The 448,265-nt window shown below is 35.4% G+C and overlaps 2 protein-coding genes across 2 annotated transcripts; both read right to left on the minus strand.

Moving 5' to 3' along the window:
* Positions 1–7,329: 7,329 nt before the first annotated feature.
* On the minus strand, positions 7,330–392,075 carry LOC150101447 (serine/threonine-protein kinase D1-like). The gene is made up of 22 exons (XM_090400796.1): positions 391,914–392,075; positions 344,657–344,810; positions 332,263–332,401; positions 327,882–328,013; positions 314,355–314,533; positions 308,416–308,605; positions 303,122–303,199; positions 288,747–288,897; positions 279,400–279,523; positions 249,346–249,423; positions 238,277–238,466; positions 229,590–229,608; positions 209,529–209,592; positions 203,217–203,289; positions 186,868–187,031; positions 157,179–157,283; positions 130,730–130,828; positions 77,844–77,928; positions 54,892–54,967; positions 46,152–46,258; positions 27,013–27,098; positions 7,330–7,554 (listed from the first exon to the last, which is right to left on the minus strand). Exons 2-22 carry the CDS (start codon positions 344,798–344,800, stop codon positions 7,330–7,332), a joined length of 2,508 nt encoding a protein of 835 aa, XP_090256922.1. The 5' UTR covers positions 344,801–344,810; positions 391,914–392,075.
* A 14,367-nt stretch (positions 392,076–406,442) lies between these two features.
* Positions 406,443–407,027, minus strand: LOC150101448 (general transcription factor II-I repeat domain-containing protein 2B-like). The gene has a single exon (XM_090400797.1). It carries the CDS (start codon positions 407,025–407,027, stop codon positions 406,443–406,445), a length of 585 nt encoding a protein of 194 aa, XP_090256923.1.
* Between the last annotated feature and the right edge of the window lie 41,238 nt (positions 407,028–448,265).

Raw genomic sequence — 448,265 nt, forward strand, 5'->3', positions numbered from 1 at the left:
ATGTTTAACATAGAAAGGGTAAAATAGAAAACGAGATAATAAATCTCAGATTTGAAACGATGCTATTGAAATAATATGTTTGTATTATGTATAATATTTTAAACATTAGTATTAAAACTGTGTCCTATGCAAGAAAGTAAATGTACTGCCAACAAAAGTCCAAAGGTTGCAGGCTAACCACCATTGGTGACATAATGCCCGAAGCTAGAGTATTCGTAGAAGGCGATCAGGGCACACGTTCCCCGAAAGGAGCAGACACCATAAGGTGGCGGAGTGACATCACCTCGTCGGGATGAATAGGGAGGCTCCAGTATTTCAAGCATGGAAAGAGGGCGCTAAAAAAGGGGGATAAGTACGGTTACACAGGTCTGGTATCTCCCCCATTTTTTCTGTTCCCCTCGTGCAGACCAACAATGCGGACGGCAATGACCAGTATCAACTCTCCCGTGGCTGACTAACTTAAGTCCAGCAAGGCTATGCACAAGACGACGGCAGATCCCAAACGCGGGCCATTGGTGAAACTGTGCCGATGAAAGACAGCAAAGGATCCCCTTTGAAGAAGGTTGAGCTAAGCGACAGCGACCTGTGTGATAAGCAAATGTCCAACAAGAAAGAATGGCCATTTCGAAACGAGTAAGTGACTTCCACGTGGTAGCAGTTTGCAGCAGCGGTGATATCTCACAACAAAGGATGGACGAAAGGGTCTTAACGTCAACACTGCAGAGTGGTAAAGTACTGTGACTTTTCTTGCTTTATATTGATAAGATTTTGTGAGAGGGAAGGAATAAGAACCTGGCTGAAAGAGGAGAACTTTAATGATAATACATCTTCAGCGACTCTCTAACCTTATTAGACTAGTAGTCTGAGAACCAAAGCATTGTATGGTTCCAAGAGTATTGTAAAGGGATTGTTAGTTAATAATTCATAAGTTCAGAACTAGAACAGTGTCGTGTACCATATGCGTACCAAATTGTATGTGAATAATATGCTAAATATTTAGTAGATGAATTGTGTATAATAGTGAATTATATGCCTAAAGTGTGAATGTTGTGCATGTGATTTAGATAATTCCTTTAGTATTGCTTTGCTTGAAGTAGAATGCTAACCTCGTATTGTATCTAATGTATTGTATAGTCATATAATAGATATGTTTTCTTATGTAAGCCTATGTGTGATCTAACCACGAGACTAACTTCACCAATCATTAAATTTCAGATCTATGTGTAAGGGGAATATACAAACAGTTTTAGAGTTAATGGGCCATGACTGCAAAGTTAAGATATCTATAGCTTCCTAATTTACTTTACAAATTTTGGTGACACTTAATTCTGGAAAACTTCCCTAGGACAAGAAATTTCTGTCCTTATCTGGCTGGTGCAGCAAATCAAACAAATTTTGTCAGAATCCGAAAAGGGGAATGGCCCCAGAGAACTAGTTTATAGATAATCTTAGAAGGCACTAGAGTAATAATAATAGATAAAATAACAGACGTAACAGGAGTACTTAACAAAAATATTTCAAAATTGCATTTCTCGGGTGCAAAAATCCACGATATTAGCCATGCTATCTGGATGCAAAAAGGTAAGTTGAAGCAAATGATTGTCTGAGTTGGTACTAATGATTTGAGAGGTGGCAAGTATTCTATGAGGGAGGATGTAAAGGAGTTGTTAGAAGAGGGAAAACTGAAAAGCGAGAAGGTGAAGATTGTAAATCTCCTACCACGCTATGATAGAGGCAAACTGAGGAGGAGGGCACTGATAGCCAATGTGAGTCTATATGTAGATTGTGCAAAAGAAATTATGTTGAATTTGTGGATCTGTAGTCTCTGTTTGATGGAAAGGAGGATTTGTACAATGCGGTTGGACTACATCTGAATGGTTTTAGTGTTAGATATCTGGAGAAAGCTTTTGTTCACTGAACAAAAAGCAATTAAGGTGGAAGCAAGTGAATTTGTGTGAAGGCAACCATGAAGCAAGTGAGTGTGATAAGTACCAAGCAAGGAATCTAGACTCTCAAGAAAAAATATTGAGTAGGTTAGTCAATTCAGAAAGTAAAGGTTGGTGTGGGAATAAAGGGATGTTGCCATTTTTATATACTAATGCCAGAAGTATCAGGAACAAGAGGGACGAGTTTTTTTGGCATTGATTAGTGCAACCTCACCAAAAGTTATAGGGATTAGTGAGACTTAGCTAACAGCAGATGTAGTTACAGGGATTGAATATGAAGAGTTTAGTGTTTTCAGGGAAGATAGAGAAGATAGGATGGGAGGAAGCAATACTGTTGATGATAGCAGATGAATTGCAACCAAAAAGAATAGCAGACAGGCAGGAGGGGGGGGGTGGCCATTCATTTGAAGCCATCTGATATGAGATTAAGACCAGTAAGACAAAATATGCAGTTGGTTGTTGCTATAGGCCAGCAAATTCCACAGATGATTTGGAAGATCATCTGTGGAACATGCATCGCCAAATTAGTACAGTGAGTACAGGTCGAGTGATTATTATGGGGAACTTCAACTATAGAGATACAGACTAGAAAGAAGAAAGATTACATGGCAGAAAGCAGACAGAATTTATACCTGCTGAGAGATAATTACTTGGGGCAGCATGTGATGGAAGGGACTAGGGGCAGGAGAGTACTGGACCAGTTAATAGGATCAGAAGAGCTATCCATAACCAAGTTGACAATATTGCCTCCAATTGGTGAAAGTGACCATGCGGTCTTGACTTTGGAAATTGTAAAGGAATAATCTATCAAGAAGGGGTATTTGTGAAACTATAAGGCAGGTGATTTTGACATGTTTAGGAAGAAGTTGAAATCTGTACTATGGTATAAAACACTGCAGGATTAGGATGTTAGTAGTGCATGGGATATAGTTAAGGGTCATCTAGAGGAAGCAGTATTAAATTACATACCTAGGGTAAGGAGGGTTAATCAGGTAGGAGTTAGATGGATGAGTAATATCATTAAGCACGAGCTGCAGAAGAAGAAAATGCTGTAGAAGGTATATAAAGAAAAAGGTGACTAGGGGTGGAAGAGTATCAAATTATGAGTAGAATTTAGCCAAGCAGGCCAAAGAGTTCTTTCGTTATGTGGCAAGTAAGAAGAAGAATGACTACGGAAGATTAACCTTAAAGAGTGATGATGGTCATGAGGAGAAGGAAGTGGATAAAATAGTCGAGTTACTGAGTGACCACTTTGCAATCATATATCTTCCTAGTGAGGTAACTGCGTTAACCTATGTGATAGACACTAATGGGGGAACCGAGGTGGATGAATTGGAAGTCCTTATGATACTGTAAAATCTCAGTGTAAATACAGCTGTGGGATTAGATAGAATATCAGCTAGGGTTTTGCGAGAATATGCAAGAGATCTGGAAATGCCTTTGACTAAACTATTTAAGTCTCAGCTCTGGTAGAGTTACAAGGGAGTGGAAAGAGGGCAAAACACATCATCTCTGCTGTTAAGGAAGGTTCTAAGACTACAGAAGCAAATTATAGACCAATCAGTATCTTAGGTGAAGGTAAAAGTATTAGAAAAATTAGTAAAAAAGAGAATTCAAGAATGGGTAGATAAAACTATGATACTGTATGAGGGGTCAACATGACTTTGTGAAGGGTCGGTCATGCTTCAGTAATTTACTAACTTTTTATAATAGGGCAACAGTTGAGTTGGATAAAGGAATGGCTATACGATGATTTTGCTGCATTTTGCAAAGGCATTTGACAGAATACCACATGAAACGCTGTTATGCAAATTAGAACAAATGGGGATGGATATGACATTGGTTAAGTGGATAAGAGGGTGGCTGCTGGACAGATATCAGAAAGTGGTATATGGAGGGGAAGAATTGAGAAGAAACAGGTGACTAGTGGTGTGCCACAAGGTTTAGTGCTGGGACTATTGCAATTTAATATATACATAAATGATATAAGAAATATTCAGTTGTTTTCTGATGATGCAAAATTAGGTAGAGTACATCTCCTCAAGGGGACGTGTTTTGCATTAGCAGAAAATACTAAGGAAAGTGATCGGAGCTTACTCCACCTTTACCACAAGTTGCCTCAGACTTGCACTACGTGCGGATGCAAACTTGACTTACTTGTCTGTTTGCTTACGTGGGAAAAAAAAAAGGATTAAAACCTAGCTTATAAAATTGCTTGGTATCTTAAACATAGGATATACTCAAGGTAAAAAACGTTCTACAGAGTAATAGTTAATCAAGGCAATGTGCAAGCAAAGCTTGCAGGACAATTTAAATAGGCTGTCAGTATGGAAAGAGATAATGGGTGTCAGTTTTATGTCGAGAAATGTAAAGTTATGCACTTTGGGATAAATAAATTACAAGCCGTTTATCACATTGATGGCACTGTACTCCAGGAAATAGATGAAGCTAGACATTTAGGGGTGGTTGTAGACAGAGAGTTAACATTTAGAGGACATATTGTTAAGATTGCTAAGGTAGCATATAGGATTACTTGGCTAGTGAAGAACACATTAACAGGTTAGAGATGAGGAAGTTGTAATTCCTCTTTATAAGGCCTTGATACCCCTACATCTGGATTACTGTGCTCAAGTCTGGTCTGGGTTTCTTGGGGATGTGGAAGCAGTGGAGAGGATTCAGAGGTGAGTGGCCTGTGGAATGTGCCCTATGAGGATAGATCGAAGGTGCGTGGATTACAGAATTTTGTTGATTGGAGAAAAAGAAAGGGATGTGATAAACATTTAAGTTGCTTTAAGGATTTTAAAGGATAGGTGGATGGAGGGAAAAAAGTTTCAGCATTTGGCTAGAGGGACCAGAACAAGGGATCATCTCTGGAAGTTGAATAAAGGTGTGGTCAGTAGGGGTGTGAGGACTAGATTTTTGCTTGGAAAGTGGTGAATGAGTGGAATGGGTTGCCAGAGTCAGTTGTGAGTGCTTTTTCTGCTAATGGGTTCAAGCAGGAGGTATGATAGATTGTGTCTCCCACGATGAGTCTCTGAACTCCATGGAGGTGCCCGTATAATAATAATAAATAAATGTAATAAATCTATGTCGGTTAGGCCACAATGGTAATTGTTCATGTAGACAGTTCATCTGAAGTTCTCCCACCTTTCCAGCAGTGAGTGAATCTCATACAGTGGTTAAGGAATTGGTTCCATCCCTTCACAGACACAAAACCAACCCTGAACTTACTTATTAATATGTACACATACTATAAAGGTAAAAAATATGAATTGGGGAGGCTTTGTGGAGTTTATGCTGTTGCCATCTTAGATAGATTTGAGCTTAGTCATATCATAATAATAAATTTTACTTTTATAGTTTTAATTTCTATAACAGACACCACAAAAATTTTATGTAGTATTACAGAAAAGTATAATAAGACATTAACATAAAAAAAATCACTCTGCCATACTGTTATTAATTTACCTACATTTGTTACTTGCACTCTCTCAAAAAAATCCAGTAAATGGTATATTTTTCTTGTAATTATGCAAAGCAACTAACACACCATTAGGCAAATGTTATGTCTGAGTGTATATTCTCAATCCAGTTTGTCTATTTTGTAAGGATAAAAACGTAAGCTTCCAGGAAGGAAACTCACATTTCCAGATGAAATTAGCAATTCACTTGCAGATGAAAAAGCTGTATAAAAGTTCCTTGTACCCCTAAGATGAGGTTTAAACTAAGATGCCCTGTTTAGTTTTAGGTGATGGTTTATGCTCGTTTCAAATCTTTAAATAATAATTATCTCATGGTTAGCTTTGATGTCACCTCCGTACTAACAACCATCCTCCTTTAGCCAGAACTTTAAACAATCTCTACACTGTTTTCAAACCACATTTGAAGTTGGCCTCTCCTCTCTGTTCCAGATGTTTACAAGGTTCCGTGTTCTTAAAAAATTTATATTATGGTCAAACCATAATATAATTGGGAGTTCTGCCAACATCTTGATTGGTGAACACAAGAAATACATCCATCATTACAATTATGGTCATCAGGTCTAGCTGACTATGCTTCATCATAACAAATACAAACTTCAAGGACTTTTTAGAATCAGAAGATTTAAAAAACACTAGCCTAATATAAATAAATGCAGCTGTGATAAACTTCCCAAGACTTGGAAAACTTTAATTCTTAGGCTTCTCACCCAATAGCTAAGGCTAGCCAACAGCAACTGTAGGGGGACACCACTTTAGACTCAAAATATTCTAAATTTTTCCATTTAAAGCTCTGTGTGTTTTGTATGTTTTATTACAATTTAGATTTAGTTTAGGCACTGTATTTTTGAAGATTTCTCTGTGACAGAAACAAAATATTGGTTCTGCTTTTGATCTTCACATGGTTTGGTTATATCATATACACAGTATATGAATTTTAGTGAGCTTAAGAACGGGGATAGTTAACTCCCAGGGTTAGATCTTGATTTCTTCATTTTTCCCCTTCAAAGTTTAATGATCATCATAGATGGTTAATAAACTATTTAAGCTGCCAAGATGGTTGCTGAACAAGATACAGTTAACACTATTTTTGCAGTAAAGAAAAACTGGAACAACAAAACATTGCTATTTAGAAAAGCATTTGTTCAATGGAGGTCATCTGCAAGACAGGTTTCACTTTACATATATAATATGAAATATTTATTAGACGAGTTGTTTTATTTAAATATCTATGAAGGAGGAAAAAAATGCAAGCCTCTTTAAAATTATATATAGGCAACATGCTTAATAACTTCATAGTTATTAAAACACATAAAGGCAATTAAAATGACTTATCTAATTATCAATATACTGCTTCATTCACTGAGGTATATTTCAAGATATAAATCCCAATGCCTTCACATATACAGCCCAAATGGGTAAGCATGCCAAACTCGGTTTAATGTCTAAATGTCCTGCTTGCACCCACTAGGATTGATAGGTCCAATTACTTTATACTCAGTGATTTATATCCTAAAGATGTTTCAGTGACTAAAGTGAAAAATGGAAAAACGAAGTAAATTTAATTAACATTAAATGGACCTTAACTGAGTAATTGTTAAGCAAGAATGTGAAAGACATAATTTCAGATAAAGGAATAAGGAGAGGGTTATAATTTTTAATATTAAAATTTATACAAAACTTCTAAGTGCATGAAAATAAAAAAATACCAGTTTATGAATACTCAGGAATTACTTGACTTCCTAATGCTAACTCACCTCTAATATTCATTCTGTCATGTGTTATTAGAAACAAGTTAGAAAGAATGATGCACCACAAGTATCCCTGATTTACCATATGTTGGTAGGCACACATTTATTTGAATTAGAATCCATACCTTAAATAGGAAACAATTCATTTAGCTTCTAAAGTCTGACTCCTGTACAAACTCCACTATTATCTTTCCGAACTTCAGAATCATTGTTTTGAAGCATATTATCTTCATCAGTTTCTTGGGGACAGGTTGGGGGAGAAGGTAAGTTGTGTTGATTGCGATAGGCTTCCCAACGTGTATCATCTGATTCATGAGTTAAGTATCGATGTCCCACTTGTGATTCCAGTTCTCGTAAATCACACCACGTATTATAATCCTTGAAAAATACATGTAATTCTTACTTTTCATAATAAGAAAAAAAATATATATAAATTTATATTTTAATTTAATATCAAAACATTTTCCAGGTAATAATTAGAAGTATCAAATAACAACGGTATATTACACATTTTCAGATCTTAATTCTCATATACTGGCTTAATCCAGATTTGTTTAAATGCCAAATGACAATGAGATTGCTAATATTTAACTGCAGAGAAGCATACAACAAATCTGATCCCCCCTCCACCTCCCAATCTCCAGTTCAGCTCACTTAGAATTTCTTTCACTTACTGAGAATGATTTCTTCTGATATGTATATGAGGTTTGACAATTTAATTCCCGGAATGGGCGTGTAGTGTCACCCGTGTGGTGATTTGGTTGGAGTCACGTGAGTAATCGTCTTTGTACATCTTTGTACGTCTCGTCTTTAAAAACAAGAGAGATCTGCATGTGAACTTTGGCATAAAAATGTGTGATTGAAATTTGGAGCAGCACGTTAACATCAAATTTTGTGTGAAAATCAGCAAAACTGCTACTGAAATGTTGGAGCTGTTGAAAGTGGCATATGGTGTGGATGATCTGAAAAAGAGAAGCGTCTTTGAGTGACATAAGAGATTCAAAGGTGGATGAGAAAATGTGAATGATGACCCCAGAAGTGGGCAGCCCAAAACAAAAATGACAGATGCAAATGTGACCTGAGTGCGAGATTTGGTACGGTCTGACAGACAATTAAGTGTGCAATTAATGGCTGATGAATTGGATATGCGAAAGATTTCTGTGAAGTTTGTGTCTGGATCTTTCTGCAAATAAGCAGTAGACAGTAAACTAACGTATAGTTCCGAACTTAGGTTTTTTATAGGTACATTCTGGGAATTAAATTGTCACAATTTGTAAAATGAATAAAAACAGATTTCAAATGAAAGGATACATTAATCAGCAAGAAATAATAAAAAAAAAAATTAGGTGACAGAACAACGCTTATAGAAAAATTCCCATACAGAACAGGAATCTTACAACACATCATATGACTTCATAGAGGTCATAAAAGAATGATCAGCATATAAGCAAATGATCAATATTTCTATAATCTTGCTATACCTTCTTCAATTCTAACCACTGACTTACAGCTTACATACTCTATGAATTGCTCGATATAATGTCCGATTTACACCATATAATACTGTAGCGTTTCGAAGAGCTTTCCTGTTTGTACCTTGTCATATGCCTTTCCCAGATCTACGAAACTTAAATAGAAATCCTTGTTATATTCCCAAGATTTCTCAACTATATGTCTTAAAGAGAAAATCTGAAACAGACAACCTCTATTTGGCTTGGATCCAGCTTATTTTTCACTTTCTTTCCACAATTTTTCTTAGCCATTTCTCAAGTACACTTGCATAAATCTTACCAGGAACACTCAGTAGGAAAATATCGCTGTAATTCTCACATTCAGTTTTATCCCCCTTTTTATAGATGGGTACTATGAGAGCTTTACTCCAATGATCCAGAATTTGATCTTCTGACCAGGCTTTCTGAATTATGCAGTTATGCAATAATATGGTATAATTATGCAATTATACCTCCATCTACTGCAGCTGCCTTTCTGCGTTTCAATTTTTTGATGGTGTTTTCTATTTTCAAGTATGGATGTGTATTCCTGACTGCATTCCTGTTGGGAGTTTTCTACCACCATGCTGACACTGCATGCTTCATTTAGCTATCTTTCAAAGTAATTACTCCACACATCTAAAATATCTTTACCTTCCTCCATTTCTGAGCTTTTTTAATAGCCTCCAGAATATTTTGCACCTTCCTGATATTTCTTTTCTTTTTTATGTTACTAAAGGTTTTCCATGACTTTTGTTAAGCTGTTTTACACAGCACTTTGCTTTTTTACATTTTTTTCTGTATTCTTTAAGAGCACAAGTTGACCTACTTGCCAGGAACCTTTGGTATGCTTTCTTCTTTTCCTTCACTGCCTCTTTAACTTCCTGAGTCCTTCTTTACTATATGAAATTCAGTTTTATCCAGCTCAAAACCAAATAGTGATGACTTCCTATTTTAAATCTCCTATATACCTTTGTGTCATTAAACTCTGCCAATGTTGAGTTAAGGTGTCTTTCAGGATTTGCTCCAGTACCTGACTTTGTGCTGTTCATCATTCTTCCCTGACAAAAACAATGAAAGCCTTGTTTAACTGTGATATATCAGCCAGCATGAAATTCTGTCATGTTGTACTATCATTTTGCATTTTGTTTTTAGATAATAAGAATACAATTTGGTTGGATAAATCCCAAAACTGCCAGTCTATCATTGTTTATTCGGTATTCAGTTAGATGGTCAGATTAGGTCAGAAGCCTGCAGTCTGTTCTTGGCATTCTTTAAAAGGCTATGTGGAGGTCTCCTCCCAGTTATAAAGCTTTATCCCTTAAGTACTCCAATTCTGCAAAATATTCAAAATAATTGATGATCAAATTTAAACTTACTGTAGTGCAACATTTTTGATTCCAGTGAACAGTGTTGATGGCCTGAACTTTCTAAACCCCAGAAATCTCAAATAATCTCAATCTCCTTGATCTCATCAGAATGTCCAGCCTGTTCAAAGCAGCAAGCTGACAGGAACACAGTATTTGATATACACCAAGCAAAGATGGATATGATAAGATGTATTATCCTTACAAGGTAGTAGGAAAGAAGACAACTTCGAGGCTAGTTTGAAGGTGATATGCAGATTATATATGCAGAGAATCTTTATTATTTGTTCAGAATCCCTTCAATGTAGGTTATGCATTGAAGGGTATGCAGAACCTTTTAAAATATCAAGAATGCAGTCTGGCGGAAGGATGATAATTATTGATTCATTATATCCATTGAGTAACAGTCAATGCTATTTTATTTAATTTTTCTAACAGAAGAGAAGAACACATAACATGATGCTCATGTTACACTGAGCAAAATATATAGGAGTATTTAATAAATTCTTGTTTCCCTTACATGTTTTGTGAAAACATCACTAACAAATAGCATTTTTGCTACCATGCAAATGTTTCCATTAAATGACTGGTAATCATTAATTCTCCTAACTTAAAAAGGAATGAATGCCTTCAAGTCTCCAGAATCTGATTTGCTCATATTAAGAAGCTATTTCTCTAACTAGTCCATCTCTATAGGAACTCCAAGTGCTATCGATTTAAACACTCTCTCTCGATTCATTCTAAAATTCCAAACCTCATCTTCTGGCCTCTTACCTACATCATGTGTTCTTCAATGCAAAAAACAGAATCTAGGTTTTGACATGAAGTGAGCAGATCTTTCCAAATGAGTGTTATATGATTATTATTACAAACACCTTTATGAAGGTGTTTAAGATTAGAAATAGATTAGATTAAGATTAGAAATGGGATTACAAAGACTTCTATTACAACACCTCCATGAAGTTTGGAGACTCATCATACGAGGTCCAGTAACATTCCCAAAACCAAGTATCATTTGCACAATACTTGTCATATTTCACTTTGAACTCATTTACTGACAGAGCACTCATAAATGACTCTCACAACTCATTCTATTTATTCATCACTATCCAAGAGACAAATCAGTCCTTGTGTTCTTGCGAACTAAGTTCTTTGTTAATTTCCAGGGATGCCTCCTTAGTTCTCCATACACAAGTCATGTAGTGAAAAATTTCCTCTGTATCAATCATATAACAACCTTTCAGTATCATATACTCTGCTTTCTGCCTATAAACCAAGTTTCTGTAACCCACAAATCTTCACTTTATCCTTATAAGGAACATCCTGCAGACCTGACACCATCTTGGTCACATACTATCAGATTCTTTCTTACCTCTTTCCATTTTTATGTATTTATATATACATATACACTCGGGTCTCTTTTTTTATGCAATATAGTACGCCCACAGATACGAGACCTTTTGACACTTCTGCACATGTCAACAGAAGGAGAATCCATTCCGATAATAGGGTAATCCAGAATTTCCCAAACTTTTCCTAGGACGGAACACTTCACAAATCCTGAAATTTTCATGGAACACCTTGATTATTTTGTAATGTATTAATTAATAATTGTTAATTTAGCTGATTTTTATTATTAATTACTAATTAATCATTAATTAAACATCAATTAAACATAAACATCATTAAATTAATTTGTGCTGATTTTCATGGACATATCCCATTTTGATCACCAAAAATTTATAATATTAATATAAGTACTTACGAGTGAATGCAGACTTTTTCTCCTGTGTGCTGATAGTTTTCCCTTCCTTTTGTACATCCTAGAGATTGTTTTGTAGTGTAAAATTCGATGCAACATCATAATTCTTACAATGTTTAAGTGCATCGATTTTACAGGAGTCACATCCGAAATTCAAAGAATTATAAACTTGTATATAAGAGATGTAAACAATAATATCAGCCAATATAAAATTAGCCCAGAAAAATTTACATGATTCTGTAGATAAAAGATATATGAGTGTGTATTTCAAAAGAAAATCCCTTAGAGAGCAGAAGTATGTTAGAATTACCTAACATATACACACTCTTGATAATACAAAATGCCCTTCTGTAGAGACCCAGAGGAATTAAACATGCTAAAATAAAGTAAACAAGTATCTAAAAAGAGAAGTTTAAGGGACAATTACCTTAGAGTTTGAAAATATATTTGATGTATCACTTGGTATAGGGTAGAATGGAAACCCACTGTAACCAAAGCAATCCGACACTGCCGTCAAGGTCGACAGTAGAAGGGGCGGTATACATCAGAAGCTGTTACACTATGCTGAAAAAGGGATTAAACTACACTTCAGGGAGATAGAAGTCAGAACTTTCTAGAAGGAAAGGAGTTAGGACATGATAGGTACGGGGATCTCAGACCTTAGGTCGAAGTTTGCGCAGAAATATTTGGGGTCTAAGAAACTTCACACAAGGTCCAGAGAGGCAAAATAAAAAGGTCAGGAATGGACTAAGGTGGATCAACTTGGAGAGATGTGACGCTAGGAGAAAAGAGGGGAGTCGATCCATGGACTACGTATGATCCGGGATGAAGTCATGGAGGGTAATCGGAGGCGAAATCTTGTAGAGCGGCCTAGGGTCATCTTGGTCCTGAGTGCTTACTATGCCGAAAGATCGCGCTCCAGCCCTGTAAGTAATTCCAGAGGAGAACGTGGTGTCCATGATGCGTCTGAAGCGATAGAGCAAGCCGTAACAATTGAGGGGGATCCAGAATAAGCCCGAAGAGAAGATACGATTAAAGTGCAATTGTGCCTATGAAAGAATTAATGTGAGTTGAATTTTTTTGTCGAAAACTTTCTCTTAATTTATGATGTGAAGGACTGTTTCGGATAGACTGAATTCATAGGATTGAAAGATGTAATAGATATGAAACCTAATTCGTATGAAGTAAACCTTCTTTTAGAATAATTGAAAAGATGTTAATGAAAGTTTAAGCTTGTGTTGTATTATATTGAAATGGTTTGAAAGAGCTGATAAGAAAATTATAGAATTCAGAATTGTAATGGTGTGAAAGGTTGATTGCTAGGTGAGTGTTACATTCTTTTTGTGAAAGTTAGAATTGGAGATTTTTACTTGTCAAAGCATGATAATTCCTAGATTGTAAATGGGCTGATAGTTATTTGATATACAGAATTAATTGTTTGATGAGTTACGTATTTGATGCTTATAATGCCTGAGAGTGGTTCTATGTGATGTTTTAATCTTGATGCTTAACCTTGAGAGAAAATGATAGTTATTTGATATACAGAATTAATTGTTTGATGATTTACATATTTGATGCTTATAACATGCCTGAGAGTTGTTCTATGTAATGTTTGAATTTCGATGCTTAGCTTTGAGAGAAAATGTTAGTTAATTGATATACAGAATTAATTGCTTGATGATTTACATCTTTGATGTTTATAACTTGCCTAAGAGTTGTTCTATATGATGTTTTAATCTTGATGCTTAACCTGAGAGATAATGATAGTAACATCATTTAAGTGTATACATTGTATTATGGTCTAAGTGTGAATAAATGTGTTTGTTTTATTTATAAGAAGTGCCGTCTGATCTTTTTAGTAACTGCACTGTTCCCAAATAAATCCGATCCTATAAGAAGGAAAGAAATTAAATCTTGATACGAAATTTAAGTTAGGAGTTAGCCAAGACTGTAATTAACTGTATAGAGGTGCTTTACTGGAAGTATAAATATTTTTTTTATGCCAATTAGAGATTTTTAGTGGCACAGTCTGGAATAATCAAATAAATTTCTAGAAATCTCAAGCATAAGTTTAATATACTGAAAGTAGGGAAAGGGAATTAAAGATTAACTGACTATATAAAACGGTAACGGATAAGGATAAAGCATAGTAAGGTTAACGAAAGAAAGTATAAGAGACAAGTCAAAAGAAAAGATAGATATATAAAGAAATCGATAGACTGATTAAAAGAAAGATAGATATATTACAAAGGCACAGTAACAGAAACATTAGTAAATATATAAAAGTAAAAGATAGAATCAAAAAATATTACAGTAGGCTGGAGGTGGATGAATCACTATCTGTTGCATCACAAACACGTTCAATAAGAGATTTCTTAACAGCAAAATTAAACAAAGTCCCTTGTCTTTTATTCATATTAAAATTTAAATCTGTAGGCCTATTACTTTTAAAAAATCACGGCACTACGGTTCGAAACAAGCGCTTTCACCCTACAATACGAACTTGTAAAGAAAGTATTCAGTATTACTCGATCTTAGAACTGGATACAGACTACTTTGATCTTCAATTTCAGGGGAAAAATTTTCTTTATACTTCCTTGCTGATTTGGTCACTAGCATTTGCAACATAAATGTTATTTCATTCAGTTTTGAGAACAGAGAATAAGGATATGCTGCACATTGTTGTAATCGGCTTGCAGGCAATTTTTATGACAGGTCATAAACAGCGGTATTCCCTTTCCCGAATGCTGAAAGGTTTCAATGTGTGAAAATTAACGATAATTCATGAATACTTCCACGTTTAAAAATACATGGCTTGGTCATCACTAACATTTGCTACACATGTTATTTAGACATTCTGAGTGTGAGCTTTTCGACATATTCACGAATGTCTCCTCAGAATATTTCCACTTCTTTCACAACGCGTTATTCCCGCTTCCTATGCAGGGTCTGCGTGTTACTTAGATGCGACTTCTTGTTAGTACCACTCCCAACCGACCTGTCGCCTAGCCTGCCGCTGGGGGGGGGATATATTTTTGACTGTAGCAGCGTATGTTCACGGGGCGGTTTTCCTGGCGGGAAAAACCCTACTGCCCGCGTCCAAGACTGGCTAACTTAGCTATGGCTGAGGAAGATCCTCAAATTCCTCACGTCTTCGAAGGAAATCGAACCTGGGACACTCCTTCCCCAGTCATATGGTTGCAAAGCCACTAGGCCCTAGATGGCGAACCTTTTTATGTGCATGTGCCAAAAGTTTGCAAATTGAGTTCCTGACATGCTGGGCAGTTTTTAGTAGAGTAAAAATTAATAGAAAATTAATTAATTTATTTATAATATTTAATTTATAATATTTTTTTATATATACATTTATAATATTATTCAGTGTATAATTGATTATTGTATTATTAAATTGATTTTAATGATGTTGGTTTGAAAAAAAAAAAAAAAAACGGTAGTGAGAAAAATATTTATGCATTTTAACTCACCATAGAAGTCAGCTGAGCAGGAGAAGCAGCAGAAGGATGTCAACTTGTCGGCGAAATGCTTACTACATTTACTCGAATATAACTTGTCCTCGCGTATAACTTGCACCCCTGATTTTACTTTACGAAAAAAGACATTAAAAAGTTTTGCATGTACCTCACACACGAAAAATGTTTAAACATGTTCACTTCATAGCGATAGTAACTCGCTCCCTCAGTAACAACACGCCCTCCCCAACAGCTGTTATACTGCAGATGCAAGAAAAACAAGTAGTTTTATTGTATCCCTGAATAAGGTACAGTGGCTTTTGCAGTCTGTGTAATATATTTCTCAACAAATAGTGCGATTCATTAATTAGAGCCGTTTTTATTCCAGCTGTCTCTAATTGCACTATTATTGTCACCTCTCACAGAAACTATGCTGTATAGACTCAAGCAAAACCATATGTTGCACGGGAACACAATATCTAACTAAAAACTATTGTCCAATTTTTCAATTACTTGAAACAAGTGTTTGTTTTATTGCATATGAAGTTCTCGATCTCGTTATGACAAATCACAAAGGCTAACTTCAAATAAAATTCTACCCCAAATTGAAACATGTGCCATATAATTACGGTGACTATACGTCCTTTATTTCACTGCTGTCCTTCAGATTTTTTTTTTTTTTTCTAAAATGGCCATTTTGTCCATTATTTTGTGAATTGAAACAGTAAATTGAATATTGATGCCAATATTTAAAGTTTAATAAAATATGTTTAATATTTAAATATTAAACATATTTAAAGATGCAATTCATAAACTTTACCAAACCTGCACTGATTATAATCAGTGCAGGTTTGTACTGTATTTAAATAATTATTTAAATACAGTGGTACCTCGACTTAGGAACTGAATTCGTTCCTGACTGCAGTTCGTATCTCGAAAAGTATGTATCTCAAAACTGAATTTTCCATTATATCTTATGGGAAATCAATTAATCCGTCCTCAAATTCAAGAATTAAACCCCCTCCCCCCCAAAAAATTAAAAAAACTATTCTCAATTAAATAAAGAAAATGAAAAGAAATGTAGAAGGAGTGAAAAGGAGCATTTTTACATTATAAATATGCATTTTATGAAATCTTTGGTTTTACATGATTAGTATGAAAATCATCTTCCATTAAATTGTAAAAAAAATCGATTTTCTTGTGGCTGGTTTTGTGGTTCAGGAATTTTTGATTTGTTGTCATTACTTACTTCTTTTTGTCTCTTAGGTGAGGGAGGTTTAAAAAACCTATCCAACGTTGACTGAATCTGTTGTTTTCTTAACACCCTTCAAAAGTGATTAATGACATTGTCATTGAAGATATTGGTGGCTCTAGAAACAACACCTTGATTTGGATGCCACTTGTTAACCAATAACCAATTCTTGCAATTCGCCCAAGTGCTGCAAGATTTTTTTTTACGTCACTTGTTGAAGTAAAAAAAAATGTTATCGTCCTCTGAGGACATTTGCTTTTCCTCCTCATTCCTTTCTTTTTCCTGCTCTCTTCTTAACTCCTGTAGCTCTTCAGTGGTGAGCTCAATGTTGTGCTCCTCTACCAGCTCCTCTACATCTGCTTCATCAACTTCCAAATGCATGGTCTTTCCCAGGGAGACAACTGTATCTACAATGTCAATTTTGCTTTCAGGTCCTTCCAATGCAGTTACTTGGACACAGTTGGGCCATAACTTTTTGCAGACTGATTTTAGAGAAACATCTTCCCATGCCTGACTAATAAGACACAAATAATGAAGAATATCAAAGTGATTCTTCCAGCCCTGAGGGTTAATTCTGTGTCAGTGATAACTTCGAAACATCTTTGGAAAAGAGCTTTGGTATAAAGCTTTTTGAAGTTGGAAATAACATATTAATCCATTGGTTGTAGGAGTGGTGTGGTATTAGGAGGCAAGAACTTAATTTTGATGAAATTAAACTCTTCATCCAAATCTTCTTCCAACTGTGGTGGCTGTGCTGGAGCATTGTCCATTATAAGAACTTTCTCAGCAGAACCTTTTCTTGTAGATACCGTATCACTGTGGGAACAAACACCTCTGTCATCAATTCTCAGAAGAATTGCCTGGTTACGCAGGCTCAGCTGTTACCCTCTCCACATAATGTCGAGTTTGTGCCTGTTAACTTTCTGCTTTTAAAGACTAGGATTTTCAGAGTGGTAAACCAACAGAGGTTTTTATCTTCAGGTCACCACTGGCATTGGCACAAAAAAGCAAAGTTAGTCTGTCTTTCATTAGTTTGTGTTCTGGCAATGCCATTTCTTCCTTAGTGATGAATGTTCTCTTAGGTATGTTCTTCCAGAAAAGCCCAGTTTCATTGCTGTTGAAAACTTGTACTGGTCTGTAACCTTCTTACTCCATCAGTTTCTGAAATTCCTTCATGAACCTTTCAGTGGCTTCTTTGTCAACACTAGCACCTTCTACATGTCTAACAACACTAAGGATACTGGTTTTATTCTTGAATTTCTCCAACCATCCTTTGCTAGCTTTAAACGCTTCACCGATGTCTTTGCTACTGCTAGTGGATGGCAAATTCTGCGAAAGATCTTTGTAAATAGTTTGAGCTTGTAAACAGATCATGTTTTGAGTTACACTATCTCCTTTCAGTTGCATGTCATTAATTCAGATGAGTAGTAAAGTTTCCATTTCTTCCATAACTTTATTTCTTCGAGATGACACGAATAATACTCCTTTGGTCACATCCAGTTCCTTATAAAAATCTGCTTTCTTCACAATTGTAGCTATGGTGGATTTGGACAAGTCATATTGCTTGGACAGATCACTTTGCCTGACTCCTTTCTCACATTTTTCCACAATCTCTTTCTTAATTTCTATTGCGATTTTCTTCTTCTCTTCTTTCTTAGTTTTATTTGTCCCTATGTTGAAAATAATATGGTGATCAGTGAAATGACGCTTATCTGGTAGATTATTCAGAAAATAAATGTGAAGCTACAATAAAACAAGTCACTTATAAAAACAAATACATACAGTACACATTATAAATACAAACCTAAAAAAACTTCACGAAGTGTATTGTTTGTTTACACAAATACTGAAATAGATACACAAAAAAAAAAAAGCAAATATGTGCAGCGTTCATCGTATTTCAGATAAATATGACATAGTAATAACAATCGTTACACTAGAGACAGTTCAGCGAGTGCTCAGCTAAACATGCATAAAGAGTTAAAAAAAAGTATATGTAAAACGGGCTTTAGTTCATTTGGAAAGAAAAGCATCACGGTTCATATCTAGAGGTCAAAATGGGATATGAAAAAAGTTCGTATGTCATGCGGTTCGTAAGTCGAGGTATAACTGTAACTGGAACAGCTGTTTCGTGGAAATGAAAGTATTTGAATAGGTCCTACAATGAGAAATCCTTCTGCGGGTGAAGAATTTTCGGAATAGGGTTGTTGCAAAGATGGTATCCTATGATAGTGCAATGTCAAAAGTTCAGCTGTTCAGTATGACTCATTTTAATGTTAATGTTTTTCTAGGAAGACTGAAGATCATGTGCTTCCTTTTATACCTATATGAGCCATGGTTGTAATGTATATAGCCATATCCACTCCACTACCATGACATGGCATCCAGATATTTTTCGATCAGATAGTATAATTCCTATCATAACCTCACACACACAATTCATTCACTGACAATGCACCACTCCGTCTTCATTTCATTCATCGACAACCCTCTAAAGTTAGTAAAAAAATATTAGTCCTCATATCCTTTCTAACTACTTTCTTACTCAACTCCCAAGTTAACTCCTTATATTCTGTAAACTTATATCTATCCAATACAATCCCTTTGGCATGTTGTATGTTTATATCATATTCCCTCTTTTCTGCTTAACAAAATTTTCAATCAAGCCTGTCCATTACCATCATGGAAGGCAAACGATGGTAATAAATTAGTTTGCTACCATCATCTGTCTTGCAATCCTTTCCATCATTCCCTCATCCCCATGCAAAAATGGAGAGATTAGATCTGAACAACACAGCATTCCATAGGTCACACAAGACCTCATAAATGAGGACAACAGCTTATTTCTGCTCAGTGTTTTTTTTTTTTCCCCCAACATGTGACTCTTCATGCTATTTGGTTCAGTTCTGCAATATTTCCCCTGAACTTCAATTCCATATTGATTATCAATTCCAGATTTCTAGCTTCATTAATTCTTGAAGTGCAGTCTCATCACTATTGTACAGCCATTAATCTTTGTCCATAATGACAGTCAATTTAAATCCTGACCATAGCATCTCTGAATTAATTTCATTTAGTACTGTCTTCAAATAGCATTCTCTCTCTCTCCCTCCCCCTTCCATCTGATTTAGATGGGTTGGGTCTCCTACTAATGAGGAGTCATGGCGAAATAATGCAGCCGGTATGCCACTCCTCTGCTGCATCCCTAATGGAGGTATTCGTGACTGTAGTCCGTGTGTGTTCACAGGGTCAGTTTGTCTGCTTTGCGGGATGAAAAAACCCCAGCTAAACTGGGAGGATAACCCTACTGCCTAAGACTGGCTAACTTGGCTATGGCTGATGAAGATCCTTGAGCTCCTCACATCGTCGACGGGAATCAAACCTAGGACACTTCTTCCCCAGGCATATGGTTGCAAAGCACACAGCCACTAGGCTAACTGCACAGACTGAACTATTCCCTCAAATGTCACTGTGTTACAAAAAGTGAGTATCACTAAAGAAAGCCCCCATCACAAAGCCATATATCCCTCAATGCTTCCAAATCAAGGCAAGATTTTCTTTTTGGATGACTTACACATTTAGCCTTTCCTGCTATAAACACAATGCATCCACAGTCTCCTCAGCCACCAAAAAACTATGTCATTTCCCATTTAATACACTATTTCTTACCTGTACAACTCCTAACAGTATATAATTCCCTTATCTGCCCAACCTTAGAATAATTTTCACAACAAAACACTTCCCCAAGAATGCTTAATGCTCTCCAGAAGATGGCAATTTGCTTAACAGATAACTTCCTAAATACCCACTGATCATTTCTCACATATGCTCAGTGCAAATGAATACTTACAAAAAACTTCCTAAGTGAATTTGCATATAACCAACACCATTCCTCCATGTTCTTTGAAGCATAAACATGAGCAGCTGCCAAACTGCTCATATTTAATGTTTATTGTAGAGCTCCAAACTTATCAAATTTACTTATCATCTTCTTCTTTCATTTCATCTACCTCTATTCTTTGGGACAGCTATTCCCAGGGACTAATTATCCAGATGTTATCTGATTTATTTTCCTCCAATCACCTACTCGCATATTGTGCTGATGTGTTATAGATTTTGTAATCTCTTGTGTTGATATTAAGAGAAAAGTTTTAATCTTCTAAAATCTTAAGTAGTGCAAGCTAAGGCAACTAGGGGATGCCGATGATTGTATTCTTATAAGCTTTCAGGTCAACTAACGAAACTTTCATAGTTTCTACTAACATTTGGCTTCGAAATAAGGTTGGATCTAGTATCCACTTTGCCTATGTTCTATTATGGCATGTTCCAGCCTCAGAAGCAATCAGCAAGTTCAAGTCTTACCTGGTCATCTTTTTTCTGATGGTTTATGAAGAATTTGTTTGGGTAGTTTTTCCATTTGAATTCAGTATGCTCTATTCAACTGAATTTATATTTAATTTCAGTTACTGTTTTTGGTTTAATTTTTTTATTATTTCTTCATTTCTTTTTTGATCACAGAGTATATTTTGCTATTTTCCTCAAAAATTTCATTTCAGCTGCTATTAATCTTTGCTTATCTTTTTTGTCTAAATTTCTCTCAAATACATCAGCATTGGTAAACCTAGTATATTATAAACTTTTAAGTTCAGCCTATTTTTGTACCAGGTTAGGTTTAAGCATAGAAATTAACATATTACACCTGTACTTTTAGTTATTTTGCAATTTCCATATTTATGTCCTTTTAATCATGAAATGAACTCATGTGTCCTAAATATGTAAAATAATTAACTCGTTCTAAAATTTTTATTTATTACTATTTCAGTTTTAGTTGGATCTTGACTTTAAGCCATTGTTGTTGATTTTTCTGTCGAGATTATCATTCCAAAATCTTCAGCTATTTCTTTCAGATTGAAAATAGCATATGAAGATTATCTTCAGAATCTGTAATTATCACCTGGTCATCGGCAGAGATGTGTGTTTAAATTCACAATACAGGACAGTTTAATATCCTGATATATATATTTTTTCTATTCTATTATTATTTCATTTAAATACATATTAAATAGGTTTGCACAAAAGGGACATCATTTCCTAATTCTTTGGTTTATTCCTCTATAAGATGATACTTTAGAGTTCAATCATATCTGTAATTCATTATCTTCATTTGTGCATAATACCTCTTAGAATGTTTTTTAGTATGTGTTTTTTGTAATAAGTTAAATAAAATGTCTTTTTATCCTACCGAATGCTTTTTTCAAAATCAATAAATTACACTGCCAACAAAAAAATTTTTTTTTTCTGCTGATTATGATCTGACACTTGTTTTTCACATTTGGGTGCGCTGATTTCAAATATCAAATCCATTTTTCTCTATCATGTCAGGTTTTCCCTCTATGGCATTTTCTTTTTGCTAATTTTTATCAAGAAATTCAAAAAATTCCCAAAGATATAGCCCATTATTCAAAGCAGTGCACAGATCAGAATCGGAGCGCTCACCGCTCTCACTTGTTAGTAAACGAATAAATGTGTAAGAACCTGCAACGGCATGTACTGGCGCTTTGAACGCGAAAGAGGCCAATAACCGACCTAATACATTTAGGTGATGAAAAGTAGGTGATGACAACTGCCTAAAACAAATGAATGCTATATGCATCATAGCGGACAAAGAACAATCGAAATTAGTCAATCGTTAATCGATCGTGAAAGTATGATGAGCACTTATAACGTTTCAATAAAGTCTCTGGTTTTTTTTGCCTTGTTAATTACATGTTAGTCAGCAGTGAAGAAAATACATCATGTCTGCTACTCGAAATTGTGTCAATAGTGTAGATTCCTTCTGCTACATTTGTGGCAGCTTTACTGTTCCCAGTCAAAGGACAAATATCACTGATTTCGTTAAGAAAGTGTACTTTGCATACTTTGACGTAAAAATTGCAGATCAGGACAAGTCATGGGTTCCAAATAAAGTGTGTAAGTCATGTGTAGAAAATTTACGACAGTGGAGCAAGGGAAAACGCCAAAAATTAGCTTTTGGCATCCCAATGATTTGGCGTGAACCGAAAAATCACGTAGATGATTGCTATTTTTGTTTAGTTCAGACTTCTGGTTATAATAAGAAGAATAAGAAAAAAATTGTGTATCCAAATCTCGACTCAGCAATTCGGCCAGTTGTTCATTCCAATGAAATAGCCGTGCCAATTTATAAAGGACGTTTACTAACAAGCGAGAGCGGTGAGAGCTCCGATTCTGATCTGCGCACCGCTTTGAATAATAGGCTATATCTTTGGGAATTTTTCGAATTTCTTGATAAAAAGTTAGGAACAGATTTTTAAAAGTACATACTTTCAGAAAATATTAAAAAATCGATTTTTTTGATCCTCTAAATAGTACTGCCTCCTTAAAACTATCAAAAACTTACAAATTAGCAAAAAGAAAATGCCATAGAGGAAAAACTTGACGTGATAGAGAAAAATGGGTTTGATATTTGAAATCAGCGCACCCAAATTAGTAAAAATCAAGTCTCATATAAAAGTCAGCAAAAAGTATGTTGGCCAGTGTTATCTGTTTCCATATCTTATTCTGATATTAATTTTAAACAAGAAAGCTGGATATATACATGATCATCCTTTTCTAAAATTGTTCTATGCTTCCAGAATAAAGACTTCAGAATATTTTGTTATTTAATATTCTGCTATATATTTTGTAACAGAAATTCAGAATGCTTACACCTCTAATTTTCACGATCTCTTTATTACATTTTTATGAATAAGAATTAACTTTATTTTATTTGAATACAATAAAGTTAACAAACTATTTAAAAAATAAGTCTCCTTGTAAATATTATTCCTGCATATTTATATAATTCTGAGCTTAAGTAATCTTCTCTGGATGATTTTCTTTCTCCCCCCCCCCCCCCGTTTGCCAAACTTATTTACTTATTATTTTTATAATTATTATCAGACCATAATTCTGAATAAAAATTTAGCAATTTGTTATTTTTAGTTTACTACTTATATTTAGTTTTTTATCTAATCTCTGAACTGAAATGATTCAAAATTTTATATGCATTGGGTCTTAGTTTCTATATATCATGATCTAAGTTTGAAACAAATCTGTTTCATAATTGTTTATATTGTCTTTTGAATTCTGAAAGGAAAAAAAAAATCAAGCATATCCATGGAATTTTTCTATCATTCTGGAGATACATAAAGATACATCAACTTTTGGCTTGGAAAGGGAACTTGACATTATTTTCTGCACATAAGTCTTTTTGAAGATGAAATCTTCAGCAAAGATCTGTAGATAGCATTTACTGATTTGGAAAGAGCAGAAAAACTGCTCTTTCCAAATCAGTCAAGAATTTCTGAATTCAGCATCCCAAATTCAAAGTCACAGCATGGAAGGAAAAAAAAAAATTGAGCTACTTAACAGAATGCATATTTATCAGCAAACTGCTAATACCAATCTTTATCTACAGACTATTAGCACATAATGCATATATATTTCAGAAGGGAGTTTGTCATTATGGGATACAAAAGAGCAACCTTATATGAAGTCACCCACTTTCTATATAGAAGTGCACAGTCAAAGATATTTCACACACAATAAATTAAAGATACCAAGAAATTATATACTTGGTTTAATCCTTTATCCAAGTGTAAGCAAAACAAAGTTTGTGCCTGAAGTATTTTTAGGACTGGGGCAACTTGTGGTAAAGGTGGTATGACTTCACAATCACTTGCCTTAGTATCCCATAATGCAAAGCACATCTCCTTGTGGACATGTATAATGTTATGCATTATGGGAAGGGTCACTACCCAGACCAGTTTCAACCTTTATTGAAATCAGTGGGAGCCAGACCCAGAAGTGATACCAAGGTTGAAGTAATGCAGAAGTCATATTTCCATATATGAGTTGCCAAAAGATGTCACACCTTATTATTAAAATACTCTGGATTAGAGATAGTTAGTTGTTGAAAGTTTTTCCACTTGGTTTAATTCTTCATCCAAGTGTAAGCAAACAAAGTTTGAGCCTGAAGTATTTTCAGGACTTGGGCAACTCGTGGTAAAGGTGGTATTGACTTCACATCACTTGCCTTAGTTCAACAACTAGCTATCTCTAATCCAAAGTATTTTAATAATAAGGTGTGACACCTTTTGGAAACTCGTATATGGAAATATGACTTCTGCATTACTTTAACCTTGGTAACACCTCTGGATCTGGTTCCCACTGATGAGACCTGAATAAAGGTTGAAACCGGTCTGGGTAGTGACCCTTCCCATAATGCATAGCATTATACATGTCCACAAGGAGGTTTGCTTGTGGACATGTATAATGTCCACATTACACAAAATACTTCAGTTACAAACTTTGTTTGCTTACAACTTGGATAAAGGATTAAACCAGGTATATAAAATCTTGGTATCTTTAATTTATAGCATAACCAGGTGGAAAAACTTTCAACAATTTCACAACTTTTTTGCTATGCTTGGGTAAAATAAGAAGTAATAAGAATAAAATTTTTGTTACTTATAATTTCAAACCTGTCAGAGAAAATTTGTTACAACTATCTCTTATCCTGATCACTGTAGCAAAATGGGGTATCACCTCATGACTGTAATAAGGTAATACACCATCGTGTAATAATTTGGAGTCACACCTTACCGCAATAAGTGTAGCTCCCATCACTAGGAGCTATACTACAGGTTTAGCTTCCAATGAAGAAACCTGGTCTCACCTTAATGCACAGTACTATGCAAAGCTGGTGGGCATTATGGGATAAATAAGAGCAACTTGATGTGATGTCTATTCTTGAGAGACACTTGTGACATCAAATTAAGAATTATAAACACAAAAGAATATTTCAGTCTGAAACTAACAGACTATCCTCAGTGGCTTGATAGGAACAGTTTTTACAAGGTGGAATACATACAATTGATCATTCAAAAGTAGAACGAGTCACATGATGTTATATTGCTAAGCATTAAAGAGAGGTAAATTTCATCAGAGTGATGAATAAATTACAGGTATTAATTCACAATTTTATATAACAATCTTAATTTATAAAAAAAAAAAATTTTTTTAATTGAGACCTTTAATTCTTACATTAGTCTAATGTTATCTTTAATTGAATTTATACTGGGACTGGCACAAAGACCTGCTTAAGTAAACTTCCTTCATTTGCCTCCCCTCCCCCCCCCCTCCCGAGACCTCTGCAGTTGGACTGCCAGCTTTCTGCCTGGATGCTTGCTTTGGGTGATGGTAGTATATTAGAAATTCTTCTAAGTATACTACTTATTCCCTCTCGATATAAATGATCTACTCCAGCAGACTACCAACCTAATACATGGTTTTGTTGTCAACAGCACATTGCATTCCTGCTTTTCATTTGATAAATGTAGAAATGCACAAATCACCACAATTTCCAGAGCCTTAACCATTACAACATTAAATACAGATCTCCAAAACATTCATCAGCAGGACTTGGGTAATCTTGTTCATTTCAATGTAAGCAAAAGATAGCTCTGTCTTATTTCCCTTCTCTTCTAGCCTTACTTTTGACAATACCCTATGCATGACGAGATCTGTCTTCTTGGGATATCATCAACTTCAAATCTCTCGACACAAATATATGGCCTTCTCTGCCTCAAAAAAAAAAATTAGTTTTTTTTTTTCACTCAAGGCATTACTTTAACTCCAAACACCCAACTTTATACATATCAGAAATTAATCCAACAATTGAATATTGCTCTCACATCTGGAGTGGTTCCTCTAAGAGCTTCCTAAAGATACTGGACTGAACAGAAAAGGGTGGTCAAACTGATTAATGATTTCCCACAGGCACTCAGTTTCCAATGCTTGCATCTTCTAAAAATACTTCTATGGCTACTGTTCATCAGAATCAGCACCAGTAATATTCCACTCTGTCAAAAACTGTTCAAACATATGCAGCAACTAATCAATAGTCCTTCACAATGCATCTTCAAACTCACAAATTTCTCCTCTTTGTTCATCTCTTCCATCACTGTCCTGTGGAACAGTCTGCCATCTTATGTTTCCCAAGGAATACAATCCACAGCTCTTCAATCTGAACAAGTTCCTCCTTACCTATCCACAATACTAATGTACTATAGGTTAACTAAACCTCTCATGGATGGATTCTCCACACGCACGCACACACACAAAAGCTGCATAGATATGAATGTATTTCATATGCAAAAGTTTCTTGCATATGTCTGAATAATAAGGAAAGACAAGCAAAGTTTCATGCCAAGTATAATACTGGTAACATTATACTTAGCATGGCATTACATATAATATGATTGATAATGAAGCTAAGGCTATGAAGTCAGTAAATTATTTTGATTAAATGTGCATGATTTTGGACTAGTTTGCCAGTTTTGCAGGATGTCACTTTTAATAAAAATTATACTGCTGCATCTTAACTAGTGATTAAAAGATCTATTAAATGAGAAGAAAATGAAATGATAATTACCTGTAGCCAAGAATGAACAAGAGATTTATCAACTGTGAACCTTTTTCTTGTTTTTACTTGTAGCAAATTACTGATTAAATCAATTGCTGCAGAAAATAGAAGAAAAAAAATAATGATTCAGTATTTACATAAATCAATGAGTACTATCTTATGATAGTATTAAAACAAAGATTATTTAAAAAATACAGATAATGTGTTTTGTAGATACTTGTGTAGATAAGCTAAGGTGTTAGCAGCTCTTCATCTCTCATTTTTTTCAATTTAATTCAATACCATGGAACAAAAATACAATATTTATTACTCTGATAATATTTGCTGGTATAAAACCAACAAACCATTATCAGATCATGCTGTTTATGTACAAACAGTTTGTCACACAACACAAATACTAAGGATTAGTTATTTGTAGGAACAGTTTTAAAACTGTAATGGAAAACACAAAGAACTAAAGTCCTAATTTGGTGTCATCTACTGATGGATGAAGAGAAGTTCACATGTATTAAGTTCATCTTAAAATGATTGTCTCTCAGATTTCTGACAAATTAATATAGCCATACCTGCTGGGATTTGAATGTGTTTTATAGTTGCCACTAATTCCAAAAACAGTCTGTGACTTGTAATGATCTTCTACTTTGGTTTTTCTTCTTCTAATTCTACGCGGAGAGAAAACAGTCTGTCAGTCCCAACTTGTCATAATGATGGTGACAAATGAATTTCTTACATTCGCTGAGGCAGATGTCAACAGATCGTCCTGGTCCATAGTAAGCCAGTCACAAGTGCAGGGTACTTCATATACTCCTGGATCTAATAAAGGATGGAGTTTTTTCCTTAGATGGGGATGGTAATAGTTTCTGTAGTGTTTTATTAGGGTGTGTGAGAAGGCAATTAGTATTTTATATGTATTATTATTATTTGCATTCCTGATTGCAATTCAAGAGAATTGCAATCAGGAATAAATACTTGAGTTGGAAAAGCTATCAGAAAACTGAAATGCAGCTGGACTAGATGATATTCAAAAGAAAATTCTCAAATATAAAATTCTAAATGTTTGTACCTTAATAAGTGAGTATTTCTGTTGAACCTTTAAGCAAGTGTGTGGCTGAACTACATAATTTAGAAGTGCATGGCCAGAAGGTTAAATTCCTGATGACTGAAATAGAGTTCTCATAATATCTACCCTATATATATAAAATGATAAGCCTTTTTATGTCACGTTTGTATGTCACAATCACATCTGTATGTCACGTTTTTTGAAATGTTTTGAAACTCAAGGGCAGGCCCAGCTGGTGGCTTGTGCAATATACATAGGCGCCGTAGAAGAAAAGGCACCTAAAAGATGTCAAAAAATATGAGATAAGAGTTTAAATGAACAACGAATGGTACATATAATTATGAATGTACGTCGTCTTCCATTCGGGGCCCCTTCAGATCTTCCCAGAAATGAACAAATAAATTCTGAAATTGTATCCTGGACACGATTATATCTGTAATTTTTTATTAAAATTTACGAAAATATACCTTGACTTTGCCTGTTTCAGTTGCTAAGGGAGAGAGAACATTTTCTAAATTACAATTAATAAAGAACTACCTGCGATCAAGCATGAGTCAAGAATAACTAAATGGTTTGGCACTAATTTCAATAGAAAATAATATTGCTCAGTCTATCAACATTGATGTACTGCGACAGGATTAAGCTAAAATGAAAGCCAGATGAGTCTCTTTTAGCAAAATTAATGTAAAGAATATTTGAATAAATCTCTTAACTTTATATTACTATTTTATATTATTTTGAAAATTTATATAACTTGAAAAAATTTGTATAAGCAGGACTAATCTGTAGGTAACATTATACCGTAAAGCAGTTTTCATTTGTTTTTCATTTCCTGTTCGTTTTATTCACACTTTATTCAAAAAAACTTTTTTGGAAAGGCGCTGAACATTAATCACACACACAAGAAAAATACTATGCGCCGGTCCTGCTCAGGTGCTACCCTGAGTGTCGAGTCTTCAAAATTCGAGTCATCAGAATGCAAGGAGAACTGGCCAACCAGTCTGGAACTCGGGGGAGGGAGACCCCCTTTCGAGTCTTCAAAATTCTAGTCATCAGAATTCAAAGAGAACCAGCCTACCAGTTCGGAACTCTGGGTTGGGCACCAGGGGGCAGAATCCCCCTTTCGAGTCATTAGAATTCAAGGAGACCCAGCCTACAAGTCTGAAACATGGGGGGGACCATAGGCACCCCCCTAGTCTATTTATAAAAAGGGAATAAAACTAATAATTAGAGGAATTTCCCTCCTGAGTGTTTTGTAAGATCTGTGGATGAGAAACTGAGAAGAATAAGCTGCGATCAGGCCAAATAGGGATTGTCAAGATAAAATTTCTGCTTTAAGCCATACAATTGAAAAATCATGAGAATATACAGCTCTGTACTTAAGTGGTGTAGATTCTAGAAAAGGCCTAAGATAAAGTTTCCAAGAGAACAGCAGTTTTAAACACTATAATTAAAGGTGTACATGGTGTAAATTTCCTAAAATCTTCAAACTGTTCTTAGGGCATTCCATAGCCCACCATCTTAGTCACTTGCCTCTGGATCCTCTCCAACTCTCTCTCTCTCTAGAAACCCAAGTGACCAGATCTGTATGCAGTAGTCAAGATGGGGTCTTATCAAGGCTCCATAAAGAGGGATAATAACCTGCTTGTCTCCACACGTCAAAGTATTTTTCAGCAACCAAGTAATCTGATGAGCTACTTTAGCCACTTTTGCAATGTGTCCTCTAAACTTCAACTCTCTGTCCACCAACACTCCCAAATCTCTGGCTTCGTCAATTTTCTGGAAAACAGTTCCATCAATGTGGTATACAGTTGATAATCTTTTCAACCCCAAAATGCATAACTTTACACTTTATCACATTAAACTAATATCCATTCTCCTTTGCTCAGACTGCTAATCTGTGCAAATTATCCTACAAAATTTTAATGCCATCTGTATTAACTATTGCTCTACCCAATTTTGCATCATTGGCAAACAACTGAGTGGTTCCTCTCAGATCCTTTCCTATATCTTTAATGTACAAATTAAACAGTAGTGGTCTAAAAACAGAGATCTGCGGCATGCCGCTAGTCACAGGACTTCTTATGGACTCCACTCCTGAATAAACTACTCTCTGATATCTTTCCAACCACCCTCTTATTCACCTCAAAGGCTCTTTATCCATCTCCATGTGTTGCACTTTACTGATTAGAATTCCATGTGGTATCCTATGAAAGGCTTTTTCAAAGTCCAGTGGTATCACTATAAACCCAATACCTTTATCTAGCTCAGCTGCCACTGTATTATAAAATAATACAGTGGCAGCTGATCAAGAAAATTTATTCAAGATACTGAAGCACGACCTACCCTTCACAAAACCATTCTGTCTCCCATACAGTATCCCATTTTTGTCTATCCTGTATTTTGCTCTTGACTAACATCTTCAGTAACTTAACAACTCCTGATATGCTGATCGGTCAATAATTTGTCAAGCCTCCTCCTTTATGCAATGGAACTATTTTCCTCTCTTTCCCCCTTGGGATTAACCCAGACTAGAGACTTAAATTAAACAATGTGGTTAAACGCATTGACAATTCTCTAGCACCTTTATTTAAAACTCAAGCTGGTATACCGTCCATAATAATAGTTCATACAGTTACTGTATGAACTATTATTATTTGTGTTTGATGAACAATGGATTCTACACCTCTGAATTAGAAAATTAGAATAATGAAAGAAAATGTGTTGAATGATTTGCAATTCTAATTTATTGCATAGAAAATCATTATTACCAAATATCAATTAACATCATCTAAATCTGCATACTTTGTAGATTATATAACCATGTAAACACATAAAAATATAATATAAATTATAAGAAAACTTATTTGAAAGCATTCACAAAATTAGAATAACTTTTAATGTGGTTCAAAATATTAGAATATTCCAAATTTTTCTGATTGGTTTTGAGGAGAGCATAGAAATAGCAAATATTTCAGTAACTGCAGGACTGACTCGTGTGTGAGGAATCGTTTGCATTTGAATTCAGTTTATCATATGCTGAACATGGGTCAAACGAGCGAATATCAGAAGCTATGAAGTTTCATATGGTGCCTCTACACAACGAAAGCCAAACAGTTCATAGCTAAGGAATTGAAATGTTCTCAAGCAAGCGTGAGTAGAGTATTGAGACAGTATTCTAATAACCGTTTTCAAAATAATCGCTGCGATAGCGGTCAAAAGGTAATAACTACATCAAGAGATGAGAAGGGATTGAAATTCAAAAGGTAATAACTACATCAAGAGATGAGAAGGGATTGAAATTCAAAAGGTAATAACTACAACAAGAGATGAGAAGGGATTGAAGAATATCGTGAAGAAAAACCGCTTCCAAAGTGTAAGGTATTTTCACATTCAGATGGAAAGAGCTAGGTTCGAACATGTCTACATCTATGATGTTGAGATGATTTCATAAATTGGGTTTTAAATCATGCCTAAGATGAAGCTGCTTATGACATCCAAGCAAAAGGCTGCTAGAGTGTGATGGTGTAAGCAAAGACTATTGTGGGATCAAGAGGTCAGGAAAGAGGTACCTTTTAGTGATGAAAGTATGTTTTATGTGTCCCATGGTCATCAAGGGATATGTGTTTGGCTTCATAAGTATTTGATAAAAAATGCATGAAACGTTTGAAATTTGTAACCTCTGTCATGGATGGGCTTGCATGACCACAGAGGGTCAAGGTAGGCTTGTGTATTGTGTATGAAAGAGTCAATCCCAAAAGTTTACCAAGAAATTCTTGATATGTTATTGGCATCAGAAGATTTATGTGATGGTGATTTCCTTTTTCAGCCAGATTCAGCTTCTTGCCACACTTCCAAGACCACTACTAGATGGCTCAAAGAAAGGCAAATCAATGTAATTCCTGGGCTAGCAAATTCACAAGATTTCAACCCCATTGAGAATTTGTGGAGAATTATGAAGAAATGTCTTCAAGAACTTGCCCCAAGAAACAAAAATGGACTTGCTTCTAGTGTGTAGACCATATGGGCATGTTTTGATATAAAAAGACTATGAACCACTAGTAAATAATACGCCCAACCATTTACAAATGGTCATAAAAGCTAAGGGGATGCAACAAAGTACTAATTTCCCTTTAGTGTAATTTTTGTGAATTTTTTTTTGCATTATTCTAATATTTTGAACCACGTTACAATTATTCTAATTTTGTGAATGTTTTCAAATAACAGTTTTCTTATAATTTATATCACATTTTAATGTATTTACATAGTTATATAATCTATAAAGTACAGAGATTTAGATGATGCTAATTCGTATTTGGTAATAATCGTTTTTTATGCAATAAATTAGAATTGCAAATCGTTTTCTTTGATTATTCTAATTTTTTTTGATTCAGTGGTGTATTAGCACATTCACTTGCTCATTTAGAAGGGAAAATTGTTTAAATGCATGTCATCATCAAATTCCTGCCATGTACCTGCAAGGGGTGTACAGAATATGATAGTACTACATGAAAAAAATAACATCATTACTAACTTCCTATCTACAATTTTCCACCAAACCAGTCTGTTACTTGTCAAGATTCCAACATCGTCATCAGATCTTATTTTTCTATCGTCTAAGGCACTTTGTACCGTATCAATCCACCTATATCTTGGTCTTCCTCTGGGTTATTTTCCTGCCAACCTGGCAGAGAACACTTCTTTGCTAATCTTTCTTCGTCCATTCTGTTTAAGTGACCATACCACCTGAGATTAGCTCTGCTAATGCGCTCCTGGATGCTGACAATGTCAAGTTCTTTCCTAATATCCTCGTTTTTAATATGATATTGCCATTGATACCATCTGTTCATGCCTATAATCTTTCTCAGGCCTCTCATATCTGCGGTCTCTAGTCTTTAGTCAAGTGTTTTACTTCTGACCCAGCTCTCAGATCCAAAAGTTAAAACTGGTTTGAACACTGTCTTGTATACAGCTAATTTAGTGTTCCGACTAATTTCTCTCTTATTACATATGAATTTATTCAATTGACTTCCTACCATACCAGCTTTGCTGATTCTGTTGTCTATTTCTATATTTAATTTACCATCTTCAGTAAAAATTGTGACTAAGTAGCTGAAATGTTTTACTTCTTCCACAGGTTCTCCATTCACAATGCAGTTGACATTTTCAATGATTCTGCCTATTCACATTGTCTTTGTCTTTTTATTGCTGACCTTCATACCATATCCATTACAACAGTTATTCAATTTAGTCAGAGAATCTTGCAGATTTGTAGCGGATTTATTTAGAAGTATAACATCATCCGCATAAAGCAAAGAGCTGACATTAACATCTGCAATTTTGATATCATGTTTAATACCACTTTCCTTCATAATGTGATCCATATAGATAATGCATAACAGAGGGGATAACGTACATCCTTGTCTCACACCAGATTTAACGTTAAACCATCTTCCTGTACTTCCTTCAATTCAAATTGCTAACTTACAACTCAAATAAAGTCTAAGTATTGCTTGATATAATGCCCCATTGACACCATATAACTGTAGTGTATTGAATAGCTTCTCTCTTGGCACCTTGTCATATGCTTTTTCCAAATCGACAAAACTTAAATACAGATCTTTGTTATATTCCCATGATTTCTCCACTATTTGTCGTAAAGTGAAGATCTGATCCTGACAGCCTCTATTTGGCAGGAATCCAGCTTGTTCTTCACCGAGCTTTTCTTCCACAATTCTTCTCAACCGTTTCTCAAGTATACTTGCATAGATCTTGCCAGGAACACTCAGTAGGGAAATACCTCTAATTCTCACATTCAGTTTTATTTCCCTCTTTATATATGGGTACTATGAGAGCTCTACTCCAATTATCGGAAATTCATCCCTCTGTCCAGGCCTTCTGAACTATGAAGTGCAGCCACTGTAAGACTCTTATGCCGCCATACTCCTGCTGCCTTTCCAAATTTCAAGCCTTTGATGGCTTTTTCTACTTCAAGTATGGATATGTATTCCTGACTGCATGCCTGTTCAGTGTTTTTTACCACTGTGTTGTCATCACTGCTTGTTTCATTTAGCAGTTTTTCAAAGTAATTACTCTCCATACTTCAAGGATATCTTTTTCTCCCGTTTTCATGTCACCTTTATCATCTCTAACTCCTTTTATGGCACTCTTTCCTCCATTCCTAAGCTTCTTCAACAACCTCCAGAATATTTTGCCACCTTCTTGATATTTATTTTCTATTTTCTTGCCAAAGTCCTGCAATGACTTTTGTTTAGCTAGTTTTACACAGTGTTTAGCGTTCATGCATTTGTCTCTGTATTCTCTAAGAGCACAAGCTGGCTTATTTGACAGAAACTTTTGATATGCTTTCTTCTTTTCCTTCACTGCCTCTTTAACTTCCTGTGTCCGCCAGGGAGTTCTGATTTTTTTTATCCTTGCAGACAACCTCACCACATGGATCTCTGGCAGAATCAATCAATGTTTTCTTCAGAGTTTGCCATTGAATCTCCAAGGTTTGATTCCTGTTCTCACCCTCTTTCATTTTTTCTTCAATAATCTTTGTGTATTTTAGTCAACAGTTCAACATCTAAGAGCTGCTCAACTTTTTTTCAGTTTAAAACTTTCTTACATCTTTTTCTTTTCAAAATGAAATTCAATTTTATCCTGCTCAAGACCATATAGTGATCACTTCCAGTTTCAAATCTTCTGTACACTCTGGTGTCCTGCAGCAGGGAGAAAACATCACTTTCGACAATAGCATAGTCAATGAGACTTTTCTTATTCCTTGCCTCTTCTCTCCATGTGAATTTGTGTACATTTTTATGTTGGAACATGGTGTTAGTAATAAACAGTCCATATCCTGAGCAGAAATCCAACAAGTATTTGCCATTATTATTAGCTTTGCTCTTTACTCCAAATTTTCCCAAAACATTTTTGTATGTCTGACAATCACTTCCTACTCTGCTATTTAGATCCCCAACAAGGACCAACTTTTCCATTTTCATTGTGTCAGTTGCTTTTTCTAAAGCCTCAAAAACTTCCTCCACTTCTGCCTTAGTAGAACCTTCTGTGGGACCATAGACACAAATAAGTCTCATTGTCCAGTTCCCCATTCTCATATTTGTCCACATTACTCAACTTGAGACTGACTGCCATTCAAGAAGATTAGCCTCGTATTTTGTGTTGAATACTATGGCTACTCCTTCCTTACCTTGATTGTCATTGCCTGAATATAATATTTTGTATTTATTGCTCAGAAACATCTCACCAGTTTTGTCTTTTTTTGTTTCAGTCACCCCTATTATGTCGATCTGGTACTTATCTAATTCCTCTGGTACTTATCTAATTCCTCCGTTTCTTTGCCATTCAGGCTTCTTATGTTGATAGTACCGATCTTTAACTCTGGTGATGTTGAGTTGGGGTGTGTTTTCAGATTTGTTCCAGTAGCTGACTTTTTGCTGTTCGCCCTGGTTCCCTGGTGAAAACAATGGGGGCCTTGTTTAATCGGGCGATGCCCCAGCTGGCATGAAATTTTGTCATGTTGTACCATCATTTTGTATATTAGTTTAAGCCAATAAGAATACAATTTGGTTGGCTAAATCCCAAACTGCCAGCCCATTCTCGTTCATTCAGTATCAAAGTAGATACCCAACAGCTTGCACCACGAGAAGGTGAGGATTGGACATAAGGTCAGAAGCCCTGGTCGGTTCTCCACATTCCTTTAAAGGCTATGTGGAGGTCTCTTCTCAGTTATACAGCTTTAACCCTTAAGCACCCCTTTAAATGCATGTAAACAAGTTAAATATCACATCTCTTTTAAGATGTATTATTGCTTACTTCAGGAGCTCTAAACACATATCTGAAAAAGATGAAATCTAAAAGTCAAAGATATAAAGATAAACTATTAAAATAACTATAAACAATAAATTAGACGATAACACACAGTAATTAACTTTAATGAAATTAAAATGAAATAAACATTTTAATGAAATAAAGATTAGTATTAAAATAAGTAAACTGGATTTATTGGTTGGAAAGATTTAATACTACTAGTTTTGCCACGTAACCCAGTAGCTTCATCTGGGTTTGGAAAAACAGAGATATAAATATACAACATAACAAGTGTTAATTATGAATCAATACATTACTAAAATTACCAAATGTGGTCATGGTCAGACATTGCTGAACAATGACTGACCATGTGCCAGCATTCACGCTCCACTTGTTTGTTGTACTTGTGCAACGGTTCCTATACATTTGGTATTTTTAGTAACATATTGATTCATAATTAACACGTTGTGTTATATATTTATATCTGTATGTTCATCCAAACATCCAGATGAAGCCACTAGGTTATGTGATGAAACTAGTAGGTGACTCAGAGTATTAAATCTTTATGACCAATAAAAACAGTGTTTAGTTATTTTATTTACATTAGTTTTGCAGTCGAAAATAATATATTTATCACAAAGATAAACTATTTATCTTTATATGGATAAAAATTTAGTTAATGAGTTTTTATTACTGTTCTATAAAACCACCAAGGCATTAGGAAAAAGGCTTTAAAATCATTATGCTTGAAATCACTAGAAAAATTTTACAGATCTGATAATATCAAACCCAGATGCCACAAATTGCCCACATTTATTATTATTATTATTAAGAGAGACCTCCAGGGAGTCAGAGACTTATCGTGGGAGGCCACATACACACACCAGATATCATACTTATTCTTGAATTCATTCACACTGCTTGCACTAACAACATCCAATGGCAATCCATTCCAATCACACACCACCCTCTGAGAGAAAAATCTGGCCCTTACACCCTTCTTGGCAGCCTTCACTTTCAGCTTCCAAGGATGCCCTCTCGTCCTTTCCCCACCCTCCATAAATTGAAATCCTGTATGACCCTTTCAGCAGTGTGTAAACCTCAATCATTATTATTATTATTTCGGCCTACTCCAGGGAGTCCTTAGACTCATCGAGGGAGACCCTAAACATCATGTCCACACAACTATTCGACATTCTCACAGTATCTATCATACCTTGCCTTGAACTCGCTCACTGTCAAATGAGTGGGAGCTTATTCCACTCATTTACCACTCTAAAAGTAAAGAACCCAGCTCTAACACCCCTGCTAACCACACTCTTGCCCAACTTCCATAAGTGTCCCCTAGTTCTCCCACCACCAGTCCTGATCTCAAAAATATCCTCTGAACTAATCCTATAGAATCCTTTTAGCAATTTGAATGTCTCAATCATACTCCCCTTTACCGCCTATCAACTAGTTTCTGCAACCCACAAATCTTCAACCTGTTCTCATATGGTTCATTCCATAGACCCGCTATCATCTTAGTCACTCGCCTCTGGATCCTCTCCACCTCCTCCCCATCAAGAAGGAATCGAGGTGACCAAATCTGGGCACAGTAGTCGAGATGCGGTCTTATCAGGGCTCAGTACAGAGGTACAATAACTTGCTTGTCTCTGCTCGTCAAGGTATTTTTCAACAACCAAGTGAGTTGATGAGCTGATTTAGCTACTTTTGCAATGTGCCCCCTAAACTTCATCTCCCTATCCACCAACACTCCCAAGTCCCTGGCCTCATCAATCTCTTGGAATACAGTTCCACCAATGTGGTATACTGCTGCTAATCTTTTCACCCCAAAATGCATAACCTTACATTTTGTCACATTAAATTGACATCCATTCTCCTTAGCCCAGAACTCCAATCTATCTAAGTAATCCTGCAAGACTTTGATATCTTCTGCATTCACTATCGCCTTACCCAACTTTGCATCATCAGCGAACAAATGAACTGTTCCACTTAGATCCTTTCCTATATCGTTAATGAACAGATTAAACAGCAGTGGTCCAAGAACAGAACCCTGCGGCACACCACTAGTCACAGGCCTTCTTTTGGACTCTACTCCTGAATAAACTACTCTTTGATTTCTCTCCATCAACCACCCACCTATCCATTTCACCAACCCTATATCCATTCCCATATATTGTAGTTTACGGATTAGAATTCCATGTGGTATCCTGTCAAATGCTTTTGCTAGGTCCAGCAGTATCACTGTAAACCCATTTTCCTTATCCAGTTCTGCCGTCACCTTGTTATAAAACTTGAGCAAGTTACTGAGGCATGATCTACCCTTCACAAAGCCATGCTGTCCCCTGTACAGTATCTCATTTTCATCAATTCTTTCCTGTATTTTTCCCTTGAATACTTTCTCCAAGACCTTGACAACGACTCCTGATATGCTGATCGGTCGGTAATTTGCCACCATAGTCTTGGATCCTCCTTTATGCAGTGAAACTATTTTCCCCTCTTTCCACGCCTTCGGGACTAAACCAGACCCGAGACTCAGATTAAACAACATGGTCAAGGGCATTGATAATTCCTTAGCCGCTTCACGCAGGACCCGTGCCGGTATACCATCTTATCCCACAGATGTATTCACATTAAGGTTCTGTAATAGACTATTCACCTCCACTTCATTCATCACAATTCCCATATAAACTAATGGTTCCTTCATTTTTTCAATGTCACCACCTGGATGATATACTTTTGCAAAGTGCACGCTCAGTAACTCCACTATATCAACTGGTTCAGTGACCTCCTTATCATCGTCATTCCTTAAAATTATTTTGCAATGTACAGTTTTTTCTTGCTTGCAGCATATTGAAAGAACTGTTTGGGATTCTCTTTTGCTTGCATAGCTAGTTTCCTTTCATAATCGGCTTTTGCTGTTTTTACCACACTCGTTACACTTCTGGTCTGCACTTTATACTGCTCGTGTGCCTGCAGTTCACCCCTTTCTTTAAATTCCCTCCACAGTTGTTTCTTTTTTTGCAGCTCAAGCTTAATGGTGTTATTCATCCATTTAATCCCTACTTGTTTTACTATTCAGACCCTAGGTATACAATCAGCCATAACCTCCTGTAAATACTCCTTGACCACTTCTCATGCACTATCGACATCCAGCCCTTGCAGATGTACATGCCATGGCACTGATCCAAGCAATCTCCTAAGCTTGTCAAACTTGCCAGCACGGTAATTCCATATATACCCTGTCTTAATCAAAAATTCCACACCTTTAGCCACCTCCCAGGTCAAGACCTTATGATCACTCTCACCAATAGGTGGCAACATGGTCATATTCATTACAGTCAAATTGTGAGGTGCTATTACCAGGTCAAGCACTCTCACACCCCTAGTATTTTCAATTACATGCTGTCTCAGATAATTATCCCTTAATAATTGAATAAAATCCATTTCCTTCCTTACATGTGTCCTCTTCTCCTTCCAATCAATGTTACCATAGTTGAAATCCCCCATAATAATTACCCTTCTTCCACTCATTTCATCAATTTGTTTATGCATACCATCTCAACCATCTATTCCATCACCTGGTCTATAGCAGCACCCAACTGTATATTTTATTCTACCAGTCTCAATCTCACACCAAATAGCCTCAAATGAGCTCCTTTCACTATCCTGCAATATAACTTCAATTCTCCTTGGCTGCAGTTCATCAGCTATCATCAATAACACCCCCCCCCCATTTTATTCTCCCTGTCCCTCCTAAACACACTATAACCTACACATTCTATCCCACTAACTATATCATCTTCCGTCAGCCATGTTTCACTAATGCCAATAACCTGTGGCCAGGAAAAGCCAATCAAGGCCAAAAATTCTTCCTTCTTGTTCCTAATACTCCTGGCATTAGTATACATGAAATGCAGTGATCCCTTTGTCCCACCCTTATCTTGATGCGATATTCTAAATGTCCCATTCCCATTTTTTGTCCTTAGTGCTGGCTCGGGTACATTATATACATTTTTACACTCAACTGTCTCACTGAAGTTTGCATATCCACCCCCCCCCCCTCCTTGGTAGTTCTAGTTTCCCTGGTTCTGCACATCCATTTTCACTTCATTCAGCAACACTTTTTCCAGTCTCCGCACACCAAGTCCATTCAAATACAGGCCATCCATCTTGTATAAGTCCTTTCGCCCATCAAACTTATTCCACATGTCCACGAATTCCACACCGTCTGCATAACCTGCGCATAATGTCATTTGCGATTATGGCCCTCCTTCTGAACTCTTCTCTGTCATACCGTGGCAACAGACTCACCATTTTAACTCTGTCACTCTTTTCTTTCGCTACCTTTAACAATACTTTCAAGTCCTCTCTCATAAAAAATTTATCACCTTTCAATTCATTCATACCCGCCACAATTATTAATTCTTTCACTCTCTGTTTTTGCACTCTAATACTCTCACTTACATCCTTAAATTTCGCACCTGGTAAGTACAATTTAGTTACACTCCCATCTATCACTCCTCTTAATAACGAGACACCATACAACACTCTTTCCTTCATTTCAGAAACTCTCCCACTCTTACGCTGTTTATTTACGTTAGCCGAATCACTCTGGAAAGAGTTTTGCAGGTGCTCTAATTGCCGCTGCGCATTTTGTATCACTGCGTGCAACCTAGCAATCTCACTTCCTACAAATAATTCCTTATTTTTTTTATTATTCAAATCATTTTCTCTTTCTGTATAGTTGCTCTCACTCTTTCTTAGATCAGCGCTCTCATTGCCATCTTGTACATCGCAATTCCCTATCAAGCCACTATTTTCAGTCTCATTCTGGCTTTCTTCAACCATAACTGTCTCACAACCTGACACATACTTCAACTTCTCACTTTGCTTACACTTTCTGCACATTCTCCCACCACTATCACTTTCAATCCAAACTTGAGCCTCATTCGGGAATGCATACATTCCACACACATCACATTGGACAAATTCTCTCACATTATAGTTTTTGAACAACGGCGTCGTATTTTTGGACGCCATTATCTTACGTCGCATTGCCGCCACATTCAAATCTATGAACGGATGTGCTATCGGAGAGCTCCTGAGAGATTTGTGTTTTTTGTTGATTTATTGATGTTTTGGATTCAATTTAATGGACTTAAGTGTGTAATTTTGGTATATTATTGGAGCTTTATTAGCGTGGTTAGTGTTACTAAAGTGTTTTATAACATAATCTATGTCAGGAAGTCGCCGCTAGATGAATTCGTAATGTGTAGTGTTCGTGCAAGCTCCAGATAAGATAAGTATCATTTTCAGTTATCGATAAAAATTACTTAATATTGTGTAGTTTTGTTTTGTTTGCCTTGTGTATTTTAGTGCGTCTGTTTTTGGTGTGTTATAACGTATAATTTGACAAAACACGTTGCAAATAAGTATGGCACCTGTGCGAAGGAAAATGGCGGCCAGTAATGATGGTTCGCCATCGTTATCAAAGAATGGTAGCATAAAAGAAATGAGTCAGTGTACTAGCTGTGAAATGTACGCTTTGCGGAGTGCGGTCGGAGTGTGGTTAGATGATAATAAAGGATTGAATGTGTGCAGAAAATGTAGGGAGAATGAGGAATCGAAGTGTATTTCGGATCGTGAGTGTGATATTTTTGTCAACCTTCAGAATGAAGGAAATAGGGATATGACAAGAAACGGCAAGGTTGTACATGAAAATTGTGAGATTGTGAATGTAGAAAGTGCGAATGATAGTATAAATGGTTTCTCAGAGAATAAAAATGATGAGATAGATGCATTGAGTGAGATCGCGTTGTTGAATAGTGCGATAGAAAGAGCAAAACAGCAGCTAGACTACATGAACAAAAGTAGACTGAATGAACCAACCAATAATAAAAGGTATGACAGGAAAAATAGACATATGAATGTGAACATGAACAAAATGAAGGATAGAGTGCTGTATGGAGACTCGTTAGTACGAGGTGTGTTAGTAGAGGATTTGACAAAATCGTACCAACCTGGTGTGACCATAAAGGACGTAACTGAGTCTATTAGAGAGCAAAAGGAAAGGGTGAAAGAAATGATTGTTGTGGCAGGTACGAATGATTTGAAAGGAGATAAAATGGAAATGATAGAAGACCTGAATGAATTGTTTGAGGTAGCAAAAGAAAAGAGTGAGAGAGTTAGAATGATTAGTCTTTTGCCACGGTATGACAGTGAAATGTTTAAAAGGAGGGCCATTGTTGCGAATGACTTTATGCGTGGGTTATGTATGACGAGTGGTGTGGAATTTGTGGATGTGTGGAGTGAGTTTGATGGGCGAAAGGATCTATATAAGATGGATGGCTTGCATTTGAATGGTTACGGTGTAAGAAGACTTGAGAAAGTGTTGCTGAATGTAGTGGATGTGCAAATTCAGGGAAACTAGATTTGTTAAGGGGGGGGGGAGTAGATATACAGTCCTTATGGAGGCAGTTGAATGTAAGAATTAATATAATATGCCAGAGCAAATAAGGACAACAAATCTGAGTGGGATAGTTAATATAAGGCATCAAGGTAGGGTTGGGGCTAATGGGGGTCTTAAATTCATGTACACTAATACTAGGAGTATTAGGAACAAGAAGGAAGAGTTTTTGGCCATGGTTGGCACTTCCAGACCACAGGTTATAGGTATTAGTGAAACATGGCTGACTGTAGATGATATAACTAGTGGGATTGAATGTGATGGGTATAGTGTGTTCAGGAATGACAGAGAGAATAAAATGAGGGGAGGAGTATTGTTGATGATAGCTGATGAGCTCCAGCCAAGGAGAATAGAAGTTGAATTGCAGGATAGAGAAAAGAGCACATTTGAGGCCATTTGGTGTGAGATTGTGGCTAGCAGAACTAAATATACAAATGGGTGCTGCTATAGACCAGGTGATGGAAAAGATGGTGGTGACAGTATGCACAAGCAAATAGAAGAAATGGGTGGAAGGAGGGTGATTATTATGGGAGATTTCAACTAGGGTCACATTGATTGGAGTGAGGAAAGGACACACGGGAGGAAGGAATTGAATTTATGCGGTTATTAAGGGATAACTATCTGCGACAGCATGTAATGGAAAAAACTAGGGGTCAGAGAGTGCTTGACCTAGTAATTTCATCTGAGGATTTGGCTGTAACAAATATGACCACATTGCCACCAATTGGTGAGAGTGATCATAGGGTCTTGACTTGGGAGGTGGCTAAAGGTGTAGAATTTTCAATTAAGACAGGGTACATGTGGAATTATCGGGCTGGAAAGTATGACAAGCTTAGGAGTTTGATTGGTTCAGTGCCATGGCATGTACAACTGCAAGGACTAGAAGTTGATAGTGCATGGGAGGTAGTTAAGAAGTGCTTGCATGAAGCAATGGCTGACTGTGTACCTAGAGTCCGAATAATAAATCAAGTAGGGGTTAAATGGATGAATAACACCATTAAGCTTGAGCTGCAAAAAAAGAAACAACTATGGAGGGAATTTAAGGAGAAGGGTGACCGGCAGGCACATGAACGGTATAAAGTGCAGGCCAGAAGGGTGACGAGTGTGGTAAGAAAAGCAAAAAAGGATTACGAAAGAACATTGGCCATGCAGGCTAAAGAGAATCCTAAACAGTTTTTTAGATATGTAGCAAGTAAAAGGAAAAATATACATGGCAGATTGATTTTAAAGAATGCCGATGGTAGGGAGGTAACTGAATCAGTTGAGATAGTTGAGTTATTGAGTGAGCACTTTGCAAAAGTATATCATCCAGGTGGTGACATTGCAGAAACGAATAAACCAGTAGATTATATGGGAATTGTGGTTAATGAAGTGGAGGTGAGTAGTCTATTGCATAACCTCAATGTCAATACATCTGTGGGATTGGATGGTATACTAGCTCGTGTTGTACGAGAAGCAGCTAAAGAATTGTCAGTACCCTTGACCATTTTGTTTAATTTGAGACTCGTGTCTGGGTTAGTCCCGAGCGGGTGGAAAGAGAGGAAAATAGTTCCACTGCATAAAGGTGGTTCCAAGACTGCTGTTGTAAATTACCGACCGATTAGCATATCAGGAATCATTGTCAAGGTCTTAGAGAAATTAGTCAAGAAAAGAATACAGGATTGGATAGATGAAAATGGGATATTGTATGGGGGACAACATGGTTTTGTGAAGGGTAGATCATGCCTCAGTAACTTGCTCACATTTTATAACACAGTGACGGCTGAACTGGATAAGGGTAATGGGTTTACAGTGATACTACTGGACCTTGACAAGGCCTTTGATAGGATACCACATGGAACCCTAATCAGTAAACTGGAGCAGATGGGTATAGATATAGGGTTGGTGAGATGGATAGGAGGGTGGTTGAAGGAGAGATATCAAAGAGTGGTTTATTCAGGAGTGGAGTCTAAAAGATGTCTTGTGACTAGTGGAGTGCCACAGGGCTCTGTTCTTGGACCACTGCTTTTCAATTTGTTCATCAATGATATTGGAAAGGATCTGAGAGGAAATGTTCACTTGTTTGCTGATGATGCAAAGTTGGGTAGAGCAATTGTGAGTGCAAAGGATGTCAAAATTTTACAGGATGATTTGGATAGTTTGGAGGACTGGGCTAGAAAAAATGGATGTCAATTTAATGTGGCAAAGTGTAAGGTTATGCACTTTGGGGTGAAAAGAATAGCAGCAGTATATCGCATTGGTGGAACCATACTCCAGGAGATTGATGAGGCCAGGGATTTGGGAGTGTTGGTGGATAGGGAGTTGAAGTTTAGGGGGCACATTGCAAAAGTAACTAAAACAGCTCACCAAATCACTTGGCTTCTGAAAAATACTTTAACATGCAGAGACGAACAAGTTGTTGTTCCTCTGTATCGAGCCTTGATAAGACCCCATCTGGACTTCTGTGCCCAGCTATGGGCACCAGGGTTTCTTCGTGATGGGGAGGAAGTGGAGAGGGTCCAGAGACGAGTGACCAAGATGATAGCAGGTCTGTGGAATGAACCTTATGAGAATAGTTTGAAGATTTGTGGGTTGCAGAAATTGGATGATAGGCGAAGGAGGGGTGATATGATTGAGACATTCAAATTACTGAAGGGTTTTTATAAGATTGATCCAGAAGATATTTTTGAAAATATGACTGGTGGTGGGAGGACTAGGGGCCATGCATGGAAGCTGGGCAAGAGCGTGGTTGACAAGGGCGTTAGAGCTAGGCTCTTTACTTGGAGAGTGGTAAATGAGTGGAATAAGCTTCCAGAGTCTGTTGTGGGTGCTACGACCGTGAATGAGTTTAAGGCAAGGTATGATAGATACTGTGTGAATGTTGAATAGTTGTTCTTGACATGATGTTAGGGCCTCCCTCGATGAGTCTGTCGACTCCTTGGAGTTTCCCGGAACAATAATAATAATAATAATAATTAAATAACGGAATTCACACCAAAATCACACAGACACAACAAGCTACCAAAATTAGACAATATTACGTTACAATTTTAACCTATGTTCTAATTTTCATTCAAAATTATACTTAGCTTTCGGGAGCTCCCTGAAAATATGACCAACCATCTGGCCCTCTAGCAGCCAATGTCACCCCCCCTCTTTCTCCTATTTGCTAGTGTCTGCAATCTACAAATTCTCAACCAGTCATCATAATCAATATTCCACAATCCTGATATTTTTAACACTCGCCTTTGCACTCTCTCCAATATATCAGAATCAGATCAGAAACCAGGAGACCAGACCTGCGCACAATAGTCCAAGTGAGGTCTTATCAAGGCAAAATAACATCTGAACATTCATTTGAGCATTGCAATTATCTTTTGAGTTGTATTTGAAATCTTTGCCACATGGCCCCTGAACTTCAACTTCCTATCTATTAACACTCCAAGATCCCTAGTCTCATCAGTTTCTTCTAACCTTTAATTTACTTAAATTAGAACTTTAATTTACACAATTAAAGTTCTAATTTCCTTACTGTGCATGATCATGTCACTTAACATTAAATGGCAGATTGGTGTTTAGATAAAAATTCTCACTGGGTCTGTAAAGGTTGCTATATATTCTAACTCAACAAATTGCATCAAATTTTGCACAAGTTCATAACTGCACAGCATGTCACACAAGTTCATCACCATACGGATATAGAAGCTTAGCTGAAATTTATGAATTCTTTTTCATAATCCAGATATTTGGATAATTAACTAGAAAACAATATGAGTCAGAAGAAAGGAAAATTTGTACTTGACCTACCTTCAGGTGATATTTCCTTCCAAGGATTTGGAGGATACATAAAAGCAGCATTCTGAATTTGATCGTGAATATCTTCCTCTTCATTAAATGGAAATGTGCCACTCAAGCTAAGAAGTTATAAAATAATAATAAGAATAGAAAAAATATAGAATCATGTTAATCTAGAAATCATTAATGGTCATAAAAAAAATTGTCACACACACAGAGAAACTGTGTGAGTTTACTTTGCAGCAAAGGAAACTATCTGAAACAGATTTTATATACCAAATGAATTAATAGTCAAACTCTGTTATATGGGAATAAATTACATGATAACCACAGTAATTTACTTTACTTTAATTAACTTTGTCACCTCTATCATGAGCTGGCATTTACCAGATACCTTGTGAATGTAATCTAACATACTTTGAGCACAGGCCATTCTGTGGAAAAAAAAAATTAATGAACATCATTATGATATCGAATACATGAAACCTCAAAAGTCTGGTCTGGCACAACATAGTATTGACACTAAACACAGTATCCAGTGGGATGAAGTGTCTTCTCCATAGAAGCAGTTCACCCTTTTTAAAGAAATTGCGAAGCCCTTTTACAATGGCCAAATTGTCTCTCCCCCCCCCCCCCCACAAAAAGTCTGGGAGATTCTTATTTTATGTAACCATTAAAAATAGCTTTTAATATTATTTATTAATATTAATTTCTAGCACACAGCACCAGTTTTTAATTAGTAAACCACCAACTACTTTATGTACCTTGTATTCCTGTTTCTTTGATTTGCTCGTTTCTATGCACTGATGATGTACTGTTATTTTTGGTATGAAATATATGTACTTTCATTTCATTAAAGTTATTCACTATGGTTATCATGTAATTTATTGTTTATAGTCATGCTACAGGTACCTTTAAAGATTAGTCTATTATATGGCATTGCTTGAGTTTCTTTAGATATACATTTTTTTTTAGGGAGGAAGGAGGTTGTTGCTAGGTGGCAGACTGATGAAGATTCCAGTTAAGAGTGCTCTAAAAATGTAATTTTTCTTTCTTTAAGGTTACACGGTGGTCAGTATTCTTAGTGAAGAACATATGGAGACAACATGTGTTAGAATAATTACTTTCCTTATCATTAAGACGGTAACATTCGATGTTTCTACCTGTGTATTGAGGTCATCATCATCAGGAAAACATACATACATACATACAGGATACAAGATATATGACACTGAACTATACAAAGCAAGATGAATCTAACTGTTTGTTAATCATTTATCCTAGCTTGACCTGTGGTGGAAAAAAAAAAAAAACAGAACTACATTAAACAATTTCTAAAGTCCTCTCACATTACAATTTTCTTCTGTTTGGGGTTGTTCTCGATGTTATATGGGTTGAAGATGGGTCCTCCAAATTCTTGTTCATATTTAGATGATGTTTCAGCATTTCACAGGCTTCTTTCAATTTTCTTTCAAACCAGGTTTTGGTGCAGTGTAAGGAATTGGTGCATTTCCAGTCAATTCTGTGACATGTTTGGAGTGCATGGTCTGACAGGTCTGTTTAACCATAGCGGAGTATTTAATGTGGCATTGTGTTCATCTTTTCTAATTGGGATGGTGTGTCCTGTTTTCCCTGTACACTGAATTTTGTACACCCCTTATGGGCAAGATATGGAAGAGCTAAGTAAATTTCTTAATTTTGCAGGGGATTTGAAGTTTGTCTTAATGTTGTATTTAAGTAGTGTTATATTTTTTCTGAAATGCCCCTAATGTATGATATGGCATTCTTGTAATCTTTTTTTGCTTTTAATGGCATTTTTATGGATCTTGTGAACTGTTTTTTAATTGTAGCCATTTACAAATTTTTGTAAATTTTAAAATGTACTTTATTTACAAATGTTTGGTTAATGATTTGATTAATGGCCATTTGGCCAGAGGAAACAACCAAAAAACTAATACTTCATTATGCCTGCATTCCCAGATATTCATAGCCTGCCAAAAAACACACAAAACAAACATGGCACTACAACTGATAGTTAAAGGAATCTACAGACCTAATTATCACTTAGCCAAGAAACTAGCAGCCACACTCAAGGAGTTGGTAGGTCATTCCCCCTCCTACATAAAAAATACTTAACACTTCATAAACAAAATTAGAAACATCACATTCAACGATGAAGATTTATTAGTCAGATTTGACATAACTGCCCTTTTCACTAACGTCCCAGTCAATGATACTATTCTTCTCTTACAGAAGATATTTCTGCCTGATATCACAGCCCTCTTTGCCCACATACTCCACTCCAGGTGTTTTGCGTGGCAAAACACCTGGAGTAATTGTAGCCATTTACAAATTTTTGTAAATTTTAAAATGTACTTTATTTACAAATGTTTGGTTAATGATTTGATTAATGGCCATTTGGCCAGAGGAAACAACCAAAAAACTAATACTTCATTATGCCTGCATTCCCAGATATTCATAGCCTGCCAAAAAACACACAAAACAAACATGGCACTACAACTGATAGTTAAAGGAATCTACAGACCTAATTATCACTTAGCCAAGAAACTAGCAGCCACACTCAAGGAGTTGGTAGGTCATTCCCCCTCCTACATAAAAAATACTTAACACTTCATAAACAAAATTAGAAACATCACATTCAACGATGAAGATTTATTAGTCAGATTTGACATAACTGCCCTTTTCACTAACGTCCCAGTCAATGATACTATTCTTCTCTTACAGAAGATATTTCTGCCTGATATCACAGCCCTCTTTGCCCACATACTCCACTCCAGGTGTTTTGCGTGGCAAAATAATTTTTACCTACAAAAAGAAGATATGGCCATGTGCTCTCCCCCCCCCCCCCCCTCCAATAGCTAATGGAAGATTTCGAGCAACAAGCTCTAGATTTGGCCACCATAAAGCCAAAGTCTGGCTCAGATATGTTGATATTTTGCTATTTGGCCCTGTGGCTGTGAAACTACATACATTCCAAAGTCACCCGAACAAGCAACACAAACGTATCCAATTCACCATCGAGATCGAAAACAACTGTTTTCCTTTTCTAGACACACTTATCACATCTTCCCTCAGGCTGCCTCTCCTTCATATTCTACTGCAAACCCACACACACACACAGGCTAATACATACATAAAAATTCATAGCACCATCCAATACAAAACTAGGAGTCATCAGCACTCTCAAACACAGAGCTCTAACAATTTGTTCCAATGAACAAGCTCTGAACCAAGAATTTGATATCATTAAACACCTGGCAAAATTAAGAAATTTACTTAGTTCTTCTAAAAATCCACTTCCATATCTTGCCCACTCAGGAGTGTACAAAATTCAATGTGCCTGTAACCTACCTTACATAGGGGAAACAGGACACACCATCCCAATTAGAAAAGATGAACACAAATGCCACATTAAATACCTCCACTTGGTAAAACAGGCATGTCAGACCATGCACTCCAAACATGTCACAGAAATGACTGGAAATGCACCAAGTCCCTAGATGTACCAAAACCTGGTTCGAAAAAAAAATTCAAAGAAGCCTGTGAAATGCGGAAACACCATGCAAATCTGAACAAGAATGGATTAATTATTCCAAGAATTTGGAGGACCATCTTCAATCCGTATAGCATCCAAAACCCCAAACAGAAGAAAATCATAATATGATAGGACTTTAGAAATTGTTTAATGTAGTTCTGTTTTTTTTTTCCACCAGTGGTAAGGCTAGGGTAAATGATTAACAAGCACTTTGAATCATCTTACTTTTGTATAGTGTAGTGTCATGTAGCTTGTATCCTGTACATTTGTATGTTTTCCTGATAACCTCAATAGGTTGAAACAAATGTTATTTTCTTAATGATAAGTAATTATTGTAACGCACAGTCTCCACAATTTCTTCACTATGAAAACACAATATTTTGTGTTTTACATTATAAAATAGCAATATTGCTTTATAAATTGTGCTTGTTTAATTCCAATTTAGATATGTAGTAAATATTTAGATACTGTATATAACATGGAAAGGTTATCAATGTTAAAAGTTGTCAAAGTTAAAACAATGCTGTCAGTATTGTTTCAACAGATCATGTTAATTTTTGCTGTTCATAAGTTTACTTTCAAATATGTAGAATTGTATGAATTTTTATTAAACATAATTAATCTAAATGTTTTAATTATGTGTATAGTTCATTATTTTATGATTATTTACAATTATTGATGCAACATGTGTATCAGATATAACAATGGAGGCAGAAAGTCTTGAGTTTCACTTCAAAAATTTTGTTCCATACAGTGAACAAATGCGAATAGTTTATTAGAATAATTAGAAAAACTAAGGAACATATGAAATGTTCAATGCACTTAAAAATGCAAATGAGAGAAGAAATGAGATAAGAAAACAGAATGCAAGGGAAAATGGCATGAAAGAGTGACTAACCAGATATGAAACTGGGAAAAAATAAATAAAAAAAGTCTGGCATGATGTAAATATCTAGGTTTTGATGAGTGTTGCACAATACTATACAACAGATGAAGACACCAAAAAAAAAAAAAAAAAAAAAAAAGCTCTTAGTCAACACAAGAAAGGAAACGAAACGTATGAAGAGGAGGTTCAAAAAGACAGAAATGAATAAAAAAGAATATGGTGGCAAAGAATTTCCATGATCAGAGTTATACCTTATGACTGAGCAACAAACGCATGTTTTCCAGAAGATGATATTAGAGATGTAACAGAAGCAATATGCAGGAAAGCAGAATAAGTGAATAACATAATTGTGTTGGTCAGGATGAATGATTTGAAAAAAGAAAAATACAGTATAAAAGAAGATATGAAACAGTTTGGCAAGGTGAGGAGGAGAACTGCGATTGCAAATGAACTGCATAGGAGAAATAGTGTATCTCTGATTACTAAATAACTTAAGGAATTCACAACGTAAACTGGAATATAAATTAAAATAAACTTTAATATATACTTCCATATTTCGGCAACGTCACATTGCCATCTTCATGGGAACATAAGATTAAGACACGTGCATGCAGGCACTAACAACAGTAAAACAAGGTCAAAGAGAGGAAACTACTGTTTTTCCTAAAGTCCTGATGGTGTCCCTAGCGGGCTATATTAGGTATTCTTGACTGTTGGGCTGAAGTTCTCATGATGTACGTCTCTCAAATTTGGGGCAGTCTCATGCATCCAAATTTTTTGAGGTTTGGTATGTTTCTTAGGGCTGAGGCTGATTCTATGAATAGTCTTTTAAATTTAAACTTGCTGCGGTGGCTTTCTTGCACCGTATTCTGTGGAGTGTATCCAGAGCATGGTCTACAAGCCCAGAGTGGCTGCTGGTGAAACCGGATGTAGTCCTCGTGTTCCGAAATTCTGATATTCGCTGTCCTGCCTGTTTGGCCAAAGTAGGACAGCTTACAGCTGCAAGGGACCTGGTTTACACCAGGTAGGTCTAGGGGAAGTGGTTGGTCTTTAGTGGAGCGGATAAGTGATGCCAATTTTCTATATGGTCTGTAACAAGAGGTCAGGTCATGTTTTTTTAGGATTTTGGTAATTTTTTTCGAGGTGCCCCAGATGTAGGGAATGGTGATGGATTTGGCGTAATCTTTATTGTGAGGGGGGGGGGGGTTGTGGTTTACTGATTTTAGTATTTTTTGGGGGTTGTAGTCATTGGCCAAGAAAGTGTTAAGGATGTGATTTAGTTCAGTGGATAGGGCATTGTCATTTGAACAGATTAGTTTAGCCCTGTTGTATAGTGTCTTAATAACTCTATATTGTTGTGATGGGGGGGGGGGGGTTGATGGGATTGTTGGTGAATGTATCTGCCTGTATGGGTGGATTTTCTATAAACTGAGAAAACAAAGGTTTCATCAGGCTGGCAGGTGACTAGTGTGTCTAAGAAAGGGAGGCTGTTATTTTCCTCTTTTTCCAATGTGAACTTGATTCTGCAGTGTTGGTTGTTTAAGTGCTTTAGGAAGGCGAGGAGTGTATCAGAGCCATGTGGCCAAATAGCGAACATATCATCAACATAACGAAGCCATATAGTAGGTTTTTACCAAAATGCTAAAAAAACATTACCTGACTGACCTCTTGTTACAGACCATATAGAAAATTGGCATCCCTTATCTGCTCCACTAAAGACCAACCACTTCCCCTAGACCTACCTGGTGTAAACCAGGTCCCTTGCAGCTGTAAGCTGTCCTACTTTGGCAGGACAAAGTAGGACAAAGCAGGCAGGACAGCTAATATCAGAATTTTGGAAACACACGGACTACATCTGGTTTCGCCAGTACAGCCACTCTGAGCTTGCAGACCAGGCTCTGGATACACGCCACAGAATACGGTGGAAGAAAGCCACAGTAATACACCGCAGCAAGTTAAAATTTGAAAGACTATTCATAGAATCAGCCTCAGCCATAAGAAACATGCCAAACCTCAACAAATTTGGGAAACATAAATCATGAGAACTTCAGCCCAACGGCCAACAAAAACCTAATATAATCCGTTAGGGGGCACCATCAGGACTTTAGGAAAAACAGTAGTTTCCTCTCTTTGACCTCATTTTGCTGTTGTTAGTGCCTGCATGCACGTGTCTTAATCTTATGTTCCCATGAAAATGGCAACGTGACGTTGCCGAAATATAGGAAGTCTATATTGAAGTTTATTTTAATGGCGTATCTCTATGGGGGTGAATGATGGGTGAAAGGATTTGTACTTACAAGATGAGTTGTACTTGAATGGTTTTTAGTGTCAAGTACTTGGAGAAGCTGTATGGTGAAAGAGTGAATGTGAATTATATCTGGGACACTGGACATGTCTGGGTGGCCACATAAAAGCAAAGATGAATGCATTAAATTAAGTGGTAGTATTTGTGAGTGAATGACTAACAGAGAGAGAGAGAGAGAGAGAGAGAGAAAATGATAGCTTGCTAGAAATGACCTCAGGTCTTCTGTGGTAGATAGTTGGGGGCGATTTCTGGGAAGCATTTAGTATTTTATCTATCTTATGGGGATTATAGCCACTAGCCAAGAAGGTGTGATGTGAGTGAATTCAGCAATGAGAGCAATGTCACTGGAACAAATCGCTCTAGCTCTGTGGATTAATGTTTTTAGGATACCATATTGTTGAGATGGAAGATGGTGTGATTGTTTATGTAAAAATCTCCGTGTGTGTGTCGGTTTTCTATAAACCGAGAATGATAAGGAACCATCTGGAAGCTATGTGCTTAGTGTATCCAGGAAGGGCAGACAGTGATTAGCTTCCAGTTCCATGTAAAGTGGATTTTTGGCTGTTTGCTATTTAAATGCACTAAGAATGTATGCAATGTGTCTGGGCCTCATATATCTCCTTTGAATACATTGACTGTCATTAGAGATGTCAATACTGTAAGATTCCCTTCTCCAGGAAGTCCAAGGACTCACTGATGGATGACCTAATTAGTCTTTCATTCTTAAATGTATATCATATCTCTCCTTGAATACGCTGACTGAGGATGCCCTTACACATGTCAATACTGCAAGATTCCCTTACTAACTTGTAATGTTTCTCTCTCTCTCTCTCTCTCTCTCAGCTATTCCTCGACCCCTAAAGATTTCCTCAATCCATCCTCAAATGTACTATTCCACAGGCCAGTTATCATATTGGCTACATCTTTTTCAATTCATTCTCCATCTTGTAATCCAGGTAACCTGATCTGTATAGTACTCCAGAGAGGGTTTCATCATAGCCTTGTAAAGTAAGAGAATAACTACCTTAGGCCTGTATATTAGTGTTCTCTTTAACATCCAATTAGATGACTAACTACTTACAAATGTGATTTCTAAACTTGAACTAATTTTCCACAATAACTCTGAAGTTAGGACACGAGTCGAGTATCAACCATTACTAACCAGCCTTTCGAACACACTAACCGTATCAGAGATGCTAATTAGTCTAGAATTTGCTTAGCTCAATCCTTGCAATAATGGAATTACCTTACTTTCCTTCCAATCATTAGGAATCTTGCATGTGCTGAGAGTCAAGCTGAACAACCAAGTTAGGGGCATTAACTCATTTTGCATTTCTTTAGCACCTGTGCCATCCAGTCCAAATGCAAATTTGAAATCAATCTCTCATAACAGCTTTAATGCATTTACCTCATTTACTATTACTGTTTTGTTCAGTTCTTTCCCAGCATCTAGAAAGCTGATGGGTCTGCCCAGCATATATTACTTTACTAAAGTAAATACTTAATATCTTTCTATCTATTTCTTGCTTATCTAACACTTTTCTACCATCCACATTCACCAAGACTATTCTTCCTTTGACTTGGTATATAGCAATAAAATTCTCTAGGATAACTTCTTTTGAACTATGACCATCACTCTCCTAAATTATTCTTTATAGTGCACCCAAATTATTATGAGAAGAGTCTCATCACTTATGAAATAACATTTACTTGCTTATTTCATTGCCTTGTTTGATAATATACTTTGTTGGCTTTGTGTTGTAATAGTCATGGAAGTGAAGGAACATCAAAAAGAGAAACAGTAAACTCCTTCATTCTAGAATGGCTGTTTAATATGAGAATCAAGTGCTGTAGAATTATTTTAACAGAAGGAAGTAAGAGAGAACATTAGGCAAATAGCTGGGTCTTCACCTGCAAAGGTGGTGAAGTCTCACAGTGTAATTTAATACAAAAAAAAAATGCAAAACTTTTTCATGCCAAAAGTACTTAAAAAATGCCACCTTACCTGACATATACAATCACTCCCACTGACCACATGTCAAGTGACCTATTGTAACCTTTATTTCTCAGTACTTCAGGTGCTATATCAAAACACAAATAAAAATAAATATTAGACTAACTTTCTAATAGTCCAATTGCATTTTATAACCAACAATACCTGGGGGGGGGAAAGTGTTCAGGTAGCATCCTACATAAAAGAAATAGGCAGAGAGCCCTACTATCTATCATATTGTGCTTTAAACAAAAGCATTCAACTTACTCATCACTTGGCATTTTCATGAACTTTTCTCAACCATATCAGTACTTTCTCCTATGCTCAGTCTTCAAATCACATTCTCTTGATCTCATACCAACATCATTACAGTCTCAACACAATATTAGTCCCTTACCCAAATACTTTCTTTTTTTACTTAGAGAAGGCGAGATGTTTCTTATAAATATCAAAAGGAACCAGATGTGTATACAGTATTCCAGTGTGTCTTGCTCATTGCCTTACACCACAGCACCAACTTATTCCTACTTGTCAATTTTTTTCTCATTATGTCAGCAATTTTCTACATGAAGCAAAACAGCCTCTGTCCACTTCAACTCCTTAACCACTATTACTCCAAATCCTTGGTCTATTCTATAACCAAGAATCCCCTCCCCCACTTGGTTACTAAATATCATTTAGTAATATCATTTTAGCTACAATCGACCAACCTTTGCCAGCAAAGGTTGGTCGATTGGTAGAGCCTCTGCTACTAATGGTTCAGTCAAATAAGTTTGAGCGCGGTTAGTAGTTGGAAGGGGTTCAATCGTTCGATGCTGTTGGCACACTCTCCCTCGATGAGTCTTTGGACTCCCTGGAGGTGTCAAATAATAATAAATAAATTAAACTTACTAAGAAATTATATTCTTGTTCAATCCTTTAACTCAAGTGTAAGCAAACAAAGCTTGCACATGAAGCATCTTCACAACTAAGCTACTCCACATCAATTGCCTTAGTATCACATCATGCAAAGGACACTTCCTTTTGGGAGTTCATAATGATAAGCATTAACAAAGAAGAGTCACTATTAGACCAGTTTCAACCTTTATTGAGTTACTAGTTACTGCTGAAATAAGGAGTATCTCTCCAAAAACTTTGAGAAATCTAAAAAGATCACTTTAAATCTCACTGAGTGACCCCCCGAAAGGACCACCACAAAACTCAGTGGCGGCTCAACCCAATGACAGGCAAAAACCTACCACTAAGGCAGAACTTGCTACCCCCCCGCCCACTCAAGAAAGCAAGCCTGCTATTAGCAGCCAGACCTAAGGTTAAATTAATGCTGAAGTCATATTTTCCACATACAAGAATAAAAAGTTGTATCAATCTATTATTAAAATTTTCTTAATTGGTAAAGTGATCAAAAATAGATTTAGAAAGATTTTTCACTTGACTCATAAGTAAATTAAACTTGAAAAGAAATTATATTCTTGTTTGTTTACACTTTACCCAAGTGTAAACAAACAAGTTTTCATGTGAAGTTTGTTCGTGACTAGGCTACTTTAATATATACAGGCTAATTACTTCACATCAACTTCCTTAGTATCCTATAATACAAAGTACACTTCCTTTCAGACATGTATATACAAGTAGCCTAGTTTTGAAGATACCTCACATAAATTTTGTTTGTTTACATTTGGGTAATGGATTAAACAATATAATTTCTTAGCAATTTTAATTTTGTAACTGAGTAAAAAAAAACTTTTTATAATTACCTACAATTAATAAGTTGATACATATTTTTACTACTTGCATATGGGAATTATATTTCTGCACTAATCCAAACTTGGTATCTTCTTGGATCTGACTTCCACTGACAAGACTTCAATATAGGTCAAACAGCAAGCATTATCTGGGATAATGATTCCATACACACATCTCTTTTGGTATTTTGAAAAAATCCAACAAAATCAGTGGCTTAACTGCCAATGCGCACAAGACAAAATTACGTATTTTGGAAAGAGGGATCTTGGAGGTATTCCCTTTGAACTAATCCATAAGAGAGAGCCTTTCATTATACTTCGAATTCCCTTCTCCATCTATCTAATATTACCAGTTCCTGAACTTATATACAAAAAGCACTGAAACTTTAGAAGACTGGAAAATTAGGCCACTTTCCTTTTCTTCTAAAGCCATAGTACATAAAACCATAATCTTTATTGCTTAGCTGTAGATAACAAATGTTAGATATTACAGAAGCTGGAAAAAACAATTATATGGAGTAAGCATGTACAATTTCTTTGGTCCAGCTGATATCAAGAAGTTAAAAAGGAATTTCTTCAACTATCAAAGAAGAATGGAGGCTTTGGGCTTCCAGTGTTAAAATGCTACTATTTAAACAACACCAACACTGTTTCAAAAATCCATAAAACATTGCAGACTAATCAACACATATGCAGACTTTCTCCAGTATTACCTGGATTTTCATTTCCTGCTATTTGGAGTAAATGATTATAAAGGTCCAAGAGATGGGATTGTTCCTGAATACTACAACATTCCATGCTTAACACTAACACTGCTACAGTATTCTGACATTGACATTCCTTCCATTAATAACAGTAAAACTCAGTATAAGGAAATCTTTAATCTCTGCTGCCATGACCTTCCATAGTTGGGTACTAATAATAACACTTTAATAACTCACTGAAGTTCCAAGGATACTCTAACAGGAGGGATCTTGCTTGGAGAATGGCATATGGTCATCTTCAAACATTACAGATTATGTAATGCTTTTGGCATTCCATTACTTATAATAGAACAGGTTTTTTTTTTGCAATACTTCCACAAACTGTCAGCAATGGGAAGAAAATTTTGATTTTTATAATTAATGAGTTAAAATACATTTATGGAAATTTAGAAAACAAAACAAAACATACATTTGAAAAACAGCAATATGACATACTTTATTTGTAAAATGCTTTACAATATTGTATTATAGAAATTTTATTGTTCAGGCAGGTGATTTTTGCATTTAGAAAGAAGCAAAATTAGAAGACACTAAATTTTTGGCTAGGTGATGTAGATCACCCACATTATGCAATGTGGGGAGATAATTTGCATTTAGAAAGAAGCAAAATTAGAAGATACTAAATTTTTGGCTAGGTGATGAAGATCACCCACATTATGCACCATGGGGAGATAAAATTCTATTTTTTATTATGAGAGGTTTTTTAAATGGTTCCGTTCTCTTAGTTCACATGGTCAATTGCAAGGACAACTGGAGAGCAATCCCAGGCAGAAGTCCAACTAAAGGCAGTTAATTTAGACTAGGCTACTTTAAGAAATCTAAAAAGATCACTTTAAATCTCACCCCTGAAAGGACCACTACAAAACTCAGTGGTGGCTCAACCCAGTGACAGGCATCCAAACCATAAGTCATCTCTGGACTTATGGTTTGGATTGGTCTTTTGGTTGTTCAGCTGCATGAAACTAGTGAAAAGAAAGCAGGACAGTCTCTGGCTACATGATGATATAAAAGAGCTGAGGCCTTTATCTTTCATACTATCCATTTGTCTTTTCTTTCTCCTAACACTAAATTTAAAAGGCAAAATTGGTCTAGGTAGTGATCCCCCTCTCTTAATGCATAGCAATATACACATCCAAATGGAAGTGTATTTTGCATCATGGGATACTGAGTTAGGTCTGGCTCCCACTGATAAGACCTCAATACAGGTCAAACCCAGTCTAGGTAATGATTCCCTCCTTATTGCTTAGCATTATGAGATATTAAGGTAATTATTGTGAAGTCATCAGTCACTACATACAAGTAGCTTAGTTGTGAAGATACTTCACATGCGAACTTTGTTTGCTTATTTTTGGATTAAAGGACTAAACAAGAATATATTATTTATTGGCAAGTTTAATTCTATAGCCAAATTGTAGAATCTTACCTTGACATCTACAATCAACTTACTAAATCCCCATGAAGCAATATCGCATCAGCATTTTATGGTATTACCCAAAATCTACAAACAACTGAACACCCATCCCTCAAACCCAACTACATAATCAATACATACAACAGCAAAACCCTGTGGTATAGCACCTGTTGCTTTTCTCAGATATCACCTCTCCATACTTGACTATTTAGCATTATCATTTAACTATACCTATATCAAAATTACAAATTTTTAATTCTCACTTTAACTTTTCATGTATTACTCCATCAAATGTCTTTCAAAACCCCAAAACGTACACACATATTTATCCTCTCACTCTTCTTCCTTCTATTGTAAAATGTAACCTGATTACTGAAACAAAACTTGTCTTTAACAAACCTGTGGCAACCTTTTAAGACTGCTGTTCTTTTTCATTAACCCATTTTTTTAATTCTAACTAAACTTCAACATCCTTACCATAGACATGTAACAAAGCAGTCTACAGTTTGCACTACACCTTTATAGCAGGGCTGTTTCCTTCTCTCCCTCTTTCATTGCACAATTAGGATCTTAGCATACTGCAAAATGCTTGTTGATCCACCAAGTTAAAAGCATGATTAGTTCCAGTGCACATTCCTATAATATACATTATTATGTACAAACACTTCATATTAACTGACTTCCAGTCTCATCTTCTGCTATCGTGTTCATTCATGCTATTCATTTCCCTCCAATACTGGTAAAGTATTTTCTAAACATCTCTATTATATCCTAACAAGATTCACAAACATCCATGTCCTTAGTGGGATTCAAACTCAATCTGTAAATTGAAGAAAAAGCATGCTATCCACTCAAGCCAGCAAGACTGACTATCTTGTAGCTTTAAATGATATACTTGCCTCAAGCATCATTAATCTCTTATGTTGTAATCTCTCACTCTGCAGTTCTGTATATTTCATTTACCTTTTATGAAATCTGCAACTACCTGACCATCCCCCATGTTATCAAAACTACATCACACTCGTCAACTGTTGGCAACAAAGCAACTTCTATTATCATTCCCTGAGATATTATTATTATTATTTCGGGCTACTCCAGGGAGTCCTTAGACTCATCGAGGGAGGCCCTAAACATCATGTCCACACAACTATTCGACATTCTCACAGTATCTATCATACCTTGCCTTGAACTCGCTCACTGTCATAGCACCCACAACAGATTCTGGCAGCTTATTCCACTCATTTACCACTCTAAAAGTAAAGAACCCAGTTCTAACACCCCTGCTAGCCACACTCTTGCCCAGCTTCCATAAGTGTCCCCTAGTTCTCCCACCACCAGTCCTGATCTCAAAAATATCCTCTGAATTAATCCTATAGAATCCTTTTAGCAATTTGAATGTCTCAATCATATCTCCCCTTTTCCACCTATCAACTAGTTTCTGCAACCCACAAATCTTCAACCTGTTCTCATATGGTTCATTCCATAGACCTGCTATCATCTTAGTCACTCGCCTCTGGATCCACTCCACCTCCTCCCCATCAAGAAGGAACCGAGGTGATCAAATCTGGGCACAGTAGTCGAGATGAGGTCTTATCAGAACTTGGTACAGAGGTACAATAACTTGCTTGTCTCTGCTCGTCAAGGTATTTTTCAACAACCAAGTGAGTTGATGAGCTGATTTAGCTACTTTTGCAATGTGCTCCCTAAACTTCATCTCCCTATCCACCAACACTCCCAAGTCCCTGGCCTCATCAATCTCTTGGAGTACAGTTCCACCAATGTGGTATACTGCTGCTAATCTTTTCACCCCAAAATGCATAACCTTACATTTTGTCACATTAAATTGACATCCATTCTCCTTAGCCCAGAACTCCAATCTATCTAAGTCATCCTGCAAGACTTTGATATCTTCTGCATTCACTATCGCCTTACCCAACTTTGCATCATCAGCGAACAAATGAACTGTTCCACTTAGATCCTTTCCTATATCGTTAATGAACAGATTAAACAGCAGTGGTCCAAGAACAGAACCCTGCAGCACACCACTAGTCACAAGCCGTCTTTTGGACTCTACTCCTGAATAAACTACTCTTTGATTTCTCTCCATCAACCACCCACCTATCCATCTCACCAACCCTATATCAATTCCCATATATTGTAGTTTACGGATTAGAATTCCATGTGGTATCCTGGCAAACGCTTTTGCCAGGTGTCCAGCAGTATCACTGTAAACCCATTTTCCTTATCCAGTTCTGCTGTCACCTTGTTATAAAACTTGAGCAAGTTACTGAAGCATGATCTACCCTTCACAAAGTCATGCTGTCCCCTGTACAGTATCTCATTTTCATCAATCCATTCCTGTATTTTTCCCTTGAATACTTCCTCCAAGACCTTGACAACGACTCCTGATATGCTGATCGGTCGGTAATTTGCCACCATAGTCTTGGATCCTCCTTTATGCAGTGAAACTATTTTCCCCTCTTTCCATGCCTTCGGGACTAAACCAGACCCGAGACTCAGATTAAACAACATGGTCAGGGGCATTGATAATTCCTTAGCCGCTTCACGCAGGACCCGTGCCGGTATACCATCTTATCCCACAGATGTATTCACATTAAGGTTCTGTAATAGACTATTCACCTCCATTTCATTCATCACAATTCCTGTATAAACTAATGGTTCCTTCATTTTTTCAATGTCACCACCTGGATGATATACTTTTGCAAAGTGCACGCTCAGTAACTCCACTATATCGACTGGTTCAGTGACCTCCTTACCATCATCATTCCTTAAAATTATTTTTTAAGGAATTCCTTAAAATTATTTCAATTTGCTTGCAGCATATTGAAAGAACTGTTTGGGATTCTGTTTAGCTTGCATAGCTAGTTTCCTTTCATAATCGGCTTTTGCTGCTTTTACAACACTCGTTACCCTTCTGGCCTGCACTTTATACCGTTCGTGTGCCTGCAGGTCCCTCTTTCTTTAAATTCCCTCCACAGTTGTTTCTTTTTTTGCAGCTCAAGATTAATGGTGTTATTCATCCATTTAACCCCTACTTGTTTTACTATTCGGATCCTAGGTATACAATCAGCCATAACCTCCTGTAAATGCTCCTTGACCACTTCCCATGTTCTATGGTCATATTCATTACAGTCAAATTGTGAGATGCTATTACCAGGTCAAGCACTCTCACGCCCCTAGTATTTTCAATTACATGCTAATTGAATAAAATCCATTTTCTTTCTCACATGTGTCCTCTCCTCCTTCCAATCAATGTTACCATAGTTGAAATCCCTCATAATAATTACCATTCTTCCACTCATTTCATCAATTTGTTTATGCATACTATCTCCACCATCTATTCCATAACCTGGTCTATAGCAGCACCCAACTGTATATTTTATTCTGCCAGTCTCAATCTCACATCAAATAGCCTCAAATGAGCTCCTTTCACTATCCTGCAATATAACTTCAATTCTCCTTGGCTGCAGTTCATCAGCTATCATCAATAACACCCACCCCCATTTTATTCTCTCTGTCCCTTCTAAACACACTATAACCTACACATTCTATCCCACTAACTATATCATCTTCTGTCAGCTATGTTTCACTAATGCCAATAACCTGTGGCCAGGAAGAGCCAATCAAGTTAAAAATTCTTCCTTCTTGTTCCTAATACTCCTGGCATTAGTATACATGAAATGCAGTGATCCCTTTGTCCCACCCCTATCTTGATGCGTTATTCAAATGTCCCATTCCCATTTTTTGTCCTTAGTGCTGGCTCGGGTACATTATATACATTTTTACAGTCAACTGTCTCACTGAAGTTTGCATATCCACCCCCCCCTCCTTGGTAGTTCTAGTTTCCCTGGTTCTGCACATCCATTTTCACTTCATTCAGCAACACTTTTTCCAGTCTCCGCACACCAAGTCCATTCAAATGCAGGCCATCCATCTTGTATAAGTCCTCTTGCCCATCAAATTCATTCCACACCACACCGTCTCCATAACCTGCGCATAATGTCATTTGCGATTATGGCCCTCCTTCTAAACTCTTCTCTGTCATACCACGGCAGCAGACTCACCATTTTAACTCTGTCACCCTTTTCTTTCGCTACCTTTAACAATACTTTCAAGTCCTCTCCCAAATCTCTCCTTTAAATCATTTTGCCATGTACAGTTTTTTTTCTTGGTTGCAGCATATTGAAAGAACTGTTTGGGATTCTCATTTGCTTGCATAGCTAGTTTCCTTTCATAATCAGCTTTTGCTGTTTTTACCACACTCGTTACCCTTCTGGCCTGCACTTTATACCGTTCGTGTGCCTGCAGGTCACCCCTTTCTTTAAATTCCCTCCACAGTTGTTTCTTTTTTTGCAGCTCTAGCTTAATGGTGTTATTCATCCATTTAACCCCTACTTGTTTTACTATTCGGACCCTAGGTATACAATCAGCCAAATATTACTACTCATTACTTTTAAATCCAACACATGTGCCTCATCTTCATCACACTGTTTTATGGAATGATCCCTAAGCAACTCCTTAAAGCTCACAGTTTGTAATAATTTATCTACTTAGTCTCCCATGATTTCCTGCATGTCACTCACTAATTGTACCTGTTTAAAATTTACCAATCATGTTACTATTTTCTGCCTATAACAGTATTTCACAAGAAACATAACACATTCTACTCTTCTCCCGACTTAACAAGGACAACTTCTGCAATACATTACCTCTTGTTCTTCTATTTATTCTGTCTTCTCAGAAATGCTATATCATTCTCATTCTGTTACTGTCCATTTATCATCACCAGCCAATCACATCTTTATGATACCAATTATCAAAATGGAATCGTGAACCAAATGATTTAATTAAGGCCATAAACACTCATTTCTAATACTCCTGCCATGTGTATGCAAATATAACTTACCTCTACTCTTCCATTCCATCTCACAATTCTTTTCCTTATCATCCCATAGGATTCTCTTGCACTTTCTTTCTCCCTCTTCTCCTGCTCTTTCTGATTAAAAGTAATTTTTCCAGTTTCCCTCTTACTGAGATGTAATTCATCTATAGAAAACAGTTCCCTCCACCCTGAGATATTTACTTGTATCCATAAACTTAATTCCTTTCCATGCAACATCACAGCCATCATACTAATCGCAATTGTTGATCTCATCAGCAATCCACTACTGCATTTTGGTAATAAAGTCAACTCTGCTCGCATTAATCCTTCTCTGTTGTTGTCTCCAATAACACAAATTCCATGCCATGATTCACTCCTCCTTGAAAATCATTCATTCTAACCAACACAATCTCTCTCTCTCTCTCTCTCTCTACCGTTGCTTCTGGCACACTTGCTATCATCCTTTGTTGCAAACAACTCTTCCACTCTTGTATCCTTCACAATGAAGTACACACTTCTAATAGTCAATCACTTTTCTAACCATGTTATTACACTTTGATCCGGCCTTCACCCCTTATCAATTTGCTCCTAACATAACCTCTCATATTATATCACACCTCCAGGGAGTCCAAAGACTCCCTGGAGGTGTGATATAATAATAATAATTACCCAAGGCAGCATGTGACGGAATGTATTAGGAGTTTGAGAGCAGTAATTGCATCAGAGAATTTGTCTATAACCAATATAACCACATTACCACCAATTGGTGAGATGGATCATGTGGTCTTGAATTAGGAGGAGGATAAATGTATGGCATTTTCAGTTAAGAGGGGGAATTACAAGGCTAGTAAGTATGACAATTTTAGAAGATTACTTGGATCTGTGCAATGGCATGTGAAACTGCAAGGGCTGAATGTTGATATAGGTGATAGATGCTGGATAACAGGAGCATGGGAAGTGGTAAAGGAGTGTTTGAGGGAAATTATCGCAGATTGAATAACTAGTGTCAGGAGAGTAAATCAAGTGGGAGTTAAATGAATGAATATCATTGTTAAGTTGTAGCTACAAATAAGTAAAATTTATGGAGGGAATTCAAGGAGAAAGGTGACCAGCAGGCACATGAGTAGTAAAAAAAAAAGCACAGGCCAGAAGGGTAACCAGTGTGGTAAGAAAGGCAAAGTATGAAAGAAAATTAGCACTGCAGGCCAAAGATATTCCTAAACAATTCTTTCGATATGTTGCAAGTAAAGGATGAATGTTTATGGCAGAATGATTTTAATTAATGCAGATAGTAGGGAGGTAACTGAATCAGTCAAAATAGTAGAATTACTATTAGAATTATATATACTACGCACAAGTATATCATCCAGGTAGAGATATTGCAGTAACGAGAGAGCTCAAGGGGCTTACACGGGGACAGCATATGGAGATAACAGAGGGTAGTTTACACAGAACCTTAATGTGAATACAGCTGAGTGATTGGATGATATGCTGTGCAACCACATATGTGAGACCCCCTCGACTTTTCTGTGCATGGCAAAAGAAGGTGAATCCATTCCGATAATAGGATAATCAATGCATTTTGTGGAATGAGTGTTTATTATTATATGTCGGAAAATTAGCTTTTCTTTTATGAAAATTCTAGTTTTTAAAGTGGTACATATTTTTGCTTGTACAACAGTTGGAATTTACGTATAAAGCATGTGATTACCAACATGTAACATTTGTTACGTGTTGGTAACAAATTTGTACATCACCTTATTCCTTTTTCCCCTTCAACATGAATTGACTCTTCTTGGCAAATTGCCAGTCGAGGGTTTCACATCTGTGGTCAGACAGTGCCAGCATGTTGGAGGCTTAACGAAATATATAGAACTTGGAAAGGATTAAAACTGATTCTAATGCTTCCAATATTTCGTCTCAGTCACTGAGACAGCTTCAGGGATTACAAAAAAACTTATAACACACATTCAAATACCACACAGGGTTTCGCATCTGTGGTCGCACAGTGCCAGTATGTTGGAGGCTTAATGAAATATATAGAACTTGGAAAGGATTAAAACTGATTTTAATGCTTCCAATATTTCGTCTCAGTCACTGAGACAGCTTCAGGGATTACAAAAAAACTTATAACACACATTCAAATACCACACAGGGTTTCGCATCTGTGGTCGCACAGTGCCAGTATGTTGGAGGCTTAATGAAATATATAGAACTTGGAAAGGATTAAAACTGATTTTAATGCTTCCAATATTTCGTCTCAGTCACTGAGACAGCTTCAGGGATTACAAAAAAACTATTGTAACACACACTCAAATACCACACAATACTAAGTGAAACATGTAGGTGACTCTAAAGTTATATCTAGGCGGTGCGCCCTTCTATGAGCGTTTGTAGGTGGCCTAGGATGTAAGGTGGGATCTCTGATAATAAATCTTTCCCAAATTTTGGAAAGTTTTATGCAACCTTATTTAAATTTGGTTGATTTCTGAGTGCCACTGCAGATTCTAAAAATAGTCTTTCTTTTTTAAATTTACTATGGTGGAGCATGATGGTATTTTTCCAGATCCTGTGGGTCGTATACAAAACATGGTCTGCAAGGCCAGATTGACCATAGTCATAATTGCAGATGTATGATTTGTGTTCTTCTAAATGGGTGGCTGCCTGTCTGTCCAACGTAAGCCAGATTGCAGGAACAGGGTACTTTATAAACTCCAGGCATTGAGAGAGGAGGGAGCTGATCTCTGTTAGAACAGATAAGGGTAGCAAGTTTACGGTGGGGCTTGAATGCTGTGTGGAGGTTGTACTTTTTTAAGGGCCTGGCTATTTTTTCTGATGTGCCATGGATGTAGGGTATGCTGATGGCATTTCTGAAATCCTTCTGAAGAGATGACTGGAGGGGGGGAGGAAATTATTTTTTTAATTCTGTAATCATTGTAGCCGTTGGAAAGGAAGGTGTATGTGTGTCGTTGAGTTCAGTTGAAAGGGCAGTTCCACTGGAACAAAGACTATGGGCTCTCATGGTTAGAGTTTTAATAATGCCATATTGTTGGAAGGGGTGGTGTCTGCCTGTTTGAGTCAGTTTTCTATATACAGTGAAGGAAAGGTTACCATTAGGAAGGCATGTTACTAAGGTGTCTAGGAAGGGTAAACTAGTGTTATTTTCCTTTTCCATCATAAACTGGATTCTTGGATGTAGGCTATTGAGGGGACTGAGGAAGGAGTCTAATTTGTATTGGCCATGAGGCCAAAGAGAAAACACATCATCTACATATCTAAGCCAGACAGAAGGTTTGAGAGGGGTTGAGTCTATGGCTCGTTTTTTAAAATTTTCCACGTAAAAATAGACAAGAGGGGGTGAGAAGGGGGAAACCCACAGTGGTTCCCTCTATCTGTTTGTAAATTTTGTTCTTCCAAGAAAAATAACTAAGATATCAGAAAGAAAAACGTTTTTTAAGAGTGTTAAGGTGTCATTTAAGGGAATATTGGTAAACATTGAGGTGATGTCAAAGCTTACCAATATGTCTGTATTATTTAAAGTTAGATTTTCAATCAGGGTTTTAAAATGGGTAGAGTTTTTTTTTATATAGAATGTGGTAAGTTCAGTGAGGGGGTGTTGGTCAGAGAGTTAGCCAGTTGCTTTGACAGTGTGTAGCAAGGTGCATCCATGGAATCTACTATAGGTCTTAGGGGGGAATTAGGTTTGTGGTTTTTTTGGTAAACTTTATATTTGGGGGAACGAAAACTGAAAGGTTTGAGCTTTAATGTAATGTAAATTTACTTAATTTAATGTAAATTAAATTAAGTAAATTTAATTTTTTTAACTTGCGGTTTTGTGGGATCGTGTTCTAGTGGGATGTATGTAACGGGATCTCAGAGGATAACCTCTATTTTAGGATTATATTCCCTGGTATTAAGGATGACTGTGGCATTACCCTTATCTGCTCTGGTGATGATGACACTTTTTTTCTTTCCATAATTTTCAGAGAGCAGTGAGTTGGCCAGATGATAAATTACTTTTTGGAGGTGATGACTGGGTGAGAATATTGACGACATCAAGTCTGATGTTAGCTATTTCCAGCGCTAAGTGACAGATTCTGCATTCAATGTTGTACATTCTATCTAGCACCGGCACTTCTTTCAGTGTGATGGCAAAATTGTGCCAAGGCTACTGGCTCAGATTTTACATGAAGTAGCGAGAGTCTCAGCTGTGGGTTAGTCCCAAGGGGGGTGGGAAAGAATGGAAAATAGATCCACTGCATAAAGGAGGCTCCAAGACTAACATAGCTAATTATCAACTGATATCAAGAGTTGTTGTCAAGGTATTGTAGAAGTTGGTCACCAGCAAAATACAGGAATGGATAGACGGAAATAGAATACTGTTTGGGTGGGGGGAGGCAACATGGTTTTGTGAAGGGTAGGTCATGCCTCTGCAACTTGCTCATATTTTATAATATAGCGAAAGCTGAGTTGGATAAAGGTAGTGGGTTCTCAGTGATAATGCTGGATGTTTGCAAAAGCCTTTGACAGAATACTATATGGAATTCTATTAATAGACTGCAGCACACTGGAATGGATATAAAGTTAAAGGTGGATAAGACAGTGGCTGATGGAGAGATATCAGAGAGTAGTTTATTCAGAAGTAGAGTCCAGAAAAAGTCTGTGACTGGTGGCATACCACAGGACTCTGTTATTGGGCTGCTGCTATTATTTAATTTGCAATTAATGATATAGGAAAGGATCTGAGAGGAACTGTTCAGTTGTTTGCCAAAGATGCAAAATTGGGTAGAGCAACAGTTAATAGAGATGATGTTAAAATTTTGTAGGATGATTTGCATAGATTGACAGTCTAGGCAAAGGAGAATGAATGTCAGTTTAATGTTTCAAAGTGAAAGGTTATGCATTTTGGGGTGAAAATATTAGCTGTATACAATGATGGAAGTGTACTCCAGAACGTGGTCAAAGACAGAGATTTGGGAGTGTTGGTGGATAGGGAGGTGAAGTTTCGAGTGCACATAGCAAAAGTGGCTAAAGCAGCTCATTGGATTACCTGGTTAATGAAAAATACTTTGACGAGCAGAAAAAAGCAGGTTATTATTCTTCTTTATGGAGCCTTGATAAAACCCCATCTTGACTACTGTGTGCAGATCTGGTCACTTGGGTTTCTTGACAATGAAGAAGAGGATCCAGAGGTGAGTGACCAAGATGGTAGCAGGTCTATGGAATGAACCTTACGAGAACCGGTTGCAGATCTGTGAGTGACGGAGAAATTGACTGATAGGTGCAAAAGAAGTGATATTATTGAGACACACAAATTACTGAAGGGGCTTTTACAAGATTAATATAGAAGAAATTTTTCAGAACAGGTCTGGTGATGTTGAGAGATCTAGAGACAGAAATACAATTTTATTAATACAGACCAGTATTTTACAATAAACATTTATTAAAACCTACCAGTTTTCGCCAGCAAACTGTCTGGCTTTTTCAAGGCATTACGGAGATATGAAAGTAAATGCAAATTAAAAGGAACATAAAAAACGTTGTAAACCAAACTAGTATCTATGGTTACACGTTTCGCGTGACAGAGATGGCTTATTGTTCTTATTCATTATCACGCATGCGTGTTTGTTGTAGACTTGTAATGTGATTACTGGCTAGCTGTAGTTCAGATTGATTGAGAGAGAGGATCAAGTTTTTCCACGAACTGTTTAGAATTATACCCTGATTTCTGTTGAGGTTTCCGCCGGTTATTAGTACTATTGTGGCTTCCTTAAATACACGATGCCTGTAGTCGTCATCTAGATATGGCATGGAGCTGTTTTGCCAATCTATCGTGTGGTTAGACATGCAGAAATGATGTGCTAAGCCAGAAGAGATGCTTCTGTTGTGGTTTACATCACCAACATGTTCTTTTTGTCTAATTTTTAAACTTCGTGAAGTTTGTCCGATGTAGGCAAGACCACAGGAGCAGGGAATGTAATATACTCCTGGATATTTGTAGAACGGAACTTTATCTTTTGGAGATCCTAAAACTTGTCTGATGTTGGTGGTTGGTTTGAAGACCACTCTGATGTTGTGGGCTCTTAGTATTCTTGCTATTTGATAAGAAATTGACTTGATGAAAGGTATCACTACAGTAGAAACGTGCTGACGGTGGGATTCTTCTTGTCTAGGGTTGTCATTGTATAGATATTTTTTGATGATGTTTTGAGGATATCCATTTTGTGATAATGTGTTTGCTATTAGTGAGAGTTCATTCTGTGTATCCTCCTCTTCTGATATAAACTTTTTGGCTCTATGTTTCAACATGTGGATAATACTCAGTTTGTGTGACTTGTGATGGTTTGAAGTATATCAACAGATACTGGAAGATATCTTCACTATACTTCAAACCATTACAAGTCATCTTTTGAAGATAAAAGCAAAACATAGATATACACAAACTCAATTAAAAAAGATATATTCTAACACAAATAAAGAACAGATTTAAAAATCTTATCATAAATGATAATGTTAATCCATCAGAACGTAATCACATTATTGCCATTTGTTATATAGCTGGTACCACAGAAAAGAAACAATACAAAATTTCTGAAGAAACAAAACAGCTTATGAAGAAACAAAGAGAAATGAAATAAGCAGATCACTCACAAGATAAAACTGAATAAAATGAATTGTGCAAAACAATCAGAAAATGTATCATGGCAAAAATAAGAAAATTCAATTGTAAATTCATACAACAAACAATTAAAGACAATCGGTTGCGTCAAACTACAAGATGGAACCATGACCAGACAGACATGATGTAGCAAAAATAATTCAAGAATTTTACGATATTATATCAGGATGACAAATCAAATGAGGAAGACAACTATGAAATAACTGAAATACCACAGATTCTACCAGAGGAAGTTATATGGAGCATCCAAAGCTTGCAAAATGGAAAAGCTGAAGGTGAGGACATGATCTACAAAATGTTGGTAAAATTCTTTACCCTATGTCTGAAGAAAAATGATGTACCAAGAACATGGAAAAAGGCTACCTTTATTCTAATACACACACAAAAAAAGCTGAAGTAGGAGACTTGACAAACCACCAACACATCAGTCTGTTATCAGTGGTTTACAGAGTGTTTACACAAGTCATGGCTAATTGACTTTGTGCAACTCTACACCTAGCAGAACCAAAAAGAACAGGCAGACTTTCAAAGTGGCTTTAGCCCAATGGACTATATTCCAAATTGTAAAACAGACTATCGAACGGTGTAATGGATATCAAATGTCATTATGTCTTGTTTTATTGATTATGAGAAGGCCTTTGATTCAGTAAAAACGTGTGCAATACTTAAAAAGCATTATGAAACCAGCAAGTGAAGGAGCGATATATCAGGACTATCAAATCAGTACAACACCTGCAACAGCAGTAATTCATTTCAATGGAAACATCTCTACTATGGAAATGCATAGATGTATAAGACAAGGTGACAATATCTCCAAAACTATTTACAGCATGCCTAGAAAAAATCTTCAGACTTCTTGATTGGGATGAAAAAGATCTGGAGATAAACAGAAGATATTTAAGCCATTTACACTTTGCAGATGACATATTTATCTTTACTTCAACTGCACACTAATTGCAAGCTCATATCTATGAACTTCAAATTGATAGCAAATCAGCTGGCCTAAAGATAAACTTGAAGAAGAAAGACTAAGTTATGCCCAATAGCTATGTACAACCAGAAATAACAAATATCAATAATAACGAAACTGAACAAGTAGATCATTACATATACGTAGGACAATGGATATCCATGGGAAAAAAATATCATGGACAAAATTAAATGACATACAATACTTGGGTGGAAAATATTTGAAAAATTGCAGTCAATATTCAAAAGCCAACCAATTACCAGTATGCATGAAAATGAAAGTTTTTATGTGTTTTTCCTATATTGACATATGGCTGTTAACCATGGACACTAAATGGAAAGGAAATTCAAAAATTAACAACACATTTTAATATGAAAAGAAATATGCTTGGTGCCACAAGACTGGATGATAAAAGGAATACATGAATAAGGAATCAAATCACAGGAAAAGTGAAACATCTGAAGTGGCAATGGGCTGGGCATACTGTTCGAAGACAAGATCAATGATGGATAAAAGATGTACAGGATTGGATTCCATGTGAGGAAAAATGACCATGACGCCAACCCAAATCATGGTGGAGTGATGATATAATCAAATTTGCAGAAGTGACATGGGGAAGGAAAGTTATTGATTGACAGACAGTTTTGGAGTAATCTTAGAAAGGCCTTCATCCAGCAGTGGATTAATAGTTTATGATGATATATATTTCATGCCAGGGATTTACTTGTCTATATGGCATAATTTGAAGAAATTTAAGGACTAAAATCCGATAGAGAAACTATTTATTATTTGAACGCACAATTAGTTTTGTCTTCTTAGATTTCATCTAATGCATTACATGAAAACGAAATACAAAAAATATATGTTACAAGAGAAGAACAGCTATAAATTAAGTTGCAAATGGAATGCTGACATTTGAAAGTGTTCTGGATGCCATAGTATTGTTAAGCATGTTCACATGGGAATGATCTCGAGTATGCCAAAGTTGGATAGCTGAGGAGTGACAATCAGAGAGATTATAGCTAAGGCTAGTATTATAGTATACTTGAGAAATAAAGTAACTTGAGAAATGGTAGAGAAGGATTGTGGAAGAGAAGCTTGGTGAAGAACAAGCTGGATTCAGGCCAAATAAAGGCTGTCAGGATCATATTTTCACTTTACAACAAATTGTTGAGAAATCATGGAAATATAACAAAGATCTGTATTTAAGTTTTGTAGATCTGGAAAAGGTGTATGACAAGGTGCCAAGAGAGAAGCTATTCAAAACACTACAGTTGTATGATGTCAGTGAGGCATTATACCAAGCAATACTTGGTCTTTATATGAGTTGTAAGTCAGCAGTTAGAATTGAAGTACAGGAAAATGGTTTAATGTTAAATCTGGCATCAGACAAAGATGTACATTATCCCCTCTGTTATTCATTATCTATATGGATCACATTATGAAGGAAAGTGGAACTAAACCTGATATCAAAATTGGAGATGTTAATCTCAGCTCATTAATTTATGCAGATGATGTGATACTTCTAAATAAATCCAGTACAAGTCTGCAAGATTCCTTGACTAAATTGAATAACTGTCATAATAGATTTGGAATGAAGGTCAGCAATAACAAGGCAAAAACAATGAAAATAGGCAGAAGCATTGAAAATATCATCTGCATTGTGAATGGAAAAACTTATAGAACAACATTTCAGCTACTTAGACCAATTTTTTGTGAAAATGGTAAATTAAATATGGAAATAGACAACAGAATCATCAAAGCTGGTATGGTAGGAAGTCAACTGAATAAATTTATATGGAATAAGAGAGAAATTAGTCAAAACACTAAGTTAGCTGTATACAAGACAGTATTCAAGCCAATTTTAACTTATGGATCTGAAAGCTGGGTTAGAAGTAAAACCCTTGACCAAACACTAGAGACCACAGATATGAGAGTTCTGAAAGATTAGGGGCATGAACAGACAGCATCAATGGCAATATCATATTAATAAAGAGAATATTAGGAAAGAGCTTGACATTGTCAGCATCCAGGAATGTGTTTGCATAACTAATCTCAGGTGGTATGGTCACTTAAACAGAATGGGAGAGGAAAGATTAGTAAACCAAGTGTTCTCTGCCAGGTTGGCAGGAAAAAGAGCTAGAGGAAGACCAAGATATAGGTAGATTGATATGGTAAAAAGTGCTTTAGAAGATAGAAATATAAGATCTGATAATGTTGAAGTCTTAACAGGTAACAAGGTTGATTTGTAGGAAAATTGTAGATAGGAAGTTAGTAATGATGTAAATTTTTCACGTAGTACTATCATATCCTTTACATCCCTTCAGGGTACATGTCAGGAATTTGATGATAATGAATATTATAGTAAACTGGATTGAGGACAATTTCTATTGATTTCAACAATTCTTCTCTCAAGTTCTATTGATTTCAACAATTCTCCTCATAGCATCTAAAAATGTTTTCTGATTTGTTCCAAATAACTGGATGAGTGATAGAATATTCATCATTAGGGTGGGCAGAATTAAAAATGCGATTAGACAGAACACTTGCTGTAGTTCTGCTACATGTGATGTTTCACACATGTTCTCCCATATGCAACTCAATGGATTTCTCTGTCTGACCAAAATAGGGTATACTGCAGTTACACCAAAGATGATCTCCTAGATGGTTAGAGGAGTCAAAGAAGTGCAAATTTTAAATTTCTTGAGAATTTTAGCTAACTTTGATGAAATAGATCTATGTAGAGATATAAAACCTTTTACATCATTACTATCTTTAATACAGTGAGCAGGGGGGGGGGGAAGATTGAACAGTAGCTTATTAATAGCCTGTTTACGATAACTGTTCTTCTGAAAGGTTGTAAGAAGAAACTGTAGTTCTTTAGCTACCTCCTCTTCTTCGCTGAAGAGGGTATATGAGCCCGTTTACCTGATGTAGAAATGATGCCAAGCTTTTGGGGGCAGATAATGAGAATGTGCATGAGAGTGCCTAATGGTACGAGGGTGGTCTGAAATGTTCTTGGCCTAACAATGAAAAAAAGAATTTATAATTTACAAATTATTTTTATTTTTCAACATAGTCTCCCTTAAGACTAATACATTTATTCCAGCGATGCTCCAGCACCATTATCCCGTCTTGTAGTGGTTCTCAGTAAGATCTGCAAAATACACCTCTACAGCTGCAATCACCTCTTGATTCGAAGAAAAATGCTGACCAGCGAGGAAGAGTTTTAGTTTTGGGAAGAGATAGAAGTCAGAGGGAGCCAAATCTGGAGAATAGGGTAGATGATCCAACAATTCATAGTGCAGATCCCTTAATTTTCTGATTGCCAAAACACCTTTGTGGGCAGGTGCATTGTCCTGATGAAAGATGATTTTTTCCTTCTGCAAACCGGGTCTTTTCTCACAAATTTTTTTCTTCTAGTCTGGTTAGAAGATTGGAATAATATTCCCGGTCACTATTTTACCCTTTTCAAGATAATTAATAAACAAAACGCCTTTAGCATCCCTAAACACCGATGCCACTTCTGAAGGAACCGACTTTGTCTTCTTTCGTGCTGAACAACCAGTTTCTGTCCACTGTTTTGACTGCTCTTTGGATTCTGGTGTGTGATGGTGGATCCAAGTCTCATCCATAGTAATAAATCAAAGCACAAAATCAGTTTTATTCTTGTTAAAATGCTTCAAGCACTGTTCAGAGATTTTCACGTGAGTGCATTTTTGATCTGCTGTGAGCAAGCACAAAAACCATCTTGCACAAAACTTTTCCATTTGTAATTCTTCATGCAAAATATATCCCACACGTTCTTTTGAAATGCATATAGTCTCAGCAATATCACGCACTTTGACTCGCCAGTCATCTAATACCATATTGTGCACTTGATCAATGATTTATGGTGAAAGTTTATTTTTCACTTGGTTAGACTATAATAAATTTAGTTTAATCCTTTATCCAAGTGTGAGCAAACAAAGTTTGCAACTGAAAATATCTTCAGGACTGAGGTAAGGAAGTACAACACCGGGTAACTCGCAGTAAAGGTGGAGCAAGCTAACATCACTCCTATCTCAGTATCTCCCATAATGCAAAACACATCTCCTTATGGATATGTAGTGGCCCTTCCCTTAATGTTATGCATTAAGGGAAGGGCCACTACCCAGACTAGTTTCAACCTTTATTGAGGTCTCTTCAGTGGGAGCCAGGCCCAGAGGTGGAGATACCAGGCAGAAGCAATGGCAGGTCATATAGGTGTTGCCAAACGGTGTGCCAGCTTTTTATTAATTTACTCTGGATTTAGAGAAAGATGTTTAAAGTTTATTTTTTGCTTGGTTAGACTATAATAAATTTAGTTTAATCCTTTATCCAATTGTGAGCAAACAAAGTTTGTGCCTGAAAATATCTTCAGGACTGGGGTAAGGTAGTACAACACCGGGAAACTCGCAGCAAAGATGGAGCAAGCTAACATAACATAACGAGTTGCCCAGTATTGTACTACCTTACCCCAGTCCTGAAGATATTTTCAGGCACAAACTTTGTTATGTTATGCATTAAGGGAAGGGCCAGTACCCAGACTAGTTTCGACCTTTATTGAGGTCTCTTCAGTGGGAGCCAGGCCCAAGTTGAGATACCAGGCAGAAGCTTTCTCTAAATCCAGAGTAATTTATTAAAAAAGGGTGGCACACCATTTGGCAACTCCTATAGGTAGAGATGACCTGCTAAAGCTTCTGCCTGGTATCTCAACTTGGGCCTGGCTCCCACTGAAGAGACCTCAATAAAGGTCTAAACTAGTCTGGGTAGTGGCCCAGACTAGTTTTAGACATATCCGCAAGGGGATGTGTTTTGCATTATAAAAGATACCGAGACAGGAGTGTTGGTGCTTGCTCCACCTTTGCAACGAGTTGCCCTGGTGTTGTACCACCTTACCCCAGTCCTGAAGACACTTTCAGGTGCAAACTTTGTTTGCTCACGCTTGGATAAAGGATTAAACTAAATTTATTATAATAATTTATGCTGTTGTTACACTTTTTGGACATCCTTCACGTGAATCATCTTCAAGGCTGATATGGCCACGTTTAAACTCGGCAGCCCATTTATAAATTGTTGAAAACGAAAAATTAGAGTGCCCATAAACTTTTATGAACTTCGAATGAATTTCTTTTGGCGTTAAACCTTCTTTTACAAAGAATTTTATAACTGCACGATACTCAATTTTATCTATTTCAAGGGATACAGACAACACATTTGCTTCAGACAGTTGTATAAAACAAACTACTTGATAGAATTACTTGCAATTTCACATGGATGCTTATGACAGATGTACCACCTCAAAAAAAAAAAAAAAAAAAAAAATCTTGCCAATAGTGTTGGCATCTATGGTCGAGGTTGAGAACTTTTCAGCCCACCATCGTATGTGTGGATTTTCTGTAAATTTTCTGTAAAAAACTTCTGACACACGAATAAGTCTAACATCCAGGAACAGGAGAGAACCCTTAACTCCCCCCCCCCCCCGAGTTAAATTTTATTTTTGGTTGTTAATTGTTGAGAAGAAGTCTGTTTTCATACTAATACATAAGATGGGAGATATAAAGGATTGCAAGAACTATAGAACTATTAGTTTAATCTCTCATACAAGCAAGATTTTATTAAAGATCACTTTAAAAAGGATTCAGGCCAAAGTTGAGGCAGAGATACCTAAGGAACAAACAGGTTTTAGGAAAGGTCATGGTATCATAGATCAGATCTTTGCAGACACACCATCCATCCATCCATCTCACTGAGATGGATGGATGGATAGTGTCTGCAGGGACTGATCTTCAGAGAGTTGAAGCCTCCAGAAAAGCATACAAGAGGACCATCTGGTGAGGACTGATGTGGCACATCACCGAGCATCTGAGTGACCATACGGTATCTGATGATGTCCAATGAATATATTTGATAGATGGATGGATTGTTGAGATGGTTCAGGAACTCCTTTAAGAAACCTGGTGCATGGCTCCAAATTAAGAAACCATCATCAGCATCGTTGGGATGCTGTCACATAACTGATAACGAATGGTGTTAATTTTCTTTAAATCCTATGCAAAATATTTTTAATAAGCACAATAGTAAATATCTTAGTAATTCATCTGAGTGATATTTTCTTCAAAATATGATTTTCTGCTGTTCATCCTGATTCCATAACAGCTGAGTTTTTATTTATTTAATGTGATAACTGAACACATGCATTATTATGTTGGTGTGTGTGTGTGTGTGTGTGTGTGTGTGTGTGTGTGTGTGTGTGAAAGGGGGGGGGAGGTTAAGGTAATATGAAATAATTTGTTCAGATGAGTCCAAAATCCCCCCCCCCCACACACACACCCTGTATAGATAGATATAACTATCAAAACTATAAATAAATATGATTTAAGAATGTTTCAGTTAATAACATTTTACATGGTTATAAAAAATAATAAAATCCTCTCCCAATAAAATTATCAAGAACTAACTATTTTTCCTTACCTAAATAGGCAGGAGTTCCAACAACTGATCTGCGAAATGATTTTTCGCCAATTATACGGGCAAAACCAAAGTCACAAAGCTTCACCTAAAATAAAATACATATAAAGACAAAGTGATTTAATTTGATTTAACCTGCATAAATTCATCCAAAGAAATATTTCTAATTGAATAAAATTGTATTTATAATTTTATAATTTATAAAATTTGTGGCAAAAAAAAAACTTACATGAAAACTATTTTAATGATGTAAAGTTTATGCCTGAGTTTCGAAGCATCTTCAGGACAATGCCTGAGTAATGGAGCACAATATTCCATTCTAACAAGATCTATATACTGTGGAGTGCTGTTACAGACCTAGTATATCGGTTTCTAGTGTTGATGAAATGCATTTACCCAATAAACATGACAGGTGCAAAATGAGTAGTCATCAAATTATCTGAACAATGCTTAGGTAATGGTGAAATCTCATAAGAAGAATGAAACGGAATTTACTGAGCTGTTGCAAGATAATACCCTCAAGAAGTATGTGGCAGAATGAACTCTAGGTCAAAGAATGTTATATCTCTTTATCATGTCGGGGGGGGAAGGGGTTACTGACTTGGGAAATGGCTAAGTTCATGAATGTTCAAAGTTTATTTTTCACTTGGTTAGAATATAATAAATTTAGTTTAATCCTTTATCCAAGTGTGAGCAAACAAAGTTTGCGCCTGAAAGTATTTTCAGGACCTTGCTAACACTTCTGGCTGGTATCTCCACTTGGGCCTGGCTCCCACTGAAGAGACCTCAATAAAGGTCAAAACTAGTCTGGTAATGGCCCTTCCCTTAATGCATAACATTAGACATATCCGCAAGGAGATGTGTTTTGCATTATGGGAGATACTGAGATAGGAGTGATAGTAGCTTGCTCCACCTTTGCAAGGAGTTGCCCTGGTGTTGCACCACCTTACCCCAGTCATGAATGTTCCATTTAGAAAAAGATTACATGCTGAAATATAAAAGCAAGAAAATATGACCAACTGAGGAATTTATTAGGTTCTGTCCTGTGGTATCATTTGCTAAATGGGAAAGATATCAGCAGTGCATGGAAAGTATTTAAAAAATACACGATGCAATATCCAAATATATCCATAGAGTTCAAAGAATAAATAGGCTAGAAGTGGAATGGATGTGTAATCTTATCAAGCAAGAGATTCAGAAGAAAAAGATAATGTGGAAGGAATACAGTGCGCATAAGGATGATATCAGTCAGGAAAATTACACCCGCTGTCCAATAAGAAACCGCACTTTTCGAAAATAGAAGAAACTAGTGTTGAAAGTGGCAACCTTCATTAGTGTTGTCAACTTGTTTATGACATTTGTTTCATTAGAAGCTGAGTTATAGTGCTAAGAATGACAGTATGTTTGTTTCTACGAACAGTCGGAAAATAAGTTTCAAACAGAGAGCTGCGATTGACTTTTGTGTTAAATTTAGTAAAAGTTTTACCGAAACGCATCAAATGCTTCAAAAAAAGAATACAGTGATGAATGCTTATCCTGTACTCAAGTTTACAAGTGCTTAAGCGATTTCAAAGTGGTCGTGAGATGCTTGAGGACGATGAAAAGCAGGGCTGTCCAAAAACTGGACTGAGCGAAGTTAACATCCAAAAAGTGCATGATTTCATCAAAGAAAACTCGAAATCGTCCGTCAGATTGATTGAAGATGAACTGGGGATCCCAAAATCAACTGTGCACAACATTTTGACCGAAAGTTTGGGCCTTCGTAAATTGAATCCGCGATTTGTTCCCCACAAGTTGACCGACAACCAAAAAATGTATTGAATTGAACACTGCAAGGACCTCAGTAAAACCACTCATAAGAACTCAGACTTCCTTGAAATGATCGTTACTAGTGACGAAACGTGGTGTTTTGAATATGAGCCCGAAACAAAGCACCAGAGTGCTGAGTGGAGACTACCAGAAGAGGGGCATCCAAAAAAAAGTCACTTGGAGAAGTCAAAAGTAAAGACAATGCTGATTTGTTTCTACGATTCCAAGGGCATTATCCACAAATAATTCATTCTGCCTGGCCAAACGGTCAATGGTGAGTTTTATCGCGAAGTTTTGAAGTGATTGATAGTGAGAATTCATTGCGTATAGCATGAATATCGTGATGCAGGCAACTGCTCACTTTTGCACGATAATGCACTATCTCACTGTTCAAACATTGTGAGACAGTTTTTGAGCAAAAACCAAATTTTTGTGTTGGATCACTCGCCATATTCACCTGATTTAGCACCCCGTGACTTCTTTCTCTTCTCCCGACTTCATTTGCCAATGACAGGAAAACAATATGACACTATTGAAAATGTTCAAGTGGCAGTAAACACGACCCTCAACAGTATCCCAAAAACCAATATAAAAAACTCATTTAACAAATTAATTGACCATGCCAAATGTTGTATCGAAGCTGAGGGAGAGTATATTGATTGGAATAAATTTGAATAATTATAATTGGCCTGTATTTTATTTTCTATCAAAAGTTCGGTTTCATTTTGGACAGAGGGTGTATAAGTATAGAGAATAAGTATGAAAGAATAACTTTGCTGAATGTAGATTATATGGATATGACAGATGCAGAAGATATTATTCAACTAATGAGTGTCCATTTTGCTAAAAACTACCAAACCCAGTGTAGGCAATAGTGAGCTTACTGCTACCTCTTAACTAGATGAAGAAATTCAGGTGTATGAGGAGAAGGTAATAGAACTGTTGTGCAAACTGAAGCGGATAGGATATCAGCATGGATGCTAAAAGTATTCAACTGAACCGGCTGTTCCTTTGACCAGGCTATATAATTTGAGCCTCAGAACAGGGAAAATTTCACAGGAGTATAAAGAATGTATGATAATCCAATTACACAAAGGTGGTGCAAAGACTGATGTGACCAACTTCCACTTATCAGCATGTCTGGATTTTGATAAAATGTAAAGATTTTGAAAAAGTGCTTATTTATACAGAAATGGGTTCATATTTATACTTTGCAATGAGCAGCAAAGATTTACTAAGGGAAGGTTAACTAAGGGAAGGTTACTAAGGGAAGGTTAACTTGCTCACATTTTATAAAATGTGACTGCTGAGTTAGACAAATGGAATGGATACACTATGATACTTTTAGACTTTGGTACGGCTTTTGACAGGATACAACCTTGAAAACTTGAATAAATTGGAGAAAATGGGATTGGATTATAAAAGATTAGTACAGATAAGATGGCTGACTGACATATTAAAAACAGTGGTATATGGAGGATGTGAGTCTACAAGATTCAAGGTGACCAGTGGTCCTTGATCTATTCTTTACATTAATGACACTGGGAAAGATTTTGACAGGAGGCATATAGCTATTTGCTATATGCCTATGATTTTGCTATGATACAAATATAAGTAAGGTAATATAAGTAGGGTGGAACTGACATGAAGTACTAGCAGAATGATTTCAACATGCTGAAATTCTGAGCATGTGAAAATGGTTGTCAGTTTAATGTAGTAAATTTAAAGTTATACATTTTGGTTTGATGAGATATCCAATGGCATCTTGCATTGGATTGATTATGCTAAAAGAAGCAGATCAGGCTGGGGATTTTGGAGTTTTAGTAAACAGGAAATTGGAGTTAAAGGGCCATATAGCAAAGACTGCAAATACAACTCAGAGGATAACTGCCTTGTAACAGGGCAAAAGGATGAAGTCCTTTTGCCCTGTTACAAGGACTTGATACCTCACTTGAACTATTGTGTACAGGTCTGGTCTCCTGGTTTCTGTGGTGATACTTATACAGTGGAGAGAGTGCAAAGGAGTGCATTAAAAATGATATCAGGATTGCAGAATGCAGATTATAGGACAGTGATAATTTATGGCCTCCAGACTAGCAAACAGGAGAAAGAGGGGGTGATATGACTACAAACTTCCTAAAAAGTCGTATAGATACCACTAGATGGAATTTTTCATTTTATGGAGGGGTGGGGAGAGAATGAGACGCATCCCTGGATGTTGTCAAGAAGGGAGCGAGAGCTAGATTTTCTCACATAGAGTAATGCGCAATTGGAATGGACTGCCTTTAGAGACAGTGAGTGCAGGTAGTGTGAATGAATTCAAGAAAAAGTACAACAGCTGAGGGATATGTGGTCTCCCTTGATGAGTCCCTGAGTTCATGGAGGTTTCTCTTAATAATAACATTTAACACGTAGTTCCCAGACAATAAACAGAAGCATAAAGAAACAAATCCTAACCAGTAGACATTAATGTAATACTGTTTAAATTATTTAATTTTAAAATTAAAATTAAACATTTAATTTAATATTTTGTCTCAGGGGCTTACTTCAGTGAGTACGGGCATGGCAAACCCAAGGTACCTGATGCTGGACCATGCCTTACTTCATGTAATATACATCTGTTATATTATCTGTAGACTGGTCCCTCCTCTTCCTCCCTTGCTTCTTTCTTTCTTCTCTTCTTGTTCCTTCCCCCGAATGCTATTAGAGTATTCGAGGGGAATCTTTCCTATTTTGCTGGGTCATTTAGTCTTGTGCTAACAGGACATTATCAAACACTGTAACATGATCAGGCCATCAAAAAATGTTCATACTGCATCGTCCATCGCACGGGTTACCAAGGGATGCGTTCGGGTTTTAGGCAGAGGGACCCGTTCGAAAAATATGTCACAGTCTCCCTTAGACAGCACTCTGCTAGAGGAAACTCCATGGGCCTGCTACCCATTTGGGGAGGTGTTTAGGGGAAGCACAAAGAAATGGTTCTGCAAAAGGATGGAAATGGCAAAGACAATGGCACCAGACTATGATTTTAGGCAACTGGAACATCTTCTCTCTGATAGGAAAGGAGTTGGAACTGGTCGAGGAAGCCAAGCGCTACCGGCTAGACTTAGTCGGGCTTTCTTCGACCAAGATGAGAGGCTCTGGAACTGTCGATCTGGATAAGGGGTGGAAGCTCTACTACTCTGGTGTGAGCCTGACAATGTCTGCTCGGGCGGATGTGGGGATACTCACAAGCCCCCAGCTGTCAGACTGTGTTGCTGAGTGGATCCCATTGGGTAGACGGGTATGTGTGTGTGTGTTAAGGCTTCAGATAAAAAACTATGATTTGGCTGTGGTGCAAGCCTATGCACCTAATCTGGAGTCAGAATACTCTGCCTTCCTAGAGGAAGTGGATGCTGCTTTTGACAAGGTGGCAAACATGGAATCAGTCCTACTAATGGGTGATTTCAATGTACATGTTGGAACAGATGGCCAGACATCGAGGGGTGTGGTTGGGAGGAATGGCGCCCCTGACCTTAACGTGAATGGGTTGAAATTACTGGACTTCTATAATACCTTCTTCCAGAACCGAGAAGTCCATAAGTATACCTGGTACAGGGATACACAAGCACAAATGTCTCTGATTGACTTCTTTATAGTATCAGCAGACCTATTTTCCTCAGTGTTGGACGTTCGTGTGAGAAGAGGGGCAGAACTGTCAACTGACCATCACTGTGTTGTGTGCACTCAACAGCTTCAGAAACCAGATGCTACCATCAACGCTGGAAGGCCTAAGCAGCTATACCGCATGAAATGGAAGGCATTGGAAAATGAGTCTGTGAGGAAGAATTTTGCGAATGACATTTCCTCCAGGTTCAAAGAGATTTCCAAGCATACTACAGATGTTGAGGAGGAGTGGAAGCTGTTCAGAACAGCTGTCACTGCCTCTGCTGGCAGAAAGCGGCTCGGCATGGCAACGGGCAGTGAGAAAAGGACACCTTGGTGGAACCAAGAAGTCCAAAAAACTGTCCAGGCAAAAAAGGAGTCCTACCTAACATGGCTTAGGGTCAGGTCACCTGAGATGCGTTTGCAGTATGCTGAGGCACAAAAAGCTGCTGCTGAGGTAGTAAAGATAGCAAAGCAGAAAGCTTGGGAATCCTTTGGAGAAAGATTAGACTCATCCTATGCAAATGCAAACAAAGTATTCTGGCAGACCATCTGCCGCCTTCGAGGGAGGAAATTGTGCATAGCAAGGGCAATTAAGGCCTCTGATGGTGCACTTTTAACAACCAAGAACGATATCCTCCACAGATGGAGGAAATACTTTGAGAGCTTTCTTAACCCGGGTGGCCCAGCAGTTGTGGACATCCAAGAGGTGCAGATCGGGGCAATGACTAGTCTCACAGCAGAAGAGATCCATTTAGCAATAAAATCGCTAAAATCGGGCAAGGCTACTGGCGATGATGAAATTCGGCCCAAAATGCTAAAAGCCTTAAATTGTAAAAGTGTTCTCTGGCTGACTCGAGTGTGTCAGGCTGCTTGGATATCTGGGCGAGCACCAAAGCAATGGCAGACAGGCATAATAATACCAGTCTTCAAGAAGGGAGACCAGAAGGATTGCAGTAACTATCGTAGCATCTCTCTGCTCAGCCTGATTGGGAAGTGTATGCTAGGTGCTTGGAAAGACAGTGAAGGAGCACAGTTGAGTCAAAGTTCCAGGAAGAACAATGTGGCTTTCATCCTGGTAGAAGCACAACTGACCAAATCTTCACTTTAAGGTAAGTCTTTGAGAAATCTTGGGAATATGCCAAGAATGTCTACACATGTTTTGGGGACTTGGAGAAGACATATGACTGGGTTCCTCGGGATAAGCTCTGGCAAGTAGTACAGGAGTATGGAGTGGATGGCCAACTATTAGCTGCCATCAAGTACCTGTATGAATGCCCAGAGTTTTGTGTCAGGGTAAACAGCACAAAGCCTGAACCTTTCACAGTCTCCATTGGCCTTCACCAAGGGTGTGATCTGTCACCCCTCCTTTTCATAATATTTATGGACTGGATTGATAGGCACAGCCGAGACAGTGAGTGTGTTAGAATTGGAAGATGTTGCATTGTACGTCTGCTTTTTGCAGATGACCTAGTTCTGCTTAGCTCTTCCACAGATGACCTCCAGCAGACCCTGGATAGGTTTGTAGCTGTTTGTGCAGACGCCGGAATGAAGATCAGTGTGGTCAAAACTGAAACATTGTGGTCTCAAGACATTGATCCTAGTGTAAGTAGGTGGAGTCCCAAAGAGGCAGGTGAAGAAGTTTAAATACCTTGGGTCCATATTCATGAATGATGGAAAATGGGACGTAGAGCCAGATACTCAAATTGGCTTAGCAAGCTCAATATTGCGGGAGCTTGGCCGTTCGGTAGTATTGAAGCGGGAGTTAAGCCACAAGGCAAAGCTGGCTGTCTTCAATATAGTCTATGTCCCCATCCTCACCTATGGTCTTGAGAGTTGGGTAATGACCGAAAGAATGCGGACATGAATCCAAGCAGCTGAAATGAGGCTCCTTCGAAGAGTTGCGGGGCTGACAAGACTCGACAGAGTCAGAAGCTCTGCAATTCGGGAAACCCTCAATACTCAACCGCTGCTTCTCTGTGTTGAGAGATCACAGTTACATTGGTACGGGCACCTGGTCAGAATCCAACAAGAGAGGCTCTCTCTCAGCAGGCCCTCTTTGCCAAGCCAGAGGCCATGTGGAAGGCCAAGGACTCGCTGGATAGATTATATCCAAAACCTTGGGTGGACACGTTTGGGAATCCCACCAGAACACCTGAGCTTTGTGGCAGAGGATCGTGACCATTGGAAGTTCCTCTTGAAGCAGTTGCCCCCACAACCCAATTAGGAAAGGTGGGCCTTGAAGATGTATGTTGTATGTACTGTAATATTTAATTAAATTAAATGCTGATGTCCTTGATATAAAGTTCAAAACATCAAGAGTTATCTTAAGTGCTCTAGCATGGGAGTTTGTCATAATCCTATATAATAAATGCTGATCACTATGTAACAATAAAAGTCTCCTAACAGTAGTGGAACTGCTTTTGGATGAGCAATTATTCATCCATTTTGCTCCATGATCAAACAGCAGTGGGTGGAAAACTTGACTTCATGTCCTGGATTTTGCCCAAGACCTCGTTTATGTTTCTTGATCTGGTGACTGAAGATGTGAATTGGATCCATGAGCCCTTTTAGCTCAAAAGAATGCGAGTATACTCGAAAGAAGTTCTGATTCTGTGTAGTAGAATATCTACAAAATATATCCCAAACTTTGTTTTGGGCTATGCCCATTGTGAATTTCACTGTGGTCTCAGGAAAGGCACAAACTGATTTGACGTTTCAGGTATTCCAGTTGTCATGACTTCAATTTCAATATCAAAGGAAAACAATCACCTCTGCAGATGTCATCTTCTACTTTAACAGTAAACAATGAGATGAGGAATGGTGAATAAATCATCAGGTTGATAGCAATGAATGTTCAGTAAGACATACAGAAGTAGATTTTACTTTGTGTGTTTAAGAGGCATAGATTATTTTGTCAGGTATGTGCTCCCCAACTATTCTTCTGATGTTAGCTTGTGCATTTCCTGAACATGTTTTAATCATTGAAACGGATCTAGTCGTTCCTGAAAAACTAGTGTCTGAAATTTTCCATAGCTATGTTGATTAAGACACAACAGAAGAACAAAGGCTATAGCCACTGAAACAGCATAATCCTTTGTCACAACTGCCAGGTTCTATATCAGTATAATAATACTCTCCAGGGTCACCAGCCAAGATCATGTCTGCTCTAAATTGTAAAAGCTGAAAAGGTAAAATTGACAAAAGTGACTTATTTGCAACGTTCTTTGGAATTCTGCAATATTATCATGTACAGGCATTACGAAATCTAACTTTAGGAAAATGTCAAAGAACAAGAAATGAAATGGAAGTGCCATAGTTGTACAGGAAATGCTTGCTACATTTCTCATAAATGATACTAAAGCAACCAATAAACCATTGCTGCTAGTATTCAGTCTAACTAAATCTTTACACAAAGGTAACAGGAAAGTGAAAGCAGATGTGAAAGTTCTCTTAAGAAACTTAAAAAACTTCAAAAAAATTTTAAGAAATCAGAAATATCCACTTCTCAAATTTGAAGAGATGCATTTCATTGTCCAGGAAAACTTTCGGCACAGTATAGGATGGACCAATTATCAAGGTCGACTGAGACTGCATTGGCAGAGCATAAGAAATGGGCTACATACTATATAGTTCTGTCGATGGTACATCACTTTATGGATCTAATCTAGTGCCTCCCCAGCATCAATGGGTATGGGAAGGAACTAGACTCCTACCTGGTTACAAATTTACTGACTTAATCAGGGCTAGGATTAATGTCCTGCCCATGAGGGCCCACACAACCTACAGTAGCAGCAGAGGTGACACAAGCTGTAGGGTAGGTTTCTGCTACAATGAAACTCTTTCTCATATTGCCCAATGTTTGAACTCATGGTATTTGTGTGAAGCGGCATGATGCCATGGTCTCCATATTAAATAACTGGTTGAAAAACAAAGGTTGGGAGACTGTGGTTGAACTGCACTATAGGACTATAGCTGGTATTAGAAAGACTGATTTAATTGCAAATAAGGATGAAAGAGTTTGGGTTATTGATGCACAGACAGTGGATACTGGGCACCCACTTGTTGTCCATCATAGGAACAAGGTCTCATATTATGAGCAGAATATAGATCTTGCTTGAAGAGGAGTTTGGGGCAGCTCCTCATTTCACTAGTGCTACCATCTCCCTTCGTGGTGTATGGTGCAATGAGAGTTACAAAGACTTGACTTCTATAGGCATTACTTCGGCAGACATTAAGATCTTGTCGCTTAAAGCTTTACAGGGCACACTGGTGGTTTGCCGTCATCACCAACAAATGACTTCAAGAACACCTCAAACCGGAGTGGGATAGATCTTGATGTATTTTGGCTTTGGCCTTTCTGGCCTATAGGGGCAAAGGCATCAGCCTTTGCTCTGGTAGACCATAGTATGTAGCACTGCATTTCAGTGCAAAGATTTATAAAATAAAACAAAATATTATTATTATGTGACACCTCCAGGGAGTCCTAAGAGTCATCGAGGGAGGGTGTGCCAACACCATCGAATGATTGAACCCCGTCCAACTACCAACCGTGCTCAAACTTGCTTAAGCTATTATTTGCTGAGGCTATACCAATCGACCAACCTTTGCTGGCAAGGTTGGTCAATATCAGATAACAAATCAAATATTCATATCAAATATCAGATAACAGATCTGAATGCTATTAAAGCAGAAATTAAAAGAGAGAACTCTGCAATAAAAAAGGAACTGGAAGAATGATTCAAAATATATAAATAATCTGAAGTCATTGCTTGAATACAGTTTTGGATATATTCAGGTTTTGAAGATCAAAGCCAGATGCAATGAAAAATTAATCGAAGAGTTGTTTATTATAAATGCAGAATTAACAAATGAAAATAAATTGTTAAAGCTGAAGATTAACAAACAATAAAATGAAGAGCCTACCAGAAGTTTGAAATGAAAATATACATATCATAACTAAGGGAATTAGTAAACCTGCTAGAAGTTGAAAGAGAGGACATTGTTCTTGTCCAAGAGTACCAACAGAAAGCAGACATCAAGCAAACTGTCACCCGATTACACAACAAAATTGTTATAAAGAGATGACAAAGTCAAGAAACCTTGAAATGATTACAGCCCAAAAGTTTGATGAACAACTAAAGCTGGTACACATCTTCAGAACTGACCATATGACCAAACTTAACAAGCAACTTCTTTATCAGGCAGAGCATAACAGAGCAAGTGGTGCTGTTAAGTATGTGTGGGTAAGGCAGTTAAATTGTTCATGAAGAAGGATGACAACACAGTTTTACAAATAAAAAAACACCAGATAACCTCAACAAATACAATCAAAGAAACAGTAACCTTAAACTAAATGCTACCTAACTGCAAACAGTTCAACAAGGATGACCAAAATGGAGAATAACAACACACTTGAATAACCTGGATCCAGGTGTGACTGTCGACAGTAAAAAAAATTTGATACTGCTACCACAAACTTATACCATATAAAATTTATATCATGAAAGTATTAGATCATTAAGATCAAATTTCAATATTTTAATTTTGCTCATCTCAGAAATTGAATAATATATAGATATACAGGTATAATATTGTGTAATATGGATCAAACAACTGGAAATTTATCGATTCTCTCATTAATTATGATACCTTTCATGACTGATGGAATTATAGCTATTAATGAGGATTAATCCTGAATGCTAGAAAAAAATACTCATCTTCATAAACTGGAATCAAACATGTGCAGTGCCAAAACTGTGATGATTTGTGACAGTAATAAATATACTCACATATGTGTCATATGCTGTGCACACGATAGCCCACTTGATATATTTTTAAACAAGTTAAATAATGTACTGAAGACACGAAAGCATAAGAATATTACACTAGTGGGTGATATAAATTTGGATTTATATAAGAACAATAGCAAGACTGAAGAATATAAAAATAGATCATCTTTGCATGGGTTTCTTGCACATATAAATCACAATATGAGAGAAGTGTACAATTCGGTAAGCTGTATTGATCACATATTTATAAGAAATAAAATGCCCTATGAGGTATCTTCTGCAATCAATCTTAGCAATATAGCAGACAATCCCTCTGTACTATTGCATCTTTAATAATTAACCACATTTGAACAGTAAACTTTTTTTTAAAATTAAAAATGAATGTTTCTCCAACATGTTTCCCTGTCTGTATGGCTAACAGTATCTTCAGGAAGATATTTAACAGGAATAATAAAAAAAACAAAAAACTCAAAACTTTCCCAACAGCCATTATTTCTCTAAATTGAAAAAAATACTGGATTGACAGTTTAATCCCATGTATCATTAGGAACATGGAAAGAAGCCAATGGACACCATAGTGTGAGGAACAAACAGCCATGGCACCCATCTTAATAATAAGATGTAGGACCTCCTTTCGCTGTGATGACTACAGCAATCCTACGGGGCATACTTTCCACAAGCATACAATAGTAATCAATGAGAATTTTGGACTATTCTTCCTGTAGGCATGTAATGAGGTTCTGAACTGTTGTGGGATGGACATCCCTTGACCTAACCTGATGCTCTAGTTCATCCCATAGATGTTCAATAGGGTTCAATCAGTGCTGTGGGGAGGCCAGTCAAGTATGGTGACGTCCATGTCCACAAACAATACAGGTACAGCAGACTCATGACATGGTACGTTATCTTGCTTGCACCATGTCATGAGGCTGCTGACATGGTACAAGCAGATTGTATCATGCGACAATAAATAAACACCATATGTTCAGATACCTCTCTGAGTTCAACGTTTGTGGAACCACAAACAGTGGTGCAATGCTAAACCAGAAAAAACAGGATCATACATCACACTGCCACCTACGAATTTCCTAGTCGGGTTACGCATTCTGGTAAGAGACGTTCACCAGACGTCTGCTACACCTGTCAATCTGCTCAGAAGAGGGTGTAGTGTGATTCGTCACTCCATAGACATGGAAGTTTTTCAAGCTTCCATGTCCCACTGTACATGCTCTTTGCATCACTGAAGATAACACTGCATGTTGGTTTGGGTAATGTGGGGGCTTGCATATTGTGGTCCTACCATGGAAATCCATGTTGTGAGCCTTAGTTCTGAATGTTTTTGTTCAGATTCAAGTTCCAGTCGATGCCCAGAACTCCACATTGAATGTGTCAGCCAAAGAATGGCGGGTTCCTTCGGAGCATCCTACAATCACGTTTGACGAGTCTGGTGGGTTGTCCACTGTAGGTAGCATTTATAATTGACTCCTTGAACTTCCATCTCAGTATAGTATTACTGACTGTTGACTTGGGATGGTCAAATTTGTCAACTATTTGCCAAACAGACAGGCCTGCAACATTACATCCTATCATTGCCTTTTTTTCAAACTCAGTCAGTTCCTAATTCACAGCCATTTCACCCAGATGCAGTTGCACTGACTTGAAAGCATCATATTCCTCCAATTTATATTGGCTACAAACATGTGACTCGTTACATGGCATGATAGACTTTACTAATGGGGGTGTTCAGTGACTTCTTTCCAAGCAGTGTACGTTAAAAGAAGTATTGAAACAAAAGGGATCATCAGATACACAGAATTATTGATGAACTAAAAATATGATAAGGACAAAAGAAAAATGATATAATAAGCACAGGAAGAATCCCAACAATTTAGAATTTGAAAATACAGTGATCTTACCTTTGAAGCAGTGATCCTTCAAAGAATCAAATCTTAAGACAACTGCTCTCCTGCACAGTCAACCAAACATAATCATGTTTTTGTTTTTTCTCTTAACACTAGGTATGCTCTCTCTCTTTTTCTAGATATATGTATGTGTGTGTAAGAGCATACTAAACTGCAAATATAACATTAAATGGGTAATAGGAAGAAACATAACACTGTTGGTTTAAAAAAAGTATGGCACCATAAATGAATTCATCACTGTTTCTTTAGAATGACATCTAAATGCATGCAATCCTGATTTATATATGTGGTCTCTTGTTTGTATTTATTTGGCTATGTCAGTGATTATTCTTCTTTTTCAATTTTCTATTTTAGTGCAAACTCTCACATTTGCTTGTTGATGGCTAAGAAGTATCAATGTTTATTCTGACTTTCTAAATTTAGCAAAAAGAAAGATTACAAGCATGTATACACAATGGTCTATTTTTGTCATTCGTGCATTATGGTACATGAAGAAATTTCTTAACGCATACTTTGTTTGCTGTATGTAAAAAATCTGGCTGTTATTCCTTTCTAAATAAGTTTATTAATTTCAGTAATGCAAAACTGAGGCATCAATACATATCTTTAATATGTATTGATGCCTCGTATCTTTCATATGTAGTATACCCAAGTAGAAAAACTTCCAACCACTTTCTCTAATCCAGAGTATTTTAATAATAAGGGGCGACACTTTCGGCTACTTGTATATGAAAAATATGACTTCTGCATTACTTCAACCTTAGTATCACCTCTGGGTCTGGCTCCCACTGATGAGACCTCAATAAAAACACTACAAAAATCTGTTTGAAGACAATAGTACTGTTGGAAATTATAACTCTTGGAACATTAATGGCTTTCCTGTTCATATCCAAGATGGGCTTGACAGATCCATTACAGCATCTGAAGTTACCACAGCCTATGAAGAATGCCAGACAAGAAAATCACCAGGACCTGATGGTCAAGGGATGAACTTCATGGAGAGGCCTGGGATTTTATTCTTCCCATTCTAGTTACACTATTCAATTCCTTTCTCTCATCAGGACACATATCAAACGAATTTGTAGCAAGACATACTGTCCTTCCTAAACCTAATAGAGATCACGCCTTAATCAGCAGCTGAAGATTTATTTCTCTATCCAATAGCTGGCCTGGTTGGCCAAGTGGTTAGCATATCCGCTCTCCAGCCAAAAGGCTGCAGGTTCGAATCCCGAGGTGGGCATGGATGTTTGTGATTGTCTGTGAAATACTAGTGGTAGTGGCCGGTGGTAGATGTCATAGTTGTAGTTGGTGGATTGAGGTGGTGGAGACAGAGTTGTGGAGTAGATGCCCTCCTTCAATGAGTCTTTGGACTCCCTGGAGGTGTTATGTAATAATAATATAGACTACAAGATATTTTTCCACATTATCAATAACAGGCTCAAAGTGGGAATGAGATACATAATTAAAATCACACAGGTGTATGGAGTACCAGATCGAGTAGTACAATTTAATCTATTTCTGCTATGTGATCTAATCTGCTTAGTTAACACAAAAAAGCAGACAATGGCAGCGCTATCAGTAGACCTTACTCAAGTATATGATAATGTCCGGCATCCCTTTCTATTCCACATCCTCCAGCAAATTGGTGTAGGTAAAAAACTGCTATCCATTATCAAAGGAGCCTATGCCAATTCAACCACCTGCCTCCTACTTAATGAGTTAATGTCAGAGCCGGTCAAAATTCGAAAAGGAGTCAAGCAAGGTTGCCTTCTCAGTCCACTGCTCTTTGCATTGGTTCTTGAAACTTTCTTACAAGAAGTGAACAATACACTGCTGTGCTAGGAATAACAGTTCCTTCAACTATAAAAGAAAATAAGGTATTAAAAGCAGACAAGACAAAATTAAAAGTTTATGGAAAGTGGGATCTTGGAGGCATTCCTTTTGGACTAATCCCTAAGAGAGAGAGAGAACTCCTCATTATACTTGGAATTCCCTTCTCCACTTATCCAATATTACCAATTCAAGAACTTATAATACTTTGAAATGTTAGAAGACTGGAAAATAGGGCCACTCTCCTTTTCTTCTAGAGCTATAGTACTCAAAACAACAATCTTTCCTGCTCAGTTATACATAATAAATATTACAGACATCACAGAAGCTGAAGAAAAGCAATTATATAGTAAACCTCTGCAATTTTTTTTGGTCCAGCTGATACCAAGAAGTTAAAAAGGAATTTTTTCAACTATAAGAGAAGCATGGAGAATCTGGACTTCCAGTCTTAAAATTTTGTTATTTAATCAATACAGCTTATAAAATCAATAAAATATTGCAGACTGATCACACATGTGCAGACCTTCTCAAGTATTGCTTGGGTTTTCATCTTCCTCTGTTTGGAGTTGATGGTTATACAGGTCCAAAAGCTGAGATTGTTTCTGAATACTACAACATTCTGTGCTAAAATATAAGACTGCTAAAACACTCTGGAATTAACATTCTTTCCGTTAAAAAAAGTAAAATTTGGTATAAAGAAATCTTTAATTTCTTTCACCATAAAGTTCCACAGTTAGGTATGGACAACAATATTTTGTTTCATAACTTGAAGTTACAAGGGTATCCTAACAGGAGGGATCTTACTTGGAGAATTGCATACCTACCAGTAAATGCCATCAAATGGAGGTACTTGAACATCAGAGATCCAATCTGTGACATCTGTTACCAAATACAAACAGTAGAACATGCATTGTACAGCTGTCCCTCTTGCCTTGCATATTTGGAACAGATTATATAATGTGTTGGGCATTCCATTACTACAATAGAACATGTTATTTTTTTACAATACCCACTACCTGTCAGCAATGGGAAGAGACTTTTGATTTTTTATAATTAATGAATTAAAATACCATTTATGGAAGGTTAGAAAGAAACATGGATCTGAAAACCAGCAATATGACATCCAAACGCTTTATAATATTGTACTGTGGAAATTTTATTGTTCAGTCAGATGATTTTTGTATTTAGAAAGAAGCATTCTAAGAGATATCAAATTTATCACTAGATGGTGTAGACCACCCACATTATGCAATATTCACCAGGATGAGATAAAATTCTGTCTATTCTTGCTATGAGAGGTTTTTTAAATAGTTCCATTCTCTTAATTCAATGTGGTCTTATAGTCAACTGCAGGGATGACTGGAGAGCAATCCTGGGCAGAGAAGGCCACCTCCAGGCAGTTAACTCAGGTGGGGCTAACCATCTGGGTATCAGTCATCTTTGCTCTTTAGTTTCAATTAGTCTTTTGGTTGTTCATCTATATGAGATTGGTGAAAAAGGAAAACTGATAGCCTTTGGTTATATGATAATATAAAAGAGATTTTTTCTCATTCTGTATCTGTCTTTCTTTCTCCCAATAATATCAGGCCCCTTTACCCTTGAGATGAGCAACTCTTTACTTTTTCACCTCAATAAAGGTTGAAACCGTTCTGGGTAGTGACCCTTCCCGTAATGCAAAGCATTATACATGTCTGAAAGGAGGTGTGCTTTGCATTATGGGATACTAAGGCAAGTGATGTGAAGTCATTAGCTTTGATACGAGTTGTCCCAGTCCTGCAAATAGTTCAGGTGCAAACTTGTTTGCTTACATTTGGATAAAGGATTGAACGAAGTATATAATTTTTTGGTGTCTTTAATTTGATTTAACATCAGTTCTCACTGCTTACTTGTAAATTTCTTTAATTCACATGGAAACACAAGTAAATAAGTAAATAATATTTATTTAAACCATATACCTTAGCTTGAATATTACAGGCTATCATCAGTGGCAACATTTGAAAGTGAGCACCATGTGGCAAGAGATGAAATGGATGCGGAATGAAGGTAAGAGAATTCGAGATAGTATGGAAGAGTGAAAGTGATGAAAACAATTGTTTTCATCACTTTTCATCATTTTTATATTCGTATAAAAGAGGTAACGAAAGACTAGAAAGTGGTATTGTATGGTGATTCAATTATTAAAGGCGTGCTGGATGAGATGATGCAAAAAGTATGTTTCACTGGAGATAGAATGAGTAGAGTGGTTTAGGCATTAGAAATGAGAAGCAAGCGAGCAAAATAGTCGGCAGTTGTAATAGGTACATGACTTGATGAGTAAATGACTTGACTGCAAACAAAGAACATGTCAGATTGGATATCAGGAGGTTGCTGAGATGGATAAAAGAGAATAGTGTGATAGGAAAGGTAGTAAGCGTGTGGCCAGGTATGACAGTGGTGAGATGTTACGGAGAGCAAGGATTATGAATGGTATGTTAGCAAAAATGTGTGAGGAGAAAGGAATGCAGTTTGTTAATGTGTAGAATGAGTTTTAACAACAAAGCTCCTATACAGTATAGGAACGATGGGCTGCATTTGAGTGGTTTTGGTGTGAGTCGTTTCTCACTTGATCAGAATGAATCTGATCAAGTGAGAAGCGATGTGGAAGAATGGGAAAGTAAGACAGGAGAAATTGAAGAGGTGGTTGTGAATGAAGAAGTGAGTGGCATGAGTATAGAGAATGAGAGAACAGGTGTGCAAGACAGACAGGGAAACCAGGGGACTCAAGGTGGAAAGAAGAACACAGTGTGAGAAAGGTTACATGCTCCAAGAAGATGTGAATGCATGTGCAGACAAAAAGGGGAAGGGGATGACCAGGAATCAAGGATCTGAAGAAGGTTCTAAGATGAATAAGGAGAAAAAGAAATGGCTTGAATTTATCATGGAGAAGTCACATCAAATAAGTAGTGTCAGTGGAACTAGCCATGGATCCAGGAATAAGCTGCTGTGTTTGTATATAAATGCTAGAAGTGTAAGAAATAAGACAAATAAAATAGTTGCATTAATTGAGTCTTCTGTTTACTTAAAAATTGTTGGAAGAAGTGAGACATGGTTGGATGAGGATGACATCCTGACAGGAATAGAAATGGAAGGGTATGATGTGTTTAATGATGATAGAAAGGATAAAAAGGGAGAGGGGAGTGCCATTAATGATAGAGAAAGAGTTATGTCCATACAAAGTAGAGATGCAAGAGGGAAATAGTGCTACTGGATTTGAGGCAGTATGGTGTGAGGTAGAGGTGAATGGAATGAAATACTAGTTGGATGTTGTTGTAGACCAGGAAATGTGGATGGTAGTGACTATGAAATGTATAATCAAATTAGCCAAACAAATAAGAAAAGGATGATTATTATGGGCAATTTTAATTATGGCAATATAGACTGGGATGATGAGATAGCAACTGGAAGTAAAGAAAACGAGTTTCTTGAGTTTTTGAGAGAGAACTACCTCAGACAATATGTAATAGAGGGCACACACGAGAATTGAGGGTCTTGAATTTAATCATCTCATCAGAGGATGTAATTATAAATGAGATATTAAATCACCCTCCAGTTGGTAAGAGTGACCATGAAGTGATTACCTGGGTGGTTGCCAGCAGTGAGTGGACCTCTGTGAGAAAAGGGTACATGTGGAACTACAAGGCTGGTGATTATGAAGAGCTCAGAAGACAGCTTGCAGCTATAGCATGGAATGAGGAGTTAGCTGGAAAAGATATCAATGCAGCTTGGGGGTGGGGGGGGGATGTTCAAGAACTATCTAGTAGAGGCAATGTCTGAATGTATCCAAAGGGTCAGAAGGTTAAATAAGATAGGTGTGAAATGGATGAATGAAGAGATTAAGCATGCGACACAGAGTAAAAGAAAAGGCATTGTGGAAGCAGCATAAGAGAAGTGGTAATAACCAATTCCATGAGGATTACAAAGACCAGACAAGGAGGGTGACTTGGTTGGTAAGGGTAGCAAAAGTGAAGTATGAGCAGCAGTTAGCTAATGAAGCCAAAAATAATCTTATGGAGTTCTTTCAATATGTAGCCAGCAAAAAAAAAAGGATGATTATGGAAGGATGACAATGATTGGAGAAAATGGTATAAGGACAACTGCTGCAGAAGATATTTTGGATATACTTAATGAGCAGTTCATCAAGGTCTTTCATTCTTGTGAATGTGACATCATGGAGAGATTGAAAGCAGTTGATGATGGGAAGAGAGACTGACTGTAAGTGAGCAAGAGGTGTATGGGGAATTGACCAAACTTGATGTTAATAAGGCTGTGGGATTTGATAATATATCACCACGTATTCTGAAGGAATGTACCAGAAAGTTGTCATCTGCCTTGACATTTTTTTTTCAGTGGCACAATCTTGCACTCCTTGCACAATCTTGCACTCCTTTGGAGTGCAAGATTGCACCACTTCAAAAGGGAGGTGATAGAACTCAAGCATCTAATTATAGGCCAATCTGTGTGTCAGGTGCTGTGGTTAAGTTGTTGGAGAAGCAAGTGAAAACTAGGATCCATAATTAGGTTGATAATAATGGTATTATATTTGATGGATAGCATGGATTTGCTAAAGGGAGGTCATGTTTTAGTAATCTACTTACTTATTACAATAAGGTGATGGCTTCCTTGGACAGAGGAGAGGGATACGCAGTAGTATACTTAGATTTTGCAAAGGCAAAATTCCTTGATTTCACAACTATGTGTTAAACAAAAAATCTGATCCTGACAACTTCTGTTTGGCATGAACCTAATTTGTTCTTCATCACATTTCCCTTCCACAATTTTTCTTAGCCTCTTCTCAAGTGTGCTTGCATAAATCTCACCTAGAATATTCATAAGAAAATTCCTCTGTAATTCTCAATTTTATTTCATTTTTTTTTATATAGATGGGTACTATGAGAGCTTTACTCCAATCATCTAGAATTCAACCTGCTTGACCAGGTCAATTATGCAGTGTAGCCATTATAAACCTTTTATAATGGCTACTACATTATTTAGTTGAATTTGGTTGAATATCACTACTCAAGCTGCATTTCCACATTTCAAGTTTTGATTGCCTTTTTCTACCTTACGTATGGATATGTAGAGTATGCCCACACTTGGTCGAGCTTCACTTGCCAACATGCCAAGAATAGTTGATTCATACTGAAAGGGAGAAAGAAATGAAGGATGTACGAATTGGTCGCCAACACACGAAATCACGTTTTCTTGTCTGTTGCTGTACCAGTAGTAGCTTGATTTTTGTTATCGCTTTTTTGCATTAATTTTTTATTAATTTGTATGATGGAACCAATACAGTCAACAAGTTCTGGTGTTAAACCTTTCAGTAGCTCTTGTAAAAGAATATTGAATAATGTACTGCCATTCTGTGAAAAAGAATCATTAGAAGGCAGTCTCCTTGTTCCCCTTTCTCAAGTCATAAAACGTGCAAGTGCAATTGCGGGCGTATCGGAGTCGACTGTTAAAAGAATTCATAGGGAATCAAAATATGAAGGTAAGCCAAAATTTAAATCTCCTAAAAAGCCCTAGAGAAAGAAAACCATCTAAAACATAGCTTTGAATGATTTTGATGTAGACGTTATAAGAAGAACTATTCACGAATTTTATGCGGTCGAGAAAAGAGTGCCAACTGTTCTGAAATTGATTCCTGTGCTGAAAGAAAAATTTAATTTTCCTTGGAAAAGAGAAACTTTAAGGAAAATACTTTATGAAATCGGATTTTGTTTCAAAAAGTCCCAGAATAAAGGGAAACTTATCATTGAGCGACATGACGTTTTATCTAGAATGCAGTATTTGAGAGCAATACGACGTTTCAGGGAGGAGAAAAGACAGATTGTGTATCTAGATGAAACTTGGATTGGGAGTAATTTAACTGCTGGAAGATGTTGGCAATCTAAAGAAGAACGTGGAGTGCTACAAATCTGAAATGCCTCGCGGCGAATAATAATTTTGCGTGCGAGTAGAGAAATGAGTTTTTTTACCGAATTCAAACTTACTACACAAATCCAATTCAACTACTGGAGATTACCATGGGCAAATGAATTCTATGATCTTCAAAAAGCAACACCTCCAGGGGCATTATCCCGTCCCGATAGTGGTTCTCAGCAAGATCTGCAAAATACACCTCTACATCTGAAATCACCTCTTGATTCGAAGAAAAACAATGACCAGCGAGGAAGCATTTTAGTTTTGGGAAGAGATAGAAGTCAGAGGGCGCTAAATCTGGGTAATAGGGTGGATGTTCAAACAATTCATAGTGTAGATTCCTTAATTTTCCCAATGCCAAAACACCTTTGCATGCAGGTGCATTGTCCTGATGAAAGATGATTTTTTCCCTTCTGCAAACCGGGTCTTTTCTCCCGAATTTTTTCGTCTATTCTGGTTAAAAGATCGGAATAATATTCCCTGGTTATTGTTTTATCCTTTTCAAGATAATTAATAAACAAAATGCCTTTAGTATCCCAAAACACCAATGCCATGACATTTCCTGCTGATGGAACCCACTTTGTCTTCTTTGGTGCTGAACAAAACCGGCTTCTGTGCACCGTTTTGACTGCTGTTTGGATTCTGGTGTGTGTAATGGTGAATCCAAGTCTCACCCATAGTAATAAATCGACGTGCAAAATCAGTTTTATTCTTGTTAAAATGCTCCAAGCACTGTTCAGAGATTTTCATGTGAATACGTTTTTGATCTGCTGTGAGCAAGCATGGCACCAATCTTGCACAAAGCTTTTTCATTTGCAATTCTTCATGCAAAATATATCCTACACGTTCTTTTGAAATGCCTATAGTCTCAGCAATTTTCACACATGATATGGTATTGGACGACTTGCCGGTCATCCAATACCATATTGTGCACTGGATCAATGATTTCTGGTGTTGTTACACTTTTTGGACGTCCTTCACGTGGATCATCTTCAAGGCTGGTATTGCCACATTTAAACTCGGCAGCCCATTTCTTAATTGTCGAAAACAAAGGAGAAGAGTGCCCATAAACTTTTATGAACTTCAAATGAATCTCTTTTGGCATTAAACCTTTTACAAAAAATTTTATAACTGCACGATACTCAATTTTATCTATTTCAAGGGATACAGATAACACTTTTGCTTTAGACAGCTGTATAAAATAAACCACTTGACAGAATGACTTGCAATTTCACATGGATGCTTATGACAGATGTACTACCAACTTAGAACAACAAAAATATCTTATCAATAGCATTGGCACCTATGGTCAAGGCCAAGAACTTATCAGACCACCCTTGTACTATAACCAGAATAAGAAGAATAAAATACCAGGCCACGCAGTAAAGTTCTATTCCTAGACCATCAAGGCTCTGGGGATTTTCTGGTATTCTTTATAGGCTATGGTGACAGACCCGTTACAGCATTACATGCTGTAACGGGTCTGTCAAGTCCATCCTGGATATGAACAATTAATGTTCCAAGAGTTATAATTTCCAACAGTACTATCCTCAAACAGATTTTCTTAGTATTTTTGGAAGGAGTTAAGGATGTCTTGAGTGGAGGACATATCTTCACCATCAATGCAGATTTGAATGATAGTTCTTTCTTTGTGGAATTAGTGCATTGTCTATTGAATATTGCAGCTGAAAGGCTATCTGCTAACTGCTGCTGTATTCTTATTTTAAAATTTCTTTCTTCTACATGTTTCTGTCTTTCCATTTCTATCTCTATGTTAATGTTTCTAATGATGCTGCTACATTCTATACCATTGCGTTGATTTTTTACGAAACAGCTTCTCTCTTTATACAGGTCTTTCAACTTTTTTCTTTTGAGAAAAGCCTGTTCTTTTTGCCATTCCATCATATTCTGTTTTACTGCTTGTTTGAATTTTAATCAAAACAGCTGAGACTCTTTCACTTAGCTACCACCAATAATTTTACACAAACACTGTTCACATGCCTACCAGAATACCAGATAATGCCTCCCCAAATGAGATCTTTTTTCACTAGCGACCATCTAAGTATGATGTTTTCTGTTCTCTAGGCAATTCGGTTACAATTTTTGCTAATTTCTTCTCTCATAGAAAAATACTTAAGCAGTTACTTCCATCCACATATTGTCTTTTATTATAAGAATGATATGTGGAACCATCTTTGTGATTTCTAAGCTTCCTTTCCTTGAGGAGTAAATTACTCAATCCTAAAATCCCAAATCACCTGAATCACAGGCAATTTAGGACTGTACTGTACTGTATACATGTTCTGTCAATTTCTGCATCCTATATTATCATTTTCCACAGAATTGCAATCAACACTTGAGCTACTCCTGCAAAAAACATTTCTATAAACAAAAAAATTTCTGCTGTCTGAATATATTACATTATTTTCATAATATACATTACCATGTTCTTCTCCCTGTATATTGAATTTTGTAGATAACTGAGCTTCTCCACTGTTTATTATCAGCATAAAAACTATCATAATAACTGAACAATACAATCATAACTTGATGTGCAAGAACAATGGCTACAAGAATCTTTATAAACAAGGGACTTATGTCCCCAAATGGTGAATGTAAACATGCAGTTTTGATCTGGAAGATGGCAAATCATGTGATTGCTTTAAGATGGGAATATAGGTAGAGGCACAAGAAAGCTAATTATGACAGTCTGAAAGGCACCTTGAAGCAGTGTCTTGGTCTGCAAAAGTGCCTGGGAGAAGAACTCTTAACTACTTCACTGTATGTAAAGTAGTCAAAGAGCATTTAAAAGTAGCTATATCTGATTTATTCCCAGAGTTAGAAGAATAAATAAAATGGATAAATAATATTGTAAAGAATGAGGTGCATAATGAGAAAATGTTAAGAATCCAGTACTAGGAGAAAGGTGGTGACCATGCACAAGAACAGAAATCAGACCATCAAAGGAGGTTGGCCAAGACCAAGGGAATTTTTTCACCGTGTGGAAAGAAAGTAAGAGTGCCCATGAAAGAATGATCTTAGTGAATACAGATAGTAGAAAATAGAAAAGTGTCAGATGCACTAGAAATGGCCAAATTGTTTTGTGATCACTTTAGTAACATACACATTCCATATGGTCTCATTAGTTTTCTGAATGCAGAGGAACTAGACATGTGGGATGGGCTAGAGGTATTAAAGCTCTTACCAAGAAATGATTCAAATACAGCAGTTAGATTGGATAGGAAATTGGCACAGCTACCAAAGGAATGTGGAAGTGAATTAGCAATCCAAGTAGCTTGATTTTTTGACTTGAGATTCAGCATGCATGATCCCTAATGAATGGCAGGCAAGATAATTCCGTTACACAAGAGCAGAGTAAGGAGAAAAACAGTGAATAAAACAGACCAATGAGGATCTTTAGAGTGGTCAATAATCATATAGTAATGAATCATACTGGAGAGACTGGTAAGTATGCATGCACATGCAATCAACTATTGGATAAGCAGCACTTTGATTCTTGAAAGAACAACCTGTATTTAAAGACCAGAACCTGCAAGATCTGCATTTAACAAAGTTAAATGCAGGTCTTGCAAGTTGTTTAACTTTACTTACTTTAGCAAAGTGTCACATTCCATAACAGAATGACTGTAGAGTTGGATTAAAGGAAATGGATATACCCAGGGCCATACTTACACTTTTCGGGGCGCTAGAGCGCTCTGGGGACCCTCTTACAAAATGAATAAAGACAAATAAAAACAATTGATATATACAAAACACTTTTATTACATTTATTAAAAAAAAAACTTGTGCTAAGTAAAGACAATACAATATCAAATGCTAAACTACCACTAAGTAAAGACATTACAAATGCTTTTTCCTAGAATTCTCTTTCACAAATATTAATAAATATTTTCTTCTTTTATGTAACTTGACTTCATCTTTAAATTTATCTATTTCACTTACAATATCTGAGTTATGTTTACCAATTTTTTAATACCAATATCAATTTTGGCCAAATTTAAATTTGGTCTAATAAATACCAGAAAATTATCCAGCACTTTTGAATATGCTTCATACTGAAAACATAACTCTTTGACTAATCTATCACCAATTACATATACCATATTAACAAGAAACCTTTCTTTTTCCTGCAACACAACTTTGTTTTTATTTGTATCAGCATACACACATACACACATTTCCTTTTTATAAGTTATTTGTCATCATCATCATCATCAAATTCCTGCCATGTACCCTCAAGGGGTGTACAGGATATGACAGTACTACATGAAAAAATTACATCATTACTAACTTCCTATCTACAATTTTCCTCCAAATCAGTCTGTTACTTGTCAAGACTCCAACATTATCAGATCTTATATTTCTATCGTCTAAGGCACTTTGTACCGTATCAATCCACCTATATCTTGGTCTTCCTCTGGGTCGTTTTCCTGCCAACCTGGCAGAGAACACTTGTTTTGCTAATCTTTCCTCTCCCATTCTATTTAAGTGACCATACCATCTGAGATTAGCTCTGCTAACGCATTCCTGGATGCTGACAATGTCAAGTTCTTTCCTAATATCCTCATTTTTAATATGATATTGCCATTGATGCCATCTGTTCACGCCTCTAATCTTTCTCAGGACTCTCATATCTGCGGTCTCTAGTCTTTGGTCAAGTGTTTTACTTCTGACCCAGCTCTCAGATCCATAAGTTAAAATTGGTTTGAACACAGTCTTGTATACAGCTAATTTAGTGTTCCGACTAATTTCTTTCTTATTCCATATGAATTTATTCAATTGACTTCCCACAATACCAGCTTTGCTGATTCTGTTGTCTATTTCTATATTTAGTTTACCATCTTCAGTAAAAATTGTGCCTAAGTAGCTGAAATGTTTTACTTGTTCCACAGGTTCTCCATTCACAACACAGTTGACATTTTCAATGATTCTGCCTATTTTCATTGTCTTTGTATTTTTATTGCTGACCTTCATACCATATCTATTACAACAGCTATTCAATTTAGTCAGAGAATCCTGCAGACTTGTAGCGGATTTATTTAGAAGTATAACATCATCCGCATAAAGCAAAGAGCTGACATTAACATCTCCAATTTTGATATCAGGTTGAATAACACATTGCTTCATAATGTGATCCATATAGATAATGAATAACAGAGGAGATAATGTACATCCTTGTCTCACACCAGATTTAACATTAAACCATCTTCCTGTACTTCCTTCAATTCTAACTGCTGACTCACAACTCAAATAAAGACTAAGCATTGCTTGATATAATGCCCCATCGACACCATATAACTGCAGCGTATTGAATAGCTTCTCTCTTGGCACCTTATCATATGCCTTTTCCAAATCGACAAAACTTAAATACAGATCTTTGTAATATTCCCATGCTTTCTCGACTATTTGTCGTAAAGTGAAGATCTGATCCTGACAGCCTCTATTTGGCCTGAATCCAGCTTGTTCTTCACCAAGCATTTCTTCCACAATTCTTCTCAACCGTTTCTCAAGTATACTTGCATAGATCTTGCCAGGAACACTCAGTAGGGAAAATACCTCTGTAATTCTCACATTCAGTTTTATTTCCCTTTTTATATATGGGTACTATGAGAGCTAGAGCCTCATGCACCTGTTCATAAGTACTGCCCTGGATATGCCACAATATTTTTGTAAAATCATGTGAAAGGCAAGGTTACATACTATCTCTATTATTTGTCATCTTGTCATCTATATGAATCGCATTATAAAGTAATTGACACTAAATCTCATGTCAAATTTAATTCCACTTACTGATATTTACTTATTAATGAACTCTGTTCATTATTCACAAAGAATGTTTTACTCCTGAATAAGTCCATGGCAAGTATTCAGAATTGTTGACCTAGATTGAGCAACTACTGTAAACACTAATCAATAGAAAAACAAACATTGAAAACAGCAACTGCATTCAGAATGATGAACCTACAAAGCAATTAAAATATTTCTGCTATTCATTCTCGTAGACAGGCTTATATGTTGGTTATGCATTATTAAAACACTTAAGGAAATGAACAACGTAGTTAAGGATATAAATTAAATTATACTTTAATAAATATTTTCCAATATTTCGGCAACGTCACGTTGCCATCTTCTAAAGGAACTTACAAAAAAAGGCACGTGCACGTAAGCACTACAAACATGGTAACTGGGAATGAAGAGATGAAGCTATTGTTCTCCTAAAAGTCCTGATAGTGCCCTCTAGCGGGCTAAGTAGGTGTTCTTGGCCATTGGGCTGAAGGTCTGTTGATGTAAGCCTTCCAAATTTGGGGCAGTCGCATACAACCAAATTTGTTGAGGTTTGGAGAATTTCTTAGGGCTGAGGCTGATTCCATAAACAGTCTTTCAAATTTATATTTGCTACGGTGTATTACTGTAGCTTTCTTCCACTGTATTCTGTGGCATGTATCCAGAGCATGGTCTGCAAGACCAGAATGGCTGTACTTGTGAAACCGGATGTAGTCCTTGTGTTCAGAAATTCTGATATTCGCTGTCCTGCCTGTTTGGCCAAAGTAAGACAGTTTACAACTGCAAGGGACCTGGTATACACCAGGTAGGTCTAGGGGAAGTGGTTAGTCTTTAGTGGAGCGGATAAGGGATGCCAATTTTCTGTAAGGTTTGTAACAGGAGGTCAGGTCATGCTTTTTTTAAGATTTTGGTAATCTTTTCCGAGGTGCCTCGGATGTAGGGAATGGTGATGGATTTAGAGTAATCCTTGTTGTGGAGGGGGGGGGATAAGAATCTGTGGTTTGTAGGTTCTAATATTTTTTGGACTTTTTTGTGGGGGATAGCCATTGGCTGAGAAAGTGTTGAGGATGTGATTTAGTTCAGTGTTTAGGGTCAAGTCGTTTGAACAGATTAGTTTAACCCTGTTGTATAGTATTTTCACTACTCCATATTGATGTGAGGGGGGGGATTGTTGGTGAATGTATCTGCCTGTATGGGTGGGTTTTCTGTAAACTGAGAAAACCAAGATTCCATTAGGCTGGCGGGTGACTAGTGTGTCTAGGAAAGGGAGGCTGTTTCTTTCCTCTTTTTCCAGGGTGAATTTGATTCTGGGGTGTTGGTTGTTTAAGTGTGTTAAGAAGGAAAGTAGTGTTCCAGAGCCATGTGGCCAAATAGCGAACACATCATCAACGTAGCGAAGCCATATGGTTTACAGACTCCCAAAAATACATAAAGAAAATGTGCCATTACGTCCCATAGTGGATGGCATTGATTCCCCCACATACAAATTAGCTAAACATTTGGCCAAAGAGCTCACACACTATACTGGCAACACACCATCACACATAAAAAAACTCAGACCATTTCAAAGCCAGCATAGAAAACCTTACACTCCAACATACTGACATAATGGTCAGCTTTGATGTCTCCTCTTTATTTACAAATGTCCCACTCAAGGAAACTTTAGAGCTAATCCAAGCTAAATTTTCTCCTGATATCTCAGCCTTATTTCAGTTCACAATGAACTCAGGCTATTTCGTTTGGCAGGGAAAATTCTACAAACAAATAGAGGGGACAGCCTTGGGTTCACCACTCTCCCCACCCTTGGCCAATTTCTTTATGGAGACCTTTGAAGAAAAAGCCTTAGCCCGTGCCCCATAAAAACCAACCATATGGCTTTGCTACGTTGATGATGTGTTCGCTATTTGGCCACATGGCTCTGAAACACTTCTCTCCTTCTTAACACACTTAAACAACCAACACCCCAGAATCAAATTCACCCTGGAAAAAGAGGAAAAAAACAGCCTCCCTTTCCTAGACCAACTAGTCACCCGCCAGCCTAATGGAACCTTGGTTTTCTCAGTTTACAGAAAACCCACCCATACAGGCAGATACATTCACCAACAATCCCCCCCCCCCCTCACAACAATATGGAGTAGTGAAAACACTATACAACAGGGCTAAACTAATCTGTTCAAACGACTTGGCCCTAAACACTGAACTAAATCACATCCTCAACACTTTCTCAGCCAATGGCTACCCCCCAAAAAAGTCCAAAAAATATTAGAACCTACAAACCACAGATCCCCCCCCCCTCCACAACAAGGATTACTCTAAATCCATCACCATTCCTTACATCCGAGGCACCTCGGAAAAGATTACCAAAATCTTAAAAGAGCATGACCTGACCTCCTATTACAAACCTTACAGAAAATTGGCATCCCTTATCCGCTCCACTAAAGACCAACCACTTTCCCTAGACCTACCTGGTGTATACCAGGTCCCTTGCAGTTGTACACTGTCTTACTCTGGCCAAACAGGCAGGACAGCGAATATCAGAATTTCTGAACACAAGGACTACATCCGGTTTCACAAGTACAGCCATTCTGGTCTTGCAGACCATGCTCTGAATACACGCCACAGAATACGGTGGAAGAAAGCTACAGTAATACACCGCAGCAAATACAAATTCGAAAGACTATTTATGGAATCAGCCTCAGCCCTAAGAAATTCTCCAAACCTCAGCAAATTTGGTTGTATGCGACTGCCCCAAATTTGGGAGGCTTACATCAGCAGACCTTCAGCCGAACGGCCAAGAACACCTGCTTAGCCCGCTAGAGGGCACCATCAGGATTTTTAGGAGAACAATAGCTTCATTCCCAGTTACTGTGTTTGTAGTGCCTACGTGCACGTGCCTTTTTTTGCAAGTTTCTTTAGAAGATGGCAACGTGATGTTGCCGAAACATCGGAAAATATTTATTAAAGTATAATTTCATTTATATCCTTAACTACGTTGTTCATTTCCTTAAGTGTTTTAATTCTGCTATTCATATATAATTTCTTAGTGAAGAATGAATATGGAAATCGATAATAAAGCAAACTGTTACTTTTTTTTTTAAATTATGGCAGGGAATTAGATGCATAAACTTATTACAGCACTCATGCAGAAACCAAAGGAATAGTTAATTTTTTTTTCTCTTCCATGGTGGTGATTAGCTATAGTAAATTTCCTTTTAAATGACACTGATGTTATGGGTTTTTTGCTAGAACTTTTGTGGTAAGCTGTTACAGTGAGTGAATTCACTAGGATGGTATTTAGCATAGTGATTTGCCAACTGTAGTAGTACAAATACAATGGTTCTAACCAACTTACTTATGGAAGCATCTGGAGCTCGGTCAATATCAATGAATGTTTGGGAAAAAATGGGTTTAAAAAGCATCCAGGATACTAAGAACCTTTATCAATTGAAGGTGAGTTAGCAGGTTTCATAGGGAAGTGGCAGAGTTTTTTCATCCCAGGTTTTTCACTTTGCAATCAGGCAAACTGACTAGGAGAATAAACATAATTTACAAAATTTACTATAGTAAAATTATGGTTCAAAAGACAAGGATACTTTGATAGGCTGTGGGCATTATTAAAGTGCCATGGATTATTATTATTATTATAGATTACACGAACTGGATCAGAAATAAAACAGTACTTGACGGCATATCAATGATAGATCAAAGGCAGATTACAGTAATCTAACATTTATCTGACCATATCAAGAAGGCACTTTGGCATTCTGATAAGTGAAGAACTGGATAATTGAAGTACATGATGTCCTACCAGAAGTTAGTTGACATATAAGTGTCAGAGCTTAGAAGAATGGATAAATGGTAGATTGCTAAATTACAATTTTCAGAAAACTTGGGAGAATTAACATATAGCACAAGTGACAGAATCATATTAGAAATGGAAATATTACAAACAAAGTGCATCATTCGTATTCAAAAATTATGTAAGCAGAACCTTCTTGGTTTGTATGATTGCTCAAAGAGAATGGATAAAGTTTGTAAAACAAAGGTTTGATCCAAGAATAGCAGGAAAAATCACTCTGAGGAAAACCAAGATACAGGTAGAATGCAGTTTGCAGCCTCAGAAGAATGAAACGTAAGAGAGATATTTAAGACCTGACAGTTAACAAATAAAATTTTTTTAAAACAAATTTTTTGTCAGTCTGGTTGGCCGAGTGATTAGCATATCCACTCTCCAGCCAAAAGGCTGCAGGTTCGAATCCAAACATGGGCATGGATGTTTGTGATTGTCTGTGAAAATACTAGTGGTGGTGGTGGGCAGTAGATGGTGATAGTAGTTGCTGTTCATTGTATAGTTGGTGGATTGAGTGGTGGAGACAGAGTTGTAGAGTAGGTGCCCTTCCTCGATGAGGCCTTGTACTCCATGGAGGTGTCACATAATAATAATAATAATTTGAAATAAATCAGTTTGATAGGAAGGTAGTACAGTAATCTACCATTTTTCTGACCTTCAAAATGACCCTGCAATTAATTGATCCCTGCATGTCAAATGATACAACACTATGTAATTGCACTTTAGTTATCTGACCTTTCAATTATCAAAATGGCAAATTACATTCCTGGTGTGGTTGGATAAACAGCAGTTTACTGTAATGATGAAAACTTAAATATGTTGGGTTGATGACCACAGTATCTTGCATACCTTTGATAGTATATATCAAAGAATGATGACAGCTGTTATTTAGTTTTAAGGGAAATATAAATAGCAGATTGATTTATAAATGGTGCAAGCAATTTCAAACAGCTCATCATTAAGACTAATTTGCAGATTTGTTTTCAGAGAGAATACATTTCGATTTAGTAATGCTATATCCAATTCAGCAATATGTAGCTGGTCAAGTATCAGTAACTTACTAGCTTCTGATCTTGTTAGCCCTAGCAGATATGTATATCTCTACTCTTCACACTAGTTGCTAGGGCATCAGTATCTACACATCATTTCAGGAATATGACTCAAGTACTTATTTGTAATAGCAGTTTTCTATAGTCTCTTGTCTGCTCCCAAAGCACTATTCTGTAAAGAGAATCAATTCCATTTTTAAGATTTACATGTTGTCATAGCAATACCGTAATCTTCTAGTGGCTAATAACAAATTCATCTAAATATAAACTTTATTAAAGCTAACATTTCTCTCTCTCTCTCTCTATGTTACCCAGCATTATCAGAGCTTAAACAATGACTTGAAAACAAAAACATTAAATAAATTGGTGTTCAAACATGAAGTGTGCTTAAAAAAAAAAAGGAAAAAAAAAAAAAAAAATATATATATATATATATATATATATATATGACAGTTTATAATGCAGTAAACCAGAACAGGATATAAATAATTACTTTAATCAAAAAACACAATTTTCAGCCTACTTGCATAATACAGAATTCTTCGTATGTTCACAGAGAAAACAAAATCAAATCAGTATTCACTTTTTTTCCCCCTTAGGATGAAATCACTACTCTGATCCATTATAACCGCCACACATTCCCCTAAAATATTCAGGTGTGTACTGACTATGGAGTGATAGCAGGACACAATACTATGGACAGACAGTGAAACTCTTGAACAATGCACTGAAGAACATATTAGAGATAATGAATACCAAAGAAGTGAGGTCTCAGCTCAGTCATCAGATGTGCTCTTCAGCTGATCCATAGGATAACTTGAAAGATAGACATCGTCTTATTTAATGAGTCTGAACTGTTACATTGTTATTAGAACATAAATGAGAGAAGATATAAATCCTAATATTAACTTGTTAGTATACATCCTAGCTATAACTAACCAAATACTTAAGTGTGAACAAGCTCAGTATGCAATGCACACATCTAGAGATATTTTAAAATAATCAGAATCCTGTATACTATTAGAATGAGTGTCACCTTACTGATCTTTTACTATTTCTTTATCTGTTAAATTTCCTTTCTACAACTAAAGAAGTCTTATGCAAATATGATAAAATCTTTTTTTTTTTTTTTGATTAAAGTAATTATATGCTATTCCAGGTTTACTGCCTTATACACTGTCACACGTTTAACCATGTACCAGCAAAATTTACATGGAAGAATGGAATTTATATGGAAGAATTTACATAGAAGTGAAATGATTCCATATCTAGCTGAATACTGTTCCATTATTTTCCTATAATTTAATTGTCATATCAAACTATTTCCCATCAAGGAAGGATACAAGAAAATGAAAGGTATTAGTATTACGCTTAACGAAACAAGCATAAAAACTGTGAAGATTCATTCATATAACTCCCAAAGTAAAATAGTAACCAACATATCCATAAGTTTTTAGAAAAATGTTTTAAAATCTTTAATATCTACTTCAATGCTTTCTGGTGTACCCTATTGTGAAATGAAAGGCATATCTTGTTAAGATGCTGAAACAAGGAATCAAACCTTCTGTTAGATCAAAAAGGCCAAAGTACATGACCAAATGCTATTGTGTATGTGAAACATTCTGATTAGTCATCCTACAATATCCTGGTGTACAATATTTGGCATGTTACAATGATATTACAATCTCACCACTACTTGCTTTCTTGTTTGATTTCAAACACAAGATTAATTATTAAATTCTAATCCACTATAGGCAACTTCTCAATGATATATTATTGATTTTTATATTTTTTGTATGTAATAATGTAAAAAATAATTTATTTTTTACATAAAGATATCTTTCTCACAAAAGCTTATCCTGATCTGGCTAAAATATATAATGTGATACTGATTAATTATTTTGCACACACTCCAAAAGTTTATAGTTTGCTATTCTGAATTACAAATATCTTGAAATCTTCATGGATGCTACTCCTACAAACTAGAAGGCAAGTGCCTCCCAAAACCTTTTAAGTATTTGCTGTATTATAAGGAGGAGGAGTATTCCCCCATGAGTTTCTCCATAGCATTTCCTGTGATGACCACATCTTTTACTACCTGGAGCTGTGGTTCCAATGTCATAAAACACGCCATAATGTTCTGTTTTTACAACTCCTTTCTAACTTCATGGGTGGTCTTGACTTACTAATGAAGTACCTCTGTGCATATGTGTGCAATACTTTGCAAAAAAAATAATAAGTTAAGCATATACCTCTTTGTTGAAAACAAACAGGTACTAAAACTTATGTGAAACTGAATTTAATGGATGCAAAATTTTTGCCTTAGTATAAGGCACCTACAGTATATTGACAATGGAACACAAATAAAATGCAAATAACAAGTATTTAAAAAAGTGTCACTTAGCATAAGTAAGACAGCAAATGGTCAACAAATTGTTGATAATCAAAAGAATGGCCAGATTTCATTTTTTCCTTCAGCTATGAAATCTTTAATATCCCATATTTCTACCTAGCTGATAATATATATATCCACACACACACATAAATACAGGGTGGCCATAAAATAACTTTCCCCTCTTTGGAGGCATTTGTAGCTAAAACCAATACACGGAATGAGACCAAATTTTATATTGAGACTTTTGAAGGCATGGGGAGATGATTTCTGCAAAAAAAAGATTTAGTACTAAAAGTCGCCGACAGGGGAAATTTTGCGCTGCCAGAGCCTAAATCAAGCGGATAATTACATTAAAGGCAGATAAAATGGAATAATAACATTTCAACGGTGTAGGCGACAGCCGCGTCACTCATTCCAGCTGGATATTTGGCATGTTACAATGATAATAAGAATAATTAAACTAAAACAACAACTTGCGAGAGAGACAGAAATTAATGTAGTGATTGAACTTACAGGAAATAATGTTTTATTCATCAGAATCAGGGTCCCTGGACCACATACACTATTTTCAATGTGCTGACCTTTCTTGTGTACAACAAATTGCATCCAGTGTGTGACATGCTCTACAGCTGAGCATAAGGAGTCAGATTGGATGTTCATAACAGCCCGTTTTATGTTCTCTTTCAAGACATGCAAGTTGGGAATGCCACCAACATACACAATGGATTTCAAATACTGTTTAAGGTAAAACAACTTAACAAGTAAAGCATGCTGAGGCAAGGTAGGATGCATATCGAGCACAATTCGTTCAGTCATTCGAATAACTGCCTGAAAGTTCCCAATCCTTTTTTAAGTGGAATTGGTGGTGCTGCTGTCACGTACGCACAGTAAAATTTGAATAATCCTTTTTACCTGCGTTTACTGCAAATATTTGACTGCTTCTGGCTCCGCCAGTGTCAAAATTTTTCCTATCGGCGACTTTTGGTACTAAGTATTTTTTTTCGCAGAATTCATCTCCCCATGCCTTCAAAAGTCTCAATATAAAATTTAAACTCATTCCATTTATTGGTTTTAGCTACAGAGATGCCTCCAAAGAGGGAAAGTTATTTTATGGCCACCCTGTATAATAAAACAGTAATCAGAAATTTATAGAAAATTGATACAATAATATTTCCCAAGGGCCATGAGATTTTTTAAAATCTGGACGATGTGAAAAGTCCTCACAATTGTCTTTACATAAGTTCCACAAGGAATCTACTTTTGTGTAAGAGCTATGCCAGATGTGTAAGCTATGTTCAGCTATGCCAGATTGCTCAGGTTTATCATTATGGATATTTTAGTTTCCAGTATCTATTATCAACAAACAGCAGATTATTCTGAAACAATTAAGCATATCATCCTTTCTAATTAAGGTATCATACAAAAGAATATTTACATATACATCACATAGTTTAGTATCATGTATGCTTAAGAAGAGCAAGATATAATTTGTGACAGATGTCATATTTTGGACAGACAGGAAGAAATTTTAGGTGAGAAAGAAAGAAAAAGCAGACGTGCATATCTCAGAAAAAGGCCAAGCACTCACACATACTAATATAGCATATGAAGTGAATGCATTCAGCAATCATGTTTCATTACTGTAGAAGACAATAATGCTTTAAGAAAGTGGAACTAGTGAGAAGACCTTACAAAATACCTCATCAGAATGACAGTCACAAAGCTAGTAGCATTTGCTTATGCATCTAAACATTGGATGTAAAGGAATCACATCCTAGTACACATTTTACAGATCTTGTTGATTTCTCGTTGTAATAATTCAATAAGATCCGCAAAATGTCTACTAGGATGTGATTTCTTTACATCCAATGTTTAGATACATCAGCCCGTACACAGATTATACAGAGATTTTCCAAATACTCATCTAATTAATATCACCTGTTACAGAAGGTTATTCTTCATATATGTAAAATGCTTTGCAAAAACTATCAAACCTCCAGAGATTCTAAACATTGTTATTCATATGCTGGCTATTGTTTTACATTATGAGTTGTATATTTCATATATTTTATTCATTAATTAAAGTTTTTCTGTTTCTTATACCCCTGTCCCTCATAAAGGTTTTATGTGACTCCATCTCAGATGTTTGTTGACACAATATCAGTTATTTTAGTTGTGATTCATGCAGACAGGTTTTCCAATATACATTCAATGCTTTTACAAATGGTTGTCAGTGTTTAAACTATGATCAGCTAACAATGATATAATCCACTAAGTTCTTCAAATAATGTGTAATCATTATGTTTGTGTCTCACTTCAGGAGGGTTTGTGCAAATAAAATGGGAGGCCATCACTAGAAGTATAAAGGTGTGTATGAGGAGAACATTTTTTTATATGGAGAGTGGCAAGCAAGTGGAATGCAATGCAAGAACATGCTGTAAATGCTAAAAGTAAATACAAATTCCAAGTTTAATGCAATAGTCATAAGGCTAATTAAACAGACCTTCCATGATGAGTCTGCTAACTCCATATAATAATAATAATTAAGAATTTCATAGCAAGTAATTCTAGATATACCAACTTTTCTTTTGTGGAAGAAAAGAAGGCAGCTAGTTTCTTAAACAGTCATGTTTAAGCTCTGATGATGCTAGTGTAACACACCAGAAAAATATTTTCGAAAAGTTTATATTTAGGTAAATCCATGTGCATATCTGTTTAAAAACATTATAATAATATTATGACAACATGTAAACCTTAATAGAAGAATAGTTCTATTTACAAACAGTTTGGAATAGAAGATTAGAAACAGACAAGCAACTTTGGAAACTTGCTAAAATGTGTAAAACATGAATGCTCTTCTCTTTTACCAGCCACACATTGCTAAACAGGATTCAAAATTACTAAAGAAAGGAGCAAACAAAATAAAAATTTAAAAAACAAAACAGAGGTTTAAAAATAAAAGTATCTGATAGTCTTATTATACATTATCAATCAAGACCAAATAAATGAAACATAAGTTTTGAATTTTACCAGTTAAGAGAATAATAACCTTAAGCTCAGCAGTTGCCTTGGCTTGCACTACTTAAAGGGCAGTCTCTACCTAATAGCCAGTATATTCACTTTTTATTAGTGTATTGATTAATTTCACTAGCCTGACAATTCTTTTGGGCTGTTGATTCTCATCAGAGACAAGACAGACACCTAAGAGACAGAGGAAAAAAAAAAAAAAAACTGTTCACCAGTTTAGTGTGTCAAACTGTTAAAATTCAAAACTTTTGTTTCATCTTTATTTGATTTTAAAATGAGGATATTTAACATGATCATTATATTTTACTATATTTTTTGCCAAACTGAAGCCTTCCAGGCTCTATATTTTGGTAACCAAAATTAATTTAAAAAACTGACACACTCTCTTTTAAAAAAGAGACAGACTTCAGGATCTACCAATGGATATCTTTAATGGGTTTAATATTTCTAGGTTTAGAAAAATTTTTGCAGAAAGTATAGTATATGCAGTTACTCCTAAAGGAGTTTTGATTTCTGATTATATGATAAACAACAAACTATAGTTGCACAACAGCAATCACACATATAGAATAAAGATCTCTGTATTAACTCTACATATAGCACTAATACTCTTATGCAGAAACATTACTCAAAATTATTTTGTAGCTATTTGAAGCTTAGTTTCAAATAATATTGTTATAATTAAAGCTGCTAACAAAGGACAACTATCATCATCAAATGTTTGGAGTATCACAGCAAAAAAAAAAAAAAAAAGCCCTGACTATTGAGATGGAACCCCTATAAGGTATTTACTAGAGATCCTAACAAACCTCAAGGTTATGTGATAAAGATAGTGCAAATAAAGTTTTCACCCTTCATGGGAGACCTTCTAGAAGGGATTAACTGCCTAAATATCCATAAGGATGGTATATATAATATATTATATATTATATATACTACATATAATAATTAGTTGTATCAGTACTTTTATAATGACTTTCCAAATACCTAATTAATGTCATCCATTACAGAAGGCTATTCTTCACATGAAAAAATGATTCAAATTTTATTTCAAAAACAAAGAATTTAACTTAGAATAATCTAATGGTAAGTTATGGTATCCCATCCTTTCTCAGAAATGTAACACTGCAAGATACATTTTAATATTTAAAAGGAAAAATCACTTCCTCTGATGTTACAAACTCAAGATTATCCATCATTCATTTTTATCTATTTCACATACAGAGAACATTAGAACACTAATTTATGACAGCATATCTCTGTGCTCTAAAATCTACATTTTATTACTTCATGGTTTGAGTTCTGAGTGCATTCATATTGAACGAACACATGTTCAAACATTACAATAATGTTACAAAAGCAACATGTAATCATCGTTAACCACTTGGCCAGCCTGGCTGGCAGAGTGATTAGTGTATCTGCTCTCCAGCCAAAAGGCTGCAGGTTCAAATCCTGCTGTGGGCATGGATGTTTGTGATTGTCTGTGGAAATAGTGGAAATACTAGTGGTGGTAGTCGGTGTTGGTGTAGTTGCGGCCAGCTGTGGATGAGTGGTGGAGACAGAGTTGTAGAGCAGGTGCCTTCCCTCGATGAGTCGCTGGACTTCCTGGAGGTGTCGTATAATAACAATCAGGGACAAAGCTATTTTCTCTGATTCTTTTTGGGATACTCTTACTTTACTTTCAAAAGGCATTTCCCCTGTCCAGCAAGTGGCTTGTAATCCCCCCTCTTCACTGTGAATGGTCAACCTTCTTGTAACTCTCTGGCTCATCACCCATTGCGTCTACAACTCCTTTACATGTAAGTTGAGGCCATCCTCTTGTTCATCTTCCATTGGTGACCAATTCATCACTCTCTTGAGTCATCCAATGAACGTACTGTAAAGACTGACATTTTAAGGGGTTCGTTACACTACATTTTTCTGCAACTTTAATCTCTCTCTCTCTCTCTCCATGATGGTCTCGCTTTGAAACCTTTATGGTATTCTTTTTCTTCATTTCTAAGCTTTCTTAGTAGCTTCCAGAACATTGACACTTTTGTGATATTTATTTTCCATATTCTTCAAAAAATTTTCCCGTGATTTCTGCTTAAGCTACTTTTTAATAGAAAGCTTTCTTACATTTCTCAACCTATTCTCTGAGACTGCTGACTCACTAGGCAGATATGTTTTATATAATTTCTTCTTTAACTTCATGAATCCACCATGGAGATCTTATTTTATCCTCTCATTGAAGACTATTTCATCAAATGCTTCTTGAGCCGAGTCTATTAAAATTCTCTTCAAATTTTGTTACTCTAAGGTTTGGTTCTTGCTTTCCCAGCTCATGTACTTTTTCTCCAATACAAAATAATACATGTATAAGTCTCCTGTTCACATACTGTTCAAAACTTAGTGGACATTGTTTTTGGAGAGTTCAATTTTAATTTGCTCAAAGCAGGGAGGTTGGTTACTTCCTATTTCAATTTCCCTGGACACATCTAAAAATATCACATTATCAATTATGTGTGTGTGTGTGTGCTTATTCATGTGAATTTGTGAACATTTTTAGATTTGGAACATAGTACTAAACAATGATATTTAGTTCTTGGTCTTAGTGTATTTCTGCATAAGATTATCAATGGTCCTACATTTTCTCTCCAAATATTCTTATAACTTCTGTGTACATATGGGATATATTTTCGACTCTGCTGTTTAGATATATCAAAGAGACCCGGCGTTTCTTTTTTCCTTTCTAGCAGCTGTCCTTTCTAATGACTTGAAAAATTCCTCTACATATCTAAACTAAACTTTCACTGGGACCATACAAAAATTAGAATCATTGAATTTTCCATTTTGAAAGTGAACCACATCACTACTTGAAATTGCCACTTGTGCCATCATGTTTAGCACTGAATGCCAATATTATTCTCTCCTTTCCTTTATCATGAGTAAATTATCATAATACTTAATATTTAGAACCTTACCCTTTTTTTTTTTTTTTTTTTTAAGTATTTTTTTGCCTTGGAAAACTAATTATGTTGACATGATATTTCTTTAATTTTTCTTCCAGTCATACTGCTTTTCCATTAATGCTTTGTATACTGATGGTAGCTATCTTCAATTCTGTTAAGTATGTCAATTGCTTCAAATGACAAGAACAACAAGGATCTTGTATAATCAGACAAAGCTCCAGCTGGTATATCATACCTGATTTTTTCTTTAACATGATTCCTACCCATATAACAATGGGAATCTATAAGTTGGCTAAAGTTCTTTTTATTTTATATAATACAGAAATTCTGCTCTGGAGACTTAACATGGAACTTTTTCAAGCTACCCGAAAACATAGTTCGAAGTCACCAATAAGCAAAGCAATGATTTGTCACTATGCAATGAAACTTATCTCCCATTCAAGAACTTCACAAATATCAATGCTTATGATGGGATACAAACTCATAACCTGTTGGATGGGGAGTGGGTATGCTATCTCCACTCGGTTGTGTAAATTTTGATATTTTACTGACCTTTATTCAAACTTAATGCTAACAAATACTTATCTACAGTGCCTCCTGGAATTTGTTTAAACTATCTAATTCTGCAATACTTCCCTGAAGTTTATGCCAGTGACCTGTGTACAGAGAAGTTGACTTCATACTAAATCATCCTTTATCATAATGAATGACACACTCCCTTCTTGGAAAGGCATATAATAACGTGCAATATAGTGAATCACTACCCAAGCTGACTGACCTTTATGGAGGTCTCATCAGTATTAACAAGATTAGCGAAGAGGACAGAGCAGAAAACTAACTCAAATGGCATAAGTCAGATTTTCATGCATGTATATTAAAGTGATATATTATCACCAATTTATTATTAGACTGTGGATATGAGATATCTGTACCAAGATCCTCCATCCCAGAATCCAAAAACTTATTTCAGTATTATTATTATTATTATTATGACAAGATATCCTGAAGAAGTCCAAGGACTCATCGCCCCATACCACAACTCACCTCACTTAATCTTCCATCTGCATTATACCACTATCCACAATGCAGACACCATGCCATGTTACTGCCACTAATAGTATTTTTGATTGTTAATATTGAGGGTGTTCCCTGGCCAATTAATCTGCATATAAAATGAAAAATCCAAGTTTCTGTAAGAAGAAATCCAGCTACCAACCATGTAATATGGGATAATCACCTTCAATTTGATAAGCCTATATAATGATTCCTCTCATCATGAATCGAAATCAGATCTTATCCTTAAAGCTATGTTTCTCCACCTTGTTAACTGTATCAAATGCTTCATTAAATCCCAAATATACAATGAAATTATTTTCTACATTCCTTTGTGATGCATTCCATAGTAATAATTCCATAGTAATAATAATTGTATTTGATTATTAGGAAATGTCTTTCACAAAGCAAATTGCACTTCACTTACCTCATTACTCACATCTACATTTCCTTGCAGGATACCATTGATAACAGACTCCATTACCTTAAACACCACAGATATCAAAGATTTACAATTTTCAATTTTTTATCGATTGGGGTAACATTTGGAAAACAGGAAATTCCCTTGATTTAATGAAGCCCTCTTAAAGCTAACAATTATTCATCTTGCTTGATGCAGCATGATTAAATACAGCCCCTATCTACCTCTGGAGCATTATTAAGTTTTATAAGGGCATTATTAAGGCATTATTAAGTTTCCTTATGTCAAATTTATTCTCAATTATTAAAATATCCTAAAGTTCACTCCACATAAGATATATCACCAGCTTCATTTACAATTAGACTTGGTCTGCCAATATTTTTGGTGTGGTTCTCTGAAGGGTTAATGCAATTTAGACTTTTCATTAAATGTATATGTAATTCCTTATTTCTTTCCTTGGCATTCATATCATAATTAAGTGATACTCCTTGAAGTCTATAATTGTCCTATTTGCTGATATCAAATGCTAATATCCATTCTGATTTTATTTCTAGTGAGCGGTAAGTTTTTATTGGTATAAAAGGTGCTGAAAGTGCAACTCCAAAAACTTGTCATTCATCACTAGCATTTAACTAATGAAATTTCTTTATCCAATTTTTTTTTTCTTAAGTCTCTCTGTAATGATTCAAAAATTTCGATTTCTTATTCTCCTTAGTTTGACTAGAAGTACTAAGTCTTATTGTCCTCTCCCCCATTTTGTAATTTGCTCATTACTCTACTTAAAATTGCCTGCCATTTAAGAAGTTTACCTTTCAGGTTAATGCTGAATCTACAGTACTATGTTAGCACTCAGGATACATTCTTAGAATGTGGAGCACTAACTGAAACAATACAAAACGGAGTCACTATATTTTATAAAATAGGTGAAAATACAAACATAGAAGAACAATAGACTTTTATAGATATTCGTTTTTTTTGTTTTAATCAAAGTCAATAATTATAATCCATTTTATAAGGGACCAGACTGTGGTTCATTGTAATCTTTTGAAGATTCTCATCTTCAGAGGTAACATCCCTGATCCATTGATTATATTAATGGAGAAGTGTCAGTAGTAGTAGCAGAAGCTATTATTTAGTGCATTTGCCAAACAATGTAGACAGAAGCTAACTGCATACATGTAGTCTGTCCAAAGTGCATTGAATGTTAGTGATAAAATGTGATAATAGCTACCCTGAGGAATTACTAAGTATGAGCACCAATGATCAAACAACACTAAATGGGATAGTGTTAAGTAGGGTACTACTGTACTATTAACGACTTATTCCTTTTCCTCAATCCTATATATATCAGTGGTGTCACGTGCTCTTTTGTTTGGATGTGCTGTCATGTGGCTTATACAATCCATGCGACAAAATTCACATCAATTTGACATTTTATTGCATATTTATTGATGTGTGAAGAAATTATTAAGCGTGCATAGCACATCAGTGCTCATCTTCACTATTGTCTCAGCACACACCCTGCCTCACCTTCTGAGTGGTTTAAAACCACTAGAACGCTAAGAATTTGACCTGCTGTGCATCTACACATCTGTTCAAAGATGTCCATATTTGTGAATGAATGCTCAGGCTATTGATGCAAATGTGATGCAATGTTTATGCACTGAAAAGTGCCCTCTTCATGAAGATTAGTATACTGTGTTTAATTTTAGGAATCACACGAAGCCAGGAAACAATTAGGGGGGTCTTTAACAGGTTAGCAGATAACAGATTAATTTGAGATTAATAGGTTATGTGATATAGCTGAGTAAATCTATTGTCTTCTCAGTAGATAACAGATTAATCACAAATTAATCTACTATATCTGCTAACCTTTCCTCTACGATTCGGTTTAAGTGACCACACCACCTAATATTAACTCTACTAACAACATGAAGTTCTTTACCCTCATTTTTAATATGATTTTGCCATTGATGCCATCAGTTCACTCCCTGATCTTTCCCAGAACTCTCATGTCTGTGGTCTCCAATCTTTGATCAAGTGTTTTATTTCTAACCCAACTACAAGTTTCTTAAGTTAAAACTGGTGTGAACTTTGTCTTGTATAGCTAGTTTAGTGTTTGACTAATTTCTCTCTCTTACTGCATATAATTTTATTCATTTGACTTCCTACCATACCAGCTTTGCTAATTCTGTTGTCTATTTCCATATTTAATTTGCCATCTTTGCTAAAATATCGTGCCTAAATAGTTGAAACATTCTATTTGTTCTACAGGTTCTCTCCATTCAGGATGCAAATGATGTTTTTGATGTTTCTACGTATTTTCAATATCCATCTCTTTTGTTGCTGATGTTCATATCAAATTTATTACAGCAGTTATTTAATTGAATCAGGGAATCCTGCAGACTTGTACTGGATTTATTAAGGAGTATAACATCAATCTGCAAAACATACAGATTAACATCTCCAATTTTGATATCAGATTTAATATCCCTTTTGTTCATAATGCAATCCATACAGATGATGAATAACAGTGGAGATAATGTACACCCTTGCCTCCCACCTGATTTAACATCAAAACTATCTACCTGTAACTTCTTCAATTCTAACTGTTGACTTACAACTCAAATATAGACTATGTACTGCCTGATATAATGACCCATTTACACCACATAACTGTAGCATTTTGAACAACTTTTTTCTCTTGGAATCATGTCATATAGTTCCAAGAGAAACTTGAATACAGATTCTTGTTTGTATTCCTGTAATTTCTCAACTTCTTGTCATTAAAGGAAAATCTGAACCTTACAACCTCTTTTACTTTAAACTAGCTTGTTCTTATCTAAGCTTCTCCCCCCTCAAGTATACTTGCATAAATCTTAGCAGGAACTCTTAGTAGAGAAATTCCTTTGATTCTTACATACAGATTAAGTTTTAAAAGAGGTATACCATAAGTAGACATATCGATACAAAATTAATAATGGAAAAAACTCACGTACAAAGATTATTTAATAGTATAATTTTCGTCTCTGTGTTACAGGCATCTTCAGTACATTAAGCTCAAATTAAACAATAACTGACAATTCCAAAAAGCGCCACCTAAGTAGCTGGTGTAAGATAACTAATAAGGTCAATAACTTTCCTTAAAAAAAATAATAAATAAAATAAAAATAAAAATAAAAAATAAAAATAAAAAATAAAATAAAAAAAATAATAAAATAAAAAATCAATACAATAAAAAGTTAGGAAAGATGAGCTGATTTGTAAAGTACTATCTCCCATAAAGGGGATAGATGTAAGCCGTCAGATCTGTTTAAGTTAGGAGAATGAAGTAGAGTTTCACATGTTTCTTTATAAAGGCGTTCCATGAGAAACTGACTTTTGTGAAGAACTTTTGTCTTTCTCCAATGAGTTTTTTCCGTTATTAATTTTGTATCGATACATACAGATTAATTTCTCTTTTTACAGATGAGTACTGTGAGAGCTTTACTCAAATCATCTGGAATTCAGCCCTCTAACTAGGTCCTTTTGAATAATGCAGTTTAGTCATTGTAAAAATCCCATACCTCCATATTTGAGAATTTCATCTACTCCAGCTGTCTTTCTACCTTTAGGTTTTTGATGGCTTTTCTACCTCATGTATTGACTGATGTGTATTTCTGATTGCATTCCTCTTGAAAGTTTTCTAGAAGTTTTTCAGTCTTCTATCATTGCTTGTTTCATTTAGCAATCTTTTGAAGTAATTACTCTAGACATCTAGAATAACTTTATCTTCAGTTTTCATGTCACCTCTATCATTTCTGATTCTTTTACAGTATGTACTCTTTCCTCCATTCCAAGCTTGTTAAATAACCTCCAGAATATTTTTTTCCACCTTCCTGATATTCATTTTCTGTGTTCTTACCAAAGTCTTTCCATGACTTTTGTTTAGCTAGGTTTGCACAGTGTTTTGATTTCTTACATTTTTCTCTGCATTCTCTCAGAGCACAAGCTGACTTATTTGCCAGGAAATTTCAATAGGCTTCAATCTTTTCTTTGATTTCCTCTTTAACTTCCTGAGTCCTCCATGGCATTCTGATTTTTCTATTCTTGCCGCTATGGCTGAATCAATAAATGCTTTCTTCAGGGTTTGGCTCTTGTTTTTAAATTCTTTCATTTTTTCCTGAATAATGTTTGTATATTTGGTCTCTAGTTCATCTCTGATAGCTGATCAACTTTGATTAAAACTTTCTAAGACACGACTTTGTATAGTAAAAGCAGAAAAACAGAATGTAGCATAAAATCTTGTCTAAACATAGAATATAATTATGAGACTGCTACAGTTAGCATACTTACTCATAAGTTTAGGAACAGAAATCAAACTAGAGACCTAAGATGTTTTCAAGCCAAATTTTGAATCTGTTAAAGCCTACAGGAAGAGCCTGACATGCAAATATAATTTTTTGTAATAGAATGAAATAAATAAAAATTTTCTTTCAAAAAAGAGACCATAGGAACAAACTGTTCCTCTGGTCTCTGTCTAGCATATATATACTGAATGACTATATTTTGCTTTTGTGTGAATCTACAAAATTCCTTCATATTTCTTAATGAAATTCATTCAATATAATCTTTTTTTTTTTTTTTTCATACACATACCAGTAATTAAAAGCAGTAATCAGGTTGCTAAGAAGCTAAGTGAGTTGGCCGTGACAAGCCACTGAGTCAAAACAAAATGGAAAAATGAGAATGAGGTTCTTCTTTAATTTTTTATATATATACAGGGTGTTCGGGATAAATTTGACAGTTTCGTAAGGAAAAAGAAAATCTTCTTTGTATCTATTAAATTTAATGAATTGACAAAAAAACATTACAGGCAGAGTTAATTACAATACTATCAACAAGATTTACTCAAAATAACCACCATTAGCATCGATCACAGCTTCAATTCTGCTTCGGAACCTCGAACAAGCTGATGCTACAGTCTCCCTGGGAAGGGCCGCAAAAACTGTTTTAATTTTATCCATTAACTGGGCTTTTGTATTACTGGAAGTGCGATTGGTGTCTTTTTCAACTGCGCCCCATACAAAATAATCCATGGGGTTAAGGTCTGGGGAGTTTGGAGGCCAAACATTTGGACTGGTGAAGTCGTAGAAATTTTCAGACAACCATTTTTGACTTTTCCCAGAGGTGTGGCAAGGGGCCGAATCCTGCTGCCATACATACGGCCTACCATTGGCTACCCTTGTTATCCAGGGCTTGACTACAGTTAGCAACTCCACGAACAAAGCCCGAATTCCAATGCCAGGGTTCTTCAACACCTGTTCCTGCAGATTTGCGAGGAATTCTGCTGTACGAACGCAATCAGATCGTCTGCTAGGGATCTTTCTTCTTGCTACATCCTCGTAGTCACCATTGCAAGTCTCTAGTTCATGCCCGATTGTTTTTACTGTATTCAGGGAGCATTGGGCAGCAGTCGTAATATCCTTATTCTGATGGCGGGCACGAATCATCATGATACAAGTTATTCTCTTCCATGATTCAGGTGGGTTCCAGCTATCCATCCTTTCTGACATCTTGTATATGAATGAAGAAGGGTCCAAACTTTTAAATGAAGAGAAGTGTGTGTTAATACATGTAACTTACGGAAAAATATAATTAATTATAAATATGTCAAATTTATCCCGAACACCCTGTATATATATATATTTTTTTTTAACATCTATTCAGTTGTGCCTATTTGCACTTATTCTGCTGCTTAAGAACTCTACAGCAGTACATATTCTTTTACATGTAACTGTAGTATTTAGACATATAACTGTATTTAAAAGCGAAAAGAAAATTAAAACTATATTTTCGTCATAGGCTATCAATTATTTATTACTATACTGATTAATGAACAAATGTGTAATTATATAATTGTAATTTTTCTTTCCTTGCCTTTTATGAGGTAAACTTCCTAACCTTATTTCAATTTTATATACTAATGTTTCTAGTTAAGTACTCTTACTTGTTATTTCATGTTAAAAAAAAAAAGCACAATTCCTCAATGATTATTAATAGCAATGAATTCCCCCTCTCTTTTTTTTTTTTTTTTCATCTTCAGACCAAATCACAAAGAATTAATTATAATGAAAAACTTTTATTTTCAAAAGACACCTCTGAGGTAGACAAATACCAAAATGCACAGCAGAAGCAAATTTTTCTTAATTGTTGAAAAAAAAATCAAACACTTTAGACTGAATCATAGTCCCTATTCTGTTCAACCATCACATCAAAGAAAGAAGAATGTTTAACAATCTGTAACCCATCCAAGCCAAGTCCCACATGTTAGAGAAAACAAAAATAAACTGAAGTAATAATAACAAGATCTTGGAGTTCTCCTTGAATAGCGTTCATTCATAAAATAGCATCTGTAGATGAAGTGCATGTCATTCCAAATGATTTTATGTTTTGTGTGTTGATACCATGCTAAGTCAGACCAAATTTCTTGTATTTACCATAACAGATATAGTTTTGGTACTCACTCATCTCCTCCCCCTCCACACACAGAATGGCTGGTTTGTCAAAATACAAAAAATAAGTCACACTGAACATGTTAAACTCTAGCTAAAGACAGAGGTAAGAGCCTATCCTCCTTGTGGCCAGGAAATAAAAAAGTCTGTTACTGAGTACAAACATAGAGGCAGAATGAAACTTTCAAAATCTTCATGAACTGCTTGCATCGTGTCTGAGGTTTACTGGAATGAGGACAGTGAAGGTCATACTGACCTACGCAAAGGTTAGAACAGTACACAAGGTAATAAGTATTAAATAACTTCTTATATACAGGAGAACAGGTAGTTAAAATGTATAAACAAGTATAAACAAAGTGTATAAAAATAGACATAAAAATGAACTGGTATAAAAATAGGTAGAAGCAGACAAAACACATAAACCACCCCCTCCATCAAACATTAAAAAAAAAGTACATAAGTAGTTTACAGTGTAGTAAAAATAAATACAATTTTTATATGCAATCTATAGTCTATAAGTACAATTTATATATGAGATACATCTATATATGAGTGTTTAGCATATCTGCTCTTCAACTAACAGACTGCACGTTTGAATTCTGCTAAGGACATGGATATTTGTGATTATCATCAGGTGAGAGATGAACTTCAACGCCCAGTGTGAGACCACCATTGTGCTTACTGGATACAGACATATCTTGAAAACAAAACATTTAGTCTAGAGCAGATTTTCCTGGCTGTATAAACCTCCAAAAATAAAAATACAAAAAATTATAAAAGTAATAAAAATATAGAAAACAAATTCCTTAGCCTACTCATGGTGCTTATGCCATAAGCTTACAACCTTTTGAAAGTGGAATTCACATAATAAAAATAATAATAAACAAAAAAAACTGAGTGAATAAGGTTCAAGCAAATATGCAAAGCACTAAAATAGTGAATGCCCTCACTGACGTAATGAGGGCAGTGAATCAGGATATGCATTATGGCTAAAGCAGAACCACAGAACTCATAAGCATGTTATCACTCCTCAATCAGAAGGAGAGTGTTTAAAATGAATGATCTATATAGTCTAGAGAAAGAACAACTTTCTCTTTATGGTCCCTTTGTAGATTAGACTGCCATAATTTACTTTCCGGCTTAATGTAGTAGAGCTTAGTGTTCGTCTCTATTCCATAACGATTGCCACTGCAGTAATTGTTTGTCTTATAATCTACCTTTAATCAATGTAGGAGACAGATGGCAAATTGAGGAATGAGGTGAGCTAGGTGCACTATCTGCAGCCTCATTGCCGTTAATTCCAAAATGGCTTGGGATCCAACAAAGCTGCATATCAACATGAAATGACCATAACTCAGAACAAACGCTGTATCAGAAAGAGCACAGGAAGATGTTAGTTACCAGATTTCTTATTGCTAGAGAGCTCCAGATAGATAATGCACCTTTGGTAGCATTTCAATTTCATGCATTTGAAGGTAAGCTCTACGACATACAGCTTAGTAGTAAAGTTGTTACACTCTAGTGAGATCTGCATAGATATTATACTGTCTGAGCAGATGCCATTAGAAGACTCTGATTTTGAACTGTTTGTGTACAAAGGTACAACATTAGAATATTTTGTTCAGAGAGTTTGAAAGAGATGCTAGTAGATATGGGAGAAATGCAATGTTTGGTTAACCTGCAAAAAAGAAAAGCTGTGTGGTGGTGATAGTTTATTTAGTTACATCCATGCAGCTTTCTATACTGATATCTACAGCTTTTAGGGACATATGGAAGTTTGATGAGTATTGTACAAACTCTCCTACAATGGACAAAAAATAATTGGCAGGGATTTTATTTTAGGTTAGTTGCTAATGTTGATGTGACAAAGGTAGTTCATTTGCTTTGATAAAAACTAGGAATTGGTAAAGTTCAAAATATTCCAGTTATAATTCCAATTGCCTTTGATAGTGGAATCACAGCGATATGTTTCTGGAAGGGCATTTACTTGGGACCGATCCTTAGTACGCAATACAAGCAGAGCAAAGAACATGTGTCAGTCCCCAAGAGGTGGAAGCTGGGATGCAAAGGATGTTCATGCCTTTACCATAGTTATTTTGCAACTAGCATGTATGAGAAAAGGCAGAAATTTTTTTTTTTAAATAAATCTGAGTCAGGGTGAAGATCGTTTGCAGCAGAAATGCCCATTTTGAAAGATGGTTACTGACATGCTGCAGCTATCTTCTTATGACTCTCATATTGCACCAATGAAAGAAGATGGTAAAATCATCCACATAGAGGACATTACTTACAGCTAGAGGAAATTGTACAGTTACTAAGTTAACCTTGACTGCAAAAGGTGTTCCACTTAAAACTGAACCTTGCAGAACTCACTCCTCTTGGATGCACAGTCAAGAGAGAGCAGTTCCAACTCTGATTTGAAAGATTCCATTAAATAAAAAGTTCTAGATAAAAAGAGAGGAGAGTGCCTCTGAGACTAAAGTTGCGTAGGTCTTTCAATATTACAAACTGCATAGCAGTGTTGTATACTTTTTTCATATCAAAGGAAGCTGATACTAAGTGTTTGTGTTTTAGGAAGGCATCTTTAATGTATGCTTTCAGTCGGACTAGATGATCAACAGGCGAATGATATATGAGAAAGCTAGATTGTGTTCTGGAAAAAACATTTCTTCTCTCTAGCATAAAAGACGAGAGCTAACTATTTTCTTTTCAGGATCTTATTCAGGGATCCAGTCAGAGCAACGGGACAAGAGTTTGTCGGAATTTCTGGATCAATCCCTGGCTTAAGAAAAGTAATAATAATATTTACCTATAGTAGCTGATCCATGGAAGACAGTGAAAGATGTTTAACCATCTCATAACAGATGATATCTGATCCAACAGCAGTTGGGCGACATTTTAGAAAAGCAGCTTTTAGCTTTTGTTTTGTGAATGGCCAGTTATAATCTTCTATAATGTTTGAAGGGAATTTGGTGTTCTGCTTTACTTTTTTTTGGGGGGGGGGTGCAGGAACTTGGGGGAAATAAGATATTGCCAATGATTTGTCAAAAATCTCCCTCAGTACTGGCATTTCTACATTCATTGCACATACGCTTGATTTTCTGGATTTTATCCTTGACTTCATTGTAATGGTTGATCTGGTTATAGAAGATGTGCATTGGATCCAAGAATTCTTTTGGATCTGACAACAGGTATATATCTTGCTTGGAAATGAGCATGTTTGAAAGGAATCAGAGATTTGCTGTTGTGGTGGTGTATCTGCAGAAGAAACCTCCAAGCTTTGTTCACTCCCTTGGCTGCTGGGCAATAAGCATTCTGTTACTATAGTTTAGAGAAAACTGGGAACTGACTAGATGTTTAGGTATTGCAGTTGTAACTGTTTGTATAATATACTCTCATATGATTCACTGTTCTGACAAATGAACTGAACGTTGACATATCGAATTCTACTAAGGAAGAGATTATTAGCTAGTCAACTTGCCATCGTGATTATCTGTGTGAATTGGTAGATAGTTGCCCATGTGCAGAAAAGCAGATATAACTGGAAAATGATCAATCCCACACAAGCTCTCATCAGTTGCCCGCAGTAGAAAGAAAGAGGATGAGCACACTTATGTCAGTAGCAGTGAATGTTCAGATAGGCATATGGAAGAAGGTATTACGTCCTGTGTTTAAGGAGATAACTGCTGTTGTGCATACATCTACAACCATTCCTTTATGTTAGTACAGGCACTACTCCATAATGTTAAGTCTATTTAAATTCCCTTTTAAAAGTGTAGGGGTGGTAACTGCAGTGTGAGGTCATCAAGGTCATTCTCTGAGGTATCTGAACCAGGAGGTAAGTAGATGCAGCATATGGTAATAACCAATTTTTAATGGTAACGGGTGACGTAGAAAAAGATTACTAGAAGTAAGTAGACATAATAATTAATAATGCAGACATTCTGATATGAATCTAACAGATCACCACTAAAGCAACAGCAATTCAAAAGGTATAGCAATAACGATGAGGACACTGTATGACAGATGGTAATTAAATTTTTTTAAAAAATGAACTGCTTCCTGGTTATCCTCCACAAAGGATAAACAGGCACCACTCTCACTTAATGGTTTTTACAAGGTTCAGTGCAATTACCTTCATTCTTACTTTGGTTAAAAAACATGATGTCCTGGTGAAAAACTAATACAGAAACAGTCTTACACTATCCATAATAAGCCTGAAAAATATGGCCTGTCTCAGAATGGATTGGGCACCAACTACAACTTAGGAATTTGACAAAAAAAGACTGCATTTGTTATCAACCAAAATGTCCAGTCCTTACAAAACATGCTGACATACTGTATATGCATACAGTCTTATGGAAAAAGATGAAACTGTACATAAAAGTAATCCACATTTTAGTTTTCCAATATGTTTTTATATTGGAAAACCTTTTAAGGAAATTTGTTTAGAAAAAGTTCTCTACTGTTGAAATATCAGTGGCACATTAAAACAATGTAAGAGAATCTGTTATTTTTGTATCTTTGCTGTCTCTTAATACAGTACTGTATCCTTCTTTATTCCTGTAATAATCACTGAACACTTGACACCAATTACTATTAAAGCAATAATTTTTTGCAATTATCTGAGAGATTAATCACTGACATGTTTCTAGATCACTATGTGAGTGACAGACCTAAGGTTAAACTAATCTAAAGAAAGAACTCTTTAATGAGAAACTTTATATTGCAGAGTGACATAATAGAACTTGTTTCTAATTTGATGTCATTTAATTAAACTATATCTCAAACTACTATTAAAACAAAATACATTTACTTTTTTGCAAAGTTCAAAAACCATTCTAAATAAAATTCTCTATATCATCCTTTTAAACAATTCTATACTCACTTGAGGAAAATCAGAATTTGAAGATAGAAGAACATTTTCTGGCTTCAGATCACAGTGTACAATATTTTTGGAATGTAAATGCTTTAAGGCAATTAGTATCTGAAAGAAAATAATATATTTCATATTGTATATATTATTTCTGGGAAAATTCCCATGTTACTCCGCTAAGTAAATATTATTTTTATAGCTATTTAGCCTATTTTTTGTTTAGGAGTACCCCTTTTTTTTTATAATGTCATTGGCTTTTTATTCAAATTTTAGGGTATTATTGATGTTTTATATGGACAGATATAAGAATATATAGGAAGAAAAACCAGACATAACAGCCAGCAAGGAAGGAAGGATGACCTGAATGGAGCGGGGAGGGGGTCAGAAAAGTGAGGTTTGAGAGATATGGGAGAATTATTGGAGGCAAGAGGTATGTGAACTTTTTTTTTGAAAAACCCATTTTTTTTAAATATTTTTTAAATTATTAAGGATGGGCAGAGAATACTTTGGGATGGGGATGAACATAGATATTTTAGGGGAAGGGGGAAGGATATTATAGGATAAGATCAGGGGTGGAAGAATGGGGGTGTGAGCCGTTTCGACAGTGTGTCGTCTTCGGAGCTCATGGGGGAAGTGGAGGCTATGCCATGCCAGCTTGGTGTTTCTGTCTTTGGTGTAAAAAAAAAAAAAAGGAGTAAACAAAAATAGGCTAAATAATAATACATTTCATATTATTCCCTTATCTACACAAACATGTAAGGCAGCATTTATGGAACAAATCAATAAAATCTATATGAATCATCATTATATCCTAATATGTATCCTGAAGGGATATATAGGATACTATGATAGTACTACACAAATAATTTTACCATTCATTATTAGTTTCCTACCAAGAATTTTCTTTCAGATCCATTAATCTATGATTTGTCACATCTCCAATACTTATGTTTCTGTCTTTCAACATTCCTGTGCACCTTTTCCCTTCCTATGATATCACACACCAGTCAGTCAAGTCAATCTTTTATTTCTTGCTCTCTGTTTAACTGGCCATACCATCTTAATTTAGCTCTGCTCACATACTCCTGAATGCTAATGATGTGAAGTTACTTCCTTTCTAATATCTTCATTTTTAACATTATCCAGCATTGCCATCCATTCACTTCTGAAATTTTTTTTTTAATCTTATGTAATAAGGAAAAATTGAAATTTATGTAAAAACAGCAAGGACTGTGGCAATGCAGAATACATTTTAGTAAAACCACAACAATGGTAATAGACAGAAATGGAGATGAGTTTAAAAGTGGAAGAAAATAAATAAACCACAGCAGTTAAATTCAATTATTTAGGCAGACAGGTTAAATTATGAAGAAATCATCAAACAACAGAATAAAGCTAGGGTGGTGTACTATAACCAAACTTACAAATATATGGCAAAATACACATCTCTCCAAATTTGTCTGAAAATTTTATGAAGGTCTTAATTATTTAACAATGAACTGAAAAAGCAAAGTTATTTTAGTAGCAAAGCTACCTCTCTATCCAACCTAAGCAAAAAATAAAATTTTAATTAAATGATTTATTATATTAAAGAAGGATTATTAATTTAACATACAAATTAAAAAAAGTCAGTTATACAAATCTCATATGGTTTTGTGTTTCTTTTAATAAATAAAAAGGAACACAAAACCTGTTATATACATGGCAAGCCAGCAACAAGCTCACAGTGGAGTTTTCTGGAGAGTGTGTTCAAGACAGATTTTAAAACAGCCTATGGGGAAGGGATATTGAAGCAGCAAAGAAACAATGTATTAATGTTGCTGGTTTGCCATATCTTCATTTATTTATTTTTGTTTCTCTACAAATTTTAAATTCATACTTTGCTTAATTCCTCCCCCTCCCATTCTTGGTTTATTCAAGTTTTTCAAAGTAAATATGACAAATATCAAACTCAGTTATTGTTCTTCATCTTCAAAGCTATTTCAAATTATATAAAATCTCAGCTCGATCAACTCATGTACTGAGTACTATGTCATCCTTACTTTAAAAAAAATAATAACAATAAACCTTCTTTAATAAAAATTCTCATATGATTTACATTTTAATTTTAAAATGGACAGCTCTAATAACCAAAATAGCAATAATTATTGAACCTGTGAATTATATTTTGTATAATTATTGCTATCACACACTTCATTACCAAAATAGCAATAACCACTGCTATTTTGGTAATTAATGTTAAAAAAAAAAAATGCTGATATTTTAAATGGGCTGATCTGTATACCCTATATCCAGTAAATCCCAAAGAACTTGTTTTAAGATATTTAAATATTTTAACATGATTTTGTTTACAGAAAATATTATTGTTATTTTAGGTAATTGAAAATGAAATAGAAGATGTATAAAAATATTATGTTGATAAAAATATGTTAAAACGATATTTTACTTTAAAAAGAATATAGCAGCAGCATTGGTAGTTTCACTATTTGGATGACTAGCGAGGCTGTTAAGCCTAATCATGCCTCATGGTTCTAGTCATTGGTGGAAACAACCTATCATTCTAACAGCCTATTTAACATGATTTTATTTACGGAAAATATTATTATTTTAGGTAATAGAAAATGAAATAAAAGATGTTGGCAAGATGTATATACCTTTCTATGCCATTGGAACTAAAAAATTAACACTTGAAAGTCCTGTTGCACTGGATAATAATGTGAAAAACTAAACAATCTATTGATGTTTATAATTATGGTAAAGATGTATATCAACTGCTAATAAAAAATAAATTAAACATGTCAATTTATTTCATCTAATAGATGAAATTCACACATATTGGTGCATAAGAGATTAGTTTAGATTATATATATTATAATGTAGATTATAATCTTGTCTCGATTATGAAGATCACAGATCATAATGGAGAAATTTATATATGAGAGAGCGAGGTGATATCAGTTCACTGATCAGAAGAAAAACTAAAGCTTCATGAAATGAATTGTAAAAATAATCTTACCAAGATTCTGTTACCTGAACAGTCATTTAATGTTAAACATATGAATCATTCTTAAAAAGTCACTTTTGTAATTCAACTGATTTTTTTTTATGCATTCTTAACAAAATGAATACATGTTTAGAATAAAAAGTCCAACAATCCCCACCCTTCCATGGTATAACCTTTTTCCAGAAACAGTGCTCTGGTAAACCAGGGTGAGCACTGCCATTACAAATGCTGCTTTCCTTAGTTGAATGAAATGCTGAATAGACCTTTAGGTGTTTTTCATCACCTGGTGAAATATCACCACTTGCTTATAAAAAATAAATTAAACACGTCAATTTATTTTATCTTAAAGATGAAACTCACGCATATTGGTGCATAAGAGATATGTTTAGATTATATATGTATTATATAATGTAGATTATAATCTTGTCTCAATTATGAAGATCACAGATCATAATGGAGAAACTTATATATGAGAGAGAGTGAGGTGTATATCAGTTCACTGATACAGAAGTAAAGCTAAAACTAAAAAAACACTAAGGCCCAAAGTGGCTGCAGCCATGCTGGGTCACAAAAGCAAGGGTTTTGGTTTCTGTTCCTCCTCTCTTCCTACATGCAAGGAGATGATATCCTCATTGACATACCAATCATACTGGGGGAGGGGGGGGGGATCCTCCTCCATTGAAGGGAACAGCAGTAAAATAATTTTGTAGGCTGGCTGCTAGTTAGTGCATGGGACCAAACCAGTAGCAAATGCAGAGGCTTCTTGATCAGCTAGCATCAAATGCTGCATCATCATCATCATCAAATTCCTGCCATATACCCTCAAAGGGTGTACAGGATATGATAGTACTACATGAAAAAATTTTTTACATCATTACTAACTTCCTATCTACAATTTTCCTCCAAATCAGTCTGTTACTTGTCAAGACTCCAACATTATCAGATCTTATATTTCTATAGTCTAAGGCACTTTGTACTGTATCAATCCACCTATATCTTGGTCTTCCTCTGGGTCGTTTTCCTGCCAACCTGGCAGAGAACCCTTGTTTTGCTAATCTTTCTTCGCCCATTCTTTTAAGTGACCATACCACCTGAGATTAGCTCTGCTAACGCATTCCTGGATCCTGACAATGTCTAGTTCTTTCCTAATATCCTCATTTTTAATATGATATCGCCATTGATGCCATCTGTTCACACCTCTAATCTTTCTCAGGACTCTCATATCTGCAGTCTCTAGTCTTTGATCAAGTGTTTTACTTCTGACCCAGCTCTAAGATCCATAAGTTAAAACTGGTTTGAACAATGTCTTGTATACAGCTAATTTAGTGTTCCGACTAATTTCTCTCTTATTCCATATGAATTTATTCACTTGACTTCCCACCATAATAGCTTTGCCGATTCTGTTATCTATTTCTATATTTAATTTACCATCGTCACGAAAAATCGTGCCTAAGTAGCTGAAATGTTTTACATGTTCCACAGGTTCTCCATTCACAACACAGTTGACATTTTCAATGATTCTGCCTATTTTCATTGTCTTTGTCTTTTTATTGCTGACCTTCATACCATATCTATTACAACAGTTATTCAATTTAGTCAGAGAATCTTGCAGACTTGTAGCGGATTTATTCAGAAGTATAACATCATTCGCATAAAGCTCTTTGCTTTATGCGAATCTCCAATCTCCAATAACATATCCAATTTTGATATCATGTTTAATACCACTTTCCTTCATAATGTGATCCATATAGATAATGAATAACAGAGGGGTTAACGTACATCCTTGTCTCACACCAGATTTAACATTAAACCATCTTCCTGTACTTCCTTCAATTCTAACTGCTGACTTACAACTCAAATAAAGACTAAGTATTGCTCGATATAATGCCCCAATGACGACATATAACTGTAGCGTATTGAATAGTTTCTCTCTTGGCACCTTGTCATATGCCTTTTGCAAATTGACAAAACTTAAATACAGATCTTCGTTATATTCCCATTCTTTCTCGACTATTTGTTGTAAAGTGAAGATCTGATCCTGACAGCCTTTATTTGGCCTGAATCGAGCTTGTTCTTCACCAAGCTTTTCTTCCACAATTCATCTCAACCGTTTCTCAAGTATACTTGCATAGATCTTGCCAGGAACTCAGTAGGGAAATACTTCTGTAATTCTCACATTCAGTTTTATTTCCCTTTTTATATATGCGTACTATGAGAGCTCTACTCCAATCATTGGGAATTGGTCCCTCTGTCCATGCAGTGCAGCCACTGTAAGACTCTTATACCACCATACTTCAGCATTTCTGTCGAATATCATATACTCCTGCCGCCTTTCCGCATTTCAAGCCTTTGATGGCTTTTTCTACTTCAAGTATGGATATGTATTCCTGACTGCATGCCTGGTCAGTGTTTTTTATCACTGTGCTGTCATCACTGCTTGTTTCATTTAGCAGTTTTTCAAAGTAATTACTCCATACTTCAAGGATATCTTTTTCTCCCATTTTCATTTCACCTTTATCATCTCTAACTCCTTTTACAGCACTCTTTCCTCCATTCCTAAGCTTCTTCAACAACCTTCAGAATATTTTGCCACCTTCTTGATATTTATTTTCTATATTCTTGCCAAAGTCCTCCCATGACTTTTGCTTAGCTAGTTTTATACAGTGTTTAGCATTCTTGCATTTGTCTCTGTATTCTGTAAGAGCACAAGCTGACTTATTTACCAGGAACTTTTGATATGCTTTCTTCTTTTCCTTCACTGCCTCTTTAACTTCCTGTGTCCACCATATTATTCAAGGTTAAATTTAAAAGCCCTCACAGAAAATTTAACCTTGAATAATACAGACATATTAGTAAGCTTTGATATCTCCTCCTTGTTTACTAATATTCCCTTAACTGACACTTTATCTCTCTTAGAAAACGTTTTTCCCCCTGACATCTTAGATCTCTTTTCCTTTGCCATCAACTCTGGGTATTTCGCTTGGAATAACAAAATCTACAAGCAGATAGAGGGAACCGCCATGGGCTCCCCCCTCTCACCCCCCCTTGCCAATTTCTATATGGAAGATTTCGAAAAACGAGCCATAGACTCAGCCCCACTCAAACCTTCTATCTGGCTAAGATATGTAGATGATGTGTTCTCTATTTGGCCTCATGGCCCAGACACGTTAGATTCCTTCCTTGGTCATCTCAATAGCCTACATCCAAGAATCCAGTTTACTATGGAAAAGGAAAAGAACAATTGTTTACCCTTCCTAGACACCTTAGTCACGCGCCTGCCTAATGATACACTTGCCTTCACTGTATACAGAAAACCCACACACACAGGCAGATACATTCACAAACTCTCCCACCACCACCCCTCACAACAATATGGCATCATTAAAACCCTTACCAAGAGAGCCCACAATCTTTGTTCCAGTGGAACCGCCCTCACTACTGAGCTTAACCACATACACAGAACTTTCCTCTCCAATGGCTACAGCGAACACAGTATCAAAAAAATAATCAATTCCTCCCCCATTCCCCGCCCCTCTCATCAACAAGAATTTAAAAATGCCATCACCATACCCTACATCCGTGGCACTTCGGAAAAAATAGCTAAGATACTAAAAAAGTATAACCTACACACAGCATATAAGCCCTACCGCAAACTGGCTACCCTTATCCGTTCTACGAAAGATCAGCTCCCTCCTCTCTCTCTGCCTGGAGTTTACAAAGTACCCTGTTCCTGTAAGCTTGCGTACTTTGGACAGACAGGCAGATCAGCATCCATCCGCCTAGAGGAACACAAGTCGTACATCGTTAAACACAACTATGGCCATTCAGGCTTGGCTGACCATGTTTTGGACACCACCCACAGAGTATCATGGAAAAAAACCACCATGCTCCACCACAGCAAATTCAAGAAAGAGAGACTTTTCTTAGAAGCAGCAGCAGCTCTCAAAAACCAACCAAATCTTAACAAATACGGTTGCATTAAGCTTCCGAAGATTTGGGAAACAGTCATCGCCAGAGGTCCCACCTTACATTCCAGGCCACCTACAACTGCCCTTAGAGGGCGCTCCACCTAGATAGGACTTTATTGTCACCCACGTGGTTGGGCTTAGTATTGTAAGTTTTTGTGTGCATGTTACATTAATTGTCTTTGTAATCCCCGTAGATGTCCTAGTGACTAGGACGAAATATAGGAATTATTAAATTCTATTTTAATTCTTTGTGAGTGCTGTAAAAAAGTCCATTAAACCTCCAACATAATGACTGTACTGTGGATCGCAAACATTTTCCCGCAGAAAATAGTTTAAGAAATCATAAAAACAACCCAACAAAAAACATAAAAAAAAGACAAAAATGAAGCCCCCCCCCACCCCAATGAAAAACTCAACATTTTTTTTTGTTTGTTTTTGGTAAGAATTAAACTTTCTGCATCCATTTTGCAAACATCCATGGCGAAACAGCAATATAAACAATGTACACCACTACCTACATTCATCTAAACCAAAATTGTTATTCTTATCATAATCCCAACTGGCAACCTCAATAACCACTGTCCACCTTTACTGCTCAAACTACACATTATACATTTCTTTCCACCACAAAGGTAGCACTTGTGCATCCATCAGAGCTGACATACCATACCAGTTATTGCAAAACCGCAAAACCTTCTGTTTGATCTGCATTGCATCAAAATTTCCCTACCAAATCAACCTGTCCTTTTCATGTGCTCTCCATTAACCAGTCTGACTTCTTCAACTATTTCTCTCTTAAGCTTAACTTTCTACAGTGGAAGTATCTTAATAGTGAGGTCATGCTTCTTTGGGACTTCAACATCCACAACTCAAATTGGCTTCCCTTCTCCAGTTTCACCAATCAAGCAAGCAGGGATGCCGAGGTGTTTGCCATCAGCAACAATCTAACACAGATCATCAATCTCACTACCAGAATGCCTAACAATCCCTCCAATGTGCCAACACACTTGATCTCTTCCTAACAGGCTCGGCTTTCACGTATACTGTGAATGTCAGTTCTCCTCTTGGTAACTCAGATCATAACCTCTCTTTTGCCACAGAACAACCTTCGCCTAACAGTTCTTTGTTTCATGTCCTCTGGCACTACAAGAATATCCAACGGGATGATCCATGACTTGTATTATTTTTTCCCATGGTTGAAATACTGCCTTCAGTTCTCCTGATCTGAACACTGCTCAGACAAAATAACAGAAATCATCCTCACAAGAATAAAGGCCCAACCCTTATTCCACTGCAAATTCACAGCCATCATCCAAGCCTTGGTTGGATGGTGGTTGTGAATTTGGGGAAAACACATCTCCACACCACAAATGGCTCAAAACCAAAACGTTAGCTGTTCACTTCGTCTATACTGCAGCTCACGACAGATGTAATAGAATTATCATTGAATCCCAATCAGACTTTGAAAGGACCAAATTCTGTAAACTTGCCTCCTGTCCACATGGCAGTCACTCCTGGTTCCTTGTAAAGGTCACTAGGTTCAACTTTTGCCCACCCCAGGTTTCCACCCTCTCACATCTGGATGGTACTGTAGTTGCCTCACCTAAAGACAAAGTCCACTTACTGGCATCACTCTTCTCTTCCAATTCCTGCATTGATGACCTGTCTAAAGTTCCCTCCACTTCACTCAGAACTGCTCTCTCGATATCACCCACAATCTTCCTCCAGAAAGAAATCTGAAGATTCCTTAATAACCTGAACACAAACAAGGCATCTGGTCCTGATGGTATCCTGCCAATTGTGTTAAAACTTGTAACACAGAACTGACACCTCTCCTGTACTGCCTCTTCAATCTATCTTATTCAACTGGCATCTTCCTTACGGAACAGAAACATGCTCAAATTCAAAAAGATGATAAAAGTCAACCAACAAATTACTGATCAATTGCTCTTGCTTTCATTCTCTCTAAAATTATGATAAAGGTCATCAACAACCAGCTCCTGAACCACCTGGAGACCCACTAATTAATCAGTGACCAGCAATACTGATCCCAAAATCCACACAGCTGATCTTACTTTCACCATCTCATCGATATTTCAAAAGCATTTGATGGGGTTTGGCACAAGAACTACTTAGCAAATTGCCATCCTGTGGTCTGCCTTCCACACTCTGAAACGAAATTGCTAACTTTCTCATTGGTATTGTAGTCACCAAAGACTACATCTATTATAATGCTACGTGTCATGATAGATGGTTTCCTCTCCTTAGATTTCCCCACCAATGCAGATGTACCCCAGGGTTCCATTCTTTCACCCACTCTCTTCCTCTTGTATATAAATGACCTACTCTCATAGACTTCCAATCCAATCCATAGCTTTTGCTGATGACAGTACTCTCCATTCCTTCTTTTTATTTGACAATGTAGTCTCTGATCTCTTATCTATTAATCAATGGGGAAAGGACAACTTTGTAGACTTCAATGACACCAGAACTCAACTCTGTCTGATCTCTAACAAGAGGGGGCTCACATCCCTACCCCTTACTTTCAAATAGCACTCAGATATCCAAACATGATCAGATTTCCCTTCTTGGACTGACTTATACCACCAACCTTTCCTGGAACAAACATATTTCAACGACAGCTTCTTCAGTTGCCAGAAACTTGTGCTTTTTTGTACAAGACACTACTTCACACCTGTTAACTCTATACAAATCTGAAATCCTCTCTAAGATATTGCTCGATTCTATCCAAAAGATCGCAATCTGATTAATTAATGATCCCCCCCCCCTTCTCTCTCTCACAGATCCATTTTCCTTCAAAATCATAAGAATTACAACTAACCAACACTCTTTTACAGCTCATCTTGTTACTTACCAAACCTACTTCACTGCCTCCTTTTTCATTCCATCTATTTCTGTTCTTTGGAACAACCTTCCCCACTTTGCCTCAAAGAATACAACCTTCAGTTGTTCAAAACTAACTGCTCCTTTCTTCTTATCCTACTGTTCACACATGGCATTGATCTGCAATAGCTCTTATGACCTTTCGCATGTGGGTCAGAGATCTATCTATATGTGTGTATATATATATATATATATATATATATATATATATATATATATCCAAATATAAGCTAATATATAACCTAATCCAAATGAAGAGGAAATTTATAGGAGCTGTTTGTGAAGAATGCAATTTAAGTTAACATGCAGATTTTGTTCCAGTAGTATTTCATAATTTAAGTGGTTATGTTGTCATTTATTTGTTATAGAATATGATAAACAAAACATTTCACTAATTGCTAATAATGAGGAAATATACTACTTTCAATAAATAAATTAAATTTGAAAACACTAAAAGACTTGAAACAATTAAAAGTAAACAAAGAAATCAAGAGAAAAATTTCAATTTAAATTCAAATATTATTATTATTATTACTACGGACGACTACAAGGAGTCATTAGACTCATCGAGGGAGGCCCTAAACATCATGTCCACACAACTATTCGACATTCTCACAGTATCTATCATACCTTGCCTTGAACTCATTCACTGTCATAGCACCCACAACAGACTCTGGCAGCTTATTCCACTCATTTACCACTCTGAAAGTAAAGAACCCAGCTCTAACACCCTTACTAACCACACTCTTGCCCAGCTTCCATCGATGTCCCATAGTCCTCCCACCACCAGTCCTGATCTCAAAAATATCCTCTGAATTAATCCTATAGAAACCCTTCAGCAATTTGAATGTCTCAATCACCCCTTTTCCGCCTATCAACCAATTTCTGCAACCCACAAATCTTCAATCCGTTCTCATAAGGTTCATTCCATAGACCTGCTATCATCTTGGTCACTCGTCTCTGGATCCTCTCCACCTCCTTCCCATCAAGAAGAAACCTAGGTGACCAAATCTGGGCACAGTAGTCGAGATGAGGTCTTATCAAGGCTCGGTACAGAGGAACAATAACTTGCTTATCTCTGCTTGTCAAAGTATTCTTCAGCAAGCAAGTAATTTGATGATTTGATGAGCTGATTTAGCCACTTTTGTAATGTTCCCCCTAAACTTCATCTCCCTATCCACCAACACTCCCAAGTCTCTGGCCTCATCAAATCTCCTGGAGTACAGTTCCACCAATGTGGTATACTGCTGCTAATCTTTTCACCCCAAAATGCATAACCTTACATTTTGTCACAATAAACTGACATCATTCTCCTTAGCCCAGACCTCCAATCTATCCAAATCATCCTGCAAGATTTTGACATCTTCTGCATTCACTATTGCCCTACCCAACTTTGCATCATCAGCGAACAAATGAATCATTCCTCTTAGATCCTTCAAATAGAGAAAAATTCGAAAATGGAAAAAAAAATTACAAAAGTAAACTAAATTTCTTGATTCATTTTAATTTATGACAAGTAGTTGAGATAAATTCACAAGCAATCTAAAAAAAGGATCAATTTAAAAATACAGCAAAATATTTCACAGAAGATAAAGTAGGTTTAGTAATTAAGTAAGGACTTGAATAAATGGATAGTCTTGAAGAATATAATGAAAAAATCATTACCTCTTAAAGGTACATTTCATACTAATCTAAATGAATTTAACATCAAAGGTGACAATTATAAACACGTTAAAAAGTCTGGAAAATCATACCTCCTAAAGGCCCGTTTTTTATTTATTTTATTTTTTTTAATACTATATAATCTAAATGTAGTATCAAAAATGAAGATTACAAACATAAAAAGTCTGGAAATGAATATGTATAATTATCTGATATATTTGATAACTATAGAGATGCTTTTTTTTTTTTTGAACAAAATTATAAGATCCTGCATGGTATTACACTTGACCTGGTTTATCATGGGATGTAATGTTAAAATAAACAAAAATTAAATTAAAATTAATAAAAAATGATTGGAAAAGGAATACGAGGGTGGTCTGAAAAGTTCTTGGCCCCGACCATAGAGGGCAACACTATCGGCAAGATTTTGTTTTTCTAAGTTGGTACATCTGTCATAAGCATCCGTGTGAAACTGCAAGTTATACTATCAAGTAGTTTGTTTTATACAGCTGTCTGAAACAAAAGTGTTGTCGGTATCCCTTGAAATGGATAAAATTGAGTATCATGTGGTTATAAAATTCTTTGTAAAAGAAGGTTTAACGCCAAAAGAAATTCATTCGAAGTTCATAAAAGTTTATGGCTCATCTCCTTTGTTTTTGACAATCAAAAAATAGGTTGCAGTGTTTAAACATAGCTGTACCAACCTTGAGGATGATCCAAGTGAAAGACATCCAAAAAGTGTAACAACATCAGAAATCATTGATCAAGTGCACAATATGGTACTGGATGACTGGCAAGTCAAAGTGAGTGAAATTGCTGAGGTTATAGGCATTTCAAAAGACCATGCAGGATATATTTTACATGAAGAATTGCAAATGAAAAAGCTTTGTGCAAGGTGGGTGCTGTGCTTGCTCGCAGCAGATCAAAAAGGCACTCACATGAAAATCTCTGAACAGTGCTTGGGCGTTTAACAAGAATAAAACTGTTGGAAGTTTTTTCCCCCACTTGGTTAGAGTATAATATAATAAATTTAGTTTAATCTTTTATCCAAGTGTAAGCAAACATATTTTTTCCCCACAAAGTTTGCACCCGAAGTATCTTCAGGACTGAGGCAACTCGTGGTAAAGGTGGACTAAGCTCTCATCACTTGTCTTAGTATCTCCCATAATGCAAAGCACATCTTGCAGACATGTATAATGCTATGAAGGGCCACTACCCAGTCCGGTTTCGACCATTATTGAGGTCTCATCAGTGGGAGCCACCCAGTGGTGGTGATACTAAGGTGGAAGTAATGGAGAAGTCATATTTACCTATAAGAGTAGCCAAAAGGTCTCTCACCTTATTATTAAATTACTCTGGATTAGAAAAAGATGTTGGAAGTTTTTTCCCCACTTGGTTAGACTATAATATAATAAATTTAGTTTAATCCTTTATCCAAGTGGTAAAGGTGGACTAAGCTCTCATCACTCTCACCTTTACCACAAGTTGCCTCAGTCCTGAAGATACTTCAGATGCAAACTTTGTTTGCTTACACTTGGATAAAGGATTAAACTAAATTTTATTATATTATAGTCTAACCAAGTGGGAAAAAAACCTCCAACATATTTCTCTAATCCAGAGTGATTTAATAATAAGGTGAGAGACCTTTTGGCAACTCTTAAAGATAAATATGACTTCTCCATTACTTCCACCTTAGTATCACCACCTCTGGATCTGGCTCCCACTGACGAGACCGGTCTGGGTAGTAGCCCTTCCCTTAATGCATAGCATTATACATGTCCACAAGGAGATGTGCTTTGCATTATGGGAGATACTAAGACAAGTGATGAGAGCTTAGTCCACCTTTAGCATGAGTTGCCTTAGTCCTGAAGATACTTCAGGTGAAAACTTTGTTTGATTACACTTGGATAAAAGATTAAACTAAATTTATTATATTAAAGAACAAAACTGATTTTGTGTGTCAATTTATTACCTATGGATGAGACTTGGATTCACCATTACACACACAAGAATTCAAACAGCAGTCAAAACAGTGGACAGAAGTCGGTTGTTCAGCACCAAAGAAGACAAAGTCGGTACATCAGCACGAAAGATCATGGCATTGGAATGCTAAAGGCATTTTGTTTATTAATTATCTTGAAAAGGGTAAAACAATAACCAGGGAATATTATTCGGATCTTTTAACCAGACTAGATGAAAAAATTCATGAGAAAAGACCTGGTTTGCAGAAGAAAAAAATCATCTTTCATCAGGACAATGGACCTGTTCACAAAGGCGTTTTGGCATTGGGAAAATTAAGGGATGTGCACTATGAATTGTTGGAACATCCATCTTATTCCCCCAGATTTGGCTTCCTCTGACTTCTATCTCTTCCCAAAACTAAGACTCTTCCTCACTGGTTAGCGTTTTTCTTCGAATAAGGTGATTGCAGATGTAGAGGGGTATTTTGCAGATCTTACTGAGAATCACTACAGGGACTGGATAACAGCACTGGAGCATCGCTGGAATAAATGTATTAGTCTTAAGGGAGATTATGCTGAAAAATAAAAATAATTTTGAAATTATAATTCTTTTTTCATTGCTAGGCCGAGAACATTTCAGACCACCCTCGTATTTTGAACTAGGATTAAAACTTAATAAAATATACACAGTAACTGAATTTAAACAATCTACTTGATTAGAATCTTATATTGACTTAAACAGGAAACAAAGAACAGAAAACAAAAAAAATTGTAAAAAGATTTTCATAAATTTATGAATAAATAATTCACAGAATTAGAAAAACAAATGGAAAATGTTAGAAAAAAGATGAGATAAAATTCTGTTGTCATAATGAAAAAAATTTTAAAGTTCATAGCTAAGCATTTTTAAGAGGAGAATTATATTTACTGATAATTTAAGTGTAGTTAATTTTTTTAAAAAAAAAATTAAATTAAATTCATTTAATTTGATTTAAATGCAGCTAAATTAAATGCAGAGATGTGTATTTTAGATTTATCAAAAGAATTAATGTTAAATTGTTAGTAATATTATGAAACCAAAATATGGAAATACTGAATTATGTTTCCAGGAACGGATTCATTTATATTTGATAGGAGAACTGAAAAATTTTATGAAGATATGGAAATTATGAAACCATTCTTTAAAATTATCAAATAGATATTCTGTTTTTAATTTATGCATATTTAATCCCTTTATTATATTATACTCCAAATATTCTGTTCTTAATATGTACATTTGACATCTTAATCCTATAAATTCAGTCATTATTTTTCTATTATTTTCATCCTTCATTTTATCTAATACTTTCTTATTCACTTGAAGTATATTGAGTATGTTATACTGTGCATAATCACATGTATCAAAGAGAACATATACAATTATATACCTCAAGTGAATAAAAAAGTATTAGATAAAATGAAAGATGAAAATAATAATAATAAAAAAAATGACTGAATTTGTAGGATTAAGATCTTAACCTTATTAGTAGGGGAAGTAGTTGATAAGAAAAATATAGGATTAAATAAGCATAATTAAAAACAGAATAACATTCGAAGGTTATAAGAATTTTTATTCAAAGAGATAGAAATAAGTAGAACAGTTAATTTACTTAAGTGAACATGAAAGTACATTCAACAGAAGTAAACAAAAAACATTTAGTCCATATGACGGTGTTATGTTGCTGTTTACGTCTATATTTTACCTTTGACTACCTCTAAATAGCCCTCCTTCTAATCTACTGTCGTGCCCTTAAAATATTAATTCAGATTTATCTCCTCTTCGGATATTGGCAAAATTTGTATTATGCTGTACCAGCCAACATCCTAGGAAACTCTTGTTCAGGGAAATAATTCTAAATTCAAAAGGGATACACACAATAATTAATCTCACGCTAGCGCTGTGCAGATTCAGTTAGCAGGCGTGACTCGAATTTCACTTAAGCAATTATATCTAATTCCTTCCCGCCAAAAGGTTCTATTTCATAAGTGGTGGTTTGAATTCGTAATCAGGCATAAACTCAGGTATAAGGTACAAAACATGTTTATTGGAAAAACATAAAACATTTACAGTTAAGAAAATTCAAATACTCAATGGATCAAAATTCACTCTAAGTTAAGGTTCATACTAAATCACAATGAATCTGAGTATGCTAAATCCTTCAATTACGAAAGGATAAGATTAAGTGTAAGCATAATATTACTAGGATATAATTCCTTTCACAAGTTATTCACAGAACACGCATTGAACACTTTCATTAATACTCTATCAATAACTATCTTAATTCTAAATTTCATTAAGAAAGCCTAGCCATTCTCAATCAAAATACTGCCTATCAACAATTCTTGTTTGTTCCACAGGGTCTTGATTAATTCAATCAAATTCTCACTTAAAAGTTCTCTACCAGTGTCCTTTAGTTTACAGTATACACAAATTTCTTATTCTTCTAAGCGATTTTTAACATAGAATGAAAATCTTTACATTACTGGATCCCTTCAGATTTCATGCCGCCATCTCATGTAGATCTGGATTACCTTACTGTATATTCATCGGCCGTCTTTTCGCCTGGCGATGCACTACGCTTTTCTTTTAATCGTTTCTGACTGTGGCGTGCTGTCTACCGCTCCGCAGGAAACTTTCCTCCAATGGGACATTCTGCTAAGGCTCGATTCCGCATAGGCCGTCATTTCGCGATCAGCTCCGCTTGGAAATCTTCAAGCATTCTCAAGAAAAGAACCTGCCGTCCGTCATAACCGTAGTCGATCCACTGCTCTCTCACAAATCCCCTGACAAACCTCCAAAACTCGAATCCAGGAACCGAAAAGGAAAAAGAGCATTGTAAAATGGTGCACTTCGTTTTTTATTCACCCTTTTTGGGTGCCCTCTATTCGGTGTGGTTTTCACCCATGAATCCCATCGTTCATGCCCCTTGGGTAATCCTACACTCCCCCTAATCTGTTAGGTTACATTATTCCAGGTAGCCGTTCTGACGTCATTTTCCGCGTAGGTATAGCCTCCATCGCTATGCTCGACTCATACAGATTATATGCGATTATTCCGAATTACTACTTATAATTTTTCTCAGAATTTCGTAATGTACTAGATAGCTTAATGGGAATTACAAATAACTTAACAATTCCCTTACACAATTCTTACTATTTTGACACAAAATTCTCTGCTTCTCATTTCAGTTATGCAGGAATAACTCTCACTATATGGCCCACATGGACTACACATTATTACATAACATAAAATAATACTTCATAATTATTAGCTGATGTGCAGATATCTCCTTAATTAGTAGTATTTATCATGTTAAATCCTGAATATAGAATTTACTTGTAAAGCTCTCCATTCAGGATCTAACAACGGTAAATGACAAACAAGAAAAATCATATAAATACATTAGCATGGGGTCATTAAAAGATCAGAAGCTATTCCGATATCCTAACAGTGTTACATATATTTCCTTTCATTTTAAATATTTGCTTTCCTATTTTGTATCTTCCATCCTGTTTATCATTTTTTCAGTTTTTTTCATTGTTTAAATCATTTGTAAGTAATAGGACAGGCATGTAATATTTTAGAGATATTTCTTCTCTAAAGTTAGTCATAACTTTCCTTTGTAGTTTAAGATTCTTTCTAGATAAAAGCTCAAAGGATTTTTGATTTACATTATATGATTTACATTTGATATACATTATTATATGGCAGCAAAATTTGGGCAATAAACAAACAAGATAAAGAATAAAAACAAGTGAAATGATTCATGAGAAGAACTGCAAAATACACATTATTACACAAAAAAGGAACAAAGATATTTTAAAAAAACTAAAAAGAAAATCAACAAAAGAAAAACTAAACAATTACAAATAAAATTGGATAGAACATGTAAACTGATTGTTAACACCTGATATCCAACACAATTAATAAAATATAAACCAACTGAAAAGAGATGGCTGAGTAGACCTCAAGAGAGGATATTAGATGGATAATGAGACTAAAAGGCCAATACGATCTATATCTGTAATTAGCATTATGATAATTTGAAAATCAGTGAATGAGAATTAAAGTTAAGAATACATAAACAGTATTTAGTTATGGCAAGAAAGGAGAAAGAATATCTATACAAATAAGGACACCATTCTCTAGTTATATAAAACCATATTTACAAATTGAGTTTTGTGACCTGGTAACTTTGGAAGTTATGGGAATTCCATAACAAAATTTATATGCTTGTATAGAAAAAAAAAAAAAAAAAAATCTGAAATTGGCTGTTGAAATTTTTATAACTGTATCCTAATTTATTCATTAATTATTGTTTTCATTATTTAATTTTTGTTCATTAAGAATCATGAATATACCCTTCAGTGATGTATATTCATGATTTTAAATTGCACCAATACATTTTAAGATAAGCTATATGAGATGCTGGAGGAGGAATAAATAAGATCAGTACTACTGTACTGATAGCTCCTATATCGGTATAACAGTATAAGTACTGTCCAACCAAGATCCGAGACCCTAGTCTGGCAACGTGCCAAGAAGAGTCAATTCATGCTGAAGGGGAGAAAGAAATAAAGGATTTATGAATTGGTCACCAACACACGAAATCACGTGCTTTATACGTAAAATTTTTCAACTGTTATACAAGCAAAATAGTTACCACTTTAAAAATTAATGGTTATAAAAGACAAGTTAATTTTCTAACATGTAATAATAAACTCATCCTACAAGACGGATTGATTACCCTATTATCGGAATGGATTCTCCTTCTGACATGTGCAGAAAGTGTCGAAGGGTATTGCATCTGTTGATGTACAGCACTCGTTGAGATGCTTATTGTGATAGATAACAAATATTCTGAATATATACTACCTGAGCTCAGACAAATGCAATCTATTTGGAATCTTATTTACAACAGCACAAATGACGTGAAATATTGGATTTGTTCAACTTCATTAACACAGATAATTTTTGGAAGGAGAAATTAGATATGCTCAATTTTGTTTTGTGTGAGAATTCTCATATATTTTACATATAAAATTATTTCAACTTTGTATTTATTTACACTTACATTTTTTCAAAATTTTCAATTGTCCCAGAACTCACCAAAAGTCCTAACCTGTTAAGGTTAGGATTTTTGTGTAAAAAGCACAGGCAAATTCTCAGAATTAATGAAGACAAGGAATAATGGATTAAAAGGAATGATACTTTTGAATCAGTCTTTTTTGGCTAACAGATTTTTTCTCAATCTAACTGCATGTACAGTGTCATGCATGTGGTCTGATAATTCATTTTGTCCATATTGGTTTCACAAGTATGCAATTCTGGTGTTCTGCTTCCCCACTTCAGTGCATATCTGCCGAACTCTCCATAATATGGGAGTTTTCAAAGGGTGCAAAATGATACTGTGAAAGATGTTTTGGCTAGCACTAATGACCAGAAAGACAGGATAAAGATTTTAAGTCTCCTCCCACGCTATGATAGAGGCAAACGAAGGAGGAAGATTTTGTTAATCTGCTTATCATTTGAAAAGCACTTCTGATATTGTTTCTTTGAATTTCTTCAGTCATTTCACACTCCTTCAGAATTCAGTTGGATTTAACTGTTTCATTTCTTATCATTTTGTTTAGCTTTGTATACTTTTCCCTGTTATTTATCATTATCCTAGTTAATACTGGATTTTAATCTTCTCCTTTAGTCACTTGGCTGTGAAATGTTTTCTGTAATTCAGAGTTTGATTATCCTGCAAGATTTGGAAAAGCATCTTCAATTCTAGGAAAGTATGAATATGTTACACTCCTAAATGCATACAAATTTTCTCATCATCATCATCAAATTCCTGCCATGTATCCTCAAGGGGTGTGTACAGGATATGATGGTATTACATGAAAAATTTCATCATTACTAACTTCCTATCTACAATTTTCTTCCAAATCAGTCTGTTACTTGTCAAGACTCCAACATTATCAGATCTTATATTTCTATCATCTAAAGCACTTTGTACAGTATCAATCCACCTATATCTTGGTCTTCCTCTGGGTCGTTTTCTTGCCAACCTGGCAGAGAACACTTGTTTTGCTAATATTTCTTTGCCCACTCTATTTAATTGACCATACCACCTGAGATTAGCTCTGCTAACGCATTCCTGGATGCTGACAATGTCAAGTTCTTTCCTAATATCCTCGTTTTTAATATGATATTGCCATTGATGACATCTGTTCATGCCTCTAATCTTTCTCAGGACTCTCATATCTGCGGTCTCTAGTCTTTGGTCAAGTGTTTTACTTCTAACCCAGTTCTCAGATCCATAAGTTAAAACTAGTTTGAACACTATCTTGTATACAGCTAACTTAGTGTTCTGACTAATTTCTCTCTTATTCCATATGACTTTATTCAATTGACTTCCTACCATACCAGCTTTGTTGATTCTGTTGTCTATTTCCATATTTAATTTACCATCTTCACTAAAAATCGTGCCTAAGTAGCTAAAATGTTTTACTTGTTCCATAGGTTCTCCGTTCACAATACAGTCAACATTTTCAACGATTCTGCCTATGATCATTGTCTTTGTCTTTTTATTGCTGACCTTCATACCATATCTATTACAACAGTTATTCAATTTAGTCAGAGAATCTTGCAGACATGTACCGGATTTATTTAGAAGTATAACATCGTTCGCATAAAGCAAACAGCTGACATTAACATCTGCAATTTTGATATCATGTTTAATACCACTTTCCTTCATAATGTGATCCATATAGATAACTAATACCAGAGAAGATAATGTACATCCTTGTCTCACACCAGATTTAACATTAAACCATCTTCCTGTACTTCCTTCAATTCTAACTGCTGACTTACAACTCAAATAAAGACTAAGTATTGCTTGATATAATGCCCCACTGACACCATATAACTGAAGCATATTGAATAGCTTCTCTCTTGGCAGCTTGTCATATGCCTTTTCCAAATCGACAAAACTTAAATACAGATCTTTGTTATATTCCCATGCTTTCTCAACTATTTGTTGTAAAGTGAAGATCTGATCCTGACAGCCTCTATTTGGCCTGATTCCAGCTTGTTCTTCGCCATGCTTTTCTTCCACAATTCTTCTCAATCGTTTCTCAAGTATACTGGCATAAATCTTGCCAGGAACACTCAATAGAGAAATACCTCTTAATTCTCACATTCAGTTTTATTTCTCTTTTTATATATGGGTATTATGAGAGCTCTACTACAGTCATCGGGAATTCGTCCCTCTGTCCAGGCTTTCTGAACTATGGTGGTATAAAAGTCTCATACTTCAGCATTTCTGGTCGAATATCATCTACTCCTGCTGCTTTTCCACATTTCAAACCTTTTTATGGCTTTTTCTACTTCAAGTATGGATATGTATTCCTTAGTGAATCTCCAAGTGTTTTTTACCACTGTGCTATCACTGCTTGTTTCATTAAGCAATTTTTCGAAGTAATTACTCCATACTTCAAGGATATCTTTTTCTCCCGTTTTCATGTCACCTTTATCATCTTTAACTCCTTTTACAGCACTCTTTCCTCAATTTCTAAGCTTCTTCAACAACCTAGAATATCTTACCACCTACTTGATATTTATTTTCTGTTCTTGCCAAAGTCCTCCCATGACTTTTGTTTAGCTAGTTTTACACAGTGTTTAGCATTCTTACATTTGTCTCTGTATTCTCTAAGAGCACAAGCTGACTTATTTGCCAGAAACCTTTGACATGCTTTCTTCTTTTCCTTCAATGCCTCTTTAACTTCCTCTGTCTACCATGGAGTTCTGATTTTTCTATTCTTGCAGACCACACCACATACTTCTCTAGCTGAATCAATCAGTGTTTTCTTCAAGGCTTGCCACTGAATCTCCAAGGTTTGATTCCTGTTCTCAAACTCTTTCATTTTTTTCTTCAATAATCTTTGTGTATTTTAGTCTACAGTTTGCATCTGAGAGCTGCTCAACTTTTATTTGCTTTAAAACTTCCTTACATGTCATTCTTTTCAATATAAAAATCAATTTTATCCTGCTCAGGACTAAATAGTGATCACTTCCAATTTCAAATCCTCTGTACACTCTGGTGTCCTGCACCAAGGAGAAAAACATCACTATCAACAATAACATAGTCAATGAGACTTTTCTTATTCCTTGCCTCTTCTCTCCAAGTGAATTTGTGCACATTTTTATGTTGGAACATGATGTTAGTAATAACCAGTCCATGTCCTGAGCAGAAATCCAACAAGTATTTGCCATTATTATTAGCTTTGCTCTTTTCTCCAAATTTTCCTAAAATATTTTTGTATGTCTCACAATCACTTCCTACTCTGCTATTTAGATCCCCAAAAAGGACCAACTTTTCCTTTTTCATTGTGTCAGTAGCTTTCTCTAGAGCCTCAAAAAATTCCTCCACTTCTACCTTAGTAGAACCTTCTGTGGGACCATAGGCACAAATAAGTGTCATTGTCCAGTTCTCCATTCTCATATTTGCTCACATCACTCTACTTGAGACTGCCTGCCATTCAAGAAGATTAGCCTCGTATTTAGTGTTGAATACTATGGCTACTCCTTCTTTTCCTTGATTGTTATTGCCTGAATATAACATTTTGTATTTATTGCTCAGAAAGATCTCACCAATTTTTGTCTTTTTTGTTTCAATCACCCCGTATTATGTCGATCTGGTACTTATCTAATTCCTCAGCTAGCTCCATTTCTTTGCCATTCAGGCTTCTTATGTTGATAGTACCGATCTTTAACTCTGGTGATGTTGAGTTGGGGTGTGCTTTCAGATTTGTTCCAGTAGCTGACTTTTCGATGTTCGCCCTGGTTCTCTGGTGAAAACAACGGGGGCCTTGCTTAACTGGGCGACGCCCCATCCGGCATGAAATTTTGTCATGTTTTACCATAATTTTGTATTTTGGTTTAAGCCAATAAGAATACAATTTGGTCGGCTAAATCCCAAATTGCCAGCCCATCCTCGTTTGTTCAGTATCCAAGTAGATACCCAACAGGGTGCACCACGAGAACGTGAGGATTGGACATTAGGTCAGAAGCCCTGGTCAGTTCTCCGCATTCCTTTAAAGGCTATGTGCAGGTCTCCTCTCAATTATATACCTTTGAACTTTATCTGTGGATTTAGAGTGGCAAATTTCGTACTGGTGGTTACTAATTAGATTGCAGTTCTCAAGGTGCTGAAGTTGGCTGTTGATAACTTTCATTATTTTAGATAAAACTAACATGATATAGTAATATCATGGGTCAATAGTAAACATTTATCACCTTTTTTTGGGAGGGGGGGGGAGAACTGGTTGTATATGAGCTTTCTTCCATGCAGAAGGGTGGATGCCAACTGAGTACAGTTTATGAAATAGAGGACAGAGAACAGGTTTTAGTTCAGGAGCACATCTTTTGAGCAATGGGTGGAATTCCATCAGGTCAGGACCAGCTACTTCTGTAGTATCCAAGATTTTTTTTTTTTTTTTAATGTCTTTCTGGCAGAAGGTTATAGGAGATAAGAGATTAAATGTTCTAGACAAGTAAGGAGGTAATTTGTCATGGTCATCTATGTAGGATTTGGATAAGAAGAACAAAGACAGGACATCAGCCTTGTCTTTAGGTGATATTTATTTATTTACGCATATGGCTTTGTGAAACTGACAAGTGAAATGTACAATCACAATCTCCAGAAACAAATGATGAAAATCGTAACATGTAAAAGTTCATTACATAAAAGGCAGGAACTGCATTCCAAGTATTCCTTTTTTTTTAAAGCAAAAGTAACGCGTCATAATCAAGTCAGGGAAAATTATCATCCTACTGCACCAAATATGATAAGCTGCATTTTGTGTGAATATCAGCAATAAAAAACAAAACAAATCCCGAAAAACTGCTGAAACATTGAGTCAACCGTATTCTCAATGGAAAACCTAGTCAGATAAAACATTTAAAGTGTTCAGGCATAATTTTTAGTGAAGATGACAAATCAAATGTGGAAAAGGATAATAGAATAATCATAGTTGGTCAATCATTTGAAAAATATTATATGAAAGCTAGAAAGGTAAAAATTAAAACAAATGTTTAAATAAATAATCTCATTCTAACCATTGTACTAATGTACTATGCAGAATTGCAATACTTTTTTGGGTGGATGCCAAAAAAATAATTAGTCAACCATGATACTAACAGTATACAATGCCAGTATTCAACCATTTTATCTTAAGAATCTGAAAGTTAGGTTGGTGAGGAAATTACACACCATGTTTTGCAAATTACACACCACAGATGTGTGTGTAATTTGCGAAATTACACATACATTGTGTTAATGGATGTGTGACTTTCATTATTGCTCTCTCCAGCATACTCCAGCTTTCTCATATTTGAGATCAAAGCTATCTGGTGAAATGAAGTGCTGTTAGGAAGTTCCTGAAAGACCAGTGATTTTTGTTGATTTATTGAATGTTTTTTTTTTAGTCTATTATTGTAGTTTTTTAGTGTAATTATTGCACTACAGATTTTAATAACATAATTATACAAATATTATTAGTTTTTACTACTCTTAAGAATGGCACCAAAAACTTATCACAGCACAGCAGTGTCTAAGATTGAGTTGTTACTACTGAGAAGAGCATTTCTCCCAATGAGCAAAAGCGTTGCTGAAGTGATGATAATTTCCAATTTCAGCTTATCCTAATTAAGATAAGCTGAAATTGGAAATATCTCGATTAAAATAAATTATTAGAAAATCGACCAGAGAATTAGAAAAAGTGAAAAAACGTTTAAATGAAACTTAGGATTAGAAGTGGGGGCAGAGTTTAAGGCTTTCTCTTCAAAAGTCTCCATAAAAAAGTTGGCCAAGGGTGGGGAGAGTGGTGAACCCATGGCTCTCCCCTGTATTTGTTTGTAGAATTTTCCTTGATAAACGAAATAGCCTGAAGTCATAGTGAACTGAAATAGGACTGAGATATTGGAAGGAAATTTAGCTTGGGTTAGCTCTAAGGTTTCTTTGAGTGGGACATTTGTGAATAAGGAAGCTGAGATGATGTGTTCGCTATTTGGCCACATGGCTCTGACACACTCCTCTCCTTCTTAACACACTTAAATAACCAACACCCCAGAATCAAGTTCACCCTAGAGAAAGAGGAAAAAAACAGCCTCCCTTTCCTAGACACACTAGTCACCTGCCAGCCTGATGGAATCTTGGTTTTCTTGGGAATCTTAGGAATTTGAAGTTCAAAGATCACATAGTTGCAAATACAACTCAGAGGATAATTGTGATGTTGAAGAAAATCTTGACATGTAACGATAAGGAAGTCATTTTGCCTCTTTATAAGGCCTTTATAAGAATACACCAGAATTATTGTGTGCAGAATTGGTCTCCTGGGTTCCAAGGGGATAAAAAGCTGTGGAAAGGATGCAAAGAAGAGTTACGAAGATTATATCAGGATTATGGGATTTAGATTATGAGAAAGACTGCAAGTATTTGGATTACAGACTGATTAACAGGAGAAAGAGGAGTGATACGATAGAGATCAATAAACTTCTGAATGGGTATTATAGGATATCATCTGACGAAATTTTTCACTATATGGAAGGTGAGGAGAGAACATGGGGCATCTATGGAAGTTTGTTCACAGTCCAGAAAAGGGATAAGAGATAGATTTTTCTCACAGAGCAGTGAATGAGTGAAATAGTTTGCTTTATAAGATGAATAAGGATACTGAATTATTGTGGAAAAAGCAATTTTAAAAATGGAGAGCGAAGAAATTTTATTCCTAGAAAGTTTTTAAGTTTTATGTGACAGTCGGGAGAATATTAATAGAAGATTCCAAGAAGGAATTATAGAACTGTGAGTCTTTAAACTGGAGGAGTTGAGACTGTCAACAAGTATTTAGTAAATAAAAGAAGATATTGCAGTCTATGTTCGAATTCAATGTTCGAGGAAACGCTGAATGGAAAATTTCATCTTCTGTCTTAAGGACACCGGATTACCATGGAAAAAGCAATTGATGAAATTTGAAACTGTAAAGTGGCTTAACATGAAGAGTTCAGCTTAGATATGTTGTTCATGAAGTAGTAGAAGAAAACGTCTTGCTCTGGTACAAAAATTAATAAATTGTGTGTCAAATAGAACTGCAAGAGGTAAGAATATTTATACTTCAGTGAGACAGGAGGAATAATATTGCATACTATATAAGGGAGATAAGAAAAGATCCCACAGAAAAGAAGAAATGTTTACATTTTCAGAAAAGCCCTAACAAGGAAACTGTCTCTGACAGTGTCCTGTGAAAACAAGGTGTTTAGTCTGGTAGATGTGATTAAGTATATGTCAAACAATCTAATTATAGAATGAGTCAGAAATTAATGATTTTAATATTTTTGGATAAGAAAATCTCTAACCTGTAGATCTATTTTAGAAGGCCTTGGATCCACTTAATTTTGTAGCTATTTATGTAATGTTATTTAAAGTGTATATATTGTTTTAGTTTTATTAAATGTACATATTTTTTATTTGGTCTCGAGTCAATAATTTTCCAGTTCTAAAAGAAATAGTTAAAACTCATTGCACCAATCAGGATTGAACCCTTGTGTAATTAATAAACACTCAGTGTTCCACAATCTTTATAGAGATGAAATAAAATAAACAATCTTTTTACAGTATGACAGCTGGTTTGGGTGATTTATAGCCTCCCTCCCTAGAGGTCTCAGATAATAATAATAATACTTGATAATTTAATAGAATAATGATACAACTCAATGAGAGAATAATGCATAACCTTAGTCATTTTTTCCATTGTGAAGGTTAGCCAGTTAGTTTGTTTTTTTTTTTGAAAAAGATCTGCTATTTATTCATGACTACATGAAGGATAAATGATTTGTAGCTGTAGAACAAATTTTTACAGATGCCAAATCTTACCTGATATATCAGAAATTTTGTTATGCGTTCATTTAATCGTCCTTTTTCGCTAGAGAGAATCATTTCCAACATATCACCTTTAAGCTTTTCCATTACAACAAATATCTATTTTTAAAAAAAAATAGAATGAACAATTAAGCAATATTAATATAAAAAAAATAAGATTTACAGGAATGAAAACTGTCAGACATATAGAGCAACCAATATTACCTCATTATGCTGAGTAATAAAAAACTTATAAATTAAACAGTTTTGCTAAGAGTAAAACTATCTTCACAAAGACAAATATCTGATTATTTTTCCATCAACAAAGCTGGTCATATATATGAATATTTAAATAAATGGAAGGCAAACTAATGAGAAAGTAAAAAAAAAAAAAAAAAAAAAACAAGATACAATGAAAGCATATGAAACGTTTACATTATTACTAACTTTCTATGGACAATTTTCCTCAAAATTAGTCTTATAATATAGTCATGACTCCAATACTCAGATTTATTTCAGTCTAGTTTAATTCTAAATGCATCAATCTACCAAGATCTTGGTCTTCTTCTGGGTGGTTTTCTGTAAACATAATTACATTTAATGTAATGAATACATCACAGAGTTAACTGTTTCGATATTTCATCTATTGCAGAGATATCATCTAGGATACAATATAAAATGTTAATTAACACAAAAAACAATAAATGGAAGAAGTTCGATTAGAAGGCTAATGGTGTTGTTTATTAGTTAATGTTTTCCAAATCATGGGAAGTTTAATGTGCAATTATTTTATTTAAATTAGGTTGGTTTTTTAAATCTATTGCTGATTTAAAACAAACAACAACAAAAAAAAAAATTGAGCTTTGCATGCTGCAGCGAAATAAAGTTTTTTTTTTTCTATTTGATTCTATGCCAGGTATCCAAGTGTCAGCTAAACCATGATTGCAGTTGCATATGTATTTCTCGTATTCCCCAAGGTGGATGTTGGAAGATTTATAAGTATAATAATACTTATAACAATAATAAATTGGTTCGAAGTTATATTGTAAGAGGTCGTGTAATTTAGCACTCTTGTAAAATGGATAATATGACAAGATGCAACAAGGAACTGCATCCAGAACAGAGAAGGGAGGAAGTGGAATTGAAGAAGAGTGGATAAGGGCACTGCCAGCTTCATAGCAGTGAAGAGATTATATTTCTCCAAAGTACTGGTTATTTTTTCTGAGGTACACTGGAAATAAGGAATAATAATAATAGAATTACTATACTCTGTATATTGAGAGGGATGTGAGGTAATGAAAGAAACAATTATTTTGTTAACACTTCATTCTTTCAAGGTTCATGGTGGTCAGCACTCACTGTGTAGAATTTATGGAGAGAAAACACTCGTGTTAAAGTAATTACTTTACTTACAAATAAGCAAATAACACTCAACATTTCAACCTCTATATCGAGGTAATCATGAGGAAAAATATATATGCAGAGGATGGAAGCAACATGACAATACACAAAAGTAAGCTGTATCTAAATGCTTCATTAACTGTTCACACAGTAGCCTGAAATATAATGGGGGAAAAATATTAAAAACATACATATTTATAAAAATAAATAACTTATTTAATTATTAATTAACATAATTTTATATATATATATATAAGTATAATAATATTTATAATGACAATAATAAATTGGTTCGAAGGTTCGAGGTTATATTGTAAGTGGTTACAATTATAATGTGTTTTTATAAAAACACATTATATTATGTCGTGACGTTCTATTTTCATGTTATGTTCTAAATCCGCCATCTTGCTAAAAGTCACTTTCATAAAATAAAGGAAAACTAATTGCAAATTAATCACTGATCTAAGGGTAGAGAAATTTCTATTATACTGCGCCACTCTATCCTTAGATAAGTCTATATGAATTAGTAAGATTAATTCAAAATTAGTTAGCCGTCTTTTCACTCATTCAGGTCGATGGTATTTATTTTCTTTCCTTCTGGGATTCCCGCTAGATCCGAATTTTTGTGAACGGTGCAGTAAAAAGAAATTCAGGCAAACACAATATTTAAATTAACAAACAAAACATTTAATATATGGTTATATAACAAAATACATGTATTCCACTTTTAAATATGATAACTCAGTCAAGCTAGTACATCAGGTCAAGTCATTCACAATAAATCAATCTTCCAAACTTTCACATACAATTTCACAGTTTCAGAATCACAAAGTTCCTATACTCAACTTATTACAATAGAAATTCGTATTTAAACAGTTTCCTTGTGTCTCTCAGCTACACTCTACGACTAACTCATAACAGGCACTAACCACGGTAGATATCATTTCAATGTCTATAGTTTCAACTCTCAGCCTCGATGGTAAGCTACAGTTAATGTTACAATCAGCGCAACGGAACTAATACTTAAATCTTCATACACTGAAATAAACTAATGTGACTGTCCTTACCAGAAATAATCTTCAGTACTTCCAATATTTTGTGAGCACACTTTCAATTTGTATTTATCATACTTGCGAAACACATTTATAAAAATTCTCCAAGGTTATAACTAAGCCTCATTAATCGTGCTTCAAAACTCCAGATAAAAACTTTAAGGTACATTAATTATTCTTATTTTTCATTCATCAACTAGTTTAACTCCGTACAATTCCTTTTTTCGTAGTATAGAAATAAGTCGTAATTGTAGACTGACTGGATTTATTCAGAATTCTTCTTTGAATGTCCAGTTCTCTAATTATCCGATTACGGCAATAATTTCCTTTATTACCACGGCTGACTTTGCTTTCAGCCAACTATAAGATTCACTTATGAAAAAAAATATCTACTCAATTCTTCCCTAAGAACCTTTTAATTACATCTACTTCTTTAGTTTACTTCCTTGCTACCTTATAGTTCCAAAGTTCCGTTCCGACTTCCCACTTACAACTACGTATCTATTTTCTCTCTTCTCCACAAACGCTCCCTTCACACGCGCCCGTTTATTTTCACGCGTCTCCATGACAACCGATAGACGTAAACATTCTCGCGAATGTTACATTACGCTATACAACTACATTGAGTTATTACATAACATTAAGCTTTCACAAAAGGAATAAATAGAATGATCGCATTTCAATAAATGCGTAGTTAAATCACAAATATAAATTCTTAGAATATTGACAAAACAATAAATAAAACAGCTTAATAACACTTAATACAGAATCTATTTACCATTAACACATTTCTTTGATTAAGCAATTAAATATTTGACATAATTAAGGTAGTTATATAATATCAATTATAATTTATGTTATTTACATTAAATAATATCTACAAATATAGTTCTTATGACGGAAAATCATGTTGGATTCTGAATCAAACAACATTTATTCTATTTTCTACATAATTAGAATCCAACAATTATAATGTGTTTTTAGAGTATTTTGTATCTTTATAACAGTTTATTGTAATATTGTCAGCATGGCACCAAAGTAATGAACAATGACCGCAAAGACCATGTTGTCTAGTGATTTGATTTGGAGAATATTATTCAGTGCAATATACATGAAATGTATTCATCGAGAAAATTAAAGAATATGTGGAAGGAAATTGAAACTGGAGAGAGAGTGCGTATTAAATGTTTTAAAAGAAAGTGTTTGTTAGGTGATGAGAATGCAACAAATAGTGAATGTCGAACGTGCAGCTGTGGAAATAGAGAAGAATGAAATGGATATTAATAAAGAACTACCACACTTAAATGTTATCCTTTATAGGACAAAGTGCAAGTGGTTACAATTATAATGTGTTTTTATAAAAACACATTATATTATAATGTGTTTTTAGAGTATTTTGTATCTTTATAACAGTTTATTGTAATATTGTCAGCATGGCACCAAAGTAATGAACAATGACCGCAAAGACCATGTTGTCTAGTGATTTGATTTGGAGAATATTATTCAGTGCAATATACATGAAATGTATTCATCGAGAAAATTAAAGAATATGTGGAAGGAAATTGAAACTGGAGAGAGAGTGCGTATTAAATGTTTTAAAAGAAAGTGTTTGTTAGGTGATGAGAATGCAACAAATAGTGAATGTCGAACGTGCGGCTGTGGAAATAGAGAAGAATGAAATGGATATTAATAAAGAACTACCACACTTAAATGTTATCCTTTATAGGACAAAGTGCAAAATTGAAAAATTGCAGAAGCAGCAAGAGATTAGCAGGGCTAAAAAAGAAAGAAGTAGGTGATCATAAGGAATAATAAAGACCAACTGAACAAACAAGAAAAATAAGTTAAGGAGAAAATTATGTACAGTTCAGGGGAGTACATAATGAAAGTATGATGAAATTGTGTTTCCTGGATGCAAAAATTAACAATATTAGCCACGACATCCAGATGCAAAACAGTAAGTCGAAGGAAATGATTGTCTTAGTTGGTACAAATGATTTGAGAGGCAAGAAGTATTCTATGAGGGAGGATGCAAAGGAGTTGTCAGAAGAGGCAAAACTGAAGAGCGAGAAGGTGAAGATTGTAAGTCTTCTACCATGCTATGATTGAAGCAAATTAAGGAGGAGGGCACTGATAGCCAATAAGTCTATACGTAGAATATGCAAAATGAACGAAGTAGAATTTGTGGTCTGTGTTTGATTGTTTGACAATACTGATGAACTGCATCTAAATGGTTTGGCTGTTAGGCGTCTTGAGAGACCTTTGTTCACCGAGCATGCTGAAGAGTGCAAATTCAGGGTGGAAGCAAGTGAGTTTGTGCGAAGGCACCTATGAAGCAAGTGAGCGTGATAATGACCAAGTGAGAAATCTAGTCTCTCAAGAAAAAATATTGAATAGGGTAGTCAATTCAGAAAGTAAAGAAGGGTGGGGGACTAAAGAGATGCTGCAGTTTCTATATACTCATGCCAGAAGTATCAAGAACAAGAGGGGAGGAATTTTAGGCATTGATTAGTGCAACATTGCCAAGAGTTATAGGCATTAGCGAGACTTGGCTAATGGCAGATGGTGATGTAGTTACAGGGATTGAATGTTAAGGGTTTAGTATTTTCAGGGAAGAGAGAAAAAATAGGATGAGTGGAGGAGTACTGCTCATGATAGCAGATGCATCGCAACCAAACAGAACAGCAGATGAATTGCAACCAAACAGAATAGCAGATAGGTGTGAAGGTAGCTGTTCATCTGAAGCAATCTGGTGTAATAGTAAGGCCAGTAAAACAAAATATGCAGTTGTTGTTTGTTGCTATAGGCCAGGGAGTTTCAGATGATCTGGAAGACATGCATCACCTAATAAGTACAATGAGTACAGGTCAAGCGATTATTATGGGGGGAGGAGGGACTTCAACTATGAAGATAGAGACTGGAAGGAAGAAAGATTACATGGCAGGAAGGAAATAGAATTTATACACCTGCTGAGAGATAATTACTTAAGGCAGCATGTGATAGAGGGGATCAGGAGTGGGATATTACTGGACCTGGTCATAGGATCAGAAGAACTATCCATAACCAAGGTGACGGTAACAATATTGCCTCCAATTGGTGTCATGATCATGCATCTTGACTTGGGAGATTGTAAAACAACAGGCATATTTGTGGAACTACAAGGCAGGTTAGGAAGAAGAAGCTTAAATCTGTATACATGGCATAAAACACTGCAGGTTAAGGATGTTAGTAGTGCATGGGATATAGTTAAGGGTGATCTAAAGGAAGTAGTATTAAATTGCATATGTAGGGTAAGGAGGGTTAATCGAGTAGGAGTTAGATGGATGAGGAATATCATTAAGCATGAACTGCAGAAGAAGAAAATGCTGTATAGAGTATATAAAGTGACTAGCAAACTCATGAATGGTATAAGTCTCAGACAAGAAAGGTGACTAGCATGGCAAGAAAGCCAAGCAGGCCAAAGGAAATCCCAAAGAGTTCTTTCATTATGTGGCAAGTAAGAGGAAGAATGACTATAGAAGATTAACCTTAATGAGTGATGATGGTCACGAGGAGACAGAAGTGGATAAAATAGTTGAGTTACTGAGCGACAACTATGCAAAGATATATCATCCTAGTGAGGTTACTGATTTAACCAATGTGACAGACTAATGAGGGAATAGAGGTGGATGAATTGGAGGTTCTTAGGATATTGCAGAAGGAATCCCAAAGAGTTCTTTCATTATGTGGCAAGTAAGAGAAAGAATGACTATGGAAGATGCAGATATTGCATGTGGCTTTGCTAGAATGTGCAAGGGAACTTGCAATGCCTTTGATTAGTCTGTTAAGTCTCAGCTCTGGTAGAGTTCCAAGGGAGTGTAAAGAAGGCAAAATAATTAATTTGCACAAGAAAGGTTCTAAGACTACAGTAGAAAATTATAGACGAATCAGTATCTCAAGCGTGGTGGTAAAAGTAATAGAAAAATTGGTTAAAAACAGAATTCAAGAGTAGGTAGATACAAATATGCCATATGAGGGTCAACATGGCTTTATGAAGGGTTGGTCATACCTTAGTAATTTATTAACTTTCTATAATAGAGTAACAGGTGAATTGGATAAAGGAAATGACTACACAATGATTTTGCAAAGGCATTTGACAGAATACCACATGGAACTCTGTTATGTAAATTAGAACAAACAGGAATGGATATGACACTGGTTAAGTGGAGAAGAGGGTGGCGCTGCTGGACAGATATCAAAAAGTGGTATATGGAGGGACATAATTGAGGCGAAAACAGGTGACGTGGTGTGCTGCAAGGTTCAGTGCTGGGGCTATTGCTGTTTAATTTGTACATAAATGATACGGGAAATAACCTGAAAGGAAATATTCAGTTGTTTGCTGATGATGCGAAATTAGGTAGAGTATTAGTTAATCGAGGCGATGTGGAGAATTTGCAGGGCGATTTAAATAGGCTGTCAGTATGAGCAGAAGTTAATGGATGTCAGTCTAATGTCGAGAAATGTAAAGTTATGCATTTTGGGATAAATAGATTTCAAGCCATGTATCACATTGATGGCTCTGTACTCCAGGAAATAGATGAAACGAGAGATTTAGGGTTGGTGGTAGATAGAGAGTTGAAGTTTAGAGGACATAGTGCTAATGTAGCCCATAAGATTACTTGGCTATTGAAGAACACAATAACAAGTAGAATAAGGAAGTTGTCATTCCTCTTTATAATGTCTTGATATGCCCACATCTGGATTACTGTGCTCGTCTGGTCCTCATGGATTTCTTGAGTGTGAAGAAGAAGAAGTGGAGTGGATTCAGAGGCAAGTGACCATTTTGGTCACTCATCATCCCTATGAGGATAGATTGAAGGTATGTGGACTGTAGAAGTTAGTTAATAGGAGAAAAAGAGGGGATATGATAGAAACAGGAGAAATGTTTTCAGCACTTGGCAAGAGAGACCAGAACAAGGGATCATCCCTGGAAATCGAATAAAGGTGTGGTTAGTAAGGGCATGAGGACTAGATTTTTTTGCTTGGAGAGTGGTGAATGAGTGGAACGAGTTGCCAGAGTCAGTTGTGAGTGCTTTGTCTGTTAATGGGTTTCAATGAGAGGTATGATAGATTGGGTCTCCTGCGATGAGTCTTCTAACTCCATCGAGGTGGCCATATAAAAATAATAATAGAGATGATTAAAAATTTACAGTGGAACTACATCAAATACAGCTCTAACATCCTCTTGTCTTAAGGTTTTCTTGTCTTGGGGTTCTGCCATCATAATGTGGATACTGTATATCTGGAGGACACATCTAAAAAGTGAATAGTATCTAGAACATGATAAAAGAACCCCAACACCAGAAAAGATAAGAGGACGTTAGAGATGTGTTTGATGTACTTCTACTGTAATTGTTTTTTGAACTCAGTATATCATTATACTTATGTATATAAAACATTTTATTTATGCCAATTACTTAAATAATTATTTATATACATATTTAATTTTTTTTCACCAGAGGTCAGGCTAGTGTAAATGATTAACAAAGCATTTAGATATAGCTTACTTTTGTGTAGTGTCATGTAGCTTGTGTCCTGTGTATATGTAAGTTTTCTTGATGACATCAATATTGAAGTGGAAACAATGAGTGTTATTTGCTAAACTGTAAGTGAAGTATATACTCGAACATGAGTGTTTTGTTAACACATTCATGACAGACATATATATGCATGTGTTTCACTTCCAGTAGGCACTCTTTTAAACATTTATTATGTTCCTTTCATGTCAGGCCAGCACACATTTTCACAAAGTAGGGTTACCAAGTAATTTTATAAACTTGGTTATTTTACTCCTAATCCCAAGTAAGCAAACAGTTAAGTTTGCGCCTGAACGTAGTTCAAGTCTAAATGTGGTGCAACTCAATTGTAAAGGTGGGTAAGGTTCTGATCACTATTCTTAGTATTTTCCATAATGTAAAGCACATCTCACTAAGACATGTATACTGCAATACATTATGTGTGGAGTCACTATCCAGGCCGGTTTCAACCTTTTTTGAGGTCTCCTCAGCGAGTAGCTAGACCCTAAATACCAAGGTTTTAGTAATACAGAGCCTTATCAACTTTACCTATACAAGTTGCAACAAGGTGTTTTTATTTTTAATAAGAATCTCTGGAGGAGATATAGATGTAAATGAGTTTTTTTACCTTGGGAATAATGTATATTAGGGTTACCAAGTAATTTTATAAACTTGGTTATTTAACTCCTAATCCCAAGTAAGCAAACAGTTAAGTTTGCGCCTGAACGTAGTTCAAGTCTAAAGGTGGTGGAACACCAGTGCAACACATGAGTTGCCTGGTGTTGCACCTCCTTTAGACTTGAACTACATTCAGGCGCAAACTTAACTGTTTGCTTACTTGGGATTAGGAGTAAAATAACCAAGTTTATAAAATTACTTGGTAACCCTAATATACATTATTCCCAAGGTAAAAAAAACTCATTTACATATATATATATATAGTCCACACACACTGATTGGAAGGAATTCAATGGACACCATACTGTCAGGAATAAACAGCCATGGCACCAACCTTAAGATGTAGGATCCCCTTTTGTTGCGATGACTGCAGAAATCCTATGGGGCATACTTTCCACAAGCATATGATAGTGATCAATGGGAATTTTTGACCATTCTACCTGTAAGCATGTAATGAGGTTCTGGACAGTTGTGGAATGGACATTCCTTTACCACACCCGATGCTCCAGTTCATCTCATAGATGGTGTTAGATCTTGAATGAGGACTCTTTCAAGAAAGAAATCATTCATTCAAGATTTAACTAAAACACAATACTAAGTAAGAAAATACTTGTACTGTTAGCAAAGTAAGCATATTATATGAGAGAACATGTCACATTTTCTTTATAAAATGAAAAAATAGGAAAACATTTGCATGTCTAAAATAAATATATTGTTTAAAGTGTTAATGTTAAATTGTGCTCTATACAAGAATGTGTATCTAAGTACTAACAAAACTCCAAAGGTTGTTAGCTGACCACCGCCGATGATGTAAACCCCGAAGCAGAGGAGTGATGCCACTTCGTAAGAGCGAATAGGAAGGCGCTGTGGATAAGATTCGAAGGCGGAAAGAGGGTGCTATGAAGGAGCACCCTCTTTCCACCTTCTTTCCGAGTTCACACGTGTTTGAGGTGCCTTTTTTTTGCCTGTTCCTGTTTCTCGTGCAGACCAGCGATGATGATGACCAGAAGGAAGCTTGACGACGGCGACGAGCTGCAACCTTTTTCCCATTGCTGACTGATGCGAGTCAGACAAGGCTATATGCGAGATGACAGCAGTTCTCAAAATTCGGGCCATCGGTAAAGGTTTTACCGATGTGAGACAGCAACGGATTCCCTTTGATTGCGGTCGAGCTAACGACAGCAACCCAGGAGATGAGCGTGTCCAGCAAAGAAAAATACCCAATTCGTGACGAGCATGTGGCTTCCGCGTAGCAGCAACTTACTGTAGCAGAAAAAAGGTATCCCCTCACAAAGGATGGATGAAAGAATCACAACATCATCACATCAGGGTGGTAATGTACTGAAAACTTTTTTTTCTATGTAATAATTAGCTTTAGACAAAGGAAGGAACAAGATTTTGACTAGGAGGAAAGAGAACTTTACAGTGACCATGTACAATGACTTACTGACTGTATTGGACTGGTAGTCTGAGAACTTAAGATTGTACGGTTCCTAATCTAACGTGAAGTAGTCAAATGACAAAAAATTTAGTTTAGAAATTGAACTTATGTTTTTGTGCTATGTGTGAACTTAATTTACCTATGGAATGTGAATGGCATGCTTGTCAGATTGAAAATTTCTTATTTGCTTAACTAGTGATTTAGTAATGATATTGTTGGATTCTAAATGAAGAGAAATGAAAATTGTTAATACTTCTTTCAGAATCCAAAATAATCCTCCATGTCAAAGGCAAGACTTGTAAATATTATTTATTGTTTGTCTCTTGCTTATAGTGTGTTATTCATATTGAATAAATTGAATTTTGTTTATTATTATTTAATAATATAATCTGAAGTAATGTAATAGTAATAAAAAGGCTCTGTATAAAAATATTCTTTTAATTTACTTTATTATATAATAATATTATAAGAAGCTGTGCATGTATGTTATAGAATTTGTGTTTATTATGATTGAATGTATTTATATGAACTATGGATTATTTCTTTATTTGTATTTCTGAAAGAGAATGTATATATGTAAGTTTAATGTACCCTATGTGAACTATGATATTTTTTATTTAACATTACTGAAAGAGAAAGTAATTTCATGTAATTCTTCTGATTGAATTTGATTGGCTGTTGTCATGGAAAAGGAGTTAATTTTAGATAGTGCGTGCGTGGAGCGTGAGCTATGGTATTCGAAGGGAGAAGGAGTTGATATGAGCTGGACTGGCTAGAACCAGATTTTGGCAGGAAGAATGAAGGTATTTTATTGGAAAACGAAAGTAAAGAAAGGAGAGAAGCATTCAGGACAGCACGGAGTGAAGTAATGGGTGACAGTAAAGGGAATTTGGAAATGCCATAAATAAATTAAGAAGGGACTGGAAAATTAATAGGCAATTAGGAATATTTTTTACGGAATTCTAAAATTACGTCGAATTCCAATTGTTTTGAGGAAGAATAGTGCAAAGCTGAAATTAATGCGTAGAAGAAAATAAGGAATAAGTAGATTACCTGAAACGAGTGCATCAAGACTTGTGAAGCTCTATGTTTAATATTTCAGTTATATAGTGAAGATTCCTTTTGAATAGTGTTACTTCAAAGTGATAGTTAACTTCAGTTTTAAGTGCACCTATAGTGAATCCAATGTGCAAAGGATGTAACCCAGTAAGAGCAGTCCATTTTTTTTCTTAATATTTCAGCGTGAAGAAATAAGAGTTAGCTCCATCCGATATAACTTAACATTAACTGTGGAGTCCTACTAAAATTAGCCGAAGTATGGAGCTTTAAAGTGTTTCCCCCTTGAAGTGATAACTGCCTCAATTAAGTGTTTGTTGACTAAGAGAGAATTAGAGAATTCTACTTTAAGAATATTTACTGTAAGATTCTGTAACATTGAACTGTGTGAACCAATTTTAATTATTCGGAAGAATGTAAAATTGACAGCTGGATGTCTGATGCCTCATGTTTTATGTTTGTTATGAGTATTTGAACTAAGCTGAATTGCATTATCTTGTTTTCAAAGTTATACTTAATGTACATGTTATGTAACCCTGCATTAAATGTTTTGTTTTATTGATTCCAATTTGGTGTTTGCCTGATTCTCTTTCATTGCACCGCTCATAAAGTTTATCGGACCTTGCGGAAGCCTTAAATGATAATATTAATTATCATTTAAGGCCTGTAGAAAAGTGAGATTGCAAAAGTTAGTTGATGACTGATTCCACTATATTATATAGACTAATCTGAATATAGGGTGGCACAGGAAAATATAAATTTCTCTATATTTGGATCAGTAATCAACCAACACAATTAATAAAAAAAATAAAAAACGGATAATTTAAATAAAAATAACGTTCCAACAAGATGGCGGATTCAAAGCCAGGATGTATGACACAACAATATAAATGATTTGCCTTTGACGTGTTAAACTTAATTGTAATCTCTTTGACCATTTAATAAACATGTTTTTCCATGCAAGCCTGAGTTTTGTCTGAGCATGAGACTGATTTTACCACTCATAAAACTACGGATCTATGCACAAGGGGAATATAAAGAAAGTTAAGAGCATTTAGGCCATGATTGTATGCTAAGATTATTTTAAGCTACTTAATTCTTTCAACAAGGTTAGGTAACACTTGAACTCTGGGAAGGTTTCTTTGGACAAGAATTTTCTGTCCTAAAGCTCTGACTGGTGCAGCTAAAACAAACAAATATCATCAGAGTTCAAAAAGGGAAACGGACCCTAGAGAGATAGTTAAGAGATTTATTCTTAGTTGGCACAGGAGAAATAATAGTAGTGTATTTATAGGAAACCAATGATGTAACAATGGTCAATAGGGTTGAGATCAGGTCTCTGTGGAGGACAGTCAAGTATGGTGACATTCATGTCCACAAACAATGCAGTTACAGCAGCCTTATGACATGGTACATTATCTTGCTGAAAGAGACAAGGGTCAGTTCCATAGAAATGCCACAAAGTAAGAAGCATTGCAATGTTCAGAACATTCAGATACCTCTCTGAGTTCGATGTTCATGGCACCACAAACAGAGGAGTATTCCAAACTAGGAAAAACGGGACCATACCATCCACCACCACCTCCAAATTTCATGGCTGGAGTTAAGCACTCTGGCAAGAGGCATTCACCGAGAACTGCAATACTCACACCTGTCCAGCTGCTTGGGAGAGTGTGTAGTGTGATTCGTCACTCTAATAGACATGGAAGATTTTCAAGCTTCCATGTCCCACTGTACACACTCTTTGCACTACTGAAGATGACGCTACACATTTGTTCAGGTAACATGGGGCTTGCATATTGTGGCCCTAACACGGAAACCTATGTTGTGAGCGTTGGTTCTGAATGTTTTTGTTCAGATTTGAGTTCTAGTCAATTTCCGGAACTCTGCATTGAATGTCAGCTTACAAATGGTGGTTTTACATATTATCCTTCATATAGCATCCTACAGTCATGTTTGTTGAGTGTGGTGGGTTGTCCAATGTGGTTGTCTCCCTGCACTTCTATATCACTATGGTATCATTGATTATTGACCTGGGATGGCCCAATTTGTTAACAATTTGCAAATACTCAGCCAATTGTTGACAAATTAGGCTACATGGCATGATGTACCTTGTCCACGGGGGGGTTCACTGATTTCTTCCCCAGCAGTGTATATATTATTATATGGTATCTCCATTGCATTCAGAGACTCACTAATGTTTATACCACAAAACCTATCATGTCTCCTTAAACTCATTCACTCTCAAGACACTTGCAACTAATTCTGGCAATCGATTCCTCTTGTTCACTACTTTGCACACAAAAAATATCTAGTTCACACCTCCACGAATCACACTCTTACCCAATTTCCATGGATGACAAATAGTTCTCCAACTATTTGTCATACACTGAAAAATTTCCATTCTATCAATTTTATAAAACCCCTTTAATATCATTAGTTTCTATCATGTCACCTCTTTTTCTGACTATCAATCAAACTTTGCAACCCACAGACCTTCAAGCTATCTTTCATAAGGGGCATTCCACAAACCTGTCACCAGCTTGGTCACTTGTCTCTGAATCCTCTGTACCAGCTCCTGATTTCCAAGAAACCCAGGTGACTAAATCTGTGCATAACAGTCAATATACAGTCAAATCACAACCTTATAAAAAGGGATAATAACTTCCCTATCTTTCAGCGTTTTTCAACATCCAAGTAATCCACTGGGGCTCTTTTACCAACTTTTGCAATATGCTCTCCGAACTTTCTCATAACTCTCTCTCCACCATTATCCCCAAGTCCCTAGCCATATCAATTTCCTACAATCTAGTACGATCAATGTGATACACAGTATGCAATTTTTTCATCCTGAAGTGCATAACTTTACATTTTGCAACATTAAATTAAAAATCACTGTCCTTTGTCCACAGTGACAATTCATTTAAATCGTCCTGCATGATATCTACATCACCTTTATCAACTGTTGTCACCCACAGTTTTGCATCATCAGCACACAACTGAATGCCATTTCTTTAAATCTTCCACTATGTCATTAATATACAAATTAAAGAGTGGTCACCCTAGTGCAGAGTGCTAAGGCACTCCACTGGTTACCCTCATTCACCTTAATTCTATTCCGCCATATACTAAGTAGATCATGCCTCAGTAACTTGCTCACGTTTTATAACAAAGTGACGGCTGAACTTGATAAGGGTAATGGGTTTACAGTGATTCTACTGGACCTTGCCAAGGCCTTTGACAGGATACCACATGGAACCCTAATCAGTAAACTGGAGCAGATGGGGATGGCTATAGGGTTGGTGAGATGGATAGGAAGGTGGTTGATGGAATGATATCAGAGAGTGGTTTATTCAGGAGTTGAGTCTAAAAGATGGCTTGTGACTAGTGGTGTGCCACAGGGCTCTGTTCTTGGACTTCTACTTTTCAATTTGTTCATCAATGATATAGGAAGGGATTTGAGAGGAAGACTTGTTTGCTGATGATGCAAAGTTGGGTAGAGCAATTGTGAGTGCACAGGATGTCAAAATTTTACAGGATGATTTGGATAGTTTGGAGGACTGGGCTAGGAAAAATGGATGTCAATTTAATGTGGCAAAGTGTAAGGTTATGCATTTTGCGGTGAAAAGAATAGTAGTAGTGGAACTGTACTCCAGGAGATTGATGAGGCCAGCAATTTGGGAGTGTTGGTGGATAGGGAATTGAAGTTTAGGGGGCACATTGCAAAAGTGGCTAAATCAGCTCATCAAATCACTTGGCTTCTGAAAAATACTTTAACATGCAGAGACAAACAAGTTGTTATTCCTCTGTATCGAGCCTTGATAAGACCCCATCTGGTCTATTGTGCCCAGTTATGGGCACCAGGGTTTCTTCGTGATGGGGAGGAAGTGGAGAGGATCCAGAGACGAGTGACCAAGATGATGATAGCAGGTCTGTGGAATGAACCTTAGGAGAATAGGTTGAAGATTTGTGGGTTGCAGAAATTGGTCGATAGTCAGAGGAGGGGTGTATGATTGAGACATTCAAATCACTGAGGGTTTCTGTAAGATTGATCCAGAAGATATTTTTGAAAATAGGACTGGTAGTAGGAGGACTAGGGACCATGCATGGAAGCTGGGCAAGAGTGTTAGAGCTAAGTTTTTTACTTGGAGAGTGGTGAATGAGTGGAATAAGCTTCCAGAGTCTGTTGTGGGTGCTACGACCGTGAATGAGTTCAAGGCAAGGTATGATAGATACTGTGTGAATGTCAAATAGTTGTTCTTGACATGATGTTAGGGCCTCCCTCGATGAGTCTGTCGACTCCTTGGAGTTGCCCGGGATAATAATAATAATAATAATAATAATAATAATAATAATAATAATATTTCTTTAGTGTCTGTTAGACACCCCTATCCATGCTACAAGCATCATATCCACCATTTGCTCCAACTTTTGTAACAGTTTTCCATGTGGTATTCTGTCAAATGGTTTTGCAAAGTCCACAGTATCGTGATGTAGTCATTTCCTTTATCAAAATGATCGCTTAACAACTCAATTTCTTTTGCTTCTGTCACCTTCCTACCATCAACATTGATTATGGTTGCCCCACCATAGTAATTTTATCTCTTACTTGCTACACAATGAAAAAACTCTTTTGGATTTACTTTGGTCTGTTTGGTTAATTTTACCTCATAATCTGATTTGGCCTTTCTTACCATACTAGTCACCCTTCTTGATTGCACTTTGTACTGCTCATTAGCATGCTCATCACATTTTTCTTTATATTTCCTCCACAGTGTTTTTTCCTTTTTTTTTTTTTGTAGCTCTTGTTTTATATTTCTACTCATCCAATTAATTCACACTTGGTATAATCCGCATGACCTTGGATATGCAATCTGATACTGTTTCTCTCAAACAATCTCTGATCACTTAACATGCAATAAACTGAAATTCTTTCCTTGTAGCTTCTCAAGCCATGGCACTGCATTAAGATGCCTCCTAAGTCTGTTATAATTACCAGCTTTATACCTCAATATAAAAACCCTTTCTTGATAGAGAATTCCAGATGTTTAGCAACTTCCCAGAACAAGACTGCATGGTCACTCTCTCTAATTGGAGGCAGTGTCTACCTTGGTTATATCTTCTGATGCTTTATTAAAACACTTAAGGAATTGAACAACGTAGTTAAGGATATAAATTAAATTATACTTTAATAAATATTTTCAGATATTTCGGCAACGTCACATTGCCATCTTCTAAAGGAACTTACAAAAAAAGGCACGTGCACTACAAACACAGTAACTGGGAATGAAGAGATGAAGCTATTGTTCTCCTAAAAGTCCTGATGGAGCCCTCTAGCGGGCTAAGTAGGTGTTCTTGGCTGTTGGGCTGAAGGTCTGCTGATGTAAGCCTCCCAAATTTGGGGCAGTCGCATATAACCAAATTTGTTGAGGTTTGGAGAATTTCTTAGGGCTGAGGCTGATTCCATAAATAGTCTTTCGAATTTGTATTTGCTATGGTGTATTACTGTAACTTTCTTCCACCATATTCTGTGGCGTGTATCCAGAGCATGGTCTGCAAGACCAGAATGGCTGTACTTGTGAAACCGGATGTAATCCTTGTGTTCAGAAATTCTGATATTCGCTGTCCTGCCTGTTTGGCCAAAGTAAGACAGTTTACAACTGCAAGGGACCTGGTATACACCAGGTAGGTCTAGGGGAAGTGGTTGGTCTTTAGTGGAGCGGATAAGGGATGCCAATTTTCTGTAAGGTTTGTAACAGGAGGTCAGGTCATGCTTTTTTAAGATTTTGGTAATCTTTTCCGAGGTGCCTTGGATTTAGGGAATGGTGATGGATTTAGAGTAATCTTTGTTGTGGAGGGGGGGGGGGATCTGTGGTTTGTAGGTTCTAATATTTTTTGGACTTTTTTTTTTGGGGGGGGGGGGGGGTAGCCACTGGCTGAGAAAGTGTTGAGGATGTGATTTAGTTCAGTGTTTAGGGCCAAGTCGTTTGAACAGATTAGTTTAGCTCTGTTGTACAGTGTTTTCACTACTCCATATTGTTGTGAGGGAGGGTGATGGGATTGTTGGTGAATGTATCTGCCTGTATGGCAGATACATTCACCAACAGATACATTCAACAATCCAATTCACCAAGATACATTATGGGTTTTCTGTAAACTGAGAAAACCAAGGTTCCATTAGGCTGGCGGTTGATTAGTGTGTCTAGGAAAGGGAGGCTGTTGTTTTCCTCTTTTTCCAGGGTGAATTTGATTCTGCAGAGTTGGTTGTTTAAGTGTGTTAAGAAGGAGAGAAGTGTTTCAGAGCCATGTGGACAAATAGCGAACACATCATCAATGTAGTGAAGCCATATGGTTGGTTTTTGTGGGGCAGAGGCTAAGGCTTTTTCTTCAAAGGTCTCCATAAAGAAATTGGCCAAGGGTTGGGAGAGTGGTGAACCCATGGCTGTCCCCTCTATTTGTTTGTAGAATTTTCCCTGCCAAACGAAATAGCCTGAGTTCATTGTGAACTGAAATAAGGCTGAGATATCGGGAGAAAATTTAGCTTGGATTAGCGCTAAAGTTTCCTTGAGTGAGACATTTGTGAATAAAGAGGAGACATCAAAGCTGACCATTATGTCAGTATGTTGGAGTGTAAAGTTTTCTATGCTGGCTTTGAAATGGTCTAAGTGTTTTTATGTGTGATGGTGTGTTGCTAGTATAGTGTGTGAGCTCTTTGGCCAAATGTTTAGCTAATTTGTATGTGGGGGAATCAATGCCATCCAATATGGGACGTAATGGCACATTTTCTTTATGTATTTTTGGGAGTCTGTAAATATGGGGGGGGGGGGGTATAGAGTTAAATGGCTTTAATCTGTTGGTAACTTCTACAGGCCAAGAAGTGACTCTCTTAAGGAGCCTGTGAAGTTTTCTAATTTGAGAGTTGGTGGGATTGTAATTGATGGGGAGGCAAGTAGCACGATCTAATAGAAGAGCATTCGGCTTACCTGTGTAGTCCTTTTGGTTAAGGACTACAAAACTACAAATACAAATTCGAAAGACTATTTATGGAATCAGCCTCAGCACTAAGAAATTCTCCAAACCTCAACAAATTTGGTTGTATGCGACTGCCCCAAATTTGGGAGGCTTACATCAGCAGACCTTCAGCCCAACGGCCAAGAACACCTACTTAGCCCGCTAGAGGGCACCATCAGGACTTTTAGGAGAACAATAGCTTCATCTCTTCATTCCCAGTTACTGTGTTTGTAGTGCCTACATGCACGTGCCTTTTTTTGTAAGTTCCTTTAGAAGATGGCAACGTGACGTTGCCGAAATATCAGAAAATATTTATTAAAGTATAATTTAATTTATATCCTTAACTACGTTGTTCAATTCCTTAAGTGTTTTAATAATGCATAACCAACGTATAAGCCTACCTACAAAAATCTTCTGATGCTATTACCAGATCCAGCACTCTCAAACTCTTGGTCCCTTCTATAACATATTGCTTCAGGTAATTATTCCCCAGAAACTGTATAAATTCCACTTTCTTCTAGCTATGTCCCCTTTTTCCACCATCCAGTCTAGGTCCTCATAGATGAAATCTCCCACAAGAATTGTTTGGTCTGAACTCATTGTGCTAATCTGCCAATACTTGGCATCTACATCTTCCTGTGGACTCCCCTGGTCTGTAGCAGCAACCAGCAATATATTCTGTCCTATTGGCCTCTATCTCACAGCAGACAGCTTCGCATGAACTATCTCGCCCAGAACTAAAATCCTCATTAATTTCCACTTTTCTTGGTTGTAGTTTTCAGCTATCAACAGAAATATCCCACCTCCTGTCCCTATATCCTTCCTGAAAATACAATACCCTTTACATTCTATCCCTGTAACTATATCATTTTCTGCCAACCTTGTCTCACTGATGCCTATTATTTTTGGCCAAGTCAAGCTGACCAATGCCCCAAATTCCTCTCACTTATTTCTGATACTTCTGGCATTCATGTACATGCCTTTCAGCATCCTCTAGGTCCACACTGTTTCCTTACATTAGTGACATTACCCTTCCATAATGTCACTACCAACCCATTTGAATCTGAAACCTGTGTAATCACATTCAGCATTGCATACTCATTTCTGTATACATACTCATTTACCTAGAGGTGGTCAGACACATGGGTTGTTTGCACCCCCCCCCCCATCATACAAGCCAGCAAACTCACAATCTTTACTCTTCATTTTCACTTCTTTCATATCCTCTCTCATTGCATGTTGTTCTCCTTTCAAATCATTTGTGATCCTGTGAAACAATCAATTCTTACACTCCTCCTTTTTTTGCAAACTAACAGCTTCACTTATACCCTTGCTCTACATACCCTCAGGAAACATCTTTCATAACTTTCTCATTACATATACCTCTTATCATTGAATCTCCGTACAACACATTCTCCTTATTTCCAGTTTCTCAACTGTCATACTTTCGCCATTCACTTTTTTTTTTTCATTCTCCTACATGCTATACCACACGACAATCATTTCTTTTTTTTTTTTTTTTCTACAAAGGATGCCCGCCCCCCCCCCCCACCCCCCCCCCCCCCCACCCCCCCCCCCCCCCACCCCCCCCCCCCCCCACCCCCCCCCCCCCCCACCCCCCCCCCCCCCCACCCCCCCCCCCCCCCACCCCCCCCCCCCCCCACCCCCCCCCCCCCCCACCCCCCCCCCCCCCCACCCCCCCCCCCCCCCACCCCCCCCCCCCCCCACCCCCCCCCCCCCCCACCCCCCCCCCCCCCCACCCCCCCCCCCCCCCACCCCCCCCCCCCCCCACCCCCCCCCCCCCCCACCCCCCCCCCCCCCCACCCCCCCCCCCCCCCACCCCCCCCCCCCCCCACCCCCCCCCCCCCCCACCCCCCCCCCCCCCCACCCCCCCCCCCCCCCACCCCCCCCCCCCCCCACCCCCCCCCCCCCCCACCCCCCCCCCCCCCCACCCCCCCCCCCCCCCACCCCCCCCCCCCCCCACCCCCCCCCCCCCCCACCCCCCCCCCCCCCCACCCCCCCCCCCCCCCACCCCCCCATGAAGGTCATTTTTCATTTTCATAAACTCCCGCCGAAGTTCTTCCGCTACGGTCCTGATGTCAGCTTCCATTCCTAAACGCTCCAGCCTATCCCGACACTTCTCACATACGTCGACATTTTCGTTCTTCTCATTTTGCCAGACCGACCACAGATCCTTCACATTTTTCGGCGCATACATGTAGCAGTTTCTGCAACGCATCCATTGCAAAAAATCTAACGCTGAGCCAGCCTTTCGTGTAGTAGTAGAAGTCCTGCACGCCGCTGACGTACGTTTCTTGTTGGACGCCATCTTTACACGTTGATATAGTGAAACAAACGGCAGTGAAAACACAAAATATACAACACAGTACTAAACAATAATACCACTGAAGGACTTGTATCTAACCGATGCACAACTGCAGCACAATTTGTGACTTTGCACAACCAGACATTTATTTGGCTGAGTGCACAAATGCTGCTACCCAGTGTGCCAAGCTATCAACTGATATCCAAATTCAAAGACATTTGTGTTCTTTACGTCTTAAGTTGTATTACTATTGTCTTTTTACTACATATTACAAACTTATTATTTTATGATATGCATAATTTACCTTTTTAATTTTGCATTGTTTTCAATGGACACTGAACAATGAGATATTTTTGCTTATGATTACAACACAAGGTTCTTGCAGAAAGTTAACAAAAAAAAAAAAAAAGAGAGAAGCTTGCTTTTTTTTTTCTAGCACCATTATATGCTGACTCCTTCAGGAAGTCCAAAGAATCAAAGGTGAACTGCTTTTATTAAATAAAAGATGCCAAGAAATTATATTGTTTAATCCTTTATCCTACTGTAAGCAAACAAGTGTGCATATGCAGTATCTTAATGACTAGGTTGTTTGTATATAGACTTCACATTAATTGCTTTGGTATCCCATAATGCAGAGCACAAATCCTTTCGGGTGTGTATAATATGATGGATTATGGAAAGGGCCACTCCCCAGACATATTTCAACCATTAATTAAAATAATTATAATTAAATCTGATGGTCTACGTCTATTCCCTGTATGGGAGATGTTATGTTTTTAAATCTTCTCATCTTTTCTAATTTTATTTTGTCTATGTATATATATATATAATTTTCTTTTTAATAAGTCAGCAAATTATTGACCATTTTAGTTAAATTAGCTACTCAGGTGGTGATTTTTAGAATTGCCTTTCTGTGTTCTTGTATTGATGATGGCTATGATATTTATGCAAAAATTCCACATTAATAGTTTTTTTTTACATGATTTTTCCTTCATTTTTTAAATTATACCATCATCAAATTCCTGATATGTACCCTCAAACGGTGTACAGGATACGAAAGTACTGCATGAAAAACTTACACCATTACTAACTTCTTTTCTACAATTTTCCTCCAAATCAATATGTTACCTATCAAGACTTCAATATTATCAGATCTTATATTTTTATCTTCTAAGGCACTTTTTACTGTATCAATCCACCTATATCTAGGTCTTCATCTGGTTTTTTTTCCTGCCAACATGGCAAAGAACACTTGTTTTGCTAATCTTTCCTCTCCCATTCTGTTTAAGTGACCATACCACCTGAGATAGCTCTGCTAACTCAGGTGGTATGGTCACTTAAACACATTCCTGGATGCTAACAATATTAAGTTCTTTCTTATGTTTTTAACATAGCATTCCATCGATGAATTCTGTTCACCCCTCTAATCTTTCTCAGGACTCTCATATCTGTGGTCTCTAGCCTCTGGTCAAGTGTTTTATTTCTAACCCAGTTCTCAGATCCATATGTTATATATAATAAAATTGGTTTGAACACTGTCTTGTATACAGCTAATTTAGTGTTTTGACTAATTTCTTTCTTATTTCATATAAATTTATTCAGTTGACTTCCAACCATTCCAACTTTGTTGATTCTGTTGTCTATTTCCATATTTAATTTACCATCTTCACTAAAAATTGTGTCTATGTAGCTGAAATGTTTTACTTGTTCTATAATTTCTCCATTCACAATGCAGTTGATATTTTCAATGCTTCTGCCTATTTTCATTGTCTTTGTCTTGTTATTGCAGACCTTCATACCAAATATATTACAAGAGTTATTCAATTTAGTCAGGGAATCTTGCAGACTTGTAGCAGATTTATTTAGAAGTATAACATCATCTGCATAGAGTAAAGAGCTGACATTAACATCTCCAATTTTGATATCAGGTTTAATACCACTTTCTTTCATAATCTGATCCATATTGATAATAAATAACAGAGGGGATAATGTACATCCTTGTCTCTCACACCAGATTTAACATTAAACCATCTTCCTGTACTTCCTTCAATTCTAACTGACTTACAACTCAAATAAAGACTAAGTATTGCTTGATATAATGCCCCATTGACACCATATAACCATAGCATATTGAATAGCTTCTCTCTTGGCACCTTGTCATATGCCTTTTCCAGATCGACAAAACTTAAATATAGATCTTTGTTATATTCCCATGCTTTCTCAACTATTTGTCGAAAAGTGAAGATCTGATCCTGACAGCCTCTATTTGACCTGAATCCAGCTTGTTCTTCACCATGCTTTTCTTCCACAATTCTTCTCAATCGTTTCTCAAGTATACTGGCATAAATCTTACCAGGAACACTCTGTAGAGAAATACCACTAATTCTCACATTCAGTTTAATTCTCATTTTTATATATGGGTACTATGAGAGCTCTACTCCAATCATCTGGAATCAGTCCTCCTTGCAAGACTTTTATACCTCTATACTTGAGCATTTCTGGTCAATTATCATCTATTCCACTGCCTTTCCACATTTCAGACTTTTCATGGCTTTTTCTACTTCAAGTATGGATATGTATCCCTGATTGCATGTCTGTTGAGCATTTTTTAATACTGTGCTGTCATCACTGCTTGTTTCATTTAGCAATTTTATTAATTACCTTGATGTATGGAGTAATTACTGCATACATCGAGGATATCTTTTTCAACAGTTTACATGTCACCTTTATCATCTCTAATTCCTTTTACAGCACTCTTTCCTCTAATTCTGAGCTTTTTCAACAGCCTCCAGAATATTTTGCCACCTTCTTGATATTTATTTTCTATGTTCTTACCTAAGTCTCCCTATGACTTTTGTTTAACTAGTTTTCTCAGTGTCTAGCTTTCTTACATTTGTCTCTGTATTCTCTAAGAGCACAGGCTGACTTATTTGCCATATGCTTTCTGGTAATTCATTATTGAAAGAAAGGTGTCATTGAGGTCTCATCAGTAGGAGCCAGATCCAGAAGAGAGATCAAGGTTGAAGTAATACAAAAGTCATACTGGGGGAGGGGGTCTGGACAGTTCTGATAAACACCTAGAACAAAAATATTAAAGAAACTGATATAACCAGAAGAAAGAGCATATCCCCATGTTTCATCAAATTGTAATAATTTGTTCTTTTTCTTTCTTGTGGTTATATCAGTTGCTTTAATATCATTTTCGTTCTAGACGTTTATCAGAACTTTCCAGATACTCCCCCCTCATATATTTCCCACATACAAGTAGTGAAAAGGTGTAACACCTCATTAAAATACTTTGGATTAGAGCTAGATGCTTTTATGTTACTGAGTGCTTGCATACCTATAATATAATTCATTTAACACACATGCTGAAGATGCCCTATTAACATCCAATGGTAGCACTAGCTCAAACTAGTCAGAGAATACATGCAATTGACAAGCAGATTATGTACACAGTATAATCCTTATCATAGCATTAATTCTTCTTCTTATTGTGCTATCTTCTATCGAAGGTCAGCGACCATCTTGGCGAACAAACTGCGCTCTTGTGCTAATCTGAGCAGTTGTGCACTGCTCTTTCCTGTCCACGTCTTGATGTTGTCAAACCATGATATTCTTTTTCCTCTAGTTCCTTTGCCATCAATTCTTCCTACCAAAATAGTTTGTAGAAGTTGGTATTTGCTGTTTCTCATGATGTGGCCAAGATATGATGTTTTTCGTTTCTTGATTATTTGTACAAGATGTTTAGCTTTGCCAATGGATTTTAAGACATCTTCATTGGTAATTTTTTCTGTCCATGATATCTTTAGCATTCTTCTGTATAGCCACATCTCAAAGGCTTCGATTTTCTTGATGGTTGTCGCCTTCAATGTCCATGTTTCAACTCCATAGAGCAGAATAGACCACACGTAGCATTTCAGCATTCGACATCTGACTTCCATGTTTAGGTCTTTATTGCAGAATAGTGTTCTCATTTTCATGAAGGACTGCCGTGCAACTTCAATCCTTGTCTTTATATCTATTTCTGGATCCCACCGTTCATTAAGCCAGCAACCAAGATATTTATATCTTGACACTTGATCAATATTTTTCCCATTGAGTGTCAGTTTCATTGATGAGGCTGGATGTTTGCTGATGATCATGTATTTTGTCTTGTTGATGTTTATATTTATTCCCATTCTTTGGCTTTCTATGTATACTCTGTCAACGAGTTTTTGGAAATCCATAATGTTATTTGCAATTAGCACGGTGTCATCTGCATATCGTAGATTGTTAACAATCTTTCCATTTATTGTGATTCCCTCTGGACATTCTTCCAATGCTTTTTTTAAAGATTACCTCTGCATATATGTTGAACAGGAGTGGTGAGAGCACACATCCTTGTCTCACTCCTCTTTTGATGTTAATATCACTGGTGGTAATGTTGTCTAATTGAATGGTAGATGACTGATTCCAATACAGATTTGTTATTAGTCTTATGTCTTGTTCGTCTAGCCTTATTTGTTGAAGGATTTCTATTAAGTTAGTGTGTCTGACTTTGTCGAATGCTTTTTCAAAATCTATGAAACACATAAAGACAGATTTCTGTTTTTCTATGCATTTTTGTATCAATATTTGGGTACAGAAAAGGGCCTCTCTAGTACCAAAACCATTCCGAAAACCGAATTGTGTTTCACTTAGAGTTTCTTCACTTTTTCTATAAATGTGATTCTGAATTACTTTCAAAAATATTTTTAATGTTTGGCTCATTAGACTAATAAGTCTGAAGTCACCACAGGAATTCGCTTTGGGTTTCTTTGGGATAGTGATAAATGTAGATTTGAGCCAATCTGATGGAAATTCATCACTTTCATATATTTTATTAAATAGTTTTTCAAGAAGTTTGATGTTATCTGGTTCTATTAATTTTAAAAATTCTGTTTGCACACCATCTGGTCCACTGGCTTTTCCTGTTTTACTTGTTCGTATAGCATTCTCTATTTCGCATTTCATGATTGCTGGTCCTTGAATGTTATCTTTTATATTTATAAGCTTCTGTCTAGTATCATTGAAAAGTTCTGTTACATATTTTATCCAAATCTGTGCTTTATTCTCTTCTTCTAGAATTATTTTTCCATTTTCGTCTCTTAGAGACATTATTTGCTTTTTCCTCAGTTTTCCGGAAATTTCGTTGATTTTCTTACACAGATTGAAATTATCATGTTTCTTCTGAAGCAGTTCAATTTCAGTACATAAATTTTTCATCCAATTTTCCTTGGCTTCTTTTATTTTTTTCTTGATGATGTTATGTGTTACTGTATACCTGGCTAGGTCTTTGTTTTTATACATTCTTCTTGTATCAATAAGAGAAAGAATCTCATCTGTCATCCATTCCTGTTGTTTTATATTATTCACATAACCTACTTCTTCAATACTTGTTGTTACAATGGCATTCTTTAAGCTATTCCAAAGAGATTCCACACTTTTATTTTCTTCTATGTTAATCTGTTGTAATCGCAGGTTAAGCTGTGTCCTGGCACTTTTATTTATGTTCGGGTCTTTCAGTTTTTCTACATCAATTTTCTTTTTCTTCTTTTGTGATTTTTTAGCTGATTTTAATCTAAGACGTACTTCTGCAACTATGGGATTGTGGTCTGATGAGATATCTGCTCCAGGATAAGTCTTTGCACTCTTTATACTACTGTGGAATCTTTTATTTATCAGTATATAATCAATTTGATTTCTGACAATATTATGTTGGTTATCTTGAGGCGATTTCCAAGTGTACAGTCTTCTGGGTGGAAGTTTAAACCAGGTATTTGCTATTGTTAGATCTTCTTCCTGACAGAATTGGACTAGACGATCCCCTCTGTCATTTCTGGTGCCTAAGCCATGTTCGCCAACAATTTCTCCATCACCCCCTCTTCCCACTTTTGCATTGAAGTCACCCATCATTATGTTTATATCATGTTTCTTTGTTAGGTTTTTAATCTCTTTTAGGTGTTCATAAAACTCTTCAACATCTTCTTCACTTTTGTCAGCTGTGGGTGCATAAGCTTGGATGATATTTATGTTAACGGGGTTTCCCTTAAGTTGTAACAGCATTATCCTTTCAGAAAATGGAATCCAATTTATTACTGATTTATTGATTTCTTCATCTACTATTACAGCTACACCATGTCAATGTTTGTTCTCATCATTCCCAGAGTAATACATTGTCATATTATCTTGTTGACACTTTCCAGATCCTGGGCATCTTGTCTCGCAAATTCCCAAAATCCGGATGCCCAGCCTCTTCATTTCTCTTGTGGCATTTCTTAATTTGCCAGCTTCATATAGAGTTCTGACATTCCAAGTTGCAATTTTAAAAGTGGACACCATTTTGAGCCTGGAGATTCTTCGCACCCCTGTCCCATTTAAGGGACGCCGGGAACTTGGGGCCAATTGTAAGGGTTTGCTCGGCATGGTGGTTGTTCTGGAGATAAGGTAGAGCAGTAGCTTCTCCGTTTGCTTTCTGCTCTGCAGTATTACAGACGTACACAATATAATCATATTGCCATCTGCAAATCTCTGATCACAAGCTTTTCTGTCATCATTTGGCTTCAACCTTGTGTCAGTACTAACAATGCTGCTTCCCAATGTCAGGGGCAGTGACCCCAGCAGGTACATATTTAATGGTGGCACTACTCGCCATGTCACCGAGTTGTCATTGGGCTTTGTGAGGTTTTAAGTGAGACAGAGTTGCCACTTCTGCTCCCCCACGCCCCGATAGCTCAGTCACTGTTGGTCCACGGCTGCTTATTCGCCAGATTGCTGCTTATATCGCAGCTAACCTCCATATCTGAAGGCTGTTCCCCGATCCACCACCTGGGGACGCACCCAGTAGTAGTCAGCTCTGCCCCGGGATAACATTAATTAGGTTTCTATAAAGATAAGTTTAGATGTAATTTATATTAAACTTTTAATTTGGCTATAATAAATATTAAACATTCATAAATCTAGCATTTCATACATGTGCAGCTAACAATAGAATACTACTTGAGCATACATTCATTTGTTCAGGCAGATGAGAATATCTATAACTCATATAACAAAGCAGTTACCAAGAGTAGTTGTGGTGCTCTTCATTTTTGCTATCTTATTTCAAATTTATCCCCCTTATTAATACAGTAGTGTACAGTATACCAAAATGAAGTAATGCTCCAGAGAGTGATGTAAATAAAAAGAAACACTGAATAGGAATAACACTGGAAACAAAATATGTGATCATAAGCAAACTGCAGGTGGAATGACTTTAAAAATTAAAGCCACTGGACAAATTAATATCTAAGCACTTCAAATGTGTGCAGAATTTTAAAGGATAAAGAAACATATTTGAAGGAAGTTAAAAATGTGATTTATTTTGAAGGCTATGTTTTCATCTCTCTCTAGATAAACAAATCATTATTGCTTTAGCACACAGTATTGTTTTGGTGATCTTTATTTAATATTACCATGGTCAACTTTCATTGTTAATAACATAAATCCTATTTTCAAGATTACATCTATGAGAAATAAATTCGTTCTTTATGAGTTTTCACATTAAGAGTGCATAGTAAGAACTTGGAATGAATTAACTCGTAAAGTGAGGACCTACAGGTATACAAGGCTTAGGATTTTTTAAATAAATTTAAATAGAAAGAGCAAAGCTGGACCCGGAGAAGCCAATGGAATAAGAGAAATTGGCTAAAATCCCTAAGTGACAGTACACAAGACAGTGTTCAAACCAATTATAACTTATTGATCTGATAGCTGAATTAGAAATAAAACAATTCTCAATGACCTGAGATCACAGATGTGAAAATATGAGAAAAATTAAAGGTATGAACAGATGATATCTGTGCCAAAATCATTAAAAATGAAAATATAAATATGGAAATGTAACATAAGGAATGAACTTTTAATATTCAACAATGTGCAAACAGAGCAGCTAATATGAGGTAATATGGTCACTTAAACAGAATGGTAGAGGAAAATTTAGCAAAATGGGTATTTGACGCCAGTATAGAAGATCTAGAGGATAACTCATTATACCACCGAAATCTTGGTGGAATGATGCAGTTACTAATGCCTTAGAAGATCAAAATGTAAGATCTGACAATACTAGAGCCTTGATATTCAATGGCTTAATTTGGAAGAAAATTACTGAGAAGCAGCTAGTAATAATCTAAACTTAATCAAGTAGTACTATTATAATAAATTTAGTTTAATCCTTTACCCAAGTGTGAGCAAACAAAGTTTGTGCCTGAAGTATCTTCAGGACTGAGGTAACTAGTAGTAAAGGTGGACCAAGTTCTCATCGTTCCTTGTCTCAGTATCTCCCATAATGCAAAACACATCTCCTTGCGGATATATATAGTGCTATGCATTAAAGGAAGGGCCACTACCCAGACCCAGAAGTGGTGATACTAGGGCAGAAGGAATGGAGAGGTCATATTTACTTATCTACAGGTTTTGATAGCTGCTTATAAGGGCAGTTAAGCCCATCTGCATTATCTGTAAGTTCTGTTCTTCTAGTTTGCCTGCTTTGTACAACGGAAAACCAGAATTCCTGTGGGAAAACCTGTCATCTCTGTATGAGACCAGCTAGTCACCTTTAACTGAAAAGACCTGATAAAGGTTCTTTTACATCTTTGATAGGATTTCAACCCAGGTCTTCCCAACCAAAGGGCACCATTGATACTGAGTGAGCAACTGAGGCTCTTGTAGATGACAATAATGAGATACTAGCTGCTGCTTCTATCATCATATTTTACTACTAACTGTTTACTAGATTCACCACTAATTAACCAAGCCATAACGCCTTTTGCTGAACAAAAGAAACTTTCGGATTCCATATATTTCTTTAGCCTCAAAAATCAAGTTATAAAAAAACCAACATGATTTCAATTTAACATACAGAAAAAACCTGTTGTAATATGATCAACTTACAAGTACTTCTGATCAAGATGTAAGAAAGCACGTTTTTTTTCTTGGTTTACTTTTCATTACTACTAAAGTGCTGATGGCAAGAAAAATCTCAGCTTTAGTGACTTTTTCAAAGAGTGAAAAATCTGATATTAAGAAACAAAAAGGACATGAAAAATTATTTGGTATTAATTCCTAAAATCAGCAAAAAAATGGCATTTTTTCCCTTATAATTCAGTCAATCAAGCATACTCACTTTCTCAGGAGTTTCAAACATATTTTCCAAGTTAATTACTCCAGGATGATGAATATTTTGCAAAATAGAGACTTCATTTTTCAGCTGTGCTTCTTGTTTAGTTGGAAATCTTAGCTTATCAATTACTTTGATAGCAACACATCGACCTGAAGTTCTATGAACACCTATAATATCAAAATACAAGTTTTCTTTTATTATATCACATTAAATTAGTACTTCAAAATCCATTTACAGATCTCTATATTAATAAAAATTGCTATATAAAATTTAGAACATTCTTTCTTGAATTCACAATCCTTTTAGAAGTGATGGTGACAGTTATTTGGCATTACATCATCTAATAAGGGCAGAACATTACATTCACAGTTTGCCATGCCAGCACATGATCCTGGGTCAGTATACCTGTAAGTAGGAGGAAAAGTCAGGTTGCTGCTGAGGTGAGGGGAGTACCACCTCCTCCTAAAATTGGATAACATGTTTGTCTGAAAGATGCCTTTAAGTTCCTTCCATAATAAAAAGGGATTTCAATCTAAGTTACTTACTTTTCATTAGCAAGTAATAAACTGTGAAACGAGCCAGAGACATCACTTACAATGAAAGCAAATACATACCAGTGTTTTGTTTCACCTTTTTATTCAATGCAACATGTAATAAAAGAATCTAAAAGAAAAAAAAATGCTAAATACTAGTATCAAAGGTACCATTTTTTGATACCAGTGTTTATTGGTCATTCCCTGTGCACAGTCTTTCAGTTGTGGGGAAGTTATGATCATACAGCAAAATCTGTTTAATGATCCAACAGATTCAAGAACAGATCCAAAGAAAGAAAACTGAGATTAGTTTGTTTTACTGATACATGAGCTAATGAAACCATAGTACTCTGCATTTAAACTGGGAGTATATAAGGAAAAAGAAGGTAAAATTAAATAGTAAGCATTCTTATTCAAAACTAAGTGGATATTGAATACCACATTATTTCGTAGCAGAATAAGAAACTCAAAGAAAGGAAAGCTAATCTAAGAGTTTCATGCCGAATATAGAAAACTATATAAAGATCGGCGAGTTCAAGCGTAAGCCAATCTAAATCTAATCTAACATATTGTAGAACAGTAATACATCTCCTAGGAGCTGTGTTTTACATTATGAGAAAAATACTAAGAACAGTGATTGGAGCTTACTCCACCTTTACTACGAGTCGCCCTAGCATTGCACTACCAGGTGTTGGCTTACGCTTGGACTCGCCGATCTTTATATAGTTTTCTATATTCGGCATGAAACTCTTAGATTAGATTTCCTATCTTTGAGTTTCTTATTCGGCTAAGAAATAATGTGGTATTCAATATTCACTTAATTTTGAACAATTTTACTTCGCCGAAGCGAAGCCTCTTGGCTCTTATTTCCGTAAAAGTAAGCATTCTTTTATTTTTTGAAGTATTCAAAAAAGTAAAAATAAGTCACTGACTATATGCAATTAATTTATTATCATAATAAGCTTGTAATTAAAAAAAAAAGTAATGCCTTCAGGGATTGTGCATATTCAATAAAATCTACTTCAATGCATTGTCAGGAATGAAGAGTATCTTCCTGATGATCGCAATGAAATGATCATTCAACAATTCAATCATGAGTGATGATCTCATTGAAATGAGAATTTCAGTAATTCATCATTCCTCAATAAGGAAGATAATATGATTGTAGATAGGTCAACTCATTCCTCTTTTTGTTTGCTGGCTAGCTTGTCCTTAATACATCAGCCAGTATAACAAAAATTTAATAGTAATAGTCATGACAGTTTCATAGGATCCTATGAAATGGACTGATTTCACTAATAGAGTAAGATATATTTTATTAATTCTAATAAAAGAGACTCAGAAGAACAAATTGTGTGTACTCAGTGTACAAGGCTTTTGATAATACCTATTTTTTGTGAAGGATGATGTGAAAATGTGTGGATATATCTACTTGTAAAGGAAAATAAAATAAAACTTACTCTGTTATTTAATGGATACGGCAAAACCTTGATACAGAAAATATTTGATAATTATTACTCCTCTTCCAGATTGCAAACTAATGTTAAAAGGATCAGTATACCCTTTAAGGAACATCTGAACAAATAGCAAGGACCCTTCACAGATATAATTTTGTACACCACATTCAAATCACCCTGGAAATTATAATTTTTCTTACTACCTATCAAAGTTACATTAACACCTTTATCTTTGCTTGGTATTTATCAAATATCCTGTTCTTGTCATCTTTCTTACTTTGGACAGACTGGTCATTCTGATTACTATCAGAATCAAAGAATATCAAAGTTACTCTACAGTAAGTTCAAATTTGAATGTCTATTTTTTCAATTATGTGCAGCCCTATGCCACTGTCCTAGTCTTAATCGGGCAGACCGTATGCCTATTTCTAAGTGTTTTGGAAAGTGAATGCTTAATTGCTTATAATTTTGTATATTTCTATTTATTTTTTAAATTAATTATATATCTATTCCTATGTCTCTGAACTTTAAATAGAATTTTCTCCTACTAGACAGCTGCGAGTGAGACATGTCATACGTGCATGCTGTATGATACGTTCTTGTATTTAGAATTTAAATGTTACCAGTTTTTCTATCTTCTCCCTTTTATATAAAATATATAAAACCCATAAATTATATTTAGTTTTCACTCGCATGTGAAGCCATTATTCAAAAAAATACAGTATGTCTAACATGCATGTCTCTATTAAACAACTAGCAATACTATTCCATTTTTAGTATGATAAAGTTTTGATTTAAAGGGGGAGAAAAAAAAAGCTGCCCATGTTCCAATTCAAGGAAGCTACTTTTTTTATCTATAAATTGAACTATCTGAAAATGCCTTTGAAAAACAGTGATGTCTTATTCAAGTCCATTGAAAATATGATTTTGGCTCTTAATTATGCAAACTACGAGATATGTTTATTTAGAGTGCTGAAAATTAAATTTTAGTCAGGCATCGTGTCTTGTGTTGCCTACATCTCATTTTTAAGATTTTGATATAAAAAAATTAAAATTAAAAAAAAAAATTTAAATGTGAATATGCATCATCATCTAATTCCTGACATGTATCCTCAAGGGGTATACAGGATATGATAAAACTACATGAAAAATTTACATCATTACTAACTTCCTATCTACAATTTTCCTCCAAATCAGTCTGTTACTTGTCAAGACTCCAATATTATCATTATCAGATCTTATATTTCTATCATCTAAGGCATATTGAACTGTATCAATCCACCTATATATTGGTCTTTCTGGGTCGTTTTCCTGCCAGCCTGGCAGAGAACACTTGTTTTGCTAATCCTTCTTTGCCCATTCTGTTTAAGTGACCAACCATACCACCTGAGATTAGCTCTGCTAACACATAACTGGATGCTGACAATGTCAAGTTCTTTCCTAATATCCTCATTTTTAATATGATATTGCCATTGATGCCATCTGTTCACGTCTCTAATCTTTCTCAGGACTCTCATATCTCCAGTTTCTAGTCTTGGGTCAAGTGTTTTACTTCTGACCCAGCTCTCAGATTCATAAATAAAAACTAGATTGACTGTCTTGTATACAGCTAATTTAGTGTTCCAACTAATTTCTCTCTTATTCCATATGAATTTATTCAACTGACTGACTACCATACCAGCTTTCTTGATTCTATATGTCTATTTCCATATTTAATTTATCATCTTCAGTAAAAATCGTGGCTAAGTAGCTGAAATGTTTTACTTGTTCCAAAGGTTCCCCATTCACAACACAGTGGACATTTTCAACAATTCTACCTATTTTCATTGTCTTTGTCTTTTTAATGCTGACCTTCAAAGCATATCTATTACAACAGTTATTCAATTTAGTCAGGGAATCTTGCAAACTTGTAGTGGATTTATTTAGAAGTATAACATCGTCTGCATAAAGCAAACAGTTGACATTAACATCTCCAATTCTGATATCATGTTTAATACCACTTCCCTTCATTATGTGATCCATATAGATAATGAATAACAGAGGGGATAATGTACATCTTTGTCTCACACCAGATTTAACATTAAAGCATCTTCCTATACTTCCTTCAATTCTAACTGCTAATTTACAACTCAAATAAAGACTAAGTATTTCTTGACATAATGCCCCATTGACACCATATAATTTTAGTGTATTGAATAGCTTCTCTCTTCGCACCTTGTCATATGCCTTTACTGGATCGACAAAACTTAAATACAGATCTTTGTTATATTCCCATGCTTTCTCAACTGTTTGTCGTAAAGTGAAGAACTGATCCTGTCAGTCTCTATTTGGGCTGAATCCAACTTGCATAGATCTTGTCAGGAACACTCAGTAGGGAAATACCTCTGTAATTCTCACATCCAGTTTTATTTCCATTATTATATATGGGTACTATTAGAACTCTACTCCAATCATCGGGAATTCGTCCCTCTGTCCAGGCTTTCTGAACTATGCAGTGCAGCCACTGTAAGACTTTTATACCACCATACTTCAGCATTTCTGGTCGAATATCATCTATTCCTGCTGCCTTTCCACATTTCAAGCCGTTGATGGTGTTTTCTACTTCAAGTATGGATATGTATTCCTGACTGTACGCCTGTTGAGTGTTTTTTTACCACTGTGCTCTCACTACCTGTTTCATTTAGCAATTTTTTGAAGTAATTACTCCATACTTCAAGGATATCTTTTTCTCCTGTTTTCATGTCACCTTTATCATCTCTAATTCCTTCTACAGTACTCTTTCCTCCATTTCTGAGCATTTTCAACCATCTCCAGAATGTCTTGCCACATTGCTGAGATTTATTTTCTATGTATTTACCAAAGACTTCCCATGACTTTTGTTTAGCTAGTTTTATACAGTGTTTCGCTTTCTTACATTTATCTCTGTATTCTCTAAGAGCAAAAGCTGACTTATTTGCAGGAACTTTTGATATGCTTTCTTCTTTTCCTTCACTGCCTCTTTAACTTCCTATGTCCACCATGGAGTTCTGATTTTTCTATCCTTGCAGACAACCTCACCACATGCCTCTCTGGCTGAATCAATCAGGGTTTTCTTCAAGGCTTGCCACTGAATCTCCAAGGTTTGGTTCCTGTTCTCAAACTCTTTCATTTTTTTCTTCAATAATCTTTGTGTATTTTAGTCTACAGTTCACATCTGAGAGCTGTTCAACTTTTATTGACTTGAAAACATTCTTACATGTTATTCTTTTCAATATGAAATTCAATTTTATCCCGCTCAAGACTAAATAGTGATCGCTTCCAATTTTAAATCCTCTGTACGCTCTGGTGTCCTGCACCAGGGAGAAAACATCACTATCAACAATAACATAGTCAATGAGACTTTTCTTATTCTTTGCCTCTTCTCTCCATGTGAATTTGTGCACATTTTTATGTTGGAACATGGTGTTAATAATAAATAGTCCATGTCCTGAGCAGAAATCCAACAAGTATTTGCCATTATTATTAGCTTTGCTCTTTTCTCCAAATTTTCCCAAAATATTTTTGTATGTCTGACAATCATTTCCTACTCTGCTATTTAGATCCCCAACAAGGACCAACTTTTTCTTTTTTATTGTGTCAGTTGCTTTTTCTAAAGCATCAAAAAATTCCTCCATTTCTAGCTTAGTAGAACCTTCTGTGGGACCATAGGCACAAATAAGTCTCATTGTCCAATTCCCCATTCTGATATTTGCCCACATCACTCTACTTGAGACTGCCTGCCATTCAAGAAGATTAGCCTCGTATTTTGTGTTGAATACTATGGCTACTTCTTCTTTTCCTTGATTTCCATTTCCCGAATATAACGTTTTGTATTTATTGCTCAGAAAGATCTCACCACTTTTTGTTGTTTTTGTTTCAGTCACTCCTATTATGTCGATCTGGTACTTATCTAATTCTTTAGCTAGCTCCATTTCTTTGCCATTCAGGCTTCTTATGTTGATAGTACCGATCTTTAACTCTGGTGATGTTGAGTTGGGGTGTGCTTTCAGATTTGTTCCAGTAGCTGACTTTTCGATGTTCGCCCTGGCGAAAACAATGGGGGTCTTGTTTAACCAGGCGACACCCCAGCCGGCATGAAATTTTGTCATGTTGTACCATCATTTTCTATATTGGTTTAAGCCAATAAGAATACGATTTGGTCAGCTAAATCCTAAATTGCCAGCCCATCCTCGTTCGTTCAGTATCCAGGTAGATACCCAACAGGGTGCACCACAAGAAGGTGAGGACTGGACATTAGGTCATAAACCCTGGTCGGTTCTCCGCATTCCTTTAAAGGCTATGTGCAGGTCTCCTCTCAGTTATACAGCTTTGACCCTTAATATGCATATAAAGAAAACCGTCAATTGCCCATATTTGGTTAAGAAATATACAGGGTGATCAAAATTAAAGTATCCCTGTTCAAGGCCTTGTGGAGTGCCTGCACACCAGTGATCCAAATGCTGCAAAACTTTGCAGGGAGGTGCTGTATGATGTACCAAATGTAGATATAATAAATTTTCTGTGTGTGTGTGTGAAGGAGAAAGCAACAGAAGCATAAATAACATATTTTTCTTCACTTAATGCATTTACAAGCAGTACTGTTCAAAATGTTGCCCTTACCAGTATGCAATAAACTGCATCCTTTGCACCTTGCATTCAATGGGTAGAATACAGCTGGTCGGGACTGATATTGTACACAAGCTGAGTTATGCTGTTTTTCTGCACTGACAAGTTATCAGGATAAATTAGAGATGCCAAGAAATTATATTCTTGGTTTCATCCTTTATCGAAATGTAAGCATACAAAGTTTGCACATGAAGTTACTTCATGACTGGGCTACTTACATATAGAGGCTAATGACTTCACATCAGTTGCCTTAGTACCTCATAATGCAACGTACATATCCTTGCAGCTATATATAATGTTATGCATTAAGGAAAGGGTCATTACCCAGACCAGGCAGTGTCCCTTCAAAGGGTGAAACCAAGAATATACTTTCTTGGCATCTTTAATTTATAATACATATATAAGTGGAAAAACTTCCAACATCTATCTCTACAGAGTATTTTAGTAACAAGGTGCGATATCTTTTTATTACTTGTATATGGAAATATGACTTCAGCATTACTTCAACACTGGTACCACTTCTGGGTTTGTCTCCCACTGAGGACATTTTGGATTTTTTTTCATTTGTTTTTCATTTCAATTTTATTTTACTGGTGCTAGTGGTGGTTTTGCCCCACTAGTAAATATTAAGTTTGCTGATAATGCAGCTAATATCTGCATTACGGGTTACTTTTGGCAGTATCACAGCAGCCACCATTTTATAGTAGCTCAAATAGAGTATTTGCTGGTGGTGTAAAATTTTTTCTATATCAAGGGATTATTTAATTCTCAGTCTTACGACTAAAAGGGTTTTTTTTTCTTTTTTCTCTTACAATCAATACAAAGGTTTTAGTCTGTCTTTTTCTCTACCTGATATAATGGTACCAATTGCTCTAAGGGTACGAACTCCAGGATGTGACAAAGCAAGATGTGTGAATAGGTTTTAAAACAGATAGTTGTTGCTAAGAAGATTTATTCTTTCACCCCATATGGTAGAGGGAAATATTTAATTATAGTTAAAGATATGGAAACAAGAAACAAATTATTAAAGGGTTTTACTTTCAAAGCAGACACAGTTATTCCTGTAATGGTTAGGAGCCAGGTTAAAACAGTAAAAATCGAAAGATTTCCAATGGAACATATAGAGAACACTAATGAAATTCTTATACAGACATTCTCGAAAAGGGGTAAGATTAGTAGCATACGAAAGGGTTTATCAGGTAAAGATCCAAACTGGTTTTCTGGTGATGTCACCTTCACAATGGATATGAAGACGTCTGTACCAAATTTTGTCAACATCAGTACAACCTGAAGTATGGTAAACTACCCAGAGTACAAAGGCAGTGCCTGCATTGTGGTTCATATGATCACTTAGGTGATAACTGCCCCAAATCTAAATGTTTCAACTGCATGGAGACTGGACATATCACTAATCAGTGTCTCAAACCCTGTCAGAAATGTGAAAGATCTGAACACCACATTAACATCTGTCCTTTTAGAACTTTTGCAGAGAGAGTGGGAGCACTGGTAGAGCCATTTAGAACACCATATATATATCAGAGGCATAAGGAAGAGTTCCTGGATCTTCCAATTCAGTCTAGTAAAGACAGCACTTTTAAACAAACTACACTTGGTAAAATAGTAATTTTAGTGATTTGGTCATACAAAAAGTGCATGACCAAATCAGCTAGAAATTAGTCCCAAAATTCCAGAACCTCAGCAGCCAGTTCCCCAGTCAAATATAGATGAAACAACATAAGTTGAAATTACCAGTAATGAACCTAGTATAACAATGGAACAGATGCAAGATGAAATGCAAAATCATGAAACTTTCTACAAGGACAAACTTGAGAAGAAACAGAAAAGCAAGTAAGACAACTGAAAGAACTTAATATGCAGACAAGATTATCAAAAAGGAAAGATGGATTAATAAAAAAAATTAAAAAAAGGAACTACATCTAAAAGAAAAAGGAAGTAATAAAAAATGTAAAGATGGAGAAGGTTGCTGATCATCAAATGAAAACTCTTCAGGCTCAAAAGAGTTTATGGACTATGAAGAGCCATCTGATACTAATAAAGGAAAAACAAGAGATACAATTGAAGTAAAAATGATTATCATCTACATTAGTGGTCGCCAAAGTGGTCAATATCGACCCCCAGGGGTCAATATAACTTTGTTAGGGGTTGATAGAAAAATATAAGACATCATTGTACGGGTAATATTTAATCGGTTAACTTGGATTACCTCCATCCTGAATGACAATGCAATTAAGAGTGAATCGTGGGAACATTGACAAGAACAGGACCTGTAAAATGGAGCAAGGTCATGAAAATAGTTACAGAGGCCAATCAAGTAAGCCAAAATGACGTATTTACCAATAAACGATATGGTGGTTCCTGCCCGGCCGGCGCGACATTGCAACATGTGCGCAGTTGCTTATTTACTTACACGTATTCAAACCCAGTCTCATTTTTGCGCATCAACATACAAGTGAGCATTAATGTTCTAAAATTCATCAACATATATATTAGGTAATATTAAAATTATGTAATAGTAAAATAGAGGGGGGGGGTCGATAAAAAGTCAAGAAACTCTCGAAGGGGGTCGACGGTCAAAGAAGTTTGGCAACTCCTGATCTACATGATAAAAATGATTATCATTTACATGAAAAGAATATAACTAGCTTCCAAATCAAGAATGATAGGCATGAAATTGAAATAATGGAAAGCAACTGTAAAAAACTGGAAAACAGTTTATAAGAAGCAGGCTACACAATTGCTCCTTCACAGATTGAAGACTTCATCAGGTTCATCCAAAATCCAAATTGTTCTGTCAGTGGTAAGTTGAAGACTTACCACTGACACTTCACTAATCATAGCATCTTTTTTCTACATTGCCTCATTAAATGTATGAGGATTCCATAGGCAAATTAAACAAGAAACTATATGGAAACTTATGGTATGCCATAATATCAGGTTTTTGTTTTCAAACCTCAGGTCTTTGAAAAACTCATTGAATTCCTTTCTAACTACTTGTTCATGCACAACACTGTTGTGTCACAGGTCTTGGAAACCTATGTGTGTGGAGATGGGTTGGTGCAGTTAGAAATGCCTTACATGGCCAAAATATAGGTTATTATGACATCATTGGAGTCCTGACAGAAGATTAATTTGGAGGACAATTTTCAACTGGAAATGAGTAATAATGTAAAATTTTCACATAGTACTATCATTGTATAGTGCTTTCGCTCAAGAAGTTACTTCAACCTCTTAACAGCTGTTAACCTTATACAAATCACAAATCCACCCAGCTATCGAATACTACTCTCACATTTGGAGTGGGGCACCTAAAAGCTCCCTCAAAATGCTCGACTCAATACAGAGGAGAGCAATTAGATTGATAAATGACCAATCTCTTACCAACTCACTTTCACACAGATGCTTGGTCTCTGCAATTTGTGTATTCTATAAATATTTCCATGGCATGTGTTCACATGAAATAGCATCAATAATTCCCCCACTCAGTGCTAAGCCCATTGGAACACGTACAGCTGCCACCCCCAACATCCTTTCACAGTACACCTTGAAACCCACAGGACAAGTTTCTTTTCTTCCTCCTTCATTTCTGCTACTGCTGTACTGTGGAACAGTCTTACCCCTGATGTATTTCTCACGGAATACAATACACAGGCTTTTAAATCAAATATAAATAAGTTTCTCCTTTTCCAATCCACTACCCATATACAGTACTAATGTACTATAGGTTGATCAACCAACCTCCCATGTATGGGTCCAACATAAAAAAAAAAAATAAAATAAATAAAAATCATATCCTATATACACATTGCAGGTACTTATCAGGAATTTAATGACTGCATATGTAAGAAATGGTTTGGAAAATATCAAAACTAAATAATGTGAAGTATATTTTAAGCATGATGTATGAATGCTATAATCAAAATTCTGATTTTGATGAGTAGATGGAATAACATAATATCAATTACAAAGTATACATATTGGATATTCTTAATATATGCATTCTACTTTTGAAATGAATTAGCTATTCATTTCATTCTATATTAATTTTACTCTACTGTATTATAAATGTTCTTACTGCACTTCAAATATATACTCATTTTTGATTTCTCAGCCTTATGATCCCCCCTTCTGCACATCCACTCCTTGTAGTTATGCAAACAAATGCAGATGTACTATATAGTAACCAGAAATAAAGACCACAAAATATTCTTATCCAGTTAGGATATAAATGCAAGAAAACAACAAACTCACTGCTACATGTCACATTAGCAGTGAGTTTGAGTCTATCTGGTGTGAAGTGGAGGTTAACAAAATGAAACATATGATTGTTACAGGCCTGTCAGCTCAGTTGCAGACGACGAAGAAATGCATCGCCAATTTAGCCTTATGGCTACCAAACTAGTCATCATTATGGGTGACTTTAATTTTCCAAACATTAATCAGGGAGTGCTTAAAGGTCAAAGCTATATAACTTAGAAGAAACCACCACATAGCCTTTAACGGAATATGGAGAACTGACCAGGACTGACCTAATGTCCAATCCTCACCTTCTCATGGGTGGACATTGTTAGGTATCTCCCTGGATACTGAACGAACCAGAATGGGCTGGAAATTTGGGATTTAGCCAACCAAATTGCATTCTTATTGGCTTAAACCAAATATAAAATGATGGTACAACATGACAAAATTTCATGCCGGCTGGGGCGTCGCCCGGTTAAACAAGGCCCCCGTTGTTTTTGCCAGGGAACCAGGGCGAACAGCGAAAAGTCAGCTACTGGAACAAATCTGAAAGCACACCCCAACTCAACATCACCAGAGTTAAAGATCAGTACTATCAACATAAGAAGCCTGAATGGCAAAGAAATGGAGCTAGCAAAAGAACTAGATAAGTACCAGATCAACATAATATGAGTGACTGAAACAAAAAAGACAAAAACTGGAAATATCTTTCTCAGCAATCAATACAAAATGTTATATTCAAGCAATGATAATCAAGAAAAAAGGAGGAGTAGCCATAGTATTCAACACTAAATACAAGGCTAATCTTCATTGATGGCAGGCAGTCTCAAGTATCAAATATCAAAATGAGGAACTAGATAATGAGACTTATACAAAAATATTTTGGGAAAATTTGGAGAAAAGAGCAAAGCTAATAATAATAGCAAATACCTGTTGGATTTCTGCTCAGGACATGGATTAGTTATTACTAACACAATGTTCCAACATAAAAATGTGCACCAATTCACTTGGAGAGAAGAGGCAATGAATAAGAAAAGTCTCATTATCTATGTTATTGTTGATAGTAATGTTTTCTCACTAGTGCAGGACATCAGAGTGTATAGAGGATTTGAAATGGAAGTGATCACCATTTAGTCTTGAGCAGGATAAAATTGAATTTCACATTGAAAAGAAGAACATGTAAGAATGTTTTCAAGTGAATAAAAGTTGAGCAGCTCTCAGATGCGAACTGCAGACTAAAATACACCAATATTATTCAAGAATGAAAAGGTTTGAGAACAGGAACCAAATCCTGAAGAAAACATTGATTGATTCAGCCAGAGAGAGTAATGAGGTGAGGTTGTCTGCAAGGATAGAAAAATCAGGAATACACAGGAAGTTAAAGAAGCAGTAGGAAAAGAAGAAAGCATATCAAAAATTCCTAGTAAATAAGTTAGCTTGTGCTTTTAGAGAATACAGAGACAAATGTCAGAAAGCTAAACACTGTGTAAAACTAGATAAACAAAAGTCATGGGAAGACTTTGGTAAGTACATAGAAAATAAATCTCAGGAATGTGGCAAAACATTCTGGAGATGGTTGAAAATGCTCAGAAATGGAGGAAAGAGTGCTGTAGAAGGAATTAGAGATGATAAAGGTAACGTGAAAACTGGAGAAAAAGATATCGTTGATGTATGGAGTAATTACTTCGAAAAATTGTTAAATGAAACAATCAGTGACAGTACAGTGGAAAAAAACACTGACCAGGCATGCAATCAGGGATACATATCCATACTTGAAGTTGAAAAAGTCATCAAAACCCTGAAATGTGGAAAGGCAGCTGGAGTAGATGATGTTTGACCAGAAATGCTCAAGTATGGAGGTATAAAAGTCTTGCGGGGGGGGGGGGGGACTAATTCCAGATTATTGGAGTAGAGCTCTCATAGTACCCCATATATAGAAAGGCAAATTAAACTGAATGTGAGTATTACAGAGGTATTTCTCTACAGAGTATTCCTGGTAAGATTTATGCAGGTATACTTGAGAAACAGTTGAGAAGGATTGTGTAAGGGAAGATAGGTGAAGAACAAACTGAATTTAAGCCAAATAGAGGCTGTCAGGATCAGATTTTCACTTTACAACAAGTAGTTGAGAAATCATGGGAATATGACAAAGATCTGTATTTAAGTTTTGTAGATCTGGAAAAGGCATATGACAAGAAGCCAAGAGAGAAGCTATTCAAAATGTTACAGTTTTGTGGTGTCAATGGGGCATTATATCAAGCAATACTTAGTCTTGATTTGAGTTAAGTCAGCAGTTATAATTGAAGGAAGTACAGGAAGATGGTTTAATGTTAAATCTGGTGTCAGACACGGATGTACATTATCCAAATTATCATCTTTATCTATATGGATCGCATTATGAAGGAAAGTGGAATTAAACCTGATATCAATATTGGAGATGTTAATCTCAGCTCTTTGCTTCATGCCAATGATGTCATACTTCTAAATAAATCTACTATAAGTCTACAAGATTCCCTGACTAAATTCTATAACTGTTGTAATAGCTATGGTATGAAGGTCAGCAATAACAAGGCAAAGACAATGAAAATAGGCAGTAGCACTGAAAATATCAACTGCATTGTGAATGGTGAACCTATAGAACAAGTAAAACATTTCAGCTACTTATGCACGATTTTTAGTGAAGATTGTAAATTAAATATGGAAATAGACAACAGAATCAACCAAGCTGGTATGGTAGGAAGTCAACTGAATAAGTTCATATGAAATAAGAAAGAAATTAGTCAAGACATTAAATTAGCTGTATACAAGACAGTGTTCCAACCAATTTTAACTTATGGATCTGAGAGCAGGGTTAGAAGTAAAACACTTGACCAAAGACCAGAGACCACAGATATGAGAGTCCTGAGAAAGATTAGGGGCATGAACAGATGGCATCAATGGCAATATCATATAAAAAAAGAAGATATTCATCCAGATTATTAAGATTAGCATCCAGGAATGTGTTAGCAGAGCTAATCTCTGTCATTTAAACAGAATGGGAGAGGAAATATTAGCAAAAGATAATATTGCAGTCTTGACATGTAACAGATTGATTTGGAGGAAAATTGTAGATAGGAAGTTAGAAATGATGTATATTTTTCATGAAGTATTATCATATCCTGTACACCTCTTGAGGGTAAATATCAGGAATTTGATAATGAACATTAATTAGGTAAATGAGAAATCTCATGATAAGAAACAAGGAACCCGAGGTGAAAGAGTGTTGGATTTGCTCATAGTGACAGAGGGGTCTCTGTTAAGAATATGGTTATTTCATCACGATCACGGTCACCAATTGGTGACTGCGATCATGCTGTGCTTTCTTGCAAAGTATCTAATTGTATTGATGCTCTGATTAGAACAGGTTACATGTTGAACTAAAAAGCTGGAAATTATGATCACCTTAGGAGAATACTATTTTTGGTCCCACGATTCAGTTACAGAATGGAAAAAATGTCAGCAATGCATGAGAATCTTTGAAAAAGTGCTTAAATGAGGTGGTATCCAAATGTATCACTAGTGTTCGAAGAATAAATAGGTTGGAAGTGAAATGGATTTGCAACCTTATTAAGCAAGAGACCCACAAGAAGAAGATGATGTGGAAAGAATATCATGAGAATAAGACAGAGGAGTTACGAAATATATAAGGCTCAGGTCAGAAAAATAACAAGTATTGTGAAGAAAGCTGAATCGGAGTACGAAAAGAAATTGGCCATGCAAGCTAAAAGCAATCCAAAAAATTTATAGTTATGCCACAAGAAAAAGAAAGAATGAACGAATGTGAAAGAATAAATTTATTGAATGTAGATGTATTCAAGAAATTCATACATAGTGTTACATTGCATGAAGAATTAGTGGTTCATGAAAATGAGGTTGAAGAGCTGTTGTATAACCTGGATAAGAATTTATCAATAGGGACAGATGGAATATCAGAGGAATGTTCAGCTGAACTGGCAAGTCCTTTCATATGTTTAACTTGAGTCCCAGCTCAAGAAAGGTACCACAGGAATGGAAGGAATATATGATATTTCCATTGTACAAGGGGTGGTGCAAAAACTGATGTATCTAACTACTGACCTATCAATATCTCTGGTGTGGTAGTGAAGATTTTAGAGAAGTTGGTAAGAACTCATAGAAATGGATACTCACACAAGATATACTCTGCTAAGAGCAGCATGGATTTACTAAAGGAAGGTCGTGTTTTAGCAATTTGCTCATATTTTATAACAATGTTATGGCCGAGTTGGATAAAGAGAATGGATACACTATGATAATGTTGGATTTTTCTAAGCCACTTGATAGGATACTACAAAAAAGGCTGCTGCATAAACAGGAGAATATGGGATTGGAATATAAACTCTTGACTTGGATCAGGGGATGGTTGACAGACAGATATCAAAAAGTAGTATATAGTGAGTGTGAACCTGTGTGGTGTACCCGAAGGTTCAGTCCTTGGGCCATTATTGTTCAATCTATTCATTAATGACATCAGGCAGAGTCTAACATCAGATGTGCAATTGTTCGCCAATGATGCTAAGATAGACAGGACAATCAGGGATACTACTGATATCTAGCACTTACAAAATGATTTGAATAGGTTGGAAATGTGGGCAAACAAAAATGGCTGTCAGTTTAATGTTAGTAAGTGTTATGCACCCAAGTTATGCACTTTGGCATGATTAGAGTTCCAGCGGCATATTATTTTAGCAGGGTTATGCTAAAATGGTGGATAGGAATTTGAAGTTCAAAGGTCACATAGCAAAGTTGCAAATACAACTCGGAGGATAATTGGGAAGTTGAAGCAAACCTTGACATGTAATGATAAAGGAGTCATTTTGCCTATTTATAAGGCTTGATAAGACCACACCTGGATTATTGTGTAAGATTTGGTCTCCCAGATTCCAAGGGAATAAAGAAGCTGAGCAAAGGGTGCAAAGAAGAGTTACAGAGATTATATCCGGATTATGGGATTTAGATTATGAGGACAGACTGTGAGTATGTGGATTACAGACTGGTTAACAAGAGAAAGAGGTGTGATATGAAAGAGGTCTATAATCTTTTGAATGGGTGTTATAGGATATTGTCTGATGAAATGTTTTGTTATATGGAAGGTGGGGAGAGAACACGGGGACATCCATGGAAGTTAAGTCTGTCCATTATCAAGAAAGGGGACAAGGGCTAGGTTTTTTTTCTCATAGAGCAGTGAGTGAGTGGAATAGCCTGCCTTTATGGGTAGCGAGTGCATCTAGTGTGAATGAATTTAACGGAAGGTATGACAGCTGGTTTGGGTGATTTATAGTCACCCTTGATGAGTCCTTGACTCCCCAGAGGTCTCAGACAATAATAATATCAAGCAATATAAAATATTCAATGAGTGTTAAAAAGATTTTTGTTTCCAATTTTAATATATAATAGAGCTTACCTCCTAAAACAATTCCAAACTGCCCTGATCCTAGTACTTCATCTGGAAAAATTTGATACTGAAGACTAATATCCTATACAGAAAATTAAAGAAAGATAAAATATATTTACATTTATGAGCAATTTTTTAAAAAAAACATTTGATATAATTATAATATTATTTAATGTTATAAATGATATTATAATAACAAGAAGAAACTTTAGCAAATCAACAGACATTGGATGCTCATATTATTTAGATTCCTTTTTGTATTTCCTTTCTCTCTTAATATTTTTGCAACAGTAGTGCCCTTAGTCAGGTGATAAGGAGCATTAGGTTCCACGGAAGTTTTAAGGCTAAGAAAAATACAAATAATCTTGTCAACAAAATTTTGTGAGAAATAAAATTCAAGAATTTCCACAATATTCTCAGTCAATACTAATGTTTACTGATTTATAAGTCATGAGATGTCAGCAATCTGAAAACAAGCAATGTGACATGTCTCTCAGTAAATAAGAGAGGGTTGTTAAGGATAAAGCCTCTAGTGAATACCCATTATATGTGTGTGCCTGAAAATGTCTCATTTTGTCAAATTTTCTGGTTTAGAAGGGGATAAAAACATATTCATCTGAAGTTTTGTAGTATAATTCACAATACCAAAGAAATAATATTTTTCTGGATTTCCAACTAGCATCTTCAGAAATATCTAAAAATATTTCTAATTAAAAATGTTTTTCTTCTCATAAGGACCACAAGAATAGTTTGTTGAAGTGGATGGTTTGCAAAAAGCATCATGTCTAGGGCTATGGCTGGGACTTTTCAGTAGTTTTTTTGTAACAAGTGAGTGTGTTTGCTAAAGTCGTTTGATTAATCTAAAAGCAACAGTATTTTAATTGCCATTACCACCATTAAATGGGCTTTACTAACCTATTTGTCACATCACAACGAAGAGCTCAGAATAACTAAGAATCTGCATCAAAAATAAATCACTTCCATGACATCAAAATTGTCATAACTGAATATATCCTTATCATTACCAGTCAAGAAAGTTCTCTGCCTCCCTTCCCAAATAATCTTGCCCAATTCTTATAGAAATTTGTTCTATTATCACAGATCAAAACTCTACAGGATTAACCTAACAGTTACATAAGATTTAATCAATATGGGAAAACTGAACCAAGCAATGGATATAATGCAGCATATAGTGCGAAAAAAATTACCCTCCAAAAGATCAAATCAAGGAATTTTTTGTAAAATATTTGAAGTCATGAAAATCTTTCTAAATCTCAGCAAATATGGCTGTAATATCAGATACTACTTTAATAACAATAATAATGAAAAGAAACACTGACTTAGCAGTCAAAAGAAAACCAGTATTGTATTTAGGACTTTAGTCATTACTGCTTGTTTCTTGTTAATGCAGTGCTTGTCATGTGAAGAAACCTTATCAACTGACAATTTCAGCATAATGGCAGGAGGATGTGTCTTTGGCCACTGATGTAGGAATTAAAATGCCAGTTGGTTAGCTTTGTTTTAAGGCTATGCTGTAGGATAAATGTTTAGATGCCAAAGGACAAATAAGGATACACAGACGATACCAACAGCTTTGTAATTGTGGAGTCCATTTGGTTTTTAAGTTCTTCAATTGGATAAGAATTCATCAACTCAAATCTACATTCATAACTACTTTACAGCTGGGCTGGTTGGCTAAGTGAACAATACTCTTGCTCTGACAGTCTACATTTTCAAATCCCATAGTCAGCATGGATGTTTGTTTGTTAATGTTTTTTGGTGGTCTCTAGTCCATGTTTTGTCTCTAAGACAAAGTTTCAGACATATTTCTAACTCTTAGCCACTGGTAGTAATGTACAATAAGTCTAAATCCTTTAATGGACAGAATTTATAAAAATGTAGAGAAAAGAAATTTTGAAGTATTGTTTTCTGAGCAATTATGGTACAATTCTGTGATGGTATTATAATGGATAAAAATGAATTCAAAAGGAACAGTTAAATTAGCAAGAAATGCAAGTCAAATAGCAGATTAAAAAAAAAAAATCAACAGCTTGCTGACACTGAAGTATTGAAAACATATTGAAGCTTAAAGCGAGATCTGTGGTGCACTTGATGAGAAAAAGAAATATCACAGTAATAACAGAAATCTGGATTTAGACTGGAATGAAGATATTTGTGCTGATGACGAATATTTCAACAAAGCTTTCAAGTTTAATATTTTTTGAGCACGAAGGTCAGGTTTATCCTGTGAAACTGTTACAGTAATATTACATGAATGTGGAAAAGTTGAAAACAAAGCTATAAAAAGAGCATGAACCTTTAAAACATTTGCTTGAGACCATTTTGTTAAATTATATCTATAATAGTGCCTATACAGGCACAGTTTGTTACTGGATAACATGCAGGAACTATAGTAGAGATACACTATGAATGAAGGAACTTTCAGAAATGAAGAAACTGTCAAAAATGTATTTCGTTTGTTTGAATAAGTTTCTTCCATTTAGGTTTGGTGTAGAAACAGCTGGAGTAAAAAATCTGTTATGCATAATGCAATAGTTGAAAAATTTGCTCAGCAAGTAGAGATTATATGTAATTAAATTCAGTAAATTATTATTACATGACACAAGGAGTCCAAAGACTCATTGAGGGAAGGCATCTACTCTACAACCCTCCATCTCCACCACTTAATTCACCAACTACAGTGAATGCCACTACTATCATCACCTACACCACTGACATCTACTGCCCACCCATTACTAGCATTTTTTTGTCTGTAAATTGTATGTGTTCTCAAGGCTAATTTGTCTGTATGCGGGATGAAAGAACCTGAGTTTCTGGGAGGGAAAAAAACCCTGCTACCTCCGTATAAGATCAGCTAACTCACCTTCAATTGAAAAACACCCATATGAAGAATCCTCTTGTCACAAATTGTTGACAATTCACACAGTTCAATTGAAAACATCTAAGTATACATTTATGATTCATCAGAATGAGTTTTGATTCTCGTAGACAAGCTTATAGGTTGGTTATGCATTTCTAAATCACTTAGGGAATTGAAACAACGTAGATCCGAATATAAATTAAATTATACTTTAATTAATATTTCCGATATTTCGGCAATGTCACATTGCCATTTTCAAATGGAACTTACAAAAAGGCAGTTGCACACAGGCACTAACAATACAGTAACTGAGAATGAAGATATGAAGCTATCGTTCTCCTAGAAGTCCTGATGGTGCCCTCTGGCGGGCTAAGTAGGCGTTCTTGGCCGTTGGGCTGAAGGTCTGCTGATGTATGCCTCCCAAATTTGGGGCAGTCGCATACAACCAAATTTGTTGAGGTTCGGAGAGTTTCTTAGGGCAGAGGCTGATTCCATAAATAATCTTTCGTATTTATATTTGCTCCGGTGTATTACTGTAGCTTTCTTCCACCGTATTCTGTGGCGAGTATCCAGAGCATGGTCTGCAAGACCAGAATGGCTATACTTGTAAAACCGGATGTAGTCCTTGTGTTCAGAAATTCTGATATTCGCTGTCCTGCCTGTTTGGCCAAAGTACGACAGTTTACAACTGCAAGGGACCTGGTATACGCCAGGTAGGTCTAGGGGAAGTGGTTGGTCTTTGGTAGAGCAGATAAGGGATGCCAATTTTCTGTAAGGCCTGTAACAGGAGGTGAGGTCATGTTTTTTTAGAATTTTGGTAATTTTTTCTGAGGTGCCTCGGATGTAGGGAATGGTGATGGATTTAGAGTAATCTTTTTTGTGGAGGGGGGCTGTGGTTTGTAGGTTTTAATATTTTTTGGATTTTTTTTGGGGGGGTAGCCATTGGCTGAGAAAGTGTTGAGGATGTGATTTAGTTCAGTGTTAAGGGCTATGTCGTTAGAACAGATTAGTTTAGCCCTGTTGTATAGTGTTTTTACCACTCCATATTGTTGTGAGGGGGTGGGTGGGATTGTTGATGGAAAAAGATTACTCTAAATCCATCACCATTCCCTACATCCGAGGCACCTCAGAAAAAATTACCAAAATTCTAAAAAAACATGACCTCACCTCCTGTTACAGGCCTTACAGAAAATTGGCATCCCTTATCTGCTCTACCAAAGACCAACCACTTCCCCTAGACCTACCTGGTGTATACCAGGTCCCTTGCAGTTGTAAACTGTCGTACTTTGGCCAAACAGGCAGGACAGCGAATATCAGAATTTCTGAACACAAGGACTACATCCGGTTTTACAAGTATAGCCATTCTGGTCTTGCAGACCATGCTCTGGATACTCGCCACAGAATACGGTGGAAGAAAGCTACAGTAATACACCGGAGCAAATATAAATACGAAAGATTATTTATGGAATCAGCCTCTGCCCTAAGAAACTTTCCGAACCTCAACAAATTTGGTTGTATGCGACTGCCCCAAATTTGGGAGGCATACATCAGCAGACCTTCAGCCCAATGGCCAAGAACGCCTACTTAGCCCGCCAGAGGGCACCATCAGGACTTCTAGGAGAACGATGGCTTCATATCTTCATTCTCAGTTACTGTATTGTTAGTGCCTGTGTGCAACTGCCTTTTTGTAAGTTCCTTTTGAAAATGGCAATGTGACATTGCCGAAATATCGGAAATATTAATTAAAGTATAATTTAATTTATATTCGGATCTACGTTGTTTCAATTCCCTAAGTGATTTAGAGAATGAGTTTTCAAAATATTTTTTATATGAAAGTAAAATCAATTTGCTGCAAATTAAATGAAAAAAGATTTAACATTTATCGAATTACACCTCACTGAATTTTGACACTGAGCATTTTCAAAAAAATTAAGAACTGAACTATATCTGAAACTTAGCAATTTCTTGATAATCAGCAAAATAACTTTCAACACAAGGAGAGAAGTTAAAAAACTAGTAGAAACTAAAAATAAGCTTGGTAATTCAGACAACTTTATTTAAGCTTCCTTTTTCATGAAATGTCCTATTTCTTGCATTTCTGGCACTGCAATGAAGTCAAGCAGAATGAACTTAGCAACTTCCACTACTATTTCCACTTTTATTATGAAAGTACTTGCTCTGACCACACTGATGATAAAATTCTAGATAAAATAACCCCTTCACCTCCTCCCAATTCAAAATTCCCCCTCACTTGCCCTAAGTGCAAACTTACTTCTCCAAGTATTACAAAGCAATTTTAAAAAATACTTAATTAAAAGAGACTGAAAATTATTGTGGAATAAGGTTACAAAAGATATGTATAATTATAAAAACAAATTAATCATCACAGTGATAAGATAGGAGAGGAACAAATTGAATTCCACATGGACAGATCCTGAACAGATAGTTACTTTTTCTTTGGAATTACTAACTGTAAATCACAAAGAACTAAATAAACCAATACATGCAGTAGTTATAGAGTATAGGAAGCCTCTGTGTGAACAGAAATCAACTTTTATAACCACTAGATGACAATAAAATCCCAAAGCAAATAGTAAGTACCAGTCTACAATCTTTATAGGTAAAACCTCATAGTAGTCAAATTGAGAATTGAAATATCAAATCAGAAATAAATACCTAACAGCATCCAACAAGGCTGTCCTCTGTCATAACTATTCTTTAATATACAACAATCCAAAATACAATAGCAAATATAGTGTGTGTGTGTGCCTGCACACACACATTGTCAAGTATCCCTGTTTAGGCCTTGTGGAGTGCCACCCAGTGATCAAAATGCTGCGAAATTCGGCAGGAAGAATACATAGTGCATATGCAGAAGTGATATCCAAGGGATATAAAAGCAGTTCCAAAATTCACCACCAGGGGCACTGTAAACACCAATGTGTGGGGACTTGCATATCATGCAACTCGGCAGGTGCCATGAGGGTTTAAAAAGATGAACACAGGATTTTTCCCTTCATTCTGTCCACAGTGATGGCACCAACCTTGCCCTAACGTGCTTTGCTTATGAAGTTGTACAGCAACAGCAGTGCAACTGAAATAGTTACAATGCTATTCCTGTACTTCACAAATTTCACTGCCTTAACAAATGTTGACGAGCTCTGCCATCTCCATGTGATCTGCGATGAATGATTAGTCCTTTTTGAAGAAATAGGATTGCTGGTAGTTAGACTTGGCAGAGGTGTTAAACCAATCAGTTCACAACAAGTGAAGGAAGTTGCTACTGCAGTTGTAGAGCAGGCCATGAATTAACAGCATTTATGTATATTCCAGAAGTGCACATGCTGTATTAACCACCTTACTGGCCATTATGGATCAAATATGCATCCTCGTATGCTTCATATTCATCATATATTTCAATGTGATATCAATGGTATTACAATTTTAATATGCACTTCGCATCCATGTTTACTTGGACGTATATATATGTCCTGGTGAGTAGTGTAGGACACATGGTATGCCTTACATAATTGTCTGGAAAATTCTACAAAAGATCTGCATTTATGCCCATGCAAGATAACTTTGACACAGGAGTTGAAAGTTTATTTTTCACTTGGTTAGAGTACAATAAATTTAGTTTAATCCTTTATCCAAGTGTGAGCAAACAAAGTTTGCGCCTGAAAGTATCTTCAGGACTGGGAGGGCACTCCTTGTAAAGGTGGAGCAAGCTACCAGCACTTCTATCTCAGTATCTCCCATAATGCAAAACACATCTCCTTGCGGATATGTTTAATGTTATGCATTAAGGGAAGGGCCACAACCCAGACTAGTTTCGACCTTTATTGAGGTCTCTTCAGTGGGAGCCAGGCCCAAGTGGAGATACCAGGCAAAAGCATTAGCAGGTCATCTCCACCTACAGTAGTTGCCAAATGGTGTGCCACCCTTTTTTTAATAAATTACTCTGGATTTAGGGAAAGATGTAGAAAGTTTATTTTTCACTTGGTTAGAGTATAATAAATTTAGTTTAATCCTTTATCCAAGTGTGAGCAAACAAAGTTTGCACCTGAAAGTGTCTTCAGGACTGGGGTAAGGACCTGCTAATGCTTTTGCCTGGTATCTCCACTTGGGCCTGGCTCCCACTGAAGAGACCTCAATAAAGGTCGAAACTAGTCTGGGTTGTGGCCCTTCTCTTAATGCATAACATTAAACATATCCGTAAGGAGATGTGTTTTGCATTATGGGAGATACTGAGATAGGAGTGTTGGTAACTTGCTCCACCTTTGCAAGGAGTGCCCTGGTGTTGTACCACCTTACCCCAGTCCTGAAGATACTTTCAGGTGCAAACTTTGTTTGCTCACACTTGGATAAAAGATTAAACTAAATTTATTACACTCTAACCAAGTGAAAAATAACTTTCAACATCTTTCTCTAAATCCAGAGTAATTTATTAAAAAAAGGGTGGCACACCATTTGGCAACTTCTATAGGTGGAGATGACCTGCTAATGCTTTTGCCTGGTATCTCCACTTGAGCCTGGCTCCCACTGAAGAGACCTCAATAAAGGTCAAAACTAGTCTGGGTTGTGGCCCTTCCCTTAATGCATAGCATTAAACATATCTGCAAGGAGATGTGTTTTGCATTATGGGAGATACTGAGATAGGAGTGTTGGTAGCTTGCTCCACCTTTGCAAGGAGTGTCCTGGTGTTGTACCACCTTACACCAGATTTCAGGTGCAAACTTTGTTTGCTCACACTTGGATAAAGGATTAAACTAAATTTATTTGACACAGGAGTTGCACCTGCAGGACTCTGAAAGTCGACTGACATTTGCTTTAACATTCCTTGCTTGAGTGGAGTTGGACAGTGAATGGCCTTGGATTATTTTGGGGGAGATGAGGCTCACTTTCACCTAAATGGAGCTGTGAATACCCACAACTGCTGGGTATGGACTATGCCAAACCTGTGCAATCCAACAAATTCCTTTGCATTCACCCAAAGTTACTGGTGCAAATTTACAGCTTCATTTATCATTGGACTATTCTTCTTTGAGGACATTTGCCACTCAGGTACCGTGACCTACTCAGTTATTGCTGAGAGGTATTGTGATATGATAAAAAATTTTGATGTGCCACAACAGAAAAATTGGGTTTAATAGGTCGGAGATTTTGATACAAACCATTAGCCTCTTAGTTTCGGCACGTTAACTAGTGGCTTCTTCTGGATCAGATAAATTTACACATAACAGCTTAAAAACAAAAATGAGCTTAAGTTACAAAATAATACATAACTTATGTATTAATTTGTAACTTAAACTCTATGTATTAACTTGTAACTTAAGCTCGTTTTTGTTTTTAAGCTGTTATGTGTAGATTTATCTGGTCCAGAAGAAGCTACCAGTTAACATGGCGAAACTAGTAGGCTAATAGTTTGTATCAGAATCTCCGACCTATTGAACTAGTAGGCTAATAGTTTGTTTCAGAATCTCCGACCTATTGAACCCAATTTTTCTGTCATCTTATATAATAATACATATGTGAAAAGCAATGCAAGTTTTAATTCCATTCTCTGTCACCTTTTATGCCAAGAAGCTTTTTCAGTTCTTATGTACCTAACTGCAGCATTAAAATTTAAGAAATAATATCACATAATGAGATATAGCATCTTACTTCTTATTCAAATTCTAATATATATATATATAAATATATATATGTTTATTTATTTCATTTGTGAATTAAATAACTAAATACACAAATGAAAAATATTTCATCTACTTTTTAGCATACTGTTCTAAGGTTCAAATCATAGCAATGGCTTTAGGACCTACCACTTTCAGTAACAACTCAGTGATGCTTCATAGAGTCATGGTTAAGAATTGCTACTCTCAATTAAAGATACCAAAAAATTATATTCTTGGTTTAATCCTTTATCCAAAGTTTGTACGTGAAGTGATATATACAACTAAGTACTATATATGACTGAACAACTTGTATATAGAGGCTAAGGACTTCACATCACTTGCCTTAGTATCCCATAATGCAAAGCCCATATCCTTACATATATGTATAATGCTATGCAGTATGGGAAGGGTCACTACCCAGACCAGTTTCAACCTTTACTGAGGTACGTTTAAGTGTGGGAATACCTCGTGTGATCTTTCAGATTACCCAACAACGAGTGGCCCAAAGGATCATTTAACTCAGTGGTAGTTCTACTCAGCGACAGGCCTACCCTGCCACTGAGAAGAACCCTCAGCAGTGGCTCTGCTCAATCACTGAGTAGAGCTGCTTATATCTCAAGGAAAGCAACCACTTCTGCGCAAAAGCACATCAGTGGGAGCCACCCACATCTCATTAGCAGGAGCCAGACCCAGAAATGATACCAATGTTGAAGTAATGCAGAAGTCATATTTCCATATACAAGTAGCCAAAAGGTGTTGCACCTTATTACTAAAATACTCTGGATTAGAGATAGATGTTGAAAGTTTTTCCACTTGGTTATAATATAAATTAAAGATACTGAAAAATTATATTCTTGGTTTAATCCTTTATCCAAGTGTAAGCAAATTAAGTATGCATGTGAAGTAACTGCATGACTGGGCAACTTGTATATAGAGACTAATGATTTCATCATTTGTCTTAGAATCCCATAATGCAAAGCACACCATGGCCTGGGTAGTGACCCTTCCCTTAATGCATAGCATTATACATGTCTGTAAGGATATGTGCTTTGTATTATGGGATACTAGGGCAACTGATAAAGTCATTAGCCTCTATGTAAAAACTTTCAACAACTGTTGAAAGTTTTTCCACCTGGTAATACTATAAATTAAAGATATCAAGAAATTATATTCTTGGTTTAATCCTTTATCCAAGTGTAAACAAACAACGTTTGTGTGTGAAGTAACAGTATTACCAGGTGGAAAAACTTTCAACAATTGTAGCAATTGCACTTACAATTTCAAAATCTTAAATTTCACATGTGCATCTACACTTTCATGCATCCAATCAAACATGAATCTAGTTTCCCAATATTTACTTTCACTCTTTCAGTAAACAATGATTTCTCTAAGCACCTGAAACAAAACTCATTCAAATGTAATCCACCTTCCCAGTAGAAATTCTTTCAGTAATCAAAACTGACACTATATCAACATACATACATAGTGTACATTATATACAGTATGTATGTATGTATATATGTATGTTGATGCCCAAAAAACAATCTAGCTGTATCATTCACAATCATAGCTCACCATCTGAAGTTCATCTCTTCTCTCACATCAAATTTCAAATCAATACAATCACATCCATTTGTTTCACATACAGACTGAGTCACATTATAAATCTCTCCTCTCAGAAAGCATACTTTCATTGCTCATTCATCCTGCATGCTTAATCAATATGTGATTACAGTGATCAATAGATCGCTGTAATCACATATTTTTTGTCCATTTCTATCTTTTTATTTTGTGTTTTGTTTCCTTTCTTACCCTTCCTGTTATTTGCTAAGCACTTTTCTTGTCTCCCTGATTCTCATGAGGACCCAGAAAGACAAGTATGCATAAGCACTCATCTAAGCCTTGAAATTCCCAATATTTGGACATACACCCACCCACTCCTCTTTTTTTTTCACACTCTTAATTTCTTCCACATTAATATCAGTTTTTATCACTCTCTTATACCTCCTGGCATATGTCACTAGCCATACCATACTATTTGCTCCCTCATTTAAAATTCTCTTCACTTTCAACAATTTACAATTCTTAATCAGCCTGATAAATACATCTGCCATGTTCCAGCATCATTATCTTTTTCCCCGCAAACTACTCATTCACTACTATAGAATCAACAGCCCACACTACACTGAACAAAGTTTGCATGTCAAATTCAAACAATCAACTCACTCCTTCAATTCTTATACAGTATACACTTTATCAATACAGAACTATACAACTATGACAACTACAACAATATTAGAAACAAACAGGTTGAGTTTGTTGTTTATTGAATACAATGTGGATTAAGATTGTTAGCATTAGTGAAACCTGGCTATCAGAATCAGATATGGTAGGTGGGATCGAGTGTAATGGTTATACCATTTTTAGGAACACAAGAAAACAATAATGGTAACAATGTCCCATGTAGTAGTCAGTTTGAGTCTATCTGGTGTGAAATGGAGGTTAACAGAATGAAATATATGGTGTTGCTACAGACTGGCTCAGTTGCAGAGGACGATGCATCGCCAATTCTTATGGGTATACCAAATGAGACTTTAATTTTCCAGACATTGATTGGGTAGAAGAGAAATCTCATGATAATAAAAAAAGTGGAATTTATTGAATTGTAGCAAGACAACTTTCTTAAGCAACATGTTTAAAGAAAGAAAGAACTCGAGGTCAAAGTGTTGGATTTGCTCATAGCGTCAGAAGGGGGGGGGTCTCTATAATCAATACAATATCTAATTGTATTGATGCTCCGATTAAAACAGGTTACATACTGAACTACAAAGCTGGAAATTATGATCAACTTAGGAGAATATTAACTTTGGTCCCATGGTATCAGTTACTGAATGGGAAAAATGTTAGCAATGCATGAGAATCTTTGAAAAAGTACTTAAATGAGGCGGTATCCAAATGCATCCCTAGTGTCCGAAGAATAAATAGGTTGGGAGTGAAATGGATTTGCAGCCTTATAAAGCAAGAGATCCACAAGAAGATGATGTGGAAAGAATATCATGAAAATAAGAGTGAGAGGAGTTATGAAATAAATAAAGCTCAGTTCAGAAAAGTAACCAGTATTGTGAGGAAAGCTAAATCGGAGAATGAATAGAAATTGGCCATGCAAGCTAAAGGCAATCCAAAAGAATTTTATTGTTATACCAAAAGAAAGAATGAATGTGGAAGAATAACTTTACTGAATGCAGATGGTACTCGAGTGTCAGAAGCTAATGAGATTGTTCATTTAATGAGCGCTCACTTTGCTAAGATATATCAACCAACTGTATGTAACATGGTGCACAGTGCTACTGCTGCATTGAATGAAGAGTTAGAGGTTCATGAAAATGAGGCTAAGAGCTGTTGCATAACCTGGATAAGAATTTGTGTATAGGGACAGATGGAATAATATCAGTCTGTTTGCTAAAGGAATGTTCAGCCGAATTGGCTATGCCTTTCACATGTTTGTATGACTTGAGTGTCAGTTCAGGAATGGAAGGAATGTATGATAGTTCCATCCTACAAGGGTGGTATAAAAACTGATATGTCTGACTACCAACCTATCAGGATCTCTGGTGTAGTAGTGAAGATTTTAGAGAAATTGGTAAGAACTCGCATACAGAAATGGGCAGACAAACATACTATACTCTGCAAGGAACAGCATGAGTTTACTAAAGGAAGGTCATGTTTTAGCAATTTGCTCATATTTTATAACAATGTTACAGCCAAGTTAGATAAAAAGAATGGATACACTATGATAATGATGGATTTTTCTAAGGCATTTGAGGATACCACATAAAAGGCTGTTGCATAAACCAGAGAATATGGGATTGGAATATAAACTCTTGACTTGGATCAGGGGATGGTTGACAGACAGATATAAAAAGTGGTATACAGTGGGTGTGAATCAGCCAGATTTAAGGTGACCAGTGGTATACCTCAGGGTCCAGTCCTTGGGTCATTAATGACATCAGGCAGAGTCTAACATCAGATGTGCAATTGTTCACCGATGATGCTAAGATAGACAGGGCAATCAGGGATACTACTCATATCTAGCACTTACAAATGATTTGAATAGGCTGGAAATTTGGGCAAACAAAAATGGCTGTCAGTTTAATGTTAGTAAGTATAAAGTTATGCACTTTGGCATGATCAGAGTTCCAGCGGCATATTATTTTAGCAGGGTTATGCTACAAGAAACTGATGAGGCAAGGGATCTTGGCATACTGGCAGATAGGAATTCGAAGTTCAAAGGTCACATAGCAAAAGTTGCAAATACAACTCGGAGGATAATTGTGAAGTTGAAGCAAACCTTGACATGTAAGGACAAAGGAGTCGCTTTACCTATTTATAAGGCTTGATAAGACCACACCTGGATTATTGTGTACAGATTTGGTCTCCCAGATTCCAAGGGAATAAAGAAGCTGAGCAAAGGGTGCAAAGAAGAGTTACAGAGATTATATCCAGATTATGGGATTTAGATTATGAGAACAGACTGTGAGTATGTGGATTACAGATTCTGGTTAACAAGAGAAAGAGGTGTGATATGAAAGAGGTCTATAATCTTTTAAATGGGTGTTATAGGATATCGTCTGATGAAATGTTTTGTTATATGGAAGGTGGGAGAGAACACGGGGACATCCATGGAAGTTAAGTCTGTCCATGATCAAGAAAGGGGACAAGGGCTAGGTTTTTTTTCTCATAGAGCAGTGAGTGAGTGGAATAGTCTGCTTTATGGGTAGCGAGTGCATCTAGTGTGAATGAATTTAAGGGAAGGTATGATAGCTGGTCTTCGTCATCTTCCCATCCAGTCTCTAGGCCACATGGGCTGTTCTGCTCCGTCCATCTTTTTCTTGGTCGTCCACTATTCCTGTTCCTGTAGGATTATATGTTAAGATCATTTTTGGTAACCTTTCTCTCTGCATTCTTGCTAAAAGGTCCAGCCAGTTTTTCCTATATTTGATCACTGAGTCTGTTATGGGATTGATTTTGAGATTTTTAATTATTTCACTATTTTTTTTTTTATCTAATAGAGTAAGTTTTTTTTTTCTGTTTTCCTAAGGAATTCATTTCTGCTGCCTGAATTCTCTGTATGTCTCTTTCTCCAAAGGTCCAGATCTCACTTCCATATAATAGTGTAGGTTTAGCTATTGTTTTGTAGACTGTCTTGTGTGTTTTTATACGTAGTTAGGTTTAAAGGTTATGTTAATTACTACGGTGATTTTTATAAAGTTTGTCATCTTAAAATCATTATCTATTTCAATTATGTAAGATAGTTTACAGCCTAGGGATTTTTGAAATTATTAACTTGCTCAATTATATTATTATTCATTACTGTTTTACTTCTGACAAGGTTATTTCCATAAAATCCATGACTTTAGTTTTCTCCATAGACATTTCTAGGCCATATTGTTGTATAATATTATGTAAATTATAAATTGATTTCTGTAATTCATCTTCAGTCTTTCTAAAGATGATCTGATCATCAGCAAAGAGTTTGTCTATTTTTGTATGTTGACTGATTCGGAAGTCACACGTATTTACTTCTCTCCATTTTCTGATAATATTGTACACATATATCGAATAATATGGGTGATCAAGGACAGCCTTGACGGACTCCTCTATTTATTGGTTTCCAAGTAGATATGATATAAAGAAATATTGCATTCCAAACCAACTATACAATGCTCTATTAAACATATACCATAGTAATGAAATAGCAATAAGGCAACATGATTAATAGAACATTGTATAGTTAGTTTGGAATGCGATATTTCTTTAGAGTTACCCATAGTTTATTTCTCAGAATTTTTTCAAATGCTTTTATATGATCAATGAAAGCTATGTGTGTTTCAATATTGTATTTTCTATGTTTTACTATAATTATTTTTAAGAAAAGATGGGTCTATACATGATCTTTCCTTATGGAATCTGTTCTGCTCTTCTCCCAGTTATGATTCTATATAGGATTGGGTGATTTATAGCCTCCATCAATAAGTCCTTGACTCCTGGAGAATTCAGATAATAATAATAATGACAAACAAAAACACATTCAAACAAATTATTACTGAAAAGCACTCATACAGAGTCAAATATATAAAAAATCAGCATCACCTACAATGCATCATAGTTGCTTCTGAAAAGCAGATGATGTTAAATGACAATAATTGGACCCTATACAATCAATTTTATTTTTAGGGACATGATTTTCCTTTATAATGTGGTATATAATTTCATTATCTCTAAATACATGACTTAACATATCTCACTCAACATATCGCAAATTTATATATGATGTTATAAATTGTTTTAATAGGGATGGATGATTTCAGGCTGATGTTTGTTAACAAGCCTGAAGTGTAAATGATTATTCAGTACCTTCTCAGGAAGTATTTAAGATCAACTAATTATATTACCCTTATTTAAGCTACTCTCTAAAATGAAAGAGTAGCTTATTTAAGCTACTCTCTCATTTTTCAAATGGACTGTTCTTATCAACGAGTGCACCCTAGACTATTTTGGCTTAACTAGCCCTTTTGTCTTTCAAATGGTCTTTGACTCTCTCTTTAATCTGCATTTACGTGCTTCTTTTGGTAGTCAATATCTTTTCTATTTTATGTAAATTCTCTTCCCATTTCTTTTTTGTAGTGCCTTAATCTTCGCATTAAAACATAAATATTTAATTCTCTTCTGATATCTTCATTTTTTTTTTATGTGATCTAATTCTGTACACCATATATTTAACTACATATATTACCAAACCATGCAATGAAGTAAGACTGACCATTATTTTATAGAATTTCAACTGGATTTCATGTCTAGCATTTTTTAAAATTCAATGATCACATTCCTTTTATACATCCGTATACAGGTTGTTATTATTATTATGCTACATAATTTGGTTTAAACTATTACGAAATACTATCAAACCTGTTATTTGTCAGGATTCCAATACTGTGCAGTTTACAATTTGACCTTGGAACTACTAATTGCAACAAACACCCCTCTCTCTCTCTCTCTCTCTTGCTAACCAAAAGTTCCATTCTGTTTTAATGAGATTATCTCTATTTACACATTTAGCTAACAATTTCAAGTTCAGTTCTAACTTCATTTTTAATATGATCCTGCCATTCAGTCCCAAACTTTACTTGCGACTCTCACATTTGTGCTCTTATCTTTCAATAAATGTTTTATTTCTGACTCAACTCTCAGATCCATAAGTTAAAATGGATATAAGTACACTTTGTTTATTTCTGGTTTAGTTTGGCTAATTTTTTATTATTCCATATAAATTTATTCAATTGGCTCCCTAATATACCTTGCATATTATATTGTTCACTGTCATATTTAGTTTGCCCATCTGCCCCAAAAGTTATGCATAAACAGATGAAATATTTTACTTGTTCTATAGGTTCGCCACAGAAAATGCATGACATTTTCTGTGCCTGCTTTATTCATGCTTTTGTCTTTTTAATGATGACCTTGATGCCAAACTTGTCAAAGGTTTAAAAAAAATCTTGAAGGCTTGTACTGGATTTATTTAGAAGTATGTCATCTGTATAAAGCACAGTTGAATATTTTTGATTTTGATATCAAACATAATGCCTTTGCTTTAACGTAATTCATAAACATATGATGAATAAGAGCGAAAATCATGTGCATCCTTGCCTTACACCTAATTTGACATCAAACCATTTTTCTATGCCTTCTTTAATTCTAAATGCTGACTTATAACTTAAATATAGACTACATTGCTATGTATAATGAACCTTTTATCCCATGTAATTGTGGAATTTTAAATAGCTTTTCTCTTGACATCATATCACATGGTTTTTCCAGATCTACAAGGCTAATACTGATCCTTGAAACATTTATGATTTCTTGACTATTTGTCTTAAAATAAAAATATGATCTGGACAACTCCTATTTGACTTCAACTCAGCGTTTTGCAAACATGCTTGCAAAAATATTTCCAACACTCAATAGAGAAACTGCTCTTATTCTCACAGTGTTTTTATTTCCTTTTTGTACATGGTAGGTACTATGAGAGCTTTACTCCAATCATCTAAAATTCAACTTTCTGCCAAAGCCATCTGAATTATGCAGTGTAACCACTGGAAAACTTTTATACCTTGATATTTGAGCATTTCTGGTTACATATCTTTTTTTGCCTCCTTTCCACATTTCAAGTTTCTGATGACTTTCCTATCTCAAGTATTGATATGTACTCCTAACTGCATTCCTCTTCAATATTTTCTACCACTGCCATGTGATTTCTTATTCTCACAGTGTTTTTATTTCCTTTTTGTACATGGTAGGTACTATGAGAGCTTTACTCCAATCATCTAAAATCCAACTTTCTGCCAAAGCCATCTGAATTATGCAGTGTAACCACTGGAAAACTTTTATACCTTGATATTTGAGCATTTCTGGTTACATATCATCTTTTTTTTACCTCCTTTCCACATTTCAAGTTTCTGATGACTTTCCTATCAAGTATTGATATGTACTCCTAACTGCATTCCTCTTCAACATTTTCTACCACTGCTGACTGCATTTAACAATTCTTCAAATGAAGTAGTTACTCCTCCAAACATCCAAAAATATCTTTATATGCACTGTTTATGTCCTCTATCATCTGACTCCTTTCATTCCTCCATTTCTAAGCTTCTTTAATAGCTGCCCAAACACATTTTTCCACCTTCAATATCTGAAATCTTCCTGACTTTTATTTAGCTACTTATATAAAAGATAATTATCTTACTCTGTTTTCTCTGTATTCTCTGAGGACATTTGCTAGTTATTTTCAGTTTTTTTTTCTTTTCCAGGACTACCAATTTAACTTCTTGAATCCATCATGAAGTTGGAATTTTTCTCTCCTTGCAAATAACTTTACTATCTCTCTAACTGAACTGATGTTTTCTTCAGAGTTTGCACTGTTTCCAATGTTTGGTTTTTGAACTTTCTTTAAATTTTTTCTTGAATAAAATGATTTATATATATCTGAGTCTACAGTTCTCTCCTGAAAGCTGCTTGAATTCTTTTTTAGAACGTTCTTATTTATTCTATTTTTCAATATGTTTCTTCTGCTCAAAAGTAAATGGCAATCACTTTCTATTTCAAATACCTTCATGCCAATTCAAAATATCACTATCAACAATAACATAACTAAATACTTATTTCTTGTCTTCTCTCTATGTGAATTTGTACACATCATGTTGGAAGTTGGTGTCAGTAATGAATATTCCATGTCCTGAACAGAAATCTAGCAGGTACTTTCCATTATCATCAGCTTTGTTCTTCTCTCCAAATTTTCCCTAAACATTTCTCTATGTCTAATATTCATCTTCTATTCCACTCCTTAGATCTCTAACAAAAAATGAACTTTTTCTTCACAGCAGCTGCCTCCCTCCATTTCTTGTTTAAGGAAGTCTTTATGGGACTATATGCACAAACAATTCTTACTATCAAATTCTCCATCTTGAAGTTACTCTTGTACCATTTAAGAAAAATTAGAATAGCATAATTTTCTCAAAGTCTAAAATTATTAAGTTTCATCTAAATCCCATTCTAGAGCATCTCATATGGGCAGATAGATATGAAAAGAGAAAAAGACATGATGCTAATTACAAGTACTATTCATTTGTGAGCACTGCAAAAAATTGATATTTAAACCCTAGATGCTTGCATTTTCCTTAACATTTTAAATTGCTTCCAAGAAAAGAAACTTAATGACAATTCTGGTCATCTCTTAGAGACATCTATGACTAGAAATAATCATATAAATAAAAATAAGCTATGTGGTACATTTTGTAATTTCACAGTTTATCCAAGTACAATGAAAAATATATCAAAATAAAATCATTGAAACATGACCATCGATTAGATGGTCATGTTTCAATGATTTTCAATGATTTTTCAATGAGTTTCAATGATTTTTTCAACAATAATAAAGCATAATTATCTAATATAAATCAGCTATATAACATGCACAAAAAAAAAAACTTTACCACATTCCATTCTTTACAATCATTTTGACCAATTTTTGCAGTATCAGATTCTGAAAAAGAAATAATTCATATATTCTAATGCTTACAAAAATAATAATTCCATAAGAGTACACAATTAAAATAACTGCAATTAAAAAATGCCTATACATTAAGGACTAGAAAGGGGGGGGGTTAAGAAAACATGAATATGAATTTAATACAGGATGGACAGAAAGAGGAAAGAAGAAACTGTTCATGACAGATTTGAAAACCTGCAAGTAATACTTTTTTAGGAAATAAAGAAACAGTTGATAATAAAGGACATAAGTAGAAAGAATGATTAAAAGTGTGTTAATTTGGAAATGACTTAAAGGACTGGCAACCAGTGGTGACTGGTGAAAATTTTAAGTGAGGGTGCTGCATATACAAACAAACCAAAAAAAAAACACTTTTTTTTTCTTAATCAGTAACGAATTTATTAATAAATAAATTTACATATTAAAAAATTGCTTCATTAAAAATATTTCATCCTCACCACGAACAAACACCAATAATAAATGTTTCGTATCAATAGCAATGACAAGCGCAAATGAATATCGGCGTTAGATCGCAGTGCATTTCTTTCACGATAACTGAAAAAATATAATTATTTTCATATTTTCAACAGTGACGCTCGTCATAATTGAGCCTTGTATCTATAATAAATAAATAATTATATGTTATTTTAATGAAATAAAATAAGATTTACAAAAAAAAAAAAAAAAAAAAAAAAAACACGCACCAATAATAAACGTTTCATATCTCACAGAAATAACGCACGCAAGCTTATGATACATTGCCCAAGCGGCAGTGTATCTAATGACGTAACATGCAATGACAAGCGCAAACGAATATTGGTGTTAGATTGCAGTGTATTTATTTCGTGTAACAATAATTTAAAAAAATAATTCTTTTCATATTTTCAACAGTGACATTCGTCATAATTCAGCCTTGTATCTATAATAAATAAATAATTATGTTATTTTAATGAAATAAAATAAGATTTACAAAAAATAGTTCACCATGAACACGCACCAATAATAAACATTTCATATCACAGAAATAACGCGTGCAAGCCTATGATACACTGCCCAAGCGGCAGTGTATCTAATGACATAACGTGCAATGACAAGCTCAAACGAATATCGTCGTTAGATCGCAGTGCATTTGTTTTGTAATCTAAAGCATTAATCGAACATTTCAAAGTATTAACTATTCAATCAAAGTCAAAACATAAGCTCTAACCTTTAACGTGTTGTATTGCATTTATATAATGTTGTAAGCATTATTATTTATAAACACAGACAAAATTTAATTTTTTCCTTGGGGGTGCTGCAGTGTCGCAGTGCTTATGCACGAGCCGCCACTGCTGGCAACTAACTGTTAAATATTTCTCAGCAGATGCAGAGGATACTGAAGAAATTGCTGTTGATACTACTTCTGAAACAGTAACCATTGAAATATCTTCACAAAATGGATGCAAGAAATTATATTTTTCTCTGGGCAAAAGGGACTGCAGGGAAAACTGAGGAGAGCTAGAATAATTATCTGTTTAATTACATCCTTTTGTAATGAACCAAGAATTTTTAAGAAGTGAGTGCTCAAAAGGCAAAAACAGTATTCAATAGTTGGATAGATTTGTGATTGATAATTATTCAAAGATGAAAAAACAACTGGTTCAATAACAGAAACTTAATTTCTTGAATGCTAAGCACTGCCTCAAGCTTATGATGTGTTTATGCAAATAACTGAAATAACCAAGAAGAGATAATTTCAGGTCTACAGATGAATGTTGATATTATCAAACATAAGAGTAAGAGAAAAGTTCTTTCTTAAGAAAGAATATAGAAATTGAGAGGATGCCAGAATTAAATATAATAATGTTGTCCAGTAGATGGTTTGACAACAATGGTTTGAAGATCAGTATTTAGGAATGCAAGGAAGAGTATATTTAAGGAGACAAGTTTTTGTTAATTTGTGGAGTACACAGTCAGTAAAATAAGAAATTACTTGTAAAACTGGATTGAGCAGTAAAGCGAAATGACTGATATACAGAAGGAAAAGGGCAGATGGTGCCCTGTGGTACAAAATATTAGTTGCCAAGAAGTGGAATAGATATCCACTCTCAACACATTGTGTGACCAAAGAAAAAGATGGTGACCAAATGCAAAGGACAGAAAACAAACCATAAAATGATTACTAAATAAGCTTTTGTTCCAGACCCAGTCAAATGCCTCAAATATGCATGATCTTCCTATGGTAGAATCCATATATTTATTATATATTATTTATAATAAATAAGGCATATAATAAATATATATATAAATAAAAAAAAAATATATATATATATATAATAAATATAATAAATAATAATAAATATATTATTATATATATATAAATCATATATTTATTGGCTCAGTGGTTTCTTGATAGTGTGGATTTCTTCATTTCTTTAAATATGATTAAGGTGAAGGCAATCATTCCTTCTTAGCAACAGACTAAATAGATGCCAATTTAGGTTGCTGGACATGTTGAAACTAGAACAGGAAAGTGAAAATGCAACTTAAAACAGAACTCTGAAAACAAACCTTTAGAATAATTGGAAAAATGCCATCAGTGACCAGTGTATAGATATGACAATATTTTTCTCATCTTTTTCTAGAGAAAAATCAAAGGAAACACTGAATACTTTGTGTCTGGAGAATATCTATCAATCATTGCTAGAAATGGAAGAAATGCAAGAAACCAGAGATGGACTTTGTCTGTGATGATAATGAAAGGAATCATCTCAGTACAAATCTGGTGGAATCATGGTTGGACAAAAGTTATAGCCATAGTTCTAACAAGTGACCAGAAAGCAAGTTCCCTGCTTTTCCACTTTCAAATTCTAGCTCTGATGAGTTAATAATCTGTCTAAAACTATTTCAAGCTTTAGTATGGGCAGAAACAGATGGAAATTTCAATGAAATTCAGTTGTGATGTGATTGGTTCATATTGTGGTTAGTCTTCTTGTAGAACTAAAGTTGAGAGATGGGATGAAAATTTGAAGCGAAATCAGGTTCTATATCTAGCAGATTTGTAGTGCCAATGCATCAGTGCAAATATCTGCATTAGAAAAATAACAATAACCCACAAACGAAATAGAGAAGAAATCAATGTTCATCCCATTTAAGAATGATTATGTCAATACTTATATACTGATAAAGGGATCATCACTAGACCCAGAGAACAAACAACAGCCACAGTATACCAAGATCACTAGTGAGGATAAGTTCAAGTGTATATGAAGAGGCATCAGGACTGTGGAATAACCTTAAAATCAGTTATCCTCAAAAGAAAAAAAAAATGTTGGGACATGCCACATTTGATTTCCAAAGGTTTTTTTTTTTTTTTTTTTTTTTTTTTTTTTTTTTTTTTTTTTTTTTTTTGATCTGGGATCAACTTGACCCACAGTTCCATTGCATTCAAATGAAACCTAGCATTAATCAATCTTAAAATTTAATCTGTTTCCATGATATACATACAAGTTTCTCCAAGCAATCAACAATCACAGAGGTTTGATCAGACTGAATATCTTCCTACTCAAGATGTGTCTATCCTGAATATACATAGCTGCTTCATGCCACTAAATGTCAATTTTGTTTAGGTCTTGTTTGATATTGTCAATCCATCTCATTCAGGGTCTAACTCTTTTCCTTCTGGATCATTCAACATAATCCTGTTGATCAACCAAATGTCCTGCATTCTGACAACACGGCTGAACCATCATAACCTTTTCTTACATAAGGTAATGCTAAAAGGTGGCTGATGACTCCTCTGTCATTATTTACAACTCAAATACTATCTTACATCTAAAATAGTCATTAAACACTGTTGATCAAAGCATCAGGTCTCCTACGATTATCACTCTTACTCAATGTCCATGTCTAAGCTCCATAATGTAAAACCAAGAGAACTAGACTACTGTAGATTTTGTGTTTTGTTTTTACTGATATTTTTCAGTCTTTCCAAATTTTCCAGAATTTTTTGAACACTCCTGAAGACATCTTTGATCTTCTATCCACTATCATATAAAGTATAAAGCTCTTGGAAAAGTTACAGCTAGCTGTCCAGACAAAATTCAGCAGAAATGAAAACCATACACACAAAAATGCACAGAAGCCTCTAATGCAAAATTAAACTCAGGATAAAACCAACAGCACACAGACAGGGAATTAGAAAACCAGAACCCGAGTGTCTAATTAAATGCAGCTGAAGTGACAGGCAAAAAATACCTGGGACTTTACCTCCCCATCCTTTTTTTTCTATATAAAGAAAAAAAAGGAGGGAATATTCAAATCTCCTGTTTGGAGAGCTGGATATTATCAAGAGTAAACAGAAGTGAAGTGAGAATTCTTGAAAGACAAGTGTGGTGCATTGAAGTTTAAGAGGTTATTATCCTCATCCTGCTGAAGAGCAAAGAGATCAGAATTTAATACATTGGTTATGGGAGATCCTACAACTTGTAATGAGTGTACACTGCAAGGTTTGTCAAATGAAATGAAAAAGGGATGTGAAATGTACTGTTATCAACACAGCTATGGTTGGATGTGCAGGGAAGAGTGAAAACAAGTACAGAACCATCAGTACTCCAGCTCCAATAAGGAAACAGAGAGAGAAAGCCATCAATCCTGAAAAGTAGAATGAAAAAATAAAGAAAGCTTGCAACAAAACAGCAAAGAGTAGAAAGCATTTTGCAAATTCCCTAGAAATTTAAAGAGTGACCACATGAGCTTCTTCTAACCTTTTCATGACTTGTTGTCCAAACGAGGATATGATGGAGAAGATCAGCTGTGGATTGACTGGCTAAATCCATACTGATGATCAGTAATTAGTTAATGAGCCTCAAAGTAGGGAAAATTTGGCTGTTTAAAAGACCTTCCCAACAATATTTGAGAACTAAAATAAAAACAACCAGATTGTAGTTTGTTGACAGATTTTTTTTTTCTTCTTTTTTTTTTTTTTTTTTTTTTGAAAGGGTTGAATATAGGCTTGTTACCATGCTGTAGAATAGATGTCTGTTGAATAGGAAAGATTGAAAATGGGGTATAGGAAAAGTGTTAATTCTGGAGCACAGAGTTTTAGCACAAAAGAAGTATCACCAAGACTATTTCACTTGTTCGTGTTTAAGTTTTTCAGGATTCTTCTGATTTCTTTCTGAGAAAAGAAAAGAGGCATGTAATAAACAGTTACTGAGAAAGTGGAGGTACTTTGCCTTGATCATCAATGCAGGAACTGGAGAACTAGAATGATGATAAATGTTTTTTTTATGACCACTATATATTACATAAGATGACAGAAAAATTGGGTTTAATAGGTCAGAGATTTTATACAAACTATTAACCTACTAGTTTCACCACGTTAACTGGTGGCTTCTTTCGGGCCGATAAATCTATACATAACAGCTTAAAAACAAAAATGAGCTTAAGTTACGAATTAATACATAACTGAAAGATGAAAAAATATCAAATTCATAGAAACCATTACACAAATGTGTGGAGCATGGATGTTAGCACTTTGTCAGTCATTTTTAAGCAGGTGCTATAATTGGCTGCGAAGTTGAACTCTGATGTGTTGAGAGATCTTATGAGTGATTTCCAGATATCACAAAGGATCATCCCTTGGTTTCTGTTCAGGGTGCCTTGTGAGCAGTTAACAACTGCGTCTTCTTTTATGTTGCAGGAGGTGTAGTCCTCTTCTATGTATGGCATAGTACTTTTATCCCATTCAATGTTGTGGTTAGCGTTGGAAAAATGGAAAGCTAAACCAGAATTGTCCTCTCTGTTGTAAACAATAACAGAGAGGACATTACTCCAATGTAACATAACCCCCTCAGGAAAAAGAGCACTGACTAATTTAAAAAAGAACAAAGAGATAATTATCCTTAAAACTGACAAAGGCAATTCCAATGTCATTTTAAATATGAGAGGTTATGCATCAAAAATCTCGTTTTTACTTTCCGACATCCATTTACTGTCAATTAGACTCAGACCCTACTTGGGCAAACCATATAGAAACCAACAACCTTATGCATAACATGGACACATGGTCAATAGACCTTAAGAAGAAAGTGAAGTCAATGCATCCACTAACTCCACGTTTATATGGATCAGTGAAAGTACACAAAACCAATATACCTCTTTGTCCAATTGTAGATGGAATAAACTCCCCAACTTATTTGTTATCCAAACATCTTGCATGTCTTCTAAAAGCACATATTAGAAATACAGACACATATATCAAAAATACACAACACTTTATTGAAAAGTTAAGAAATATTTTCATATCAAGAATAGACATTCCAGCTAGTTTAGATGTGTCTTTATTTACGAATGTCCCAGTGAATGAAGTTATGACTCTCATAGGCAATCTGTTTCCTCAAGACATCACCCAATTTTATGGACATTGCCTCAATTCAAATTTCTTCAAGTGGAATGGAAAGATCTACAAACGACTTTCAGGTCTTGCAATGAGAAGTCCTCTATCTCCTCCATGTGTGGACTTATTCATGGAAAAGTTTGAAAATAACATCTTACTACATACGGATCCAAAACCGTCAGTGTCGTGGAGATATGTTGATGACATATTTATAATATGGAAACATAGTGAGGCAGAACTATATGATTTTCTGACTTCCATAAACTCATTTCACCCCCAAATCAAGTTCACCTTGAAACTTGAAAATGAAGGGAAATTACCTTTTTTTTTTTGGGACATTAATTACAAAACAAACAGGCGACAGCATTGGTCTAAATGTATACCGCTAGCCGACCCACACAGACCATTAGCTACATTTCATCTCATCACACCATATTTCACAAAAATTAAATAAAGAATAAAATCAAATTCAGAAGAATTAGATTTTATTCTTCAAACATTAACAAACAATGGATATTCGAAAAAAATAACAAAAAGAATACTTTTCTCCAACCCCTCTCGACAGCAGATCCAAGAAACTCATCACAAAACTTCTATTTCCATTCCTTTTGATGGCACACTTTCACAAAAAATTGCCAACCTGCTAAAGCCTCACGACATTTGAATTATCTTCAAAACAATAAAGACAGTACATAATATGTTACGTTCACCTAAAGACAAGAATCCTTTCAATAAACACCCTTGAGTTTAAAACATTCCTTGTTCTTGCGGCCTGAATTACATCGGACAAACTTCTAGAAGTCTAGAAAAAAGACAAAAGGAGCACATCGGATATGTAAACAACAACAGAGAGGACAATTGTGGTTTAGCTTTTCATTTTTCCAAAACTAACCACAACATTGAATAGGATAAAAGTACCATGCCATACATAGAAGAGGACTACACCTCCTGCAACATAAAAGAAGACGCAGTTGTTAACTGCTCACAAGGCACCCTGAACAGAAACCAATTTGATACATTTTCAATGTCAAAAAAGTTGTCCCAAGACACATAAGAGGAGACAATTTCTATTGGCGCATCAAGTTTTATTGTTTTTGCACTTAAGTACCTACTGAACATAACTTTTGTTTTTTCTCTATTTTAAGACCTATTTCTTTGCATTCTATGTTCAGTATATTTATCATTTCCTGTAGATTTTGTGCTGATTCTGAAATTAATATATCATCATCTGTGTATCTTAAACTGGTTAATTTTTCACTTTTTATTGTCATGCCTTTAGTACTCCAGTTAATTTCTTGAATCATCACCTGAAGTACTGCTGTAAAAATTTCAGGGAATATAGAATCTCCCTATGTTATACCCTTCTGTATAAGGATCTTGTTGCTTTCTATTTGTTGTATTATAGTTGCCGTTTCATTTTTGTATATTTCTTTTAACAGTTCTACATATTCACTTGGTATGGATTGATTTTCTAGAGTTTCTATTACTGCAGAAGTTTTGATGCTGTCAAAGACTTTTTCATAATCTTTAAATGCTAAACAGAAAGGTTTTTGGTATTCTTCTGTTTTTTCCATGTTCATGTATATGGTCGATTATACTATATCATTTTCAGAATTGGGCCTACTCTACTGGTTGTTTTAAATCCAGAATAAGTGTTATTCTGTTAGTTATTGTTTTGGTATTTTATACAGAACTGATAATAGGCTAATTGGTCTGTAATTTTTGGTTTCTTTATCTCCTTTTTTTATAAATTAACGTTAATGCTGTATTATTCCAGATTGTAGGTATTTTTCCTTTATCAATACATAAGGTAATAAGGTTTGTTAGATGTTTTATTAATTCTTCACCAGCAATCTTTATTAACTCAATATGAATTTCATCTTCTCCTGGAGCTTTTCCATTTTTCATTTGGTATATAGCTTCATGTACTTCTTTATAAGTTACTGATAGTTCAAAATTATCATCAATAGTGAAGTTACTTCTAGTATTCTCTTTGGTTTTATCTGATTCATCTTTATAAAGTTCTTTGTAAAATTCTTCCAGTCTTTTGATAATTTCTTTTGGATTTCTTGGTACCATTCTTTTCTTTTATTGCTACTAAGTGTTTGTTTCCAATCATCAGGCTTCTTGGAATTTTCATATTTTTGTTATTTTCTATTATTTGTTTGATTTTACTAGTGTTATAAGCACTGATTTCATATGTTATCCCTTTCCTTATAGTTTTGCATAATTTTTGAAGTAGTTTTTATCTTGTTTCATATATCTTCTCTTTTTCATCATGTTTATGGTTTCCTGCGAAAGTGTTTTCTTTATTCTTTGTTGATGTACTTTTAAAATTATCTACAGATTGCTTGATTTAGTTTATCAACATCCTCTTCAAAAATAATAAATTTAGTTTAATCCTTTATCCAAGTGTGAGCAAACAAAGTTTGCACCTGAAAAAAAAACTCTTCAAAAATGTTTATTTTATCTAATTTTTTATTTATAACCCTAAGACAATAACTGAAAAACAAATATAGAAACACAAAAAATAACCTAGCTACACATTTAGTTGAAGTGCTTTCTCATACTACTGACCATACCTCATTACATATCAAAAGCTCAGCCCATTTTAAGTCCAGTATTCAAGACCTCATGCTCCACAACACTGACCTAATGGTCAGTTTCAATGTCTCCTCCTTATTCACAAATCTCCCACTCAAGGACACCCTGGCTCTTATCCAAGCAGAATTTCCTCCTGATACCATACCTCAGTCCTGTTTCAGTTCACTATGAACTCAGGCTAATTTGTTAAGCATGGAAAGTTCTACAAACAAATAGGGATTATAGCCATGGGCTCCCTTCTTTCTCCTCCCCTAACTTTTTCATGGAGACATTTGAAAAGAATGCCTTAAATTCTTTCCCCTTAAATCCACTATTTGGCTATGCTATGTAGACGATGTGTTCGCAATTTGACCACATGGCTGGGACACCTTACACACTTTCTTATCCCATTTGAACAGCCAACATCCAAGGATCCAATTCACAACAGAAATAGAAAATAACAAGAATCTGTCCTTCTTAGAAGCTCTAGTTACAAAAATGTATCTCTGACCACAATCTACAAACACAGGTAAATACATCCATCAACAGTCCAACCCTCCCCCCCCCCATCCCAACAATTTGGAACTATGGTTCTATAAAAACCTTAGTCCACCAGGCAAAATGCAGATAACATTGCATCCAACACAGACTCACCAACATAAAAAACACCTTTTTAGCACAATAGTTATACCTCCCAACAGATAAAAAGAATTCTATCACCATGTATCTACACCCCTCCCCTCCCTTCCAAACATGGATTACAGCAAGCCCATCACCATCCCTTATATTCAATCATATCAGAAAAGGTGGCCAAGATCTTAAAAAAGCAAAACCTTGTGACCACTTATAAACTGGATAGAAAGCTCGCAACCCTTATCCACTGTCCCAAAGATTAAATGCATCTCTGACCTAGATACACCCTCTGGATTTACTAGGAGTGTACCAGGTACCCCTGCAGCTGCAAACATTCATACTATGTCCAAACAGTTAGGACAGCTAACATCCTATCAGAGCACCAAGACTGCATCTGTTTCCACCAATAAGCCTGCTCAGGATTTGCAGAGAATGTCCTGGACACCCAGCACAGAATCCATTGGAAAAAAGCCACCTTATTCCACCAAAGCAAGTTTAAATTTGAGAGGCTTTTCCTTGAATCTGTTACAGCTCTCACCAATTATCTCAACCTACACAAATATGGTTGTATCAAACTGCCTCTCACATGGGAAACCCTCCCCATCAGCAGACAGTCAGCTCAACAGCTAAGAACACCCAAACAAAGCCAACAGGTGGCATAATTATAGGACATCAGGTCATCCTGTGTTATTCCTGTTCCATCTTTGTTACTTTAGTGTGCCTGCGTGCACATGTTTAATTCCTGAAGATGTCAATGTAACTTTGGCAAAATATAGGAAGTAATAATTAAATATGTTTAGTTATTATTTATTCTACATTGTCAATTTCCTTAAACAACACGATACTGGAGAATCAATGTATAAGCCTAAACACTAGGATGCTTTACAAACAGGAAACAAGATGTCTGCATTTAGGTCTTTCAATATCTTTTATTGTTGTTGCTGTAGAAGCTCGTGGGTAAGATGTAGGCCAGATGTGAGGCTACAGATATGTTCTCCTGCCAACTGTGATTATCTTTAATTATCGCCTTGGAAATTTTTAATAGAATGGAATATGAAGGTCCTTATTTCAGTTATGTTATTCAGTGTGATCAGGAGAATGGCTGTTAAAAAGTGATCTATGAAAAGGAAACCTGGATGAGGTTATAGTCGGAGTTACGAAGCAGAGAAATGATATTTACATGGTATTCGGAAGCAGAGATGGATAAGAAAAGGTCAAGGGTTTCAGCAGGATGGTGAGAATTATCTGGTATTCTGATGGATAGATGGACTTATCTGTGTTAGGTTTTTGCAAATGGCAACATTATTTGTTTATTTATTTGGGGCATGAAGTAACGATTATTACGTTTGGTTCCCTTGTTCTTCAATTTAAGAGCTCCTACTCCTCAATCTTCTAATATGCAGTTTGAGCGATACCCTCTGCACAACATACTGTGAAGACTCAGAGCCTCACTCATATTTGAAGGTACAGCAGCAGTAAAGGTTCTGAAAGTTAGCCAAGAGACAGCATGTAAGACAAAATCAGAGAATAACATATTAGAAGGCTTTGGAGTGGAGCTCTCATAGTTCCCATAAAAATAAATTAAAAAATAAATAAATAAAAAGCTGAATGTGAAAATTACAGAGGAATTACTCCATTAAGTGTTCCAGGGTAAGATTCAGGCAAGCAAAGTTGAAAATAGACCGAGAAAAATGTGGATGAGAACCTGGAGAAGAACAAATGGTTTAGGTCAAACACAAATGGTTTAGGTCAAACCTGTCAAATTGATCTTGACAGGTTGTCAAGATCAATTTCTCACTTTATGACAAAAAGTTGAAATCATAGGAATACAACAAGGATCTGTGCTAGTTTTGTAGATCTGGAAAAGGGGTACAACAAGGTATCCAGAGAAAAGCTTTCCAAAGAATATAATTATATGGGGTAAATGGAACTTATACAGATCAATACCTAGTTTATATTTAAAGTTGTACATCAGCAGTTAGAATTGAAGAAAATACAGCAAGATTGTTTGATGTCAAATCAGGTGTAAGACTAGGATGCACATTATCTTCAATGATATTCATCATCTATATGGATCGCATTATGAAAGAAAGTGGTATTAGGCCTGACATTGGAATTGGAGATGTAAAACTTAGTTCTTTTCTTTGTTACCAATGACGATGTACTTAAACCCATGCAGTGCAAGTCTCCGGGATCCTGTAACTAAATTGAATAACAGATATAACAAATTTGGCATGAAAATCAGCAAGAAAAAGATAAAACTATGAAAACAGATAGGAACATAGAAAACTTCAGCTGCATTCTAAATGAGAACCTATAGAATAAGTAAAATATTTCAGCTATCTTTAGATACAGATTTTAGCAAAGATGGCAAATTTGGAAATAGACAACAGAATCAATAAAGCTGGTATGATGGGAAGCCACTGAATAAATTTATATGGAATAAGAGAGAAATTAGCCGAAACACTAAATTAACAATATATCCACCAGGGTCCAAACCAGTTTTAAATTATGGATACGATATTGAATTAGAAAGAAAGCAACTGATCAAAATTAGAAATGACAGATATGAGGATTCTTTGAAACATCAGCAGACACAATCAATAATATCGTGAATTATTACTATTACATCTCCATGGAGTTGGCAGACTCCTCATGGGAGGTTCACTCAAGTGACAACATATTTATTGTACTGAATCTTATAATCCATAACACTCCCTGCATTAACAACATATTCCAGTAATGCATTCCATTCACTCACAATTCTCCATGTAAAAAATCTACTCTTCACACTCCTTTTCAACACATTCTTACATGGAAATTTCACCACACTCTTATATGGAAGAATCAGAGATGGTCTCTGGTTCTTCCTCTCCTGCCTTCTGCTCTTTTTATAATCCCTCCGTCCCCTCTAGATTAATCCAATAAAATCTCCTCATTAACTTAAACGTCTCTACCATATCACCTCACCTCTTTTCCTCCGATCCACCAAACTCTGCAATCCACATTTCAATCTCTCTCTGTAGCTAGCATTCTAGAGTACTGATATTGTGGCCAAATCTGAGCATAGAAGTAAGTGTGGTAGTTAGTGCTTTATACACTAGCCACCACAAAAAAAAAAGGAGGAAAAGATAAGGATGTGGCATAACCACATCCTTATCCCTACATGTTACAGTAATAGCAGCACTGTGATGTACAGTCTTTGCAACACTAGCAATATGCCTTCTAAACTTGTCTACTGTCAACCATCACTTCCAAATCTCATCCACTTCCTGCAGTACAGCACTATCAATATAGTACACAACCTTATATTTCTGCACTCCAAAATGTAACACCTTGCGCTTATTAATCTTCCTGAAGGGAATTAACATCAGCAGTGCTACTTATAATTCTCTTCAACTTTTGCATCATCAGCAAACAACTGAATCCCCAGTCAATCCACATGATATATCATTTACAAACAAGTTAAACTGCAGGGGCCCAAGAACAGAAACCCTGGGGAATGACACTAGCTGTCCTCCTTTTTTTTTGAGACACTGCTCCATCATACACAGCTTGCTGGTATCTTTCAGAGAGTCAATCACCAATATGCTATCTATTCCCATCATCTACAGCTTGTACATCAATTTATGTGGTAATCCATCAAATGCTTTTGCAAAGTTCAAGAATATCACTGTATATGATTATCCCTTTTCTAACACACTCATTACCTTATCATAAAATGCAAGTAAATTGCTAAAACAAGACCTAACTTTTACAAATCCATGCTGACCATCATAAAGAATACTGTGTCTATCAACTCAATCTTGTATTCCATTCCTAACCAATCACTCCAACATCTTGACTACAACTGCAGTTATACAGATTGGTCAATAATTGGACACTTCTGTCCTAGAACCAGCTGTTGAATGGTCCTATTCTGTCTTCTTTCTGCTCCTCAGGAACTTTACCCACTGCAAAACTTTTATGAAATAATCAGATCAAGGGCACAGCTAACATTTATCCACATTCCTTAAGGATACATGGTGATATGTCACCCATTCCCACACCCTTATTAACAGCCAATCCAATCAAAACCTGATTCTTTCATTTCCAATTCTCCTAATACTTGCCTCCCTTCCATATACTACATGAATTTATGGATATCATTTACATAAGTATGATCCAATTCTCCTAATACTTGCCTCCCTTCCATATACTACATGAATTTATGGATATCATTTACATAAGTATGATATATGCTGATTAAATGCTCATTCAATAATTCCACTATATCCTTTGCAACAGTCACTCTGCTGCCATGACTATTCACCAGTGTCAAACTGCCACAATTATTCCTCCTCTTGCTTGCCATATAGCAGAATAATTCCTCCCTTGAATTAACTTTGGCCTGACCAGCCAATCTTTTCTCATAGTACACTTTCTCTTTCTTTACCATGCTTCTAACCTTCCTAGCTTGCACATTATACTCTGCATGGATCTGATCACCACCAACTGTTTTGTACCTCATCCACAGCATTTTCTTTTTTAATACAGCTTGCTTGATTTGATATGGTATGCAGTTATACACTGCTTGTGTCAGATACTGCCTTATGAATTTCCATTCACTGTCACCATCTTTTTGCACCATTCATCTATCCAACATATTGATGCTAGTTGACTATAGCACTTCCCATAATTACTACCTTATAATTCCACTTATATCCTTTTCTGGCAAGTAACTTTTTCTTGTTTCACCACTTGACTAACAAGTACCTCATGATCACTCTCAAAAACCGGTGGCGGTGTCAACACTTTGTTAACATCTTGTGAAGTTATCACCAAATACAAAACATTAAAGCCTCTAGTTGCCTCAGTCACATGCTGCTTAAGATATTTATCTCTCAGAAATTCAACAAACTCACTCTACTTATTTCCATTTCCTATCTCCTCCTTCCATTCTATATTCCTGTAATTAAAGTTTCCCACCAGGATCACCTTCTTTTCACGTGCCCAACCAATTTGCATAAACATTTTGCAGTTAGTATTCTCTACACTCTGTGGTTGCTATAATAGCATACTATCAGATATACTGGCCTATTAATTTCAACTACACACCACACAGATTCAAAATCTGCACACATACTATCAACTTCCATACTTTGTGGACACAATTCCTCTGCAATCATTAACAACACTTCCACTCCTGTTTTCACCTTCCTATCCTTGCAGAAAACTGTATATCCTTCCATTTCTATTCCGGAAATCCCATCATCCTCAGACGATGAATTTTAACTTAACTTAAACCGATTATCTTTGGGCATACTTGACTTAATTAATGCAACAACAGCTCTCTTATTTTGAATATTCCTTACATTTGTATACAAACATAATCCTTGTGCCTTTGAGGCCATTCTACCAGCACTGACATTCTCTACTCTCTGTTCAGTCTGACCACTCTTATTTCCCTGATCCTGACTCTGATTGCATTCATACTTGTCTCGTGCTCACCTTTATGTATTCAATCACCTTGTGCTGCCACAACCACATCTTCAACCTTGCATCCATTTTCCTCCTGTCATACAACCCATTTAGCAGTGCTATCCTGCTTCACAAGACTCCTTTAATCGTTAGCTATATTAACCTTTTGATTCTGTGCCTTCTCAACAAACAATCACCTTTCTAAATGCCAAACACAAAACCCATTCAAATGCAATTCATCAACTTTAAACCATTCCAACTTTTCTTTGAATTCACTCCACAGATTCACAAACTGAATTCCCTTTGCCTCACACAACTCAGCCATCTTGCTATTCAATGTCTCTGCTCTTCTTCTCAACTCACCATTGTCATATCTGGGCAACATGCTATTTTCTCTACACTCTTCAACTACTACTAATTTTCATGCCTGCTCTTTCCTTCTCTGCACAGTATCAGTAATTTGTTTCATTGTTCCACAAAAGAAAGTATGTTTGTGTACTTATTAGTCATCACACATCTTTGTTGAAAAGGCAGTAACATTTTCACCTGCTTCTTTAATTTTATCCTTATCTTTATAGAGCGTTCTTATTGCTGAATCAATTTAAATTTGTGTGCAATGTCAACAATCTTAAAAACAAACTCAACTTTTTGTATGATTTTTAACTTTGTATCCAAACTGATAACAGCACGTCCCTTTTAATGTGTCAACACATCTTCATTGTTAACGCTTTCCTCTACCAGTCTTATTGATATGTTTAAAAAGGTGCAAATTACACCTGTAATAAATTATGTAAGTGTGGAAACAATAGCATCGGAAGTGTATTGAACTGCCATTTACACACCTCTGTTTTTGAAGTTCATCTTCAAATCAGCAACAAATTTTGAACTCACAGATATGAAGTGATGTGCTGGGTAATGTGCTGTACACACAGCACATACACAAGTGTTTAGCAAAGTACAGACAGCAGTCTAACATATATGCATACATTGGTGGTGGTGGGGGGGGTGATGTGTAAAAGTAAATCCACATAAATCAAGAACTACCTGTATTTTGAAATGAAAACCAGTCTTATATCTATAGATAATTTACATAATTAAATTATGAACTATGAAAAGGACATAAACATAATGAAAAGATTTAACTCAAATGATGAGTAGAGGAATCAACACTATACCTTAAACTAATATTATAAATAGTAATCAAAATCTCTCTCTAAATGTATGATCAGTAGGCTACAAAAAACATGTTTAATAAGAATGTATAATAAAATGAAATATATGTGGACAGTATAATGAAAACTTGTTAGGAAACACATATAGAAGTTTACTTACTTGTACTATAATGAACCTGGTTACTTGGAGTAATTTCTGGCATCAGAGCTTGTCTTATAGCTACTTCCCATCCTCTGGCAACATCTGGATCCTCTCCAATAAAATAATCCACATTGGCAGTGCGTAGCTCTAGGTAATGACGATCTAAGCGGCCCTGGTTGTTTATATTATGTCTAGCAACATCTACAGCTAAGATTTCTGAAAGTGGAATTTCCTGCAAATAATATGACATACTTCGTACTGATATTCTGTTAAAAAAAAAAAATTATTCAGTACTAGAGCATGTTCAATAACTTTGAGATTAATAATAATAATAATAATAATAATAATAATAATAATAATAATATTATTATTATTATTACCTGATCTTTTTAAATCTTTGAAACCCATCCTAGAAGGATTCATTTAGTTGCCATCTCTTCCCATGAATTCAGTGAACCCACCACCCATGGGAAGAATCTGCTTCTTTGCTTATAGCTGTTAACAATGATGCTGTTCCATTGAAGAAGCTGGAATAGAGTAATACTTCAAAAGATGTAATTCCTTTGAAGAAACTGGAATAGAGTAAGGCTTCAAAAGTTCCATAACAACTTGTATGAAAAGTTTTCAATAAGAGTTGATACTTCCATCTATGGATACATTAATGTAAAGGGAGACTAAGTCTAAGATTGCAAGGATGTCAGATAATGAAATGGGAATTGAATAGGTAGTTTCTGGATAGATTTAAATAGGATAGATTCCTTAATGAAGGAATCAGAATGATGACTGAGGAAAATGTCTTATTGAGGAGGAACTGCTCAATGACAGATGGCTGAAGCTCAAAAAAATCTCATGACTCCAAAATTGGGGCTTTCTATAACAACCGTCTTTCGCATCATTCACGAAAAGCTTTATGTGACAAAGGTCAGTACAAGGTGGATGCCCCGACTTCTCTCTTCAATTCAGAAGGAGCATTGTGTGACTTGTTCCTGCAAGTTTTGAGAGCTATGCTAAGGGAATCAGAGAGAAGTGCTGGAATTGTCATTGTCACAAGGGATGAAACCATGGTCCTTTATTATGATCCTCTTTAAAAAGGGGAATTCATGGAGTGGCACAAACTAGGCAAAGCACTGCCAAGAAAAGACAAGGTCACTCAGTCCACCAAGAAGATCATGGCAACAATCTTTTGGGATTGCCCAGGAATTTTCTTGATTGACTTCAAGGAATAACCACGAATGCAGAATATTATGCTTCACTCCTGCACAAACTGCACGATGCCATAAAGCAGAAGAGATGGGGAATGCTGAGTCATGGTGTTTGCCCGCGTCATGACAATGCTCAGTCCATATGGCTATTGTTGCAAGGCTGTAGTGAAGGGCTGTGGCTTCTAGGAGAATGAACACCCGCCCTACAATCCAGATCTAGCTCCCAATGAGCATTACCTCTTCTCGAAACTGCAGAAACACCATCGAGGAAGAAAATTTGCGGATGACAATGAGGTGAAAGATGCAATTTTAGGCCATTTGCCAAAAGTACAGACTATTTTTTCAAGGGCATAGAAATGTTAATTCAAAGATGTGAAATGTGTGTTGCAGTAAAGGGAAATTCTGTTGAAAAGTGACAATTGTTTTCTTCCTATCACCTCTAAAAGTTAGTCAGGCCAGAAACTTATGGAATCACCCTCGTATTTAGATAGCAGATAAGTTGTGTTACATCTTTGCTTTTTCTTATTTTTTATATTATCTTTATCAGTTATTTTGTTTGCTACTAATTATCAGTTATTTCGTTAGCCGACAAATTTATAGTTATTTTATGACTGCGCCAGCTGACAACTGAAATTCTGATATACTACCCTAGATCACTTAGATAGAAAGTGCAGGGATCATGAAGTTTGCAGTCGTGGTCCCATTTCTTTTGTTACTAATGGATTTCCCTCTAATACACAGTTCGTGATTTTCCAAGCGGTAATTCAATCCACAGAAACATGACAAAACTCATTGGTTCACATATAAGAAATACATTTATTTTGACACAAACATAGAGATACATTTTAATTAAACCTTCAATTCTAAAAGAGTCTGAGCTCCCTCCCCTTTCTTAAGTTAACACATCCAAAAAGGTTCTACACTAAAATTTCTTATACTGACAAAATCTTACACTTCTTTATATACCTATCCTCAGACTCTGTTAATTTTTACTAAGTTACCCATTATTATCACACATATAAATTACATATATATACAGACCAATTCTATAACTCTGGCATAGATTTCATGAGATAATATTCCTTCTTATAATTCAAACTTTGTCCCCCCCCCCAAATTTTAGTTAGCATTCAAATTAAACTTTAACATAATGACATTAATTTCCTTCTCTCGACACAAACAGTCCGAAGCCTCGGTTTCCTATTCGGCTCAATCCTAAGATGCCTTTTATTCATTAGATGTAGACAAAATGTCCAAATGCATACAGTTCTTTAGACAATGCACGGAAATTGGCTGTTTTCTCAATGTTCAGTTTCTCCTTCCTCCACGGTTACTCTAACTTAATACAAAAAGTTTCAGCTTACCGTTCTTGCTTTATCTGGTGGATTTAGGACCTTCTTGTCTAGATTCTCGGATCTCCTCACCGTATTTTCTTTGATGGTGTCTCGGCTATTCTTTTATTCTACTTGAAAAGAAGCACTCTTTCACTGCCTTATACACTGGCATAAATTCACCAGCAGTCCTTTCTTCTAGAACTCAAGTTGCATTATAGCTGCAGCTTTGATCCATGTGGCACGTATAGCAAGGGGAAATTCTTGCTACGCATGGCAGCAAGCTTTCCACAGCAACACAGCTCTCTGCTCAGGAAACCAGGAACTGATGAAAAAACAGAAGAGAAGAGAGCGATTCAAATCCCCGGCGAAACCCACAAAACAGCGCCCTCACTCGGTGGTGTCGTCTGGATACGGCAGCCGCCGATTGGATACCGCAGCTCCGAACTGCCTTTGACATGGCCTAAAACTTGTATCACTTTATACACATCTTTTTAGCAATTATACATGATTTTCTATCTTAATTAATTTACAAACACTCTATATTCAGTTTATGTGCTCCTCTAACATTACTTAAAATTTACAAATCTGAATATATACATGTTCTTGGGTCATTAATAGGCACATTTTCCATCTGGAGGCATAAGTGTGTCCTTATCCATCCCTTCTGAGGTTACCTTATGTTGGGTCGGAAAAAGGATGACTCATCAAAAGTGAATCAGCACTTTTTCCGACACAACAGTTGAGAGCCTTATTTTATCCACTATGAATCTTAGAGGAATGGCAATCTTTTGAATTTTGGGAAAGCCATATAACTTGCAAAATGCAATGCAACAGTAATAATGAATGTAGTGATTATGATTCTATGTGTCACTCTGCTACTAGACTCAATCATCCTATATACTTTAGACAATAATCCAACTGTAAAATCACGCACGATAAGTAATTCTATAACATCATGCTCGGTTTTACAAGGGTCTTAAATCAGGAAAATATGTAAAATGTAATATAAAATTGATATAAAGTGTATATGTGATAATAGTTTATAACACATAACATATGTAAGGTTTTGATATTGCTTGTAAACGATTGTGCTCAGCACAAAAGGAAGAAAACTTTCTTTTTAAATAATGAGTCAAAAAAAAGGTTAAAAAAGAACAAAAGGAAGTTCCTGAAGGAAAAAGTCGCAGTGGCTTGCGAAGGTCAGAGAGCACCAAGAACAAAGACTTCAGAAAATGTGAGCGAAAGTGAAGTCGACACCCTTGAGGATGAGAGCGTAACATGTGAAGGTGAAAGACAAAGGAAATCAAAATATGTATTTAAGTGACCTCATGAGTAGGAAAAGGGGTTCCCAGGTTCTCAGTGCTTATTCTTCCCTGCAACCACCGGGAACCAAAAGAGAGGCCTCGCCGTATTTTTCTGCAGTACCAGAACTCCTCTGGCATTATCCTGATTGAAGACTTCCAGTTGTTAACGACCAAGGAAATGAAAGGCGAACATCACCCGCAGTCCACATTGAACCATCACAAAGGATTAAGTTCATTGCTACGACATCCTGAAGAATAGGAGCAACACTATAAACAAGAGAGAAGAACGGGACATCCTAATGGAACTTTCACTGAGTGTAAAGAACTGTTTGTGAAGGAAGACCTGTAAGTAACTGTGATAAGTTGTACTCTTGTGGCATAGAATAAGTAGCTGTGTGTGTGTGTGTGTGTGTGTGTGTGTGTGTGTGTGTGTGTGTGTGTGTGTGTGTGTGTGTGTGTGTGTGTGTGTGTGTAATGAGCCATTATTTTAGTAGTGCATAATATCAGAAGGTTAGCCACGAACTGTCCAAGAGCATCTTTTCTTTGAAATGGAAAAAGCTTATGAGACAGCCTGGAGAACCTGGGTCTCAAAGGACACCTTCCTGTATTTATTAAAAACTTTCTGTCCAAGAGAACATTCCAAGTCAGAGTGGGAAATATGCTATCTCGATCATATCATCAAGAACAGGGTGTTCCCCAAGGCTCTGTTAAGTGTGACACTTTTTGCTATTAAATTTAACACTCAATCACTGAACAGCTTCCTCTCACTGCAGACAATGCTCTATATGTTGATGACTTCATAATACTGTCACTCTAGTAACATGAGGTAATTGAAAGACAACTTCAGCAAGCAATTAATCATGTTTCTCAGTAGGCTCTTAGTAATGGGTTCAGGTTTTCAACAGAAAAATGTACACTTCTGCCAAAAATGCATTCAACCAGATCCTCAATTAAGAATGGGACAAACTGTTATTCCAGTAGCTACAGAAGCCAAGTTCTTGGGGCTCATCTTTGACAGAAAACTTACATTTCTAGCACACATTCATCAACTAAGAAAAAAAGTGCAAGAGAGTATTGAACCTCCTTCGCACTCTATCCTCTACTGCGTGGGGGTGCTGATCGATCTTCATTGCTCCATCTTTATTGTGCACTTATACGTTCAAAGCTGGATTATGGGTCACAAGTTTATGGTTCTGCAAGACAGCAATCTACAATAGTTGGATTCCATCCATTATCAGGGTATACGTTACTGGTATAGTTACTGGTGCCTTTGCATACCACCCACTTCTTGATGTTGAAGCAAATGAAATGGCTCTATGATTTCGACAGAAACAGCTGTCTTTTAATTATGCCCTAAAGATAAAGTCTCTCCCAGATCATCCTACATGGATTACTTTCTTTTCTCTGTGTTGGGAAACTCAATATCACACACTTCAGACTGCCATATGTCCTCTTTGGTATTTGTGTGTTAAAGCAGTTGTCTTTTATATGCACAAGTGCAAGCAGTTGGTATGAATGTTGACAACATTGCCTACACTAAAAATAACAGGTTCCCTCCATTGGAGGTTTTCACTCTATTCTGCAACCTCTCACTTTGTCAGCTACAGAAGTCTCATACTCCATCATCTGTCTACTTGCAATTGTTTAATGCACACAGAGAAGCCCACTCTGACTTCTTGCCCATCTATATTGATAGTTCCAAAACTGATACCTCTGTTGGCAATGCTGCTGTGTTTCCTGACATTATTTCCAACCAGATCCCACCTGATTGCAGCAATTATACAGCAGAGTTGCATGCCATTCAGATTGCACTTGTGCATATAAAAGAAAACTGAAACCAAAAGTGCATAATTTATACAGACTCACTGAGCTCTTTACAGGCTATCTCCTCTCCTATGAATAATCCGCATCCAGTGCTGTATGAGGTGTTACACCTGTTGTACAAAATGAAAATCCTTAATTTTGATGTTCAGTTGTACTTAATTCCCAGTCACATTGGAATTAAGGGAAATGAGGCTGCAGATGCAGCTACTAAATCAGCTCACATTTTCTCCACATACTGTTTGACAATACCATATACAGACGGCATCAATCGCAGTCACCATGGTAGGAAGCATTTATTATTATTATTATTCCTGATACCTCCAAGGAGTCTGAAGACTCATTGCAGGAGGACACCAACTTTACAAACAAATTATATGACAAACATTTACAAACAAATTATATGACATTAAGCCTGAAATTAAGCATTGGCATGTCAGCGTATAAAGAGAAGAGAGGAAGTTGTTCTTGCTAGGCTCCGCATAGGTCACGGTCATCTTACACATTCTTATTTACTAAAGGCTGATGACTCTCCCATGTATGAAAAATGCAATACATGTCTCACTATTTGTCATATTCTGGTGGAGTGCCAGCACTTTATGCAAGAGAGGAATGAAATTTTTACTTATCTAGCAGAGCCATACACAATCAGGCAGATTACATGATGTTTTTAACTTTTTACAAAGAATTACTTTGTACAAACATATTTGACTATAATTTTGTTTATATGTAGATAGTGCATTCCTTGGCTTGCTTTTGTACATACATTTTGTTTATTAAGTTGCACTGTCGACTATTTATGTGCTGCTGTAACTTTTGACCTTGTGTGTTGCTGTGACCTCTGCGGTAATTTTGTTTATATGTAGATGCAGCACTGTGGAACTAAATTTTTGTACATGCATATTGTTTACAATTTTCTTTAACTGTTTATGGTGATTGGATTTTAACAGTATAGATGCGAACACAGATTGATAAGAAAATATCTTATATTAAAATAACAGATTGATAAGAAAATAATGTATAGCTGTAGCCTTTACTATGGCACAGCATGACCTGCACCATAGTAAAAGTTTATAGTTTATTTGTGCCAAATAAACTATAAACCAAAAAACAGTCACACTCTAAATCACTTCAATTCCTGGCAACATTAATATTATAAATATTTCACAATAGAATACAAGTCACAAAAAAGCATAAATAATTAAATTAGCAATGTGTATTTCACTTGTAAGCTCCAAATGAAAAAATTCAGTGCATGCTTATTATTACATTTAGTGTACATACAAAGTGTAATATAAGCATGCACTGAATTTTTGTTGCAATGTATTGAACATTAGTTCAGTGCGATGTAAAGGATACTGTTTATGCTCTTGTCTTAAATATAACAGAATACTGTATTCAAAATTTATGGCATCTTTCATAAGGCATGTACTTTACAATTAGTCACAGGTCATTATTATTACTGTGTACTGACATTCACAGCATCATCTCACAATTTTCAGTAATATTTTTCCTTACAATCACAAATGGAAAGTGATGACCAAGAATAAGTGAGTGAGCTATCAGTGTTTAACTATCTCTATGTATTGAGAATATTACTGCTATCAGTGTTTAACTATCTCTATGTATTGAGAATATTACTGCTATCCATCCAGTAGTTGCAAAATCTGAGCTATTTTTCACTTAACATTTGTTGAGTGAAAGATCGTCTAAGATCTAAATAATTTACTTAATTTTTATGCCTAGGAGTGATTTTTTTCATACTGATTTATTTGTTATGCTGTAATATGTGAGTAATTTGGCAAATGACATAAAACTTGGATTTGCAAAGGCTTATAGAAGAAAACTCTTACATGAGTAAGATGGTATGCTTTGTGCCTTTTGGTTGGTTTTCTCTCTTCCAATTTCTCCACAAATGTCCAAGTATCCAAGAGCTCTGTACTTTATCCACAACTTTACTCCAATGCATAAACAGCCTTCTCTCACTGATGATACTACACTCCATTCCTTTTTCATTTTGCACACCCTGCAGTATTCAAACTGCAAAGATTCAGCATCTTCCATATAACCAATACAATAAACAATTATAGCATTGCCATTCTCAAATAAGGTGAGGAGAACTACATTAACTTCAATGTCATCAAAGCACATTCTTCTCTTATTTCTCTCTCAAAGATTTACTTCATCTTCCCTTATTTTTGATGGTACATCTAAAAGCAGAATAATATTTCATTTCTTAGGCTATCTTGTACCTTTTCCATTTCTTGACAAATATATCGCATCAATGATAATGCTAATTAATGACGGAAGTCACTTACATAAAATTGTTTATTTGTAGAACTTTTGACTGTTTCATAGCCATTTTCAATATAGGAAATACAGGAAGATAATCAGATAAAAGAGAGAACAACTAATTAAAAGCATGCGATGTTATATACATTATTGACTACAGGAGAATAACTCCATCTGTTAATAGATATCAGGAAATAAAATAAAATAAAAAAATTAAGGCAATCATTTTTGTTAAGGTTAGGATTGTGAATGTGTACTTCACAGCTTTGTTTGTCGAGTTTTTCCAGAGGAAAATAGCTTTTGTATAGAACTTTGGTGTTATTCTACTGAATTCTGTGTTTTGTAAATAAGGAATGGCTTGCAAAATCAGATTTATCAGGCTTCTTAAGTTAAATATATTCTTGATGTTCCTCAAAACAAATTTGTGCAGAACAACCAGTCTGTCCATAATAGCATAAGCCACAAGAGCAAGGGATCCTGTAAACTGCACGATAAGAAAGAGGGGGAGGGGGGAGATGTTTGTCTTTTGGAGAGATAAGGTATTTATTATATGAACTGGATAAAAGAAACTTTTAGATCAATCTGAAAATGATTCAGATTTGAAAAATATTCAATTCAGAAAAAGATTCTTGCTATTCTTTCTTAAAGTCCATTAACATATGGAAGAAAAATTCTGGAAACTTCTTTTGAGAAAGGTTAAGACGAAGGCCATAATTACTGATTATTTTATTGATAGTTTTTGTATTATAACCATTAGAATTAAAGGTAGCTCTGATAATAGTTCCTTGTTCAGAAAATAATTGGTTGAACATATTTTATGACTCTGTCGACTAGAGATTTGACTGCACCATATTTATGACAAGGGTGATGATGATGAATTTTAGAATCAATGTATTTGTCAGTATAAGTTGGTTATCTATATTGAGAACTATAGACTGTCATTTGGTTGATGTAGAATGAGAACGTCCAAAATAGAAAGATGGTTGTTATCTTCTACTTCTAGAAGAAATTTGATTCTTGGGTTTACTGAATCAATTTTCTCAAGAAATTCATGAAGATTGGACTAAGAGGAGTTTCATGCATCAAAACCAACATATCTGTATGAAATCAATGCTTTAGGTGAAAAAAGCAAGAACATGGCATTCAAAATGTTCCATAAATTAATTAGCAAGAGTAGGGAATGGGAGACTACATAGCTGTTCCCTTTCTATCTGATTTAGAATTTGTTCTGACAACTGAAGGATCTTGAAGTAATGACAAATAGAACTAAATTTAAAATATCAGAAGGAAAATCATTATGAAGTAATTCAATTATATCTGTCAGAGAGATTTTTGTAAAAAGTAAGACTACATACAATCATTTTTTATGAGAGAAGCAGAGTTTCCTGTAAATGCAGAGAGAAGATTGGATAGCTATCTTGAGAGTTAAGTTCCGTTAAGACCTATAGTGAACTGCATAGTGAAAAGTGAGACTACATACAATCATTTTTTTATGAGAGAAGCAGAGTTTCCTGAGAGAAGATTGGATAGCTATCTTGAGAGTTAAGTTCAGTTAAGACCTATAGTGAACTGCATAGGATGCCTGACTTATAAACTCATCTTTACTGTATAGTTTCCCATAAATATTTCTACAATTTTCAAAATATCTTTTCTATGTTTAGTAATTTTACAGTCATTTTTAATGGCTATTGTCTGTTTCTAATTCCCACTTGATACTGGTCCAGGTTCTGATTATTCTCAATACTTTTCTGGATAAGCTCACAACTGTACTTGATTAATATCCTCTGTAATACATTTCTATACAGACTTGAAAAGTTCACCATACTCTACCACTGATAAAATTTCCTTATTGACATTATATTTCTTCATTTTCTGGATTGTTTTCTAAAAACTTTTTTTCCCAGGTTTTTTAGTTTATTTTTTGTCTATCTTTGTGACTTCCATCAATGTTTTGGTGGAAGGGTCACAAAACAAATTAATTGTCCTATTAATTGATGTTTTGACATTTTTTCCCCTTTATTAGTCTATTACTTGTCACCACCTCCAATATCCAATAATTAAGTGACCACACTACCTTAGATTACCTTGCATCACACTTGACTGAATGCTAACAATGTCAAATTCCTTCCAAAAAGCATAATTTTTTAATATGATTCTGCCATTGATGCCATCTGTTTGGCCTTAATTTTTGGAACTCTAATATTTGTGGTTTCTAATCTTTGATCAAGAGCTTTATTTCTAATCCAACTCTCTGATTCATAACAAACTGGTTTGAACAATGTGTTGTGTACTGCTAGCTTAGTGTCTTAGCTAATTTCTCTCTTATGACACATAATTTTATTCAACTGGATCCCTGTCATACCAGCTTTTTTTTTTTATATTATTATTCTTGTGTGATCTTGGATAAAGGATTACACTATTGTATAATCTTTTATCCAAGTATAAGTAAAGTGTGCACATGCTTACACTAGGATAAAGGATTAAACAAGAATATAATTTCTCAGCAAATTTAATTTGATTTGCTTATTTTATTGTCTATTTTCATATTTAATTTGCCATCCATGCTAAAAACTCTGGCTAAATAGCTGAAATATTTTATGTGTTCTATATGTTCTCCACTGAGAATGCAGCTGAAGTTTTCTATGTTCCTGCCTATTTTCATAGTTTTGCTCTTTTTATTGCTGATTTTCATGCCAAATTTGTTACAGCTACTATTCAATTTAGTTAGATAATCCTGGAGACTTGTACTGGATGTGTTTAGGAGTACATCATCTGCATAAAATAAAGCAATAAGTCTGGTATCTCCAATTTAAATATCTAATATTTAAGTAAAGTTTAATGACTCTTTCTTTCATATAATGCAATCCATATAAATGATAAATAAGAGTGAAATAGTGTACACCTTTATCCTACACTTGATTTTATATCAGATCATCTCCCTGTATTTCCTTCAATTCTAACTGCTGACTTACAACTTAAATACAGACTACATATTGATCTGTATAATGTTCTATTTACCCCATATAACTGCAGTATTTTGAAATGCTTTCCACTGGACACCTTGTCATATGCCTTTTCCAGATGTACAAAACTTAAATATCCAAAAATAATTGCTAATTAGTTCAAACCATATTGGTTAAATCAATAGGAAAACATACTTTATAATATTTTGATGTTGTATCATTCTGAAACATTGTAATTGCTTTTGTATCCAACCTCCAATAGTGCCTTTTTCTCTGGAAAAAAAAAAGAATTTCATTAGAATGTACTTTTTTCCTTTTTTTTTTTTTAAATATAGAATTAAGAAGCAATGCATTTATATAAAAGGCAATTATTCAATTAAATAGGAATTATTAAATAAGTATATAAAGTTAATTAAGCCTATAAAATAAATATAAATTAATCAAGACTATAAAATAGAAAGCTTATAAAATAAATATAAATTAATCAAGACTATAAAATAGAAAGCTTATAAAATAAATATATAGTAATACATCAGTTGTTCCAATTAGCAAGACTGATGGTTCTAGAAATCATTTCATGAGTTACTTCATGTACTGGGAGAAAGGTTAAAAGATCATGACAACTGAGCGCACAAAAAATGAAATATGTAAAACAAGCAGAAATTGAGCTAAGTCAGAGTTCAAGGAACTATCATGTTGAAAAGAATATGATCAAGGAGAAAGAGCAGAATAATTTTAATGCAAAAACGTGGCATATAAGAAAAACTAGCATTAAAATGAAGCGTACCATTAACATGATGACTGGTAAAAGTGGGAGGTGGTGAAAAGAGAAGAGAACTTAAACTAAGGGAACATGTCTGATAATTGCCGATGTCTATGTACCAATTATTAGAAACATGTATTCACGAGAATAAAGACTAATAATTTTATTAGTGCAAATATTTAAGCCTGAAATTAACAATCCATCATCAGTGCATCGGCATGATCACAACCTGAAACTAAAACAAAGGAATGTTATTCCTTTTTCTAAAGTTTAGCTATGTACCACCAAATATGAGTGGTTACAAAATAAGATGAGATTACGGTTGAAACTAAAATTAAAATAAATCAATGTTAAAATACAATAAAATAACAATATTAAGTAAACAATTTTGAATGATGCGACATTTAAGAGGGAGCAGAGATTAAACCCATCCTGGACACTTACAAGCCCATCCTTAAAAACCCAATTCCATATATTGCAGGCATCTGGGAGGCAGCTGCAAAGGCCCTGAAGAGATATGATTGCTTCCTACATTCTTCCCTATCAACAAAATTTCCTCCTGGTTACCATGCACAAAAAATAAATAGACTCCTCCCTTCCTCCCTACTGTTTACCAGGTTCACTGTAATCATCTCCACTTGTACTTCAAACAAACACAATGTTCTATCAAAAAATGACTACATGAACACTAGTCTTGTATCAATCACAATAAACCTGAAAAATCTGGCCCGGCCTAGAATGTGGTGGACATTAACCATAATATCCCTGTTACATCAGTGTGTTTAAGTTTCAGTGGTTGTTTAAAGAGAATGCTGAGGCACGTCTAAACCACCCAAACTTAGATTATAATGACAACCTATCCATTTGTCAAGATTTGGGGGAGTCTCACCCCCCCTCTCTTTAAATGCTATGTCATTCAAAATTATTTACTTAATGTTTTTATTGTATTTTCATATTTCATGCTAATTTATTTTAATTTTGGTTTCAACTGTAATCTCATCTTGTTTTGTAACCACCTGTATGGTGGCACTCCAGCATGTGGCTAAACTCTGTAAAATGGAATAGCATTCCTTTGTTTTAGCTTCACCTTGTGATCATGCTGATGCACTGATGATGGCTTGTTAATTTAGACCCAAGCACTAATAAAATTATCAGTCTTTATTCTTGTCAATATATGTTTCTAATAATTGCCGCAAAGCTACAAGTGCCATTAAAACTCATTAGAAACTATGTCTATGTAGTTGTAGGCATTAACACTAACTTAACAATGGGGATTAATACAGTTAAATGACACATAAGTCATTATATAACAAACTGATATTCCTCAGCTAAATACAGTACTGACAAAACTTCCTATACCATCCATCTAAAAAAATTACAATTCTGAACTTAGTTTAAGATTCCACACCCAATTTAAAAATTATCAGCAGCTGAAGTTCTTTGGTTTATACAGGCATATAACAAGATTCTTATACAATCATGCAAAAACTTAACTTTCGAAATTATAAGCAATAAAAATTATAGAAAGCTATTTAACCACCAACCCAAATGGCCATATGGATGAAATATAACAAAATTTATGCAAACACAAGTTCACACCAGACTGTTTCTTGTGCATCAGGTGGGAAGTTGTATGACTGATTCAAAATGTCCCCTCCATAACAGGCTAGTTGGATTTCGAAGTTTTTTTGTTTATTTTGGTAGAAGATTATTTTTAAAGTTAGTATTTGTAAACTGTCTTAACAATATAGAACATTTAAAATGCAATTCTATCTTATTTCAAGTTTTATATATACGAGGGTGGTCAGAAAAATTCTTGCCCTCGATCATAGATTGCAACACTATTGGTACGATTTTTTTTTCTAAGTTGGTACATCTATCATAAGCATATGTGAAATTCCAAGTCATTCTATCAAGTAGTTTGTTTTATACAGCTGGCTGAAGTAAAAATGTTGTTTGTATCCCTTGAAATGGATAAAACTGAGTATCGTGCAGTTATGAAATTCTTTGTAAAACAAGGTTTAATGTCAAAAGAAATTCATTAAAGTCTATGAAACTTTAATGAATTTCTGAGTATATAAAACTGATTTTGTGATTGATTTATTACTATAGATGAGACTTGGATTCACCATTACACACCAGAATCCAAACAGTAGTCAAAACAGTGGACAGAAGCCGGTTGTTCAGCACCAAAGAAGACAATGTCGGTTCCATCAGCAGAAAAGGTCAAGGCATCAGGTGTTTTGGGATGCTAAAGGCATTTTGTTTATTAATTATCTTGAAAAGGGTAAAACAATAACTGGGGAATGTTATTCTGATCTTTTAACCAGACTAATGAAAAAATGTTGCAGAAATTTTGCGGTTTGCAGAAGAAAAAAATCATCTTTCATCAGGACAATGCACCTGCCCACAAAGGTGTTTTGCCAAAGGGGAAATTAAGGGATCTGCAATATGAATTGTTGGAATATCCACTCTATTTCCCAGATTTGCCTCCCTCTGACTTCTATCTCTTCCCAAAACTAACTCTTACTCGCTGGTCAGCGTTTTTTTCGAATCAAGAGGTGATTGCAGCTGTAGAGGTGTATTTTGCAGATCTTACTGAGAACACTACAGGGATGGGATAATGGCACAGGAGCATCGCTGGAATAAATGTATTAGTCTTAAGGGTGATTATGTTGAAAAATAAAAATAATTTAGAAATTATAAATTCATTTTTTCATTGTTAGGCCGAGAACTTTTCAGACCACCCTCGTATATCAGGGGCATATACTCAGGGTGTGCTAGGTTTGTGATGAACACTCATGGAATAGTATCACCATGCAAACATATCACCGATATATTTGCATTTATTTCCGTTAATGGCTCCCTTAATTGTTTTCTGGCTTCTTGTAATTCCTAACATTAAACAGAATATACTAACGCTTCATGAAGAGGACACTTTTTTGATGCATGAACACTGCATCATATTTGCATTAATAGCCTGGTGTGTGGTCACAAATACAGACACCTTCGAGCCCTTTAAACAGACGTAGAGCTTGTCAAATTCTTAGCATTCCAGTAGTTTTAAGGCGAGGCAGGGTGCGCGCTGAGACAATGGAACCAGAAATCAGTAGCTGTGATTGGTTATTGTGTCAATCAATCGAATTGAACATAGTCATTTGTCATGAGCTGCTGTTTTTGTATTTCATCTGTTTTGCAAGTTTTTAATATATAATTTCCTATAAATGATTTATAACTTTTTTGCCCATACTTAATGGAAAACAGTGTTAACAATCTACTGAATATCCTGTTTTCTGCCAGAGCTTTTTCAGATTGTAGTCGAAGGAGGTAAGCTTCGTTCTTCTCCCCAAATTTACTGAGCAAGCACAAAGATGCAAAAACTAATGCAAAAAATTTATTTCACAATACAATACAGTGGAATGGTTACCTAGATGTGAAGTGTGGTCGTGACTTTTTTGTTAGCCTTATTATTCTCCAAAGAGAAAGGCATTTGGAATAAGTATGGATATTCTGACCTTAACCATTTAGCTGCAGCAGTGCAAAAACACGAGCACTCCCAATCACATTTTCAGTCATTTTTAAATTTTAAGAGATTTGGAAAATTAATTGATAAATTAAAGTCAAAGTTATCCTACAATTAAGATAAGTGCTGATGCACTATGTACTCAAAACTTTCATACATCAATAAAAATGCAACCATACAGTCAAATTGACGTGAATTTTTTTGCGCGAGTTGCATAAGCCAACATGCAACTGAAATGAGCATGCAATGCCACTGATATATATATATATTTCTTTTTTAAAATTTATTTTTCATAAATCAGTTGGTTTCTGCATCTAATCACTATATTATGCACACGTGCGACTACATTATTTCTGCAATGTGAAATAGGTTGTTAGGACTTAGAGGAATCACATGGAAATTTTTCCAGAAATAATACCTACAATGAAAACTGCTTTGCTTGCAGGCATCCATGAAGAATGGTGTCTGCGAGGAAAGTGATGTTTTTCATTATACAGGGACATACATAGTGAATAAAAATCAATTTGTTACTGTGAATAAACATGAATCCCATGTTTTACAAAGAAAGGACTGTGTTTAGTGATAAGCTGATCTTCATCAAATATTAGCATATCCGATTATTATATTTATTACTATGTAAAAAGAATATACACTGATCAAAACAATCATTGCTGAATTAAAGAAAATCTTAGAAAAAAAAAAAGTAGAAATAAACACATATGCACAACAAATTGTGCAGGATGATTTTCTCAATTAGCACTTCACCAAAGCACACATAATTCATGCCATGCAGTGATGAATTATCTGTTAAAGATACCAAGCTATTTTAAACCTGGTTTTACTCCATTTCCCAAGTAAGCAAACAGACAAACAAGTCAAGTTTGTGCCTGCAAGTGTTGCAAGTCTAGTTGATCCTGCAAGTAGTGCAAGACCAAGGCAACTCATGGTAAAAATAGAATAAGCTCTGATCACTAATCTTAATATTTACCCTTAATGCAAAGCACATCTCCTGGAGGAGACATATGATGCTTTGTATTAAAAGCAGGGGGGGGGCACTACCCAGACCAGTTTCGACCTTTATTGAAGTCTCATCAGTGAGAGCCAGGCTAGAAATACCAGATTTTAGTAATACAGAGCTTATAAGTATTTTACCAGAACAAGTTACTATAAGGTGTTTTAACCTTATTAAATAAAAATCTCAGGAGGAGATATAAATGTAGAAAGTATTTTAACTTGGATATAATAAATGTTGAAGATACCAAGCTATTTTAAAATACTTATAAGCTCTGTATTACTAAAATCTTGGTATTTCTAGCCTAGCTCCCACTAATGAGACCTCAATAAAGGTCGAAACCAGTCTGGGTAGTGGCCCCCCCCCTTGCCCTTAATACATATGATGCTTTGTATTATGCAAAGCATCATATGTATTAATGCAAATCATATGTATCACCCTTAATCATATCATATGTATCACCCTTAATGCAAAGCACATCTCCTCCAGGAGATGTGCTTTGCATTAAGGGTAAATATTAAGATTAGTGATCAGAGCTTATTCTATTTTTACCATGAGTTGCCTTGGTCTTGCGCTACTTGCAGGATCAGCTAGACTTGCAACACTTGGGCGCAAACTTGACTTGTTTGTCTGTTTGCTTACTTGGGAAATGGAGCAAAACCAGGTTTAAAATAGCTTGGTATCTTTAACATTTATTATACCCAAGGTAAAATACTTTCAATGATGAATTATCTGATCAGCATTAATATTTCCATGGATATGTCACTCCCTACAGTTATTTATTTACTATATGCAAGTCTAGGTTTTATTGGTTATTTATATTTGACAAACAAATATCTTTCTCCTCTCCTAATAAGTTTTCTTTTTTTAAATAATCATTACCATGAGAACTGTAAATTTTCCACGTAGAGAGACTATAGGATGACATGTAATTTGTTTTACCACACATCAACTTAGACACTCAAAACCACAATTGTAAATTATAAGTAATTCATTTGCCTCCAATCAGAGGCAATCTATTCACACCTATTTTTTTCCCTCCATTATATGTACCAATCATTCTCACATGGTTCATGTCGCATTAATGTCGCTTCACATATTTACACCTTGTGATTCAAATATATCACCCAAATAAACAATTTCTTTACTGGAAATATATATCTTGAAATGAATATATATCTATCTTGCCATGATTTGTGGTATACCTGCCAACACAAACAGAAAGTACAAGACAAATTCTCATGTCATGCTGCCAGGTCAGGTACATAATGAGATGATTCAGGCCATCCCAGCGTGAACATGCCAATGGGAAAAGTATCGATAGAAAAGAGATAGAGCCAGTACAGAAACTGTAGAAACAGCAAACAATATAATTGGTAAATGAGAGTAAGAAGGCTAAAACTGGCAAAATCTTCCAACATAAAAATATGGTTTAATTAGCTCCTTAAATTTGCACTTTGTTTTATTTTAGTTCATATGATTTAATATCTTAATATGGCATTAGGTCTTGCTTTAGGTCATTTCAAATGTTCACACAGCTTTCTTTATCTCCATCTGGTTTCTCTGCGAACCATCACTTGAAAGTAAAGGCTAAGTTTTCTTTTAAACTACTGCTTTTGCTGAATAACCCCATGTATTCAATTTTTTGTTCATTTCTCTTTCTCTCTCTTTCCTAAACTATGGAAGGCTAGCAATGAAATTATTCATATTATTTCAATTCCATTCTTGTTGCATTTTCTTCTGTTTTTATCTACATAAATACTAATTCTTTGTTCATATAACTTTCTTATATTTTAGTGATCTATTTATCTTAAAGTATTTCCTTAATTTCTTTTTAAGAGAATAGTTTGATAGAGTTATCAATTTAAAACATGATCTTTATCTACTTCTAGTCATCTCTAACTTTAGCATCTAATTAGGAAGAGGCTTGCCCACTTCATAATAACACATAATTGCTTATTTTGTTGCACATTGCATATCTTTTTATACTTATAAAATGTATCCAAACTGCTAAATTTGTTACAGATTACTGTATAATCTGCAAGTCAGTGTTCATGTTAAAACTTGGAATGAAAGCAAATTCAAAGAAGCTTGTAATGCAATAATCAACCATTCCAACCTCAATGGGGAACTGAAAGGACTGTAATGAGGAACTAAAATTCAATATGGCCAGGCTATATTTCACCCATATAATATCTATCAGAACCAATCTCAATAAATAATTCTGGAAGATCTCTTTTAATTAACACAAAAAAAAAAAAAAACACAAGAAATAAGTAATATTTATTTAAGGTCATATATTTCACCCTGAATATTACAGACCTGTGGTGACAATAGTTAATTACAAGGTAGAACATGAACAACAGACTGATTTGAAAAAATAAGAGTCACATGATGTTATATATAAAACAATGTCAATATTAATTATTCATTAGTTATTAAAAAAAATTATTCATTTGTGATTAGAATAAAACTTTCCCATATCTTAGAGAGAGGCAACTATTCCAACTTAAGTTTGTATGGAAGTAAGGCCTCAGAGTTTTCTTTAAACATCGATGAAGTAAGCATGTTTCAGACCATAGGATATTATGGTCTGTATCCATTCTGTGCTATGCCAAGTCAGATTTCACTGATTTATTGTTGTTAATATAAGATTAGTTTCTTGTATTCTCTTTTCTGCTGAGCATCCAGTTCATCCAGAGTAAGAACAATGACAGCAAGGAACTTTGTAGACACCAGGAAAAGTTAGACTGTTTTAGGTGGATTTAGGGATTTGGGATTTATATAGGATTAGTAACTTGATGGGTGTAAAATAGCTTCTTGAGCAGAAAATAATGCCTATGTTTTTAGAATCTGAAGTTATCAACGTGATATGTTTGTGCCAGAAGAGGCTGGAGACAAATGTCAGTCCAAGGAGAGAATTCAACCTCTCAAGTGATGTGTGTATTACTATGAATAGCTATGGATACAATTTTTAAATGGTGATAGAACAGGGCCCTCAGGAACCCCTACATTGGTAGTAAAGCTCAGAGAGGGTGCTGTCCACCAGGACAAACAGTGAAAGCACCACAGAGAAAGCCGGCTCTCCAGTTACAGAGAGTGGTGGGAAGACTGAAAGAAGACAGTTTGCAAAGCAGCCTTGATGCCAAACATGATCATCAAGCCCTGGAAATGTCAAGGGTAGCAAGGGAAGGTGAGCTGAGATCTCATTTACGAGAGGAAAAGGCAGGATTATGTTTTAGAATCATGGAAGGTGACCAGGTTATCCTTGTCCCACTGAAGGATGGTATGGAGATCAGTATTTAAGACACCAGTTGCAAATGATATTGATGTAAGAGATGTCTGGGAACTACATGGTCTGTCAAAGGAGTAAGATGAATGGCAAGTGCTAACATCAGCAAAGCTATGGATAGGATTTGTAGTGATTGAGAGTAGGTCATTTATGTATAAAAGAAAGGATAGGTGAAAGAACAGAACCCTCTGGCACTCCTGCATTGGTGACAAATGGGTGCCATCCACCATGACATAGTGAATGCGACCAGAGAGAAAGCTGGCTATCGAGTTAAAGTGGGGGTGGGTAGGATGAAGGAAGGCGGTTTGGAAAGTGGATCTCAATGCCAAACAGGATCAAAAGCCCTGAAAATGTCAAGGGCAACAGCATATTGCCTCCGTAGCACAATTGGAAGAACAATGGTACGTTGCGCCATTCAATTGGAAAAGGCCTAAGTTCGATTCTCGTCATGACGGGAGGAATCTTTATATGGACTTTTTCAATCGAGTTAGCCGATCTCATACAGGGGTAGCAGGGTTTTTTCTCCCAGAAACTCTGGTTTTTCATCCTGCATACAGAACAAATTGGCCCTTCAGAACACATGCAATTTACAGACAAAACCTACTAGCTGTGGTGGTAGGCAGTAGATGGCGCTGACGTTGATGATTGGTAGTAGAGGATCGTGTAGAGGTGGAGATGGAAAGTTGTGCAATAGGTGTCCTCCCGCGATGAGTCTTTGGACTCCTTGGAGGTGTCACGAATAATAATAATGTTTCTCCAAACATTTCCATGGCATGTGTCCAGTGGCAGATTTTGAAGGCTAAGAAATCAACCATGAAATTTGATTGGCAGAATCCATACTGGTGGTTGCTGATTAACTGGCAGACTTCCAGGTAGTAAATAAACTTATTATTGATAACTTTCTCCATTATTTTAGACAGAATTGAGATGATGGTAAATGGTCAGTAGTTGGATGGTGGGCTTTTGTGTGTAATGTATTACTTTGTTTTGTCTTCATAACATTTAACTTTTTAAAATTTCACCTATAATACTATTTATATCAAGTAGATCGATAGCTTGGCAAGTAAAATTTTTTTTGTGGCTAGTAGATTTAAGTTGTATTTCTAGAGCCTTGGTGATCACCATTTAGTTTTGGAGAGAAAAAATTAAATAACATATTGAAAATGAAAATATGTAAAACAGAATTCAAGTCAAGTAGCTTTCAGAAGTGAACTGTAAGCTAAAGTATACAGATATCATTGCAAGAAAAAGGAAGGGGTTTCAAAACAATAATCAATGATTGATTCAGCCTATAAGACACAGGTGAAGCTGTCTGGAAGGAAAGAAAAATTAGAACTCCATAGTAGATGCAAGAAGTGAAAGAGACAATCCTGAGTAAAAAAAAAAGAATGTATATCAGAAATTCATAGCATATATATGTCAACAGATAAGCTAAGAGAATACAGAGAAAAATGTAAGAAAGCAAAGCAGTGTGTAAAGTAGCTAAAAAAAGTCATGAGAAGATTTTAGTAAGAACACAGGGGATAATAAACATGGGGGAATGTAGCAATATGTTCTTGAGGCTGATGAAAAATTTAGAAATGGAAGAGCTATAGAAGGAATCTGAGATGATAAACATGACATCGGAAGATAAAGTTATCCGACATGTTTGGAGGTAATTATTTTGAATGAATGTTAATGAAACAGGAAGTGCCACAACAGTGGTAAAAAAAAATATTCAAAACGAATGCAATCAGGAGTATTTATCAATACTTCAGGTAGAAAAAGCCATTAAAAACCTGAAATGTGTGAAGGCAGCTGAAGTAGATGATATTCAACCAGAAATGCTCAAGTATACTCACAGAAGTTTTACAGTGGCTACAGTGAATAATTCAGAAAATATGACCAGAAAGTCAAATTCCAAATTATGAGCTTTCAAAGTACCATCTACAAAAAAGAGAAATAAAATTGAATGTGAGAATTACAGAGAAATTTTCTGACTGAGCATTTGCTAGGATGTATGCAAGTATACTTGAGAAGAAGCCAAGAAAAATTACCAAAGAAAAACTTGGAGAACAAGCTTGGACAAACAAGGAGTTGCCAAGATAAGACTTTCATCTTTAAGAAAAATAGTGGAGAAATTATTGAAATATCACAAGAATCTGTATTTGAGTTTTGCAGATCTGGAAAAGGCACAAAACAAAGTTCCAAGAGAAAATTTGTTTAAAACACTACAATTGTATGGTACAAATAGGACTTACCAAAGAGATATACAATCTACATGTATATCAGCAGTTAGAAGTAAGGAAATAAAGGAAGACAGTATGATGTAAAATCAGATAGAGTGCACACTTGTTTCCAACTCCACTGTTATTTAATATCTATCTATATATATATATATGAAGGGAAGTGGCATGAAGCCTAATATAAAACAAGAGATATTCAACTTTCTTTACACAGATGCCATACTCTGATATAAATCCTACAAGTTTGCAGAATTTGTTAGCTAAATTCATTAACTGTTGTAACAAATATGGCATAAAAATAAGCAATAAAAAGGCCAAAACTTTGAAAACAATAGAAAACTCCAACTGCATTCTGAATGGGGAAACAAAGAACAATTAGAACATTTCAGCTATTTAGGCATAATTTTTAGTGAAGATGGGATACAAATGTGGAAACAAACAGAATTAGCAAAGCCAGTATGGCGGGGAGTCAACTGAATAAGTTTATATGGAATAAGTACTATTCAGAAATTTAATGATAAAGAGACAACATTCAAAATGCATTTCATGAAAGAAAAATAAATAAATTCTTCTCTTCCTAGATACACCAGAAAATCTGTATTTCCAGAAATACAGATTTTCCATTAACCAGAAACTAGAAAACATTTTTAGATATATATGACGAGAGCTAGAGTAACCTAACCTATTTATCTCAATCTTATAAATGCTTATCATATATCAATAAAAGCTTATCAATAAAAATTATATATTGCAGAAAACTGTGACATAACTTCTTCATTATGGATACCAGTCACAAATGCCAAATTCTTACTTGAATCTAATCCTATTGTGTCTTAAAATACTGTTCTCACATATGGGAGTTTGCATAAAAAATTTTTTCAAAAAATGCTTAATGCTATCCTTCTGAAGGCAACACTTAGTTAACAAATGGTTTTTTTTCTTTCTCTCAGACTTGTACAAATCATTTTCTCATAGCCCACTTAGCCAATTAAGTCAAATGGAAAATTCATTTATCAACTTTCTTAGAAATGTTTATCTTAACTGCTTAATTTTCTTAACACATTTATCTGTAAATACAAACTCAGATTAAAGTAGTGCCTAGTACATGTATTACTCATCCTTAAAACTAATTTTAAAAGATAAATATGTAATGTGACAAAATAAATATTAACAAGAATTTTTTTTTTTCAATATGCAAATATTTACCCTATTTTTTATAAAGAAAAAAGATTTTTATATCAGGGATGAATGATTAGTTGTAAAAATTTAAGTAAAGTTTTGCATATTTGCTTTCATGAAAGCAAACAGACTCCCACCCAAGAAAGGCTGTAAATATAATTATGTTAATAATTACATTTACAGCCTATATTATGGGAAGGATTTTTTTTCTTTTTTACATAATATGGAAAACCTATACCAGATGGCAAACATGGAGCTTTCATACTACTACTAGCCTCAAATATGATCACTGATCTCACATTGGTCAAATGTCTTTAAATTGGTCAATTCTCTCTAAAGTTAAATCCTTGATCATCTTTATGGCAAGTTTAGACTAGTAGACCATGCTCTGGATACTCCTTCACAAAGGATTAAGTGGAGAAGACCGATTTTACATAAAAGTTGCTATAAATCAGAAAGGCTATTTTTAGAATCAGCATCTGCTATGAAGCACTCTCTCTCCAATCTTGACAAGTTTGGCTGCATTCGTTTGCAAAAGATCTGGGAGATAAGTCATTCTGAGACGAGATAGCTTGACTTCTTAAAATTAAGTTTACGTTTAACCTGCCCATAAATGGCACTTAGGACATTAGTTCTGCATCACTTACAAATTGAACTGTTTCTAATGTTTTAGTGTAGCACCTATGTGATTGTCAGTTAAAATTTGCACTCTGAAGATACTGGGTAGAAAATCAGCAAAATATTAGTAAGTTCAATAAGATTTATTTTTTTCTTTCTTAGTGTTGTTTTTACTATGAAGCACTATTATGAATAAACAACACAATAGAGCCTCCGTAGCTCAGTCGGTATAGACAAAGCCCTTTGATCGGAAAGACATGGGTTCATATCCAGTCTATGACGTGAGGAACCTTTATCTAGTCTCACTAAAGGTAAGTTAGCCAGTCTCAAACAGAGGCAGAGGATTTTTTCATCCAGAAACTCGGTTTTTCTTCCCTCAGAAAAGGCAAATCAGCTCCATGAACACCCACAGATTATATTCATGAATACTTACGACAATGCGTGGAAGAGATAGACTCTTCACCACATGCCGTTACACACATAGTTAACCATGAGTCGCATCATAGTAGTCAACCTCCTAGATAAGAAACGTCACATGAATGGAGGCCTTTCGATACATATACTCAAAAATAATAATAATAAAAAAGAGTCAATTAGTGCTAAATACTTCAAAAAGAACTTAGCTTTTGGCACTAAAAAAAAAACTTGTAGCATCCACCTACCATCTAGTGCAAGGATCACACCATCTGTGCTCATGAGTTATGCTCCTGAACTGATACCTGTTTGTTATCTGTACACTATATCCTCAACTGGCATCCACCCTAAACCATGGAAACTAGCCCCTATACAGCCAATTCCAAAAAAAAGTGAAAATTATCTACCATGAAACTATTCTACCTACTGCTCTCACCTTAGTGTTGTCTAAAAGTAATGCAGAAAGTTAGTCAAATGCTTTGACACCTGAAGAACTGTCAACTAATCAATGTCATTGATCAAGATCGATAGCAGATTTCCTGTCTACATTAACCATCTCTAGACATGCCATGGAAAGGTTTGGAGAAAGCAGTGCAGTTTGTACTTGACATGTCTAAAACATATGATATAGTTTAGGAATGAGGGCTTTTCATCCTATAGCCAACTTAGGGTTTGCCTTCCTCCCAACAGACTGATGTTTTCTGTTGGGATTCATTCACTATGTTTAACAGTGGAGGGTGTTCTCTAGCAATTTTCTGACAAACGCAGTTGGTCTTCAGGGCTCTTATTTCACCTGCCCTCTTCCTCATATTCATAAACAATCTTGTTTTGCTCAAACCTTATCAACAGTTTTGCTCATGAGAGCTCATTCTACTCATATGACAATCCATGCCATTCTCAAAAACCAAAAAATAAAGCTTTAAGATCTGCAATAAGTGTCTTAAACACCTATCTCCAGACCATTCTCCAATACAGATATAATAACAAACTACATCTTCAATGCTTCCAAAACACTTCTTCTTCTTCCATCATCTATGTGGATGATGATGATGATGAGGCCGAATGAACTCTTTCCACTTCTGTCTGTCCTGAGAAAGTCCGAACAATTCTGTCCAGTTTGGTGTCGCTTGTTGTGATTTGGTTTTCAGGTCCTCTTTTATTTTATCTATCCATCTAATTCTGGGCCATCCTTCGGATCTTTTACCTTCCATCGTTGTATTCAGGGCTTTAGATGGTAGTCTTTCTGTTCTCATTCTGGTCACATGGCCAAACCATTGCAGTCTTCTTTCTTGGATTTTGTCTATTATTGTTATTTCTTGTTTTAGTAGTTTCCGTATGTCTTCGTTTCTTAGTCGATCAAGCACAGATATTCCAAGTAATCTTCTTAGCCAACTCATTTCAGTAACTAATAATTTTTTCTCTTCAGCCTTTTTGAGATTCCAGCATTCACTTCCATAGAGAAGTATTGGGAGGACCACTGTTTCATACATTCTTACTTTTGTTACTTGTTTGATGTCTCTTGACTTCCATATTTTATTAAGTCATCCAAACGTTTGGGATACTTGACTGATTCATCTGTTTATATCTTTTTCAATTTCACTATTGTACTCAATAACTCCTCCAAGGTAGGTGAAGTTTTCTACCTGCTCTAGATTCTTACTATCAATTTCAATTTTCAGATTGGTGCTTCTTTTTCCTATTTGCATAATTTTTGTTTTGTCTATATTTAATCCAGATTTTATACACTCCTCCTTTATTTTATCATAAATTCGCTGTAGATTTTCTTCTCTGCTTGCAAGTAATGCAATGTCGTCTGAAAATTTTAAATTTGTTAAAATTTTAAATTTTCCCCATATATTTTGATTCCAGAGTCTTCATTGTTTAAGCCTTACTGGTTGCTTCTTCCAATGTAAGACTGAACAGGTCTGGTGACAGATTGCATCCCTGTCTTACTCCGCTCTCTGTGTAGAACCAGTTGGTTAAGGTGTCCTCCATTCGTACTGCACTTTCAGATTTTTCATACAGATTCTTTATTATTCTTATTGTTTTCTTGGGAATTCCAAATTCTTCCATAATTTTCCATAGTTCTCTTCTATGGATTGAATCAAATGCCTGACGAAAGTCTATGAAATTTATGTAGCAACTTTGGTTGTACTCTAGTGTCTTTTCAGTTGTCTTAAGGTGAATAGTTGATCAATTGTGCTTAGTCCTGGTCTGAAACCTGCTTGTTCTTCTCCTAGTACTAGTTCTATATATGGCTTAATTTGTTTTTGGAGTACTTTCGTAAAAACCTTAATTGGAATACTGAGGAGACTAATGCCTCTAAAATTATTGCATTCTGTTTTATCTCCTTTTTTGTATATAGGAGTTATAACTGATTTGGTCTCGTTGAAAGTTTATTTTTCACTTGGTTAGAGTATAATAAATTTAGTTTAATCCTTTATCCAAGTGTGAGCTAACAAAGTTTGCGCCTGAAAGTATCTTCAGGACTGGGGTAAGGTGGTACAACACCAGGGCAACTCATTGCAAAGGTGGAGCAAGCTACCAACACTTCTGTCTCAGTATCTCCTATAATGCAAAACACATCTCCTTGTGGATATGTCTAATGTTATGCATTAAGGGAAGGGCCACTACCCAGACTAGTTTTGACCTTTATTGAGGTCTCTTCAGTGGGAGCCAGGCAGAAGCTTTAGCAGGTCATCTCTACCTATAGGAGTTGACAAATGGTGTGACACCCTTTTTTAATAAATTACTCTGGATTTAGAGAAAGCTTCTGCCTGGTATCTCAACTTGGGCCTGGCTCCCACTGAAGAGACCTCAATAAAGGTCGAAACTAGTCTGGGTAGTGGCCCTTCCCTTAATGCATAACATTAGACATATCCACAAGGAGATGTGTTTTGCATTATAGGAGATACTGAGACAGGAGTGTTGGTAGCTTGCTCCACCTTTGCAACGAGTCGCCCTAGTGTTGTACCACCTTACCCCAGTCCTGAAGATACTTTCAGGCGCAAACTTTGTTTGCTCACACTTGGATAAAGGATTAAACTAAATTTATTATATGATTTGGTCTCCAATCAGTAGGCACTGCTTCCTTTTTGTAGATCCTTTCAAATAATATTTTTAACACTTTCATTGCCAAGCTGAAAATTGGAATTTCGTATGGTGGCCAAATTTTTAAAATTTTTTTATTTAGTTAATGACGTCCAAGCGATAACGCGTGATCGGCCGTTTGGTGAGCGCTCGCATCGCGCGCTATCGCGTGATTGGCAATGAACGTGTTAATGGTTCCAAAAGTTGTTCCTTTCCTGCTTTTAAGAATTCAGCGTGTATTTGATCAATGCCAGGTGCTTTCCTAGTTTTGAGTTTTTCTATGCTGTGTGCTATAATTTCTTTGGTAAAGATATTTGTTTCATCTTCCATTTCAGTAGCTGGAATAGTAATATCCTGGGAGCTGTTTTTATTATATAAATCTCTGAAGTATTCTTCCCATCTGGCCATTCTTTTTGTTTTACTTTCAATTAGTTGTCCCTCTTTGTTTTTGATCATTATAATTTTTGTTGTCCGTGTCTTACTAAATTGGTCTATTTGTTTATATAATCCATGAAGGTTATTTTCTTTTGATAGCTTCTCTGCCATTTTTCAATTTTCTTCTAACCAGTTATTCTTGTCTCTTTTAACTAGTTTTCTAATTTCTCTGGTTAATCTATTATATTCATTTCTGTTATAGTTTCATGCTTTTCCATTGATTGCTTAACCTTTTTACTTCATTCGAGATCCAATCCTTTTTACTTTCTCTTTCTGTGTAACCGATTGTATTTTCTGCCAATTTCAATATTATATCCTTTAATTTGCACCAATGTTCTTTGATGTTTATATCTGTTTTGGTAGTTCCTTCAGGTTTTTATCCAGTTCTAGATGATATATTTCTTAGAATATTGTTGTCTTGTAGTTTTTTTTACATTCAGTCTCCTTTTGACTCTAAAAGTGCTTTCAGATTTTAACTTTATTATTAGGTTTGCTAATACTAGCTTATGGTCTGTTTCACAATCTGTAGAAAAGGATCTGCAATTTAGGATACTTGATTTCCATCTTTGGTTTACAATAATATAGTCTATCATATTCTTGGTTTGTCTGTCTGGTGATATCCATATCCATTTTCTTTGGGGTTTTGGTTGTTTAAAGAAAGTGCTGGTTATTGTTAGTCTGTTATTTGAGCAGAAGTTTGGTAGTCTTTCACCACATTCATTGCTTTCTCCATACCCGAACTTTCTAATTACTCTTGGCTAGGTATCCCAGTCTTTGCCTACTTTTGCGTTTAAGTCCCCCATTACAATTAGGAGATCTTGACTTGACTTGATGTCTGCCGCATTGCTTTTTGCAAATCTATATAGTACTCCTCAATGTCTTCTTCTGATGATGAAGTTGGTGAGTATACTTGAATAATAGTCAGTGATCCGATTGATGTTTTAAATCTTGCTTTAATTATCCTAAGTGAGATAGGATTGTAAGACAATAGAGTTTTGAGCCTTTGGTTTTAATATAAGTGCTACTCCTTCTTGGTGTTTGTTGCCCTACCTGCCTGAAGTTAAGATTTTGTACTGTGCATGGTGGAATTCTCCTTTTCCAGTCCACCTGGTTTCACAGGGTCCAATCACTTCCCATCGGTAGTTGTCTAATTCATGCAGTAGTATTTCCAATGCTCCTTCCTGGTGAAGAGTTCTTACATTCCTTGTACCTATGCTTGTTATGTTTTTCCTGTACTACTAGGTGATGTTTTGTCCAAAACCCAGCTGTCCTTTTTCTCATAAAAAGATCTTGATCTTAGTTCTTCTCTCCTTACTTCTGATAAAGCCCAACTTAAGACCATATCTCTTATCAGATTGACCTCTTACTCCCAGCCCTGGAATTTTTTTTTTTTTTTTTTCCTCAAGACTACTTTTCATCAATCCGGCTACTTAAGGTGTACGATCTTGGAGGAATACTGCTCTCACATTTGCAGTGGTAGACCTAAAACCTCTCTAAAAATGCTTGCTGTTCAGATGAGTACAGTTTGGTTAACAGACAACCACTCTGTCACAGACTCCTTCATGCCAGTGACTAACACTTCTTTCCTCAAATTAATGGTTGGTGGGTAGCATGAGCCTATTGATAATGATCTTCTGTTTTCAGCTGTTAGTTTGACTGTTTGGGTGACAAGAATGCAATACATAAGTGACATTTTTTGACATAACTCATGTATTAGGTTCTTGGTCTTTCCCTACCAGGTCTTCCTTCCATCATTCCCTCAATCAAATTTGTAATCCAGTCTGAGTGTCTTAATAGGTGTCCTATGATGTTATTTCTCCTTTTTTTCTAACATGTGTAATATGTCTCTTTTTTCTTCTGAATACTTCATTTGTAGTTCTTTCTGTCCATGTAATCTTCAGCATCTGGCACCAACACCAAATCTCAAATGCTAGCAGTCTTTGTCTCTTTTTTTGGAGAGTCCATGTCTCTGATGCACAGAGGGACATGCTCCAGACTAAGCTTTTAACAAAGTGTTTCTTTGTTCTCAACGACGTACTCTTTGATATGAATAGTGTTCTTTTCTTGTTAAATGCTTTTTTTCCCTTTTTTTTTTGCTTACACTATTCTTGCTCTCACATCTCTTCCACATCTCCCATCCATTGTTATTAGGCTTCCTAAGTAGGTAAATTCTTTCACTTGCAATAACCTTTTCCTATCTATTGTGACATTTATGATTTGCTTTTCATCCCTGGTACATTTCATTACCTTTGTTTTTTTTCTCATTGATTTTCATCTTGCATCTTTCATTTAGAAGTTTATTCTTCTCTGCAAGTGATTCTTGTAGTTTTTTTTCATTTTCTGCTATTAAGGCTTTAAATTCCTTCAGAGCCTCATCAATTTAAATATTAAAAAGTAATGGCAAGAGTCCACACCCTTGTCTAATGCCCTTTCTTATTTTAGCTTCTTTTCCTTGTTTTCCTATGACTGCAGTTTGATTTTTATATAGTTGATAAATTAAACTTCTGTCATTGTAATCTATCTTCAGATTTTTGAGGACTTTGAAAATTATATTTCAGTCAATGTTGTCAAAAGCTTTCTTTATATCAATGAATGTTATGAGTATGGGTGTGTTTATTTTAAGCGCTTTTTCTATAATTAGTCAGAGAATTAGTACAGCTTCTCTTGGTCCCTCTATTCCTTCTGAATTGGTCATCATGTAAGTGTTCTATTTTTCTTTCAATATGGCAATAGATAATTCTAGTTAGGATTTTAAGAATGTCTTAAAATTTGATTTTTGCATACTTTTGTTCCGGCTTTCTTTGGAATTGCTAACATAATGCTTTTCTCAAAATGCAATATACATTTAATCAGTCACTTTATATAGATCACATTTTGCTTCATTGCCTAGTGTTTATAAAATTTCTCCTGGGATTTGTTCTATTTCTGGTGCTTTAAACTGTTTCAGTTCTTTAAGAGCTTTATCAAACTCTGAATAAGAGAAGTGGTCCTTTCTCATCTTCCTCTACCTGCTTTTCTTCCTCTAGGAGCGATTGATCTAATTTCTCTCCTCCATAAAGTTCTTCAGTGTACTGCACCCATCTCTGCATTATTTCATCATCTTCAATTAGTACTTTTCTATCTTTACTCTTGATCATGCTCAGTGTCTTTATCTTTTCTCTGAATTGTTTTTGTATATCGTTATATGCCCTTTCAGTGTTACTTCAACTCATGTTTATATCGATTGCCTTGCATGTCTGTTCAATCCATTTTTCTTCTGCTTTCTTGGTTGGAACATTGACTTAAAAAAAGGTCTCAAATCACTCTTCATATTTTGTCTCTTCTACAGATATTTTTGCAAGTGCTACTCAGCAAAACTGGCTTCTATCATGCCACCCCCGCTCCACTTCTGTTAAACCTACAGTAGCACAAGTAACAGCTGCCCAAAACTATTTTAAAGTTGAATTAATAACAAACATTTTACTCCCACTCATCTTTCATTCCAATCTACTTCCTCTTATGTAGAACAACTCTTCCCATGAAGTATTTCCCAAAGACTACAACCTCCAGCTCTTCAAAAAAGATATCAAAAGATTAGTTTGCTCTCGATCTCAGCCCACATACAGGATTTGATATAAGGATAGCAGCCATTTATGCAGGAGAAATATTAAAATGATTCCTGTCATAGGAGTGTGTTTAGAGTAATATGGTAGCCGTCAGTTCTGAAACAGTTACTGTGAATAAACTACATAATTTTTTAAGAATGCAAGGTTAAGCATTCCCTTCAAGTTTCCCCCTAGGGGAGATATATATATATATATATATATATATATATATATATTTAAATACTTTTAAATAAACTATTAAATTAAACTTTTATTACAATATTTCTGATTATTTTTAAGTTTTGCAAATTTTATTATGGAAAGTAATAAAATATGCATTTGATAAATGTGTGAATAGCAAATGAAATGGAGTGTTCCTCATATTCTCTATTACTACAGTATGTTATTTATAGCATAAGTAACTGAAAAATGTATAAAATTATAATACTTAAATTAAATTAGATGTCAAATTTATTATAAAGACACAATAAATATCTATAGAGGTATAAATATATATACACTGCTTGGAAAGAAGTCAATGGACACCATAGTGTGAGGAACAAAGAACAATGGCATCCACCTTAATAAGATGTAGGACCTCCTGTGATGAATGCAACAATCCTACATAGTATACCACAAGCATACAATGCCGACCAATGGGAATTTTGGAACATTCTTCCTATAGGCACGTCATGGAGTCTCAGACTGTTGTGGGATGGATGTTCTTTGACCTCACCCAATGCTCCAGTTCATTCCATGGATGTTTGATAGGATTGAGATCAGGGCTCTGTAGAGGCTAGTCAAGGGTGGTGATTTTCATGTCCATAAACCACGCAGTTATAGCAGCAGCCTTATGACATGATGCACAGTCTTGCTGAAAGAGAGAATGGTCTGGTCCACAGAAACACCACAAAGTAGGAAGCATTGTCCAGAATGAATGTTCGTTCATTCTGAACTCCAATTGAACTACTGGAGTTCAATGTTCATGGCACCATGAACAGAGGTCTGAGGCCTAAACAGGACCCTACCACCACCTCTGAATTTCATAGTTGGGGTTATGCACTCTAGTAAGAGATGTTCATTGGGCATCCACTATACCTACAGCTGTTCAGTAGAGAGTGTAGTGTGATTCGTTGCTGCATAACAGAGCTTTCCAAGATTCAACGTCCACTGGATGTGCTCTCTATGCACTATTGAAGATGACACTGCATGTCAGTTCAGATAATGTGGGGCTTGCATATTGCAGTCCTATCATGGAAATCCATATTGTGAGCCTCGGTTCTGAATGTTTTTGTGCAGATTCATGTTCTAGTCAATGCCTGGAACTTCACACTCAACATGTCAGCTGACAAATGGGGGTGCAGAGCAGCTAGGTTCTCGTTCCTGCACCCTGTTAGTACCCATTACGGGAAGCTAAAGCTGCTATCAACCAAACGCAAGTGATCAAACTAAAATCCTCCCAAATTCCTGCCCTAAAGGATCCCACCTGGGGCCAGGCCTAAAAATAATATCATTTAATATTGAAAGTTTCTCCAATGTCAAGCAAGATCTCATTGCAAATATTTGCAGAGTTAATGACTGTGATGTACTCTGCCCACAAGAAACTCACAGAGGGGAAGGTGCCTCAAGACCTTACATCCATGGCATGAAACTCAAAGAGATACCCAATGATAAATATGGTAGTGCAATATTTACAAAAAAAAACTTAATTCCATTGTCCACTGACTCAACAAACAACAGAAACATTGAGATTATTACAATCACATTTAAAAATATTTCAATCACCTCAGTTTATAAACCAGCAAAATAAGCTTTCTCCTTCCCTGACATCCTCCTCAATAATAATGCATGCATGACTAATGTTGTATTAGGTGACTTCAACAGCAGAAGTATTAACTGGGGTTACACAAAATCCAACGAAGATAGCGAACTTATTGAAAAATGAGCTGAAAACCTTTCTCTAAACCTGATACATAATCCAAAACTCCTGGCATCTTTCAACAGTGGCAGATGGAAGCAAGGCTATAACCCTGACCTCATATTTGTTAGCTCAAAAATATCCAACATTTCTGTTAAAAAGGTTTTAAATTCCATTCCACATACGCAACATATACCTATAATGCTTCGATTCAAGCCAGCCATTATGCCTAACACAGGCCCTCAAAGATGACAATTTAATTTCAAAAAAAGCTAATTGGAAGTGTTTCATGGAAGATCTTGACTGCTCCAATAGAACCAGTCCCCCCAAACCGCTCAAGAGTAACCCAAATTCATACTAATACTGAGGAAAATCTCCACCAAACACATCCCCCGAAGATGCCACATAAACTACATTCCAGATTTTTCCAGTGACATACAAGCCCAGTATGCTAATTACTTACAACTTTACAACACCGACCACTTCTCAGAGGATTTTCTCCAAGCAGGAGAAAAATTATGCTCCAAGATGGCAGAGGAAAGGTGCTCCTCATGGAAAAAAGATATAAATAGAAGCCCTTGATATGACCCATAGTAGCAGAAAGGCATGGAACTTTATCAACAGAATTAGGACGAATTTAACTAAGCCATATGAGCATCCACAGGTAAGAGCTAATCAAATTGCTCACCAGCTGCTGCAGAATGGAAAATTCCCTAAAAAGCAAGCAAAAAATACGATTAGCTCATTATTTTTAAGACTATTTTGCTTGTCTTAGTTTAGGAGCGCCCCTTTTTTTTAATGTCATTGGCTTTTTACTTAAGAATTCTTAGGGCATTATAGATGTATTTTAGAGACAAATATAAGCAGAGTAATAAGAGGAAGAAAATTCGCACATGCCTTTTTTTTTGGATGCTGTTGGCTGTCTTCTTTCTACGATGTGCATACTTCTGCTGTTAGGGTGTTAAAACGGAAGGGATTTTGAAAAAAGTGTGTGTGGGGGGGGGGGGGGGTTGAGGCAATGTCGGAGAGTTCATTTGAAAAAACCCGTTTTTTTTATATAATATCTACATATATTATTTTTAAGGGTGCTTTTTTGGGGGGGAAGAGATGAAAGAGGGGCTGAAAATAGATTTTTTTTTTTTTTTTTTTGAGGAAGGGAATGGTTTATGGGACAAAGGGAGCCGGGGAGAGGGTTAACAGGGTGCGAGTTTCGACCATGCGTCGTCATCGGACTCATAGGGGAAATGGATGTTATGCCATGTCGGCTTGGTGTTTCTGCTTTTGAAGTGCTTGCGTTATCACTTGTTGGTCGGAGTAGTAACCTAATTTATAAAAACACAAGCACTTCAAAGGCAGAAACACCAAGCCGACATAACATAGCATCCACTTGCCCCATGAGTTTCCAACGACGACGCACAGTCGGAATGGCTCACACCCCGTTAACCCTCTCCCCAGCCCCCTTTTTCCCATAAATCCTTCCCCTTCCTCAAAAAAAAAAAAAAAAAATTTTTTTTCAGCCCCTCTTCCATCTTCCCCCCCCCAAAAAAAATGGACCCTTAAAAATAATATATGTATATATTATATAAAAAAAATGGGTTTTTTCAAATTAATTCTCCCATGTTGCCTCAAACCCCCCCACTTTTTCCAAACCCCCCTTCCCTTTTAATACCCTAACAGCAGAAGTATGCACATCGCAGAAAGAAGACAGCCAACAACATCCAAAAAAAAAGGTATGTGCAAATTTTCTTCCTCTATTACTCTGCATATATTTGGCTCTAAAATATCTATAATGCCTTAAGAATTCTTGAGTAAAAAGCCAATGACATTAAAAAAGGGGCAATCCTATGAAAGCAGGCAAAATAGCCATAAAAATAATAGTTTTTAAGAGGGGTAACATGGGAATTTTTCCAGAAATAATACCTATGATTAACTCAGATTTCACCATCAGTGAATTCAATGCTGCCATAAATCAATTAAAACCTAGAAAATCTGCAGGCCTTGATGATATCTGTAATGAACATTTTAAACATTTTGGATCCAGGACTAAAGAGTGGTTATTAAAACTATACAACACTTGCCTCAGAACCCTAAGGATACCAACTATCTGGAGGCATGCTAAAGTGGTGGCCTTTCTGAAACCAAGGAAAACTCCAACCGAAGCAAAAGATTACAGATCTATATCACTACTCAGCAACCTCTTCAAACTCTATGAACAATTAATTTTGAATAGGCTACAACCCCTAATTGAACCCCATCTTATTGCTGAGAAGGCTGGTTTTAGACCAGGCAAATCCTGTATATCACAAATTTTCAACCTCACTCAATATATAGGGAATAGTTATGAGCAAAAACTAGCCACAGGAGCAGTCTTTGTAACCTAACTGCAGCATATGATACCATAAACCATCTTGCACTCAGAAATAAAATATACAGAATAACTAGAGACTATCACCTTGTTCTCCTGATCCAATCAACTTTTGGAAAACAGACGCTTTTTTTTTTTTGTTGACCTGGGGGGTAGGAAGAGCCGTTGGCATCTCCAAAAAAATAGGGATGCCAACGGCTCCAGGGAAGTGTGCTATCACCATTACTTTTTAAAATTTATGTCAATGATCTCCCCCCCCATCTTTCCAGGAACTAGAAATTTTATCTATGCTAATGACCTTGCCATAGCTACTCAATCAAAAAATTTCAAGTCCATTGAAACTACTCTATCACTTGCCTTAAATAGTCTAACCACATATTATAGCAGCAACAATCAATTAAAACCAAACCCCTTGAAAACCCAGACTGGCCTTTTCACCTTAACAATAAGGAAGCTAACAGGAAGCAACAGATTTCTTTAGAACATTCCTGGAACCATCTACCTCAGTGTGACTCTTGATCGCACCCTTTCATATAAAACACACACAGAAAAAACGAAGGCAAAAGTGAATGCAAGAAACAACATACTAAGAAAGCTTACCTCCTCCAAATGGGGCACAGACCCTAGCACACTGAGATCTTCTGCCTTGGACCTTTGCTATTCTTCTGTTGAATATGCCTGCCTGGTATGGTCCAGATCCTGCCATGCTGAAAAACTTGACCCAGCGTTGAATGAAAGCTTCTGCTTAATTACAGGATGCCTGAAACCAACACCACTAAAAGACGTGTATACTTTGGCTGGTATTGCACCCATTTCAATTCGAAGATCTGTCTAAGCTGACGAAAGAAGCAGACAAATGAATGATGAATGCCACCCACTATTCGGCCAGACCACAGTGCCTGCCTCAAAGAGTAAGATCCCGACATAGCTTCCTAGCAACTGTTGAACCACCTAAAAACCCTCCAGAGACAAGACTTCAACAATGGCTTACACTATATCCTGAGAATAATACTGGTATTCCAACAGCCAAACATCTTCCACATGGTGCCCACTTGGACTGGAATACTTGGAAAAGCCTCAACAGACTTTGAACGACAGGAAGCTGCAAACAAAACCTCATCAAATGGGGCTACCCTCACTGGACCAGATAATTCTGAGTGTGGGACAACCCAGTTCATGGAACACCTTTCTTGTCCCTTTATTCAGTCATCTTGCACAAAAGTGGACGTTATATCCTGCACAGAAAGAGCAGTTCAGTGCGCAAGGTACTGGAAGAACATCTGACCATATTTATTGTATATAACTTACGTATAGTTTCTTTTTTCATATTTTGCTTATTATTCCCTGTATAATTTACCTATCAAATTTAAGCTGTTCTCATTTGTAATGTATCCTAATTTGTTGTAAATAATGTTGTACCACTTACTTACTACTGTACCACTTGCGTTTGGATATGAAATAAATAAGCTAACAAATGGTAGTTTTTGCATATCCTTCACAGTGCTTAAGGTCACGTGCAGTGAGTGTGGTGGGTTGTCCACTATGGGTAGCACTTGCAGTTGACTCCCATTTCTTTTATTTCAGTATGACATCACTGAGTGTTGACCTTGGATGGTCCAATTTTTCAACAATTTGCTGAATATTCCCTAGAAGTTGAATAGATAAGACTGCAACATGGCAGCCTATCTTCATGCGTAGGTTTCTGTGGTTAAGAAGTTCAATAGAAATATTCTGGTTTTGTGACCACGTTTATTAGAGAACTGTTTTTAAAATACTAAACAAGTACTAAAAATAACCCGACAAGTTTCGTGAGTCATAAGAATAACATCTTCAGGGATAAAGAGAACTAACAGTTTAAAGCACAATCTATAAGAAATTACGAAAAACAAGTTCATTTGTTGATATTATGAACATCAAAAAAACTTCATTAAAAAAAATCGAATACCAGATCTATCATCATCATCAAATTCCTACCATGTATCCTCAAGGGGTGTACAGGATATGATGTACTACATGAAAAAAATTACATCATTACTAATTTCCTATCTATAATTTTCCTCCAAATCAGTCTGTTACTTGTCAAGACTCCAACATTATCAGATCTTATATTTCTATCGTCTAAGGCACTTTGGACCATATCACTCCACCTATATCTTGGTTTTCCTCTGGGTCTTTTGCTGCCAACCTGGCAGAGAACACTTGTTTTGTTAATCTTTCTTTGCCCATTCTGTTTACGTGACCATACCACCTGAGATTAGCTCTGCTAATGCATTCCTGAATGCTGACAATGTCAAGTTCTTTCCTAATATCCTCGTTTTTAATATGATAATGCCATTGATGCCATCTGTTTATGCCTATAATCTTTCTCAGGACTCTCATATCTGCGGTCTCTAGTCTTTGGTCAAGTGTTTTACTTCTAACCCAGCTCTCAGATCCATAAGTTAAAACTGGTTTGAACACTGTGTGTATACAGCTAATTTAGCATTCCGACTAATTTCTGTCTTATTCCATATGAAATTATTCAATTGACTTCCCACTATACCAGCTTTGTTGATTCTGTTGTCTATTTCTATATTTAATTTACCATCGTCACTAAAAATCGTGCCTAAGTAGCTGAAATGTTTTACTTGTTCCACAGGTTCTCCATTCACAACCCAGTTGACATTTTCAATGATTCTGCCTATTTTCATTGTCTTTGTCTTTTTATTGCTGACCATCATACCATATCTATTACAGCAGTTATTCAATTTAGTCAGAGAATCTTGCAGACTGGTAGAGAATTTATTTAGAAGTATAACATCTTTTGCATAAAGCAAAGAGATGACATTAACATCTCCAATTTTGATATCATGTTTAATACCACTTTCCTTCATAATGTGATCCATATAGATAATGAATAACAGGGGGGATAATGTACATCCTTGTCTCACACCAGATTTAACATTAAACCATCTTCCTGTACTTCCTTCAATTCTAACTGCTGACTTACAACTCAAATAAAGACTAAGTATTGCTTGATATAATGCCCCACTGACACCATATAACTGAAGCATATTGAATAGCTTCTCTCTTGGTAGCTTGTCATATGCCTTTTCCAAATCGACAAAACTTAAATACAGATCTTTGTTATATTCCCATGCTTTCTCGACTATTTGTCGTAAAGTGAAAATCTGATTCTGACAGCCTCTATTTGGCCTGAATCCAGCTTGTTCTTCACCCAGCTTTTCTTCCACAATTCTTCTCAACCAAGTATACTTGGTTGAGAAGAATTGTGGAAGAATGCAAGTATACTTCTCAAGTATACTTGCATTGATCTTGCCAGGAACACTCAGTAGGGAAATACTTCTGTAATTCTCACATTCAGTTTTATTTCTTTTTATATATGGGTACTATGAGAGCTCTACTCCAATCATCGGGAATTCGTCCCTCTGTCCAGGCTTTCTGAACTATGCAGTGCAGCCACTGTAAGATTTTTATACCACCATACTTCAGCATTTCTGGTCGAATATCATCTACTCTTGCTGCCTTTCCACATTTCAAGCCTTTGATGACTTTTTCTACTTCAAGTATGGATATGTATTCCTGACTGCATGCCTGGTCAGTGTTTTTTAACACTGTGCTGTCATAATTGCTTATTTCATTTAGCAGTTTTTCAAAGTAATTACTCCATACTTCAAGGATATCTTTTCCTCCCATTTTCATGTCACCTTTATCATCTCTAACTCCTTTTACAGCACTCTTTCCTCCATTCCTAAGCTTCTTCAATAACCTCCAGAATAATTTACCACCTTATTGATATTTATTTTCTATATTCTTGCCAAAGTCCTCCCATGACTTTTGTTTACCTAGTTTTACACAGTGTTTAGCATTCTTGCATTTGTCTCTGTATTTTCTAAGAGCACAAGCTGACTTATTTGACAGGAACTTTTGATATGCTTTCTTCTTTTCCTTCACTACCTCTTTAACTTCCTGTGTCCACTAGGGAGTTCTAATTTTTTTATCCTTGCAGACAACCTCACCACATGCCTCTCTGGCAGAATCAATCAATGTTTTCTTCAGAGTTTGCTATTGAATCTCCAAGGTTTGATTCCTGTTCTCAAACTCTTTCATTTTTTCTTCAATAATCTTTGTGTATTTTAGTCTACAGTTCACTCTGAGAGATGCTTAACTTTTATTCGCTTTAAAACTTTCTTACGTGTTATTCTTTTCAATATGAAATTCAATTTTACACTGTTGAAGACTAAATAGTGATCACTTCCAATTTCAAATCCTCTGTACACTCTGGTGTCCTGCACCAGGGAGAAAACATTACTATCAACAATAACATAGTCAATGAGACTTTTCTTATTCCTTGCCTCTTCTCTCCATGTGAATTTGTGCACATTTTTATTTTGGAACATGGTGTTAGTAATAACCAGTCCATGTCCTAAGCAGAAATCCAACAGGTATTTGCCATTATTATTAGCTTTGCTCTTTTCTCCAAATTTTCCCAAAACATTTTTGTATGTCTGACAATCACTTCCTACTCTGCTATTTAGATCCCCAACAAGGATCAACTTTTCCTTTTTCATTGTGTCAGTAGCTTTCTCTATAGCCTCAAAAACTTCCTCCACTTCTACCTTAGTAGAACCTTCTGTGGGACCATAGGCACAAATAAGTCTCATTGTCCAGTTCCCCATTCTGATATTTGCCCAAATCACTACTCGAGACTGCCTGCCATTCAAGAAGATTAGCCTCGTATTTTGCGTTGAATACTATGGCTACTCCTTCTTTTCCTTGATTGTCATTTCCTGAATATAACATTTTGTATTTATTGCTCAGAAAGATCTCACCAGTTTTTGTCTTTTTTGTTTCAGTCACCCCTATAATGTCGATCTGGCACTTATCTAATTCCTCAGCTAGCTCCATTTCTTTGCCATTCAGGCTTCTTATGTTGATAGTACCGATCTTTAACTCTGGTGATGCTGAGTTGGGGGGTGTTTTCAGATTTGTTGAATACCAGATCTGTTCAACCATTAATGCATGTCAGTTGAAGACGATGCTATTTGTTGTCGCGTTCTGTGGTTCATGCTCACTCTGAGGTTTGAAGTGGGCAAATTTTTAATAAATGATGACCAAACTCGATTTAAAATCAAACCTCGGTTTTTGTTGCATTGCATAGGACTTTTAATCATATTTGCCGCCTCTGAATTTTCTTGTAAAACAATTCTTATCAATATAGGACATGTTTGTTCTATCCCAGAATGCACCATGACTGGTAGAAGCTGTGTGATATGCTAAGCCAGATTTATGTTCTCTCTTCTTTTGTACGTCTTTTTTGATGTTTGCTCATGCAGATTTCCCCCGATCTCCCTGTCTGGCCTACGTAGCAGATGCTACAGGAACAATGGCATCCCATCGCCTCTTTCCAACTCCAGTTCCCTTCTTGCAGCCATTTCACTCAGACACAGCTGCAGTAACTTGGAAGCATCATATTCCTCCAATTTATGCCAGCTACAAACATGCGACTCGTAACACAGCACGATGCACCTTGCCCATGGGGATGTCCATTGACTTCTTTCCAAGCAGCACATAAATATATAAATTTATAATATTAATTATAATTAAGCTATAAGAACTTTGCAATGTTCAATGTTTAAAATTGTAATGTTCTGTGCATTTCATTTTACATTAATATGCAATATGACAAACTTTTTCTCCGTAAGTAGCAATACAACGGTTACTTGATTTTATTTCATGCTTCAGAGCAGGTTCTTATCATGATTATCAAGGTTACCTTATCAAATATTTATTAATAAAACAATGGAAAAAGAATTTTAATACTGTCATACCATGCTATCCTTATTTGTAAAGTGGACCATCCAACCTTCTTTAAGAACCTTTGACCCTTTACGTTTTGTATGTTTAATACTCTGTACAATTCTCATCAATGGAATGTTGTTGCTAGAAGTTACACTATAGGAAAGTAAAGAATAAAAATATATATATATATATATATATATATAAATTGTTTTATATTGTTTCAAAAAAATTGTTTTATATAAATTGTTAAGGGTCAAAGCTGTATAACTGAAAGGAATTCTCCACATAGCCTTTAAAGGAATGCAGAGAACTGACCAGGGCTTCTGACCTAATGTCCAATCCTCACCTTCTTGTGATGCACTCTGTTAGGTATCTACCTGAATACTGAACAAACAAGGATGAGATGGCAATTTGGGATTTAGCCAAACAAATTGTATTCTTATCGACTTAAACCACAATATTAAGGATTCTGAACAAACAAGGATGAGATGGAAATTTGGGATTTAGCCAACCAAATTGTATTCTTATCGACTTAAACCACAATATTAAATCATGGTACAACATGACAGAATTTCATGCCAGCTGGGGCATCGCCCGGTTATTTTCACCGGAACCAGGGCAAACACTGGAACAAATCCTAAAACATACTGTTGTGTCCCTTTTTATGATATTTATTCTATCTAGTTATTTCCCCTTTATCTATGTTCAACTATTATCTACACACGAGATATCACCAAAATTTTTACTAATACTTAAGTTAATTCTCCCCTTAGTAACCCTAATATTTGTATTATGCTGCACCTTTTGGGACATTTAGTTTAATATATTATATACAAAAACAAGGAGAAAGAACTAAAATATGTCTGAAAGTGAAACTATGTTGCAGTCGTGGCATTCCTCACTTCTTACATAGGCAGTACAAAATCGAAATTCCGCTCACTTTCATTTCCGTGTTGTGACGACGGAGATATAACCCCTATCTCGCTACTCAGGAAAACACCATGAAATCCATACGAAAGAGCTCGCGAAGAACTATCCTGGAACAGAACCAAAACCAAAAGCCCTAAAAAGTCCCCCCTGGGGTGGGGGGGTTCTAACCCTTTTATACCCTCTCTCCTAATGGCACCTTCTCTAACTTCTTTTCTCCATCCCCCCCCCCCTTTTGACTTGACTTTACCGACCAATTAGAGTGGCGTTTTTCTGCCAAACGTCATTTGATCGGCGAGCCCGTAACTCTCAATAAAGTCTCAATCCGGGAATTGACCCTAAGCGATTTTCTGTTGTTTTTCTTGTGCTAGCCTCTAACTTAATCCCCTTCCAAAATTTCTCTATGAATTTACTTAATATTTTAATCTCTAGCCTCTCACATACCATCTTTTATGACTAATCCTTTTCTGTCTTATTTAGTTAAATTTTCTCTTTTATATCATATTACAACATTAATATATTCTTTCTTTTTGTTTGTTAGTTCAACAAACACCTTTATATTTTATTGGATGCAAGAATATTTCTTTTTCTTTTAAATAATTCAACTATTATCTTTTATGCAGGGTTTTTAATTTATTTATTCTTCATGTTACACCATGATAGCTGAGAATTCTACATTCCTAAGATATCAGGTGTAACAACACCCCAACTCAATATCACCAGAGATGAAGATCGGTACTATCAACATAAGAAGCCTAAATTACGAAGAAATGGAGCTATCTGAGGAATTGGAGTACCAGATTGACATAATAGGGACGACTGAAACAAAAATTGGTAAGATCTTTCTGAGCAATAAATACAAAATGTTATATTCAGGTAGAGTAATGTGGGCAAATATCAGAATAGGGAACTGAACAATGAGACATATTTGTGCCTATGGTCCCACAGAAGGTTGTACTAAGGTAAAAGTGGAGGAATTTTTTGAGACTTTAGAGAAAACAACTGACACAATGAAAAAGGAAAAGTTGGTCCTTGTTATGGATCTAAATAGCAGAGTAGCAAATGATTGTCAGACATACAAAAATATTTTGGGAAAATTTGGAGAAAAGAGCAAAGCTAATAATAATGGCAAATACCTGTTGGATTTCTGCTTAGGACATGGACTGATTATTACTAACACAATGTTCCAACATAAAAATGTGCACAAATTCACATGGAGAGAAGAGGCAAGGAATAAAAAAAATCTCATCGACTATGCTATCATCGAAAGTGATGTTTTCTCCCTGCTGCTGGACACCAGAGTGTACAGAGGAATTGAAACTGGAAGTGATCACTATATAGTCTTGAGCAGGATAAAACTGAATTTCATATTGAAAAGAATGACATATAAGAAAGTGGTTTTAAAGCGAATAAAAGTTGAGCAGCTCTCAGATGTGAACTGTTGACTAAAATACACAAGCATAATTCAAGAAAAATTAAAGAGATTTGAGAACAGGAAACCCAAAATTGGAGATTCAATGGCAAGCCCTAAAGAAAACATTGATTGATTCAGCCAGAGAGGCATGTGGTGAGGTTGTCTGCAAGGATAGAAAAATCAGAACTCCATGGTGGACACAGGAAGTTAAAGAGGCAGTGAAGGAAAAGAAGAAAGCATATCAAAAGTTCCTGTCAAATAAGTCAGCTTGTGCTCTTAGAGAATACAGAGACAAATGTAAGAAAGCTAAACACTATGTAAAACTAGCTAAACAAAAGTCATGGGAGGACTTTGGCAAGAACATAGCAAATAAATATCAAGAAGGTGGTAAGATATTCTGGAGGTTTTTGAAGAAGCTTAGAAATGGAGGAAAGAGTGCAGTAAAAGGAGTTAGAGATGATAATGGTGACAATAAAACGAGGGAAAATGATATCCTTGAGGTATGGAGTAATTGCTTCAAAAATTGCTAAATGAAACAAGCAGTGATAGCACAGTGGTAAAAAAACACTCAATAGGCATACAGTCAGGAATACATATTCATACTTGAAGTAGAAAAAGCCATTAAAGGCAGCAGGAGTAGATGACATTCGACCAGAAATGCTGAAGTATGGTGGTATAAAAGTCTTACAGTGGCTGCACTGCATAGTTCAGAAAGCCTGGACAGAGGGATGAATTCTCAATTATTGGAGTAGAGTTCTAATAGTACCCATATATAAAAAGGGAAATAAAACTGAATGTGAGAATTACAGAGGTATTTCCCTACTGAGTGTTCCTGGCAAGATCTATGCAAGTATACTTGAGAAACGGTTGAGAAGAATTGTGGAAGAAAAACTTGGTGAAGAACAAGCTGGATTCAGGCCGAACAGAGGCTGTCAGGATCAGATCTTCACTTTACGACAAATAGTTGAGAAATCATGGGAATATAACAAAGATCTGTATTTAAGTTTTGTAGATCTGGAAAAGGCATATGACAAAGAGCCAAGAGAGAAGCTATTCAATACGCTACAGTTATATGGTGTCAATGGGGCATTATATCAAGCAATACTTGGTCTTTATTTGAGTTGTAAGTCAGCAGTTAGAATGGAAGGAAGCACAGGAAGATTGCTTAATGTTAAATCTGGTGTCAGACAAGGATGTACATTATCCCCTCTGTTATTCATTATCTATATGAATCACATTATGAAGGAAAGTGGTATTAAACATGATATCAAAATTGGAGATGTTAATGTCGGCTCTTTGCTTTATGCGAATGATGTTATACTTCTAAATATATTTGCTACAAGTCTGCAAGATTCTCTGACTAAATTGAATAACTGCTGTAATAGATATGGTATGAAGGTCAGCAATAAGAAGACAAAAACAATGAAAATAGGCAGAATCATTGAAAATGTCAACTGTATTGTGAATGGAGAACCTGTGGAACAAGTAAAACATTTTAGCTACTTAGGCATGATTTTTAGCGAAGATGGTAAATTAAATACGGAAATAGACAACAGAATCAACAAAGCTGGTATGGTAGGAAGTCAATTGAATAAATTTATATGGAATAAGAGAGAAATTAGTCAAAATCCTAAATTAGCTGCATACAAGACAGTGTTCAAACCAGTTTTAACTTATGGATCAAAGAGCTGGGTCAGAAGTAAAACACTTGACCAAAGACTGCAGATATGAGAGTTCTGAGAAAGATTAGGGGCATGAACAGACAGCATCAATGGCAATATCCTATTAATAAAGAGAATATTAGGAAAGAGCTTGACATTGTCAGCATCCAGGAATGCATTAGCAGAACTAATCTCAGGTGGTATGGTCATTTAAACAGAATGGGCAAGGAAAGATTAGCAAAGCAGGTGTTTTCTGCCAGGTTGGCAGGAAAATGACCCAGAGGAAGACCAAGATATAGTTGGTTTGATACGGTAAAAAGTGCCTTAGACAATAGATATGTAATATCTGATAATGTTGGGGTCTTGACAAGTAACAGACTGATTTGGAGGAAAATTGTAGATAGGAAGTTAGTAATGATGTAAATTTTTCATGTAGTACTATCATATCCTGTATATCCCTTGAGGGTACATGGCAGGAATTTGATGATGATGATGAATAACTAATTTAAAAAATATCAATAATAATTTACAAGCATTAATTCTACTTATTGTAACAATAGAAGTACTCAACAATGAAACTTTTGTATCATGATGTTGTTTTTGTTTATCTACTTTTTTGTATTTTTCAAAGAGAATAAATATTTATTGTATTTATAAAAAAAAATCTCTATTTTTGTCATGGAGACAAAAAAAAAAATAAATAAATATATATATATATATATATAATTATGATCATAAGATCATTATAAAAAACATTCTACCTTTAAGTTTTATCACTCCACCAGAGGTCAATCTAGTAAGGTTATTACTGACCAAATTAGTGATACTTTGGTATTCCATGTGTGATAAAAAGTGGTTTGTTTCTTTGCATGTATATATGTATCCTCACACAAATATATTATGAAGGTCAAGACATTACATAATTAATTCATTTTAAATTAAAGTAATTACACTAAGATGGTAGTAGTAGTATCCATAATTTAGCTATAAGAAATGCTGATTACTGTACAACAATGAAGGAAGTGAACAACTTCTGTTGTTAAGACAGCAGCAGAAAAAAATTAAGAGGAAGAAAAATTCATTGTGGGTGGTGATCAGCCATTGAAATAGCTTAACATATTTAGTAAAGAGTGGGGAAATGACTGACGATAAATCTCATGAACAACAAGAAGATATATTTGTTAAAATGTACTCTGTAGAAAATGAATGCATGTTAAAAGAATGGGTAAGAGATGATCATTAATCAACCTAAGTGTGTGATTTTTTTGTGTGTCTTCTGTGTGCATATTTCCTTTTTCTTAATATAATTTTTTTTACGTGAATCCCACGCATGGTGTTATCATGGTAGTATAAACTGACAGTACTCTTAACCCACGTAAGGAAATAACCACAGGCAGGCTAAAGATTAAATTGGTACACTGACAAGGATTAGATCAGTATGCTAAGTCAAGTAATTTTAGCAAAATCTTTAAGGCACTTCAAGACAAAGTAATGATATTTAATGGTTAGGCAAAATTTTTAATTGTGCAGTATACTTGTTCAGAAGTAAAATAATCCACTACTAGAAAGCAACTCAGTTTTTAGGATGCTAAGGAAACAATTTTTGTGATATTTTCATGTGAACTGCAGGTAAAATTTCAAGAGAAGAAATATCTTATCTAAGCAATTCAGATATTAAAAATTAAGTAGAGGTAGAAAGTTATTTTTCACGAGAATAAGAGAGGAATGAATTTTTTTGCTAACATTTAAGTTAACAAGGTTAACTGACTCCTTCACTGAAGAACAACTTGAATATCTGTGTATACAGGACTATGGAGATAGATATTCCAGACATTAGTGCCAAATAATAAGAGTGCAACATACTAGTATCATCAAACTGTGGACTGAATTGACATGTCCAAATGGAGATGGTCATAAAATACACAAGGAAGAGAATAAACAAAAGAATGGAACCCTGTGGTTTACAGCATTAGTTGAAAAGTGCAGGATAAGATCTTTATCACATGCAATCTAACCACAGAAAAAGAGAATCCTTTGGCAAATTATAAAAGACAAATGACATGGAAGTTTGCAGAGATGTTTGGGATAAAACTGAAACAATAATTTATGAAGTGAAAAAAGTTAATGCATGCAAACAAATTAATCCTTATTACAAGATTATCAAACAGTAAAACAACATATAAAGGAACAATAAAACAACACTGAAAACTTATGTCATATGGCAGTGGTGTTCAACCATTTTTACTACGCGAGCTACATTTCTATAAAAAGTTATTCAGCGATCTACTCTCTTATATAGATCACGTTCCCCCAACCTAATATCTGATTACGCACAAATAAACAACTAAAAAAAAAAAAAATACACAACTAAAAACTTTGTGTATTTAAAAATTTATTTATCACTTTTAATTATTTTAATACAACAAAAAAAAACATAATATATTGGAATAAAATATTTATTTCTCTATTTTGGAAAACCAAAGTTAGAAAAAACAACAAATTCATTACGAACTCACAAGTTACAGGAAATGTTGGTTGATTAAAAAAAAAAAAAAAGTTAATGTGAAATTTGGCATTGTTTGGACCTCGCAATATTTTCATAGTCAAGTTGATATGAAGAAGTGGCCAATCGCAGACAATCATCCAAATGATCATTTGTAATTTGGTTTCTTAATTGATTTTTTATGACTGTCATATTTGAAAAAGCTGATTCTGACAAGTATGTCGATCCGAAACACGACAGAATTTTTGGCGCAATATCAGTTAATATTGGGAATTTTTTATGTGCATACTTCCAAATGACTTCATTGTTTATTAATTTTAAATGTAAACTATTCTGAATGTTTATTATCTCAAGTTCTACTTGAGCTTGGTTTATATAAAACAGCCCACTAATTTTATTTGAAATTTCTGTGATGTTCAAGTTTTCTTGAAATGGATTATTGATAAAAGATACAATCATTTCAGTTTTATTAAAATCTTTAAATCTTGAATTTATTTCTTCCTCAACTAATTCTATTTCATGAATAAATTCTTTTAAGTCATAGCAAAGCATTTCTTTTGTTCAAAAAATTTTAATAAATATGGGAGATGTTTAAATTAGTGGTCATTTATATTTTTCTTTAATAAAAGTAAGTATTGTTGTTAAGTTTTTATTGAACTTAACATGTCAATTAAATTTTTATCTCTGCCTTGTAACTCTAAATTTAAATTGCTTAATTTCATACAGAAATCTACTAAAAATGATAAGTGTAACAACCATCTTTTATCACTCAATTGTGGATAAATATATCCTTTTTCATCAAGAAAGATTTTTATATCATTAATTAATACAAGAAATCTTTCTAAAAATTGACTTCTGCTGAGCCAGAGAACATTATTGTACAACAGAAGTTCCCTATCATCATCAGCCTGTAATTTAAATAACCGCTGTTGCAGGACTTTTCCTTGAACAGAATTTACAGTTTTAAATGTAATATCCAAAACATCTTTTGTGTTTAATCTTTTACTACACAGTACTTGTTGGTGAATAATACAGTGGTACGTTAAAAAATCTGGATATTTGTCATCGTTTTTAAATAATGAAATGAAGCCTAATTTATTACCTATCATTGCGGGAGCGCCATCAGTAGTAATAGACACAAGTTTAAAAAGCGGAAGTTTGTGTTGTTTCACAAATTCATCAAATGCCGAAAAAATGTCTTCTCCCCTAGTCCTTCCCAATAATGGTATAATTTTCAAAAGTTCTTCTTTACTTGAATAATCTTGAAATACCATGCGAATAAATACCATTAACTGAGTAATATCAGTGAAGTCATTTGATTCATCAAATTGTAATGAAAACACAACACACTGGTGAATATCTGACATTAACCTGGCCTGGAAACTTTTCTCTGGCAATTGGAACTCTTCCTTTTGGCAATTTGAAACTTTGTCTGCGGCCTAGAAGTAGTCTCTCTCTCTAGCAACGTCTCGAACCAAGAAGCTCCTTTCTGGAAGTGGGAAACTCCTCTATCAAGCAACGTGCATCTGGGCAGTCTCTCTGATGGTGACTCTGAACCAGGTGGCCTCCTCTCTGACAGCAATTCTGGAACCGGGACCCCTTCTGCCTGCTTGCTTCAGTCCCTTTTTATTAGGCCTCGCCTCCTGTGAGACCTTGCATGAAGTTTGGCAACCCCCCAAAGAATCTGTATGAGTCTTTCATCTTAAGTTTCAAGTTCGGCGTGCCTTTTGTTCTCCTCCGCTTTCTTTTGATTATAAGTTGCCGGCCATCGGAAAGTTGTTTGAACTCTTTCTGGCTGACTTCGGAGATGTTTACACTTAGAGCCTGCAAGCCTTTCTCATACGTAAAAGTTTCAATAACAATCTTTCTAATGCCGCCATGTACAGCTTCGGCGACAAAAACATTGCCCTTGTTTTTAACACCCTAACATGTTCTTATTAAAGCAGTATATACAGTTAGCTTCAAAAGAGTTATTTTCAAAAACATCTAATACAAACTATGCCGAGACAAACAAAGTTTATTTTTTTACAATATTCACATGGGACTTAACCTAAGTAAAAAATCGATGTAATGTGGTTTGGAATACTTAATACGTAAGCTACAATCGAGTTTTTACACTTTTCTTATAATCGTATTCACTCAGTTCGCTGTTTGACTTCCACTGATCCAAATTAATTCATTTACCCGGACTTATAAGAAAATTACTGATTTGACAATTTTAACGAAATATAAATAAACAATAGCAATACACTTAAAGCGAATTAAAAATGATACAAAATAATGATAAATAAAATATTATGTTTTCAGTTTTAATTAAATTTGTAAGTAAGGAGGAATATACAAGAGATCGACCAAAAATCGCTCCGCGATAGACGGGTCGAACACCTCGGTCATATGGCATGCATTTAAAACTACTCAATTAGTTGAACAAGATAACATAATATTAGAGTTCAAAAGAAACAACGATTACCTCAAAGTTAATGGAATATATAACATTTCTCTTGCATTTGTTTACTGTCACATTCCACTCCTTCATTTCTTACCTTTCTGCATTTAAGGTGGCAACATTTGTACTGATTACTTTGTGCTTTTTCACTGTACTTCATACACTACTAAAGGGTAAAGTTAAAAATACAATCTGAAGAAAAACCAAAAAGGAAATGGATTCAGAATCATAAAAGGAATAAAATAATAATAATCGCACTGAAATATCTGATGGACAGGAATAGAACAAAAATATGAAACAAAATTTAATATATTCAATATTTTTTCAAACAATAACAAATTTGAAATTAAATATATTCAAACAAAATTTAATATATTCAATATTTTTTCAAACAATAACAAATTTGAATTCTATAGGTTTAATACTTTGCTGGAATTTTAGAATCATCATCTTGGCTATCTTGGCTGCCATTGCTTCTATCCACAAGTGCATCATTTTCAGTGTCAGATTCTTCTTCAAGATTATCTCTTTCACCACTTCCATTTTCTGTTTCTGAACTTCTGGAGCTTTCATTAGCTAAATAACACAATATGGTATATTTTAATTAAGCTCTGCTAATGCAATATTAATATAGTACATGCACAATACTAGATAAGGAAAAAAGCTGCCATGTAAAATGAACAAGAATTTGGAATTAAAATTTTTTTCGTTAATCAACTTGCTACGATAACTAAATGTATCACATTAGGCAACAGCTCTTATCAAAAATAATCCAATACAGAAACAGAACACAATTCCTATATTTTAAATGATTCATAATATAATGAATCCGGTCGCTGGGTTGTCACGGCACATCGGGGCATCCCCTCAGTGATGGATGGGGGGGGGATGATCGGTAGCACTACTTTGTAGGCCTCCTGGCTAGGTCCATGGGACCCGCTAACCAACAACAGCTGGGGTCCTCCATTCATATTGGGGATTGGATGGTTCTGGCAGCCCAGAACCATCCAATCCCCAATATGAATGGAGGACCAATATGATCATCAGTCAGTGACTGCTATAAAAATTCAATGCAGAAGTTGCTACCTGGAATGTAAGAGGATTGAATAAATGTGGGAAATTGGCTAATGTGATGAGAGAAATGGAGAGATTGAATATTAGTATACCTGGGAATAAGTGAAACTTTTTGGAAAGGATCACCAGATTTTGAGTCAAAACTTCCAAATGGCAAGATATATAAAATATATACATCAGGTGGTGAAATATCAAGAAGAGGTGTAGTGTTTATTGCAGAGAAGAAAACTAATAAAAATATTATCCATATAATCAAAAAATCAAATAGAGTAATGGCAATTCTAGTGAAATCTAAACCTAGAGATATGCTGATCATCCAAATATATGCTCCTACAGAACAGAATGAGGAAGCAGAAATAGATATCATGTATGATGAAATAGAATGGTGTATAAAGGAAGTCGGAGGCAAGAAAGATCGAGTTATTTGTGCTATGGGTGACTGGAACCCAAAAGTTGGATCAGAGAGAACATCTACACACATGGGTCCATTTGGACTTGGAATTTGGAATCAGAGAGGACAAAAACTGATTGATTTCTGTAACAAGCACAGTCTCATCATAACTAACACTTATTTTGAGCAAAAGCCAACAGCACGATACACATGGGAAAGTCCAGATGGAAGATACAAAAATCAATTAGACTATATTGTAGTCAGTAAACGCTACTTCAATGGAATACGGAACTCAAAGGTGATGCCAATGCTGACTGTGGATCTGATCATAGACTGGTCTTAATGAAGATGAATATTTGCCTGAAAACAATAAAATATAAAAGAAGTCAACCCCTAAAATGGGATCTGCAAATGGTACAAAAACCAATAGTAAAATCAAAATTTAATGAAAATATTTCAGAAAATGAACCCTCTCGGTGGAATAGACCACAAGCAACTATCATAACATCTGCTAAAAACCACATCATAAACAAGAAGAAAGAAAGAAAGGAAAAAACCATGCATAACTCAAGAGGTAATCAACCTTATTGATGAAAGAAGACCATGGAAAAGAGGAGCAAATGAAGAAGAACAGTTAAGATATAAAACTTTGGATAAAAGAATCAAACAGTTCTTCTTCATTTGCTCCTCTTTTCCATGGTCTTCTTTCATCAACTGAAAGCAAACTGGATAAATAGGCAGTGCACTGAAATAGAAGAAATACAAAATAAGAACAAAACCAGAGAAGCAATCCTGAAAGTGGAAGAACTTAATGGAAAAGCAAAACGTACACAGTCTAATAACATCAAGGACAAAGATGGAAACATACTCATTGATAAAGAAAAGATAAATGGAAGATGGGTGGAGTACTTATCAATCTCTATGATGATGATAATGGTAACATGTTAGATGATTCACAACACCTTAAGTTAAACGTAACAACAGATACCACTCTACTCACAAGAAAGGAGGTAGAACATGTAATTAAGAATCTTCCTAATAATAAATCCCCTGGTTGTGATAATATTCTGGCTGAGCTGCTGAAAGCTTTGACCAGCAATAATAACAACTATTTAGTGGAATCCATTCAGGACATCTATAGAGCAATACAATTACCTGAAATTTATACAACATCTATCTGCATACCGATTCCAAAGAAAACTAATGCACAAAACTGCAAGGATTACAGAACTGTGAGTCTAATATCCCATGCATCTAAAATTATTTTAACCATTGTTAATAAACAAATTGAAAGAGCCTTAAGCAGTGAATTGAGTGAACAACAAAAAGGCTTCAGAAGAGGAATGGGAACAATTAATGCTATCCTGGAACTAAAAATACTAATAGAAAGATCATGTGAAAGAAACAGGAACATTTACATATGCTTCATAGACTTTCAGAAGGTTTTTGACTGTTTTATTATGGGTAAAACATAATAAAATGTTCAATATATTAGATAAACTAGACATAGAAACTCATGTACTTAAGATTATAAAAATGATTTATACCAAACAGAAAATGCAGCTGTTTAATGAGACTTCTGTAGTGAAAATAAAAAGAGGAGTTAGACAAGGTTGTATCCTTTCACCAAATCTATTTAATATCTATAGTGAGACAGTGATGAAAAAGATTGAAAAACAAAAAATAAGAATTAGTATCAATGGTATAAAATACAACAATCTTAGATATGCAGATGATACCATTCTAATAGCAGAAAACAGAAACAAATTAATCAAATTACTGCAGCTACTAATTGAAGAAGGTAAGAATTTGGATTAGATATAAATGCAAAAAAGACCAAATTTATGAAAATCTCAAAAGATACCAGATCCGAGCCAGAAATATTCATAAACAATATGAAAATTGAACATACAACAGAATACAAATATTTAGGCACCTACTTTACTGCAGATGGAAAGCAAGATAAGCAGAAATAAAAATAAGAACAGCCATAGCTAAAGATGCATTCTGGAAAAATAAAGATCTGCTCAGAAGTTCTGTGGGTATCGAGACAAAGAAAATAATGATAAGAACATTAGTGTGGCCAATTTTCACATATGGAAGTGAGACCTGGATATTCAAGAAGAGAGTAAGGCAACAGATAATGGCCTTTGAAATGCAGTGCTATAGAAGAGCTCCGAAAATCCCATGGACAGAACATGTGACAAATACAGATGTCCTACAGAGAATGAGAACACAGATATCTTTATTACACGAAATGATCCAGAGAAAGATAAGATTGGCAGGACATGTACTGAGAGGTTCAGCAGGACAGAGGATACTAACAGTTTTAGAAGGAAAAATTATGGGAAAAGGATCAAGAGGCAACAAACGAAGGACATAGCTTGAAGATATAAGATCATGGACAGGATCACATGGCTAATGCAGAAACAAAAAAGAAAAGCCACCAACAGAGAGAACTGGAAGGACATGGTGCTGCACCCTCTCACTGAGGAAGCTACATGAAGTAGAAGAAGAATATAATGAATATAATAGGCATTAGCATCCTCTAAAATCCTATATTTAATTCAATAATTTTAAAATCTTCAATAACCTAAAATCCTGGAATCATGAATAACATATACACCAAAAACCAATCCTGATGGTATGCCTTCATTTGTACTTGTTAGAACACATGCCCATCCAATGTAACTTCTTGGTATGTAGTATTATAGTCTGCAAAATCAACTCATCTTTACAGCAAACATTACTAGAATAATGTTTGCTGTAAAGAGAAAGTAATAAAAGTGAACTGACTACGCAGAGGCTCACCAGTTAATCAATGACCACCAACATAGATTCCTTAACTTTATAGCAAAATCACCTAACCTCTGGCAGAAGGCAGATATCCTACAGCCTACCTTCCATGTGTGAAATTGTGTAGTAGTTTTTTCTCTAAATATTCATTCTATCCATATGACAGCTTTTTTTCTTTAGCAATGTAGGAATTCCAAGGGTTCTTCTGACACCTCATTTTTTCTATACATAAATCTCCTACTCTCACTGGCCAAACCTCACGCACAGTTTTGCTAAGAAAAGTACACTCCACTAGTTCTACTCATTAGACCAACTATTCAATGCTCAAATATCACATGCTTGTTAATCTATAACCACTGCCCGAAATATCATTCCACTCCACTAGTTCTACTCATTAGACCAACTGTTCAATGCTCAAATATCACGTGCTTGTTAACCAATAACCACTGCCTGAAATATCGTTCATCTTACTGTTCTTCAGTGAAGCAAAGACAACTCAGTCTCTTTCCAAGATACCAAAATATAGCCTTGCCTTCTTTTTCAGAAAAGACAATTCACCAACACTTACCTATGATAATACCCGAGATAGACAAGATTATATCTTCTTTCTTGATTATCTCCGACCTTTTCTGGCAACACATCAGCATGCCCACTTTTTTCTGCTACAGAAATCTGCCCCCTCCCCACCAACTCTGTACAAATCTCAAATTTATTCAATCATGGAATACTCCTTTGTTTGAGATGATCATCAAGAACTTCCTTCAAGATTTTGATACTTAAAAAAAAAAAAGGGGGGGGGGGGAACTAAATGATAATCCTTCTCTAATGGGCCACCTCCAAATACTGTCTTGGAGAAGGCCTGTCTCAACCTTATGCCTTTTCTAGACACACTTCCATGAATATTGTTCAAAATGAACTCGCATCCATCGTTCCTCCAATTTTCATTATGTCTATAAAAGCAAAAGAGTTCAACACATTCACAATCCAATTGCATACCCCTAAAATACATCCAGTTTCATTCAGTTGATCTAAAGAAAAGATGGTGATCTACCTTTGTTCCTTTTTTTCTGATAGGAAATACGAATCCAGTTTCATAGTTTCATCTATATAAAGCAAATTACAGGTGTACTGAATATGGTTTACTCTAGGGTGGGCCAAGGAAAGAAGTAGATCTTTGGAAGCATTGAATAAATTCTTTGATTTGCAGGAGGTTTAAAAGTGGCATTAAGGTTGTATTTCTGTAATATTCTGTGTATCTGATATCCCTTTAATGTATAGAATGGCTACTGTTTGATTGTAATCTAGTTTATTTTTATTATTAGGTGCAGTCTTGTGAAGAATTTGGTTGATATTATTTTAGCTGGAGCCAATGTTTGAGAAAGTATTGCTAACTTAATTCATGTTTAAGTGCCTACTCATTGGAGCAATCTTTAAAGACCTGTTTTTTAGTGTGTTAATGACACCAGTTTTTTGTGTTGGGTGGTGGTGAGAGTTTGTGTAGGCTTACCACTCTTTATGGTAAAGAGTGAAGGAAAGACTGCCAGAAGGAAGACGTGTGACAAGTGCATCTAAAAATGAAAGCATGTTCTGACTTTCAATTTCAATTGAGAATTGTATGTGTCTGTGTTGTTTGTTTAGGTAGTTGAACAAGGTTCAAGTTTGCTGGCTAAGGGGAACAGGTAACAAGCACACAGCTCAAAAGCTTAGATATAAAAGTTGGCAATTGCAGGTGAGGAGATAACAGCAGGCCCATGGCTATGCCTTCTTTTTTTTGCATGTGAAAAGTATTTTGTCCCACAATATAACCGAAATGTTGGTTGTGCAAAGAGCATCATGATATCGGGCAGGAATTTGTCGTGTAAAAGAAGAACTGTGTCACTGATTGGGAGATTTGTGAAAAGGAAGAGATGTCAAAACTGACAAATAAATCATTTTTATCTAGTGTAATGTCCTTAATTTTTTTTACAAAGTGTTGTATGTTGTTTTTTAAATAGGCGGGGGGAATGACTACCAACTCCTTTAGTGTTCACACTAATTTCTTGGCTAGTTGATAATTGGGACTGTTGACACCTTCAACTATCAGCCAAAGTGATACGTTCTGCTTATGAATCTTAGGTAAACTGTAAATTCTTGGAGAACAAGCACAGTGTGGAAGTGGATTAAAACTGTGTTAAGAAATTACTTTAGAAATTAAATTATTCTTAAAAAGGTTGTAGCATCCATAATTTATGAACCTTCTTAAAAACTGATTGATGCATAATTTGCTACCTGTCCAAGTATTTTTATGTAATGAAACTATTCTTCCTTTTTATAGGCATTAGTGAGACTTGGCTAACAGTACATGACATAATTACAGGAATAGAATGTGATGGATTTTGTATTTTCAGAGAGGATAGATTAGTTGGAGCACTGCTGATAATAAATGAAATGCAGCCAACAACAGTAGACATCAATCAGGCAGATGGCAGTTCTTCTGAGTCGATCTGATGCGAGATGAGGCCAATAGAACAAAATAAAAATTGGTTGCTGCTATATGCCGGGGGGGGGGGTTCAAGGGATGGTGTGTAAGATGTGCATCAACTGATTAGTACAATGAGTGCAAGTTGAGTAATTATTATGGGGGACCTCAACTTCAGAGACATCGATTAGAAAGAGGAACGATCACACGACAGGAAGGAAGTGGAATTTATACATTTACTGAGGGACAACTAGTTGAAGCAGAATGTGATTGAGTGGATTTTGGGTATGAGAGTGTTGGATATGGTTATAGACTCAGAAGACCTGCCCATAACTAAGGTGGCTCCACTGCCTCCAATTGGGAAAAGTGATCATGTGGTTTTGACTTGAAAGGTAGCAAAACATGAAAATTCCAGTTAAGAAAGGATATATGTGAAACTGTAAGGCAGGTGATCATGATACACTTAGGAGGCAGCTTGAAGCAATACTATGGCATAAAGATTCTGCAAGGGAAGGATGTTCACAGTGCACAGGGAGAATAGTCGAGGGGTATCTGGAGGAAGCAATATCACACTGTATACCCAAGGTCAGGAGGATAAGTTGGGCAGGAGGTAGATAGATGAGTGGTATCATTAAGCATAGGATATATGGGCTTGTGTATGGGTTGTAAAAAAAAAAGTTGTGGAGAATATATAAGGAGAAAGGCTGCCAGCATGTTAAAAAGGCAAAATCAGATTATGAGAAGAAATTAGACAAAAAAGCAAAACAGTTTTTTCATAATGTGGCAAATAGGAGGAAGAATGAATATGGAAGGATAATAAGTGCAGATGATAGAGAGGTGACAGAAGCAGATGAAGCAGCTGAGATGACTGACTTACCACTTTGCAAGATATATATATATCATTCAAGTGAAAATACTGTTATGGCAGAAGTGACAGGGACTGATGTGGGAACAGAGTTTTATGAACTGGTGGTACATGGGATACTACAGCATCTAAATGTAAATACAGTTGTAAGATTGGATGGAATTAGATATTGGCTTTTGACTTGCCTGTTTAATTTAGGTCTCAGCTCTGCCAAAGTCCCAAGAGAGGCAGAAGGAGGGCAAAATAATTCCCTTGCAGGAGAATGTAAATCTGTGATAGCAAATTATAGATCAATCAATATCTCAGGAGTGGTAACAAAAGTACTGGAAAAGTTGGCCAAAGAGAGAGAGTTCAGGAATGGGTGGATAAGAATATGATACTCTATGAGGGGCAGCATGGCTTTGTGAAAGGTCAGTCATGCCATGGCAATCTCCTAACTTTTAAATAATAGTGACATCTGAGTTGAATAAAGGTAATGATTACAAGATGATAGTATGGGATTTTGCAAAGGCTTTGGCAGGATACAACATGGAGCTCTGTATAGGCAAACTGCAACAAATGGGTATGGATATGAAACTGGTGATATGGATAAAAGGGTGACTGATGGACAGATACCATGAAATAGTATATAGAGGAGCAGAAACCTGGAGGTAGTAGGTGACTAGTGGTGTAGAGCAGGGCTCTATACTTGGATCACTGCTGTTTAATTTGTACATAAACAAGAGAGGAAATAATTTGAAAGGAGATATTAAGTTGTTTGTTAATGATGCAAAGTTAGGTAGGGTAACAGTTTAATCAACATGATGTGAAGCACTTGCAGGATGATCAAAATAGGTTGACAGTATGAAAAAAACATAATGGGATACAAAGATTACAAGCTGCGTACCACTTTTAGGGAACTGTACTCCAGAAAATTGAAGTCCAGGATTTGGGGGTAGAAGTAGATAAAGTTGAAGTTTGGATCATTCAGAGAAGTACAGACGTGTGTTCAAGTAAGATCTTTCATTGTTTAGCTAGAGAAAAAAGACTGTGATGGTGATTTAATTAAGGGACTTGTTTTATAGTGATACTTGAGGACTTTAGGCCTTATGCTGATAATTGAATTATTTTGTTATATGTGAGAGAAGGTCTGGCTGAAATTTAAGGTGAAACATCTAATATTTAATGTTATAGCTATTGCCTAAACCTGCAGAATGTTATGTAAAAATTGATCTGAGCTTTACTAAGTTTAACGAGAGAAAATTATAGACACGTGATCTTACTAGAATTGATTATGATAAGGATCTAAATTGTAAACGTAGTCATTAGTTGTGATTTGAAGCATAGAAGCTAATTTACTTAGTACTTAAAATTGACCCATTGTACATTTCATTGATGTTAAATAAATTGTTTTCTTGTTTAAATAACTTGCCTGATTTCTAATCCAATGCACTACTCATTAAACTCGAATCTGTGTGAGCCTTAAAAATAGATATTGTCACAACTGCATAACAGGAAATTTAAGTTGATAGATTTACTTAGAATTAAGAGAGAAAAGTTCCCTGTGGTTTACTGTGTGTTATTCTTTGGAGGGAGATTCACCTCTCACCCACGATTTTGGTGGCACAGCTAGAAATTAAATAAATTTTCCAAATTCAGTTGAGAATAAACACCAGTGGGTCAGACAAAGAGATTGGCTCCAGCCAGAGGCGATTTCTTTGTTCTGTAAGTTTTGCACATGTGAGCTTTATATTATTTTCAGTCAGAAGTATAGTAAAGGTTAAGAAGAAAGGTTTAAACGAGATAACTATAGTTTTTTTTTTAGAAAGGCGCAGTAGACAAGATATAATTGAAGACATTTGATAACATTTAAAATAATCACATATTTAACAATTCTAAGAAAAATGTATGAAATGAAATTTGAGGGAAAAGAAACATGAACATAGTGTATATGAAGGAGGAATTTGGGAGGATAAAAAGAAATGGAGAGATTTGACCTGCTTGACCTGAGAGCTTCTGTTGCAACAGTTGCTCCAAAGGTTAAGAAGAAAGGTTTAAACGAGATAACTATAGTTTTTTTTTTAGAAAGGTGCAGTAGACAAGATATAATTGAAGACATTTGATAACATTTAAAATAATCACATATTTAACAATTCTAAGAAAAATGTATGAAATGAAATTTGAGGGAAAAGAAACATGAACATAGTGTATATGAAGGAGGAATTTGGGAGGATAAAAAGAAATGGAGAGATTTGACCTGCTTGACCTGAGAGCTTCTGTTGCAACAGTTGCTCCAAAGAAGCTATTTTATTTCCATGTGGAAATATGTGGAAATGTTAATTTAAAAAATAAATAAATAAAAGACTAAAATACTCATAAGTTGGCAACCAATCAAATCAATTAGAAGTAAATAGCCAAGTAATAAAAAAAAAAGTAAGTAATGAATTTTAAGTACTAAGGAATTCAGATTAACTCCAGGAAATGAAGAGTGAGTGCTTAAGACAAACAAAATTTCTGGGTGTTCATGCAAAACACTATGGAAAAATAAAAATCTAAATATTGCAACTAAGATAAGTATCTATAAAAGTTTAATGAGACGTTTTAATTTATGCATGTGAAACATGAGCCGGTTAATAGCAATTGTTAAACACTGCTATAGAAATGAAAACTCTGAAGAAAATAGTTGGAAAAAAAACACAAATCAGTAAGATCAGAAATAAAGAAAAATACAAGAGTTGCGCTTACATCCAGTGAATGGGTAGCAAACAGGAAAAAGGAATGGCAAAAGCATGTTGACAGAATGCGAAAAGAATAATTAGATTAATAGAAAAATGGAAAACAAATGCTAAAAGATTAGTCGAATGACCACAAAAAATGGTGTGAAAGATGGTTTTAATAAACATTGTTGCAACAGGTCTAAGAAAATGAAGACAGGACTTTATATAATTCATTCTTTTCTGAATCATTTATGTTCTTGGAATACTTTTTTGTAACATGGTTGTGGTGTTGTCTCAAACCACATTAATATTACTATTATTATTGCATGGTCACCTTCATGGAGTCCTAAGACTCATTGTGGGACCAAAACTCTCAACACAATATTTTCTCTCGTTAAACTTAGTAAAACTCAGATCAATTTTTACATAACATTCTGCAGGTTTAGGCAATAGCTATAACATTAAATATTCGATGTTTCACCTTAAATTTCAGCCAGACCTTCTCTCACATATAACAAAATAATTCAATTATCAGCATAAGGCCTAAAGTCCTCAAGTATCACTATAAAACAAGTCCCTTAATTAAATCACTGTCACAGTCTTTTTCTCTAGCTAAACAATGAAAGATCTTACTTGAACAGAGGTCTGTACTTCTCTGAATGATCCATAAAATCAATTCTTTCTGTTGCCGTTCGACTTTAGCACTGAACTCGGGAAACTCTTCTGGGTTTTGAGAGATCCTTCTTTATCATCAGCGGACATCGGGAACTTGGCATCTAATTTCTTCTAAAACAGCTTATCTTAGTCACATCGGTCCCTGGGCAATTTTCTATATGGAACACAGGCCTCTGAAGGCGAATACAATTTATCTCCGACGATGTTAGCAAAACTCCGCTGCTGTAGCATACATCGTAACTTCAGGTCAGAACCCCACGTGACCTCGAAACTTCTCACTGACCCGAGAATGTGAATGCACACCGGATTGACTCGATCTCGTACTCCAAGAAAAAGGCAAGACAAAACCCCCGTTTCGACAAAGTGAACTGCTATTTATACGGTCCTAATGACAAATTTTTGCTTACGTCATCGTCCACTAGGCACCGTAATTTTCTGCACCCAACACCCACATCTATTGGTGCAATTAGATGGGAGACCACCCCCGTGTAATATCGTGCTGCACATGTACAGTAGCCTCAGGTCATGACTTAATCTTCTTAATCCTGTCTGGAATTTTTTGTTCACTATGGCATACTTAGACACAATACAATCTCCTTTGTTCTTACACAAAACTATTGATAATACATTATTCATAATTCAAAAAAAAACAAAAAAAACATTATTTCTATTACAATTACACCAAGTTTATTCATTGATATACAAGTATTTTAGCAGGATTTAGTATACTTGTAAAATCTGAATAAAAGGTATTATATTACTAAAATCCCTTTTATTCAAGATTCAACAGTATTCTTTCTAAATTCATTCTCATTAGATGTCCAAACCACTTCAATTAAGAATTCATAAGCATTCCTTGAATCGTTTTTAGTCCTGAACTGTTTCCAATGTCCACATTACTTATTCCATCTTTCCTTGTTTTTGCAACATTATCCTTGAAACTTTCATTTCTATTGCTCGTATTTATTCATATCTCTTTTTCTGTTAGTCTTCATGTCTCTACTGTGTAGGTTAAAATAACATGCAAATACTTCTCCATTTAATGTTTATTCCATTTAACTTTTTATTGTTTAATTCTGCTATTTCATTTATTGAAATTGACTGATCAGGCCAAGGTTAACTCAAGAAAATTTTCTGCTATATGGCAAACAATATCCAAACATCACTGACAAACATAATTGACAAGAGAATTGCACAATATTTTGGACACATATGCAGAAGGGAAGGCAACTGCCTGAAAAAAATAATCATCCACGGTAAACCATGTGGAAAAAGAAAGAGGGGAATCCCCCCCCAACAGACGGATTGACCAAATATCAAGAAGCACCAGACTTAAACTAGAGCAAGCAATAAGAGAAGCACATGGGATAAAGAAATGGCAAAGCATCAGGAAGGTCATAAGTCCTCGGGCATGAGGAGATCGAAGAGAGAGAGAGAGAGAGAGAGATGGCACGCAATGGCAGGTTGACACTGGTGGATAGTCATGGCAGCAGAATAACAGTAGCAAAGGATATAATGAAATTATTGAACAAGCACTTTATCTGCATATACCATACTCATGTAAATTATGCGGTGAAATAGGAGAATTGCAAGTGAGAAAATCAGTTGGTGTATTATGTGTTGATTGGGTTAGATGTTAATAAAACTGTGAGAATGGATGACATATCCCCATGTATTTTTAAGGAATGTGTGTACAACAATTAGCCAAATCCTTCTTTTCCCTCTTTTACCTTGCTGTGTCGAGGGTTTTCTATTCATTTACCTGCAACCATACACAAGGATAAGGTGGTTAGTGCTATGCCTCCCAGTGTATCCTATGTCTGTAGAAGCATTGAGTTCTCGAGGCCGGTTTGCCTGCTTGGGGGATGAAAACTCCCAATAAACTGAGGAGAAAAATCCTGCAGTCCATGTCCAAGACTGGCTAACTTGGACATGTCTGAGAAAGATCCTAAGCTCCTCACGTCAGCAACAGGAATCGAACCCAGGACACTCCTTTCCCAGGCATATGATTGAGAAGCACATGGCCACTCAGCTAACCGCATCGTTCTAGGAGAGAAGTTTCCAATCATAAACCAGTCTGTATATTTACAAACTGGTTTACAGGTTGGTTAGGAGTAGGTACAGGTTTGGGTTGATGGACATAGCATTCTTCATGATGGTCAACCTGGATTTGTAAAGAGTATGTCCTGTTTTAGCAATTTACTTGCATTTTATGATAGGGTAACAAGTGTGTCAGATAAGGGAGAATCATATACAGTGATGTTCTTGGACTTTTCAAAAGCGTTTAATAGATTGCATCATGACAAGTTGGTGTACAAGCTGCAGAGGATAGGAATAGATAGTATATTGGTTAGATGAATCAGTGATTGGCACTCTGAATGACACCAGGAGGTTGTGTATGATGAAGCAGTATCTCAAAAAAGAAGGGTAACCAGTGGCATGCCCTAGGGTTCTGTACTCGGGCCCCCCCTACTGTTTAACTTGTTTGTAAACAATTTATAATGTGGACTGACTGAGGATCTTCAGTTAGTGGTGCTGCTATGATAAGAAATACTCTAACATGTAGGGATAAGGAAGTGGTTGTGCCATTATATAGAGCACTGGTCAGACCACACTTGGACTACTGTGCTCATATCTGGTCACCTGGTTTTCAGGTTGATGTGGAATCATTGGAGAGGGTCCAGAAACAAGTGACTAAGACAATAGCGGGACTTTAGAATGCTGGCTATGGAGAAAGGTTGAAGAAATGTAGATTGAAGAGTTTAGTGGATAGGAGGAAAAGAGGTGATAGAATAGAAACATTTAAATTAGTGAGAGGATTTTATCAGACTAATCCAGATAAGATTATAAAAAGAGTAGAAGGCAAGAGGGGAAAAACCAGAGGTCATCTCTGAAAGTCATGTAAGAGTGTGGTGAAGAAGGATGTAAGGAGTAGTTTTTTACATGGAGAATTGTCAGTGAATGGAATGAATGCATTACCAGAATGTGCTGCTAATGCAAGGAGTGTTAAGAATTTTAAGATACGGTATGATAAATATGTTATCAGTTGAATGAGCCTCCCACAATGATTCTGCCAACTCCATGGAGGGTGCAATAATAATAATAATAAAATATTGAACAGTAGTGATTGAATCATTCCGTCTAATTCCTACCCTCAACAATTCAATTTCTGTTTTTTCTTTATTGCAGCATATCTTATTACTCATTTATCAAGAAACTAAGTTAGCAGCCTGTCTCAAGATGAGAAATTGTCTTGTTCAAGGAAACATGAAGATTAAAAATATATGTTGACATTTATTATTGCACATCCTCGACATAAAAAAACAAGTTCTTACCAACTGATGTCATCAATATGTTGATCAAACAGCCAATGAAGATAAAATGGTTAAGTAGTGGATAACTCAATTCTAATCTCTTCAGAAAGCTCTTCTTTTAACAAGATCTACCTCTCAGAAACATCTAATATATCTGATTGCTTAGATAACCACCTTATGAACAAAGAATCTCTGATACACACACACACACAAAAATTTAGATCCGATATACTGAGAATAATTTCTCCAATGAGAAGCCATACTCGCTTCTTTGGAAGGAGACTACCAAAGTGGCAGAAACTGCTTTTAAAGTTTGAATAAACAGTCCACCCATACATCTATATATCTATATATATCTGAAATAAAAATAAAGTGATAACTTCCTATGATCAACATAAATCTTCAGGTAAGTTTACTTTCTCTCATAACAGATGGTATAATCTATTATATCATTGTTATAATCATTTGTTTCTGACTGAGATAAAATATATTTATATTGATATATTATTTAGAGAGGAGAAGAATACTTACCCCATTCCTTAGGTGCCTCCCCAGTGCAGTCCATGGGAATTTTTTCAACACATCTTTTATGCACATTAAATTTACAATCTGTAAAAATATATTAAATTCATAAATACTAGATGCCAAACTTCCTTGATTAGTTATGCATAATTGTATTAATAGCATGCTAACATAAAGTTTCAAAATATGATGCAATACCCAAGTCTACTAAAAATATGAAAAAAAAAAAAAAAATCTGACAATGACTGCAATTTTCATAATAATGAAACATTTTTTACCAGAGCCAGAGAATGACATTTATGGCTAAATGGAGGTAATTTATAAATCACTGAAAATGGTTAACAACTGAAGTATGTTCTCAAGCAAATTTCTGCTTGTGTTTGGACAAGGATGAGAAAATTAAACGTTTTTGCAATTGCTATGCTAAGCAAAAATATCTACAGTATCTAAATTATCTAGTTATTCTTATTGTATTGTTTGAATTAACTGTACTGACGATGTCCTATGATACTCAGGATGAAATATTTACTTAATAAAAAATCTTATTACTGTGGTTACATGCGTGACAATCCAAAGAAATAGCTCTCGACCCTACCCATCTAAACAGCAATCTCAGTTACAGCCTACCTGATTCACATAGAGCAGAGCTGTAATCCAATTTTGGAATACTCATGATATCATTCACACCAGAACTCAATTTCAAACACAACTACTACTTGTTATAAACTCTGTGCTTGTCTAAAGTACAATATATTTTTAAGATGTTGTTTACTCTCTGGTACTGTATTCACCTGATGAAGTCAGCATTTCCGATGAAACTAATAGTGAAACCTTATTAAATCTCTTATATTTTTTCTTGGTGTTTAAGTCAGTTAATCATTTTAAACATGTCATTAAACCGAGTCAATTACTCTGTAAATAAATAAATATATATATATATATATATAAGTGATAAAAAAGTGCTCTTACCAGGACCAACCAAGTAGAAAGATCAAAAAACTTCATTGCAATAATGAAAACACTTTATACTAACTCATCTTGTTTCAAATTCTTTTTACAAAATATTGTGTTTAAAATAAGATTTGCCTGACCTTCGCTGGTTGATACTAAGCATCGATATTGAAACTAGTGCTGAATGATTTCTAAAGGTTACTAAGTCTTGTATGTATATATAATTACACTTTTTAAGTGTATTTCAAAAATGTATGAGCACTTATTAGATTTGTTTGTCCATTTATCTGTACTCAAGCGTGATAGTATATATGAACCGATTTTAGTAGAATATTAAATCTTTACAAAAATTTATTATATTTGATATATTTATTAATATATTTATTGAGATAATGCAATATTAAGTATCAAAATGGTGCCATAATGCACAAGAAGAGATCACGAATAAAAAAAGGGATGATAACCTGAATAGCGAAAGTTGAAAACAAGGCTTACCCCAGTGAAAACACACACGCCAATATTGAAACAAATGAGGATAATGAAAATGAATTAACTTTAAAAATCTAAAGACTAAAACAAATTACACAGGCCTGCCAAATTCGAGTCATGAAAAGTTGTCTGGAAATTATTAACTGTTTCTGATTTATTTTTGAACGCTGATTTCAAATATCTCTTCCATTTTTCTCTATCACGTAAGCTTTAAAACTAATTATATTAAATAAAATAACAGTACTTAAAAATTTTCTGTAAACATTTTTGTAATGAAAGCATTGGAAACATTTTTTTTTAATCTTTAGTACATACTTTATATTTCGTTTTGGTGTCTTTTTCTTTTTCCTTCAAAGTTTCTTTTTGAACTTTTTCTGTGAAATTCTTTTCCCGGGTCGTCTCTGTGCAACATCCAGCAATAGTCTGCCATCATGTTGACATTCCATCTGCCCTGATACCTTCTTTCCATCTCCTTGATGTCTTGGTGGAATCACTCTGCTTGCTCTTTGCTGACAGTTCCTAGATTCTCAGGAAAGTAGTCTAAATGATAGTTGAGAAAGTGCACTTTTAAACTCATGGAGCATCCTAAATCCTTGAATTTCTGTAGCATGTCTTACACAATCATTTTATAGTTGGGGTCCTTGTGATTTCCTAAAAATTTGGTCACTACCTCTTTCAAAGCTTTCCACACTTCTTTTTCAGCAGTTTATCCTTCATAAGTTTCCTCATGTCCGGACCAATAAAAATACATTCTTTCAATTTTGCTGTAGATAATCCTGGAAATTTATGCACAGATGTGTTTAAAACACTCTCCTTCTTTCGACAAAGCCTTGACAAATTGCATCATCAATCCCAGCTTTATGTGAGGCGGGGGGGGGGGGATTTTAACTGAGCAACCAAAGTTTCATGTAACACATTTTTACTTTTTTACTTCCAGGTTCTAATGCGACTCTTTCTGGCATTCCTTCTTGATCCAATGTTGCTCTTGATCTCAGCTCTCCCACTTGCACAAAAAGCATGAGTATTTGTTGTATCCTCTTTGTCCCAAAATCATAGATATGACTTTAAGATCACCGCAAACTGTCCATCCATGATCATTGTACTTAAGCTTGCTGAGAATGAAGACTAAATTTTCGTATTGTTCTTTCAAATGCACAGAATGTGCTACTGGTACTGAAGCATACTTATTGTAATTATGGAGAAGCACAGCTTTGAGGTTTCTTTTTCAGGAATCGATAAACAACCTCCAATTGATGGCTTCATATTTTACGTTGAATTTGCTCATCAGTCCGGGAGTATCGCTACAGTAAACTAAATCACCTTCCTCTGAAAAGTAAGGAAGAAAATCTCTTTCTCTATATCTAAACCTTTTATCTACATTCCTCCTTCAATCTCCTATCTTAAGAATGAGAAGTTTCGTGGACATTTCTTTATTTACCATAAAAAGGCACTTCAAAAAAAGCACTTATAAACTAATTAGCTGTAAATAAAGGAGAATGAAAACAAATACCAATACGCTGAATTTAAATCCAAATATTACTACTAATAATAAAAACAAAATTAAAAATTGTGTAAAATTGGTGGGTGATAGAATTTTTTGTACTATTTTTTCTGAACTCAGCACCTAAAAATCTATAAGAATCAATTATTACTTATCAGACAACTTTTCCATCGCAGGCCTGTGTTATTAGAAGACAAGAGAATTAGAAAAAGTCAAGAAGTATTTAAAGAAGCATAGGAAAGACAAGGTTAAGCAGTTAATGGAAAGGCAAAACACTGAAGCAGCAAAGATATTATTGCATAATGACAATAAAGTAAGGAGAATATAAAAAAAGGATGTTATATGGTATGATGGTTCATTTATGAAACATACTATTGATGGTCATGTTATCACTGAGTTTTCTGGGTGCAAAAATCAAAAATATAATGAATGCAATTTAAAAACAAGAGCGAGATAAGACATGGTAGTTCTTCATGGTGCAAATGATGTAACTAGTGATAAATACAGTATGAGAAGATATGAAAGAATTGAGAATGAAGAGTGAGAGAGTAAAAATCTGTAGTCTATTATCAGGATACGATCGCACTAAATTAAGAATGGTGCTATGATATCCTGATAACAAAAGAATGGGCTATGTTTACAAACAGCTTGATGCACAGACGTGTAGAAGGAATGGTTGTGAGTTTTAGGATGAGCAGAGTGAGTGTGAGGGAAGAACAGATTTATAAGGAATTGCCTGGACATGAATGCATTTAGTATTAAGAGTATGCAGAAATTTATTAGCATGAGATCTAATGCAGAAAATAAGAGAAAGCAGATCACGATGGGAGGAATGGTGCAAATCTACGCATAAGGGTGACTAAGTTATACAACTGTGTTAAATATCATCATCATCATAATCAAATTCCTGACGTTTACCCTCAAAGTGTGTACAGGATATGATAGTACTATGAAAAATTTACATCATTACTAACTTCCTATCTACGATTTTCCTCCAAATCAATTTGTTACCTATCAAGACTCAAACATTGTCAGATCTTATATTTCTATCTTCTAAGGCACTTATTACCATATCAATCCACCTATATCTTGGTCTTCCTCTGGTCTTTTTCCTGCCAACCTGGGAGAACACTTGTTTTGTAAATCTTTCCTCTCCCATTCCGTTTAAGTGACCATACTACCTGAGATTAGCTCTGCTAACACATTCCTGGATTAATAGTCAAAATTCCAAAAAAAGGTGATCTTACAGAATGCACCAATTGGAGAGGAATCAGCCTGTTGTCAGTACCATCAAAAATCTTCACTATAATCATAATAAGCAGAATAAAAAATAGCAGTGAGAAAATTCTGAGAATAGAACAAGCAGGCTTTAGAAATGGAAGAAGCACAATGAATCAAATTTTTATTCTTAGAAACATAATTGAACAGAGTGTTGAACTAAATTCAACTATGTATCTCAGTTTTATTGATTTTGCCAAAGCTTTCGACAGCATAGACAGAGAATGTCTATGGAAAATCCTGAAAATTAATGGATTTCCTGACAAAATAATAATATAAAAGATTTGTATGATGGAAGTAAAGGACAAATTCTATTAAATGGAACAGCTTCCGAAAGTTTTTACATCAAAACTGGTGTTAAGCAAGGTTGTGTCATGCCTGGAACACTTTTCATCATTGTCATAGTTTGGATAATGCAGCATACCCTAGAATCATGTGCAACTTTACTTCATTCTCCTAACTTTAACAGACCTGATGGTCTATGTCTATCCCCTTTGTGGGAGACAGTGCTTTTTAAATTATCTAATCTTTCCTAACTTTATTTTGTCAAAATATACATTTTTTTTTTTTCTTTAAATAAATAAGTTTAAATTTACTGACCTTTTTAGTTATCTTACATTAACTACTTAGGTGGCACTTTTTTAGAATTATCTGTTAATGTTCAATTGCCTTTGTGTGTTCTTGTACTGACCATGCTTAGGATAATTAGGTGAAAATTCTATGCTAATAAAATATATTATGTGAGTTTTATCTGGTATTATAATTATTTAAGTATGCTAGCTTACTGTATTTCATTATTGAAATAAATACCAGGCATGTCATTCACACCCACCAACACCACCTTTGGGTTAAGGAGAGATCTGTCACTCACACACACACACACAAATATATTATGTGAGTTTAATCTGGTATTATAATTATTTAAGTATGCTAGCTTACTGTATTTCATTATTGAAATAAATACCAGGCATGTCATTCTCACCCACCAACACCACCTTTGGGTTAAGGAGAGATCTGTCACTCTCACACACACACACACACACACACACGATATCTTAGCATAGAAATATATTTACACCATCACCTTTGCACTGCAGCCCTTGTCGAATAATTCCTTTCAACAATTTTTTACAATACTGACATACAGTAGGCCTTGTATAGGAATGCACTTCAAACCTATGAGGTACTCGAATGCGATATGCCATTTCTTTTTCCACCCAAGGTGGCCTCCCACTGAAAGACCATCTATCTCTTGATGGAGAAGACGGTGACAACTAAAAAATATTTAAAAAAAGAGAAATGGTATTTCACAAATGTAAACACAATTTAACAAATTACATATGGATCAACATTTTCAATAAGAGCAACTTATTTAAAATGAATTATGTTTCTTATCTTTCAAAATTAATGACATCAAAAATAGCTCTTGACAGAATTAATATAGTTCGCCCACCGATTAGAGGTCCCTCGACACTCCTGCACATGTCAGAAAAAGGAGAATCCATTCCGATAATAGGGTAATCAATCTGTCTCCTGGGATGTGTTTGTTTATTATTACAGGTCGGAAAATTTAGCTTTTCTTTTACAAACAATGTAGTTTTTAAAGTGTAACTATTTTGCTTGTATAACAGTTGGAAAAATGTACATAGAGTATTAACAAAATTAAAAAAGGTATAGCATAAAACAAATATTTAACTAAGTTTATTTTTAAGAAAGTTTTCTATAAAATAAAAATAATTATACAGAAAAACAGAAATTTTTTCAAATGAACTTAGATATTCTAAATTTACAGTTGAGAGAACTGAGACACTTTAATGTCCTAAACCGATTAATTATTTATGACTTGTTGCGACTCTTTTAACAAACCCATGCAAAAAAAAGGTTGGAAAAAAATACCATTATCAAATCCTTTTAATCTTCATAGTCATCTGAATCAGTGTCCGAATCGCCATCACTTTCGCTTAAACTGATAACCAAAGGTTTGCATAATTCTTCGATAATTCCGTCTCTGTTCCAATACATATTTTCCAATGAGGTGACATGAAAGCAATATTTTCCCCAGTTTTGAACTGTAATACTTTCAATCACCTGTTCTGAAAGCTTAAAAAGTTTCAACATGTCAATATCTCCAGTTACATTGCGATGGCGAATGAAACTTTTCACTTCTGCCCAAACATACTCAATAGTATTAATATCGCAATGACATGATGGTAGCCTCAAAGCTAGAAATCCATGCTCTTTGAGCATCGTGTCGAATTTAAATAGTTTAGTTATGGGCGAGTTTCTTTTGACCAAATTAAGCAATTCAATTTTTCGCATATCTGGGGAATGAGAAATGTTATTTGCAGAGAGCCAATCCATAAGAACTTGCTTCTTATTAAACCAATTTGGAACTTTGTTTGATCGAATAGAGTGATATGAAGCATTATCAATTATAACAACAGCATTTTTAGGAAGGTTTAGAATCAGTTTTTCTTCTGCCCACTTTCGAAGATCGTAAAATTCATTTGCCTATGGTAATTGGCTTTGTATAGTAAGTTTGAATTTGGTAAAAAACCCCATTTCTCCACCCGCACACAAAATTATTATGTGCCGCAAGGCATTTCCGGTTTGTAGCACTCCACATTCTTCTTTAGACTGCCAACATTTTCCATAAGTTAAATTACTATCAATCCAAGTTTCATCTAGATACACAATCGGTTTTTTCTCCTCCCTGAAATGTCTTATCGCTCTCAAATACTGCATTCTAGATAAAACAATGTCACTTCGCTCCATGATAAGTTTCCTTTTATTCTGGGACTTTTTAAAACAAAATCCAATTTCATGAAGTATTTTCCTTAAAGTTTCATGAAGTATTTTCCTTAAAATACTGCATTCTAGATAAAACAATGTCACTTCGCTCCATGATAAGTTTCCTTTTATTCTGGGACTTTTTAAAACAAAATCCAATTTCATGAAGTATTTTCCTTAAAGTTTCTCTTTTCCAAGGAAAATTAATTTTTTCTTTAAGCACAGGAAAATCTATTTCGGAACAGTTCGCACTCTTTTCTCGACCACGTAAAATTCGTGAATAGTTCTTCTTATAACGTCTATATTAAAATCATTCAAAGCTACGGTTTCGATGGTTTTCTTTACTCTGCAGCTTTTTTTTTTAGGAGATTTAAATTTTGGCTTACCTTCACCTTTTGATTCCCCACGAATTCTTTTAACAGTCGACCCCGATACGCCCGCAATTGCACTTGCACGTTTTATGACTTGGAAAGGGGGAACAAGGAGACAATTCTTTTTTGCAGAATGTCAGCACATTATTCAATATTCTTTTGCAAGAGCTACTGAAACGTTTAACAACAGAACTTGTTGACTGTACTGGATCCATCATACAAATTAATAATAAAAAAATAATACAAAAAAAAAAAAGCAACAACAAAAATCAAGCTAGTACTAGTACAGTGACAGACAAGAAAGCACGTGATTTCGCATTTTGGCAACTAATTCGTACATCCTTCATTTCTTTTTCCCCTTCAGCATAAATCGACTATTCTTGGCAAAATGCCAAGGAGAGATCTACAAATGGTGGGCGAACTATAACAGCTACATATAAAAAATGTAAATACATAAATAATGCTAGCTAAAAATAATCAAAACTAATAAACCCCAAAAAAACTTAAAAAAATCATGTAATACTTTGTCTACAGAGGTTTTTTTCCCCTTCTTGAAATGGAACCATATTAGTTTGGATTTTTATTTGATACAACTATAGCATAAAATGCATATTTCAATTTACATAAATTTTATGGAACATTTTTAGTGTTTTTATTTTATATGCATATAATCTCTACTTCCCCCCCCCCCTTTTTTTTTTTTGTAATAATAACTTTGGATGAGCCCTTGTTCATGAGCTACACTTCTTAAGTGATATGCTGTATCAGAGGTATCAGTTAGATTGCAGTAAATAACAATCCAAAATTGGGTGATCAACAATCTATTCAACATTTGAACTGCAGAAATGCAATCGAAAAAATTTGACCATCTTTTCTTGTGTTCTATCCATAGTACAGGCTACTTACTTCCTGCATTAACCAGGTTAATCCTGGTTAATGCAGGAAGTGAGTAACGTCATTTATGCATATTTGTTATTCACTCTTATATACCAGATCAAAGAGTTTAACGTGGAATCTCTAGTCTCAACAGATCACAGTATGATGACTGCTCTCCTAAGCATGACACCCAGACCAATGCCTAGATCATCTGTGGATGATTTGGTGCCCACACATCACATCTGAAATGAATTATGTGGTGTAGGAAGCAGCAGCAGCCACAGAGTTTCAATGGCTGCCTTAATGCTTCCATTTTAGTGGCCTCGTCATGAAAGGTACCATAACACTAAGAAAGCAACTCCAGCTCGTGCTGCATTTCAGTACGCAAGGCATAAACAGTATTATTGCAGTGGCTAGACAGGATTCTGACTTAAAGGTGTTCAGTCATTATCCCACTCTGCTTAAAATCCTTCTGCCCCATTTATCAAATTCGTCTACCATCTATCATTCTCCATTAACAGAATGATAGATGGGAATTCTAACTATATGGAGCTTACTGATTTCCTTTCTTTAAAGATTCATCATTTGCATCTCAACTTTTTCTAACACAAAGTCATCTTCCCAAATGCAAAGATCCAACAGGTGGAGATGCTAAAACACTTGCTATTGCACAATTTTGCAAAATTCACATGCCTACCAGAAAAACAGAAATCCTAACCACTTTTCCAGCCACTCTTGATTTCATCAAATAATATGAAAATGAAGAAATAAAAATGCCTGAAATACTACAATCAAAAAACAAGGATGAAATCAAAATAACCAAAATTTCAGTAGAAGTTATTTCAAAATTGATAGGAAATCAGCTGGAATTGATGGAATTCATAATGAAATGCAAAAATATGGAGGTAAAGAAATTACTGAAAACATGAACAATGTAATTAAACATATCTTTAAGAACAGGCAAATTCCAAATGAATAGAGAATGAACATTACGATACCAATATTTAAAAAGGAGAAAAAAAATCTGAACCTAAGAACTACTGAGGAATAAGCTTGTGCACTACTCTAAAAATATGTACAAAAACTATTAAAGAAGAATCAGAACAAGACGAAATTATAACGATGAACAATAAGGATTCCATAAGGGGTCAAATGCTATATTGTTATAAAGCAAATATTTTATATATATATATATATATACATACATATATAAGACTATCATTAATTATAAGCAGCAACCAATGAAGCTACTAGCAAACAAGTGCTGCCATCCCTTGATATCTAACCCTAAAAAGCTTCTACCCAACACTATTCCTGCCTCATCATATCCAGGTGGCTCTATTGCATCATCACCTACAGAAAAAGCCAATCTCCTGGGCTCACACTTCATTTCCAATGCATGCATAATTGGCAATGGTAAATGTTCCCCAACCATTCCAGATGCCAAACTGACTTTTGTCCAGATACTCTGGACAAATGCCATGCAGAAGTTTGACAAATCTCAAGTAGTTGCACTTGATATCTCCAAGATGTTTTACTGGGTCTGGTGTAATCAAGCTGTCATCGTTTGGTCTGTCTCGAGACTTCTGTAGTTGGATTGCCAGCTTTTTGTCAGGATGCACACTATATGTGGTGGTGGATGGTCCCTTATCCTCTCACAATTCAACTAATGCCAGGGTTCCACAAGGTTCTGTCCTCTCACCAACTTTCTTCCTGCTATATATCGATCACCTACTTCAGTTGACCTCCACTCCAACCCAATACACAGTTTTGTAGATGACAGCACATTGCACTCCTCCCTTTTATTTGATAAACCTTACTCTACACAACTCATCTCAACCTACAGAACATCAACCACCACTGGTCTCAATTCTGATCTCCAAGCCATCCTCCAATGGGGTTCAGATAACCCAGTGAATTTCAATGCTAATAAAACCCAGTACAGTCTTATTTCTCATAAAAAAGAACCATTTTCTCCCAGTATTATTTTTGACAACACCCATATTTCCAGACAATGAGATTTCTCTTCTTGGAATTACCATGACATCAAGCCTCTCCCCTGACATAAACACATCACAACCATTGCATCCTCAACTTCTTAAAAAACTAGAATTTCTCTTTTGCTCAAGATGTTACTTCTCCCCCGAACAAATGTTAACCTTATACAAATCACAAATCTTCCCAGCTATTGAATACTGCTCTCACATATAGGGTGGGATCCCCAAAAGCTCTCTCAAAATGCTTGACTCAATACAGAGAGCAATTAGACTTATTAATGACCCATCTCTTACCAACTCACTCTACCCCACTTTTGCACAGACATTTGGTTTCTGCAATTCATGTATTCTACAAATATTTCCACGGGAAATGTTCATCTGAAATAGCATGAATAATTCCTCCCACTTAGTACTAAGCATGTCGGAACACGTACAGCTGCTGCTCAACATCCCTTCACAGTGTACCTTGAAACCTACAGATCAAGTTTCTTGTCTTCCTCCTTCATCCTTGCAACTACTGTACTGTGGAACAGTCTTCCCCCTGTTGGGTTTCCCAAGGAATATAATATACAGTAATTTAAATCAAATGTGAACAACTTCCTCCTTTCCCAACCCACTACCCATACATAGTACTAATGTACTATAGGTTGATCAACCAACCTCTTGTGTAGGGGCTCAACATAAAAATCTGTTTGTTTACCTTCTGGTAAATTAATAAATTCTCCCCATCCTCTAATGCAGACTTTCTAAAATGAAAAAATCTGGGAGAGCCATTAGGATTTATGCCAATTTAAAGTTAAGGAATATTAATGAATCAAACAAGGAATAAAATAGGAAAAAGCAAAACATCAGACACTGAAAAAAATGTTTACTAAAAAAAAAAAAAACATAACATTCTGATCACAGAAATAACTGACAAATAGGTTGCAAGTAGAATTTATTTCTATATCATATAAATCAATGTATAAGAATTACAAAAATTTCATAACATCTGAATTACTACTCACTGAACCAAAACCAATGTCAGTAATTGAACTATCAAGTGTTGGATGCGAAGTGTCTGTTGGACTTGGAGGAAAAAGATACGTAGAAGATCTCCGACGGCGTGCATGGGTACAATTATTGGGAATCTTATATGCACATCGCTTGTGAAAGTTTAAGCCACAGCCTAAGAAATAAATGTGGTTAATTTAAATTTTAGTACATAAATTTTTTAACAATTGAATATCTTATTAAAAGTATGTAGAAATTACTTTTTTGTGTGTGTTAATATAATAATTATTAGGAAAAAGCTCCTTTGTCTTATTAAAAATGACCACGCAAGTCAACTTTTGTTTTAAACTACTTCAAGAGAGTAGCTGAGTAATGTCAAATAAAGTAAAGATAAAAAATAATACTTCCTTCCCTTCTCATCTGTCCCTTAGGATGGGTCAAGTCCCCTAATAAGGGGGTTTATGATGAATTAATGCAGCTGGCTTGTCACTCCTCTGCTGCATCCCCTAAGGACAAGCACTCGTGACTGTAGATCCGTGTGTTCAGGGGCCGGTTTGCCTATTTTGAGGGATGAAAAACTTGAATTTCCAGGTGAAAAAACCCTCCACCTGTGAATAAGACTGGCTGACTCACCTTTAGTCAAAAGAGACCAGATAAAGGTTCCTCACATCATTGACGAGAATCAAAAACCCAGATCTTTCTGACCAAAGGTCTTTGTCTATATCAACTGATGGAGGCTCTTAATACTAGAATATAATAAATAGTGATCTAAGTTAAAAATGAAAGTAAGATAAAATGATACGTAAATAAAAAAACAGTATTAACTAAGCTTCATAGATCAAGCTTTTCTCAGTTAAGAACAGAGGATGGATATTGCCATTTTATTTATTTTTATTTATTTATTTTTTTGAAATTTGCTCATAAGGCTATTGAATAAAGACAAATATATTAGAAATGAAAATCAAAAATATGAGAAGAGCCAAATGCAAATCCAGAAAAAAATAATACATATATTAACAAAGAAGGGTCATATATCAATCACCCTTGGCTACAAATTGTCCAAACAGCCAAGGTGTACAAATATTGATATTCAACTAAATCTCAGCCAGCTTGCCTAATCAGAAACAATATCCTCAAAATACCCCTCCCCTCCCCGACAAAAATAAAAATAAAAAAATCCACAGTCAACATACAATGTACCATTCTAATAGTGGATGTTCAGCAACTTCCTAACATCTCATATAACCCCACATTTAAAGTCATGCATAGTGTCATAATCAATGTTTGACATTCCACATTTTGTTTTACACTGAAGAAAATTATTTTGATCCATTGTTTTGGAGTGATCATTTTCAGGGAAGACAGAGGATGAACAGGAATGGTGAGAGACGAGGTACTGCTAACAATAGCAAAAGAATCACTGCCAAAAAGATAACTTTGGTGGGGAGGGACAGAAAACAGTGCATTAGAGGTTATCTAGTGAGAGAAAAGCAAATAAGACAGCATACAGTTTATTGCTGCTACAGACCAGAGAGCAAAGGGTGATGCACATGACAGGTATCAATACATTGGTTCAATCAGCACAGGACAAGCAATTATTAGTTGGGGAATTCAACTATGGGGACAAAATGGAGGGGAAAAGGAAGCAGAAAAAAATATAATTTGTGCAGCTACTGAGAGTCAGTTACCTAAAACAGCATGGGAGGTGAGGACCCAGGTAATGGATCATGGAGAGAGCATCTCGAGATCTGACCATAATCAAGGTAAACACTTTGCCTCCAACTTGGAAGAGGCGATCATAAAGTTTTGACCCCTTGGAGGTGGCTAAGCATGTTTGTTATATACTAGTAATTTACTTTCTATAATAAAGTGACAACTGAATTGAATAAATTATAGTTACACCATGATAATGCTGGACTAAGAAAAAGCATTTGACAAGATATCACATGGTGTAACCTTAATCAATAACTATAGAAGAATAACTTCACAAGTATGATGGAAGGTGACAGAAGCAAATCAAACAGTTAGGTTCCTAAGTAATCACTTGCAAGGGAAACGATCCAGGTGGATATAGGCAGTGCCAGATGTGACCAATGTAAAATTAGATATGTTAACAGAAAGTGTTTAAGGATATTGCAAAATCTCAATGTAAATATAACTACCATGAGTACAAGGGAGATGGCAGTACATCTGACCGGGATATTTATAAAGTTCAGCTCTGGTAAGTTCCCAAGAAAGAGGAAAGATAATGAAATAGTTCAAGTCTATAAAGAAAGCACCAAGGCAAAGGTCGCAATTACAGAACAATCCGTTTTTCAGGAGTGATGATTAAGGTACTGGAGAGATTGATGAAAGGCACAATTCAGCAATGTGGACAAGGATATGATACGATACTCTATGGTGGAATAACATGGTTTGGTGTATAATGGTAATTTCTTTCTATAATCAAGTGACAACTGGAATGGATAAATGATGGCTACACTATGATAATTCTGGCTTATAAAAAGCATTTGATGGAATACTACATGGTGTAGCCATAATCTATCAATACATCTGCCAGTATCATATTCATCAATGAAATGAAACAGTTAACATGGATAATAATAAGGTTCACAGACGGACAGATAGACTTTGAAATATTAGTATATGGTAGCATACAATTCAGGAGAATGCAGGTGCCCAAGGATTTGTCACAAAACTTTGTACTGGGTCACTTACATATAATATTTGAGGAGAATATCTATGGGGACAAATGGTTTGCTGATGCAAAACTTGTGAAGATAAACAGTTAATAAAAGGTACAGAAGTCCCAATGATATAATATACTTAATATAATTTTTAAATAATGGCATCACACAGATAAGAGAAAACTAAATATAATTTATTATTCCTATACTTCACTCAATATGTCATGAGTTTCCTTCAGGGAGAAGGTAGAAAAACTTCATAAGTAATCTGCAAATGAGCAGGTTCTTCTCTTAGTAGCAAAAATTTTCCTTCACTCTCTTCTGTTCTGAGCCTTCTCTTTCAAAGTTGTGTACCTGTCTCCATTCAGCTTGTCATCTAGCATTGTTTTCCTTACTCTTCCTCTGGGTCTTTTTCTGTCTATTTTTCCTTCGATGGCATCTCTGATGACTCCAATTCCTCTCAGAATATGTCTGATCCAGTTTCCCTTTCTTCTTTTTATCCTCTTTAACAAATTTCTTTCTTCTTCTACTCTTTTTAAGACCTCTTCTCTTCATTAGTTATTTTATCTGTTCATTTGATTTTTTCCATCCTTCTCCAAATCCACATCTCAAAGCTTTCCAAAATCTTAATTTCTTCTTTCTTCAATGTCCAAGTTTCAGCCACATAGAGGGCAACACTCCACACAACATTTTATTAGTCTTTTCTTTAGGTTTCTGTCCATTTTACTTCTGAATAAATTCCATTTTCTATTAAAGACATCTTTTACATCTTCCATCACTGATAATCACACTTCTTAGATACTTAAATGTCTTTACTCGATTAAATTTTGCCCCATTTATTCTGATATCCATATTTGCCTGCTTCTTTCCTTGCTACTTTGATTACCTTTGTTTTTCTCATGTTAATTTTCATTCCATAATTGATACAGGACTCTGGTAATGTAATCTGTTCAACAGATATTTAGTCCTGTTTCAGTATTTCATAATAATGGCTGGTCATCTGCATATTGTATTGCAATCCTCAATACATGAATGAGTTATATAACATGCGTATAATATCACATCTCAACTGCATTAGTACAGTAGGAGAAAACAATATTAGATTTCATAGTTGTGGGAATAGATATATAATTAATTTTCAAAAAAATATAAAAAATTAACAAACAATCACTTCCCAAAACTTAGAGATAGGCATACTAATGATCTACATACACAGATCGACATACTATCCTTCAATGGGGACAAAGACAACCCCTTGTCATATTCAATGTCACCAACACAGTCTTGCATTTCCTCATGCAAAAGAGTTCTCAGGTCACCTATCATCAATAATACACAAATCACCAGACAAGATCAGATCTCTCTGCTTGGACTAATGTTTAACTCCAGTTCTTTCTGGTATAAACACATCACATCAATAGCCTCCTCAGCATCCAAGAAACTTGGCATTCTATTTCATTGAAGAACCTATTTTACAGTCAACCAATTCTTAACTATATACAAATCCCAAATTCATCTGTCCATCCATGTTCACATCTTTGAGGTGGTGCACCTAAAACTTCCCTTAAAATCCTTGAAGCTGTTCACAGACAAGCAATTAGGCTCAACTGATCCTTCTTTTACAGAATTCACTTCAATCTCCATCTTACAAGCACAATGTTTCAGCATTGTGTCTATTCCATGCTCACTGCTCCAGTGAACTAGTCACCATCATTGCTCCACTTTCTGTTGCATCTGTTAATACAAGAATAGCAGCTGCAAACACACCAAACCTGCTTCTATTCATCCTCTTTTATTCCATCCACTTCTGGAACAGCCTTCCTCAACAAGTATTCCCAAACAACTACAACCTTCAACTCTACAAAAAAAAAAAAAAAAAAAGAAAGAAAACATCGAACTTCTATCAGTCCTCGTCTGCACCCCACACACAGTAATAATGTGTTTATAGGTCTTTCAACCTCTCATGTATAGGGTCAATATAAAATACACATACACACACACACACACACACACAAAAACATTTAACATCCACACTGGTGATAAGGCTTATACATTGGCTATTCATAACTGTATATTTTAAGAAAATTATAGCATAGACTAATATATTAATTAAAATAAATTTAATTTATACTTCCACCATTACACCAAAGCAATGGCAGACAGGCATAATAATACGAGTCTTCAAGAAGGGAGACCAGAAGGATTGCAGTAACTATCATGGCATCTCTCTCTGCTCAGCCTGCCTGGGAAAGTGTATGCTAGGTGCTTGGAAAGACAGTGCAGGAGCACAGTTGAGTCAAAGTTCCATGAAGAACATTGTGGCTTTCGTCCTGGTAGAAGCACAACTGACCAAATCTTCACTTTAAGGCAAGTCTTTGAGAAATCTTGGGATTATGCCAAGAATGTCTACACATGTTTTGTGGACTTGGAGAAGGCATATGACCAGGTTCCTCAGGATATGCTTTGGCAAGTAGTACAGGAGTATGGAGTGGATGGCCAACTATTAGCTGCCATCAAGTACCTGTATGAATGCCCAGAGTTTTGTGTCAGGGTAAACAGCACAAAGCCTGAACCTTTCACAGTCTCCATTGGCCTTCACCAAGGGTGTGATCTGTCACCCCTCCTTTTCATAATATTTATGGACTGGATTGATAGGCACAGCTGAGGCAATGCGTGTGTCAGAATTGGAAGATGTTGCATTGGACATCTGCTTTTTGCAGATGACCTAGTTCTGCTTAGCTCTTCCACAGATGACCTCCAGCGGACCCTGGATAGGTTTGTAGCTATTTGTGCAGACATCGGAATGAAGATCAGTGTGGCCAAAACTGAAACATTTGTGGTCTCAAGACAACCTTCTCAGTGCACTCTACATGTACGTGGAGAAGTTTAAATACCTTGGGTCCATATTCACGAATGATGGAAAATGGGACATAGAGCTAGATACTCGAATTGGCTTAGCAAGCTCAATATTGCGGGAGCTTGGCCGTTCGGTAGTATTGAAGCGGGAGTTCAGCCAGAAGGCAAAGCTGGCTGTCTTCAAAACGGTCTATGTCTCCATCCTCACCTATGGTCATGAGAATTGGGTAATGACCGAAAGAATGCGGACATGAATCCAAGAGGCTGAAATGAGGTTCCTTCGAGGGGTTGTGGGGCTGACAAGACTCGACAGAGTCAGAAGCTCTGCAATTCCGGAAACTCTCAATACTCAATCGCTGCTTCTCCGTGTTGAGAGATCACAGTTACGTTGGTATGGGCACCTGGTCAGAATGCCACAAGAGAGGCTCCCTCAGCAGGCCCTCTTTGCCAAGCCAGAGGGTGGGAGGCCACATGGAAGGCCAAGGACTCATTGGATAGATTATATCCAAAACCTTGGGTGGACATATTTGGGAATCCCACCAGAACACCTGAGCTTGGTGGCAGAGGATCGTGACCATTGGAAGTTCTTCTTGCAGCTGTTGCCCCCACAACCCAATTAGGAAAGGTGGGTCTTGAAGATGTGTGTACTTCCACCATTTCAGCAAAGTCAAACAGCTATCATCAGGGAACAAAATATAATAAGATGTGTGAAGAAATTTATAAAGTCAAAAAACATATGGAGTAATTACTTTATTTATAATTAAATAAAAGTAAAGTAAGATAAACAAAACACAAAAGTAAGATAAATCTAAATGCTTTATTAATCGTCTGCCCTAACCTGACCTCTGGTGAAAAAATAATAATAAAATATATATAAAAATATAAGTTAATAAAATAATATAACCTTTTTATATATATCAGTATAATAATACACAGATGATACAGAAAAAAAATTCCAAGAATCTGGAGGACCTACTTGCAACCCATATAGCATCTGGAACAATGTGGCAGAACCCAAACACAAGAAAACCTTAATAAAAGAGGGTTTTAGAGATGTGTTTAATGTAGTTCTCCTATAAAACTTTATTTTTATTTATTTAGAGTTTTTTTTTCTCTATCATCTGTATATTATATTGATATGTATAAAAAGTTTATGTTATTTTGTTAATTAATCTATATTTTTGTATATATTTTATTTCTTAATATTTTATTTTTTCACCAAACAGTAGATTTATCTTACTTTTGCATAGTGTCATGTAGCTTGTGTCCTGTGCATATGTATGTTTTCCTGATGATGACCTCAATACAGAGGTCAAAACATCGAGTGTTATTTTCTTAATTATGAGTAAAATAATTATTCCAGTGCATGTTTTTTTGTCTCCATAAATTCTTCACTATGAATGCTGACAACTCTGTAACCTTAAAAGAAAGGATACAATAACATATATATGCACAGAGGCATTATACTAAGTAATGAAGAGCGCAGGCCAGAAGTCCTAAATAATGATGATACATCTAGTTTATCTACTGCTTCAAGTTTAAGTGAACATTTAGTCATCGCATTTAATCCTTTAACTGCTACGGTCGAGTTAACTCGAGCGATGAAAACATGGCGATCTTGCTACGATCGAGCTAACTTGATTTGAACTTTCAATGTGTAATACTCATTTAACCCTTTAACTGCTGAGAACGTATAATAATACGTTCTCAGCACAGACTTGGAAATACACGCCTGCTTTGCTGAGCCCATATATGTATGGTTGGCGCGTCTCCCATATTCAGACAATTTTTTAGTATGGAAAGAATCGTAAGATATTCAAACTTTGCGGGTAGGTTCCTCCATCTATTGCCAACCAATTGAAGTTTATTTGGCTTGGGTTTCTGTCCTTGTATGACATCTAAAGAGAAAAATTTGAACTGATGCAACTATTCATATGCAGCACGATGCATAAACCACGTGACTGCGGGGATTTCAGGGATGTCACAATATGGTGTCTATTAGCTCTCCTCTTGTTTATCCTCTGTTCTCTCATACCCGAATGCTCTCTTGTTGTTTCCGTTACCTCGATACTGAACACTCTCTTTGTCAGCTGTCAATCACATATCAAACTCCTCAACGAGCATGTGCACTCCATGAAAGTGGCAAGCAAGAAGTCATGTATAATGGCTGACGTGTCGTCTCCGTTAGCTGTTGGGACTTCTTACTTCAGTTAAGGTAAGAATTTTAATTGATTTTATTTATAAATTTTTTGCAAAATTAATTCAGCACATGATACAATGTCAGTAGAACATAAAATCAGCAGTTCAAGGGTTAAATGTGATCAGTCTAATAAGGAAGTATGCCTTCTTTATACAACCCTACACCAATATAACTGATAGAGGAATGTGAAGTAAATTGTGCTGTACAGGTTCTCTTGGGACAAAAGAACTAACATTTTTAAATGACTGGAACATGCAGTTAACCCTCAAAGAACACAGGTTTGAACTGCGCAGGTCCACTTTATATGCAGATTTTTTGAATAAATATACTCTGAAATTTTTTGGAGATTTGCGAGAATTTGAAAAACCTCGCAGACAAAGCGCATAACTTACAAATATCGAAAACATTAAGAAAAAGTTAGGTGTGTCATGAATGCATAAATATTGGTAGATACTAGTCTATTTTATCATTAACTACCATAAAATATGCACAAATCTATTATAAAAAAGTTACAATTTCAAAACTTACACACTCATACACACAAACACTTACAAACCACATCGCTTACAGACCGTACATGGTCTGTACGTTTGCAGTCGAGAGAAATGTAAACAAACGCAAAGATGTAGTATTAAATCATAACTGCATAAAATTAACTGTTATTAACTAGTTAAATAATTAGCATAAAAAATTTTATAACGATTCATTCATTAGTGTATAGGCTAGGCTACTGCAAAGCAATCATATCATTTGCACTAGGCTACCATAAAGCAATCATATTGCTGCTTCGCTATCAATGAATGAATCGTTATACCCAATAATAAATATGAATAATTTCTTTTTCATATTATCCTTTCGTTTTTGATATCTAGTGTTAGTAACATGTATAACATCTACAGTGTTTTGTATCATATAAGACAATATTGATCTTGGTACTGACAGACATATGGTTCATCTTGTAAACAGACGACGTAAACTTACAGTATCGATAAATACAGTATATTTCTGTAAATGTATTCTCATTTCCTTATAATTTGCTTAATAAGATTTTTTCTCTAGCTTACTTTATTGTAAGAATACAGTATAAAATACATATAACATATGCATTAATTGACTGTTTATATTTTTGGTAACGCTTCTGATCAATAGCAGACTATTAGTAGTTAAGTTTTTTTGAGAGTCAAAAGTTATATGCAGATTTTTGAACAAAACAAAACAATGCGGTTGAAGGGTCAACTGTATTTTATAATTTTGAACTAATCAATTTGTGTAGCTTACCTTGCAGCATTCCAATATGTTCTAATGCTTTTTTTTTTATGGGACAGAAAGTATGGGGAGAGGGGATTAAGGATGACAACGAATGAGAATGATTATTATTATGTGACACCTCCAGGGAGTCCAAAGACTCATCGAGGGAGAGTGTGCTAACAGCACTGAACGATTGGACCCCTTCCAACTACTAACCTCGCTCAAACTTACTTAACTGAGCCATTAGTAGCAGAGGCTCTACCAATCAACCAACCTTATAGATTATTTAATAACAGATTAAGTGCATGTGTGCATGGAATGAAGAAACACATAAACACATGTACAGAGATTACTGAATGATGTATAAAAGAATGTGTGAGAAGAGCAGGGACAAAACCAAGCAGCAGTGGGTGTAAGGGAAGTGAACATTAAAAGGAAGAAAAAAAGATATTGTGCTGCATGGGGATTCCATAATTAAGAGTGTAACAGATGGTAGAATCATTAAAGCATGTTATCGAGGGGCAAAAATTAAAGATATAACTGAGGCTGTGAAGTTGCAGAGGGACAAAGTGAGTGAGATTATTGTAGTTGTGGGAATGAATGATCTAGATGATGAAAAACTTTCTGTGAGACAGGATTAGAAAGACTTGATGATAGTAATGAATGCAACGAGCGAGACTGGAAAGATCATGAGTGTGCTACCAAGATGCGACAGTGATGAATTAAACAGAAGAGAGATTACAGAAAATAGAGCAATGTCAAGATTGTGTAAAAACTTTTGTAAAGAAATGAAACTGAATATTCATTTTATGAATGTCTCGAACGAGTTTGATAAAAGGAATTTTTCAAGAATGATGGTTTGCACTTAAACAGATTGGGCACAAGGCATTTAGAACATTTATTGATAAAGGATAGAATAAATGGTCAAAAACAGGGAAAAGGTGGTATTGGTCACTTAAACAGAATGGAAGAGGAAAAGATAACAAAGCAGGTGTTTGATGGCAAGATAATGGGGGGAAAAGATCCAGAGGAAGACCAAGATCTAGGAGGACTGATTCAGTTAGAAATGTCTAAAAAGACCAAAATGAACATTTAAGTGCTGACAAGTAAAAGACTAATTTAGAGGAAGTTTGTTGATAGGAAATAAGCAATTATGTAAACTTAATCGTGTAGTACTTCCATAGTATATATACTGTATGAGGTAGGTTCCAAAAGTTTCAGGCCTGACATACAAAATTTGCGCCAATTTTAAAATACCATGCGTGACAGATAGCACCATTTATGGGAAGCTTAGTGTACCAGTTTAACTCTCTACCTGCATCATTAGTTGGAGGCACTCATTTGACTAACACGTGGCTCACTTAGTGGCTGTAATGTTAAAAATTGAGTAGTGCACTGTGATAAAGTTTTTCGCCAAAGAACAGCTTTCTCCAATAGGAACACCACTATTAATGCAGAATATTATGCTTCACTCCTGCACAACTGTGTGATGCCATAAAGGAGAAGAGATGGGGAGTGCTGAGTCATGGAGTTTGCCTGCTTCACTACAATGCTCCAGTCCATATGGTTATTGTTGCAAAGGCTGCAGTGAAGGACTGTGCCTTCCAGGATAGTGAATACCCACCCTACAGCCCAGATCGAAACTGAGAAAGATGTTTCAGGAAGAAAATTTGACAATTAAGTGAAAGATGCAGTTTTAGGACATTTTGCAGACAAGAGTAAAAAATATTTTTTCAAGGGATTAGAAATGTTAATTCAAAGATATAAAAAGTGTGTTGAAGTAAAGAGAGATTATGTTGAAAAGTAACAGTTGTTTTCTTTCTATCACCTCTAAAAGTTAGTCAAGACAGAAACTTATGGAACTACCCTCGTGCACTCATCGAGGATGATGATACAAAGGTGGCAGAATGTTCTGGAGGCTAGAAAAAGCTTAGAGATGGTGGCAAGAGTACTGTAAAAGGAATCAAAGGTGACATTAAAAATGAAGATATTTCAGAGGTCTGGAGTGATTAATTTGAAAGACAAGTGATAGAATGGCTGTAGAAAATATTTGGTAAGAACCGTAGAAGAAAATCTTCAAAAGGAATGCAATCAGGAGTACACATCAATATCTGAAGTAGAAAAAGCCATCAAAAACTTGAAATGTAGAAAGTATCTGGAGTAAATGATATTTGAATCGTATTTGAACTCGTATTTTGTACCACCTTATTTACTCGTTTTTTGATCAAAATTTGATCAAAAAACGAGTAAATAAGGAGGTACAAAAATTTTACAGTGCCTGCACTGCATAACTTAAAAGGACTGCATTCTGGTTGAATGGCATGAAGCTCTCACAATACCCATCTATAAAAAAATAAAACAAAGTTAGAATTAAAGAAGAATTTCCCTACTAAATGTTCCAGGTAAGATATATGCAAGCATACTTGAGAAGAAGATAAACTTGGAGAAGAACAAGCTGGGTTTAGGCAGAATAGAAACTGATGTTATATTAATAAATAAATCCAGTATAACTCAGCCGAATTCCCTAACCAAAGTGAATAATTGCTTTAACAGGTTTGATATGAAAATCAGTAATAATAAGGCAATCATATTAAAACAGGCAGCAAACCAAGATCATCAGCTGCATCTTGAATGACGAACCTATAGAAGTTAAGCATTTCTGCTATTTAGACATAATTTGAAGATGGTAAATTAAGTGTAGAAATAGATAACAGAATAACCAAATCATGTATATAGTGAGATGTCAACTGAATAAATTTATATTGAATAACAGAGAAATTAGTCAAAACACTAAAGTACAACTTTAAGTCAATGTTGAAACAAATTTTAACTAATGGACCTCAGAGTGTTGTTAAAAATAAAATATTGTATATCAGATATTGAGGGATTCCCTTCCATATATGAGAAACTTACAGGAGGAGAGGTGATGGCATCAATAGCAGAATCATTAAAAATGAAGATATTAGGAAGATGGTTAGCATTCAGGACTGTGTGTGTGTGTGTGTGTGTGTGTGTGTGTGTGTGTGTGTGTGTGTGTGTGTGTGTGTGTGTGTGTGTGTGTGTGTGTGTGTGTAGCTAATCTCAGGTAATATGGTCACTTAAACAAAACAAGAGAGAAAAGTTAATAAATGAAGTGTTTTATGCAATACTGGCAAGAAAAGAACATGCAGGAGGACCAAGATCCTGATAGAAATGATTTTATTTATTTATTATTATTTTTTATTAAATACTGATCCCATACAGGTATCATTGGACTTTTAAGTACATCATGGCACATCTAGGACACAGGCAAGGACTTGAATACAAGTTCATTAACATTTTTCTTTGAAGAGTTGCAGGTTGTAGTTGTTTGAAAATTCTTCTTGCAGTGGGCTGTTCCAAAGGACAAAGGTAGATGGCATAAAAGAGGAAGTTCCAAATAGCATTGTTGGTTGACCGTTTGTTCCTGTTCAATGAATTCATAGTGGACTATCCCCTTGTGATCAAAGAAACACACCAGCATGGTCTTTAACTGCAAAAGTGATGTGCGTGCTTTTTTTGGAAGTGGTGAATTCAGGGTTTTCCACTACATGCTCTGACATTTTCTTTTGGGATCATACTTGAAGCACCAGTTTCGTCACCCGTAATCATGTGCTTTTTTGCAGAAAGATCAGTAGCAACTTGAAGCTGCCACCACTGATTCTGTTCATCTGTCAAGATCCGAGGCACAAACTTTGCAGAAATCTTTCACATACCCAATTCTTCAGTTAAAATTACTCCGACTGTTTCTCGATTCATTTGCAATTCGTCAGCCATTAATCACACACATAATCATCTGTCACACAGTACTAAATCTTGCACTCTGTTCACATTTGCATCCATTCATTTTTGTTTTTGCTTGCCCACTTCTGGGGTCGTCGTTCACATCTTCTCACCCACCTTTGAATCTCTTAAGCCACTCAAAGATACTTGACTTTTTCAGAGCATCCACACCATATGCCATTTTCAACAGCTCTGACATAATTTTGTGTGAAAATTCCAATTTTCACACAAAATTTGATGTTAACACGCTGCTCCAAATTTCGATCACACATTTTTATGTCAAAATTTACACACAGATCTCTATTGTTTTTGCAATAGCCAATTAGCAAATGGCTCTATCGGCTTGAGGTTTACGTATGCATTAGTTAAAAGATGTACAAGCACAATTATTCATGTGACTCCAACCAAATCACCACACAGGTGACACTACATGGGCATTCTGGGAATTAAATTTTCACACTTTGTATATATAGACAGAATTTACGCTGAAATCACCTATGTTAATTGAAAAATCCTTCGGCAGTCCAGACATCGACTATAGTTGTTCACTTTGAGCCCTCCTGGCTTAGAATATTTCTTTCTTGCTATAAAGATTGTACTTAGCCAAATATCTCACATAATTCATATTATAATATTATATTAATTGAAAATTATTAAAATGAAGTTATATTAAGTGAATTTTATACATAGCAAAAATAACATATTTAAGCAGACTAATTAAATCAATTTACCATCGCATTTTAGGCCTTGTTTCATCAACCCAAACAGCATTTCTCCACAGAAATCACAGAAGGTTGGGGACTTGTAAGAATGAACCATAAGTGAATGGGGCCTAACTTGAATGTGTTCAGATGGATTATTAGCTGGATATAGAAAAAAAAAATTATAATAATAATAAAAATAACATAACACACACACACACATCATATGTTATTAACTTATAATAATTAAATGATATACTGTACCCATAAATATTGTAATGTAGACGTATTTATGTATACCCATAAATAGTGTAATGTAGAAGCATCTTCTGAGTCGGGTGGCAGCATTATGGAGATCTTGTGTAACAGTATTTGTGAAAACAATCTACTAAAAACTATTTCCTAATTAGAAATAAGAATGTTTTCAATCTTTATGTCTTTTCTATGTAAATGTACCCCCCAAAAGTCATCCATGGTATTTGCATTTTGTGTGTGTGAGTGTGTGTGTGAATATTCAGTATGGTTAAGATTTGGCATTTATCAGCAAAAATATTAAAAAAAATCATTTCCAATACAGGGGTCCTAGACCTACTTCGTCTTCACGGCGGTAATCCCATAAATGATTTAAAAAATAAATTTCGACTTGAAGCAGCGTGATGTAAAATTCAAACATGACAGGCGAACTTGTTTGTAAGTGCGGCAGAAGAATACGCCGTTATGCAGCATTTGTTTAGAGATGGCATCGTTTGGGTCCCAGCATACACTCTTTGGGTACCGCGTGCTTTGTTTACAACCGCTCTCTCACTTTTGTGTTTGTGTTTTTTTGTGACTTTTTACTCTTCAATATGGCTCCCAAAAGTAAGGCAGACTCTTCCGATGGCAGTGTGTTGAAGAAAAGGAAAGCCATTACATTAGAAGTGAAATTAGACATTACTAAAAGGGCAAAAAAGGGAGAAACGCCAACAAATATCAGCTGTGCGTTGAACTTAAGTCGTACCACAGTCGGGACTATTATCAATGATAAAGTGCGCATCCTTGAACACGTGAAAGGATTGGCGCCCATGAAATCGACTGTGATTACGAAAAAATGTAGTAGGCTCATGATTGAGATGGAAAGACTTCTTGTTCTTTGGCTGGAAGACCAGCATCAACGCCGTATTCCAATTAGCCTCATGTTAATTCAAAAAAGGCGAAAAGATTGTTCGAGGTATTGAAAAGTGAAAGGGGGGGGGAATGAGTGCAGGTGAAGAGTTTAATGCTAGTAAAGGTTGGTTTATGAGGTTTAAGGCTCGGGGCAATTTACATAACCTTAAGGTGCAAGGTGAAGCTGCTAGTGGTGATGATAAAGCAGCTGGTGAGTTTCCTGAGGGGTTGGCTGAGATAATAAGGAGGAGGGGGCAACAGTGCTCAACAAGTGTTTAATGTGGACGAGACAGGCCTATTTTGAAAACGTATGCCTAATCGTACCTATATCGCCAATGAGAAGAAGGCGAGATAGGTACAAGCCAACCACAGGATAAAAGGTAAAGAATTGTTTTCTTTTAATCACCTGTACAGAATGTACAGTTTCATTTGTCATTTTGAGGATTGTTCTCATTTTCATGTTTGTTTTTTTTATTACAGTTTCATTTTTGTAATTTTTCTGTACTACACAGTAATTATGTTTTCCCTTTCATTTTCCTATGGCCTAGTTCTGTTTTTTGATATATACGTATAACTTTAGGGTGTTTTAGGTTAGGTAAGTAACTTTGGATATGGTAATTCCGACTTGCATCAAAAATCGCATTACGTCAGCCCGTAGGAACGAATCTCCGACGTAACTCGAGGACCCCCTGTATACTACCACTACTACTACTAATATGAGGTGTGGCTATTAAATAACGAGACTGGTTGCAAAAATGTGGTTTATTATGCAATTGTACAACTTAATTGTTATTCCCTTCAACATACTCTCCTCCTCTATCTATACACCATTGCATATGAATTTTCCATTGTTGGAAGCAGTGCTGCAAGTCATCAGGTGTTATCTGCTTCAGTAGCACTGCCGTTTTACCCTTTACCTCATCCACCGACTGAAAATGGGTGCCCTTCAATGCGGATTTCAACTTTGGAAAAAGGTAAAAGTTGCATGGAACTAAGTCGAGCGAGTAAGGTGATGGTCCAACACTGGGATCTTCTTATCAGCCAGATACTGCTTTACAGGCAGTGCACTGCAGGCTGGAGCGTTGTCCTGATGGAAAATCCAAGCATTGTTCTTCCACAGATCAGGTCTCTTCTTCCTCACTCGTTCTCTCAGCTTGGCCAGAACCTCAGGGTAATAATGTTGGTTAACTGTCTGATTCTCTGGTACTCATTCAACCATTATCATGCAATTGATATAAAAAAGAGATCAGCATTGCCTTCAGTTTTGATTTGCTCATTCTTGCTTTTTTCATTCTCGGTGATTTGGGAGTTTTCCAGTGTATCAATTGTCTCTCTGTTTCTGGATCGTACTAGAAAATCAACATCTCATCACATATGATGATCTTTTCCTGCAAGTCTGGCTCCACTGTCAGCCAGACTTGCAGTGGATGAGGTAAACAAGAAAACGGCAGATAACACCTAATGACTTTGTTCAAGCACTGCTTAAATAATGGAAAATTCATATGCAATGATGTATAGATAGAAGAGGGGAGTATGTTGAAGGGGATAACAATTAAGTTGTATAATTGTAATAATAAACCACATTTTTGCAGTCTTGTTATTTAATAGCTACATACCTTGTATAGCTAGTATATCAGTGTTGTTTTGAGTTAACAACACTGGCAAAAGATACATAACAGTCAGTAAGCAAAAAAACAAAAGTGAAGAAAAGAAAAAATAAAATATAAAACACATGCAGCACTTTTATATTGTATTTACAAGATCCAAATATCAATTATTCAAAGGTCATCATAACATCACTCAGGTAAATAGTGATGTTCAGCTTTAAAGTGACTGCATTCACTGACGTTTGGATTATGATAATTTATAAAAGCTCAACAGGTATCACTTGAAGTCTTTTGGCTCTGTGATTTACAAATAATGGTAATCTTTTTCAGCATATCATACAGCTCTTCTGTCTCTATATTTCTGGAATAAAACATAAAATTAGGGATGGATTACGATATTTAACTATTTCATTAAGTGCATTAAAATATGTACTTAATGAAAACAATGAAATAAATTACATCCAATTCCTGATATGTACATTCGTGGAGGAATATACAGGATATTATGATAGTATTACATGAAAACGTCCCATCATTCATAAATTCCTATCAATAATTTTCTCCAAGTTAGTCAAATTAATCTGAACAAGCCGAATTTGTCAAGTTTTTGATTTTGGTTTGGTTTGGTTGTCTCAGTTCACAATAATTTTAGTTTTGGATTTTCGGTATTTATAATTATGCAACAAATCTTGTGATGAGCATAACTTTCAGGGAAGGAAGGAAAGAACTTTCCATGAACACCAACTTATTTTGAACTGATATCAAACTTTTTGTAAATGTTAATGGTCAACTGTAAATATCAAAATATTTTCTACTACTTATATAATGTAATGTTTATATCCTAAATAAGGCAATATTGCAAATTCTAATGCAAATCTAGTATTAGTCATGTTCAAGATTTAACATGTTTACAAATGCATAAAAATGCTTGTAAATGTCTAACACTATAAGAATTAAAAATTCATGCACTGTCTGTGTGACCGAAAAGTGGTACCATCATTTTTTTAATGTGATGACTTCCACCAATGAAGTCATATAGTACTTCCACCAATGAAGAATATAGTACATTACTACTGTGGAAGGACTATAAATTTTTTTTTTTTTTCCTGTTTTTATTCAGTTTATATATGTGTGTATTTTATTTCCTTTTTTACATAATTCAGAAATCTAGAGACCAAATATGGAACTTTTTTTCAAACCATTCAAGTTTCCAATAAGCAGGTGGTGGTCTCACAAAAGTCAATGAAATTCATCTCCCAACTAAAGACAATTGCAAACATACATGCCCACAATGTGATTTGAATCAGCAGCCTGTTGGTTGGAGAGCAAATATACTAACCATTCGGCCAACTAGGCCAGCAACCATATAACCAAAAGTAGTACATAAAATTAAAAACTGTTCATTATTGCTTTTCTAGTTAGTTGAAACATTTTCAGTAGATTCCTTCCATTCAGAAACAGGCTACTATAATTTGCCAAATTGTTCATCAAAGGCAAGGCTGTCATATCTCCCAAAATAGAGGCAAGACAAGACAGCAATGTAAAATAAGACAAAAAAATCTTCTGCATCGGATTTGATGACATTAAATATGATAAATCAAATGATCATCTTTTTTGCTTTAGCATTTGTCTCAATGTTTGCAGTTGTATTATTCCCTTACCTGAGAGTATAACCTCCACCAAGGTACCTTCTGCCACATCAGATGCTGCATTGATTGGCAAAAGTTTATTTTCAGAGTTGTACTCATGCCGGAACAGGATTAATCGTTCATTAAGTCGTGTTAAACCATGTTCTGGGAACTAAAAAAAATTAATAAATAATTGAATCAAATTTCAGTGCATCATGAGATAGTATGGGAGCTAAAAAATAAATTAAGAATCAAATTATATTACATGATATATAACAACAGTAACAAAACTATACAAAATCATCATTTTGTATGATGATTTTGTATAGTTTTGTATCATTTTCTAGACTTCTATATTCTCCTCCAACTGGGTGGTATCAGAGTATTTATATATTTAACAGTCTTGAACTGTCCACTCATTTGATATGCTCAATCCACTTCTTTTAGTATTCGCATACGTTGTCCAAAAAAAAACACTGGCTTAAATATGACCAACTAGGAAAAACAGAGTATACATGTATGAGAGTTATAAAAAAATTACACCTATATTTATGAGCAACTTCAGATAACTGAAATTAATGTGAGCATTTTGAAGTTATACGCAGTTTTCAATGTATGTACTGTACCAATAAAAATTTTATGCCAAGGCATAATACAGCTTAAATCTTTTCCAGCAGCATAAATTACTCTTTCATAATAAAAATTAGTAAATGCAAAAAATGTTGACAACAGAACATAAAAGAGTAGAACAGTCACAATTAGCCAATATTCCAGAGTTAGATTAGACCAGTAGAATAGCAAAGAATTTCCTGAAGAGATGCTGTAAAAAATATAAGTGAGGTCAAATCTACTGATAAAAAGTCAAACTTCAGATGGAAATATAACATGAGCCAGAATATAAATTTATTCACATATACATATATACATCTGTTCATCATCATACTTTCAGGGATTTAGGCCCAGTGGCCTGTTCCAGTCTCGTTCCATCTTTTTCTTGGTCGTTCTGGACTTCTATATCCTCCTCCAACTGGGTGGTATCAGAGTATTTATTTATTTATCAGTCTTGAACTGTCCACTCATTTGATATGCCTCAATCCACTTCTTTTAGTATTCACATACTTTGTCCAATGCTGAGTCTATTTTTAGCTCTTTACATATTTCTATGCTTCTTTTTTATTTTGTCCCTGAAAGTACAGCCGGATGTCCTTCGCAAGAATTTCATTTCTCTAGTTTCTATTCTTTTTTCTTCTGCAGTTTTCATGGTCCATAATTCACTTCCATGCAGTGGAGAAGGTCTTGCCAAAAGTTTATAAACTATTATTCTTGTATGCTTTTGAAATTGGTTAGGTTTGAAAATATTGATCATTCCTGTTATCTTTAGTAAGTTTGAAATGTTGATATCAATGTCAGATTCTTTTTGTGTGTGATATAGCACATCCAAGGTATTTAAAAGAGTTAATTAGTTATAAAATTTTATTTTTAATCATGATTTTACTTCTGACTGGAAATGATCCTATAAAAGCCATGATTTTTATTCTGTCTGTTGATATTTGCATTTCAAATTTTTTAGCCATTATGTTTAATGAGTATACTGATCTTTGGAGTTTCATCTGCAAACAAAAGGATATTAAAGGGACAGAAGGGTATTTTTCTTCCATTTCTTTACTATTTCATCTATATAGATAATAAATAAAAATGACATTGGGTATCCTTGATGGACCACTCTGTTTATTGATTTCCATCCTGTAACTTTTTCATTGATTCATACAACTATTTGGTTGTATTTATACATGTTAGTTATTGTAGCAAGCAGCTGATTTGTAATGTTTAGATTCTTGAGTATGGCCCACAGTTTGTTCCTTAAGACTGTCAAAGGCTCTTGTCAAACAAATCACTGTTAAAATTCAAAATGCCAAATCATTAAATTAAATGTAAAAATGCATACTATAAAACATAGCATTTTAATATAGTACTAAGCAATTTTCTTAATTATGGCCATAATGATGATGCAAGATTGGAACTTCAAGGTCAATTAGTGCTTAGTTTTGTTCTTTTGTCTGTGCAGTACATTTGGCACAGAGCCATTAATGTGGTGAATATATTGCTCAAGGATGGTGAGGACTCCTCTCCATCATTTATTTCATTAAAATTATGGTGACTAATCGTGTTATGAATAATTACTTTAATGTCCCAATGTTTCAACTTCATATTACGCTCATCTTCATCTGGAATATATACACATATATACAAAGACAAGATATATTATATTTCAAATAGTATACTAAAGAGACAATGATTTGATCAACAGTTATTCTACTGGCCTGACCTTTAGTGGAAAAAAAAACTACATCAAAGCTATATTCTATTTATAACATCATCAGAGAACAAACTCATACAGATAGTTTTAATACAGCAAAAGCGGTTGCCTAATCCATAATTTAACATGAGTGTCATATTAGAGTTAAGATTCTAGATTACTTATATTCCTAATTACAATTAACTCTTAGACCAAAAGGTTAAGTGGGTAGAATATGTGCCATCCATATTTTGGGATTTTTAGACCCCCATTACTGTAAAGATTAGGGTGGCTGATAAGAATTTCACAGGCCTCCATTTATGTTCCTTTTTTCGAATAGGAATTGTGCATCCTGTTTCACCAACATTACGCAAATTACAGGTGTAATGAATACAGTATACTCCAGGGTGGGCCAGAGGAGTAAGTTGATCCTTGGATCAGTTGAATAATTTCTTTAATTTTGCAATAGGCTTAAAGATGGCATGCAGGTTGTATTTCTGTAGTATTCTGTTTCTCTACAGAAATACAATTAATGCCACCTTTAAACCCTGTTGGCACTTGTTTGCCAAAAACAAAGACATCATCAGACTTTTCTAAGTATACCTCCCATTGTTAGAAGGCCTGCCTCAAAATCCTCCATTTAATTCCATCTTGAGCTTTTCTGTGCCACTGAATTTCAGCCATTGTTTTAATTCTTGTATTTATTTAGCACTTATGAAAAAATAAAACCAGAAATAACCCAAAGTAAAACAAATAATAAATAATCAGGTTACACACTTCATCCTGAGTATTCTTGGTCTAGCTCCTACTGACGAGACCTCAAAAAAGGTCGAAACCAGTCTGGGTAGTAGTGACCTTCCCCCATAATTTATAACATCATTCATCTCCTAGGAGATGTGCTTTACATTATGGGAAAATACTAAGGACAGTGATCGGATCTTGCTCCACCTTTACTACGAGTTGCCCTGTCATGAAAGGCTGGCATACGCTTGTATCCGCCGAAACTAATATAGTCTCTATATTCAGCATGAAACTCTTGTAGTTTCTATATTCGGCTATGAAATAATGTTGGATTCAATATCCACTTAATTTGAATAATTTTGCATTGCCGAAGTGAAGCCTTTTGGCTCTCTTTTTCGGTATTACATTTCTGTTTTCATTTTGGTTTAAGTCTTGGGAATCATAATATAATTTGGCAAAGAAGGATTCTGTTCTTCTTATGATGATTTCATATTTAAGGGTTAATTTATTTTGTGATTTAAACAACTCTCTTCTCTCTCCTTTTAGACTTACTGTTTTTTTATTGTAATTCCTATTTTCCTTATTCTAAATGGTGGCACACCATTTGGCAATTCCTATAGGTAGAGATGACCTGCTAATGCTTCTGCCTGGTATCTCAACTTGGGCCTGGCTCCCACTGAAGAGACCTCAATAAAGGTCGAAACTAGTCTGGGTAGTGGCCCTTCCCTTAATGCATAACATTAGACATATCCGCAAGGAGATGTGTTTTTCATTATAGGAGATACTGAAACAGGAGTTGTTGGTAGCTTGCTCCACCTTTGCAACGAGTTGCCCTGGTGTTGTACCACCTTACCCCAGTCCTGAAGATACTTTCAGGCGCAAACTTTGTTTGCTCACACTTGGATAAAGGATTAAACTAAATTTATTATTATCCTTATTCTAAGTTTCTAATTTATTGGGTGATCCTTTTCCTTATTGTCTTATAAGCTCCAAGAATTCTATTCTACTTCTTATGTCTAGATCTCTTTTTTCATTTCTCTTCTCTTTCTGAGAAGGTTTAGGGTTTCTTCAATTTTCTTTTGTACTTTTGGTTGATTGCACCAATCTCCCTGGTTATTTGGTAGGGTGTTCAGTTATTATTTGATAGTTCTTATCCAAGTCTTCATTCATATTAATATTATAAAACTTTTCTTCTATCTCTTTAACTTTGTTTTTTTTTTCAGATTTAGTAAATAGATAAAGGTCTTTTAACTTTAGATCAGTTTCTGTCTTTCCTATCTTTTGGCAATGATAATTTTTAATCTCACTAACCTGTGGTCATAAATAGTTTCAATATCTGTACTGAGACTATTTATGATCTGCATCTCGGAAAATATATTTTCTGTTGGTTAAAATAAACTATTTCATTAAACACTTCTCCATTTGGATTTCACCATGTCCATTTACTTATCTTCTTTTTTTGAAGAGGGTAATCATAATATAGAGATCTCTGCTTTCAACAAATTCTACAAATCTTTCTCCATTTTCATTCCTCTGGCCCAGACTATATTTTCCAATTGCTGCTAGATGTGCATCTCTTACACCTACTTGACCATTGAAGTCTCCCATCAAGACTATAAACAATGTATCATTGCTATTTACTAGTTGGTCTAGTGTTTTATAACATGCATCTCTTTATTCCTAGTGTGGTCTGAGGTTGGTGCATAAACTTTATAATTCTTAATTTATTATTATTATTATTATTATTACACGGGCACCTCCATGGAGTCTGAAGACTCATCGCAGGAGACCAATCTATCTACACCATCTATCATACCTCTCCTCGAACCCATTAACAGATAAAGCACTCCCAACTGACTATGGCAACCCATTCCACCCATTCACAACTCTCCAAGCAAAAAATCTAGTCCTTACACCCTTACTAACAAACCTTTATTCAACTTCCGGGGATAACCCCTTGTTCTGGTCCCTCTAGCCAAGTGCTGAAACATTTCCCCTGCATCAATCCTATAAAACCCTTTAAGTAACTTAAATGTTTCTATCACATCCCCTCTTTTCTTATATCAATCAACTTCTGCAATCCACAAACCCTCAATCTATCCTCATAGGGAACATTCTACAGGCCACTCATCATCTTGGTCACTCACCTCTGAAGCCTCTCCATCTCTTTCTCATCCCAAAGAAACCCAGAGGACCAGACTTGAGCACAGTAATCCAGATATGGGCATATCATGGCCTTATAAAGAGGAATAACTTCCTTATCTCTACTTGTTAATGTGTTCTTCAATAGCCAAGCAATCTTATGGGCTACCATGGCAATATGTCCTCTAAATTTTAACTCTGTCTACCCCCCCCTAAATCTCTAGCTTCATATGTTGCCTATAGCAGCAGCAACCAATTTATAGTATCTATTTATTTTAAGGAAGAGTTCTGCAATCCTGTTTGCGACATTTTATTTCTTGGATTTAATCATTTAAGGAGCAGTTAACTAGAAAGCCGATTCCTTCCTAGGATCTTGGGCTGTCACCATAACTATAGAGTAGATGTCCATTCTTTAGATCAATACTATTTTCACCAAGTCTCCAAATTTCACTCAATTCAATGATGTCCCATTTTATCTTTTCTGCTTCCAATAATAATTCTTCTAGTCTTATTTGTCCTAATAATGACCTACAGTTGTAGGTATGCACATATAATTTTCTGTTATTAGTTCTATGGGATTTTATGTTCTTAATGTGCTTATAGTGTTTCTCAAGACATTTGATGAAAATGAAAACATCATGATCAAAATCTTTTTCACCTTCCCATGCTCTATGGCACAATGTATAAACTATAATACATTACAATCTTGTTCAAACCAAGAAATGTTTTTCAGATATGTAACAATCATCATCATCAAATTCCTGCCATGTACCCTAAAGGGGTATACAGGATATGATAGTACTACATGAAAAAAATTACATTATTACTAACTTCCTATCTTCCTATATACCAAAATAAAAATGATGGTACAACATGATATGTAACACAACATATGTAAATTATACTTAGCAAGAAATTATTTCTATTTTCTTCCACATTTTATCTAAGCATGAGCAAGCAAAAACTTGCATGTAAAATATCTCAACCATTAAAATTAATTAAAAGAAACACGTATTAACCACAGAGAAAATTATTTAATTGTAAATATTTCATCCTAAGTATCTTAGGACATCATCAGTACAGTAGTTTAAAACAATAATAGGAATAACATACAGTTAGGGCACAAGATTACAATAGAATCTCAAAAAAAAATAATAATAATAATAATAATTTAACAGAATTTTGTATGACAATTTCCCAAACTTTTGGAATAGTAAGAACATTGTTGTGGTTTAAGTTTGGTCTGTGTAGTAGGGCTTCAGAACTTTCTTTGTATAAACATTCATGTTTATATAAAGATCTATGTAAAAGTTCAGACTTTTCCCAATGGATCCTATGGTTTGGATTTTCAATTCCGTGTTGAGAGAGGCCAAATTTCTGCGGTTTAAAAAGATGAATGTGGTCTTGATGTTCCGAGATGCATTTCTGAACAGACCTACCTGTCTGTCCAAAGTAAGACAATTTGCATGAGCATGGAATTTCATAAATGCCAGGCAACATCACAGGTGAGAATTTGTCCTTAGGAGAAGGTAACAAGTTGTAAATTTGGTTGATAGGTTTGTAAGTAGTGGCAAAATTGTATTTCTTCATAATTTTAGAAAGACGTTTGGAGATGCCTTTGACGTAAGGTATGGGAATCCTATGGACTTCTTCCTGTCTGGTTTGATGTGTGGAGAAGTGACTGATGATTTTTTGAGTTGTTTTCGGATTATATCCATTTAGGATGGCTGTATTTTTGATTACTTCTAATTCCTGGTTTAAAGATTCTTCAGAGGAGCAGAATTTGTGTGCTCTGGAAATTAGTGATTTAATAATGCCAGATTTCTGAGATAGATGATGAGCGGAAGAATTGTGAATGTAGCGACCTGAGAATGTAGGCTTGCGAAAGACAGACGTGGCGATGGAACCGTCTTCTTTTCTTTGGATGTGTAAATCCAAAAAGGAGATACCCTGTGGAGATTATTTTTCTAACGTATAGTTGATGCGATGAAGAAGAAGGTTAATTTTATCTAGAAACAGTTGTAATTCATGTTCGGGATGATCCCAGACTGCAAATACGTTGTCGACACATCTTAACCAAATTTTTGGTTTGGGTTCAAAAGTGAATATTTTTTCTTCAAGGTGTTCTAGAAACAAGTTTGCTAGGTTTGGTGATAAAGGAGATCCCATTGCTGTTCCTTCTTCTTGCTTGTAAATTTGACCTTTCCAGGTGAAGTAACCTGATGCAATAACAAACTTAAACAATTCAACTATATCAGACGGAAATTTTTGAGTTAATAATTCTATTGTTTCTTTATGGGGAATGTTTGTGAAGAGGGAGACAATGTCGAAGCTGATTAACAAGTCAGTTTTTGATAGTTGAATGTCATGTCTTTAATTTTTGTGTGAAACCTCAGCAGAATTTTTGATTGAAGAGACTGAGTGGCCTATGTGAGGGCAGAGAAGGTTAGATAAGAATCTTGATAACTTGTAAGTTGGACTGCTGATACAGTCTACGACAGGTCTAAGTGGAACATTAGTTTTGTGTAGCTTAGGTAAGCCATAAATTCTAGGAGGTCTTGCATGGTATGTCTTAAGTTTTTTTGATTGTTTCTTCATCTAAGGAGGAATTTCATTAAGTAGCTTATTTAATTTTCTGAGTTGATGTTTTGTAGGATCATAATCCAATTTGGCATAAGTATTACGATCTCGAAGAAGTAAATTCATTTTTCGGTCATATGAGTTTGTATCGAGAACCACAGTGGTATTTCCTTTATCAGCTCTGGTAATGATTATGTTTTTATTACGTTTTAAGGAAATAATAGCTTTCAATTCTGATGGTGGGATATTTAATTCTGAAGGTTTGGCATTGTAGATCACTTTAGCTACTTCAAATCGAAGTAGCTAAAGCTTGTTGTTAGCTTCAATACTGGAGAGATGGTTGATGTTTCTTTCTATATTATGTATGAAGTCTAAATATGGGAAACATTTTGGTGAAATCGCAAATTTATGGCCTCTTGCTAGAACATTTAATTCATCTTTTGTTAGTGGACGGTTAGATAAATTGACTACCCATTTTTCCATTGGTAATCTGTTAATGATCTTTTTTGATCGATTTAATAGATTAAGGTATTTAATATGTAGAGCACTATTGCTTTTATCAAAAGCTTTTTTCCTGAATTCTTTTAGACAGTTATAATTAATTGTAGCAATTCTTGATTTAACGTATTTGACAAGTCTGTTTCTAGTTCTGTAATATTTAAATTGTTTGTTGCTAATTCATGCTTAGAAACTCGTCACTGATTAAGTAGTAAGGAATGACCTGCTTTTTGATAGATTTTATGGGCACCTGGAGATTTGATGGCTTCCTTCAGTTTTGCAAAAGTCTTCATACCATTCCATAACAGCTGCAGCTTTGTCGTATGGGGCATTGTCGTCTTGATGGTAACATGGGTCTGTTCCATAAAAACTCCACATCATAGGCAGCACCTGATTATCCAGAATATCAAGGTACTGAGCTGCCTTCATGGAACCACAGACAATGACCAGTGGTCTTACTCCAAAACAGATGAATGTACTCCACACCATTACTCCTTCACCAAACTTTACTGCGGATGGATACAACACACTGTGGTAACGAGCATTCGCCAGGCTGCCGCCACACCCTGCCATCAGGCTGTAAACAGGTGAACCTTGATTCAGAGCTCCAGAGTACCATTTTCCACTGGTCAATTGTCCAGTTCACATGTTCTTTGTACCAGGCCAGACGAGCAACCTTGTTCATTGTTGTGATCTTCAGCTTGTGTGCTGCTACTCTTCCATGGAAACCCAGTAAATGGAGTTTTTTTTTTGTACAGTACTACTGCTGCTCACCATAGTGTTACTGGTGCTCTGGAACTCATCACAGTTGGTCTGTGCCAATTGTAGCCTGTTTTTGCATGCCACCCATTTTAACACCCTCCTGTCCCTGTCAATCATTTTCAGTGGCTACCCTAGGTGCTTTCCTGCACTAGTGACGTCAGAATGTCTCCATTTGTTGATCACATCACCAATCATCGATTTTGGATGTCCCAGTTGAGCAGTAATGGCACATATGGACATGCTACCAATGTGATAGCCTAAAATGAGACCTGTCTCAAAGTCTCCCACCGAGTTCACGTCATGTTGCCATACCACCTGTATTCGACTGCTACAATGAAATACTGCTTTCTATTATCTGTACACTGGTTTTTCTGTCATTAACAAACCTAGAATGTTCCATAACTTCAAATAACAGGGATGGCTGGACAATTATCGGTAATATATTCACCACAGTGTCTCTACAGTATCTCTATAATATATTCACACAGTCTCTATTTAAGCTGTATGTCAGTAGTTAGAATTCAAGGAGGTACAAGAAGATAGTTTGATGTTAAATCAGGTGTGTGACAAGGATGTACATTATCTCTACTGTTATTCATTATTTATATGGATCAAATTATGAGAGAAAGTGGCAACATTGATCTTAGCTCTTTACTTTATACAGATGATGTTATACTTCTGAATAAATCCAGTATAAATCTGCAAGAGTCCCTGAAGAAACTGAATAACTGTTGTAATAAATTTGGTATGAAAATCAGCAATAAGACGACAATGAAATAAGCAGAAACATTGAAAACATCAACATATCCTGAATGGTGAACCTACATAACATCTCAGCTACTTAGGCACAATTTTTAGTGAAGATGGCAAATTAAATGTGGAAATAAACAAAAGAATTAGTAAAGAGCTGGTATGATAAAAAGTCAGCTGAATAACTTTATATGGAATAAGAAAGAAATTAGTCAAAACACTAAAATAGCGTGTACAAGACAGTATTCAAACCAATTTTAACTTATGAATCTGAGAGCTTGTTTAGAAATAAAACTCTTGATCAAAGGCTGGAGAAAGACAATAGATATGCGAGACAATAGACAGACAATAGATATGCGAGACAATAGATATGTGAGTTCTGAGAAAGATCAGTGGAGTGAACAGATGGCATCAATGTTAGTATTGTATTACAAATTAGGATATCAAGAAAGAACTTGACATTGTTAGCATTCAGGAATGCGTTAGCAGAGCTAGACTCAGATGGCATGGAATGGTCAATTAAACAGAATGGAAGAGGAAAGATTGACAAAACAAGTGTTCTTTACCAGGATGGCAAGAAAAAGACCCAAAGGAATACTAAAATATAGGTGGATTAATACAGTAAAAAGTGCCTTAGAAGACAGAAATATAAGATTTGATAAGGTTTGAATCTTGACAGATAACAAATTAATTTGAAGGAAAAATGTTAATTAGAAGTTAGTAATGGTATAACTTTTTCTGGTGCCATGAATGTCAACCTCCATACCATCCTTCAGTGGAAAAAGGATAACCTAGTCACCTTCAATGCCACTAAAATGTAGTCCAATTTTTTTCTCTCACACAAGAAATCTCAGCTTCATCAAATCCTCAGTAATACACACATCACCAGACAGGATAAGATCTCTTTACCTCCAGCCTCTCCTGGTATTAACATATCACATCAATAGCTTCCTCGGCCACTAAAAAACTAGGCATTCTTTTCCACTGAAGAATGCTATTTTACAACCATCTAGCTATGAATCCTACATAAATCCCAAATCTGCCCATTCTTAAAATACTGTTGATACGTCTGGTGCAGTGCACCTAAAACCTCTTTAAAAATTCTTGATGCTGTTCAGAGGAGAGAAATTTAGCTCATAGATGACCCTTCCCTCAAAGAATCTCTCTTCTGCTTCTCTTCCTCATTTATTCCATCTATCTCTGTCTTCTAGAACAGCCTTTCTGATAATGTGTTTCTCAACTTCAATCTCTAGATCTTTAAGAAAAATATCAACATATTTCTTTCTCAATCCTTACCTGCACCTCACACATGACATCAATGTGCTATAGGTTCTTGTACCTTTTGTGTGTGGGATAAATATAAAAAAAGTCTAACAGAAACCAGTGAAGCTAGTTTTATTCATATCTTGTTTCAATAATAGACGACTTATTTACAATAACTTTTTAATGAAGATGCTTATTTCATGAATGAGGACAAGTAATAAAAAAAAAAAGAAATGAAAAAAAAGCATTGAAAAATGCCAAATTTATCACCAAAATCATCAAAAGTGATGCAACGGAAAAGTAGAGTTGTGGAAATACAAATTTCTATGATTTCTATAAATATCCAAATAATCAGAAATACTGCAACACACTATTATCAATGTCAATGCAGTGAGTTCCAGTTAAACATATCAAACATGCTTCAGTTAGATTTTACTGTAGAAATGTATTTTTATTTATTCAACCTTTTATGTTCTAATATAAAGTGACACTGTGCATGCATAGGCCTGCATCACCTTATTTGTTGAATACAAATATGCATTGCAACAACAACATTAGTATGTTAAGTTACAGTTGGCAGGGAAAAAAATTATAAATAGTTAGCACAAGTAATATGCTATAATGGGTGTCTCTCCCAAATATTTCTCCTGCAGGGTAACAAAATTACCTTGGATAGAAAATCAGTAAAATATTAGTGTTTTAATAAATATATTTTTAATTCTTATACTGTTGTTTATACTGTTAAGCATTATTATGAACAATGAACAGCATCCAAGTTTTTTTTATTCTTTCTGTACATTCACCAATAGATCCAAACTTCAGTTTTTTTTTGAGGGAAAAAAAGCAAACTGCAAAATTGTTTTTTTAACGTAACTGCTTGTTAATTGAATTCATTTCCCTTTTTTAGCACTAACATTTATTTAAAACTAATTTGCACAAGATAACAAAAAAGAATGTGAACTGTGTGTGTGCTTGTATACTTGCACGTGATATAAGTAAAGTAGACTGAAAAATAAACTTGTTAGATTATTCAAATAGGTTTAGACCTGCTGAATGATTAGAAATAGGCAATTAAAAATAACTGAATGAACAACAGCGTAATTATAAATAACAATGACTGATCGTTCAGAAATAACTGAATTAACTAAATGATCGTTATTTTCATTTGATATACTTATTACTACTTGGGAGTGCAAATACCGTGTATGTGAAACAATTAGGACAGTTATTTCTGTTCTGGCAGTAAAAAGTGATCAATTAGAGAATAAATATTTTTTCTCCATTACTAGTTTTGGATAAATCAGTTTGTGGTAGCAATACTGTTTTAAAAAATTTCACACATTTGTAAAAAAAATTTAACATATAATAAATGGTGCAAAAAAAATAAAAAAATACCTTTTTATCAATGAAAACACATGCTAAATCCTTAAGGATTTTCAATGTAAGCTCCCCAACATCTGCAGTAACAGTATCTCTGATTAAACCAACTTGCATTGTGAAGGAAATTTCACCTGGAAGGTTTATTACTGGTGGATCCATTGTTCTAACTCTATATTAAAAATAACAAAAAAGCATATAGATTCCAAAAAAATTATAAATAACATTAACAACACAACATTTTTTTTCTTTCATAAAACTTCATATAGATCTTTTTCTGCTTATTACTGAAAATAAAATACATTAAACTCATCATAAATATCATCAGGTTAACTTGAGTATTACAAATAAGCCTATCCTTTATGTATGCACTTTGATACTTGAATGTAGCGAGTTTAATAAATTGCAACAAAACTGTAATGCAACACAGTATTACGGTAATCACACATATAAAAGATATTAAACTTAGTAATATTTCTACCATATACTAAAAGAATATCTTAATTTTGTATAAAGGCAAAATTTATGTTACTCCAAATTATTATGTAATTTAGGACTACAAACGTGGCAGTCAACTGTTAAATTTATACAATTTACATCAAGTAAACTAAAATTTAATTTACAGAAGTATTTTTTTTGAGGGGGAGGAGTGAGAATAATAAAATGTTAAAGTATTTATCAATGATTTTATTCAAACTTCCACTAATAATATTTCAAAATTTTAGTTAGTATTATGCATAATATCAGTGCTTTTTTAAAATAAAAAACCAGGTGCCAGTAATTTACTATCAGGAAAAATTATAAAAACATGAAAAGAAAACTAAAAAAAAAATTATTTACTGATATTGTTACTTCATAGTGTTATGAAGTTTTCAGAATAAGAACAAGTATATAACACATACAGTTTATTAACCACAAATTTATTGCACAATTACATAAAAAATAAAATGTACAGTGAAATTTTTGCTGAATTTTTGTCTATGCCAAATCAAGTTTAATAATCAGCTGCAAATCAACATATTTTGCTGGATCAAAGAATGTTAGCTATGGGCATACCAATTTTAAAAAACAGTAGTGAAGAAATTGCTTTTAACATAAAAAAGATCTGGTTGGGCTGACGATCAGATGCATTTGTGAAAATCCTTGTTCATGTTCCCTTGTAAATTGGTATTGTACTCAAGAGTGTTTCATCAAATGCTTCAACTTTTATGAAACTGTCTTTTCAATTAGTTATTTCCAAAACCCACAAATTGTCTCTTTCATTTAACTGAAACCTAATCAACAATTAATAACTTCACTCTCACCAAATGTCACTTGAGAGTTAATATCTATAGGTCACTGTTCTTATCAAAGAAGAGCTGATGCTGCTTTTTTTCTTTTTCTTTTTTTAATACAATCAATAGAAAGCAACTACTTTCTATTGGTTGTTTGAAAGTTTTGTAGAAAGAAAGCTTTAGGATCAACTGGAGGAAAAAAAGTGTTAAACCTTAAGCCTAATAAAAAATTTATGGATGTAATTTTTTTCCCCTGTTGCCTTACATATTTTTATCTTTCTTTTCTATCTTTGTATGCATCAGTCTGTGTTTCTTTAAAAATGATAGCAGTTATTCTAAACAGCTGAAAAACAGGCCAGAAACTATAATGCTTCTAGTCAATTCAAATATTAGACTCAGCATGGTCTAATTTTTAATAGTTTGAAGTCAAGCAAGCAAGTTTGTATGCACACATTTTCAATTCTCTGGTATTTTTGATGATGTGCTATACATGATGTAATTTGTCAATGACTGCTTTAAATCTACCAACATCTGCAACAGATTTTACAGTATCACAATTGAGTTCTCATCAGTGATTAGTGCAAAGCTACATAATTAACAAAGAGAATTTTTCTTTCATTAGTTTGGTAACCCACTTTTACAACCAATTCATAACAGCCGCACCGTCACATGTGGCACAAAGTGAAATTTTAGATGCAAGATGATTTTTTTGATTCTCAAACAGAGCAAATATTTCTTTTGTAGTAACACTTTTGAGTTCAATCAAATCCCAAAAAAGAAATTTATGGCTAAGTTCCTTCCACTGTCCAGCACACAAGTTCAAATGTATATGATTAAAAGTAGATTTGTTACTCAGCATGGTCAATTTATCCATCAATGAAATTTTACTGTTCAACAATGATTTTATTAACCAAATTTTTTCTCATTTTCATACTCAAGCCTGATAACTCTTGAAGAGCATCACATTAAATCTTAGTAATAAACTTTATTAGGCTTAATATATTTCAAGATAATATAAGCATTAGTTGAATGATTATATAATATAATATATAATTATATATCTACCCTATATATATAAAATGATGAGCCTTTTTATGTCACGTTTTGAAACTCAGGGGTCTACCCTGAGTGTCGAGTCTTCAAAATTCGAGTCATCAGAATTCAAGGAGAACCGGCCTACCAGTCCGGAACTCAGGGAGGTTGGGCGCTGTAGGCAGATCCCCCCTTTTGAAGACTCGACACTCAGGAGTTACCCAAGGCAGCAGGGGGCAGAACGCCCATTTCGAGCCTTCAAACTTCGAGTCATCAGAATTCAAGGAGAGCCGGCCTACCAGTCCGGAACTCAGGGAGGTTGGGCGCTGTAGGCAGATCCCCCCTTTTGAAGACTCGACACTCAGGAGTTACCCAAGGCAGCAGGGGGCAGAACGCCCATTTCGAGCCTTCAAACTTCGAGTCATCAGAATTCAAGGAGAGCCGGCCTACCAGTCCGGAACTCAGGGAGGTTGGGCGCTGTAGGCAGATCCCCCCTTTTGAAGACTTGACACTCAGGAGTTACCCAAGGCAGCAGGGAGCAGAACCCCCATTTCGAGCCTTCAAACTTCGAGTCATCAGAATTCAAGGAGAGCCAGCCTACCAGTCCGGAACTCGGGGTGTAGCCCCCCCCGCCGCTCCCCAGTGCAATATAATAATAATATAAGCATTAGTTCAATCCTACACTAATAGAGACAGGCACATCTAACCCAGTCATCAGTGGAACACCAATTGCTAGATGGAACCTTCGCAGAATGTATTTGAGAAACAAATTGAGCAAATCATTGCAGCAATATCATCCATCCCTAATTGCTATCCCAGATTTGTTAAACTAATCAAAACTGCAGCCAAAGCCTCTATTCCTAGAGGCTACAGAAAACAATACATCCCATGCCAGAGTAGGGAAACTGATGAACTTTTAGCCAAATATGAAGAAACTGAAGACCCAACTATTGCTAAGGAGCTCATAGCAACACTTGACAAAAACAGAAAGGAAAGATGGATCTCAACCATCCATGAACTTGACTTCACCAAATCTAGCAGCTGGTCACTTCTGAGAAAATTAGGGGGTGGGGGGGGGCAGAACCAACAACATATAAACCACTAGAGATAACTCCTGATTCAATGGCTAATCATTTACTGAAAACCTCCAAGATATGTCCCAGCTCTACCAGGAAAATAACTGTGCGATCTTCCATCAGAAAAAATCTGAAGGAAGATTTTTGGGCCCCGAGCTTCTTGAAATTGTACGCCCAGTATCCCAGGAAGACATACAGGAAGCCTTAAAACTCACCAAGAACGGAAAGGCTGCAGGAGTGGATGGTATTCTCACCGAGTTTCTAAAATATCTCAGCCAACGAGGTTAAACATTGCTGGCCGCCCTTCTCTCAAAAATTATAACAACTGTTAAACTACCAAAACTGTGGCAGGAAGTTTAAATAATTACTGTGCCCAAACCAGGGAAAGATCCACATAATGTCAAAAATCTATGACTTATCTCCTTGCTTTACTCCACCTTTAAGCTCTTTGAAAGAATTCTACTTAAATTTCATCACCACTCATCGAAAGAGCAATCCTGATTGAACAAGCCGGCTTCAGGCCAGAAAGAAGTCGCTGTGACCAGATTCTGCCCCTGACAACACGGATTAAAGCAGGCTTCCAGAAGAAACTTAAATCTGGAATCACTTTCATTGACCTAACATCAGGGGCCTGCAGCTAGGCAATATTATAAGGTGTAAAAAACTTTCCAGCTTTTTTGAATCCATTCTCTCTGAATCTCTTCTGAATCCAACAGAAAGATCCAGATTCATATTGAATGTTAAAAAGAGTAGGCCTAGATTTCTCCACACTGGTCTCCCACATGGCTCTGTGTTAGCCCCTTTACTCTTTAACTTCTGCATGTTTGATTTACCACACATCAGCTCAAGCAAATATATGTATGCTAATGACTTAGTGATCCTACACCAATCTACCTCCTTTGCCAACCTGGAAACAACCTTGAACACAGACCTGAACATCCAGGAAGGGTACTTCAAGCAGTGGTACCTGAAGCCAAATCCAACAAAAACCATGTCCACAGCATTCCACCTGAACAATGCAGAGGCAAATCGACACCTCAACCTCTCTTTCTGTGGCAAAATGGTAGAGCATGAGCCTCACCCAAAATACCTTGGAGCGAGTCTGGACAGAAGTCTAACCTATAAAAGGCACATCAACCTGTCCAACAAAATCAAAACAAGAAATAATATCATTTCAAGGCTTGCTGGAATAACCTGGAGTTGTGGTGCAGAAATCCTAAGGTTGTCTGCACTAGTCCTCACATTCTCTGCAGCAGAATACTATCCCCCCCCCCCCAATCTGGGAAAAAGTGCACACACTAACATTATAGACACCCAGTTAAACTATCATGTGCACAATTAGTGGGACACTGGGAAGCACCCCCCCCCCTTCCCTGGCTGCCTGTCTTATCTAACATTGCTCCACCAAATATACGGAAACGACAAGCCTCAAAGGTAATGAGCAACTGCTCCTGCCCCTGACTCTCATTAATTCACCTAAAATCAAGAAACCCTTTCTGGTCCATGGACGAATGCTCTTCAGCTGCCTTACCATCAACACCTGACATGGAGAGAACACCGGTCCAACAATTTTCCAACAAATGGCTTCCTGGTTGAAGATCCCTGTGCTCTGCAGCCTGGTTTTGCTCTTCCTAGAAAGATTTGGTCATCTATCAACAGGATCAGAACTAACCAGGGAAGATGTGGCTACCTACTACATAAATGGAGACTGTCAGACCATCCTTATTGTGACTGTTCCCCTATGGCCCAGACGGTCACTCATATTGTGAATGACTGCCCAGGGCGACAATTTCGTGGTGGTGGATGAGGCCTTGGACTGGCTTTTTGAACTGGACACCGACCTGTAGCTGCTTTGTATTCCTTTTGCCATAAGAATAAATAAATAAATTCTCAAAATGATGAAAAGACTGCTTTTCTTTGGCCTCTTTACATAAGAATGATCTTTCTGACATCCTTACATAAAGATGTCAGTTATAAAAATAAGGTTCATTCCAGAAGAGGAACAGCTATTGTATATAGAGAGAAGTGTAAGTATGAAAAGAAACTGGCTTTGCAAGCTAAAGATAACCCAAAAGAATTATGATGTGGGTAAAAGAAAGAACGAATGTAAAAGAATAACTACTGAATGCAGATGCTGAAAAGGTTAAGTAATGCAAAAGAGATTGAGTGCCCATTTTGTTAAAAGCTATCAAACTGGTGTTTGCAATATAAGACCTCAATACTATCCCAACAGCAGATGAAAAATCCTGGGTGTATAAGGAGGTGGTACTAGAGTTGTTGCATAAACTGAATATAAATTCAGAATAGAGAGTGAATATCAGCATGGCTGCTCAAACTGATCTGCTGAACTATGCCTTAGACCCGACTATAATTTGATTATCAGCAAAAGGAAAATTCCACAGAAGTAGAAAGAATGTATGATAATCCCATTGCACATGGGTATTTGCATACCCATGTGCAATTTATCAGTTTCTTTGGAGTTGTGAAAATTTCAGAAGAATGATATGTGATTGCATACAATCACATATCATTGATGCATACAGAAATGGGTTGACAGAGAATTTACACTTTGCAATCTACACTAAGGGAAGGTCAAGCTTGATTAATGTGCTCCCATTTTTTAATAATGTTATAGTAAATATTTAAATAGAAAAAGTTTTAAGACTAAAACATTCAGTAACAACAGTAATAACAGCTAATAGTTTCACCATCTGAAACAGAATTGGAAATAAAAATAGAATAAATACAAAGATCACAAAGTTGACTAAATGCCACAAAAAACCATTACAAAACAAATAAATTCATGCTAACCAAAAAACAAAATCACATGGCATGCATTAACTGTTTGCAGCTACCGAAAGAAAAATGCGATTGTTAGCAAAATTGAAATCCCTGGTGTGAAAAGGTTTAATAAGCAATTTCCATGTCACTTAATATCAGTCTTTAGTTTTTATTCAGTAATCTGTATGAATGAATGACAGTAACTGAATCCTTCAGAAGTCTTGAATATAAGTTCTTTTCTACATAAGGCATGGTTGATAAGTTCCATCAGTCAACTGTCAAACTGGTATAAGTATGGTTGGCCAGAACATCTTTTCTATTACGCTCAACATCGGCAACATGTTCCTTCTTTCTCACCTCAAATCCATGGCTTGTCTGTCGTATGAAGACTAAACTACAAGAGCATGAAATTCTATATATTCCTGTTTAAGCCCTCTTTTTGTAGAAAGGTATGCTATCTAGGAGACATCAAGAGACTGCAAACAGTTTGAATTGGTTTAAGGTATTCTGATGTGTGATCTTTGAAAAGAGATGCTACTTTAATTACTTTATTCGATAGACTGCCATTATATGGAACTGTCATTGAATATCTATACTGGATATTCTGGTTATTGCGAGTAGAAGATTTTGAAAATAAAATCCTGTATGTATATCTTAAACAGCCAATGAGAACAAAAAATTTGAGAAAGTCTCGAGTTAGTCTTCGTTTTGTATAAAAGAAATTGCTTGATTCTTTAGGGTGTAGATTATGGATTCAGACTTCTTAGTGATGAGAACATCAAGAAAAGAGAGTTTTACATCTTTTCAAGCTCTAATATAAATTTGATAGTGGGTTCATACGAATTAAGGGAATGAAGAAATTGTTGCAGGCTTGGAAAGTCAATGTTTCCAAATAATAAAGATATCATACAAATATCTTCACCATACTGCAGATTTTCCTCATTTCCATTAAGAAAGTCTTCTCAAAATTCTCCATAAAAATCAAGGACTAACAAGTGACATATGAAAATTGCTTACTAAATTTTTAAAATCCACGATTACAATTTTGCAAACAATCACATTTTCGTTTGTTAGCTGGAGACAGCTAATGCATGCCACATGATTATACATGATTATACATTGGTTAGCATGAATTTTGGGTCTTGTAACAGTTTTTTTGTCATTTAGTCAACTTTGTATTTATATATATTTATGTTTAAGCCTTGAAGAAGCCACTAGTTCTATTTCTGGTGGTGAAACTGTTATTTTAGATAATTTAATGACTAATAAATTCTGTTATGGTTGTGTTTGGAAACAAATAGATACACCATGATACTTATGGATTTTGCTAAAGCTTTTGACAGGATATAGTATGAAAGGCTGTTTGCATTGGAGGACATTTTCTTAGGATTTTTGTTAATTTTTTTGGATGTGCCCTGAATATATGGAATAGTGATAGATTTAGAGTAATTTCTGTTATGAATGGGGGGGGGGGGGGAATGGTGGTAATATTTTTTTTTAATTTTTTAGGATTGTAGCCATTGGCTAAGAAGGTGTTAAGGATATGGTTATGTTCAGTAGTTAGGGCATTGTTATCTAAACTTATTAATTTCGCCCTGTTATATAGGGTTTTTATAATCTGATATTGTTGAAGGGGGGGAAGAGTGACTGCTGGTGAATGTATTTATCTGTATGTATAGGTTTTCTGTAAACAGAAAAAGCCAGGAATCCACCAGGCTGGCATGTAATCAGAGTGTCTAGAAAAGGAAGTGCTGTTGTTTTCCTTTTCCAAGGTAAACTTGATCTGTTCTACCAACAGAGGATACAGCCATGGGTCTCCATTCTCTTTACCTCTGGCCAACTTCTTGATGGAGCCTTAAACTATGCCCCACATAAATCAACTGTTTGGCTATGCTATGTGGATGATATGTTTGCCATTTGGCAGCATGGCCTGGATACACTCAACAATTTCTCAACACATTTAAACAATCAACTCCAGGATCCAGTTTCATGAATATCCTTGAATCAGCCTTAGCTCTGAAAACTTCCCAAACCTCAAGAAATTTGGGTTCATGAGACTGCCCCAAATTTGGGAGGCTTACATTCTAAAATCGTAAGCCAAACAGCCAAGACAACCCAATTTAGCCCACTAGGGGCCACCTATGGGACTCTAGAATCAACTTCAGTTGCCTTTCTTCAGCCTCATTTGCTTAGTGTGAGTGGCTGCGTGCACATATCATTGTTTTGTGATCCCTGAAGATGGCAATGTAACATTGACGAAATATAGATAATTATTAATTAAAGTTTTTATAATTAATAATTTAGTTTGCATTATCATTTCCTAAAAAATTAGAAGTAAGTTGTACATGTGTACATGTCAAAAAGGGAATGCACATGCCTAGTAACTGCACCCACAAAATTTTTGCTTTCAGAATTTCTGGTTTACAATCAATTTTTGAATGTACTATACAAAGAAATTATATAACTCGTCACTTTGTTTTTTTATTGATAATTTCTATGATGTCTCCACTCCAATACTACTCTAATCCATTCCAACTTAATATACTATAATTGGTTACTTTTAGTCTGCGCCATACAAGCAAACTGATGAGGACATTAGTAAGCTGCAGAAGAATATTTGTTTAGGGTCTATTGTCAGAGATGGCCAACCTATGGTGCATGCAGCAAATCCGACACTGGATGATTAGAAGTGGCACATTGGACACCAATGATGATAATATAAAAGTAAGGTTATTTATGTAAAAGTATTAAACAAAAACTGATTGTAGGAAAAAAAGTTAAAACTTACTAATTATTTTTAGCGATTTTATGGTTTTGTGCACATCTTTTGCATATTCACTTGTGTCGATCCTGAGGGGACAAGCATTAGCAATAGCAGTGCTTCTCAGGTTTTTGTCAGTCAGTTTACAATCAATACTTGTGTACTACGGAATTGTGATTGGTTTGTCCTTTGTGAACATTTGCAGTTTTGTACTTTTTTGAAAATTAAACCTTACTTTTACATTCGGTTACCCATCACAGTGCAAAAGAAAAACAGATGATAGTATGCATGAATTCAATGAACAATGAGAAAATGAGTTCTTATTTATGATGAATCTATCAGGAAAACTGTTGTGCATTGTTTGTGAAAACTCTTTCTCACATAATAAAAGACATGATCTTAATAGACACAGACTGAAATAGAAGGAAAACTGAAGCTAGTGCTTGAGTCTCAGTTATGGAGAGAACGTGATTAAGAAGATGAAATATGTTTATTAAAAGAAGTTACGACAGTTTAGCAATGACAGAAGTGTCCTACAAAATTGCTTTAGCATTGCCCAAAAATCAGAAATCTTTCTCTGATTAGGGAAGAAATTGCTACGCCTTGTCTCGAAATATTGCAAGACGTCTTGCTGATAAAAATATCAAAAGGAAAGTAGACAAAATTGCTCTGTCAAAGCAAACAGTTATGAGACGCATCAAAGAACTCTCTCTCCTGATGTATCTGAGCAACTGAAAGAACTTGTCATACTTGTACTTTGTTTTCTTTAGCTGGATGAATCTACTGACGTGTGTGATGTAGATATTAAGCATTTTTATAAGAGGAATTGATAATTTTAATGTTATTTTTGGAGAACTTATCAGTCTGGAATTACTTAATGGAAAAACAAGAGGATTGCACATATTTGAGAAATAAAATTATGCCTAGAAAATCTACAAGTAGATTCTAGTCAACTAATTATTGTTTGTACTGATGCAGATTTTGCACTGTAAATGATAGGTAAAGCCATTAGGCCTACAACTTTGCTTGAAAACTTTTTCTGTTGTCCTTTACTAAAATATCACTGCATTATGCACCAAGAGTCACTGTATGGAAAAATGTTAAATTTGCACAATGTTATGCTACTTACTCTAATTTTATTCAAGCATTATGAAATGCTTGAATAAAATTAGAGTAAGAGGATTAAACCGAAGAGAATTTAGAGAATATTGGGAAATGTTAGATTTGGAATATAGCGATCTCGTTTTTCAATGTGAGGTTTGCTGGCTTTCTAGAAAATTATGAATATAATTTTCTACAAGAGAAAAATTAGCTGCCTGAGGAAAGATCCCTCAGATGATAACAATTGGCTATTTGATTTAACATTTTTAGTTGAAGTTACCAATGATCTAAATTTGAAACTGCAGGGCAAGAACAAATTGCTAGCTTAATAAATGTGTTCAAGATTAAGTTAAAATTGTTTACATCTCAGTTAGATTTGAGGCAGTTTTTGTACTTAAAAGAGCAGAATGAACGTGCTGAAGATTATTATTATTGTTACCTAACACCTCCAGGGAGTCCAAAGACTCGAGAGAGGGCACCTACTCCACAACTCTCCGCCAACTACAACTGAAACCACCAATGCCATCTACCCTATTATGGCAATATCTACCGCATAATGGCAATTTTACAAAATAGATTGAAAAAAAAAAAAAAAATCAGGGCATTGCAGGAGTCAGTTGAAAGTCGTCTTCATGATTTTGCTAAAGAAGAGGACTGCATACTTGCATTTATAAACCCATTTTCACTTATTGAACAAAAAATCATGAAGATGCCGCCTTCTTCAACCTTTTGGTTCTCCACCGCTGGACGAAGGTCTCCCCCATGATTTTCCAGACCACTCAGTTTTCTGCCTCTCCCATCCATCTCACTCCTGCAATTTGTTCCAGTTCATCCACAACTCTCCACCAACTACAACTACACCAACGCCATCTACTGCCTATTATGGCAATATCTACTGCATAATGGCAATTTTACAAAATAGATTGAAAAAAATAAAAAAATCAGGCTATTGCAAGAATCAGTTGAAAGTCGTTTTCGTGATTTTGCTAAAGAAGAGGACTGCATACTTGCATTTATAAACCCATTTTCACTTAGTGAACAAAAAATCATGAAGATTGCCTCCTTCTTCAACCTTTTGGTTCTGTCCACTGCTGGACGAAGGTCTCCCCCATGATTTTCCAGACCACTCTATTTTCTGCCTCTCCCATCCATCTCACTCCTGCAATTTGTTTCAATTCATCCTTCCACCTTCTTCTTGGTCTTCCTCTTTGTCTTGCTCCATCCATTGGTCTCCACTCTGTTGTTTTTCTAGTCCATCTCCCATCACTGCATCTGGCAATATGGCCAGCCCATCCCCACTTAGCTTGTTTAATGTATTTTACAATATCCATGACACCTGTTTGAGATCTTATCCAGGTATTTGTCTTCCTATCTCTTAATGTTATTTTTAGCATACTTCTCTCCATGCAATGTTGTTCTCAGTTTTTTGTTTAGGACTTCTGTTAAAGTCCATGTTTCTCCTCCGTATGTTAGGACAGGAAGTATGCACTGGTCGAAAGCTTTCCTTTTTAGATTCAGAGATGTCACTTCTGAATATGTCTCTCATTTTCCCATAAGCCATTCATCCAAGGTGATTCAATCTCTTTTCTTTGGCAATCCTCAAAGGATAATAATTGGCCCAAATATACATATGAAGTAACTTGTTCTATTTCATGGTTTTCAACTTTAACAGTTGTATGGTTTATGTATTTATTCATCATTATTTTTGTTTTTTCTCTATTTATTTTTAACCCAGTTACTCTGGAGGTTTCATTTAGCTGATTTAGCCTTTCTTCTAGATCTTCAAGATTATCTGCTATTACGATAATATCATCTGCAAATTTCAGATGATGCAGCCTTTCTCCATTTATGTTTATTCCTTTTAGAAATACAATTTTATTAATACAGACCAGTATTTTACAATAAACATTTATTAAAACCTACCAGTTTCGCCAGCAAACTGTCTGGCTTTTTCAAGGCATAACGGAGATATGAAAGTAAATGCAAATTAAAAGGAACATAAAAAAACGTTGTAAACCAAACTAGTATCTATGGTTACAAGTTTCGCGTGACAGAGATGGCTTATTGTTCTTATTCATTATCACGCATGCGTGTTTGTTGTAGACTTGTAATGTGATTACTGGCTAGCTGTAGTTCAGATTGATTGAGAGAGAGGATCAAGTTTTTCCACGAACTGTTTAGAATTATACCCTGATTTCTGTTGAGGTTTCCGCCGGTTATTAGTACTATTGTGGCTTCCTCTCTCTCAATCAATCTGAACTACAGCTAGCCAGTAATCACATTACAAGTCTACAACAAACACGCATGCGTGATAATGAATAAGAACAATAAGCCATCTCTGTCACGCGAAACGTGTAACCATAGATACTAGTTTGGTTTACAATGTTTTTTTATGTTCCTTTTAATTTGCATTTACTTTCATATCTCCATTATGCCTTGAAAAAGCCAGACAGTTTGCTGGCGAAACTGGTAGGTTTTAATAAATGTTTATTGTAAAATACTGGTCTGTATTATTAATAAAATTGTATTTCTATTATAAAAACGACCAAAAATGTATACTTTAAATAGTTTATTCCTTTTGTTTCCCAATCAAGGATTCTAAAGACTTCCTCTAATGAAGCTGTAAATAATTTGGGAGATATGGTGTTGGCTTGCCAGATGCCATTTTGTATTGGGAACTTTTCACTGTTTCTATATAATTTAATTACCGAAGTTGCATTATTGTAAATATTTTAGTGTTTCAATGAAGATGCCTAAATAACATACAAAGAGAACTTATTGACTTCAAAACAAATTTGTTATTGAACATGAAATTTGAAGAGCTTCCCCTCAGTCCCAAATGCTTCCAACATGATTAATTTCTGGTAATCATTACCCTGTGAGCATTTCCCAGAATTAAGAAAATTTGCCCAGAGTTATATCTGTCATTTCAGAAAGATATACAGATGTGAACAAGCATTTTCAGCCACGAAATTAATTAAAAACAAAATGAGGTCACAATCGACTAATTCAAATTTGAAAAAGTCTCTGCTGCCCAAAGTAACAACTCCAAACATTAAAAACTTGGCAGACTCAAGTCTCAATAAGTAATGTTTATCTTGTTTTTATATTAAATCAATATATCATTATATTAAATATGTCTATATTAGCATATGTTTATAGAGTTATTAAGGTTACAAGTTGTATGGCGCATTTGAACTCTTAAGTGAAAAAATAGGTGCATGGAACATAAAAGGTTGGCCATCCCTGGTCTAGACAGTAAAATCACTTGAACTTATGCAAATCGTGATGGATTTTTGTAGCTATGCAGTAGCTACAAAAATCCATAGGACTATACATAATCCAGAATCTTAACTCTAATATAACAACTCTCATGTTAAATTAAGACACAATTTTTCCTGTAATAAAACTATCTATATGAAACATGTAGAAAGGCTTATGTGTTCGTCGTACATGTTGTTTAATTTTGATGGTATATATCAGAACACAGAATTATAAGTAAATAATTATTTATTGACTTATTGCTGATATTTCGTGTGTAGAGGCTTAAGTGCTGTGAGGACATCATGTTGGAGGCTTAATGGATTGTATACAGCACTCAGAAAGGATTAAAACAGAATTTAATACTTCCTATATTTCATCTCAATCACTGAGACATCATCAGGGATTACAAAAAAAGTAATGTAACATCTACACAAATACCACACAATACTAAACCCAACAACTTGGGTGACTCTAAAGTCCTATCTAGGTGAAGCACCCTCTAAGGGTGGTTGTAGTTGGCCTGGAATGTAAGGTGGGATCTCTGATGATAAAAAGTTTTTAAGGTTCTTTCTAAGATTCCCAAATCTTAGGAAGCTAAATGCAACCGTATTTATTAAGATTTGGTTGATTTCTAACAGCTGCTGCTGATTATAAAAATAGCCTCTCTTTTTTGAATTTGCTGTGGTGGAGCATGGTGGCTTTTTTCCATGATATCCTGTGGGTTGTATCCAAGACATGGTCAGCCAGGCCTGACTGACCATAGTCATGGTTGCAGATGCATGACTTGTGTTCCTCAGGTGGATGGTTGCTGATCTGCCTGTCTGTCCAAAGTATGCCAGCTTGCAGGAACAGGGTACTTTATAAACTCCAGGCACTGAGAGAGAAGGGAGCTGATCTTTTGTAGAACAGATAAGGGTGACAAGTTTGCAGGGGGCTTAAATGCTATGTGCAGGTGGTACTTTTTTAAACTCTTGGCTATTTTTTCTGATGTGCCACAGATGTAGGGTATGGTGATGGCATAAAGTACCCTGTTCCTGCAAGCTGGCATACTTTGGACAGACAGGCAGATCAGCAACCATCCACCTGAGGAACACAAGTCATGCATCTGCAACCACGACTATGGTCAGTCAGGCCTGGCTGACCATGTCTTGGATACAACCCACAGGATCTCATGGAAAAAACCACCATGCTCCACCACAGCAAATTCAAAAAAGAGAGGCTATTTTTAGAATCAGCAGCAGCTCTCAGAAATCAACCAAATCTTAATAAATACGGTTGCATTAAGCTTCCTAAGATTTGGGAAACACTTATCAGAGATCCCACCTTACATTCCAGGCCACCTACAACCACCCTTAGAGGGTGCTCCACCTAGATAGGACTTTAGAGTCACCCACGTTGTGCGCTTAGTATTGTGTGGTATTTGTGTAGATGTTAAATTCGTTTTTTTGTAATCCCTGAAGATATCTCAGTGACTGAGACGAAATATAGGAAGTATTAAATAAAAAAATGGAAAAGGAAAAAAACAATTGTTTACCCTTCCTAGACACCTTAGTTACATGCCTTCCTAACGGTACACTTTCCTTCACTGTATATAGAAAACCTATGCACACAGGCAGATACATTCACAAACTCTCCCCCCCCCCCAACAATATGGCATTATTAAAACTCTAACCAAGAGAGCCCACAATCTTTGTTCCAGTGGAACCGCCTTTACAACTGAGCTCGACCACATACACAACACTTTCCTCTTCAATGGCTACAGCAATCACAGTATTAAAAAAACATAATCAGTTCCACCCCCATTCCCCGGTCTTCTCTTCAGAAAGAGTTTAGAAATGCGATCACCATACCCTATATCTGTGGCATATCAGAAAAAATAGCCAAGAATTTAAAAAAGTACAACCTACACACAGCATTTAAGCCCCACCACAAACTTGCTACCCTAATCCGTTCTACAAAAGATCAGCTCCCTCCTCTCTCAGTGCCTGGAGTTTATAAAGTATCCTGTTCCTGCAAGCTGGCATACTTTGGACAGACAGGCAGATCAGCAATCATCCGCCTGGAGGAACACAAGTCATACATCTGCAACCACAACTATGGTCAGTCAAGTCTGGCTGGCTGACCATGTCTTGGATACATCCCACAGCATCTCATGGAAAAAAACCACCATGCTCCACCACAGCAAATTCAAAAAAGAGAGGCTATTTTTAGAATCAGCAGCAGCTCTCAGAAATCAACCAAATCTTAATAAATACAGTTGCATTAAGCTTCCTAATATTTGGGAAACACTTATCAGAGATCCCACCTTACATTCCAGGCCACCTACAACCGCCCTTAGAGGGCGGTCCACCAAGATAGGACTTCAGAGTCACCCACGTTGTTGAGCTTAGTATTGTGTAATCAGTGACTGAGATGAAATATAAGAAGTATTAAATTCTATTTTAATCCTTTCTGAGTGCTGTATACAATCCATTAAGCCTCCAACATGCTGATATTTAACTGGTGTTATATTATAATCTGGGTTTTTGTGCTCTGAAGATGCCGATTATAATATAACACCAGCGAAATATCAGCATGTTGGAGGCTTAATGGATTGTTTACAGCACTAAAAGGATTAAAACAGAATTTAATACTTCTTATATATATTTCATCTCACTCACTAAGACATCTTCAGGGATTACAAACAACACAAAGACACTAAAGTCCTAATTAGGCACCCTCTATCTTAAAAAAAAAAAAATTGTAGCACCAACACAAAGACTAAGTTCTAAAAAACAAAGAGAGAGAAAGCAGGTACTAGTTATGTCTTAAGATGACTGTCTCCCAAATCTTAGGCAAATTTATACAGCCATATTTGTTGAGATTCGGAGTATATTTTAAGACTTCTGTTGCTTCTAAAAACAATCTCTCTGACTTGTAAAAGCTTCTGTGCAATACTTTTGTTTTCTTCCAGTTGATCCTGTGTGCAGGGGTATCCAAAGCATGGTCTACTAGGTCCTACTTGCCATAGTGATAGTGCCGGATCTATCTTTTATGTTCACGGATGCAGATGTCAACAGTTCTTCCTTTTTGACTGTATCCTGCTTGTGTGATCAAGTCTACTATGTACTAGTACTTGAAACATGCCAACTGGAGTGACTGGAAAGGGCCCAGCTCTTACATCGAACCAAAACATGATGCAAACATAAATTCAAGGAAGCCTATGAAATGCTTATCAACCAACCAAATATCAACAAAAATGACAGCCAAAAAAGTTCCAAGAATTTCGAGGTCTAAGCAAAAATAACCTACAGAGTGGGTACCAAAAGAAAAGAAATTGAACTGGATAATGATACACCACTATATATAAGCTACAACACTATACGAAACCAGTAACTATGGTTAACCAAAGCAGTTATTCTCCGCCCACCGTAGTATATATCACATGATCCTGTGTGTATATATGTATTCCTGAATATAAAGATCAAAATGTTGAATTTTAATATAATTAAAGTAAGTATTCTATGATGGTAGTGTCTTATTAATTATTCACAATGTTTGTTGAATACCATGTAACTCTGAAAGAATAAATATGACTGCTATGAGGTTATTATGATTACAGATTGCTACTATTAGATTTAGGATTTCATTATCAGCTAGTGTTAGGGTTTCTAAATGTTTATTTCTGTTCACATAGTCAAAGGATTTTCTATAATCTGCAAATGCTACATTTGTTGGTTTACTGAATTCTTTATGCTTTTCAATTAGCAACTTCAAAGGAAAATAACCATCTTCACAGAGTCTTTCAATATCCATTTTGTTCCTTACTATGTTATGAATGTAATAACTTTCTAGTTTATAATTTTGGCAAAATTTTGTAGCTGCTACTGAAAAGGTTCACTCCACAATAATTTTTGTAGTCTTTACAGTTGCTCTTTATATATATATATATATATATATATAACAATGGCCTAATAACAGGATACTGTGGTTCTTTCCAATCCCATATACCAGTGGTGTTCAACCTTTTTAATATGCGAGCTACTTTTTTATAAAAAGTTATTCGGCGATCTACTCTCTTATATAGATCATGTTCCCCCAATCTGATATCGGATTATGCACAAATAAACAACTAAAAAAAAAATACACAACTAAAAACTTTATTTGTGTATTTAAAAATTTATTTCACTTTTAATTATTTTAATACAAACAAAAAAAAAAAACATAATATATTGGAATAAAATATTTATTTCTCTATTTTGGAAAACCAAAAACAACAAATTGATTAGAAACTCACTAGTTACAGGAAATGCTGGTTGATTAAAAAAAAAAAAAAAGTTAATGTGAGATTTGGCATTGTTTGGACCTTGCAATATTTTCATAGTCAAGTTGATATGAAGAAGTGGCCAATCGCAGACAATCATCCAAATGATCATTTGTAATTTGGTTTCTTAATTGATTTTTTATGACGGTCATATTTGAAAAAGCGGATTCTGACAAGTATGTCGATCCGAAACACGACAGAATTTTTGGTGCAATATCAGTTAATATTGGGAATTTATGTGCATACTTACAAATGATTTCATTGTTTATTGATTTTAAATGTAAACTATTCTGAATGTTTATTATCTCAAGTTCTACTTCAGCTTGGTTTATTTGAAATTTCTGTCATGTTCAAGTTTTCTTGAAATGGATTATTGATAAAAGATACAATCATTTCAGTTTTATTAAAATCTTTAAATCTTGAATTTATTTCTTCCTCAACTAATTCTATTTCACGAATAAATTCTTTTAAATCATAGCAAAGCATTTCTTTTGTTCAAAAAATTTTTAATAAATATGGAAGATGTCTAAATTCGCAGTCATTTATATTTTTCTTTAATAAAAGTAAGTATTGTTGGAAAGCTTTTATTGAACTTAACATGTCAATTAAATTTTTATCTCTACCTTTCTGCCGGCAAAGGTTGGTCGATTGGCAGAGCCTCTGCTACTAATGGATCAGTTAAGTAAGTTTGAGCGCGGTTAGTAGTTGGAAGGGGGCCAATCGTTTGATGCTGTTGGCACACTCTCCCTCGATGAGTCTTTGGACTCCCTGGAGGTGTCAAATAATAATAATAATAATAATAATAATAAACTCTAAATTTAAATTGCTTAATTTCGTACAGAAATCTACTAAAAATGATAAGTGTAACAACCATCTTTTATTAATCAATTGTGGATAAATATATCCTTTTTCATTAAGAAACATTTTTATATTGTTAATTAATACAAGAAATCTTTCTAAAAATTGACTTCTGCTGAGCCAGCGAACATTATTGTACAACAGAAGTTCCCTATCATCATCAGCCTGTAATTTAAATAACCGCTGTTGCAGGGCTTTTCCTCAAACAGAATTTGCAGTTTTAAATGTAATATCCAAAACATCTTTTGTGTTTAATCTTTTACTACACAGTACTTTTTGGTGAATAATACAGTGGTACGTTAAAAAAATCTGGATATTTGTCATCGTTTTTACATAATGAAATGAAGCCTGATTTATTACCTATCATTGCAGGAGCACCATCAGTAGTAATAGAAATAAGTTTAAAAAGCAGAAGTTTGTGTTGTTTCACAAATTCATCAAATGCTGAAAAAATGTCTTCTCTCCTAGTCCTTCCCAATAATGGTATAATTTTCAAAGGTTCTTCTTTACTTGAATGATCTTGAAATATCATGCGAAAAAATACAATTAACTGAGCAATATCAGTGAAGTCATTTGATTCATCAAATTGTAATGAAAACGCAACACACTGGTGAATGTCTGACATTAACATGGCCTGGAAACTTTTCTCTGGCAATTGGAACTTTTTTTCGGCAATTTGTAACCTTGTCTGCGGCCTAGAAGTAGTCTCTCTCTAGTGACGTCTCGAACCAAGAAGCCCCTTTCTGGAAGTGGGAAACTCCTCTATCAAGCAACGTGGATCAGGGCAGTCTCTCTGATGGTGACTCTGGACCGCGCGGCCTCCTCTCTGACAGCAATTCTGGAACTGGGACCCCTTCTGCTTGCTTCAGTCCCTTTTTATTAGGCCTCGCTTCTTGTGAGACCTTGCATGAAGTTTGGCAACCTCCCAAAGAATCTGTATGAGTCTTTCATCTTAAGTTTCAAGTTCGGCGTGCCTTTTGTTCTCTTCCGCTTTCTTTTGATTATAAGTTGCCGGCCATCAGAAAGTTGTTTGAACCCTTTCTGACTGACTTCGGAGATGTTTACACTTAGAGCCTGCAAGCCTTTCTCATACGTACAAGTTTAATTTAATAACAATATTTCTAATGCCGCTATGTACAACTTCGGCGACAAAATATTGCCTTTCTTTTTAAGTCTAGCATATTCTTATTAAAGCAGTATATACAGTTAGCTTCAAAAGAGTTATTTACAAAAACATCTGATACAAACTATACCGAGACAAACAAAGTTTATTTTTTTACAATATTCACATGGGACTTAACCTAAGTAAAAAAAATCGATGTAATGTGCTTTGAAAAATTTAATATTTAAGCTAAAATCCAGTTTTTACACTTTGCTTATAATCATATTTACTCAGCTCGCTGTTTGACTTCCACTGATCCAAATTAATTTATTTACCAGGACTTATAAGAAAATTACTGATTTGACAGTTTTAACGAAAAATAAATAAACAATAGCAATACACTTAAAACGAATTAAAAATAATACAAAATAATGATAAATAAAATATGTTTTCAGTTTTAATTAAATTTGTAAGTAAGGAGGAATACACAAGAGATCGACCAAAAATCGCTCCGCGATCGATGGGTTGAACAGCCCTGCCATATACTATTCAGGAAATCTTAGGTTTTGATTTAAGAGTTTCATCAGTAGCATATTTGAACAGTTTGTTAATACCACCTTCTCCAGGTAATTCATTATTATCATTCCAGACCTCAATGGAGGCATAGGATTCATCATCGGAAGCCCAGCTCAGATAACACAAATTCTATTATACCACTCCTGACAGTAAATGGGTTAAAACCTATTTACCATCAAGCAATGAATTCCATGGTCCAACACACACACACACACACACACACACACACACACACACACACAAAAGCCAGTTCCCATCCTCCTACTCATCAGTTCCTTTCCAAAGGTGGTCTCTTGTTGGTCTTACTCCTCCTACTATATGAAAAATCTCTCCTGTGTCAATCCTGTAAATACCTTTCAACAACATGTCTCAATCACATCACCCCTTTGTCTTCTATCCATCAAATTCGGTAGTCTGGATATTCTTAGTCTATCCTCATCACTAACATTGTAGAGTCCTGGTATCATTTTGGTTATCTGCCTCTATATCCTCTCCGAGGTTAATTTATCCTCTTTGTATCCCATGAGAAAATCTGAGCACAATAATCCAGATATGGCTTAATCAGTGCTTTATACAATGGAATGACTGCTCTTTTATCCCTGCTGGTCAAAGTCCTAGTACTGAAACAATTCTCTGGGTTACGTTCGCCATCTTTACAATATATGCCCTAAACTTCAAATTTTTATCAACTATCATCACAAATTCCCTTGCCTCATCCACTTCCTCTAGTATAGATCCACCAATAGAGTATGAGTCTCCAATTGATGGATCTCAAATTTCAAGAAATTACATTTAGTTGCACTGAGCTGATATCCCCATCCATATGCCCATCTACCAGTTTTAAGTTCATTAAATTTAAATCCTCACAAAGGGCTACCACATCAGCACTATTATTGATAACCCTTCCAAGCTTCACCTCATTTGCAAATAACTGAATATCTCCCTGCAACTCAGTGGCATGTCAATGACAAAGGTTAAGAAACAAAAGTCCCTAATTCCTGTGGCTTATGGTCTTTTGCAAAGCAAAAAAATAAATAAAACCAAATGTTAAAACTGAATAAGTAGAAATAACCAAAAACTAAAATTAAATAAAATTAACAGTGATCAGTTTAACTGTTGCACTTCCTTGATACAGCTCCCACATATACAACTTTCTGATATCTATCAAAGACCCAATCAAACAAACTCACTGACTTCATACTAAACCAAGTAATAACTTAAATATCAACTTATGTGGTATCCTATCAAATGCCTTTCCCTTCAACCACTCTTATCATTTATTATAAAAGGCAAGCAAATTACTGAAACAAGAGTGCTCTTCAACAAATCTATGCTGATCTTCACAGATAATATTACCCTCATCTACCAAATCTCGTACACAAAACATCTCACTAATATCTCCAAAATCTTCATGATCACAGAAGAAATACAAACTGGTCTATAGTTTGATGCCTACATTCTACAATCACCCAAGTGCAAAGGCATTATCTTACCATCGTTCCACTCACTAGGCACTTTCCCAGTAGCTAAATTTTTGCTGAAAAGCTAGGTCAATGGAGCTGTCAGTTCTTTAAAACATCCTCTTAAAACATGCACTGCAAACCCATCCAGTCCCACTGTCTTCCAGCATCATATTTCACCTCTAAGCCTTCAACCTTTCCCAATCATTTCAGAAATAAAACTTGCTTTTCCAGGATGAAATGCCTCAAAGTGATCATTAAACTGCTCCACTATTAACACCTACATTGGTCACTCGACCTCCTTTTCCATCTAATAAAGTCATTTGTCCACAGTCATTTCTCCTCCTACTGGCCACAATGTAAGAGTGATTTAGGATTTTCCTTGGACTGAGTGCTAATTTCTCCTTGTATTCCAGTTTGGTCTTCCTTACCATACTAGTCACTTTCTTTCCTAGCCTGAGTGATATTATGAAAATACTCTCTGCCTCTCTTTATACTTTTTCCATAACCTCTTTTTCATTTACAATTCCTGTTTGATTTCATCAGTCATCCAGTTTGCACCAAATCATGCTATCTTTTTCACTGTCAATAAATATTTCTTCACTATCCGCCCCAATGTACTGCTGATATCTCTCCCTTGCAATCGTTCTGTCCATGGAACTGTCCATAGCACATTTCTTCGATTATTATAGTCACCTGCCTTATAATTCCACATGAATTCCTATATCCTTGACACTTATGCATATCTATTCAGCCTCAAGTCAAGACCAAAGAGTTATTTTCAAGAGAGAGAGATCTCAGTTACAATCCTGCCTGATGCAAAAATGAAATCAAGAACTCTTTTTGATTCTCAGGTTCCTTCTGCTATATGTTGCTCAAGACATATGCTCCTCAAGAATTCCAAAAATTCCATTACTACTGCAAGCTATTTCCTCTGCCCAGATCCTATTACTATAGTTAAAATCTCTCATAATGCTCACTCACTTTGCACTTGCCAAACTGATCTGCCTAAACATTTCCTGCAATTATTGTTTAGACATTTAAGATATCATTCAATTCCTGCATAGAAACATCTTCTAACAGATTATTTTTGAATTGTGGTAATTACAATTCTTTTAATAGTATGTAATCACAAATCCTGTAAATACTATAAACATGAACTTTTACCAATCAATACTCATTCTTACATTCTTGCTTGTTTCTTGGTTCAAATTATAAAAAATCATGACTTATTGAACTGAATTTTTTTATCTCTCTCTCTCTGAATTAGATATGAACTTATTCCAGCTTTTTCTTGTGTCTTTTCCTTCTTTCTATTATCTTCAAATGATCCTGGTTGATAAATATGTCTTTAAAACATTTATCTTCTATAATCCTGAAAATATCCTCATCCCAATGTCCAAGACCTTTTTCACAATAAATAACATCCATTCTTTTTTTTTAAGGTTTCAAAACAATGTTTTAACATACAAATGTTTAACCATTTTTCTTTGATTGATTCACCACTTTGTAGATGATTTTTTTAAATATCTGTTGACAATACCATTTTATACTGGGATCTTAACTAAGAGACTGATTTTGAAATAATCTTCTTCTTTAGTTTCTGCTTTAATTATTCTCAACTATCATGGAGGAAACTGAATTGGTGAGGCTAATAGGAAGTGGTCAATTTCCAATTCAAGGCTTCTAAAAACCCTTCCATCAAGAACAAATTTTGGCTAATTTATTATTTACTATTATTATTACCACCCCAAGACCTCATGGAGTCAAAGACTCACCTGGGAGGTCCTTTTATCACACACAGCTCATCATACCGTGTTTTAAACACATTCAAACTCTTTGCAAACACTACATTCTCAGGCAAGGCATTCCAATCATTCCCAACTCTGCACGAAAAAAACCTGCCTCTCACTCCCTCTTTATACAGTTTCTAGGGATGACCTCTGGTTCTCCCCTGATCTCACACTATTCTCTGTAAAACTTCTCCAGCATTGATCCTATAACAACCCCTTACCAACTTGTAGGTCTCTATCATATCTCCCCTCTTCCTTCTCTCCACCAGACTCTGCAAATTACATCTTCTCAATCTTTCCTCATACTCAACATTCCAAAGGTCAGAAACTACCTTAGTCAGTCGCCTTTGGACCCTTTCCAACATCTCTTCATCCTTCTGAAAACCCGGTGACCAAATCTGGGCACAATAGTCCATGTGTGGCCTAATCAAAGCCTTATACAATGGAACAAGAATCTCCCTACTTCTACACGTCAGTGTCCTCCACATCATTCCCAGAAGCCTTTGTGTTGTCTTCACAATTTTGGCGATGTGTCCCCTAAATTTTAGATCCTTATCCACTATCACTCCCTCTCTTATTTCCTCTACCTAAAAAAATATATTCTCACCAAGCATAAATTCTGCATCCAATCTTTGTTTTCCAAATTTTAAAACCTTACATTTTGCAACATTGAACTCACATCCCCATTTCTGTGCCCAATCACTCAATCTATTCAAGTCTTCCTGTAAGGCCACAACATCTACACTACACTTCACGATTCGTCCCAACTTTGCATTATCTGCAAACAACTGAATATCTCCATCCAAATCTTCACTTATATCATTAATATACAAGTTAAACAGCAATGGACCTAAAACAAACCCCTGAGGCACTCCACTAGTGACCTTCCTTTTCCTGAATATCGCTCCCCCATACACAACTTGTTGATACCTATCAGATAGCCAATCTCCAATCCAATGCACCAATCTAATATCCAACCCCATCTGCTCTAGTTTGACTGTCAACCTATCATCAGGTACTCTATCAAAAGCCTTTGCAAAATCCAAGTATATTACTGTGTATCCTTTTCCTCTGTCCAAGGAAGCAGTCACTTTATTGTAATAAGTAAGTAGATTACTAAAACATGACCTCCCTTTAGCAAATCCATGCTGTGTATCAAAGATAATACCACTGTTATCAACCCAACTCTGGATCCTAGTTCTCACAAGCTTCTCCAACAACTTAACCACAACACCTGACACACAGATAGGCCTATAGTTTGATGCTTGAGTTCGATCACCTCCTTTATGAAGTGGCACAATCATGCCCTCCTTCCACTCCTTAGGAACTTGACCGAGTGCAAGACTCATATTAAAAAAATATGTCAAGGCAGGCATCAACTCCCCGGCACATTCTTTCAGAATATGTGGTGATATATTATCAAGTCCCACAGCCTTATTAACATCTAGTTTACTCAACTCCCCATACACCTCTTGCTCACTTACAGTCAGTCTCTCCTCCCCATCATCAACTGCTCTTAATCCCTCCATGAAGTCACATTCATAAGATTGAAAGATCTTTATGAACTGCTCATTAAGTATCTCCACCACACATTCTGCATCAGCTGTCTTTATACCATTTTCTCCAATCAATGTCATCCTTCCATAATTATTCTTTCTTTTGCTGGCTACATATCGAAAGAATTCCTTAGGATTCTTTTTGGCTTCATTAGCCAATTGCTGTTCATACCTCTCTTTAGCTACCTTCACCAACCAAGTCACCCTCCTTGCTTGGTCTTTGTAGACATCATGGAATTGGTGTTATTTCCACTTCTCTTATGCTGCCTCCGCAATGCCCATTTTCTCTATATCACATGCTTAATCTCTTTATTCATCCATCTCACACCCACCTTATTTAACCTTCTCACCCTTGGAATACATTTAGACATTGCATCTACTAAACAGTTTTTGAAAATCCCCCAAGCTGTATTGATCTCTTTTCCAGCTAACTCCGCATTCCATGCTACACCCTCAAGCTGTCTCCTGAGCTCTTCATAATCACCCCCCTTGTAGTTCCACATATACCCTTTTCTCACAGAGGTCCTCACACTGCTGGCAACCACCCAGATAATCACTTCATGTTCACTCTCACCAATTGGTGGATGATTTGACACCTTATTTACAATTACATCCTCTGATGAGATGACCAAATCCAAGACCCTCAATCCTCGTGTGCCCTCTGTTACATGCTGTCTGCGGTAGTTATCCCTTAAAAACTCAAGAAACTCATTTTCTTTACTTCCAGTTGCTATCTCATCATTCCAGTCTATATTGCCATAATTAAAATCACCCATAATGATCACCCTTTTCTTATTTACTTGGCTAATTTGATTGTACATTTCATTATCACCACCATCCAATTATATAGTCCATTATCAATCTGTGTCCTCTTGCCATCCAAGTATGGCAGTCTGTGTATGAAAAATGAGTTTGTAACTTTAAAATTATTATAAACTACACAATCGGTTAGCTTTTTCCTATTGCTATTAATTGTTTGCTTCCCAAATATACTAATGACTAAATTAATTTTACTACTGCAATTCTAACATTTAATTCTCCCATGACCACTAGATACTTATTTACTTTGTTATTTCTTAAGGAAGGACTGAAAGCTTCCATTACATTATCACCTTCCACTGGTGCATGTACTCTAACGACAGATACCCACATAGTTTAACACTGATTTGTATAATCAATATAATTACTACTTTTCTAGAGTTCCACATATCATCAATGATTCTCAGGCTTTTGCTCTTATTACTGCTAACATCACTGTATAATTGTATATAATTATTAATTAGTTTTGAACCTCTCAACTTTTTCTTAATTTCAGATATTACTGCACTAATGTTATTTTTATGTAAGAGTTCATTGTGGCCTATGCCTTCGACATACCAGGTACCAATGTTCATTATATCCTTAAGTTTCCCTTTCGTATTTATTTATAACTTTAACTGTAGCTTTGTCTTCAACCTTTAGAGCCAGCTGTTTATTTCCTTTATAGATATGAAAGCAATTTATATGACCTAAAAATCAGTTTCTAGCCAAGAAAGTAGTAGTAGTAGTTAAGCCCAGTGATCGGAAAGCCATCGTACAGCATCTGGAACGGCATACATTGTAATGGCATTTCCTCCATTAAGATGGAACAGTCATGCCAGTGTGCCTAATTTGCAAAAACAAGATACACCCACAAGAAGATAAGGTTGAAGCTATGTCAGACATATCTCTATCATCATACATCCCATTAAGGAGGACTGTTATGGTTCAAAGAACCATTGGTACATGAAAAGATTCACTGAACTATGCCAGTAATAGCTTTGTTTGCTGCCAGATGGGCCTCTAAAGCTGAAAACAAATCAAGGGGAAAGCGAAGAGAGAGATATCCAGCTCAACAAGTGTGTGTGTGTCGAGGGGGGGGGGTAAAAGGATTGGTAGCTTTACCAAGCAAAAATCAACTATTCCTCAACTTCAAGAAAGAACTTCAATTCAATAATTCAATAACTTAAATTCAATTCAACAATTCAATTCATATTTTGCTCTCCAGTAGGAGAGCAAAATATGGTCTGAGAAAAAAAAAATATTCAGATATTAATTATTAGCAATATATTATAAAACTATAGCATAATTTTAGTTTGGCTTTGTTGGATTGAGTGTGGCATGTTTGCATTTGGAAGTTATTCAGTTTGAATGACTTTTTTCAGGGCTGCAATGAAGAGTACAATGATAGTCATTATCATCAAATTTCTCAAGGGGTGTACAGGATATGATAGTACTACATGAAAAATTTACATCATTACTAACTTCCTATCTACAATTTTCTTCCAAATCAGTCTGTTACTTGTTAAGACTCCAACATTATCAGATCTTAGATTTCTATCGTCTAAAGCACTTTGTACCGTATCAATCCACCTATATCTTGGTCTTCCTCTGGATTGTTTTCCTGACAACCTGGCAGAGAACACTTGTTTTGCTAATCTTAACTCGCCCATTCTGTTTAAGTGACCATACCACCGGAGATTAGTGCTGCAGACGCATTCCTGGATGCTGACAATGTCAAGTTCTTTCCTAATAACCTCATTTTTAATATGACATTGCCATTGATGCCATCTGTTCATGCCTCTAATCTCTCTCAGGACTATCATATCTGTGGTCTCTAGTCTTTGGTCAAATGTTTTACTTCTGACCCAGCTCTCAGATCCATAAGTTAAAACTGGTTTGAACACTGTCTGTATACAGCTAATTTAATGTTCCGACTAATTTCTCTCTTATTCCATATGAATTTATTCAATTGACTTCTTACCATACCAGCTTTGTTGATTCTGTTGTCTAGTTCCATATTTAATTTACCATCTTCACTAAAAATTGTGCCTAAGTAGCTGAAATGTTTTACTTGTTCCACAGGTTCACAACAGAGTTGACATTTTCAACAATTCTACCTATTTTCACTGTCTTTGTCTTTTTAATACTGACCTTCATACCATAACTATTACAACAGTTATTCAATTTAGTCAGGGAATCTTGCAAACTTGTAATGGATTTATTTAGAAGTATAACATTGTCCGCACAAAGTAAAGAGCTGACATTAACATCTCCAATTCTGATATCATGTTTAATACCACTTTCCTTCATAATGTGATCCATATAGATAATGAATAACAGAGGGGATAATGAAGTTGAAAGTTTATTTTTCACTTGGTTAGAGTATAATAAATTTAGTTTAATCCTTTATCCAAGTGTGAGCAACCAAAGTTTCCTCCACCTTTGCAAGGAGTGTCCTGGTGTTGTACCACCTTACCCCAGTCCTGAAGATACTTTCAGGCACAAACTTTGGTTGCTCACACTTGGATAGAGCAGATAACGTACATCCTTGTCTCACACAAGATTTAACATTAAACCATCTTCCTGTACTTCCTTCAATTCTAACTGCTGACTTACAACTCAAATAAAGACAAAGTATTGCTTGATATAATGCTCCATTGACACCATATAACTGCAGCGTATTGAATAGCTTCTCTCTTGGCACCTTGTCATATGCCTTTTCCAAATCGACAAAACTTAAATACAGATCTTTGTTATATTCCCATGCTTTCTCGACTATTTGTCGTAAAGTGAAGATCTGATCCTGACAGCCTATTTGGCCTGAATCCAGCTTGTTCTTCACCAAGCTTTTCTTCCACAATTCTTCTCAACCGTTTCTCAAGTATACTTGCATAGATCTTGCCAGGAACAATCAGTAGGGAAATACTTCTGTAATTCTCACATTCAGTTTTATTTCCCTTTTTATATATGGGTACTATGAGAGCTCTACTCCAATCATCGGGAATTCGTCCCTCTGTCCAGGCTTTCTGAACTATGCAGTGCAGCCACTGTAAGACTTTTATACCACCATACTTCAGCATTTCTGGTCGAATGTCATCTACTCCTGCTGCCTTTCCACATTTCAAGCCTTTGATGGCTTTTTCTACTTCAAGTATGGTGAAATGTTCCTGATGTATTCCTGACTGTATGCCTGTTGAGTGTTTTTTTACCACTGTGCTATCACTGCTTGTTTCATTTAGCAATTTTTCGAAGTAATTACTCCATACTTCAAGGATATCTTTTTCTCCAGTTTTCATGTCACCTTAATCATCTCTAACTCCTTTTACTGCACTCTTTCCTCCATTTCTAAGCTTCTTCGGCAACCTCCAGAATATCTTACCACCTTATTCATATTTATTTTCTATGTTCTTGCCAAAGTCCTCCCATGACTTTTGTTTAGCTAGTTTTACACAGTTTTGTTTTCTTACATTTGTCTCTGTATTCTCTAAGTGCAAAAGCCGACTTATTTGCCAGGAACTATTGATATACTTTCTTCTTTTCCTTCACTACCTCTTTAACTTCCTGTGTCCACCATGGAGTTCTGATTTTTCTATCCTTGCAGACAACCTCACCAAATGCCTCTCTGGCTGAATCAATCAGGGTTTTCTTCAAGGCTTGCCACTAAATCTCTAAGGTTGGTTCCTGTTCTCAAACTCTTTCATTTTTTCTTCAATAATCGTTGTGTATTTTAGTCTACAGTTCACATCTGAGAGCTGCTCAACTTTTATTCGCTTTAAAACTTTCTTACATGTTATTCTTTTCAATATGAAATTCAATATTATCCTGCTCAAGACTAAATAGTGATCACTTCCAATTTCAAATCCTCTACACTCTGGTGTCCTGCACCAGGGAGAAAACATCACTTTCGACAATAGCATAGTCAATGAGACTTTTCTTATTCCTTGCCTCTTCTCTCCATGTGAATTTGTGCACATTTTTATGTTGGAACATGGTGTTAGTAATAACCAGTCCATGTCCTGAGCAGAAATCCAACAGGTATTTGCCATTATTATTAACTTTGCTCTTTTCTCCAAATTTTCCCAAAATATTTTTGTATGTCTGACAATCATTTGCTACTCTGCTATTTAGATCCCCAACAAGGACCAACTTTTCCTTTTTCATTGTGTCAGTTGCTTTTTCTAAAACATCAAAATTCCTCCACTTCTACCTTAGTAGAACCTTCTGTGGGACCTTAGGCACAAATAAGTCTCATTGTCCAATTCCTCATTCTTATATTAGCCCACATCACTCTACTTGAGACTGCCTGCCATTCAAGAAGATTAGCCTCGTATTTTGTGTTGAATACTATGGCTACTTCTTTTCCTTGATTGTCATTGTCCGAATATAACATTTTGTATTAATTGCTCAGAAAGATCTCATCAGTTTTTGTCTTTTTTGTTTCAGTCACCCCTATTATGTCGATCTGGTACTTATCTAATTCCTCAGCTAGCTCCATTTCTTTGCCATTCAGGCTTCTTATGTTGATAGTACTGATCTTTAACTCTGATGATGTTGAGTTGGGGTGTGCTTTCAGATTTGTTCCAGTAGCTGATTTTTCACTGTTCGACCTGGTTCCCTGGCAAAAACAACAGGGGCCTTGTTTAACCGCCGATGCCCCAGCCAGTATGAAATTTTGTCATGTTGTACCATCATTTTGTATATTGCTTTAAGCCAATAAGAATAATACAATTTGGTCGGCTAAATCCCAAATTGCCAGCCTATCCTCGTTCGTTCAGTACCCAGGTAGATGCCCAACAGGGTGCACCACGAGAAGGTGAGTATTGGACATTAGGTCAGAAGCCCTGGTCAGTTCTCTGCATTCCTTTAAAGGCTATGTGGAGATCTCCTCTCAGTTATACAGCTTTGACCCTTAAGCACCCCTACAACGATAGTTAGTCAAAAATGGCAGAAAGAACTTGGTCAACCAGACGAACGGCACAAAAATCAAGTGTTGAGTGGTGTGGATTTTACAATGGTTCATTGTCAGGAGTGTAATGTGTATGGTAGGTGAATGTTGCAGATGTGTTTGAGAGATTAAACAAGAGAAGCGAAAGAGTGAGGATATGTAGAAAGTGTTATATCTTAATGGAGTGCAGTGATCTGAATGAAAGTTGGGAATCGAAAGTGAAAAATACCAAACAAAAGGTGGTGAATGGATGTAAGACTGAAAATGATAGCTAGAAGAGTGAATGTATGAATATGAGAGTGAAAAATGAGATTGTGAATACAGAAGTGATTAAAACAGGAAAAAACTGGGTATAATTACAGAAGCAGAAGTGTATCTGACTGACAAAGTAATAGCAGGAATTGACTGCTGGAATGCAAGAAATGACGAATGAAATTATTAAAACAAGAAATGAGCGATGAGGTGTGTACAGAATGAAATTAGACATGTGATGGATATGAATAGAAGAGTAGTATACGAATGGAATGGTAGTTTATATGTTGCCCAGGTATGACAATGATGAGTTGCAGCAGAGAACAAAGATCTTGAATGGAATGTTAACAGAAATGTGTGAAGAGAAAGGAGTGCACAGTTTGTGAATATGTCGGATAATGGAACTGTATAAGAGCAATGGACTGCATCTGAATGGTTTTGGAGTGAGTCATTTGGAAAGGTTGTTGCTGGAAGAAAGTGTAATGAATGATACAAACAAAGTATCAGTGGAAGTTTAAGATGTAAATGAGCAGTAGAGTGGACCAGGTGAGACTGATGTGGTTGTGAATGGAGATAAAAATGTGAGAAGAGGAATGTAAGCTGATGGGGAAATGAGATGGATCAAGGGGAGGGGGGGGTCAAGGATGATGTGGTGAGAGAGTAGATTCTGAAAGTAATCGCGAATGCATGATTACTTTTAGTATATGAACTCTCCAAAAATCCTTTAAATTTCCTTTATCCAACTTCACTGTCATTGCATGACATGAAACCACAATGTCCTTATAGAGTATCATATTCCTATACTCTGGGGATGTAATCTAGATTGCCTCCTCATAGTGCACCTGAGTAATGCTAATTGAGCTAGAACGATTTGGTAGCCAGTCTAACACTTAGTTCTCCTGGCTAAGGTATGCAGTCAAACCATACTGATTTTATAGAAGATTTTATTGATGATGCTGACAAAATATTGGGTTTAGCCTTAGCATGTGTCAACTGAATATCGAGGGAATTAATAGAGCAAAATGTGATTATCTTTGCAAAATACTACAAGAAAATAACATTGACGTTGTGCTTCTTCAAGAAGCGCATGCTGAAAATGAAGATGACTTTAACAGAAAAGGAAAAATAATTGGTTACACACAGATTGGTGCTACATACCACAGGAATTATGACATTGTAACATATATTAAGGATGATACAGAAAATGCTTTTGTCCTAATTAATTAAAATTAGGACAGAATTAACTCATGTAAAATATTATTTATTAGTAGAATTTCGGCCTGAGTATCACAGGCATCTTCAGTGCATGTAAAAAGCTAATTAAACAATAACTGACAATTCCAAAAGGCACCACCTAAGTAGCTAATGTACGATAACTAAAAAAGATCATTAAATTTTCTGACTTATTTAAAAAAAAAAAATAGATAAATAAATTTTACATATATATATATATATATATATACACACGCACACAATTAAAACAGGAAAGATTAGCTGATTTAAAAAGTACTATCTCCCACAGAGGAGATAGATAGATCATCGGATCTGTTTAAGTTAGGAGGGTGAAGTTAAAGTTTCATCTTTATAAAGCCATTCCATGAGGAACTGACTTTTGTGAAGGACTCTTATCTTGTTCCAATGAACTCCATGTTTAGTGTTGATGGCATGCTCTGCAAGTCCAGACTGTTCAGGTTCAAGGTATTGAACATAAGACTTGTGTTCTAGCTGAATAAAATCAGATCCGCCTGTTTGTCTGAAATAAGATAACCCACAAGAGCAAGGAATCTGGTAGACACCTGGATAACTGAGATGTGGAAGCTTGACCTTTGGAGTAGTGAGAAAGGTGGAGATTTTTCTGATTGGTTGAAAGGCAACAAAAATATTTAGTGGTTTTAAAACTTTTGCTATGCATTCACTAATGCCTTGCACATAAGGAATAGGAAAACACATTATTTCTTCTGTATTTGAAGAGGAAGATATAGCAAAACTACTCAAAGCTCTTTTGATGAAGGAATTCTTATATCCATTAGATAAAAAAGAAGAAATAATATGATAAAGAGCCAAGAGGCTATTTTTTTCTTTTTCCGGCGGCATAAATTAAGTTAAGGGGATAATAAATCCCTCATTATTTTAAAGCCGGATACGAAACTCAGAGATCGAAATCTAAGAGTTTCATGCCAAGGACCTATCGGTAAGTCCAAGCGTAAGTCAACACCTGGGTAGTACAACACTTGGGCAACTCGGAACAAAGATGGAGCAAGCTCCATCACTATCCTTGATATTTTCCCATAATGTAAAATGCAGCTCCTAGGAGATGTATTACTGTTTTACATTATGAAGAGAGGTCACTATCCAGACCGGTTTCGACCTTTATTGAGGTCTCATCAGTGAGTAGGTGGACCTGAATAATACCAAGGTTTAAGTGAAACGAACTTACATACCCTTACTATACGAATTGCCAGAACGGTTATACTTGGACTCTCCAATAGTTCTTCGGCATGAAACTCTTAGATTTCGATCTCTGAGTTTCGTATCCGGCTTTAAAACAATGAGGGATTTATTATCCCCTTAAGTTAATTTATGCCGCCGGGAAAAAAAAAAGCCTCTTGGCTCTTTATCGTAGTAATAATATATATATGGGTACACCGTTCTGGCAATTCGTATAGTAGGGGTATGTAAGTTCGTTTCACTTAAACCTTGGTATTATCCAGGTCTACCTACTCACTGTTGAGACCTCAATAAAGGTCGAAACCGGTCTGGGTAGTGACCTCTCCTCATAACGTAAAACAGTAATACATCTCCTAGGAGCGGCATTTTACATTATGAGAAAATATCAAGGATAGTGATGGAGCTTGCTCCACCTTTGTTCCGAGTTGCCCAAGTGTTGACCCAGGTGTTAACTTACACTTGGACTTGCTGATAGTTCTTCAGCATGAAACACTTAGATTTCGATCTCTGAGTTTCGTATCCAGCTTTAAAATAATGAGGGATTTATTATCCCCTTAACTTAATTGAGGAAATAATATATTGCAATTCTTTCTGTAATAGCTCTGCCTTTTGACTGGGATAGTGATAAGATTCAGCATGGATATAATGGCCTGTATGAGACCTTCCTTTGGACTGAGAAATGTAGGTTACCATCTGGTTGGCAAAGATCTGCTTTTATTCAGCTAGAAGAATAAAAGTCTTATATTCAATACCTTGAACCTGAACAGTCTGGACTTGCAGAGCATGCCATCAACACTAGACAGAGTTCATTGGAACAAGACAAGAGTCCTTCACAAAAGTTGTAACTTCAGGACAAATTTACAATAAAATGAATGGCATAATTAAAAGAAATTTTGGAAAACAAATGACTAAAGAAACTCAATTAAGATTACATAATATGACCTCTAAACCATCTCTCAAATTTGGAAATGAAACCTGGATTCTAAAACAAAGAAACAAAGATTGGAAGCAACACAGATGAAGTTTCTAAGGCCCCCTCCTTGGACTCACTAGATTAGATAAAAAGAAAAACACAGAAATAAGAGAATGATTAGATACAAATAGAAGAATATCAGCAATATCAGCTACACCACGATAGAAAGGATGAATAACAATAGGATTCCCAAACTAGCATATAAATGTAAACCTACAGGAAGAAGACACCGCAGACGTCCAAGACTAAGATGGAAGACCAACTTCATCTGCAGAGCAGGAACAGGACATAAAAAGCCTATACCTGTTTATACTTGTTTAGTTTCAGACAACGAAATAACAAAACATGCAGTACAATACACTATCATTTTAAAAACATATAAAATTAAGTCATTTTAAAAACCAATAAAATTAAAAGGTTATATCCATATTAGTCAAATAGTTCATAGCTTTGGGAGTAGTGCTTAAAAAGTCTGATTTGTCTCCTGAATATGCACTAAGATAACATTGAATTACAATATGGTCCACAGTTTGTCTTTGAGCTTCACAATCATAATGTATGGGATGGTCGTTTACCCCATTTAAAAAGCATGTCCACACATACACCATGACCAGTTCGTATTCTATTAAGCTGAGTCCAGAATTTTCCTGGAAGGTTAGAACAAGTATCAAAACTTTCTTGTAATTTGTTGAGAAAAAAAATTTTTAATATCATCTGCCTGGCTCTCCCACTGTTCTTTCCACTTTCTCTTCAGGTCAAAGTGAGATTGTAATAGTTGTTGGGCTAATGTCTCGATCTCAGTCGTTGTACTCTTGGGAGACCTAAGTGTATTAGTAGGGCTGTATTCTCCAAGATTTTCTTATACTCCTGCAAGAGTGCTTTAGTACTGTGCAGACTTGGTGGAACAATGTTGCTAAGAGCCGGAAGCCAGTATGTGGGCTTTGATTTAATTGTGCCAGAAATCAGTCTCATTGTATTATTTAGTTGGTTATCAATGAGTTTAACACGTATGCTATTTAGCCACACTGGTGAGCAGTATTCGGTGACAGAGAAAACTAGTCTGAGAGCTGTGATCCGTAGATTATCGGCTGTTGCTCCCCATGCCGTGCCTATTAGTTTTTGTATTATGTTGTTACGGGTTATTAAATTATCAGAAACGTTTGTTAGGTGTTCTTTATAAGAGAGCATGCTGTCCAAGGTCATGCCCTAGTACTTGGGAAACTTATTGTGTTGTAGTAAGCATCCTTCAAAGCAGATATGCAAAGTGACATCTGCCATGTGATTATTAAGGTGAAAGCTTGATACTTCTGTTTTATCTGGATTGAGCTGAAGCCTCCATTTTTTATAATATTCAACTATTTGTTTTCAGATCTTTCGTAAGTACCTCTTCAGCCTGGCTCATGTTTTTGCATTGAATGGCAATTACAGTGTCATCAGCATAACAACTTGCTTGAGATGGTGGCAGACAAGTTGTATGTGTATAGATTATAAAGTAAGGGTGCCAATATTGACCCTTGTAGAAGACCATTATTAAGTTTTCATTGTCGGGACATTTTATTTTCTAATCAGTGGCGGTGCTGCCTATACAAAATAATTTTAAAAAAATTATTTTTTTCCTAATCAGTAACCAATTTATTAATAAATAAATCTACAGATTTATTTATTAATAAATTGGTTACTAATTAGGAAAAAAATACATACATCTTCAAGGCCCACCTTTCCTAATTGGGTTGTGGGGGCAACAGCTACAAGAGGAACTTCCAATGGTCATGATCCTCTGCCACCAAGCTCAGGTGTTCTGGTGAGATTCCCAAACGTGTCCACCCAAGGTTTTGGATATAATCTATCCAGCAAGTCCTTGGCCTTCCACGTGGCCTCCCACCCTTAGGAAAAAATAATTTTAGGAAAATTTTAGAAAAAATAAAATTAGGAAAAAAATTTTTTTTTTTAAATTATTTTGTATGGGCAGCACCCCCACTTAAAGCTTCACAGGCTGCCACTATTCCTAATATAACTTGAAACTTTCCGTGAGCATGGAGGAAATTAAGTGTGCAATCCGTTTACATGGAACCAATACTGAGAAATTTGTATATGAGACCTTCATGCTGTACTGTATCATAGGCTGCTGTTAGGCCCAAGAAGACAGCTGATGTTTTTTTCTTGCTTCTGGAATCCAACCTCTATGTATGATGTTAAAGTGAGCACTTGATCACAGCAAATACATTTTTCTCTAAAACCTGCTTGTTCAATCGGGACATGTTGCATGATTGGTGTGGACAATCTGTTGTACAGAAGGCATTCTAACATTTCATAGATGCAACTCAATAAAGCAATAGATCTAACTTTCTGCCTCCTAGGGCGGTCTTCCAGGTTTAAGAATGGCAACTATTTTTGACTTGTTAAACTGGCTAGGTAGTCGGCCAGTCAGTAATATGTCAGAGAAGAATTCAGAAAGCCATTTTATAATATTTGGACCACTATTAATCAAAAATTCAGGATGGATACTGTCGAAGCCTGGGGACTTGCCTTCTTTGACATCTTTTATAATGGCTTTTACTTCATCTATAGTGAAGATTGAGGCATATTGTGAGAAAGCAAAAGTTTGTTTTTAATGCTCTAAGTTCCTTCTTAACTTTCTTGGTATGTTCATGGTCCTTAGGTTCCCTTGACATATTAACAATTTGATTAGCTATTTTCTCAGGAGAGATCATTATGCTTTTTCTTTTAGGTAGATTAGTTATGGATAGTTTTTGGCGAAGTTTCCAAGCTTTTGAACTTGATTGTTTGAAGTCAAGGTTTTCAACTGTATCAATTAATTTTGTTTTTGAGATGAGTTCAGGTTATGTAGTAATTCATCTGCTATTTTGGGATCTTCACTTTTGAGGAACTCTATAAAGATTTTCATTGCTTCCAAGTGTGAATCAGTATTATATTGCGAGATTATATTTCCTAAGTATTTGAATTTTGTAACTTGTTCTATTATTTTATTGTTAAGCATAATTTTGACATTTTGAATGGTGTTTCCACACAATGGCATAGCTCTTGTTTTTGTTCCAGATATTTTCATTTTATATTTTTTTGCTATTTCATTTAGATGGTTAGTTGCAATTTGGAGTTTATCTTCTGAGTATGAAATTAGCACTTGATCATCTGCATAAAGTATTGTATTTAGCTGTTTATTATTTGTTAGTTTATTCCATCTTGGGCAGTTGTTTTCCATTCTTTTAGGATTCTGTTTATATAAATGTTGAATAGGATTGGGGATACGCCACAACCTTGTCTTACTCCTTTATTTATAGTTATGGGTTCTGATAATGTTCCATCTGCAAATTTTTTGTTTCTCTGTATAGACTTTTTATTGCTTTAGTTAATTTAGGAGGTATTTTATCGTCTTGTAATATTTTCCAGAGTAGATTTCTGTTCTCATATGCCTTTTTGTAGTCAATAAATAGAAGAAAAGTGGGCAGGCACTGCCTTTCATTTTATTCTTTCACACTCTTCCATTCCTCTGATCAAGTTTAATTTTAACTGCAATACTGGGAAGGTGCCAATGAAATGGAAAAAGCACAGCATAATCTCACTATATTCCTGCAAGGAGGCTGCAAGACAAGTAGCAAATTATAGGCCACTCAGTATCTCAGAAGTAGAGGTTAAGGTACTGAAGAAATTGGTAAAAGACAGAATTCTGGAGTGGAAGTATAGGAATATGATACTTTATAAGGGACATTGTGGTTTTGTGTCATGCAATGACAGTTATTTATTTATGTATTTGTATGGCATAAATAACAAAACATGCTTGTGTGTTGTCTTCCAGCAGCCATTCCTCCTCCTCCTATGTTCTAATTGTTGAATTTCCCCATAATAATTACTCGCCCTGTACTGTCAAATGCAAGGGTAAGGGATAATTTCTTTACTGGGAATTATTCCAGGGTAAAAATATGCACAATACATCTCTAATACAGAGACTTAGCCTCTTCTTTACCAAGACCATACTGCATGGCAACAAGTTGTAAAGTTGTCCAGTGGGTGACAGAATCATTTCTCTCAGAGTGAGTGTACATCCAATGAATATGACCATCATTCAGGTTTATGCACCCACTACAGAGGTACCAGAAGAAGACATTGAAGAATTTTATGGCAAGTTACAAGAAGTGATAGATGCAACACCAAAGCACGATTTATGGCTACTTATCAGAGATTGGAATGCAAAAGTGGGAGAGACTGAGGAACAAGGAATAACAGGTCTTGTTTTAGATATTTGTAACAATGCACGGAAGAGACTAGTTGAGTTTTGTGCAGAGAATTCTTTATTTGTTGCTAACACCTGCTTTAAACAGCACAAAAGAAGATTGTACATATAGATATCACCTGATGGACAATACAGAAATCAAATTGACTATATACTTGGACAAAGAAAATGGAGAAGTGCAATTCAGTGCGTCAAGACTTTTCCAGGTGCAGACTGTGGAACAGACCATGAGTTATTAGTGGCTATGATACATGTGAAATTATGAAACTGAAAACAACACAAATGTCGATCAGATATGATCTTGGAAACATACAATATCAGTATACAGAACAGATTCAGCATACTCAATTTGTGTGAAAGAGAACCAAATGAACCATGGGAAGAGATTAAAGATATAATTAAAACAGAAGCAAAGAGGAATATTCCAACAGTTTGTAAGAAGAAGTTTAAATGGCTGTCAGAAGATGCCATCAAAACTGCTCAGGCAAGTAGGAAAATGAAGGCCATAGGAAATTTACAAGAAGTACAGCATTTGAATACAGAGTTTCAATGACAAGCCAGAAGAGACAAGGAAAAATACTTTAACCAGGAATGCCAACAAATAGAAGACCAAAGCAAGAAAGATAAAACAAGAGATCTTTTCAAAAAGATCAGAACTAACAGGGAAGTTTAGTGCCAAGGTGACAATATTGAAAAGTAAACACAAAGGATATCTTACAGAAGCTGAAGACATTAAAGAAAGATGGAAAGAGTATACAGAACCCCTTTAGAAGGGACTCCAAAATTACTGAGAAATTTGAAGAGCAGGATTATACACAGGAGCCAGTACCACTGGAGAGTGAAGTGAGGTGAGCACTGCAACAGCTATCCAGTAAGAAGGCACTAGGAGGAGATGGAATACCTATTGAGCTGCTCAAAGGCCTGGGAGAAGAGGCAGTTAAAATTTTAACAGCTCTATGTCAGCGAAATTGGATCACAACTAAATGGCCTAGGGAATGGAAAAAATCAGTTTATATACCTTTATTGAAGAAAAGCGATGCAAGAGAGTGCGAAAATTACAGAACTATAGCACTGATTGATTTCTCATGTAAGTAAAGTCTTACTTAAGATCATTCAGAAAAGACTGGGACCATTCATGAAGAGAGAAATGCCAGATGAACAGGCAGGATTTTGAAAAGGCAAAGGAGCAAGAGATCAAATTGAAAATGTGAGAGGGATAACAGAAAGAGCACAGGAATATCAAAAGAATGTCTACCTTTGTTTCCTTGACTATAGCAAGGCTTTTGACTCTGTAGATCATGTGAAACAGTGGAATGTGTTAAGAACAATGGGAGTACCAGAGCATTTCATTATCCTTCTGAGGAATCGATTATGAACAAGAAGTTACTGTCCGACCAGATCTTGGAGAAACCGAGTATTTCACAATAGGTAAAGGAGTGCGACAAGGATGTATATTATCTCCGTACCTGTTTAACTTGTACAGCAAATACATTTTAAGAATGGCAGAGCTGGAGGAGTCTTCAGTTGGAATTAAAATTGTGGAAGAAATATTAATAATTTGAGGTGTGCAGATGATACCACCTTGCTAGCAGAATGCAAAGAAGATTTGGAGGAACTTATTATGAAAGTTAAAGAAGAAAGTGCTAAATATGGTCTTAAACTTAACCTCAAAAAGATAAAAGTTATGACAATATGTGAACTTAATGATTTTGAAGAAGATGGGGAGAAAATGGAAATAGTTAGCAATTTTGTGCTCCTAGGATCCCGAATTGATGAAGATGGTTGTTGTACTGAAGAAGTTAGAAGATTATTACTCGGAAAGAAAGCAATGACAAATTTAAGCAAGATCTTTAAAGATAAAAATATTAGCCTCGCAACATAAATCAGAATCGTGAAAGCAATGGTATTGCCTATGGTACCGTAGGGATGTGAAAGTTGGACCCTGAGAAAGAGTGAAAACAGGAAGATAGATGCATTTGAATTATGGGTTTGGAGATGCTTACTAAGAATACCATGGACTGCAAAGCAAACCAATAAATCAGTGATAGATAGAATAAAGCCAGATTGCTCCCTCGAAGCTATGATCATCAAGCAAAAATTGTCATACTTCGGATATATTAAGGGAGCAAATGACAGTCTGGAGAAGATGATGCTTGCTAAAGTTGATGGAAGCAGGAGAAGAGGAAGACCAAGAATTAGATGGGTGGATGGAGTTAAAGAAGCAACTGGAATGTGCTTGGAAATTCTGAAAGATATTGCCAGGGATAGGATCTGAATGTTCATAGAATCACCAGGAGTCAAAAACAACTCGATGGAATGTAACAACTGTCAATGCATGCTGTCTACATTCTCCCTTATACCAATACATTATAGCAGCAACCCATTATACACAAGTAACTTTTATTATACATGATTTCATTATCCATATTTTCGTGGTTTCATCATTACAGTACATAAGGACTATCGATGTTTCTAAGGTGTGTAAGCTTCCACAAATGCCTCTTGTTTCCTACCGCATCCATTGTGTTTTCAGTGGCTAATGTCCATTTTGTGTCCTCACTGCCTCATTGGTCTATACAGTATTTGTCTTCATCTGCAAAAAAACTTCTGCACCCTTGAACAAGATATATGGCAAAAGAAAAATAAAGAACTGAAACTAAGAGCAAAAAGAATAATGTGTGAATAAAGATGAAGAGAGGTAAAAGACTAGCAAATCTCATTCTTCAGAGGTGAACTGGATGGTTCTGAATCAGTTTAATAGAGAACATAGCATTGACATTCAAAGGACTATGAGACTGATTCTACAGCGATAATGAACAATACACTTTGCAAGGGTGCTCAACTGTTCATTAATCTCAGCATGACAAGAGTAATGAAATCTCTATCTCATGCAATTGAGAAAATTGAAAGAATGCTGGCTATAATAAGGATTGAGCATCAGCTGACCATGACTTTGATGGGGCAGCCATACAAGAGAAGGCAAAAAATTTGTATGATTTGACAAAAGATGAAAAGCCACAGACATCTTTTGCTGCAAGTGAGTGGTTTGACTGCTATAAGAGTCACTATGCATTCCAAAATCTCAATATTACTGGTGAGACTGCAGCTGCAGATTACATTACACTGAAGAATTTCATGAATTTCTCTTCAAACCAAAGATAGAAGGAAAAAGTTGACTTCAACCTCCTATGAGTCTTCAACTGCAGCATGTCAGCTAAAGAATATGTGATTACGATGTATTAATAGTAAAAATAAGGAATTATTTTAATATTTGTTTTATACATACTGAATATTTTATTTACTACACTTCTTCTCTTCTTCCTTTCCAGGCTTATAAGGCCAAGTGGCCTGTTCCTGACTCAATTCTATCTTTTTAAGAGTCTTCCTCTGCTTTGGGTACCTTTTGGGTGGTAATTTTAGGTATTCTGCTTCTATTCATTCTCAGTATGTGTTCTTTCCATTTTTCACTATAACAATTAGCTGGCCTGGTTGACCAAGTGGATAGCGTATCTGCTCTCCAGCCAAAAGGCTACAGGTTCGAATCCTGCTGTGGGCATGGATTTTGGTGATTGTCTGTGGAAATACCAGTAGTTGTTGGTGGTAGATGATGTTGATGTAGTTGCAGTCAGTTGGCGATTGAATGGTGGAGACAAGAGTTGTAGAGCAGGTGCCCTCCCTCAAGGGAGTCCTTGGACTCCCTGGAGGTGTCAAATAATAATAACAACTGTTTCATTTAGGGAGTTTGTAATTCCAAGCTTATTTCTAATTTTGCTGCTTTTCATTTTGTCCATTATTGTGACTCCTTTAGAGTTGTAGAAATTTCATTTCAGATGATTCAATTTTCTTTCATCTGCTTTTTTTATTGTCCATATCTCACTTTAATAAAGTAAGGTAGGTTTAAGCTACTGTATTGTAGATTCTTATTTGTGTGCATTTTTGTACATAATTGGGTTTAATTTTATATGTTGATAGCTTCAGTTCTATATCAGCTTCATTTTCATATGACATTGTGCATCCTAAATATCTGAATGTATTTACTTGCTCTGTTATTTTGTTGTTTATTACTATTTTGCTTCTTATTGGATTAGCACCTTTGAAGGCCACGACTTTTGTTTTCTCTGTTAATATTTCCATCCATATGTTTTTATCAGATTATTTAGACTGCATAATGATTTTTGTAGTTTATCTAAATTGTTTCCAAGGATTATTTGCTCATCAGCAAAAAAAGTAGCGCAGCTAATTTGGTGTTATGGTTTATCTTGAATCCTCCTTCATTAGTCATCTTCCATTCTTTTATGATTTTATCTATGTATATGCATATATATTAAATAAAACTGGTGAGAGAGGGCAACCTTGACGTACTCCTCTATTGGTTTGCAGCTTGATGTTAAATTATTGTACTATACAGATATTTTATTATCTTGATATATATTAAATAAGACTCTAAAGAGTTGGTTTGGTATGTATATTCTTCCAGGATTTCTCATAGTTTTTCTCTGATAATTTTATCAAATGCTTTGGTGTAATCTATAAAAGCTACGTGTGTTTCTACGTTCATTTCTCTTGTTCGATTGGTAATTTAATGTAAATGCAGAGTCTATGCACGACCTGCCTTTTCTAACTCCATTTTGTTCTTCCATTAATTTTGGGCCTACTATACGTTTAAGTTTACATGCTAAGATTTTTGCATATATGTTATAACAGGTACTAAGTAAGCTGATGCCGTGATAATTGTTACAATCAGATTTGTGTCCTTTTTTTGTAGCTGGGGATAACTATTGCTTTTGTCCAATCTTGTAGGCATTTTCCTTCTTTCCAAATCATATTATAAAAGTTAAGTAAACTGAGCAAGAATTCAAGTCCTGCATATTTGATAAGTGCCAAGTTTATATTGTCTTTTCCTGGAGACTTTCCTGTTTTACTTTGGATTAATACTTCTGCGAAGTTGTTCGAGATGTTCACAAAGGGTGGTTTTCGTAATTTTGTCATGTTTCTATTTTAATGGTATTAATATCTGCTTTTTCTCTAGTTTCATTACTTAGATCTTTAAGGATTTTATATGTGTTAGATCTTTTGAGCATACAGTCTCTCTCTAATTTTGTTACAAAATTGTTCCATCTATTTCTGTTTATTCTCCTACATGCTATTTTCTGCTATATTTGATTTTATTGTCTTCATGTTGAGCCAGTTTTTATATACATTTTCCTTTTCTTCAATAATGCATTTATTTACTATACTTATATACTTTTTATTTATTTACTACACTTTTGTATGAAAAATAGGCACATTTTTGATTAAATTAATCCTGAAAGATCTTGCTTAACTGGGAACACAACCTCTATTATTCCATTTTACAAGCCTCCTGTTTTATGCGTTTTCAAAATATGCAGCAATACTCAAGTATTTCAATATTACCTATATTTCAAAGTGAAATACAGGTAATATTGAATTACCTGTATTTCACCTTGTTGGCCTCTATCTCACACCAGATAGCCTCATATGAACTGCTCTCTGCATCCCTGTCTTCCTCATCACTCTTTTTTGCTTCAATTCTTCTGCTATCATTAGCAAAACTCCTTTCCCATCCTGTTTCCTCTGACAATACTGTATTGAAGATGCCTTCTCTAAATTTCTCTCCCACAATTTTGATTAGTCTTTTCTCAAGTATGCTAGCATAATCTTACCAGAAAAAATCAGTATGGAAATTCCTCTAATTTTGCCATTCAGTTTTACTTCTTTTTTTATAATTTTTTTTTATGACAGCCCTACTCCAATCATCTGGAATTTGACCCTCTGACAGGTCTTCTAAATTATTAAATACAGCCATGAAAAACTTTTATACTCCCATATTTGATTATTTCTGGTTATCAGCTGCCTTTCCACATTTCAGGTTTTTGTTTTTTTTCCTTCAAATATTGTTATGTACTCCTGATTACATTACTCTTGAATGTTTTCTATCACTATGCTAGCTTGCTTCATTTAGTAGCTTTCAAAGTAATTACTGCCGATATCTTTTTCTATTTATGTCAAAATTATCATCTGATTGCTTTTAGGTTTCAAATTTAAGGTTTTTCAATAACCTCCAGAATATTTTGCAGCCTTCCTGATATTTATCTTCTATGTTCTTAGCCCATTCTTCCCACAACTTCAGTTTAACTAGTTTTATATGCTTCGCTTTCTTAGTTTTCTCTATATTCTCTCAGTGCACATGCTTAGTTGCCAGGAACTTTTGATATGATTTCTTCTTTTACTCAACTCTCTTAACTTCAAGTCCACCATAGATTTCTGATTTTTCTCCCCTTGCAGAAAACCTAATCACATGCTTCTCTGAATCAATGTTTTCTTTAGGATTTACCACTGAATTTCCAAACTTTGGTCTCTTGTGTTCAAACTTTTTCAGTTTTTCTTGAATGATATTTGTGTATTTAAGTTCACAATTCATCTCTGAAAGCTATTTAACTTATTTTTTTAAACAGTCTTCCTTTTCTATTCAATTTTATCCTGCTCAAATTAAATATGGATATCACTTGTTTCAAATCTATTATATATCGTGTCCTGAGATAGCATGAAGACATCACTATCAACAATAATATTACGTGACACCTCCAAAAAGTCCAAAGACTCATCAAGGGAGGGCATCTGCTCTACAACTCTCCGTCTCCAACTACAGCAAACTGCATCATCTACACCAATGCCATCTACTGTCCATTACCACCACTAGTATTTTCACAGACAATCAAAAACATCCATACCCACAGCAGCATTCAAACCTGCAGCCTTTTGGCTGGAGAGCAGATATGCTAACCACTCAGCCAACCAAGCTGGAAATGGATAGCAGTCCACTGCCTAAACCACTCGGCCACCTCGTCATAGTCAATGAGTATTTCTTCTCCATTCAAATATCTACAAATCTTTATGCTGGAACATTGTGTAAGTAATGCTTTGTCCATGTTCTGAACAGAAAATCATCAGACACCATTATTTTAGCTTTGATCTTTTTTTCCCAAAACGTATGTCTGCCTACTCTACTTTAGATCTCCAATAAGGACAACCTTTTTCTTTGTGTTAGCTGCCTTCTATAATGCAACCCCAAAAATTTCTCAATTCTCTTCCCTAGTAAAATCTTCTGACAATAAGCCTCATTGTCCAATTCCCCATTCTGATATTTTGTAGAACATCTGTATACATGTACTAACTAAAATAAATATACAGTGTAATATGGTTAACTGGGAATAGCATAATTTGGCCCAATTAAATGAAGCTGTACATCAAGAGTTTAAAAAAGTGTATGTACATAAGACAAAATACAAGTTTAGAAAAGTTTTTCATTTATCGCATAGCAAAACTACTAACTTATAAACAATTGGCTTTAATTAAAGTAAAATACTTGCCATAAAAATAATTTCCTTTATATAAGTATTAAACATTCATGCAGCTCTCAGCAGTTAATGATGTTCTAAAATTTGAGCATCATTTCCCCCCCCCCCCACTCTCCCCCAAACCAGTAAAATGTTTCTTGATTTCTGTTGCAATTCCATGTACCAACCACTAGCTAATTCTTAAAAAAATTCAGTGTCACCCTTGCATTTTTGTTTACATGGAACTAAATTCCTTTATCACATGGCATAAAGGAATTTTCTGATTTGTTCTAATTTCTTCAAAGCACCAAGGGCTGTTTCTTATTCCAAGAACTATCAGATTTTGTTTATTGATTCCCTAACATATCTGAACAGCATAGCACTATTAAACAATTCATTGCTTTCAATTATTCAAACAGTGTAGTATTTTGTAACACAGTGAACCACCAAGTGTGGCATAATAAAATAGCCCCGTTTCTTCAGCAGTAAATTTTTGAAGCAAGATTATGTAATTTTTCTAACATTCCATGTGGCAGAGATTAGTAGCTGGCTCAATTAAATGGCACTGCGTCCAAATAAACAGAACAGATTCTCATAATATTCCCATTTTGTTTTTTGTTCTTTCAGACATGTCCCAATAAATCAGAAAATACTGATGTGTGTGTGCTTATACACATATTTCAATTATATACTGATAGTCTACAATTTCCCCTCACTCCACTTGATATTGTCTGCCATTCAAAAGGATTATTCTCATATTTAATAATGAATATTATAGCTATTTCCTTTTACTTGATCATTATTGCTAGAATATAATGTAATATCTTGATTTGTTGCTTAGAACAAGGATTAGAACAAGGAGAATGTCATGTTTTTGTCTACTAGTTCCATTACATTTCTGAATATAAAAATTAAAAATAAACAATAGAGGCCTAAAGTGGCTTGTGTATATGAGTGCTTTGGGGGGGGGGGGGGGGGGAAGGCTAATCAAAAAAAATTTTCCATTATTTTATTCCGACTTCAAACACTATTAAGGTATATATGAGGCATTATATAAGTATACATTTTATCTTTACACATATTTATGTTTTTACATACAGTGGTTTTAAATGCAATCATAATATTACTCAAGTTAAAAAGTTATATATCCTATGGCTTAAGCACTTAACAGAAACTAGAAGCAGGTTGTTATGCACCTGTCCTCATTACACATCCTACTATTGACAGATGGCGAACAACCTGCTTCACCTTTCACTTCAACATGTACATTACTCTCAAAGAGTTTATTCAAGATAAATGTTTTCAAACTTACTCTTAAGATGATTCAAAATGTATCTGGGATGATTTTCAAATAAGTACAGTGGTAAATTTCAGTTACTACGATGGGATTGTAAATTGTTTAAAATTTGAATGGCGCATAATATATAAACACGATCAAAACATTAATGAAATCAACCGGGAAAACATGTTTCATTTTGAAAAACGAGGTCAGGTAATGGTTTATAAAAAATTGCGATGCATAACAATATAATTAAACGAGTGCATTTAACGGTGGACATCTACAGAGAACAGAATAAAAACACACCGATGTGCTCGTTAAAACGAAGTCAACCAAGAATAAGCGCATGTGTAAAACATAGGAAAGAGTTTCCATCTAGTGGCAGAAAGACTTGTAAAAAAAAATTAAAAAATAGGATATGCAAACAGGTGTCACTTTACACATATACAACAGTTGTGCACTTATGTTCTCTCTCTATGCACCTGTATTCGTTATATTTATATATAGATATATAGCAATGTCCTTGTGCTCTTTATATATATTATGCCATAATAAACAAAAAAAAAAACGTATTTCAGCGCATTTTTATTCCGGAGAGAGAGAGAAAGAGAGAGCAGAAGGCAATCTTTTCGTTCTAAATGCAGTTTCTGCCCATCTACTTGTGAAAGAAAAAAAAAAAAAAATTAAATTAAATAAAAATGTATTGATGTAATTATTTGTCTCCAAGCTTTCTCCCCCCCCCTTCGGAAAATTTTCTGCTGATGCCCATGATAACAAGAGTAAATGAGCTCTGCCTACTCACTCTGGTAATAAATCGCATCAGATAATTTTTTTTATATTTTATTTTTATAACATGGGTGTTGCTTTATAACGACTGTATAACTTTGTAGTAGGCTTTTGATTACTGATAACTTAAGTATATCGTCGTTGGAGTACATTAACGTGTTTTCTTACAACCTTCGGTTTATCATTAATGCTACCAAGGTAGATACCAATTTCTTCCCATCAAACTATTATTTCTTAGGTATTGTGTGAATCTCGTCGCAGGCTGTTTTTTTTTTTTTTTTTCATTACGAACAGGCTGAAAGTTCAGAAACAACTCCATATTGTCTTGTGCTGATGTCACTATTTGCTCATCTAGGTTACGTAGTTTTTTTGTTTTTTTTTTTCCTATTAACAATGTAATGTGCCTTAATATTAGATTTTCAAATTCTCCTTTCAGGTGCCTCTGAAGTTATATGTAATCTAATTTCGTTGCAGTAATCCCTGATAAAATAGTAATTTGTTATTCTTAAATCAATAAAACTTCCCTGCAGTTTTTATGCAGTTTATATGTAAAGATTTCAATGCTAAACCTACTCGTAAATAATTTTTCCTTTCTCCTCTGCATCTCATTAAAACAGGAAATAGAAGAGGATTGCATTCATATTCGACTTATTTCGTAGGCGATATCTAAACTGTTGTTCCATAGAATAGAACAGACCAGTAATTTTTCCCTTGCAGTCCCAAAGTTATTATTGTTGCAGTTGTTGTTATTAAGTGGAACCTCACCTCAACGCAACCCACCATCTATAATATTTAATCCGCCAAACAGCATTTTGCCTGTAAATTGCGGGCATGGTCTTGGTCAATTTGCCTGTATGTGAGATTTAAAAAAAAAAAAAAAAGAAAGAAAGAAAAATAAGGAAAACTGAGTGTTCAAGAGAAAACAACCATTTCACCTCCGTAAGCGATCGGCTAACTTACCTTTGTATGCAATAGCCCAGGTGTGTTCAACCCGTCGATCGCGGAGCGATTTTTGGTCGATCTCTTGTGTATTCCTCCTTACTTGCAAATTTAATTAAAACTGAAAACATAATATTTTATTTATCATTATTTTGTATTATTTTTAATTTGTTTTAAGTGTATTGCTATTGTTTATTTATTTTTCGTTAAAACTGTCAAATCAGTAATTTTTTTATAAGTCCTGGTAAATAAATTAATTTGGATCAGTGGAAGTCAAACAGCGAGCCGAGTAAATATGATTATAAGCAAAGTGTAAAAACTCGATTGTAGCTTAAATATTAAATTTTTCAAAGCACATTACATCGATTTTTTACTTAGGTTAAGTCCCATGTGAATACTGTAAAAAAATAAACTTTGTTTGTCTCGGTATAGTTTGTATCAGATGTTTTTGTAAATAACTCTTTTGAAGCTAACTGTATATACTGCTTTAACAAGAATATGCTAGACTTAAAAACAAAGGCAATGTTTTTGTCGCAGAAGTTGTACATAGCGGCATTAGAAATATTGTTATTGAATTAAACTTGTACGCATGAGAAAGGCTTGCAGGCTCTAAGTGTAAACATCTCCGAAGTAACTCAGAAAGAGTTCAAACAACTTTCCGATGGCCGGCAACTTACAATCAAAAGAAAGCAGAAGAGAACAAAAGGCGTGCTGAACTTGAAACGTAAGATAAAAGACTCATACAGATTCTTTGGGGGTTGCCAAACTTCATACGAGGTCTCAGAGGAGGCCTAATAAAAAGGGACTGAAGCAAGCAGAAGGGGGTCCCAGTTCCAGAATTGCTGTCAGAGAGGAGGCCGCCCTGTCCAGAGTCGCCATCAGAGAGACTGCCCTGATTCACGTTGCTTGAGAGAGGAGTTTCCCACTTCCAGAAAGGAGCTTCTTGGTTCGAGACATTGATAGAGAGAGAGACTACTTCTAGGCCGCAGACAAGGTTTCAAATTGCCGAAAGGAAGAGTTCCAATTGCCGGAGAAAAGTTTCCAGGCCAGGTTAATGTCAGATATTCACCAGTGTGTTGTGTTTTCATTACAATTTGATGAATCAAATGACTTCACTGATATTGCTCAGTTAATTGTATTTATTCGCATGATATTTCAAGATTATTCAAGTAAAGAACTTTTGAAATATATACCATTATTGGGAAGGACTAGGGGAGAAGACATTTTTTCGGCATTCGATGAATTTGTGAAACAACACAAACTTCTGCTTTTTAAACTTATTTCTATTACTACTGATGGCGCTCCTGCAATGATAGGTAATAAATCAGGCTTCATTTCATTATGTAAAAACGATGACACAAATATCCAGATTTTTTAACGTACCACTGTATTATTCACCAACAAGTACTGTGTAGTAAAAGATTAAACACAAAAGATATTTTGGATATTACATTTGAAATTATAAATTCTGTTCGAAGAAAAGCCCTGCAACGGCGGTTATTTAAATTACAAGCTGATGATGATAGGGAACTTCTGTTATATAATAATGTTCTCTGGCTCAGCAGAAGTCAATTTTCAGAAAGATTTCTTGTATTAATTAACGATATAAAAATGTTTCTTGACGATATATTTATCTACAATTGAGCGATAAAAGATGGTTGTTACGCTTATCATTTTTAGTTGATTTCTATACAAAATTAAGCAATTTAAATTTAGAGTTACAAGGTAGAGATAAAAATTTAATTGACATGTTAAGTTCAATAAAAACTTAACAACAATACTTACTTTTATTAAAATGAAATATAAATGACCGCGAATTTAGACATCTCCCATATTTATTAAAATTTTTTGAACAAAATCAAGAAATGCTTCGCTATGATTTGAAAGAATGTATTCGTGAAATAGATTTAGTTGAGGAAGAAATAAGTTCAAGATTTAAAGATTTTAATTAAACTGAAATGATTGTGTAGCTCAGTAAGTTGGAATCTGACCAGAGCAGACGGGTTTTTGTGTGCTCCTTTGGGTTCGCGAAAGTTCGAGAGTAAGAGGATTAGTGCTGCTTAAGCCTTTACCAGTGCGGGCACGCTGCCCTTAACGTACCGTCTGCTTTCATACAGCATGTCGTCGATTAAGACTACTAGCTTTCAACAACTACCGGAAGGAAATGTTTCATCTGGCAATACCTCTTCAAGTACCAAGGCTACTGAATCTCTGAAGGATAGATCCCAGTCTCTACAGTAACAAGTCTACTTAACACAATGGAACAGGCATCAGCGACCGTCTCTCAGTCACCTGCTGCCAATACAACGAAGGATTTCAATTAAGATGTTCTCTCATCATTGAATCTCCCAGATGAACTAGATTGGAGCAAGGCCTGCATCCTTCTGGCGCCCCATATACAGAACTGGATATCATCGAAAGTTTGAAAGGCAAGGTAAGAGGTTCCGATGTATGGCACCTTGGCTCCTTAAAGGTCAGTTATATTTTCATAATTTCATTTAAACATGTTTCCTTGAAAGAAAATTTTGCTAAATTAAAATCACTTAATGTTAATAACCATACATGTGATATTATCCCCATTGTGAGATCTAGAAAATTAGATATTGTAATTCATTGGTTTCCCCCCCCCAAATATCTAATAGATTAGTTGGCATGCACTTTGAATCATTTGGTAAAATAGAATGTATTGAAAATGTATCCAATATAAAAGATAAAGAATGGGCGCATGTATTATCTAACAAAAAAAGATTGACTATTACACTGAATGACGATGCCAGACTAGAAAATATCCCGTACATTATAAAAGTTTCTAAAATGCCAGGCTTAGTTATCATTCCAGGAAGACCTCCTGTGTGCTTCAGAAGTAGGAAGGTAGGTCATCTAAGAAGAGAATGCACAGCATCGAAATGTGAGCGATGCAAGAGAATCGGACACGATATTAAACAATGTCCAGGGCAGGCATATGCCTCCATGTTGGCCGTTCACCCTTCGGGTAGTCAACTGAACACATGCGATGAGCTTGAAAAAGCAGAAGACTTCCAGGAAATAACTTCAGCTATTGAATATAAGGCAGAGAATCAGGTCAATCAGAGGAGCACCCCAAGGCTTAATACCTATGGGTAAGAGGAATGTAATGAAAATAACTCTCCGATAAAGGCAAAGGAAGGATTATCTGGGCCGGTGAGGAGATCAACAGCCAAAGGTCCGTTTCAGATTCAGAAAATGTAACAAAACCTGAAACTACAGAGAAAAAAAAAATCACCCCGAATAACACAAATGAAGAATTAAATAATAATTGCCTGGTGTTGAAGATGAAGAATCTCCAAACATTGAAATAATTCAAACCATCTCGGTAACACAAATCACAGAAAAAAGTAAAACGGATTTAGAAAACGAAGTAAAGAAATCAGAATGGAATACTAAACAGACCCCAGTAAAGAGAGCAAAAATGAAGTTTACGCCTAATATCACCAAAAGCCGGTAGTCAAAACCCGAAGAAAAAAATTAACTAAGAGTCCGGAAAGAAAAGGCTCTAGAAAACTTTCAACTTTCTAACCATGACTCACAATCTAAAAATCATTACACTAAATGTAAACGGGCTAAATAATAAAACATCGATTCAACTAACAGTTAATTTAATCTTTCAACACAGACCCGATATACTTATGATACAAGACACTAGACTACACAACAACACTGACCCATCAAACAGCTTCAAATACAAGTTACAAACAATGTACTATATCGTTGCCGAAGAGGGCTCAGACCAATGGAATAGGTGGAGTTACTACACTAATAAAAAAAAATCGAGTAACCTCCAAATATTATCCCATAATATCGTAATCAGGCATAGAGTTCTGGAGGTCGTGCTCCTTTGGCAGAAAAAAATACACAACGTAATTAACATATATGGACCAGCCACACTCATAAGACCACCTTCTGGGAGGAAGTGCGACACTATATTCAACAAAAAATAACCCAATAATAGCAGGAGATATCAACTTACAGAACAATCACAAAAGGATCAACAACACCCAAACTTACTTCTGCAGAAAAATTTCACAAGAGTTTTCACCCACCGTGGCCTATCAGATGCCTTCAGAATCTTGGATCCCCAAAAGAAGGAATTCACGTATTTTGCACCCGGAAACGCCTCTAGAATAGACCGCATATACATCCAAACATTCAGAAATATAAAGGTTAAAACTGCACAACACACACACCTGTCATATTCAGCGATCACCATATGGTGATGGCTGAACTACAATACCAAAAAACATAAATAGCTGATAAGTTTACAAACAGAAATTTCCCCCTATGGAAATTTAATAAACACCTTAAAGATGACGATCAATAGAGAAAATCATAGAGAAAATAGTTGAGGAAATAGAATCCATAGAAAATGCTGTAACAGCCTGGGAGAAATTTAAACACACTTCAAAACAAACAGCAATCAAAATAGTAGAATAAAAAAGCAGCAAAAAAGGAACAAACAGAACGCGGACACGAAGAAATTATCAAAATTGTATCACCACCATGACAGAAATAATGAAAACATCAGAACAGAAATAGAAGATATTAAAAACCGCCAGCGAAACAGTTTCAGGAAATAGAAGGAGCGTGGCTACGTGTTGGTCTCAAAATAATTGAAAATGATGAAGGGAAGACCTCGACAGCACGGCTGTTTGAGAAAAATGGAACGCAAAACAGAGAATAAATACCACAACATACGAAGGCCAAACTCTAAACAAAAAAAAAAAAAATCTTTAAAAAATCAGCTAACGCCTTTTTATTCCCGTATACGGGGGAGTAGGCGAGGCCATTTAGCCCTATCTAACTTTTGGAGACTGAGTGGGCAGTTCAATCTCCACTGGTACCAATCAGAGATAGATGGCCCAAGGCTATCACTAATTAAGCGGTACTCAGTGAAGAGAGACGGCTCAAATGTGCCGCCATCTTGTGGTCCCTAACCCTAACACAATATATTTAATGCCTGAAATAATGTGGGTTCTACGGTCGATTTTCTTGAGTTTACAGGACGAAAAACCCGAGTTTCCGGGAGGAAAAACCTGCTTGCCCGTGCCAGAGATCGACTAACTCGGGAACCGGTCGAAAAAAGGCTTAGAAAAATTTCCTCTAGTCGCCGACTAGACTCGAAACCAAGTCTTCCTTCGTGCGGCCAAGCGCCGTGGTTGGCAAACGCCACATCCACTGAGCTACACAGGCTCTAACTCTCTAAACAAAGACTCCGAAATAATTCATGGTGTTCAAAAATACTTTTCTTCACTATTTTAAGAAAAACCCAGCAGTCAGGAAGAAAGAGAAAAATTCCCTTCACTCTTCCCCAAAAACACCCAGAAGGAGGCTAAGGAGATTGACGCACCAATCACCTTAGCAGAATGCCGTCTTATAGTGAAACAACTCTCGGATAACAAATCACCAGGTGAAGACGGACTAACAGGCGAATTCTATAAAGAATACTTCCCAAAATTTGAACATATTTTTATCAAAATGATCAACACGATGATTACAACACAGACAACGCCAGCAAAATTCAACACAGGACACATTGTATTACTACCAAAGGTTGGGGATCAACAGAAGTTACAAGACATAAAAAACTGGACAGGCATAACCCTACTGAATACTGATTACAAAATAATATCTAAAATACTTACAAACAGAATACAAAAGCACCTCCATAAACTTATCTCACCAGCACAATCATGTGCAGTGAAAGGAACAACAATGCACCTCCAATGCATTTGCGATTACTACAGCCTCACAGAAAATCCATTTATAATGGGGCTAGATATTCAAAAGGCATTTGACACAGTTAGCCACCAATACCTGTTTGAAACACTAGACCGAATAGGAGTTGGAGTAAACTGGAAAGAAACAATTAAGATTTTGTACAGAAACGCGGAAAGTAGGCTGATCATTAATAAAAATCTGTCAGCCTCTTTCCCAATAAAATGTTTTATATCGGGCAAGGAGACCCACTATCCATGGCTCTATTTGTTCTAGCCCTAGAACCATTTATTATAGCCATTAACACAAACAACAATATCAAAGGAACACATATACACGGAGAAAGTGACGCCAAAAGTTTGGCATATGCTGATGACGTCACTTTAACACTAGGAACACAAAACTCCTTGGACACAACACTCGAAATAATAAAAGACTTCAGCAAAGTCTCAGCACTGAATGTGAATCTGGCAAAATCCCACTGCAAAATAATTGGAAAGTGGGAAAACCAACTAAGGATTCCTCCAGGAATACATGTGAATAATTACATACCGGTTCTGGGCATCAACATCGGAAGCTCAGAATCACACGAAGAACAGTGGAAATAACTCCATGACTGCATAAAGAAGAAAATTAATGCAATGCGCCCTAGACAGCTGTCCGTCAGAGGAAGGGCCCGGGTTTGCAACATCTACCTAACATCTCGCCTGTGGTACAAGATACACAACACCCCGTATCATGGAAGGTGGGCCGAAAAAATACACAGGCTCTGCGCTACATACATCTGGGGCTCTCAGTATGAACCCTTGCGCAGATCAACAGTTTTCCATGAAGTTGAAGCTGAAGTTGAAGCCATCTGAAAACTCTCATCGGCAAGGCAATAACAGCAGCCCGAGCACACACAAAAACCTATCATGTCTATGTGGCAACATTCTTACAAAAGTGTTTGCCGCATAGGTTTATAAGCTCACTTCCAGATATATAAAAACCAAGCCCGAGAATGTTCAAAGAAATAGCCGAAGGTACACATATATAATGAAACACTCAGATACCGAAACCTTACTGACAATCAAACAAAGAAAACTATATAAAACATTAAGTCAAGTGACATTCCCGCCTCCCCAACACAGGGAAATAAGAAAAAGAGAAATTAGGCTAAGTCCGGTGCTTAGCAAAGTTTTCCGACTTCCAATATCACCAAAATACAAAACATTCTTCTATAAAGTACATCATGCCTGTCTCCCCACAATAATCTGGTGTGTAGCAAAAAATTCCCATTACAAGGCCCAGCGAAGTGTCATTTCTGTCCCAGCCCAGAAACAATATAACATATTATGATGTTCTGTAGCAAAACGTCCACAGTATGGAACCATACAGAAACTCCTACATAAGACACAACCATTCTCTGAAAACACATTATTTTGGTTGAAAGACCAAAAAATGAAAAAAAAAAAAAACACAACTAATAATCATAATAATAACAATGTATACAATATGGTTCCACAGATGTGACAAAATACAAGGAAGAGACACCAGACCAGACATACTAGCAAAAATTAACAATTATTTAAAGGAAATTATCATAAACACTACACAAACCAAAAGCATAACAACACAGCAATGGAGGAAACTCGGCCTAATTGAAGAAGGAGAAGAAGAAGGGAAAATAAAACTTATACCGATAATGGAACCCCCGTAGTTAGTGGTAAACAATAATGATAACCCACTATCTGAATAAAAAGCATAATCCCAGACAAAGGTGCTGTTAACGTAGGCCCATTCGCCACAATGAGAGGAATAATAACAACAAGATATCAAATCTAATAAATAAAAAAAATAAAAAATAAATAAAAAAATTAAAATAAAATTAAATTAAAACAACAATAATTAAAAATAAATAAATAAATAAAGTTTTAAAAAATAATAAAAATATTAATAATAATATATAGGTACGCCTATATATAAGGGATAAGAATGTTATATATATGTGTATCTAATTGTGTAAGTGGGAAAAAATGTAAATATAAATAGCAAATTACTCCTTAAGATAAGTCAATACTATTCTAGTAATAAATATGTAGATTAAGATATATTACCTTAAATATGTATATGTTCTTGTATATACAGACACAAGGACGGTAGAAATGTCAATTGTAAGAAATGCAGATAACATAAGTTCATAACATGATAATAACCCAAAATGTTAATAGGATATGTTATCCATTTATAGACCTGTAACTAATTCAGAAAACCTTTGTATATAAGAAATTACAGATTTACCTCTTAAGTTAAGCAAACAATATAATGTTAAAGCAATATGGAATTCATTTTTGTAAAAATAAGAGTGCCTACAAAAAAAAATCTGCATGAGATATAGAGATACTACCAAAATATATGCATATATAAATGTAAATAAATACATAAGCAATGTATGTATTTTAAGAATAAGATGTGCATTTAAATTAAGTTAATAAAATAATCATCCAAAATATGTGAACAAAGATATAGAATGAAGATATATGTATAACGAATTGTACATATGGAAAATGTCAATGCTAACATATATATGTATGTATATGTATGTATATACAGTATATGTATATATGTATGTGGATGTATATATATATATATATATATATATATATATATATATATATATATATAAACGTGAATAGACTGATCTGATAATGGAACTGATAAATAGACTGAAATCACTATGTAACATATACCAACAAAAATAACAGTTCAAACAATTCAATAGGACAATAAGAAAAATAGAAATTGAGAATGTGACATGCTGTATCTTATTAAACAGTGATTGTAAAACAAGTGTCATAAGTATATTATAACGAGTAAATGAAAATAGAATTAGCAGCTTATGTACAAATTGTAAATAGCTGTATATATATTTATTTTTAAATGTACACAGCTGCTGTTGTTGATACAAATAAACTCAGTAGAAGTGGCGCTTGCACTCTACGGCGCTTGACCGCAGACGAAAGGCGTTCGAATCTAGTCGCCGACTAGAGGAACTTTTTCTAAGCCTTTTCTCGACCGGTTCCAGAGTTTGTCGATCTCTGGCATGGGCTAGCGGGTTTTTTCTCCCGGAAACTCGGGTTTTTCGTCCCGCAAACTCAAGAAAATTGGCCGTCGAACTCACACTATTTTTTCAGACATTAAAAATATTGTGTTAGGGTTAGGCACCACGAGATGGCGGCACTTGCTAGTCGCCTTCTTCACTGAGTACCGATTAATTAGTGATAGCCTTGTGCCAGCTATCTCTGATTGGCTACCAGTGGAAATTGAACTGCCCACTCAGTCTCCAAAAGTTAGATAGGGCAAAATGGCCTCGCCTACTCCCTATATACGGGAACCGAAAGGCGTTAGCTGATTTTTTTTTTTTTTTTGATCAATAATCTATTTCAAGAAAACTTGAACATTACAGAAATTTCAAATAAAATTAGTGGGCTGTTTGATATAAATGTTTATTATCTGAAGTAGAACTTGAGATAATAAACATTCAGAATAGTTTACATTTAAAATTAATAAACAATGAAGTCATTTGGAAGTTCAGTATGCACATGAAAAATTCCCAATATTAACTGATATTGCGCGAAAAAGTCTGTCGTTTCGGATCGACATACTTGTCAAAATCCGCTTTTTCAAATATGAACGTCATAAAAAATCAATTAAGAAACCAAATTACAAATGATCATTTGGATGATTGTCTGCGATTGGCCACTTCTTCATATCAACTTGACTATGAAAATATTGCGAGGTCCAAACAATGCCAAATTTCACATTAACTTTTTTTTTTTTTAATCAACCAGCATTTCCTATAACTTGTGAGTTTGTAATCAATTTGTTGTTTTTTCTAACTTTGGTTTTCCAAAATAGAGAAATAAATATTTTAGAAATATATATATATATATATATATATTGTATTAAAATAATTAAAAGTGATAAATAAATTTTTGAATACACAAATAAAGTTTTCAGTTGTGTCTTTTTTTTAGTTGTTTATTTGTGCGTAATCAGATATCAGGTTGAGGGAACGTGATCTATATAAGAGAGTAGATCGCCGAATAACTTATATAGAAGAGAGTAGATCGCCGAATAACTTTTTATAGAAAAGTTGCTCGCCTAGTAAAAAAAGATTAAGCACCACTGCAATAGTCCATATAAAGATTCCTCTCGTCATGACGAAAATCGACATCAAGTTATTTTCCAATCGAAGAGCGCAATATTCCATTGTTTTCCCAATTGCGCTCTGAAGATTTCTTTAAATACATGAAAGATTTACAGGACAACATGTTTATGTGATTATTATTATTATTATTATTATTATTATTATTATTCGTGACACCTCCAAGGAGTCAGAAGACTCATCGCGGGAGGACACCTATTGTACAACTCTCTGTTTCCACAATTACCAATCATCTACATCAGCGCCATCTACTGCCTACCACTAGTATTTTTTGTCTGTAAATTGCGTGTGTTCTGAAGGGCTGATTTGTCTTTATGCGGGATGAAAAATCCGAGTTTCCAGGAGAAAGAACCCTGCTAACTCACCTTCAATTGAAAAAGTCCATATAAAGATTCCTCCCGTTATGACGAGACTCGAGCTGAGGCCTTTTCCAATTGAAGGGCGCAATGTATTGAAGGTGATGTAGATATCCCACAGGATATCTACATCACCTTCATCAACTATTGCCCTCTCCCAGAGCTATTAGTAAGCTTTTGTGGGTGATAAAAATATGTACTTGTTGAAGTTAAATTTGTTGTTTATTGTTACTCCTAGATATTTTAACTCTCTTGGCTGCCTCTAGAATTTCCCCACTTAGGAAGAACACCGTTATAGCTTGTTTAGGTTGCTTATGTGAAATGTGGAGCACTGTAGACTTAGTGCTGTTGAAAGTAACTTTCTTCTCGCACGCCTATTCTGTAATTTGAAACATTTCTTCGTTGGCTGTTGCTTTTAACTGTAGGCTGTCTCGTCCGGGAATCAATATCATCATATCATCGGCAAAAGCTATAACTTTTGTTTCAGTAGTGCAAGAAAGTGTTAATTACGAGTCGTACTTGATGTTTGAGAAGCCTGGTCCATAGCAAGAATCTTGGAGAAGCCTCGTTTGACTTTTTGTAACAGTTATAGTTTTTAATCTCATGGTTACTCTTCTGTCTGCGAGATAATTTTTGTAAGAGGAACAAGTTTTTTGGACGTTTAAAATCACACCATGCAGCATCTAAAGTTCTTTGTACATTGAGTCAGATCAATAGTACTTTTTTTTTCTTTTTGCTAAAGGCTGTCTTGTGTGAACTTTTTTTAATTTCCATGAAGCGTCCATGGTGCTTGACTGGGGTCTAGATTTTCTGAATAGAAAAATGAATTATTCGGTTTATCACATGTTTTTCTTGCGCCTTTGTAGCGGTATTTCTAAGCAGGGCCTTTCTTACTCACAGCAGCTCTAGCTGTGCCCCCCCCCCCGAAATATTAGGGACAATTTAAGAGTCCCCAAACTACGAGGAGAGGCACCGGAGCAATCTAACGCCTTGGAAAAAGTGTAAGTATGGTCCTGTTTTTAAGTATAATCTTCCTGTATTTACTAGTTTCATCAGATGCGTTTTTTCCGGGTTTGATTATCGATATAAATTTTGAACATTTCCATAATAAAGGAAATCGTCCTCTCTTGAGTAATTCGTTGTAAACCATTGTATCAAGTTCGGGGAATTCAAGAAATATTCTTAAGAGCTAATTATTCCGTTTTCTCCAGTCAGTTTTTCTTGGATCCATTGATATAAATATCGATTCGATTTCACGGGTCGTAATTTTATTGTCGTTAGGAGTGACTAACGACGTTGTTGTCATTCTTTGTCTCTTTGCTTTGTAGATTTCTTCATCTGTTGATTCATCATCATCAAGAATAAACTTGTTTATCATAAGAGCACTCAGCATGAGATTCCTTATACCAAATTTTTAGTATGAGGCATCTGTTTTTTTAAAAGTTAATAACATGGGTGGGTGTTGTTTTATTCTTGTTTGATGCTAATTTATATAATACAGTTCCCAAAAATCAATGTAATCGACACAGTACAGACTTTTTTTCCCATCATTCTGTTTTCGGGTATATTATTTTGAATTGATACTGTATTTGGCATTTTTAATAATGCTATCGTCTAGATCAGTGGTCTCCAAACCTTCCGCCGTCAGGGCCACATTGGGTACTTCAGGGCTGTTCAGCGGACCATAGTAAAAAAAAAAAAAACTCTAGAACTGGATATATGAGTTTTATTGAAAGCAGATAAAAACTGATTACAGAGAATGTGAGATTGTGGGTTGCAGAAATTGGTTGATAGGCGGAAAAGGGAGACATTCAAATTGCTGAAGGGTTTCTATAGGATTAATTCAGAAGATATTTTTGAGAATAGGACTGGTAGTCGGAGGACTAGGTGACATCCATGGAAGCTGGGCAAGAGTGGTTAGTAAGGGAGTTAGAGCTAAGTTTTTTTGTTTTTTTTTAATTTTAGAGTGGTGAATGAGTGGAATAAGCTGTCAGAGTCTGTTGTGGGTGCTATGAGAGTGAATGAGTTCAAGGCAAAGTATGATGATAGATACTGTGTGAATGTTGAATAGTTGTGATGGACATGATGTTTAGGGCCTCCCTCGATGAGTCTAAGGACTCCTTGGAGTCGCCCGTAACAATAATAATAATTATTATTAAATTATCGTATATTAATGACAACGAACACTATCAGCAAATTCTCATATTTTTATCACAAATTATAATAAAACCATTGATGTGAATGATGTAATTGTGTTGTTTGTCTTTTTAAAATCCTATTAAACTCAGGTTCAAATTTTGAAGTGCCAATTACAAGTAGCGATTTCAAATGTTCACCAGATAAATTTGCCCTGTATTTTGACTTGATATATTTCACTCGGGAAAAAGTTTGTTCGCAAAGATACGTTGTCCCGAAAATAGAGATAAATTTACAAACAAATTTCTTCAAATTTGGGAACTACTCAGAGTTCAAAAATTTATAAAAATCGATCAAGTTTCCTTCCTTGTATTTATCTCTAATATGTTAATTTGCCTGAAGTTCAATAATTTCCATTTGAAGTTGACTTGGGACATCAGTAACAACACAGTCAAACGGATTTTGAAACAATCTTATTTCATTGGTGTCCAATTCAGCAAATCGCTTCTGAAATTGTTGTTTACGATCTGAGATAACTAAATTTGCGAACGAGAATGGAAATTCTGCTTCACCCTTTTTATGCAATTCTGCACAGTATGGCATATGAGCAAAGTTACAATTTTTCACCTGGCCTTCCAGAAGCATCAACTTTGCTCTGAATGCCTTGATAAGAAATAATAAATCACAAACTAAGTTATTTTCACCCTGCAACTTTAAATACAAATTGTTCATGTAGTTCACCAGATCTGCAAAAAATGCCAATTTCCAAACCCACTCGGTATCTGATAAAAGTGGTTCGTAATAACGGTTTTTCTCGATAAGAAATATCTCAATTTCATTCCTGAGATGAAAGAAGCGTGAAAGAATCTTCCCACAGCTAAGCCAGCGAACTGCAGTATAATATGTCAAGTCAACATACTCAGAATCACATTCCTCGAGAAAAGACCTAAAACTGGCAATGATTAAGTGCATGAGAGCGAATGAAATTTACCATAGAAATAGTAGGTTTCAAGGGACAGCTCATATCAATGTATTTTCCACAAAGTGATTGTTGGTGGATAACACAGTGAAGAAACATTGGTTTTGATATTTCTGCATCCTCACAAGCTTTTGTGATTTGCCAACCAACCCCATTTTTATACCAGACATGTTTTTTCCTCCATCAACTGTCACACACTGCAGACGATTCCAGTCAAAATTATATTCTGTTAGTGTTTTTTGAATTTCTTTGAAGATATCTTCTCCTGTTGTAGTACCATGCATGCTGCGAAGTGACGCTAATTCTTGTGTGACATTAAGTTCACTGTCCATGCCACGTAAAATACTACGAGTTGCGAGGTATTACAAACATTAGTTGATTCATCCAGCACTAGAGAATACCGACTAAAACATTGTGCTTTGCCTACAACTTGCTGGATAATGTTATTTCCCATATTTTCGACCCGACGAGCAATAGTATTTGGCGAAAGACTTGTTTTTCTGGGCATAACTCGGCCACTGCTTCCGTCATACATTCTTTGATGATATTGTTATCGATGAATGGTTTTCCTTTTTTTAGCCAACATATAAGCAACTTTGTAGCTTACCAAGGTTAAGGCTTCATTTTCTGAGTTTTCTTTCGTAAATAAGCTCTGCTGAGAACGCAGACAACGACATAATGATTCAAATTTATCTGAAAATAAATCATTCAAATTTATTTGAATGATTCAAATTTATCTCCTTTTCTCTAAATTGCGAAAACGTTGAAGCGTGTTTTGTTTCATAGTGGTGACAGGGCCGTATTCATGGGTGTGCAAACGGTGCGGTGGCACAGGGCCCCGCACCAATTGAAAAAAAAGAAAATCAATCAATTTTTTTAATTATTATATAAATTAATATTGTAATTATTATATAAAAATATTCTTATATAGAAAAATATATGTTATATAATTTTACAACTATTGTTATAGTAAGCGAAATATTTGTATGTATTTTCTTGATAAAATAAACACCGAATTTTTCATGAAAATACATTAAAAGTATACTGATAACGGCGCTTCGTTCTTTCGTTGGCACTGCACCGCGTTTTTAAGATCAAAGGAAGCGGAGAACATGACGCGTTTGGTTAAACAATGAGTATTTAAGATCCTAAAACTGAGACACCAGAGGAAGGTGAACTATTTACTATTGATGATCCACCAACATGGCCCAAAATTTTGAACAATGCAACACTAACACAAATTGTACAACTTGGTCCACCGTCTCCTCTGACTGAAAATGATTTTCCAAAAGATGACAACAAGAGATGTTTTTCCACAGCTCACTATGTTAGGATAATTACAAACGGAGAGAAGCAAAACAGAAGATGGCTTGTATATTCAAACTCTTCCAACTCTATTTTTTGATTTTGTTGCAAATTATTTTCTTCTGATGATAAATTTTTATCTATTAATGGCTTTTCTGGCTGGCGACATGTAAGTGAAAGATTAAAGTCGCACGAACGAAATCCAGTGCACATGAAATGCATGTATTCATGGACACAAATGGAATGTTATTTAAAAAAATCACAATACAATTGATCAGGCAAATCAAAATGTCATAAAATTTCAAGCAGAACGGTTAAGAAATGGTTTAAGACGAATAGTAGCAGCAATTCTTTATTTATCCGAACATAATTTAGCTTTTAGAGGTAATTTTGATACTTTGTACACAGCTCATAATGGTAATTTTTTAGGAATCATAGAATTAATTGCAGAATTTGATCCACTTTTAAAAGATCATTTAATGCGATGTTCAGGAAAAAAAATTATAGGTAAGAAACAAAATTCGTATCTATCACCCATTGCGCAAAATGAATTAATTGTTGATATGGGAACCAAAATTCAACAAAATATTGTAAAAATGATACGACAGGCAAAGTACTATTCAATAATTCTCGATTGTACTCCTGATGTTAGTCATCAGGAGCAAATTTCAGTAGTGTTTAGATTTTTACATATATTTGAAGCAGATATTGAAATTCGTGAACACTTTTTGACGTTTTTAACAACTAATGACATTACTGGTAAAGGTATATATGAAATATAAAATCACTTTTGAATAAATTAAATCTTAAATTGTCAGATTGTAGAGGGCAAGGATATGATAACGTAGCGAATATGAAAGGAGTATATAAGGGAGTCCGTGCTTACATTTTAAATGAAAACGAAAAGGCATTTTATACTCCTTGCTCCTGTCATAATTTAAATTTGATTTTAGGGGATGTCGCAAAATCATCAATTATAGCAATAAATTTTTTTAATGTTATACAAAAAATGTATGTATTATTTGCTGCCTCAACTTCACGTTGGGACATATTAAAGAAATTTGTTAAACAATTAACTCCAAAACCGTTATGTGATAGAAGATGGGAATGTAGAATAGAATCAGTTAGAGCTGTACGTTTTCAAATTCCAGAATTTTTAAATACACTAAAAGAATTATCTAAAACTGCATCAGATAATACTATCAAAGTAGAAGTGGTTTCAACATATGAACAAATAGATTCATTTGAGTTTATACTAAGCCTTGTAATTTGGTATGAGCTTTTGTCAAAAGTTAATTTAGTAAGTATTTCAAAATGCAAAAATTCCCATAGACGTAGCAACTAAGCATATTAAAGAGTTAGTGCAGTACTTTGAAGAGCAGAGAATATCAGAATTTGATAGCTGTTTTGAGATTGCTAAAGAACTGTTCAAATCTATTAGAAATTAAATTTAAAGAAAGTCCAGTACATCGAAGAAAAGTATTTGTTGATTATGAAACGCCTGATGAATCACACATAGGTGATAAGAAAGATAATTTTAGGATAAATTTCTTTTTTTCTTTTTTTTTTTTTTTGTAATTTTAGATACCACTCTACAATCTGTCAAAAAAAGATTTGAATTGTATGAAATTCACAAAAAATCATTTGGATTTCTTTATGGTATGAAATTAATAAGAAAAATGACAGAAAATGAATTGAAATTTTTCTGCAAACAGCTGTATCAAAAATTAAATACAGATATTGATGAATCTAAATTTTACAATGAATTAATTATTTTTCGAAATATTGTTCCAGAAGATGCACCCATTAATATTTTAAAATTCATAATTGCAAATAATTTGTCGGATATTTATATTACTATACGGATATTACTAAGACATTTAAAATATTATTGACCAGTCCAGTTACGGTGGCATCAGCAGAAAGGTCATTTTCCAAATTAAAATTACTAAAAACCTATTTGCGATCTTGTATGTCTCAAGAACGTTGGTCGTCCCTGGCAATAATATCTATAGAGCATGAAATTGCAAAAAATTTGAATTTTGATAGCGTCATAAATGATTTTATTGATAAGCGCATTAGGTTAAATAAAATTTAATATATTAAGATTCCTTTTAAATCTTATAAGTTGTTATACATATATTTCATTCTTTATAGTAAAAATAAATATTTTTTAATATTTTTATATTATTATATTATTTATTTATTTATGATTTATTTATATTATTAAATAATTCATTGTTCTGGCGTATTTATATGATAATGTGTACTTACATAATAAAATAATATATGTACATTCAAACCCATTTATTTTTTAAATAATTTTTTCCCTTTACTTAAATTGATGCTAAAGAGCATACTTGTTTATTTATGTGCATAAATATTTTTTATGTTTGATTTAATTAATTAATTAAGAAGATATTCTCCCATTTAAAATTTCCATAAATGTTACTAACTTTCAGGGGGCCCCGCTTTTCCATTTTGCACAGGGCCCCGCAAAATGTAGAAACGGGTCTGACTGGCGGCGTATATTGTATTCTTTCAACACAGCAACAGTGTCTTTAGAAATGAGACATACAGCTTTATCCTTTGAGTTCGATTGTATGAAGTATTTTACGCCCCATTCTTCATTAAACACACGACATTGATGATCAACTTTTCTTTTCTTTTTCCCATCGAACCCTATTAACCCTATAAAAGAGAATAAATTTATAAATAATTATAAAAAAAAAATTTGTAAAAATTACCAAAAAAAATCTTATCACGACGATTTCTACGCGAAAATTGATAATTTTTTTTTTTTTGAAACAGCCGAATTCATTTTTTTCCGTTCGGGAAACAATTTGGTTAAATTTTTGCTAGTCGTTAGTTTTTCAACCGAATACCGACAATTTACATGCAACTTTTTTTTAATTTCGTATAACTTCGAGTTTTTTGTCAATGAATACAGATCGTGAAATTTTGTTTTTATTTCGTTTTTTGCTCGTTAGTTAATTTTAACCGAGTTTTTACCGACTTTTTTAAGTGTTCTTATTTCGTGCGACATAAATTTTTTTTGTTGATAAAAAAGTTTATTCGGATGTAATTTTTTTTAATTTCGTTTTGAATTCTTTTAAATTTTTTTTATTTGTTAGTCCATTTTAACCGACCTTTTACAGTCAGAAAGACCGTAACTTATATTACGGTTACTTTTTGCTATTCGGGAATATATTTTGAACACAATTTTAATTAATGCATTTGAAATCTATCAACAGCCCGTGTTTTTTTTTTTTTTTTTTTTTTTTGCGGATTCTTATTGAAAAATTAGTCCAATTGGCGGGCCGATAAAATCATATCGCGCCACATCTGACCCGCGGGCCGTAGTTTGGAGACCCCTTGTCCAGATACACACTTGCAGCAAAACTATTGATTCCGTGGTACGTAATTTCAATAAGTACTGACATATTTGTACTTACTGAAATTACGTGGTACGTAATTTCAGTAAGTACAAACATGGAAGCTCTCTTTCTCCCTGATACTTTGGAAAATATTTTATATTTAGTTGGAGAGTCACATAAATTCTAATCTAATATCTTGCCTGTGTTATGAATTCTGTCAATTTACAGGATTTAAAGGATTGTTAGGGAAATAATTCTGTTTATGCTAAAATTTATTGTTGATTTCTTTATTATCACTTTCCGTGATAAGATAACATGTAGTCTAATGTCTCAGAATACAGGGAAAATAGAGGGCAAAAGAGAAAGAGGGAGAGCTTGTTATTTTGATTTTCAAAACTTTTAATTTTTGATGATTTCATATATGAAATCATCAAAATATTCAGGATGAGGAATTTATGCAGAAATATTTTAAAGATGATAGCTATGAAACCGCTCACTCATAAACAGAAAGATGTCGGAAATAGTCTCTATAGAATCCTTTAGGCACTGTGAAAAAATAAAAAAAAAACATCATGTTTCGCTGTCAATAATTATGTGGTCGCAACATTAGGATGAATAACTAGTGAACAAGTGTAAAAAATCTCACAAGACTCATTGAAAATCGTAATAATTTTAAACATAAAACATATCAGTGCTGAAGGAAAACTGATACACAAGACGGGTCTGTTGTGCTTGTCGTATGTCGTTCATTATTTCGCATAACTCGTGACTGCTGTAGAAGGAAGTTCTTATTACAGAGATGGATGACTGACTTTCAAATGCTATGTAGAACGATACCATGATTGCTGAACAAACTGTCACGAGGAGTGAGACCAATCCTTAGTTTGTGTGACGACGTCTCTATTAATTAAAACAAGTGAACCAGGCAGAAGAATTCCGGTGGCCTAGGAGACTTATTTTTCAGAGTGTCTGCTCTCTGACCAGCTGATGATTCGAATACTGCCTTGGTATGGATGTTTATGATTATAATCATTATGGTTATCTTTATGTTAGTTATGGGAGGAGAATTTTCCACCCATTGTGAGACACCGCGAACTTACCAAACGACTGGAGTGGTTAGATGAACTTCCATGTTTGGTCTCTAGATGAAAGTTCTGGATTATGTTAGAAATATATAAAAGTATATATAAAATTAATAAAAATCTGCTACAGTACTAATCTACTATGTGATTGCATCCTTTATCGGATGGGAGTCACACTAAAAAAAGAAATAAAGGTCAGAAATTTGGTCTATGCTCTTTGTTGATTTTTTATCACAGCATGAATTTCGGTGCTTACTTTTTAAATAGTTTACAACTTTTTATTTTGACATGCATTCATTGGTAAAAATAATTAGAATATCTAGGATTACTGGTGGGTAATTTCGCTGAACTTAAGAGAATTTTGAAACACCTAGATTTTAGGTGTTTCAAACTTATCATTTCGCTAAGCCTAAACTGAATAGCCGTCGAAATATTAGCTGTTCTTCTTAGCTTGACTTACCGGGATTTTCGAGCTTAATTACTTCATATAAGTGCTTAATTATTTTATTTGTGAAGAAGTGTGAAAGGAAGTTTGTTCTCTATGATTATACAACATAAAAATGAATTTGTTTAAAATCAGAATCACCAATTCTACATGTTAGCTGTTTTGATCACTTCTTTTCTAATGAAACTCAAGCAGTTGTAACATTCGCATGTGAAGACTTTAGTTAAATGATTGCAAAATCGCACCGTTTGTAGTCCTTTCTTTCAACTTATTCCTCGAAAATCCTTATAAACAACCATTGTCATCCTCAAAGATATCATAGTGTAAATTTCATGTACCATGCTGAAGTGACTGTTTCACAAACTGACTTTCTAAACTCCTAAAATCAGCAGAGACCCTAAAGGTTGAGATTACAGGAGAGTATTGTAGTGCTTCAGATTCCCAACAGAAAGTGAATCAAAAGACATTGAGTATCAGATTTTGCCATCTAGTGGAGTGTGTCAACAACGTAGGGCAGAATTGCCACCAATAAGAAAGAAAGAATTACAGATATCTTATTGACTTCATCCGCAGTGAATGTAAAGAAACCAGCGTTACCAGAAGTATTTGAGGATGTTAGTAAGGAGCCAATGTCTTGCAGTAGTGGTGTGAGGCAAATATCAAAACCAAATAATTCACAAACTCAGAGTTCCATTCTTCAGCCACGTGAGCATAATATTATAATTCATAATAATTCATTCCTTGCATGTGAACAGAATTCGGTGACGGTAGACTGGCCACAACCGAGTGAAGATACAGAATTTAGGAAGGTGTTATCTCCGATCATCTCATCTAGCCATTCTAACTACTGTTGAATTAGTGAACACATTCGCCCATCATAGAAACAGGACAATGTAGAAATACATAATCATCAGTTTCTTGTTCTATATTATTTTGATTAAATCATATTACCCATGACATAACGGACATCAAAGTATGCGCCCTGGTTTCATTTAGAGAGCCTCCAGCATCACATGTTGTTTGTTCTTCACGTGACAATGGTAGCTCTGCGAGAAAGGATATGGGTATATTTGGATAGCCTACTGTCCATAGTTCAAGTAATCATCAATTAGATAAGCAGTGCAGCAACCTCACTCATAGGTACCATTAAAAGACATTTGTTTGGAAAGAGCTTGATGCTTGCAAAGAGAAGAAATAAGCATTGGCACTCGATCGACAACCGATTCTAGTCTCTGTTCTGCTGACTAGGTTGAAGTGAGTATTGCACTAGTTATGTATGCATCCAGTACCGAAGGTGCGATTCTGAAATTATTGTTGTAATCTAACATCTGATGAGACTGACCGGTCATTTGTTTCTGGCCTTATATTGTCTGAAATGCAATCCATGGAGAGAAAAATGGAGATAGTCAGTAAGGAAATGGAAAGTATAAGGTGATGGAGTTGAGGGAAATGAGAAGAGAAATCGGGAGGTTGAAATTAGTTTAGATGATTCAACAAGAACCGATGGATATGAGAGGGTCAGATAAATGTGAGAACAAATGAGAGAAAGTAGAAATGACAAGAAGTTGGAAGAATGAAACGACAGAAAGAAAGGAAATATGCCTTTAGAGATTAGAAATAAAGAAAAGAAAGATTAGGGGAAGAAATGAAAGCAGAGAGGAAAATTAAAGAAAATTGAGATGAAAGAAATGAAATATGGACTAGAGTATTGGAAAGGAGACTGTACGGGATGCCAGTATGAATAGAAATGAGAGGTATGATATATGTCGATTCGATGATTCAAGGTTTGAAGATTAATTGTTAGAAAAGCGGTTGCTTGGTGAAACAATGGAGAGGGTGACACGATGAAGAGGGGATAGAATGACCTGAGAGGCTGCGTTGATCGGACGTCAAAGAATTGGAGAACAGTGTTAGAGATTGTGCAGAAGAAATGCGTGAGGAGGTAGCTCAATGAGTGTACTGCCTCGCTTTGACTTTGTAGAGTTAAGTAGAACAGGGGTGATAATGAGTTATGTGATCACAAATATGTGTAGGAAAATAGAGGGAAGAAAATTGTATGCAAGAGATGGATGGGATCTGAACATGAAACGATATAAACATTTCAAGAAGTTGCTGTCCTCTCTGAGTGGAAGTGTTTCAGAAGGGAAACTAAAATTAGGGGGGGGGGGTATAGAGGAGAAAAGTCAGTTTCATGAAGAGATGATTCAATAATAAGAATAATATCATTAACATAAATAATTTATGTTAATGATATTATTATTTTTTTCTTTAAGATTTTTTGTTTTTTTATGTTATGTTTTGAGTTTCAATAAAAATGTTTGCTTATTAATATTTATTGACTGTCTCTCAATATCACTGAAAAATCCTGTAAATTGTAATTCCTAATCATGCTGGATGGCTTCTTTCATCAAATCTTTTTTTTATCAGTGCTAGAATATTCCTATTCTGTGCTTTTACTTACATTCTACCTCTTATACATTACTGACCTTCTCTGAATAACATCAAATCTTAGTCATAGTTTTGATGATGTCAGTAAATCACATTTCCTTTATTTATTAACAGAACTTTGCAATGCTCAAATGATTTAATCAAACTTCAAGATAACCATTGCATTGAGATTTGTTCTCCTCACCATTCTTAATTGGGATGAAGATTATCTAGTGAAATTTTGATGATACGGAAATAAACTTCTCTCTTATTTCTCGTATATAGAAATCCTAAAAGAAAAAAAAAATTTTTTTTTTCGTTCTCCATTTAAACGTCTCTCTCACTGACTACTTCTTTCATTTGCTGTCCCATAGAAGCTCTGTTTCTACATGATTTTTATTTTATTTATTTATTTTTATTTTTGTACGTGTTTTCAAAGGCGCTGCTGAGATTAACTGGTCCCTACCGTTCCTCAGCTCGCTTACGCGGAGGAACGGGCATGGGTAACTGTTGATCAGCATCCATACACAGTCTTATCTCTAGACTTATCAAACGAACTTGACGTCCTCTTTCTTCGTTTATCGATCTCTGTTCTTTGAAATAGCCTTTCAGATACCGTTTTCCCCAATGAATACAACCCCGTCACTTCAAGGGACATTAATAGATTCCTTTCTTCTCGAAAAAGTTTTCCACAAACGGCGTGTTAGGTCTTATGACATAAAAAAAATTACACTAATATAATTAGAACATAAGGTTGTGACAGTTGGCTTCTTTTTTTTTTTTTTTTTCGTGACCTTCTCTTAAAAAGTATTGATCAGGAACAGCTCGTGCATAGGCACTACGGAACTGCAGCACCCCAATTTTCTCGATATATAAATATATTTATTAATTCATTTATATTTGCTTGTGATATTTAATTTTATCATCAACAATCCTATACAATTCTCTTATTTTGTATAAAAAAATAATAAAAATCCATCTTGTAGCACTTAGGAGGGCGAAGGATGCTAGCAGCACTGTGTTTACCACAGTGTCATATTGTGTATGAATTATAGTGTATGAATTATCTTATTTTGTATAAAAAAATAATAAAAATCCATCTTGTAGCACTTAGGAGGGCGAAGGATGCTAGCAGCACTGTGTTTACCACAGTGTCATATTGCTACGCGCGCAAGCATATGCACATCATAGTGAGATGCGAGCTATTAGCACAATGCGGCACTGTCCGTCGCGCAGCTCCACTGTTGTTTATATGCAGTTTGCGTCAGTAGTAGTGTGTTCGTAGTGCTTATCGTGTTTACTCCGTCTCTTTAAATATTTGGACATTACAATTAAAGACATAACATCTGTTATAGTTTTTATTTTAGAAAATTATTGGGGTTATGATAATGGATTTTATTTTAAAGTAATTTTTAATTAACCAAACTGTATAATTTTGTCCATAATAAACAATATTTTTTCATGTTTAATTTTTTTTTAAATTTTTACCATAATTTTGATATTTTATCCAAACAAGTATACACTGTACTTACAGTGTGTATGTATATTTCGAAAATTGCAGCATCCCCACGATTTCAAGCCACGAGCCTCCACTGGTATTCATAATAAATAATAATAATAATAATAATAATAATAATAACAACAACAACAACAACAACAATAATAATAATAAAATCCTTAACTTGGTGACAATGTGTGATAGAATCTGACTGCCTGATAGAATTCCACCTAACTTTTGATGTTATTTCCTTTCCCTCTTGTTACGAAATGAATTATAGTGTATGAATCCTTAAAATGGTATGATTGTTCACAAAAAATACCAAAATCTTTTTTGTATATTTATTCATCAAATTTCGCCTATTTTTATAAAGCTCCTCACATTTCCAGAGCGTTGGTAATGTAGCCTAGCAACGTATCCATTACATTAGAACCCACCTTTCTGATCCCTGAAGGTACGATTCGTAACCGACTAAGCCAGTAGGTCTCAAACTTTTTACCTCTGAGCCCCACCTGACAAGAGAAAACATTGTCACCCCCCCACCATCGGTTGTATTTATCAAAATAGAAGTCATACTAGGTTTGACGCTTTATTCAGTTTATTTTGTGTTTCCTACATAATATTTAACAGTTTTTGACACAAAATAATTAAAGTATCACAATATTAGGCCTAATGGCATTAAGTTGCTGCTTTCAGCTGCGCATGTATAGCGCTGCCTGGAAGAGGATGGGGCCGCTGCCGAACTAGCAACACTGCCTCTGGCGCATGCGTTTTATAAGTGTGAGTGAAGAAAATAATTATTAGTTATTTTGAAATTCATGATAATTAAAACTTGTATCATCAAAAGTTTTTATTTCTGTATTTTTATTTGTTGTTATTTATAAAAACTGATTTAGGGCAGTTTTTTATCTGTAGGAAAGTATGCGCGCCCCCCTTTCAAAATATTCTCCACCCTGGGGTAGCGCTCCACAGTTTGAGAACCACTGCACTAAGCAATTAATGCAATGCCTAGAAACGGCGAGTTTTCGAGCTCGGCGTAAACTGAAACCTTAAAAAATTAATAATTGGATATAATTAATGATGTTGTAATTTATTTCCTACTTGAAATATTCAGATTGGTTTAGTGAAGCAATCATTATAATCTAAACACTCATGAATATTCGAATACCCTTTTATTTATTTGTTTGCAATCACTTATCACAAAACATTGAGACTTTTTTTTTTTTTTTTTTGCAAGCGGTCGTTAACAGTTGATTGTGTACGTAATTAATGAGTAATGTGGTGTAAATTATTTATGTACAATATTATCTTCCCTGGTGAATCGCAAATGAAAGTATTGAACAAAATAATAAATTCAGTAAAATGAACAATACAAATAAAATAGTTTGTATCAAGATATCCAATCTAGTGAATAGCTCTTGTGACTCACAAGCACCTCATGCGGACCTCACAAATCGTTCGAGGCTATTGGCACACTCTCCCTCGATGAATCTTTGGACTCCCTGGAGGTGTCACATAATAATAATAATAATAACCTCACACGTTGTGAGGTTCGTATGTGAATTTAATTATTAATGCTAACATAATTCACAGGCATGAACTTACCATACGCGTAAATTATGTAAAGAAAAATAAAGCATTATCTTTTAAATTGTATATAATTATATTAAATTGCATGTATTATATAAATATGTGCATTATATAAATATGTGTATTATATGTATTATATAAATTGTATGTATTAATTAAATTGTACGTATATGTGTATAATTTATTTGACAGATAATATAGTATTATTTGATATAATTTTTTTTTAAATATTATTTAAAAAATATTATGTATCTGTTATGAAAAAAATTATTATATTACATTTCCATAATCATAATAATTTTAATAACATGTAACAAAATGTACCCTACGCTCATGTAATTTCTTTGAAAGATAATAAACTGCGATAAAAAAATTAAAAAAACAAAAACACTCAATATAAAATACAATACTTTTTATATTTTATATTTTTTTCGTGATGAGTAGCTCATCATATCAAAATGAAGACAGACACAAAAAGAACCGACAATTACACGAAGCAAGAACAAAAAGATCTTTCCAAAGCTCTCCTGCCAGTCGCATATTGGAACCAGCGTGACAGTACTGTCATACTGGTTATACGCATGTTTTTGGCTTCCTTCCCGAATTCGTAGCTAAACGCCCTTTCCTTTTAGTGTGACAATTTCGATAATTGATAAAATATCCTCTCACAAGCGTCCTTGAAAAGTGCCCTAATGCTATAGCGTACAGTTTTCTACGTTACTGCGTGGGAAACCGTAAACCTAGTCCTTAACACAGCAATAAACAAACTTAGCCAACGGGCAAAAGCGGTTCTCGTTCGCTAGGAGTAAAAGTTAAAAATTAAATTATACCATTTGCATAAAATTGTATTAGTGTACATATACAATAAATATATTATTTACATAAAGTGAATGTGAAAAGTGTATCTATTAAAAGGAAAGAATACCTAAATCATTAACCCCCCTCCCCCCCCACACACGCACATTAAAGATTGTATGTACATTATTATTATTATTATTATTATTATTATTATTATTATTATTATTATTATCTATACGGGTACTTTGTGGAGTCAAAAGACTCTTGCGGGAAATTCACACTATCTATTAACAAAATATCTATCATACATCTCCTTAAAGTTATTTACTGCTGGGGCGCTTTCAACCACCTCTGGTAAACCACTCCACTCATTCACTACTCACCAAGTAAAGAATCTAGTTCGCACTCCCTTACTAACCACATTCTTAGACAACTTCCCAGTGAGGCCTCTTGTTTCACCTCCCCCTACTCTCCATGTATTGAAATATATCCTTTGTGTCAGTCTTATAGAATCCCTTTAGTAATTTATAAGTTTCTCAACTTATAAAAACATATAGCTTACAAGAATTGCATATAATATATATATATATATATATATACAGAGAGTGTTTCAGGAGGAATAGTAACTATTTTGGTAGGTGGTAGTATCGATTATTCCGAGTAAAATACGTTCATACGAACATGTACCCAATTGTTAATGGATGCGGAGATACAGCTGTTTGAAACTGCCACGTACAGCTCCAATGCGTACGTGGCATCACCTGTATAGATCAGGTAACCAGCACGCAGCTCGCTGAATCAGATGTGACCAAGAGGCAGCTATAACCTTATGCAGTTTCGTGTTAGAAGAGTCGAACATCTTTACACATGCTGAATATGGTGACATGGCATTCGTTTACGGTTTTTGTAATGGAAGTGCTGCTTGTAATGTAAAAAAATGCAACATTACAACTTTTTTGTAATGTTGCTGCTTGTAGAGAATACCGGATTCAGAAGTATTTACAACAAACAGCTTGAGATTGGTACTGTTCCGAGCAACCATATTTCTTCTGAATGTGGAAATGAATAAAATGTGGATGAAGTAGAACACATTCTTCAGTCGGTATAACGTAATCCTATCACAAGCACACAGAGAATTCTGCACGTATCGATGTTCCACATACAGGGCCGATCCGAGAGTATCAGATGCCCCTAGGCAAGGAAAATTTAGGTGTCCCTATACATTGTCTTTATTACTATTACTATTATTACAGGCGACTCCAAGGAGTCCTTAGACTCATCAAGGGGAGGCCCTAAACAATATGTCCACACAACTATACAACATTCTCACAGTATCTGTCATACCTTGCCTAGAACTCACTCACCGTCATAGCACCCACAACAGACTCTGGCAGCATATTCCACTCATTTACCACTCTAAAAGTAAAGAACCCAGCTCTAACACCCCTGCTAACCACACTCTTGCCCAGCTTCCATAGGTGTCCCCTAGTTCTCCCACCACCACCAGTCCTGATCTCAAAAATATCCTCTGAATTAATCCTATAGAAACCCTTCAGCAATTTGAATGTCTCAATCATATCTCCCCTTTTCCGCCTGTCAACTAATTTCTGCAACACACAAATCTTCAACCTGTTCTCATATGGTTCATTCCATAGATCTGCTATCATCTTAGTCACTCGCTTCTGGATCCTCTCCACCTCCTCCCCATCAAGAAAGAACCTAGGTGACCAAATCTGGGCACAGTAGTCGAGATGAGGTCTTATCAAGGCTCGGTACAGAGGTACAATAACTTGCTTGTCTCTGCTCGTCAAGGTATTTTTCAACAACCAAGTGAGTTGATGAGCTGATTTAGCTAGTTTTGCAATGTGCCCCCTAAACTTCATCTCCCTATCCACCAGCACTCCCAAGTCCCTGGCCTCACCAATCTCCTGGAGTACAGTTCCACCAATGTGGTATACTGCTGCTAATCTTTTCACCCCAAAATGCATAACCTTACATTTTGTCACATTAAATCGACATCCATTCTCCTTAGACAAGAGCTCCAATCTATCCAAGTCATCCTGCAAGATTTTGACATCTTCTGCATTCACTATCGCCCTACCCAACTTTGCATCATCAGCGAACAAATGAACTGTAAAGTAAACAGCAGTGGTCCAAGAACGCGGCACACCACTAGTTACAGGCCGTCTTTTGGACTCCACTCCTGAATAAACCACTCTTTGATATCTCTCCATCACCCGCCCATCTATCCATCTCACCAACCCTATATCCATTCCCATATGTTGTAGTTTATGGATTAGAATTCAATGTGGTATCCTGTCAAAGCCCTTATCCAGGTCCAGCAGTATCACTGTAAACCCATTACCCTTATCCAGTTCAGCCGTCACTGTGTTATAAAACTTGAGCAAGTTACTGAGGCATGATCTACCCTTCACAAAGCCATGCTGTCCCCCGTACAGTATCTCATTTTCATCAATCCATTCCTGTATTTTTCCCTTAACTACTTTCTCCAAGACTTTGACAATCGGTCGGTAATTTACAACAATAGTCTTGGATCCTCCTTTATGCAGTGGAACTATTTTCCCCTCTTTCCACACCTTCAGGACTAAACTAGACCCGAGACTCAGATTAAACAACATGGTCAAGGGCACTGATAATTTTTAGCCGCTTCACGCATGACCCGTGCGGTATACCATCCAATCTCACAGATATTCACATTAAGGTTCTGTAATAGACTATTCACCTCCACTTCATTCATCACATTTCCCGTATAAACTAATTGTTCCTTCATTTTTTCAATGTCACCACCTGGATGATATACTTTTGCAAAGTGCTCGCTCAGTATATCGACTGATTCAGTGACCTCCTTTCCATCGTCATTCCTTAAAATAATTTTGTCGTGTACATTTTTTTTTTTTTTTGCTTGCAGCATATTGAAAGAACTGTTTGTGATTCTCTTTAGCTTGCATAGCTAGTTTTTTTTCATAATCCGCTTTTGCTTTTTTTACCACACTCGTTAGCCTTCTGGCCTGCACTTTATAACGTTCGTGTACCTGAAGGTCACCTCTTTCTTTAAATTCCCTCCACAGTTGTTTCTTTTTTTGCAGCTCAAGCTTAATGGTGTTATTTATCCATTTAACCCCTACTTGTTTTACTATTCGGACCCTAGGTATACAAGACCCTATGATCACTCTCACCAATAGGTGGCAACATGGTCATATTCATTACAGTGAAATTCTCAGATGCTATTACCAGGTCAAGCACTCTCACACCCCTAGTATTTTAAATTACATGCTGTCTCAGATAGTTATCCCTTAATAATTGAATAAAATCCATTTCCTTCCTCACACGTGTCCTCTCTTCCTTCCAATCAATGTTACCATAGTTGAAATCCCACATAATAATTACCCTCCTTCCACTCATTTTATCAATTTGTTTATGCATACCGTCTCCACCATTTATTCCATCACCTGGTCTATAGCAGCACCCAACTGATATTTTGTTCTGCCAGTTTCAATCTCACACCTCAAATGAGCTCTTTTCACTATCCTGCAATACAACTTCAATTCTCCTTGGCTGCAGTTCATCAGCTATCCTCAATAACACCTCCCCCCCCCCCCATTTTATTCTCTCTAGCCCTCCTAAACACACAATAACCTGTGGCCAGGAAGAGCCAATCAAGGCAAAAAAAAAAATATATATATATATATATATTATTGAAATTAGGATTTACTCGGGATGTATACATTTATAAAAATAAATTTAACTGACTAGAACCCGAGAAAGTATAACAAAAACCTTTGATACATCACGACTAGTTTCATCGGTGCTCCGACTTCTTCAGGTGAGAAATAAAAAACATAAGATATAAAAATAACAAGGTAAAAAACATGGACTTTCCAGCTTAATAAAAAGCAGAATAGTAACAGTCATATTTGAATAGGTGACCGCGTGCTACCGTTGGCATGAGTTGAATGTGTGCGACAGCTAATTTTAGAGCTCCAGTACTGGATTACTGCGCTATGGGAATCAGGCAAATTGTAGCTTAGATTGTTGTTCAAATGTGAAGGGTCCAGAACTATTTCTTTCGATTCGATAATTCTTTTTTCGAATTCATCCTTGAATATATAAATTAGTAGTGCGTTCCCAGTCAATTTGATGTGGTTGTTCTTCAAGGTTAGAGTTTGCCGAGAAGAGGACATGACTGGAGAGGACGCTTGGTCGTGTTCTACTGTAAGAGATGTCACGTCTTGTTTTACCTTGTTATTTTTATATCTTATGTTTTTTATTTCTCACCTGAAGAAGTCGGAGCACCGATGAAACTAGTCCCGATAGACCGATGAAAATATATATATAATATAATATATATATATTATATATATATATATATATATTCATTTTTAATATAAACTGACTAAAAACCCTTTTTATTACTATTCTGCTTTTTATTAAGCTGGAAAGTCCATGTTTTTTACCTTGTTATTTTTATATCTTATGTTTTTTATTTCTCACCTGAAGAAGTCGGAGCACCGATGAAACTAGTCCCGATACACCGATGAAAATATATATATAATATAATATATATATATTATATATATATATATATATTCATTTTTAATATAAACTGACTAAAAACCCGAGAGTTATAACAAAATGAGATTTATTTGAAAAACGCAACATGTTTCGTCGAGATTGACTTCATCAGGCGTTAAGAACGTAGAAAGATATTAAAAGACACTGAAAATAACATTGAGACACTCTAAAGCTATACAATTATAAAGTTATGATATTCGACTGTGAATTACAGTTATTATGAACTTGAGCTATAGTCTGTGTTAAAGTTCTATTGTTGTACACTTGTGCGTGTGTGGAACCACGCGATCTCCAGTATCTGATAGTAGAGCTGAAAGAGTCAGGCAAATTATAGCTGAGATTATTGTTCATATGAAGAGGATCCAAGGTGATTTCTTTTGACTCTACAATGCGGCGTTCTACCTCATCATGGCAAATGTGTAGGTTTGAAGTTGTTGTCCAATTTATTTCATGTTGGCGGCTTTCGTTGTTCGTGTTTATTGAAAACAGGACATGGCCTGATAGAGCAGTAGCTCTGGTTCTCTTGTAAGCAATGTCTCTCTGGTGTTCCTCGAGACGTAGGAGGATAGGATAGCATGGCAAACATTACGTGAATAAGGTCTGTATCCATTTCACACAGCGGGTGCAACACCTTCTCCCAGGAGATGAACCCAGTCGATTGAAATTTTGTCGGTGGATAAATGCTAATCGTCGATTAATTCCACTAATATTTTTCATCCATGAAGCTACTTTCACACGTGACGGTATCAACAACATCTACAACTGGTGTCAGTGGTCCGACGAAAATCCACATACCAATATAGAAATAAATTTCAAACATCGCTTCTCTGTAAACGTGGGGTGCGATATGATCGACAGTCACTTAATTCGGCCTGTTGTGTTGCTAAATTGTCTTATAGGGCCCATTATTTACTATTTCTACAAAACGAACTTCCACTACTATTGGAGGATGTTCCCTTGGTATGTTTTTTTCAGTACGATGGACTTCTTGCACATTATAGCCTTAAGGTGACACAATATCTAAATCGAACTTTCCCTTAATCGGCCTCGGTGGTCCCGTTCATTGGCCACCAAAGTCTCCAAGACCTCACTCCCTTAGATTTTGGTTTGTGGCCATGGATGAAAAGCGAAGTATACAAAGAAAAGGTAAATCCAAGAGACGAATTGATCGCTCGTATTATGGGTAATGCTGCCCTCATAAAAGAACGACAAGATGACCTCAGAAGAACAAACGTACTATTGCTACGAGAGTTGCAAAGTGCATTTGAGATTGTCGGTGAAATTTTCGAACATTTATTATGAACTGTAAATTACAGTATTTGTCAATTATTTGTGTTTTGTATCATTCAAACAATCAATAAATATGAACAATAAGTCATTTATCGTTCTTAAATGCCTCTCAATAGCTTTTAACGTGCCAGTTTCAAACAGCTGGTATCGCCGCATCCATTGGCAATTAGACGTGTTTATATGTTACTCGGAATAATCGCTATTATCACCTACGAAAATATTTACTATTCTTCCTGAAACACTCTGTGTGTGTGTGTGTGTGTGTGTGTGTGTGTGTGTGTGTGTGTGTGTGTGTGTGTGTGTGTGTGTGTGTGTGTGTGTGTGTGTGTGTGTGTGTGTGTGTGAGGGGGGTACCCAAAAATAACCGGAATCTGAATTTAGTGCGCCTGCATTTTCTAGTTACGGATGATGCCGTTAGGCATTGTGAGTGTGCAGTTTTCCCGTCAGTCTGGTAAGTGCTGTCATCTTGCGTAAACTGGATCGTTGTTCTGGCTGCCTTTTTGTTAGTATTTATAAGCGAGTTTGGCGATTTTGACAAGAGGGCGGGGAAGATGCAAGGGGTGCATCTTACCTAGGTCCGGGAGCCCGATATTTCCTGGGATCTCAAAAAATGTTTGCATATATTCTGTGAAGACTAGCATTCCCATTTTGTGTGTAAATTTAGTTTAATCCTTTATCCAAGTGTAAGCAAACAAAGATTGCGCCTGAAGTATCTTCAGGACTGAGGCAACTTGTAGTAAAGGTGGACCAAGCTCTCATCACTCCTTGTCTCAGTATCTCCCATAATCCAAAGCACATCTCCTTGAGGGCATTAAGGGAAGGGCCACTACCCAGAACGGTTTCGACCTTTAGTGAATCTCGTAAGCGGCAGCCAGACCCAGAAGTGGTGATACAAAGACAGAAGCAATGGAGAAGTCATATTTACCTATACGAGTTGCCAAAAGGTGTACCACCTTAATATTAAATTACTCTGGATTTAGAGAAAGATATCGGAAGTTTATTTTCCACTTGGTTAGACTATAATAAATTTAGTTTAATTCTTTATCCAAGTGTAAGCAAACAAAGTTTGTGCCTGAAAGTATCTTCAGGACTAGTTCCCACTGACGAGACCTCAATAAAGGTCGAAACCGGTCTGGGTAGTGGCCCTTCCCTTAATGCATAACATTATACATGTCTGCAAGGAGATGTGCTTTGCATTATGGGAGATACTGAGGCAAGGAGTGATGAGAGCTTGGCCACCTTTACTACGAGTTGCCTCAGTCCTGAAGATACTTCAGGCGCAAACTTTGTTTGCTTACACTTGGATAAATTATTAAAGTAAATTTATTATAGTCTAACTAAGTAGAAAATAAACTTCCAACATTTTGTGTAAGTCTACATTGTCTACATAGAATATATATATCGTAATTCGGAGAAATTATTATCCATAATATTATGTAGTGTTGGGAAATGTAGAGGTATAATGAATGATATTATTTACTTTCATCGTAGCATCACTACATCCGTGTGATTTAACCCTTAAATGGATAAGTGGGTTCATATTTATCCGCCACTTTTCCATTTTTCTATATCACCATGGCAACCACTTCAGTTTTAGGACTAGGTCTAATGCAATGTTGCCACATTTGGTACTAATGTACCCGATATGGTACAATGTGACTACTAAAGTACAATCAATAGTCATAATAGATGATAATAGTACCAAATCTGGGGTTCCACCTCTGCTGAAAAAATATAATTCTAATCTATTTGTTCAAAGTTTCATTTGTATTCAATACATATATGTGCATTCATAGCATATACAGAGCTACCAGCTTACCTGGAATAGTTTTTATTGTATTTGGTACTTTTTAGTTATGCATATATTATATTATATTATATTATATTATATTATATTATATTATATTATATTATATTATATTATATTATATTATATTATATTATATTATATTATTTGTAGTATGATGACATTAGTTGATATGTGCACTTTTTGTGCTTTTACAGAAGGGCATTATGAATGTTCTAGGGCTAATAAAAAATTAAATTTTGTACAAATAAAGATATTTTGTTTGAAAATGATTAATTACAACAGTCTTTTTTTTGTATATTTATTTTATTGTCATAAACATAATAAAAGCAGAAATTTTTTAAATTTTCTCACAGATCAGTAAAGAAAGATTTATAAGTAACTTAAAATTACTTATAAATTAATTTTCTCAGTTTACACCGATGTCAAAATTAGTTATGCAGAATAACAATATAAAAAAAGGAAAATAATAATATCATAAATCGAATACTACAACCTCATCCACATATCCAGATGCTCATATAACAAAAAAAAAAAAAAAAAACAGAAACACAAAGTATAACAAGAAGAAATTTACGGACTTTACTCATTAACGTCCAATTAATTTTTTTCAGTTTACGCTTGATGTTGGAGCAAGTGGTTATACAGTATAAGACGTGACAAAAATGTCATAGACGGAATATTATCTTATCAGCTTGCTCATAGAGTCAAAAGGAAAAACAGGAACAAGATAAGAAAAATAAAAAAATTCACAATCTTTATTCATCACAATCCATTTCCAAAGTCATCCAGTTCATCATACTCCATTGCATCAGCAGCTTGTTCATAAAAATGTCATGATTCCTGTCGAAATCATGACAATCTGCATCGTAGGTTCAAGAGTGATAAGAGATCGCTTTTGCTGAGATTATTAATTCCCAAGGGTATTGCATAAAAGAGTGGCACAGTTACCGAGTTCTCTCCAACATGTCTCCCTTTCTTTCTTCTCCTCTTTAGATCCAAAGTTCTAAACAATGTTTCAGAATCTAGTCTGTACGTGAAGTAGATTTTCCCCTAAAGTGTATCTTACCAATTTAATGTTGAGCCCTTGCATTTTTCCTTCGTCATCGAGGTTTCATTTGACCAGCACATCACTGAGATGTCGTGAAACAGAGGAAGTCACTGTGCTTTATTTCTTTTTATCTCTAATCATCCTTACAAAATGGTACCAGTTTCTCGGTATTATAATTTTTATTTCCTCTTCAATCTGCTTCTCTGATCTTTCAATTCTAGTGTGGTCACTATATCACACTGTAGCCCAGGGATGGAGAATCTGGAGCCTTTTCAGGTGTTCGTGCGGCATATTCGCATATTTTGTTAGTTATGTATCATTATCGTTTACATATTATACATTCTCAAAAGGCGTGTGTTTTAATTAAATTAATTATATTTAAAACATCGTTATTTTTTAAATCGCAATGTTATAAAATCATCCGATATTATCAATCTATCCATTGTTCAATGGTTAGCGCACTATCATATTATATTAATTTGTCACTAGAGTCTACTGAGGTGACGAGAGCTCATCGCAATGTCCACTAATACCTAAAGGTTACTCACTCCTGCTCTAGCCTCATGTCCCAAAGCAACAGGAACTTCTTATTAATGATCTCCAAGATGACTTCTTAAGCAAAGCAATTTCTACACACTGAACATTACAGTCAGGTTAACGATCCGATTCTGCCCTCCACAGGTGTTGGAACAGGTTTTCATATGCTTTGCGATATTTCAACTCATAATTTTCTTAAAAACACAAGAAGCAATTTGGACACACACACCCTCATTTCTAACTACTCCATGCCACATGTAGCACTCAGCAGACACAACAGAGGAGCACTCTCGTGTGGTTACGTTGTAAATATAGAGAGCATTCGTTTATAGTAAGCAATATCGGTTGAAAGAGGTGGTGCTGGTTGAACTTGCTGCAAGTCAAAAACAAGTGCTGTTCCATCTGGATTTTGCTTAGTGATAGCTTATCTGCTCTGTTACTTTGGTATACTCTTTCAGCTTGTAAAATGTGAAAATCGCGTAATATTCTCTTGCTGTTCCGTATTTCTGGCATCCCTCCCCCTTTGCATTTTAAATGTATCACTCTTTTAACAGGTATTAATGTAAGGATTTTAAAGTTGTAGCCAGTTGTATTGAATACGTCGCTGTAAACATCAATACAAGCACAAGTGTTTTGAACTTGCTTTTTTTTTTTTTTTTCATTTTTCTATTTTCTTCATGCGTAATTCTTATATTTAAGTGGCTGGGGGGGGGGAGTTATATTTTCTCGGGTGAATATCTTCGTGAATAGTGGCTCACGCGTTTTGGATACTTCAACTTCTCAATGAAAGTTTTAATTTCATTGCGCTAATCTACTAATTTGATTTTAGGGACATGGCCTTTCCTTTGTAGAAAACTGTACAAAAATTGTAGAAAAACCAGTTGGAAAATCTCGTAATTTATGAAGACCAAAAATATATATTTTCCCTCTTGTCACCTCAAGCACATTCATAAAAGTTTTCTTGCAAACTATTATTTTTGGCGTTCCTACACATAGATTATAATTATAAGATTACACATTACAAATCTTGGCTTTGCCTCTCACAGAAAGTTGTCTTCTCCACATATTGCTTATTTTTCTGGATATTGCTTCCTACATGCTTTTAAGTTAGGTTTAAATTAAAAGCTGAGGCCTTTCCGAAGGAATCCAATATTCCTATTGTTTCATCCATGGACTTTTCCCTTTGTGAATGTTATATCATCTGCGTAAGCTACCAGTTTTGCTTGGCTTTGGTTTCTTGAATTGATTTATTTGTGTTTATTGCCCTACTTACAGAGGCGTAGCTAGGGAGAGGCGGAGGAGGAGGAGGCGGTCCGCCCCGGCGGCACTTTGAACCTTTTTGAACTTTTGCAGTTAATTCTAAAATACAGTCACGAGAACTCATTTCCAACTATTGGAATTTTCCTCACAGTTTCTGTAAGTGTTGTTGTTGTTGTCTTGTCCTTTGAAGAGTCTTAGATGTTTCCGTGCGCTCTTTGTACTGCTTTGGCTATGTCTGTGATTTTGTTTGTATAGAGCTGTTGTTCAGGATTAGGATCTATTTCTTGCAAGGCTGCTGTAATTGCTGGACAGGTAAAGATGTGAGTGGGTGTCAGTTCAGTATTGGGGCAGTTGTTGCAGTTTCTATATGTTCTCGTATCATCTGTATTGATCTTCATTCCTCTATAATGTCCTGTTCGTAGTCTTGCTATCGTGGTGGAGGTCCTTCTGTCAGCATTGATCTCGGGAATTTGATGTTGTATCACTGATTTCAATGGAATTAGTTTAGCTTTTGCTAGTGCATTGGCATCAGCAAGAGTTATCATATGAGTTTCTTGGTTGAGTTCTCTGGCCTCTTTTGCTAATTTATCAGCTGCTTCGTTGTGATCAATGCCTACATGAGCAGGAATCCATTGTAGAATGCAACTTTTACCTAAACACTTTAGATGATTTAAGAGTTTATGGATGTCTTGTGTGAGCTTGGTATTGCCATTTTTGATTGCCTCCATAGCTGATCTTGAGTCACTGTAAATTATAATTCCTTCAGATTGTTGAGATGATGATAGATTTAAGTAGGCTTCTAGTGCTTTAATTATTGCGTAGAGTTCGCTGGTAAAATTGGAAGCGATTCTCCCAGATCCAACTTTTATTGAAAGTTTTTCACCTTTCGGGAGTAGAAGGAGAACACCAGCGCCTCCATTAATCATATTGGTGTCTGATGATCCATCGGTATAACAAATAACCTGTTTGGAGGATGAAAGAAGGTTGATGGTATTTAGGCCTTTTTCTTTAAGCATTTCTTTTGGTTCTTTTTTTGTACAGAGTTTGGTAAGGTTTAGATTTATGAAGGTATTTGAAGGTAAAGGACTGGAAAATAGAGGTTCTTTGTTTATGTGGACATTTAGCTGATCAAGACCTATTTCTTTCCTGATAGTGTCATCATATTGTAAAGTCGATGATCTGTGAAGTCTGCAAATTTGGTTCCAATGTTCATAGGTTTTTAGGGAGATATGATCACTTTGGTAGCTTCTGATATTATTTATGAATTTTATGGTGGCAAATTTTCGTCTGTCCTCCAGCAGGTCAAGCCCACATTCCTGTTGGGCTCTGATGTTGTTAGTGGATGAGACTGCACCAATGATAATCTTGGATGCTTTTGCTTGTATTTTGTCTAGGTTTTTCTTTACCGATGAAGCCGAAGGTGACCAGATAGGTGCTGCATATTCCATTATTGGCCTTATTAGTGTAGTGTAAGTAGTTTTGAGGATTTTTGGCTTTGCACCCCAATTTGTTCCACAAAGCCTTTTCAGTATATTTAATTTTTTTAGAGCTCTGTTGGAAGTGTTAGAGATGTGTTGTGCAAAACGTAATTCCTGATCAAGCGTAATACCAAGGTATTTTGGATTTGTGACTTTTTCAATTAGCTTGTTATTGATCATGACTTTGGGATTGTAGGAATGTCTATTTTTCCTGTCTGTACTAAATGTACTTAGTTTTGTTTTGTCTGGGTTGATTTTAAGTTTGAGTTCGTCTGACCATTTTTCTAATCCTCTCATGGATTTGTTTAGAATTTCCTCTGATTCTTTGATTTTAGCACTAGTGTGCCAGATGGCTATATCATCTGCATAGCAAGTTACTTTTGTGTCTTCTGTAAGGTAGGGATGAATATTATTGACATATAGAAGGAATAGTAAGGGACTGAGTACTGAGCCCTGGGGAACACCAGCCCAGGTTCTCCGCTCTTTTGATATTGCTGTATTGATTCTGACTTTGATCTTTCTTCCTCTGATGAAATCAGCAATCCAGATTAAAGCGTTTCCTCTAATTCCAATATCATGTATTGTTTGTATTAATTTTTTGATCCAAACACGATCGAAAGCAGCAGTCATATCAAGGAATATGGCAGTTGTCTTTTTTGTTGGTTTTTCCTGAAATGAGTCTATTATTGTTTGGCAGAAATGGAATAATTGATCTGTTGTCGAATGACGAGTTCTATAAGCAGTTTGGTAGTAGTTGATTTTCTTATTTTTTGTCAGCCAGTGCATAAGCCTGGAGTGTATGATTCTTTCAGTAATTTTACAAAGTATGCTAGTTAATGCGATAGGTCTGTAACTTTGACATTCTGCAGCATTTTTGTCAGGTTTCAGGATGGGTACAATAACTGATTTTTTCCATTCTTTTGGAAGTTTGCCTGTTCGCCAAGAGGTATTGAGAATGTCCAGAAGTTGTTCTTTGGCATTTTTGCCAAGGTGTTTGACCATATGACCAAAGATAAGATCATTACCAGGGGATTTATTAGGTGCAGTTTTCTCGATTGATGAATTTAGTTCACTTAGTGTAAATTCTTCGGAGAAGATGTCATTAGTTTGGTATGTTCTTGCTTGTTTTAGCATTTTACTTGTGAGTTTATTGAGGGGCTTGTCCTCTCTGTTATACTGAAGTTTGGAGTTGTTTGAATAGGTTTTTGCCAGTGTGTTTGCAATTTCTTGATCTGTAATAGCTTGTTTGCCAGCATTTATGATGAAGTTTGTTTTCTGTTGGTTCTCTTTTTTGATATTGTCTAGGATTCTAATAATGTTCCAGTGTTGGCTGTCTTTTCTTTTCTTTTCTTTTCTGTAAGTGTTGCTAGTTATGATAGGAGTTTTTCTCAATTAAAATTGATTAAGAATTACCAGGGGCGAATGCTGGTCTTGAAATTCACGCTTGCTCTTGTTATCATTCAGAGAATGAGAGGTGTGATTGAAGTCTGATTAGCGGAATAATAAATTACTAACCATTTAAAACTATGTATAGGTAACCTTCGTATAACGCGGATGTTAGGTTCCGCAGAAATGCCACTTTATATAAATCGCGTTATGCAAGTCTCAGATCACATAGAAAAAGTAGGGTTATCTTCCGAAATCGTTTTTTTTTTTTAAATTATATAAACAACAATGATATATCCAACAAAAAAATATATTTTTATTTAATTCAGGTAATTCATATAAGTTAAGAAAACATATAAACTATGAAACAAATACATAGCATAAATTATAAAAATTACAAATTGTACTTAAACTTCATTGCACATAATGCATAAAGGTTTTAGGCAAAATAAATAGTGCACATTTTAATCTTTCATAGCACGAGGATTTGAGGATTGGTTAATAAACACTGGTTTTGTCATGTAATCACCTGATGCATTACTACAAAACAGTAGAGTAATTCTATCTTTAGAAACTTTGAATCCAGGAGCTGATCTTTCATTTTTCGAAATATAGGTGCGTTTTTGCACTTTTTTCCAATATAACCCGGATTCATCCGCATTGAACACCTGGTCTGCACTATAAATGTTTATAAACTTTGAGAGTTTTTTGTTTAATAAGATTTCCATCCATATGAATTTTCTTTTGAGGTGCAATCTTCTATTGAAATCATTAGAGATTTCTCCATTTTTCCATTAGAATATCGCCTACACGAACAACGTGCGTTGCACTTATCGTTGACCCAGCAATAAACACTTTCTCGGATTTTATGTTCATTTTGTTTGATTGTTCGAATTGTTGATTCATTTAAATTCAAAGTCCGTGCAAAAACTCGTGATTTTTCTCGATTTTTCAACCGATCGAAGATTTTGAATATTTTTTTTCGAGAGCAATTAATTTTGTTTTCAATGTTGGTTTTTCCCTTTCGTTGCAGTTTGTGGCCATTACTATAAAAAATAATTTTTTACACAAAAAAGCAAGCATTACATATTGTATGTAACTCACCAGAAAATAAAGTGCTTAGCTTGAGATGAACACACTTATGATTTTTAATGCACTTTCCTGGTAGAATCGAGGACAATTTTATACGGTAAACAATTGAGGTACATGCGTGCTAAAGGGTATTTCCCCTAATATAAATTCGCTACTTATAATTACATGCGGGATACAGGCAGACACAAATTTAACGAAGATAAAATTTGATTTTTAAGTCTCGCGGTGAAAAACATATGAAAAAACAGACATAGAATACCAGTTGTGGTGGTGATGGGCGGTAGTTGGCGTTGATGGAGATGATTCGTACTAGAGGTTCAGTGTAGTTGTTGAGACAGTTGTAGGTGTCCTCCCGCGATGAGTCTTCGGACTCCTTGGAGGTGTCAGGAATAATAATAATAATAATAATAATAATAATAATAATAATAATAATAATAATAATAATAATAATAATAATAATAATAATAAAAGATAAAGGGTTACTACAATTTGTAGACCGTGTTTTTATCGGAGGAACCGTGTTTTATAAGTACCGCGTTATACGAGGGTTACCTGTATTTAGAAATTTATGTACATTTAATCATACAAATACAACATTTATTTTACAAATGATATTCTATCTTTTTCAATTTAGCTACTTGTATACAAATTCTATCCTGCAGTTCTTCTTATGAACTGGTCAATAACATCATCATAAAAAGTTAGTTGTAACTTAATTTTCCGAAGCAACACGCACACTTGTAAAGTCTGGCTGAAGCTCACTGGCTAGAGCTACTTTCAATGCGTATGGCCCGTGTTTAAGCAACAGGGTGAGATGACGTGGAGGGAGCGGAAATGGCTATGCGCGCGCATGAAATCACAGTGCTGAAGCCAGGACCTGGATGCTCCCACAACCGAGCAAGCCAAGGTAACTTGACTAGCGTCGGCCTTCGACACACAACGCAAAGCTCAATTATTGCCGCGCAAGCTTAAAACGTCTTCTGTCTCCAAAAATAAAAGCCTAAATGGAATGCTTATAAATGCATGCATTTATTAACAAATAAATATTACTTCTTTCTCAATTGATGAGCTTGCGCAGCAAGCATGGAGAATCCGCCATTGAGAATTGCCTACAATACTATGAAATAGACTTCGAAAATGTCATCGACAATTTTGCTAACAGAAAAGCAAGAAAAATAACATTTTAGAATGTTGAAATTAAAGTTTTACTTCAAAAATTAACACAGTGTTTTAATTTATTTCCGTATACATGGTTTGACTTTTTGTAGTATTTTTGGTGTGTATTGAGAGGGGCGGCAAACTCAGGGACTGCCCCAGGCAGCGAAAGCTCTAGCAGCTACATTGGTAATAAAATCCCATACGAAATAAAGTCTCTGAGTGCGTAATAAATCTCAATTCGTCTTCGTCCTCATTTATTTCATTATGCTGGATTGCATACCATCATATATAACGTAATACAATCTAATGTAATGTGTGTGTGTGTGTGTGTGTGTGTGTGCGTGCGCGCGCGCGCGTGCGTGCGTGCGTGTGTGGCGTGCATTTTCCTCCTAATAGTAACCCTACCAGGAGGTAATTTATTCCTACATGCTCCATTGCATACAATGCTTATATTACATCTAGCTTACTAGTACTGATTAACATTTATATTTATATTTTTGTATCATTATTCATATTTACATAAATATTTTTATATCAAAATTCATATTTACATTTATATTTTTATATCAATATTCATATTTACATCATTATTTTTATATATCCATATATTAGCACCATATAATTCACACAATATCAGTAATTTATGTTAGATTACAAGCACTGGAAGTTGATCTTATTGGCAAATTTAATTAATTCTGAATAATACTTTTCGATAAGTCTCTGTTTTGATACTGGCCACTTGTCTCCGGAAGTAATGGCATGTTGTATCAGGGGGCATTCGGATGGAGTCCAGTAGCTGACAGTTGTAGAGTATGTGGTCAACAGTCTGTTGAAGGTGTGGACTACAAATGCATGATGGCGAGTTCCAGGATATGGAATTTGTGTAAGTAGTGTCTTAGTTTTCCATGATCCGTTAGTAGCGCGGTTAAACCTGGAGAAATAGCGTGTCTTTTCAGCCGGAGTCTGCTTCTGATCTTGGCAAGAATTCTTTTGTTGTTGATCCGTTTTTTGATGTCTTCCACTCTTCTTCCCACAAGTCTAGGCTTTTCTCTTCTGCAAGTGTTTTTATTGCAGATTTTGAGTACTTTTGGTAACGTGTTTCTAGCCATTCGTTTCTAGCTGCTTCTTTAGCCAGCTGATCCGCTCTCGTTTCTTGCCATCCCTGTATGCGTGTTCACCCAACAGAACTTGATTTCCCATCCCTCTAGAGCAGGGGTCTCCAAACTACGGCCTGCGGGTCAGATGCGGCCCGCGATATGATTTTATCCGGCCCGCCAATTGGACTAATTTTTCAATAAGAATCCGCAAAAAAAAAAAAAACACGGGGTGTTGATAGATTTCAAATGCATTAATTAAAATTGTGTTCAAAATATATTCCTGAATAGCAAAAAGTAACCGTAATCCAAGTTACGGTCTTTCTGACTGTAAAAGGTCGGTTAAAATGGACTAACGAAGAAAAAAAATTTGAATTTTACAAAATTTTACAAGCAAATTTGAAGAAATTTGCTTGTAGATTTATCTCTATTTTTGGGACAACGTATCTTTGCAAACAAACTTTTTCCCGAATGAATTATATATAAAGTCAAATTACAGGGCAAATTTATCTGATGAACATTTGAAATTGCTACTTGTAATTAGCACTTCAAAATTTGAACCTGAGTTTAATAAGATTTTAAAAACACAAACACAGTTACATCATTCACATTAATGGTTTTATTATAATTTGTGATAAAAATATGAGAATTTGCTTATAGTGCTCGTTGTCATTAATATACGATAATTTAATCTCACATACTCTGTAATCAGTTTTTATCTGCTTTCAATAAAACTCATATATCCAGTTCTAGAGTTTTTTTTTTATACTATGGCTCGCTGAACAACAGTGCTGAAGTACCTAATGTGGCCCTCATGGCGAAAAGTGCTCTAGAGTGAGATTCCAAACCAGATTTCTTGTCTGTTCTATTGTGTGTGTGTGTGTGTGTGTGTGTGTGTGTGTGTGTGTGTGTGTGTGTGTGTGTGTGGTTGTGTGTGTGTGTGTGTGTGTGTTTACATATTATATATACATGCGTGTGTGTTGCTAAAGTTCATTTCCTAGAGAACAGTAATCAGATAGAGACACGTAGCACAAGCCAACGTCGCTCATAAGAAAAATCTAACTATGGAAAGAAATGAACCACAATCGCCAACCTTGAAACCCGATAGATCCAATCCTCCACTGAAAGAAAAGCTGGGCCGTCGCCATTAAATCGCGCCCTGAAGCAAACAATTAAATATGGCCCCTGATAGATTATAAGACATAAATATAAGATAATCTCCAATTGCTATTTTGTTTTTATTACAAGAGAAACATTAATGCAAAACAAATGCATTATTTCATCTTTCTTTTTCCCTTTTTTACCTTGCGGTGTCGAGGGTTTATTAATCATCGGACCTCAAAACCGTTCACAAGATAAGGTGGTCAGCCCTATGCCCCGGTGTATCTTATGTCCGTAGTGTTGAGTTCTCAAGGCCAGTTTGCCTGCTTTGGGGTATGAAAAATCATCCCAGGATAAACTGGGGGAAAAAACCCTACTGTCCACGTCCAAGACCGGCTAACTTGGCTATGGCTGAGGAAAATCCTTCAGCTCCTCACGTTACCTACGGGAATCGAGCCTAGGACACTCCTTCCCCATGCATATTGTTGCGAAGCGCACAGGACACAGGACACAATTACATAATAATATTAATTAAATGTTTGCTCTACGGGGATATCGCACAATAAAACTTCTAAATTTAAATTATAAGCTATGTCGGTCTCTATCGATATACTGTAGTTGCTAGACCGACCAATCTTTCTTGGGTCATTGCTGTTCGCAAATAATTTTCAACCAGTTTAAGCTTGGAAAAACTTCTTTCCACACTTGCTACACTAACACTTTCTTTCCACACTTGCTACACTAATATACTGTACATATATACTCAGGGGCTACGGCGCCCAACCCCCCCCCCCCCCCCGAGTTCCGAGCTGGTAAGGCAAAAAACGTGACATGAAAACGTTTCAAATTTAGGCTTATCTTTATATATATATATATATGGCTGAACGAGCGCCCTTAATTAAGCGGCGCCGCCATATATATTTATATGCTACATCCCGTGAACGACACTGAAGAAGGGCATTACTCTTCTTTCGGTGTAGTAAAGAAATAAGCGGCTTTCTGGATGAAAATTATACACAAAACGCATGGCATATACAGATTCGAACACTAATCCTGCAAACGAAGACGAACATGAACAAGAGAAAACATTCCCAGAAACAATAACAGCATTTATCAGCTGAATCTTCTGTTGAATCTCAGAACTCAGCCAAGCCAAGATAACATTCTAGATGTTGATACAACGCTTGCAGGCAGCCGCGTGTAGGTGTGCAGGTTGTTCACCGCACAAGACCGGCTAATCAAAGGAGAATTTTGATTGATTATATATATAATAAAATTTATTTTTATGCCACCATTTAAGGAATCCCAGAATTATATATATACAGTGTCTGTATGATGTATCCGGCCTGTATTCGTTTAGACATAGTGTAGCCAGGGTTGCACTCGTCTGGTTTTTACATTGTCTGGTGTCGTCTGATATTGTCATTGTGTTATTGTATCTTGCGTAATATTTGAATTGACTGTTTTTCGAGAGAAGCCTGCGAATATTATCCTAAGGGTAAGTGATATTTGGAAAAACTTCTTTCCAATTATATACAACCTTTTACAATTATATTCTAAAAGGTTGTAGCATAGTGCTTGAAAAATTAATGTGTTTAATATTGATTTCAAATATTGTTTATCAATTAATTAATTAATTTATTTATATATAACCCAATCCTTCATGAAAATTCTTAAAAATGAATCATAATATTATTATAATAAATATTTAAAATTTAAATATCGAATTGTAGATGCCAGGGGGGAAAAAAACTTTATCCGGATCCCAATACAGGAAAAGAAGAGAAAAGAAATGCAAATCGAACGAGAATTGACTGGTTCCTTAGATAAATACTTTCACAGGTCGTTATATTCTCAAACAATCTGCTCATCATCCTTGTCAATAAACAGGAATCATAAAATGTTTAATCCGACGAGCCAAAACTCACTGTTCAACTTCTCATTTATTACAGAAAGAACTTTCGACTATCAAGCATCACATGAAACTAAATGGCTTCTCCGAAACGAGTACACAACATCTTTTCGATTCTTACAATCCAACACAAAATTATCAGAGAAAAACTATGGGAAATCCTAGAAGAATATGAAATACCAAACCAACTCTTTAGAGCCTTATATAATATATATCAAGATAATAAAATATCTGTGAAGTACAATAATTCAACATCAAGCTGGAAACCAATAAATCTAGGAGTACGTCAGGGTTGCCCTCTCTCACCGGTTTTATTTAATATATACATAGATAAAATCATAAACGCATGGAAGATAACTAATGAAGGAGGATTCAAGATAAACCGTAACACCAGATTAGCTACTCTTCTTTTTGCTGATGACCAAATAATCCTTGGAAATAATGAAGATGAACTACAAAAATCATTATGCAGTCTAAATAATCTGATAAAAACATATGGTATGGAAATATCAACATACAAAACAAAAGTCATGGCCTTCAAAGGTGCTAATCCAATAAGAAGCAAAATAGTAATAAACAACAAAATAATACAGCAATTAAATACATTCAAATATTTAGGTTGCACAACATCATATGAAAATGAAGCTGATATAGAACCACAGATATCAAACTTTTTAAAAGTAATAGGCATTATAAATAAAATTTTTAAACAATTATGTACAAAAACACACACGAATAAGAATCTACAATAGTTGCTAAACCAACCTTACTTTATGGCAGTGAGATATGGACAATAAAAAAAGCAGATGAAAGAAGAATTGAATCATCCGAAATGAAATTTCTGCGCAGAACTGAAGGAGTCACAATAATGGACAAAATGAAAAGCAGCGAAATCAGAAAAAACCTTGGAATTACAACTTCCCTAAATGAAACAGTGATTTGCTATAGAGAAAAATGGAAAGAACACATACTAAGAATGAACAGAAGCAGAATACCTAAACAAATTCTAAATTACCACCCAAAAGGTACTCGATGCAGAGGAAGACCCTTAAAAAGATGGAATTGAGTCTGGAACAGGCCACTTGGCCTATGAGCCTGGAAAGGAAGAAGAAGAAGAAGAAGAAGAAGATGACAATCCAACACAGAACAGCAAAGATTCAATACGTCGAGTTCCAATTCCTTACATTTGCGGGATTTCAGAACCAACTTCAAGAATTCTGAAGAAATATGATTTAGGTATTCTGCTTCTATTCATTCTTAATATGTGTTCTTTCCATTTTTCTCTATAGCAAATCACTGTTTCATTTAGGGAGGTTGTAATTCCAAGGTTTTTTCTGATTTCGCTGCTTTTCATTTTGTCCATTATTTTGACTGTTCCTTTTTCTATTTCTATTTTGACTGTTCCTTTTTCTATTTCTATTTTGACTGTTCCTTTTTCTATTTCTATTTTGACTTTTCCTATTTCAAGTTCCTTGTAACTGTAATCTTTCCTACTTTGGACAAACTGGACGTTGTATAGAAAAAATAATTCAAGAGCATCAATCATCAATTCAACACAACAAACCCGAGAAATCTGGATTAGTTCAGCATGGATTAGAAGCAAGCCACAACATCCTTTGGTCGAAGACTCTCCTCCTACACAGATGTCGCTACAAATTTGAACGTTTATTTAAAGAAAGTGTGGAGGCCTTACTTCAACGTCCTAACTTGAATCGTAATGACTTTATGTCTATATCAAAAATTTGGGAAAGTCTAATCAGGATAACATTTTTTTTTAAATGTAAATTTCCTATATTAGTCTAATGTTATTTAAGATTATTACATGAATTTCCGAATTAATATATTTAATTATGACTTTAAAAATGTTTACTCTTCTAATACTTAGCGATATAACATCACGCAACTCGTTCTATGTATGAATGATCAATTATTCGCATTTCACCTTGTTTTTTTAAAACTATTCCTATGTAGCCACTGAAGATGGTCTGTTATATTCAGACCGAAATATTTGGTAAATTACACATTATTCTGTGTAAACGTGTATATATTTATAATCATTATGTCACAAGTATCGTTAAAGAATCAATGACAAAGTTTATTATTCTCGTCACATATACATGTGACGTACATATTTATAACCATACAGTTCAAGGGAGCGTGTGTAGCTCAGTGGCTGTGTTTGCACACCACAGCGTGTGACCTCACGAAGAAAGACTTGCTTTTGAATCTAATCGGCGACTAGAGGAGATTAGATTAGTCGATCTCTGGCACGGGCAAGCAGGTTTTTTCTCCCTGAAACTCAAGAAAATTGACCATAGAACCTACATTATTTCAGACCTTAAATATATTGTGTTAGGGACCACTAGATGGCAGCACTTGTTGAGCCGTCTCTCTTCACTGCGTTATGCTAAATTAGCGATAGCATTGGGCCAGCTATCTCTATTTGGGTACCAGTGGAGATTGAACTGCCCACTCAGTCTCCAAAAAGATAACTTTTTATAGGTTTTTATACGTTATAGTTAGATATACGGGATTAAAAAGGCGTTAGTTGATTTTTTTTTTGATACAACTCCAGTATTACTCTCATATTTTCTGTTGGTTTTTATCTTTATTTTGATGATTGGCTGATGATTTTGTTACAGACAAAAATATTTTCTTTAAATAGAGTAAAATACATTATCAGATAGTTTTCATAGTCTATAAAAATGATTGAAATAAGTTAGTGAGGTTTACAATTTTTTTATGTGTAAGAAAGGGCCTTAGCTAGCCATATTGGTTACCAGAAAATTAAATTTGCGCGATACAGTCACCAAAATCCTGTGACTTTATCGATGAGGGCTCACTTAACATCCCGTAGATTATAGTGATCTCTTATAATGTACGTTTAAAAGAAAGGTCAACATTATTTAGTCCACTGAGACAGTCTCTCAATTTTTTTCTGATGGAATATTCTGAGGTTATTGATTTTGTTTCAATTGGGAGTTTATGGTAGTTATTGTTGCTAGATATTCAAAGGATTTATTGAAAAGTTGTTTGTTTGCCTTGGATACTACCTGCAAGTTCCGGTCACAGCGCAAACCATAGTCTACATTATATACCGAAAATCTTACAACGTTCTTTCTTACATGTAATATACAACCATAAAGATAGAGTTTCTGTAGTGGCAAAATATTATGAATGGCAAACAGTTCATTGGCTGAATGTACAGTAATCAGTAATGGCTATAGCTTTCATTGTTCTGTTTTGTATTCGTATCAAAGGAAGCAGATTGTTGTAGTAATCTTCACCCCCAACAGGTGATATCATATTGCAGTGAAGAATTTACCTAAGAATAGTATAAGCATCTTAAAAATGCTGCATTTACAAATTTTTTAGCATAATATATTCTGCTGATTACGAACCTCAACTTATTTGTAAAAAATGTGATGTGGGAGTTCCATTTCAGATTGCTATCGATGTGAAGGTCCAAGTACTTGACTGGTTTTGTTTTGTTGACTAAACTACAGTTACAATTTTGGATATCACTGCATTTCGTTTCATGCCATTTTATGGTTATACTGTGATCTAGCTTATCTCTTAACGTTAAGTACATATATCTCGTTTTATCAGTATTAATTTTAAGATCGTTATTACTGAACCACTTATATAGTTTCAACACATATAGTTTCAACACATTGTTAATCCGATTTTCTAGATCCTAAAGTGTCGTTTCAGTGTATACTAATGCCGTATCATCAGCGAACGATATCAGTTTTCCAAAAAGTTTGTATTTACACAGATCATTAACATATATTAAAAATAGGATGGGTCCTAGTACCGAACCTTGCTGGGCTCCACACTTTATTATTTTTGTTGCGCTACTGAATGTCCCGTAGCTGGTATATTGTTTTTTATTATTCCGATAGGACTTGAACTAGTCATCAGTATAAATGCCATATCTCGACATTTTCAGTAGTAGGGTCAATCGAACGCCTTAGATATATCAAGAAAAACGGCTGCTGTGTATATCGCTTTATTTATTCCGCAATATACTGTTTCGTGGAACTCCAATAGTGCTTTTTCGGTACTGAATCCGAATCTAAACCATATTGATTCGATGCATAAAAAGATATGGTATTAAAATAGCTATTTAATCGTTTTTTTTTTTTTTTAATTAGGATTTCAATAATCTTTGAGAATGTTGATATAGTACAGATATTAGTCTGTGGTAATTGTATATGAATATGGTAATTTCTGATTTAATTTCTGTTACCTCCTTTAAACAGTAGAATAACTGAAGCAATCTTTAAGTGTTCTATAAATTTCCGGTGTTCAAGAGATTTATTAGTAATATACGTAAAGAACTTTATGTTTAATATTTAATGATAATATTATCATTAAATATTAAATATTATCATTAAACTTATGTATAATAATAATATTTAGTTTTTCGACATTTATATGGTCACATCTCACCCCCCCCCCCCGCCCTCCCCGCCACACACACTTTTTTTTAAACCCGATTACTACATTCTTTACCTCATCATTATTTACTGCGTATAGATACATGGAATTCTTAATCCACGGAAGTGACTCTTGAGTCCGTAGTCACACGGAATAAGAACTTGACTCATTTCTAAATAGGTTCTAGGAAAATTCGCCGCAACATTTTCGCCGTAAACATTTACGCAGTAAGACATTTTCGTCGTAAAACATTTTTGCCGTATGACATTTTGCATTAATTTTTGTAAATAATCAATGGATGATAAGTGCATTATAAATTCATTAAAAAGGCCGATTTTTATTAAGGTGACTGTCAGTGATACATAAAATAATGAAATCATTTAAAAATTGTGCAAATTAAAAGAGATGCTGCGTAAATAATTAACTTTTTGCTGCGGATCGTCAATTCAACAAATCCATCAGTGATGTCGCTCATTGGAAAAAATGCTAATACTGTGAAGCATTTAATTTTCGTGTTGAATTCAGCATCTGTTTGATAGCGTAATCTCAAACCAATGGCAACAATTTTGCGATATAGATTTTGTACCATATGAAATAAACAACCTGTTCTAGTTGTGTTTCGGGATCTAATGATGAACGTATAGATTTTATGCCATATGAAATAAACAATCTGTTATAGTTGCTGATGTAAATATGTTAGAAAAAGCGTTGATAGTTGCTTTTTCGAAGTCAACCATTAATGTTTCGGGATCTAATGATGAACGCAAGCTCTTTAAGACACTGAATAATCTGCTGTAAGTTAATTCTGATTTGCCAGGAAGCAAAGCAAAAAGCCACCATGGAATCCTAAAGGGTCTCATGCCAGTTCCAAGCCTGGATAAAGGAGGAGGGTCGGTTAGATGACCGTAAAAAAGAAAACAGGATTGTTATCTGATGCATATACGATCAGCAGCTACAACATGCCAGCTCGGACGTCGCTCGGATCAACAAGGTCCGCGATATCAAGCGAGCGATTCCATATCATAGTCATTACCTAGTGGTGATATCTGCTTCAATTTTTCAGTTTAGTTTCCCAACGCTATCTAAATCAAGCTTTTTCATATAACTCACTACGGTATCTTGTCCATCGCTGTACAATTTTATCTTTATTCATCAATACTTTGCCTTTTTCGTCTTTAACTGTATTCTGTTTTGTTTGCCACCTTCTGTTAATGGTTCTAATCATTTTGTACACCTCCCTTTTATGCTCTCCATAGTACTGTTCTATATTATTGCATTGGATTTCTGACCATTTCATCTTGTCCATCTGACTGCTTTTTTCACCTCCTTACACTTTCTTCTATATTGCTCCTCTATTTGTTCTGATGTATTCCTTTTATCTTAAACATTATTTTCTCCTGTACTAACTTCAGTGTTTCTTGTCTAATCCATTTCTTTTTGTTGATCTTCTCTTCATCTGGTACTGTTTCTTCAACTGCATCTTCTATCGCCTTCATTACTCCTTTCACTCTTAGATTCGAATTTTTTTTTCTTTGTTCACACTTTTAAGTTTCTCTTCTAACACTGTTCTGCACCTTCTTCCTATTTCTGCTTCACATGTTCTTGCTGTATTTCATCGTTTCTGATGATGGGGTTTATATATTTTCTTTTTTAATTTCAACTTGATGTTTGCAATCACTAAACTATGATCCAAGTCTATATCCGCTCCTTGAAAAGTTCGACACTGCTATACTGATGTTATCCATCTTCTTTTAATCATAATCATATCAATCATGTTCTTGGTTTTCCTATCATTTGATCGCCACGTCCATTTTCTACATTCCTTTTGTTGGAATCTTGTGTTACAGATCATCATATCGTTGTCCACAGCAAATTCTAACGTTTTTTCACCTCGTTCATTTCTTTCTCCGAAAACATATTTTCCCATGACTCTTTCCCAACCATCATTATATATTCCGACTTAGGCATTGCAATCTCCTTCAATAATTAGTAGACCTTGTTTTGGTATTGTTTCTATTGTCTCTGTCAGATCTTTGTAATAAAAGTCAATATCCTCATCTGTACTGTCAGATTTGGGTTCATATATCTGGACTATTGATATATTAAATGGTTATGCTTGAAATCTTGCTGCTATGATTCGTTCATTGACTGGCTTGTAGCCTGAGAATGCCTTTCTAGCTTTTTTGTTAAGAAGGAAACCAACTCCTGCTTCATGCCATGACCATATAACTTCGCATCAATTGATCTTTCCTGCGGATGTCCATCGCAACTCCGCCAGTCCTAGGATATAACACCGATATCTCTTCATTTCCTCGCGAAGTAATTCTAGTTTTCCTGCCATCCGAAGTGTCTGTACATTCGATGTTTCTATTGATACTAGTTCTGTTAGTTTCAGTTTCTGTTTCCTTTCGGCATCCTACTTTTCGATCCAACCCCCGATCGCTCAATTGGTATCGCGGACCTTGTTGATCCTGGCAACGTCGGAGCCGGCATGTTGTAGCTGCTCATCGTATAGGCATCAGATAACAATCGCGTTTTTTTTCTTTACAGTCAGAGCATCGACACTCATCAGACCGACCTTTATCCAGGCTTGTGACTGGCATGAAACCCCTAAGGATTCCATGGCGGCTTTCTGCTTTGCTTCCTGTCAAATCAGAATTAACTTACAGCTGATTATTCAGTGCTTTAAAGAGCTTACGTTCATCATTAGATCCCGAAACATTAATGGTTGACTTCGAAAAAGCAACTATCAACGCTTTTTCCAACATATTTACATCAAAAACTATAACAGGTTTTTATTTCATATTGCACAAAATCTATATCGTAAAATTGTTGCCATTGGTTTGAAGTTACGCTATCAAACAGATGCTGAATTCAACACGAAAATTAAATGTTTCACAGCATTAGCATTTTTTCCAATGAGCGATTGTTATTGATGGATTTGTTGAATTGACGATCCGCAGCAAACTGTTAATTATTTACGCAGCATCTCTTTTAATTTGCACAATTTTTAAATGATTTCATTATGTTATGTATCACTGACATTCACCTTAATAAAAATTGGCCTTTTTAATGCATTTATAATAACTTTATCATCCAATGATTATTTACAAAAATGAATGCAAAATATCTTATGGCGCAAATGTTCTTATCTCATCTTCCTATTTCCTTCTTTTACCTTGCAGTGTCGAGGGTTTATTCATCATCGGACCGTTCACAAGATTAGGTGGTCAGCCCTACGCCCCGGTGTATCCTATGTCCGTAGTGTTGAGTTCCCAAGGCCGGTTTGCCTACTTTGGGTGATGAAAAACTCCAGGATAAACTGGTGTTAAAAAAACCTGCTCTCCACGCCCAAGACCAGCTAACTTACTATGACTGAGGAAGATCCTTCAGCTCCTCACGTCACTGACGGGAATCGAACCTAATACACTCCTTCCCCAGGCATATGGTTGCGAAGCACACAGCCACTATGTTAACCGCGAGGACTCAGAGAAATGTCTTACGGCGAAAATGTTGCGGGTCAATTTTCCGGTCACGTTCTAAATAATATGAACAACCTACATCCTCGCATTAAATTCACACTAGAAAAGGAATCATCGCAAGGTATTTTCTTCCTCTGTACACATCAATGTAATCAAGATGGTTCCATTTCCACGTCTGTCTTTCGAGAACCACCTTTTTCAGGTCATTATGTCCACAATACATTGGCTCACCATCCTTCTCAAAAATACAACATCATAAAATCTTCGGTATCCACAGCACACAAAGTTTGTTCCTGTGAATAATCTTTAAAACAAGAATTGGAAATTATTAAAGATAACACAGACTTACTAAATGGATTTAATCCAATAACAACTCAAAAATTTATTAGCCACCCTGCAAAATATCAATCCAGACAAGAAGCCCACACGACTCCTATATCATATATCAAAGACATCTCTGAACGTTTAGCAAAAATTTGAAAGAAGTACAAACTAGCTGCTACCTATAAACCAAATTCACAATATGTTATCTTCTCCAAAAGACAAACTCTCACCACCGATGCTACCTGGCGTAAACGAAGTGCCATGCTCTTGTAACTTGTCTTACTATGGACAAACAAGAAGATCTGTAAATAAACCACATCCATCTCATCAAACCTCGTAAATCTAGTCTCGCACAACATGGAGTAGAAAATGCCAACCACAGGATCCAGTCGCCACACACCAAGCAACTGCATCGATCCATATATAAGCATGAGCGTTTGCATAAAGAAAGTGCTGAAGCCTTACGGCACAGACCCAATCTTACCCCTAACGACTGTCTTACTGTTCCAAACGTATGGGAAATTGTTATCCTCAACTGTATAAAATAAATGTATCAATTATATTTTAATGTACTTTAATTACAGCCCAATAGTATTTAGTACTTAAACACACTACTGTATACATAGAGGGATTCCAATGTAAGCAAGCACACTAATGTTTTTTTTTCTTATGTAATTCCCATTGTTGTTTAATAACTGTAC

This window comes from Typopeltis vanoorti, chromosome 11 (assembly GCF_054136105.1).
Source record: "Typopeltis vanoorti isolate ZY-2024b chromosome 11, IOZ_Tvanoo_1.0, whole genome shotgun sequence".
In the NCBI taxonomy this organism is placed as follows: domain Eukaryota; kingdom Metazoa; phylum Arthropoda; class Arachnida; order Uropygi; family Thelyphonidae; genus Typopeltis; species Typopeltis vanoorti.

What these genes read in the sequence shown, in the direction of transcription:
- LOC150101447 (XM_090400796.1), bottom strand. Translation starts at nt 344,800, where the DNA reads ATGGATCCACCAGTAATAAACCTTCCAGGTGAAATTTCCTTCACAATG. An exon ending in ACAAGGGCTGCAGTGCAAAG is followed by an intron (nt 303,200 to 308,415) that starts GTGATGGTGTAA and finishes ATATTTTTACAG; the next exon opens with ATTGTAAATTTAATGTGCAT. An exon ending in TGGAACTCCTGCCTATTTAG is followed by an intron (nt 54,968 to 77,843) that starts GTAAGGAAAAAT and finishes GTTTTGATATAG; the next exon opens with CACCTGAAGTACTGAGAAAT.
- LOC150101448 (XM_090400797.1), bottom strand. Translation starts at nt 407,027, where the DNA reads ATGCACTTAATCATTGCCAGTTTTAGGTCTTTTCTCGAGGAATGTGAT.